Genomic DNA, 568,658 nt, shown 5'->3' on the forward strand with positions numbered 1-568,658 from the left:
CTGATGTAGAAATTATGTTTCTGCCAAACAGCTCCAAAGAGAAAGAGTTTTCTACTCGTGTGAGAAAAGCACTCGGGTGGATAAATTATATGAAGAGACGATGCCGGTCATCGGGTTATTAAAAAAAAATTAGACGATAGACGGTGTGCCTTGCTTTAGTGATACACAATGTGTTTAAACACGTTTCAAATTGTAGGTGTAATTATTTTAGTGACTTTAAGCAAGATGTATATTTGTTATTTTACTGTACGCATACAATCTACAGGATAGAAGGATGGGGATACAGTAACATACAACTATAAACTTTAAGAAAAGTTAACTTTCATTACACTATTGTAAAGGGATCTTACAGTAGGCTAAATGAAAAGCACTACGTAATAAGGCTGAAGGGCAAACAACTGATGGAAAACACACGTTGGGGGGATACTGTCGGTTAAATATATTGTTTTAAATAAGGATTTAAATACAAAAGTAAGTACTTTTAATACAAAACATATAAAATAGAACTACAGCCTGTTAGATGTACAGGCGGTCATTTTAATATTTTTGCTTTTAAATGGAGGTATTTTGGGACGGCTAAGCAGAGGGCCTGCAAATGTCTTTCCTGCTCTGTGTCTGAAAGTACCGTGGATATGTGAAAGGTTTACGACCGTAGCAACGCACATAAATTACATCTCTAGGACGCGTGGGTCTTTCCTGAACCATCTTTAATGGTTGAATACGATCGAGGGTCTTTCTTCTAAAAGATAAAGCCACTTCATCTAAACTTCACAGTCTATACTGTGACAAACAAACGAGCTCCTCAGTATAGATTTAAAGCTAAATCAATATTTTTTTATTTTTTTATTTTTAAAACATACAGAAAGACTTTGGCATCATGTTTCATATTGTGTGTGCGTGTGTGTGTGAGGGAGAGAGAGGGAGAGAGAGAGAGAGAGGGAGAGAGAGAGAGAGAGAGAGAGAGAGAGAGAGAGAGAGAGTGTGTGTGTGTGTGTGTGTGTGAGGGAGAGAGAGGGAGAGAGAGTGTGTGTGAGGGAGAGAGAGAGAGAGAGAGAGAGAGAGAGATGGTATGAAAACTTTGAAGATGGTGCTAAAAATAAGAACTTTAAAGAATCTAAAGTGATTAATGCATGACGCATCTGATATAATATAATCATATATATGATATGATATAAATAATTTTTTATTATATAATATTATATAAAATATTTTAGGTAATACATATCATCATTTTGTTGAATTAAGAATCAACGGACATCAGATGTACTGGGGGTACTGATTATTAAAAAACATTACATTAATGTTAGCTTTGAAATAATGTACACCATTCTATGTACACCATTCTATCCATTCTAATGTACACTTTGATCATGCGGTCTGGAACTCCACCCTCGCCTGCGCGGGGTGTGTGTGAAGCAGCCCCTCAGGTCTCACATACATTTCACTACGAAGACCTGTGAGATTCTGTTTATGATTTAATCATTTTTATTTATTAATTTTTTTTTTTAAGTCGTATTATTTTATTTTGGGGATATTTCATTCATGTTTGGACATCTCTCACCGGTCTAAAAATGTAAGGGATAAATTTTTATATGTATCATCAGAAATGTTTATTGTATATATACTATGCTATCACATTTAAGATAAGTTATCTTTTAAAAAAAAGAAGAGTATGGTGTGTTTTATAAGTTTGATTAACTTAAATGTTGAATACCTTTTTTTGTTTAATGAATTGCTTTAGTAGCCTGATGTCATTATATAATTATTTATTTTCATATTCTTTAACCCCTGGAGTCTGAGTGGGTTTTGGGGACTGGAGATATTTTGACACCCCTCAGACGTTAGTGTTTTATATTATCCTAAAACGTATTAGTGGCTAAAAGTCTGAATATCCCATAATATGTGATCAGCATGATTGTACATGTCTGTAATTTTGAGAAGGCTGCGTTTATGATTAGTTTTTGTTTAAAATATGTTTAAAATGTGTTTGTATATGTTGTATAAGTATTGATTGAATATATGATTAAAAAAATGTATGATAAAATTATTTGTTTTGGTTTAGTAACATGTCTGTTACTGCGATGTGTTTTATAAAAACGATGAATACTTGTTTAAAATGTATGTTCCGGTTTAGTAACATGCCGTCATATATAATTTAATATTGTTTAAAATAGAGATAAGTCTCTTTTTAACTTGATATGTCCACGCGTATGTCCGCTTGTTTATATGGTTTATCAGAATACAAATTTGTATAGCGCCGTGGATATTATAGTGATATAACAATGTACGTGTGGCTTATGATGAAATTTATAGGCTAGTCATAATTCAGATCGCTTAAAAGTGTACGTGCATGCAGCATTTTATTGTATGGTGGTACTGTAGGTGTACGGTTAAAATAAATAATTAAACAGCTTTTTGAAAAAGATATGATATAAAGATGGATATAAAAGGTTTTAAATATAATATAGAAAATGTCTTGCAACAAATAATGTGAAATGAATTTAACTGAATTGTGTCAATGACACGTCCGGGTTCCTCAATAGACCATATTCTTCATTCTGTTCAATTATATATTTTTTCCCCGATCCTGGTAAAATGTATATTTTTAGTGATGAACAAAACTAATGTAAATGTTTTGTTTTATATTGTTTGCGAATGTATAATGTGTTTATATTCATTAAAAGAAGAAAATAAGACTTGGAGACGAATGTGTGTACACAGGCATCAGAGGGAGAGAGAGAGAGAGAGAGAGAGAGAGAGGGGTACAAGAGATGCTAGCCGCACACCAAACGTAATTCATAGGTGAACCGTCAGAAAACTGTCAAAATCATGGTACTCCCACGTGAGATACGTTTGGTTTTAATTAAAAAATGGCTTTGAAGATATTATGATTGGTTAGTAAATTCCGACGAGTGTGCACTGTGGCGTGCAAACGCAGACAGTGGGGACACAGAGGGTCAGGATCAAAGGTGTGTGAAAACATCTCTTTTTCTGCTCTCTAAAAAAAAAATAAAAAATAAAAAAGGAAAAAAAGATCTTGTTTTATCTGAAACAGTCGGTTTCAGTATATTTTTTTATACAGTTTAATTTATAACCTTTTTTAAAAGAACGGAATGTTTTTTCAACCTTAGTTAAATTGTTTTTAGATTATGTATATTATATAAACTATATAATGTTTTATATATATAAATATGAAATAATTAAAATGTGTTTTCAACCTTGAATTGAATATATATATATATATAAATATAGAATGTATATATATATATATATATATATATATATATATATATATATATATATATATATATATATATATATATATATATATATATAAATGTGAAATAATTAAAATGTGTTTTAGATTATATAAATTATATAATGTTTAATATATATATATAAATATGAAATAATTAAAATGTGTTTTCAACCTTGAATTGTTTTTTAGATTATATAAATTATATAATGTTTTATATATATATATATATATATATATATATATATATATATATATATATATATATATATATATATAAATATAGAATGTATATATATATATATATATATATATATATATATATATATATATATATATATATATATATATATATATATAAATGTAGAACACACCGACCCCATTTATACACCGCTCATGAATGTAATGGGGGGGGGGGGAGCCGTATAACCACACACACACACACACCCACACACACACACACACACACACACACACACACATAACCTTATAACTGTGATAAAGTTCAAACAAGCCAACTGACACAGAGTTCAAACAACTGGCACAAACTTCAAACAAACTAACTGACACAACTTCAAACAACTTCTGTCAAAACCACATGATCGATGATTGGGGAGTCTTTCATATACCGTTTTAATTTAAAACTAACAGGTCAATAGGGTAAAACTTTCTGTCAAAACCGCATGATCGATGCGTGAGGAGTCTTTCATCTTCCGTTTAAACTAACCGTCAAAACCATGATTTAGAACTAATTAGGTCAATAGGGTAAAACTTTCTGTCAAAACCGCATGATCGATGCGTGGAAAGGTCATAGGTTAACCCTTGATCTCATTTGTTCCGCCCATCCATCATAAGGTTACCGGAAGTTCAACCTGTCAAAAGGTCAAAGGTCAAAGTCATAAATCATCATGACAGGTAGTGTATTATATCTACTACTCATAATGAATACATTACAGAACCAGTGATGAAAACAATAGTTAAAAAAAGCGCTCCATATTAAAAATATATTGCACACTTGACATGCATGTCTTCATGGTGTTTTTTTGTGAGTTTGAAACATTTACATTGTGTTGTATAACATTTTGGTCACAACACTTTTTCCAGTGTTCTCTGAAAAACATACTGTATTTACTGTTTTGTTTTTAAATAAAAGCATTTTCATTTGCATACTGAAAATAGTTAATGTTTACAACATAACTGCCTTTTTATTCTTTATGGTGGCAAAAACGAGCTTGGTGACAGAGGATGCAGTGTAGTAATTTGGGCATGTTGTCTTTAAATGAGTTTGACATATAAATAAATAATGGAAGATCCTTACAAAAATATGCATGTTTATTATGCTTTATGTATTTATTTGTTCATTCATTCATTCATTTATAATTTCAGTTTTTATTCCTAGAGTTCAAATGGTAGAGAATGGTAAATCACAGAAACACAAATGTGAACAATTTTAACTTTAAAACACAATGTAATATACAATGTAAATTTTAGAAGCACGTCATTTGATTAGTAAATATATTTGTCTTTGGTCAAAAAAAAAAAATACAAATCTTAAAAATGTGTCTTATATTTATTATAGAGGAATCTGTCTGTTGGATACAACTGCGACTGCTGGGCATGTGCACATCAATATTGCCCAATGTTTGTCAAGCTGAACAACGGAGGAAGGTGAAGACGTTAATAAAACCGAATCTAATAAGTAGCAAGCTTAATCTATTGTTAACCGAATCTATCCCTTCAGCCGAAAAACGAAAGACGTCGGTCATACATGGATAAGGAAGTGTGTCGCTGCTGCTCAGCTTTGATGTCATTGGCTATGAATTTTCAGGACAGTCTGTGGTTGGACTATCTTTTAACCCATATTAAACAGCGCATCATGTAAAAAAGTATGTTTTGCTGCTATCATCACATTAGTAATATATTAAGTCAACAATGAAGTGTTGCTATCTTGACAAAAATGACATCTTTAGCGAGATCCTAATCCTAACCCTAAGCATAACTTCAATGAACTACAAAAAACAGCCCCCTAGTGTTGCCTTTGCATAGATAGAACGACGGAGGCTTGTGGGTAATGTAGTTTAAAACTTTTTATTAACGAAACGAAATAAATTATTTATTTTAAGGAAAACTGGATATCTAAATATGTTTATTGTGCAAACCTCTATGATATATTTGAGAGGCAGGCTGAAATGTGGTATTTTACAGTGAGCAATATTTAAAATGCCTTTATGTCAGCTTTCCATTTATTTCTGAAAACTGAGCTCAACATTATTTTATCAGCATAGCATAAGTAATAATCCTGCCCATTTTCTCTTTGATATGTTAATTGGACTCTGATTTACAGCCATTTGAAATGTACAGTTTTGGGCTCTTCCGGGGGGTGCTACTGGGCCCCTGGGGGTAGAAGGGCAGTAAAACCTACATATATGTATTCTCCTCATCATGGACAACAAACTGAGCTGAGTCACATTTATATCTGACAGTTTTCACAGTCCTCTGTTTTCTATTCTATTCATCATGACTATTATACCTTTTGACAGGACATTGTGAGGCCATCTGATGAAACATTGAAAAATTAGAAAGAAATGATTTAATAATGAAAATAATAGATTATTTATTTGATTTTTGAAGTATATGGCAAGAAATATAATGGATGAACCTGCAACAACTTGCCTTTATCTATTCCCCACCTGTAAAGCAGTAATCAAGGACAATGTATACACATTGTGATACTTCACTATTACACAAGGACAAATTCATGCAGTGCTAAGAATATTAATTTATATATATATATATATATATATATATATATATATATATATATATATATATATATATATATAACTATTTAGCAAAAATCAGTGTAAAAATGTCCTCCTCACCCCCGTATCTTGCTCCTCAGGTGCTGGACATCATGTGTGTGCTCTTGGTTTTAATGCAGTACAAGATCCCATTGATCATTCCTGCTACATTCTCAGTTATCCCTCAAGTGTTTGTAACAATAAAGCCCATGGCACCATCTTGTAATGCAGAATAGTTAATCTCGTAACTCCCTTTATTTCACTAAAAAATTTGCATATTTGTTACTAAAATATAAAAAAATTACTTTCTGGTGTACTGATGTCCCAGATGTAATTAATCCGATCAAAAATGTTTATGTCTTAAATAAAAAAATAATCCCAATAATTAATATGTAGTTTTTCCAAGTCTAAAATAAACACATATCAGCCTACCTAGTAAAATTATGTATTTAACAAGAATCTTCAGAACACAATATTCACCATTTTCATTTTATTGAAGCATAGACTATAAAGTTGATAAAGTAGCATCAAGACGAATAAGATTCAATGAAAATAATTATCATCAAAAATACATTAACCTCATATATAAATCAGTTCACACAGATGAGTGATGAAATGTCCTTAAAAGTCACACAGTCCCATCCAGTCAACTGTGATACAGATCATGTGATACATATAAGACATGAGATACTGTTCCAGAAAATAATGATTCCCATCATCACATCTAAACTGGTTTCATCTCCCCATCGTGTTCTTCTTCTCTCGTGTCTGGAAACAGTTTGTGGCTGATATCCAGCACTGATGTGGTGTAGCTTGTCCTCAGCCAGAGGATCTCTCAGTCCTAAGATCCCAGACCTGGTCAAAATGAAACAAACAATCCAGATGAAGTTGTTTAATGGACAGAGAGCTCAGCTTATGTTCTGTGTGATTTTAGCAGTGTGAGCAACTATGACCCTTGTAGTACTGTACACTTACCATTCTTCAAGCTGTTTTGAGACCTTTTGAGAAGCTTTTTCTCTGAAGAGAATTTAGCACATCCTCTTCTTTCACTCCTTTCAAGAGCATCACTTGGTCAAAACCCCTCATTTGGCTGATGAGATCATCTGTACAAATTAAAATACTGCAATAAAAATTAAAGAATTAAGAAAAAGTTACAGAGGCAAAGGTCTTGCTCATGAGACTGCATTAGCATGTGTAGTTCTCATAGACTCTAGAATTCATCTATTGTTGCAGTAAATGTGTTTTCTTCCTCTAGAATCTTTCTCCAAAGTTCCTGACTTCTCTCACAAATGTGTTTTAGTCTGTGCAGTGTAAGGCCTGGCTTCAAACCAATCCACTATCAATTCACAATTTATAACATAACATTTAGAAAACAATGAAATAATGTACATTGGTGTTTATATCAACTAAACCAATTTCATGATACTTGTCTACTTTTAAAACAGGTGGTGTGTTTTTAAAAACATAATATTAAAAATGTCCAGTCACACTTTGCTAACATGCTGTAATTGTAATAGTAAAAAAAGAAATCAAGGCTGACATGACCAGTTCTGTGAGAGATCATCATAAAATGTTGTATAACACAGCATTGCTTCAACACACACATACCAGAGGACTTCTGTTTGTTTGAGCACAAGATGGCCATCTTCATTTCTCATCCTGAGCAAATCATTTCCTTGGTCTTCCTTCTCTTCTGTGAAACAAGATAATCTCTACTTACTCTGTGTGCAAATAATATTGCTCATTAAACATAATTAAGTTAATTTAAAGTAAGATTCAGACCAGAGCATTTGAGGAGTAAATGTTGATTAAAAAAAATATTCTAAACAAATGTACCTGGGAAGAGCTGATCATGGCAAGATTCGCTGAGACTCAGTAATAGCTCTTTTAGTTTTTAGGAAGGTTTGTGAGGGTTGGCTCTTGAGTGAGTTGTTGAGCTTGATATTTTAGACCTGAAAAAGAAGAACAGCATTAGGATTATCTGCAAAAAATCCTGTAAGACAGAAAGAAGGAAATATTATTAATTACGTGCAACTTGTACATTACACCTCTGTAAAGATGCTGTATAATTAAAAGTTAAATGCATCCATTATTGAAAGCAAGTAATTAATAGCAAGCTATAGTCATATGAATTCTTTTGATAGTGTCAGATGAGGCTGTCCTGGGGCTTGTACAATATCATACAAGTGTTAAACTGGATTATTAAGACTGTGATGTGTTTAGGGATCATTTTTAAGACTTTGACCCTGTCCAGATACCCACACTTGCAGTCTTGGCCACTTGAGAGTGTGTGTACGTGACAGTGTGTGAACGAGACTGTCTTAATAATGCCAAAGCACAGCGTCCTTAACACACACTAAACCTCTCCAATACTGCTCCGGAGCGCTATACAAAGCTTAGTGTATCCCATCATGCATCATGTTTTGGAATAAATCGTCAGACTTTTTGCCGAGATCTCACAAGAGGTCATGGGAAGCTGTCCAATGTACAGTATGTGAAATATTGATAATTAGTTATTAAAAATCTCTGTAAACACATAAGTGTCCCATAAGGCAGTGGCTCCCAATCCTGGTCCTGGAGAACCCCAACACTGCACATTTGAGATGTCTCCCTGATCAAACACACCTGATTCAACTCATCAGCTCATCAGTGAAGACTCCAAGGCAGATAAGAGAGACACCAAAACCGTGCAGTGCTGGGGTTCTCCAGGATCAGGATTGGGAAACACAGTCATCAGGTCATGAAAAGTTCGACACACACTTGTGGTTATCATGCTCACTCGAACACTAGGCCAAATACAGGAAAGACTTCAAATAAGTAATCAAGTGGTCAAGTGCAAAGATGGCAAGTGTGGGTATTTGGACAGTGCAACAGTTTAAGAAACAACAAATGCTGTACAAATTATAACAGCAGGAATGTTTGATAAAAGGGACAAACTATCACAGACTTACTGCTGCATATATCTGCCTCCGCAGCTTTCGGTCTTCTCCATTTCTGAAGGAATCCCTCTCCAGAAACACCACTGGGCTGACTGCCTTTATGTCTTTTCAGCTAAAAATAAAAATAAAAATAATAAAAAGGGGAGAGTAAATAAAATTGAATTATATACAGAATGTTAATAATGATCTGTGAGCAAAATATTTAGATATAATATATATATATATATATATATATATATATATATATATATATATATATATATATATATATATATATATATATATAAACTGATATGAAAGAACTGCAAGATGGAAAAATGCATGTTTTATTATTTATTTTTAATTGGATTTTTTTTTTTTTTTTGGATTTACATTAAAAGGTATTAAAAGCATGGTACAGAACATATGATTACTGTGATATCTGTCATATAAAAGCACATAAAAACACTAACATTACAGTGATACAAACATAGCTGGTTTGGTGATTATTGTATTGTTGTATTGATTATTAATATACCATAGTAAAACTACAGTTACAGTTACTAATGTCCTGTTTACTGTGTTTTAACTTCACATTTCATTTATTACTATTGTAAGTGTCGTGATTACCATGATTTTACTACAAATACAACTTACATCATTGATCCTGAAATTAATAATAATATAAAACGGATCGAAGGTCTATGGCACGTCACGTGACAGATAGAGTTTAATCAGACTAATTAGCAGCTGTGTTCATTTATTTAAACGCAATGAAACTCAAAGACAGCCGCGGATGACCGATATAATACAGCGATTAAACATATGGCACTAATTTGATTAATAAATAAGACAGAATACATTTTATAAAAGGCATTAAAAGAGCGTATATACGACTACTCACCCAAACTGTGGAACTGTCACTGATAGCAAGTATCGCGATGTGTGCTGAATGAGACTTCTTGAACGTGATTTCATAGCGATAAACATCTCATGTCCTCGTGTCGAATTCTGACGCCAAAAGTTTCCCATTGAAAGCAATGAAGGTCGTAGTGCTTCGATATTCGACGCCGAGAGGCACATTTGGCGTCATAAAAGTGACGCTAGGGGCGCTTGACCATGCTTCGGTTTTTGACGCCTTTGGAGTGAGAATGGGATGGTTTTTTTTAGAGCATTAATAAATATTTTGCCACTGAAATATGATATAACCTTTATAACCACAAACTGTCCATTTTAACATAAACGACTGTGCTTGATTTACACATGTACAGTCTAACAATATTAAACAACGAACAGCATCTTTGGAGAATCCCTTTCCTAACAGGTTTTGTCAGATGGCTCTGAGTGACATTCTTGGATTAGACAGGCAGTGATAATGATGACATAATTTCACCTAATAAAGTTATTTTTGTAGCTAAATTTACAGTTTATTCAATCCCTCCTCTTACAATACACACATAATCCGTGGTTGGTAAATAAATGCATGATCTCAGCTTACTGTCCTGTTGGTATCAACTCTTAAAAAGACCCTCTTTCTTATGAACCATAAAGTCTTTTAAATATTCCTGTTCATCCAAAATTTGTTTTACTTAATCCAATAAATGTTTACAAACACATCAGTATATAGCTACTCTTCAAATCTCTCGTCAGATAGATTTTTACATCCATGCAAATCTCCACCCTTGTCTCCTGTAAACAGAAACACACAGACTTCATAAAGGCTCTCTGTGATTTACAGAGCAGAGTGAAAATACAAGCAGCATCATGTACTACATATCAGTACTGCTAGTTTTGGCAGCTGCACCCTGTGAGTATCACCAATGAACATTAGTTCAGATGTGGAGCTCAATTTATATTACTGAAATGATTTAATCATTGTTCGTAGGTCTTTTCTGCATTGAGCTGGATCAGCCTCCTGTAAAAGTTGTAAAACCAGGAGAAACATTTACCATCTCTTGTAAGATCACTGGATATTCAGCCTCAGGAGGTGGCTACAACACAAACTGGATCAGACATTCAAGTGGAAAACCCATGGAGTGGATCGGCTGGTACTACACTTCCAGTAGCAATCGTGTCACAGATTCTCTGAAAAATAAGATCAGTTTCTCTTCTGAATCCTCCAGCAACACAGTTATATTAACAGGAAGGAATTTCAACACTGAGGACACAGCTGTGTGTTATTGTGCTCGTGATGCACTATGCCACAAACTGCCACAGGGCCTGCACAAAAACTATACTAAACATTTTTTAAATAAAAAGTTATTTTTTTATATTATAAGTACAATATAATAAAATATATAATTTATTTTATATTATGTTTATACATATTTTTACAAAATAACCACAGCATTGCAAAATCAAAGCAAATAAATAAATGAATATCGAACACTGAATTAGTCAGGTGATTTTTTAGCCTTTGTAAGTACTTTTTATCAAATTCATCCATTAAATGGCATGTAATAACCTTGAATGCTCAACTGACCCATTGAAAGAATAATTTAGGTGCCAGAAGAGGTCACCATTCCATAAAAAAAAAAAAAAAAAAAAAAAACCTTACTAGATTTTGAACACACCCTCTCTGTGTGTCCTCATGCAAATATATCAATGCAAACTCAACTGTCATATTTTCTATTTAAAACTAGTAAATGAGAGATTTATCTGAAGAGGAGAGACAATGTTTTCCCTAAAGCTCTTTGTGTTTTTGGCAGCTGCACACAGTGACTGTTTTATTTATTTTTTAAATGGTTTAGGCAATTTTTGGGTGTTATGTATTGTGATACTTTAGATATGTAAAGATTTTTTGTCTCTCTGTTTAGGTGTTTACTCACAGGTTGTGCTCACACAGTCTGAACAGTCAGTAGTTGTGTCTCCAGGTGTTTCCTACAAACTGACCTGTGCCTGCAGTGGGTTTACTGTTAGTGGCACTTACATGAACTGGATCCGTCAAGCACCTGGAAAAGGACTGGAATGGATTATTTATTATTATTCAGATTCTGATAAGAACTCAGCTCAGTCAGTTCAGGGCAGATTCACAGCATCTAAGGACAGCTCTAATCTCTATCTGCACATGAGTCAGTTAAAGACTGAAGACACTGCAGTGTATTACTGTGCAACAGATTCACTTTGCTTGTTTTCATACAGCTACCCTTACAAAAACCCAGGAAGGGGGAGAAATGGAGATGATGAGTGTTTACAAAAAAAATATGTTGATTTGTTTGTGAAGAGGTTTATTCATTTACACATTTATTTTTAAATCACTCTTTCTTATCTTTAAATGTGTTATAAATTTATAAAGCCAGGTTAAAAGGAGCAACATGTCAGCAGTTGTGTTACTGATTGAGTTCTAATGAGTACAGATAATGTCTATAAGACACATTCAAAGCAGTTCATTTCATATTAAAGGTAGAATTCACCCCAAAATGACCATAAAGCAAACCACCATCTCTTTCCAAACCTATATGTTGTCCTTTATTAGAAAACAAAATGTGAAGTCACAATAACATTAATATTACTTTGTACATTTAATGTAATTTATTTAATACTTTTGGAGTATGAAACAGACCTCTTTCAGTTTCTTTAAAAGGCCAGCCACAATTTTCACATTTTCCGCTACCACAAAAGTCTACCACATACAAAAAAAAAAAAAAAAATTAATGAGTAAATGATGACATAGTGTTTATTTTTTATAATGTATCCTTCAGTATTTACCCTGTGCACACACACATTATCAGTACTCAAAATGCAAATTCTCCAGTATTTATACCCATCCCCACAGTTGCTGTGTGTAATTCCCACGAAGCTGAGAAGAACCACTCATAAAATCATGTTTTATCTGTTTGTGCTTCTAATGATGTCTGTTACATCTTGTGAGTACAAAGTTGTTTGTCTTGAAGTTTTTTCTTCTACTTCTTCGTTTTATTATTTTTATTTTTATTTTTATTTTTATTTTTTTTGCAGTAATTAACATCATTAGTAACCACAAAAAATACCTTTTTATTTGCTGTTTGATTTGCAGATGTGTACAGCAGCGTGGAACACAACCAGCCAAGCTCCCTTTTGGTAAAATCTGGAGAATCTTTTACCATTTCCTGTAAAATATCTGGATATGCTCTCAGTGATACCTCTAAAGCACCTTCCTGGATTAGACTCACTCAGGGGAAGATTCTTGAGTTCATCGGCATGATCCATGCTGGAGGAGGAATAGACTACAAGGATTCATTAAAAAATAAGTTCATCATCTCCAGAGAAACATCTAAAAGCACAGTATACTTTAAAGGACAAAATGTGCAAACTGAGGACACGGCTGTGTATTATTGTGCTCGGTACACAGGCACTATGATGAATAGCAGTTTAATGCCTGTGCAAGAACCATATGCACGAAAACTGTGGTCTAATTTTAACATCCATGACTTAGTTTGGATGTTGAATGCCATAATAAGAACTAAATCAATATACAACAGAATCTGTAGGCTACATTTATTATTGAAAACAAAATGTGGCAATAATTAAAAGTGAATTAAAATGTTAAATTAAATTACTTATATATAAATTATATAAAAAATATACTTAATATGGTTTATTAATTTACCAAATAGGTAAATGAATAAAGGCAAGTTTATTTAAATAGCACATTTCATACACAATGGTAATTCAAAGTGCTTTTACACAAAAGGAATGCGAAATAATCATAAAAAATATACACAACAATAAACCAAGAAAAAATTTAAGCATTTTAAATAATCTAACATTTATTTAACCCTTATGCGTTGTTGGGGACGTTTTCGTCCACTAGGGGGTAATGTTGAGTCTTATTTTGCCCACAACTTTCTCTGTGTTTGATCTAATGGAATGACTTTTGGTGACAAATCTTATTTTGTGAAATTTTTCAAAAACTCAACGGTACACTGTGGGCAAATTCACTACCCTTTCGTTATGTTCGTGGATGGAAACATCCACTAAATTAAACTGCTGTAAAAATGTATCAGAAATTTTTTTTTTTTTTTTTTTTTTTTTTTTTTTTTTTTTTGCATAAATCTATTAATCAACCTTAGTCCTGATCAAAACTATCAAATATTTTTTTTTTAAAAAATCCAAGATTTTGACTCTTTAATTACCAAGTTCATAAATGATGTCACTGATTTTGGAAAATAAACATACACAAATGACATTTTCAATATAAAAAGTAATGGTGGACTGGATATTTTTTTTTAACCTTTTATCACAGTCTTGGGCATGTCAAAGATTAGTAACAAGATTGGCTTTGATGCATTGCTAGTTTTTGTGCAGCATTAGATTTCAATTTGTTCTCCCTAATTTGTTGTTGGTGGCTGTTTTTGCCCCATTGACTTCCATTATAATGACATTTGATTGCAAAGCCATGACACCATATAATCATGCATTCTTGTTTGTTTGTGGTTTTCCCTTTTGGGAAGAGGTAAAATTTGTTATTTTTGCAGTTGATCACTAGGTGGGACCATTAAACCTTTAGATAGGCCTGTGCAAAAAAAGGCTTAGTTTCTGGCTTGTACAGAATATAGAGTTATATGGAGTATAACCACTGATCTATATATATAACTGGATCGCTGATCGCGTTCTAAACTGCCAACAGGCAGTGAAGCCACCAGAAGTGTTCGATCCGCCAACTTACTAATCCCTACCAGCAGAGAGCACCATTGAGTTACATTCAAACCGCTGTCCTAAAATAACTCGATTAGAAGCTGATCAGTCAAATGGGACTCGTTTTTATGTTATGTGTAATAAAGTAATGTTTACTTCAGATGTTATCTGCAGTGTTTACAGTCTTTTGGGAAAGGATAAGTGATATATTTAAATCGTGTTTTTTTTGTTTTTATTGCAAGACAAAAGAAATACAAATACAAAATAGCACTGCATTGTCATACAATGACACAAAAAACTCAACAAAAACAAAAACCAAGAAACCGGAAAATCATTCTTTCAGTATAATAGCATCATAAGCCTTAATAAACTTGTTATTCTTATTATTATCAATGTGTTTAAGAGATTTAACAATGAGTAAAATCTCTGCAAGAAAGACATCAAATCTAGGTAACGTATTGAGAAATTTTGATTTATGAATAAAAAATTTACGATGCAAAACAAAAAAAATTGACAACAAGATCGACAACATGGTTACTACCAGAAAAATAGAAAAAAATATCTTTCAAAGAGAATTTTAAATCACCTTTTATAAAAGAAGATAAATAACAACTTAAGTTCTCCCAAAGAGACTTCACCTGATTGCAATAATAAAATAAATGTAGTAAAGTTTCTTCTTCAACTCTGCAGAACACACATAAATTAGAAAGATCCAAAAAAAGAGCAATTTGAGAGTTCGTTGGATAAACATTATGCAAAATTTTAAAATGTACCTCTTTAATTTTATTAGAAATGCAAAATTTTTCAGGGAGTAACCATGCTCTCTTCCAGTGAATATTATCAAAAAAATTGGTCCAGAAAAATTTACATCTAGGGGATGTATATACTGAATAATGTAATATTCGCTTTATATATCTACTGTTACATTTTTTATCAAGAAAACAAACTCCATCCAGTAAAAGTTTGGGCATAATTGTTTTCCTCTCATTATAACTCAGGTATGTCTTAAATAAATGTACATAACTTGGAGACAAACTTTTGATAACAGAATTGAAGGATCTAGCTGGCAGGGGAAGATTATACAAAATCATAAATTCTTCATAATCCAGTATAGTACCATCATCTTTAAATACATCCAAAACAAAAACAATACCTCTGTCATACCACTTTTCAATAAAAAGAGACTTTCCACGAATTAAAATACATGAATTATTCCAAAGAATTTCTTTGTGGGGGGAAAAGTTGTGTACATAACACAATTTCCAAGCAAGTAAAGCTTGTTGGTGAAAGTTTGAGAGAGAAATCGGCAATTTAGATGGAGTAAAATTACATTTTAAAAGAAAATCTAGACCACCTAATATACGAAATATAGTATTGGGGATGTAGTACCAAATTGAATCATTACTACGGAGACATTTTTTTAACCAACTAATTCTAAATGAACTAACTAATTCTTTGAAATCTAAGACTTCTAATCCACCTTCAGAATGTCTGTTAGACAAGACAGATTTCCTAATTTTATGGGATTTATTCTTCCAAATAAAATTCAGCAACATTTTATTTATATCAACAACAATTTTGTCACTTACAAATAAAGATAAAGCAGGGTAAACACAACGGGACAAACCCTCTGCTTTAGATATTAAAACTCTGCCATAAATGGATAGATCTCGTTGAAGCCAAGAATTAAAGATTATTCTAGTTTTCTTTATTTTAGGAGAAAAATTTAGATGTTGACGAATTGATCTATCTTTAGTAATAGAAATCCCCAGGTACTTGATACAGTCTTTAACTGGAAAATTATGAATTGACGTTTGTTGGGTATCATAGAGACAAAATAGTTCACACTTTGATAAATTTAAATACAAGCCTGAGGCTTCAGAAAAGGACTGAATAATTTGAATACTTAGAAGAATTTGATTCTGATCTTTAACGAATAAGGTAGTATCGTCCGCAAGTTGAGATATTTTAAATTCTTTACCAAATACAGAGATACCTTTCAAAATGGGATTTTGTAAAATATTAAGTGATAGCAATTCAACAGCCAAAAGAAAAAGAAACGGGGAAATGGGGCAGCCTTGACGCACTCCTCTATCACACTTAAAACGTTTAGTGGTATGCAAATTAACCAAAACTGAAGAGTTAATATCATTATAAAGCATTCTTACCATCTTAATAAATTTATTTCCAAAGCCAAAAACACTAAGAGATTTAAACAAAAATTGGTGCTCTAATGAATCAAATGCTTTATAAAAATCCAAAAACATTATAATAGAATCTGAATCAATATTCTCTGAATAATCAATGAGATCAAGTACAAGTCTTATATTGGAACTAATGTGTCTATTCTTCATAAACCCATTTTGTGTTTCACCAATTATACTATTAAGACCAGATTTTAAACGAGTAGCAAATATTAAAGCAAGTAATTTATAATCAACATTTAACAATGATATTGGTCTCCAGTTTTCAATTAAAAGTGGGTCTTTATCTGATTTGGGAATCAAATAAATTAGTCCCTGCTTCATTGTGGGCGTCATCTCACCTTTGCGAATACATTCTTTAAACAAACAATATAAAGGCTGCTTTAATAGATCCCAAAAATGTAAATAAAATTCAACAGACAGACCGTCAGTACCTGGAGATTTTCCCTTTTTCATAGATTTAAGTACCTCTTCTATTTCAGTAATAGATACATCAGAATCACATAATAATTTAAAATCCTCATTAATACCTGAAACTTTATCACAAAAATTCAAAAGAAAAGAATCACATTTATCTTGAGAAAACTGAGAAGTATACAATTCTTCATAAAAGTTGTATACAAAAGTTGAGATCATTCCTGGATCTGTACATAAATCACCATTAATATTTAGGGCAGAGAAGGAGGTTTTTTTATGATTTCTTTTCTCAAGAGCGAAAAAATAGTTAGTGTTTCTCTCACCCTTCTCGATCCATTTTGCACGGGAACGAATGAAGGCCCCTTTAACAATCTCTGTGTACATATTTTCAAGTTTCATTTGACAGACATTATATTCTACCTCATCTTCTTTACTGGGATTATTCTTCTGCTTTAATACACCTAACCTGTGAATAAGCTCAAATTCTTTATTATTTTTATCTCTTTTAATTTGTTTACTCCTATTAACAGCAAAGTCCCTAACTTTAAATTTGAAGAACTCCCAACTAATGCAAGGGTCCTTCAATTTTACTAAACATAGTTTTAGCTAGATGAGTAACATAATCATTAAAAGGAGCATCTTCCAATAGACAATTATTAAATTTCCAGTAACCTCTTGTGCTACTTGGTTTCCTATATTGCTTAAGGTCCAAATGAATTAACATATGATCAGTAAATGGGGCAAACTGATGATTAACAGAGATAACATCTTTCAAAATAGAATGAGAAATAAGAAAAAGATCGATTCTAGCCTTAAAGGATCCAGATTTGTTGGACCAGGTAAAACCACTACAACCACTGTTAAAGAAACGCCAAGCATCTACAACAGAAAGATTTTCACATAACCATAAAATAAGATTATTGTGTACATTAGAGGTGGTTCTTGAAGGAAATCTATCTAGTACATCATCAGGAGTTTCATTAAAATCTCCAGCTATTATCAAATAAGCATTAATTAAACGACTTTGTATACTAATGAGTTTTACTCCCAAATCTTTGAACATAGATACATTGGAATTCCGTGAGTTGTACCCATAAACATTACATAAAATGAATACCACATTTTCAGTTTTACATACTAAAATGATCCATCTACCCTCATCAGATAAATAACATTCTAAAATGTCACCTCTAAATTTGTGCGTCAAAATTAGTGTACCAGCAGAACGGTTAGATCCATGACTCATAAAGATTGAATTACCCCATTGTGATCTCCAAAAATTGGAGTCTGATTCACACGAATGACTTTCTTGAACAAAAACAAAATCTGCGTTACTACGCTTACAATACAAAAATAAGGCTTTCCTTTTTGTGTGATCTCTTAAACCTCGAACATTGAGAGAGGCTAAGCTAAAAGAAGAAAACTCAAAAGAATGCATAGCGAACAAAAGAAGCAAAATGCAGTGCAACAATTCACAGCTAAACGGCTGGAAAACTCAACAGTCCTTTGGCTAAGTTGACTTGAACTTCCTTAAACAGGGTAGAAGGTGATCAATCAGTAGTGTCTTCCACATAACAGCAAAGCAACATTAAAGTGCATTAAAGAACTTGAGGGAGTTTAGCAGTTCCTTAAATCCTCGCGAACACAGATATCATCACTAAACGTTCAGTCTGAAGTTTATAAGGCCTCAATTTTCTGACCGTCGATGAACGCAAAAGGCCCCGAGAAAGATGCCTTCTTACCCTCCTCTCTTGCCTTTTTCACAGCAGGCCATAACTTTGCACGCGCAGCAGCATCTGCAGGGATCAATGCCTCTGAAATACGTAGGCGAGATTCTTTCAAGTATGCATTGTCATTTGCAGCCTTCCAAATGATGTCTCGGACTGATCGCGTTGAGAATCTTATGATTATGCTTCAATGACCACCATCCTGGTTCCGTTTCCCGACACGGTGCATCACGTCAAGTGCGTCACTGAGCTTGCCACAGATGTCAGGAGCCACATGGTCAAGAATATTCAAAACAATCGATTGCAGATTCTCATTCTTGGTTTCAGGAACCCCGTGCACCTTTAAGCACCAACGACGACTGTAATGCTCAAGCTGCTCAATCCGTGATCGTACGTCCTTGTCTGAAGATCGGAGCTCTGTAATGTCTCTAGCAATTCTGCACATCTTTTCAGAGTGCTCATTAACATCAGAAACAAGCTTCTGCACCACCAAAGACAGGTTGTCAACGGCTTTCGTAGTAGCATCGGTCGAGTTCTCGATGGAGATGAGTTTCTGGAAAGTAGCATCTTGTTTAGAGGACAACTCTTGAATAGCATTCAAAATGTCAGCAAAATCACCGCTTTCGTTCTTCTTTTTAGTTTTTTTAGAAGGAGGACTTTTTGCAGGAGATGCTGGAAAGGGTGTCGCCAAACAATGTTTCATATCACGAATCGCATCAGCCGATGCAGGAGGGTCAGCTAGCACATCAAACCTATTGCTCAGGCCAACTTCAGAAACTAGTTCAACTTCGGCGCCGACATCGACATCCATAACTTTAGATAAACCGCGTCTCTTTCTTCCCATTAGAGAAAAAAAAAACAATGCAACACAATGCGGAAACTTTCCTTCGAAGACAGCAAAAAAGTATAGAGATTTAAAGTCAACTGATTAATCACATTGCTACCACCACCGCCAGAACAGAAATTCACACGTCTATCCTCCACGACGCCATCTTGGCCCCCATTTAAATCGTGTTGGTGGGTGTGTCTGCTGCGCACTGACGACACAGTAACTAATCAAACACAAAAATGGCTTATTTATTTATGAACAAAGTTATTCAGGAATTATTAAACGAACGTATTAGTATCAGAAATGGAATTTTATATATTACAATGAATTATACAATTATGTTGTTAATATTTCTCTGTAATGAAAAAAAAAAAAATACTGTCTGGGAAATAAAGCTTTGTATTTATTTATTAAATCCGTACTGTATATAGTCAGTAATTTCTCTAAATAAATTCAGATTTCAGAACGAACACTTTGTAGTTTGTTATATGTGTTGAGGTCGTGTCTGTCTGATGTTTATCATGTTCGTGATGCTCACTACTGTAATGAACGTAGCTTTTTAATAAGTAGGGGAAATTCCCGACATTTAAAGGGACACTAAGTAGGAATTACTCCCATCTAGTGGTGAAATTGTATTTTGCATTCAAACTAATTTTGCTTTCCAGCGCCTTGCTTTTTCAAATGCGCGTTGCATCTACGGTAGGCGATATGTACCAAAAAGCTTTGACGGGATGTCTTCTAATAGCACTTCGTCGAGTTTTCCTTCAGGTGAACAGGTGTGTTATTTCAAACAAACTGCAACATGACCATAAACAAACGAATGTTACAGTATGAATTACTGACTGTGGAAAACATGAAATATTGTAATTAGTAGTTATGTCTTCTTTATTCGTTATATTTTCTGAATAATGTGCATTGTTAGATATAAAAAAAATATTGTAATATAGATTGTAACACTGACTTACCTGTCGAGGAGAAAACTGGCCACTTCAGCATCTCTTTTGAAATCTTTATCCAGCATTAGCTCTTTCCACCTAGAAAAAGCTTCCCCGATATTAACTCTTGTTTTCTGTAATCTACGGTCACGTTTCCTTTTACGTTCTATTTTTGACTGTTTTGGCGACGATGTTTTCTTCTCCTGTGGCGCGGCATATGTATGGTCCATAATAAGAATGCAATCCAGACTTTTAAACTCGCCGGTGCAGTTTCAAGCGCCTCTCACTGCTCTGCACCTGCGTTTCTTGCTCTGACCGAAAACGCGTTGTGGAAACGCGTTGGCTTAGTACTTTTTGTCCCTCTCTGCTATTATAGTTTTGCAAGATGGCGGAACTACATGGAAGCCTCCGTCGACCTACCCGTCCCATGTATATAAAGATAATAAATTCTTCATTTACGAGGATTAGTTTAAACATTGGCATAGGTATTTGTACACCATTGAGGGCATATTTATGAATAAAAATATTGATTTTAGATAATAAAATACCTAAAAAGTTACTTATTGTCCCTTTAAAAAATAGTCGTTTACATGCCTAGGGTGTTCGCATTGTAATAATGTACAGTTATACTTCATATTTATAAACACTGACTTGTTAAGTGATGTTTTCTCATTAAAATCAGACAAATTCCTATTAATTCAATGGAACTTTTTCGCACGCTAGGGATTACCAATTTGGCGGCGCGGCGGCTTCACTTTAATGACGTCATGAGCAATCCAGTTCTTTTTTTATTTTGTATTTATTTTTTATTAAATGAAAATAATTACAAACATACAAGGCATTAACCAGTTACGCATATTATCGTATACTACAGTAAAGATTGAGCAGAATCAGCAATAAAAAAAATAAATAAAATAAATAAATAAAAAAACATAACAAATGAAAAAAAAAAAATTACGGGGCCATTTCAAATTAACTTAAATGTTTCAAGTAAAGTAAATAATTTAAGGGCTTTCCTTTCCTCCACAAGTTTAAGAGATTAACTTAGAAGATTCAACTCATTCCTCCAATGAGTCAAGGTAGGTTTGCTTTTCTAATACCTGCATTTATGAATGAAAAACTTACCAAATAACAAAAGAGAATTAAGTACAAAATCCACATTCTTATTTTCATCAAAAACACAAAAAATAATTGTCTTCACAGATAAAGACAATACAATTTCCCTGGACATTAGCCAGATCTGCATTTCTCTCCAAAAAAAAATGGACGTCACAGTAAAAAAAAAAAGGGTGTTCTAACGATTCAATGTTTTCTACACAGAAGACACAATTATTTAGATCGAATCTCAAGAATTTGTTTGTTGGGTAAATTTCATTTAAGATTTTGAAGTTGACTTCTTTTAATTTAGGTGGGAGTGGAAATGAAATGTAATTTTTCCTTATTTTCTTAATTTTTTCCACTTCAAAGTCCTTAAGTATGTAAAACCTTTTTACTGGGTTGGGATAATATTTTTTAATCAGAAGATTCTTAATAACTTTGTTGTTGCATTTAAAATCACAAAAAAACAAACCTTCAATGCAGAACTGACTAAGGACAGGGGAGACGGCAGGGTATTGAGTGTCTTCTCTAACCATTGCTCTCAAAGAACTTGGTATGGCTTTTAGAATTCTGTCATAATACTTAACATTACATTGAAGTTGGTATTTTTTACAGAATTCCTCATGTTGTAACATGTTTCCAGTCTCATCCATAAAATGTGCAACAGCCCAAATGCCCTTGGATCTCCATTCCTCTCTATACACAGATTTTCTGCTGAGCCGTATGTACCTGTTATTCCAAACTGGAGTATTATGTGGCGTAAAATTATGGTTATAGATTAATTTCCAATAGAGAAGTACTTGCTGATGGAAAGCAGAGAGTTTAATCGGTAAAGAGCTACATTCAAAGTCACAGCTCAGGAGAAAGTCTATCCCACCCATTTTTAAAAAAAAATCATATTCGGACAGTGAACCAAAAGGAATTTCTATTTGTCAGATAAGACTTTAACCACTTCAGCTTCAGGACACCATTCATAATATCAAAATCAATCGCATTCAACCCCCTGTCCTCATAGTTTTTAACCAAATCAATCTTTCTTATATATTGACATCTATTCCTCCATATGAATTCAAAATTAACAGTGTTTATCGTTTTAATCATTCTTGTTAAAATGGGTAATGAGAAAGCCGGGTAAATAAGTCTAGACGAACTATCCATTTTCGATAATAACACTCTCCCAAAAATTGAGATCCCTCTGCAGCCACCTATTAAGAATAGACATACATTTGTCCACATTGTTACAAACATTCATATTTTCAGTTGTTGCTTTATCTTTAGAGATAATAATCCCTAAATATTTAACTTCCTTTTTCATCTTTATGTTGTATAAGGAATGCGAATGATAATCATGTAATGCCAGAATTTCACATTTATTCATATTCAGCTGCAAACCAGATGCTTTTGAAAATTGATTAGTAAATTGCAGTGCTAAGGGAATTTGCTCTTCATTTTTTAGGAATAAAGTTGTGTCATCTGCTAGCTGACTTATTATAATTTGTCTGTCCATCATATTTAGACCTTCAATATGACTGGTTTTAATTAAAATAGCTAAAATTTCAGCGACCATTATGAACAGTAATGGTGAGCTACCACACCCCTGTCTAATTCCCCTCCTAATCTCAAATCTAGAACAAGTGCCATGTCCTAAAGCAACAGAGCTATTGATTCCATTATATAACATTCCAATCATATCTATAAATTTTCTTCCAAAACCAAATTAATCTAAAGTCTTTAAAATAAAAGAGTGTTCAACGGAATCGAATGCTTTATAAAAGTCTAGAAATAAAATAAACCCCCTTTCTTGAAACATCTGATTATAATCAAGCAAATCTAATACAAGTCTAATATTATTATGAATTAGCCTTCCTTAGCCAGATTGTGTCTCACTAATTATAGAAGAGATGCCTTCTTTTAGTCTTGCAGCAATTACTCCTGAAAGAATCTTGTAATCAGTATTAAGTAAAGTGATTGGTCTAAGGTTGTCTAATATCCTTTTGTCTTTCCCAGCTTTAGGAATCAAGGTAATTAATCCTTGTTTCATGGTTGCCAATAATACTTTTTCCTCTATACATTCTTTAATAGCTTTAAAAACTAGATTTCTTACATCCTTCCAGAAGAATTGATAAAAATTAGTTGTAAGTCCATCTGTCCCTGGGGATTTATTTAAGGCCATCTTAGAAATAACTGAATCCAGTTCCTCGATTTTAAAATCCGAGTCACATATATCCATAAAGGAGTCATCAATGCAAGATCTGGAGTTCTTAATCTTATCAAACAGGATGCCGGCATCTACTGCCGAATAACGAGGAATAAAATTCAGAGTAGAATGAGAAAACCTCTTTTTCTATACTTCTAGCATCTTTATTTTCTATTCCATTAATTATTAGACTTGTAATAGCAACACAGTCTCACCCCTATTCGTCACATACTGCCGTTTGGTCATTTCCCCCTCACGTCCATAAGCAAAGTTGAGGGTACCCCCTATTCGTCACTTGACAATGTAGAGGAGGGTCGTCCGATATTTGAATGCAAATCCCTCATCTTTGGATTTTGACGAACCTGGCTTATCCATCTAGCGGTTTTTCTGCGCTGGAAAGTATGGTTTCAGGCGATTAATTTTAATGCTGCTAATATTATGTTAATGTATTTTGCAGTAGCATGCTGCGCAAATACTGTTACAATCATTAATTGGTGAAGTGACCATATATTTTATTGGAGCAGAAACCCTGTTCTAAATCGGAATCATGCCTTTTTTCTTTTTTAATATAATTTTGGGCTACTTTAAAATGGCATAATTGCAGGACTGCATATTTGCTGTAGGCTTAAACATGCCTTAATTTAAGTGGGATATTTTTAATTGTCGATTGTATATTTGCAATGGCTTATAGTGAGCCTGCTTTGTTGGTTTTTTTGCGACCAAAAAAAAAATAAATACAAAAATAACACCTCAACAACAAAAAAATACCAATAGCATACTTTTATAGACCTTTTATCTCAATACTAATTATGAAGTTGTGAGCCTGCTGCGGAAATGTTTATATTACTTAATATGGACCTCAGGCACGTGCACACATAGACATCAAAGGGGGCTTGAGCACCTGCCCTTTTTATTCCTGAAGAGAAAGTGCCCTTTTTTCTTATTTTTTTTTTCTTTTTTTTTTTTTTTTTTTTTTTGAAAAAATAATATATATTCCTGTTTGCGCACAGCGTCCCTGTCAAACAAATATATTTATTGAAGAATAGTATATCTAAATATCAGGTCAGGAGTTCTGAAGCGCTCATTGACATACCCCCCACCCCCCCCCCCCCCCACCCCACCCTACGCGCAGCGGCGCACATCAGACACACAGACACACACCTGCAGGCAGCAGCAGCCCCTCCCAGCAGTGTTTTTCTTGGCTTGTGCTGAGGTGAGTGGAGCTGGTGATGAACAAAAGATTAAAATACCAGTGCCTCGAATAATGCTCGAATTTACTGCTGATTAGCCAAAGGCAAATATAACTTAGTTAACCTGTGTTTTGCTAGCATGCATGCCTCATGAGCTACTAGACTAGAGCTGTGTAAGGGATAATCGCTATACATTATCCTCCTGCTTATTACCTACCAAATAAATAAATAATTTGACACAAAATATTAAAAGGCAGTTTATTGATTTAAACCCGATTGTATTGCTTCCGCTAAAGAAAAATAGTACGCTCCGTCTCTACAGTTAGAATCCTGTGAGTCCATAGCAACGCTCTGTTTTTCATGGTAACGGTCTGTTATACTCCGCACAGCGGTCTGTTATCAATAAATAACAGACCGCATTCTACATTGGAGATCAACCAAGCTATGTAATAAAATAAGTTAATAAAATAAGAACGTCCCCAGTTAGTTAATGACTTACATCAAGAGTCTTTCCCCCCTGAAATTTAGAAATCTAAATTGGTGAATCTAAAAGAACAGATGGAGGATAGGCTACACTCTAAAAAATGTAGTAAATTTGAGTAACTGCATTTGTGCATTAATAAATAAAAGTGAGTAGAAATAAGTTAACATTAAACATTAAAAATAACAATATTTATAAATTAACTTTTTATTTATGAACCTTTTTTTATTTCCTATAAACCTTTAGAAAATAGTATTCCATACAACCACAAATACATACATGACATTGGCTTTTATTTAATTTTATTTAATTTTTACTCAATTATTTTGGTAAGTTTAATTCAAACAATCAAGTAAGATTTTCAGAGATTTTATTAAGTTAAATATTTACTAAGCCACAGAATATTTTTTGAGTGTAGTAGGTTTAAAACAAACTCCATCTAAATGTGGATTTTGAAGGTTTTATTTGATGATGGTGATGATACAGTCCTCCCTCAAATGTGAAACTAAGTCTTTGTCAGTCACCATCAGTTATTGTGTATGTGTACATGCATAGCAGTAATACTATTAATGTATTTGATTAAAACATTAAGGCAATTCAGTATTCTGACCACAGTGAAGTAATAAACATCTACAGGGACATGGCCCCCAGAAGGTTGCCGCTTGTAAGGGAGGAAGGAGATACAGCCAGGGAATGGAAGTAACAGATTTTATTTTGAAGTAGAATACCCTTTTTTTGTAAGAATTTTATTAAGTTGCTGTATTTTTGTATTTTTTCAATCATTTTTGCAGTGATTTATTTTTTCAGTAAAGTTAACAAAATAGGAGCAACAACCCTCTTCAGTTTAGAGTGAATATTTGTGTTGATTTAAAAGTGTTATGTGTTCTGATAACACCAAAATAATTAAAATGATGTAGTGCCTTGTGCAAAGAAATAAACAAATGATTAGTAAAACACACCCCTCTGCTTGATGCAGTTATTTTGGTTATTCTAAATATATACTTGAAACTAGTAGCATAGAAAATGTTTTCAAAACATGCACATTGTGGGATGGCTTCCTTTGCTGCTCTATAAACCTAGTGAATAGTAAGGAGACCATGGTTTCTGTGTGAACTGATTATTTTGTAGACATCTTTTGAAAATTAGAGTTTGAGGAAGATAAAATTAATTAACTTTTTTAATTTGTTTTTTTTTTTTTAAAGGAAGTCAGTGTTGCGTTAACATATATACTTTTTTGTTTTAAAAAAGAAAAAAAATACGTAATTATGAGAAGTGCCCTTTATTTCACTTGAGCCCCTGCCCCTCAAAATGTCTGTGCACGCCCCTGGTAGCACATATTACAGTAATAAACTGAAAAGTAGATTTCAAATTGCAAGAGATATTTCCAGGAACACAGTGACTCTGCGAGGACAGAATATGCAGACTGAGGACACATCTGTGTATTACTGTGCCAGAGAGAGCACACAGTGATAAAAAACACCAGCAGTTCTGTTCAAAAACATATTGAATGAAAAGAACAATAAAAAGTCCCCATACATACTGTAGGAATATGAAAAAAGAAAGAAAAAAATAAACCCTTACTTATATGAGTGTTATAAAGCCCAACAAATGTCTGAGAAATTACCTGCAGATCTTGTTGGTGTAACTTAACAGTAAAATCATTTTTTACTTGAATACAAAATGATTCATTATACTTTACCACATGAAGGACATTTTTAGATTACTTCTAATATCACAGTTATAAAGTGAAGGTTAAAGTCAAAATTATTAATCTTTGATGAACATACTGCTGATATAACAATAGAAGAGCACTCTGCAAGATTCAAATTTCAGCAGATCAGTGATGTTATAGGATTAATGAAATATATTAAAACATATTGCTAACATAGTTACATAATTTATATATAACTATTTAATATAACTTACATAAATTATATTTACAGTCTTTCTGATGTATAGGTCTAACAGATCCACTTGCAGAATGAGGGTTATTACAGTCAACTAAAACTAAAACCATAAAAAAGAGAGAAAAATCATTATTGCATTAAATAAAATACGCTAACAAAAATAAAATAAAATATAAAAAAAGAAAACTTTGTTTCAACTAGCTGTTATTAAAATAAGTAAAAGTGTAGAAAATAAAAATACATATACAGACTACAGACAATCCATATTTACAAAACTGTCAAAAAAGTAAAATAGTAATTTTTTTTATATATAAATAATATGTGATGTAAATAATTTGACGTTTGTAGAGCAAAGAAAAAAATAACATTTAATTTATAAAGTTCAATGTCACAAATATTTAACCCTTTAACTGTCACTCAAGTTTTTGAAGATAGACTTGAATGTGCATGATACAAACCTACATTTTTATAATTCATGTCTGAAAACATTTTGTAACATGATTTTGATGTACCATTTACATGGTAATGCAATGTCTGATTTTATAATGGGTTTTGAAGAATGAATTTTGAGATTTTATGTTTTCAAGTGATATATAACTTCTGTTGATTTCTAAAATGTGATAGAGAAAAAGGCAACGAGGAAGTCTTTTTTTTAAACAAAGGTCAAAACTCCTTTTGTAATGTAGATTTCTGAGGGTGCACTTTTGTCATAAATTAATCTATTACTTTTCTTAAATAATTTTTAACAAAAAAATATTGGTAAAATATTTATTTGGGAGTCTTAGACCTTTCCAATGATATATAGTTTGTCAAGATTAGATTAGATTTGTTTGTAATAGAGTATAGTCAACGTATGCGTCCGTATTCGGGACGGGGTGACAGTTAACAGGTTTTAAATGAGAGAAATACATTATAATTTTGTCACTTCTAGGTGTTCAACTCTTTTTCAAAAAACTCTCAGTGTTAGTAATATTTATAAAAGATCCCTGTTATAATAATAATAATAATAATAACATGAGGAGTATTAAGTATTGCATGATTAGATAATGGAATAATACAGTTGACTTTACATGATCGTTGTTCAATGACTCTTTCAATGTAAATAATGACTTAAATGAAAACCTAAAAGCCTTGTTTAAAATAATGTTCAGGACAGGGTTATGCACGTGAAGTTCATTAGCTCTGTATTATTATGTAAATCTCCTGTTGCATATTTAAGCAGCAGGCATGAGTAAGTTTACACATTCATCTGATCACTAGAGGGAGTGAAGAATCACTTCAGTTCAGTCAAACTGTGCTGAGAAACAAACCATGATCTCTTCATCTTTAGTGATGCTTCTGGCAGTCATATCCTGTAAGTTTAGTCTGTTTTCTGTGTGATTCATCATTTTGTTGATTACAAGCTTGTTAACAGTTTCTAAATGTCATGCTCTCTTACTAACAGGTATGATTTGATTTGATACAGGTATTGATTCATATGAACTCACTCAGCCTGAGTCTCTGACTGTCCGTCCTGATGCCACTCTCACTATCAACTGTAAAGTCTCATATTCAGTTACAAGTGAGCATACAGGCTGGATTCGTCAACCTGCAGGAAAAGCTCTGGAGTGGATTGGAATCATCTGGAGTGATGGAAGCACAGTCTATAAGGATTCTCTGAAAAGCAAGTTCAGTATCAGCAGAGACACTTCCAGTAACACAATAACACTGCAATGAAAGAATATGCGAGCTGAAGACACAGCTGTGTATTATTGTGCCAAAGAAACACAGTGACAGATGCTAATATACTCCCTGTACAGAAACATTGTCATATCACAAATAAAAAGTGTTTCTGATGACTTTCTGGTTTTTAAATGTCAAAATGGAATTATAAACATTAATTAAGCTTGTACAACAAAATTCCCCAAAAATCCTTATAATGAAATAATTGCATCATTTATCACCAAGTAATGTGTAATTTGAACCAATATAAAGAAAAATCCTGTGCACTCGTTTATCATTCAGTTCATTGCAAGAAAATGTGCAATGCAGATGGAAGGAGGAGTTAATGGAAAACAGTAATGTGTTTTCTTCTTAAGCTGCAACAAATAATGTGTCTGTATTTGCTGACAGCACAGGTCGGACAATCATTTGACAATTATGATAAAAATGAATTTACTCTTCTTAATATTATTTTTACATGGTCAGTAAATAATGCCATTTTCTTAGTTAGTCAGATTAAATTTAATTTACTATCGTCGGCTTTAGATTCTGTAAATGTTTTAGTGTATTCACTTTGTTTTTTCCCCTCCACAGACATTCATTGTCAGTCCTTCACTCTGAAGCTGTGGTAAAAAGACCATGTGAATCTTTTCAGCTGTTCTGGACATCCTCTGAATTTTCATTCAGTAACTGTGCTGCAGCTGTTGTGAGAGAAATCCCTGGAAAACACTGGAGTGGATTGCATTCATGTATCCAGTTTTTATAAACTGGAACAAAGCAGCAGAGACTTGTGAGGCACAATTGTTCTTTCGATGGCATTGACAGAGCAAAAACAATGAAAATTGAAATACTGATAAAACTAAATTGTAAAGTTACTGAGTATTATCTTGTTTACTGAACTTTTGTATACATGTAAAATCACACTGCATCGTGTTGTTTTTCCTAAACATAAGCCTGACTGTGCAGACAGATCTGTGGCCTATAGGAAACACAGTTCTGCTTAAATATTGCACTGTACCTAATATTTTATTGTTTTTAATAAATTAAATACCAAATATTAAACTAAATTTGTTTGTTGAATATGGGTTGTGCTCATGCTGTTTCATTGGAGGTGTCTGAAATGTTTGGTATATGCATTTATTTGCCACTTTTTCAACTTTCACTATATAATTTTTTTGATAAACATCAAATTATATGACCTAGATTATACAATAGATTTATGAAAAGGTTTCTCAAATTTACACTACAAATTGCTATAAAAGTGTAGTGTTTAAAATGATCAAAAATACGACCAATAAGAATCTCTAAATAGGCCTCCATATCAAAGAATAAAAGTTTATATTTATATTAAAAATGCATTTATTGGACATCTAAAAACCTGATGGTGCAACAGATTATACAAGATATCAAACAGACTAAAGATTAAATGGCAAAAGAAGTTTCACATCTTGGACAAAAAAAAAAAAGACTATATGCAAATTCTCCATCTACTCCATGTACTAAAGAGAAGTGTGTCTTAGGCACAGAAGGAGAAATTCACATCATTTTTAATCATGATCTTCTCATCAGCTCTATTACTGCTGGTGGCAGCTGCATCATGTGAGCTTGACTGATCTTTTATTCTATCTATATCAGTGAAATAAGCTTCTGTTATCTAATAATACATTATTTTATTGTTATTTTCAGGTGGTGTTTTCTGTGTTGAGCTCACTCAACCTTCATCTATGGTTGTGAAACCTCAAGAATCATTCTCCATCTCCTGCAGGATTTCAGTATCAAGCTACTGCATTCACTGGATTCGTCAACCCACTGGAAAAGCACTGGAATGGCTCGGATATCTTTGTAGTGATGGTAGCACTAACATTAAAGACTCAGTGAAAAACAAGATCAGTTTCACCCAGGACACGTCCAAAAACACAGTGTTTCTACAGGGGAAGAATTTTCAGACTGAGGACACAGCTGTGTTTTACTGTGCCAGAGATTCACAGTAAATAAACAAGCCACAGCTCTGTACAAAAACCTGAACACATGCAAGAATCAGATATAGATAACACCAGGGGCATTTCTAGCCTTTCATCAGCATCCAACACCAGTCCCCATATAAATATTCTTACAGTCATTTACAAGCTGTGCCAGTATACAGTAATCATTAACACATAAGGATTTATTAATCCATTCACACATTTCATTCAGCTAAAAATGCTTTAAAAATATTACATGCCATTTAACATCTATGAAAAGTTTTCTCATAAATGTCACATATTCAAATTTATTGTCACAAATTTAATGTCACATATTAATTTGTTTAAAAAAAAAAAGCAGATATAATTATATACTTCAAGCACAAGTTCCGTGGCAACTCTAGTAGGCTCCTGAGTTCATCTGTACACATCAGATTCAGCGTCTGAGAAAATGCCATCATGCAAACTCTCAGTTTCTGCCTTACAACAGAGCATAAAAGAATGTGTGAGTGAGGGAGTACAGCATGAAGATGAAGTGAAAAAGGCAGAGAAAGGCAGAATTTTGTGTATAAATTTAACAGAATGAGGGGAACATTTAAGAGATTTAAGAGAACAGTACTGTCTGTTGGTGTGGATGCTAAAATACTTCTCATTATAGTTATTGGTCTTTGTGTGAACAACTTTAAGTGATCTGATTGCCCAAATTCACTGAAGATCTGATTTGTAGCACTTGAAAAGTTAAACTAGGATTTCCATTCTCTTGCTTCTAAGACAGATGTGTTCAGTAACATCACCATAGAAAGAAAGGCAGACTATGAGGTGTGGACAGATATCATGTACTGTTGAAACAGGAAGAGGCGGCACCAATTTGTAAAGATTAATAAAGAATACAATGGACTTCATTTAAACTTCATGATATAAACACTCTTACAATGGGCACAATCTGATGGGAGCTGTGGTAATGGCCAATAACAGCAGTAGGAGTAAAAGTTGTAGAATTTTGTACAAGTACGCTTGTGCAATATAATATGATTATTGGATGAATTATTACTACTACAACATGCTCTTTGTTGAGTGTTCTTCCTGATGGGCTAAGTGAACCAAAATTTAAGAAACATCAAATGCTGAGAAAAATGTATCTGACGTACCATTGGAAGTGTTTGCCTTTGCAGCTTTTGGTCTTCTTCATAAATGCACAAGATGGTCAAATTCAAATCTCATGACAGGCCTTCCTGAAATATAAACATGTTGAGACAGTGTGTTAAAATGATCTGTGACCAAAATATTTGATTAACACATAATATAAGGATGCGTACATTAAAGCAAATCAGTTATAACTAAGAGTCTTCAACATTACCTGTGAAGGGTTGATCCTTTGAAGGACTTGTTCAGCCCCCTTGACAGCTTCTTCAATATCAGCATTGGGAGCGTGGAGTTGAAGTTCCCTGTTAATTCTAGCAGAGCGAGAGAGAGAGAGAGAGAGAGAGAGAGAGAGAGAGAGAGAGAGAGAGAGAGAGAGAGAGATTTTACAAGAGATGGCTTCTTTAAAGATCTGCTGGATTACAGGTTGTTGTGGAGTATGTAATCCGACGTAACTGCAAGACAGAAAAAACACTGAATTACAATTACATCACAAAAAGATATTAAAGGCATGGCAAACTTAGTGGTTACTGTGCTTTACAAATAGTGTAGAGTAAAAACACAGTTACTGTGGTAAAATCCTGGTAAGTGTCGTGGTTATGTGTGTTAGTAACTACAAATACCAGAGTAAAACTATGGTTACTATGGTAAACCCATAGTGTGGTTATGTGTGTTAGTAACTACAAATACCAGAGTAAAACTATGGTTACTATGGTAAACCCATAGTAAATGTCGTGGTTATGTGTGTTAGTAACTACAAATACCAGAGTAAAACTATGGTTACTATGGTAAACCCATAGTAAATGTCGTGGTTATGTGTGTTAGTAACTACAAATACCAGAGTAAAACTATGGTTACTATGGTAAACCCATAGTAAATGTTGTGGTTATTGTGTGTTAGTAAATACAAATACCAGAGTAAAACTATGGTTACTATGGTAAACCCATAGTAAATGTCGTGGTTATGTGCGTTACAAAGTCCAGAGTAAAACTACGGTTACAGTAGGAGAAGCATGGTAAATATGCTGTAGTTACTGTGTGTGTATTGGCTACACATGACGTGGTCAAGCAAAAGTTAGGCTAGTATTGTAAAAATATGCTAAATGTGTGGACTTTTTACACGATCACGATTATCACGCGATATTGGGTTGGGTGCTTTGTTGTGCTTGTATTAGTCTCATGTCTAAAAGCTGAAGACCCATATGTCACATCATTATTTATTTAAAACTGCAACAGGTCTATAAACAGTACAGGTTAGCTTAGGCTAATGACAATGGTAGGCTAGCTGAGCAGCCCACTGACCCATAATTTGAGCATAAACTGCCCTTTAAAAACACGACCCTGTCTAACGTGATGCAGAAATACTGAAATAATTAAAACAATACGCTTAACCACGTGATATCATTACAAAAAGAAGAAGAAAAAAATATATTTACCCTTGCTTACCTGTTTGAAGGTGTACGCGCATCAGGTGAACTGAACGAGCCTCGCTGGTGACGTCACTGCCGCTGAAGATGATGCGTGTTATTTGGACGCATCTGCTCTCCACCGAAATTAATGGGAAGGATTGGCGTATCATATGCACGCAAAAATGGCATTTGGCGTATGCATTACACGCAAATAGAAAGTGTAAAGTCGTGTTATTTATACGCAGACTGATGAGAACGGGTTGGATATTATGGTCCTTGAACTCGCCGGTGTTATGAAATGTTCAGTGTCTGAGATATTTGGTGTCATTGAGAATAAAGAACTATATATAAAGACTCGTATGCAGTAACAACTATTTAACTTTTTTTTTTCTCTTTAAAAAAGGTTTCACATGGAAGTGCATGAGAGCCTACAGTTCATGTGGATAATCTGTTTGTTTGTAATTAATGTATATGTTACAAATCAGCAGAATTTGATTTGCACTTCTGCCTGTTATTTTGTTCCTAGTTTGCAGAAGCTCTTCTAATGGGGGAGACTCATTCTCAAGTTATATATGAGCCACTACTGCACACATACATGAAGACATGGGTAAACCTCAGAATTAACTTAAGTTTTTTATTATCTGATGCAGGGGATGGTGGATGTGTACTTTATCAGTGTAATAGTTAAACATCATATGCAAAAAACAAAAACAAAAGAAACCTTGTTTGATACAAATTTTGTATTATTAACCAGTTTTAAAGTTTTATTACATTCTGTTCCTGAAATCCACAATTTTGAAATCAAGATAATCAAAGGGTAATCAAATCAAGCACAACCTAATAAAACATGTTTCTTGAATAAAGGGTATTGTAAAAAAAAAAAAAAAAAAAAAAAAAAGAGCATGGTCTGTGGACAATTCATCTCAAAGTGCACCACAATACAGTATATGATTAAAGACAAAAACAAAGTGTATAAAGACATTTTTACAACCTTTTTTTAACTATAGAGTACATTTTATCTACTAAATGTATCAGTTTTGGGAAAAATTTTTTTGATCAAGAATCTTCCAGTTCATGTGTGTGTGTGTATATATATATATATATATATATATATATATATATATATATATATATATATATATATATAAAACATTCCGATTTCGTTTTGTTATTAAAAACTTTTTTTTTTTTAATGATTGAGCAAACGATTAGGAATGACAGATCCCTGTCCATAATTGCAAATTTGGTTACTTCCGTTCACACTTAAACGCCTTCCGTTTACACTGAAATGCCTTCCGTTTATACTGAAAATTCACGCACATCCACATATGAAATCACTCGCATTTATACATGTACACATGTTTTTCTCATCTGAACTGTATACGTTAGTAAATGTTATTGTTTATGTATGCACGAGTGTTTTATGGATGTGTATGCGCTCATCGAGTTTATATGTATGTGCGAGTGTTTAATAGGTGTATATGCACTGATCAAGTTTATATGTATGTGCGAGTATGTGCAGTTGTGTTTGTATGCAGCGAGTTTATATGTATGTGCGAGTGTTTAATAGGTGTATATGCATGGATCAAGTTAATATGTATATGTGAGTGTCTGTAGGTGTATGCACGTGTCAAGTTTATATGTATACGAAAGTTATTCACAAGTGTGTATGCATACATTGCTAACATTATATGTATTGGTATCGATTTCATATTAGTGTTCACGTGTATTTTATATATGTATTTTTGAACATTCAGTAGTATGCATGTATATGCGAGTAATTTATAGGTGTATATGCACGTGTTTTATGTATGTATTGATAAGCGAAGTTTGATTTAAATCCTACACGGCGCCTCATATGATAGGGTTTAAAGCTGAACACTAAACTTTTATCAGACTTTTGTCATGTTTATACTCAATAGACAGAAAAGACAAAGGACATATTTACATGTATATGTACATATGTATATAAAGTGAACATATATAGCATAAATCAGTTTACAGTTTTTTTTCAACTGCTTTAACACAAAATTATTACTTGTCACACAATTTCTAAAACCTGACACCCAAACACCAGAACCACACAATAAATCTGCAAAACCATACACACATTTTTGGCCTTTTACACAGTTTTCAATTTCGTTAAACACATTTTGCAAAACACAACACACAATTTTCTATGCAACACACAAAAATCTGACAGGAAGTTTCTTGATTTCCTTTTATAAACACAACCAATCAAAATGCCACACTAATTCATCAGTGCCTCACACTAACTCCTCACATGTGCAAACACTTGCTTTTCTTAACAATAACCAATCATAACTTTACTAGTGGCCTATAAATAGGCCAAAGATCAAGTAATAGGTTTTGGACAATGGATGCAAACAATGCAGACAGAGTAAGAGGAGTTGAAAGGAGAGCCAGAGGACGAGTTTGACTAAGAGGAGTTGGAAGGAGAGCCAGAGGACGAGTTTGACTAAGAGGAGTTGGAAGGGGAGCAAGGGGAGGAAGAGGACGAGTCAGAAATTGAGGAGGACAAGGAACAAGAAGAGTGGTCTCAAATGAGATTAGGGCTACAGTAGTCGATCATGTGATAAACCATGGTTTAACAATGAGAGAGGCTGGACTGAGAGGCTGTGTTGAGAGTCCAGCCTAATTTGAGTAGATTTACTGTGGCGGGTATGATTCGAACCTTTAGAAATGAGAACCAGTATGTAACAATCTAATGTATTGTACACATGTTCTAATGTACACATAATAGCTTTTTTACCATAACAAACAATAGGCCTATACTATAATAAATATATTTTACTGTAGTACCCTTGCATTCATTTACTACAGTGCATTGCATTGGTCACAGTTTGGTAAGGTATCAAGAGAGAATATAGCATGTGACGTGGATGACGTATGTTGGCCGGACCCAGCCCCGAGGAGAGATGGAGCCTAGATACACCCAACCATCTCCACATGCAAGCACACACATTATGTTTGGTTTTACACTACATGCTACAACACTACATATTTCTGATGTTTTTTTTTTTTTTTTTCAAACTGTGTACACTAATACTACATTTACAACAACAAAGAGCAAAAAAAATAAAAGTTTGGTTTCAATTTTGCTTTTTTTTTTTACTTTACAGTATATATTCAACAGCTCTCTCCCAATTACATTCAATCATGTACATGTGAGCTTTTAAAAGAAGAGCTTTAGGTTTTGAATAACAGTGTGTATATGACATAATCAAAAATATAACATTATGGTAAAGGTGTTTACAACGTAAGACAAATGTTTGCTTTTGAAATATGTTTGTGATATTTTGACTGTGGTGTTTCATTTTGAAAGAGATGTGAGGTATTTTGCATCTTGTGTGTGCAATTCTTGAATTTGTGTGTTAAGTTTTGAAAAAAAGAGGAAAACTTTGGAAAATGTGTGTAAGCAGTTGAAAAAAACTGTAATTATATTTATACACGCACAGTACTACATTTTATTACTTGTACATCTACATTATTGTGTTGCCGAATATAAAATTACACAAGTAAACTATCACATATTTTTCAATATTTGAATTATGTATTTATTTATCCAGGATCAGCATGGTTTCACAACAAGAAGTGCATCAACAACAACAACCTGATATTGGAAAAGTGCTGATCTTTGTTTGCTGTTCTACTACAACTCATTTAAGCTCTACAGCTTTATTAAAGACCTTTACCTACTTTCTCATGAACAAAACACAATGCCATGTCTGTTTGATGGAACTGAGGGGTTGCACGCACATGCCTGCTGCAAAAATGTAATATTTATTTACTGAAGTACAATATTATTTGAATATACAATGAACCTCAACAGTCTCAAGCTCCAGTGATTCCACTATTTGGGGGTTCGATGCAAATGAACTGATGTCTGCTTCATATTTAAACAGCTACACTGTGGAGTGTAGGACTCATCATCAGATCAGCCTTCAGATAAACCATGTTCACTTCATTTCTCTTGCTGTTGCTGGCTGCTGTGTCTTGTAAGTGAATCCCCTGAATAAACAAACAGTTTTCAGTGTAAATATTAATATTCATACATCTAAATGTTGTGTTTATCTGCAGGTATTGACTGTCAGGTTGTGCTCACACAGTCTGAACAGTCAGTAGTTGTGTCTCCAGGTGCTTCCTACAAACTGACCTGTGCCTGCAGTGGGTTTACTGTTAGTAGCACTAGCATGCACTGGATCCGTCAGGCACCTGGAAAAGGACTGGAATGGATTATTTATTATTATTCAGATTCTTCCAAGAGCTCAGCTCAGTCAGTTCAGGGCAGATTCACAGCATCTAAGGACAGCTCTAATCTCTATCTGCACATGAGTCAGTTAAAGACTGAAGACACTGCAGTGTATTACTGTGCAAGAGACACAGTGGAAGCACAAATACAAGCACCTGTTCAAAAACTATTCATGAGAAATGGGGCGGATATGCAAGCTATAAAGTAACATAAGTCCAATCTGAGGTGTTTTAAATGTAGTTAACGAAAAAAATAAAAATAATAATAATAATTATAAAACTTTTATAAATAACTTATTTATTTATTTATTTATTTATATTATATATATCATATGACATATATCATATGGTCAGACTTTAATTTAGGCAACAACATAAGCCCTTGTCAGATACGTTTTAGCATTGATACGAGCAAAATGGCGATCTGTACATGTAGTATTCAGCACTTGATCGATACACTAGTTTGAGCAACAGCAGATCACTGATTAAACCAAGTGTGTTGGGAGTAGTTGGATAAGTTTAAAGAAAGCATCCCCAATAAATGAGCCTGAGCAGCAGCCGTTAATATCGACAGCCTTGACCACAGAGTAACGAGGCTCATGGGTATATTTAACTGTTACCGGTGTGGTAATATGATAGCATGCCTCGCAATGTAACTGAACAATAGCTTTTACAATAAGCAATGTCTGAAGCATATTCGCCAAAATAGCACTAGGCAGTACAAATGAAATAACTTAGCTTTGTGAAGATGTACAGAGATGAATTAAAGTTGAAATTGCCAGTTGTTCGTGGATGCTTTGATTTTGTTGATATATAGCTTCTTCCAGCGGGGAGCAGATCTCGTGTAAAGTTGTGAGTCGGTCTTATTAGTTCACTCTAATGATGAATCGCGTGCAAAGTAATTATATCAAGAGCTCTCTCATATTAATTCAGTCTGTTGCTTGACAAACAACACGGCAAATACTCTTAAGTTTACGAATGAAATCTGATGAGATACTCTGTGGTAATCCTGCCAAAACCTGATTAAACGGTGGAGGTAGATTTGCCGTCTGATAGTTCCTGAGCGAGCAATGGCTCTTGTAAGCAGTTTGAGCCTTGCGAGCCGTTGAGCATACTTACCGAGCAGTAGTGCCACGTATAAGTGGCACTACTTCTGTCCCGTTTCTAATAGGAGAAAAGTGGTGATTGGAGCGATTTGACAGCTGACCGCATCAGCTGTTCACAGCCTTGCCTCCGTGGCCTGACTGAACTAACGCTGCGCTCGATTTATATGCAAAAATAGACTTCGGCATGCAAAAGACTGATAAATGACCTCTGTGTCTTTCTTTTACTATCATTTCTCTTCTGATATTTTTTTGGTTAAATCATTCTCTATATGCAGTAAAGAAAGATCTGAGAATCCATTCTGTGCCACTGAAGATCAGAGCCAGATTCTCCTCATCACTGAGAAACTTTCTGATGTAGCCGAACCATAGGTTGAATACAAACTGCAATAGTCTGAAAAAGTTTGGATGTTTGTCCTTCTGTAGCCTATACTTAATCTTTAAATGTCTCAAGAGTAAGTATTGTTTATTTGTTGATCCATTCTCATACACATTCTATACTCTAGAAAATGCTGGGTTGTTTTTTCAACCCAAATGTTAGATTGAGACCGCTGCGTAGGACATCAGGTTGTTTTAACCCAAGTTTGGGTTGAAAATTGGTCTCACTTATAACCCAGCGGCGCTGGGGAACGCAGATGTGAAGGGGAGCACGGATTTCACGTTAAGATCGTACTGTACATCTCCATGCAAGCAGCCGCCATTTTCTCAGCATGAAAGAAGCGAAAAGCGAATGAAAGACATTGTGGTAAGTAACTTTAAAGTTTATTATTTACCCGGTTGTATGAAAGGAGGAAGATTTTATGAAAGGCCGGAAACAAAAGAGCTTAACGTTATATAGAAATATACGTATACCAGTTTTCACCTCAGAAACTGAGGTCTTAACGGCCTCCTTTAACATTACTGAACGGACGAAGTACTTTTAATATACTGTCCGTGAATGTCTTAGGTCATATTTGTCACAAACTTCAAAATTCTGTCAAGTTATCTGTTGTCTTTGCAGAACTGAAACTAACTGTGGAGTTAAGGACACAGAAGTCTGCTTGTGTGAGGAGGTGGTTTTCTCAGCTTCTTCAGAAGAGAGGGAAGAACAGTTTAAGGCAAGTAAACTTCATAATGTCATGTTATCAGTTATCAGTTTTTTTTATAACTAAGAGTAAAATAATGTTTTTTTTTTTTTTTTTTTGTAGATGTTGAAAGCCAGGGACATGGGAGATCATAATTCTTTTGAGATTTTATGTAAGTGTTTTTTAGAAAATAAATGTTTCTGTTGTCTCCTGCCGGTTTACTTCTCATTTTGATACAACAACATTTTGATGCTCATTTTATTTAAACCATTGATGTCTGTGTTGTTCAAATTTGGAGTTGTCTGATTTGGAGAGTCATCATTCTTGGGCTTCATTCTTAAAGGAATAGTTCACACATAAACCATTTACTTGCTCTCGTGTCATTCCAAACCTATACGACTTTTGTCTGTCTTTACAACACAAAGGAATATATTTTTAATTTTCACATTTTTTTGTTAATCCATTTATAGTATAGATAATCAGGATTTTCAAGCCTAATAAATACAGAGTTAATGTAGAAATAATCCATTCCGATATTTATATATGAATACATTTTAAATTATATGATAGCAAACATGTTCAAAATAAAATACTGGTCTCCCAGACTAGCAATGGAGGACAAAAATTAAGGGAATATTACAAATGTGTATTTGTATTCCAAAAATTAGCAGAGTTTGTATAAGTCTGGAACAACATGTGGAGAGTAAATTATGACCATTTCAATTTTTTGGTGAACTAACCGTTTGAAGAGCATCCCTCCACGTACATGAACATTTGTGATGTATGTGAATATCATGTCTGTTTTCATGTTTCAGTAAAGAAGCTTTCTCAAAGCAATATATTTATTCAAACAATATCTAATGCCCTCACACTAGTGCTGCCATTATAGCATTCTAGAGCACTGTGGACAGAGACATTAAACATAAAACAGATTATTTACCTGTCCTTAAGGATGTGAATACACCTCTATCTGAAAATGGATAGTTTAATTAAATGTTGTCTTTTTCCAAATGTGTTTCTCTTTTTAGGCCACTGATGAAGAGCAGGTGATGACTGGGATGAATGCTGGTCAAAGAGGAGAACGTCCTTTCCTCTAAACTGACGCAGCAGTGGTTTTAAAGGAGGACACTGCCCTGGATGATGTAAAATATGTCACATGCTCTGCTGATGGGTCTTCTTCATGACTACATAAATTATTCTGAAGAGATCATGAAAAAAATTGACAGTGATGCATGATATATAGCTATTCATGGACTATGAAACAAACTGTAAGTGTATAATTTGTAAAAACACGATGTCAAATGCTTGTTTGGTGTTGTTTAGTAGAAGAGTTTACACTGTCATTAATAAACATGCTCACATTCTTTTACACACATGTCTGTTAAATTTTATAATATCAATGTTAATGTTGTGGTTTATTTGTGTACTGTCATGCCAGAATAGTTGGTAAAGAACTAGGTAAAGAACTAAACTAATTGTACATTTATTGTATAATAGTGTTTTCATATATATTTATATAATATTTAAAATTGAACAAAGTCAAATTTGATCTTAAGTTATATTCAACAAATGTTCAATGCTTTATTTATGAACTCTTCTGTTAACTCTGCCACACTTTTCTGCATTTCTTCTTACATGCATGTTACTTTTTGACTTTTCTCTTGTTTTTAATAAATATTTTCCTTTTGATAATTATTATTTGTGTGTAAAAGTGATTTTTAAAATGAAAAAGATTTGTAGGTTTAATGCCTAGCTCAATTTGGGTTAATTTTTGCCTGTCAATGCAGAGTTTCCCACATCCTTACACTCAATTGGTGGCGGCACACCGCAAGTTCATTTTCTGCCAGCAGGAGGCACTAAGAGCTGGAGAGGTAAGGGTTTCTCCGGTAACGGCTGCAAAGCAGCGCTGAGCTCACAAACATCTCTGTTACTTATGTAACCATGGTTCCCTGAATAGGGAACGAGATGCTGCGGTGACGTCACCTGCTATGGGAACACCTTCGGAGTGATGAATGTCTGAAGCCATATACCATCCCGCCAATCCTATTGGCCAAATAGCACTTGGCACCGCCCTACGCATGCATACGCATCGTATACCTGGGTGCCGCGTGCCATTTCGCTCAGAATTCATGACTGAAGAAGAAGAATGCTATCAAGGTACGGCATGGCCAGGACCGCAGCATCTCGTTCCCTATTTAGGGAACCATGGTTACATACGTAACCGAGATGTTCCCTTTCATAGGTCACTTCGATGCTGCGCTGACGTCACCTGCTATGGGAACGCTATACCATAACGCCTGACGTACCTGATAGCTGGGATCCAAGGAAGCATCTTCTCAAGCAGAGAGAACCCGGGAGCCAGGAGCCATCCTCGCATCCAGACTGTAAGACTTGATAAAAGTGCTCGGTGAGGACCATCCTGCCGCAGCACAGATATCATCCACTGAGAAAAGCTCGAGAAGAAGCCACTGCTCTCGTGGAATGAGCTTTAACTCCTAAGGGCGAAGCGAGTCCGCGCGCCTCATAGGCTAAAGATATTGACTCCACCAGCCAATAGGACATGCGCTGTTTTTTAACCGCATGGCCTTTACTCTTATGTCCAAACAGACAAACAGCTGGTCAGACTCACGCCATGGGGCTGTACGATCCACATAAGTCTTTAAAGCTCTAAGGGCAAAGACTTAGATCTTCTGACCCCGCCTCAGCAGGGGATAAAGCCTCCAGGACCACTTTGCTGAAAGCAAAAGGGATTAGATGCGACCTTAGGAACATAATTAGGCCTCGGTCGCAACATCACCTTCACAGAGCCCGGTGCAAATTTCATGCACAAGGGTGAGACAGAGAGAGACTGTAAATCCCCAACTCTCTTGAGGGAGGATAAAGCCATAAGAAGAAGTGTCTTCAGAAGACAGTTTCCAAGGGCTCAAAGATGCCCTGATAACCCTGCAACACAATGGATAAATCCCATGAAGGAACTCGCACGGGGTGGAAAGGCCTCAGCCGTCACGCACCCTGTATGAAACGAGAAACCAGCGGATGACAGCCCACTGAGGTACCGTCTATATTCATGGTGTCGTGGCAAAATTTAAATCAACTCTCATCAGCATAAGAGACAGACTCAAATTTAGGTATAATTAACAAAAAGCTTTTATTCTTTATAAAGAAGGTCAGACAGTCATACAGAATACAAGTGATTTCTGCAGAGTGAAACTGACCCCGGAAGAGGGCAGTCCTCCGCCTTATATACCTCTGCTCTTCCAAGGTTATACAGTCTGAACAGCTGTAACTTTCCACACATAACAAGGAACACTCTCTATGGGCTGTTTCTCACACATTTAGGACTTAGGTGACCCCCTCAGGTCATCCTCAGACATTGTCCCCCCACTATATGGCCCAATGACATCTTCACAGACAGACATCACCCTCCCAATTCTAAGAAAACACATGCATATATAGGTATACAGAAGCAATGTTCAAAGAAGTTTTTCCACCACAGTGGCAAGCTGAAATAGCTGCCACGTAAACCTTAGAGTGACTGGCGTCACTCTATTCGAAAAACGATCCAGAAGGAACTCCAGTACTGAAGCCACTGGGCAGTAAACTGGATCCACATTACGATTTTCACATCAGGTCGTAAACAGTCTCCACTTGAAAGCATATAAGCGTCTCGTAGAAGCTGCTCTAGAATTCAGTATAGTCTCGGTAGTTTCAACAGAAAGACCTGGACATACTAACTCACTCCGCTCAGAGGCAACGCCCACAGTTTCCATAGATCTTGCCTCGGGTGCCAAATCAGTCCCTGTGCTTGTGATAATAAATCCTGTCTGAGGGGAAACTCCATGGAGAGCCCGCTAACAGACTGATCAGGTCTGCAAACCACGGCTGTGTGTGCCACCGCGGAGCCACCAGCAGCACCTGTTCCACTCTGTCCAGCCGTATTTAGGATGATACCGCTGGGATAAAATGAATCAGGGAAAAAGCATACAGACTGGTCCTGGGCCAACTGTGAGCTAACGCAGCAAAACCAAGGGGCGAATGGGGCATAGGGAAAACCATAGTGGGCAATGTGTAGTCATGCTCGACGCGAATAAATTTACTCTCGTTTCTCCGAAAATCTGCCATAAGAGATTCACCGTTTGGGGTGTAATCTCCATTCCCCTTGTTCCAGTGTCTGGATAGCAAATCCGCTCCGAAGTTCAAACGTCCGGGGACATGAACAGCTCGGATCGACAGAAATTTGTTCTGAGACCAAAGAAGAACATGTCTCGCCAGCCTGCACAGGGGGCGAGAGCGTAATCCTTCCTGATGATTCAGGTATGAGACAACTGCTGTGTTGTCTGATCTGAGCAGCACATGACGGCCGATCAGCAAATTCGAGAAATACTGGAGAGCCAGAAAAACTGCCAGTAATTCCAACCTGTTTATATGCCAACTGCGTTGTGCCACTGTCCACACTCCATGGGCTGGTCGCCCTTGACAAACAGCTCCCCAACCGGTCAAAGACGCATCCGTCGTGACGGTCTTTCGGAAAGCACAAATCCCCAGCCGAACCCCGGTTAGGAGAAATTCGGTTGGCATCCACAGTTTTAACGACATCACACAACTCCGTGTAACCGAAATCGTCCGATGCGGAAGACAACGGGGTGAAATATTTCGTCTTTTCGCCCACCACTGAAAAGTGCGCATGTGAAGTAACCCCAGACAAATTATGGGGAATGACGCTGCCATTAGACCTAAAAGTCTGAGGCACAATCTCGCTGTCACTGTGCGACCAGCTTTGAAGCGGCTCATGCATGACGCAATTGACTGAGTGCGCGGGAGAGAAAGCTTTGCTGTCATCGTGTGAGAGCCCAGTTCTATTCCCAGAAAGGTTATCCGTTGCAGGGCTCTCAAGTGTCACGCATTGAGCGTGACAGTCACTCATTTCGTTCTTTTGTCACGTACTCCCGCCACACATTGTATTTCTCACGCAGAAAAACTATTTATAATATATTTAATATGCCGCAGCGGCCAAAAGTTATCTGGTCGCGCTGCTCTCACTATGGAAACCGGCAGGAATCAAGCGCGTCTCCCCTGGAGTTCTTAATCGAGCCTGCCACTTATCAGCCAATCAAAAAAAGAAATAGGCTACACAATAGCCAATCAGAAAATAGCACTATTGTATCTGGGTAAGATTTAACGCAACAACCAATGAAAAAAAAGCATCCTGGAATTGTTCACCATCTTCCTCGTTCACCCACAGAGGAAACCCGTGGAGCTCCGAGCATCACTTTGAGCACAAAGTAAGTAATGATCTCCTGTTACAACAAATTCACAACTTGTTTGACACAAACAATGACAACTTGACTGCTGTTAGAGAATGTTTCCCAGATAATTAGCATCAGTTTTCCATGAGTGTCTGTTACTTAGCCAACAGTTTTACAGCCTGTTCACTGACAACATCTGCTCAGAACAAGTAACGTTAGTCTAGGCCTAGTCATATTTTCGTTATCACACGATGACTGCCATATTGTCTCATTATAAATATATCTCTCTCCAATAGGCTTAATAATTTTATTAGCACTAAATAATTAAAGTGTATTGCATAGTCGATGTTATAGGTCACTTTTAAAATCATGTCATATTTTATAATTATATAATCCTGGCCAAGGATGCATTGATCATTGCATCTGTCTTTCAAAGATGTCAGGTAAAAGGCAACTAAGCATCCTTTCATTCACCCTGAGAGGAAAGCCCCCCAAAAAGAGCAGGTTACAGGATGCTGGCCCAGAGAAGGTGACGAAAATGGTAGGCACATTAGAGGAGGAGACGGTGCAGGTGGAAGAGGAAGAGACAGTGCAGGTGGAAGATGATGATGCCATGGATAAACTCCCGTTGAAAGATGCTCTCCTGAAGCATGCCAGATTTATTGATGTGCAGCTAAGAGCTGAGTGTGGGGTTGAAGATGCCCTATACTTTGTAGACAGGCAAGGGTTTTTACATACTGATTATATATTTTTAAGTTTAATGGTCATGATCACAAAATAAATATGTCTCTCACTGTATTCTAATCAGTCTTGTACACATGTGCCCTTTTTAAGATTTCAGGAACTCCTTCCTTTTCAAGACCCAAAGGAACAAGACCAAGTAAGTGAGGAGTTTATGGAGTACCAACTCATGGACATTGCCTTGCCCCAGGACCCAACAGTCTTTGATGTTGAGGAGTTTTGGGGAAGAATGTCCACAACAAAGAACAAGGTAAGAAATATTTTGCACACAACATGACTTGCTCATTAGTAATTAGGATGAAGGGAAAACATTTGAGAAATAGAGGCCCCTGGTTCCTTTTTTCAAAGGTGACTGGCTTGAACCAATTTGGGATTTGGGGGGGGGGGGGGGGGGGGGTTTGTCACTCTTGCCTCTTCAAAGTATATGCAAGTATATGGGGAAGTATATGCATAAGAGCCATTGCGTCCCGTTGTGTATAATCCTGAAACGTGTCCACGGCAGGAATTAGGCCAACAGATTGAACATCGGGCTCTGCCGCTAACAAAAAAGCGGGGGCTGTGCGGGCCGTCATAAACGGGTCGTCTGTGTAGGATCCTTGAATTGCCCCTCGAATTCTGAAAGCTGGATTGCGCAGTGTCTGAGGAAACTTTGGCGTTACAGCCCGATCCAATGCTGTTCGAAGCGCTGTTTGCTGCGAGACAGTCAATGTTAGAGCGTGGGGACTGCAGTGAGAGTGTTGGATGTGCATTAGAGGTCCAACAGCACTCTCTAGTGGAGGGCACAGTCCCTGGCAAACATGAAGGAAAGCACATGCGTAAAACTCGCTGCGTTTCGTTGTGTATAATCCTGAAGCGTATCCACGGCAGGATTTAATCCAACAAGATAAAAATCGGGCCACTCCGCTAGCGAGAATGTGGCAGCTGTGTGAGCCATCATAAACTGGCCATCTTTGCCAGCCTTTTGTGCCGTCCCTCAAACTCTGAAGGCTGGATTGTGCAGAGTGTCTGAGGGGGCGCTCAAATGATAGCTCAATCCAATAGGCTCGAGGTGCCTTTGCTGTGAGTGTCACAGTTCATGAATTCTCTCTCTCTCTATCTTGTCTATCGTGTTGTTAGGTGTGTGTCTATGGGTGTGGTCACTGATCAGCGATGATCAGCAGCACCAGCTGGTTTCAATTGTTTGTGGCCTATTTAAGTGCAGTAACTGGTGTTTCATGTTGTCAGATCGTTGTTTCTCCCTGGTGTGCTCCCGTACCTGTTTCCTGTGTCCTAGTTCCTGCCTGAGTCTACCTGTTGTCGTCGTCGTCTTGGATCTTCACGCTTCTCTGGATTATTTACTTCACCTTCACGAGGATTGCACACTCACCGGGATTCGAGGGATCATCACCGAAGCAGCACCATCATCGTTGCCCACCGAGGTCCCTGTGTCACCGTGCCATCTGCCTTGTGTCCGCCCCGGTGTTGCCCTGTATATTCTGTGACTTCCTGACTTTTTGAGCTTTGTTAATAAACACGCCTTGCGATTACATCCTGTCTCTGTGTTACGTAACAGTGAGAAAGTCAACGTTAGAGCGTGGGGGTTGAGAACGAGAGGCTTCTCGTTAAGAAACGCCTAAAAAGAATTCAATTTGCCGAAATTAGACATGACTCGATACGCCTTCGACGAGACTTAGGCCGCGGCCGAGTTCGGCGCAATCTGTTCGGCTAGAGAGGTAGTCAAACAGTATCGCTGTATAATAGCAGTCCGCCATGTCAGTTAATCGTGGCGAAACCCGCGGCGTTCGTGATGTGCGCTGATTAAGGCTGCTTCCAGGACCTCGAAACATCTTGGTGGAGGTCCGTGAGAAGGGTAGCGGCTAACGGGGGGGAGATAGTTTATCCACCACGCGGATAGCCACATAAATAGCACACTGAGGAAGGGGAGGCGCGTTTCTCCTGTTCGCTCGGAGGGAGAGAACCGCGTATGCCGGCCAGAGCCTACTCTGAGTTCGATGCCGCGGTTAGACAAACATAGTAGAAAAGCAAATCTGCTCTGATTAATACGCTCGAGTGGGGAAGAGCGAGCAAGTGGAAAAACTCCAGTACATCACTGTATTCATAGTCAAGCCGCACATATTGCCCCTAACCAACACCTCGCGCGGGGCCTCGGCGACCGCAAAAGCGAACGGTGGGGGTTAGACGTGAGGCGACTTAAGAAATACACTCCAGAGCGCGGAAAGTTTTTTTTTTTTTTTTTTACCATTGCCAAAGGCTATCACAGAGAGAACACAGATGATTCGCTTCCTTGAAGGAATGAAATCTGAGCGAAATGGCACGCGACACCCAGGTATACGATGCGTACGCATGCGTAGGGCGGTGGCAAGCGCTATTTGGCCAATAGGATTGGCGGGATGGTATAGGGCTTCAGACATTCGTCACACCGAAGGTGTTCCTATAGCAGGTAACGTCACCGCAGCATCGAAGTGACCTATGAAAGGAACACTGCCTTATCAAGTATTACATGCAAAATGAAATCGAACATTTTCTAAATACAGTCGGTTTTCTTCTGAAAATCAGTGATAAAAAAACACCAGCTCTGATTTTTGAAACCCTGCAATGTAGTAATTTTAAACCATAAAAAAATAAATAAAACAGCATGCTGGGTTAAACATAATAACCCAACTTGTTGGGTTAAAATAACCCTGCATTGAGTTTATCCCTTTTTGACCCAGCGCTGGTTTGCCAAAATAACCCAAATTGGGTTGTTTTCAACCCAGCAGTTTTTAGAGTGTATATCTTACCAAAGTAATTTATTAGCAAGACTAATAAAAACATTAAAAACTATACTATCACTGAAGCAACATACATATATTGAGACCAAAGGAGTGTCAAAAAAAAACAAAAAAAGAAATAAATAAAAGAGAGAGAGAGAGATATATATTTACTGATGTGTGACCCTCAGGAAACACCTGCGTTTCGTTATTGTCTCTAAAAAATAAGTGAATATGCATGTATAGTTTCATAAGACTTATTTACATTCTGTAACTACTAAGCATATAGAAACCACTAAAATAAATGATGTTAAGGCTAATAACATGCTCATTCAAACATAAATAGAAGACAATACAATCATGAAATTGCTATATTCTTATGTCTTCTCAGCAAGTGATATCAGAAGCAAATTATGTGACCCTGATGACTCTAATATCAATTTAGAAAAGGTTTCTAATCCAAATTCTGCTAATCAGAAGAAACATCCAGCTTTCTCATTTACCTTTAATGACCAAATCAATGCAGCAAAACCCAGAAACAAACAGCTGCAAAACATGAGGTTGGACACAGAGCAGCACATTTAATCTTTTCCTTTCAATTTTACCCTCACATAGACGACTTCAGGTGAAACTACACCATTATATGCCTCTGAGAAATTGTTCATTTCAACGTCCACAGTTTCCCTGCCAGAATCCTGAGAGGGATTCTCATACATGTGTTGATGTTGCGTAATGTTCACAAATATTAATCAGCAAGTCATTCATAAGCTGCTGCTTCTGTTGTGTGTTCTCTTATGTTGTCCTGAATGCGTGCTGTTAGTTTCCATTAACTTGACCTTTGTGGTGTGAAAACTGAGTGAACTACTTTCATTGCCCTTTTATTAACTGCAGCCACAATGCCATACAAAAGTAGGACTGGTAGTTTTATATGATAACATGGTTAGATTAGATGTTTAAATTAAGCATTGGAACACAATGTTTATTCCACAGACTGAGCTATTTCTGTGGTATGATTTCCACTGAGGGAACCAGCATAGGTCTAACTAATAATGAAAGAAAAAGAAAAAAAACAACAACATTGTAATTTCTAAAAAATGATAGAAGATTAATGATAGATGTTAAAAATATATAAATAATTACCAGATGTGATTAATTTAAGTGATACCTGACGAGCAAGCTGTTGTTTGTGATAATTATTTGCTTCACAATGACATGTTGATATTCAGACCAACAGCCCTATTGCAAGTGTGAACAACAGTTCAGTAAACACATCATTAGGTTATTACTTACACTTCAGAGGCCTGTTACTTTGTCTGTTTTTGTTCCACCAACCAATGTATTTGCGTCTCTGAGAAACACACAATGGAGATTTGTTTCTGAATGGATGTGTTTTCAGCTTTATTTTATTTGTTTATTTTTATGAGTTTTTAATGTCAGTGCCACCACTACTACAAAGATATCCGAGCCATTCCAGTGCTTTTCCAGTGAGTTGATGGATCCAGTTAATGCAGTAGCTTGATTGTGAAATCCTGCAGGAGATGGAGAATGAATCTTGAGATTTCACAACCATATATGAATGAGCCCAACATAACCATATATGAATGAGCCCAGCCCTTATAATTGAGCGAGCCCAACACAGAAAAAAATAAAAAAACAATGAAAGGATGTGTTATTATTAGTTATGTTCAAAAGTTATGTTATCTGTAAGTTTTTTTTTTTTTTTTTTTTTTTGTGTGTACACAGGTAGAAAAAAAACAAATCACAGATTGGAGGAGGAGTTCATGCAAAACTGTTATGTATAATTCCCATAAGCTGCATTGTGCCATAAGCGTGTTCACTGACTATGATTCTTGTAGAAGAGCATAAATCAGCTATGACAACAATGATTAATTTACTCCTGTTATTATTATTTTTACATGGTCTGTAACTAATTCTTGATATTAATGATTTATCAATGCATACATTTAACTAGCTCACAATTGGGTTTTCGTCTTTATAGTTTTACATTTCGCTGACTTCTCAGTTTATTATGTTTATCTCTTTTCCACAGATATTCATTGCCAGACCTTCACTCAGTCTGAAGCTGTGGTAAAAAGACCAGGTGAATCTTTTCGTCTGGTCTGTACTGCCTCTGGATTTACTTTCAGCAGCTCCTATGTAGCTGTAGTGAGACAGGCAGCTGGTAAAGGACTTGAGTGGATTGCATACATCGGCACGTCCAGTTCTCCAATCTCCTATTCCCAGTCAGTTCAGGGAAGGTTCACAGTGTCCAGAGATGATTCCAGCAGTCAACTGTATCTACAGATGAACAGCCTCAAGACTGAAGACACTGCTGTGTATTACTGCGCTAGAGATTCACAGTGAATGAGTTCAGTGTCAAAACAATACAAAAAACACCTTCACTGTTGACTTCACTGATGCTCCAGAAGTAGCCTTCTGTTCCATTTCCAAGAGGTGGCGCTCTTGTCAAGCAGTCTTCGTTCACTGTTTCGGACATCACTCACTGAATGTTTGTTTTCTTGACCAAGAAACAGACAGTCCAATTTAGAAATTATAAAAAAACACAAATATTTTTGTATAAATTTGAATTGAATCCCCAATTGCTCCCAGGTGCTGCTGCAAGAATGACTACCCACTGCTCTGTGGGTGTGTGTTCACTACCCTCTGCAGTGTGGATGAAATAAATACAAAGCACAAATTCCTACCATACTTTGCTATGCATCTCTCATTTACCTTAATATGTGTCACAGTATAAATTACATTTAAGTCAGTTCATTTTAGGAAGGTAAAAAAAAAAAGAAATCTGAGAAGTAGTGCTGCTTTGAGATATGTGAATTGCTCATGTGTCACATTTCTATAATAACATTTTTCACCTTTCATTCTTAATAAAAAGAAACAAACAGTACATATTTAATGGGTTTTAATCACTCTTTTACAATAAGCAACAACTTCAATTTTGTCATTTAAATGTAGGGATATTTTAATTTTGTATAGTTGTCATTTGAACACATAACTGTGACATATCGCCCCCTCCCAGAAAGGTGCATCCTCGCTCTGACAAACAGTCCTTCAGAGGAGGGAGGGTGGGGGTTCAGGAGGGGGACTTGGGGCAGGCGAGGGGCAAGCAATGAGATTTCATAATTCATAAAGCCAGGAGCCAGGGTGGGGCCCAGAACAGGAGGAGTCAGGACAAAACAAAACCACTTCTTCATACCTATGTTGCAGATGCTGGAAAACGTACTCGGTTACTAACATAACCTCGCTTCCCTGAAATATGGGAACGAGTACTGCGTCGAAAACGCATATGGGAAAAACTAATTTTTTCTCCTGAACTGAAGCCTTATTCAATCACGCAGTGAAACTGCACAGCCATCGGATCGTGCAGTGTTATTAAAACAAACCAATGGCTTGGCAGCGGTGCTGCACGAACCTATGGCAGCGAAGCCCGCCAAAGCCCGCCGAAATGGGCGGAGAATCTGGCTATATATTGGCCGCTTCGTCACAGGAATTCAGGTTACTTCGACTGAAGCGACGACTGAGTTGTGCAGCCTTTTTAGCATGGCAAGGAACGCAGTACTCGTTCCAGTATTTCAGGGAGCCAAGGTTACGTTAGTAACCGAGTACGTTCCCTTTCAATACTTCACTCGTACTGCGTCGAAGACGCATATGGGAACCCAGTTCAATCACGCCATGCTAAGAAGGGAGGACGACCAATGCAATCAATTCAATTCAAGTTTATTTGTATAGCGCTTTTTACAAAATAAATCGTTACAAATCGTTACAATCATACTTGAAATCGTTACAATCATACTTGATCTGCGAAACCAAGATATGACAATAGCAACTAGGAGCAGAATAAGCTCAATGAGGTTATGTCTGGCCTAGCCTGATCATCCCGTGTTCGTATCACCTCAGTACCAAAGGGACCGAGTGCATACGAGTAGAGTTCGAGTCTTGGGCAAAAAATGGCCAAGAGCATTCAAATGAGGAACAAAAAAGGTGACCTTCACACAGAAAGTACCCTAGCATGAAGCTAGGGACGTCTAGATTATAAAATCTAGCAAATGTGGACGGCGAGTTCCAACCAGCCGCCGCACAAATTTCTGCGATAGTCACACCACTAGACCATGCCCAGGACGAAGACACTGCTCTTGTCGAATGGGCTCTTACTCCAATTGGGCTTTGCAGGCCCAGAGAAGAGTAGGCTAGCTGGATTGCATCAACAATCCACCTTGAAAGTCTTTGCTTTGAGACCGGTAACCCTCTGGTGCGGTTTCCAAAGCATATGAAGAGCTGCTCTGATCGCCTTATTGGAGCAGAACGCTCTATGTAGACTTTTAGAGCCCTCACTGGGCAAAGCAGATTCAGCCCTGGATCATCCTCTGTGTTTTGTAATGCAGAGAGAGTGACCACTTGTGCTCTAAAGGGTGTGGAGAGCACCTTTGGCACATAGCCATGCCTTGGTTTCAGGATGACCCTCGAGTCGTTAGGCCCGAATTCTAGGCAACTAGGGCTTATCGAGAGTGCTTGCAAATCGCCCACACGCTTAACAGACGCTAGTGGCAACAGCAGAGCGGTCTTTAGCGACAGGGCCTTAAGGCCTATAGACTGTAGCGGTACAAAGGGGGCCCCCCTTAGGGCTCTCAGTACCGTGGGCAGGTCCCATGAAGGGATGGTGGGAGGGCAAGGCGGATGAAGCCTTCTGGCACCTCTCATAAATCGGACAACTAAGTCGTTTCTGCCCACCGACTGGCCTGCTATAAGGGCGTGTGATGCCGCTATAGTTGCTACGTAGACCTTGAGCGTGGAGGGGGATCATCCCTTCTCCAAGAGCTCTTGCAAAAATGACAGTATCACTGATACGTCACAGGAGGTCGGGTTTTCACCATGGTCTGAGCACCATGTGGAGAACACAGACCATTTGGAGGCATAGAGGCGTCGTGTAGACGGAGCTCTAGCCTGTGAAATTGTGTCTAGCACACGCTCAGGGAGTCCCGCGGGCTCTCGTCGAGCGACCAAATGTGCAGAGACCACCTCTCTGGGTGTGGATGCCAAATCGTCCCGTCTACCTGAGAAAGGAGGTCCCGTCTCAGGGGAACGGGCCATGGGGCCGCAGTCAGCATCTGTGACAGGTCGGCTATCCAGTGCTGATTTTCCCAGAGTGGGGCTACGAGCAGAACCCTGCATCTCTGGTCCCTGACCCGCCTGATTACTTGGGGAATCAGAGGAACCGGAGGAAAAGAGTAAAGAAGACATTGGGCCAGTCCTGGGACAACGCGTCCTCGATCTTGGAAAAATATGTTGGGCAATGAGAGTTGTCTTTTGAGGCAAAGAGGTTTATTTCTGCTCTGCCAAAGACCTCCCATATCTTCTGAACTGTCTGCGGGTGGAGTCTCCATTCTTCTGAGGAGACTCCACTTCTTGACAGCATATCCGCACCCTTGTTCAGTTTGCCCGGAAGATGCGCTGCTCTCATGGACCCCAAGTTGCTCTGGGTCCATTCCAGCAGTCGCGACGTTAGTCTGAAGAGACGCGTCTGATCTGACCAGCACATGGTGGCTCTTTAGGTCTGACAGGAAGCTCTGGCAGGCTCATTGAACTGCAATCATCTCGAGGCAGTTGATGTGAAGCCTGCTCTCCTCTTTCAACCATTGGCCGAAAGCGGGTTTCCCCTCGCACAGCGCACCCCAACCCTTGTTGGACGCGTCTCTGGAGATCACTTTCCTTCTGCAAACCATACCAAGTGGAGCACCCCGTTCCATCCATTGCATGCTCCTCCAAGGGGTCAGGGCCGAAATACAGTCCTGACTCACCTTGATCTTCAGGCAACCCATGACACCATGCATGAGGTGGAACACGCGGTTTCAGCCAATATTGGAGGGGGCACATATGTAGCAGCCCGAGCTCCAGCACCGGCGATGCGGCCGCCATAAGACCCAGCAACTTCTGGAATGTCTTTAGGGGTCGAGAAGCACCTATTTTGAAAGAGGCCGCAAGTCGCTGTAGAACCGCAGCGCGCTCTTTCACCATTGTTGCCCTCATCGTCACTGAGTCTAACACTTTTCCCAGAAACGATATCCGTTGGCTGGGGGACAGCGAGCTCTTGGCAAACTTCACCCTGAGCCCCAGGCATTGCAGATGGCTGAGGAGCACAGTTTTGTAACCCAATGAAAGTTGGAAAGTGAAAGTAAGTGTCTTTCAGATCCAGCGAAAAGAACCAATCCCCTGAGTGTATTTGTGAGAGGATTTGTTTCAACGTGATCATTCTGAAGCGCCGTCTCATAAGGGCACAATTCAGATGTCTTAAATCGAGGATGGGGCGCAGCCCGCCATCCTTCTTGGGAACTAGGAAGTAACGGCTGTAAAACCCTGAGTCGCGGCATGCTGGGGGAACGATTTCTATAGCTCCCTTCACCAGCAGATTTTCCACTTCGGCACGAAGAATGTGAGCGTTCTCGTTGTGCACCGAAGTGGTGACCATCCTGCAAAAGCGTGGTGGTCGTCGTGCGAACTGAAGGGAATAGCCGTGTTTTATTATTCCCATGACCCAATCTGATACCCCGGGAATGGCTTGCCATTGTGAGGCCCAGATGGACAGAGGTTGTATTAACTCGAGTGTTTGCCCGCCGTGAGTGTTATGTTAGGAAAACTGCTCTTTTTGTGAAGTAGTGTGTTTTTTTATTTTTTGCACTATAACAGCGCTTTGCTGTCTGGGCGCTGAAAAGTGCCCATTGTTTGCAGCAAGAACAACTTCGTTGACATCTGGAGATGGACGGTAGAACACACGGGGCAGTTTGGGGGTGGTCCGGCCGCGGCGAGACTTAGCCCCCTCCTCTTTCTTTACTGTAGATCAGGATGACGGCGGCGGTGCAGGGTCCAGCACTATCTTGGGCCGGGGTCCCATGCGTTTCGGGAACTGATACCGTCTGGTTTCATTGGCTGGGCCGCGGTGGTAGCAGCGGGCGCTTGCTTGGGAGGCTGACGAGTCGGCACCTGTCTGGGCGACTGGCAGCAGCAGATGAAGTGCGCTTTGGCAGGAAGTGTCGCATTGCCTGGGACGACTTGTGGCTTAACCTCATCTCCGTGAGGTTAAGCCACAAGTGGCGCTCCAGGACGATCAGGTTAGCCATCAAGCGCCCAATGGCCTGGGCAGTGCTCTTGGTAGCACATATTGCTAAGTCTGTTGCACTTCTCAGCTCCCTGAGCGTGGCGACATCCGGGCCAGACTCATCAGTGGCGGCGAGAAGTTTGGCCTGGAAGACTTGCAGCACTGCCATGGAGTGGAGCGCCGCGGCTGCTTGCCCTGCCGATGAGTAGGCATGCCGGGCGAGTGCCGACATCCTACGGCAGGGTTTGGACGGATGGTTGGCCTTGGCTTTCCATCCAATAGCTGTTGGCGGGCAGAGATGCATGGCCACAGATTCGTCCAGCGGCGGCAATCGCTCGTATCCTCTTTCTTCAGCGCCGTCAATTGAGGTGAGGGCGGATGAAGACGAAGTACGCAAGCGTGCTGAGTAGGGGGCGCGCCACGATTTTGTGAGCTCGTCTTGGACCTCTGGGAAGAACGGGGGGTTCGCTGACGAGGGGCTTGTTGGCGCCCCGGCAGAAACCATTCATCCAGACGGCTACGGGCTGGTTCCTTTGGAGGAGACCAATCCAGACCCAGCTCATCCACTGCCCTGGAGAGAACGTGGATAAGCTCGGCGTCCATCCCGAGTTTCGAGCGGCTGGGTTCAGATAACATAGAGGGGACGGGGTCCGGCGAGCCAGACAGTTCCTCAGCATCTGAAGCAGCTAGAGACATGCTGTCCTCTAGCAGTTCCTTCTCAGTCCCTCCAAACAAAACCAGATCACTCGCGGCAGCAGAGGGACACTGGTCTGGCTGTATAAAGAGGACTGGGGAATTCCCTCTGGGTGGAGAGAACGAGGCACGCGGGAGCTGAGCCGGCGTGAGCTCATTCTCATCCTGCTGCTTTAATCCTCTGCCCCACCTTTTCTTCTTCGCAGGCTCGGTGAGAGGAAGAAAATGGGAGGGCGCGAGGAGCGAGATCGCTCTCTGAAAAGAAAGCGATTCGCGAGCGCAGAGAGGCGATATTCATGTTCTCGCAATGAGAACATTAATTCCCCGCGAGTGCTGTGTCAGCGTAGGGTTTCCCCAAGCACGCGACACACTCGCTGTGCCCGTCGGCTCTGCACGAGCAGCAATGACGAGACGGCATTTGCAACAACGCCGTAGAAAGGCTCTTTTAGAGAAATTTGCTCTTTTTAATCTCTCTCTCTCTCTCTCGCCGGATGGCCGCAGGGAAGCGATGAATCTGCAGCGGGGACCGGCAGTCGCGTTCCAGTGTGAGGCGTGTCAACGGCGAGCAGTTCAGCGGAGATCAGAGAATCGATGTGACGTCGTCGCTGAAGGAGAAGAAATCTGAATTCCTGTGGTGAAGCGGCCAATATATAGCCAGATTCTCCGCCCATTTCGGCGGGCTTTGGCGGGCTTCGCTGCCATAGGTTCGAGCAGCACCGCTGCCAAGCCATTGGTTTGTTTTAATAACACTGCACGATCCAATGGCTATGCAGTTTCACTGCGTGATTGTATAAGGCTTCTGTTCAGGAGAAAAAAGGAGTTTTTCCCATATGTGTCTTCGACGCAGTACGAGTGAAGTATTGAAAGGGAACTCAATCTAGTGTTTATAAAAGTATTTTCTAGTTCTTGAAACTCATCATATGTGCTAATATACAGAGCATGATGCCTGAGGCGTTTCAACATTTATATCACCCTGTTCGTTTGCATGTTCCAGACTGACTGTCAGCATTGGTGCTACAGACTTCTGTGGCACTTCCTGCAGGTTACATAGTTTCGCCAGTAGGTGGCGACACATTACAAGTCTTTATAAACCAGTGAGTAATTCGTTCAAAAACGTAATAATATCAGCAACAAAACAGCTACTTTTAGAGGCTTGACTGTTCTTCGATGACATTGACAGGGCAAAAACAAAGTAAATCTCATTAATGACAAAATTAAATAGTAGGTTACTCTGTATTAGCTTATTTATTAAACTTTTGTATGCAATTAAAATTACACTTTTTCGGCACAAATATTGGCACGACCGTGATTACACATCTGTGGCCTAGTAGGAAACACAGTTCTGCTTAAATGTGCATTTAATACATTAAATACCAAATATTACACATAATTTGTTTTTAATTTGTTTCATAAAAATGAGTTGTGCTCATGCTGTTTCATTACCAAGAGGTGTCTGTTCTTTCACTTTATAACTTTGTGTTGATAATCATCATATTATAAGTCCTAGTTATACAATAGATATATAAAGATGTTCATTTAATTTTATTTTACAAATTGCTATTGCAGTGTTTAAAATAACCAAAAATACTACAAATCAAAAAAATTCCTTAAAAAAAAAATAGGCTACAAAATAAAAACATGCATGTATCTTGAACAACCATTAGGAATCTCTAAAGGCCTTCATATCAAAACATCAAATGTCAGGGTCCTGCCCTGACAATCATCATGTCTATTCTTTCTTTTTAACGTGTCTTAACTGGGCACATGGCTTTGTCTTTGTTCATGTTTGCCATGTACTCCTCTTGTCTAGTACTCATTTACTTGACTGTGCTCACCTGATCCTCATGTGCTCTAGTCCCTTTCAGGGCCGTTTGAAGGAATTTGGGGGCCCCAAGCAAAATGGACATAGAGGCCCCCCGACCCCCACACAGACGCAAAGCCTACAGGAACCACAGCATAGCCATACAGTTTAAGTTCACCCACACTTTAAATAAAGAAAAAAGGTTTACAGTGCAAATACTGCTTGAAAAAAATAGTTTGGTGGGAATTCAATAGTGATTTGCACTGTTTTTGTCTTCTAATAATATGACAGCACACACTTGTCAGTTTAAACTCTGGGCTGTGCAGAATATCAGCTATAATTATAGAGCTTGTGGTAACTTGGCTATACAGAGGAAACATCAGCACTGAGAAGTGATGCATCTGTTGATGTTGAGGACGAAGTTAATGGTGTAGCTGGGAAAATAATTGAAAAAAAAAATCTGAAATTACCTGTGAAGTACGTTTTACCATTTCACTGTTAGCATATTGAAAGAGGTCAATATTAACAGCTCAGGGGTGCTTTTCCCAAAACCATAGTGGATAAGTTAGATGGTAGACACTTGCTTAAATGTAATAACAATCATTAATAGATGGTAAATTGCTAGTTAATTAATCTTTAATCTTTGTCATTTAACTGTTAACAAACAGTATTTTTTACTTATTATAAAGTTTACCAAAAAATGTAAGATATGTTAACATTTCCATATTTTGATATTAGAAGGGAAGGGATGCAGGCAGCTGCTTTCACTACCTATGCTTAAAAACATCCCAAACTAATGTTTGATGTACAGAATTTATTGTGTGGTTTTCCTAACCCCTATTTGTTAAATAGATTATCACGGTGGAATAGTATAGCATGCTATTTGCTATGCCACTTTCATCTAGGGCTGTAGCTATCAAATTTGTTAGTAATCGAGTATTCTACCAAAAATTCCATCGAGTAATCGGATAAAATGTGTTTTTGCTTATTAATATTAATTATGTAAGAGAAAATAACACCCCTGGGTCTCTTAAAATGAACAACTAAGTTTCCTTTTTAGAATTTTTTTATTTTTATTTTTTAAATGCATAGAATGCAATGCATACATCAAAAATAAACATTGAATTATTATCCATTGCTTCTCTGTATGTACTTGTACTGTGAACAATGACAATAAAGTTGACAGATGAATTAAGTGCATTTAAGTGCCATTCAGTTGGGGTTTTAAATAAAGCATTTTCTGAGATGGACATTAAACATTAAACACAAAACATAAATTAATTTATATTTTAATTATTGAAAATTAAGCAAACTTAGCTTTTTGGTAAACAATGGGGATTGACTATTAAAAATAAAACATGGAAGAAATTTTGTGTGATTAAACCTTAAAAAAAAAAAAAAAAACGATTGATTTTTTTTAGTAGTAGGCAATGTACATTCTGCTGAACAATAGTAATACATCTCTGGCAAATACTTGTCCAAAACAGGACTTTTATTTAGACGCGTTGACGTTCCCTTTACAGTTCTGTGTTTGTGATGTGATGCTAGTTTTACTCAAATCAAACGGTCAAATGCTCATGAAGTGACTGTCGGAGCAGTTCTGTAGATGTTGTTCATGTGTTCTTGTCTTATTTAGCGAGAGAGCAGACGCTGAAATTACCGCGAGCCTCACGTGCGCTTCTGTATGTATGATTAAAGGAAGTGGCGCTTCTGCTCCATTCATTAACAGAGACACGCAGCACATGCAGGATTCATATTTAAATAGACTGTTCTGGCTTAATATTTACAGATATTAGTCCATCACGTGAGATCATGTGGTTGGCTGGCTGCTATCAGCGACTACTGAGAGGGGCCCCCTTGAGGGGGATCCCGATAACAGTGTCATTACACGTTACTGCATTGACGATCAAAGGGGCGCTCACACAGTGTCGTTGCATTTTATTCTTAACCAGTCGTTGTCTTGGGGCCCCAGGCCAGCTCGGGGCCCGAAGCAATTGCTTGGTTTGCCTGCCTTGTTGCGATGGGCCTGGTCCCTTTATATTGTGCTTCTTACCCTCATTTCTCTGCTGGATTCTTGTGTGTATCCTTTGCGTTTGAGCATTGCTGGGGGATATATACCATGATGGTAGATGAACAAATTCAGGGTTACAGGATTAGTTTTGAGTTGACAAAACCAAATCACTGGCAGCAATCTGGCTTTGTTGGTACCATAAAGCTGGTCATCAACTTTCTCTGTGAACTCAGGCTTTGATCCTGTATATAACACGTTTCACTTGTGGCTGCACTGATAAAGCAAGATAATTCATTTTATTTGTCCTCTTTCATGAATAAGTATTTTTTTTCACTGTAAAGACATTTAAATGTATCTTATTATTCAATCTCTTAACCTTTAGGAAAACCTTTAACCAAGGCTTGTGATTGGCGAGCCTTGCAACACAAAGCAAGTTTGATTTACTTCTCGCGAGAGACCCAGCGAGAGTCAAAACTAAAGGTTAAAGGTTTTGCTAAAGGTTAAGAGATTGAAGAATGTGACAAATTTAAACATCATATGAAATATGAAGGAGGACTAATCAGGCCGCCCATCGTCTCTCAGAACTCCGGCAAGGTTCTTCTTCTGTCACCGACTACTCCATCGAGTTCCGCACCTTGGCGGCCGCGTGCCAGTGGAACGAGGCGGCACAGTGGGATAGATTCCTGCATGGGTTATCCGACCGTGTTCAGCAGGAGATCTACCTCCTCGAGCTGCCTCCTACCCTCAATGGACTCATTGAACTGGCGTTAGGAGTTAACGCAAGGTTTAATCCCCTGGGCCGCCAACCCAGTCCTTCTAGATCTACCATCTCTCCTGTTAGGGGGCGCTTGAGTCAAGAGAACATGGTCGGTTCTGTCGACGATCACGAGCCCATGCAGGTGGGTAGAGCTCGGCTGTCCCGGAGGGAGAGGGAACGAAGACTGTGTTTGTACTGTGGAGGCTCTGCTCATAACATGGTAAAACTACTCATGCCCGGTAAAAGAGCCAGCCCGATAGTAAATTTGAGGCTACTATAGGGTGGGATCTCCACTGAGAAGTCCTCACCAACATCATCGACCCTCCTTCCGGTGAGACTGCGGTGGAATAATCAACATCATGAGTGTCAAGCCCTTCTGGACTCCGGAGCTGAAGGTAATTTCATTGATTCTTCACTTGCACATCACCTGAACATTCCGCTCCTTCCTGTGTCTCTCCCCATCCATGTCACCGCACTCAACGGCCAGGAACTGCCTCACGTCACGCACCATACAGAACCCATCACACTGATCACGTCTGGAAACCATCAAGAAACCATATCCTTTTTCTCATGGACTCCCCTGTTGCTCCCATTGTTTTAGGTCACCCCTGGTTGTCCAAACACAATCCACGAGTGGAATGGGGTTCTAACACTGTCACATTGTGGAGTGAAAGATGTCATGAGTCTTGTCTGGTTTCTGCTTGTCCTATTGTTCCTGTCTCTGTCTTTCAGAAGGAGACCATGGTTTTGCCAAACGTGCCCGTTGAGTTTCTGGACCTGAAGGAAGTGTTCAGTAAGTCCCGTGCTGCTTCTCTTCCTCCGCATCGTCCCTACGACTGTGCCATAGACTTAGTGTCATGTGAGTTAGAGATAACTGCCTGAGGGCAAGTTATACTGTCTTTCTATTCCTGAGAGGGAGGCCATGGAGAAATATATTTCTGATTCCTTAGCCTCTGGGTTCATCCGTCCTTCTTCTTCTTCAGCGGGGGCGGGGTTCTTTTTTGTGGGTAAGAAAGATGGTTCGCTGCAACCTTGCAATGATTACCGAGATCTGAACAACATTACTATTAAGAATACTTATCCTTTACCACTCATGTCTTTATATTTTGATAGGTTGCAGGGAGCATCTATATTCACAAAATTGGATTTACGTAATGCTTATCATTTGGTCCGCATCAGGAAGGGGGATGAATGGAAAACTGCCTTTAACACCCCTAGAGGGCACTTTGACTACTTTTTGATGCCGTTCGGGCTCTCCAACTCGCCCGGGGTTTTCAAAGCACTCGTGAATGACGTGTTGAGAGATATGGTAGATCAGTTTATATATGTCTACCTGGATGACATACTGATTTTTTCTTCATCTCTCCAGGAACATGTTCAACACATCAAACGAGTGCTCCAGAGGTTACTAGAGAATGGGCTTTTTGTCAAGGTGGAGAAGTGCGTATTCCATGCACAGTCTGTCCCCTTCTTAGGGTATTTCGTTTCGTCCGAGGGAATATGTATGGACCCTGACAAAGTTAAGGCTGTGATAGATTGGCCATCTCCAGACTCCTGTAAGACCCAGTACTCCGTTCAGGTGGTCGGACGCAGCTGAGGCTGCGTTCACTAACCTCAAGAACCGCTTCATTTCGGCTCCCATCCTTGTGGCCCCTGATCCCACATGGCAGTTCATGGTGGAGGTCGACGCGTCAGAGGTGGGGGTAGGAGCAGTGTTGTCCCAACGTGCTGCTTCGGACAATAAGGTACACCCTTGCGCGTTTTTTTCACATCGACTATCTCCTGCCGAACAAGATCACAAGAATTTAGAATACATTAGAACTGCCAAAAGACTCAATTCCAGGCAGGCTCGGTGGTCACTTTTTTCGGCCGCTTTGAATTTACCCTATCGTACCGCCCGGGTTCCAAAAATGTCAAACCCGATTATTTTCACGTCTTTTTGATCCCTCTACCCATCCCGTTACTCCCGAGTGTATTTTGCCTGAGAAATTAGTGAATTTGTAAACATGTGTTTAAAAGTGTGATTGTCTAAATTGACTGGCTTGGTCCGGATGTCCCAAACACAACTGTCAAGCTATTCCTGAGCTGGAGTCTCCAAATACTGCTCAATTTGTAGCTATCTCCACAAACAAACAGGTTATAATCTCTTTAGTAGAGACTTCAAAACCAGAATTGGGTGTCTGAGAGAAAGGAGACATTCAAAATGTGCAGGGGTCTGGGGTTATCTCCAGGACCAGAGTAAAAAAGTCATTGAAGCAGCAGTTGATGTATCCGTTGCAAACTTTAATCCTGATTTCAATGAAGTACAGTAGAAAAACTAACCGTAACAACAACAACTGCCTGGAATCACCATATCTCAATCCTTCATCCTCACTAGCCTTTAGACGTGCCTCAAAATGTCACATCAAAGCATCAGTCAATCAGCAACAGCTGTCCACAGACTTCATATCAGGTATCACAACTAAAAAAACACCAATCATAAAAAATACAACATTTACTCCACCCACATCAATAATACATTATACAGACTGAAATATCCACTATCATTTGTAATAACAATTTAAAACATAATAATAATAATAATATTGCTGAGAAATGCAAAAATTCAGATTCAAAGACAACAAGGTACGAATACAGTTACAGATAAATCATAATTTAATAAAAAAATATTTTAACACATTTTCCCAGTTCCAGTGTTTCCACACATGTTGTGTTTGTAAAACAGATACAGTGTATGCAAATGTCATGATTTAGTCAGAGTCACTCAATCTCTCAAAGGACTATGTTATAAACTGGATCCTCAGTCAGTGTTTGTGTTCTGCTGCAGTGCAGTTTCTTTTCCTTTGACAGTTTTTGGCTGATAATGGAAATGTTACAGTATGGAGTTCTGCTGATGATTATGTCAGGTGAGAATGATTTCACTTCTCCAGATTGTTGTCACTTATTTTTATTCTATACCATCTAACATGATTTTTTTTTTGCATGATTTTCAGCTGTTAGTGGTCAGTCTTTGACCTCCTCAGATTCTGTGGTGAAAAACCTGGAGAATCAGTGACTCTGTCCTGCACTGTGTCTGGATTCTCAATGAGCAGCTACTGGATGGGCTGGATCCGTCAGAAACCAGGGAAAGCACTGGAGTGGATTGGGCAAAAACATGGCTCCAATGTTTATTATGCTCAGTCTTTACAGGGACAGTTCTCCATCACCAAAGACACAAGCAAATACATGCTGCATTTAGAGCTGAAAAGCCTGAAGACTGAAGACACAGCTGTTTATTACTGTGCAAGAGACTCACTGTTACACAAAATACTGCAGGACTGAACAAAAACTATTCATGCATCAGATCACTAAAGCAACTGCAAACTTCCCCACAATTCAACAAATTATACTTGTTTAGAAATGTATTTGAAACATTTAAAATCATTAAAAAAAATGAGTGATTAAGGTCTGGATTAATTAAGGTATATCATGAAGATCATAGATTCAGAGTATGCAGGGTTGATTAATCAGCAAAGATACAAAACCTGTACAGTTGTCATACATGATATTATGAAACAAAAATAAATGGGAATATAGCAGAAAATATAATGCATATTACTATATCTTGATACATAACATCACAATAAAGACAAAATCTGCACTACATTGTTATATGCAATAGCTTTATTGAAACAATTAATTTGTGTAAGTTAATGCTTGATAGGGTTTAAAGCTGAACACTAAACTTTTATCAGACTTTTTTCATGTTTAAATACTCAATAGACAGAAAAGACAAAGGACATATTTGCATGTATATGTACATAAAGTGAACACATATAGCATAAATCAGTTTAATTATATTTATACACGCACAGTACTACATTTTATTACTTGTACATCTAATTAATTGTGTTGCTGAATATAAAATTACAAAAATTATAATACACAAGTAATCTATCACATATTTTTCAATATTTGAATTATGAATTTATTTATACAGGATCAGCATAGTTTCACAACAAGAAGTGCATCAACAACAACAACCTGATATTGCAAAAAAGTGCTGATCTGTGTTTGCTGTTCTACTACAACTCATTTAAGCTCTACAGCTTTATTAAAGACCTTTACCTACTTTCTCATGAACAAAACACAATGCCATGTCTGTTTGATGGAACTGAGGGGTTGCACGCACATGCCTGCTGCAAAAAATGTTACATTTATTTACTGAAGTACAATATTATTTGCATATCAAGACAGCTGATACAATTGACCATACAATGAACCTCAATAGTCTCAAGCTCCAGTGATTCCACTATTCGGGGGTTCGATGCAAATGAACTGATGTCTGTTTCATATTTAAACAGCTACACTGTGGAGTGTAGGACTCATCACCAGATCAGCCTTCAGATAAACCATGTTCACTTCATTTCTCCTGCTGTTGCTGGCTGCTGTGTCTTGTAAGTGAATCCCCTGAATAAACAAACAGTTTTTAGTGTCAATATTCATATTCATAAATCTAAATGTTGTGTCTATCCACAGGTATTGACTGTCAGGTTGTGCTCACACAGTCTGAAGAGTCAGTAGTTGTGTCTCCAGGTGCTTCCTACAAACTGACCTGTGCCTGCAGTGGGTTTACTGTTAGTAGCACTAACATGTACTGGATCCGTCAGGCACCTGGAAAAGGACTGGAATGGATTATTTATTATTATTCAGATGCTGCTAAGAGCTCAGCTCAGTCAGTTCAGGGCAGATTCACAGCATCTAAGGACAGCTCTAATCTCTATCTGCACATGAGTCAGTTAAAGACTGAAGACACTGCAGTGTATTACTGTGCAAGACACACAGTGGAAGCACAAATACTAGCACCTGTTCAAAAACTCATCATGAGAAATGGGGCAGACATGTTTGAGTTATGCAAGCTCTAAAGTAACATGAGGCCAATAGGAGGTGTTTTAAATGTACTAAATGAAAAAAAAAAAAAAAAAAACTAAATTATAAAACTTTTATTAATTTCACACTTGGTTTCCAGTAATGAGAAAAATACCAGTCTATGGTATTCATCAGGGAAGGACAAAATGTAATAAACTCATAATAATAATAGTAAAAAATAATTCAAAACAAACAACCAGACAAACACTTCCCTGCCGAGCTAGAAACTGATTGCTGAAAATGATTGAACAATGCTGGTGAATGTCCATCAATATTTAATGTTTTAACGCAGGCCCCACTTGGCCACACTGGGTCCTGTTCTGTGCCATTCTTAAGTCGCCCACCTTTGCTCATTGGAGCCGGCCGCGGCTCACTCTCGGATCAGACGGCCTTCCAAAATAGGACACAACTAGAAATCATGTTTATATCACTTTTATAATGGGTTTTATGTTTATGTCTTGTTATTCTGAGTGGACAGAGCATCACAACATGTTAAGGGGCGTAACATTTCTGTCACACGTTTGAGGTATTCGGCCAATCACAACACACTGGATAACTGGTCAATAAGAGCACACTTTTCAGAATGATGAGATTTGTAAAAATTGAGGTGTTTCAGAAGGCGAGGCATAAAGGAGAAACAATAATGTACAGTATGAAGAAATACAGTACAGTATGTTTTTTTTAACCTTAAACCGCATAAACACATTTCATTACACCAAATATACAAAATAATGTTACTTTTAGCAACATTATATAACCCTTTTAAATAAATGCATACATGTTAAGCTGTATTATAAAAAAATGAATTAATTTAATATTTAATTTGTATCTATTGTCTTATGGTTTATAATTTGCTTATAATTCTTTATTTTAAAAAAATAATTATACACGTATATATAATTATATACGTGGTGTGTGTGTGTGTGTGTCTGTGTGTGTGTCATGGTCAGGTCACCCTAATCAGATCACAATAGCAGTTATATTGCAAACATCCCCAAAATATAAAATATTACTTGTTTATTTTTGTTCTGAATTTCTTTGTATTATAAACCCTCAATATTTTACTCCTCAATATATTGTCAGTGAAATTTGTGAACAAAAACTGCTGCAAAATCAGAATTGCATGTTTAATAAGCATAATCATGTTTATGCATGGTAAGTAGGGATACATCTTTATGTATTCATCTTAGTCATCTTTACATCTTTCTGAATTCTGATCTCCCGCACCTGATCGTCATTCACTAATCACCAGCACCACAGTTCAAAAGTGCACCACGCGTGCGCGCACACACACACACACACACACACACACACACACACACTGTCTGGTCTCCATTGGGGAAATGACTCATTACTCAAAAAAATCAAATTAACATGAACTATTATTCAGGTCTCCAGATCTCCTTCATCTCCTAGTGTTCCTGTGTTTGTTTGTTCCGACCATTATCTACCTGCTTCTCAATCCCCACCACCAGCTCCTCCACAATCTTTACATCATCCCATGCTCTATAAGACCTGGTAACTGGACAGTTCATCCATCAATATCCTTGCTCATGCCTCTGCCACTTACCACATCTGTACAATAAACCTGTCTGTTTGATTCTAATTGTCTGTGTTCAGAGTCCATCTATTCGTTGCACTCTATACTTTCTTTATTAGTGACTGCTGTAGACAATGGTCTGACTTGAGTTTAAAGATCTGAGTCAGTCATCATCAAACCTGGGAACAATCATAAACTGACCTGTACCTTCTCTGGGATTGATGTTGGAGTTGCAGTTATTTGATGGACAAGACAAGCTGAAGGAAAAGCGCTTGAGTGGATCTCATATATTTCTTCTCCAAGTGGCAGCAGCAAATATTACTTTAAAACTGTTGAAGGACGATTCACCATCTCCAGAGACAACAGTAAAATGCAGGTGTATCTGCACATGACAAATCTGCAGACTGAAGACACTGCCATTTATTACTGTGCTCGAAAAACACAGTAACACAAGAGACTTCTGTGCAGTACATAAACTTAATGTGCTTTGGAGAAACTATACACTGTTCAGGCCAGACATTATCAAAACAGTTCAGATGGTAAGATGGACCATCTCTCATTCTTCAATATTAAGAATAAAATATGAAGAAATTCTCAACCATCTCACCACAGTGCAAACCCAAAACATTTTACTCCAACTATGAATAAAGGAATCTCTATGTTTACCTTTGTGCGTGAAACCGTGTAAATACTACATATTTTGAGGAAGAATTTATATATTTTTTTATGATTTGAGAAAACTGAATTTAGATTAAATAAAAACATATGCAATTAATGGGTAATATCTCTACCATAGCTTAGTAAATAATAATTATCAAAGAATACATATAAAGGCAGACATGGTTACAAAGGTTAATAAGGACACAGAAATGCAAATGTACCTTTAGAGGGCACCCTATGCAAACCTACTTTTGTTTGTCTTCCTCAAAAGTCTCCAAGCTATTCATCTCTAGACATAAAACTTGTTTGTGACTTTGATGCATCAGCCTGCTCTTTTCACAACATGACAATGGATATTGTGTCTAAACTGGGTTTTATTTTCATGTTTGCTATCACAGAATGTAAGATTGTCTTGAAAAGCTGTTGATAATCAGACTTATTCATGTGTACTGTTGTAAATGTTAATATTGAACTGTTTGTTTTTCAGTCTGTTGGTGTCAAACACTGACTGAGTCTGAGTCAGTGGTCATTAAACCTGGAGGATCTCACAGACTCATCTGTACATTCTCTGGATTTAGTAGTGACCCAGACTTAGCTTGGATCAGACAGACTGCAGGAGGAGGTCTGGAGTGGCTGGCATACATCTATAGTGATGGTAGTAGTTATATATACTACTCTCAGTCTGTTCAGGGACGCTTCACCATCTCCAGAGACAACAGCAAGAAACAGATGTATCTGCAGATGAATTATATGAAGAATGAAGACACTGCTGTATATTATTGTGCAAGAGAGACACAGTGATGAAAACAGCTACAGCACTGCACAAAATCTGAGAACAAACAACTCTTTATTCCATTTCGTATTCCTTAAACAATAATTTAGGGGAAAGAGTGATGTAACCCTTTACAATACATGTGCAATAAAGATCATTCCAGCAGCACTCTTCCAACAACCATCGATAAACCTATGGACCTATCAGCTTACAGAATTTAAAAGAAAAATATCAACCAACACCAATATCATACACAGCTAAGAATGAAAGATTTAGATCTAGCAGAAAGATTGTAATGAATGTCATACATTGATAATTCTAAACAGAGAAGACAGATAAGTCACTGCTTGACACTTGAGTTTATAAGTACAGATCTTTTTCTTTTACGTCCAGAGTTGATGATGCTGACGTGTCCCTCCATCCTCCCCATCACCACCAGGTTAGTCCCTGTCCATCCATCAGAGGGTGGGCTCCGTCCCTGCCTTCATCTTCAGGCAGGTTCAGCCAAATCTGCATCCACAGGATTCAGACTAAGCTCAGTGCCTATGCCAAAGAACCTTTCCAGACTTAATGAATCATTGTAGCTCGATACCATCTTTATAGAATCAATACCATGTAAATGTTCACCTGTCTTTTGAGTCTTTCTGGCAGAATAATAACGCTGAGCTCTGAGAAACTGCTGCTGTTGTTTTGAACTAAAGCATTGGTTTCTGATCCTTGTCCTGAAGAATCCCCAAGACCCCAACACGACGTGTTTTTGATTTCTCTCTTATCTGACACACATTTAAGGTCTTTGAATCTCTCCTAATGTGCAGCTGATTGAATCAGGTGTGTTTGAATATGAAAGTCATAAAAGATGACATTCTTCACCTTTTTATGTACTTATAGACTTATGTTGTCCCTTTTCTGTAGAAATCAATTATTCCTGATATGAAATAAAGTAAAGATTAAATTGTAAAAGCATTGAAGTTTCACATCTTTTCACTCTTTACAGTGTATTATTCAATCACTGATCTTGCACATGTGCAATAGATAAAGTTGATAAAACACATAAATATATGGTCAGTGCTTACTGTCTTTTCATTACCTATTCTCATGAGTCTAAAGTAACTTTTTCTTACATGACATGACTTTGCAGGACAAAACCTCCACTTTAATCACCAATGAACATTAGTTCAGATGTGGAGCTCAATTTGTATTACTGAAATTATTTAATCATTGTTCGTAGGTTTTTTCTGTATTGAGCTGGATCAGCCTCCTGTAAAGGTTGTAAAACCAGGAGAAACATTTACCATCTCTTGTAAGATCACTGGATATTCAGCCTCAGGTGGAGGCTACACAAACTGGATCAGACATTCAAGTGGAAAACCCATGGAGTGGATCGGCTGGTACTACAGTTCCAGTAGCAATGGTGTCACAGATTCTCTGAAAAATAAGCTCAGTTTCTCTTCTGAATCCTCCAGCAACACAGTTATATTAACAGGAAGGAATTTCAACACTGAGGACACAGCTGTGTATTATTGTGCCCGCAATGCACTATGCCACAAACTGCCACAGGGCCTGCACAAAAACTATACTAAACATTTTTTAAATAAAAAGTATTTTTTTATATTATAAGTATAATATAATATAATATAATATATAATTTATTTTATATAATGTTTATACATACTTTCACAAAATAACCACAGCATTGCAAAATCAAAGCAAATAAATAAATGAATATCGAACACTGAATGAGTCAGGTGATTTTTTAGCCTTTGTAAGTACTTTTTATCAAATTCATCCACTAAATGGCATGTAATAACCTTGAATGCTCAACTGACCCATTGAAAGAATAATTTAGGTACCAGAAGAGGTCACCATTCCATAAAAAAAAAAAACCTTACTAGATTTTGAACACACCCTCTCTGTGTGTCCTCATGCAAATATATCAATGCAAACTCAACTGCCATATTTTCTATTTAAAACTAGTAAATGAGAGATTTATCTGAAGAGGAGAGACAATGTTTTCCCTAAAGCTCTTTGTGTTGTTGGCAGCTGCACACAGTGAGTGTTTTATTTATTTTTTAATGGTTTAGGCAATTTTTGGGTGTTATGTATTGTGATACTTTAGATATGTAAAGATTTTTTGTCTCTCTGTTTAGGTGTTTACTCACAGGTTGTGCTCACACAGTCTGAACAGTCAGTAGTTGTGTCTCCAGGTGCTTCCTACAAACTGACCTGTGCCTGCAGTGGGTTTACTGTTAGTAGCACTTACATGAACTGGATCCGTCAGGCACCTGGAAAAGGACTGGAATGGATTATTTATTATTATTCAGATTCTAATAAGAACTCAGCTCAGTCAGTTCAGGGCAGATTCACAGCATCTAAGGACAGCTCTAATCTCTATCTGCACATGAGTCAGTTAAAGACTGAAGACACTGCAGTGTATTACTGTGCAACAGATTCACTTTGCTTGTTTTCATACAGCTACCCTTACAAAAACCCAGAAGGGGGAGAAATGGAGATGATGAGTGTTTAAAAAAATATGTTGATTTGTTTGTGAAGTGGTTTATTCATTTACACATTTATTTTTAAATCACTCTTTCTTATCTTTAAATGTGTATAAATTTATAAAGCCAGGTTAAAAGGGGCAACATATCAGCAGTTGTGTTACTGATTGAGTTCTAATGAGTACAAATAATGTCTATAAGACACATTCAAAGCAGTTCATTTCATATTAAAGATATAATTCACCCCAAAATGACCATAAAGCAAACCACCATCTCTTTCCAAACCTATATGTTGTCCTTTCTTAGAAAACAAAATGTGAAGTCACAATAACATTAATATTACTTTGTACATTTAATGTAATTTATTTAATACTTTTGGAGTATGAAACAGACCTCTTTCAGTTTCTTTAAAAGACCAGCCACAATTTTCAAATTTTCCGTAGGCTACCACATACAAAAAACAATTATCAATACTCAAAATGCAAATTCTCCAGTATTTATACCCATCCCCACAGTTGCTGTGTGTAATTCCCTTTTGTTGTTACGAAGCTGAGAAGAACCACTCATAAAATCATGTTTTATCTGTTTGTGCTTCTAATGATGTCTGTTACATCTTGTGAGTACAAAGTTTTTTGTCTTGAAGTTTTTTCTTCTTCTTCTTCTTCGTTTTTATTTGCTGTTTGATTTGCAGATGTGTACAGCAGCGTGGAACACAACCAGCCAAGCTCCCTTTTGGTAAAATCTGGAGAATCTTTTACCATTTCCTGTAAAATATCTGGATATGCTCTCAGTGATGGCTCTAAGGCACCTTCATGGATTAGACTCACTCAGGGGAAGATCCTTGAGTTCATCGGCATGATCCATGCTGGAGGAGGAATAGACTACAAGGATTCATTAAAAAATAAGTTCATCATCTCCAGAGAAACATCTAAAAGCACAGTATACTTTAAAGGACAAAATGTGCAAACTGAGGACACGGCTGTGTATTATTGTGCTCGGTACACAGGCACTATGATGAATAGCAGTTTAATGCCTGTGCAAGAACCATATGCACGAAAACTGTGGTCTAATTTTAACATCCATGACTTAGTTTGGATGTTGAATGCCATAATAAGACCTAAATCAATATACAACAGAATCTGTAGGCTACATTTATTATTGAAAACAAAATGTGGCAATAATTAAAAGTGAATTAAAATGTTAAATTAAATTACTTATATATAAATTATATAAAAAATATACTTAATATGGTTTATTAATTTACAAAATAGGTAAATGAATAAAGGCAAGTTTATTTAAATAGCACATTTCATACACAATGGTAAATCAAAGTGCTTTTACACAAAAGGAATGCGAAATAATCATAAAAAATATACACAACAATAAACCAAGAAAAAATGTAAGCATTTTAAATAATCTAACATTTATTTAACCCTTATGCGTTGTTGGGGACGTTTTCGTCCACTAGGGGGTAATGTTGAGTCTTATTTTGCCCACAACTTTCTCTGTGTTTGATCTAATGGAATGACTTTTGGTGACAAATCTTATTTTGTCCATATTTTGGGAAAATGAATTGAAATTTTTCAAAAAACTCAACGGTACACTGTGGGCAAATTCACTACGCTTTCGTTATGTTCGTGGATGAAAACATCCACTAAATTAAACTGCTGTAAAATTGTATCATATAGTCTTTTTTCTTCTTATTCTTTTTTTTTTTTTTTTTTTTTTTTTTTTTTTGCATAAATCTATTAATCAACCTCAGTCCTGATCAAAACTACCAAGTATTTTTAAAAAATCCAATTTTAACTTTTTAATTACCAAGTTCATAAATGATGTCACTGATTTTGGAAAAAAAAACGTCTCAGGTTACAAATGTAACCTTGGTTCCCTGAGAACAGGGAACGAGACAATACGTCAACGACGCTATGGGGAACGCCTCAGGTGTGACAGGTGTCTGAAATCAAATATCAACTCACAGCAATCATGCTGACCGGCGACAGCCGTGAATCATCAGCTTGAATGATGAGCGTGCGACCTGGATATAAAAAGGGCGCCTTGAAACCATGACAATATCCTTTCGTCTGAAGGGACTGTTTGGCAGGCAGACCCTGAGGCATGGCTGGGAGACGTATTGTCTCGTTCCCTGTTCTCAGGGAACCAAGGTTACATTTGTAACCTGAGACGTTCCCTTTCGAAGGGAACTTCGACAATACGTCAACGACGCTATGGGGAACGAAATACCCACGCCGCCATGCTAAAGGGAGTGCATGCCCAATGGCAGTGACAACTGTCAGAACCAGCATTCAGTGAACGCTAGAACCACTCACCCTCAGGTCACACAGGGCTGTCAGTGACAGCACTCCCTACGGTCATAGCCCAAGCTATATGATACCACAGAAAACCTCCATAAACATAGTTTAGTGAAAGGTCTACCTGGGCCTGCTCAAGGGCCTAGGACCACAACTTCAACTTCTTAGAAGGGGTCCCTTCTAGGGAATGTGGCTAGGGAACCCGAGGGAACCCCAGCCAGTCACTATTCAGGGGAATGTACCACCTGAAAAACCACCAGGCAGGCCTGACCTGGTGTCACTACATAAGACACTACAGACTGGCCACTTCCTGTCTGTCCGAAGACAGAGCCTCTGGACACTTGCCTTTAGGAAGGCATCCGGCCCGAGGAACTGCGGAGCAGGCAGTGAACCACTCGGCCCGGATCTCAGAGACGGGATATCCTGGAGAGTATGACTCAGCGTAGTGCTTTACAACCCTTGCCAGCGAGGGGAGTTTCTCTACTCGATCCACGGATCTACCCAGTGTTTGTGTTTCAAAAACACTGAGGAGGCCTGTGAGGGCCTTAGGACTGATCTAACTGGGAGGCCTCATGAGAGGCCTACGACCGACGGACCAGACTCAGGAGACCACATACTCACATTGACCCTCAGTGAGGGGAGCATAAGATCTACCTGGTAGGCAACCAGGCTGTAGCAGGATAAAAAGGTTCCAGGAGGGAACCCGTAGCAGAGAATAAAAACTTGAGCCGAGCCAGGGCGCAAACTCACCTCCAGTAGCTGCCTGATAAGGACTGCTAAACTGAAAGTAAGTGGCCACTAGCTTACGAAACCCAGCATCACCGTGAAACTACTCCCAGGGAGACCTGGAGAAGCCTACTACCTGACAACCACAGTATGTGGGAGCTCACCTTCAGAGAGGCCTGGTGAAGCCTGCTATCTGATAACCACAATATGGGAGTTCACCTACAGAGAGGCCTAGAGAGGCCTACTACCTGTTACCAGATAACCACCTTAAGTGGAAACTGAAAGTCATTTGGAACTCAACTCCAGGGAGGCCTGGTGAGGCCTACCACCTGACAACCACAGTATGTGGGAGCTCAACTTCAGGGAGGCCTAGTGAGGCCTACTACCTGATAAACACAGTGCAGGAAAGCTTACTTTCAGGGAGGCCTGGAGAGGCCTACTACCTGAAAACCATAGCTGATAGTGAGCCAGACTGGCAGTCCAGTTGACTGTCTTTGGGGCTTTGCCTTCAGGGAGGCCTTATGAGGCCTACTGCCTGACAGTTCAAAGAAGCGGGAATTCAACTCCAGGGAGGCCTGTGGGGCCTGCCACCTAGTAACCACAGTATGTGGGATTAAACCCTCAGGGAGGCCTAGTAAAGCCTACTACCTGACCACCACAAAATGTGGGAGCCCACCTTCAGGGAGGCCTGAAGAGGCCTTCTACCTGAAACAGTCTAATCAGCTGGATGTAACTGCTGCTGGGGACTCGCCTAACAGGGAGGCCTGGGCGAGCCTGCTAGCTGATAGCGAGTCTATTCTGCTACTTTACCGAACACTGCTGGAACCATACTATTAAAAACTTTTCCTATAGTTTTGTCCAAGTGTATGTTCCACAATGTTGCGACCCACCTCAGAGGAGGCCTGTTAAGGCCTACTAATCAGCAGTGAGCCTTCTGCCCGAACTACCAGGGCCAACCATCGAAGGTGAGCTGGCCTAGGAGCCCTATTGGGGGCTATTCCGTCAAGGAGGCCTGCTGGGGCCTACTACCCAACTGCAGCCTTCGCGGCAGAAATCTGTTGCTACAGCATCCTGGTACCTAATCACATTGCCAGAGGCAGTGTACTCAGCAAATAGCAATACCCTTATAGCAGGGGAGTACAACATACGCCATTCTGCCTAGTGGAGGCCCCATTAGGGGCCTACCTACTAAATGCATAGGCATCAGCCCATGGCAATGCTCTGGCTTCAAAGGGAGCGGAGTTCAAAAACCGGAGTGAAATGTAGTTTAGAACTCCCTGCTCAACCGGAGCCATCGTGGTTTGAGGTAGATACATACAGAGCTGAGAATGGACTACTCAAAACTACCCTGAGTTAGCGGGGGAGTAACAACCATATGCCCCTGCAATGTTAGACAGGGAGCAGGCCTGCAAGTGGCTCCAAAGGGTGACAGGGATTTGTCCTGCGCCCAGCCTAGGGGAGCGGGGGGGCTAAATTAGAAGCCAACCCACTTCAACCCATCGGTCGAGCGATTCCAAAAACATCTCTGTTCGGCAGGGTCTGACAAACTCTCACTTCGCAGAGCGAAAGATGGCCTAACCCTGCCAGACTGATCCTACCTCAGCTACCACCCTGCATTACTCTATCACCCCTGAATGCAGAGAAAGGGGCGGGCCTTGGCCAACAACTCCCATTTAAGGGAGGAGGCTGAAATCAAGGGGAGGAAGCCTAACACATAATGAATGTGGCAGCTATACTTAGCAACACGCCTCCAACATCCCTAGCATAGCCTAGGCCAGCTACAGAGGCGGCCCGGATGAGGGCCGACCTACAAGCATAGATCTACCTGAGGGCTCGGAGGAGCCACAGCCTACTTGATTGAGAGGCCGTGAAAACACTCAACCTACTGAAACCCAACAGAGCTCAGGGGAGCGAGTACTCAGGATACCAATGTCACAAACCGATAGGCAGGACATCTATCTGAAGATCTATCTGAAGCGCCAGCGTCAGTCTAAACCTAAAGCAAAAAAGTTTTTTTTTTTTAGGAAGACCAACTACTCTACCCTCTGGGTGGCTAATAGCCCTGAGGCTAAACAGAAATGAGCGTTGGCCCACCACGCATATAAAATGTTATGACAGGAAGGCCATCACATACTCAGCACAGAAGCCAAATCTTCTTTGAGCTTCTTCCTAATTCGTTCTAGCCACCAACTGGGGGAGGCTTCAGGGCCCTAAAGTCCATACTTTAATTGCTCCTCTAAGAATGACCCCCTAGGTCTATACAGGGAACAGGGTCTGTAGAGAAATACAATCAGTGTTAGTTATACACACAGAATTTTACAAACCAAAAGTTCACCTGCGGCGTGCGGAGTGAAGACTCGCCAGAGAGTTCTCAATGAATCTGGGGTTCACCACTTTTACATGCCTAAAAGAGGCGCTCACATCAACCAGTTGCTACGGCGGCCCATCAGAACATAGTTCTCATCATAAGGCCCATCCCCAGGGCTGGTGTAACGTAAACGCCTGGGGAGTCAAGAAGAGGGAGAGGGCTGGTAGAAAAAGCCCTCCAGGGAGATCAGACCCTACTTCCGCTGAGCATTGCAGCGCTTGTGTTGAATGACCTCCCTTAAGTCCCTCTTTTTGCGGGAGGTCCGCCACCTCTGTGTCCTACTCCTCCATGGAGGGGGGGGGCACGAGAGGCGACACTAGACCTCTGGTCCTGCCTACGGTCCTCAGACCAAGACGGACCAGGTCCTCCCGCCTGCCTGGGCTGGGGCCCGGATCTCAGCGGTATACAGGTCTTAAATGCAGCCGAGCGCGCCTTCGCCTCCCTAAACTTCCCAACCACCGCCTCAACGGAGGTGCCAAAAAGTTTAGCAGGCGAAACTGGTGAATCAAGGAGAAGGGACTTTTCTTTCTCCCCGATATCAGCCAAGTTGAGCCACAGATGCCTCTCTGTGGCCACCATCGCCGCCATCGATCGGCCGATCGCGGCAGCAGTCTGTTTAATGGCCCGGAGGGACAAATCTGTGGTCCGGCGCAACTCAGCGACCGCCTCAGGGGACAGCCCTGCCCCCTGGTCGAGATCCTGCAGCAGGTCAGCTTGGTAGGCTTGGAGCACTACCATGGTATGAAGGGCAGCACCAGCCTGACCTGCTGCCGTGTACGCTCTGCCATTCAAGCGAGCCGTGGTTTTAAGGGGCTTGGATGGCAGAGTCGGAGCTTTTAGTGTCGACACCCGCCCAGAAACGAGATAGTTCGCAAACGTCTCTTCAACGGGCGGCATCGACACATAACCGTACTCACCGATCCCCTCAACATCAGCGAAGTTACCCCGCTGATGTCGATGAATACGGGCAGAGTACGGTTTCTTCCATGCCCTCTCGATCTCTGAATGGAGATCAGGAAGGAATGGAAGGCTCTGCTGAGCTGGTGGTCTATGTTCAGGGAGAAACCGATCATCCAAACGACCGCGAACGATCTCTCCCTGAGCGCGCCGCCATGGCAACTGAAGTTTGTCAGTGGCGCGCTCCATAACTTCCACCAACTCTGCGTACACGGGGCAGGATGGCTGACGAGGTTGAGGATCTAAATCATCCTCCTCAGCCATCTCTTGCCCGGCCCGAAGAGCACTCGCTGCAGTATTAGTAGGAGAAAAGTCTCCGTCATCCCCCTGCAGCTCACTCTCGTCAGCCGATGACGCGTCCGAGAGGTTAACGCCCCCCTCGAGACTGTCAGCGAGCTCCATCTGGGAGCCCCATGAAGCGCGTCGCCGCTCTGCCTCGGCACGAGCGGGACCCGATCCGCGAGGACCAGACGCTGAACTCTCTTCCCTCGAGAAGAGAGCCAGACGAGAGCGGAGCGTTCTCATAGGAAAACGCTCACAATTTGCACAGGACGCTCCCTCAAGAGCATCCTGTGCGTGCTCTTCACCCAAACAGTACACACACATCTCGTGAGTGTCACCCGGCGACAAATATCTTGGGCACGGGTCAGCACATTTCACGAAATTTTTAGGACTTGCCTTAGATGTGCGTTTCATTTTCGCTGTAAGCAGACGTTTAAATCAGACAAAACAGTCCCTGAAGACGAAAAGGATATTGTCATGGTTTCAAGGCGCCCTTTTTATATCCAGGTCGCACGCTCATCATTCAAGCTGATGATTCACGGCTGTCGCCGGTCAGCATGATTGCTGTGAGTTGATATTTGATTTCAGACACCTGTCACACCTGAGGCGTTCCCCATAGCGTCGTTGACGTATTGTCGAAGTTCCCTTCGAAAGGGAACATACAAAAATGACATTTTCAATATAAAAAGTAATGGTGGACTGGATATGTTTTTTTTTTGTTTGTTTTTTTTTTACCTTTTATCACAGTCTTGGGCATGTCAAAGATTAGTAACAAGATTGGCTTTGATGCATTGTTAGTTTTTGTGCAGCATTAGATTTCAATTTGTTCTCCCTAATTTGTTGTTGGTGGCTGTTCTTGCCCCATTGACTTCCATTATAATGACATTTGATTGCAAAGCCATGACACCATATAATCATGCATTCTTGTTTGTTTGTGGTTTTCCCTGTTGGGAAGAGGTAACATTTGTTATTTTTTTACAATTGATCACTAGGTGGGACCAATAACCCTTTAGATAGGCCTGTGCAAAAAAAAAAGGCTTAGTTTCTGGCTTGTATATGGAATTATATTTTGCAGATTGTTGGTATCAAACACTGACTGAGTCTGAGGCTGCAGTCCTGAAACCTGGAGAACCTCATAAACTGACATGTACAGCCTCTGGTTTGAACATTGCTGGCTACTGGATGGTTTGGATCAGACAGAAGAATGGAAAAGAGCTGGAATGGTTGGCATTGATCAGATATGATAACCAAGAAACATATTACTCTCGGTCTGTCCAAGGAAGATTCACCATCTCCAGAGACAACAGTAGGAAGCAGGTGTATCTGCAGATGAATAATATGAAGAATGAAGACACTGCTGTGTATTATTGTGCAAGACAGACACAGTGACTGAAATGAACACAGGCCAAGACAGTAGACAGATAAAATATTTTTACACAAAATAATAACAGATGATCTATAATATTTGGAGATTATAGTATTTAAATGAGAAAAAATATATATTCTCATGTTATTCTGCTGTTTGGAATTGTCTTGAACACTATTAAAAAAGGTCGCAAGAGTCTGTCTTAACAAAAATAACATTGTAGAGACTCTACAATGTGTCTATGACTAAAATACAGTCCTAAAAAGCATTCACTAACTGTAATATATAATCCCATTTATCCATGCATGTTATTGAGCTACAATATTATTTCAATCTCAATAGATGCTACTATTGTCCATGAAAATAACCTCAAAGGATTCAAGCTCAACAGACTCCACTGATTTTGCTAAATTGGGGCTTAGATGCAAATGAACTGATGTCTGTTTCATATTTAAACAGCTACACTGTGGAGTGCAAGACTCATCACCAGATCAGCCTTCAGATAAACCATGTTCACTTCATTTCTCTTGCTGTTGCTGGCTGCTGTGTCTTGTAAGTGAATCCCCTGAATAAACAAACAGTTTTTAGTGTCAATATTCATATTCATAAATCTAAATGTTGTGTTTATCCACAGGTATTGACTGTCAGGTTGTGCTCACACAGTCTGAACAGTCAGTAGTTGTGTCTCCAGGTGCTTCCTACAAACTGACCTGTGCCTGCAGTGGGTTTACTGTTAGTAGCACTAACATGTACTGGATCCGTCAGGCACCTGGGAAAGGACTGGAATGGATTATTTATTATTATTCAGATTCTGATAAGAGCTCAGCTCAGTCAGTTCAGGGCAGATTCACAGCATCTAAGGACAGCTCTAATCTCTATCTGCACATGAGTCAGTTAAAGACTGAAGACACTGCAGTGTATTACTGTGCAAGAGACACAGTGGAAGCACAAATACAAGCAGCTGCTCAAAAACTCATCATGAAAAATGGGGTAGACATCTTTGAGCTATGCAAGCTCTAAAGTAACATAAGGCCAATCGGAGGTGTTTTAAATGTAATAAACGAAAAATAAAAATAATAAAATATTATAAATTATAAATAATTATAAAACTTTTATTCATTTCACACTTGGTTTCCAGTAAATCTGTATGTCACTAGTCTGTTTTCTAGAGTAACCTATTTGTATTTAATATTCAGTAATATTAATTTATCTTATAGAATTAAAGGACTGGACTTTTTTACAATACCATTTCTATACATAACTGCATTAACTCTACATGGGTACTGTCACAATGGAAGCCATTAAAAAAAAGTAGTGCTAGGATTTATAGATTAATTAAACTATTTATCATGACCATACTATGACCATCCTGCAAAAGCAGCCTACCAGGCAGAAACATATGACAGTTTAACTCATTTCACCCCAAAAATTAGAACAAAACCAGTCTATGGTATTCATCAGGGAAGGAGAAAATGTAATAAACTAATAATAATAATAGTAAAAAATAATCAAAAACAAACAACCAGACAAACACTTCCCTGCCGAGCTAGAAACTGATTGCTGAAAATGATTGAACAATGCTGGTGAATGTCCATCAATATTTAATGTTTTAACGCAGGCCCCACTTGGCCACATTGGGTCCTGTTCTGTGCCATTCTTAAGCCGCCCACCATATTTCTCCATGTCCCTTTATGGAGCGTCCTCTCTCAATACACTGGTTATGCTTTTGCTGCCTTAGCCGCCTTTTTCAAACAGGTGCAGCATGTCCTCATGGTGCTATAGATTAGAAAATGCATGAGGTACAGTAGAGCGGAGCAGAACACGGGACCCCAGCGTTTTTAATCCATTGCAAATGGAAGTTTAGCTTGCTCATAGGAATGAACTGAAAAGTTTGCACACACACACATAAACGCACGTTAAGCATAAGGAATAGGACACATCCGACAGGAAGCCTGAAGTGAAAAATAGAGGAGAAAAAGATGAAACAGAACAATGTTAAGCGTAGGCTCCAATGTATGTTTCTGCCCACACTCTATTCCACTCCAAACCAAATAAAACATTTAATTCTTCATTCATCCATTCATTCATTCATTCAATCAATGTTTGATCAAATGAGGTTGTCATTCAACAACCATGGCTTGAATATTTTAACATTGCCATTTTTACAGACTTATTAATTAAAAATGAGAAATATATTTTTCTCCGTTCGATATTGCACTTGAATTCATTAGTCTACACAAAATATATTATTGGTGTCTCACAAATTAACAGAAAATTCACCGACTACAAATACACAACTAAACACGAGACATTCGTGCATTATATACTGTTAAATGTGTTTTGTCTATGTTTCATATGTTGTATTATTAAATAACTAGGTAACAAAGATAAATTAACAAAAAATATTTTAGAAGGTCCTCACTGATTAATATTGCCTTTTGCTCCCACTTCATGTAGGTACAGCACTTTTAGTTATTTTTAGAAAAAGTGCAGGGTCTTGGATTATGGACTTTCTGTCCAACAGACCTCAGCATGTTAGGTCAGGCCACACCTGCTCCACCACCATCACACTCAACTCAAGTGTACCACATGGAATTGAGCTGCTGGTTTCATCTGGCCAGAGCAGAACTTGCCCACAGACTGAGCCTGGTTTTTCTCCATTCTGTCACCGATGGAGTTTTGTTTCCTTGCCGCTGTCACCTCTGGCTTGCTTAGCTGGGGTCACTTCATTTACAGCGATGCCGTTGACTTGATTACAATGATTGCACAGATACTATTTTAACTGAAATGAGCGGAATTATGACAACACTGAACTCAATGACGAACTGCCTGTAACAGTCATTTTGCATTATTGACACACTGTTTTCCTAATTCAGTTGCTTTGGCACAATCTTTTTTGCTTAAAGCACTATATAGAGGTGACGACTTGACTTAAAATGGGTTAATAAAATGGGATTAAATAAATGAATGATAATTGTCTTGTTAAACATATTTAATTGTTGAGGGTTTTAATAAAATTTATATAATGCATTACACGTTTTTATTGATTTTGAGTAATACTGAATATGATTTTATGCAGATAAGATTAGTTAAATGTTCATATTCAGTCCAGAAACTAGAGTAAGATCACAGCGCGTACAACGCCTCTTCACTCACGATTTCTCTCAATGAGAGCTGTCCGTCAAGATATGGGAAACAAAGTAACTGGAGTTGATTATCTGAAAAAGCAACTCAGATATTTCCTTCTAAATTTAAACGTGAACCATTACTTTACTAGTTACTTAAAAAAGTAATCTGATTATGTAACTCGTGTTACTTGTACAAAAAAGTAAATTAAAAGGCAGACATGGTCACAGTGCTTCATAAGGTCACAGAAGATGCACCCTATGCAAACTTACTTCTCCTCATCCTCTGTATAAAGCATCCACTCTATTCATCTCCAGACACAAAACTTGTTTGTGACTTTGATGCATCAACTTGCTCTTTTCATAACATGACAATGGATATTTTGCCTAAACTGGGTTTTATCTTCATGTTTGCTATCACAGAATGTAAGATGGTCTAGAAAACCTGTTGATCATTAGACATATTCATGTGTTCTGTTGTAAATGTTAATATTGAACTTTTTGTTTTTCAGTCTGTTGGTGTCAAACACTGACTGAGTCTGAGTCAGTAGTCATTAAACCTGGAGGATCTCACAGACTCATCTGTACATTCTCTGGATTTAGTAGTGACCCAGACTTAGCTTGGATCAGACAGACTGCAGGAGGAGGTCTGGAGTGGCTGGCATACATCTCATCTGGTAGTGGTAGGTATATACTACTCTCAGTCTGTTCAGGGACGCTTCACCATCTCCAGAGACAACAGCAAGAAACAGATGTATCTTCAGATGAATAATATGAAGAATGAAGACACTGCTGTATATTATTGTGCAAGAGAGACACAGTGATGAATACAGCTACAGCACTGCACAAAATCTGAAAACAACCATATAAACAGCTCACTAAATACATTTTCAGGGAATTAATTAATTAAACTAATTAGATTTTTGCTTACCCAATGCTATTAAATATCTGCTGGAGACTTTGCATGGAGGCATGAGTCATATGTACTAATTTAATGATACATTTAGTGAAGCTCAGCTGGTCATTATTTACTTTTGTTGAGAGCAACATGAATGCCCCATGCAACAGAAATACAAGGTGATTCTTATTATCTTAGGTGCAATTTTGCTATTTGACAATACAGTATGTAGGGTCAAGGTTTGAGCCTGAATCCCCTTTCATATATATATGTATATATATATATATATATATATATATATATATATATATATATATATATATATATATATATATATATATGTATATATATATATATATATATATGTATATATATATGTATATGTATATATATATGTATATATATATATATATATATATATATATATATATATATATATATAATGAATACAATACTAAATGTTGAATAGTACACTGCAGCACTGACACATTGCTTCCACAAGAGGGAGTCCCTAACTTAGTGAAAACCTGACTTTTTTGTCTTAACATTTACATTTAAATAGTCTAACATATCACAAAAATGTAATCAAAAACTGAGCCAAGAAATAAAGATACTTCAAATCACTTTAAGTAAATTGTAAAAAAGTAAAATGTGATTAAATTGCAGTTTATTTGTAATTCCTCAAGAGCACCATTTCAGTAACACCTCACCTCACAACAGCCACATCTTCAGAACTTCATATACAGCCCAAAAATGTGGCATATGCAAACTCACTCTCCACTTCCCCTGTATATAATGTTACCACACAATTCAGCTCAACAATTATCAAAGATAACATTATAATTTAAATACACCCCTACACTGTAAAAAACTTTTTTTATTATTATTATTTGTAAATAAAGATTAAAGTCAATTTTACAAACAAATACTATTTTGTCTTTTTCCTTAAAAAATGTCACTTTTAAATCCATAAGCTACTTGAGGTTTTCGTTTTCATTTATTGTACTTAAATACATAAGTAAATTCAAATGGAACTGCCCAAGTAGAAATTAAAGTTAAACTCATAAGTAGATTTTACTTGGAACCATTTGTTATGTTTACAATGATTCTTTAAGTAAATATCAAAGTTATGATCCCATGAATAATTAAAAATGTACACTGTTTTATGGTTGCTTTTGTTGTTAGTTGTTTAGTTTAGTTGTTAGTTGTTGTTTGCTTTAGTAACATACTGTTTTGTGACACCTGGAGTTCACTTTCTACTCAAATTGACCCATTCATTCTCAAACACTATTTACTGATTTTTACCGTCTAACAATAAAAACACGGATTCTAGGAATAGCTCAAATATATTTAGAATTTTTGTAAGTATATGTCAAGTATACTTAAATGTAATTTTAAGTATATTTATGAGTACAGCCCATTTCTGAAAAGTACATATAAAGTAAGCAAAAAAGCATACTTTCCTATTTTGAGTTTAAAAGAAGTATACTTATAGCACACTTGAACAAAGTTCTTTTTCATAAAGGTTTGATCAGTCGTCTGCTCAGATAAAGAGACCTGGAGAAACTAGAGTGAAGATCTCCTGTAAAATATCTGGTTTTAAAATGACAAGCTACTACATGAACTGGATACGACAGAAACCAGGGAAAGCTCTGGAGTGGATTGGGAGAATTAACCCTGGCAGGAGTTCTAGCTCTGATTATCTTATTTCAGACAGGAACAACTTTGGCAAGTTTATTGAACACAATTTATCTTTGGCGGTATGGTTCCACCACCACCAGCCACGCACGCAGTCATCACCTGCACCCCCCCCCCCCCCCCATTCCATTAGATAGAAGAAGCATAGAAACAAACAAACAATATGCTTAACGTGGCCGGGGGTTAAAATAACGGAAAGAAAAGGGTGGGGCTGAGAAGGCGAGAGAAAAAAAAGCGGAATTTAGATACTGAAGCCACTAAATTTCCCAAACGAACTGAAATATATAGCAATAATTTCCATCAGCAGCACCTCGCAGTTAAATATTAGCAGCAGTGCAGTGAGCCAGACAGCAATGCACAACATGCCACCAGTGGTGATGATGAGGAACAGAAAGATGAGCTGGTTCCACAGGCAGATCCAGATCCAAGTATGGAACATGAGAGGAGAAAGAGAGGTACTTGCTAGGGATGATGTTAAGAAGTGATATTCAGGTTGCTACATTTTTAATGGTCACAGTAGTTAAAACAGCTAAACTTCAACATTTTAGGTGTAAAATGTAACATGCAGTAGCTAATATTAAGAAATATGTTGTGCTTTTACTTTTAAAAATGTTGGTAACATTACAGTTAATGCTTACCAACTTTGAAGATTTTGAATACAGATGTTAAATTTGTAATGGTGTATTTTCATTTAGATGTGGTATTATTATCTGTGCAGTAAGATTAATTAATTAATAACTGCATAAATTAAGATTATTAATTAACAAATTCATTTTAAGACAGCATGGAATATATTGTAAAATATAATGTTATAACAGGATATTATATAAACTATTCCTTGCCATCTTGGAATAAAACCTGTTTAAAAAAAAAAAAAACATTCCATCGTTGTTTATTCAGGTTGAGCTTAGACCAAGAGCAGAGAAAGACACCCACTCCGGCTCAACATCTAGTCAACATCAGTGCTATTGCTATAATTTAGACGGTATAGTATCATGAGCCACAATTAAAGTCTTGTGACACTCATGCCATGCGTTATTGTTGTTGTTGTCGAGTTTACGCGCGCCGATTGCTTTGGGCCGGGCCTAGTCAAAGTCCAGGGCCGTTTTTTGGTCCCAGTCCGTCCCTGGATGTGGCAGTGGAATGTCTATCCTGTAGCCTGGTTATGAAGATGGTTGTCTCTCTGCAGTGAGGTCCACCAGCTAAGATTGTGTAAGCATTAGTGATCTGAAACAAAGAAGACGAGAGCCAGAAGGTGCGCAGTAATGTGCTCATGCATATAATGGGGAGGGAGGGAGGGTTGCGAGCCGTTGAGCATACTTACCGAGCAGTAGTGCCACGTAAATATATGTCCCGTGTCTAATAGGAAATAGGTGGTGATTGGAGCGATTTGACAGCTGACCCCATCAGCTGTTCACAGCCTTGCCTCCATGGCCTGACTGAACTAACACTGCGTTCGATTTACGCTGACTCCATGAAAAAACAACTTCGAGTGAGGACGTGTCTCAAAGTACACAGTATCTTGAAGCCAAGAGTCTGAGAGAAGAGGACACTGCTGTTTATTACTGTGCTCGACAGACACACTGACTCCATCAGATGAAGCAGCTCTACAAGAACTGACAGTAACTGAAGTGAGAAGATTTCAATTAGCTTGATACCTGAATCCACATAAACATTATAACGCTGCAAATTGATTGCAATAAACGTGTACATTTTAGCCTTCTGCTTTCAAATTTGAATAGTTTTTCTTTATTTATTTATTATTCTATTCCCCCATTTCTAAAATCTTATAAATTGTTTCTGGAATAGCAAATGTGATTCTAATCTAAGTAAAATTGTACTTTGGAATGGAAAAACTTGCATTTTTTTTTTTTTTTTTTTTTTTTGGGTGAACTATATTTTTAAATGTATATGTAAGTGAGTCATTTATTTATTTTTATGTATTTTTTTAATCAAAAAGTTGAGTGCTATATTCAATTTATATATACAAATGTACTTTTTGCTTTGATGACTGAAGGGACACTTAAAAGTGAATTTAAACTCCCCTGTCCTCTCTGTCCCACTCCAAAAACAGTAGAAAACAGTGTGTCAATAATGCAAAATAACAATTAAAGGCAGTTCATCATTAAATTCAGTTATGTCATCTCTGTTCAGTTTAAATAGTGTCTGTGCATTTATTTGCAATCAAGTCAACAATATCACTCTAGATGAAGTGACCCCAACTAAGTGACCCCAACTAAGCAAGCCAGAGGCGACAGCGGCAAGGAACCAAAACTCCATCGGTGACAGAATGGAGAAAAAAACCTTGGGAGAAACCAGGCTCAGTTGGGGGGTCAGTTCTCCTCTGACCTAATTAATGCAGCCTAAAAATCCTTTAACTGATTTGGATATTAAAAGCATATTAGTATGTTATGTGTAAACCAGATTAAAGAGATGGGTCTTTAATCTAGATTTAAACTGCAAGAGTGTGTCTGCCTCCCAAACAATGTAGGTTATTCGTTAGGTAGGTAACGAAAGAGCACATTGTTTTATCTAAGTTATCTGAAAAGATGGTTAAGTTGATTTAATGAGTTAATGCAATCTGAAATGTATTTTCCTTTAAATTTTGTTTAACAACATGTCAGCAAACCCCTGCACTGCCCTAAAAAGAAAATAAATGTGAATAATATATTATATCAATCAGAATAATAATAATAATAAATATTCTCAGTTCCAGTGTTGCCAGAGTTACCTTGTTTTTCAGAATGTATGCAAATGTAATGATGTATTAGGGAGGGTCAATGTTACTTAAACTTTAGAGAGACTTGAGCTATAAAACAAAAGTATCAGTCAGTGTTTGTGTCCAGTTGCAGTGAAGATAAATATTTTACAGTTCACAGTTTCGGGGTGATGATGAAAGTGTTACTGCATTTAGTTCTGCTGTTGATCATTTCATGTAAGAAACTCTTAATGTTTTCTGAATTGTTGAGGACATCTCAATCTTCTTAATCATCTAACATGATTTGTTGCATGTTTTTCAGCTGTTAGTGGTCAGTCTTTGACCTCCTCATATTCTGTGGTGAAAAAGCCTGGAGAATCAGTGACTCTGTCCTGCACTGTGTCTGGATTCTCAATGAGCAGCTATTACATGCACTGGATCCGTCAGAAACCAGGGAAAGCACTGGAGTGGATTGGATATATAGACACTGGCTCAAGTGCATATTATGCTCAGTCTCTACAGGGACAGTTCTCCATCACCAAAGACACCAGCAAAAACATGCTGCATTTAGAGGTGAAAAGCCTGAAGACTGAAGACACAGCTGTTTATTACTGTGCACGACAGTCACAGTCACACAAAAGACTGCAGGGTTGAGCAAAAACTACTGCATCAGATTACAAAAGCAATTCTACTGAAAATCCTCAAAATATAAAATATTACTTGTTTCTAGATATTATTCAACACACTTAAGTAGTTCTTTGGTAGCAGTCTAAAATAATAGTCCATCATTAACCGGTAACTGTAGGAAAAAGTGCAGGATGAAACACTTCAGCTGGTACTACTCTGGAATCAATAATAAGTAATCATTAAATAGGCTTTAGACTCTTATTTATTTATTTTTTTTTAATTTCTTATTAGATAATCAATAATTAGTGAATGAGATTAAACTCATTCAGAACTAATTCACAACTATGAGAAATTACCATTTAATTACTAGCCAAATTATTTTATACAGGGTGCTGCGTTAAACTAATCTAATTAATCAATTTATTTGACTGTGACTATATCCCAAAAGACAATTTAAAGCTGTTATCAAGTTAAATGTTTAGGCTTCAATGGACTTGCAAAAAGTATGGAGCATAAAAGATCATCTTCAGGCAATGAAAGTTACTAGTGACCAAAACAGCTTATTTACCAACAGTAGGCTATTCAAAATACATTATTTTATGTTGTGCAAAAGAAATTAAGTTATTCTTTTTTTCAAACATATATATATATATATATATATATATATATTTTATTAAAGGGGGGGGTGGGGGTGAAATGCTATTTCATGCATACTGAGTTTTTTACACTGTTAAAGAGTTGGATTCCCATGCTAAACATGGACAAAGTTTAAAAAATTAAGTTGTACGTTTGAAGTACAAACTTCAAAAAATTAAGTTCCGGTTTGTCACGAGTTTCGGAAAGTTTTTTTTTCGAGTATGGGTCTGTGTGATGTTAGATGGAGCGGAATTTCCTTATATGGGTCCTAAGGGCACTTCTGCCGGAAGAGCGCGCGCTCCCGTATAGCAGAGCAATTCACTGATCAGAGCGAGAGCGAAATGTCACAAAAGAAGATGTGTTTTTGGTTGCCAGGGCAAAACAACCCTTCACAGATTACCAAAAAAAAAAAAAAAAAAAAAAAACGAATTAACGGACCAGTGGATGGAGTTTATTTTTACAGAGTTGTGCAAGTGTTTTTGTTTGTTCCCTGCATTTTGAAGATGCTTGTTTTACAAACAAGGCCCAGTTTGACGCCGGATTTGCATATCGTTTATTTCCTAAGGATAATGCAGTCGCAACGAAAAAGGGTCACGATCGTGTGTTGGAACCGCAGGCGGTGAGTAAAACTGCTTCAAATATCTCTGTGTTGTTAACTTAGCTATCGGCGTGTAAGCACATCAAGTAAACAACATGCGATGTTGTCATCAAACTGCACTTTTCACATGTACACCTTAAAAAAAAAAAAAAAAAAAAAAAAAAAAAAAGACGACATAAAGTGGAACTTAGTCATTTTCCAAAACCGCTAAGCAAATATATACAGTTTCAATACATACTACATAGAGACGTCGTTGCTGATGCTGCTCTTGTTAAATTTCAGCCTCTGGATCTGATTCTGGATCATAAATATACGCTGAATCTGACTGTTAACCATGGTTTGTTTTGGATGATGTTTTTTTCCTCACGGTAATGTCACAGCTTCCAAACGCTCTCAACACAAAAGCCTACTCGCGCTCGTGATTCTTTAGCTCCGCCCACACGTCACGCCCCCAGCCGCTCGTGTTATTCGAAAAAATGGTACAGACTATCTTTCTCTTAGAAATATAATAAAAATAAAGACTTTTTGGAGTTATGAAGGATGCAGTACTACTCTATAGGTACTCAAGATTAACAGGATATTGAGTGAAAACGAGCATTTCACCCCACCCCCTTAAATAAAATGAAATGAAATGAAATGATACTCTAAAGAATGAACTAAAACTTCCAGCAGGTGGCGGTAAATTACTTTTTGAGTCGATTCATTCAAAAGGTTGATTCATTTAGGGATTCAGTAAAGAGCTCTGTTTATGAACGTGCCTTTGAATCATTGGTTCATTTGATTCATTGAAAAACCACTGTGTTGCTCGGTGACACACAACAGCTCTGCTGTGGCTTTTATGTAATATTTTTCATTGGCAAAATTAAACAAAACACAGAATATTATGTTTAAAATATACCACAATAAAGACTTCTCATTTACTGAAATGTTGTATAAAATCACATTTGCACTGTTTGTGTTATTCGTGACAAAAACAGCACTCGTGAGATATTGCTTTCGCTGCTCTTGTGATATTGCTTATCATGATACAAATATGAGACAAAAACTCATATGGGGGAATTTTTGCACTAATATCTTGCATTTTATACATTAATACATATACAGAAAATAGAGTGTTGGGGGGGGGGCATCTTCTCTCTTAAAAAGCCTCCATATTGTCAGTATTTTATCAGTGAGATTTTTTTAACAAAAACTGCTGCAAAAATGGTCCTCAGAATTACATGTTTAAATAGCATAATCATATTTATGGACAGTACGTATAATAAAGGGATACATCTTTATACTTCTTTATTACTGACTGATGTAGACAATGGTCTGAATTTTATTTTAACAGAGTGCAAAGGTCAAACACTGACTGAATCTGAGTCAGTCGTCATCAAAAAGTTTCGTAAACATAAGAAGCTCCTAAAAACGATTGTAAGACTGATCTTAATATTACAGTCTGTTTCCCAAAAGCGTCGTAACTTAAGTAGCACTTGAAAATCTTTGTAGATCCACGAGTGTTCTGGAGTTATGGTAAAGCCCTAAAAGCATCTTAAGGAAACAGATTTATGCGGTCACCTGCAGGACAATCGGCAGATCTTTAAGTTTATTCAAAAACAATGTGATTATAATACAAGGATTTGATTGGACTTTATTGTGCACTTTATTACTCTTTTTTTATTAATTATAAGAAAGGAAGAAAAAATATAAATTCACATCTAAATGTGTTAAGTACACCTTTGGGAAACGCATGTGAAACAATAATGAGCAATCCTAAAATGACTCGTAGAAAACACTCTTAAGAGCTCAAATAAATCGTTATCGGGAAACCCGGCCCTGTACCTTCTCTGGGATTGATTTTGGAGATGCAGATATTTCATGGATAAAACAAGCTGAAGGGAAAGCACTTGAGTGGATCTCATATACAGGTTCATCTAAAAAATTAATTGAAAAGTTCTTTAGTTTTTGTAATTTAATTCAAAAACTAACTTTCTTATATTCTAGATTCATTGCACACAAACTAAAAATTTATAGGGTTTTTTTTTTCTTTTTTTTTTTTTTCTTTTCTGATGGTTATGACTTACAGCTTAGGAAAATTAAATATTCAGTATCTCAAAAACTATATATATTTTCTCAAAGATCAATCTAAAAATATTTACAAAACAGAATTGTTCAAGATCTCCAAAGCAGGTTTAATTATGCACTCAATACTTGGTTGTGGCTCATTTTGCATGAATTACTAATTCCAGTGGTGGACAGTAATGGAGTAGCTTTACTTCGTTACTGTACTTAAAGCTGCAGTAGTAAAAAAAATCAAGCTTCTCTGGCTCCTCCCAGTCGTCCTATTGCCATTTGCAGAAATACATCGCTCCCGTTAAGAAACAACCAATCAGAGCTGCGGTCCGTAACTTTGTTTGTGTTCAAAATGTAGAAAAATGTATGTAATAAGCGAGTACACCATGAATCCATTTTCCAAACCGTGTTTTTAGCTTGTCCTGAAACACTAGGGTGCACCTATAATAAGTGTTTATATTCGGACTATTTTAGATTGCTTCGGGGGTGCCGCGGCGGAGTAACCCAGTACCTTTGTGATTCTTTATAGACATTAACAGAGAGAAGTAGATCCGGCTACGATGTTCTTCCGCAAGACGCAAACAGTTCTGTTTATTAACCGCTAGAGCATCAAAAGTTACCCACTGCAGCTTTAAGTACGTTTTTCAAGTATCTGTACTTTACTTGAGTAGTTTTATTTTGAGTAACGTTTACTTTTACTTCACTACATTCCAAAGCATAAAATCGTACTTTTAACTTCACTACATGTCATAAAACATATCTTTACTCCCTATAATATATCACGTTCTCCGACACGCAGAAGCGGTGTCTCTGATTCATCATGAACGAACTGAGTCTTTTCAAAATATACTTTTAAATCGGATCGCAAATCGCACCAAACGATTCGTTTACAAATTAGAATTATCCGATTGCAGCTGTTCTGGAGTCGACCACTCACTGATTCAAATGAACCGTTTAGTGCGAGTCTCCAGAAGTAAGAACTGGGAGATCTTGTGAGCGCACGTGCGTCTGATGTTGCTAAAAGTACAGGTCCTTCTCAAAAAATTTGCATATTGTGATAAAAGTTCATTATTTTCCATAATGTAATGATAAAAATTAAACTTTAATATATTTTAGATTCATTGCACACCAACTGAAATATTTCAGGTCTTTTATTGTTTTAATACTGATGGTTTTGGCATACAGCTCATGAAAACCCCAAATTCCTATCTCAAAAAATTAGCATATTTCATCCGACCAATAAAATAAAAGTGTTTTTAATACAAAAAAAGTCAACCTTCAAATAATTATGTTCAGTTATGCACTCAATACTTGGTCAGGAATCCTTTTGCAGAAATGACTGCTTCAATGTGGCCTGGCATGGAGGCAATCAGCCTGTGGCACTGCTGAGGTGTTATGGAGGCCCAGGATGCTTCGATAGTGGCCTTAAGCTTATCCAGAGTGTTGGGTCTTGCGTCTCTCAACTTTCTCTTCACAATATCCCACAGATTCTCTATGGGGTTCAGGTCAGGAGAGTTGGCAGGGCAATAGAGCACAGTAAAACAATGGTCAGTAAACCATTTACCAGTGGATTTGGCACTGTGAGCAGGTGCCAGGTCGTGCTGAAAAACGAAATCTTCATCTCCATAAAGCTTTACAGCAGATGGAAGCATGAAGTGCTCCAAAATCTCCTGATAACTAGCTGCATTGAACCTGCCCTTGATAAAACACAGTGGACCAACACCAGCAGCTGACATGGCACCCCAGACCATCACTGACTGTGGGTACTTGACACTGGACTTCAGGTATTTTGGCATTTCCTTCTCCCCAGTCTTCCTCCAGACTCTGGCACCTTGATTTCCGAATGACATGCAAAATTTGCTTTCATCCGAAAAAAGTACTTTGGACCACTGAGCAACAGTCCAGTGCTGCTTCTCTGTAGTCCATTTCCTGCACAGGCCTGTGCACGGTGGCTCTGGATGTTTCTACTCCAGACTCAGTCCACTGCTTCCGCAGGTCCCCCAAGGTCTGGCATCGGTCCTTCTCCACAATCTTCCTCAGGGTCCGGTCACCTCTTCTCGTTGTGCAGCGTTTTTTGCCAAACTTTTTCCTTCCCACAGACTTCCCACTGAGGTGCCTTGATACAGCACTCTGGGAACAGCCTATTCGTTCAGAAATTTCTTTCTGTGTCTTACCCTCTCGCTTGAGGGTGTCAATGATGGCCTTCTGGACAGCAGTCAAGTCGGCAGTCTTACCCATGATTGCGGTTTTGAGTAATGAACCAGGCTGGGAGTTTTTAAAAGCCTCAGGAATCTTTTGCAGGTGTTTAGAGTTAATTAGTTGATTCAGATGATTAGGTTAATAGCTCGTTTAGAGAACCTTTTCATGATATGCTAATTTTTTGAGATAGGAATTTTGGGTTTTCATGAGCTGTATGCCAAAATTATCAGTATTAAAACAATAAAAGTCCTGAAATATTTCAGTTGGTGTGCAATGAATCTAAGATATATGAAAGTTTAAATTTGATCATTACATTATGGAAAATAATGAACTTTTATCACAAAATGCTATTTTTTTGAGAAGGACCTGTAAGTTATTAATGTCGAAATTTAGGATTAATTATTGTAACTGAAAATCATATTTAGGTCAAAATTGTCATTTTTTTGGGAATTAAATCCGTTGTAAAGAGTGATCTATTTAAGCCCACTGAAATGCTCGAGTGCAGACACATCTGATGTGTCATCAATTTTAGGTAAAAAAAAATAAAAAAAAAATAACACAGATTAAATACAATAACTCATGCACGTTCAAATTCCCCGCTGCCGTAATGTTAACAGTTTTATGAAAATGTCCTATGTGACGTCTGTTTTTATATTGTTTATCAACAGTAAAATTAACGTTATACATATGTATATTGTTTGGATTAACTAGATGAGTAGACAGACATTAATGTTTATTCATAACCGTACTGAAAATAAGTAAATATTGTTAGCTGATGCTAACTGTCTAGCTAGCAAGCTTGCTGGTGCTAAGTTGAGGTAATTTTTATAAATAATGTCCAAATATTTTTATTCAACCACCTATATATATATATTACATCTGGGTAGAAAAGAAAGGATGTGATGTTCAGAATATGGTAACTACAAAAATTATCAAAGTGGGAAGAGATGCACCCCGTTTGGCCAGGGGTGTTTTTACACTACACACAAGGTTTGAGAAGGAAAAAATCATTATGAAAATATAATTATATTTTCCTTAATGTTCTTCCTAACTTCATGTCATATATACAGTTTGGACACACCTTCTCATTCAAAGAGTTTTCTTTATTTTTATGATTATGAAAATTGTAGATTCACACTGAAGGCATCAAAACTATGAATTAACACGTGGAATTATATATGGAATTATATACATAACAAAAAAGTGTGAAACAACTGAAAATATGTCATATTGTAGGTTCTTCAAAGTAGCCACCTTTTGCTTTGATTACTGCTTTGCACACTTTTGGCATTCTCTTGATGAGCTTCAAGAGGTAGTCACCTGAAATGGTCTTCCAACAGTCTTGGAGTTCCCCGAGAGATGCTTAGCACTTGTTGGCCCTTTTGCCTTCTGTCTGCGGTCCAGCTCACCCCTAAACCATCTCGATTGGGTTCAGGTCCGGTGGGTTCAGGTCTGGCGCAGCACCCCATCACTCTCCTTCTTGGTCAAATAGCCCTTGATGCCTTCAGTGTGACTCTACAATTTTCATAGTCATGAAAATAAAGAAAACTCTTTAAATGAGAAGGTGTGTCCAAACTTTTGGTCTGTACTGTAACTTTGATGTTCTGTAAAACAACAAGCTTTAAAATACTTTGTTCTTACTGGTGAAAATCAGATGGTCATCTCTGTTTTCTCTCAGGTACATCACAGTGTAAGCTTCACAGTTAACACCACTCTCATCAGCGCAGTCCATTATCAACAACAAAAATATATCTCGACTCCATATAGTGGAAAAAATCCCAGGTATTTTGAGCAGTAGGATTATAAAAAATATGTGCTAATATAAAATTAAATTAAGTAGCCTATATAAAATTGCAAACATCTATCTTTCAGTAGTTTTTTACTTAAGTACATAAAAAATCGAGTAGTTTTGTACTTTCACTTGAGTAAAATTGAAAAAGGAGTACTTTTACTCTTACAGGAGTAATATTTTATTATATGTATCTGTACTTTTACTCAAGTACTTGATTTGTGTACTTTGTCCACCACTGTGAATTACTGCTTCAATGCGGCATGGCATGAAGGCAATCAGTCTGTGGTGGCACTGCTGAGGCGTTATTGAAGCCTACGATGCTTTGATAGCGGCCTTCAGATCCTCCATTGTTTGTCGGATGTTAGCCTACTTATCTTCCTCTTCACAATACCCCATAGATTCTCTGTGAGGTTCAGGTCAGGTGAGTTGGCTGGCCAAACAAGCACAGTAATATCATGATCATTAAACCACTTGATATTTGAATCACGTGTCACATAAGGTGTGGTTATGAATAGATCCCATAAGAAAGATTGGTGGGATCTCTAACTTATTTCAACTTGTTTCCATTGTATGAAGCAAACAATTTTGTTTCTCGGAAGAAAAAATCATACAGGACTGGAATGACATCAGGGTAAATGAATGGTAAATCATGTTTGGGTGAATTATCCCTTTAATAATGCCTAATGAACTTTAATAAGTGAATTTTGTCTAAGCCATTTAAGCCATAAATACAAGCCATAAAACAAGATGGATATACACTAGATTATTATTAGGACTTATGCAATGTTATCCCATTACTGCATGAGCATATTTAATGTTAGCACTCTGAAGTCTTTGTGAATTCCTGAAAATGGCCTATGCAAACTAAAGATGTAAGCCCTGTATGAAAGCATTTTAGCTCCCTGAAATTCAAGCTTCAAAATTGTATCCTTATTTAAACCAAATAATGATATGCAAATGTTCACCATGAGAGAATAAGAGTGTCGGTTTCCTTCAGCAGAGGGGCAGTCCACTAACACTCGGATAAAGCTGTGTGGGTTTACTGTCTGATTCAGAAATCAATCATGAGTCAAACTCTACTCATTTTATTTGCCTTTTTGCCATGTGAGTAGATTCATTCAGTCACATCATTGTGAATCTTTTTGTTGCTGTTTGTATTTTTACAAATGTCGTTTTTTTCTCACAGATGTTTCTGGCATCTCACTGAACTCGTCTCCTGCACAGACTAAAGCTCCTGGTCAGTCGGTGAGGTTATCCTGTCAGATCTCTGGATATGCCCTAACATCCTATGGCACAGCTTGGATCAGGCAACCTCCTGGAAAAGCCTTGGAGTATATCGGGATCATATGGGGTGGTGGGTCAATACACTCTGGGAATTCCTTCAAGAGTCGCTTCACTATTTCCAGAGACACGAGCCAAAATGAGCTGTATTTAGACATCAGCAGCCTGCAGACTGAAGACACAGCTGTGTATTAGTGTGCAAAGACAGCCACAGTGGATCAGTTCGGTTAAAGAAACTGACAAAAACAGATCGGCAGCTCATCAACACACTTACAAACACACAATTAATGACCAGCTTCAGGATCACTTTCTGACACATTATCACACAAACTGAGTAGTCATACTGTTATAACATTACTACTCTGTCCCTGAAAAGCTAAAGATATTTGCTCTTTATATATGAAGAGTTCAAATGCAAAAGCCTTTAAATGCCATCAAAAGATTTAATCTAAAATTAGGATTTTTATCAAATATCCTATATTTATGTTCAGTTATTTCACTTTAATAGCCTGGAAAAGGACCTGCACATTGCCATGTAAGTAAAATGACTCAACCTAGGCCTATATATAATGTTCCAAAGATGAACAGAGATCTTACGAGTTTGGAACAACATGAGGGAGAGAAATTTGTGACAGAATTGTCACTTTTGTGTGAACTATCACTTTAAACAATAAACAAAGCTAATGAAAGAAAACAACATAGAAACATATTGTAGAAATGTATCACAATACTAATATATGTATATTGTATGTATTTTAGCAGAGGGAGACAAGAAAGAGTTTCTTAACTATATTTAAAACAACCTGTTTCTGAAAAAATATATATATACTGTTCATATAAAATCAGACCAGTGTACTGAGAACGTAATTAAATCACACGAAAAGAAGAAAACGTGGCTCTAAATTAACAATTCCAGACATCATCTTCATTGTCACGTCTTTACCTTTAGCAGAAGCATCTGAGTAACGTCTAACATGTTGACAATGGGATCATTGAGCATTTGGCATTTCATCTTTATGCAGAAGGTCATTAGCCTGGAACAAACAAGCAAAGGTATCTTGGAGTGAAGGTTTGCTCGCCGGAGCTTAACCTTGTTGCAGATGTCTGAGTGTTTTCTGCCTTTCTGGGCTAGAGACTCAGAACTTGGTCGATATGCTTTTTGTCTCTAGAATGGAAATTCAAGATGTGCTGCATCTGTTATTGTCTCGCTGGAAAAGGCTCTAAACGTAGAATATTAATCTCCTCACAGGCTAGAGGCCCAGAAAGTGGTCATATCTGTTGCTGCCTCAAAGCTGGAGACTCAGGACTTGGTATCTCTTATTGCCTCTTCCCTCACGGGCCAGAGGTTCAGAGCATTGGTGATCTGTTGCAGTCCTTTCCTTGAAAGGACTCAGACTCAGAACATAAGTTGATCTGTTATCATCTCACCCATGCAGGGCTTAGACTCAAAAAAGTTTATCTGTTAATGTTTTTTTGCAGTACTCAGACTCAGAACCAGGAGTGTCTTTTGGGAAGCTACCTTTATCTCTTTACGATGAGGAGGAGATTGCAATCCGGTGTTTCTCCATTTCCAGGCTGTGATTGCCTCTTTCTATCAGAGTGGGGGGGGGGGGGGCAGTGTGCCACACCCTTCTTTCCTCCTGTGGAACTTATTTGCATAGTCAAAACACCCAGTTAGAAAAGTGTCACAAATGTTTTACCAGTGCATTTCTCACTTTCCAATCAACAACAAACACTGTTTTTATGCATGTATTTATTTGGCCATTAACAGCTGAGTTTGTCTAAGATGTTGAACTACACATGCTGACACTGAAAATACGTATTTCGCTGAATAAGTATGAGGACCCATCTCTGCGATCTCTCTTTGTTTCTCCGAGTGCTGCTGTGTCCAAAAGCTCCTAAAGAATTTTTATGGCAGTCACAGGCCAAAACCTGATAAATCACTCTGCTGGTGGGTGAAGGGCAGAACCTTAATTTTCCTTCCAAAGGTCTTCTTCTTGCCCTCTAAGAGGTGTCTGGCTGTTGTCCTAGCATCGTTATTTGATGTCTATGGACAGTTTGCTTATGTTTGTCCAACAAGATCCAATCAAAATGTAGCAAACCTTTGTCCAATATTGTTTTCAGAGATGGGCCCCCGCCATAAACTGGGCCCCGGAATGTGCTTTCCTACATCATCTATCATAGCCTAGTGATTAATTAGTAGCACACAATAGAATTTAAGGCAGACATGGTAACAAAGGTTAATAAGGACACAGGAATGTAAATGTACCTTTAGAGGGCACCCTATGCAAACCTACTTCTATTTGTCTTCCTCAAAATTCTCCAAGCTATTCATCTCCAGACAAAAAAAAAACTTGTTTGTGACATTGATGCTTCAGCTTCCTCTTTTCACAACATGACAATGGATATTGTGTCTAAACTGGGTTTTATCTTCATGTTTGCTCTCACAGAATGTAAGGCTCTTGAAAACCTGTTGATAATCAGACTTATTCATGTGTACTGTTGTAAATGTTAATGCTTCGCCATCTCCAGAGACAACAGCAATAAACAGATGTATTTGCAGATTAATAATATAAAGGATGAAGACACTGCTGTATATTGTTGTGCAAGACAAGCACAGTGATAAATACAGCAACAACACTGCACAAAATAAGATTTTTGTATGTGCCTGTATTTACTAAACTACAAGCCACTGAAGGTCTACAACTTCACAAATTAATTTTTATCTCACAGATCACAAATAACTTCTTACATATTACATTAAAATAACTAGAACGGACTATAAATAAACAAATGCAATAAACATTTATACCCATTTATGACCAAATATCCTCTTTATAGGGAATATTGTAAAAAAGAAAAAAGGTTGTAAAAATAAATTAATAAATAAAAAAATAGCTCAGTATTTTGAGTGACTGATGCGCATTTTATACTTGATAATTTTACTCTATGCAAAACAGTGTTTCCTCCTCTCAGGGTGTTTTAAATAGAGCTGTTTCTATTGTTTATCTCCCAGTAGAGCAGAGAGAAATCAACACAAATCATGTTCCTGACATATTTACTACTGCTTTTGGCAGCAATGTCCTGTGAGTGTCCTTATCAGCAAATAATACAGCTATGTGGACAGAACTGTATAATTTATCAATGTTATTTTCTCTTTGACAGGTGTGGAGTGTAATATTGTCCTGACGCAGACAAACTCTATAGTTCTGCAGCCGGGACACTCACTCACTCTCACATGTGAGGTGTCTGGATACTCTGCTACTGATGATAGCTACGCAACAGCCTGGATACGACATCCTGCAGGAAAAGCTCTGGAGTGGATTGTGCACATATGGGGAGGTGGAAGCATAACAAAAAAAGACTCACTGTCAAACAAGTTCAGCATCTCCAAAAGTGACTCCAGCAACACGGTTACTCTTAAAGGACAAAATCTACAGACTGAAGACACAGCTGTGTATTACTGTGCCAGAAGACCACAACATGAGAAAACAGCACAAGCTCTGTACACAAAACTACTACAGTCAACATCTATTATATGCGTCAAATAAAACTCAGTCATGATCATATTTTCACTCATGTTTGATTCTTCAAACACAACTTAGGATAGTTCAACTCTTTCTTGAAATTTTTTTTTATCATTTATCACCCTCATGTCTTACCAAGCCTGTATGACCTGTAGAAACACAGAAATTGTTGTTGTTGTTGTTATGAAGAATATTTCAACTTGTTTTCATTGTATGAAGCAAACAATTTTGTTTCTCAGAAGAAAAAAAATCATACAGGACTGGAATGACATCAGGGTGAATGAATGGTAAATTATTTTTGGGTGAATTATCCTTGGGTGAATTATCCATTTAATTATGCCTAATGATCTTTTATGAGTGAAGTTTGTCCAAACCATTTAAGCCATAAATACATGCCATAAAACAAAATGGATATACACTAGATTATTATTAGGACTTATGCAATGTTATCCCATTATTGCCTGAACATATTTAATGTTGGCACTCTGATGAAATGTTAAACCCTGTATGAAAGCATTTTTTGTCAAAGTGTCTGGTCTGTGTTTCCCTGGGTGTCCACTAGTGGTCTCACTTCCCCATAGTCACCCCACTGCAGGCAGTACATTTCCCACAAGCCTTTGTCCCATTCATCACTGTTAATTGCACACCTGGAATCGCACTCAGCTGTCTCCACTTTCATCGTTTTCACCTGTTCATATAAACCAGCCTGTCTCATTCTGTATCTTTGAATCCTTGTTTTCCGTCACCTGGCTTTCTCGTGGTCTTCTCGTGTTCTTCTCGTTTCTTGTTTAGGACTGATTTTATGGATTTGGATTTTGACCTTGGATTACTCCATTAAAATACTGCTACTGGATCTCTCGTTTCCTGTTGACCCTCCTGAGTCAGGTCAAGTCACCATTAACACTCATGAGTCAAGCACTACCACAGTTAGACCTCAGGAGTCAAGTCAAGTCACCAATGATCTTCATGGGCATGGTCAAGTCACCAATGACCTTCATGGGCAAGGTCAAGTCACCAATGATCTTCATGGGCAAGGTCGTCACCAATGATCTTCATGGGCAAGGTCAAGTCACCGCTGTTCTTCATGGGCAAGGTCAAGTCACTGTTGATCTTCATGAGCAAAGTCAGGTCACCATTGATATTCATGAGAAAAATCAAGTCACCTTTGATCTTCATGAGCAAAGTCAAGTCACCGTTGATCTTCCTGAGTCAAGTCAAGTCACCGTTGATCTTCCTGAACGAAGTCAAGCCACAGTTAATCTTCCTGAACCCAGTCAAATCACCATGGATCTACCAGAGCCTCTTCACATCTCTGCTGAACTACCAGAGCCTCCTCACGTAACTGCTGAACTACCAGAGCCTCTCCTCGTCTCTGATGAACTACGAGAGCCTCTCCACGTCTCTGCTGAACTACCAGAGCCTATTCCCATCTCTGCTGAACTACCAGAGCCTCTTCACGTCTCTGCTGAACTACCAGAGCCTCTTCACGTCTCTGCTGAACTACCAGAGCCTCTTCACGTCCCTGCAGAACTTCCTGAGTGCTCGACCTATCCTGTCATGGCCATGGATGCCATCAAGGAACTCACCGCCTTTCCTGTCATGGCCATGGATACCATCTACCATCTCCTCAGGGCTACGGAGGCCACCCTTAACCTGTTCATGTTCTCTATTTCAGGCTTACCTAACCAGACTTGCTCTCCTGTGCCATTGATCCCACTGTGCTGGTCTTCTGCACCGCCCTGGTGGGCTTCTGTCTCAACCCGCACGGCTGTGGTAGTCCTCTGCGCCACTCTGGTGGGCTTCTGTCTCAACCCGCACGGCTGTGGTAGTCCTCTGCGCCACTCTGGTGGGCTTCTGTCTCACCCGCACGGTTGTGGTGGTCTTCTGCGCCACCCTGGTGGGCTTCTATCTCGACCGCACGGTTGTGGTGGTACACTGCACCGCCCTTGTGGGCATCTGTCTTGTCTGCTCGGCTGAGTGGTACTCTGCACTGCCCTGGTGGGCATCTGTCTTATCTGCTCAGTTGTGGTGGCCCTCTGCACCGCCCTGGTGGGCTTCTGTCTCGTCTGCTCGGCTATGGTGGTTCTCTGCACCGCCCTGGTGGGATTCAGTCCCATCTGCTTGGCTGTGGTGGGCTCCAGTTCCATCTGCACCATCCCGGTGGGCTCCGGTTCCACCTGCTCCACCCTGAATTCCTGCACTGTCTGCTCTGCCTTAGGACCCTGAATTTTCAGTTCCCTCCTGGCCTCTTTGTTTTGTTTTTGTTTTTTTCACTTCCTGTGTCTGTTTCCCTCTAGGGACCTGGCCCTCCGTCCCTCCCCCTGGTCCTCCACTGGTCCACCTCCCTACTGGTCTCCTTGTTGTTGTTTTTTTTCCTTTTTTTCACTTCCTGTCTCTGTTTCCCTCTGTGGACCTGGCCCTCCATCCCTCCCCCTTATCCTCCACCAGTTCACCTCCCTCCTGGTCTCTGTGTTCCTTGGTTTGTTCTTGTGTTCGATGGAGCATCTGGTAGCTGCTCCTTAAAGGTGGGGGTAATGTCACATTGTCTGGTCTGTGTTTCCCTGGGTGTCCACTAGTGGTCTCACTTTTCCATAGTCACCCCACTGCAGGCACTACATTTCCCACAAGCCTTTGTCCCATTCAACACTGTTAATGGGCTAGTTGCACATCTCCGCCATCTTGGATTTCCGGTCTTGTGAGTGTGTGCGTAGATATTTGCGGTTGTGCTTAAAGTCACTGCAGAGAACCGGAGAAGTCCAAATATTACCTTCTATATGATTACAGGATTTATAATATCACTTCAAATGCAAATAAGATATACACTGCTATTATCACTATACTATAAATGTTAACTGAGCCAGTGGATTTGAAACTTGTGTATGTTTGGGTCCGGTGAATGAATTAAATACACTAATGTTCGCTACTGTTCACGAGATGAAAGTTGAACTCATGGTGTGTATACACAGCTATATAATGTATTTTTATCTTACCAAATGTACAAATAGCTTATTTCTCGAAAATGTTTGCATTATTATTAATATTTTTATATTAAATATTTACCTTGTGAGACGAGGGCTGCGATTTATCTTCAGAAGTATCCATTTCTCAATTGTACACATACATAAGTCTGTTTCATCGTTATTTTCACAACATATTTTACAATAATTTACACAATAAAAAATACATGACTAATTTTAATATCTGTTTAATCTGATAATGCAGAAGAATAACAATATACATTGCTGCTAATAGACAGATAATGATTTATGCTGCAGATCTTTCACAAAACAAATTAACATAGATAAAAATACACATGAATGCAAACAGCGATCTTTTATTTAATGCAAACCTACCATAATTATATTATGTTTAATTGTAGTTAGTTATAAATTGTTATCAAATAAATAAAGTGAATAAAATATGCTTTATCAGAAATCTCTGTGCGTCTTGTTTGACAAACAGAAAAAATAATCTTACATAACAGTCAGAACAAAACCAGCTCTTCGAAAATGAAAAGTATGGCATATTTGAGAGGTTTGTGTTTGAAAGAAGAAATCCCTGTGGACATGACCTGATGCTGATCCGCATAATCAACAGAAGAATAAAGCAATCTCCGCGTTGTATCTTGATGAATTTCCACACAGAGGGAGGGAGGATGTTTCCCCATGTTTTTGATATACCACTATCCGCTGTTAAATTTGAAAATCATTAATTATATACATCCAAGTTCCGTATGTAAGTTTCCCTTAAAGTCAATGCGAGTGTAAGACCGGAAGTAAGTATGCACACACTCGCGTCGCTGAAGCTTACCGACGCCATCTTGTGCACCTAGCCCATTGCACACCTGGTATTGCACTCAGCTGTCTCCTTTTATCGTTTTCACCTGTCCATATAAACCAGCCTGTCTCATTGTGTTTCATGGAGTCCTTGTGTTCCATCACCCGGCTTTCTCGTGTTCCCTTTTTTTTCTTGTTTATTGTTTTGGACTGATTTTATGGTTATGACCTCTTTCCTGTTTTTTGGATTTTGACTTTGGATTACCCCATTAAAATACTCCTATTGGATCTCTCATTTGCTGTGTGCATTCTTTACAATTTTAGCACACTGAAATTCAAGCTTCAAAATCGTATCCTTATTTAACCCAGATAATGATATGCAAATGTTCACCATGAGAGAATAAGAGTGTTGGTTTCCTCCAGCAGAGGGGCAGTCCACTAACACTCTAAAAGCTGTGTGAGTCAAACTCTATTCATTTTATTTGCCTTTTTGCCATGTGAGTAGATTCATTCAGTCACATCATTGTGAATCTTTTTGTTGCTGTTTGTATTTTTACAAATGTTTATATAGTTAGAAACAGATGAAATGAGATTGACTCTCAGTGTGTTGTTTTTTCTCACAGATGTTTCTGGCATCTCACTGAACTCGTCTCCTGCACAGACTAAAGCTCCTGGTCAGTCGGTGAGGTTATCCTGTCAGATCTCTGGATATGCCCTCACAGACTGGGGCACAGCTTGGATTAGGCAGTCTCCTGGAAAAGCCTTGGAGTGGATCGGGATCATATGGGGCAGTGGATCAATAGACTCTGGGAATTCCTTCAAGAGTCGCTTCACTATTTCTAGAGACACAGGCCGAAATGAGCTGTATTTAGACATCAGCAGCCTGCAGACTGAAGACACAGCTGTGTATTACAGACACAGTGGATCAGTTCGGTTAAAGAAACTGACAAAAACAGATCGGCAGCTCATCAACACACTTACAGTGTCAGAAAGCTCTCAGATTACATCAAATATATCTTAATTTGTGTTCCAAAGATGAACAGAGGTCTTACGAGTTTGGAACAACATGAGGTTGAGAAATTCATAACTGAATTGTCATTTTTGTGTGAGCTATCCCTTTAAACAATAAACAAAGCTAATAAAAGAAAAAAGTATAGAAACAAATTGAAATGTATCACAATAGTAATATATGTAGATTTTAGCAGAGGGAGACAAGAAAGTTAGAAAGTTTCTTAACTATATTTAAAACAACCTGTTTCTGAAAAAATATATATATATATATACATATATACATATATATATATATATATATATATATATATATATATATATATATATATAAAATCAGACCAGTGTATTGAGAAAGTAATTAAAACACATGAAAAGAAGAAAACATGGCTCTAATGAACAATTCCAGACATCATTTTTATTTTCACGTCTTTACTTTTAGCAGAAGCATCTGAGTAACATCTTACATGTTGACAATGGGGTCATTGAGCTTTTGGCATTTCATCCTTATGATGATGATGGTGGTTGTTTTGACATTTTGTGTATTCTAGATAGCACTTTGATTAATGTATTCATTTATTCTTGTCTTTTATTCCACAGGTATCAGCAGTGATGAAATCTGGTTGGAACAGTCACCTGTTTTGATAAAAAATACCTTAATGAAGATCTCCTGTAAAATATCTGGTCTATCAATGACATATTACATATTACAGCATACACTGTTAAAAATCGCTGTAAAAAAACGGCCAAATTTCGACAGTAACATACTGTTTTTCAGTAAAACAGTGCATTCTGGGTAATATTCATCGTTTTCGAGAAGTAGCCTGCTGCTATATATCGTAAATTAACAACGTTCAAAGTCGACACTCAGCGGCTGTGTTTCAAATCACACCCTACACCCTCATTCACTATTCCACATGAGTTTACTAATATAGTCCACCTAACAGAGAGAATGAAAACTAATTAGTGAATTCAGACAATGATCAACAGCTGCTGTTAACGAGTAGAATCACTGAAGAAAAAAGAAACAAGACAAACACAAGAAATACAACTGACTTCAGCCACAGCTTTAGATGAAATCAACTGAAGATTTCAACAATCAACAAACAGCTTTATCAACTTCACTCATTACTAACCGGACTGACTTTATTTCTATCAGATCAGAGAACAGAGATCAAAAAATCTTATTGAGAATTACAGAGATTTAGATGATAATGTTACTGTTTCGTCTGACGTCACCATTGTGGAGATCAGTGTTTGCTTTAGTTGGGCTCCTGACCATTGACTTTTGTACTTCAACTTTTGTTTCATTGTTATATTTGTATCTTTATGATACATCTGTTACAGCAATATTAATCTTCATGGTCAAGTGACTATGACGGTTTCTGTCAAGCATGATCTACTAGACTGACTTGTTGCTATAATAGTCAATTCATAATTTGGTGTTGAAATATATGAGTGAATAACACTTTTCTTTTGTTTGTTTCTTCAATTTTATAAGATTGAACGGTTATGTGATTATCTGGATATGGATTTAATGAAATTTTGAGCTTTAAATATTTCGGGCAGCAGTCCTCACAACACTGAAAGAGAGACATCAACAATCAGCATATTAATCTCAACAATGGTGACAATCAAAAGGTTTATGATGCAATGCATGCTGGGTACCAGCACAGGATAAAACTCATCCATGACTCCCAGCATGCATTGCGGCATGAATAAATTATGCCCCTGAATTGTTCACTTATTTTCTTGAATTCTTATGTGATTATAATTTTGCATTTGTTTTAAGTTTTAGTAGCATGTGTTGTGATGGTCAGAGCTGATCTGTTCATTTATTTTGTGGATTGTCACCATTGTTGTGATTCATACGCTGATTCTTGATGTTTCTGTCTAAATTTCAGCAAAGGTTTTTTTTTTATTATGAGTGAAATTTTCTTAACAGTCTTTTATAACTTATGGCTCAGAAGTGTTCATTCTTATGCTGTAATATCAATATTCAATAAGAGAAGAGACACGGGATTAGATCAGAAATAATAGTGTTTGTTCTTGTCAATATATAAACAAAATATCAGATTTTTTTTTTCTTCTGTGTACTTTTGTTTTGCTATAACAAGTTCCAAAGACGCATTGTTACAGCATGTTAAAAAAAACCTTAGTTGTTGAAAAGTCATGTTCAAGAGCCCAACTAAAGTAAACACTGATCTCCATCATGGTAGTGAAAAAAACATCTAAACCTATTTAACTCTCCATAAGTTCTTCTGTAGACATCTGACAGAAATAAAGTCAGTCTGGTTAGTAATGTGAATCTGGTGAAGCTGTTTTAATAGTTGTTTAATCAGATCTTGAGAGATTTGATGTATTCTTTTATTCAGTTGATTTCATCTAAGGCTGTGGCTGAAGTCATTTGTAGATCTTGTGTTTCTCTTTCCTTCAGTGATTCTGCAGGTGTTTATCACTACACTAATGCTCAATCATCAATTAATCACATAATTATCTTATTAACTTCACTGATTCGGTGTTACTCTAACACTCTGTAGTGTGCACACATTATAAGTGTTCATTTAAAACTGAGGATTTTCTTGTGGGGTTTAAAGGGTTAAAGATTTAAGATGAAGAAAAAACAGCATGAAACATAATTTAACAGTAATAAACTGTAATTAATTTACAGGAAACAAACTGTAGAAAAACAGTTATTTACTGGCGCCCCTGCTGCCAGTAAAAAACTGTTTTTCAACTGTTTCTTGCCGTAAATTAATGGTTGCCAGCAAAAAAAGTGTTTTTCTACAGTTTGTTGCCGTTAAGTCAAGGAAAAACAGTAATATACTGTAAAATGTAAACGTCAGATTTACCAAATGAAAAAAAATTAATTTAACTAAAATATTTGTGAACATCCATAGAAAAAAAACTAGGCAAAGTCATACACTGATAATGAGAGTAAATACTGAACTTGACTGTATTAATGTGTGTTTGCACAAGAGAAATCGTTTAGTTTAATGTAGTTTTGTTGTTCACCATTGTGCTGGAGAGTAGAGCCTGTGCTTCAGTCAATGATGAGCCACAATTTCTGATTTTCTGCTGCTTTATATAAAGGCAGTAAATGTGGAGTCGCTGATACAGTGATGATCTCTGCGTTAAGTACTTCAGCATATACATGTGTGGTATAGCTGACAATGAGCTGCAGTGATTTGAGTAAAAGTCATGTATTTAGTTACTTTATTACTGCACATTAAGTGTTTGCATCGTTATATTAAGAAATATTCCTTCTCAGTGGACTCAAATGAAATAAGTTCATAGTGCTAACATCGTAGGAATGCTAGTTTTAAAAACTCGAACTGTTTGAAGCAGTGGGAGTGGAGTTAATTTCCATGGTAGAATTTACGGTAAAATACTGTTAAAAAATAAGAGTGGTAAATTAATGGTTAAGAGCTGTAAATTAACAGTACTTTACTGGCGCCCCTGCTGCCAGAAAATTACTGTTATTTAACGGCAATTTTTTTTTACAGTGTACACTGGATACAACAGAAACCAGGGAAAGCTCTGGAGTTGATTGGGTGTATACAGGGCTGGACTGGGGCTACAATTTGGCCCTGAATGTTTTTCCTGGGGTTTGCTGAATTTAATAAATAAATAAAAAATAATGATATATATTATTGAATGTCTTGCAAATAGTTAACCTGCTTAATACAGCATTTTTGTCACTTGCACTCGCAATCCACTTGACCTTAAAGCATTTTAGCTAGAATAACAAAGTACATTTCTGCTGTTAAATTGTCATTGTTTACACACATAATGTTGTTCTCAACCCATGTGACTTTCTCTCTTCAGTGAAAGAAATTTAAAAGAATGCTGGTAACCAAACCACTGGCTTTAAAACATAATAAATAAAAAGTGAGAGTGAAAGTGATGTTACATTCAGCCAAGTATTGTAAACCATACTCAGAATTCATTCTGTGCATTTAACCCATCAAAAGTGCACACTCACAACAGTGAACATACACACACCGTGAACACACACCCGGAGCAGTGGGCAGCTATTTGAATAAATAGATAAATAAATAAAAATAATTATCAAATGATCTGTTATATTCCAAAGAAATAAGTCATACAGGTTTGGAATGACAGTACCATAAGGAGTAAGACGTAATTTATAAGACACTAATTTAATTATCATTTTACTCAGCTAAAATTCATTAGAATTATTCAAATGTTAAACTATTAGTAAGATCATAATCACATTAAAACATGCTCCTTGTTTTAGTTTATAAAATAAATATACTATACAATTTATTATGAAAAAATATATATGTAACCAAATTAGAAGTTATGAAAACAACGTCTATGAAAGTGATTTATATTTCCTAGTATTTAATAAGTAATAACTGCAACACTTTTGCATAACAATATTCGGTAGCACTTTATTTTACAGTCCTGTTCCTCATGTACATACTATGTACTTATAATAGTAATTACAATAACTATGTAATAACTAGGTACTAACCCTGAACCTACCACTAAATCTAACCCTAACCCATGTAGTTACCTTGTGTTACCAGAACCTTCTTAGATAAATACACTGTAAGTACACTATAAGTACATGTTAGTACACGTACTGTAAAATAACGTGCAACCCAATATTCTGAGTCAAATCTGAATGGATCAAGTGACTTGCACAATTTATCAGAGCTGCAGAAGTTCACAGCTGGCAGATGCACTGTTTAATCATGTAGCACCTTTGCATCACACATACATATTTACAGATGTGCTGCATTTTAAAAACAGTGCTTTATATAGGGCAGGGGGAAATCTTCCAAACGGCCCATTACTTGACTGGGGAAAGTCCCTATGGCCAAAACATGCCTGGGTGTATATCTGAACTGTATATTATGCTCAGTCTCTACAGGGCCAGCTCTTCATCACCACAGACGCCAGAAAAAACTACTGTATTTAGAGGTGAAAAGCTTCATGACTGTGCACCACAGTCACAATAAGACTACAAGGCTCAGCAAAAACTGTTCACACATAAGATCATTGCTGGCCTGGTGGCAGTTTATACGCCTTCACAATGATGTGATGTAAACAGGTACAAAACACAAAAATGTTCAAGCCTTTCCAAAACACAGACATAAAGCTCAAACTGAAAAAAGTGTGAAAAGTGGATATTTTTTTAAATAAACTATATACTATAGCACCGACCACAGTCTGGTCATAGGTCAAACTAGATAGTCACTAAATCATTTTTTGTGGTATCTGTCACAGTGTCTGGGTCGTGTTCCCTGGGTGTCCACTAGGTGTCCTCCGTTCCCACAGTGTCTGTCATCTTATCACTTCCTGTTCCCTTATTTGGTCACCTTCCTCCTTGTTTTAGTTGATTGATTGTTCCCCCACCTGTCTCCTGTTTCCCCATTATCCTTCTGTGTATAAATACCCGGTCTGTCTGAGTCTTTGTCACGGAGTCCTTGTCGTATGTATGATACTTTCCAGAGTCTGCTCTTCCCATGTGTTTTTGTTTACATTTACATTTACATTTACATTTATTCATTTAGCTGACGCTTTTATCCAAAGCGACTTACAATTGCTATATATGTCAGAGGTCGCACGCCTCTGGAGCAACTAGGGGTTAAGTGTCTTGCTCAGGGACACATTGGTGTCTCACAGTGGATTCGAACCCGGGTCTCCCACACCACAGACGTGTGTCTTATCCACTGCGCTAACACCACCCTGTTTGTTTTTATGTTTTTGGATTTTCTGGTTTTGACCCTGCCTGGACTGTTTACTCTTTGGATTGCCCCTCAATAAACCTGTTTACCTGCATTTGGATCTCTCCCGTGCTTCTTGTATCACCGTACGTGACTGAAGGACTCCGTCATGCAGAGATCCAGTGGTATGTCGGCCAGCCACCGAGCGGGAGAGAAGCGATCGCTTTGAGGGAACCCGCCTGGTCGTATTTCGCATGACCTGGGGAGGTCGACGAGGAGGAGGTGGGTGAGAGGAAGCTCAGCATCGCTCTCCACCATGTCCCCCCTTCGACTCAGGGCTTACGTGGGAGGGACCAGAGCCACCGTCTCACCAGGGAATCTACACCTGTGTTGCCAGACAAGATTGCTGACTCAACGCCTGAGTCTTTCGTCAAGGTGCCACCGACTCGCCATCATAGAGGGTGGAGGAGGAGGAGACAGGCGTCTACCATTCCTCAAAGCCCGGTGCCGTCCCCGAGGCGGTGACCAGTGCTGTTCCGGAGGCCGGGGCGGTGCCCGATGCTGTTCCGGAGGCCGGGGCGGTGCCCGATGCTGAGGCGGTGCCCGATGCTGTTCCGGAGGCCGAGGCGGTGCCCGATGCTGTTCCGGAGGCCGAGGCGGTGCCCGATGCCGAGGCGGTGCCCGATGCCGAGGCGGTGCCTGATGCTATTCCGGAGGCCGAGGCGGTGCCCGATGCTGTTCCGGAGGCCGAGGCGGTGCCCGATGCTGTTCCGGAGGCCGAGGCGGTGCCCGATGCCGAGGCGGTGCCTGATGCTATTCCGGAGGCCGAGGCGGTGCCCGATTTTGTTCCGGAGGCCGAGGCGGTGCCAGAGGCCGCTCCCGTGGCCGTTACCTAGGTGGTGCCCGAGGCCGATCCAGAGGTGGTGCCCGAAGCCGAGGCGTCTCATGTCTCTACAAGCAGTCCAAAGTCAAGTCAGGTGCCCATTGACTTTCCAGAGTTGAATCAGTTCCCGGTTGACCCTCTTGAGTCAAGTCAGGTGTTTATGGACCCTCCCGAGTCAGGGTTAGCCACCGTCGACCTTCCAGAGTCAGGGTTAGTTACCGTTGACCATTCAGAGTCAGGGCTAGTTCCTGTTGACCTTCCAGAGTCGAGTCAGGTTCCAGTGGACCCTCCAGAGTCGAGTCAGGTGCCAGCGGACCCTCCAGAGTCGAGTCAAGTGCCAGCGGACCCTCCAGAGTTGAGTCAGGTGTTTGTGGACCCTCCTGAGTCAAATCAGGTGTTTGTGGACCCTCCAGAGTCAGGGCCAGTCACCGATGACCTTCCAGAGTCAGGGCTAGTCACCGTTGAACTTCCAGAGTCAAGTCAAGTCACTGGGTGGTCTGCTGCTCCACCCTGGGGGACTCCGGCCTCAACCACAGGGGCGTGCTTGTCTTCTGCTCCGCCCTGTTGGACTCCGGTATCGACCACAGGGGCGTGGTGGTCATCTGCTCCGCCCTGGGGGACTCCGACGTCGACCACGAGGACGTGGTGGTCTTCTGCTCTGCCCTGGGGGGCTTCCGCTCTGACCACACGGATATGGTGGTCTTCTGCTCCGCCCTGGGCGGGCTTCATGTTACTGTCTCTGTTCCCTCTCTGTTAGTCTGGCCCTCCATCCTTCCCCCTGAGCCTCCGCCTGTCCGCCTCCCTCCTGGTCTCTGTGTTGTCTATCGTGTAGCGTCTGGAAGCCGCTCCGTAGAGGGGGGGGGGTTCTGTCACAGTGTCTGGGTCGTGTTCCCTGGGTGTCCACTAGGTGTCCTCCGTTCCCACAGTGTCTGTCATCTTATCACTTCCTGTTCCCTTATTTGGTCACCTTCCTCCTTGTTTTAGTTAATTGATTGTTCCCTCACATGTCTCCTGTTCCCCCATTATACTTCTGTGTATAAATACCCAGTCTGTCTGAGTCTTTACCTGCATTTGGATCTCTCCCGTGCTTCTTGTATCACCATACGTGACAGTATCATCTTATTTTTTTTTACGCTTGTTTTTTATTTCATACCATACTCAGCATGCAAATTCAACTCCACCTCACTCTTACGCTAGCATAATATATTTTATTATCTCTGTGTTTCACAGGGTGTTTAATATTTCAGCTCAAAACTTCAGTAATCATGTTCTGTCACGATCGTGATCCAGAAAACACAGGGGGAGTGAGATCCAAATGCAGGTAAGCTTTTATTGGGGTAATCCAAATCGTAATCAGTCCAGGCAGGGGTCAAAACCAAAGTAACAAATCAAACATGAACAAACACTAAACAAACGGGCAAGAACAAGACTAGAATAGTCGTGAAAACTACAAGGACTCCGTGACACATACTAAAACAGAGAGGGTATAAATACACAGGGAAATTACAATGCTAATGGGGAATTGGCTGAGTGCAATGATTAATGACCAGTGACTGCTGAGTGCAATGATTAGACAGAGATTGTGGGGAAAGAGGACATCTAGTGGTTACCCAGGGAACACAACCCAGACACTGTGACATGTTCTCTACAGTTTTTGTACTTTTGATATGGAAACATTATCCTGTGAATAAACTAAAGGCACTCATTGCAAAAATATAATAAATGCCACAATCTCCATTACCTTTTTTAGATTAGCTCTAGATTTAGCTCATTATGAAGCCTGGAGCACTACCGATTCTCTCTTGTAAGGTGTCTGGATACTCCCTTACAGACAATAGCTATGCAACAGGTTGGACTTGACAATGCATAGGAAAAACACTGGAATTTATAAATTACATCTGGAGAGGTGCCACCATTACTCAGATATTCTTTGGAAAGCAAGTTTAGTATCACAAAGAATACCACCAGCAGCGTGTAACTCTACAGGGAAATAATTGCAGACTGATGACACAGTTATGTATTACTGTGTCAAGAGTTATGTTTTACTGTGTCAAACACAAAATGATAATAATAATAATAATAATAATAATAATAATAATAATAAAATGTAGAGGTTATCAATCAGGTTTGTGCTTCATGTATTAAAGAATATATAGCCTGAAATGTCTTCAGCACCAATAAAATAATAACATATAAACAACACACTTATGATAGCATAAAGTGATATGGTGAATTGTGATTAACACTGGGACCCTGAGGGAAGTGCAGCAGATTGAGTCCCACCCTTATTCAAATCAAGTCTGAAATATACAAGTAGAGTCAGTTCTCTCTGATGAACACTTCGATTTTTAAAAGCTTCATCAAACACCAGTAGCATAATTTTTGCATGGAATTTTATTGCTTTGAAGATGAATCTGATTTATTTTTTTCTGCTCGTACTAGTTTCATGTAAGTTGAAATCTGTTTACCATTAAAAATATATTATTAAAAGGTTTTGAATGTGAACATTTCACCCAGAATTGTAATTACACAAACATTCTGTCTCTGTTCCAGGTGCACATGGACAGTCACTGACCTCCTCTGGCTCTGAGGTAAAGAAACCCGGGGAATCAGTCACACTGTCTTGTGTGGTTTCTGGACTCTCCCTTAGCTATTTGCACTGGATCCGTCAGAAACCAGGGAAAGGTCTGGAGTGGATTGGGCGTATTGACAGTGGCACTGGCACTATTTTTGCTCAGTCTCTACAGGGACAGTTCTCCATCACAAAAGACACCAGCAAAAACACATTGTACTTGGAGATAAAAAGTCTGAAAACTGAAGACACAGCCGTTTACTATTGTGCACGAGAGTCACAGTTAAGCAAAAGACTGCAGTGTTCATCAAAAACCTGCATGCCTGGTGTTTGTGAAGTCAGTCAGGCGTGACTTGAAAATTCATACATCTGGGGAATTAAAGAGTTGCTCTCTTTATTGATTCTCTGTCAGCTTTACTGGCCACTTTCCCACACAATTAAATATTACTATTAGCTAAATTATATTTTAACGTGTTTTAAAAACATATGTCAACTATGGTAGTCAAAATTTGAAGTGGATCAGAACCTTTCATCAAAGTTATACATGAATTTTGATCAATACCTGTTCTTGTCTTAGAACAACTTTGATTAACTTTTTTGATCCACTTCAAATGTTGACTCCTGTAATTTAAATAAAGACTATCAGAATACAATGCACTTACTGATGATTTAATGAAGGAGAAATATGGAGCATTATATTCGTAATATAACAAATAATCAAACTACTTTAAATTGCAAAACATTTACTGCAAGGACATACTGTATGTGAAATCATTTTAAAACTGTAAATGTCTGATTAAACTGAATTCTGCTGCTTTGATTGAATAGAAGCATGAACAAATTAATGAATTAGAACTATACAATGAAATATAGAAATGGATTAAAGTGTGCTAACTTCTAAATAGGTTGGTTTTATTCCAGAAAAAAATAATGAATGTATCAACCTGACTATAGTAGCTTTCAGTAACAACAGTGTTCAGTTTTAGACTGGCAACTGAAGCATTGATGTGGCTGCTAGAGTCAATGAGAGCTCTGAGATTTAGAGAGTTCAGGTGGTTCACCTCTCTCTTTATATTTCAGCCACTAGATGGCATCCCAAGTATGCAAAGTGTTTCTCATCACAATCTGTTCAGAAACACACATATACCTCCACTCTTCCTGGTCTGCAGCAATTCTTTCACAACTTCTTGTGACAACAGGTTAATGATGAAGCAAAGGACGATTTTCTTTGTTGTGCTAATGATCTCTTCATTACATGGTACTGCAAAAAAAAAAAAAAAACTATGCAATTTGCCAATGCAGACTTTAATTTGCACGCTAATATACGATAATGATTCTAAATTCTGCTGTTTTCTCAATTTTCAGATTGCAGGAGCCAGACACTGGTGGAATCTGAAGCTGTAGTCATTAAACCAGGAGAGTCTCATAAACTGACCTGTACTGCTTCTGGTTTTAACTTTGGTGGCTCCTGGATGGCTTGGATCAGACAGGCTTCTGGGAAAGGACCAGAGTGGGTAGCAACATTATCTGATGGCAATAGCTATATCTATTACTCTGACAAGGTTAAGGGACGATTTACCATCTCAAGAGATGACAACAAGAATCAGCTGTACCTTCAGATGAGCAGTCTGAAAACTGAAGACACTGCTGTTTACTACTGTGCAAGAGACACTGTAAGACAAGAGCTTGTGGTGTTGTATAAAAATACAGCCAGCTGTATAATGATCTCAAAAAATGTCTATAACCTCATTTCAGTATACTGTATGTCTGTTTTAGTAATTCATTATGTGGTTAATTTACGTTACCAAGAGATGAGTCAAAAACTCAAGTTTACAAGTTTTCATATTGTTAAACTGACAGTTTAATTAATGTGTTTGATTAAATCAGGGTATTCCTATCTTTAGGTGAAATAAATGATAGAATAAATATGTAAAATTAACAAATAGGAAAACACAAATAAGACAAACATGAATCGAAAAATACCATGCCAAACGTTGTCAGTCTGTCCTCTATAAACTAACTTTAATATAAGCACACCAGATTATTCCAGTTGAAACGGTCACAAAATACTACCACAGATTAAAAACTTAATAAACTTACAACAACATAATGAAACCTATATATTTATAATCACACATTCTGTAAACACGCATCACTTATTTTGCACAAATAATCAGAACATGTATGTAAAATAGAAAATTGACTTTTGCATAGATAAGCAATGAACTTACATGTTCTGTCCTCTATTGGTGCGAATGAGTTAAACTTGAAAAGAGGAAGTGCTGAAGCCTGCACTGTGTGTTTTAGTGTGGATTGACTGTTAACCAGGTGCAGGATAGGAGTAAAACAAACACTGAGGGTTTGTCCAAATTCCCACACTTGCACTTGAGCACTTGTCTTCTTACATGACATATTTCCTGTGATTGGCCTAGGTGGGCATGAAGACCACAAGTGTGTGTAGATCTTTCCATTACCCGATGGGACACACTTATAGCAAAGTCCTTTGTGTTTTTAGCAAAGTCCCCATCTTGGCAACACCCCCGAGCAGCTATTTCAGACTAACAAGACCAGGCTCCTATCTAAATGAATGGGCAGAGAGTCAGAACTGCAAGTAAAATATGATAAAAATTGCTGAAAATGTTTTATGAATTTGCCCCAAAATAAAGTTTAAAACGCCTGTTTCCCCACAGGTTATACTTTTACTAAGCATGCACAAGGGTTCCTCAACTGTGGGCATACGTCAGTGGAACCAGAGGATAGGCTTAAATGTTTCCCGGCTTGACTGTTAAAAGCAGATGATTGGCTTTCGAGCGGGAGGGGCGGGATATGTGCATACAACTGCCATCTTTGCCATTACGGGTTGTCCTTATATAATTGTATTGAGAATTGAGGAAGTGGCATGTCTCTTATAAATTGTCTCTGCTAATAGTGTATAATCAGAGCTCTGTTTTGATTTTCAGTACTTTGCATTTTAAAATAAACTTATAAATATCTGTTAACTAGTCCCAATAACAGATACACAATTTAATGACAATTTAATGTGGTGCTTTTAATTAAATGATAAAAAAAAAAAACAGTTTTAAATGTTGTACAAAATACATACTGTACTCCAGAAAGGTATTCAAATGTGTGGATTATATGTGTATTAAATGCACTGTGCTCTGTTGTTTTAAATGCCTGGGACAGTCTTGAACACTTACTTCCTGTTGTGTGCACATGCTCTCAAGTGGTTGAGACAAGTGTGGGTAACTGGACAGTCTCAGAAATAAGGTGGCCCTGAAGTTCAAAAAAATTAACAAATCAGATTTTAAATAAATAAATAAATAAATAAATAAATAAATATATATATATATATATATATATATATATATATATATATATATATATATATATATATATATATATATGTAGTAAATTAGCTCAAAAGTTAAATATACCTGGTTATAATTCATTGCAAGTATTAAAGAGCCAGTAAGATGAAAATTCTAAGCTTCCTATCACTGTTTATAAGTCCTGTACATTAGGTTTAAATCCATCCAAGGTTAAAAAACATTGTCAGTTTGTCAAAATATCATTTTAAAATTACCTCAATTCTCAGAGATCCCCAAACGGTTAGCACGAAGCTGTTCAAAAGATTCAGTTTCCTTAAACCCCACCTTTCAGTAGCATACTGTGTTCTGATTGGTCAACTGACATAGTTTTGATTGGTTGTTCCGCACACAACTTCACGGTAAACAATGCATTAGCATTTTTTGGGGGTGAATTATGTCTTATTCCTCTCACCGCGAAGCAAACAGTAAAATAAAACACTTGAACAGTCTCGCTGCTTTTTCTTCTGTGTGGGCGTATTCAAGCCGCGCGCTTCAGTTTGAATCTGAATAGCGCGTTCAGCGCGGGGTCGTGGTCACATTAGATATAGTGAAGGGAGACGTGAAAAACAGATATCGCGTTGTTTCCATATGGATTACTTTATCACAGAATATTTGTCAGCAGCACTTGTTTAGTTTTAAAGTAGACATGTCAAGCTTTCTATAGATATATCTCTCATGTCTCTTCGTTGAGTATTCATGGAGTTACACTTCATTTTAATGACGTGTTTGTACATGACGATCAGCGCAGACAGGCTGCAGACAGCACACATACTGATAAGACGCTCGGGAGAAAACAAACACATAACTTCATAATCATACTTCGCGTTGTGATTCGGAGATGCTTGTTGGTCCAAATAAAGTTGGTAATAAACCCTCTTTTATGGCCAAACGCTTTGAAAATCCCGCCTTGAACTCACCGAGATTAGAAAAGCAGTCATCAGTGAAATGTTGTGAACACAACAAAAGGGATTTGTTGTACTGCTCTGGTATTGTGGTAAAAATGAATTTTAGCCATTGGTTGTTCTGATCTTCTTTCTTTGGCAGTGAAAATAAAACAAACTTTACTTTGCCTTTACAATTAAAAACACACTGTCTCCTCGACATGATGCTATCACACCAACCAGAGCGTCTGTGTGGGGGGTGGGGCAGGTCAGAGTTTTGTTTCTCTCAACACGGTAGGCGGAGATTGTTATGCAAAGTGTTCCTAGTAACGTACATAGAGATGGGCAAAAGATTTGAAATCTATAACGACTCGTTTCATTGATTCAGAGTCGACTCCTTACTTTAGAAGCCAATAACTTTATAAATCGTGTACTTTTTGGTTTAATTACTTTGCACATTGTTTACACTGATGGACAGCTACATCATACACTGTAATACAGGTAATTTTTGAGGAAACCAAAATGGAAACAGGGAAAAGAACTATAAAAAGGTCAGTTAACCACCTGCAAAAACCATCAGCACCTTCTTAACAAGGGGCCCAATGCTCATGCTAAACCTCTGCTTGTGTGTAGAATGTATAGAATGCTTCACCTAAAATTCAAGATTTCAATTAAGCAATATCACACAAGTGCTGTTTTTGTCCTGAATAGCACAAGTGCAAATGTGATATTGATTTTATACAACAGTTCAGAGTCTCCATGGCAGATTATAAAGATCCAGCTACAAACACTGGATCCTTATATATATATATATATATATATATATATATATATTGTGGCGAGGTGAGGAACTACACGACAACCGATAGACAGAGAAAATCCCCGAAGGGTGGATTTATTGAAAAACGTTGTGCTCTGAGTGAAGACGGTGCTCTCCGTAGTGCTCCAACTCCCTCGTGCTCTCTGTGCCTTGAGTGGTGGATCCCGTGCTGTGCTCTCCTGGTTGGGGCTGACGGTCACACGCTGCTCTCTATAACAGAGGAGGAAAGAGTTAGTGTCTGCGTCGGGAGACATTGCTCACCATACTGTTTTCCTCCCCGGCTTAAGTAGACGCCGCTTAACGAGCTGCAGGTGCGGCCGCTCAGCCCGTGACGAGCTAGTGCCGGTGATTCCACTGTGTTGCCAGGGCGACGCTGACGAGCGCTCGGGACACACGTCACACTCCCCCCCCCCTAAGCGTAACAATGGGGAGATATGGGGAGGGTGGGGAGTGGAGCCTGACAGACCTGTGAAAGCTGCCCCTATCCTGGAGAGGCCATCCGCGTTGGCGTTGGCTGTCCCCGCCCGGTGTTGTACGGTGAAGTGGAAGTCCTGGAGCGCAAGGAACCACCGGGTCACCCTGGGATTGGTGTCCTTTGCGCGGGCCATCCACTGCAGTGGCGCATGATCTGTCAGCAGGGTGAACCGGCGGCCGAGGAGGTAATAGCGAAGCTCCAGGACTGCCCACTTGACAGCCAATGCTTCCTTCTCCACGGCGGCATACCGTTGTTCGGTCGGGGTCAGCTTCCGGCTAATATAGATCACCGGGTGTTCCTCGCCGTCCTGGACCTGGGAGAGAACTGCTCCCAACCCGGTGTCTGAGGCGTCGGTTTGCACCAGGAAGGGGCAGTTGAAATCGGGGGCTCGCAGGACTGGCTCCGTGGTGAGGGCTGACTTCACCTGCTGGAATGCCTCTTCCGCTTCTGGACTCCAGGCTACCTTCTCGGGTTGCCCCTTCCTGGTCAGATCTGTCAGGGAAGAGGCTAAGGAGGAGAAGTTAGGGATAAAACAACGGTAGTATCCCGCCAACCCCAAAAAGGCTCGTACCTGGGTCTTGGTAGTGGGCCGCGGTGCCGAGAGGATAGCTGTCACCTTCTTTTCCTGGGGGCGGATGAGGCCGCGACCCACGCAGAAGCCCAGGTACTTGGCTTCGGAGAGAGCCAGGTGACATTTCCGGGGGTTGGCGGTGAGCCCCGCCCGGCGGAGTTCCAGCAGCACCCTCCGGAGCCGCTCTAAATGCTCCCCCCAGGTCTCGGAATGGATGACCACGTCGTCGATGTAGGCCGCGGCGTAGGCCATATGGGGCCTCAGCAGGACATCCATGAGCCTCTGGAAGGTGGCGGGGGCCCCGTGCAGGCTGAAGGGAAGGACCCGGTACTGCCAGTGGCCACTGGGGGTTGAGAAGGCTGTCTTGGGCTTGGCATCCTTAGACAGAGGGACTTGCCAATAACCTTTGGTGAGGTCGAGAGTCGATATGAACCGGGCCCTTCCCAGTCGATCCAGGAGCTCATCGACCCGGGGCATGGGGTAGCCATCGAATTCAGAGACCTCATTTAGGCGGCGGAAGTCGTTGCAGAACCGGAGGGTGCCGTCGGGCTTCGGGACCATTACGATGGGGCTGGACCAGGGACTCCGCGAGGGCTCAATTACCCCCAACTTCAACATCTCCTGTACCTCTGTCTCGATTGCGTGTCGCCGAGCCTCCGGGACACGATAGGGCCGCTGCCGGACGATAACTCCTGGTGGTGTTCGGACTTCGTGCTGGATGACGGTCGTCCGCCCTGGCAGGGGGGAGAACACATCCAAGAACTGACCGACCAGGTGCTGCAGTTCCGTCTTCTGGGCCGCGGAGAGATTGGGATCCATGTCTACAACCACGGGAGAGGTGGTGGCGAGGGCTGAGAGCTGGGGTCCGGTCCCCACCCAGCGCTTCAATAGATTTATATGATAGAGCTGCTCCTCTTTTCGGCGACCTGGTTGGCGCACTTTATAGGTGACGGGTCCTGCCCGTTCGGTGACCGTGTATGGGCCCTGCCAGCGTGCCAGGAATTTACAGGCGGAGGTGGGGACCAAAACCATGACGTAGTCTCCCGGCTGGAACTCCCGTGGTTGGGCGGCCCGATTGAAGAGGCGCTGCTGGTCTTGCTGGGCCTTGGAAAGGTGCTCCCGGACCAATGGCATGACCCTATCGATCCGCTCTCTCATGGCCTTGATGTGCTCGAGGGTGGTCCGACATACCGCAGGCTGTTGCTCCCAGGCTTCCCGGGCGACATCTAGAAGCCCTCGGGGTTGGCGGCCGAAGAGGAGCTCGAAGGGCGTGAAGCCGGTGGAAGCCTGGGGCACCTCCCGGATCCCGAACAGCACATACGGGATCATTTGGTCCCAGTCGCGTTGGTCCTCGGCCACGACTCGTCGCAGCATCTGCTTAAGGGTCTTGTTAAAACGTTCCACGAGCCCATCAGTTTGTGGATGGTACACGCTGGTCCGGATCTGCCGGACTTTGAGGAGCTTGCAGAGGTCAGCCATGATCCGGGACATGAAAGGGGTGCCCTGGTCGGTCAAGATCTCCGCTGGTAGGCCAACCCGACTACTCAGTAGGAAGAGCTCCTGTGCGATGTTCTTTGCGGTGGCCTTGCGGAGGGGAATGGCCTCTGGGTAGCGGGTGGCATAATCCACGATAACTAGGATGTGTTCATGCCCCCGGGCGGACTTCGGCAGCGGCCCCACCAGGTCCATCCCGATGCGCTCGAAGGGCACCTCTATGATAGGCAGCGGGATCAGCGGGCTGGGGGGAGGAGTATGTGGCGATGTCCGTTGGCACGTCGGGCAAGCTTGGCAGTACCGCTTGACATCCGCCTCCAGTCCTGGCCAGTGGAAGCGATCCCGGATCCGTTGCGCGGTGTTTTGAGCGCCGAGGTGGCCAGCCATCGGGTGGGCATGGGCGAGTTCCAACACCGTCTGGATTTTGCTTCGCGGTACCACCAGCAACGTCTTTTCCTCCCCCCTTCGCTGCGCGACACAGTAAAGCAGGCCGTTTTGGATGACGAAATGGGGGGTGGGGTGGGGAGCCGGTTGTAGATCCTCTCCTTCCGCCACCCGGGGGTCAGGCAGCGGCGTGCGGTGGGCGGCGGTGTGGAGGGCGGCGAGCTCACGTTCGGCGTCTCCTTGACGTGAGGCCATGTGCTCCATTATTTGCTGCTGGCGGATGCTCACCTCGGTGAGGTGTTTAAGCAGCTCTTCCATGCCGGGGGAGGAGCGGCCGCCTGTGGAAACAGAGCAGAGGGAAAAGAAAAAAACAATAAAAAAAAAAAAAAATGGGTGACGGTGACTTTAACGATCTCCTCGGGGGTCGGTTGTCGGTGTCCACCTCACTCTTCTGCCCGCATTCTCCACCAGTGTGGCGAGGTGAGGAACTACACGACAACCGATAGACATAGAAAATCCCCGAAGGGTGGATTTATTGAAAAACTTTGTGCTCTGAGTGAAGACGGTGCTCTCCGTAGTGCTCCAACTCCCTCGTGCTCTCTGTGCCTTGAGTGGTGGATCCCGTGCTGTGCTCTCCTGGTTGGGGCTGACGGTCACACGCTGCTCTCTATAACAGAAGAGGAAAGAGTTAGTGTCTGCGTCGGGAGACATTGCTCACCATACTGTTTTCCTCCCCGGCTTAAGTAGACGCCGCTTAACGAGCTGCAGGTGCGGCCGCTCAGCCCGTGACGAGCTAGTGCCGGTGATTCCACTGTGTTGCCAGGGCGACGCTGACGAGCGCTCGGGACACACGTCACAATATGTATGTATATATATATATATGTCTTTTTCGAAAACAGTAGAGGTGTGACCTCGGCATCCCGGCGTAATTTGTCTATCCAAGCCTCTGACCATCATGGCCTTCTAACAATCCCCATGTATAGTCTGTCAGATATTATTTTGCTTAAATATATTGGTGCAGGATGGTCACAAGAGTGCACACTTTCGACCAAAAAACAAAATAACCTTTTTATGCAGCGCCCCCCAGTTATTTTGCGCCCTAGCCAACTGTCACCAATGCCAGGGGCCGGCCCTAAACAAAACATTCTTCTCTCAAGCTTGGCACAAATTGTTCACTTGCTGATATACATAAAATTATTTAATAAATATGCCTACCTATTTAGAATAGGCACTTAATTATTATAACTATTATGCTAAATAATAAAATAATGAGAATACACTGACCAGTATCTGTTTTTATATATATATATATATATACAGAAAGGTACTGTGTTATTTCACCAGTCAGTCATGGAAGTCTGGTGTTGATGAGCTTCTGGAAAGATTCATTCCAGGAGAGAAGACAGTTATAAAGATTTGAGTGCACAGGTTTGAGAGTGCACATCTGAGCACACATCCTGTTTTGTGCATTATATACTGTTAGATGTGTTTTGTCCATGTTTCATATTTTGTATAATTATATCACTAGGTAACAAAGATACATTAACACATACCTGAACAAAAATAATCAGATGAAGTAATATAACTCTTCTCATTAAAATATAAGTGAAGAACTTTTTCTTTGTCTACTGTAGTAATGCTCAGATGCAAATAATTTTGTGAGAAGGGTCAGTGTCTCCCAGACTTCTCAAAGGCTTTGTTAAAAGCTGAACTTTCAAGTGCGTGTGTCCAGTGACTAAAACATCTGCAGTGTAACCTATCACTGTTTTGGACATAATGTATGGACTCCTACTAATGATTATTTCATGTGAGAAATTCAAATTTGTTCTGAGTATTATCATAGTTCCACTCTTCTTAATCATCTAACATTATTTGTTTTATCTTTTTCAGCTGTTAGTGGTCAGTCTTTGACCTCCTCAGATTCTGTGGTGAAAAAGCCTGGAGAATCAGTGACTCTGTCCTGCACTGCTTCTGGATGCACTGGATCCGTCAGAAACCAGGGAAAGCACTGGAGTGGATTGGATTTATAGACACTGGCTCAAGTCTGTATATTATGCTCAGTCTCTACAGGGACAGTTCTCCATCACCAAAGACACCAGCAACCATCATGTTAATGTGGCAACCACAGGGACAAAGGACACAATAGATGTTATAGAATTTAGTTTAGACTACGCCACCCTGGGAATTTCACCCAGGGAATAATATACCCGCGCACAGGTTCCCCACTAAAGACAGAAAAACATGGAGACACAGGTATTTATACAAAATTACCAAAAGTTTATTATAAATTTATAATAAAAACCATGCACAGACAAATGACAAACCACAAACGCAATGTTCACAAAAAGGAAGCTGCGGCCTCACAAGAGATGTGTACGTTCCCCTCACACACACACACTGCACACTCACTCTCACAGCACAAAGAGCCCCAGTGAAATGATCGGTCACAGCACACGTTGTAGACACCACCACCAAAGATAGGAGGGAAACGATCAATTTCCTAAGCCAAAAAGGCCGCAGCTCCTAAAAAAACAAACACACACTCCACACCACACACACACACAGAAAAGAAAAAGATTAATACAAAAAAAAAGGTTATACAAGCTAACAGGTGGATGACAAATACTCATCCACCTAAAGGTCTTGATGTTCAACCTTAATGGGCCCAATCAAATCCAAAAAAAGCCATTAAACAAATCTTGAAAAATAAACTTAACAAAAATCAACAAAACAACAGTTATTACGTTGTATACATAAATCAACACTTCAAATGAATAAACAATATATGAAATAAATAAATTCACAGATATTATACCAAAAATGACAATTTAGACATGAAAAGTTATACAAAATAAAGAAAACCCCAAAAGAAAGAAAACCACGAGTTGCTTGAGGTTTCAACAAAAAAAAAAAATATAATTTGAGGTCTTATTATATGGGCAAAATATGCACTTAGGAAGTGTGTGTAGGCAAAGATGTACAGCAGTATGTATCAACACATTGTATTACAGCAGTATCAGATGGCCTATAAACAAAACAGCGGTGACACTGCACGAACTGTAGTTCTCCGTAGCTGCGAGGCCAGGCACCCAAAAGGACATTCCCTCAATAGTTTAATACAGTCGTCATTCTCCCACCAAATCACGAACTAATCAAAACAAATGCAGGAAAGTTGCCACCTAACCAGTCGCTACACTTTAATAAGACAACAATAAATTAAAACCAGTCATACCCGTACCTGAAGTCCACAGATGCCCGCACAACAGTCATCCGAATGAAGCCAATTGTAATGAAACGCAAATGGGAAATTGTTGTCCGTCCGGAACGGTCACAGCCGCGTGCAGCAAGCAGACGCGAGACCCCAAACGACACGCTGAAAGTGTTCACCGCAGCGCGCAGCATGAAGCAAACAGGTGGACGCAGGTTCACAGAGGACGCGCTAAAAAATGGTCACAGCAGCGCGCAGCAAACAGGTGAGGGTTCACAGAGGACATGCTGAAAATGGTCACAGCAGCGTGCAGCATAAAGCAAACAGGCGAGCGTTCACAAAAGACACGCAAGGAGCCTATATGCCAGCGCAAATTAATGACGTCACGTAAACTGCGTGTGGGCTTTCAGCTCATTATGCCACAATCTACCCCACCCTTTTGCAACGTCGCCCCGACGTTGGACTCAACTCCAGGGTCTAAAGACGGAAACTGAACTAGAAATGGCTGTTGATCGAATAGCAGACCCAGAACCTCCTAATGCCCTAGGAAGGTGATGAGGGTTAGAGTGTTGTCCTGCAGTTGTTCGTCTTGGCCTCACCTGACCATTATCTGGCTCAGGGGGGTGTATGACCCCTGGCAAGATGGAAACCAAACTACCACCCCCCACTTCTACCAGATCAGGATCAGGCTCGCTTGGGGCCACTAATGGCATTGTATCAGTAGTGGATGACTCAACCAACGCATTACCTTCTAAGGCTGGCACACCTGCTTCTTGATGCTCCCTTGGGACCACATGCCAGCAATCCACCTCGTCTACCTCCTCATACACCGTCTCTAACAGGGTTGAAGACACCTCACTAGGACTCGACTCTTGAGTTACTACCTGACTCCGTCCTTTCAACAGGGAACGATGGACATGTTTAACCTGATCGGGTTCTTCCCGTGATGCAATAGAGTACACGGCACCGTTATCCTCTGGTGCTTTCACCACATAATAGACTACAGGACTCCACACATCTTGGATTTTATGGCGTCCTCGTCTACCACACTCCTTCAAATACACCATCTGGCCAACCGTCAATGGGACATCTCGAACATGCTGGTCATGGTTCACCTTTCGATGATCTGCCGCAAGCTTTAACCGTGCACTGGCCCCTTCAAAAGCAGCCTGTAGCCTTGCTTGATGTTCTACAATCCACTCATGCACATCTCCAGGAACGACGTCCTGGACCCCTCCAAGCAGGAAATCCACCGGAAGCCGTGGCTCCTGCCCAAACATAAGAAAATATGGGGACTCACCGGTGGTTTGGTGGGGGGTGGTGTTGTAGTAATAGACCACTTGCGGGAGACAAGACGCCCAATCCCTCTTCCTTGAGGGAGGAAGGGTGCGCAACAGATTATGCAAGGTGCGATTAAATCGCTCGCATTGGCCATTACCTGCCGGATGGTAAGGCGTTGTACAATCTACATAACTGCTGAACCAGGATGGACTCAAAGTTACGGCCCTGGTCAGAATGGATTCGACCAGGGACTCCCAACCTATAAAACCATTCCCCTACTAACACCCTAGCAACGGTTTCAGCACGCTGGTCTCGAGTTGGGACAGCCAATGTATATTTAGTAAACACATCTGTCATCACCAAAACGTTCTCTATCCCTGTCCGAGATGCCTCCAAGACAGTGAAATCAATTGCTAGAATCTCATTGGGCCGAGATGCCAACAGATGGCCCATATGACTACGAGCAGCTGGTTGTGTATCTTTAGCAACCTGGCACCGCTCACAATCTCGACACCACTGGGCCACTTCTGCTGCCATACTTGGCCAATAGCAGCGCTGCCTCACCAGTTCGAGAGTGCGCTCTATCCCTTGATGTCCATGCTCCTGATGCAACAGGGTCAACACTTCACTGCGCAGGGAAGGGAGAAGAATTTGAAGAATTTCTTCTCCTCCATCAGAACGAAAAACACGGCGGTACACTACACCTTCTCGATCTACCAACCTATTCCACTGGCGGAGTAAGACCCGTGCTGACTTAGAGAGCCCTCGGCGCTCCTCCCCATTAGGAAAGATCTTACCATCCCAAAACTCTAATACCTCACCAAGGACTCTGTCAGCATGCTGCTGGACTCTAATTTCCTTGGCAGAGTAACTCGGTAGAGCGGACATCGCTGCCTGAAGAACGTGGGGACCTATTTCTCCCTGCCTCACAGAACACAGCATCTCCTCTGGTACACTAGTCCCAGGAAGTGCATGATCCAACCCATGACAGCCAGGTGGACCCTGTCTCGATAGAGCGTCAGCATTACGATTACTTCGGCCGGACCTATACTTTATCTCAAAGTCAAATGAGGCAAGCTGTGCGGCCCACCGCTGCTCTGTAGCACCAAGCTTTGCAGAATTCAGGTGACTCAGGGGGTTGTTGTCAGTGTAAACTACACATTTCTGTCCCAACAAATATTCCCTGAATTTCTCTGTCATGGCCCACTTGAGCGCAACAAACTCCAGCTTCATGGAGCTATAATTTGACATGTTGCGCTCAGTGGGCCGTAGACTACGACTCGCATAAGCGATGGGTCGTACCTTGCCCCCCTGCTCCTGAGAGAGCACCGCTCCCAGTCCTCTATGGCTGGCGTCTACTTCTAGAACAAAAGGTCGCGAGAAATCAGCATAGGCCAGGACTGGAGATGTCGTAAGCCTACCTCTCAAACCATCAAAACTTTGTTGGCACTGCTCGGACCATGCCATGCCAAAGCGTTCGACCGTATGCTTCCTGGATTTAGACCCTGCAAATTCTGCCACTAACCGATGTAGAGGGGCAGCCAATTGAGCAAAGCCCTCCACAAAGCGACGATAATAACTCGCGAAACCCAGGAATGAACGCAAGTCCTTGACTGTCTCTGGTCTTCGCCACTGGGCCACTGCCTCAACTTTACTGGGGTCGGTGGACACTCCCTCAGCCGAAATGACATGACCCAGATATTTCACCTCCTTCTGGAAAAAGGAGCACTTCCCTAACCTAGCCTTTAACCCTTCAACCTCCAGATGATGCAAAACCACCTCTAGACGCATCAAATGTTGTGCTACTGATGACGATAACACTACAATGTCATCAAGATATAGTAATAACGACTGGCACTGCTGGTCTCCAAACAAGCGTTGCATTAGTCGCTGGAAGGTACTGGGGGCATTGCAGAGCCCAAACGGCATACGATTGTACTCAAATAGGCCAAATGGGGTACAAAAGGCGGTCTTCGGCCGATCCCCCTCAGCTACCGGGACTTGGTTATATCCATTAGCCAAGTCCATGGTTGAGAACCAGCAGGCCCCTGACAAGGCATCTAAAGATTCCTCTATGCGAGGCAAGGGAAATGCATCTTTTCGGGTTTTGGCATTTAATTGACGGTAATCTACGCACATGCGTAGGGTACCGTCCTTTTTCTTTACCAGGACTATCGGTGAAGCGTAGGGGCTACAGCTCTCTCTAATCACCCGTGCCTCAAGCAATTGATTAATATGTGCTTTAACCACCTCATATAACGCTGCCGAACTGGAACATCGTCCACGAGGGGAATATCATGAGCCAACAAACCAGTGCATCCCAAATCCCCCTCATGGGCTGAGAATACCGACTGGTATCTATGAAGCAACGCCCTCACTTGACTTACCTCCTTCTCCGATAATCCTGGCAATTCTAGAACATTAATCTGTTCCTCCATAGTGAGAACCACCTGGGTACCCGGAGTCTGGACAGTGGCGGCAACAGATCGAATCTCTGCCACATCTGGGGGCAAGCTGACCACAAGCACCTGATCCAACGTTCCTAAAGGGCTACGGGGATAAAGCATGACATCAGAAATCCCAACGTTCACAATGGGCACATATGCAGTACCCCGGATTACTTGAATTAACGCAGGAGACGCCAATAATCCCGCAGGTAACCCCTGCTCGAGTGGCTCAAAGAGCACAGGAGAATCAGAATAGTGCTCAGAGCATGTAGCAGCGACAAATTTCACTGTGCCACCGGGTATACAGCAAGCCCGGTGGCCACGAACTCTGACCCTACCAGCACGACCCTCTACAGGTTCAGTATTAACGTGACAGCAATACTGAAGTGCATGAACCATAATGCTCGGGGCCTGTTTAACAAAAGGCACACTAAACAATGCAGGGCCATGTTGACCAAAGAGCTCCTGGTAACATCGGCGCAAGACATTCATCCCCAATACACCGGGAACTTTGTCACCCATGCCACCAGGAGGATCTCTGACCACCAGAACCCCACACTTAGGCACCAAGCACCCACACAGCTCAATGTCTAACTCTACATAACCAATATATGGAATCTCAAGCCCATTTGCTGCACGCAGCTGCAACCAATGACACATCTTAAGCGCTTCTTGCTCTCCTGGTGCAATATCTCTACGGAAACAGCTCTCTGTAATAGTGGACACCATTGAACCAGTGTCCACCAAACAGGGAACTGAAACCCCACCAAAGACGGCAACAAGATGGGGACAGGACGAAATTAGTAGAGGCATGTTTTCAACGTGATTTAAAACCGAGCCCATTGACACCCCAACCGGACTGTGGCTCTGCAGCCCGGTGGGAACTAGTTTTCCGACTGTTGTGCTGGGCGGGGCTGTCTTCCCCCAGATACGGGTACTACCGCGGAAGGAGGCCAAGGGCGCGGAGAAACCCGGTCACCATCGCATTCTCTAGCGAAGTGACCAGCACGTTGACATCGTCTACATATTACAGGTCCCCTGCGAGGGGAGGGCTTTTGCAAGGAAGAACCCTGTAACTGGGCAAGCCCTTGAGTAAGCTGGCCCAACTGTTCCTGTTGAAGTTTTAACATCTCTTTTAACTCATCAAATTCCGATCTGGCCACCAAGACTCCACCCTCTAACCCAGAACGCCCCTGCATTCCATATTGGACACCATACGCTAACGGGAGGGACTGGCTCCGAGCTCTCGCACCTCCCAACATCCCTTCCCTTTCCCACCTTATCGCTTCACTACACACATGTAAAAAATTACAGGACGGCTCACGACAAACCAATTGTTTAAGCTCACGGCGCAATGCTGGATCTAAAACAAATTCAACAAACTGGTCACGTAGCAAAACCCCTGCATTTGGCATCGCAGCCGGTGACTGTTGCTTCACCTTCTCCTGAAGGCTCATTAAGGCGAGGGAGAACTCCAACAAGGTCTCCCCCTCCTGTTGCCTACGGGAGAAGAAAGCTTCTTGTAGTGCTACATACGACAAGGAACAACCATACAGGTCACGAAGTGCCACAATAATTTTATCAGGGTCTCCCTTTTCTGCATCAGGACGATGCCTAATTTCCTCTCGAGCTTCCCCCTCTAAATGATCAAAAAGGAAAAAAGCTTTATCGGCCGTGGACAGACAACGGACCCGCATACAGGCCTGTGCTTCCTCAACCCACTCATTAATACCCACTCCTGATTTACCACTAAACTTTGGGCACTTACGGTCCCTGGGGACAAACACAAACCTATCAACAGCTTCAGTGCCAGCACCGGCCTCTAAAGGCCTAGATGTTGCTGCGTTACTACCCTGCGCATCACTAATGGCACTTACTGAAGGTTGCTGTCCCTGTAGCCTTTCGTTCTCACTCCTCAATTGGGCCACCAGGTCCCGCAGCTCCTGCAACTCAACATCCATATCTAATAATTTTAATTGAGAAAAGAATTATGAATTAAATGCATAAACCTAAACGTAGGGATGTTAGAGAGAAACAGTTTATGACACCGCTGTTTTGTCAAAATGCATACAATCACAAGAAAACAAAATAAATACCCATGTCTCCAAAATCCTGTCAAAATAATAAGCAGATCCTGCCGACTGCGCCAAATATGTGGCAACCACAGGGACAAAGGACACAATAGATGTTATAGAATTTAGTTTAGACTACGCCACCCTGGGAATTTCACCCAGGGAATAATATACCCGCGCACAGGTTCCCCACTAAAGACAGAAAAACATGGAGACACAGGTATTTATACAAAATTACCAAAAGTTTATTATAATTTATAATAAAAACCATGCACAGACAAATGACAAACCACAAACGCAATGTTCACAAAAAGGAAGCTGCGGCCTCACGAGAGATGTGTACGTTCCCCTCACACACACACACTGCACACTCACTCTCACAGCACAAAGAGCCCCAGTGAAATGATCGGTCACAGCACACGTTGTAGACACCACCACCAAAGATAGGAGGGAAACGATCAATTTCCTAAGCCAAAAAGGCCGCAGCTCCTAAAAAAAAACAAACACACACTCCACACCACACACACACAGAAAAGAAAAAGATTAATACAAAAAAAAAAGGTTATACAAGCTAACAGGTGGATGACAAATACTCATCCACCTAAAGGTCTTGATGTTCAACCTTAATGGGCCCAATCCAATCCAAAAAAAGCCATTAAACAAATCTTGAAAAATAAACTTAACAAAAATCAACAAAACAACAGTTATTACGTTGTATACATAAATCAACACTTCAAATGAATAAACAATATATGAAATAAATAAATTCACAGATATTATACCAAAAATGACAATTTAGACATGAAAAGTTATACAAAATAAAGAAAACCCCAAAAGAAAGAAAACCACGAGTTGCTTGAGGTTTCAACAAAAAAAATATATAATTTGAGGTCTTATTATATGGGCAAAATATGCACTTAGGAAGTGTGTGTAGGCAAAGATGTACAGCAGTATGTATCAACACATTGTATTACAGCAGTATCAGATGGCCTATAAACAAAACAGCGGTGACACTGCACGAACTGTAGTTCTCCGTAGCTGCGAGGCCAGGCACCCAAAAGGACATTCCCTCAATAGTTTAATACAGTCGTCATTCTCCCACCAAATCACGAACTAATCAAAACAAATGCAGGAAAGTTGCCACCTAACCAGTCGCTACACTTTAATAAGACAACAATAAATTAAAACCAGTCATACCCGTACCTGAAGTCCACAGATGCCCGCACAACAGTCATCCGAATGAAGCCAATTGTAATGAAACGCAAATGGGAAATTGTTGTCCGTCCGGAACGGTCACAGCCGCGTGCAGCAAGCAGACGCGAGACCCCAAACGACACGCTGAAAGTGTTCACCGCAGCGCGCAGCATGAAGCAAACAGGTGGACGCAGGTTCACAGAGGACGCGCTAAAAAATGGTCACAGCAGCGCGCAGCAAACAGGTGAGGGTTCACAGAGGACACGCTGAAAATGGTCACAGCAGCGTGCAGCATAAAGCAAACAGGCGAGCGTTCACAAAAGACGCGCAAGGAGCCTATATGCCAGCGCAAATTAATGACGTCACGTAAACTGCGTGTGGGCTTTCAGCTCATTATGCCACATTAATTCTCTGAGTGTTTTAGTAATCTAGGACTTTGTAAACTTCTTTATATCAAGAGAACTTGTAATAATTTTGAATTCATGCTAGAATAAAACATTCACCAATTTCATTTAATTTGAGCTCTACATTCCACTGTGTGAACCTTTACAATCAGCAAGTTAAATGTTCAGCACATCAGTATCTTTGAATGATGATCTTTCAAACAGGTTTTCAGTCTTACCAGTGCACAATCAATGATGATAGATGTGAAGAAGCTTTAGGAAAAGCTATAGAAATGTTTTTGCAAAAATTCTGAATTGTCAACTGATAATGAGCATAGTTTAGTTTAATTTTCACTGTACAGTATTCTCTTCCCGCTTGTCCATGTAGCCTTGTTAGTTTCCTTGGTTGTAAATTATTTCCATTAATTGTCTGTATTTAAGTCCTCAGATTCTTTCATGGTTGTGTTTAAATGATTTCCTGTATCTTTTCAAAAGTGTTATTGAAGACTGTTAGTTTAATTATCTCCTTTGTCTACCATATCATTACAGCCAGTGTTGGGGAAAGTTACTTTTAACAGTAATGCATTACAATATTGTGTAACTCCTTAAAAAAGTAGGCCTTACTAATTACATTATTTACTTTTTATGGAAAATAGTGAGTTACGTTACTTTTGAGTTACATTTTAAATCTGTACAGGGCTTGCATGTTTGTTTTTAATATAAAAAAGGTGTTATTTTGCAAATGTAAAAAACCTTTCAAAATGAGTGAAATGAATATGCCTCAGGCAGAAGGAAATTTAATTAATGTCTTTACAGTGTGAAATTGCGTGAACAATATGACGCAGGAGAAAAAAGTTAAACAGTCTTCAGCAATAACAAAAATTAACACAAATGAGTTGTTAGTATGGCTGAATTGAATCATTGAAGGTCAGTAGCAAAGACTTAAAATGGGTTAATAAAATGGGATTAAATACATGAATGAAAATTGTCTTGTTTAACATATTTAATTTTTGCACGTTTGTATAATATTTATATAACATATTACAAGTTTTTATTGATCTTGAGGAATACTGAATATGTTTTTATGCAAGTAAGATGAGTAAAATGTTCATATTTAGTCTAGAACTAGAGTAACATCACAGTGCACACAACGCCTCTGCACTTACAATTTCTCTAAATGAGAGCTGTCCGTCTAGATATGGGAAACAAAGTAACTGGAGTTGATTATCTGAAAAAGCAACTCAGATATTTCCTTCTAAATTAAAATGTAAAGCGTTACTTTACTAGTTACTTAAAAAAAGTAATCTGATTATGTAACTTGTGTTACTATGTGTTATCCAACACTGTTTACAGCCAGTGCTATGTCTCTGAATTAGAACATGTAAACATCAACAACAACAACAACAAAAAAGTAAATTAAAAGGCAGACATGGTCACAGTGCTTCATAAGGTCACAGAAGATGCACCCTATGCAAACTTACTTCTCCTCATCCTCTGTATAAAGCCTCCACTCTATTCATCTCCAGAAACAAAATTGTTTGTGACTTTGATGCTTCAACTTCCTCTTTTCCTATTATGACCATGGATATTGTGTCTAAACTGGGTTTTATCTTCATGTTTGCTTTCACAGAATGTAAGATTGTCTTGAAAACCTGTTGATAATCAGACTTATTCATGTGCACTGTTGTAAATGTTAATGTTGAACTGTTTGTTTTTCAGTCTGTTGGTGTCAAACACTGACTGAGTCTGAGTCAGTGGTCATTAAACCTGGAGGATCTCACAGACTCATCTGTACATTCTCTGGATTTAGTAGTGACCCAGACTTAGCTTGGATCAGACAGACTGCAGGAGGAGGTCTGGAGTGGGTAGCATACATCTCAGATGATGGTAGTAGTTATATACACTACTCTCAGTCTGTTCAGGGACGCTTCACCATCTCCAGAGACAACAGCAAGAAACAGATGTATCTGCAGATGAATAATATGAAGAATGAAGACACTGCTGTATATTATTGTGCAAGAGAGACACAGTGATGAATACAGCTACAGCACTGCACAAAATCTGAAAACAACCATATCAACAGCTCACTACATAAAACTTCAGTGAATAAATAATTTAAGCTAATTAGATTTTTGCTTAAACAATGCTATTAAATATCTGCTGGAGACTTTGCATGGAGGCAGGATTCATATGTACTAATTTAATGATACATTTAGTGAAGCTCAGCTGGTCATTATTTACTTTTGTTGAGAGCAACATGAAATACAACAGAAATACAAGTTGATTATTATTATCTTAGGTGCAATTTTGCTATTGACAATACAGTGTAGGGTCAAGGTTTGAGCCTGAATCCCCTTTGACAAAGGACTCTCTCTCTCCTGCACATGCTCAGACTCTTAAAGGGGACATCTGGTGTAACTGCATCATAGTGAAAACTTAAAGGGAGAAATAAAAACTGGGCTATTCCTGCCCTGGTTACAAATTAATCAGATTTTTTTTTTTTTCAAGCACACACTAGCTGTCTTTCTACATTTATATTTTGAGGACCCAATAAAGCAACACAATTACTTGTGGATTTCACTTAATTCACTTAATTATCACTTAATTATCAGTAAGATACTTAATATACTAACATTGTCACTAGCACACAGCATTTTCTATATTTTATATACATTTTTACTACCTCTATTGCTGCTATGTAAATACCCTGTATAACCTGTTTGCAAATTCTTCTCTTGTACATTCCTGCATTCATTTTCAATATCATATTTAATTATTTTTCTTGCGTTTGTATTCTTTAATAATTGCACTGTCCATGGAGTGCACCTGACATTTCACTGCTTGTCATATGCTCTCCATATAACCATGTATGTGACAAATAAAAATCTTGAATCAAAAAAAAAAAATAAAAAAAAAATAAAATATACATATTTATATTATAATAATATATATATATTATTATTATTATTATTATTATTATTATTATTATTATTATTATTTTGTACAATGTTATAATGAATACAATACTAAATGTTGAATAGTAAACCTGACTTTTTGGTCTTAAAATGTAAATTATAGAGCTAACATATCACAAAAATGTAATCAAAAACTGAGCCAAGAAATAAAAATACTTCAAATTGCAGTGGTTAAATTGCAGATTACTTGTAATTCTTCAAAAGCACCATTTCGGTAACACCTCCTCACATTTCCACCCACATCTTACTTCAGCACTTTATATACAGCCCAAAAATGTTGCATATGCAAATTCACTCTCAATTTCACCTGTATATAAACACAATTCAGCTCAACAATCATCAAACATAACATTATAATTTAAATACACCCCTATTGTGAGAAGGCATTTTAACGATGATGTCAAAAAGCATTTATCTGTTCATTATTGTAGTGATTTTAACTCAGCAAGGTGATGTTGACATTGCCCTTTTTTTCTAGCCAAGAGCATTCAATACACTAATGGATGCTCTACATAAATGTAATTTATTTATTTTTATTCCACAGGTATCAGTGGTGATGAAATCCGGTTGGATCAGTCGTCTGCTGAGATAAAGAGACCTGGAGAAACAGTGAAGATCTCCTCTAAAATATCTGGTATTACAATGACAAGCTACTATATGCACTGGATACGACAGAAACCAGGGAAAGCTCTGGAGTGGATTGGGAGAATTAACTCTGGCAGTAGTTCTAGCTCTGATTATCTTATTTACGCAGACTCCATGAAAAATCACTTCACGTTGAGTGAGGACGTGTCTCAAAGTACACAGTATCTTGAAGCCAAGAGTCTGAGAGAAGAGGACACTGCTGTTTATTACTGTGCTCGACAGACACACTGACTCCATCTGATGAAGCAGCTCTACAAGAACTGACAGTAACTGAAGTGAGAAGATTTCAATTAGCTTGATACCTCAATCCACATGAACATTATAACACTGCAAATTTAATCTTGATTGCAATAAAAATGTGAACATTTTAGCTTTCTGCCTACAAATTTGGATAGTACTTTTATTTCTTTATTATTCTATTCTCCTATTTCTAAAATCTTATAAATTGTTTCTGGAATAGCAGATGTGATTCTAACCTAAATACAATTATATTTTCATTGCATGGAAAAACCTGAATTTTTATTTTTGGGTGAACTATATTTTTAATTGTGTATGTATGCATGTGTGTTTAATTTTAAAAACAAAAAGTGGAATAATGCATTCAAATTAGAAATATGCAAATACTCTTTGCTTTGATGACTGAAGAGACACTTAACAGTGAATTTAAACTCCCCTGTCCTCTCTGTCCCACTCCAACCTCAAAGGATCTTTACCTAGGCCTTAAAATGTCAAATCCAAGCACCAGTCCTCCAAAACCACTAAAAAACAGACTTACTGTAACAACTACCAAAAACACCAATCATAAAAACCTCTAACATTTACTGCACCCACACCAACGACAGTAACAGCCTGATTTCTTCACTTGTATGCCAGAATTAGTAATAACAGGGTAAAAATGTTAAGCATTGCTGCGAAATAACAAAAGTACACATTGTTTTATCTAAGTTATCTGAACAGATGTTTAAGTTGATTTGAAGAGTTAATGCTTGAACTTTAAATGTATTTTCGTTAACATATTGTACACTAAAATGTTGGCAAACCCCTGCACTGCCCTAAAAAGAAAATAAATGTGAATAATATATTATACCAATCAGAACAATAAAAATAATTCAAATTCTCAGTTCCAGTGTTGCCAGAGTTACCTTGTTTTTCAGAATATATGCAAATGTAATGATGTATTAGGGAGGGTCAATGTTACTTAAACTTTAGAGAGACTTGTGCTATAAAACAAAAGTCTCAGTCAGTGTTTGTATCCAGCTGCAGTGAAGATACATATTTTACTCTACAGTTCATAGTTACGGGGTGATGATGGAAGTGCATTTAGTTCTGCTGTTGATCATTTCATGTGAGAAACTCTTAATGTTTTCTGAATTGTTGAGGACATCCCACTCTTCTAAATCATCTAACATGATTTGTTTTATCTTTTTCAGCTGTTAGTGGTCAGTCTTTGACCTCCTCAGATTCTGTGGTGAAAAAGCCTGGAGAATCAGTGACTCTGTCCTGCACTGTGTCTGGATTCTCAATGAGCAGCTACTGGATGCACTGGATCCGTCAGAAACCAGGGAAAGCACTGGAGTGGATTGGATTTATAGACGGTGGTTCAAATGCATATTATGCTCAGTCTCTACAGGGACAGTTCTGTCACGGTTCGTGAATGCACCGTCTCCAGCTGTAGTCATGTTACGTCATGTTGATTGTTTCACGTGGGTGTGGCCGCTGATCGTCTGATCAGCGGCAGGTGCGGCTCGTTCCCACAGACCATATAACGCCCTGTCTTTCGTTTCCTGTTTGTCTGATCGTTGTTTGTAGATCCTGGTGTCGATGTCATGTTCGTGTAGTTCCTGCCTTGATTTGTCTTCATACTGGTTTTCTGTCGGATCCTGTCTTCACACACGGAATATACTCACCACCATTGGAGTTATCACCACTATCATCGTCATCAGCGCACTCAACTTCTCAACTCACCTGTCTGTGCTGCCATCGTGGTTCCTGCGTCACTCTCCGGCCTTCCATCATCTCATCCTATCAATAAACTTCCTTTTTACTTGCATTTGTCTCCTGTCCTCCATAGTCGCCGTTACAAGTTCTCCATCACCAAAGACACCAGCAAAAACATGCTGCATTTAGAGGTGAAAAGCCTGAAGACTGAAGACACAGCTGTTTATTACTGTGCACGACAGTCACAGTCACACAAAAGACTGCAGGACTGAACAAAAATGATTCATGCATCACATCACAAAAGCAATTCTACTGAAAACATCCTCAACATATAATTTATTTTTAGATGTCATTCAACACACATAAGAAGTTCTTTGGTAGCTTTTTAAAATAATGGTCCATAGTTAACAGGAAACTATGCAGGAAAAAGTGCAGGACAAATGAGTTCAGAAACACCTCAGCTACTATTAACTATTATGGAAACAAGAATAACTAATCATTAAGAAATAATGAATTTAGGATTTCGATTACAGATTTACAGGTTTTCGTGATTAATTAATCAAATATATTGCAAATGAATTTGGTTGTGATAAGATCATGTAAAGGGTTTTTAGGCTACAATGTACTGACATAAAGTATGGACTGCATAAAAGATAATTTGATAAATATTTCAGTATTTTTTGTTTAGGTAATGAAAGTTACTAGTGACCAAAACAGCTTATTTACCAACAGTAGGCTATTCAAAATACATAATTTCATGTTGTGCAAAAGAAAGTAAGTCATTCAGGTTAATAACAGCATGAGGGCGAGTAAACGATGACAGAATATGTTTATTTATTGATTTATTTTTGGTGATCTTTCGCTTTAATGTTTGTTTGTTTTTTTAAATAAATGTGATCTACAGAATAAACTAAACCTTCCAGCAGGTGGCGCTGAATTACTTTCTGAGTCGATTCATTCAAAGGGCTTTCATTCAGGAATTCTGTAAAGGGTTATTCGTGACAAAAACAGCACTGGTGTGATATTGCTCTGGCTGCTCGTGTGATATCGCTTATCATGATATAAATGCGAATCAAAAACTCATACATGTGCATTTTTGCCCCAATATCTTGAATTTTAAGGCATGGAGTTGTTGCCCTTCATATATTTTGTTAACAGGTCTGGGGGTAGGGCAAGTGTTAACTGTGCGTTAAATTATTATTATTATTATTATTATTATTTTTATTTTTTTTATTTTTTTTATAACTAGTTAATTGAGTTAACCCTTAAACTGCCAGCCCTAATATAAATATATAAAATAAAGTGACAGGAATTAAATATTTTTTTTATTTTATTTTTTTTAGTTTTTTTAAATAAAAGTGTAAAAAATGACAACTATTGTTCACATACAAGATAAGCAAGATAAGGTCATGCTTGGGGTTTTTTTTATATTTTTTTTGTCTGACTTTCTTTGTACTGATGTCAAATCTGCATGTTTTCCATGTCTCCTTAATCAAACACACCTGATCCAGATCATCAGTTCATTAGTAGATATGAATTGGGTGTGTCAGACAAAGGAGGGAATCTAAATGTGCGGTGTTGGGGGTGCCTCCCCACTCTCAGAAAAAAAGGTACTGTGGAGGTACAATTTTGTTCCTAGGGGAACAACAAATATAATGGTACCTTTAAAGGTACACAGTAGGTCCTTATGGGTACAATTATGGTCCCAAAATGAGTTATAAAGGTACAACTTTTGAGATACAGATGTGAAAGGTACATTTTTGTACCTTGGAATTACTTTATTTGGAATTATTTTAAGTTTAGCCCCAATTAGAGTAGGCCTATGTGTTTTTCTTTCTTTCTTTCTTTTTATTACTTTAATGTGCCTCAACTCATGATAACATCAATACATATTACATTTCTTTAAATGTAAAAAATACATTTTCAAACAGTGTACTTGTCCCCTACCTGTAAAATGAGACAGATATAATAAAAAAAACATAAAGCTAATGAAATTATTAAATTAAATCTTTTGAATAACTGTTAAGGTTTTTTGTTGTTATTGTTGTAATATTATAGTAGTCAGAAAAGCTTTTTTTTATTAAATGTATTTTTATTAATTTAAAACTTTTAAATTTTGACCTTTGAATTATTACATTTTTAAGACGCTGAATGACATTTGGAATAAGGACAATGCGGAATGTCAAGATTTAATTATACTCAAGTAATTATATTCAAAACGTGCTTATGCAGACGTTACCGTTGATGTCGCTTTCAGAAAATTTCCCTCGCTTGGCTTGAGTCGTTCAGTTTAGGCGATTGATGCGGACGTGCTCTGAAGGAACCTCGCACGGTTTTCAACGCGGAGTCTGTTTTGGAGTTAATATTCTCAGGTAAATGTGGAATAATGTTATATAATCTTATTTATACACGTGGGACGCCATGTTCGGTTAATTTTGTTGAACTTGATGTTCCCCTGCTCTAGCCTGCTAAAAATGCTTGCGTCAGACTGGCTGGTGTAAGTTAACGTTCGTTGGCCTGCAGGATGGAGCTGACTAGAATGTCTACAGCTAACTTAATAAAGGAGTTAATACAATTTGGTATCGAAGTCACTGAAGAGGAGAGGAAAAAGTTTGAAGGTGAGTAACGTTATGCTGTTACATTTTTTAAAAGTATGAAGTGTGTACTTGAGGATTTTCAAGCTACTTAGTGATTGACGTTTTACATTTTGAGGCAAATTTTCCCGCCTTTGCGAGTATGACAACATTTTGTAATGGGCAGCAGGAGAGTTGCCCAACGCACTCCTTATCACACAGACATTTTGTGTAACGTTAGATACAGCAAAGCAACTTGATTAATTAAGTAAAAGGACAGCATCCGAGCGAATATTTATTCGTTACAAACATGACAGTAACGTTAATTTCAGATGTTTGTAAGCGGGGGAGGTGTCTCTCTCACTTTTAAAATGTAAATTCGTCTCCTGTAACGTTAGTTTTTTTTTTTTTTTCGGTAACGTGTGTTTACGGAGAGATTTTATTTTTCTGCAGTCTTTTTATTCATATCCCAAATGAATTAAGCGCTGAACACTCTAATGCAGGGATCTCCAACCCTGCTCCTGGAGAGCTACCGTCCTGCAGACTTCAGTTCCAGCCCTGCTCCAACACACCTGTCTGTAATTATCAAGTAGCCCTGAACACCTTGATTAGCTGCTTCAGGTGTGTTTGATTGGGGTTGGAGCTGAAATCTGCAGGACAGTAGCTCTCCAGGAGCAGGGTTGGAGACTAATGCATTGTGTTTTTACTCATACTTAATATATAGAATATCAATTATTTTATTTATTTATTTATTTTTTATCCAGCAGTGTATTTGATTTCTTAAACAATAAACGTTAATAGGAAAAACTTCAAAAACACTGGTTTAGTACATGCTTCAGTTTGATGGGTAATTAAATGATACTTTTCTTCTTTTTTGTGTTATAGACAATGATGTGGATGGAGGGATTGTTGACATCGGACTGACTGAGTCAATGATTTCATTCCATTTTGAGGGATCATTTAAAAAACAAGCAAAATTTCATCGATTTGTTCAGCAGATGAAGGAGACAGTGACATTAACTCTTGAACCTGTGCCTGTAGAAAGCCAGTCAAGAGCGGGAGCAAGGTAATTGCTGTTTAATAATATTTCATTTGTTTCAGAGAGCTATTCTTAAAGCATATCTTAAAAGTAGCTAGGTTATTTCCCATGCATGCCTCTCTACATTTTGCTTTGCTGTACTTTTACTAGTGCTTAGTTTATTAATTTCTTGCATCTGCAACAATGTATTAGAGGTGCTCTAAAATTTCTGCCATTTTCTTTGTCAAAAATATCAACAGAAAATACAACTTGAGCAGATAAGATAACAGAAGCTTTGACATGGAGAGTGTACAGTCTCAGCCCAGGGTGCCCAGCATTTTTGGTGCATCACTATTTATGTTTACTATAGAATTATTTATTAGGTTACCACAGTGTATGAATTGACAACTAAGATGATCAAGTAATGGGTATGGCACATATTTTAAATAAAACTTGGTAAAATTCTGAAGTTAGTGTTTTTGTTTGTTAATGTAATTATTTGTCTTTTCAGTACTGAAACCGTTACTTTACTGTATTTGTGCTATTTTATGTATACCTGCAACTCTGCAATGTCTAAATATTACTTTCTCTTTTGCAAATAGTAATATCAGCCCATCAACAGCTTTCCCTGCATTTTTTGAAGTTCCGAAGTTTCCATTTGATGTTCAGGCCAAGTTGGACCGAAAAGAATGCAGACTAACGTCATCAGACCGAAACAAAATTATTAGAACGTTGTATGAAAGCATGGCTCAGTACAAAATGTATTTCTCATTACCTATACCTGTTTTAATTGCTTACATTCCATTTTATACAACATTTAATGCTACACTCATGTGTTTAAAATATTTTTGTAGGTATCCAACTACAGAAGAGTATGTTCAAGTGGCTAAGGCCCTGACTCTGAGGTATCCCTTTTTAAAAGACAAAGAGGGCAATGGATATGTAAGTAGCTGGTTTACCTTTAATGTTCTACTTTTGGTTCTTGGTTAATGGAGTTTATTTTGTGAAACTACTTTTCTTTTCTTTTTTTTATAGCACACTTGGCACATGTCTCTGAAACGCAAGTTTAAATTTGAGCGGACACCTTTGGCTGAAGTTAAAGAAGTGAAAAGACTTAAACAGAAGTTTGGTCATTCAAAAAAGTCTCTGCAACCTGAAGAAAGCAGTTGCAAAGAAATTACAAGGCCTTTGGTGAGAGTATATTTTTATAATATTAATATTTTTACACTTGTTACCAGTGCATTGTTCTCAAATTAAAGGGTTAGTTCAACGAAAAATGAAAATTATGTCATTAATGACTCACCTTCATGTCGTTCCAAACCCGTAAGACCTCCATTCATCTTCGGAACACAGTTTAAGTTATTTTAGATTTAGTCCGAGAGCTCTCAGTCCCTCCATTGAAGCTGTGTGTACGGTATACTGTCCACATCCAGAAAGGTAAGAAAAACATCATCAAAGTAGTCCATGTGACATCAGAAGGTCAGCTAGAATATTTTGAAGCATCAAAAATACATTTTGGTCCAAAAATAGCAAAAACTACAACTTTATTCAGGATTCTCTTCTCTTTCGTGTCCGTTGTGAGTGCGACTGACTGCTGTGACAGTTGACGTATGACGCTGCTGACATGTTTTCTTTGTTACTGGGTGCACCAGAAAACACGTCAACAGCATCGTGAACGCGCTCACAACGGACCCGGAAGAGAAGACAATGCTGAATAAAGTTGTAATTTTTGTTATTTTTGGACCAAAATGTATTTTCGATGCTTCAAAATATTCTAACTGACCCTCTGATGTCACATGGACTACTTTGAAGATGTTTCTCTTACCTTTCTGGACATGGACAGTATACCGTACACACCGCTTCAATGGAGGGACTGAGAGCTCTCGGACTAAATCTAAAATATCTTAAACTGTGTTCTGAAGATAAACAGAGGTCTCACGGGTTTGGAACGACATGAGGGTGAGTTATTAATGACATAATTTTCATTTTTGGGAGAACTTACCCTTTAAGTGACAAGATGAAAAAATTGTCATCATTCTCCTGCCCAAAATTAGAAATAACTAGGAATGCACCAAAATAAAAGTTCTTGGCCAAAACAGAAAAATTCTAGATGCACAGAAATTTCCTGTCAGCGTGTTATTTCGTTGGAGCGATACACAAGTGGAATACATTTTTATGGAGCAAAATATTGAGTGGAGCATCACACTGTTCGGTGACAGCAGCTAGACAGAGACTGAAACCTGTGTACATGCTCAGCTCATATTTTTGGCCATTTTTCTCTTTTGGCCAAAAAATGAAAATAGCGTTTTTGGCCAATAATTTTCAGCACAGAAATTTCGGTGCATCTCTAGAAATAAAATTCTATCTGTTTTGTTTTTGTCTATGCACAAGGAGATTAATGCTGTTGGAGAGGATGCTACATCAATAGAGGGACATGTGAAAGTCCTGCAGGACCAATATAGAAGGACAGAGACTCACATTGTTGAAGATCGAATGAGGAGGACCTTTGCCTGGAGGCGGCAGGAGATTACTAGTGGTATGACTGTTGAAGATGTCGTCAACAAATATCCATTCTTGAAGAGTCCATCAGGGGTTAGTGTGCAAATTATAATTATGAAATTACAAAATCTCATTAACATGTAACACACTAAAACTGTATAAAATTCTCTGATTTACTTATGCTTGTCTTTCAATTAACTGCAGCTTTATCAAGAAATTGGTTTCCTGTATAAATGTGTTCAACTGAGCCGCCATTTTCGAGAACATTTTGGACACATTACATCAAGCGTGCTACGGCTCGCTCAAGGGAAATCCCCTCTAGCAAAGCTGCACAAAGAAGCTAGAGAAGAATCTCTCTGTGAAGATCATCTTGGTAATTGACTCCTAAACTTTATTTAGCACTTTATTAAGCCTATTAAATTCTTGCCTTTGATAGATTTTTACATATTTGTTTGTGTATCACATTTTATGTTCCAGGAATTGATTTTAAAGCAGCACTTCTCATGTTGACATTTCATTGTGCTTGGAGAGGTGCGTATATAGTTTTAAATTTCTGTGCAATCCTTAAACTGTATTTTGGCAAAATGCAAATGAGTGAATATTAATTATCTTAGTCTTTATGCATGTCAATTTTCTCTCCATCAGTTAAGTCAACTGCTGAGAAAATTTTACTGATACAGAATCTGTTTTGTGCTTTGTCATTTAGAGTGAACCATCCTCACCATATCCTACTGTTCAAGTACAGGAGACCACTGACTGGAAAACAGTGTTTACAAGAAGAGTCACTGCAGTCATCAAAGTTGATGGGATCGAAATCTGCCAGGCAAACCTTTGCGTTCTTTATGGTGTTTAAGATTTGAAGGAAAACATCAATATTTTAAACAGGTTGCCAGCACGTGTAGAAATTGTGTTAACATTTCATCCACTTTAAGTAATCGAAATCAACACAGACAATGTTGGGAATTGTCTTCTGTTAATATGTTGGGCGAATATGAGAGAGTTGCTGGATGTTGTGTGAGCACACCATTTCGAACTTTGCCTGTGGCTCTACAGCATTCAGTGAAGGCAATTAAGAAGTACAGCCATGTCAATTTTCAACGCAAACAACTTCAACGAGTAACAGAAGTAGTGCTTAATGATGTCAAATACTGTGTTAAAGATGTGTTAATATGTTGGGCGAATATGAGAGAGTTGCTGGATGTTGTGTGAGCACACCATTTCGAACTTTGCCTGTGGCTCTACAGCATTCAGTGAAGGCAATTAAGAAGTACAGCCATGTCAATTTTCAACGCAAACAACTTCAACGAGTAACAGAAGTAGTGCTTAATGATGTCAAATACTGTGTTAAAGATGTGTTTACTGTGGGTCATCTGCATGCAGAAGCTGTTCCATTGTTTTTTCAGATTAAGTACATTCTTAACATAGACACAGACTGGTTATTGTGTGGCAAGCTTTTAATTCCGGTTTCTTTTTGTCGTCATTTTTATTCATACTGTGTGAAATGTGAGAATGAATGGACTGTCCTCTTGCCAGGTGAAGAAGTTGATTACCAGGCATTAGACACGTACCACGTTGATGACAAGTTATTTATTAGCACTAGATACACTTGCTGAAGACAAACTGCTGCAAACGTCAAAATGTGCAGTACTTGATGTAGCCTGTGTAATAAGGCTGTTTTACTTGTTTGATGAGTTTTTCTGAGTTTTTTATTGAATAGCTAGTTTTTTCTTGACATGCTTGCTGTTGTGAGATGTAATGAAATCTTTTTAAAAGAAAATTTCTAAATAAAATTGTCTATTTGTTAGCCAAGGTATTTATTTATTTATGCATGCACACAGACACCAAAATAATCAAAATGGTTAGACAGTATCCTGAGGATGCTTTTAATAAGGTATACTGTTTTTGCCTTTGCAAAATTGTTCCTTGGGGTACAAAATTGCCCCTTAAATGGTACAAAGATAGAAGGTACAATTTTGTACCTCTGACTAGAGGTACAAAATTGTACCCTTCAGGGTACCACCCCAGCGACGGCCACTTGTACCTTAAAAGGTACAGTTTTGTACCTTTCTTTCTGAGAGTGCAGGAAATTGGTTAGGAACCACTGAGCTGGGGGATGGACAATGTAAATTAATTGTACCCTCTGTCTTATAAACCCTCCATATTTAACTCCTCAGAATTTTGTCAGTAAGATTTTTGAACAAAAACTGCTGCAAAAATGGTTCTCAGAATTACATGTTTAATAAGCATAATAGTATTTATGCAAGGTAAGTATGATTTAGGAATACATCTTTATACTTCTTTATTACTGAATGATGTAGACAACAGTCTGACTTTTATTTTAACAGAGTGCCAAGGTCAAACACTGACTGAGTCTGAGTCAGTCGTCATCAAACCAGGGAACAATCATAAACTGACCTGTACCTTCTCTGGGATTGATGTTGGAGCTGCATATATTTCATGGATAAGACAAGCTGAAGGAAAAGCTCTCGAGTGGATCTCATATATTTCTGCTCCAAGTGGCAGCAGCAAATATTACTTTAAAACTGTTGAAGGTCGATTCACCATCTCCAGAGACAACAGTAAAATGCAGGTGTATCTGCACATGACAAATCTGCAGACTGAAGACACTGCCGTTTATTACAGTGCTCGAAAAAACACAGTAACACAAGAAGCTTCTGTGCAGTACATAAACTTAATGTGCTTTGGAGAATTATACACTTTTCATGCCAGACTTTATAAAAACATTTCAGACACTAATCTGAAAAACCTGCCCATCTCTCATTCTTAAATATATTAAAGCATGTAGAAATACTCAACCATCTCATCAAGGTTTAAACTCAAAAAATGTTGAGAATTTGAATATCAATGTCTTTATTTTTTGTAACTTAATTAAAAAAAAGCTAACTTTCTTATATTCTAGATTCAGTGCACACAAACTTAAATATTTCAGTATTTATTTGTTTTAATTCTGATGGTTACAACTTACAGCTTAAGAAAATAAAAAAATCAGTATCTAAAAAATAAAAAAAATCTATTTTGAGCTTGATTAGTTTGATTAATCTTAAGTATAAATACAGGGTACCTCCTGGGCTAGTTTAGAACATGAAACCACAATTATGGGAAAGATTACTTACTTGTCCAGAAGACGATCATCAACACCCTCCACAAGGAAGGTAAGCCACTGAAGGTCATTTGTTGTTCACAGAGGAATGTATTGAAATATATTCATAGAAAGTTGACTGAAAGGAAAAGGTGTGGTAGGAAATGGTGCACAAGCGGCAGGGATTGTCAGGACGATTGTCAGGAAAATCTGATTCAAAAACTTGGGAGAGCTTCACAAGGAGTGGACTGAAGACAGAGTCAGCACATTAATTGTCACCACACTCAGACATCTTCAGGAAAAGGGCTACAGCGGTCACATTCCTAGAACCAAGTCACTCCTGAACCAGAGAATAACGTCTGAAGCATTTCACCTGGAATAAGGAGAAAAAGAACTGGACTGTTGCTCAATGGTCCACAGTCCTCTTTTCAGATGAAAGAAAATGTAGCATTTCATTTGGAAATCTGGACAGAGTCTGGAGGAAGACATCTGGAGTCTGGAGGAAGACTGGAGAGTCACAGAATCCAAAGTCCAGTGTGAAGTTTCTGAAGTCAGAGATGATTTGGGTGCCGTGATTTCTGCTGGTGTTGCTCCATTGTGTTTTATTAAGTCCAGAGTCAATGCAACCATCTACCAGGAGATTTTTGGGAGCACTTCTATCTTCCATCTGCTGACAAGCTTTGTGGAGATGCTGATTTCCTCTTCCAGCAGGAAGTTAGCATCTCCCTAATGTGCCAAAAACACTTCCAAGGGGTTTGCTGACCATGATACTACTGAGCTTGATTGGCCAGCCAACTCACCTGACCTGAGCCTCACAGAGAATCTATGGGGTATTGTGAAGAGGAAGAAAAGTAACATCTGACAAACAATACAGAGGAGCTGAAGGCCGCTATCAAATCAACCTGGGCTTCAATAATGCCTCAGCAGTGCCACAGGCTGATTGCCTTCATGCCACGCCACACTGAAGCCCCAACCAAGTATTGAGTGCATAAATAAACCTACTTTGGATTTAAATTGTTCTTTTTATTTAAAAGTTTCCTACATTTTATTTTTCTAAGCTGTAAGTCACCATCAGAATTAAACCAAAAAAACTCTTAAAATATTTCAGTCTGTGTGCAATGAATCTGGAATATAAGAAAGCTTACTTTTTTTAATTAAATTACAAAAAAATAAAACAGGCATAAACAGTATATACAGGCACAATTGAGGCAGCTACCAGCTCCTCGTAGGACCCCGGGGTCAGGAGTCATAGCAATACACACACAGAGAACGTAAACGTCAGTGGCAGCACCATCGTCGTGTTTTTGACAACAAACAGCATGTAGTAAGAAGGTGGGTACAAAGTAATGGTTAGATTATTATTGTGCTTCAGCCTGCATCTGCCCTGACCCGATTCTTTAGGCTTTAGGATTCTTTTAGATTACTCATCCATTACCTGATCAGAACCTCACAGTCTTAAAGTCTCTCCAACAATGCCGTCTATTATTGTGCTCGAGAAACACAATAACACAAGAGGCTTCTGTGCAGTACATAAACTTAATGTGCTTTGGAAAAACCAAACACTGTTCATGCCGCACGTTATCAAAAACAGTTCAGATGGTAATTTGAAAAACCTGCCCATCTTTCATTCTTCAATATATTAAAGCATGTAGAAATACTCAACCATCTCATCACGGTTCATCCCAAAAAATGTTACTCCAACTGTGAATAAAGGAACTCTGTTTACTTTGTGTGTGAATCAGGAACACAAGGAAGACACAAGTGTAATAAAATAGATTTTATTAACATAAGATAGACTAGAGTAATCAACAACTACTAAATTAATACCATAAATGAAATAGAAATAAAGTGCATAAGATGCATACCATATGCATAAAGTGCATAAGATGTATTTCTTTCCACTACATCATCTATCATAGCCTAGTAAATAATAAGTAACAAAATACATTTAAAGGCAGACATGGTAATAAAGGTTAATAAGGGCACAGAAATGTAAATGTACCTTTAGAGGGCACCCTATGCAAACCTACTTCTATTTGTCTTCTTCAAAAGTCTCCAAGCTATTCATCTCCAGACACAAAACTTTGATGCTTCAACTTGCTCTTTTCATAACATGACGATTAATATTTAGCAGAAACTGGGTTTTATCTTCATTTTTGCCCTCACAGAATGTAAGATTATATTGAAAACCTGTTGATAATCAGACTTATTCATGTGCACTGTTGTAAATGTTAATGTTGAACTGTTTGTTTTTCAGTCTGTTGGTGTCAAACACTGACTGAGTCTGAGTCAGTGGTCATTAAACCTGGAGGATCTCACAGACTCATCTGTACATTCTCTGGATTTAGTAGTGACCCGAGCTTAGCTTGGATCAGACAGACTGCAGGAGGAGGTCTGGAGTGGCTGGCAAACATCTATAGTGATGGTAGTAGTTATATACACTACTCTCAGTCTGTTCAGGGACGCTTCATCATCTCCAGAGACAACAGCAAGAAACGGATATATCTGCAAATTAATAATATAAAGGATGAAGACACTGCTGAATATTATTGTGCAAGAGAGACACAGTGATGAATACAACTACAGAACTGTACAAAATAAGATATTTTTATGTGCCTGTATTTACTAAACAACCCACTGAAGGTCAACTTCACAAATTCAATTTTAACTCACAGATCACAAATAACTTAACTTACATATAACTTACATATTACATTAAAACAATTGTAACAAACTATCAATAAACAAATAAAATAAACATTTATGACCAAGTATGCTCTTTATAGGGAGTATTGTAAATGTAAATGTAAAGTAAAAGAAAAGAAAAAAATAGAAAAACTACAAGAGTGTTAACATAAGAACAAGAGACACTAAATATTACATTACTGAAATCCATGAAAATCTGCACTAAAGATGGTTTTGAAACACTGAAATGTGTTTTGTAATAATAACTGTGTGTGTTTAGATACCAAACATGTTTATATATTTGTTTTTAATGTATTTGTTTTATTTCTTGCTGGACAGTAAAAAAAAAAAAAAAAAAAAAAAAAAAAAAAAAAAAGGTTGTCAAATAAATAGGTCAGTATTTTGAGTGACTGATGGGCATTTTATACTTGATAATTTTACTCTATGCAAAACAGTGTTTCCTCCTCTCAGGGTGTTTTAAATAGAGCTGTTTCTATTGTTTATCTCCCAGTAGAGCAGAGAGAAATCAACACAAATCATGTTCCTGACATATTTAGTTCAGCATCTCCAAAAGTGACTCCAGCAACACAGTGACTCTTAAAGGACAAAATCTACAGACTGAAGGCACAGCTGTGTATTACTGTGCCAGAAGACCACAACATGAGAAAACAGCACAAGCTCTGTACACAAAACTACTAGAGTCAACATCATATTACATTACATAATATGATATATTACATATTAACATATCACATGTCTGCAAAAGAAAAAAAAATCTAATTCATAATTGAATCACTCATGTATTGATACTTGAAATATGACACTTAACAGGATAGTTAAACTGAACTATCCTGAGTTAAACTTTTCACCTCATATCAAATCAAATGACTTTCTTTCTTCAGAGAAACACATAGGAATATACTATTAAAAATATATATTTTTGTTCCTCAGAATAAAAAGTCATACAAGATTAGAATGACATCAGGATTGATTAATGGTCTTTAATGTTGGTTAATGATCCTTTATTGGTGGATGTTGCCCAGTTAAGTCATTTAAGCCATAAAGTAAAGCAATTGCAAACATGACATGTAAAAGACTTAAGTAATGTAATGCAATTATAGCCTGAATATGTTAGCACTCAGATGTCTCTGTGAATTTCTGAAAATGGCCTATGCAAACCAAAGATGAAAACCCTGTATGAAAGCATTTTAGCTCCCTGAAATTCAAGCTTCAAAATCGTATCCTTATTTAACCCAGATAATGATATGCAAATGTTCACCATGAGAGAATAAGAGTGTCGGTTTCCTTCAGCAGAGGAGCAGTCCACTAACACTCGGATCAAGCTGTGTGGGTTTACTGTCTGATTCAGAAATCAATCATGAGTCAAACTCTACTCATTTTATTTGCCTTTTTGCCATGTGAGTAGATTCATTCAGTCACATCATTGTGAATCTTTTTGTTGCTGTTTGTATTTTTACAAATGTCGTTTTTTTCTCACAGATGTTTCTGGCATCTCACTGACCTCGTCTCCTGCACAGACTAAAGCTCCTGGTCAGTCGGTGAGGTTATCCTGTCAGATCTCTGGATATGCCCTCACAGACTGGGGCACAGCTTGGATCAGGCAGTCTCCTGGAAAAGCCTTGGAGTGGATCGGGATCATATGGGGTGGTGGGTCAATACACTCTGGGAATTCCTTCAAGAGTCGCTTCACTATTTCCAGAGACACGAGCCAAAATGAGCTGTATTTAGACATCAGCAGCCTGCAGACAGAAGACACAGCTGTGTATTACTGTGCAAAGACAGCCACAGTGGATCAGTTCGGTTAAAGAAACTGACAAAAACAGATCGGCAGCTCATCAACACACTTACAAACACACAATTAACGACCAGCTTCAGGATCACTTTCTGACACATTATCACACAAACTGAGTAGTCATACTGTTATAACATTTGATATTACTACTCTGTCCCTGAAAAGATTTTGCTCTCTCTCTCTCTACACTTGCACTCATTCTCGTCATACATCCATGCATTTGCCTTACACTACTGATATTGATTGTTGTTTAAACTGTGTTGGATCCACAATAAATTTATGTTTTGTACCATCTGTTTGTGGCATGATCTCCTATCGCTTGTTATGGCTCTGAGTTAGTCGTAACAGTAGAGAATATATGCTCTTTTGTGTAACCATGTTTTTAAATTAAGTGTAATAAAATGGTGTTTAAAATTCTCTCTCTCTCTCTCTCTCTCTCTCTCTCTCTGTCTCATTTTTAACAGGAAGGCCTTGGATAACGTGAGATGCTTCATTTAAAAGATTGTGAAAAACCTGGGTGGAGATTATGGTTTAAGTCACCATTATCTAAGAGAATTGGAGATTTGCAATGGAGGTTTTTACATGGTGCTATTGCAGTGAGTGCTTTTGTTTCTTTATTTAACCCGGATGTTGATCAAAATTGTTATTTTTGTTCACAAAGGGAAACTGTCATCGATGCATTTATGCAGTGTTCAGACTGACACCCTTATTTCATGTTTTAAATAACATTTTTCAATGAAGTTGTTCATTTGTGTTTTTAAATATCCACAGTGTCGCAAGTATTAATGTCAGTTGTTTAATTTTATATTGGGACATGAAAAAATGGCAATTTATCCTTCTGATTCATCATGGTCACTACAGTGGACAGATATTTGGAAGCCATTTTGAACCATTTAAGATGTAGCATCATTTCCCAAACACCAACTTGAGACCCCCGAAAGTGTTGCCTACAATTCCATTTAAATGTTTTCTTTTTATATTTTTTTTTGTTTTGAGATATAGCATAATATATTCAAAATGGCGTTGGGAAAAGGGGATGCACCATGTACATTGAGGATAAGTGTTAAGTACTTTTACAGGTGCAAAAATATTTTTCAGTTAAATAGGATGTCAGAAATAGATTAATTCAAGTCAAGTTTATTTCTAGAGCACATTTAAAACAACAGAAGTTCTGTACATCCCGCATCATAAATCAACAACAACAAAAATAAAATTACATCAAAAGACAAATCACACAGCTCTCAAACTGAACTAAAAGCCAAGGAAAATAAATGTGTTTTAAGACTAGATTTAAAAGCAGATAGTGTTGGGGTCAGCCTTACAGACGATGGTAAATTATTCCACAGTTTAGGGCCCGCAACTGAGAAAGCCCGATCTCCCTTATGTTTCAACCTTACACTAGGAACAGCCAAGAGCATACAATCTGCCAACCTAAGAGACATATATGGAACATGTTGTTCTATAAGGTCAGAAAGGTAGGTCGGGGCTAGACCATTTAGGGATTTGTAGGCAAACACTAACATTTTAAAATCAATCCTAAACCATACTGGAAGCCAATGAAGGGAAGCCAATATGGGAGAAAAGTTTAAGTAGTTTAGTAGTCTAGCTGCAGCATTCTGCACCAACTGCAGGCGTGAAAGAGATGCCTGGCTGACACCAGCATAGATGGCATTACAATAATCCAATCGAGAGGAGATAAAAACATGTATGACTCTTTCAAAGTCTTTAAATGACAAAAAATGTTTCAATTTAGACAAGGGCCTTAACTGAAATAAAAATGACTTTAACCACAGAATTGATCTGCTTTTCAAGTTTAAAATCACTGTCCATGATTCAGTTTTTAAAAATATTTTTCTTGTACACTTTTTTTTCTGTGGCAAAAACTATATCTGTCCACTACAGTGGACATTAGAGATCGACCGATATGGGTTTTTCTATAGCCGATGCCGATGCCGATGTTTAGGGGTCAGGGTCAGCCGATGGCCGATATGTGCTGCCGATTTTTAGGGCCGATATCTTGGAGTTTTCCCCTTGATTTGCATGCTAAAATGTCACACTAATAATAAGTGGATGCACAACACATTTTTTCTAAACCTATCATAATTTATTGAGCACTGACTTGAACCATCTCTTCATTCATCTTAATTTAGTGCACTAAAATTAATAAACTGACCAAGTATTAAATATATAAAACAGGTAATATATATATATGTCAATCATTTACATAAAAGTTTTAGAGCATTTACATTTATCAAGTAGAATTTTTCAAGTTTGTTGGAACATAAATGTAAACTTAAATATACATTTAAATAAATAAAATTTTAGAAATAAAAATCAATTAAACTGAAAAATATAAAAAAATAAATATATAAAAAATAAATAACAGTAGTGCTGCAAAGACACTAGCAACCAGCAACATTTGTGTTTGGTATAAATGACACAGAACACCTAAAGTGCATTCTAATTTCGAACTTACATCGCAGTCTGTTCATTATTAAAATAAAGTAGAGTCAACCAAACATTTAAAAAGTTACACTGGTCAGTTTAAATACACCCTATACCGGTCCTCTCTGCTGTTATGCAAAGGACGTTTTTGCTCATGTGAAGAGGATGATTTTTCCGTCTAGTTTACATTAAAAAAAATATTATAGTTTAACATTCAGATACATTGCGAATATGGAAACATTTGGATATGTGCAGAACGAGACGTGAGCAATAACCTCCAAATACATCTAGTCAAACCCGCGCTCGCTCGTCCTCGTATGGACTTAGTGCACATGGCATAATATCTTCTTTTTAACATAATAATAAGGACTTCTCATCTCCCAGTCTGCTGTGATTAAGTGAGCAGTTATCATCACAGAGCTCTCCGTCCCCCTGGACGTCCACCCGTCTGTCGTCAGCGCAACAGAGGATGCTCGGGATAGTTCATCCACAACTTTTTTCTTCTCCTGTTCATAAAGATCTGGCACAATCTTTTCACTCTAACCTCTTTCCTTCATCATTATATCTGACAGGGAACCCAAAATGCGCGGGGCGTTCAAGCTCCTCCGCTCGGCATTATCACTGAGTGTGGACTGAACATGCGCAACTTTTTTTTTTTTTTTTTTTTTTTCATAAATCAATCCGCGGGTCACGCGTATGCCGAACTGAAGATATTGATCTGAACGGATCACGGATCAATGATGATCCGTTGCACCACTACTATAGTGTCATTTGAAAACATTGCAGTTGCGTTTCAAAATACAACAACGAGCACCACGAAACCATTTAAAGAGGCGCATTCAGCGGTCTCCTTGACAGAAAACATTCAGCAAAGTAAAATGATCTCAAACGTATGGCGCGCTCTCTTCATTTTATCAAACGATCATAATCACATTTATTCATTTTACAGTCCTGCTACTAGCATTTTATTAATACTAAAACCCCTTTAATTCAGGTGAGAAAGCTTTTTTTCCAAGTGGCTTTTGCACATAATAATAATACCGCTGCAGACGCATTTTGCAGCATTAAGGTTATTGCTTGACCGTTAATTTAAACGACGATCGATCATGGAAATTATCAAATATTGACATCCCTAAATACAAATGAGTTGGATGGAAAACTGGTTATTGTCTGCATCAAACCATGCTTCCGAACAAATGTGATTCACCGTTCTGGGCAGCTCCAGGACGTCTGTCTCTCAGAGCGCGGTGCTGTCTGTGAGCGGGGCGGAGTAACGGAGCCCTCAATCACGCTGCAGTGTTTGTAAGAGCTGACAACTTCTCCACCCCATTTACAAAGTGAAATTCTCTGACTACCTTTATCTCGCAGGTCTGTTGTTGAATCTTCCAAAAGCTTCACATGCAGTGGCTGCAGCAGCACTTTCCACCGCGCCAATAACACGGGGCTGTCCGCCGACGTGCCTGACTTTAAATCGGCGCTACTAAACACGGATATCGCCGATGCCGATATATTAAAAAATGACAAATATCGGCCCGATATATCGGCCGAGCGATATATCGGTCGACCTCTAGTGGACATCATGCTCAAAAGGGTATAATTTTGCCTATGGGCCTATATACACTGTATAGATTCGGCCTGATTTTGTATGTTTTATTGGACTGATTATGTAATTTAGACTTGAATGGTTTTATTGAACAGAAATATTAAATAGTCTTCAGATATGATTTTTTTGTTTTTTCAGTGTTTACAGTTGAGCTCATCCATGAATAATGCATGATGCATGTGGTACAGAATATATAGCTTAAAATGTCTTCAGCACCAATAAAATAGTATCGTAAAAACAACAGTTACAGTATGTTGGAAATAATGTATTCATTTACATGAAATATATGTATGTGAGGGCAGGCAGCAGATTAATTTTAAAGACCCTCCCTTATTCAAATCATATCTAAAATATATAGTACAGTCAGTTCTCCCTGGATTACACATGGATTTTTAAAAGCTTCATCAAACACCAGTAGCATAATTTTTGCATGGAATTTTATTGCTTTGAAGATGAATCTGATTTATTTTTTTCTGCTCGTACTTGTTTCATGTAAGTTGAAATATTTTTACCATTAAAATGATATTATAAAAAGGTTTTGAATGTGAACATTTCACCCAGAATTGTAATTACACAAACATTCTGTCTCTGTTCCAGATGCACACGGTCAGTCACTGACCTCCTCTGGCTCTGAGGTAAAGAAACCCGGGGAATCAGTCACACTGTCTTGTGTGGTTTCTGGACTCTCCCTTAGCTATTTGCACTGGATCCGTCAGAAACCAGGGAAAGGTCTGGAGTGGATTGGGCGTGTGGCACTGGCACTATTTTTGCTCAGTCTCTACAGGGACAGTTCTCCATCACAAAAGACACCAGCAAAAACATGGTGTACTTGGAGATAAAAAGCCTGAAAACTGAAGACACAGCAGTTTACTATTGCGCACGACAGTCACAGTTAAGCAAAAGACTGCAGTGTTCATCAAAAACCTGCATGCCTGGTGTTTGTGAAGTCAGTCAGACGTGACTTGAACATTCATACATCTGGGGAATTAAAGAGTTGCTCTCTTTATTGATTCTCTGTCAGCTTTACTGGCCACTTTCCCATACAAATTAAATATTACTATTAGCTAAATTATGTTTTAACATGTTTTAAAAACATGACAACTATGGTAATCAACATTTGAAGTGGATCAGAACCTTTCATCAAAGTTATACATGAATTTTGAACATTACCTGTTCTTGTACTTTGATTAACTTTTTTGATCCACTTCAAATGTTGACTCCTGTAATTTAAATAAAGACTATCAGAATACAATGCACTTACTGATGATTTAATGGAGGAGAGGGCTAAGCAGAAATATGGAGCATTATATTTTCGTAATATAACAAATAATCAAACTACTGTAGAAATGTATGGTCTCTTGAACACTGATAAACATAAACAGAGTGTGAAAAAAGCAGAAAAAAAAGTACACAATAAAAAGTTTTGCCAGGCAGATTAAAGTGTGCTAACATCTAAATAGGTTGGTTTTATTCCAGAAATAAAAAATAAAAAAAATCTATGAATTTATCAACCTGACTATAGTAGCTTACAGTAACAACAGTGTTCAGTTTTAGACTGGCAACTTCAGCACTGACCGGGCTTCTAGAGTCAATGAGAGCTCTGAGATTTAGAGAGTTCAGGTGGTTCACCTCTCTCTTTATATTTCAGCCACTAGATGGCATCCCAAGTATGCAAAGTGTTTCTCATCACAATCTGTTCAGAAACACACATATACCTCCACTCTTCCTGGTCTGCAGCAATTCTTTCACAACTTCTTGTGACAACAGGTTAATGATGAAGCAGAGGACGATTTTCTTTGTTGTGCTAATGATCTCTTCATTACATGGTACTGCAAAAAAAAAAAAAAACTGTGCAATTTGCCAATGCAGACTATAATTTGCACGCTAATATACGATAATGATTCTAAATTCTGCTGTTTTCTCAATTTTCAGATTGCAGGAGCCAGACACTGGTGGAATCTGAAGCTGTAGTCATTAAACCAGGAGAGTCTCATAAACTGACCTGTACTGCTTCTGGTTTTAACTTTGGTGGCTCCTGGATGGCTTGGATCAGACAGGCTTCTGGGAAAGGACCAGAGTGGGTAGCAACATTATCTGATGGCAATAGCTATATCTATTACTCTGACAAGGTTAAGGGACGATTTACCATCTCAAGAGATGACAACAAGAATCAGCTGTACCTTCAGATGAGCAGTCTGAAAACTGAAGACACTGCTGTTTACTACTGTGCAAGAGACACTGTAAGACAAGAGCTTGTGGTGTTGTATAAAAATACAGCCAGCTGTATAATGATCTCAAAAAATGTCTACAACCTCATTATACTGTATGTCTGTTTTAGTAATTCATGATGTGGTTAATTTACCCTACCAAAAGATGAGTCAAAAACTCGGTTTACAGGTTTTCATATTGTTAAACTGACAGTTGTATTAATGTGTTTGATTAAATCAGAGTATTCCTATCTTTAGGTGAAATAAATGATAGAATAAATATGTAAAATTAACAAATATGAAAACACAAATCAGACAAACATGAATCAAAAACTACCATGCCAAACGTTGTCAGTCTGTCCTCTATAAACTAACTTTAATATAAGCACACCAGATTATTCCAGTTGAAACAGTCACAAAATACTACCACAGATTAAAAACGTAATAAACTTACAACAACATAATGCAACCTATATATTTATAATCACACATTCTGTAAACACGCATCACTTATTTTGCACAAATAATCAGAACATGTATGTAAAATAGAAAATTGACTTTTGCATAGATAAGCAATGAACTTACATGTTCTGTCCTCTCCTGTTGCAGAACAAGAATGCCATTCATTTTCTTAGTACATATTGGTGCGAATGAGTTACACTTGAAAAGATGAAGTGCTGAAGCCTGCACTGTGTGTTTTAGTGTGGATTGACTGTTAACCAGGTGCAGGGCACTTCCTGATTTTGCCAAGTCCGATGTGTTCCTAGGTCAACATATTTTGTTGACCCTGGAACAACATTTTACTCCAAAAATATATTCTTAACCATATCCCTACACCTAAACCTAACCTTAACCATGAGTAATCCCTAAAATCAGAGGAAATGATAGATGAATGACACTGATGTACAAGCACCAAACGCTGATTTTAAGCATAAACTTCACAAAATCTATAAACTGGTTCTTCAAATCTGATTGGTTAATCACAATGTTGTTCCAGGGTCAACAACGATGTTGTCCCAGGAACATGTCTCACTTGGTAAAATCAGGTTAGGCAGGTGCAGGATAGGAGTAAAACAAACACTGAGGGTTTGTCCAAATTCCCACACTTGCTCTTGTCTTCTTGTGTTTGGCCTAGGTGGGCATGAAGATCACAAGTGTGTGTAGATCTTTCCATTACCCGATGGGACACACTTGTGTGAAATCAGAGTTCTATTTTGATTTTCAGTACTTTGTATTTTAAAATACACTTCTAAATATCTGTTCACTAGTCCCAAGAACAGATACACAATTTAATGACAATTTAATGTGGTTCTTCTAATTAAGTGATAAAAAAACAGTTGTAAATGTTGTACAAAATACATGTACTCCAGAAAGGTATTCAAATATGTGGATATATATATATATATATATATATATATATATATATATATATATATATATATATATATATATATTAAATGCACTGTTCTCTTGTGTTTAAAAGGCCTGGGACAGTCTTGCACACTTCCTGTTGTGTGCACATGCTCTCAAGTGGTTGAGACCGCAAATGTGGGTAACTGGACAGCCTCAGAAATAAGGTGGCCCTGAAGTTCTGGTCACCCACTGAAGTTAAGAAGGGTTGAACCTGGTCAGTACCTGGAGGACCTCTTGGGAAAACTTTAAAAAAGCGGATTTTACGTTTTTCTCAATTTATTGTTTTCAGATTATGTAACAAAAAGTTGACAAAACTCGAAAATCTCCAACAAAAACAAGCTGAAAATTTGATTGAGAAAGCTTTTTTTTTTTTACTGTGTAGGTTGCTGCTGGTGTTATTGAGGCCAGTGTTCCTGATTTTGCCAAGTCCGATGTGTTCCTAGGTCAACATATTTTGTTGACCCTGGAACAACATTTTACTCCAAAAATATATTCTTAACCATATCCCTACACCTAAACCTAACCTTAACCATGAGTAATCCCTAAAATCAGAGGAAATGATAGATGAATGACACTGATGTACAAGCACCAAACACTGATTTTAAGCATAAACTTCACAAAATCTATAAACTGGTTCTTCAAATCTGATTGGTTAATCACAATGTTGTTCCAGGGTCAACAACGATGTTGTCCCAGGAACATGTCTCACTTGGTAAAATCAGGTTAGGCAGGTGCAGGATAGGAGTAAAACAAACACTGAGGGTTTGTCCAAATTCCCACACTTGCTCTTGTCTTCTTGTGTTTGGCCTAGGTGGGCATGAAGATCACAAGTGTGTGTAGATCTTTCCATTACCCGATGGGACACACTTGTGTGAAATCAGAGTTCTATTTTGATTTTCAGTACTTTGTATTTTAAAATACACTTCTAAATATCTGTTCACTAGTCCCAAGAACAGATACACAATTTAATGACAATTTAATGTGGTTCTTCTAATTAAGTGATAAAAAAACAGTTGTAAATGTTGTACAAAATACATGTACTCCAGAAAGGTATTCAAATATGTGGATATATATATATATATATATATATATATATATATATATATATATATATATATATATATATATATATATATATATATTAGGGGTGTAACGATACGCGTATTCGTATTGAACCGTTCGGTACGACGCTTTCGGTTCGGTACGCGGTACGCATTATGTATACCGAACGGTTCGTTGGAGTAATTAATTATATTTGAAAAAAAAAAAAAAAAAGAGAGAGAGAAATATAATGATATGCGTTCAACAAGGTAGCCCAATAACCCAAACAACTGTAACAGGCAACGCCCCTGACACTCCCGAAGAAGAAAAAAACACCAACTTATATGTTTATGTTAGGCTACTCAGCAGGCGCTCGCTCACTCAGTACGCGCTGAAGGCTCGTTGCAAAATAGCCAATGCGTTTAACAGACTAGAAATGAGAAGATCCTCCAATAACCAACAGGTCTGGTGTTTGGGTGCACTTTGGATTCCCTTTAAGCTATAATGGTGATGGCAAGAGAGTGGTGGATAAAAAAACAACGGTATGTCGCATCTGCAACATGACAGGGTACACCAGCGGGAATACAAAAAAAAAAAAAAAAAAAAAAACACCAGCGGGAATATCTGGGATATATGCGTCAGTACTATCTGGGAAAAGACGAAAAAAAGGAGAAACATGCACGCAGCAAACTATCCCTGCAGCATTTAGACACTATAGCTTACAGGGAATCCAACCCAAACACCAGACCTGTTGGTTATTTTAGGATCTTATATTTCTGGTCTGTTAAATGCATTCGACATTTTGCAACGAGCCTTCAGCGCGTGCTGAGTGAGCGAGCGCCTTAGGGGCCGTTCACATATCGTGCCTAAAAACGCATGGAAAACGCTAAGCGCGTCTTTCTCCTCCTTTCCAAAGCGCTCGGGCAGAAGCGCTCATGAGGCGTCTGTCTTTGCTAAGCAACAATGACGTGCTCTCTCCATGAGACGCGGAAATTTCAGCGAAGGATAAATGGATTTGCAGCTCTAAAAATCGCTTGCAGTAGCTCTGCTACTAAATTTATTTCAAAATTGCAATCCATATACAACTATGATCAGCTGATCCTTCATCTTGGCTGAGCTCTCAACGTTGTTACGGGAAAGGATGAAGCTGATTGGTTGGTTCTTGTCACATGACCCGTGGTGCGCTTGCGGCATTCTGAAAAGTTGAGATGTTTTTACATTTTGCTGTATCTAAAACGTATCGAACCGAACCGAACCGAACCGTGACATCAGTGTATCGTATCGAACCGAACCGTGAATTTTGTGAACCGTTACACCCCTAATATATATATATATATATATATATATATATATATATATATATATATATATATATTAAATGCACTGTTCTCGTGTTTAAAAGGCCTGGGACAGTCTTGCACACTTCCTGTTGTGTGCACATGCTCTCAAGTGGTTGAGACCGCAAATGTGGGTAACTGGACAGCCTCAGAAATAAGGTGGCCCTGAAGTTCTGGTCACCCACTGAAGTTAAGAAGGGTTGAACCTGGTCAGTACCTGGAGGACCTCTTGGGAAAACTTTAAAAAAGCGGATTTTACGTTTTTCTCAATTTATTGTTTTCAGATTATGTAACAAAAAGTTGACAAAACTCGAAAATCTCCAACAAAAACAAGCTGAAAATTTGATTGAGAAAGCATTTTTTTTTTTACTGTGTAGGTTGCTGCTGGTGTTATTGAGGCCAGCAGAGGCTCACCCTGTGATCTGTGTGGGTCCTGGTGCCCCAGTGTAGCTAAAGAACAATAATGCACATTTGATCACATACAACTCCAGTCATAAATTATTTGATGCGTTATTTGAATGCTTGGTGAAAGAGATGTGTTTTTAATCTAGATTTAAACAGAGAGAGTGTGTCTAAGCCCCGAACATTTTCAGGAAGGCTATTCCACAGTTTGCGAGCCAAATTAGAAAAAGCTTTACCTCCTTTAGAGTACTTTGCTATCCAAGTTTTGTGACCTTAGGGAGTATGTTGGATTGCAGCGCAGTATAAGGCTCGTTAGGTACGCAGGAGCTAAACCATTTAGGTCCTTATAGGTTAGTAATAATAATTTGTAACTGATACAGAACTTACAGAATAGGTAGCCAGTGCAGAGACTGTACAATTGGGGTAATCATATTTTCTTGACATGATAAGTACTCTGCAACAGCTGCATAGAGGTCATGAATGCATGAACTAGCTTTTCTGCATCAGAAATATTTCTTAGCTTGTCGATGTTTCTAAGATGGAAGAATGCAGCTTTTGTAACATGGGAAATATGGTTTTCAAAAGACAAGTTGCTGTTTAATATAACACCCAGATTTTTGACTGTAGAGGAAGTAACAGTACATCCGTCTAGTTGCAAACTGTAGTCTACAAGATTCTATGTACTGTTTTTTGGTCCAATAAGTAATATCTCTTTCTTATCTGAATTTAATAAGAGAAAAGTATTGGTCATACAATATTTTACATTTTAACATACTCTATTAGCTCAGATAATTTAGAAGTTTCATCTGGTCTCGTTGAGATATATAGCTGAGTATCATCAGCATAAGAGTGGAAACTAATCCCATATTTTCTAATAATATTACCAAGGGGCAACATGTATACTGAAAATAGAAGGGGACCTAGGACGGATCCTTGTGGCACTCCATATTTTACTGGTGATAAATGAGATGACTCACCATTTAAATAAACAAAATGGTAGCGATCAGACAGGTAGGATCTAAATCATCTTAGAGCCTGCCCTTGAATACCTGTTTATTTTTGTAATCGATCTAGGAGTATGATATGATCTATGGTGTTGAACACAGCAGTAAGATCTTTAAAACTAGCAATGAGATGCAGCCTTGATCTGACGCAAGAAGCAGGTCATATGTAATTTTAACAAGTGCATTTTCTGTGCTATGGTGGGGCCTGAAACCTGACTGAAAATCTTCATACAGATCTTTTTTTTTTTTTTTTGCAGCAGCAGCAGCAGCAGCAAGGAGTACAATTGAGCAGACACAACTTTTTCTACAATTTTAGACATTTTATATAGATGGATTTAGTTATTTCGGAATAAAAGTTACTCCACGGGTGGAGGATCTGATTTCTTCCAACTACACGCCCCTGAGAGCTCAAGTAAATTAAAGTTTAAATAGATGGGTGTATATCCCTCTCAACACTATCAGAAGGGTGAACATCATTAAATGAATCTTCCCTACATTTCTATATCTGTTTCAATCAATCCCCCTAACTCCTCCTCCTTCCTTTTTTTCAAATATAAAGAAGACATTTGTTAAAATCATCTGAAACAAGAAACGCTCAAGGCTTCGCTTATCACTTATGTAGGCTACCTTCCATTCGAAAGAGGGGGGCTACAACTCCCTAATCCTTTATAGTATCTTAAGGCAGCCCAGCTGAGAGCCGCATGTTTCTGGTTTGCCAGTCCATCTCATACTACACGGGTTCAGATTGAAATAAAAGGCACAGGAAAATTGAGTCTTGATCACTGATCTATCAGTGGCCTTGATACATATTTATACTCTGACTCTGTAAGTAGACTCAATAGAACTAACCGATTTGCTTAAATCACTATTTCAGTATGGCATGAATCACAAGTTGAGCTGGTAATGACATCTTGCCTACATGCAATTTTTGCTGTAGGCAAATCAGACACAGGTTTTAAGTTGTGGTGGCAGAAAGGCATTCAGAAAATAGCAGACCTTTATACAGAGAATACAATGATGTGCTTTGAAATTTTAAGGGAAAGACACAAAATCCCCTAGTCACACTTTTTTAAGTTTCTCCAGATCCGTGATTTCATACGATCTAAAACACTCATTCATATCAGCGTCCTCCCTTAAACGTGTAGTATGTAATTTTTGGCCACTAGGGGTCACTCAATCAAAATAATAACATAAGACGTACTTTGATGACGTCGTGAAAGAGCGTAAGGCTCATGGGAGTTGTTGTTCATTGGAACACGCGCCATGTCGCTCCCTATCATTCCTCACTCATTCTAATTTAGTATTTTGACAATCACGTCTTTTCGAACGGAGAGATATAGACGATTTCAACGGCAACAACATAAACAAACGTTACTGCGCATGCCCTGCTAACACACGACGTAACAGTTACGTAACGTACTGGTAATTTTTGGTAATTCCATGACTTACCAATTGACAACGTAACTACGACGTCGCATGCCCGTAATTTTATTACCATCACATTACCAACTCACAACTTCGTCAGTACGTCCTTCCAACGTGACCAGATAACCAAGAACGTCCCAGATAGGTCCTATATTGGTAATATATTGGTAACTTCATGACTTACTGGCAACGTAACTACAACGTCGTATGCACATAATATCATTACCATATTTTTGTACGTTCTTTTATATGCTCTCTGAGTATAGAGCTATTTAAAAGGTGTGATTAAACTTCAGACACAATATTAAACATTCCTTAAAGATAAAATATGTTTCTTTTAATATGTGCTTTTAATATATAGTGACGTGACATACAGGCGCGCGCTTCCACAACTGACGCACCGCGCGCACAGTATTGACAAGAAAAGAGTTGTGAAATCTCGTAAGGAGTTATAACGTGAAATAATGACACAGACTGGCTACACCATCTCATTTGCAGCAGTGTTGTATCAGAAAGACAGCGCGTTTGTTTGAGGCACTTTTCACTTCAACTGTGCCTGAAAGGAGAATTGGCTTTTCTGAGGTGAGTCTTACAATTTATAATAAATAAGTAGGTTGATAAAATGTATAAAACAAAGTAAAAGCAAACGTCGCTAAAACCTTTTTTTATTATTTCATTATTTTTTATTAGCCGTTGAGTTACCATGGCAACCGCGTACACATCAGCTGCTGGAGAGTAGAGGACTCGTCTGACATTTTCTCTGTTTCTCGTCAGTTATACCAAAGAAAATGCCAACAACTGCGACAGATTTGTTAAGTAACACGTTAATATTATCCACAGTCTACTTTAAGTACTTTTTGTTAATATTTATACCTCTGTGATTATGGTATTTTTCCTGAAATGTCTGCTATCAAGTATTACGCTAGCATAGAAACATAATTAACGTTATAGCATATTAGATTTGAGCTCTTATTAAGGAAAGTTTGGGCTTTTAATTACATCTTATGCGTAAAGGATCGGTTTTGATTGCTTTGTAAATGTTTTTGATGGTAATTTGTCAATAGATAAATGAAGTAAAGTTAAGCTAATTAATTTAGCCTATAAAGTCTATCCGTGACTTCACTTGCGGTCTAAAATGGGCTGAAACTATTTCAAACCACTGTTTCAAGCTTGTTCTGATTTTTCATTGTAAACAAATATTGATAAACAAAAATTGTACAGTGATTTCAGGAATGTCTTAAAAACCCTCTAAAACAGAGGGGAAGTTCCAAGAAAATGTCTAATGGGAGCTGCTGACAGAGATAGAAAACACAGGTGATCCGAGGAAGCTTATTAAATAACTTCATATTTATTTTTTACAATATATCATCATGCATCTGTAAAATCTAAACATGTGAATTCTGGTATCTTAAGATAGTTTTGTATGTTTTCCATATTACTATTTTTCTTTTCTGCATTTCCCCTATTCTCTAGTTTGTTTATTTCTAATAAGGAGCTGGAGGCCCTGAAGAAACAGATCGATGATATTGTGGAGAAGCAGGCTCAGCTGAGCGAGTGGAGAGCTGTGCTGGAAATATTCAGGAGTTGATGCTCATAAGTCCAGGTTAAGTATACAGCTAACCCTCCTACCACCTCTACTCTGTGTGGTTCTCTGCAAAGGCCCGGTGTACCCAGGATGCGATATTCCCAGATGTCCTTCACCCTATTTCACAGTGTAAGAAATGAACCAGGCCCTGGGCGACGACCTCTCTCCATCCGCCACCTCCGGTCTTCAGGATCTCCACCAGAACCCGATTCGCTCCTTCGCGAGACAGAACACAATGCTGTGATCATCGGAGACTCCATCGTCCGGCACGTTCGTGCTATGTTACCTGAAGGTAAAGTCCACACTCACTGTTTCCCTGGTGCTCATGTTCTTGATATTTCTGCACAGATTCCCGTGATCCTGAAGTGTGAGGGGAGCATCGGAGCAGACGTGCTTCATGCTGGGGTTAACGACAACACGCTGAGGAGCAGGACCACTTCCCACATATAGATGAGGACATGAAAGGTTCAGCAGACTTTTTGCTTTAAACGAATGGTTATTGTCATGGTGTAAAGAACAGAAACTGCTTTTTGTTAATAATTGGAATCTTTTCTGGGAGCGTCCTAGGCTTTTTAGATCTCCTGTTGGACAACATCTCCAGGACACTTCGCTCCATATGACTAGTAAGCCAATTCTCAAATAACTGTTATGATGACTTTTGTTCTACACGCTCAAATAGAAGTACTTGTGCCGTCCAATCAATAAAGATTGTGTTTGTTCCAGTGTTAATTTTGACAGGTATTTTTGATTTAGTATTAGTCTAAACTCCACCAAACTACCGTTATAAGCATGAGCCTCGTCAGACTGGTCGTGGCAGAGGTGTTGCAACAATATATAGTGATATTCTCAATGTTACCCAGAAAACAGGATACAGGTTTAACTCATTCGAAATACTTCAGCTTAATGTTAGACTGTCAGACATGCTAAAGAAATCTAATGTATCTCCTGCTCTGGCTACTAGGGTTGTGACGAGACACTTATCCCACAAGATGAGACGAGACGCGAGACTTGGTTCATGAGAGCGAGACGAGATTTTTGTTTTTTTAAAGAAATCCTCAATGATAAAATAAATATTTAATTTTCCTCTACTCCTTTTTCATAGTACATACATTTTCACATCAATTTATTAAAAGTAATTAAAAAAAAACCATGTTTAGGGCCCTATGAAATGTTACATTTTTCCCCAGCATATTATTTTTTTATTATTATTGTTAACAAATTCTGTATTTTAGCATTTCTAACTATTTGAATGCATAACACAACTTAATTTATTCATTTTGTTTTTTCTTAAATGTAGCCTTACTGATATAGATATCATACCTCAAAGTGTTGTTACTGACCACTTCGTGCATGCTGCATATTACTGATATTAACTATATTTCCAAAATGAGCATTATGAATGTAAGAGCCTTACATTACATTTATAACAATCATTGTTAATGTTTGAATTGTATTTCAGGGTAGTTTGTGAAGACAGATAATCAAGAGAAGTCAGTTCCAGATCCACCCTCCACACCAGACCTCTCTCTCACGAGGATTTTGTGTTCTCTTCAGACTTCGGGGGATGCAGATATTACTCAGTGACACGAAAACTTGAATATTGAAAGAATAGTAAGAATTACTTAAGATTTTAGAATTTTATGTTAATTGCTTAAACATATATATACATATACAGTATTGTTCAAAATAATAGCAGTACAATGTGACTAACCAGAATAATCAAGGTTTTTCGTATATTTTTTTATTGCTACGTGGCAAACAAGTTACCAGTAGGTTCAGTAGATTCTCAGAAAACAAATGAGACCCAGCATTCATGATATGCACGCTCTTAAGGCTGTGCAATTGGGCAATTAGTTGAATTAGTTGAAAGGGGTGTGTTCAAAAAAATAGCAGTGTGGCATTCAATCACTGAGGTCATCAATTTTGTGAAGAAACAGGTGTGAATCAGGTGGCCCCTATTTAAGGATGAAGCCAACACTTGTTGAACATGCATTTGAAAGCTGAGGAAATCGGTCGTTCAAGACATTGTTCAGAAGAACAGCGTACTTTGATTAAAAAGTTGATTAGAGAGGGGAAAACATATAAAGAGGTGCAAAAAATGATTGGCTGTTCAGCTAAAATGATCTCCAATGCCTTAAAATGGAGATCAAAACCAGAGAGACGTGGAAGAAAACGGAAGACAACCATCAAAATGGATAGAAGAATAACCAGAATGGCAAAGGCTCAGCCAATGATCACCTCCAGGATGATCAAAGACAGTCTGGAGTTACCTGTAAGTACAGTGACAGTTAGAAGACGTCTGTGTGAAGCTAATCTATTTTCAAGAATCCCCCGCAAAGTCCCTCTGTTAAAAAAAAGGCATGTGCAGAAGAGGTTACAATTTGCCAAAGAACACATCAACTGGCCTAAAGAGAAATGGAGGAACATTTTGTGGACTGATGAGAGTAAAATTGTTCTTTTTGGGTCCAAGGGCCACAGGCAGTTTGTGAGACGACCCCCAAACTCTGAATTCAAGCCACAGTACACAGTGAAGACAGTGAAGCATGGAGGTGCAAGCATCATGATATGGGCATGTTTCTCCTACTATGGTGTTGGGCCTATTTATCGCATACCAGGGATCATGGATCAGTTTGCATATGTTAAAATACTTGAAGAGGTCATGTTGCCCTATGCTGAAGAGGACATGCCCTTGAAATGGTTGTTTCAACAAGACAATGACCCAAAACACACTAGTAAACGGGCAAAGTCTTGGTTCCAAACCAACAAAATTAATGTTATGGAGTGGCCAGCCCAATCTCCAGACCTTAATCCAATTGAGAACTTGTGGGGTGATATCAAAAATGCTGTTTCTGAAGCAAAACCAAGAAATGTGAATGAATTGTGGAATGTTGTTAAAGAATCATGGAGTGGAATAACAGCTGAGAGGTGCCACAAGTTGGTTGACTCCATGCCACACAGATGTCAAGCAGTTGTAAAAAACTGTGGTCGTACAACTAAATATTAGTTTAGTGATTCACAGGATTGCTAAATCCCAGAAAAAAAAAATGTTTGTACAAAATAGTTTTGAGTTTGTACAGTCAAAGGTAGACACTGCTATTTTTTTGAACACACCCCTTTCAACTAATTGCCCAATTGCACAGCCTTAAGAGCGTGCATATCATGAATGCTGGGTCTTGTTTGTTTTCTGACAATCTACTGAACCTACTGGTAACTTGTTTGCCACGTAGCAATAAAAAATATACTAAAAACCTTGATTATTCTGGTTAGTCACATTGTACTGCTATTATTTTGAACAAAACTGTACATATATATATATATATATATATATATATATATACATATGTATATATATATATATATATATTTTTTTTTTTTTTGTGGCAGTGTGAACTGGCCATAATGCTGTATGATAGGTGTGAGATTCATTAAACTTGATTTGCTATAATACATCTGTTCATAAGCCATTGCATATTATTTTCAATGAATTATTTGTAGTGGTTTGGTTAAGGGTGTGATTAGCTGAGGTATTATTGTGGGAGCTTGTGATTAGTTGATGAATGTGTGCATTGTTAATGATAATATTTAAATGCAATGTCCTGAGTGCTTACTAAGACTTGCATGTTTGTGCATAATGTTTTGACCCTGCATGCTTACAGAAGGGTATAGATATTTAAATATATGGAAATGTATTTATTATTAATATATCTCAATCTATGTGCTTCTGTATGGGCTGAATACTTTCATTCATATTTCGCTGTATATCCTGTTTTTATTAATAATCTGGGTGTATTACTGTTGATATTTGCTTGTTAATAAATTAACTGAATTCATTTCGATTATGTTTTCATCATTCACAGCTGCTTAAACAGCCTTTAAATTAGTTTGGGCATATGAGGACATAAATTAGGTTCAAGTACTGCATGTCCGCCCATAGAATAATTATAAAAAAATGACCAACTGATTACCAGCACACGACCACCGATCCGCGACGTTGCCACGACGTCGCAGTTACTTACTGGCAACGTCACAAAGTTACGTTGTGGCGACGTATACGCACCTTTCACTTTTCCGGTTGCCACGACGTAGCCACGACGAAACTTTGGTCACCAGATTACGTTCCAGTTACGTAACAGTTACGTAATGTTGTTAGCAGGGTGAGCGCTTTTGTGGACATAACTTAACTTCCGGTAGACTTCCAAATAGAATCAATAACAACAGCAAAGTCCCTCTAGAGTAGATATTTTTTGATAACAAACAAAATGTTTGCTGCGTGGATCAGGCGGACTTAATGAAAATGCAAATTCATTATTTGCCAACAGGAGATGTTTTAAAGCATAGACATAAAGCGCCAGAAATTGAGGTTTCCCCAGTAACAGCTGTAAAGGAAGCAGAGCTGGTACGCTCACACGCTGCTATCAGGCATATAACATGCAAGTCTTCCTTCAGAAATACAGCGATATAAAAACACCTGTCTCGTTTTGATATTTAAACATAAATGTAAGGAATTATTATTATTATTAAACGTGCGGTACGCAACGTTACTCAACGAAGACTTTTTGAAAAAAAGATCAGTTTTAAAATTGTGGCGAGTCTCAAAAAATAAATGTATGGGAAACACATCCTGCAGCACATCCACCTGAGCCCAACTTCAGTCTACTCATAACCTTGCCTTTAACTGCGTTTGTAGAAGGCACCGCAGCCAGACCGATATACACGACCGTGCGCCCGATGAAACAGTCTATATGAATTATGAGACCCCTATCAAATCAATATTCCATCTAGCTACCCAGCTAACACAGTTACGTTGTGACGACGTAACTGGACCAGACCATATTCGTTGCAGCGACATCCCAAATAACGTTCCAGCGACGTAACTTTGTGATTCCCATATCCGTCGTGGCGACGTTATAGTGGAACGTCGCTGGAACGTGAGGAGTACGTCCCAGCGACCAAACTGGCACGTTATGAGAACGTTACTATAAAGTACCATATTGGTCGCAGCGACGTACCATATAACGTTCCAGTGACGTAACTTTGTGATTCCCATTTCCGTCGTGGCGACGTTATAGTGGAACGTCGCTGGAACGTGATGAGTACGTCCCAACGACCAAACTGTCACGTTATGAGGACGTTCCTATAAAATACCATATTGGTCTCAGCGACGTACCACATAACGTTCCAGTGACGTAACTTTGTGATTCCCATATCCGTCATGGCGACGTTATAGTGGAACGTCGCTGGAACGTGATGAGTATGTCCTGACGACCAAACTGGCACGTTATGAGGACGTGACATTACAGGATCATATTGGTAATTCATATTTTCACCTCACCATTACCTTGAAATACATAAAGAACTAATAAACTCAATCCATCTCTGGTGCAAAAATAAACCTTATGAAATCTAATTGTAATCTAATTATAGGGGATTCATAGTTAATACATTATTTACATACATGCAATGCAAACAAATACAAAAACATTACATTCTAATATAAAATAGACAAAAACACACTGCATTCATTCACAAATCAATATTTATTCAGCACTACTTTGTACAAATACGAAGCCAAAACATTTTGAACATCGCACCTGTTCTTTAAACATGCAAAATGTTACTAAGTTATGAGCACAGAAAACTAAACACATCAATTCATAGATTACACAATATAAACAATAGAAAATTTTTGTCTTAAAGATGGGGAGATGGTTAATGACGTTATTAGTGAAAATTAAAAATAATTATCAGTAAACTTATTGATACAACATAATTTAGTGCAACAAAAAATACATGATAAATAGATATGAAACAATTCAGCAGATACTGCACAGAGATACTGCACAAAGTAAAACTGTGAGCGTCATATATGAGGCTCCTGGTATAAATGTCTGATGGTGATGTGCTTTAATTACACGACATGCAGAAAAACATTTAGGCTAATTCATGCGCACGATTTTCTATTTCATTCCCTCGATTTGCTAAAACGTGTACACTATTTATACATCAAGAGAACGAATTAGTAAATTGTGCATACGATTTAGCAAATCAATGAAATGTAAAAGTAATCGTGCACGTTTAGTACATAGAGGGAACGAATTAGTAAATCATGGACATGATTTCTTTCTTTTTCTTGCATGTCATGATCAGGGCTCTGTGCTCACTATCAGAGGATAAAACTAAACAATATAACAATTACCAAAGAACCATAATTTTTGAGCTTCTCAGAAGAAAAACATTCATAAAGCGTAAAGATATGAAAAATGAACAATATAGAGATTTCTAGCATCTCTCCTGTATTATTTGTCCCACCCGAAAAAACAAATTTTTTTAAGAAAATGAGCATATCGACTTTCTCAGAAGAATCTGTGATCTGTGATTACTGACTGTGGAGAAGATTCTTTCAGACAGTGCTGAGGAGGCAGAGTTAGGTGCTGGACAGCTGATAGAGAAGAGGGTGTTTCTTACCCCAGCAGCAGAAGACAGGCTCTTCTGAGGGAAGGACAGGAGGCTTGCAGTGTTGTGCTGTAAAACAAGGCTTCTTCTCAGCACCTGATCTTCTTCAGAAAAGAGTTCCTCTAGTGTAGAGTCAGACACTCAGACTTCTTGCAAACTGGAATCTTTTTATAACATTTAGCATATTATTGTAGCCATGTTCATTGTTTTTATTATAACACATGGCAAGCTTATGAGAAAATTGTTAAACGTGTTCTTCCTCCTCTTCTTCATCCTGGACCTGCACTGTCAACATCCTTCTCTGAGCTGAAAGGGAGGATCATCTTGTTAATGTTGCTCATGTATGTTCACAACCAGTCAAAAATCTGGAATCTTTTCCTTATGGTTTTCAAGAGAAGTCTCTTCTACTCACCAAGGCTAGATTAATTTGATAAAAAAAAATGTTTTAAAGTAATTGTAAAAAAAAAAAAAAAAAGAAAACAGAAAGAAAGAAATAACAGTTTTCATACTCTTTTTTGAATATACTTAAACATATTTATTGAAATAATTATGAGGCAAAGCTGAATTTTTCAGTATCTTTACTCCAGTCTGCAGTGTCACATGATCTTTTTCATATACTGATTTGCTGATCGGGAAACATTGCTGATTATCACAAATCAGTGCATTTACATGCACCCAAACGCATTATTGCCGCTAAGATCAAAGTGTACATCTGCTCATGACATACATGATGTAAATCACATCTGCAGTTAGCTTACTACGGTTGTTAGTTCCACTGAACTCTATTGGTAAAGAAGGAACTTGTGACCAAAGTTGGTTTTAGGGAAACGCACCCCATATTAGAAATGATGGGGAAGAAAACTTAGCATTTCTGGAAAGTTGAATTTTTTCTTCATTATTATTTTATAAAACACAAAGTTCAAAACATTGAAAAAAAGGTAACCTTTGTAAAATTACAAAAGTCTTCTCTACCACTGGTTTTCAATTTTATGCATTCTTGCTATTAGCCAACCACCCCCAAATAAAATAAATAAATAAAATAAATGATAAATAAATATAACTGTAGTGTAGACAAAATGTTTGGGCAGCACAACTGTTTCCAACACTGATAATAATCAGAAAAATGTATTGAGCAGTAAATCATCATATTAGAATGATTTCTGAAGATCATGTGACACTGAAGACTGGAGTAATTAATGCTGAAAATATAGCTGTGCATTATAGAAATAAATTAAACTTTTAAAATATATTTAAAACTTTTGACCAGTTGTGTACATTGCCACATTTAAATGAAAACTCAACTTGTAATAAACAAAGCACACATTCTCAAAGAACTTACATTCTGGTGATAACTTCCTTCCCTCACTGCTGTCAGTTCCCTTCAGTCATTCCCAGACCTCCTTGTTTTTAATCTTTCCCTCAAATCTACAGAAACAAACATCATTTTACAGACAATTTGGATAAGTCACGAATTGCAATAGTTATATAACTATAATCACAATGCTAAATTATATATATATATATATATATATATATATAAAATTATAAATATATATTGAATCGGCACACAAGTATCGGGATAGTATTGAATTGGCAGATTAGCGTATCATCCCAGCCCTAGTTACTATAGTCAAAACAATGAAACTCTCTTCAAGAGCGCACAATAACTGATATTTAAAACTGTTAAAAGAAAAGGCTCAAAATATTGCACACATATAATACACAACAATATCTCTTCCTTTGGTGTTTTGAACATTTCTGTGAGTAATGCTACACGCTGTGACTCTGTGTTGCTTCAAGTGCATCATTCTGCGCACTGGTTGTGTTTACGTGCTGCACGCTGTATAGGAGCCATTCCCTTTCGTATTATAATACATTAGCACAATGATAGATTCTTGTTCTGTCCCATCTACCACATGTTGCTGCCTTCATTACTGTGCTATAAATTTAAAAGAAATGTATTTTACACACACATACATTATACACACACACACACACACACACATATATATATATAGACGGTTTCAACGGCAACAACATAAACAAACGTTACTGCGCATGCGCGCTTTTGTGGACCTAACCTAACCGGTAGACTTCCAAATAGAATCAATAACAACAGCCAAGTCCCTCTAGAGTAGATATTTTTTGATAACAAACAAAATATGTTTGCTGCGTGGATCAGGCGGACTTAATGAAAATGCAAATTCATCCTTTGCCAGCAGGAGATGTTTTAAAGCATAGACATAAAGTGCGAGAAATAGAGGTTTCCCCAGTAACAGCTGTAAACAAAGCAGAGCTGCTATGCTCACACGCTGCTTTATCAGGCATATAACATGCAAGTCTTCCTTCAGAAATACAGCGATATAAAAACACCTGTGCCTCGTTTTGATATTTAAACATATAAATGTTAGGAATTATTAAATGTGCAGTACGTAACGTTACTCATGTTTATTCAACGAAGCCTTTTTGAAAATCGATCAGTTTTAAAATTGTGGCGAGTCTCCAAAAATAAATAAATGTATGGGAAACATCCCGCAGCACAACCACCTGAGCCCAACTTCAGTCTACTCATCACCTTGCCTTTAACTGCGTTTGTAGATGGCACCGCAGCCAGACCGATATACACAACACAGACCGGAAGTTAACTTAGGTCCAGGCGCGTGCATCCGATGAAACTGTCTAATATATATATATATATATATATATATATATATCAGTTTGAGACCAAAGGTTTGGACACACCTTCTCATTCAAAGAGTTTTCTTTATTTTCATGACTATGAAAATTGTAGATTCACACTGAAGGCATCAAAACTATGAATTAACACGTGGAATTATATATGGAATTATATACATAACAAAAAAGTGTGAAACAACTGAAAATATGTCATATTGTAGGTTCTTCAAAGTAGCCACCTTTTGCTTTGATTACTGCTTTGCACACTCTTGGCTTTCTCTTGATGAGCTTCAAGAGGTAGTCACCTGAAATGCTCTTCCAACAGTCTTGAAGGAGTTCCCCGAGAGATGCTTAGCACTTGTTGGACCTTTTGCCTTCTGTCTGCGGTCCAGCTCACCCCTAAACCATCTGGATTGGGTTCAGGTCCGGTGGGTTCAGGTCTGGCGCAGCACCCCATCACTCTCCTTCTTGGTCAAATAGCCCTTGATGCCTTCAGTGTGAATCTACAATTTTCATAGTCATAAAAATAAAGAAAACTCTTTGAATGAGAAGGTGTGTCCAAACTTTTGGTCTTTACTGTAAAATATATATTTTACAGTTTTTTTTATATATACACACACACACACACACACACACACACACACACATACACACACACACACTTTTGCACATCCTGTCATACCAGTGACTGGGTGTTACTGCAATAGACTTTGCAGCATTAAGGTTAACGATTAATCGATTATTTGATCATTAATTTAAACGACGATCAATCATGGAAATGATTGAAAATTGACATCCCTACACAGAAGTATAGAAAATTCTACATTGATTTAAATTTTTTTTTGCAAAAAACGACACTGATATCGGATCAGAATTACTGTCTCTTCTCATAGTGACAGCCAATCACATTAGTTTTCTGGTATTGCATGCACTTGATTGGCTTGCGTCTGCGATTGGGTATTTGCATAAGATGTTCTGACTGGAGGACGGCTGCATTGGCGCTTGAGAAGTCTTCAACTTCTATTTAGAATTAATTTCTAGAATTAATTTCACCATCCTTGACGTCACTTCATTTAAAAGTAAACGAGAGGCGTTGACGCCCCGTGTGATGGGGCGTTATATGTCTGGATACCTCTGCACAAATCTTTCAACAACGAGAAATGTAGTTCCTGCACGGACTTACATCCAGGACAGCAGAATGGTCAGGATGACCTGAAACACATAACCAACTGAAATCAATTTAAAAGTATTTAGTCTTGCCTGAGTGATGCTGAAACAACCAGGTTTAGTTTTTCACCCAGGAGAAACTGCTTCCTGTGGAACAGTCTCCATGAAGAATGATCTCTTGATCCTGGATCCTTGCTGCCATCCACGCAGAGATGATTTGGAGGATATGTGGTTGTGTCTAAAGGGTAATGAATCAATGTTACAAGAATACTGATAGCAGCACTATTGATCCTGTAACTTATGTAAATGTTTTCAGTACCGAACAAGTCAGGAACCAAATTAGTACCAGTTCTTGAAACCCATCTCTACTTGTAATAGTTGTCTTGTTGCTGCTGCCCAGACTGTCTCTTCCCCTGATGATAAATATATGTGTTCATTTTAAAGCAATAAATAATACATTTAAATTACTAGGTGGTAACAAATATATTTCCTTATAAGGAACTCACTGAATCATGGACTCAACTGGTGGTTGTCAGGCCCTAAGAAAGTGAACAATTTGTTTACTTTTTGTGAAACGAAAGTATCAGATCAATTTGAGAATTAAACTAGCATTAAAAAGCATGCATGTGAAAAACACCATCAACACCAATAATGAACAGATGACAGAATTTACAAGCCTGCCACTTGAGGGAGAAAAGGGGAAATTATTAATCCCACATAACGTTACACTGAACATGATTTCGGCAGCCTCGGTCTAATTAACGTTAAACTTTATATTTAACGTTATATCGGTTTATATTCAAGTTCACAGCATGGCTAGCATGAGCATCATCAAGCTCGAGCAGCAGGTATTCAAACAAACTAATTAACGTTACTACGGTTAAAAATTTAATTATTAGAAAGTTAATACTGTATAGTTTATAGTGATAAATTTCAAATAATTTAAAACAGGTAAGGTTATATTCGATTTTAACAGTTACCGTTACCTTAGACCACCTCTGAGACTGCTTTTGAGCTAATTAACCAAACAGAGCATTTATTTATTAAGTTGAAAGAGAAAACCTACAAAAATACAAAACACTACTCCTCTTTGATGGCATTTAACGTTATATCAGTTAAAATCTATGAATAAAAGTAGATTTATAGGACTTACCTTTCCTCCGTGTCCGTCTGCTGGAAGTTGACCGTTACAAAATGACGGGCACGCGCACGTCGCGCACTTCACTCAGAAAGTGACGTGCGCTGCTAGTTTAAGGTTTAAAATGTTAATTTGTCCCGTACTCTCTTTCATTAACAAACATTATCACCATTTGCTAAGTAAATTGTTTATTTTATTGTTCTTAAACTGATGGCATATATATATATATATATATATATATATATATATATATATATATATATATATATATATATAATTATTTTAACATGCTTGATTAATTTTTTTGTATATTTCCCAAAGAATATGCTGTTCAAATGGTATCTTAATAATAATAATACATCTAGTGCAATAATATTAAAAGTTATCTGAAGACCAGCTGACCACGTCGCTACAACGTCCCCAATGGGACTAACTAGCGACGTCTTTTGAGTACGTGCCCACGACGTTTCTGGGAAGTTAGCCAAGATTTAAAAAAATGGAACTTTACCACGACGTCCTCACAACGTTGCCATAAAGTAATGTCGCGCTGACCAAATGACGACTAACTGGCAACGTCCTCACAACGTTCTGTGTTTGCTGGGTAGTAGTAATATATGTTAAAAAACACGGCCGCCTTTCGTTAATAATTATAATTACGTTATACTATGATATCGAACAAGTTAGAGAACTGCATTTGAAGCTACTTTATTCAGCTAGATATAGAACAAATGTAGATTTACATGAGAGCTAGTCCGTTTGCGTTTTACACAAGACATCATCGTTTCACAAAATATCTGGATATATAAAGTTAACTGAATGGATGCATACCTGTTTATCAGAATGCAAGCGAGTTCGGCATCTCTCTGTAGTTTCAGCTTGTCACGAAGCTCTCTCTATCTTGGAAATGCAACTCCAATATTTACCCGTGTCTTGTTGCTTCTCTTGTCCCAAAACCATCTCGGGTCATTTATTTCACCCGTGCGTTTGCGCTTAACAGAACGTGCAGGCAAAGCATAATCATGATCCATAACTAAGTTATTGATTGAGGTTTAAATACGAATATAAACAATATAAATATAAAATATAATAGTCTCGATAAAGGCTACTACTTTTTCTTCTGCGTCTCGTCTTTGTTTCTGTTCACCTTTGTATTTGGCGATTCCGCAGGAAGTTAGATAAACTTCTTCTTCTTCTTCTTTGTTTCGTTTAATGGCGGGTGGCAACCAGCATTATGGTGCATTACCGCCACCTACTAAGTTGGAGTGTGGGCCAGAGTTTTCCTTCCCTTGAGTAAAAAATAAATACATCTAATAATAGTACTAATAAAAAATAATAAAATATTTATTGCCCCTAAATTCTATTTATCAATCCAGTTTCTCTCAAATAACAGAATAACTTCCCTACTTCAATATCAAACACATTTTTTAAACTTAATTCTTCCTGATCAAACTTTCTACCTTCCTCCCTTAATACTTCCCGCTCTCGATAGAATTTTTGACAGTGAAGAATTACATGCTCGACTGACTCCTCTATTTGGCAGTGTTCACACACTCCTGAAGGGTGCTTATTAATTAAGTGCAAAGTTTTATTAAGCCTAGTATGTCGTACCCTTAGCCTTGTCAAAATGTTCTCCTCTTGTTTCTTCTGGCTATCCTTCCTGTACCCACATTTTGCTGTAATATATAGAGATGTCGCCCTGTGTTTCCTGTATCCCAACTGTTCTGCCACTCCTTAATGATGTTTCGTTTAATTATTCCTTTTGCTTCAGACTTACTGAGTGGAACGTACAAGACCTCCTCCTGCATCAGCGCCTGTTTTGCTAATGTATCCACATCTTCATTTCCTTTAATCCCTCTGTGTGCCGGAATCCACATAAATGTTACCTGAATGTTCATATTTTTTAATTCTGTACAATATTTCATAGATCTCATTTACTATATCTTGTCTGCTGTTAGATGTAAATGACTGCAGTGACATTAATGCAGAGCATGAATCAGTACATACAATAACTTTTTAATTTGTAATTCTTCTACCTTCTCTAATGCTATTACAATTGCCAACATCTCAACTGTATACACTGATAGGTGATCTGAAGTCCTTCTCTTACCAGCAACATGTAATGTAGGAATACTAAAACCAAAACCTGCTTTCCCTATATCAGGATCCTTGGATCCATCTGTATATATTTTAACATATGTTTGATATAGTGTTTGTATTCTATCTTCCACCAGTACTGCTATATATCCAAATCCTTTTTGTCCCTGCATTTTTTCCAGGAAATATAAATCTACTGACACTGGAGGAAACAACCAGGGTGGTGTCACTGATAATGGCACTGTCGGGATATATCCACCTTGATTTAATGTCATGTCTCCAGCTATTTCTTCACATCTCCATGCAAAGCATCCCCGTTTAGCTCTTTCACTCTCCCAACATCGGAGAAGTATCTTAGTTGTAGGATGTCGATCCCCAGAATGCCCCTATAAATTTATCCAGTAGTGCATCATTAACTGCTTACGTCTAATGTGCAACGGCATCTCCCCCATCTAAACCTGAAGTGCAGCCACAGGAGTTGTTTTCATAGCCCCACAGCATAGTCTTAAAGCTTGAGCTTGCACCACATTCAACTTCTTTAATGACGTTTTTGCTGCCGATCCATAAGCGATGCACCCGTAATCTAATACTGATCTTTTCAATGCAATATACACATTTTTACTTGCAGGCCTACTTTCCCCCCATTCTGACACTGTTAAGCATCTCATCACATATAGTATCTTTTTACACTTGGTATTTACCCTTCTGATATGTTCATTCCATGTTAACTTGTCATCAAACCACATACCCAAAAACCTAAAAAATTTTACTTGCTCTATTTCTTGCCAATACATCTTTACCTGAGCTTCAACCCCTCTGTTTCTAGTGAAAAATCCTGTCTTGGTTTTCCCAATTGCAAACTTAAATCCCCATGCAATTGACCATCTCTCCACCACATTAATTGCCTCTTGTATTTTACCTTTAATATGATTAATGTTCCTTCCCCTTTTCCATAAGGCTCCATCATCAGCAAACAGTGACTGTCCGATATCCCTCTGTACTTGCGAAAAAACATCATTAATCATTATGGAAAAGAGTATAGGGCTAATAACACTGCCCTGAGGAGTACCATTCTCTACCATGTATCTTCTTGAAACAGCTGTCCCAATTCTTACTTGTATACTTCTCTCATCCAAGAATCCCTTAATCCAATTATATGTCCTACCTCCTATTCCTATCATTTTTAATTTGATCATTACTCCCTCCTTCCAAACCATATCATAGGCTTTTTCTACATCAAAGAACACTGCCATTACAGATTCTTTATTAACTTGAGCTTTCCTTATCTCTGTTTCCAAACACATAACAGGATCCATCGTTCCTCTACCCCTCCTAAATCCACTCTGATGAGGTGATAAAATTCCTCTACTTTCCATATAAAAAGATAATCTATCTGTAATGATCCTTTCCATTATCTTTCCTACATGTGATGTAAGTGCTATTGGTCTATAATTCATTGGGCTTGATAAATCTTTCCCTGGTTTCCGGATAGGAATAATTACTGCTTCTTTCCACCCAGCTGGCAATTTCCCCAAATCCCATACTTTATTATAAAACCCCAGCAACTTTGTAGATGCTAAAACACCTAAATGTCCTATCATTACATAGCAGATATCATCTTTACCCGGAGATGTTAATCCAGATCTTTTTATTGCCCTTCTCATTTCTTCCATTGTAATTGGTGCATCCATTATACTGTTACTATCCTCCCTTCTTTCATGTAAATCTCCATATGCTAATCTTGTCAATGTCCTTCCTCTCTTGCCCTCCTCCGTTAAGTTATTGGAACTATGAATAAGAGTAAATGCCTTCGCTATCATCTCTGCCTTCTCCTGGTCAGACACTGCTGCTTCCTCCCCCATCTTCAATATTGGATACTTCCATTCCCTTCGAATTCCTAATCATGTTCCACACATCTCCAACAGGTGTTGCTCTACCAATTTTGTTACAGAAAGTCTGCCAGTCTTGCTTTTTTGCTTTTCGTATAATTTTCCTAACCTTTCCTTGTGTTTCTTTATATTTAATCAAATTATGAAAATTATGTGTTTTTCTTAATACTCTGAGTGCTTTATTCCTTTCTTTCACTATTTTCCCACACTCCTCTGTCCACCAGGGAACTGCCTCTTTTCATTTTCCCTTTGCTTTTAGATATCGATTCTTTAGCAACTTGTAGTATTGTTGTTCTAATATTTTTATCAATCTCCTCTATTTCCTCATTAAGATCTATTTTATCCATTTCTATCTCACACATATATTTATATCTTTCCCATTTTGCGCTACTAAATATCCATTTCCCCACTAATTCCCTTTGATCCTTATTTATTTCCAATAAAACACTACACCATACTGGAAAATGATCACTACCTACCAATGATTCTTCAGATAGATCCCACTCACATATTCCCGCTAAATTCCTAGAAACTAAAGTTAAATCTAATGCTGAGATATTCCCTGTATTTACATCTATTCTAGTCCCTCTCCCATCATTTAAACACACCACGTTTCTCTCTTCTAACAATTCTTCTACAACCACACCATTTACATCTGTTTTTACTCCTCCCCATAACGTACTATGTGCATTAAAGTCATCACATACCACCACCTTATTACCATCCAACCCTACTATTTGTGTTATCTGCCCCAACTCTAATTTCCTACATGGATTATAATAATTTATAATTACACACTCTCCCTCATTTGTCCATATCACTACACTAACATATTATCGTTCATTCCCCCCTACACTCACTTCTCTGAATGAAATATCATTTCCAATAAATGTAGCACATCCTCCCCCTACTCCATCCCCCCTATCACACCTTACAGAGGCATATCCATCTATCCTGAATTCTAAATTTGGTCTCAACCAAGTTTCCTGTACACAAATAATGTCTGGTTTATTGGGAAGATCATCAATGTACTTTTTAAATTCCTGTCCGTTGGCCATCAAGCTCCTAGCATTCCATTGTAGCAAGAGGACCATTATTAATACTATCCAGTCCCTACTTGCTCCTGGCTTGCTTGATTGTTTAGCTCATTCCTCACCTCCTCCCATGTCAACTCCCTGATATCTAGGTGATGAACTGCTGCTTTTACAATTATTTGTATTCTCTCCGTTTTAGATTTAACCTCCATAGTTGCATTTATCACCCCTGCTATGAAAGTGACTAACTTCTTTAGATCAACCGTTACTATCTCTTCCTTATCTTGGTCTGGTACTTTTGTATTTTGTCTTTCCTCTCTGTTTCTTTCATCACTCTTACTAACCATTTTCACAGATTCTGCATATGAGATCTTATTTTGAATTTTAGCTCGTTGTACTTCCATTTCCCTTTTCATCACCTCACATCCACCGTAAGCCACACTATGACTACCCCCACAATTACAACACTTTGGTTGCTCGTGATTACAATGACCATACTCATGATCATCTCCACATCTTGCACACCTTCTTCTGCCTTTACATGTTATCGCTGTATGTCCAAACCTCTGACAGTTATAACAACTCATTGGCTTTGGAACATACTCTCTTACACTATAACTCAAAAAACCTAGTGTTACAGTCTTTGGGAGCACTTCCTCCTCAAACTCCAGAATCACAAGCTCACTGTCCTTCCTCACTCCCTCCCGAGTTATCTGCATCCTTCGGACACCTTTTAGATATCCTCCTTTAAGATTTGCTTTGATTTCCTCCATTGTAACCCCGACTGGTACCCCCCATATCACTCCCTTACTCCACATGTTTCCTTTTTCAATTTGACTTGTACTTATTACTTTAAACCTCCCAATTTTTTTAATCCTTCCAGCCCGCTCTCTCTGTTCTTCATTTTTACAACCGATCATTAGATTACCATCTCTCAAAACCTTGGCTACTATAATATCCCCGATCTGGTTTCTCAATACAGTTGTTAATTTCACCGGACTTATCGACGAAATTCCCTTCTCCTCACCAAATCTCAATATGATTTTAAACTCTAGTCCTTCCATACCATTATCGTTTATTACTTTCCCATAAAACTGTACTGATCCCAGCAAAAGTATTTCCTCTTTTGTCCCTCTTTTTTTTTACCTTCTTGACTTATATCCATACCCCCCTCACTATCACCCATATCAGTCCACTCTGACCCATTCTCAACATAGTTGTGCCTACCCGCTGCCTTCTCCCTCTTCTCCATTTTTAGTTGACCTCTTTCCAAACTCCCACTTCCATACGCTCCTTTCTCCCAGGATCATCCCCAACCAGCGTTTCCTGTAGCAGGACGCGCCAAATTTTGACGCTTTGTGTAAACGTCACCTTCGCCTTCCTCCACACAGAAACCCTGGAAATCGCGGAAATGAATGACGTGTACAATCTCCGAACCTTGGAGATTCGCAGCACAGCTCATGTGAAACAAAAACGCTGTGTCCAAATTCAGGGTCTGCATCCTCCTTAGGATCCTTCCTACCCGGTTGAAGGAGGATGGGTCCTCCGACGACCGCAAAAACCGGAAGTCGGTGTTTGTGAATTTGGACAGCCTACCCTTCTTTCAGTTCCCTCCCTTACCCGTTGCTCATATCCTGTCGCCTAGCAACCGTGACAGCGCAAAGCAAGACACGGGTGAAGAGCTCATCGTTCTCTCCCCGGAGCTTTATAAACACTTCTGTCTGCTCTTTCGTCCTTAGAAGCGTTAAAAACAGCTTCAATCACTAACAAATAAGCTGTGTGTAAGGGGATATTCACACAGGCAGTAAGGAAGAAGCTAGTTTACGAAAGTAAACTTTTTTTTTTTTTTACATATACACGTACAAATATATAAAAAAATGCTTAACGCTAAAACAAAATGCCTAACTAGAAAACCACTGAAAATATATATTTTTGAAAAGCCAGCTTTTAAAAAACATCGAAAATAATACTCCTCCCCCACTCCGCTACCGCTCGCTTTGTCCTGCCGAAAAGAATTATGGGATAGGTAGGACGCGAAAGGATCCACCACACCCATCCTTCCAATTCGGGGAAAAGGAGGACGCATTTGTGGGCCGCATTTGAAGGATCCTACGAATTTGGACAGCCTTCGTCGCGGCACTGTGACGTAACATCCTTCAAATGAGTCCTCCGAAGGATGTAGACCCGGGGGGTCGATCCAAGATGGTGGCATGTTAAGATAACTATTAGTAGCTCTGCTGAAAAAAAAACTATTATAACTCATGTAAACCGTCTCCTTTCAACTGGTTGCCTAACACATCCATTGTGTGTTTTATTAATGATGTAACTGTGGAATAATTATGCCAAAGAGTGCTGGAAAATGTAAAGAACGGGCGAAAAATATGATGGATGTATCCGTTGAAATGCACGATTACGCACTTTCTGCTGTTACGGATCCCAGTCTTGGACATACTTTGGATACTCTTTGCTTAACTCATCTTCCCGACACGCCAACTAAGCCTGTTTCTAAGAAAGGAAAAATTGAGAGTTTGGAAGATGTGGTCGCGATGCTATCATCCATTTCATCACTGATCAACGAGTGCTCTGATTCTCTTGAAAAGTTGGTGAGTAACAATGCTATGAAAATTGAGGGCTTGAAAAAGACTGTGGACTTTGTCTCTGCTGAAGTCAAAGATATGAAAGTGAAGGTTGACCACCTAGCTTCTCGTTTGCAACTCGGCGAGCAGCGAATTGAGACGTGTGAAACTCGTTTAGCAGACATGGAGAGATATTCGAGGGGCTGGAATCTTCGGTTGAGAGGGGTTCCAGAAAAAGAGAAGGAGAACATCAGGGATGAAGTCATCCGCATATGTGAACAAACATATCCTGAAGGGAAGGGCAATCTCTCCTTTGCTATAGACACAGTTCACAGATTGGGGAAAAAGCTAAATGAAATTGGCAACAAGTCTGTCTCTCATGCTGTCATAGTACAGTTTACCTCACGCATTATCAGGGATGCTATATGGAAGGCAGCGAAGTCTTCGGCTTATCTAAAGGACAATGGGATGCGGTTTATGGAAGACCTTACTCCACTGGACAGAGAAAGACGGAAGAAGTTGTGGCCAATGGTAGAAGAAGCACGCGCAGCTGGAAAAGCTGCCTACTACGTCGGTGCACGCGCCTTCATAAATGGTACTGAGATCCGTTTGCCTGCGTCTGCTGAAAAATAAATAAAAAATAAGAAGACTCAGACTTTCTTTTACGATCGTAACTCCCTTTAGCGGACCAGTTTATCGTCGACGAACTTTACAATTTTTATCGAAGTTCTCGATTACCAGCTACCATCACATCTACGGAAGATGCGTCTGTATTATTACGGCTTGTGTTTTTCTTAACATATGTTACTTTTTTCGACAACCAGTTGTCCTGTCTTGACGGAAGGATTTTCTCTCAGTATGTTCAGCTGAGCTACGTTTCTCAGGTTTATACTTACTACTTGTTGTGCTCTTTTGCTCTTGCTTTAACTTTCTCTGTTCATTGACTTGTTCATTATTTCTATTTCTGTTATCTCTCTAAATGCCAGGGGTTTGAGAGATTCTGTGAAGCGTAAAGCTCTTTTTCTTTTTGGGAAAAAATACAAAACCGACTTCTGTTTCTTCCAAGAGTCTCACTCAACTGTTAATGACTGTAACTTCTGGAAATCACAGTGGGGAAAAGATGCATGGTTTTCTCATGGATCTGAACGTTCGGCAGGTGTTTTAACATTAAAAAATAAGTTTGCTGGTGATGTTCTACATTATTACTGTAACCCTTGCGGGCATTTTATTTTTTTGGTTCTTTGCACTAATAACATTTTCATTTTTTTTGATTAATGTGTATGGTTACAACACTTCAAATGAAAACAGAGCTCTTTTTGAGGTGATTGAAAACAAAATTGCCTTATGGCTAAACAAATAACCATCTGGTATCATTTGTATTGGAGGAGACTTTAACATTGCTCCAGATAATTTGCTAGATCGTATGCCACCAAAGAACACTCCATGTAACTTGTTATTAAAAACCTTTATTGAGAAATATGACTTAACAGATATCTGGAGACAAAAATATCCAACTAAAAAAACATATACTTGGTGTAATGCTGATTTCTCCAGGCAATCAAGAATAGATTTTTGGCTTATGTCTAGGAATGTTGACTTACAAAGTATCTCTGTTGAGATAATTCCAACCCCTCTAACTGACCATAAAGCAATTTTTCTCAGTATGCAGATATCCACTTATTATGGTCCTGCAAAATCATCTTATTGGAAACTCAATAATTCTTTACTGAAAATCGAATCAGTAAAAATAGAGATTACACGTCTCATTAAGTATTTTTTTTAAAAAGGCTAATACAGAAAAATTATATTGCACTAATTGGGAACTCTTTAAATTTGAGGCTTCAAAATATTTAAGACATGTTGGTAGTCATCTTGCTAAAGTTAATAAAGAAAAGGAAGATATAATAATATTTGGAATTACCTCACTTCTAAACAAAGGGTCTAATAACTTTTCAGATATAGATAAAGCAAATATGGCAGAATTACAAAGCAAACTAGACAACATCTATAAAAAAAAGGCTGAAGGAGCCTTTATAAGGTCTAGGAAAAGATGGCTGGAGGAAGGTGAACAGAATACCTCCTACTTCTTTAGATTAGAAAAGAATCATGCAACGTTAAATACTATTCATCAATTAAAAATTAATGATAAAATATCCAAGGACCCTAAAGAGATTTCAGAGTATTGCTCCAGCTTTTACTGTAATCTATATGCGTCACAATATGATGCTAAAGCCTCAAATTACTTCTTAAATTCAGTGGAAGGGAATAAAAAAATAAATAATTTAGATAAGGCTATGTGTGACCAACCTATTAGTTTAGAAGAAATAATCAATTCAGTTCATAATTTAAAAAATAATAAGTCTCCTGGAACTGATGGTCTAACCTCAGAATTTTATAAGTTATTTGCTGAGCAACTAGCCCCTTTTCTTCTTTCAGTTTTTTCTGAAAGTTTATCTAAATCCAGCCTCCCATCTACCATGACTCAGGGGTTAATTACCCTTATTCCTAAACATAAAAAAGATTTGACTATAATTGATAATTGGCGGCCAATTAGTCTTTTGAATAATGATTATAAATTAATTGCTTCTATATTTGCAAAAAGAATCAAATATGTATTAGAATATATTATAGATGAAACTCAGTCAGGTTTTATGAAAAACAGGCACATTTCGAATAATGTAAGGTTGGTTTTAGATATATTAGATTATTCTTATTTGATTGATGAAAATAGCTTTATTTTATTCTTAGATTTTCGCAAAGCATTTGACACTGTGGAGCATCTTTTTTTATTCTCTTCTTTAAGGATTTTCGGGTTTGGTGAGTTTTTTTGTGCAGCTGTTGAAACCCTGTATAATAATGCTAATTGCTCAATCAAACTCAAACATGGAACTACATCTAGATTTGATTTAAAAAGAGGTATTAGACAGGGTTGTCCTATTTCTCCATATCTTTTCCTGCTTGTAACTCAGTTATTATCTATGCATGTTAGAAAAAGTATTCTTACAGGTATTTCAATTGCAAATAGAGATATTATTATAAGCCAGTTAGCCGATGATACAACCCTTTTTTTAAAAAATAGTGATCAAATTCCAATTGCAATTAATGTTATTAACAAATTTTCTTATGCCTCTGGTCTCTATCTCAATGTCAGTAAGTGTGAGCCAATGGCTGTTAAAGACTGTGATTTAACAAGTATTAGTAACATTCCTGTCAAGGAGAGTGTTACATACTTGGGTATCATTATTGTTAAAAACCAACTGAAAAGATGTTCTTTGAATTTCAACCCCATAATAGACAAAACCAAAAAAAAAAATTATTTCTGGCTTCAAAGAAATCTCTCCTTAAAGGGAAGAGTTCTTCTTACGAAAGCTGAAGGTATAGCCCGACTAACATATGCATCCTTATCTTTGTATCTTGATAACCTTACTAGTAAAAATATTGATAAAATACTATTTGATTTCTTATGGAAAAATCGCACACACTATGTAAAAAAGACTGTAATTATGAACTCATATGAGAATGGTGGCCTTAATTTTCTAGATTTCACCACAATGAACCATATCTTTAAGATTAATTGGATTAAGCATCACTTAAAAAAACCCCACTTCTGTTTGGAATTTTATCCCTCATTATGCTTTTTCAAATATTGGTGGTCTTAGTTTTCTTTTGTTGTGTAATTATAATGTAGATACAATTCCAGCTAAGTTATCTGCTTTCCACAAACAAGTGCTTTTATCTTGGTCGTTAATATACAAGCACAATTTTTCTCCGCATCGCTGTTTCATCTGGAATGACAGAAACATTCTTTATAAACACAAATCTCTTTTTTTAAAGAACTGGTTTGAAAACGATATTAAGTTGATTAGTCAGTTATATAATAAAGAAGGAACACTCTTTTCTTATGACGAATTCCTTTCTTATTATAAAATACCAGTCACTCAAAAAGAATTTGCAATCGTTTTTGGTTCAATCCCTTCTGGTACACAAATGCTATTTAGAGGTATAGATAAAGACCATTCTCCTGGTTCAGTATCTTTTGATGTTACTAAAATGTTACTTATGTTGGTAAAATTTGTTTTTCATCATACCCCAAGAGTAATAATAGAGCTATTCGTACTCTTTTCCAAAAAGAAATTGTTACTGTGCCTTATATCTTGTCTCGCTGGGCCTCCTCATTAAATGGAAATTTTATTTGCTGGAGGAAAGTGTGGTTATTACCACAAAAATATCATCTTAGAAAGAAAATTAAAGAAGTTTCTTATAAACTTATTCACAGATTTTATCCAGCAAGTCATTACTTACAAAAATTTAAAAAAGGTATAAATATAAATTGTACTTTTTGTAATGAATAAGAGGAAACTGCCATGCACTTATTTTGGAACTGTGCATAGTTACACTATGGGGTAAGGTCCAAAAGTTTATTAGGGAGAATATTCAGGGTTTAAAACATTTTTCACTGTTATGGGAAAATATACTTTTTGGTTTAACTGACTATCCTGATGATAAAGAACAGTGCTTTTATTTAATTTATTTATTTATTCTGTTGACCAAATTTCACATTCATAAATGTAAATTTAGCAATAAAAAACCCAATTTTATGGTTTTGTTAACTGAAATATGTATTTATATTGACAGTATCAGAGACTCTGTGAACAAAAAAGCTGTAAGAAATTTGTTTATTTGATGTTATATATGCGTGTATAATACTTTCTTCCCCCTGGCAATTGTTTTGTCTGTTGTAATTTGTATTTCCTTCTTTTTCTGTTTCTTTTTTTTACTTTTTACTTTCTTGATAACATGTTGTATGTTATGGTTTTCCCAAACTAAAAAAAAAAAAAAAAAAGGATGTAGACCCTGAATTTGGACACAGCCCAAGTTAGATAAACTAGAGGGGTCAAAGTTTATATGACTGTCAGGGTTTGGTAAGGGAGGAACTCAAGTGCAGACAGGATTCTCAACACAAAAGGGTTTATTGAAGACAAAAGGGGAAAACAAAACCCACGAGGGGGAAAACAATAGCTAGGGAAAAGACTAAATAACAAAACAAGACTGGGCAGACAAGATAAAGACACTTAACACTAACTATAAACAAACACTCACGGTATTACAAAGACTTCTTCAGGGATGACAATCACAATTGTGGAACAATCTCAGACGAGGAAACAATCACGAATCACAGTCACAAATCTTAGAGTACAAATCTCAATGAACCGACGCAAGACAGAGCACACTAGGAAAGCTAAATAGGGGAACAATTAAGACATGACAGGTGGCACAGATAAGGCAATCACAACAAGACTAGGATAACAAGGGGGGCGGGGCAAGGGAACGAGACAACACAAGCACATGGCCCAAAGACAAGGCCATGTGCTTGAACACAAAACACGGGTCTGTCATGATCCTGCCTCAAGACTAGGAAAATCAAGGACACGAGGGCAGAATCATGACAGAACCCCTCCCTTAAGGAGCGGCTTCCAGACGCTCCTCAAGGGAACATCAAACACGGGACTTGACTGACATGACAGACTGGGACACAGACACAAACCAACAAGACATGACAAATAATAACAACGGCAAACATGAATACACAATGGCAGGGTTAGGGTGGCAAATCAAAAAAAACAAACAGGGAAGGGGAGGAGGCGGGACCACAAAGTTCATGGGGGACAGACCAGGGTGGGTGGGAGGGGCAGGAGTCTTAGGAGGACGGGACGGAGGCTGACGACGAGGGGTCCGGGCAGGTCTGGGTGGTGAGGGGTGGGGGGGGGACTCGGGACAACTGACAGAGGACATGACAGGAGCAGATACAGGACACGGGGCAACACTTACGGGACGCGGGGCAACACTTACGGGACGCGGGGCAACAACAGCTGGACGAGGGACGACTATATCAACGGGACGCGGGGGGACAGGCCCCTTTTTCTTCCTCTTCCTCCTTGGGCGCGGTGCAGAGGCCACAGCTGGGTCAGAGGCGGGTTGGGGGAGTTTGGTCTCGGGCAGGGCAGACTCGGACGCCGAAGACTCTGAGGCTGACTCCCACGACAATCGTCTCCCTCGCTTCATGGGGAGACTGCTGGCTGTGGAAGGCGCCTCAGGACTCTGGGGGGGATCTGCCTGTTCCCCCAGTGTTGTGACGGCCAGGAGACGACCCTCTGGGATCGTTGGCAGCTGGGTAGGTGGGGGGGACCTCTGTGGCTCCTCCTGGGAGAGACTCTCCCACAGCCGGGCATAATTGCGGAGGATCCACTCCCCCTCGGGCGAGTAGGGGAGGGTGACCCCCTTCCTGTCGGTGGGGGATGACGTCCAGCACAGCCTCCGGAACTCCGCCTGACGCTGAAGCTCAGAGGCCCTCCTGCCTGCTGAGTTCCTTGGTGGTCGGTTCATTCTGTCAAAAATCAAGGACACGAGGGCAGAATCATGACAATGACGTCATAGACGGGCGACAAAACGGAAATAAAGAAATGTGCCATGTCTCCGAATTAAACTATAAATTTCTCCGGATTTGAAAGTTCGTGGAAACTGTCGGGATGATGTAAGTACACAACTAAAAAATATATATAACATAGATATAGTGATTTCTGCTATTTTTAAAGCAGAAAAATTACATATTGCGCCTTTAAGTAGTTTAGAAGAAATGGCAGTTAAAAATCCCAATGATAAAGGTAAAATCTCTATTAAATACAGCCAGTTTGTTAATGCTTCTAAAGACTCAACAAATCATAAAAGATTGGATTGGATTGATGATCTCCAAATGGATGTTACAGAAAGTGAATGGGAAAAAACTTGTGTCCAAGCACAAATATTATCGATCAACACTTGTTTTAAATTGATACAATATAATTTGATAATGAGAACATACATAATAAGACCTGAAAAGTTGAAGAGATTCAATCCAAATATTCCAGATACCTGTGGAAAATGTACAACTCATAAAGGAACATTATTTAATTGCATCTGGCAATGTGAGCACTTACAATCCTTTTGGAAAGAAGTAATCAGTGTATTATCTAAAATTATTGCTAAAGAAATCCCTGTTTCCCCCAAAATCTGTATTCTTGGTCTACTTCCTCCTGCCTTATCTTTGAAAATACATGAACAGAAACTTATAAATATGTGTTTATTGTAAGCGAAACACCTGATTGCCAGTTCACTAGTTTTGGTTTCTTAATAAGAGGCTTAATAACCGCCAACTTGAATGGTTTTGGGATGTGACCTAAAGATAACGATGTGTTAATAATATTGAGAAGCAGTTCTTCAGCTATAGGTAACAACTCTTTCAGTAATTTAGAGTATAAAAACATAATATATATATTTTTAAATGTATAAGTGATATAAATGATAAATAAAAAATCACATAAATGGCTAATGATCATAAAAGATTATAATGATTATGAATTAATTAATAAAATGTAAATAAAATAAAAAAAACGCACACAATAAAAATGTGTGATTACTCTGTTGCGGCAACACACATACTTTGCATTTGAATGATACAGAATAATATATTTAGAAATGCATTAAAATGCTGAATAAGAAATTGCCACTTTCATATATTGAACAAATATGACACTATACTGTATTTACTTATCTATCACAATATACTGTGCGTAATATTATATTCAGCAATGCGCTTTATAACATATAAATGTTCATGTGATAAGATATGGTACAGCATGTGTGCTAAAATATATTGAATATATATTTTACTCAAGCAACATACACTAGTATATGGAATTATATATGTCTTATGTTTTACAATCCTTTACAATATACAGTTTCATATTTTAAAATATAGTTTACAACAGCACACCTGCTCATAATAAAGCACTTACTGAGACAACACTGTACTGAAAAGAGCACAGACATTACTTTTGTAATAATGTAATATCTAAAAGGTGTTTTGCCAATCGTCATCCTAACCACAAGCTCTACTCTTCTGCACAATGGTAACCCCACAAACTTACACATACCAGAAACCCTTTAACATTTCAAAATAATTCTAATTTATTTCAAAAAGTTAACATTTCTTATATTCTAGATTCATTACACGTAAAGTAAAACATTTCAAAAGAGTAATTTTGATTATTAAAGCTCACAGCTCATAAAAGTTAAATATTCAGTATCTCAAAATATTTCTAATAAGATCAATAAAAAAAAGAAAAAAGCATTAGCAAAACAGAAAAGTTCAAATTCTTTAAAGTATGTTCATTTATACACTCAATGGGTCTCATTCATGAAACACGAGCAGAACGAATTTTTGTGTAACTTTGTGTTAAGTGGTTCTTGCGTAAATTTTCGGATTCATTAAAACGTTCATATTTTCCAATTGTTAGTTGGTACGAAAGAAATCTACACCTGCTCCCAGCCACGCGTAAATAGTGCGTTAAACGTCTGAACGTTTTGCTCATTAATACGGCTGCAGTTTAATTCATAATCGGGTACATATTTACACAGCATTTTGAAAAAAATATTATATATAGTAATTACATACGGTTTTTCTTTTCACTTCTGGGACTGTTCGATTAACAGATGAAACTCTATTAACAGCATCTGTAATAGCTATGCTACAAAGCTTCCTTTTTTAGGACCTGATTCGCCACTATATACGCTTGAAAATAAAACGTGGCATTTTGAATGAACTTCTGATAATAAAACTTAATAATAAAAATTTTCATTCGCTTTTGAGAAGACATGTTGAAATCCTTCGTTTGGTGTCATAATATGATGCTCATATATAGTTGTCAGTCGGATTTAATAGGCGGGATTTATGGTAATTGAGAGTGAGCTTGCACACGCGTCCCATTTACGACTGATTGGAATTCATTAACACACACACACACATTTCACTATCACATCTGACGTTTACAAAGTTTTTGTGAATCAGGGGAAGAGTTTTCGGGAAGTTCTCTTTACGCGCAAATCACTCACATATTTACTCGTATATTTACGAATGTTTCATGAATGAGACCCAATGCTTGGTCCGGGCTCCTTAGCACAAACTCCGAGACTTAGGTCTCTGCAGAGCAAAAGTGGGCGTTTATCACCAGGTGGGTGTTTTCAAACTGCTGGGTGTTTATGAATCATGCAATCTAAATGATCCCCCTTACCCAACCCCACCCCTAAACCTAACGTCACTATTACATCAACCAATCAGGTATCATGGTGTAAAAAACACCTTGATCTTGTAACTCCCATTACTTTCCTGCAGAGACCTTGGAGACTCCAGTATCAGTGATGTGTGGCATGGAAGCGATCAGCCTGTGGAACTGCTGAGGCACTACTGAGTATTCAGCTCATCTGTGTTGTTTGATCGACTGTTTCTCTTAAAAATATCCCATGGATTCCAAACAGGTTTCAGGTCAGGCATGTTGGCTGGCCAATCAAGCACAGTAATAGCATGGTCATCTTTCCACTTGGAAGTGGTTTTGGCTCTGCGGGCAGGTGCTAAAGTCATGCTGCAAAATAAAAGCTTGTCAGAATATGTAAGCATAAAATGCTTCAAAACCTCCTGGTAGATGGCTGCATTGACTTTGGACTTGATAAAACACAATGGACCAAAACCAGTGGACGTCACAGCTCCCAAAATCATCTCTGACTTCAGAAACTTCTAGCTGGACTTCAGGCAACTTGGATTCTGTGCCTTTCCAGTCTTCCTCCAGACTCCAGACCTTGATTTCCAAATGAAAGAAAGGCAAAATGTACTTTTATCTGAAAAGAGGAATTTTAACCACTGAATTACAGTCCAGTTATTTTTCTCAGAAAGAATCAAACATTATGAGTATTAGATTTTTTTTGGTCTTCATTTCTATTTATATATACCTGCATCTATCAATATATAGCCATGTATTGCCAGTGCATATATTTCTGTATATTGAAAAATAAGCACTAGTATTTTGCAGTATATACCCTTGCTTTTTTGTTCCATAAGGGTCAGTAAATAAGTTAATATTGACTTATTTTTTAACAAAACATTGTCTGTTCATGCTTAGTTTTACCTCTTATAAAAATTTTACATATAAAGCCAGATTAGAGTCTATCTATGTGGCCTACAGATTTGTGTGTAATAAATTATGACAAATGATATGTTCAACAGGGGTGGCCAGCCCTGTTCCTGGAGATCTACCTGAGAGTTCAGTTCCAACCCCGTGACAAGTCAATAAAACCACGTTACAGTGTGGTTAAGAAAACACAGAAGTTATCAACTATTAACGCTAGAGGGAGAGAAAGGGTCTTGAGACAACTGACTTTAAAGAGAGAGATAGCAATATGTTATTTACAGACTGTTTTCTTTGTTTGATTGTTTTTATGGTCCTTGATATGGATTAGTATTTAATCATTTTTACCGAGTTTTCATGAGCTGTTAGATTTTGTTCTAGGCTATTATAGTTTGATTAGTGGTGGTCCAACGACTGCAGTGCTTGCCAGTTGACCGAGATTGATTAAATAAACTGAAATGTTTGTTAATTTATAGAAATATAAAAAAATTACAAACCACTCTCTTTAAACGTGAATTTAATTGCATATATTGCAGAATTCTTAAAAAAATACAAACGATACGCTGGCGCTGGTTTTTGTACAAGTGTTTGTCACTGTGACTGGGATGGGGTGGCACGGTGATAAAGCCCTGAACAAAAACCGCTCGAAAAGAACAAGACATTTTTCATAACCGATGTGGAGAAACAGATCCGTGTACATGACATTTATTCATGTGAAATCTGAGATGTTAACATATGTAAAACAAAATGTATTTCAAGAAACTGAATGCTGAATTATCTTTTTCCCCTCTTCATAACGTAGTTCAACGATTCGGTGTTTCCCGAAACCATAGTTCAAATGAACATTCGCAAAATGCATCGCAAACTTGTGTGGTTGGAACGACAGCTCTCCACCTGTGGTTAGAGGCATAGTTCGTCGTTAGTTTGCTGTGTCGACGTCATTGATTGCGCAACACCTGGACTGTGCCCTATTCCTTCAGAACATTTCACCATCCACTTTGAGTGATTTAAAAGACTTAAAGTTGTGGTTTAAGTTTATCACATAAATCGCCTTTTTATTATTATTACAAATTCAGTTTGAAACTAAATAGCAGCGTGGCCCTCGCGATTATTCACCCTTCGAAGTGCCCTCTGAAAGCATTAATCTTGCCGATTGCTAAGAAAGGGGAAATTTGTTAAGTGAGTTATCTTTGTTTAATTTTAATTTAAAAAAATTCCAAAATACATATGTCTCATATAACAATATTGGTAAAACAGTGTGTTAGAGGTTTTAATTTATATAAAATGTTAACACTCAAATTACAGTATTTTTATAGTAAATACATTTTTAGTTTTAAAAGAATGTACCTAAATAAAGTAACAAGAAATGTATAAATAAGTGAGTGATTTTGTTGTTTTTACTGAATGAGAATATAGAATACTCTCTACAAATGTGTTAGTGTGTGAATACATATATAGAGAGAGAGCGATAGAGAGAGAGAGAGACGGTATACATTGTACACACACACACATTTTTTTTAAATCATTTTAAGTGTTCATTTATTACACATCGGCAAAGAAACCAAATATTTAACATAAATTATTTCAGCTTAAACAAATGGTTTAAACTGCAGTGGTGGCTGGATGCTACACAGGTGACAGGACGTATGGGCGAAGAGGACATGTCTCCAGCAGCCAGCTATTACCAAAGCCATGCACCCTCTTCAGCCACCTGCAAACTGCAGAAGTGGCCCACACAAAAGATTCATGTATGCTTCCATCACCCACCCATTAGGCCATCACCCAACACCTCCATAAATTTCCAACAGCATAATAATGCAGTGTAGCTAACAACTGAATTTAAAGCATTGTTTCTTCTTATTGCCCTCTGAAGATGTGAATCCTGATGTTGCAGGGCCAGACTGGAGAGGGCCTGATGTTGGAGGCCTGAACTTTGAAGGCAAAAGCCTGGTTGATGCACATGTATCCATATCTCCAAGGATCCTTCCACTGCAACAGGCCCCAGGATGGCCAAAACTGTCTCTTCCTCTGTAGGGACAGGAGGAACTGAACTGATACCCCATCAGTCTTGTTTGCTTCCCTCTTACGTGCCACGGCCCTCTGTTTTGTCACACTTGCAAAGTCCTTCCACTTATTCCTGACTTTGTCTGGGCTTTGTCCACATCCATATCCAGCATCATTTATTTTTTGAGTGATTTCTGCCCAGATTTTATTTTTGTCAGCATTTGTAATGCTATTTTTCAGCATTGAAAATAGCTGGACTTTACTATTTTCCACCACCTTCTCGAAAATAACTGCAATTTCTAGCATTGAAAATTGGGGTTTTCGTGTCATTTTCATTAACACGTCAGAATGGCAAGAATACATGAATAGGAAAGATTGAGCAAAAAAAGCAATCAACAACAGTACATCACAATTTTTCAAAACCCATATTTTTCAATTGTGGTTAAGTAGCCTATCAATATTACATAATAAATAGTATTTATCTGAAATTGTGAAATTATTGACATTGGGATCAGAAAAGAGCAAATTTTTAACTCCGTGTGTGTATCAGGGGCGAGGCTACATAAGGGCCAGGGTGGCACTGGCCCACTCAGATTGACGGCTGTCCCACCCAATCAGAACAGACAAAATAAAAAAATTCATATGACAACACTAATCACTTAAACACGTACAAGAAGTTTCATAAAAAGATTTTGAGTTTACGTCTGCTAGTGAAATAAACTTTTAACACGCATGACACGAGACGAGCATGTCGAAACAGATATCTTAAAAAAACAAAAAAACAAACAAACACAATACCAGAACCCATAATGTCGACATAAACCCAGGCTAATCGTTGAGAAAAGCAACTGCTTTATCCACACGTGATGAACCACCTGCTCAGCTCCATTTGCGCGAGTTTCCGCGCACAACAATAAACGGCAGGTCTAGACATTTTGCTTCTAAGTGGTAGCTACACAAAGTTCCCATTTCTCGAGTACAGCCAAATTGTCTCTGGTACAGCATCTGGTATAGACGATGTCGTGTTCTGCAAGATGTGTCCTCATTTTAATGACACTATGTTTGAGGGAATGTTTCAAGATGGGTAGGCTACCTAGACTGGTTTGAGCGCAAATCTCTCGCGCAAATCTCTCCGCTCGCGCGCGGATGCTCAAAACCGGACGCGCTCTCAGATATACGGTGCTCTCGTCCGAAAACAGCGCGCTCACTTAAAACTTGTCTCTCCTCTTGCTCAACTGTGTCCTGTGCACGCTCAAATCTCTCTGGGTTCACGCGCTGTAGATAGCTAATTATTTTCAAAACTGAATTAAACGTTGTCAAAAGTTATCAAACAATCAGATTTCAAAGATGGATCTGTAAATTATTTACAATTTACTGTATTAGAAAGTAATCAGGTGTTTGGATTATTTGTAAATAACTTTGTTTAACAGTTTGGTCAACCCTTCTGAACATTTTATCTAAACAAACAAGAAAGCATATGATTCTTAAAATTAATGTGGTTCTATAGGCCTATATATATATTGTGTACTACAGCCTATATATAATAATTATTATTATTTTATTATAATTTTTTTTAATGAAAATCCACTAAATATTAGCTATACATTTAATGGCACTGTTCTCTAAAACGGTGCATATACAGTTATGTGATAGTTACATGTAATTAAATTGCCTGTAAATGCATCAAACCCATAGAATATAATGTAGTAATATTATGGCAAATATAAAAAAATGATATAAATTTATATACTTATATTTGGTCTCCATTTCTTAAGTTTAGGTTTAGGGAATAGTGCATCTGACCCATATCTAAATAGTTCTGTCTTAAATGTATGTATTTATGTGTGTGTGTGTGTGTATATACTGTATAGGCTATATCAATCTAAGTACACCACATATATAGGCAGTACATTGTATTACTGTGCTTTCGTGCTAAAATAATGCACTCTTGACATTTGTCAGTAAAATAACGCCATAGAATATATATACAAAATATTTAATATAGGCTATATATAGGGAATTGCACACAACATACCCAAGGGTAATGACACGACCCACGCATCACTAGTAGTCATTGAGGTCCACCATATTCCACCAAGGTCCACTCAGTTTAAAATTGCTGGCCTCGCCACTGGTGTGTTAAATGTATTGCAGAACAAACGAATGATTCGTTATTACTCCAAGTATCGGTCTCTGCAGGAAACCCTTACGAAAATTAACCATGGTTTTACTACAAATAAAACCAAAAAACGTAAGGGAAGTAATGGGATTTACCCGATTAAGGTGTTTTTACACCATGATACCTGATTGGTTGATGTAATAGTGACGTTAGGTTTAGGGGTGGGGTTGGGTAAGGGGGATCATTTAGATTGCATGTTTCAAAAACACCCAGCAGTTTGAAAACACCCAAATGGTGATAAACGCCCACTTTTATTACTCGACTCCTACGTAACGTCATTTCAAAAGCGTAATTCGAGTCGAAGAAAAGAGAAAATAAAACCAAATTACTGTAAGTGGCGGTATGTGCTCATGTCTCCAGTCAGCCATTAGATCGAAGAAGAAGAAGAACGACGGCTCAAACCAACGTAGTTTGAACAATGGATTTGCGACACAGGTACCATGGTTTCGGGAAACAGTCGTGACTAGGTCGTTCGTTTTCATAAAGATCCATCGTACTATGGTGGTTAATCTGCGAGCTACGTCGTTGAACGGGAAACGCACCCCTGGTTTGAGTTGAGCAGGGGGGCAGGGTTTCATCTTTTTTTGAAGCACCCCTGGGCGCCGCCATTGGCTAGCGGTCCCCCACCTGCTGTAGCGTTACTTCTTTTTTTTTTTCTTTTTTTTTTTTTATTAACATTTTGTCAAAATACAATTTTAAGACGTAAACCAAGTTGAATCAATATACAGCTTCATAAATCTGATCTTAACAAGAACAAAATAAGAGACAGGAAAAGATCTGAAATAAAATAGAAAAAAAAAAATAAATAAAATAAATAAATAAATAAACACATGGATACATAATTGAAAAACACTTAGGGGTCTGCATTAAAGTTAAAATAATGAAATAATTTGATTGTTTTGTTTAATTTGTTGTTCTTTTTGTAGCGTTCCTTCTTCTTCTCCTTCTTCTTCTTTAACGTTTAATGGTGGTTAGCAAACCAGCTTTGGTGCATATTTCGCCACCTACTGGGATGGATTGTGAGGCATTGATATCAGACTTAAACTGGAAATAAAAAATAAAAACCCTACCCTACCTTTCTATATTATCTTATTATAAATTAGTTGCTTTCAAAAACAAAACAAGAGCTTTATATCCGTTGAAAGAACTATTAAGTATATTCTGCAAAGTTAAAGAATTTATGCCAACAGAAATTAAATAGTTTTTTAATTTAATTATTTCCCTTTTATATGCCATACAATTGATTATTACATGCTCTACAGTTTCTGGACATCCACATTTATTGCACTGACCAGAACAATGTTTTCCTATCATTTGTGTCATAGTGATATGTTGAGGGCAGAATGACCAATTCTTAGACGAGAAATGACTGTCTCTTTCTTTCTGTTGCCATAACTAATTCTAACTAAACCAACTTGTTTTTGTATTTTATACATATGTCGACCTTTATTTCCTTTATCCCACCTCTCCTGCCACATATTTTTTATAGCGGTTTTAATTAAACTTTTCATTTCAGATTTACCCAAAGGTATTTCTAAATCAATAGCATTGTGTTTAAGGGACTGTTTGGCTATCTTGTCCACTTCCTCGTTACACTCCACACCAACATGAGCTGGCACCCATAAAAATACTGCTGAAAGTCTTAATTGACACAACCTATATAGATTTTGTAAAACTTCTATTAATAAATCTTGTCTTGCATCTGATTTCCCACTTATTAAGTAAGAACTAAAAATGAATCAGAGCAAATTACTACTGCAGATTGTTTAACTTCTTCAACCCATTGTAATGCAAAATAGCCATCATCTCTGCAGTATATACAGATATATTATTAGTGATTCTTTTTGCAGCTTTATACTTAGAAAGAGGGATACATGGCTGCAGCTGTTCTTCCAGTTACTGGGTCTTTGGAACCATCTGTGTATATTTGTAAAAAAACGGAAATTTTCACTCTCAAGACGCTGCTGTACTACTATCGCTTTAGGAACTTGATTTTGTTTATCCTTTATATTTTTAAATATCTGGAGATCCACAGAAGGCATTGAAAAAAACCAAGGTAGAGATACTGGCAATGCTACTGTAGGACTAATATTTAATAATTATTAACATTATTAATACCTATTTGCTGAGTTTGCTTTTCTATTATCCATCCAAAGCTTTGAACCTGTGGTTGTTCATATTCCCAGCAATTTCCCAAAACATATTTTACTGGATGGTTTAAAAAATGACCTTTAATATTTGACCAGTAAACCAGTTTTAACTGTAGCTCACATAGATCCAAGGGCATCTCTCCCATTTCTACCTGCAGTGATGCTACAGGAGATGTTCTAACAGCTCCACAGCAAACCCTTAGTGCTTGACTTTGAATTGTATAAATTTTTTTAGCAAAGTATTTTATGCTGATCCATAAATTATTCGTCCATAATCAATCGGTGATCTAATTAATGCACAATATACTTTCTTTAGTGAGTGTCTTGTGGCACCCCAGTCTAGTCCTGCCAAACATCTCAAACACATTAACTCCTTTCTTACATTTATCGATTACCTTTTGAATATGCTCCAAATATTAGCTTTGAGTCCATCCACACTCCCAAATATCTTATAATAGACACTTGCTCTAAAGTTTGCTCATATAACTTTAATTTAACTTTCTTCTTTTTTGAAAAACAAATTACTTGAGTTTTTGCTACTGAAAGACGAAATCCCCACTGGTTAGTCCAGCTTTCAACAGTATATATTGCTTTCTGCATTTTCTTCTCTAAATATCTTAAATTTCTTCCTTTTACCCATAAGGCTCCATCATCTGCATATAATGACCTTCCTATGTCTGATCCTATTGCCTCAAATATACGATTTATCATAATATTAAAAAGTACAGGACTGCAAACGCTACCTTGAGGAGTTCCGTTATCAATTACATAGGTATCAGAGTATTCTTTACCTACTCTTACCTGTATTTTTCATTCTTTTAAGAAATCCATAATCAAATTAAACAACTTCACATCAATGCCCATTTGACCTAATTTAATTAAAACCCTTTCTTCCATACCATGTCATAAGCTTTCTCGATATCGAAAAATACTCCTAGAACCATTTCTTTTCTTACTTGAGCTTTCCTGATTTCATTTTCTAAGCAAATTACTGCATCTATGGTGCTACGTCCTTTCCTGAACCCACTTTGATATGCATTTAACAACTTTCTAGTATCCTAAAGGTATGATAAACGTGATATAACCATTCCTTCCATTATTTTACACAGGTTAGATGTTAACGCTATTGGTCTATAATTAGCTGGAACAGTATTATCTTTCTCAGGTTTTGCTATTGACACCACTATACCTAATTTCCATGAGCTAGGAAGTCTCCCTTGCCTCCATATTTCATTATAAAGTATTAAAATAACATTTAATCCATTATCTGAAAGATGTTTAATCATTTCATAAAATACTTCATCTTTTCCCGGTGTCGTATGTTTAACTCCTTCCAAGGCCTGCTTGAGCTCATATAACGTAAAAACAGCATCCATAGTACCCTCTGTTAATTATTTTTTATCTAACATTTTTTGATTATCTCTTACCATTTTTTCTCTTAATTCCCTCATATTATCTGGAATATTGCTATTGCTAAGCACCTTTACAAATCCTTCTGCCAACACCTCAGCCTTTTCTGTATTACTAATGATTTGATTATGTTCACTCATCAAAACTGGAATTCTATTAGATTTTTTTATTCCCCCCATTTTCCTTATCATTCCCCATATTTCGCTAATGTTTATATTTGTACCTATTTTGTCACAGTCTTCTTTCCAGTACTTTATTTTAGCTGCACGTATAACTTTCCTTACTATAGCCTGTGCTCTTTTATACAATATAAAAACATCAAATGAATATGATTTCCTTACTTTTTAAAAAAATCTATTCCTTATTTTAATTACCTCACTACACTCAACAGTCCACCAAGGTACATTTTTCTTCTTTAATCTACCTATACTTTTTTCCTATTGCTTCCTCTGCAACTTTACAAAGACTTTCACAGATTTTATTGTTATATTGCTCTACATCTTCTATTAAACAACTTAAGTTAATTAAATGCTTTTCACTTTTTTCTTGAAATATGTCCCAATCAGCTGATTTAAATCTCCATAGAAATCATTCCAATTTTAAATATTTCTAAACCAATTTTACAATTAATTGGAAAATGATCACTACCCATCATATTTTGATCTATTATGTTCCACATACTTATTTTAGCTAGATTTTCTGACATATTTGTTAAATCTGAAACTGAATATTTCATTTTGGATACATCCAACCTAGTAGTTAAACTTCCATCATTTATAATTATTTGTTTCCAAAAATTCCTCCACTTCCCTTCCGTTATTATCGGTTTGTATACTACCCCATAATGTATTGTGTGCGTTAAAATCTCCACACCACACCTGATTAGACTTATGTCGTCCCACTATTTTAGTCAAAGCTTCATTATTTAATCTTTTACATGTATTGTAAAAATGTATTATTCAATTTTTTTGTTTTCCTGCCCAAACATCTACTACTACTGACTCGCATTCTTCCTCCACATCAACTTTCTCATAAGTTACATCAGATTTTATAAACGTTATCACTCCACCACCAGTACCAATTTCCCTATCCCTTCTAACTGTGGAGTACCCGTTTAACACAAATTTTAAATGTGGCTTAAGCCATGACTCTTGAATACAAATTACATGAGGTTTATCAGTAATATATTCCACAAATTTCTTAAATTCTAGACCATTTGATATAAAACTTCTGGCATTCCATTGAAGAATAGCTAACACCATTAAGATCCACCACATGTTGTCTGAGAATTTGTTACCTTTACCTTTAATTTCTCATTTATTGGATCGACTGTTACTTCTTCTACGTTTAAGTATTTTTCAGCTGCCCTTAGAATTATTATGATTTTTTTTTTTTTTCTGTACAGCTTTCTGTTTGCGCTGAGCAATTAACCACATCTGCTATAAATGCAATAAAAGACATCTTATCAACCAACAAGGTATTTTCATTTATTTTACTACTGTTTGCTTGTGGTACTACCCCTACCGAGGGATCTTCCACCGGGATTGTGTTTTCAGTAACGTTACACGTCTTTGTGCTTTTCTGGACTCGCTTTAATGCATCTGCATATGCAATTCCTTCAAATACTCTTAGATATTGAACTTTCTCAGCATCTGTCCTTACCTTACAACCCCCATATCCTGCACTATGATTACTTCCACAGTTGCAGCATTTTGGAAGAACTCCATGTCCACATTTCCCGTATTCATGATCACCTCCACACCTTGCACAGCTCTGTTTTCCCTTACAACTTTCAGCAATATGTCCAAACCTTTGACACTTGAAGCATCTAACTGGTGGTGGTACATATGGTCGAACTCTGTAACTTACCCAATAAACACTTCACCAAGCAACTTTACTTTTCCTCATCAAACTGAATCATAACTGACAAGCTATCCACCTTTTGTTTATCTTTTACATATTTCAGTCTCCTCACATCAATCACACTTGCCCCTGACAAGTTTTCCTTAATTGTTTCAACTTATATATCTTTCGAAACCCCTGAAATCACTCCTTTTACCCTGTGTTGGTCTAAATGAGCATTCATTCATGCACTTTGTGTTTCTTTAGTTATTTGCAGTGCGTTAACGCCATCTACCGGACACTTGTGGTAACGGCAGGTTTGGTGTACAGTTTCTATTTCCTGTTGTATTCTCGTTTGTATTCTCGTTTGGAACGAGATTAGTGTTTAGTTAGTGCACGACTTTTCCAGAGCGAGTTGTACTCAGTGCTGTGTAAATTCTGCTGTCAAGTTTCTTCAAACTATGCTCAGTTGTGTTTCCCCTCGGGGGCAATGCCGGTGAGTATCACTGTGTGTAATATAAGGCGTTTTATATTAGTCATTTTCTTAAGATGTGTAGTAAGAAAATTAACGTTTTGCCACGAAGTGTAGATTCCTCTGTTTCCCGTGTAATGGCAGCTTATGCTTAGTATAAAACGATGTATGTGTTGCATTTGGTTTTGGAAATTATTGAAGAAGGCAGTTTGAGTTAATAGGTACTTTTATTTGTGTTTACAGTTTTACAGCTTGTTTTTGCACTGTTGTGTGTAAAATAAAAGAGGAGAAAAAGGACCTCGGGATAAAGCATCATCTCTTTTCTTTGTTCACCTCACCTGGCTGTTTATACGCACTGGATAGCTAAATACACATACGTTTAGTGAGGCCAGTACAGTAAAACGGCAAACCCTCGCCTGTCGAGAAGAAGACAGAACTTCAACTGCTAGAGAAAACAAGCCTGCATGTGACTTGCCAAGATTCTCCTGCTCCATAAGACATGGATTCCCCGACCGAAATGCAACTTCCCACTGGTGTGACTGATGCAGAAGCTGGTGAATGGGAGGTGAGATCAGAGCTGTTTGTATCAAGCTCTGTTCGTGCACGATCTCAACACGGATCAACGTGCAGCTCAAGAAGGAGCACTGCACTAGCAACCGCTAAAGCCAGAGCTCAAGCAGCAAGAACCAAAGCAGCCTACCAGCTCCAAGACGGCTACCACCACCGTCACAGGTATTACTACAGCCACAGCAGCCATCCATGTTACCTGCTAGTCTGTATTACAGCCCACACCAAGCCAGCAACCAAGCATGGCAGAGAGGAAAAGACCAAGGGTTACCCAGTCCTGCTCCACGCCCTACCTCCCTTCGTCACACGTCTGCTCAAGATGGACACAGCTCCCCAACTGCTGACCTGGCGAAGTTCATCACTAGAAACCAGATCGTCTCCACAGGGCTGATGAAGTTTGACGATAAGGCAGAGAATTACTGGGCGTGGAAAACTTCATTCTGCAATGTAAGACAATATAGGCTTGTCAGCAGCAGAAGAGACTGACCTTCTGATTAAATGGCTTGGCAAAGAGTCGTCCGAACAAGCACGCAGGCTCAGAGCAGCCTACATCAGAGACCCCCAGGGTGGTCTCCGAGCTATCTGGCAGCGCATTGAAGAGTGCTATGGCACCCCCGAAGCTATTGAAGGGGCGCTATTTGCCAGACTGGAAAGCTTCCCGAGAATCTCCAACAAAGAGCCAGCCAAGCTACGCGACTTAGCCAACCTGCTACAGGAACTGTACGCAGCAAAGCAGGATGGATTCCTTCCAGGACTAGCTTACCTTGACACTGCTAGGGGAGTAGCACCAATCATAGAAAAGCTCCCGTATAATCTACAGGAGAAGTGGATGTCCTACGGCTCTCAGATAAAGCAACAGCATCAGATTTCCTTTCCCCCATTCGGCGTGTTCATTGATTTCATTCAGAACCAAGCCAAAGCAAGAAACGATCCCAGTTTCAGGGTCACCACGCCACTTCTGCCTGCCACAAATATAGACAAACCCAAAAACATCCACAGTAGAGTCAACCAGTCTGTTGCAGTCCACAAGACTCAAGTCGTCGAGTCCAGCCAGAAAGGTGAGCCTGAAGCTGACTCTCTAGATCTCACAAAGCAGTGCCCAATCCACAAAAGCCCCATTCATTAGGAGCATGTAGGAGCTTTAGAGACAAACTGCTAGCTGACCATAAACAATATCTCAAAGACAATTCCATCTGCTACCGCTGTTGTGCTTCAACCACACATATTGCAAAGAACAGTGACAAAACCATAACATGTGCAGAATGTCAGAGCATCAAACACGTCGAAGCCCTCCATCAAGGTCCATCACCATGGAAAGCAAAGCCACCCCCATCTACGTCAGAGAACGGCAGGGAGGGCAGTGAGAACCAGCAGCCTCCAGACACGGTCTCCTCCAAGTGCACTGAGGTATGCGGTGAGGGTATGAGTGCTAGAGGTTGCTCCAAAATATGCTTAGTTAGTGTCTACGCTCAAGGCCAGAGAGAAGCAAAAACTAGAGTGTATGCTATCATTGATGAGCAAAGTAATAAATCCCTTGCACGTACAGAATTCTTTGAGATATTCAGCGACAATAGAACTCCATCTTCGTACACGCTCAAAACGTGTGCGGGCAGTATAGAGACTTCTGGAAGGAGAGCTTGTGGCTACATGCTGGAGTCACTGGACGAAAATACCTGCGTCCCTCTTCCCGTCCTCATTGAATGCAATGAACTCCCGAACAACAGGTCTGAAATCCCAACTCCCAGGCAGTTTTACATCACCCTCACCTGAGATGCTTAGCCAGTGAGATTCCTCCATTAGACCCCAGTGCCCAGATACTGCTGTTGCTAGGGAGAGACATTTTGAGTATACACAAGATCAGAAAACAGATCAACGGCCCCGACAATGCCCCATTCGCTCAAAAGCTAGACCTAGGCTGGGCGGTGATCGGCGATGTGTGCCTCGGCACAGCACACCGCCCCTCCTCAGTCACTTCCCTCAAAACATGTATCTTGCGAGATGGCCGCCCCAGCTACCTTTCACCCTGCTCCAGCCACCTGCGTGTGAAAGACCCTCCCACACAGCCACTCAGTCCTTCATGATCCTCCATCTCAGCAAGCCGCTGTTCACACTGCTTCTCTGTTGCACGGGGATCACCTGAAGTCCTCCGTCTTCCACTGCACCGACAAAGATCACCAACCTGCTCCGTCCATCAATGATCTCAACTTCCTGAGGATAGTGGATACTGAGGTATATCAAGATAGCACTCAAAACTAGGTCGCACCCCTACCTTTTCGGACCCTGAGAGAACGTCTGCCAAACAACAGAGACTACGCCATGAAAAGACTCAAGTCAGTCTGCCGCACACTAGAGAAGAAACCTGACATGAAAGAACATTACATGCAGTTCATGCAAAAGATGATTGACAGTCAACATGCAGAGAATGCCCCTGTCCTCCAAGAAGGACAAGATAGCTGGTATTTGCCATCCTTCGGCATCTACCATCCCAAGAAACCTGAACAGATTCGAATAGTGTTCGATTCAAGTGCTCAGTATGAAGGGATTTCACTGAACAGTGTCCTGCTCAAAGGCCCAGGTCAGAACAATGACCTGTTAGGTGTCCTCATCAGGTTTAGAAAAGAGAAAATTGCTGTGACTGCAGATATTCAACACATGTTTTACTGTTTTGTAGTCAAGGAGGAGCACAGAGACTACCTGAGGTTTCTATGGTTCCGCGACAACAAATGGGACAGTGACATTGTAGACAATAGAATGCGTGTGCATGTGTTTGGCAACACACCTTCTCCTGCTGTAGCAATCTACTGCCTCAGGAGGGCAGCGAAAGAAGCAGAATCTGAATTCGGCTCTGATGTCAGAGCATTCATCGAGAGAGATTCTTATGTCGACGATGCTCTGAAGTCGTTTGCAACAGATCAAGGCCATCAACTTGGTGAAGAGGGCACAGGAGATGCTCATCCACAACAGCCTCCGGTAACACAAGATTACTAGGGGTGCTCCGATCACGATTGGCCGATCGTTGTGCGCATCTCGTCAGTAAAGCCGGTTCTCTAATCAGCCGTTAATTCCATCAGGTGCGTGATTTCAAATAGAGCAGCTGTTACTACACAGAGCCGTTGTTAATAGAGAAGATGCGCAAATCCACTTCATTTTCAGCGTTTTTTGGCGCATCTTCTCAGTTAACAATGGCTCTGTGTAGTAACAGCTGCTCTATGTGAAATCACGCACCTGATGGAATTAACCGCTGATTAGAGAACCGGCTTTACTGACAAGATGCGCATTAACGATCGGCCGATCGTGATCGGAGCACCCCTAGAAGGAAACTTTTAAAATTAACCACAGCATTAACACCGACCTTGAAATAAGAGCGCGAGATTTATCTGATAATCAGATGCATGAAAGTAGCGTTTGTTTCATTAGCAAACAGACATCTGGCGCGTTTTCTCTCAGAATCATTCGCTGATGGAGAGGAAAAGTTAAATAGAGATGAAGACGTTTTCACACTGAAAGAGAAGCGATCTCGCTCTCATAGACGTGCCAGGCTATATCTGCAGCTAAACTGAATAAAAGCAGAATGAACTGATGAAACTAAAAAAAAAAACACAAACAATTTATGAATGATGCAGTGCTAACTGACATTTATTACAGTACAGAAACTATAAAGTATATTTTCTACCTTATTCTGTGCAGAAAATGTAAATAATTGCTAATTAAATGTAGCCTAGTATATAAAAACAATCATAAAACTAAAAAAACAAAAAAAAATATTGATTACAAATGATTGATTATTGTCCAGCAGTGTATTTGATTTATTACAGCTAATTAAAAGTAATTAAAAAAGACAATAATTCCTTGTAAAAAAAAAAAAAAAAAAAAAAAAAAAAAAAATAATAATAATAATTATTATTATTATATAGGCTACATACATAAAATGATTGTATTTGACATTTCTGTCACTTCTGAAATTATGGCTACGCCCCTGGTGTGACAAAATGTTAGCTTATACATAATACTCTTTAAGCTCTTTTTTAAAAAACTTGGCTTACATACATTTTTACTTATGCCATGTCGCATCATTAAACTAGCATTTAACAATGGACAAAAGTTTTTTTTTTTTTTTTCTAACCTATGGTTCTCTAACCATAAATGCTACTGTAAATTGCCCCCTGACTAAGCATTTAAAGAATTTAGTAGAAGCATTTAAATAATCCCGTGAATGCACTTAAAGGATGCAGAATCTAATCGTTATACTCGAATCTAATCTAATTTAATTGTGAATCGAATCAAATTGAATCGTTCTAAATTTGCAAAAATCGTTCTTGAATCGAATCGAAAACCTATGAATCGTAATCGAATCGAATCGCTGCCTTGCCAAAGATTCACAGCCCTAATCTTCGTGTTTCTTTAGAAATAATTAATGGACAAATGGAGTCTTTAACCCTTAGGGGACTAAGCCCTTTTTGGTCCGTTTTCTCTATTTTTACATTTCGGCTTATAAACCATATGTAATGAGGATGGACCACCATGTATTTGGTATCAATGGATTCAGAAGACCCTAAGCTACCATAAGCATGCATGCAATATGTCTATAAAGGAAGTATGAGTGAAAAATTGTACAATAAACTAGAGAATTTCAAAGACGAAAATGAGATTTTTGTCATTTATTACTGAAAATCCTACCTCACACAACAATAGTTAAAAGTTTTTGACCCAAAAATATATTTTTCAAACTCTTTGCTTGACAGAAATGGGTTAATGTTCAATCAAATGTGTAAAGATCAATTAAATAATTAACTTTATTTACAAACAGTCCTAGGCGTTTTTTTTTTATTTTTGGGACTAAGCCCTTTTTGGTCTGTTTTCTCTATTTTTATATTTGGGCTTATAAATCATATGTAAAGGAGATGAAACACACTGTGTTTGGTATCTATGGATTCAGAAGACCCTAAGCTACCATAAGCATGCATGCAATATGTTTATATAAAGGAAGTATGAGTGAAAAATTTTACAATAAACTAGAGAATTTCAAAAACGAAAATTAGATTTTTGTCATTTATTACTGAAAAACACACAATATAGAACAGTTTTTGAACAAAGAAAATATATTTTTTCAAACTCTTTGCTTGACAGAAATGTGTTATTGTTTAATCAAATGTGTAAAGAACAATTAAATAATTAACTTTTTTTAAAAACAGTCCTAGGCATGCCAGTGAGCAAAGCAAGGCCTCTCCAGGCCTTTCCAGTAATTGTTCCAGAGCTTGTTCTGCCGTAAATCTTTTACTGCTTGCCATTTTGATAAAACAATTCTGTAATAATGCTGTATCTCTCTCGAATTTATCTCTTTGTGCTCGCTAACACTCCGATCACTTTCTGCTTTCTCCACGTGATGCTGATTCTCCGATCGCTCGAATTTAGCTCTTTGTGCTCGCTAATACTCCGATCGCTCTCTGTAACACTCCGATCGCGTTCCGCTTTCTCCACCCTGATGCTGATTCTCTGAACGCTTATTGATTACATGTCTTTTACTTTAGTCCAGCCAGCTTTTACAAGGCTACAGCAGAGCTACAGAGTCCTCTGAATCGCTAGAAGACATAACCTTCCTCTGATTGGGTTAGAAAAAGACTCCTCCCAGCGGCAATTTTTCCATTGGCTGTTGCGTGTTGAATCTGCCTAGCACAATCGTTTTCATTGGCCTGTTTACGCAGTGGTATTGCGCAATAAGGGAAGTGTTTAATATACAAACTGGACACCGCTGTTTTCAGCGGAATCTGAGGAAGATGGCAAAAACGCATCTCTCTAGCATTAATAGTTTTTGAGATAACTACACATTTGTAAAAGTATGCCATTTTGGGCGGTACCGCCTAATCCGTCCCCAGAGGGTTAAACACCTCAGATGTAAAGTTATTCGCTATCAAAGTGATGCCAAAATGAATGGGAGTCAATGGAATGCTAACAGGGGTGGTTGGCAACACTGGGGTGTGACTGAGGGGAAGATGGAAGGAAGTTGCTTTGAATCAGGTAGTGATCCGGAAACGGATGTTATGGATAGCGGTGGATTAAAAAGTTCGGCAAGTAATTGGAAATTAGTAGAAAATCGCAAAAGAAAGAAAACGTGGTATCAAACATCTGGATCAGAAAACGAAATAGATCGACAGCAGATTAGAAAACCGAAAGTAGAATTCAAGGTAATGCTAAAATGTTTGGCAAAGTCCACAAATATGATCGTGATCGGAGCACCTCTATTTCCTTCGTATATTCGGTTCAAAAAAACATTTATCATTCAATGGATCTGTGCGTATGATTTAGACACTTACATTTCTGCTCCGTCCATGCAATAAATACAGCTGTCGACTGCTCCGGTAACTCCGTCGGTAGGATGCAGAGAGCCATTGACAAACTACAGAAAAGTAAAACTACTTCACGTTAGCATTACTGGCCACGAGTCCTATAAATCACACGTCAGCTGCGTCAGAGATGAACGGAGCCCGAGCGCAATCCTGTGACAGTCTCATCAGGCGGTAAACAGTAGAGCATGTGAAGGACATATAAGAGGCACGATACAGGAACACTCTTCAAGGTCTCCATTAATTTGTGCGTGAAGTAATTTAATGTGTATACATTTTGAAAGGATTGAGTCGCTATAGAAATCGCGATTCATTCGATTCTTAGCATTTTGAATCGATTACTGTCCAAGATCGGCGATTCACGATTCAAAAATCATGTTTCAAGATCGATGCATATGAATCGACAGGGTTTGTAATCGATGCATCGAGAAAACGAGTGAATCGTTAAACCCTAACGAAAATTTATAAAAGGCTCCATTACCTTGTATCTTATGTTATGGTTCAGTAGAAGCAGTTTTTGTTAAAAACAGGCTAATGATTGCGTCATAACCAGCGACTCTCTGTCGCACAGTAGAGAAATTACCGTATGGACAGGAGGAGAAGCTCGCAGGCAATCTTTTACTGTCTATGAGGCTATCGGGGGGATGTGGAGGCATAAAGTCAAGGGAGATAATTAAACCGAATACCTGTTCACGCTCGCCTTCTCTGCAAGATTCGGTGGGTGATTTATTTTGGGACAGCGATTAGAAAGCTTACAGGTTGCTCACGTGACATCTACGTGATCAAGCTCAGTTTGAGTCTGCGCAGTACGCCCGACCCCCAAGAAGTGCTTCTAATTGACTTTTTTCTCCGTTGAATCCAATGGGGTTGCTGTGTCCATTCTTCTTCTTCTTCTTCGATCTAATGGCAGACCGGGAGACAGGAGCACATACCGCCACCTTCAGTAATTTGGTTTTATTTTCTCTTTTCTTCGACTCGAATTGCGCTTTTGAAATGATGTTACGTAGGAGTCGAGTAATAACGAATCATCCATTTGTTTTGCAATACATTATACACGCATGGAGTTTTAAAAAAATGTGCTCTTTTCTGATCCCAATGTCAATAATTTCACAATTTCATATACATACTATTTCTTATTTAGCTAATACTGATAGGCTACTTAACCACAATAAAAAATAAAAAATAAATATAAAAAACTGTGGTATACTGTTGTGGACACCTGATGCTTATTTTGCTTAATTTTTCCTATTTAAGTCTCCTTGCCATTCTGCCATGTGTTTTTGAAAATTATACGAAAACCCCAATTTTCAAAGCATGAAATTGCAGTTCTTTTGGAGGAGGGGGAAAATAATAAAGTCCAGCTATTTTTTCAAATCTGCAAAACAGCATTACAAATGCTGACAAAAAATTAATCTGTGCAGAAATCACTCAAAAAATAAATGATGCTGGCTATGGATACGAACAAAGCCCAGAAGTCAGGAATAAGTGGAGGGACTTTGCTAGTGTGACAAAACGGAGGGCTACGGCAGGTAAGAGGGAAGCAAACAAGACTGATGGGGTATCAATTCAGTTCCTCCTCTCCCTACAGAGGAAGAGAAAGTTTTGGCCATCCTGGGGCCTGTTGCAATGGAAGGATCCTTAGAGGTATACATGTGTATCAACCAGGCCTTTGCTTTCAAAGTTCAGGCCTCCAACATCAGGCCCTCTCCAGTCTTCACGTCTTCAGAGGGCAATAAGAAGAAAAAAATGCTTTAAATTCAGATGTTAGCTACACTGCATTATTATGCTGTTGGAAATTTATGGAGGTGTTGGGTGATGGCCTGATGGATGGGTGATGGAAGCACACATGACTCTATTGTGTGGGCCACTTCTGCAGTTTGCAGGTGGCTGAAGGGGGTGCATGGCTTTGGTGATAGCTGGCTGCTGGGAGACAGAGGATATCTTCACCCATACCTGTGCAGCATCCAGCCACCATTGCAGCTTAAACCATATTTCTTTAATCTGACATAAAATCTGTTAAATATTTGGTTTATTTGCTGATATGCATTAAATGAACACTTAAAAAAAACACGCACACACAAAAATAACCATCAAACACGCTGTTTTACCAATATTGTTATATGACAAATATGTATTTTGCAATGTTTTTACAAAGGTAACTCTACAAACTCACTGTTTTTCCGCACAAACGAAACGCTGGCTGCGTTCCAATCGGCATGATTAATGCTTTCAGAGGGCACTTCGAAAGGAGAATAACCGCGAGGGCCACGCTGCTATAAAGTTTCAAACTGCATTTGTAATAAAAATAAAGAAGGCGAATTAGGTAATAAACTTTAACCACAACTTTAATACCTTTAAATCACTTAAAGAGGAAGGTGAAATCTTCCTTCTAAAAGAATAGGTGCATAGGGTCGATAACTCTGAATAGAACACAGCCCAGGTGCAGCACAATCAATGAAGTCGACACATAAAACGTCTCGGTTACGTCTGTAACCTCGATTCCCCGAGAAGGGAACGAGGCGATGTGTCGATAACGCTTTGGGAATGCATTCTGCGTGAGTGCGTCTGAAGCATCCATGTCAACTAGTCCAATGGCGAGACTGAGCGTCAGGAGTGACGTCACGACCAGGAATTGATAAAAACCCCAACCGGAGCAACCGGTGTTAGCTTCGACAGTGCCGAAGCAAGTCGATCACAGGAACGAAGGAAGTATGGCAGGGAGACGCATCGTCTCGTTCCCTTCTCTGGAAACCGAGGTTACAGATGTAACCGAGACGTTCCCCATCGAGGGAGAGACGATGCGTCGATAACGATTTGGGAACGAGAATACCCAAATCGCCATATTACAAGTGCCTGAGTGTCAGCCAGAAAAAAAACAACGCCTCAAGAATTAAAAACCTGAGACCCGGGAGTAGCGTCCAGGTCTAGGCTATAAAACCTGACGAATGTGAGTGGCGAGGACCAGCCTGCCGCATCACAAACATCCTGAAGAGAGGCCCCAGATAATAAGGCTCTAGAGGCCGCCATACTCCTAGTAGAATGAGCTCTGACCCCCAAAGGGCACGGTAGGTCAGAAGACTCATAGGCAAGAAGGATAGCCCCAACTATCCACTTACCAAGTGTCTGTTTAGTGGCAGGAAGACCTATCTTAGGTGACCCGAAACAAACAAACAGCTGATCGGATTTCCGAAAAGAAGTCAGATGAACATAAGTGTCCAATGCTCGCACCAGGCACAGGAGGTTAGACTTTTCCTGGTCCGATGATGCAAACGGGGGAGGACAGAAAGCCTGCAGAACAATAGGTCTCGGAACAATGGTCGGTACCTTAGGGACGTATCCCTGCTTAGGGTAGAGAAATGCTTTGACCATCCCAGGTGCAAATTCAAGGCAGGTGGGAGAAACCGAGAGAGCCTGACGGTCTCCGACTCGTTTAAGGGACGAAATAGCAAGGAGAAAAGTAGTCTTAAATGAAATAAACTTCTCAGAGACAGAATCTAGGGGTTCAAAAGGAGCCCTAGAAAGGCCTTCTAAAACTATAGCCAGGTCCCAGGCCGGCACTCTAGTATGAGTTCCAGGTCTCAGCCTCAAGGTGCCATGAAGGAAATGAGAGATAAGAGGGTCTCGACCCAGAGATGCACCACCCACTGGGGCGTGGAAAGCCGAAATGGCCGCCACGTAAACTTTTAAGGTGGATGGACATAGACCAGAAGTGAAGCGGTCTTGTAAAAACTCAAGAACTGAGCCAACAGAACAGTGGACGGGGTCACACTGATGTTGGTAACACCAAGAAGAAAAAACATTCCATTTGAGTCTGTAAAGTTTCCTCGTAGCTGGAGCTCTGGAGCTAAGAATGGTCTCCACAACCTCAGTTGAGAGACCACTCTCTATGAGTTGCGCCCCCTCAGAGGCCACACCCAAAGCTTCCAAATCTCTGGCCGGGGGTGAAATATAGTGCCCCCGGCCTGAGATAGAAGGTCTTTCCTGATCGGGATCTCTAAGGGAGGACCGTCTAGGAGATGAATCAGGTCCGCAAACCAGATTCGACTCGGCCAGTGTGGAGCTACGAGAAGTAGACTTACTCCGTCCTGGCGGACTCTCTCCAGAACTCCTGGGAGCAGAGCAACAGGGGGAAAGGCGTACAGACGTAGCCTCGGCCACGTCTGTACCATAACGTCCAACCCCAGGGGGGCTGGATGAGTAAGGGAGATCCATAGTGGACAGTGTGTCGTGTACTGAGACACAAACAGATCCACTTCTGCTTGGCCATAAGATTCCCATATGAGCTCCACCAGCACCTCAGCACCTGCCTCGACAGGGTGTCTGCTCCAATATTCTGAGTCCCTGGTATATACATTGCCCTCAGAGAGCGTAATTTCCCCAGGGACCACAGGAGGATCTGGTGCGCTAGTTTGCAGAGTGGGCGCGAGCGCAGACCCCACTGACGGTTGATGTAAGAGACCACCGATGTATTGTCTGTGCGGACCAGCACATGATGGTCCCTCAGATCTGGCAGGAAGTGCCTCAAAGCTTTGAAGACAGCCATCATCTCCAGGCAGTTGATGTGCCAAGAGTTATGATGGCTCTCCCACAGACCCTGAGCTGAGCGGCCTTCCATTTCCGCTCCCCAGCCGGTAAGGGAGGCATCTGTCGAGATGGTAACCCGATGACAAAGAGCTCCCAATACCGTACCCTGGGACAGGAACCAGTGTTCTCTCCATATGACCAAGGCGCGGAGACACCGCCGCGTGATCTTGATCGTACGAAGTGGGTTTCCCCTCGGGGAGAACCCTCTGGTCCTGAGCCACCACTGTAAAGGTCTCATGCCCAGCAGGCCTAGGGGGATCACATTGGACGCTGCTGCCATGAGACCCAACAATCTCTCGAACTGTTTTACAGTGCGTGACTGGCCTAGTTTTAGCTCTGATGTGGCTGTGAGGATGTTGGCTACACGAGCAGGCGAAAGAGCAGCTCGCATCGTGACCGAATCCCATACCACCCCAAGAAAAGTGGTCCTCTGTAATGGAGATAGCACACTCTTCTTGGTATTGAGCCTCAAACCCAACTTCTGCATATGAGTGAGGACGACATCTCGATGCTGAACCACCAACTGTTCTGATTCCGCTAAAATCAGCCAGTCATCCAATTCAGAATACTTATGCCCTGCAGCCTGAGCAGGGCCAGAGCTGCATCTACGCATTTCGTGAATGTGCGGGGTGAGAGAGCTAGACTGAAGGGAACCGGTATACTTTGCCCCCGAAAGAAAACCTTAGGAACTTCCTGTGCTGAGGGAGGATGGAGATATGGAAGTATGCATCTTTTAGGTCTATTGTGATGAACCAGTCCTCAGATCTGATTTGAGTCACGATCTGTTTGAGTGTCAGCATCTTGAATTTTTATTTCTGAACTGTACGATTCAACAGACGAAGATCTAAAATGGGACGCAGCCCTCCATCCTTTTTTGGAACAATGAAATAACGGCTGTAAAAACCCGATGCCCTGTCGGGAGGATGCATGACCTTTATTCTTATGTCCAAAACAGACAAAGAGCTGGTCAGACTCACGCCATGGGGCTTTACGATCCACATAAGTCTTTAAAGCTCCCACTGGGCAAAGACTTAGATCTCCAGACCCCGCCTCAGCAGGGGATAAAGCCTCCAGGACACTTGCTGAAAGCGAAAGGGATTAGATGCAACCTTAGGGACATAATTAGGCCTCGGTCGCAACAACACTTTCACAGAGCCCGGTGCAAATTCCATGCACAAGGGTGAGACAGAGAGAGCCAGTAAATCCCCACTTTTTTGAGGGAGGATAAAGCCATAAGAAGAAGTGTCTTCAGAGTCAGGATTTTATCCGGTACAGTTTCCAAGGGCTCAAACGGATTCCCTGATAACCCTGTAACACAATGGATAAATCCCATGAAGGAACTCGCACGGGGCGGAAAGGCCTCAGCCGTCACGCACCTTGTATGAAACGAGAAACCAGTGGATGACGGCCCACTGAGGCACCGTCTATATATCGTGGTAATCCACCGTCTTTTTAAATAGCACCGCTATTTCCATCGGTTTCACCACCGTGGAAAGAATTCCGCGAAAAGGAGTCAGGCCTCTTCGAAACTGAATTGTGTATCCGTGACAAATTGTACGTCACACCCATTGAGAAATGTCGGGCAAGCGTTCCCACCCGGTCCGAAACAATACTAGCGGTCTCAAAATTTCCGCTTCCTGCAATGCTGTCATACACGTTAAGATGTCCGGGCATGAAAAGCTTGTGCCGTTCGTGCACAGGGGAAGTGTATGCGTAAGAGCCGTTGCGTCTCGTTGTGTATAATCCTGAAACGTGTTCACGGCAGGAATTAGGCCAACAGATTGAACAACGGGCCATGCCGCTAGCGAGAACGCGGCAGCTGTGTGAGCCGTATAAACTGGCCGTCTTTGTCAGCCTCTTGTGCCTTCCCTCAAACTCTGAAGGCTGGATTGTGCAGAGTGTCTGAGGGGGCGCTCAAATGATAGCTCAATCCAATGATACTCGAGGTGCCTTTGCTGCGAGACAGTCAATGTTAGAGCGTGGGGACTGCAGTGAGAGGGTTGGATGTGCATTAGCAGTCCAGCAGCACTCTCTAGTGGAGGGCACAGTCCCTGGCAAACATGAATGAAAGCACATGCGTCAAACTCGCTGCGTTTCGTTGTGTATAATCCTGAAGCGTATCCACGGCAGGATTTAATCCAACAAGAAAAACATTGGGCCACGCTGCTAGCGAGAACGCGGCAGCTGTGTGAGCCGTCATAAACTGGCCATCTTTGCCAGCCTCTTGTGCCGTCCCTCAAACTCTGAAGGCTGGATTGTGCAGAGTGTCTGAGGGGGCGCTCAAATGATAGCTCAATCCAATTATGCTCGAGTTGCCGTTGCTGCGAGACAGTCAATTTTACAGCGTGGGGGTTGAGGATGAGAGGCTTTCTCATTAAGAACCGCCATAAAGAGAATCCACCACGCGGGTAGCCACATAAATAGCTCACTGAGGAAGGGGAGGTGCGTTTTTCCTGTCCGCTCGGAGGGAGAGAACTACATATGCCGAAGCGAAGCCTACTCTGAGTTCGAAGCCGCAGTTGGACAAACATAGTTTGAAAAAGCAAATCTGCTGATTGAAACGCTCGAGTGGGGGAGAGCGAGCAAGTGGAAAAACTCCAGTGCATCACTGTATTCATAGTCAAGCCGCACATATAGCCCCTAACCAACACCTCGTGCGGGGCCTCGGCGATCGCAGAAGCGAAACGGTGGGGGTTAGACGCGAGGCGACTTATAGAAATACACTCCAGAGCGCGGATTCTTTCTTTTTTCTTTTTTACTGTAGCCGTAGGCTATCACGGAGAGAACATGTAGAGAGGCTGCTAACGAACCTCTCATCACTGCCTCCTCGTGATGAACTCACTGTACGACTCTTACCTTTCGTTGACTCATCGCGTCCACGAAGAGGAGTTAACACTGCTCGTAGAAACCGATGGAGAACGCGAGATGAATCCTAGGGCACAGATGATTCGCTTACCTGAAGGAATGAAATCTGAGCGAAATGGCGCGCAGCACCCAGGTATAAGATGCTTATGCATGCGTAGGGCGGTGCCAAGCGCTATTTGGGCAATAGGATTGGCAGGATGGTATAGGGCTTCAGACATTCGTCACACCGAGGGGTGTTCCCATAGCAGGTGACGTCACCGCAACATCGAAGTGACCTATGAAAGGGAACGGCGAGTTATCTTTGTAAAAATATTCCAAAAGACATTTCTCATATAACAATGTTGGTGTGTTAGAGGATTTATTTTATATTAAATGTTAACACTCAAATCACAGTATTTTTATAGTAAATGAATGTACCCAAATAAAGTAACAAAAATGTCTAAATAAGTGAGTGTTGTTTTTATAGAATTATAAAATAGAATAGTACTCTCTACAAATGTGTTTGTGTGTGAATGTATATATATATATATATATATATATATATGTATATATGTATATATGTATGTGTATATGTGTATATGTGTATATATGTATATATATATATATATATATATATATATATATATATATATATATATGTATATATGTATATATATATGTATATATACCTATATATTTATATATAAGTTTTACAAGTTTGCTACGCAGTTTGCGAATGTTCGTTTGAACTATGGTTTCGGTAAATACCGAATCATTGTTGTTGACGGCGGAACTTGCGACCACAGTTGGCTAACGATGTTTTTGGGAAACGCACCCCTGATCGTCAAGGTACGATGTTTTTGGGAAACGCACCCCTGATCGTCAAGGTTTTCGCACATCAGAGGACGTATACGATCACACTGTGATGCTTTTGACTACTGGGGTAAAGACACACAAGTGATCGTCACAAGTAAGTTCTTTACTTCTTTTACCGCAAAAATTTTGTATAGGCTACTTGCAATTAAAAAAATTAAAACAACGGGGCTTCTAGTCTGCAAACAAAACGTGCTTTATAGATTATCCTGTCTATTCCCATGTTGTCGCTATGCCTATTGTTTTCTAGAAACTGCCTCTGATTATTTTAATGTAGCATTAATTCACACTGTCTGTATTAAATTTGGAAATCTTTAAACACCTTATCTGGGTTTCATTTTTTAAACCTTTGAACTTTAAAGAGCAATATAAACGCGTCAAGTAGACTGCGAATCAAACCAGAACAATATGAGGGTGCTTAATAAATTACTGACAGTCTGTTTTCATTTTGACACATAGCTGTCCTACAGTTAACATATAAAATACTTTATTACTTTAAAAACAGAACACTCAATGTGTAAATGTGCTTTTTATTTCGGTCCTAGCCTCGCTAGACTAATTAGATCAGGCCGAGCCTTTTATTTTAGATAGGCTTTTGTAAACCTGAAATAAACTAATCCCAGCCGGCATTTCAACGTTGATTCAACGTTGAAACAACGTTAGGTACCATGGTTGAAACAACGTTGAATAACCTTTCGATTTTGCAAATTGGATCAACGTTGAAATCACGACGTTGATTCACCGTTGAAATCGTGACGTTGATGTACGGTTGAAATCACGACGTTGATTCACCGTTGAAATCGTGACGTTGATGTACGGTTGAAATCACGACGCTGATTCACCGTTAAAATCCCGACGTTGAATCAACGTTGAATAACCTTTCGATTTTGCAAATTGGATCAACGTTGAAATCACGACGTGGATTCACCGTTGAAATCGCGACGCTGTTTCACCGTCTTACCTGCATTACGGGTGAATTAGGGTCGTGCTGCAGACCTGGGATGAAAGCTGAATGAGGTGTTGATTTTGAAAAGTTAATCAGCGTTGATGACACGACGTTGTTTCCCCGTCGTACCTTGCACTGTGTATAAATACACCTAGATCCTAGTGGGCATTTAGATCAACACGGTACATGCAAGGCTAAAAATCTAATGACTGGCAGCAATGGCTTTACAAACAACTTCAATAAACTACCACATGCTCAAAATTGTCAAACAGCAGTTTAATTTTGGAAACATACGGTATAAAACAGATGAAAATAATCCCACACTTTATTATGCAGAGTATGCATGGAGGTAATGCTAAAAACCGGTAGTAGAACAATCCAAATACAATAATATTTAAAGGTTTTTGTAAAATAATTTGGCACATAAATGCATATTTTTTTGCAGCACTTACAAGACAAACCCTTGTACCTTTATGACTGAAACCAGTGGATCTTTTATTTTGGTGGAAACCTACAGTTTCTGTCAAAAACATGTTTTAGTAATGTGTCTCATTACAAGAGTTGTGTACATTTGTGCAGTGAAAATGTGTTTAACAGTTCGAGAAGGGAACCTTCCACCAGTTGATTTCTAATGGGAACCCCCCCGGACTGTGTCTTCTTTACCGTGGGGAATGCAGAATGAGATTTCTACCGCAGGGCACTCTAAAATGTTAGAACCAGCAGCCTTAGTGTATACAGTGTGGTTGTGCTTCGGGTGATCCTTGAAAGTGTCCCAGCGCTAGGTCCTTTCTGATGCCGTCCCCTCCACTCTCTCCCACTTGTGCACTTTCTGTACCGTCCTGTATAAACATTTACATTTAATCATTTAACAGACGATTTTATCCAAAGCGACTTACAAATGAGAAGAACAGAAGCAGTCAGGTGTACAAGCGAACAACAACAGTATACAAGTGCCATGACAAGTCTCAGTTAGTCTAGTACAGAATGCATAGCCAGGTTTTTTTTTTTTTAATATGAAAGACAAGAAAAGAAGGAAAAGTGCTAGCATTAGTTGGTTAAGTTCCGGTGAAAAAGATGAGTCTTAAAATGTTTCTTGAAAATGAGTAAAGACTCAGCAGTTCGGATTGAGATTGGGAGGTGATTCCACCAGCTGGGCACAGTCCAGGAAAAGGTCCGTGAGAGTGATTTTGAACTTCTTTGGGATGGCACCACAAGGAGTCGTTCACTTGCAGAGTGCAAACTTCTGGAGGGCACATAAGATTTAACCAGTGAGTTTAGGTATGTTCACAATGTTTGACAATAACTTTGATATTGTGAAATATATTTAACTGAAAACTGAATGCAAAATAAATCACACAATATTTTCACTTTACAGTTCAGTAACAGTGAGGTTGGAAACAAAGTGGACAACACTATTCATTAAACACTTATTTAATGTATTCAGATGAAAATGTACAATATTAACAAATTATTCACAAGCAGTGTTTTCAGAGCCCCCAGTTACACTGTTTTAATCAGAACACTAACATTACAGTGTAGTAAAACAAGTCAAATCAAATTCAGTACATTTTTATTAAACTAAGCACAATCAAAACCTATCACAAAAGGTCAAAGCATCTCTAGCAGAAGTGACAGTGCAGTGTAGCAGATGAACAATTTCTTACCAATGTTTCAAGAACAAGCTGGATCCTCGATGACTCTACAAGGGGAAAGAAGAAACGGTTTACTGAAAAGTTCTTAAAAAGCAGGATTTCATATTATACCATTTCTTTAAACCACTGGTTCTCAAACTTTTTATACCAAGTACCACTTCAGAAAATATTTGTTATTAAATATTAAGTTGCACCATAATGACCAACATTACATTTCAGCAGCGTAGTAGACCAAACTATTCAGCTACAGGTCTACAGTTAAAAAATGAGGCAGTTTTATTCTAATAAGAATATTTATTGTTGTCAGACACTTTACCATGGTAAATACAGTTTGAACATTAACACTACAACTGTGCTTACATACACAGGTAAATGAAAAAAAAAAGTTTAAATTAAAATGTAATTTTAAATGTAAAAAGTTACAAAACTGAACTGTACTTTAACTGTAACATACTTAAATGTGCAAAAAAAAAAAAAAAAAACTTACTCAAAGATTAAGTTAAAATATATTAACATTAATTAGTTTAATTTAGTGATTCACCTGCATAACAACTAGAGGGGGCCTGACACTTTGAGAACCATGGCTTTAAACAATCCTTTTTTTTTTCATTTTCATTAATTCATTAAAATTATATTATTTAAATACCGACATTTGCACTTATATGTTGCAAGAAAACACTTTGAAACTATTATAAGAATACAAACATATATAACACACCTAATGCATGGGATTCATATCAGGAAAATATGGGAAAATCTCTAAAAGACAGACATTAACACATAACTCACCAGTAACACATTAGGTGAGCATCTAACTTGATCATCTGTGATAAAGCAATGCAAAATTAGACACACGGGTATTTATTTATCTGCAGGTTACATGTCCTTTAAACTACCCATTTGTAAACTCTGGTAATACTTTACTATTTTCTAAAGATAAAGTTAGCGATTTTCTTACCTCATTTTGACAGGATGTTTTCAGGACCTCGCAGAACACCTGACCCTTCTTGTGTTCACAGTTTTTGTTCTCCATTGACATGTCACGACTCAAATTCGCTCAAAATAAATAAAAAATGTACAGGCAAATATGAAATAATTCGGGACCGACCGAGCAGTCAGTTATAACGAGCAGCAGCTCACAGTTAGCCGCCTCACTCACAGAAAGACGACAATAACGGTCATATTTTTAAATGTAGAAAAGCGCGAACCGATTCATTGTCCAGTTTCCTGAATGACAGCCAGATTAACCAATCATGATAGAAGTAATAAAATAAAACTACCAATGGGAGTTGTTTCAGTGTGATAAAGCAGCCAAATGTATAGTTTTATTGTTGTTAATGATGATAATATTTAACATATACCTTTAGATTTTAGAATAGGTATCATGATTAAAATATTTTTAAATGCTATTAAAATAATAATTAATTTAAATAATTTAATATAAATAATTTAAAAGCTTGTTAACCTTTTTCTACCATTTAGCATTAAACATTTTTAACGTTGTTTCATTAAAACAACTGACCTTATTTCAACCATATTTCAACGTTGAAAGTTGGTCATGTGCTGGAAGTTTTTCAACAGTTCATCTTTAAACGTTGAATCAACGTTGTTTCAACGTTGAAACCACAACTGACCTTATTTCAACCATATTTCAACATTGAAAGTTGGTCATGTGCTGGATGTTTTTCAACCATTCAGCTTTAAACGTTGAATCAACGTTGTTTCAACGTTGAAACCACAACTGACCTTATTTCAACCATATTTCAACGTTGAAGGTCGGTCATGTGCCGGCTGGGATGTAGCGCTGTGAGAGTTACTTCGACTCGGGCAAAGGGAAGCTGGTGATCGTCACAAGTAAGTGATTTATCGCTTTTTTCTCAATATTTAGTTTTGTATTCCCAGAATCAATCTTGTCAAAAGCTGTCGCTCTATTAATCACAGTCTAAAAAAAAATAGAGCAACCTTGGAACCATGAAACCTTGTGAAAAGATTAAACAACACTGGGAAAAATATAGTGCATATTTGAATTGTTAACTTTAAAAAAAATAAATGTGCTAAATTATAAGTGTTTTCACAAGAAAACAGAACAAATGTCGCAACACCAAATAAAAAAAAAAAAAAAAGCACCCAGACTTTGGTGCGCCGACTTTGGTCTTATATTTATCTCCGTTGTGGAGCACCCTTGAGCATTTTGCCAGTTGTGTGCGTATTCTTGTTCTGTTTTTGCTGTTTTGTTTTAATACAAACTCATCTGCTAATTGTAAATGCTATTTCTTCTACATCAGTAATTATGGAAGGGAAGTGAGGGAAATTTAATTTTTAATCATAAACAGAATGTTCATGGAATATGCTATAGATTGTGATTGGTATATTGTACTGTCTAAGTGAACCCGGTTCGAATCCGAAAAATGACTGCCTGCCATAGGCCCATGGTCTCTTACTAAAGTAACCAGATTCTGTTCCACTGTCTCTCTTGTTGCCAAGCTGGTTGATTTGCACGGAAAAAAAAAAGTGGATTTAGATATATTGAAAACGCATTGACTATTAGATTATAGAACGTAGCTATTTTAGGTGCTATTAGGTGATTAGGCCTATAAATTAGACAGTTTATAATACATTTTCTCAATCGGGAGAATTTGAATTGCTGGTGCTGAGGGGAGAGCTGTGCCGTTAGTCTTGCATATGAGCAAAATAGGTCTTGATCCCTCGATTCTAATAGGCTATTTTATTATTCAACTATTTTATTAATAGCAATTTATTCAAAATGTTTCATTTGTTACTAATGAAATTAAACATGCACATAGCTTATTTAGTTTTATTTTATTAATGTGTTGTTTTATATTAATAACTCATTTATTAATGCAGCCTGCCTGTGATTGCCATACAAATGTTTTTAAGATAATTTCTGGGGGTTGCTGAAGCAACTGTAAAGTCAATTAAGTCCACTGTATTTTGCTTCATCTGTGTGTGTGTGCGTACTAGCCTGTGTTTTGTGTGGTTTCACTCTTTCAGATGAAGTTAAAGCACCGAATGTGTTTATGATGTCTCCGTGTGAATCCTCACCTGGTTCTTTACTTGTTGGCTGTTTGGCCACTGGATTTGCTCCTACTGAATCTGTCAATTTCAGATGGATGGATGAGCACGGAAACTCTTTGACTAATTTCATCCAGTACCCTACAGTAGGAACTGGAAACAAGAAGATGAAAGTCAGCCATATAACTATTAATGAAACCAAATGGAATCAAAGTGAAATTATCTGTGAGGCAAGACACCCATCAGGAAATGTCAACGAAACATTCAAAATAGGTAACAACAGACATTAACAGGATGAACATTAAATTAAACTGTTGAGGTCTACTGTGAAATTGTCAGTTCTCCTTCACATGTTTTTATTGTACATAAACATTGTTTTAATTACAGTGAAATCAAAAGAACCAACACTGAGCTTGGTTCTTGTAACAACCCAAAAAAGTACATCTGTCATGTGTGTCATTGAGGATTTAAATCCCAAGGAGATCGATGTACAATGGAACGTGAATAATACCAAAAGCATGAGCCAGGTAAAACTGGAACGCAAACTGAATGGCACAGGTCATTACACAGCATACAGTTTTTATGAAGTCAGCAGTGAGAATTGGGATGTGAATACTCAGTATACCTGTGAGGTAACACACTTGGGAAATCTGTTCACTGTGAGGGCAAACTTCAAAGGTAAGTCATCTAATGTTGATTTGCTCTCTCTAGTTACAAGACAAGACATTGATTTCTATTTCAAATGCACACAAAGATACACTCCTTCAAACTAAACCCAATTCACAGATATACACATAAACTAAATATTTATATCATAGATGACATCAAACTTACACAATAAGTAATATTTACTTTCTTTGTCCTTTGCAGCTAAGTTGTCACTGACAATGAAGCCACCAATTCAGAAAGAACTATTTGCTAATGATAAAATTGTCTTGCAAGCTGTTGTTTCTGGAGATGTAAAAGATACAGTGCAAGGTACTTCAGTATCATGTAAAGTGAAGGATGAGCTTGTGCCCAATGGGAATATCAAAACAGGGAATGTTGAATCTTCTGACACTTCACAATTTAACAGAATTCACGATGACACTGTTGACACAGAGAAATGGTTTGATGGTCACGTGGTCACCTGCGCCATCCGTGACACAAATAATAACAGAGACATCGAGCAGGAGATCAGTTTTCAAAAAGGAGGTAAGTCAGTTTAAAACTTCAAATAATAAACTTTGTGGCCCTATGTTCATTTATTATAGATGCTTAAAATTTAATTGCCTGAAACCAAAAAAATAATAAAATAAAATATTGCATTCAAGAACATTTGAAATTCTTTCTGTCAAAAAAGATTAGATGGCCATGATACACTATTGTTATGCTATGTGCTTCTATGATACAGTAAATACTTATTTAATTGCCTTGCAAAAACAATATAAAAAATATTGCCTTCAAGCACACTTGAGATTGTTTCTGTCAAAAAGATTACTTTTGATACACTATTGTTTTTCATTATTGTGTGACTTTTCTGTTTGTTCAATGAACCTTTATTATACTTCCTCCAATTCAGATGGAAAAGAGCCCACTGTTACCATTTACAAACTTGATAACATCAAAGATCATATCTCTCATGTGTGTGAGGTCACCAGCCCTAAACTCGGTGATGTCTATGTAATGTGGAAAGTGGGTAATGAGTCTTACAGAGAGGGCACAACCAGTGCTCCCACCCATCAAAAGGACTCCGCGTCTGTTCTCAGCATCCTAACAATGACAAAAGAAGAGTATAATGTCATCACCTGTGCAGTGATTCATGCCAACATGACCAATAGAAGTTCTCCATTACAAGTGTCAACAAGCAAAAGTAAACAAAGTTTCATGAGATTAATGTGCAAGCGTTTCCAAACTATCATTGTTCATCTGTTGTTCAGTTTTCCAGTGCTTTTGTCCTGTTGCTCTCTCATCAGATTATGTAAATTATCTTCAATGTTGTTTTTGTGCACATTTCTTTCTCTGTGTTTGTATCACTGTATGTATATATATATATATATATATATATATATATATATATATATATATATATATATATATATATATATATATTAGATATTTATATCACAGATGACATCAAATTTACACATGAAGTAATATTTACTTTCTTTTTCCTTTGCAGCTAAATTGTCACTGACAATGAAGCCACCAATTCAGAAAGAACTATTTGCTAATGATAAAATTGTCTTGCAAGCTGTTGTTTTTGGAGATGTAAAAGATACAGTGCAAGGTACTTCAGTATCATGTAAAGTGAAGGATGAGCGTGTGCACAATGGGAATATCAAAACAGGGAATGTTGAATTTTCTTCTGACACTTCTCAATTTAAAAAGATTCACGATGTCACTGTTGACACAGAGAAATGGTTTGATGGTCACGTGGTCACCTGCGCCATCCGTGACACAAATAATAACAGAGACATCGAGCAGAAGATCAGATTTCAAAAAGGAGGTAAGTCAGTTTAAAACTTCAAATAATCAACTTTGTGGCTCTAAATGTATTTATGATAGATGCTTATAATTTAATTGCATAACAAAAAAGAAAAAAAAAATGAAATAAAATATTGCCTTCAAGCACACTTGAGATTATTTCTGTCAAAAAGATTACTTTTGATACACTATTGTTATTCATTATTGTTTGATTTTTCTGTTTGTTCAATGAACCTTTATTATACTTCCTCCAATTCAGATGGAAAAGAGCCCACTGTTACCATTTACAAACCTGATAATGTCAAAGATCATATCTCTCATGTGTGTGAGGTCACCAGCCCTAAACTCGGTGATGTCTATGTAATGTGGAAAGTGGGTAATGAGTCTTACAGAGAGGGCACAAGCAGTGCTCCCACCCATCAAAAGGACTCCACGTCTGTTCTCAGCATCCTAACAATGACAAAAGAAGAGTATAATGTCATCACCTGTGCAGTGATTCATGCCAACATGGCCAATAGAAAAGCTCCATTACAAGTGTCAACAAGCACAAGTAAACAAAGTTTCATGAGATTAATGTGCAAGCGTTTCCAAACTATCATTGTTCATCTGTTGTTCAGTTTTCCAGTGCTTTTGTCCTGTTGTTCCCTCATCAGATTTTGTAAATTATCTTCAATGTTGTTTTTGTTTATATACATCACAGATGACATCAAATCTACACATGAAGTAATATTTACTTTCTTTCTCCTTTGCAGCTAAATTGTCACTGACAATGAAGCCACCAATTCAGAAAGAACTATTTGCTAATGATAAAATTGTCTTGCAAGCTGTTGTTTCTGGAGATGTAAAAGATACAGTGCAAGGTACTTCAGTATCATGTAAAGTGAAGGATGAGCGTGTGCACAATGGGAATATCAAAACAGGGAATGTTGAATCTTCTGACACTTCACAATTTAACAGAATTCACGATGTCACTGTTGACACAGAGAAATGGTTTGATGGTCACGTGGTCACCTGCGCCATCCGTGACACAAATAATAACAGAGACATCGAGCAGAAGATCAGTTTTCAAAAAGGAGGTAAGTCGGTTTAAAACTTCAAATAATAAACTTTGTGGCCCTATGTTCATTTATTATAGATGCTTATAATTTAATTGCCTAAAACTAAATAAAATATAAAATAAAATATTGCCTTCAAGCACATTTGAAATTCTTTCTATCAAAAAAGATTAGATGGCCATGATACACTATTGTTATGCTACGTGCATTCATGATACAGTAAATGCTTATTTAATTGCCTTGCAAAAAATATAATAAAATATTACCTTCAAGTAACTTGAGGTTATTTCTGTCAAAAAGATTACTTTTCATACACTATTGTTATTCATTATAGTGTGATTTTTCTGTTTGTTTAATTAACCTTTATGACTTTCTCCAATTCAGATGGAAAAAAGCCCACTGTTACCATTTACAAACCTGATAATGTCAAAGATAATATCTCTCATGTGTGTGAGGTCACCAGCCCTAAACTCGGTGATGTTTATGTAATGTGGAAAGTGGGTAATGAGTCTTACAGAGAGGGCACAACCAGTGCTCCCACCCATCAAAAGGACTCCACGTCTGTTCTCAGCATCCTAACAATGACAAAAGAAGAGTATAATGTCATCACCTGTGCAGTGATTCATGCCAACATGGCCAATAGAAGTTCTCCATTACAAGTGTCTACAAGCAAAAGTAAACAAAGTTTCATGAGATTAATGTGCAAGCGTTTCCAAACTATCATTGTTCATCTGTTGTTCAGTTTTCCAGTGCATTTGTCCTGTTGCTCTCTCATCAGATTATGTAAATTATCTTCAATGTTGTTTTTGTGCACATTTATTTCTCTGTGTTTGTATCACTGTATATATATATATATATATATATATATATATATATATATATATATATATATATATATATATATGTATCACAGATGACATCAAATGTACACAATAAGTAATATTTTCTTTCTTTTTCCTTTGCAGCTAAATTGTCACTGACAATGAAGCCACCAATTCAGAAAGAACTATTTGCTAATGATAAAATTGTCTTGCAAGCTGTTGTTTCTGGAGATGTAAAAGATACAGTGCAAGGTACTTCAGTATCATGTAAAGTGAAGGATGAGCTTGTGCCCAATGGGAATATCAAAACAGGGAATGTTGAATTTTCTTCTGACACTTCTCAATTTAAAAAGATTCACGATGTCACTGTTGACACAGAGAAATGGTTTGATGGTCACGTGGTCACCTGCACCATCCATGACACGAATAATAACAGAGACATCGAGCAGAAGATCAGTTTTCAAAAAGGAGGTAAGTCAGTTTAAAACTTCAAATAATCCACTTTGTGGCACTCTGTGCATTTATGATAGATGCTTATAATTTAATTGCATTTTTTTTTTTTTTTTATGAAATAAAATATTGCCTTCAAGCACACTTGAGATTATTTCTGTCAAAAAGATTACTTTTGATACACTATTGTTATTCATTATTGTTTGATTTTTCTGTTTGTTCAATGAACCTTTGTTATACTTCCTCCAATTCAGATGGAAAAGAGCCCACTGTTACCATTTACAAACCTGATAATGTCAAAGATAATATCTCTCATGTGTGTGAGGTCACCAGCCCTAAACTCGGTGATGTCTATGTAATGTGGAAAGTGGGTAATGAGTCTTACAGAGAGGGCACAACCAGTGCTCCCGCCCATCAAAAGGACTCCACGTCTGTTCTCAGCATCCTAACAATGACAAAAGAAGAGTATAATGTCATCACCTGTGCAGTGATTCATGCCAACATGGCCAATAGAAGAGCTCCATTACAAGTGTCAACAAGCAAAAGTAAACAAAGTTTCATGAGATTAATGTGCAAGCGTTTCCAAACTATCATTGTTCATCTGTTGTTCAGTTTTTACATTAGATATTTATATCACAGATGACATCAAATTTACACATGAAGTAATATTTACTTTCTTTTTCCTTTGCAGCTAAATTGTCACTGACAATGAAGCCACCAATTCAGAAAGAACTATTTGCTAATGATAAAATTGTCTTGCAAGCTGTTGTTTCTGGAGATGTAAAAGATACAGTGCAAGGTACTTCAGTATCATGTAAAGTGAAGGATGAGCGTGTGCACAATGGGAATATCAAAACAGGGAATGTTGAATTTTCTTCTGACACTTCTCAATTTAAAAAAATTCACGATGTCACTGTTGACACAGAGAAATGGTTTGACGGTCACGTGGTCACCTGCGCCATCCGTGACACAAATAATAACAGAGACATCGAGCAGAAGATCAGTTTTCAAAAAGGAGGTAAGTCAGTTTAAAACTTCAAATAATCAACTTTGTGGCACTATGTGTATTTATGATAGATGCTTATAATTTAATTACATAAATTTAAAAAATGAAATAAAATATTGCCTTCAAGCACACTTGAGATTATTTCTGTCAAAAAGATTACTTTTGATACACTATTGTTATTCATTATTGTGTGACTTTTCTGTTTGTTCAATGAACCTTTATTATGCTTCCTCCAATTCAGATGGAAAAGAGCCCACTGTTACCATTTACAAACCTGATAATGTCAAAGATAATATCTCTCAAGTGTGTGAGGTCACCAGCCCTAAACTCGGTGATGTCTATGTAATGTGGAAAGTGGGTAATGAGTCTTACAGAGAGGGCACAACCAGTGCTCCCACCCATCAAAAGGACTCCGCGTCTGTTCTCAGCATCCTAACAATGACAAAAGAAGAGTATAATGTCATCACCTGTGCAGTGATTCATGCCAACATGACCAATAGAAGTTCTCCATTACATGTGTCAACAAGCAAAAGTAAACAAAGTTTCATGAGATTAATGTGCAAGCGTTTCCAAACTATCATTGTTCATCTGTTGTTCAGTTTTCCAGTGCATTTGTCCTGTTGCTCTCTCATCAGATTATGTAAATTATCTTCAATGTTGTTTTTGTGCACATTATTTCTCTGTGTTTGTATCACTGTATATATTCTGTATATACCAATTCAGAAAGAACTATTTGCTAATGATAAAATTGTCTTGCAAGCTGTTGTTTCTGGAGACGTAAAAGATACAGTGCAAGGTACTTCAGTATCATGTAAAGTGAAGGATGAGCTTGTGCCCAATGGGAATATCAAAACAGGGAATGTTGAATTTTCTGACACTTCACAATTTAACAGAATTCACGATGACACTGTTGACACAGAGAAATGGTTTGATGGTCACGTGGTCACCTGCGCCATCCGTGACACAAATAATAACAGAGACATCGAGCAGAAGATCAGTTTTCAAAAAGGAGGTAAGTCAGTTTAAAACTTCAAATAATCAACTTTGTGGCACTCTGTGCATTTATGATAGATGCTTATAATTTAATTGCATAAAAAAATTTTTTTACAAAATGAAATAAAATATTGCCTTCAAGCACACTTGAGATTATTTCTGTCAAAAAGATTACTTTTGATACACTTGTTATTCATTATTGTTTGATTTTTCTGTTTGTTCAATGAACCTTTATTATACTTCCTCCAATTCAGATGGAAAAGAGCCCACTGTTACCATTTACAAACCTGATAATGTCAAAGATAATATCTCTCATGTGTGTGAGGTCACCAGCCCTAAACTCGGTGATGTCTATGTAATGTGGAAAGTGGGTAATGAGTCTTACATAGAGGGCACAACCAGTGCTCCCACCCATCAAAAGGACTCCACGTCTGTTCTCAGCATCCTAACAATGACAAAAGAAGAGTATAATGTCATCACCTGTGCAGTGATTCATGCCAACATGGCCAATAGAAGAGCTCCATTACAAGTGTCAACAAGCACAAGTAAACAAAGTTTCATGAGATTAATGTGCAAGCGTTTCCAAACTATCATTGTTCATCTGTTGTTCAGTTTTCCAAAGCTTTTGTCCTGTTGCTCTCTCATCAGATTATGTAAATTATCTTCAATGTTGTTTTTGTTTATATACATCACAGATGACATCAAATCTACACATGAAGTAATATTTACTTTCTTTCTCCTTTGCAGCTAAATTGTCACTGACAATGAAGCCACCAATTCAGAAAGAACTATTTGCTAATGATAAAATTGTCTTGCAAGCTGTTGTTTCTGGAGATGTAAATACAGTGAAGATACAGTGCAAGGTACTTCAGTATCATGTAAAGTGAAGGATGAGCTTGTGCCCAATGGGAATATCAAAACAGGGAATGTTGAATCTTCTGACACTTCTCAATTTAAAAAAAATCACGATGTCACTGTTGACACAGAGAAATGGTTTGATGGTCACGTGGTCACCTGCGCCATCCGTGACACAAATAATAACAGAGACATCGAGCAGAAGATCAGTTTTCAAAAAGGAGGTAAGTCAGTTTAAAACTTTCAAATAATCAACTTTGTGGCCCTATGTTCATTTATTATAGATACTTATAATTTAATTGCCTGAAACTAAAAAAAAAATATAATAAAATATTGCCTTCAAGCACACTTGAGATTGTTTCTGTCAAAAAGATTACTTTTCATACACTATTGTTATTCATTATTGTGTGACTTTTCTGTTTGTTCAATGAACCTTTATTTTACTTCCTCCAATTCAGATGGAAAAGAGCCCACTGTTACCATTTACAAACCTGATAATGTCAAAGATAATATCTCTCATGTGTGTGAGGTCACCAGCCCTAAACTCGGTGATGTCTATGTAATGTGGAAAGTGGGTAATGAGTCTTACAGAGAGGGCACAACCAGTGCTCCCACCCATCAAAAGGACTCCACGTCTGTTCTCAGCATCCTAACAATGACAAAAGAAGAGTATAATGTCATCACCTGTGCAGTGATTCATGCCAACATGGCCAATAGAAAAGCTCCATTACAAGTGTCAACAAGCAAAAGTAAACAAAGTTTCATGAGATTAATGTGCTAGCCTTTCCAAACTATCATTGTTCATCTGTTGTTCAGTTTTCCAAAGCTTTTGTCCTGTTGTTCCCTCATCAGATTATGTAAATTATCTTCAATGTTGTTTTTGTGCACATTTCTTTCTTTGTGTTTGTATCAATATATATATATATATATATATATATATATATATATATATATATATATATATATATATATTAGATATTTATATCTCAGATGACATCAAATCTACACATGAAGTAATATTTACTTTCTTTCTCCTTTGCAGTTAAATTGTCACTGACAATGAAGCCACCAATTCAGAAAGAACTATTTGTTAATGATACAATTGTCTTGCAAGCTGTTGTTTCTGGAGATGTAAAAGATACAGTGCAAGGTACTTCAGTATCATGTAAAGTGAAGGATGAGCTTGTGCCCAGTAGGAATATCAAAACAGGGACTTTTGAATTTTCTTCTGACACTTCTCAATTTAAAAAAATTCACGATGTCACTGTTGACACAGAGAAATGGTTTGATGGTCACGTGGTCACCTGCACCATCCATGACACGAATAATAACAGAGACATCGAGCAGGAGATCAGATTTCAAAAAGGAGGTAAGTCAGTTTAAATCTTCAAATAATCAACTTTGTGGCTCTGTTCATTTATGCTTCAGTAAGTTCTTATAATTTTATAGTCTTGCAGAAAATACAATAAAATGTTGCTTTCAAGCACATTTGAAATGATTTCTCTCAACCTTTATTATACTTCCTCCAATCAGATGGAAAGAAGCCCACTGTTACCATTTACAAACCCGATAACATCACAGATCCGCTCTCTCATGTGTGTGAGGTCACCAGCCCTAAACACAGTGATGGTTATGTAATGTGGAAAGTGGGTAATGAGTCTTACAGAGAGGGCACAACCAGTGCTCCCACCCATCAAAATGTTTCCACGTCTGTCTTCAGCATCCTAACAATGACAAAAGAAGAGTATGAAAAGCCCAGCACCACCATCACCTGTGCAGTCATTCATGCCAAAACAGAAGATTTAAGAGCTCCATTACAAGTGTCAACTAGCAAAAGTAAACAACAGCCAGAAATTTCATGTGATTAATGTGCAAGCATTTCAAAACTATCATTGTTCATCTGTTGTTCTACGTTTCATTGCTTTTGTCCTGTTGCTCACTTATGTTGATTATGTATCTTTGATGTTGTTTTTTGTGCATATTTCTATCTGTATGTTTGTACCACTTTACTGCATTGTTCAAACATCAAAGTCAATTTACACTCAAGACTAAATGTTTAATTTGATATTTACTTACATGTTGCATGTAAGTAAATATGGTCACATTGAAAACATTGTCAGAACGATATCATAGAGCTTCTTTATGTCTTGTTCTGTGCTTACTGTACTGCTGTTAGTCTATATTTTAAAGTTTTGTGTTGTTTTACAAGCAATAAATATTTGTTTGCATGATTTAGTCCAGCTGTCACATTGTTTATCTATTCAGAAATGTCGTGTACTTCACTTTCTGCTCACTTTTTTTCTTCAGTATTTAGATTTTTTTTGTTTCTGTCTCTAGTAAAGCCACTTATTCAATTCTAAAGTTAAACATCAATATCACAAGGCATTATTGGCCTTTTCAATCAATAAAACATATAATATAAATATAAGTTATATTTTTTATGTGCACTTTTATTAATAGTATGCCAGTTGAAAATAGTAAGTTACTTGATAAGCATACCATAAATGTAATAAAATACATTTGTTTATTTTTATAAAGTGTATGTTCTAATGCACTATCAATGTCTAACAGACAGGACTATAACTGTATGTTTGTCTCTTCAGTATACACTCAGTTTTGTGTGCAAATGAATGTATGTGAGTACACGTATGCAGTACATAAAGCTGTCATGTGCTTAAGTGTTACTAACTAGATGTCTAATAATATTTTACATTCAGGATGTATTATTTATTTTCTCATTTACAGTATGTGTTGCGGCATGTCCTTACCATACATATGTCTCCTGTACATGTGTTTTCTTTTTTAGGTGAGACGCCTGAGCCAGACACAGGCTTTGCTCTGGACTGCAATAAAGATGTTCTTGAGGAGGATGAGTTCAGAAGTCTCTGGTCCACTGCCACCTCATTCATCTTCCTCTTCCTCTTCTCTCTGACCTACAGTGCTGTGCTCAGCTTCTTCAAGGTAATACAAATATTACTAAATATCGTGCAGAGCATTTTAAGTAAGATTACACCTTTTGTAACTTTTACTGCTTGTTCTTAGTGTTATATGCATGCTTCAATTTAGATTGTATTATGTCTTTAATGTGTATTTAACTATATATTTTTTCCCAGGTGAAGCAGTGATGATTTGTTAAAAGAACTTGTGAAGACCCCAAGGTTTCTTATTTGTTTTGTGACAGTAATTAAATGTTGGTCGAATGTATTTAGGAATCTCTATCTATCTTTTGTTCTGTCTATTCATGTCTTTCTGTACGCTTGTCTGACAAACATATAAAATTTCTGAGATGTTGAAACTGCATAACTTGGCTCCATGCACACATTTTGGAAGACAATGACAAACATGTACACATATCAATAAAGTCTTATTATATCTCTGTCAAAATGAGATTTTACTCTTTTTAATATTAAATCAGCCTCTTACTACAAATGACATTATCTTGCATTTTCAGTAGATATTACTGTGATATTAGTATAGATATCCATCAGAGGATACTAAAATGTGAGAATATTATAAGAATATGACCTCAGTCTCAGGCAAAAACATTGATAAAACTGATAAATCAATCAGATTAATAAGGTAAAGCTTTTGAACACCTTTGGAATATTTTGAAGAGAGTCATATATCAATTTTTACAGTTATTTTTTATGTTATTTTACTGATTTAAACTGATTTAAACTGCACTTATATTCCTAGAAAAGCTGAAATGTATGGTAATGCAAATATGCATTTCAGTGTGTTTCACATCACATTTTACTGGGTGTTTCTTTCTCGGTTTTCGGGTGTTATATTTAAATATTTCATCTCTGGGGATTCTGGGGATCCACAAGAGCAGATGAACATCTCACATTCAGCAGCTGCAAACTGTCAAGCACTCAATTATTTATTTTTTTTCTCAATAATAACCAAACAGTAATAAACTGAAAAACACGTGCAGTTTCTAGCAAGCATGATGAGCTGCAAATAATTAAAGACAAATTCTCATGTTGTAAAATGTCCATTTTACAAACACTGTTGTGTTTATTCTACAATCTGATACAATTGTATCCTCTTCATATAGAGCAAGCTCATTAATACACTTAAGATTCCTTTTAATTTTATTTTGTGTTCTATCCAAAAATTATGCCCCTAAACTGAGAATTTGGCGTGTTGCAATAAAACTTCACAATCATTTTAATGTCTAAAGTAAGTAAGCACATTTACACACAGCGCAAAACTGACCAAAGTGCTGTACAATGAATAGATAAAAAGACAATAAAAATATAAACACATAGATTGAATAATCATAATTATATAAAACATTAATAAAAATAAGGCTTCAATATCATGTCACAGAACACAGAAATACAGAAAGCAAACAGATGTACCAGGTCAGGGAACAAGGAAAGCCAAGGAAAAAAAATGAGTTTTTAACCTGGATTTGAATGTAGCAATGGAGGGGGCAGATCTAATATCCTGGGGTAGCTGGTTCCACAAACGTGGGGCAGCAACTGCAAAGGCTCTGTCACCTCTCTGTTTAAGCTGTGAGTGTGGCACAAGCAGGAGCCCTTTGTTTGAGGATCTCAGTGACCTTTGAACCGAGTATGGTTGTACAAGGTCAGTGATATAGGTCGGGGCGAGACAATAAAGTGCCTTAAAAACAAACAATAAAACTTTAAACTGAATCCTAAAAGGAACTGGGAGCCAATGCAAAGATGCCAAAATGGGGGTGATGTGCTCGTGCCTCCTAGTGCCAGTTAAAAGACGCGCTGCTGCGTTTTGTACTAACTGCAGACGTCTAAGTGATGATTGTGGGAGGCCCAAGTAGAGGGAATTGCAATAATCCAGCCGTGATGTAATAAAGGCATGGATAACTGTCTCGAGATCGTTAAAAGATAGGAATGACTTCAGGCGGGAAATCATTCTGAGCTGGTAAAAACTATTTTTAACAACAGAACTAATCTGTTTGTTTTGAGTTCTGAGTCAAGAATGACACCCAAATTTCTAGCATAGGGTTTGATAAATGGAGTGAAGTTACCTAAATGTTGTACCACAGTGCATATTGCCTTGGGAGAACCAAACACAATCACCTCTGTCTTGTCACTGTTTAACTGGAGAAAGTTATTAACCATCCAAGTTTTAATTTCTTGGAGACAGGCCAGAAGAGATTGTATGGAATCCCTAGATTTTAGAGGCAAGTACAACTGTGAATCATCTGCATAGAGATGAAAAGAGATGTTATGCTTCCTTATGATTTCACCCAGTGGGAGCATATACAGGCTAAAAAGCATAAAGCATAAAGCATAAAGAAACCTTGCTTTATGCATATACAGTAAACATGCTGGGCAAGTGTTTCATTTGACTAAGTACTCTCGAAGGAATTTCAGAAGGTCAAAATTAGATCTATTCGAGAGCATCTGGGTATTCAGATCTCTCTTTCTTCCTCTTTGTTTGCTCACACCTGCTGAAGTGAAACTGCGTTTGTTTTGATGACTAACAATTCTTAGGAAGGCAGTTAACTGGTTATTTTCTGATACCATTTAGAATAACTATTTATTTAATTATTTATTTTTAATAAGCCCTTTTTAACTGTCCTCTTCTTATGTTGAGAATGTAGGCCACTAAGAAAAAATAGGACCTCTGTAGATATGTTTGTTGCAAATGTACAGACAATAAAATTGAGATGTTTATTTGTTGGGGTGATATTGCTGTCAACTGACAACAAAGTTCCCTTCTCAATTAGCTTAACTGTACAAGTTTTATAGTTCACAAAATCTTTAAAAACAACTTACATTAAATAAATATATTATACTTTAAGTGAAGTGAAGTGACATTCAGCCAAGTATGGTGACCCATACTCAGAATTTGTGCTCTGCTTTTAACCCATCCGAAATGCACACACACAGAGCAGTGAACACACACACACACACACACACACACACACACACACACACACACACACACACACACACACACACACACACACACACACACACACACACACACACACACTGTGAGCACACACTGTGAGCACACACCCAGAGCAGTGGGCAGCCATTTATGCTGCGGCGCCCGGGGAGCAGTTGGGGGTTCGATGCCTTGCTCAAGGCACCTAAGTCGTGGTATTGAAGGTGGAGAGAGAACTGTACATGCACTCCCCCCACCCACAATTCCGTCCGGCCCGAGACTAGAACCCACAACCCTTCGATTGGGAGTCCAACCCTTTAACCATTAGGCCACGACTTCCCCGTTAAGGTTTGTGTGAACGTGGATTAGTAATCTGGCCCCTTGGTATGAAGGAGAAAAAATGCTGGCCCTCATTACTATCAAAGTGGCCCTTCCCTGCTATAGAGCATGTAGCCTATGATCACTATGTTAAAACCCAGATACCCCTAGTCTGAACATTCACTGCTATTTATTTCTTCACATAGTCTGACATAAATATTCCATTCTATAATAAAGAGACAGCAGCAATTAGTTTACTTTTAAGGTCTAGGCATATTGAGTTAGAAAATAGTGTTAATGAAATTGTCTATAAGGTGATAAGTCTGATTAACATAAGACACACACACACACACACACACACACACACACAAACACACAGAGAGAGAGAGAGATGTGAATACTAAAATTGAAGAATTCTGTTGTTTCAGGTTTCTAGATTCAAGGTTTATGCTTATTATTGTCATATTATTCATTTTGCATTCTGCTCTTTCTATAGATTTCAAGTATTTTAGTTCATACAATAATACATTTATTTCAGTCCCCTACTGAAAAAAATAAATCCTAATATAATATGTCCCAAAACATACTACGATACCATTATTTGATGGTTTTAATGGTTAAAAATGTATGGTTTGTAGTGGTATCTGTAGTGGAAATCATTATAATTTTTTGTGATGGTTTCTGTTGTTTTCATCAGCAGGATCACCATGGGTCTTGTGATATTGTTTGCCATAAATGTGACAGGAATGCTGTAATATTGTGAAGTAGTAGTGACTGTTTGTAGTTGTGGTGGGCTTATTTGGGAGAAAAAGGGCCTTTTGCACCTACTTTTCTGAGAGTGGATACATTCTTATCATAAACAAATCAAAACCAACCAAATAAACTAAAAGTTCATATTCAAAGCCAAGTACTAAACTGTTAACAGTGCATACAACCTTTGGCTCTTTTTTCTTTCAGAAATGAATATAAAAGTTTGAGATCTACTGACTCAACTAATGAATTAATTTATGATAAATTGTAGGCTATTTTAATCCAGTTCTTGTGTGATTTTGCCTTCTGTGTATTGTGTTGTTACTGATTAAAAGAAAACATGGGTCTCCCGAAACAAAAGATTCCTTCAAAACTAAAGACTCATCATTACGAATGAAGGGGAAGGTTCTGTGATTATTAGGCTATGATGTAAGAGCATGTTTAATCTTTGCTCAAATTTATTTATTAAGCATATTTGTTTATTTACTAATTGATTTATTAAAATTACCAAACATGTTAAGCACCAAACATAATGTAATAAGATGAATCAAATACAAATCTACATGCACAAGATGTTCCTTATATTAATTACATTTTTCAAGAGTTTCTGGAATATTAATGTCAATGTAAAGTATAAAAATTATGTGGGAAAGTTGGCTAGAAATTGGCCTTTAAGTACAATCTTTATTTTCTCTATCATTTTGATGCCTCATAAAGCTCCATATATGCTTTTCTGCATGTTGGATTATTTGTTGTTTGAATCACCTTTACAATCATTTATTGAAAAGTCTGACATTTCCCTCTTACTCTGCTTTATAAACACTAGAAGTAAAGCATTAGTTATTGTCTTGCTCTATATCATTGTGCTATAACTACAACCACGCTGATTTACACCTCTACATAAACTCCATGAGACCTGAGACTAAATGAAATATCTAGTTCATGAAATTGCAAAAGCAAAGCAATTTATTTTTAATAGAACACTATATTTCTGAATCTGCAAACATAGCATACTGACCAATGCCATCTCACAACCAATTCGTACGTATTTTACAAGGTGGCTAATTCATAATGACTAGGGCTGGGTTTTCTCGACAACGTTGTTACTTAGTACTCCACGAAGACTCAAAAGGTATGCCTTAACTAAGGGTTTACCTGTTCTAGGCGTGTTCCCCGAAAAAAGTCAAAGTCAAAGTCTGCTTTACTGTCAATTCTTCTACATGTACAGCACATACATACAGAGAGTGAGAATTGAAAATGCATTACTTGCATTATGATGGTGCATAGCTTCAGATAACACTAACAGTAGAAAATACAAATACAAATAAATACAGATAAAATATGAAATGTGTGGGGCTTAGAATAATATTCCCTGTAATGTTAATTTTAATGTTTAGAGAAAGAGTATGCCCCCCCCCCCAAAATGTCTTCATTTTATTTAAAAAAAAAATATTGTTCACTTAGTTCATATGTACTGTAAATTTATGATGGGGTTAATGCAGGAAATGTGTTTAAATCAAGGTTGGTGCAAATGCATAAAAGAGCCAGTAAGATGAAAATTCTAAGCTTCCTATCACTCTTTATAAATCCTGTACAGCAGGTTTAAATTCATCCAAGGTTAAAAAACATTAAAAATTACCTTAATTACCTTAAAAAACAAAATTGCCTTAATTCATCAGTGATCCCCAAACGATTCGCACGAAGCTGTTCAAAAGATTCAGTTTCCTTAATCCACACCTTTCGGTGGCATACTGTGTTCTGATTGGTCAACTGACATAGTCAGTTTGATTGGTTGTTCCGCACACAACTTCACGGTAAATAATGTGTTAGCATCTTTTTGGGGTGAATTATGTCTTATTCAACTCATCGCGAAGCAAACAGTAAAATAAAAAACTTGAACAGTCAGTGTGGGCGTATTCAAGCCACGCGCTTCAGTTTGAATCTGAATAGCAGGTTCAGCGCGGGGGCGTGGTCACATTAGATATAATGAAGGGAGACGTGAAAAACGGACATCGCTTTGTTTTCATATGGATTACTTTATCACAGAATATCTGTGATATTTTCGGCAGCACTAGTTTTAAAGTAGACATGTCAAGCTTTCTATAGATATCTCATGTGTCTTTGTTGAGTATTCACGGAGTTACACTTCATTTTAATGACGTGTTTGTAAATGAAGATCAGCGCAGACAAAGGCTGCAGACAGCACACATACAAAAGGGATTTGTTGTACTGCTCTGGTATTGTGGTAAAAATGAATTTTAGCCATTGGTTCTTCTGATTTTCATTCTTTGGCAGTGAAAATAAAACAAACTTGCCTTTACAATTAAAAACACACTGTCTCCTCGACATGATGCTATCACACCAACCAGAGCGTCTGTGTGGGGGGTAGGGCAGGTCAGAGTTTTGATTCTCCCAAGACAGTAGGCGGAGATTATTATGCAAAGTGTTCTAGTGACGTACATAGAGATGGGCAAAAGATGTAAAATCTATAACGACTTGTTTCAGCGATTCAGAGTTGACTCCTTACTTTAGAAGCCAATAACTTTATAAATCGTGTACTTTTCGGTTTCATTACTTTGCACATTGTTTACATTGATGGACAGCTACATCATACACTGTAATACAGGTAATTTTTGATTTCCCATCTGTGTGGCTCTTTAATTTATAGTGAGTGATGCTCAAGTAGGCAACTTGTTATAGCGATCTTACAGGAGAGGGCGCCAAAGGAAGACAGGGGCGCCTCAGGGCCTCATTGACCATCATCAATGAGGAATGGAAGAATATTTGCTTTCCCCACATTGCGACACACAAACTAAGTGAGCTGCTGGACGAAGGTGAAACCCTTATTGGCCGAGCAGCCAACCAAACCGACATACCCTTCTCGGGATGGGTGGAGTTGAAGTTTCAACTTGGGCCGAAAAGAGGGGCACAGGCTGAACTCCTTGTACCTGTGCTTCTCTCCAATGAGCCAGGTGTGGAGCAGCCTCCAATTATTGGTTATAATTTTATTCAACAGCTAGTGAAAAAGGGAATGGAGCTGTATCCTGATATCATTCCAGAAGTGGTAAAGGAAGCTTTCTCATGTGACTGCAAAAAAGCTGTTGTATTGATTAAAATGATGCAGGATGACGACCAAGTAGTAAAAGAAGGAATTGTGAAAATTGGATGGATTACTACTGTAGTTGCAGACGGACAGACGAAAGCGGTTAAATGCAGAGTAAGAGCTGGTCCTCTTGTTTCAAGACAGGAAGTCCTGTTTGAACCAGAAGTTATTCCACAATGGCCTGAGGGACTTGATGTAACTTAGATGGTAATCAGTCTTCAGAAGGGAAACTTGACTAAGGTTCACATCCCAGTTACCAACATCAGCAATGTGGACATTGTGCTTGCTCCCCGCACTGTACTAGGACGAGTTCAGCAAGTCAGGTCCATTTATCCAGCAGACGCCAAACCCGCTAAAGTGAAGTCAGACTGGAATGACATTGGGGAGGATGTGGTGGTGGCGGGAGTAGTGGTCGCTGAAGGTAAGGACATGATAAGCTGTGAGGTGAAGGATCTGAACAAGAGTGACAACACTGGAAAGGGTACTAATAGAAAACTGTTGGGACCCACCAGTGTTAATTGACCATCTCACTCTTGAGCAACAGAGAAAAGTTAAACAGCTGCTGAGGGAGGAGTGTGCAGCATTTTCAAAGAATGAAAATGATGTGGGGTGCATCCCATCACTCCAAATTAGAATCAGGTTGATTGACACGACAGCAGTAAAGCATACAGTATGTATGTCTCCATACCAAAACCTCTACACAAGGAAGTTAAATAATATGTGGAAGACCTCTTGAATAAAGGATGGATTCAGAAGTCTCGCTCCTCCTATGCATCTCCAATTGTCTGTGTCCGAAAGAAAGATGGAAGTCTACGTATCTGTATAGATTACGGGGAGCTCAACCACAAATCCATCCCAGAAACCGTCACCCCATTACACAGGTACAGAACATGCTAAACAGTTTATGTGGAAGTACATGGTTCTCGGTTCTGGATCAGGGGAAGGCGTATCATCAGGGGTTTGTGGAGGAGGGCATTCGACCATACACAGCTTTCATAACACCGTGGGGCCTATATGAATGGGTCAGGATCCCCTTTGGGCTTTCCTCTGCCCCTGCAGAGTTCCAGCGCAGTATGGAGGAGTGTTTGATGGGACTCAGGGATGACACCTGCCTTCCATACTTAGATAGATACATAGCAAGACATTTGAGGAGCATCTCCGTGATGTTAAGGAAGTGCTACGTCGCTACCAAGCTCATGGAGTGAAGCTTACAGCCAAGAAGTTTGAATTGTTCAGGGCTGAGGTAAAGTTCCTGGGCAAAATTGTCTCTAGAGGGGGATATTGATGGACCCCAAGGAAATTGCACCCATGCAAGCACTAAGAGACCGTAAGGCTAAGACGGTCGGAGATCCGAGACAATTGCTGGGGTTTCTGTCATATTATCGCACGTACATTCCCAGTTTTTCCCAAATTGCCAGACCCCTCTATGAACTATTTTCAACAGGGAAGCTTTCGGGAAAAGGGACAAGCAGTAAAGAGGACAATGGTAAGAAGGGTCGGGGTAAAGGGAGAAAACCAGCCCAACTTCATTCCAATCGGCCTATAAATTGGACAGAAAAACACAAGGATGTCATCAACCGACTACTTGAATTCTTGCTTCATCCTCCGATCATAGGCTACCCTGATTTTGAACAGCTCTTCATCTTGCATTGTGATGCAGTGCAGTACTATATCAGAGGCAGAAAGGGAGACTGGTGGTCATTGGCTTTGGGTCACAGACCCTAACAGCCCCAGAGAAGAATTACCATTTTCACTAGGGGAAACTGGAATTCTTTGCGATGAAATGGGCCATTTGTGAATGATTCCGTGAATACCTGTATCACGCAACCTCCTTTGTGGTCTATACGGACAACAATCCGCTGACATATGTTTTGTCCACGGCCAAGCTGAATGCCACCACCCACAGATAAATTGCAGAGTTGGCTGACTACAATTTTACCATCAAATATAGACCAGGCCGCGTACACAGGGATGCTGATAGGCTGTCAAGGATGACTATGGACATGGAAAGTTACATGCAGACCTGTTCGCAAGAGGCTAGCCCAAGAGTCATAGCTGCTGTCACGGATGCACTTCTCCTGAAGCCAGAGGAAGAGAGGCCCTGGATGTGTCCAACCATCTTAACAACAATTTGCTCCGAGGCAGAGCAGGAGCAAGGAGCACACAAGAGACCAAAGTGACCCCAGAGGAATTGATAGGAGCACAAGAAAAAGATCCAGTGCTTGGAAAGGTGCAAGAGTACATGCTAGCAGAAAGTTGCCCGAGGTTGGTGGGAAGAGATGGTCGCGATGAGTTGACTGTTCTGTATAGGCAAAGAAACAGGTTGTATCTGGATGAGGAAGGAGTATTGTGTCGACAATTGGCAGGACGTATCCAGACAATGCTGCCCAGAAAATACCGCCAGTTGGTGTTAAAGGAGCTTCATGAGGAGATGGGTCACCAGGGAGTCGAGCGCACACTCAGTCTCATCCAGGACAGGTTCTATTGGCCTCACATGCAAGCTAATGTGGAACATTGTGTCACCAAGGAGTGTAGCTGTCTGAAACGCAAGCATCCAAATAGAGTGACGAGAGCCCCATTGGTCAATATAGTGACGACTTACCCTTTCGAACTGGTATCAGTGGATTTTCTACATCAGGACTGCTGCAAGGGTGGCTACGAATACATCCTAGTATTAATGGACCATTTTACACGCTTTGCCCAAGCATATGCTTGCAAAAATAAGTCTGCAAAAACAGTAGCAGAAAAGATCTTGGGCGACTTTGTTCTCAGATATGGGTTCCCCACTAAACTCCACCACGATCAGGGAAGGGAATTTGACAACAATCTGTTTGAGCGCATGGAGGTAATCCAACACTCCAGCACGACCCCATACCACCCTGCTGGAAACGGACAGGTGGAAAGGTTTAACAGAACGTTGTTGTCAATGCTGAGATCCCTGACGAGTTAAGCCAAGGCTGATTGGAAGAGCTCTCTAAACAAGGTTGTCCACGCGTATAATTGTACGCGCAGTGAAGTGACAGGTTATGCCCAGTATTACCTTCTGTATGGCCTGAGGCTGCCCATTGATGTAATGTTTGGCCTGAAGCCATGGGAGAGTGGAGTGTCACCTAGTTATTATGCTGCCAAGTGGAGAAAACGCATGAAAAGGCATATGAAGTGGCAACAAGGACAGTACAGAAAGAACAGAGGAGATCAAAACAATGCTATGACAAGAAGATATATGGAGCAGATCTCCAGCCGGGAAACAGAGTTTTGTTGAGAAATCGGGGAGAAAGAGGTGGTCCGGGGAAACTCCAGTCATACTGGGAGGATCGAGTGCATGTTGTGACAGAGAGGAAGTATTCAGATGGCCCAGTGTATGAGGTTAAGCCAGAACATGGCCCAGGGGAAGCTGTTGACTATGTCCAGCAGAACAAGAGTAAAATTCAATCAAGGGGGAAAGTGACAGTGGCAAAGAGGAAAAAGGACACATACCAAGTGGATACTCAGATGGAAGAGGATTCCGAGAACGAGGATGACTGGAGAGGCTGGACAACATTGCCGATAAAGCAACGCACAGAGAGAGAAAGCCGACCAAAAGCTGAGGAGAATGAGTGCCAATTAGGGGCAACAGAAGGATATTTAGACCAAGAGCCAGAATGCGTACATGTACTGCCCATGGAAATGTGTGATGAAGGGGACAGAAATTCTTAGAAGTCTGCAAATGAACTGGATGATGAAAATGAGGCGGCAGAAGGGGGACAGGAGACATCATCCGATGAGGCAGATGACATCAGCCCAGCAGCAACTCACCAGCCACAAAGAATATATCCTTTCAGACCAGTGGCGTGGCCCTGTCAACCCTTTCATGCCTAAGTTACAAATATTTAAACTGACCCCTTTTTCATTTTTTATTAAAATATATACACAAACTTGCTTATCATGTTAACTATCTGATATTCTGATTATTAGTTTAAAAACCTTTATAAATTATCTTGATCTATAATAAGATGAGCGCTGCAGTTCAGAGTCCTGTAAGCCGGATTTAACGTAATGTTACAGCACTTGAATTCCAGTAACTGGACGAAGAATAGAGTAAACTTTATTGTTCTGTTATGTCTGATATATGAATAAAACACGTCGGCAAATTACATTTGATTAGATAGTTTTTGCTGCTTCCATAGATATCAGTGTGTATTTTACAAACTACCAATGTATTGTTTTACTAGTGATTATGTATTTTTAAATGTATGAAACCTAAAATAAACATTATGTGGTTGGAAACACTGCATATTAATTGTGATATATGACAAGAGCTGAGCGCGTCCGTCTCTGGCTCAGTGCCAGCCAACGCGCGAAAGCTGTTTGAATCTGGCAGTTCTGTGATGCCACTGAACATTCTAAATCATACTCTCAGGGGCACATAAATAAGAATCCTATATATATGGTGCAATAATACTAAAAATTTTAAAATGTAATTTGCATTTTAAATTATTTTTGTTAAAATATATCTGCCGACATTCTGACTGCCAACCAATCAGCAAACAGCAGCTGGCTGTGACCCCAGCAGTCTATGATATAAACAGATAATTTTTGATTGCACATTGCTAGCTAGCAATATGTTGCAGAGCTCCTTTCTTAATTTTTTTTAGCAAAAAACCTTGGCTTGATGGACAGCCGGACACAAGGCCTTAACGTTACACCTGATGAGGATGTTTCTCCCTCCCCGGGCCCAACATCAACAGACAGTGTTGCCAGATTGGAAATGTCCAAGTATCGTACCAGACGTGCAAAATTATTGTATTTGGAAGAAAATTATTACATTTAACAATTAACTACATTTTGACATGTCCTGCAAATTACCACTAGGAGTATGGTTGGACGGAAGCAGTGCGACAAAAATACTATCTAATAATTTTGCACAGTAATCTGACAATAAATATGGCACACCCAGATTTTAATATTCACACCCAAAGTCTCTTTTCTGGCTACACTACTGTTTCAGACGAAGGCACCCACCAACAACACTGACATATGATACATTAGGCACACCCTCTATTACACATAAAGTCATTTGATTTCATATTTGTTATGTAAAGTAGTAATAACACAGTTCACAGTTCATAGGTTCATAATTAGGGGTGCTCCGATCACGATCGGCCGATCGTTAATGCGCATCTCGTCAGTAAAGCCGGTTTTCTAATCAGCGGTTAATTCCATCAGGTGCGTGATTTCACATAGAGCAGCTGTTACTACACAGAGCCGTTGTTAACTGAGAAGATGGGCCAATAAACGCTGAAAATTAACTTGATTTGCGCATCTTCTCTATTATCAACGGCTCTGTGTAGTAACAGCTTCTCTATGTCAAATCACGCACCTGATGGAATTAACCGCTGATTAGAGAAGCGGCTTTACTGACGAGATGCGCATAACGATCGGCCGATCGTGATCGGAGCACCCCTATTCATAATTAAGAAAAAGTTAATGGGATTATGTTTCATTTAATACACATAAAGTACCAGTAAGCAGACATTGGCACATAGATTGCTAAAATCTGATGATAAAGTCAGAACAGCACATATGTGGGTCTGTGTATAGAGCATAGAGTATGTTTACGGTTGAAACCTTTCAGCACTTGATGCGGGGCCCATCCCATGGCGGAGCAATGTTTCAGACATCATGTGGCCAGTGGTGTCTACTTCAACAGATGAAATGAGAGATAAATGTCATACATTGACAGTTCTAGACTAATAAATAAATAATAATACATAATATTCCCTGTAATGTTAATGTTAATGTTTAGAGAAAGAGTACCCCCCCCCCACACACACACACAAATGTCTTTATTTTATTTATTTATTTTTATTGTTCACTTAGTTCATATGTACTGTAAATTTATGATAGGGTTAATGCAGGAAATGTGTTTAAATCAAGGTTGGTGCAAATGCATTAATTTATAGTGAGTGATGCTCAAGTAGGCATGTTGTTATAGCGATCTTACAGGAGAGGGCGCCCAAGGAAGACAGGGGCGGAAAAGACGCAGAAGAAGAGTGGTTTTTGTAGTATTGTGAATGCACACAGAGTTTTGTCTAATGTGAATAAATGCCGTGCAGTGAACAAGATTAAACAAACCCATCAAATTATGCTTGTCTTGGAATTGATTCATTTCGACATGCAAAAAATACAACTACACAAATATACAAATAAGGACATGTAAAAAAATAAGATAAATAAAGCTGCACAAGGCACATGGCAAATAGAGTGCAAACCAGTGAAATAAACAAACAGTTCATATATAATGATTGTAGTGCAAAAGAGCTTATCCAGTCTCATTAAATTGATGAAAAGTTCAGAAAGCCGTTCTTTATTTAAACTGTAAGAAGAGGTAGTTGAATGAGGCAGTTAGCAGACCAACACTGCACAAAGTGACTGGTGCAGATGTGTTAGTGGAACCTTTGTTAAGAATGGGTTGCAATATAGAAAGGTTGACATTATTTCTAATATGGAATTTTTGGCTGTGGAGGTTTGGAGTAGTATCAGTTCTATTACGGTGATAAATTTTTACCCTGCCAATCTTAGGTACTGTTAGATTTTGATGAGATAATGGAGAAGGTAAGTTGTCCTGTTATATGGATTGCATTTTTTATTGCACACAATCCAATATGGGGGAGTGATCACAGGGATAAAAATGGTGTTATAGTAGAAGAATTTTTAGATAAGTATAAGTTGGTAGTGTTAAATGACGGAAGACCGACTAGGTATAATATTGGGAGAAATACAGCCATCTAGATTTATCAATTTCTTCATCAAATTTAGCCAGGGATTTGAGAAGAGACGTGGAAATGTATGTCCCAAAATATAACTTTTCTCAGGTTAAATGGGATAAATACCAGGAGAAAGCTCAAAGCTTAGTAGGAAATGTTGACAGCAAGGGATCTATAGATAAATGGAATACTTCAGTTAGTCTCATGATACATGAGGATGCTTGCTATACTATTCCTGTAAAACAGGAGCCTAGGTCACGTGTGCTGGTTCCTTGGTGGAGTATGATGAAGAATGTGATGAAGCTGTAAGGAGTAGGAATAAAGCATATAGAAGATTAAGAAAATACCCAATGTTGGTTAATGTAATAGAATACAAATGTCTAAGGGCAGTAGCAAGACGAATTATAAAGGATGCAAAAATAACTAGTTGCAGGAAATTTTGTGATATGTTATGTCCTGAGACATTAGTAAGGCAGTTGTGGTCAGCGATACATAGAATGTCAGGAGTATATAAAAGAAGACTGATACCAGTGTTACAGAAGGGAGAGGTGGTAGCAGTTTCCAATAAGGAAAAAGCAGACATGTTTGTTGAGAGTTTTCAAGCTGTGCCTAGATCAAAGAGAATGGGGGTTGAGAGGTGTAGGAAGAGGGCTGAATTGATGAAAGTTAATCAGTGGAAACTGGTTTGTTGCAAGAAAATGCTGGAAATAATAGTTACAATAATTTTTATAAGTGGGCAAGGAAGATGAGCATGGATCAGGGAAGTATCATTGGGTGCTTCCTGAAATGTATGTTGAGCTTGGTTTTCATCATGAAAAAGATAAATTGGAGGTAGCACCAAAAATAGAGGAATATCTTAATTCAATTTTTTTTACAGGTGGGTCTAGAGATCCAGTTAGTGGGAAAGCTGGTTTTGGGGTATATGTGGTTGGACATTGGGCGACGTATTTCTAATGGAAGTTCTGTTCTCACTACCGAATTAATGGCAATTTTATGGGCTCTATGGTGGATTGAGGAAGGAAATCCTAGGGAAGTCATTATTGCTCTGATTCTGTAGCAGCTTTAGAAAATTTAAAAGTTGGAAAATCAAAAGTTCGTTCTGACATTTTAAATGATATTTTGATTGTGTTATTTAGAATTAGATTTGTCTGAAATATCAGGTTTTTCTGGGTTCCTGGACATGCCAGGGTGAGGGGGAATGGGTGAGTAGATAAAATTGCAAAGGAGAGCTTAGGAAGAGAAGTAGATAATCATGTATTATGAGGAAGAGTGGAACTGAGGGAAAAAAATTAAAGAGGGCTTAATAAATGAATGAAAGGAAATTAGGGGTAGACACTATTTTTCCATACAACCTATAGTAAAGAAAAGATGTTAATGTATCATTTTGCTACAGGACTGTAGCTACATGATTGTGAGATCTGCTTGGTTACAAACATTCTTCCAAATATCTTTGTGTTTATAAGATAACTGTGTAAGTCAATGACAAGATTAATAAAGACTTGATAAAAAGAAACCAATCTATTAACATTCTAGTAGAAAACACGCCTTCTCAGAAATATAATATTTGAATTCATGTTGGTTCTATACAGTTTAAAATCATTTACACCACTTTGATTTTATAAATAGCAATTATTTCAAAAATATTTTATGATGAGGGTCTTACGTTTTATGATTTTCTTGTCACATGACAACAATGGCTCCTGCAAAGTGTTTATGCCATATCTTCAAATATTAATAATATTCTTAAAATTACATGATTAAAGTATTTAAAAATAAATGCAATTAATATTTATATTATTACATATTAAAAACATTAATAAACAAACACTGCTAAAATATATTTTTTTACAATAATAATGGACTTCAAGTTTGAGTATTTCAGCACTTTTTATTCAGTGATGACCCACATTAAATCATATTTCTGATGAAAATGGTAGGCCTGTAAACGTATTTCAGAAATCCAAAATGGATTCAAAGATTACAGTAAAAAACTATTTTTTTAAATAGATTTTATAATCTTGAAGATACTTATTTGTCATTGTCCCAGTAAAGCAAACTTGAAAACAATATCGTCAGAAAATAGAAAGGTATACAGGTTTGAAACATGAGGGTGAGTAAATGACAGAATTTTCCCTTTATAAAATAATTCAGTATTTTGTAATTGGTATTTTAGTTTGGTTAACAGATGCTAAACTGTTCAAAAACAATAAAATGTGCTTATTTTTGTTCGTTATCTGGCTCGGCTCGGTGTTCATCTTCAGTTCTCTCTTCACAGCAGTTCAGTCAGTGTACTGTTTGAGTGCATGAATTACTCCGGGATATTGGTTTGTTTGAACTCAGAGGGAGTGTCAGCCACATTAAAAAAGTAAACAGCTCAAGTCATTTGTGGATTAATGCGTATTAGAGATGCGAACCGTTTAAAACGATTCAGTTCGATTTGGTGAACTGAATGATTCGCTCACGAACCGGATATCCAGACTGCTTTGTTTTGAACTCTCTCTCACAACAGACACGGAAGAGAAGACAATGCTGAATAAAGTCGTCGTTTTTGCTATTTTTGGACCAAAATGTATTTTCGATGCTTCAGAAAATTCTAACTGACCCTCTGATGTCACATGGACTACTTTGATGATGTTTTTCTTACCTTTCTGGACATGGACAGTATACCGTACACACAGCTTCAATGGAGGGACTGAGAGCTCTCGGACTAAACCTAAAATATCTTAAACTGTGTTCTGAAAATAAACGGAGGTTTTACGGGTTTGAAACAACATGAGTGTAAGTTATTAATTACATAATTTTGCTATCTGGGTGAACTAACCCTTTAAGGTTGTAATGCTTTATCGTAAAAACGCATTGCCTATTGGATTATAGTCCGTGGCTATTTTTGACGCAGGCCTATAGATTAAACAGTTTATAATAAATTGTTTCGATCAGGAGAATTTTAATTGTTGGTGCTGAGGGCAGGTTGGTAAATTATTGACAGAAGTGCTGTGCCATTAGTCTAGTATTGAATATGAGCAAAATAGGTCTTGATCCCACGATTCTAATAGGCTATTTTATTATTCAATAGCAATAGCAATTTATTCAAAATGTTTCATTTATTACTGAAATTTATTAATGAAATTAAACATTAGCTTATTTTTTATTTTATTAATGTGTTGTTTTATATTAATAACTCATTTATTAATGCAGCCTGCCTGTGATTGCCATACAAATGTTTTAAGATAATTTCTGGGGGTTGCTGAAGCAACTGTAAAGTCAATTAAGTCCATCTTCATCTGTGTGAGTGTGTGTGTGAGTACTAGCCTGTGTTTTGTATGGTTTCACTCTTTCAGATGAAGTTCCCAAAGCACCGAATGTGTTTATGATGTCTCCGTGTGAATCCTCACCTGGTTCTTTACTTGTTGGCTGTTTGGCCACTGGATTTGCTCGCACTGAATCTGTCAATTTCAGATGGATGGATCAGCGCCTAAACTCTTTGACTAATTTCATCCAGTACCCTACAGTAGGAACTGGAAACAAGATGATGAAAGTCAGCCATATAACTATTAATGAAACCGAATGGAATCAAGGTGAAATAATCTTTTGAGGCAAGACACCCATCAGGAAATGTCAACGAAACATTCAAAATAGGTAACAACAGACATTAACAGGATGAACATTAAATTTAACTGTTGTAACAACAATGAGTTTTACATAGTAATTAACTCAAATGATATATAGGGAATTTGAATAATTAATCAGGAATATGATTAATTTAAATCTCAGATGACAGTTACATTAAATTTGATTGATTATGAAAAATAGCTCAATTGCCTATAACAATAAATAATCACAGGGCACTGTAACTTACTCATTAATATGTCAATATTACATTCTTCATATCAATTATTGTGATATCTCTTACTGTAAATTACTGCAAATCAAACCGTGGTATGTCCAGCAAACCACTGTAGACCTATCAATTTTCAATAAAGTTATCACGCCTTATAATTCAAGGAAAAGTATTCTCTGGCCATGAAAATATTATCCTATCCTTATGATAAATTTAGTTTCTAAATTTAGAGCTTGTAGCTATAGGTCAAACATCTCAGTGACTCGTAATGTGAGTGGGGTGGAGTCCAAGCCAATCGTCAGTATATGGGTTTTTAATAATTAAACTAGTAATACATCAAACTACAAATCACACAGAGTAAATATGCGTACGACAATACAAACAGTAAGCTTTATACAATACATAACGAATCCAAATAAACGAGAGAGAGAGAGAGAGAGAGAGAGAGAGAGAGAATAGAGAGAGAGAAAGAGAGATCACATAAGGAGCTCAGGTATGAAAATCATAGTCAGTAACTTTTGGAAGCCAACAACAAATCAGATCATAACAACACTTTAAAGCAGCATTTAAATCTCCATAGAGAAAGTGATACTTGCAAAATGTCCAAATGTGAGCGTGGCGTGAGATCGGCGTCGAGCTTGTGAGCTTTGCGCGCTGTTCCCGTTGAAACAGCCATGTGCCATGAAACGGAGGCCATGTGACGCGCGTGCACGCTGCGCTTGGCGTGAGCGTGGAGCACGTGGTCCTTTGTTCTGTCCTCGCGCGGTATTTGAAAGGTTCAACAAACATTGTTCCAGAATTCGTCTTCCTTGCGTGGAGAGGCGAATAGTTGAATAAACTTAGTAAAGAAAAGAAAAGAAATGAACGAAACGAAAACTTCCAAAGGAGCCATTAAAATGGCTTTTTCTCTCTCAGCCCCTGTGCTGAGGGGGTTCGCGCTATGAGCGCGGCCTATGGCCGCGCGGACGCAACGTTGGAGAGCAGCGTGTCCGAGAACGGAGAAGAGGAAGAAGAGGGAGTGGACCTTGTTTGGTCAATTCTTATAGCTTGAAATAGTTCACGCCCATTTTCGAGGGAGCATCCAATGAATGTCCGCGATCTGAAGCGGAGGGAAAAGTTCCTTTGTCTCTGTGGAGGCAACCCCCCGGTGATCTAGTGCTTGTCCGATTCCATCAGGGATATTTCTATCAGTTCGTACTTCAGATTACATACATTTTTCCATTACTTTGCTCTAGATAAATGGGTCTGTCAGAGCATGACGATTAGAACAAGACTAAACATAATATATATATGATCAAAGATCTAATTTTTAGATCGAATTACACATTTAAAGATTTGCTTAACACATGATAACACTGCAGATGTTGGGAAACATCTAAATGTACCAAAAGGGAATACGTAATACATTTATAAAACATACAAACAGAAAGTTAATGAATACATTCCATAGAATGCATTGTTCAAAAGAAGCCAGTGATTTGGCTTCTCTCCTGTCCTGTGTGGTCGTAAACTTTTACAACCTGCAAAAGTGGGGGTTGCAGAAACCTGGCTCTCTTTGAGAAGGTTAAAGTGAGGAGAGACATTTCCTAAAATATGAGCTTGCAACTTATACTCTTCACATAACAAGGATTAACCATTTTATGCAATCCATAAACATAATTAAAATACATATTAATAATAAAATGAAAGTAAGGAACTTATACGAAAAGTTCCTTTGTCTCCAGTGTTGGAATGTGGTTGGGGATTTTCATTTCTTCTTTGAAGCTCGCATGGGCATCGTAAATAATTTAAGTCCAGCCAGGCTGGCGCCAGGCCAGACACTTGGTGCAAAAAGAGTTTCATTTGGAAAATCTGAATTAAACACATGAGTCGATGATCTGCATATCCGTTACACATCCCCCTTCCGTCAGATGAAGTCCCTGTGTGGACATCATCGGACGGCAATCATCAGGATGGGCAGATGACAAGTGAATCGTGATGGTCATGCAGCAGGTGGGTCATGATGACAGGTGGTTCCTGAAGCTGAGGATTCAGCTTGGTGAGGTTCGGTATTGTCTTTGACTTTGCGTCCCTTTTCCGGGGATTCCATCGGAGACCTCCAGCCACAGTTGTCGTGAGTTTGGCTGTAGAGGTTTGCATCTCGTTGAGTATCCTGTATAGGATGAAGGTCACGCCAAGAGTCAGGTTGGGACCACTGACAGTGGAGATGCCCCGTGCAGTGTCGGCAGCAGTCCAGGCTAGGACCGCAGATGACTGGTTCAGAATGGGCTGTCGAGACAGTGCTTGGAGGGCTGTGTCGACAGGAGTAATGTCAATGTGTTGGGTGGTACCTTTCAGTACTTGGTCCAGCAGGTTGGCACGGGTGGCGGTGTCATGCTGGTCGTAGGTCAGTGTAGCTGAGCGCACAGGAGTGTTGACGAGCCATCTGTTACCCACAATCTCTGCTTGCGTTTCTGTGACTTGTGTACGAGGCTTGGCTTCGGCAGGGCAGCGCGTATCGCTGACCCAGGGTTGCAGCTCGCAGATTCCTTCAGAGTTGTGTCTGAGGAAGGGTTTGCTAAGGCAGAGATAATGAATGTCTTTGGTTAAAGTACACATGTGCATGTTTGGGGCCAGGTACAGCTGTGTGTAGCTGTCGTGGTAGGCCACCACATTTGGAATGTGTGTTTTGGTGTGGGTGTTGCTCTTCCACATCCTGACACTGACAATGTCTTTAGGTCTGTAGACTTGGCTTGACTCGCTGATGGGTTGGTTCAGGAGCACGTTCACTTCTCTCGGTTTGGGGTTGACGTGCCGTAGGAAGGCGCTATCCAGAGAGTTGGCCAGGTGCATTCGTAGCAGGTCAGCTGGCATGGTGATGGCGTAAGACAGCACAGTTAACACAAGGCTTAAAGGTATCATGTACGGTGGGGTTTTACTCGTGGTTAGGCTGTCATTGGAGGAGCTAACCTCCCACAGCATGTCTGTTGTTAACGCTGTAAACAGCTGAGTCTGGGTAAAGTTCTTCTGGAAGACAGTAAACAGTGGTTTCAAGGAGTTTACAGTCTGGTTCGCTGCATTGACACTGGACATAACAATGTTAAACATTCTGGCGGCAGCAGCGGCTCTAAGCAAAGCTCCCGGGAACTGTTTGGAGCGGTGGTGGTGTCCACCTAACTCCATTTGTGTAACCGTCACTTTCTCATGTTGGCTGAACAGGTGTTTGACATCGGCCTCAGTGTGAGTGAGGGAGTCCTCTCTCCATCGGAACCTTGTACAGCTGTATTCGGTTACAGTGCTGGGGTAGTGTGCCCTGTCATCGGTAGTCAGGAGTCTCAGCGGTTTTCTCGGTGGCAGCTGTCCTCTCTTTGGCTGACAGCACGGCACGGCAAACCACAGCAGCATCCTGGTACAGATAATAGGGAGAGAGAGAGAGAAAGGGGAGAAAGAAACAAACGAGGGCTGTCTTTGGTTGGACAGGGCAGCCTCTTTGCTTAGTGGGCGGCGACTGGGTTTAGCTCGCCCTCGTCCATGTTTTGCCACATCTTGCTGCTGGCATGACGCTTGCTTCAGTGTTTTGTCAGTGGCTCTGGTGCTGCGTGGTGCAGCACATGCTGCGTCATGGAAATATATTGGCAGTATCCCCCTTTTGCTCCGTGGCATTACACGCCCTGGCATTGTGATGTCAGACGGTGCACAACCCACAATATTGTTCTGTGCACGCAGCATGGTTTGTGTATCATGCAGTGGTCTGGGGCTTTGGTTGTCAGTGACTGTAGACTGGTTGCCAGGGTGGATGGAGGGGTCTGAGAGGTGGTAAAGCAAAGTCATTATCAAGGTTTCAGAAGCCCGCATGTCCGCTATGTTGGTCTGTGTAGACAACGGAGCCAGCGTAAGCGATTCTGATGTAGGCAGTGTAGCTAGTAAAGTTCTTGTGCTGTGTGTAATCACTTCAACCTTGAATGTGGGTGGGTGGGTTGGGAGTGACCACAGAATGTTGTTTAGTGTGCCAGTTTTGGCAAGGGTGTCAGTGTGATCTTTAAAGTCCTCGTCTAGACTTGGTAACTTCGAGTGTCCTTTTACCTTCTTCCAGTACACGATCACATTGTGTGTTTTTGTGATGTTATCACATTGCTGGAACAGGTGTTGGTGTTTGACATGCTTGTTGTTTGCAAGTGTGAGTCCGAGTTCCACACATTCAGGTGAGGATTGGAAGAAACCCAGCGTGTGGTGTAAGGTTTGACCACCTTGCAGGTTGAGCCGAACAGCGACCCCTTTGGTGTAAGCTGGTACCACCGTACCCTGTTTGTTGACTAAGGTACAGAGGCTTGAACTTGGGCCTGTTGTTAGGGCGTTGTACTCATGGCTGGCTGCTGGGGTTCCCGTGACCTCTGTGACCTGACCGTCTGGCTCTGTGGGAGTTCCCGTGACCTCTGCGACCTGACAGTCTGGCTCTAGCAACCTGTGTGGCTGGAGAGAAAGAGGTTCTCGCACTTGAGCAAAGTCTTTTAGCTGTTTGAAGTTCAGAAAAGGGTCAAAGTGTTCTAGCAGGTCTTTGTCGATGAGCAATGTATGAGTGTTCATTGGTGGGACATACATGGGATGTATTAGACTCATCGGAACGAATGTCAGGTGAATGGAAACAACCTGTTCAAACTGGATGTCATCCTGTCTGTACACCTGTACATTCAGTTCATAAGTTTGAGGTGTAAGAGTTCGATCTTGTCTCTTAGCTTCAAATTGGAGTCTTTTGAAAAGGTGAGATGAGATCCCCGTCGGGTTTAATCCTGTGTCGATCAGGTCTTCCCTGTTGACTCCTTTTCGGCCCACCCCCTTTTTGACAGGGCTGCCCAGGAATGTTGGCATCAGGACAGGTGGGACGATCGGTGGGTGGTGAGGACCGGTCTTGTGTAGCTCGCTGCGAAGGCAGGTAGTCAAAACAGCATTTTCTGGTACCTTGTGTTTGTGGTACCTGGTGTGAGGACCTGTGCTGTCTCGTTCAGGGTGTGCAGCTGTTGACTGTGGAGCTTGGGTGTTGCTGTCACCTTGTGCTGTGACAGTTAGCTCTGTGGTCTGTAGATGACGGGCAGTGTTCTGGGTGCTTGGCTCATCTTCCTTGTGAAGAAGCACTTTCAGCACCCTCAGGATCTCTGCTGTCTCAGACGTGGCTGCACTGTGTTGCCCTCTGCTGGCTTGGAACGGTATTGACTCTCTGTAAAAATGTCTGTGACTGTGGTGTTGTAGGGCGCCATCTAGGGTTAACTCCAAGCAGTGCTCAGAGACAGAGACTTTGGGTTTTTTCACAGTCTTTTCACAAATAGTCTTTTGCTTGGTGCAAGCTTTGTGGGCTAAGTTCCGTAACTCTTGTGTAGTCCTGTTACGGGGACACGCTGGGACTCTGAGATGAAAACTCCAACTGGCATGTAGGTTTGGGAGGAACAGAGTTTTTAAGTTGAAATCCTGTTCCATACCTGGTTCGTTGCATGCTCCGAAGTAGGTGTTTCGTAGCTGACTACAGAAAGTCTGTGGGTTTTCAAATCGGCCCTGTTTGAGGTCCATAGCAATAAGGAGCCCATGATCTGAGTTTGGATCAGAGAATTCAAGAATCAAAGTCTGTAGCAGTTGCTGGTAGTACGCTTTGACAGTCTCTGGTTGACGATCCAGAAAGCAATGCACATCACGGCTGGACGTGATTTTTAACAGGCTCTGGACTGCAATAAAGATGTTCTTGAGGAGGATGAGTTCAGAAGTCTCTGGTCCACTGCCACCTCATTCATCTTCCTCTTCCTCTTCTCTCTGACCTACAGTGCTGTGCTCAGCTTCTTCAAGGTAATACAAATATTATTAAATATCGTGCAGAGCATTTTAAATAAGCACTTTTGGAACTCTTTTACGTGACTGCATTATGCATATTGTTGCAGTTATAAACATGCTTCAATTTCACTTGTACATTTTTTTCCAAGGTGAAGTAGTGATGATTTGTTTAAAAAAATCTGTGAAGACTCCAAGGTTTCTTATTTGTTTTGTGACTGTAATTAAATGCTACTCTAATCTATTTTCAAATCAAAAAGGAAAACAATTATGTAATCTTTCTCCCTCTCTTTCCTTTGCTCTGTCTGTTCCTGTCTTTCTGTAAGTTTGTGTGAAAATCATTTAGGCTGAGATGGTGAAACTACATAATTTGCCTCTGTGCACACGTTCTTGAAGACACTGACAAATATGCACTGTGTGTTCACACTCATCAATAAAGTCTTATTACTGTCAAATCATCTAGATTTTATTTCTGCAAATATTATATCAGCCGCTTACTACATTATCATTACAGTAGATGTTACTATGATATTAGTAGAGCTCTGTCAAAATATACAAAACTGTGAAAATATGAGATATAAAGATATACAGTCCTGACCTCAGTCTTGATGTGTTTGATGCTTATCTAAAAGCATGAAGGCAAAAATCTGTATATTTGAGCCAAACTGTTAAATGAAACCGATTAATAAAGTATACCTTTGAAACTCCATTGGGATGTTTTGAGGAGTGTTATATATCAGATCAGAAAAATCGAGATTTTAAAAAAAAAATATTTAAAAAAAAATTCTGTTTGTTTAGTTTTAAGACGAAATTAAGACTCAAGAGTCAAACCGCACAGAAGTTTAAGGTACTTCTGCATGTTTCACATCACATTTCACAGTTTTTTCCCCTGGGTTTCTAATGATGTATTTATATATTTAATCTCTGGGGATCCACCAGTGCAGATGCACATCTCACATTCAACAGCTGCAACTTGTTGAGCACTCAAGGACATACTTTTTTTAAATAATAGTCAAACGTTAATAAACTGAACAACCCATGTGCAGTTTCAAACAAGCTTGATGAATTACAAACAATTCCAAACATATGGTCATGCTGTGAAATGTAATATTTATTTACCCATTGTTCATTCTGTGATCTGATTTAACTGTAAAAACATCATCTATGTGTGTAGCCATTAAAACTAATGCTCATTAATACACTTAAGATCCACTTTAATTTCAAGCCAACCTCAAAGTTTGGTCACAAACTTTACTTGTTTAGCTTGTGGTCTATCTAAAATGATGCCACTTGTAACATTATGAGAATTTGGAGCGTTGAAATAAACCGTTACATTTATTTCAATATCGATGTATCAAAGTAATTTTGCTCTGCTGGTATACTGTATACAAATATGCTGGGTGAGTTTCATTTGATTAAGTGCTCTCGAAGGAATTTAAGGTCAAAATTAGATCTATTTGAGAGCATCTGTGTATTCAGGTCTCTCTTTCTTCCTCTTTTTTTCTCACACCTGCTGAAGTGAAACTGCATTCATGTTGATGACTAACAATTCTTAGGAAGTTTAAAATTATAAGTTAAAACTGAAGCCTGCACCAATCTATCTATCTATCTGGCTATCTATCTATCTTACAGTGTTGGGTATAGTTACTTTGGAAAGTAGTTAGTTAGGTTACAACGTTAACATCAATTAAAAGTAATCAGTTATGATACAGCGTTACCTATTCATAAAAGTAACGCGTTAGAGTACTCATGCGTTACCAAAAATTAAAAGCCGTTTGCAGCGGCTCACACACGACACACGACAGACATAGCCCCTGGCCCCTTTAAATGCACCTAGAAGTCGTGACTCCCGACAATGAATAACGTCAGTCATCCGACTAAATTAACACTGCAGAATAACAATAACAGGATAGACAGTCAGCAATCGGCTATTCCACATGGCGTTTTATTTATTTATCACAGAACATATTATTAATCAAAATTCGCACCTAACGTTACCCAGCCCGGGTAGCCTAGGCTACTGTATATTATGAGCACCACAAGATAACTCCTGATTTTTCTTTAACTTTAAATAATGCAGTTATCAAAGTACAAGTATGCTTACTTGTAAACACAACCTTAAACAGGCTTGCAGATTTAAATCCATTTAGAAATGATGAACAACCAGCCAGCCAATGATCTAACAGAAATTAACAGCTGCCTGTCAAACAAAAATGATAACAAACCGAATTAAATCCTTCACTGCCACACAGGCAAATGACACATCGCTTAATAGCCGAACTAATTATTATTAAAGTGTCACTCACAGTCACAAGCCTAAATTCGCTTTAACACAGTCCTCTTACATTTACTCTTCAAAGTAGTGATTAAAACGTAGCATTAAATTTGAGGTAGAATTTTTGGCGGTCGACAGAAGCTTTTCACCAAAGCAGAGTGTGCATTTTACCGTTATGTTCTTTTCTTTTTCGTTGACAAATTGAAAATAATGTGCGTACTTCCATAAACCAAATGCTGTCCTCTCTGCTACTTGCCGGGAGTTCAAAAAAAAAAAAAAAAAAAAACCCACACACACACACAGGGTCAGGCGCAGGGCACAGACGCATCACAGCCATTGACTTTACGATCACAGAGCTTCGGCTCCGCTGATACTGTACATCCGCAGGTGGCACAGTAGACCTAGGACTACTGTCTGACGAAAAGTAGGCTGCAGTCGGGATTTTCCTTTCCTTAAAATAACGGATTACTTTTTTTTAAAAAAATAACGAAGTTACTGATTACCTACGCACGAAACTAACGCGTTAAGTTACAAATTTCAGGAAAAAAGTAATTAGAGTACTCTAACGCGTTACTTTGTACTTTGCACAGAATCTTGTAGATTACAATCTGCAACTAGACGGATGTACTGTTACTTCCTCTACAGTCAGAAATCTGGGTGTTATATTAGACAGCAATTTGTCTTTTGAAAATCATATTTCCAATGTTACAAAAACTGCATTCTTCCATCTTAGAAACATTGCCAAGCTACGAAACATGTTATCTGTTTCTGATGCAGAAAAGCTAGTTCATGCATTCATGACCTCTAGACTGGACTATTGTAATGCACTTCTAGGTGGTTGTCCTGCTTCGTCAATAAACAAGCTACAGGTCGTCCAAAATGCAGCAGCTAGAGTCCTTACCAGGTCAAGAAAATATGATCATATTACCCCAATTTTACAGTCTCTGCACTGGCTACCTATTAAGTTCCGTATCAGTTACAAATTATCATTACTTACCTATAAGGCCCTAAATGGTTTAGCTCCAGCGTACCTAACTAGCCTTCTACCACGTTACAACCCATCACGCACCCTAAGGTCACAAAACGCTGGACTTTTGGTCGTTCCTAGGATAGCAAAATCCACTAAAGGAGGTAGAGCTTTCTCACATTTGGCTCCCAAACTCTGGAATAGCCTTCCTGATAATGTTCGGGGTTCAGACACACTCTCTCTGTTTAAATCTAGATTAAAAACACATCTCTTTCGCCAAGCATTCGAATAATGTATCTTTTTAACTGTGAGTGTAGTTGCATCTGTTCAAAGGTGCATTTTTATTCATTAACTTGGGTTAAACTAATTTTACTTTGTTGGATCAGCAGCTATGCTAATGATGTCTGTATTTTGTTTCTATGTTTCGCCACGGGATTTACATCCCGTGGTAACTAGGATTTAAACAAGCTCCAGTCTGGATCCAGAACACCTGAGAAGAGATGATGCTGACCCTCAGAGGACCCCAGATGATGCTACCTTGAATCAACAAACAGAACTAACAATTATTGCTAAATGTGTCACTGAATCATATAATAACTTAATTAATAATATTGATAGTTCATCGTCTAGCTGACTACGTCTTATATTATTATTATTATTATTTTTATTTTTTCTAAAATCCTGTCAAATGTGCACAAACTACTAGCTACTACTAAATATTGTAGAAACATAATTTTCTGTAAAGTTCTATCTTTTCTGTAAGTATCTATCTATCCATCTATCTATCTATCTATCTATCTATCTATCTATCTATCTATCTATCTATCTATCTATCTATCTATCACATAGCAACACCCTGGCAACCACATACTGTATTACTGTATTAGCTTCAAAACACTTTCAGACACTTTGGGGCACAAAATCTAGCTATAGTTCTTCTCTGAACAAATATTAAGGTAAATTAATATATCAGAGCCATCAGAATGAAAAGTCATTGTGTCATTGTTCACAAAAAAATGCTGTCATGTTGTCAATATAACAGTGCAAAATGCCAACAGTTCCCCTTCGAGGGAACATCGAACTGCGTCGAACGACACTTTGGGGGAAGCCCCTCAGCGTAGCGCCTCTGAAGTATGAATGAAACTGAGCCAATCTTGATTGGTGTTGCGTCATGACGTAATGTGTGACGGCATACGCGGAAGCTATAAAAAGGACGCCGGCACACAACAGAGATAGCTTTCTGTTCTTCAGCAAGCGCTCTCTGTCTTGTGAGTCTTATTTGGTGTTGTATTGTCTTTAGTCACAAGCATTATTATGGCGAGCAGTTTCACAAGGTGTGTGCATCCCTGCCCACGTTATATCACGGGTGGGGACACACACCGAATGTGTGTGCACTGTTTGGGAGTGCAGCATGTGCGGGCAGCTCTCGAGGGGGCTGCTTGCGAGGATTGTGAGAGATTGCCAATCCATGTGCTGCGCTCCCGCCTGGCCGTTTTCACTAGGGATGGCCTGGCACGCTCTTCATGGGGCTCGCAGATGGATCTGGCGGTGGATCTCGAGACTGCCGAGGCACGCTCTCGCGATTCATCCGCCAGTTCTGATACTCTCTCGCCTCGCGTGGAAGCCCGTCCCGCGGCTTCTTCCGCATGAGTGGAGAGCCCGGTGCTTGAGCTGCCTGCTTCTGAGGAAGTAGCGGTTCTCAGCATCGAAGGCGGGGATATTGGTGATGACTCGCCACCCCGTGTCCCCGCATATGAGGAGCTGGTACAGGTTGTCTCTCATGCAGTGGCCCGTCTTAATATCAGTTGGCCACATGAGAAGCAGGAAACACTTATTAAAAGCCAGTTGGATGAGCGTTTCCTGCAGCATAGAGAGCAACCCTGTCATCGGGGTTTACCGTTTTACCGTTTTTCACAACGAGTTGTGTAAATCGTGGAACAAACCACATTCATCTCGCGTGTCCAACCCCCCTGTGTTAAAATATAGCAATATCTTGGGGGGCGAGAGAACGGTTATGGGATGATGCCTCGGGTGGAACAGCCGCTTGCCACTTATTTGGCCCCCGAGTCTGCATCATCCCTAAAAACCCTGGTGCTGCCCACTAAACCGTGCCGTGATACATCTGCATTAGTGGGCAGGGCTTATATGGCTGTGGGTCGGGCTGGCGCTAGTCTGCATACAATGGCAGTACTGCAGGCGTACCAGGCCGACCTTTTTAAAGATATCGATGAGGACGAGGGTCCAACTCCAGAAATTATTGCGGAGTTGAGGAAGGCTGCAGATTTGTCTCTCCGAGTCACCAAGGAAACGGCCCGTGCCATCGGCCGTTCCATGGTGGCAATGGTGGTCTCGGAGAGACACTTATGGTTAAATTTGTCGGGCATAAAGGAGAAGGACAGGGCTTTCCTCCTTGATGCCCCGATTTCGCCTTCTGGCCTGTTCGGCGACTCAGTTAATATCGTCATCGACAGGTTTCAGGAGGCAAAGAAACAGTCTGCAGCCTTTAGACAAGACCTCCCTCGCCGCTCGAGGTCTAAGAAGCCTGCCCCAAGCGGGCAGCCGCAGCCATCCGCCAGCTCCTCCGCCTATAGACAGGCGCAAAAGGAGAGCGTCGCTTCTAGAGCCCCCCCTCAGGCAGCCTGGGGGCATAGACGACGCTCTCAGCCTCAGCCTCAGCCTAAGCCAGGCGACCTGAGGGCCGTCCTGGAGGCAAAGAAGGCTTCAACGAAGAGGTCCTAGCCAGCCTAGGTCCTCTGCGGGCGGCCCCACCCGTGGGTGAGCGATCAAAGTCACCTCCTCTGCGGAGCCCGCAGGAAATCGATGTCTACTTCCCGCCGTTATGTGCGCTTCGGGACGCATCGGTCTCCAGCGAACACGCCCTGCACTGTCCACACATCGAGAATCGTTTTCGGTCGAACCCTGCCGGAGATCCGCTTCAGGGGGCCAAGAACGAATCCCGATTAATACCCGAGGCCAGCCTCGAGAGGCTGGTCCCCTTAGTAGAGTATTTCAATGCATGGAAAAATCTCACAAATATTTCTCCTTGGGTTCTAAGCACCATTCAAAAGGGGTACAGACTAAAAGTTCAATGGGGTGGTATGGACTGTAGTCAACCCAGACCAGAGTTGGGTGTTGGAGCAAGAAGTAAACTCTCTGCTGGTAAAGGAGGCTATAGAATGTATTCCTCTTCCAGACAGGGAGTACGGGTTCTACAGCCGCTACTTCTTAGTTCCGAAGAAGGATGGGGGGTTGCGTCCAATAATAGATCTCAGGCACTTGAATAGGTCTCTGAGGAGATTCAGGTTCAAGATGCTCACTATTCCCAGCATCGTGAACCAAATTCAATCCGAGGATTGGTTTGTCACGATAGATCTGAAGGACGCATACTTCCACATTTCCATCCTTCCGTCTCACAGGAAGTTCCTGAGGTTCGCCTTCGGGGGCGAGGCGTACCAATATCGGGTTCTTCCGTTTGGCCTAGCTCTCTCCCCTCGCACATTTACAAAATGTTTGGATGCAACTCTAGCACCACTGAGGCTTCAGGGTCTCAGGGTTCTCAATTATATCGATGACTGGCTGATTCTAGCCCAGTCACAAGAGCTGGCAGTTCGGCATCGAGATGTTGTCCTTGCCCACATTCAGAGCCTGGGATTGAGACTCAACACGAAAAAGAGTGTGTTGGCACCAGCCCAGAGAACCACGTTCCTGGGAGTGGTGTGGGATTCGGTCTCGATGCGGGCACAATTGTCTCCTGCACAGATCGAATCAATCCTGGCCACGGTGACCAAGATAAAGCTAGGCCAGGCCATCACTGTAAAACATTTCTAGAGAGTGTTAGGTCTCATGGCAGCAGCATCCAATATCATTCCATTTGGTCTCCTGCACATGAGGCCCTTGCAGTGGTGGTTGAAAACCAAGGGGTTCTCCCCGAGGGGAAAAGATCCTATTGTGGTCCCAAGGGAAATTGTTGTCTCTCAGAGCAACATACATCCCAGGGAATCAGAATCAGGGAGCAGACATCCTGTCGAGGCAGGGGCTGAGGCCCGGGGAGTGGAGACTCCACCCCGAGGCGGAGTCCATATGTCAGAGGTTCAGCCCAGTGGAAGTGGATTTATTCACGTCTCGAGAGACGACTCACTGTCCACTGTGGTTTTCCCTCACACATACAGCCCCACTGGGGTGGGATGCCATGGTACAGATGTGGCCGAGGCCTTTCCCCCAATCGCTCTGCTCCCGGGAGTTCTAGAGAGGGTTCGTCGCAACGGCATCAGTTTATTATTGGTAGCCCCATTGTGGCTGGCCCGAGTATGGTTCTCAGACATAGTATTACTCCTGGACAGCCCTCCGTGGGAGCTTCCCGTCAGGAGGGACCTGCTGACCCAGGCAGAGGGCTCAATTCTTCACCCTCGGCCCGAACTATGGAAACTGTGGGTCTGGCCCCTGAGGGGGCACAGTACTGAGAGGCCGGCCTGTCAGCAGGAGTAGTGGAGACCATACTCAGCTCTAGAGCTCCCTCCACGAGGAAATTGTACGGCCTAAAATGGAATGTTTTCACCGTTTGGTGCAGAGGGCGTGAGGTGGGCCCAGTGGCTTCAGTGCTGGAGTTCCTCCAAGACCGCTTCTCAGCTGGTCTTACCCCGTCCACTCTCAAGGTGTACGTGGCTGCCATTTTGGCTTTCCACGCTCCTCTGAGTGATGGGCCTCTGGGGAGACAGCCGTTGGTCGTACGTTTCCTCCGTGGGGCTTGGAGGATGAGACCTGCGGCTCGTACCAGGGTTCCCACTCTGGACCTGCCGGTGGTTCTCGGAGGGTTGGTTGTGGCCCCCTTCGAACCGCTGGAGTCGGCTGAGGCCAAGAACCTTTCCCTTAAGGTGGCTTTCTTGTTGGCCATTACTTCTCTGAGGAGGGTAGGAGATCTCCAGGCGCTCTCTATATCTGATGGGTGCCTGGAGTTTGCCATCCTACTTCCTAGGCCAGGCTATTTGCCCAAGGTGCCGTCTAATGTGGCACGGCCTACGGTTCTGCAGGCTTTTCATCCTCCACCTCATGTGACGGTGGATGAGGAGAGACTTCACTTGCTCTGCCCTGTCAGAGCTTTGAAGATATATATCCAGAGGTCCTCCTCATGGCGGAAGTCGGACCAGTTGTTAGTCTAAGATAAGGTGGTGGAGTGGGTAGAGAAAGTGGTATAATGAGAGAGAAGGCAGAACAGGCAGAAAGAGGTAAACAGAGAGGGAGATGTGAGACCGTCCTTTTATATAAGGCGCCGTGTAGGATTTAAAGGGGGGGTGAAATGCCATTTCATACATACTGAGTTTTTTACACTGTTAAAGAGTTGGATTCCCATGCTAAACATGGACAAAGTTTCAAAAATTAAGTTGTACGTTTGAAGGAGTATTTTTGTTCCAAAAAAAACCTCTTCCAGTTTGTCACAAGTTTCGGAAAGTTTTTTTTTTTTCGAGTATGGCTCTGTGTGACGTTAGATGGAACGGAATTTCCTTATATGGGTCCTAAGGGCACTTCTGCAGGAAGAGCGCGCGCTCCCGTATAGCAGAGCACTGAGAGCAGAGACATTCACTGACCAGAGCGAGAGCGTCGCGAAATGTCACAAAAGAAGTGTGTTTTTGGTTGCCAGGGCAAGACAACCCTGCACAGATTAAAAAGAAAAACAGCATTAAGGGACCAGTGGATGGAGTTTATTTTTACAGAGCATCAACGGAGTTGTGCAAGTGTTTGTGTTTGTTCCCCTGCATTTCGAAGATGCTTGTTTTACAAACAAGGCCCAGTTTTACGCCGGATTTGCGTATCGTTTATTTCTTAAGGATAATGCAGTCCCAACAAAAAAGGGTCATGATCGTGTGTTGGAACCGCATGCGGTGAGTAAAACTGCTTCAAATATCTCTGTGTTGTTAACTTAGCTATCGGCGCGTAAGCACATCAAGTAAACAACATGCGATGTTGTCATCAAACTGCACTTTCCACATGTACAGCGTAAAAAAAAGATAATAATAATAAATAATAATAATAAAAGACGACAAAGTGGACTTAGTCATTTTCCAAAACCGCTAAGCAAATATATACAGTTTCAGTACATACCACATAGAGACCTCGTTGCTGCTGCTGCTCTTGTTAAATTTCAGCCTCTGTATCTGATTCTGGATCATAAATAAACGGCTGAATCTGACTGTTAGCCATGGTTTGTTTTGTCCTCACGGTAATGTCACAGCTTCCAAACGCTCTCAACGCAAAAGCCTACTGGCGCTTGTGATTCTTTAGCTCCGCCCACACGTCACGCCTCCAGCCGGACGTGTTTTTCCGGGAAAAATCGGTACAGACTATCTTTCTCTTATGAATATAATAAAACTAAAGACTTTTTGGAGTTATGAAGGATGCAGTACTAGGTACTCAAGATTAACAGGATATTGAGTGAAAACGAGCATTTCACCCCCCCCTTTAAATCAAACTTCGCTTATCAATACATACATAAAACACGTGCATATACACATATAAATTACTCACATATACATGCACACTACTGGATGTTCAAAAATACATACATAAAATAAACGTCAACACTAATATGAAATCGATACCAATACATATAATGTTAGCAATTTATGCATACACACTTGTGAATAACTTGCGTATACATATAAACTTGACGCGTGCATACACCTAGACACTCACATATACATATAAACTTGATCCGTGCATATACTGAACACCTTAACACTGGTGCATTCATAAACTCGATGCATACAAACACACCTGCACATACTCGCACATACATATAAACTTGATCCGTGCATATACATCTATTAAACACTCGCACATACATATAAACTTGATCCATACATATACATCTATTAAACACTCGCACATACATATAAACTTGATCCGTGCATTTACATCTATTAAACACTCGCACATACATATAAACTCGATGCATAAAAACACACCTGCACATATTCGCACATACATATACATATCGCACATACATATCCGTGCATACACATCCATAAAAAACTCCCGCATACATAAAAAATAACATTTACTAACGTATATACAGTTCAGTTAAGAAAAACATATGCATTATTTGTGTACACACACACACACACACACACACACACATATATATATATATATATATATATATATATATATATATATATATATATATATATATATATGCAGGTGATTTCATATGTCGATGTGCGTGTATTTTCAGTGTAAACGGAAGGCATTTCAGTGTAAAAGGAAGTCGTTTAAGCGTGAACGGAAGTAACTGTGATGGTGAAAGAAGATGGTGGAGGAATTATGCACCCAAGTAGCGGCAGTGAAAGCATCGGTCACCCAGGGGCTGAAACAAAACAATGCAGAAGAGTTGGAAATCTCTAGGCTCCAACGTCAGATTGCGGAGCTGCAAACTCAAAATGTCACTCGTAGGATGCCTCAGACTTCTAACATGCAGAGACCTCTTAGAACAGACACAGACAGAAGCCCCAGGACGGGCCAGCTGAGAGTTAACAGGCCACGACCCTGGTACTGTTTCCGGTGTGGAGAGGATGGGCACCTGGCCGTTGATTGTGAGAATGCTGCAAATCCTTCCAAAGTCGAGGAGAACCGCCTTAAGTTGAGAGAGCAACAAAGCCAATGGGACTCTCTGCATGGAAGGCCTGCCCAGCCTTTAAACTGAAAAGGGTCTCTGTAGCAGGGCATATGGAGACCAGACATTCAGACTGTCGCCCTGGATGTTACAAACAAATATCTGATATGAGCAGCCATGAAGCACCACCATTGAAACGCTTGCCAAAGGGGCTAGTGGGGATAAAATGCACAGCCAAGGTCACTATTGGAGCAAGGGAAGTAGATTGCCTTTTAGACACAGGGTCACAGGTGACCACAATTCCGCAGTCGATTTATGAAGCCAATTTGTCAGACTACCCCTTGAAGCCATTGGAAAACTTGCTGGAGGTAGAAGGAGCTAACGGACAGTCTGTGCCGTATCTGGGGTACATTGAGCTAACGCTGAAATTTCCCAAGGTGCTCATTGGTACTGAAGTTGAGGTCCCCACCCTGGCCCTTGTGGTGCCAGATCTAACAAGTCTTTCCCAAATTCTAGTCGGGACAAATTCTTTAGATGTGCTTTACAGCAAGTGTGCTAAAGAGCATGCGGCGAGCTTCCAGTCAAGCTTCCATGGTTATCAAGCAGTACTTAAAGTCTTGGAAGCTAGGTGGAGACAAGCCAGCAGTGAGACTCTGGGGTATGTGAAGTTGGGGGGAAACTCCCCTGAAGTTGTGCCTGCAGGAAGCACAGTGGTATTGGACGGCTTTGTCCACCTACATGGTCTCCACACAGAAAAGTGGGTGACTCTCGAGCCTCCATCTGTCCCTTTACCAAGTGGCCTGCTGATTGCAAACTGTTTGCACACTTTACCTAGAAAACGTCTCTCCAAATTGTCAGTTTTGCTGAGAAATGGAACGCAAACCGACATAAAAGTCCCTCCTAAAGTTGTGCTGGCAGAGTTCAGATGTCAAAGCTGATGAAGCATCACTTAACTGTGCTAACCTTACCTTCGAATTTGGTGACTCCCCCTTGCCCACGAGCTGGAAAGAGAGGATATCAAAATTGTTTAACTCCATGCCTGAGGTCTTCTCCCTGCACAACCTTGATTACGGCAGCACTGAAAAGGTCAAACATCAGATAAGGTTGAGTGACGGCACACCGTTCAAGCACAGAGCCCGACCCATCCATCCCCAAGACATTGACGCTGTGAGAAAGCACCTCCAAGAACTACTAGAGGCCGGTGTCATCCGCGAGTCCCCATTTGCATCACCCATAGTAGTAGTCCGTAAGAAGGATGGTACCGTGCGGCTATGCATTGACTTCCGGAAGCTCAACTCACAAACGATTAAGGATGCATACGCTTTACCAAACCTAGAGGAGGTCTTTTCAACACTAACCGGCTCGAAGTGGTTCTCGGTGCTCGATTTGAAATCTGGGTTTTATCAAATTGGGATGGAAGAAGCCGATAAGTGTAAAACAGCGTTTGTATGCCCGCTTGGATTCTGGGAGTTCAACAGAATGCCACAGGGGATTACCAATGCGCCAAGCACGTTCCAAAGATTGATGGAACGGTGCATGGGAGACTTGAACAGAAAACAGGTACTGGTTTTCATTGATGACCTCATTGTTTTTTCAAAAACTTTAGAAGAACATGAATCCCGGTTGCTGCAAGTTCTCAACCGCCTTAAAGAGTATGGGCTGAAATTGTCACTTGAGAAGTGTCGGTTCTTCCAAACATCAGTGAGGTATCTGGGTCATATAGTCTCACAAGACGGGGTTGAGACCGATCCGGCGAAGGTTGAGGCCTTAAAGACATGGCCAAAGCCAACAAACCTAAAGGAGTTGAGGTCGTTCTTAGGTTTTGCCGGGTACTACCGGAGGTTTGTGCGTGATTACTCCCAGATCATTAAGCCTCTCACCGACCTTACAGCGGGATATCCTCCACTCCGGAAGAGTGGTATTAAGAAACCGAAGGATGGAGGCTACTTCAACCCCAAAGAGGAGTTCGGTGATCGATGGACTCAAGATTGCCAGAGTGCCTTTGACTCCATAATTGGCAAGCTCACATCTACACCTGTTTTGGGTTTTGCTAACCCCAAGCTTCCCTATGTGCTTCACACCGATGCCAGTACCACCGGGCTTGGTGCAGCTTTATATCAGGAGCAGGAAGGGCAGATGCGGGTCATAGCCTTTGCCAGCAGAGGATTGACCAAAGGTGAAAGTAGGTACCCTGCGCACAAACTAGAGTTTTTGGCGCTAAAATGGGCTGTCACCTCCAAATTTAGCGACTACCTCTATGGTGTAGAATTCACTGTCATAACAGATAGCAACCCCTTGACATATATCCTAACATCGGCAAAACTTGATGCCACCAGTTACCGCTGGTTGTCCAGCTTGTCAACTTTCAACTTTAAGCTGCAGTACAGAGCAGGTAGCCAAAATCAAGATGCTGATGGCCTATCCAGACGGCCGCATGGTGAGCCTCTTGATGACCTGGTATCACAAAAGGAGAGAGAAAGAATTAAACAGTTCACTTTAAACCATCTCATGGGCCCAGGAGTTGAGTCATCTGTTCTCATGGCAGACACGATAAAAGCGATCTGTGAAAGGCATCAAGTGATTGGGTCATCTGAAAATCCCAGTTCCTCTAACTCCTCACTTACCTTGGTTGAATCCCTTACTCAGCATGAGGACGCTCTACCAAATGAGTTCCAACATGAGGATGAACATGGTCTTCCAGATCTCCCACATCTTTCAGAAACTTCCTTGGCAGAGCTGCAGAGAAAAGATACAGAAATGAGGATTGTTATTAAAGGATTGGAGAGTGGAGTGAAACCCTGCAACCTGAGAGACCAACCACCTACCATGGGTTTGTGGTTAAAAGAGTGGAACCGACTCGAGCTGAGGAGTGGAGTTCTGTATAGGAGGCGGCAAGAGTGTGGGGCCTCTCGCTATCAGTTGGCACTGCCCACCACATTGAGAGACATGGTGCTACATGGGTCATCTAGGTATTGACAGGACCCTGGACCTCATCAGGTCAAGGTTCTTCTGGCCAAAAATGTCACAGGCAGTGGAAGAAAGGGTCAAAACTTGTGAGCGCTGTGTCCGTAAAAAAACACCCCCAGAGAGAGCAGCTCCTTTGGTAAATATCCAAACTAGCAGGCCCTTAGAGTTGGTGTGCATAGATTTTCTGTCCCTGGAGCCAGATCAAAGCAACATCAAAAACATACTGGTTATCACGGACCACTCCCGAAATATGCCGTTGCAATACCAACTCGAAATCAAACTGCCCAAATCGTTGCTAAGAGCCTGTGGGACCATTTCTTGGTGCACTATGGGTTTCCGGAGAAACTACATAGTGACCAAGGGGCAGACTTTGAGTCGCACACAATAAAGGAGTTGTGTAAGGTTGCAGGCATTCACAAGGTGAGGACTACCCCATACCACCCGAGGGGCAATCCAGTGGAACGATTTAATCGTACACTCCTCCAGATGCTGGGGACACTGGAAAACGAAAAGAAGTCTCGTTGGAAGGAGTTTGTAAAGCCCTTAGTGCATGCCTATAACTGCACCCGCAATGACACTCCTTATGAACTCATGTTTGGGCGACAACCCCGCCTACCTGTTGATCTGGCTTTTGGATTGCCAGCAGACACTCCCATCAAGTCCCACTCTCAATACGTACGGGATCTTAAGAATCGGTTGCGCGAGAGTTACGAGGTGGCTACTAAAAATGCTGGGAAGGTAGCTGAGCGAAATAAAAGAAGATTTGACAAGCGTGTGGTTGCTTCAACATTGGAGGAGGGTGACCGAGTTCTTGTAAGGAACGTGCGATTGAGAGGAAAGCATAAGCTGGCTGATAAATGGGAACAAGATGTTCATGTGGTTGTCAGAAAGGTTCGTGATCTGCCAGTATATACTGTCCAAACAGAGAGAAAAGGGGGTCCTCCTCGGACGTTGTACCGAGATTTATTGCTGCCTTGTGGATTTTTGCGGCCAAGCAACTCTGAGGAACAACCAAAGCAGAAAGAAGTTCGAAGACCTCGAACCAGAGCTTCTCCTGATGATGAAGGGACAAAGGAGTCAGAGTTTGTTTCTGAATGCTCAGAGTCAGAAGATGAGAAAATTCTCTGTTATGTACCTGGAAGAACATTGGGCTCTGAAACTCAAATTATTACAGGCCTTGAGCAACCTCGTGTTCGAGAAGTTGCATCCGACTTACCTGTCCTTGATCCTATTAGGGAGAACTTACCTGCTCAGGAACCTGTGGAGAGTAACACTGAGGAACCTGTGGAGGGAGTATCAGATGAGTCTGTAGGAGAATCGGATGAGCCTGAATCAAGTTGTTCTGAGCCAGATGTCTCAGTGGAACAAAGACCAGAACCAGAGGATTGCTCTAAGTTCCTTGATGAATACTCTACCCAAATGGTCGAGACAGTGCCAATCAATTCTGAGTTCGAGAGTAAAGAAGGAAATCTGATCTCAATTGAAAGGAGTTGTGTTGAAGACACACAACAGGAAGAAAGGAAAACTGAGCCTAAAGACAATGTTGCCCCTAGACGTTCGCAGAGAGAGAGACATCCCCCTAAAAAGTTTGAATATCCCCAGTTAGGGAATCCACTTACCTTAGTGATTCAGTCCTTGTTGCAGGGTTTAAACGAAGCTTTTAGTTCTTCTTTAGAAGAGTCAGTTGTTGCCCCTGTAATTCACGTGTAGATGCAACGGGACGTGCATATATTCCAGAGGGGAGGGTGTAACCAAGGTTACTATTACTCATATCGAACCTATGAAACAAAAAGAAAAGAACGATTTTCATATAAATATTTAATTACTTTATTTTAATGATTAAGAAATTAAATATTGCTCAATAAATAACAATAAATGTAACAGACTAGAAAAATAAATAAATTGAACCATTCGGATTAGCTCCGCCCTGTGTGGGTTGCGTCATCATTCTAGCGCGGGTTAGGGAAGTGAGTCTCGTCACGGAAAAAAAGTGAAATGGCTGCTGAAGCAGTGATGCAGATTCATTTGCAGTTGTGAAGTTAAAGATTAAACGAGAAGTTGAGCTGATTCATCCGACGAAAACGGCGTTCGAAAAGATTTTCTTGATTCATCTGAGATTATTTCTAATCATTAGCACTTTATTCTTGGTTGGGTTTTTTTTTCCCCCTTCTCTCTATTTTCTGTGTTTCCGGTCCTTGATATCTCTCTTTGAAAGTGAACGAGGAGTTCTGAGTTAGAACTGTTTCTGCCATCAACGAGGAGTGCTCAACATTGGTGGAAACTGGCGAGCCAACCTGGTTTTCCTGAACTTGGACAATTTCATGTTTCATCAAAGTGATAGGACCACACGTATCATTTTTTTTCCTTCCCTGGACGTTATTGCAACTGTGAATGAAGGTTTTTTTTTCCCTTCCTCTCACTCATTTCATCTCGGAGTTGCATATCTGAAATTCTTTAACTGAACATCAAAAACAGGACGGACACTGAACTGAGCTAAAGTCCTATTTAATTGTTTGAGTCATTTCTGATTTGGTGTGTCATTCATTGGACGGTTTATCTGAAATTATCTCTATTGCTGTTTTATTTTTTGTATTTTTTTTCCATCTTTTATTGAAATTTTCCTTAAAAAAAAAGAGTGAATACAAAGGGTATTGAGTTGAACAATTTAACATTTTGGTATTGAACATACACTTTGTTTATCATTTATGTGAAAATAAGAAGCAGGGTTGTTTGAAAGTGGATAGCTATCCAGCTAAGGAATAAGAGCAGCTAAATTGAGTGAACTAGAATTAATTAACTAAATATCTAATTATAGAAATAACACACAAGGAGTCATATTTGAGTAAAAATATCTTTAATTCCAAGGAATTTATTTCAAGAGGTTTCTTTTTTGAATTTGTTATCGAAGCTGTCATTTTGTTTGTTTTTGTTTGTTTTCTCCTTTGTTTGTTGGTTTTCTCCAACGTTACACAAATTAATACAAGTATATAAAAAATACTTACCTTTTGAGTATAAAAGAAAAACTACTTACCTTTCAACTACAAACCTGTCTTTTGTGATTATTTCCCTTGTCTTGCTGCAACACTGGCTCAAGAGCGAGCATAGACTTCTGATCTGGTCTGAGACATAGTGAACATGTAGGCTGTAGGACGAGTGTTACATAACTGCATTTGCAATCATGGACAGAGATCTGTGTCATTCCTTATCGTTTGCTCAATCATTAAAAAAAGTTTTAATAGAAATCGAAATCTGAATGTTCTTTTTTTAATATACACATGAACTGGAATATAAAGATTCTTAGTCTCTCTATTTTATTTTATTTTTTGCCCCAAAATGATACATTTAGATAAAATGTACTATGTAGTTAAAGGTTGTAAAATGTCTTTATGTAACGGGATAAATATTATAGATGAGGGTTCTTTAATTAAATCCTGCTGTAATGTGATCGCGCTTCCTATTGGCTGCGCTGGTGGCGCTATAGCGCACGGAGTTCGAATGAACTGCAGCAGAGCTAGAAGGAACTGCTGTGGGTGAGTCGTTTCTGTTGCAGCTCCACATTAAAAGTAAAAATACTGGTTTTATATTGAATGTTAGGAGATGTATGTTAGGGATTGCACACAGTGGACATTAATTGATTTTTGAGTGTGTTTTCTGTTCGTATTTTTGGGTAATTTGATAGTTTTATTTCTGTTTGCACGAACTCTTTTAATGTGCGCCATTTTTTCCATGTGCTCTCTAAAAAAAAACTGAAATCATTTCTGAACAGATGGAGCTGTATTAGCGTGACTCACAATTCTCTTCTTTCCACTGCTCTGTGTGCAGGTAATTTTCATAAAGCATTTAAGAATTTACATATGTTTATTGTAAACTGTATTTTGTAGAGCTCTCAATTCATTGTTTTACTTTTCCATTCAATTTTATTCTACTGTTACCGTAAAATGGATGATTATTTTGTACTCTGTATATTATATGATCACAAAACATTACATCTAGAAAGAGTATTGGAAAAAGTATGTAAAATTTCCTGTAAAAATTACATTTCAAAATGTGTTTTACTTTTGTTGTTTTAAGTACAACAATTTGAGTAAACCGTTATACTGAGAACAGCAGAGCTAGAAGGAACTGCTGTGGATGGAGCTGTATTAGCGTGACTCACAATTCTCTTCTTTCCACTGCTCTGTGTGCAGGGAAATAAAGTAAAATATCATCCACAATCTGAGTGTGTGTGAGTGCTGTGGAAGAATGGGGCAATCCGGGCCAGATCAACCAAAGGTCACATTGGTGCCGTGACTCAGGACTTCAATCAAGGTGGTCGAAGATCATCCCAACATCGGACCGGCAGACCTGTCGTCATTCTTCACTGCACAGGACCTTCAGCTAAGCTTTTATTAGTCATCGCTGGACTTTAAACTAAAAAAAGAAAAAGAGGGAAGAGACTTTTGAATGGACACTCTGAAGTGGTTTGATATTTATTGATATATATTGACTCCGGGTATCACAGCAGTATAATATAGTACACACATTGTTTTTTTTTTTTTTTTTTTTCATTTATATACTCCTATTACTTAATTATGGAAAACAATAGGTTAACGGGATCTCGTTATGTGGGCAGTCCGGTTAGTGTTGGTCGAGGGAGAGGTCTATTAGTGACACCTATTCCTTTCCCAGATATTAGCTCTAATATGGGTGCCACTAACAATGGTATGGGGTTAGAAGCAAATGCATTTCTTGAGCCAAATGCTAATGGAAACCCTGTTAATGTGAATTGCACTTCTGAAACTACACGGCCAATTAGTACATCAACTCCAGTCCTTACCAGTGACATGATGAGTCAGATGGGTAACATAGTGCAGCTAGTAGGCCTTCAACTGGCAGATAGTATCCTTGCACATTTGAATTTGCAAAGTCAATCAGAAGTTGCACCTAAGCAAACTCAAAATAACCACAATAGTAGATACACGCCTGAGCAGTGCTCCATGTCAAGTGCATCACAGATTCAAGTAGTGCGTCAGAGGGAAGTTAAAGATCCTCCTACTTTCAGAGGCGATACATCAGACACTGTTACACTCGATGAGTGGGTGGAGCTCATGAAGAACTTCATAAAAAAGGGGTTTCTGCCTACTGAAGAGCAAGGTGAAGAAATTTTAATCCACTTGAGAGGCAAAGCCAAAGATGTTGTTAAAGTGGGGATACTGTCAAGCGGATTAGATATCAGAACGAATCCAGATGCAATCTACACCTTATTACGGAAGCATTTCAGTTGTCATCAATATTCTCCTGTCCCTTTACAAGATTTCTACACTACTCTTCCAGAACCTCGGGAGGATCCCTTTGATTACTGGTTACGCCTGAACCATACTGCTGACATCACAGCTGAATGTCTGAAACAACAGGGAAAGGTACTAGACAACCAACTGAACGAAGTCACACGCATGTTCATTAGGAACTGTCCAAATTCAGATCTAGCACTGACGTTTCGTTCAAAAACCATTGACAAATGGACGGCTCATGAAGTGCAAGAGATCCTTAACGAGTATCATTCAGAGAAAAATCTCAGAGCCACTGGACAAGGAAACAGACAGATTGAATGTGAAAATAAAATCACTATGAATGAGATGCGTGTAAGTCCTGGCCCAAACACAGTGAAAGCTGAACAAGATTCACTTCAGTCAAAACAGTCAGAAAACATGGCTCTGGAAAAAGTGATCGATATGTTGGAAAGAGTTCTGATGAATAATAGTAGTAATGCACAGGCGAGCAATGAGTATAGGAAGAGAAACACCATGCCAAGAATTCCAGGCTTGAATGATACACCATGCTTAGTGTGCAAGGACACGTCACATTCTGCTTTTACTCACTGTAAAGACAAAAGGCTCTGTTTCCAGTGTTTTTCGCCTGACCATCCCAGATTCCGGTGTCCAAAGGAAAGGAAAAATGCTTCCTCAGCCAACCAGCAGTCAAACTAAGTGATCTACGTGTGAGGGAGGATCACGTAGATCTTGAGAGTAAATCTCCCTTATCCAGTTTTGAAGATGAAATGGATTATGAGTCTTTATGTCAAATGTTCAGTGATGTAACTTCAGACAAAACGGTCATCTTTCAGGGTGTTCAGAAAGTTCCAAAAGCTGATAGCTTGTTTTACACATCTGTTTCAGTTGAAAATGATCTCGTCATTAAGGCTTTAATTGATAGTGGATCAATGGCATGTACTATTAGCGAGTCCACTGAAGAACGGGTGCTGAAAAATATCCCAGATATGATAAGTCAGCCAGCAGAAGATATTGTTATTGTTGGTTGTGGTGGCCATCGTGTTGCCCCCACTGCAGTCTATGATCTTAAAGCTACAGTGTACGGTTGCTCCATGATAATTCCTGCTTTAGTTGTGCCTGGGCAGACCGAAGAGATGATTTTGGGCACAAACGTCATAAAGAGACTTCTGATGCAACTGAGAGAAACTGATGGTTACTGGAGGCTCATGTCTAAGTCAAGTAACAATGAGAGTGATGAGTGTTGTATGTTTCTATCTCTTTTCTCAAATGCAGAAAGATGGAGAGGCGAATCCATACCTGAAAAAGTCGGTACAGTAAAGTTACATAGGAGTGTGATTTTGGAGCCACAAACAGAACATCTGGTTTGGGGTAAGCTACCTCAGTCTTCTGTCTTGTCAGTTGGCAGCACTGTCATTGTGGAACCAACCAAGTCCAGAACAAGACCAAGGCAAATATTGGTCGGAAGGGTCATTACACCACTATGGGGAGATGGTTCTATCCCCTTAAAAGTCATCAATCCCACTAATCACAGAGTTGTGTTGAAGAGAAATGCAAAAATAGCTGACGTGTCACCTTGTATTGCTGTGCAAGATTTACCATTGCCGAAACAGATTCGATCTAATCTGCAGTGTACTGAGGAACCCTTACCACCTAGATCCAGTGAAGAGATGAAGCGAGTCTTGAGTGATTTGAACCTTGGTGAACTTGACTTGGAGTCATGTGAAGTTTCAGCCCACTGGAAAGACAAGTTGTTGCAAATTATTGAGAAGTATGAATCAGTTTTCTCAAGAGACAAAATGGACTGTGGAGAGGCTAAAGGCTTTGTCCATCGGATTAATCTCACGGATGACAAACCCTTCCGATTTCCATATAGGCGTATACCACCAAGCCAGTATGCTAAATTGAGGACAGCTTTGAATGAGATGGAGGAAAAAGGAATCATTCGTAAGTCACATAGTGACTATGCTTCCCCTCTCGTACTAGTTTGGAAGAAGAATGGAGATCTCAGAATCTGCACTGATTTTAGGTGGTTAAACGCGAGGACTGTCAGAGACGCTTATCCTTTACCACACCAGTCTGATGTGTTGGCTGCTTTAGGAGGCAACACATTCTTTTCAACCATGGATCTTACCTCAGGGTATTACAATGTCCCCCTAGAAGAAGAACACAAAAAGTACACTGCTTTCTCTTCCCCATTTGGACTTCATGAGTATAATAGGCTTCCTCAGGGTCTCTCTAATAGCCCAGCCACTTTCATGAGAATGATGATGTCTATTTTTGGAGATGAGAATTTCAGCAGCGTTCTTTGTTACCTTGATGATTTGATGGTGTTTGCCCCTTCTGAGTCAGTAGCCCTACAACGTCTTGAAATGGTTCTTTTGCGGTTGTCACATCACAATCTAAAGTTGGCTCCAAAGAAATGCTGTTTCTTGAGGCGGTCTGTGAAATTCCTTGGCCACATTGTATGTGAAGAAGGGATTAAGACTGATCCTGGTAAAGTTGAGGCAATTAACAATATTCAAGCTTCTGATCTGATGGAACCTGATGGAAAAACACCATGTCAGAAAAAGATCAGGTCCTTTCTTGGAATGGTTCTGTACTATCAACATTTTATTGAAGGATGCTCAGCAAAAGCAAAGCCTCTATTCAAGTTGACATCAGGTTCAGTAAAACAGAAAACTGTCACAAAAGGACGTAATCCAAGAAAGAAAATTAGTTACCTCAAACTTTCACCGACTGACTGGACAGCTGATTGTGAAGAAGCCTTGCACACACTAAAACTAGAACTAACTAAAAATGTAACACTGGCTCACCCAGACTTTGACCGACCTTTTGTTTTGGCTGTCGATGCATCTTTCGACGGAGTGGGAGCTGTATTATCACAGGTTCTGCCAGGTGAAGAGATTGCAAGACCCATAGCCTTTGCAAGCAGAACTCTGTCTCGCTCACAAATGAACTATCCAGCTCACAGATTGGAGTTCTTTGCCCTAAAGTGGGCTATCTGTGAGAAGTTTAGCCATTGGCTGAGGGGACGGCACTTTACGGCATGGACCGACAACAATCCTCTTACATATATCCTGACTAAACCCCGACTTGATGCATGTGAGCAACGATGGGTGGCGAAACTTGCATCTTACAGTTTTGACCTGAATTATGTTCCAGGAACGAAAAATGTTGTCGCTGATGCTTTGAGCCGTGAGCCATTTGTTCAGTCTTGCATAGGACATCGCCTTATCACTGAACCCTACTTGTCTCTCTTGAAGGATGTTAGCGGTGTAGTCGACAACACTGTCCAAGATGCTTTCAAGTGCACAAGTAATCATCAGGTGGTGCAGAAGGATGGGAAATGTTCTTGTGACCCAACCTGTGATGGACTCTCACCTTCAGGTTCTTCTGGGTGCCAGGAAGTTTCTGCAGTGTTAGCAGCACACACTACTGGAGGTTTGAGTGAAGTATTGGGTACAGTGCCAGCCATTTCACAACCACAACAGTTTAGCCCTCCTTTGCAACACAGCAACATCGTGTTTGAACAGGAGAAAGACAGTACCTTGAGTCGGATTTTGTACTACATTGAAAGATGTCGGAAACCATCTAAGAAAGAACAAACAAAGGAATCCACAAGTGTGCGGAAACTGTTGAAACACCATGATAAACTGGTTGTCTGTAATGGTGTACTTTATAAGGTAAAGAGAGACCCGAAGCTAAACAAGAAACTCTACCTGTTTGTTTTACCTGCTTCATTGAAAGCGCAAGTTCTTCATGGTCTCCATGATGCCGCAGGACATCAAGGACGTAGCAGAACACTGTCTCTAGCAAGACAACGATTCTTCTGGATTGGTATGAAAAAAGATATCGATGATCATGTGAAGAATTGTCATCGATGTGTGGTTGGTAAAACCTCTGAACCCAATGCTTGTGCTCCACTGGAAAATATCCGTACATCAGAACCACTTGAGCTGGTCTGCATTGACTTTTGGTCAGCAGAGGTCAAAGAAGGAAAGTCGGTAGATGTGCTGATTGTGACTGATCATTTTACAAAAATGGCCCACGCATTTCCATGCCGGAATCAATCAGCCAAACAGGTTGCGAGAAGACTCTGGAATGACTTCTTTCTGGTCTATGGATTCCCCAAAAGAATTCATTCTGACCAGGGGGCTAATTTCGAGAGCAAGTTGATCAAGGAACTATTGACCATGGCAGGTGTAGATAAATCACACACAACACCATACCATCCCATGGGTAACGGCATTGCTGAGAGGTTCAATAGGACTCTTGGAAGCATGATCAGGACATTACCCCCTAAAGTTAAATCTAAATGGCCACAGATGCTTCAGCAACTTACTTTCTGTTACAACTGCACAGAACATGAGACAACGGGTTTTGCGCCATTCTTTCTTATGTTTGGCAGAGTTCCTCGTCTTCCAATTGATGTCCTGTTTCAGAATGTGCTTCTTAATGAAGATGTGGTGGATTACAAAGATTTTGTGTCCAAGTTGAAGACAGATTTGCGTGAAGCAGCTCGCATAGCAAGGATGCACACTCTGAAAGAGCAGGAACGACATGGCAGACTTTACAACAGAAAGGTAAAAGGCTGTCCACTGGCTGTTGGAGATAGAGTGTTGGTTGCGAACAGAGGTGAAAAAGGTAGAAGAAAAGTTTCTGACAAATGGGAGTCATCTCCATATGAAGTCACTGCAGTGTATCCTGATATCAATGTTTACAGGATTCGAGAAATCAACTCTGACAAAGTGAGGGTAGTCCATAGAAATCTGTTGTTATTGGTGAACTTCCTACCAGTTGATGAACATCAGGAATCTGATCAAAAGAATGATGATGTGAATGATGAAACTGATCCTCAGGTAGTTGATCATGCTGACCGAACTGCAAACTGGGTATTGAGTAATCCTGGTGGTTTTGATGAGGAGGATAAACATACAAACTGTACAGCCTTACCTGACGTGTCAGATTGTGTATCAGAGATACTGGACTCGGCAAGCACTGATGCTGGGAACCTGCAGGAAATAAATGATGTCAAAGTGATAAGTGATGTAAATGTGACAAGTGATGTTGATTTGCCTGAAGAAGGAGGTCAATATTCTAACTCTACTCAAGCAGAACATGACAAGAATGAAGTCATCCAAGATGTGGAATCTGTGGTGTGCTCACAGCCAAGTCAAGTTGAGGCTGTAGTGACTCGAACTAGACTTGGCAGAGTCATAAACCAACCTAAAAGACTGATTTATGAAATGAACAAACAACACATAGACAGTTCAGACTCTACAGTGAGTTCTTTCGTTTATTTAGTTAAAAGCATTTTTACATAGTGTTATATTTGATTTCATGCAAAGTAGAGAACACAGAAACAAATTGATAAAGAGATAAGAAATCAATTGAGTTATTACATGTTGAAATTTTTGAGGTGTAACAGGCATCTCTTTAGTCTACTTCCAGACCGGGGTTAGGCGCCTCCCTTGTCTCTAGGTACTTCTTATTGAAGAATCCATTGATTGACTGATAATCATACTCCAAGTGCAGTTTGTCTTCTCTTCTTTAATAAGTGAAAACATAAAGTGAGCATTCCATACCCTTTTTTTTTCTATATCTTTCTTCACTGTTGGTTTTTCTTGTTATGGTTTGTCCACATTAAGCAGGATTTAAGGGGGGTGTATGTAACGGGATAAATATTATAGATGAGGGTTCTTTAATTAAATCCTGCTGTAATGTGATCGCGCTTCCTATTGGCTGCGCTGGTGGCGCTATAGCGCACGGAGTTCGAATGAACTGCAGCAGAGCTAGAAGGAACTGCTGTGGGTGAGTCGTTTCTGTTGCAGCTCCACATTAAAAGTAAAAATACTGGTTTTATATTGAATGTTAGGAGATGTATGTTAGGGATTGCACACAGTGGACATTAATTGATTTTTGAGTGTGTTTTCTGTTCGTATTTTTGGGTAATTTGATAGTTTTATTTCTGTTTGCACGAACTCTTTTAATGTGCGCCATTTTTTCCATGTGCTCTCTAAAAAAAAACTGAAATCATTTCTGAACAGATGGAGCTGTATTAGCGTGACTCACAATTCTCTTCTTTCCACTGCTCTGTGTGCAGGTAATTTTCATAAAGCATTTAAGAATTTACATATGTTTATTGTAAACTGTATTTTGTAGAGCTCTCAATTCATTGTTTTACTTTTCCATTCAATTTTATTCTACTGTTACCGTAAAATGGATGATTATTTTGTACTCTGTATATTATATGATCACAAAACATTACATCTAGAAAGAGTATTGGAAAAAGTATGTAAAATTTCCTGTAAAAATTACATTTCAAAATGTGTTTTACTTTTGTTGTTTTAAGTACAACAATTTGAGTAAACCGTTATACTGAGAACAGCAGAGCTAGAAGGAACTGCTGTGGATGGAGCTGTATTAGCGTGACTCACAATTCTCTTCTTTCCACTGCTCTGTGTGCAAGGAAATAAAGTAAAATATCATCCACAATCTGAGTGTGTGTGAGTGCTGTGGAAGAATGGGGCAATCCGGGCCAGATCAACCAAAGGTCACATTTATACACTTTGTTTTCGTCTTTAATCATATAGTGGATTGTGGTGCACTTTGAGATGAATTATCCACGGACCATGCTATCACCAGAATATCCACCAACATGATCTTTTTTTTTTTTTTTACAAAACCCTTTATCCACAAAACATGATTTATTAGGTTGTGCTTGATTTGTTTACCTTTGATTATCTTGGTTTCAAAAGTGTGGATTTCAGGAACATAACGTAAAACTTTAAAACTGGTTAATAATACATTTGTATCAAATAGTAGGCTATACAGTTTTTTATTTTTTTGCATATGATGTTTAACTATTACACTGATAAAGATCCACCATCCCCTGATAAAAAAACCAAAAGTTAATTCTGATGACGTTTACCCATGTCTTCATGTATGTGTTCAATAGTGGCCTCATAGCTTGAGAAAATGAAAGCCCCCTCCCCCCCCCCCCCCCCATTAGAAGAGCTTCTGCAAACTAGGAAAAAAGAAATAACAGGCATAAGTGCAAGTATCAAACTCTGCTGATTTGTAAAAGATACATTAATTACAAACAAACAGCTTCTCCACATGAACAGTAGGCTCTCATGCACTTCCATGTGACACCTTTTTTAAGGAGAACAAAGTTAAATAGTTGTTACTGTCTATATATATAGTTCTTTATTCTCAATGACACCAAATATCTCAGACACTGAACATTTCAGAACACCGGTGAGTTCATGCAGGGCCCCCCCTGACCAATTTGCTGCCCTAGGCAAGATTTTACCTGGCGCCCCATGCATCACAGCCCATTTCACCCTGTCATTGTGTTCATGATTCAGTTCAATTCAAGTTTATTTGTATAGCGCTTTTTACAAAACAAATCGTTAAAAAGCAACTTTACAGAAAATTATGTTTCTACAATATTTAGTAGTAGCTAGTAGTTTGTGCACATTGGACAGGATTTTAGAAAAAATAATAATAATAATACAAAACTTAGTCAGCTAGACGATGAACTATCAATATTATTAATTAAGTTATTATATGATTCAGTCACACATTTGGCAATAATTGTTAGTTCTGTTTGTTGATTCAGGGTTAGCATCATCTGGGGTCCTCTGAGGGGTCAGCATCATCTCTTCTCAGGTTTTCTGGATCCAGACTGGAGCTTGTGTAAATTGAAACAAAATACAGACATCATTAGCATAGCTGCTGATCCAACAAAGTAAAATTAGTTTAACCCAAGCTAATGAATAAAAATGCACCTTTGATCAGATGCAACTACACTCACAATTAAAAAGATACATTATTCGAATGCTTGGCGAAAGAGATGTGTTTTTAATCTAGATTTAAACAGAGAGAGTGTGTCTGAACCCTGAACATTATCAGGAAGGCTATTCCAGAGTTTGGGAGCCAAATGTGAGTAAGCTCTACCTCCTTTAGTGGACTTTGCTATCCTAGGAAGGACCAAAAGTCCAGCGTTTTTTGACCTTAGGGTGCGTGTAGCAGCCCCTTGGCGTCGACAAACGAGACAGAGAGTTTCGACGGGTGCTTAATCTTCTTTATTTCGCTCGCTTTGAGCGCCATTAACCGTGACTTCGAGAAACGTTGTGTTGTAGCACCGTGAAACTACATAAAGAAACAATATACTCATAAATAAAAAACTTATGTACAAATGACAGATTACTTAAATACACATTTACAGATACCCAAAAGGCAAATAAATTATTACATACATGAGAAATTAACCAAAAGAGTGACAAATAACACGTGCCATACGAAATTATATATTACTTTAAAATACAACATGCAAAACACACAATAAAGACACATACCTCGCTCCGCTTGCCAAAGGGTACTAGATGAACCAAAACGTAAAGTGCATCCACCTTTTACAATATATATTTCAAACTTTTGTAAACGCCATGTGAGAACCACAATATGCTCCTCGTCCGCACCTTTCTTCTACCTGCGTTACAGCTTACGTTACGTAGAGAGCGTGCGTGCGCACACACAACACATTTAAAGTGACACACACATACATATTTTTGCGGTCATTTACACTCCCACCAATTATGAGATGATGAAAGAACAGAACAAACTGTGAATGAATCAGAACATGATTTCTGAACATCAATATGACCCCCTTCACAGTTTTTATGCATGTGAAGTCTAAAATGTTAGGTTTTATAGAACTTAATTACATGGTCTGATGCAATGATATCACAAAGCAGTCGCTGATTACTCATTTTCAATAAGTACCACCAATTTTTGGATGGGCCTTTCAATGACTGTGGGCTTGGAGCGTTGATTTTGTTTTCGCTCCCCTAACTGTAACTTGACTCGCCTTACAAGGCCATCACTTCCTTCACTGGTTTCCACCACTCGGCCTAATTGCCACTGACCTCTGGGAAGCATATCGTCTTTGATGATTACAACATCATTCACTTGAAGGTTACGGCGAGGAATATGCCATTTCTGACGTGCTGCAATGTTGAGAAGGTATTCCTTCTTCCAACGACTCCAAAATTGTTCGATTAGGTATTGAACTCTGCGCCATCTTTTAGTGGCATACACATCTTGTTTTACAAACTTTCCTGGAGGTGGAAGAGCAACATCAGATTTCATTATTAACAGATGGTTTGGGGTCAGTGGTTCGAGTGAATTTGGATCATTAATCCCATCTACCGTTAGAGGGCGGCTGTTTACAATGGCCATTGCTTCATAGAACAGCGTTCTGAGTGATGCGTCATCAAGCCTGCCTGGGCATAAAGCAAGTGTGGCATTGAGTACATTTCGCACAGTACGTATCTGGCGCTCCCAGACACCTCCAGCATGGCTTGCAGAAGGAGCATTAAAGACAAACTCGCATTGCCTTTCTGTAAGAAAGATCTCTAAGGCGTTGGTGTCAATCTCTTTCAGTGATTTTGCGAATTCATTTTTAGCTCCAACAAAGTTAGTGCCGTGGTCACACTGAAGTTTGCGAACTGCTCCTCTGAGGCTGATAAAGCACCTTAGGGCATTGATAAAGGAGTCTGTAGATAGGTCCTCAATCATTTCAATATGGACTGCACGAGATGATAGACAAGTGAATAATAGGCCATATCTCCTAAGCTCCTTACGAGCTCTCTTCACAATAAATGGCCCGAAACAGTCCATACCACAGTACGTGAATGGAGCGGAAACCTCAACACGTTCTCTGGGAAGTTCTGCCATACGCTGTTCTTCAGCTGGTCGTCTGAGTTTCCGACATTGCACACACTTGTGTATGAATTTAGCGACAGACTTACTGCCTCCAATGATCCAGAATCCATTCATTCTTAACTCCATTTGAGTTTGGCTTCTTCCCTGGTGACGAACTTTGGTGTGGTAATGTGACAGAATTAGTTTAGTGATGTGGTTACCTTTTGGAAGTATTACAGGATGTTTTAGATCTTGGCTGAGAGATGAGTGTTTTAGCCTCCCACCAACACGGAGGATGCCATTGTCCAAAATAGGATGCAGAGGGTACAGTGCGCTTGAATTTGGTAGAGCTTCTCCTCTTTCAATTATTTGCATTTCCTTTGAGAATGCTTGCTGCTGTACAAGCTTGATGACCACCTTAGCAGCTCTCTCACGTTCTTCAACTGTCACATGATCACCGTTGTACATCTGTTTGTGGCCCAATCTGTTTATTCTTGCAACCACCCTTAGAAGCATAGACCAAGAAGAGAATCGACTTAAGCGACTGAGGATGTCTGCTCCGTCTCTGACTGAGGTCACAAAGGTTTGGACTAATTTAACTTCAGGATCACCGACAAGCAACGTTCACAGGTGTGTATGGTGTTGCATTTACTTCCTGTTCCCACAGGAATTTGGGTCCTGATAACCACATTGATGTAGAGATGGCAGACGCATTAAGCCCTCTAGATGCATAATCAGCAGGGTTATCTGTTGTATTTACGTAACACCACTGACTAGGATCTGTGACATCTCGTATCAGCTGCACTCGATTTGCGACAAAAACATGAAACCTACGGGCTTCGTTGTTAATGTATGCTAAAACGACCTGCGAGTCTGTCCAGAAGAACTCTTGGTCAATCTTCATTTCCAGCTCATTTTTCAGCATGACACTCATTCTGGCAGATATGACAGCGGCTGAGAGTTCTAACCTGGGAATGCTTATGACCTTTGTAGGTGAGACCCTGGCTTTAGCCATCACCAGACTACAGTGGACTTCACTCTTGTCATTTTTGAAGCGGAGGTAGGAACAAGCACCATATCCTACATTACTCGCATCAGAGAAGTGGTGTAACTCGGTTCTGACTATTTCACTGAAGGTATGTGGGTGATAACATCTAGGTATCAATACTTCCTTGAGTTTCAGAAGATCGTTTTTCCAATCCACCCATTGAGGGCGCAAGTCATCAGGAAGTTCGTTGTCCCATTCAGTACCTCTACGACACAGTTCTTGTAGGATACACTTTCCCTGTAGAATAAATGGGGCGACAAACCCAAGAGGGTCATATAGAGAGGCTATAACAGACAGAATACCACGGCGAGTCAATGGTTGATCCTTAAGGTCGATGCTGAAACTGAATGTGTCATCCTTTGTTGACCATTGAATGCCGAGTACACGTCCAGCTGGTGTTGCTTCAAGATTAAAGTCAAGAGGCTTTGATGTTGTTGCCTTTTCTAACGGGTTTAAACAACTCAAAATGTCTTCCTTATTAGAGTTAAATTTGTGAAGCCGTAAACCTCCATGTTTACACACTCTTTGAGCTTGCATTATTAGTTCTTTGGCTTCACTGGTTGAGGGAACACTGGTTAACCCATCATCCACATAAAAGTTCTTCTCAATGAATGCTGAGGCTGAAGGATAGTTAACCTTGTGCTGCTGTGCCAGGTACTTTAGGCCGAAATTAGCACACCCAGGTGAAGACGTGGCACCAAAGAGGTGGACTGCCATGCGATATTCTTGAGGCTCTTTCTCCAAGTCTCCACCCTCCCACCATAAGAATCTCAGGTAATTGCGTTCATCAGGTGGGACGAGAAACTGGTGAAACATCTTCTCTATGTCACAGGTAACTGCAACTGGCTCCTTTATGAAACGGCACAGCACTCCCACCAAGGAATTGGTTAGATCAGGCCCAGTCAGAAGTGTGTCATTTAATGATATACCACGAAACTTTGCTGAACAATCGAATACCACCCTCAGCTTGTTTGGTTTCTGAGGGTGGTACACCCCATGGTGTGGGATGTACCACACTGTATCTCCACTTAGTATAGCTGGAGCTTGTTCTGCATCACCTTTGATAATCATTTCTTCCATGAAAGCCTTGTATTGATCATAATACTGTTTATTGGACTTGAGCCGTTTCTTTAGGTGTTGTAGTCGAGCAGTTGCTAGCCCTTTGTTGTTGGGTAGTGAGGGTAGGCTGCTGCACTTAAATGGGAGAGGAAGCTCGTAATGTCCATTATCCTTCTGATGAATATTGGCACTGAGGTGCTGTATGAAACGAACATCCTCTTGTGACACACATTTATCCTCATAAGCTTTTTCATTGAAATCTGACTCAAGAATTTTCAGGATATCATTGGCCGATGGGACAGTTATTTCCTTTACTGCAACACAGTGGACAAAACTCTGATTTCCTTGTCGGTCAAGGTGTGGATTAGACAGGCCTATAATACTCCACCCAAGCACAGTTCTTTGCGCGAAAGGCTCATTTTCACCACCTATAATTGCTTCCAAGGGAGCTAGAGCAGATGGGCAGTCAAATCCAATTAAAAGTCCGACTTCACAGTTCAAAAGTGGTGACAGCTGACTTGCTAAGTGTCTGAGGTGACTCCACTGAAGCGCTGTGTGCTTGGTGGGAATATACGACTTGTCCACTGGAATGAAGTCTCTTGTGTATGCTTGCTGTAGTGGTATAGAACTTGCAGATTGTAGTTCTCTTACTTTAAGTCCACAGACTCTCTTACTGGCAGTGATCGTGTCAGCAGCTGTCATGGTGCTGAGCCTCAATTGCACAGGTTGTGAGACAACATTCAAACTTTCAAGAAGATCTTCCAAGATGAAACTTGAGTCACTCTGGGTGTCAAGTAGAGCATAAGTTAGTACTTCTCTTTGGAGTTCGTCCACTGTAGAGATGAAAACTGGCACAGTGCTGGAAGTAGCAGGAGAACATTGAGTGAGTGCGTGGGTCATGACTTTATGAACTTCCTCACTTGCTTGAACATTCGTAGATGCTCCTTTAGGGTCCTTTGAAGGAGCTTTATCCCTTTCTTCATGTAAGCAGGTAGGATGACTTCGACCACGCGTACCACATGTATGTCTTCTTCTACAGTCTTTACTCATGTGTCCCTTTCTGAGACATACGAAACAGAGGTGGGTTTCGTGAATGAAGGCTTTCTTTTCTTCAATAGTCTTTCCAGCAAATGTAGAGCATTGAGCAATGTGATGTTTTTCATCTTTGCAGAAAAGGCACGATGTCTTTGGCTTAGAGCTGTACGTCTCTGGTCTTTTTGAGCTCAAGTCCTTCACCTGAACCTTTGTACTGAGAGCCTTAGCACGCTTGGGGAACCTTTCATCTGTGTTCCTTTGATTCACAAATAGTGCAGAGGTTATAGGGTTACAAGCTATTTTTGCTTCCTTTTGCAGAAATTCTGTGAAGCATTTGAAACTTGGATAGTCACCTGATGTGTCTAGCTCTTCCACCACGATTCGGTTCCACTTTCTCACAATCCATTCGGGGAGTTTCTTTAACAGCTTGTGGTTTTCTTCAGAATCATTTAGGATGGCTAATCCTTTTACGTGAGGAATTGCCTCAACACAACCTTGTAGGAAATCTGTGAAGTCTCGTAATGCCAGTGGGTCATTTGCTCCAATTTTGGGCCATCTCATCAGCTTGTCTCGAAATGCTCTTTGGATGACGGGTTCCCGTACCTTTCCTGTAACACTTTCCAGGCACCTTGATACGCATCCTCAGAATTTCTGTAGAAATATCCCTCCACCGCTTTGCGAGCTTCCCCAGCAAGGTAATTCTTCAGATAGAAAATTTTTTCACCAGAAGGAAGAGGTTTTCGATCAATGAGGGCCATGAATGACATCTTCCAATCTATGAATTTTAAAGGGTCACCAACAAAGACAGTGGGTTCTGGAACAGGCAGCCGATGTGTGCTTAGTGAGTTTGCTATTGCTTGAGCTAGATTTGCAGTTTCCTGAGGTGATGTAACTCCATATCCTTCACATGATGCTTGCTGAGGTAGGAACGACTGTGCTTCCGGGTTCAGTTGAGATGTAAGCTCTGTCCTTTGGCAGCCAGTGTGAATGCTAGGGCCTTCGTCATCTTCACAGCGATGAAGGTTGCCTTCCAAATCGTTATACACTTTGACACGAGCTGCTGCTACTTTAACTTCTTTGTCAACTTGTAGCTGTTGTAGCCGTTTCTTTTCCTCAACTAGCCTTAACTGCATTTCAGCCTCCTTCTGCTTTATCTCCGCTAACATTCTCGATTCACAAAGCTTCCAGTCATGCTCCATCTTATCAAGCTTAGCTTGTTGATTGTGAATTTCTTGTAAAGCTTTAGCTTGTTCCAGTTTCGCTGCATATTCTGCCTGTGCATCAGCACGCTTACTTGAGACTTTAGAAGTCTTGGATTGGTTATCGGATCCCAGTGATGACTCTGAAACGACTGTGTTTGTTACTGTACATCCAAAGACAGATCCATATTCATCCTTATTCAGCACTTGCCTTACTCTTTCCTTCACAAGTTCTTCGTTGTAACTTTCATTAAATGTTTCCAGTCGTTTACTGACAAGATCAGTGATTTCTGCAGTTAGTGCAGCGCAGGCATCCATACGTTTAACAATGTCTGGAGTAGTAGTGTGGTTACGCAGAATTGCTTCATAACGCTGATAGACTGAATCATGTCTGCCTTGAATGTCCTGCTGTATTTGATCCAGGTCTTCACGTGTACAGAATGTTTTCAAATTTGATCTAGCCTCTCTTGCAGCCTGCTTCCAGGACTCATATGTCTTATGGAAGGACTTTTCCTGTTTCTTTGATTCGAGCTCATGCATCTCTCTAATAAAGTTAACTGTACTCTTTGTGTATGACTTTTTAAATGTCCAAGATAAATCTTCAACAATCAACGTTCAAATTTAACACACAAGTTTTTATAGTCTTTAAATAATCAAGTAAACTTGAATATTTTCTTGTGAATTGACTTATTCAATTTAAATGTCTCTTGTAGTTTTATCCTTCAATTTAAAAGTCCAAAAAATATTCTCCTTTTCATTTGAACATGTCAACTTACAGAGTTCCAATGAATGGATTGGGTCACGTGGGAATACGATTTAACTCACAGTCTCGATCTCATCTGTAGTGTTAAACGGTGCCTTGTTACCACCTTGCGATCTTTCCCTTTAACCAGTTATAATGACGTCACGATCCGCTGTGACTGTGCAAACGTCCGCAGCGCCGTGCTGATTGATCCTCGTGCGGCGTTGTGATGAACTCTCTCGAACAGGGCAGCAGCGAAGCGATGCAGAGTCCCAATAAGCATCGAGTTTCACTGTAGCAGCCCCTTGGCGTCGACAAACGAGACAGAGAGTTTCGACGGGTGCTTAATCTTCTTTATTTCGCTCGCTTTGAGCGCCATTAACCATGACTTCGAGAAACGTTGTGTTGTAGCACCGTGAAACTACATAAAGAAACAATATACTCATAAATAAAAAACTTATGTACAAATGACAGATTACTTAAACAAATACACATTTACAGATACCCAAAAGGCAAATAAATTATTACATACATGAGAAATTAACCAAAAGAGCGACAAATAACACGTGCCATACGAAATTATATATTACTTTAAAATACAACATGCAAAACACACAATAAAGACACATACCTCACTCCGCTTGCCAAAGGGTACCAGATGAACCAAAACGTAAAGTGCATCCACCTTTTACAATATATATTTCAAACTTTTGTAAACGCCATGTGAGAACCACAATGTGCTCCTCGTCCGCACCTTTCTTCTACCTGCGTTACAGCTTACGTTACGTAGAGAGCGTGCGTGCGCACACAACACATTTAAAGTGACACACACATACATATTTTTGCGGTCATTTACAGTGCGTGATGGGTTGTAGCGTGGTAGAAGGCTAGTTAGGTACGCAGGAGCTAAACCATTTAGGGCCTTATAAGTAAGTAATGGTAATTTGTAACTGATACGGAACTTAATAGGTAGCCAGTGCAGAGACTGTAAAATTGGGGTAATATGATCATATTTTCTTGACGTGGTAAGGACTCTAGCTGCTGCATTTTGGACTACCTGTAGCTTGTTTATTGACGAAGCAGGACAACCACCTAGAAGTGCATTACAATAGTCCAGTCTAGAGGTCATGAATGCATGAACTAGAATTCAGCATATATATATGTGTGTGTGTGTGTGTGTATATATATACATACATACATACATACATACACATATATATATATATATATATATATATATATATATATATATATGTGTATGTATGTATGTATGTATGTATGTACATATATATATATATATATATATATATATATATATATATATATATATGTATATATATATATATATATATATATATATACACACACACACACACACACACACACATTACAGCAGAACTGTTTCCAACACTCATAATAAATCATCATATTAGAATGATTTCTAAAGGATCATGTGATAGACTGGATGTCACATGTGACACTGAAGAATGGAGTAATGATGCTGAAAATTCAGCTTTGCATCACAGAAATAAATTATAATTTAAAGTATAATAAATTGAAAACAAATTATTTTAAATTGTAATAATATATCACAATATTACATTTTTTTCTGTATTTTTGATCAAATAAATGCAGGCTTGATGAGCAGAAGAAACTTCTTTCAAAAACATTAAAAATAGTAATGTTTCCAAACTTTTGGCCTGTACTGTATCCCCCCAAAACTGCATAACTGTAGAATAAAACATTAATAAAAAAGTGATAATAAAAAATGCGTCCTAAAACTGACATGATTGTACAAAATCACAGTATGGGGACTCAGAACAACTGCTAACATTAAGTTTAAGGTAAAAATAACCATGAAATAGCCATGAAATTATAGTATCTTACTCCTATGCAATAAATTGTTCTTTCACTACATCTCTTTACCTCTGTCTTTATCCTCTTCTCTTCTTTTTGGCACTGTATCTATCGCAGACTATGCTCATTTATAATGTGTCATGTAAATTCGGCCTTCCGTCACAATCAGGAAACTTTCACAGTGTCTAGAACTGGCGCGAGCTGCCAGGCCCGTTTCTACGAGCTGTGTGTTAACAAAAGCAGTGCTGTCTACATTGGATGCGGCGTCGGGCACGCTACACAACAAATTACCAAAAACTGATCGTGCGCGCGCTCTCTTTCTAACGCACTTCAAGCACTCGATGGGCGGGGGAAGATTGAAGAGCCGGACTTTTTTTTTCCTTTATTTGTTAGTATTTCGAATTAATGGTTTTTAAATAGTAGCCTATTATAAAAAAATATATGTTAAAAAAAATAATTTAAAAAAATAATAATAATTCACTCGTTCACTCATTCTGGCGCCACTATGGGTGAGTGGCGCCCTTAGCATTTGCCTATACCACCTATGCCGCGGGCCGGCCCTGCATCTTCCTTTTCCTCTCTCACCTACAGCGCTGTGCTCAGCTTCTTCAAGGTAATACAAATATTATCAAATATCGTGCAGAGCATTTTAAGTAAGATGAAAACTTTTGTAACTTTTACTGCATGTTCGTAGTGTTATATGCATGCTTCAATTTAGATTGTATTATGTCTTTAATGTGTTTTTAACTATATATTTTTCCCAGGTGAAGCAGTGATGATTTGTTAAAAGAATGTTGTTTTGTGACTGTAATTAAATGTTAGTCTATTTTATTTAGAAATCAAAAAAGGAAAATAACCACTTCATCCCTATTTATTTTTTTGCTCTGTTCCTGTCTTTCTGTGTGCTTGTCTGAAAAACATATTGGCTTTCTGAGATGTTGAAACTGCATAATTTGCCTCTGTTCACATTATTGAAGACACTGACAAATATGTACACATATCAATAAAGTCTTATTATATCTCTGTCAAAATGAGATTTTACTCTTTTTAATATTAAATCAGCCTCTAACTACAACTGACATTATCTTGCATTTTCAGTAGATATTACTGTGATATCAGTATAGATATCCATCAGGAGATACTAAAATGTGAGAATATTATAAGAATATGACCTCAGCCTTGATGTGTTTGCTGCTTATCTGAAAGTATGAGGACAAACACATCTGTAGATTTCTGATATACTGATAAATCAATCAGATTAATAAAGTAAAGCTTTTGATCACCTTCTGAAAAAAAATTCTTAATAATAACCAAACATTAATAAACTGAACAACACATGCAGTTTCTAGCAAGCATGATGAGCTGCAAAGAATTAAACATTGTTTATTCTGTGGTGTGAAACAAATGTAACAACATCTTCTTAATATGTTGCATGCTCATTAATATACTTAAGTTTCCTTTAATTACATTTTGTAGTCTATCCAAACTAAACGGAGAATTCGGAGTGTTGCATTAAATCTTCATATTCCTTTTAAAGTCTAAGAAATGGTGTACTATGCAAATATGCTGGGCCAGTGTTTCATTTGTCTAAGTACTCTCAGAGGAATTTCAGAAGGTCAAAATTATATCTATTCGAGAGCATCTGTGTATTCAGATCTCTCTTTCTTCCTCTTTTTGCTCACACATGCTGAAGTGAAACTGCGTTTGTTTTGATGACAAACAATTCTTAGGAAGGTTAAAATGTTCAAATTTAAAGTGCAGAGTGCCTACATTCTTATCATAAACAAAGCTAAACCAAACAAACTAACAACCAAATTAAAAGTGAATTCAAAGCCAGTACTAAACTGTTAACAGTGAATACAATTTATATCTTATTTTTTTTCTTTCAGAAATGAATATAAAAGTTTTGAGATCTACTGACTCAACTAATTCATTAATTTATGATAAATTGTAGGCTATTTTAATCCAGTTCTTGTGTGATTTGTCCTTCTGTTTATTGTTGTTACTGATTAAAATAAAACATGGTTCTCCTGAAACAAAAGATTTCTTCAAAATGAACGACTCCGAATGACGGGGAAAGTCCCGTCTCTATTAGGCTATGATGTGAGAGCAGCAAAAGTGCACTTGAATGTCTATTTTAAGGAAAGACTGTGATCTAAACATTTCAATTACGGGGATTATTATCACACCAGGGTTACACTCTATCACACTCCTTTTAACTATGGTGTGCATAAAGGGACATCCTTCATTATGTTTATGAATTTGTGCCTTTACTCCAGTGTTGACAGAAGTCACAGAACACTTGACATGTAAATTCAATTTATTTCATTGAAGCATTTGCTGTAATTCAAATTCTCATGAACATGTTTAATCTTTGCTCAAATTTATTTATTTAGCCTATTTATTTATTTATTAAAATGACCAAACATGTTAAGCACTACATAAAACGTAATAAGATGAATCAAATACAAATCAACATGCACAAGATGCTCTTTACAGTGAATGGATAGATCGACATTCAAAGCTAAACGTCATAAATAAAATGGCGGGTTAAAATCATAAGCAAACTATTCGACTAATGAATCAATCGCGTATAAATGCATGTACAGACAAAATGACAGCTGCCATTGACAGGAGACACGCATTTCAATATGATGTAGAATGAAGTGATTTCAATGTTCTGACCTCAGAAGACTACAGAGGGTAGTCCGGACTGCTGAGCGAATCATCGGTTCAACTCTCCCATCTATTCAAGAACTGTATTTATCCAGAGTGAGAAAAAGGGCTGTCAAAATCACTTTGGACCCCTCACATCCAGCACATCTTTGAACTGTTGCCATCTGGTCGACGCTACAGAGCACTGAGCACCAGAACGACCAGACACAGGACCAGTTTCTTCCCTCAGGCAATCCATCTTATGAACAGCTGATAATAACGGCGAACACACTACACTTTATATTTATATACACATACACTTTTTTTATCTAACACACATACTTAGTATACACTTAAATTTTGCACATAATATATATTTACATACATAACTGCATTTTGTAATATACCTGCCTACAATTGTCATTTGTATATTGTCATTCACTATCTACTTATTTGTATTTTTTATTCTTTTATTATGTGTTTTATGTTCTGTCGCTGTCATTCTGTTGTACTGCGGAGCTCCTGTCACGAAAACAAATTCCTCGTATGTGTAAACATACCTGGCAATAAAAGCTCATTCTGAATCTGATTCTGATGTTACAAGTCCAGTACCGTGACGCGCCAGTAGGCGGAGCTAAAAAGCAGTAGATTGATCACCCAGACGCGTCTTGCTCTGTCTTCCACAGAAGTCCATTTCAATATTTAAGTTTCGGATTATGAAACCGTCTGTAATGCATTTCTCAGCAATGATTCTTCTTGATTTTAATTTTCAAGAGTTTCTGAAATATTAATGTCATTTAATAAGGTATGAAAAAATCGTGGAAATTTATGATTTGCTTTTCTGCGTGTTGGATTGTTTGTTGTTTGAATCAACTTTACAAAAATTTCTTGAAAAGTCTGACATTTCCCTCTTACTCTGCTTTATAAACACTAGAAGTAAAGCATTAGTTATTGTCTGGTTCTACACCACTGTGCTATAACTACGACCACGCTGATTTACACCTCTACATAAACTCTATGAGACCCGAGACTAAATGAAATATCTAGTTCACGAAATCAGGAGCACGTTGAAATATTCACCGAGCAAAGCGAACGAAATTGTATTTTATTTTTATATTTGTTTAATAGAACAATATATTTCCGCAAAGATTTCACACGGGCCAGATGTGGGCCGGATCTGGGCCAGCACTATGTTGCTGTCCTGTGCGATGTTACGAGGTGCTGTCCATGGCAGTGGTGCTGAATTGGTTGATATCAGTACTTCGAGAATTGATCATTCATTCTGTACAGGCGCTGATGTGTGTAAGCGGTGTTCTTTATAAAAGAAGTGTTGTGTATTTTAAATAAAGTCACGGAACTCTTTCCTGTTAGAGCAACAAACTTGTTTTTAAGTTTTACTTTCGCTTTGCAACACATCACGTCAGGGTCTTCCGAGAAAGAAAAAATATATTCCCGGAGCACCTCGGTCGCCTTTGATTTGGCAAAGCAATTCGCTCTATTGCATTGTTTGACCAAACTCCCCATCACCACAATCATTGCTTCAAATAAACTCCTAAGCCTTTACTGCTGATATAGGCAATATCTGGCTAATAAGCTATAATAAAAAAGCTAACAACCATAAGTCTAACGACAATTTTAAATGATTTGCATGATTACCCTCATGGGTGCATTAAAACTTCAGAATTAAATGAACTATGATCTGTAAACAGTGATAAGGTTTAGCTAGAGTGCCGGACGAACCTTACGAAAGTATGACTTACAGACGGTCACGGTATATTTAACTAAGAACATTAAGGTGCAGCTTAAAAAACTTGTACAGGCTTAAGAAGGTTTCGTTAAACTCAGCCTAGCTTTATTAAGAGTATGACATTAAGGGGCCATTATATATATATATATTTATATATATATATATATATATATATATATATATATATATATATATATAGGCCTAAAGTATATTTCAAAGTATGGATTGAATGTTCAATATAATTCAGTAATTCTGTAATGTTTATTCCTTGTATGGGAAATACAGAATCTGTTATAGTTGACTTTGTTTATATTAACACTTCAGTTTGAAAGAACATTGAAAACTCTCTATCAGTCTATGAATGAAACAGGTGTGATGTATTTGCTATTGGTCGGATCACTGTGCAATATAACGCCCACGGTGATAAAGTCTTTAACAAAATCTTCAGTCCCGGTCTAAAACTGGTTAACGTTTTAATTAGTAATGATCCTGGTTCTGGAGGCACCTTTTGGGGTTCTTCACTTCGCCACACCGGCGGAACCCTCTGAAGAGCCTCTAGGCACCGCTCTAAATGGTGGTGGTTTTCTGAGGAACTTTCAATGGAGGAACCCTTTTATTAGGATGGCCAGGAACCACCTGGGGTGCTTCAAGGCACCATTTCCCTAATTTTAGTTCTTTAATATCCCCCCCACCCCACCGATTTATTTGTCCTGCTATTAACATTTTTAATGATTTTAAAAAACAAACTGAAAAAAAAAATCAAACAAATGCGTTTAAAACATAGTTTATTGATAAACAACAACAATATCCATTATCACCTTAAATCAGACATGGGGACTTGTGACTTGGTCTCCAGTCGCCATTTTTATGACTTACCCAGCAAACATTCGGACGTCTTTTGACCATTGAAAAAACGTCCGCCCGACACGTCCCGTCATGGTTGAAAAATAGTTCCAAAATGAAAGTTGAACCGACGTCTTTGACGTCTTTTGGACGTGAACTGCACGTCTTTTCTGCACGTCCCTGGACGTCTAAATGCGTCGATTTCTGGACGTCGTCGTCTTCTGGATGTTTAAATGCGTTGCTGCATAGTGTAAGTGTATGTATATAGCCTGCATATAAGATAATCACACACCCATTGTGTAACATCGTGAAAGGCAATCAATTATGTCTTGAGGTTTAACACATCTTGACAAAAGTTCAAGATCGGTCCAGTCAGACATGAACGTCCATAAAACGTCTTAATCATGAGTAGGTACATCACAAACAATAACACATTATTTGTGGACAAAAAAGAAGCACATTCTGATTTATTGTTTTTGAACAGTTTAGCATCTGTTAACCAAAATAAAATACTAATTACAAAATACTGAATTATTATATAAAGGGAAAATTCTTTCTTTTACTCACCCTCATGTTTCAAACCTGTATACCTTTTCTTTGTTCTTGCCATATTGTTTTCATGTTTACTTTACTGGGACAATGACAAATAAGAATCTTAAAGATGATAATATATTTAAAAATTTGTTATTCAATGTTATGTTTGTATCCATTTTGGATTTATGAAATACGTTTACAGGCCTACCATTTTTTTTATCAGAAATAAGATTTAATGAGGGGCATCACTGAATAAAAAGGGCTGAAATACTCAATCTTAAAGTACATTATTATTGTTCAAAATTTCTATTTGCAGTGTTTATTAATGTTTTTAATATAAATCAATATTAATTGCATTTATTTTAAAATACATTAATCATATAATATTAAGAACATTATTAGTATTTGAACATGTGGCATAAACACCTTGCAGGAGCCATTGTTGTCTTGTGACAAAAAAATCACAAAAAGTGGTGTAAATGATTTTGAACTGTATAGAACCGACATTAAAATATTACATTTCTGAGAATGTTTTCTACTAGAATGTTAAAAGATGGTTTCTTTTTATCAATTCTTTATTAATCTTGTCATTGACTTACACAGTTGTCTCATAAACACACAGATATTTGGAAGAATGTTTGTAACCAAGCAGATCTCACAATCCATTAACTGCCACTGTAGGAAAAATTATTATGATCGTAACATGAGGGTGAGAAAATTATGACTATTTTCATTTTTGGATGAACTATCCCTTAAAAACAAACTACAGTTGTTTGGCTCATTTCTTGTAACCTCCACCCCCATCTCTTCCTGGAGCAAGCTTCAGGTGTTCTGTCATTGCTACGTCCCATTCAGAGTCTCCACCTCTTCACAGCATCTGAGGCAATACAATACATTTCTTTTTAAAATAAATAAAATAAAACATTTGAGATAAATGACATGCACTTATTTTAAAAATATCTTTATGGTCTACAGCTAAAAAAAAAACCTTGGACCAAGATGAATGAATCATGAATGAAACATTAGAGAAAAAAGGTAATCAACAAGCATTAGATTTTATTTTTATTGTACAAAGGTGTTATGATTTAATGTGATGCCCTTGATAAACACTCACAGTGTAACTGTGAGAAAGTGAACTGGACATTTCTGATAAGACAGGAGAGCGGTAATGTCCCCTGAATAATTAATTAAAGTGTACCAATAAAAATCACATCAATATAAGTAACTTTTAGCTTTCTAACGTTAGCTAATTTTAGCCATACTCAGCGAATTTCAGTTGACAACGTGGGCAGCATTTCTCTCGGTTCCTTCGTGTCAAACAAGTAAAACTCAAGCACGTTAATCAAATAATACAAAATGTACTTACCCCACGGTAGATTATATATAATTTATATCGACAAATCTCCCTCCAAGAGTCCTCTTCGAGTCCTCTCCTCCTCGTGGTGGTTGCCTGCTGTACCGGAACTTCCGGAAGAAAGCGAGATCTCGCGAGATAATCTATCCTATCGCGGGATTTTGTAATATCACGAAATACATCAGTATGTTTTGTGTCTACATCTTCGCAGCACCGTTTTGGCAATTACATCCAACTCGGACCGAAATTGTGACCGGGTATATATCTGTTTCACATGTATATGCATAGATTCAATAAAAATAATAACAAATACATAAAACAGGTTGAAATAATGACTAAATTGCAGCATTGCTTTGCAATCACTTAACCACACTGGGCTCTTTGTGATTATAATTTTTGACGTCAAAACGTCAGTGGACGTCTATTCACAACCTCTTAAAAACTACTTGGTGCACTTTAATTAAATATTGCAGTATTAATCAAGGTGTAAGCACAGCTTTGGCATATTCCACAAGGATTTCACAGAGGGTCATGATGGACGTGTAACGCACGTGTAAATGACGTCACTAGGTGACGTCCTCTCACAACCGATTCACAACGCGGGTAAATATTGAACTACACGTATCTAAAAGTCAAAGAAACAATTATACATGAAACCCCATAGAACTATAAACGTGTACAAACATATCTGAATGCATTTTAGGAAATCTTCTGCGTTATTTCTACCGATTTATGCCGTCCTACCGCGACTATTTTTGGCCGACCACACGTCGTCGCCGTCGGACCAATGTTTGTTGGGAAGGATTTCACCATAGACAGTAAAAGAAATGGACACATTTGAACTCAATTGAGACAAGTGAAGCCCATTTTTAGCATTTTTTTGCACTTCCGTTTCTGACGCGCAGACTCAAACGAAGCTTGACGACGTCAGCAACCTGTCTGACAGATGTAAATCTTCTAAGTGGCTGTGCGTTCAAACTGCCATCGTTAATCTTGCAGAGACGGCGAGCTTGAGCGGGGAGTTCTTTGTCGTGAGTGAGCAGAAGTATTCTGATTAATTATTTTGTATAGTATTTTAAAATGTAACGCCAGTACGCCATATTTAGTTAATTGCCTGCGAGCTTCTCCTGTCTACGGTAATGCGACAGAGAGACGAGTGGTTATGACGCAATCGTTAGCCTATTTTTTACAAAAACTGTTTATACGGGGCCATAATGTAACATAGAAGGTAATGGAGCCCTTTATACATTGTCGTGTATCTTTAGAAATAAATACTGAACAAACGGAGTCTTTAAACGCCTCAGATGTAAAGTTATTCGCTGCCAAAGTGACGCCAAAATGAATGGGAGTCAATGGGAATGCTAACGCAAGTTCTGCTAGCTAAAAGATGGCAGCCCCCACCCGACTTCAACTTCCGGTCGAGTTCCTTGCCCCCTGGATTTCACAGAGGGTCATGCTGGACGTGTAACGCACGTGTAAATGACGTCACTAGGTGACGTCCTCTCACAACCGATTCACAACGTGGGTAAATATTGAACTACACGTAGCTAAAAGTCAAAGAAACAATTGCACATGAAACCCCATAGAACTATAGACATGTACAAACATATCTGAATGCATTTTTAGGAGATGTTCTGTTTTACATATTTCTACCGATTTATGCCGTTTACCGCGACTATTTTTGGCCGGCCACACGACGTCGCCATCGGACCAATGTTTGCTGGGTTGAGACTTGACTTGGACTTGGAAGTTAAAGACTTGGGCTTGAGAGACGATGATTTGAATGACTTGAGTGTTAATCACACCAAGTTTTCAGTTTAAATATAAAATATATAAATTATTTTTTAAAATAAAGTTGATTACTCAGCTGGAGCGCAGGTTGAGAATAGCGTCGTGACTCGTGACTGGATCAGGACACTATCATCAGTCATGTCCTATCTACCTTACGCACACCACGCCCACTTATATCAGATATCACATCACATCAACATGTCAGCCAGCCAGGGTCATCGCTTTTGTCTTCAATAATTCGCGCCTAAAAATGAGTGGTAAACGCTGGGTGCGCCGATTTCTCCTTCTTTCCAAAGCGCTCGGGCAGTTGCGCCCCTGAGGCGTCTGCCGTTGCTAATAAAAAAATAAAATGTGCAGCGATTGTTTCTTTGAGGAAAGGAGCTGTTACTTCTTTGTATTTGAAATCGCTCTTCCACGCACGCAAACAGCAGGAGCTTCTTCTTGACAACATCTAAACAATTATTTCTGAATTATTTAAAATTATTTCATTAGGGAAATAAAAAAAACTCTAAATGTTACTATTGTACCGATTGTTATAATTAGAGTATTTTTTTTTTATTAAATTCATGCGTTGAGTCATATTTAGTTCAATAATATTTTTAATGTTTGCTTTAAAGTTTCAAGGTAAATTATCCACCTTCGATTCAACATTTAGCTTATTTCAATAAAACTATTTTTAGTTATTGCAGTATTTAAGTTTAAGTCTGGAGGGAATTAATAAATAGCCTAATAATAACAAACATGGTATAGCCACTGGATGCCTGTCTGCTTGTATATATTCCCTATTGCAGAGAACAGAGTTTTCAGAAATAATTGTAACATTTTAGTTGGATATACTGGCTGTTTAGAAGATTTTGTATGTCCTTTTGTTATTTTATTTATTTATTTATTTATGTTTTGACAGAACAAGTGTGAAGATTTTTACATAAATTTTTTTTTTCACATGGAAAGTGCCACAAAAGTCATTGTTCCATCACATTCCTAAAAAGTAAATATCAATAATAATTAAAGCTGCAAGCAGCGATGAACGGGCCCTCGCACCCGGGCTCACCGGCAGTGAGTGGCTTTAGTTAATAGGTGAACGTTGAGAAATATGCGTTTAAACTCATAAATATAAGTAGAATATATCAATGTTTATTCCATATATGTGCCAATCTTCCTGTTGCCAGCAGGTGGCGCTATCATTATAATGGAATATTGGCCTTCAGATGTGTTCAGGGCAGGACTTTTATCGAACATGTGAGGTTTGGGGAGGATTGGACATTTTATGCCTGAGTTACAACAACATCCTATTTCTTGGCAAAACATCGAAATTTGTCAGGCCGCCATGGACACGCCCTTTAACGAAACCTCAAGATCTTTGCAATTTAAGATCGCAAAAGGCTTTAGATTACACTGACCAAGTTTGGTGTTGATCTGAATAAATATCTAGGAGGAGTTCGTTAAAGTACAACCCCTGAAAATGGCCAAAACAACACTAATTTTGCAGAGAAAATTCGAAATAACTGACTTCCTGTTGGGATTCGGATTTCGTACCAAGAGACTTTTTCGTAGATATTGGTGTGTTACATGTGTGTACCGATTTTTGTACATGTACGTGAAACATAGCTCGAGGCGCACTCCGTTTAAAGTGTATACGCACTCCGTTGAAAGTGTATAGGTGGCGCTATCGAGCCATTTTGCCACACTCGATGGAATATTGGCCTTCAGATCTGTTCAGGCCAGGACCCTTATCACACAAGTGAAGTTTGGGCACGATCGGACATTTTATGCCTGAGTTATAACATCTTTTATTCCCATGGCGAGACATCAAACTTCATCACGGTGCCATGGACACATCTTTTAACAAAAACTCAAGATCTTCACAACTAAACATCACACAGGTCTTTAGATTAGACTGACCACAAAAAAGACATTGATGTCATAAAATTTCTAGGAGTAGTTTGTCGCAGTGTAAAATATGTAACTTCCTGTTGCCAATAGGTGGCGCTATGACTTTAACTGAATATTGGCATATAGATCTGTTAAGGTCAAGAGTCTTATCCAACATGTGAAGTTTGGGGCAGATTGGAGATTGTATGTGTGAGTTACAGCAACTTCCTTTTTCATGGCGAAACATCGAAATTTGTCAGGCCGCCATGGACACGCCCTTTAACGAAATCTAAAGATCTTCGCAATTTAACATCGCAAAGGGATTAAGATTACACTGACCAGGTTTGGTGTTGATCTGAATAAATCTCTAGGAGGAGTTCGTTAAAGTACAACCCCTGAAAATGGCAAAAACAACGCCAATTTTGCAGAGAAAATTCTAAATAACCGACTTCCTGTTGGGATTCGGATTTCGTACCAAGAGACTTTTTTGTAGGTATTGGTGTGTTACATGTGTATACCGATTTTTGTACATGTACGTGAAACATAGCTCGAGGCGCACTCTGTTGAAAGTGTATAGGTGGCGCTTTCGAGCCATTTTGCCACACCTGATGGAATTTTGGCCTTCAGATGTGTTCAGGCCAGGACTCTTATCACACATGTGCAGTTCGGGGAAGATCGGACATTTTATGCCTGAGGTATAACATCTTTTATTCCCATGGCGAGACATCGAACTTCGTGACTGCGCCATGGACACGCCTTTTAACGAAAACTCAAGATCTTCACAACTTAACATCGCACAGGCCTTTAGATTAGACTGACCACATAAAATACATTGATGTCATAAAATTTCTAGGAGTAGTTCATCACAGTGTAAAATATGTCACTTCCTGTTGCCAATAGGTGGCGCTATGACTATAACTGAATATGGGCATGTCAATATGTTCAGGTTCAGAGTCTCATCAAACATGTGAAGTTTGGGGCAGATTGGTCATTGTATGTCTGAGTTATAGCAACTTCATTTTTCATGGCGAATCATCGAAATTCGCCAGGCCGCCACGGACACGCCCTTCTACGAAAACTCAAGATCTTCGCAATTTAACATCGCAAAGGCCTTTAGATTAGGCATACCAAATTTGGTGTTGATTTGAAGAAATCTCTAGGAGGAGTTCGTTAAAATACAACACATGGAAATGACCAAAATTACACAAAATTTGCTCATAATATTAAAAATAACCGACTTCCTGTTGGGTTTAGAATTTTGCTCCAAGAGTCTTTTTTGTAGGTATTGGTGTGTTACATATGTGTGCCAATTTTCGTGGATTTACGTGAAACATAGCCGGAAGGCTGTTGATTTTCTTAGTATAGGTGGCGCTGTCGAGCCATTTTGCCACACCCTCTTCTGAATCCTATATCAGACGAACATTTTCACCAGGTTTGACGCGTGTGCAAAGTTTCATGACTTTTTGAGCATGTTAAAGCCCTCAAAAATGCGATTCATTCGGGAAAAGAAGAAGAAGAATAATAATAATTAAAGCTGCAAGCAGCGATGAACGGGCCCTCGCACCCGGGCTCACCGCCATCGTGTGGTTTTAGTAAAAAGGTGAACGTTGAGAAATATGCATTTAATGTCCTAAATATAAGTTGAATATATCAAAGTATATCCCATATATGTGCCAATCTTACCGTTGCCAGCAGGTGGCGCTATCATTATAATGGAATATTGGCCTTCAGATGTGTTCAGGCCAGGACTCTTATCAAACATGTGAAGTTTGGGGAAGATTGAACATTTTATGCTTGAGTTACAACAACTTCTCTTGCTGTGGCAAGACATCAAATTTTGTCATGGCGCCATGGAAACACACTTTAACAAAAACTCAAGATCTCCAAAAGTTAACATTGCACAGGCCTTTAGATTAGACTGACCACAAAATATATGTTAATCTCAAAAAAATTATAGGAGTAGTTTGTCGCAGCGTAAAACATGTCACTTCCTGTTGCCAATAGGTGGCGCTATGACTATAACTGAATGTGGGCATGTAGATCTGTTAAGGGCAGAAGTTTTATCTAACATGTGAAGTTTGGGGCAGATTGGACATTGTATGTCTGAGTTACAGCAACTTCCTTTTTCATGGCGAAACATCGAAATTTGTCAGGCCGCCATGGACACGCCCTTTAACGAAATCTAAAGATCTTCGCAATTTAACATCGCAAAGGGCTTAAGATTACACTGACCAGGTTTGGTGTTGATCTGAATAAATCTCTAGGAGGAGTTCGTTAAAGTACAACCCCTGAAAATGGCAAAAACAACGCCAATTTTGCAGAGAAAATTCTAAATAACCGACTTCCTGTTGGGATTCAGATTTCATACCATGAGACTTTTTTGTAGGTATTGGTGTGTTACATGTGTATACCGATTTTTGTACATGTACGTGAAACATAGCTCGAGGCGCACTCTGTTGAAAGTGTATAGGTGGCGCTATCGAGCCATTTTGCCACACCTGATGGAATTTTGGCCTTCAGATGTGTTCAGGCCAGGACTCTTATCACACATGTGCAGTTTGGGGAAGATCGGACATTTTATGCCTGAGTTATAACATCTTTTATTCCCATGGCGAGACATCGAACTTCGTGACGGCGCCATGGACACGCCTTTTAACGAAAACTCAAGATCTTCACATCTTAACATCGCACAGGCCTTTAGATTAGACTGACCACAAAAAATACATTGATGTCATAAAATTTCTAGGAGTAGTTCATCGCAGTGTAAAATATGTCACTTCCTGTTGCCAATAGGTGGCGCTATGACTATAACTGAATATGGGCATGTCAATCTGTTCAGGTCAGGAGTCTCATCAAACATGTGAAGTTTGGGGCAGATTGGTCATTGTATGTCTGAGTTATAGCAACTTCCTGTTTCATGGCGAATCATCAAAATTCGCCAGGCTGCCACGGACACGCCAATTAACGAAAACTCAAAAGCTTCGCAATTTAACATCGCAAAGGCCTTCAGATTAGGCATACCAAATTTGGTGTTTATCTGAATGAATCTCTAGGAGGAGTTCGTTAAAATACAACGCATGGAAATGACAAAAATGACACAAAATTTGCTCATAATATTAGAAATAACTGACTTCCTGTTGGGTTTCGGATTTTGCTCCAAGAGACTTTTTTGTAGGTATTGGAGAGTTACAAGTGTATACCGATTTTCATACATGTACATGAAACGTAGCTTGAGGCGCACCCCGTTGAACGTGTATAGGTGGCACTGTTGAGCCATTTTGCCACACCCACTTCTGAAACCCATATCAGACGTAAATTTTCGCCGGTTCTGAGGTGTGTGCAAAGTTTCATGACTTTTCGAGCATGTTTAGGCCCTCAAAAATGCGATTCATTTTGGAGAAGAATAATAATAATAATAATAATAATAAAAATAAACGGAGCAATTCCAAGAGGGTCCTCACACCATCGGTGCTCGGGCCCTAATTAAAGCTGCAAGCAGCGATGAACGGGCCCTCGCACCTGGGCTCACCGCCATCGTGTGGCTTTAGTAAAAAGGAGAACGTTGAGAAATATGCATTTAATGTCCTAAATATAAGTGGAATATATCAAAGTATATCCCATATATGTGCCAATCTTACCGTTGCCAGCAGGTGGCGCTATCATTATAATGGAATATTGGCCTTCAGATGTGTTCAGGCAAGGACTCTTATCAAACAAGTGAAGTTTGGGGAAGATTGAACATTTTATGCTTGAGTTACAACAACTTCTATTGCTGTGGCAAGACATCAAATTTTGTCATGGCACCATGGAAACGCCCTTTAACAAAAACTCAAGATCTTCAAAAGTTAACATTGCACAGGCCTTTAGATTAGACTGACCACAAAATATATGTTAATCTCAAAAAAATTATAGGAGTAGTTTGTCGCAGTGTAAAATATGTAACTTCATGTTGCCAATAGGTGGCGCTATGACTATAACTGAATATTGGCATGTAGATCTGTTCAGGTCAAGAGTCTTATCCAACATGTGAAGTTTGGGGCAGATTGGACATTGTATGTCTGAGTTACAGCAACTTCCTTTTTCATGGCGAAACATCGAAATTTGTCAGGCCGCCATGGACCCGCCCTTTAACGAAACCTCAAGTCCTTCGCAATTTATTATCGCAAAGGGCTTTAGATTACACTGACCAAGTTTGGTGTTGATCTGAATAAATCTCTAGGAGGAGTTCGTTAAAGTACAACCCCTGAAAATGGCAAAAACAACACCAATTTTGAAGGGAAAATTCAAAATAACCGACTTCCTGTTGGGATCCGGATTTCGTACCAAGAGACTTTTTTGTAGGTATTGGAGTGTTACATGTGTCTACCAATTTTTGTACATGTACGTGAAACATAGCTCGAGGCGCACTCCGTTTAAAGTGTATAGGTGGCGCTATCGAGCCATTCTGCCACACCCGGTGGAATATTGGCCTGCAGATCTGTTCAGGCCAGGACTCTTATCACACATGTGAAGTTTGGGGAAGATCGGACATTTTATGCCTGAGTTATAACATCTTTTATTCCCATGGCGAGACATCGAACTTCGTCGCGGCGCCATGAACAAGCCTTTTAACGAAAACTCAAGATCTTCACAACTGAACATGGCACAGGCCTTTAGATTAGACTGACCACAAAAAAGACATTGATGTCATAACATTTCTAGGAGTAGTTCATCGCCGTGTAAAATATGTCACTTCCTGTTGCCAATAGGTGGCGCTATGACTATAACTGAATATGCATATGTCAATATGTTCAGGTTCAGAGTCTCATCAAACATGTGAAGTTTGGGGCAGATTGGACATTGTATGTCTGTGTTATAGCAACTTCATTTTTCATGGCGAATCATCGAAATTCGCCAGGCAGCCACGGACACGCCCTTCGACGAAAACTCAAGATCTTCGCAATTTAACATCGCTAAGGCCTTTAGATTAGGCATACCAAATTTGGTGTTGATTTGAAGAAATCTCTAGGAGGAGTTCGTTAAAATACAACACATGGAAATGACCAAAATTACACAAAATTTGCTCATAATATTAAAAATAACTGACTTCCTGTTGGGTTTAGAATTTTGCTCCAAGAGTCTTTTTTGTAGGTATTGGTGTGTTACATATGTGTGCCAATTTTCGTGCATGTACGTGAAACATAGCCGGAAGGCTGTTGATTTTCTTAGTATAGGTGGCGCTGTCGAGCCATTTTGCCACACCCTCTTCTGAATCCTATATCAGACGAAAATTTTCACCAGGTTTGACGCGTGTGCAAAGTTTCATGACTTTTTGAGCATGTTAAAGCCCTCAAAAATGCGATTCATTCGAGAAAAGAAGAAGAAGAATAATAATAAATATAGCTGCAAGCAGCGATGGCGGGCTCAAGCCGTCAGTGCAACGCCACCCCGGTGGCATCGGGAAAACTGTGCCCAGCGGGCATAAGCATTTACAGTAACCCTCTGGCAATCAAATTTTAAGGGATATGGCAGTTAAAGGGTTAATCCGACCCGTCTAGACTTTGAAATCACATACACAGAACAATATATATAACTTTAGTAACACTTTATTTTAATTTATATATAAATGTATAAGGTGTACATTGTAGCTGACACCTAAATTAACACATTAAAATTGTTTTATGACTGCAAGTCTTTCTCCTCAAATGCTATTGAGCTTCAAATTTGCTTTTGAGTCCATGTGAAAAAGTAGCATAATTTACATATGACTTACAGTTTGTTTTAATAAATATCAAACATTCAATTTAATGGTGCATTATAGCTGTCACCTAGATGAACAATTTCAGTTGTTTTTATGACTGTAAGTCATTCTCTTCAAATGCTACTGACGTTAGAAAATTGTATAACAATATCACATGTAACTTAAGAGACGGTCCCTAAATTTGAGACTCTCAAATGTCCAATGTCAAGCCAAATTTATGCCTGTTTTTGTTTTGTTTTTTACTTTATTTTTCTTTTCTCTGTGCCGGATTGCTGATGACTTTTACCCGGGCATAGATGTCCATCCATCAATTACGAACATTCATCCGCAAATGTCCGAGCGGTCGCGAGCGCGGATGGGAGAATGGCGCATGTTTTATTTTACTGGGATGGTGCCTCCTCTGGGAGTTGGTGCCCTACGAAGACTGCGTATTCTGCATATAGGGAGCGGCGGTACTATCTGGAAGATATATTCCTCAAACCGTCGTACAAGAGGAGGTGATGCTAGTACTTCAAGCATCTCTCAAAACCTATCTGTTCATAAAGCCTATATATAAAGTCTTAATATAGTATTCCACAATATGTTGTGCTATTCTAATATTATTGTGGTTTTTTATTGACATTGTTATTTGCTGTTATTTTTTGTTTTAATATTGTTACTGTTGTTACTTGTTGTACGGTGACCTTGAGTGGTTTGAAAGGCGCCTTAAATAAAATGCATTATTATTATTATTATTATTATTATTATTATTATTATTATTATTAGCTGTACACTTGATAAAAAAAATTAAATATAAACTTATGCAATTGTATATATATGTATATATAGTGTACAGTTTTCTTTTATTGCATCTTGAAATAAATGTTTCTGAGTTCTGTGTTTGTTTATTTTTTTATTTTTATTTTTTTATTTTTTTTTAGGAAGATTACAGCCTTTAATCTCCTCAAAATAAATGTGCATATAAACCATGAACAATTTAATTATAGCTGTATTTATAAAATGCTTACTAATGACTATTAATTTTGGGAGATGGCTATATAAAGCAGCAACAGTTGATGTTGAGGCCTAAGATATTTCTTAAGCTGTAATGATGAAAAAACAACAACAACACAAAATTGCTTTTTTTTTCTGCTGGTGATTAAAGAGATGATTAAGTCTCCCTCCCTCTCTCTCTCTCTCTCTCTCTCTCTCTCTCTCTCTCTCTCTCTGACACCAAGCCCATCCCCTCTCCCACACATTCACACAAACTCAGCACACACACTTAACACACAAACACACACACACACACACACATTACCCACAGTGACAGAGGGACAGAGTGACATCAGATGTATGGTAGTTTTTTAATTTTCTATCATCCATATAGTGTTGTATAGTCATGAAACTATGCATATTTCCTCAGAATGACTTGTCTTCTATGTGTACATTTTGTTGAAGTGTTTAGAAGCTGCACTTTAAAAAAATAAAAGACATTTACTGGTTACTTTTTTACTGTTATTTCAAAAAATCACCACGACAAAACCATTCAAGCTATCCAAAATTAATTTGCATCTGTTCTGTAAGATAAATTCTTTAAACAGTGGTAAAAGAGGATGTGGTGCTGATCCTTCAAGAGTCACTCAAAACGTGTCTGTCCATAAAGCCTATAAAGAATTATTCTTAATATACAGTTCACAATATTTCAGCTTGTTATTCTAATAAAGTGAGGGTCATTTTATCAGTAAATACATAAAATTCATATTATTTTTCTTTGAAAGATTTCTATAAATGATTTAAATCATACTTGTTTCTACAATAATTATTTAAAAGTAATCCTATACCTCCATCTGGTGGCCATTATTGGTACTAAGAATTGCAAGCTTCATTTATAAGTTATGATAGTTTTAATTTTATGCTGGCTCTTGAAAATGATAAAGCTATTAAACTTACTGTGCTTCCTTCAAATGATAACTTCTACGTATATAAAAAAATATGAAGAGTTTGGAATGAAAAAAATTAAAGATATAGTAAAATAACTATTGTATTTTTTTTATGTTACTTTAATAAATCGCTATGACCACACCATTTAAGCTATCCTAAACCCATTCACAATTTAACATCTCAGTATATTGGCTTCATGTTAAAAAAAGTTTGGTGTGAACTACTTGTGTCTTCTTGGAGGAGTATGAAATCATTTACAGGCTGATTTTATCATAAATCCACAATAGAATTTCTGAGTTCTGTATCAATCAGTGTTGTTGTTTGTTTATTTTTATTTTTTTATTTTTCATAGGAAGATAACTGACCCTTTACTCTCCTTTTTAACAAATGTGCTTATAAACCAAAAACAAGCTATTTATAGCTGTATTTATAAACTGCTTACTACTGACTATTAATATTGGGACAAGGCTTTATAAAGCATGAACTGACTATTTACTTTTTGAGTTTGAAATTATTATTTGCAGCACAAATAAGGTTTTTTAGGATTTTTAAAAATCCCTAAAACTGTCAGAAAAGGATAAGGCCTATTTCTATGTGAGTGGCTACATTTATTTGTTTTTATAACTATAATGCATAAACTATGAAATTATACAAAATGTATAAAAAAAGTACAACAGTTATTGTTTTCCAATGTTTTTTATTAATTTTTTTTTTTTTTTTTTTTTTGGATTTACATTTAAAAAAATTAGCCTACTGCAATCATTCTAAACAGCTTGAATAAAACCTGTCAATATTTATTATAGACCACTGTAACTGTGTATAATCTAACAAACAAGTTTATTATGAAAATAAAAGTGTGTACACCAGAAAAATTGGACGATAAAGAAATTGCTAACAATAGTATAATAGATCATGTTTTATGTTTTTAGGCGTTTAGATGCAGAAATGGACAAATCAAATGTAAAATAAAATGTAATTGATTTAATTAAATATAGATTAATTCTTGTTAGAGCAAAATAATAAATACATACGTACACACATTAAAAAAGCAGCCAAGATGAATGAGTTTCATTTTTTTTATAGATTCAAATTGAAGACAGAAGCAGCTGGTATACGTGGTCACTTAATATTCAAATCCAGTAGATCCACTTCAGATTTATTTCTCAACAGTTTATGTTCAATTGGCTGTTTTCGTTCATATTCGCCAAGCTATTTTGAAATAATCTTGTCCGTTATGTGTTCGTTCGTACGACGAAAGGCAGAATCCTGCAGCTCGAGAGATACATGTTATTCTGCCAGTGGCGGTGTCAAATAGTCTTTCACACTTAAACGAGTCACAAACACCTGCATTTAGCTCTTGCAGTGTTACAATGGGTTTATTGTGTGCATTTGTGGTAATATTTTATTTAAAAAAGCTCTTAAACAAGAATAAATTCGTTTGTTTTGAGCTCGACACTGTAAGCGCTGATCGGAGCGGTGATTTCAGATAGGCAGCCACAAATATTTAATTTTCACACAAACACTTCAAAAACATCTGAATTTATCTCTTGGTGTGTTCTAATTGGTTGATTGTGTGATATCGCTGTAATAATTTATTTTTAAAAGCTTTAAAACAGGAATAAATTCGTTTTTTCTGAGCTCTTTACTCCAGACGCTCGTGATCAGAGCGGTGATTCATCTCTCCTATTTCTCACGTATCTCTGGCCAGAAATTATTTATCCATGAGCCCTGAACCGGTAATAATCAGATATGTTGGTTTAGCTTGTCAGTGTGAATTAAATCTAAGTATGTATTTGTATTTTTAACCGATTTAAAAGTGAAAGTAAAAGTCCGGTAATTGCACCTGTAGGGGCGCTATTTCTCTCAGACAATGGAAGTCTGAAGCACATATACTCAAACAGAGGGACAGAGTGAGATGAGATGTCTGACAGTTTTTTAATTTTCTGTTATCCATACAGTGTTGTAAAGTCGTGAAACTATCCATATTTACTCAGAATGACTTTTTTTCTGTATGAAAAAAGGTTTTGAAGTGTTTGGAATTTAAAAATGCAGGACAATTAATAATTCCATTTTTATTGTCATTTAAAAAAATCACCATGACAAAACCGTTCAAGCTATCCAAAATCCATTGGCAATTTAAGTTGTTTAAAATGTTTTGGCATCATGTAGACAAAGTTTGGTGTGTATAGTGTTACTCTCCTCTGAGCAGTATGCATTAATTCACAGCTAAATGTAAAAAAAAAATCCACATTCAAATCAAAATAGCTGACTTCCTGTTGATCGTAGCTGATGACTGTGAATTAGAAAGTTGTCCGTGTTGATAAGAACAATTTTTGTACCGAGTTTGGTGTCTGTAGCTAAAACTAACCCCCCCACTTTTGACAAAAGGTGGCGCTATAGAGTGCCTCTTCCACGCCCTTTTAAAAGCTTTTTCCATTGTCTAGCTATCAAGAATACTGATATGTGTTTTGAGTTTCATGTAAATCTGAGGTTGTTATCTGCCTCAAAATCACCATAACAGAATATTCAAGTTTGACACGTTGCCATGGCAACAATATATAAGATATCAATATCCCCACAACAGATTTACATCGGCCATGTTTTGTCATTATTCTGATGAAGTTTGAAGCAAATCGAGTAAAAATAAGATGCTGAATTCAAAGCATTTTGAAAATGACTCACTTCCTGCTGCCAGTTGGTGGCGCTATAACGTTGACTCTTAATAATCACATATATACGATCGGTATCATACATCGAACAAACCGATGAAGTTTGATCAAACTCAGGCAATGTATGTGGATGTTATTAGGCATTTCCTGTTTCTCACTTTTTGCCCTAATTTCAACGCCTCGCCACGGGCAAACCGTTCGAGATATCAAAAATCCCCTCGCAATTTTTCATCCCCAATGTCTTGAGATCATGTTCACCGAGTTTGGTGGCAATCATGTAAAAAACCTATGACAAGTATATCAAATTCCAGAACATGCTTTTTTTAAACAGCCATGAATAGCTGACTTCCTGTTGGGCGGAGCCTTTGACATAGAGCGCGAAAGTTGTTCAGCTCAATGAGATCTACAAGTGTACTGAGTTTCATATAAATATATGCAAGTGTGTGTGAGCTATGGTTCAAGATTTCTGACTGTGTTCCAGGGGGCGCTGTAGAGCCCCTGTGCCACGCCCGGGTCCCAGTCTCTGTGGCGTCCTGATGGCCGCAGATTCCAATGTGTGTGCCAATTTTCAAGAGTTTTTGAGCATGTTAAGGCCCCCAAAAACCCCCGGAAGGTTTAATAAAAAATAAAAAAAATAATAATAATAATAAGAAAAAGAATAATCCTTAGGGGAACAATAGGGCTCTTCGCCCCTTCGGGCTTGAGCCCTAATAATAATAAACAAAGCAGATACAAGAGGGTCCTCGCACCTCGGTGCTCGGGCCCTAATAATAATAAACAAAGCAGATACAAGAGGGTCCTCGCACCTCGGTGCTCGGGCCCTAAATATAGCTGCAAGCAGCGATGTCGGGCTCAAGCCATCAGTGCAACGCCATCCCGGTGGCATCAGGATAACTGTGCCCAGCGGGCATAAGCATTTACAGTAACCCTCTGACAATCAAGTTTTAAGGGATGCGGCAGTTAAAGGGTTAATCCGACCAATCTAGACTTTGAAATCACATACACAGAACAATATATATAACTTTAGTAACACTTTATTTTAATATTTATAAAAAATGTATAAGGTGTGCATTGTAGCTGACACCTATATGAACACATTACAATTGTTTTATGACTGCAAGTCTTTCTTCTCAAATGCTATTGAGCTTCAAATTTGCATTTGAGCCCATGTGAAAAAGTAGCATAATTTACATATGACTTACAGTTTGTTGTAATATATATCAAACATTCAATTTAATTGTGCATTATAGCTGTCACCTAGATGAACAATTACAGTTGTTTTTATGACTGTAAGTCATTCTCTTCAAATGCTACTGACGTTAGAAAAGTGTATAACAATATCACATGTAACTTTAGAGACCGGCCCTAAATTTGAGACTCTAGAAAGTCCAATGTCAAGACAACTTTATGCCTGTTTTATTTTCTTTAGTTTTCTTTTCTCTGTGCCGGATTGCTGATGTCCTATACCCAGGCATAGATGTCCATCCATCAATTACGAACATTCAGCCGCAAACATGAGGTGTGAGCGGTCGCGAGCGCGGATGGGAGAATGGTGCATGTTTTTTTTTTTGTTTTTTTTTGAGCAACTGGGATGGTGCCCCCTCTGGGAGTTGGTGCCCTACGAAGACTGCATACTATGCATATAGGGAGCGGCGGTACTATCTGGAAGATATATTCCTCAAACGATCTTACAAGAAGAGGTGATGCTAATCCTTCAAGAATCGCATAAAAGCTATTCAAGTGTACAGTTTCCTTTTATTGCATCTTGAAATAAATATTTCTGAATTCTGAATCAAACTGGGTTGTGTTTATTTATTTATTTTATAAGACAACTGAGACTTTAATCTCCTTTGTAATATATGTGCTTTTAAACCAAGAACAATTTATTTATAGATGTATTACTGCTTAATAATGACTATTATTAAGGGAAAAGGCTTTATAATCATGAACTATTTACTAAAGCTTAGCTAATGAGTGCAATTATTATAAAGTGTTACCATTGCATATACTAATGTTAACAAATTAGACATTATTTTACAGTGTTACCAAATCCTTAAATAATGTATTAGTGTTTTGTAATGATTTTAATGACCTATAAGCATTTGTGAAATAGTTTTGCTTGCATTGCAGCTTTATCTGTCAGTTGAAGAGTTTTACTGTTACATCCATGAGATTAATAAATGTCACGTCACAGGTTGTCATAGGTCAGTATCAAATGAGTTTGAAATTATTATTTGCAGCACAAATTAGGGTTCTTAGGATGTTTTTAAATCCCTAAAACTGTCAGAAAAGGATAAGGCCTAAGAGATTTCTTAACCTGTAATGAAAGGAAAAAAACACCACCATTAGCAACAACAAAAACAATAACAATTTAAAATACAGATATTTTTCCTGATTATTAAAGGGATGATTAGGTCTCTCTCTCTCTCTCTCTCTCTGCCAGACAGCCCCTCCCTACAGTCCACACACACTGTCACAGTCACCAACCCCCTCACACTCCCCCTCCCTCTCCCCCTCCCTTCCCTCACACAGACAGGGTGGCCAGAGTGAGATCATGTCAGTTGAGAAGTCTGACAGTTTTTTAATTTTCTTTTATCCATACAGTGTTGTAAAGTCGTGAAACTATGCATACTTCCTCAGAATGATTTGATCTTTGTATAAAAAAATGCTTTGAAGTGTTTGGAAGCTGCAATTTAAACATACAAGACAATTAATGTTTCCCTTTTTACTGTCATTTCAAAAATTCACCACGACAAAACCGTTCAAGCTAACCAAAATCCATTCTCAATTTAAGTTCCTCAATGGTTTTTCTTCATGTAGACAAAGTTTGGTGTGTATAGTGTACTTCCCCTGTGAGGAGTATGCATTAATTCACAACTGTAAAATCTCAAAAATACACATTCAAATCAAAATAGCCGACTTCCTGTTGATCGTAGCTTATGACTGTGAATTAGAAAGTTGTCCGTCTTGATTAGAACAATTTATGTACCAAGTTTTGTGTCTGTAGCTAAAACTAACCCCCCCACTTTTGACAAAAGGTGGCGCTATAGCGTGCCTCCTTCACGCCCTTTTAAAAGCTTTTGCCATTGTCTAGCTATCACTAATACTGATATGTGTTTTGAGTTTCATGTAAATCTGAGGTTGTTGTCTGCCTCAAACTCATCATAACAGAACATTCAAGTTTGACACGTTGCCATGGCAACGCCATATTAGATATCAATATCCCCACAACAGATTTACATTGGCCGTGTTTTGTCATTATTCTGATGAAGTTTTAAGGAAATTGAGTAAAAATAAGATGCTAAATTCAAAACATTTTGAAAATGACTCACTTCCTGCTGCCAGTTGGTGGCGCTATAACGTTGACTCTTAATAGTCACATATATACGATCTGTATCATACAACGAACAAACCAATGAAGTTTGATCAAATTCAGGAAATGTATGTGGACGTTATTAGACATTTCCTGTTTCTCATTTCTCGCCATAATTTCAACGCCTCACCACGGGCAAACCGTTCGAGATATCAAAAATCCCCTCGCAATTTTTCATCCCCAATGTCTTGAGATCATGTTCACCGAGTTTCGTGACGAACGGGTTGAAAACCTCAGAGGAGTATTTCAAATTCCAGAGCATGCTTTTTTTAAACAGCCCTGAATAGCTGACTTCCTGTTGGGCGGAGCCTAAGACATAAAGTGTGAAAGTTGTTCGGCTCAATGAGATCTATAAGTGTACCGAGTTTCATATAAATACATGCAAGTGTGTGTGAGCTATGGTTCAAGATATCTGAAGGTGTTCCAGGGGGCGCTGTAGAGTCCCTGTGCCACGCCCGGGTCCCAGCCTCTGCAGCATCCTGATGGCCGCAGATTCCAATGTGTGTGCCAATTTTCAAGAGTTTTTGAGCATGTTAAGGCCCCTAAAAACCCCCGGAAGGTTTAATAAAAAATAAAAAAAATAATAAGAAGAAGAATAATCTTTAGAAGAACAATAGGGCTCTTCGCCCCTTCGGGCTTGAGCCCTAATTAAAGCTGCAAGCAGCGATGAACGGGCCCTCGCACCCGGGCTCACCGGCAGCGAGTGGCTTTAGTTAATAGGTGAACGGTGAGAAATATGCGTTTAAACTCATAAATATAAGTAGAATATATCAATGTTTATTCCATATATGTGCCAATCTTCCTGTTGCCAGCAGGTGGCGCTATCATTATAATGGAATATTGGCCTTCAGATGTGTTCAGGGCAGGAGTTTTATCGAACATGTGAGGTTTGGGGAGGATTGGACATTTTATGCCTGAGTTACAACAACATCCTATTTCATGGCGAAACATCGAAATTTGTCAGGCCGCCATGGACACGCCCTTTAACGAAACCTCAAGATCTTCGCAATTTATTATCGCAAAGGGCTTTAGATTACACTGACCAAGTTTGGTGTTGATCTGAATAAATCTCTAGGAGGAGTTCGTTAAAGTACAACCCCTGAAAATGGCAAAAACAACACCAATTTTGAAGGGAAAATTCAAAATAACTGACTTCCTGTTGGGATCCGGATTTCGTACCAAGAGACTTTTTTGTAGGTATTGGAGTGTTACATGTGTGTACCAATTTTTGTACATGTACGTGAAACATAGCTCGAGGCGCACTCCGTTGAAAGTGTATAGGTGGCGCTATAGAGCCATTCTGCCACACCCGGTGGAATATTGGCCTGCAGATCTGTTCAGGCCAGGACTCTTATCACACATGTGAAGTTTGGGGAAGATCGGAAATTTTATGCCTGAGTTATAACATCTTTTATTCCCATGGCGAGACATCGAACTTCGTCGCGGCGCCATGAACAAGCCTTTTAACGAAAACTCAAGATCTTCACAACTGAACATCGCACAGGCCTTTAGATTAGACTGACCACAAAAAAGACATTGATGTCATAAAATTTCTAGGAGTAGTTCGTCGCAGCGTAAAATATGTCACTTCCTGTTGCCAATAGGTGGCGCTATGACTATAACTGAATATGGGCATGTCAATCTGTTCAGGTTCGGAGTCTCATCAAACATGTGAAGTTTGGGGCAGATTGGACATTGTATGTGTGAGTTAAAGCAACTTCATTTTTCATGGCGAATCATCGAAATTCGCCAGGCCGCCACGAACACGCCCTTCAACGAAAACTCAAGATCTTCGCAATTTAACATCGCAAAGGCCTTTAGATTAGGCATACCAAATTTGGTGTTGATTTGAAGAACTCTCTAGGAGGAGTTCGTTAAAATACAACACATGGAAATGACCAACATTACACAAAATATGCTCATAATATTAAAAATAACCGACTTCCTGTTGGGTTTAGAATTTCGCTCCAAGAGTCTTTTTTGTAGGTATTGGTGTGTTACATATGTGTGCCAATTTTCATGCATGTACGTGAAACATAGCTGGAAGGCTGTTGATTTTCTTGGTATAGGTGGCGCTGTCGAGCCATTTTGCCACACCCTCTTCTGAATCCTATATTAGACGAAAATTTTCACCAGGTTTGACGCGTGTGCAAAGTTTCATGACTTTTTGAGCATGTTAAAGCCCTCAAAAATGCGATTCATTCAGGAGAAGAAGAAGAAGAAGAAGAAGAAGAAGAAGAATATAGCTGCAAGCAGCGATGGCGGGCTCAAGCCACCAATGCCATCGCCACCCCGGTGGTATCAGGTAAAGTGTGCCCAGCGGGCACATGCATTCATAATATCCCTCTGGCAGTGAGGTTTTAAAGGATATGGCAGTTAAAGGGTTAATCCGAATCATCTAGACTTTAAAATTACATTCACAGAACAATATATATATATATATATATATATATATATATATATATATATATATATATATATATATATTTATAACTTTAGTAACACTTTACAAAAAGATTCCATTTATAAACATTATGTTAACATGAACAATATTTATATAGCATTCATTCATGTCAGTTAATATTCCAAACTTAAACATTAAAACATTGTTTTATTGTGATTTTTTTCCAAGAACATTTTACCAATTCCAAACCATATCAATCTTAATAACTACCATTATTTTTATTTAATCATTTATGAGTGCTATACAATAGTCCAGGAAAGCTGGAAGAGAAAAACACTTTATATTCATGTGTGTAGAATTATTAGGCATGTTTTCTTTTACAGATGGAATGCGCTAAAAAAGAGTTTTAACTCAAACTGTAAAGTCGAAAATTATGAAATACCCATGAGAAATATCAAACACAAATGCAATACAGAAATGGATAAGTTAAGACTTGACCATTGTACAAAAATGCTGACTGGGTCATGAGGTCAGAAAAGAAGAAGAAAAAAACAGGTCAAGAAGAACTGACAAAAAGAATTGCAAAATAATTAGGAATTAATGTGAAGATTAATTTTTAGTCAATTCTGCAAGACAGACTTTCAGGAAAGGAGGTGGAATAAAAATGAGCTCCTTAATCCCGGATTCTGGAAGATATATTCCTCAAACCATCGGACAAGAGGACGTGGTGCTGGTCCTTCACGAGTCACTCCAATCTGTTCATAAAGCCTATATATAAAGTCTTAATATATAGTATTTCACAATACTTCATGGTATTCTAATTAAAATTTTTTTTGGAATCTTAGATCTCTCAGAACCTGACACATTGTAATTCTGAGACTCCAGGAAAGTGGCAGTTCTGTAAAATGTTGGCACTGGAGACTAAATGCTCCCTGATAGTTTCACACCTAATTCACTTAACACACACACACACACACACACACACACATTACCCACAGTGACAGTGGGACTGAGTGACATCAGATGTATGATAGTTTTTTAATTTTCTATCATCCATATAGTGTTGTATAGTCATGAAACTATGCATATTTCCTCAGAATGACTTGTCTTCTATGTGTAAATTTTTTTGAAGTGTTTAGAAGCTGCACTTTAAAAAAATAAAAGACATTTACTGGTTACTTTTTTACTGTTATTTCAAAAAATCACCACGACAAAACCATTCAAGCTATCCAAAATTCATTCGCATCTGTTCTGTAAGATAAATTCTTTAAACAGTGGTAAAAGAGGATGTTGTGCTGAACCTTCAAGAGTCACTCAAAACGTATCTGTCCATAAAGCCTATAAAGAATTATTCTTAATATACAGTTCACAATACTTCCGCTTGTTATTCTAATTAAGTGAGGGTCATTTTATCAGTAAAATACATAAAATTCATATTATTTTTCTTTGAAAGATTTCTATAAATGATTTAAATCATACTTGTTTCTACAATAATTATTTAAAAGTGATCCTATAGCGCCATCTGGTGGCCATTATTGGTACTAAGAATTGCAAGCTTCATTTATAAGTTATGATAGTTTTAATTTTATGCTGGCTCTTGAAAATGATAAAGCTTTGAAACTTACTGTGGTTCCTTCAAATGAAGACTTCTACGTATATAAAAAATTATGAAGAGTTTGGAATGAAAAAATTTAAAGATATAGTAAAATAACTATTGTATTTTTTTATGTTACTTTAATAAATCGCTATGGCCACACCATTTAAGGTATCCTAAACCCATTCGCAATTTAACATCTTCAGTATATTGGCTTCATGTTAAAAAAAAAGTTTGGTGTGAACTACTTATGTCTTCTTGGAGGAGAATGAATTCATTTACAGGCTGATTTTATCATAAATCCACAATAGAATTTCTGAGTTCTGTATCAATCTGTGTTGTTGTTTGTTTATTTTTATTTTTTTATTTTTCATAGGAAGATAACTGATCCTTTACTCTCCTTTTTAATAAATGTGCTTATAAACCAAAAACAAGCTATTTATAGCTGTATTTATAAACTGCTTACTACTGACTATTAATATTGGGACAAGGCTTTATAAAGCATGAACTGACTATTTACTTTTTGAGTTTGAAATTATTTATTATTAAAAGGTTTTTTACGATTTTTAAAAATTCCTAAAACTGTAAGAAAAGGATAAGGCTTAAGATTTCTAAGTGAGTGGCTAAATTTATTTGTTTTTATAACTATAATGCATAAACTATGAAATTATACAAAATATATAAAAAAGTACAACAGTTATTGTTTTCCAATGTTTTTTAGCCTACTGCAATCATTCTAAACAGCTTGAATAAAACCTGTTAATATTTATTATAGACCACTGTAACTGTGTATAATCTAACAAACAAGTTTATTATGAAAATAAAAGTGTGTACACCAGATAAATTGGACGATAAAGAAATTGCTAACAATAGTATAATAGAGCATGTTTTATGTTTTTAGGCGTTTAGATGCAGAAATGGACAAATCAAATGTAAAATAAAATGTAATTGATTTAATTAAATATAGATTAATTCTTGTTAGAGCAAAATAATAAATAAATAAATACGTACACACATTAAAAACGCAGCCAAAATGAATGAATTACATTTTTTATATAGATTAAAATTGAAGACAGAAGCAGCTGGTATATGCGGTCACTTAATATTCAAATCCAGTAGATCCACTTCAGATATATTTCTCAACGGTTTATGTTCACGTGGCTGTTTTCGTTTATATTCGGCAAGCTATTTTGAAATAATCTTGTCCGTGATGTGTTCGTTCGTACGACGAAAGGCAGAATCCTGCAGCTCGAGAGATATATGTTATTGTGCCAGTCGCGCTTTCAAATAGTCTTGCACACTTAAACGGGTCACAAACACCTGCATTTAGCTCTTGTAGTGTTACAATGGGTTTATTGTGTGCATTTGTGGTAATATTTTATTTAAAAAAGCTCTTAAACAAGAATAAATTCGTTTGTTTTGAGCTCGACACTGTACGCGCTGATCGGAGGCGTAGATAGGGAGGCGCAAATATTTCATTTTCACACAAACAGTTCAAAAACATCTGAATTTAGCTCTTGGTGTGTTCTAATTGGTGAATTGTGTGATATCGCTGCAATACTTTATTTTTAATAGCTATAAAACAAGAATAAACTCGTTTTTTCTGAGCTCATCATTCCAGATGCTCCTGCTCAGAGCGGTGATTCATCTCTCGTGTTTCTCACGTATCACTGACCACACATCAATTATTAATGAGCCCTGACCCGGTAATAATCATATATGTTGGTTTAGCTTGTCAGTGTGAATTAAATCCAAGTATTTATTTGTATTTTAACCGATTTAAAAGAGAAACTAAATCTCCGGTAATTGCACCTGTAGGGGCGCAATTTCTCTCAGACAATGGAAGTCTAAGCACACACACTCAAACAGAGGGACAGAGTGATATGAGATGTCTGACAGTTTTTTAATTTTCTATTATCCATACAGTGTTGTAAAGTCGTGAAACTATCCATATTTACTCAGAATGACTTTTTGTCTGTATGAAAAAAGGTTTTGAAGTGTTTGGAATTTAAAAATGCAGGAAAATTAATAATTCCAGTTTAACTGTCATTAAAAAAAATCACCACGACAAAACCGTTCAAGCTATCCAAAATCCATTGGCAATTTAAGTTGTTTAAAATGTTTTGGCATCATGTAGACAAAGTTTGGTGTGTATAGTGTTACTCTCCTCTGAGCAGTATGCATTAATTCACAACTAAATGTAAAAAAAAAATCCACAATCAAATCAAAATAGCTGACTTCCTGTTGATCGTAGCTGATGACTGTGAATTAGAAAGTTGTCCGTCTTGATAAGAACAATTTTTTTACCGAGTTTGGTGTCTGTAGCTAAAACTAACCCCCCCACTTTTGACAAAAGGTGGCGCTATAGAGTGCCTCTTCCACGCCCTCTTATGAACTTTTGCCAGTGTCTAGTTATCATAAATACTGATATGTGTTCTGAGTTTGATGAAATTCTAAGCATGTTATATGCCTCAAAATCACCTGAGAAGTATTCCAGTTTGACATGTTGCCACGCCAACAATTTTTTAGATATCAATATCCCCCTTGCAGATTTATATCGGCTGTGTTTTAACATTATTCTGATGAAGTTTGAAGCAAATCGAGTAATAATAAGATGCTGAATTCAAAGCATTTTGAAAATGACACACTTCCTTCTGCCAGTTGGTGGCGCTATAACTTTGACTCCTAATAGTCACATATATGCGATCGACATCATACAACGAATAATCTGATGAAGTTTGATTAAAATCAGGAAATGTATGTGGACGGTATTAGACACTTCCTGTTTCTCATTTCTCGCCATAATTTCAACGCCTCGCCACGAGCAAACCGTTCGAGATATCAAAAATCCCCTGGCAATTTTTCATCCCCAGTGTCTTGAGATCATGTTGACCGAGTTTGGCGGCAATCGAGAAAAAAACCTATGACAAGTATTTCAAATTCCAGAGCATGCGCTTTTTACATAACTCTAAATAGCTGACTTCCTGATGGGCGGAGCCTATGACATGCAATACGAAAGTTGTTTGGCACGATGAGATCTATATGTGTACTGAGTTTCATATGAATATGTGCAAGTATGTGTGAGCTATACATCAACATTTCTGACTGTGTTCCAGGGGGCGCCGTAGAGCCCCTGTGCCACGCCCGGGTCCCAGCCTCTGCAGGCTCCTAAAGGCCACAGATTCCAAAGTGTGCGCAAATTTTCAAGAGTTTTTGAGTATGTTAAGGACCCCAAAAGCCCCCACAACTTTGACGAAAAATTTGAATACTAAACCCTAAATAGCCAACTTCCTGTTGGGCGGAGCCTATGATATGCAATACAAAAGTTGTTTGGATTGATGAGATTTATATGTGTACCGAGTTTCATACGTCTACGAGCAAGAATGTATGATATATGGCCCTCCATATTCCAGGGGGCGCTGTAGAGCCCCTGTGCCACGCCCGTGTATCAGTCTCTGCCCGGCCCTAATGGCCGCAGGTTCCAATCTGTGTGCCAATTTTCAAGACTTTTTAAGCACGTTAAGGGCCCCAAAAGCCCCCGAGACGTTGGAAAAAAAAAAATAATAATAATAATAATTAAAGCTGCAAGCAGCGATGAACGGGCCCTCGCACCCGGGCTCACCGCCATCGTGTGGCTTTAGTAAAAAGGTGAACGTTGAGAAATATGCATTTAAACTCATAAATATAAGTGCAATATATCAAAGTTTATTCCATATGTGTGCCAATCTTCCTGTTGCCAGCAGGTGGCGCTATCGTTATAATGGAATATTGGCCTTCAGATGTGTTCAAGCCAGGACCCTTATCACACATGTGAAGTTTGGGCAAGATCGGACATTTTATGCCTGAGTAATAACATCTTTTATTCCCATGGCGAGACATCGAACTTCGTCATGGCGACATGGACATGCCTTTTAACAAAAACTCAAGATCTTCACAACTGAACATCACACAGGTCTTTAGATTAGACTGACCACAAAAAAGACATTGATGTCATAAAATTTCTAGGAGTAGTTTGTCACAGTGTAAAATATGTCACTTCCAGTTGCCAATAGGTGGCGCTATGACTATAACTGAATATTGGCATGTAGATCTGTTCAGGTGTAGAGTCTTATCAAAAATGTGAAGTTTGGGGCGGATTGGACATTGTATGTGTGAGTTATAGCACCATCATTTTTCATGGCGAATCATCGAAATTTGTCAGGCCGCCATGGACACGCCCTTTAACGAAACCTCAATTCCTTCGCAATTTAACATGGCAAAGGGCTTTAGATTACACTGACCAAGTTTGGTGTTGATCTGAATAAATCTCTAGGAGGAGTTCGTTAAAATACAACCCCTGAAAATGACAAAAACAACACCAATTTTGCAGGGAAAATTAAAAATAACCGACTTCCTGTTGGGATTCGGGTTTCGTACCAAGAGACTTTTTTGTAGCTATTGGTGTGTTACATATGTTTACCGATTTTCGTACATGTATATGACATGTAGCTCGAGGCGCACTCCATTCAAAATTTATAGGTGGCGCTATCGAGCCATTTTGCCACACCCAATGGAATATTAGCCTCCAGATGTGTTCAGGTCAGTACTCTTATCAAACATTTGAAGTTTGGGCAAGATCTGATATTTTATGACTGAGTTACAACAACTTCTACTCCCATGGCGAGACATCGAACTTTGACATGGCGCCATGGACACGCCCTTTAACGAAAACTCAAGATCTTCTCAATTTAACATCGTGCAGGCCTTTAGATTAGACTGACGACAAAAAAGACATTGATGTCAAAAATTTCTAGGAGTAGTTTGTCGCAGCGTAAAATATGTCACTTCCTGTTGCCAATAGGTGGCGCTATGACTATAACTGAATATGGTCATGTCAAACTGTTCAGGACAGGAGTCTCATCAAACATGTGAAGTTTGGGGCAGATTGGTCATTGTATGTCTGAGTTATAGCAACTTCCTGTTTCATGGCGAATCATCGAAATTCGCCAGGCCGCCACACACAGGCCCTTCAACGAAAACTCAAAAGCTTCGCAATTTAACATCGCAAAGGCCTTTAGATTAGGCATACCAAATTTGGTGTTGATCTGAATTAATCTCTAGGAGGAGTTCGTTAAAATACAACGCATGGAAATGACAAAAATGACACAAAATTTGCTCATAATATTAGAAATAACCGACTTCCTGTTGGGTTTCGGATTTTGCTCCAAGAGACTTTTTTGTAGGTATTGGAGAGTTACATGTGTATACCGATTTTCATACATGTACATGAAACGTAGCTCGAGGCGCACACCGTTGAACGTGTATAGGTGGCGCTGTTGAGCCATTTTGCCACACCCACTTCTGAAACCCATATCAGACGTAAATTTTCGCCAGTTCTGAGGTGTGTGCAAAGTTTCATGACTTTTCGAGCATGTTTAGGCCCTCAAAAATGCGATTCATCTTAGAGAAGAAGAATAATAATAATAATAATAATAAACGGAGCAATTCCAAGAGGGTCCTCACACCATCGGTGCTCGGGCCCTAATAATAAAAAATAATCCTAAGGAAAACAATAGGCCTCTCGCCCTTTGGGCTTGAGCCCTAAATAAAAAACAAAGCAGATACAAGAGGGTCCTCGCACCTCGGTGCTCGGGCCCTAATTAAAGCTGCAAGCAGCGATGAACGGGCCCTCGCACCCGGGCTCACCGGCAGCGAGTGGCTTTAGTTAATAAGTGAACGGTGAGAAATATGCGTTTAAACTCATAATTATAAGTAGAATATATCAATGTTTATTCCATATATGTGCCAATCTTCCTGTTGCCAGCAGGTGGCGCTATCATTATAGTGGAATATTGGCCTTCAGATGTGTTCAGGGCAGGACTTCTGTCGAACATGTGAGGTTTGGGGAGGATTGGACATTTTATGCCTGAGTTACAACAACATCCTATTTCATGGCGAAACATCGAAATTTGTCAGGCCGCCATGGACACGCCCTTTAACGAAACCTCAAGATCTTCGCAATTTAAGATCGCAAAAGGCTTAAGATTACACTGACCAAGTTTGGTGTTGATCTGAATAAATCTCTAGGAGGAGTTTGTTAAAGTCCAACCCCTGAAAATGGCCAAAACAACACTAATTTTGCAGAGAAAATTCTAAATAACTGACTTCCTGTTGGGATTCGGATTTCGTACCAAGAGAATTTTTCATAGATATTGGTGTTTTACATGTGTGTACCGATTTTTGTACATGTACGTGAAACATAGCTCGAGGCGCACTCCATTTAAAGTGTATACGCACTCCGTTGAAAGTGTATAGGTGGCGCTATCGAGCCATTTTGCCACACTCGATGGAATATTGGCCTTCAGATCTGTTTAGGCCAGGACCCTTATCACACATGTGATGTTTGGTCAAGATCGGACATTTTATGCCTGAGTTATAAAATCTTTTATTCCCATGGAGAGACATCGAACTTCGTCACGGCGCCATGGACACGCCTTTTAACAAAAACTCAAGATCTTCACAACTAAACATCACACAGGTCTTTAGATTAGACTGACCACAAAAAAGACATTGATGTCATAAAATTTCTAGAAATAGTCTCTCACCGTGTAAAATATGTCACTTCCTGTTGCCAATAGGTGGCGCTATGACTATAACTGAATATTGGCATGTAGATCTGTTCAGGTCAAGAGTCTTATCCAACATGTGAAGTTTGGGGCAGATTGGACATTGTATGTCTGAGTTACAGCAACTTCCTTTTTCATGGCGAAACATCGAAATTTGTCAGGCCGCCATGGACCCGCCCTTTAACGAAACCTCAAGTCCTTCGCAATTTATTATGGCAAAGGGCTTTAGATTACACTGACCAAGTTTGGTGTTGATCTGAATAAATCTCTAGGAGGAGTTAGTTAAAGTACAACCCCTGAAAATGGCAAAAACAACACCAATTTTGAAGGGAAAATTCAAAATAACCGACTTCCTGTTGGGATCCGGATTTCGTACCAAGAGACTTTTTTGTAGGTATTGGAGTATTACATGTGTGTACCAATTTTTGTACATGTACGTGAAACATAGCTCGAGGCGCACTCCGTTGAAAGTGTATAGGTGGCACTATCGAGCCATTCTGCCACACCCGGTGGAATATTGGCCTGCAGATCTGTTCAGGCCAGGACTCTTATCACACATGTGAAGTTTGGGGAAGATCGGACATTTTATGCCTGAGTTATAACATCTTTTATTCCCATGGCGAGACATCGAACTTCGTCGCGGCGCCATGAACAAGCCTTTTAACGAAAACTCAAGATCTTCACAACTGAACATCGCACAGGCCTTTAGATTAGACTGACCACAAAAAAGACATTGATGTCATAAAATTTATAGGAGTAGTTTGTTGCAGCGTAAAGTATGTCACTTCCTGTTGCCAATAGGTGGCGCTATGACTATAACTGAATATGGGCATGTCAATCTGTTCAGGTTCGGAGTCTCATCAAACATGTGAAGTTTGGGGCAGATTGGACATTGTATGTGTGAGTTATAGCAACTTCATTTTTCATGGCGAATCATCGAAATTCGCCAGGCTGCCACGGACACGCCCTTCAACGAAAACTCAAGATCTTCGCAATTTAACATCGCAAAGGCCTTTAGATTAGGCATACCAAATTTGGTGTTGATTTGAAGAACTCTCTAGGAGGAGTTCGTTAAAATACAACACATGGAAATGACCAAAATTACACAAAATATGCTCATAATATTAAAAATAACCGACTTCCTGTTGGGTTTAGAATTTCGCTCCAAGAGTCTTTTTTGTAGGTATTGGTGTGTTACATATGTGTGCCAATTTTCGTGCATGTACGTGAAACATAGCTGGAAGGCTGTTGATTTTCTTGGTATAGGTGGCGCTGTCGAGCCATTTTGCCACACCCTCTTCTGAATCCTATATCAGACGAAAATTTTCACCAGGTTTGACGCGTGTGCAAAGTTTCATGACTTTTTGAGCATGTTAAAGCCCTCAAAAATGCGATTCATTCGGGAGAAGAAGAAGAAGAAGAATAATTAAAGCTGCAAGCAGCGATGAACGGGCCCTCGCACCCGGGCTCACCGCCATCGTGTGGCTTTAGTAAAAAGGTGAACGTTGAGAAATATGCATTTAAACTCATAAATATAAGTGCAATATATCAAAGTTTATTCCATATGTGTGCCAATCTTCCTGTTGCCAGCAGGTGGCGCTATCGTTATAATGGAATATTGGCCTTCAGATGTGTTCAAGCCAGGACCCTTATCACACATGTGAAGTTTGGGCAAGATCGGACATTTTATGCCTGAGTTATAACATCTTTTATTCCCATGGCGAGACATCGAACTTCGTCATGGCGACATGGACATGCCTTTTAACAAAAACTCAAGATCTTCACAACTAAACATCACACAGGTCTTTAGATTAGACTGACCACAAAAAAGACATTGATGTCATAAAATTTCTAGGAGTAGTTTGTCACAGTGTAAAATATGTCACTTCCAGTTGCCAATAGGTGGCGCTATGACTATTACTGAATATTGGCATGTAGATCTGTTCAGGTGAAGAGTCTTATCAAAAATGTGAAGTTTGGGGCGGATTGGACATTGTATGTGTGAGTTATAGCACCATCATTTTTCATGGCGAATCATCGAAATTTGTCAGGCCGCCATGGACACGCCCTTTAACGAAACCTCAATTCCTTCGCAATTTAACATGGCAAAGGGCTTTAGATTACACTGACCAAGTTTGGTGTTGATCTGAATAAATCTCTAGGAGGAGTTCGTTAAAATACAACCCCTGAAAATGACAAAAACAACACCAATTTTGCAGGGAAAATTAAAAATAACCGACTTCCTGTTGGGATTCGGATTTCGTACCAAGAGACTTTTTTGTAGCTATTGGTGTGTTACATATGTTTACCGATTTTCGTACATGTATATGACATGTAGCTCGAGGCGCACTCCATTGAAAATGTATAGGTGGCGCTATCGAGCCATTTTGCCACACCCAATGGAATATTAGCCTCCAGATGTGTTCAGGTCTGTACTCTTATCAAACATTTGAAGTTTGGGCAAGATCTGATATTTTATGACTGAGTTACAACAACTTCTACTCCCATGGCAAGACATCGAACTTTGACATGGCGCCATGGACACGCCCTTTAACGAAAACTCAAGATCTTCTCAATTTAACATCGTACAGGCCTTTAGATTAGACTGACGACAAAAAAGACATTGATGTCAAAAATTTCTAGGAGTAGTTTGTCGCAGCTTAAAATATGTCACTTCCTGTTGCCAATAGGTGGCGCTATGACTATAACTGAATATGGTCATGTCAAACTGTTCAGGACAGGAGTCTCATCAAACTTGTGAAGTTTGGGGCAGATTGGTCATTGTATGTCTGAGTTATAGCAACTTCCTGTTTCATGGCGAATCATCGAAATTCACCAGGCCGCCACACACAGGCCCTTCAACGAAAACTCAAAAGCTTCGCAATTTAACATCGCAAAGGCGTTTAGATTAGGCATACCAAATTTGGTGTTGATCTGAATTAATCTCTAGGAGGAGTTCGTTAAAATACAACGCATGGAAATGACAAAAATGACACAAAATTTGCTCATAATATTAGAAATAACCGACTTCCTGTTGGGTTTCGGATTTTGCTCCAAGAGACTTTTTTGTAGGTATTGGAGAGTTACATGTGTATACCGATTTTCATACATGTACATGAAACGTAGCTCGAGGCGCACACCGTTGAACGTGTATAGGTGGCGCTGTTGAGCCATTTTGCCACACCCACTTCTGAAACCCATATCAGACGTAAATTTTCGCCAGTTCTGAGGTGTGTGCAAAGTTTCATGACTTTTCGAGCATGTTTAGGCCCTCAAAAATGCGATTCATCTTAGAGAAGAAGAATAATAATAATAATAATAATAATAATAAACGGAGCAATTCCAAGAGGGTCCTCACACCATCGGTGCTCGGGCCCTAATTAAAGCTGCAAGCAGCGATGAACGGGCCCTCGCACCCGGGCTCACCGCCATCGTGTGGCTTTAGTAAAAAGGTGAACGTTGAGAAATATGCATTTAATGTCCTAAATATAAGTGGAATATATCAAAGTATATCCCATATATGTGCCAATCTTACCGTTGCCAGCAGGTGGCGCTATCATTATAATGGAATATTGGCCTTCAGATGTGTTAAGGCCAGGACTCTTATCAAACATGTGAAGTTAGGGGAAGATTGAACATTTTATGCTTGAGTTACAACAACTTCTCTTGCTGTGGCAAGACATCAAATTTTGTCATGGCGCCATGGAAACGCCCTTTAACAAAAACTCAAGATCTCCAAAAGTTAACATTGCACAGGCCTTTAGATTAGACTGACCACAAAATATATGTTAATCTAAAAAAAATTATAGGAGTAGTTTGTCGCAGCGTAAAACATGTCACTTCCTGTTGCCAATAGGTGGCGCTATGACTATAACTGAATGTGGGCATGTAGATCTGTTAAGGGCAGAAGTCTTATCTAACATGTGAAGTTTGGGGCAGATTGGACATTGTATGTCTGAGTTACAGCAACTTCCTTTTTCATGGCGAAACATCGAAATTTGTCAGGCCGCCATGGACACGCCCTTTAACGAAATCTAAAGATCTTCGCAATTTAACATCGCAAAGGGCTTAAGATTACACTGACCAGGTTTGGTGTTGATCTGAATAAATCTCTAGGAGGAGTTCGTTAAAGTACAACCCCTGAAAATGGCAAAAACAACGCCAATTTTGCAGAGAAAATTCTAAATATCCGACTTCCTGTTGGGATTCGGATTTCGTACCAAGAGACTTTTTTGTAGGTATTGGAGTGTTACATGTGTGTACCAATTTTTGTACATGTACGTGAAACATAGCTCGAGGCGCACTCCATTGAAAGTGTATAGGTGGCGCTATAGAGCCATTCTGCCACACCCGTGTGGAATATTGGCCTGCAGATCTGTTCAGGCCAGGACTCTTATCACACATGTGAAGTTTGGGGAAGATCGGACATTTTATACCTGAGTTATAACATCTTTTATTCCCATGGCGAGACATCGAACTTCGTGGCGGCGCCATGGACACGCCTTTTAACGAAAACTCAAGATCTTCACAACTTAACATCGCACAGGCCTTTAGATTAGACTGACCACAAAAAATACATTGATGTCATAAAATTTCTAGGAGTAGTTCATCGCAGTGTAAAATATGTCACTTCCTGTTGCCAATAGGTGGCGCTATGACTATAACTGAATATTGGCATGTCAATCTGTTCAGGTCAGGAGTCTCATCAAACATGTGAAGTTTGGGGCAGATTGGTCATTGTATGTCTGAGTTATAGCAACTTCCTGTTTCATGGCGAATCATCAAAATTCGCCAGGCCGCCACGGACACGCCCATTAACGAAAACTCAAAAGCTTCGCAATTTAACATCGCAAAGGCCTTCAGATTAGGCATACCAAATTTGGTGTTGATCTGAATGAATCTCTAGGAGGAGTTCGTTAAAATACAACGCATGGAAATGACAAAAATGACACAAAATTTGCTCATAATATTAGAAATAACCGACTTCCTGTTGGATTTCGGATTTTGCTCCAAGAGACTTTTTTGTAGGTATTGGAGAGTTACATGTGTATTCCGATTTTCATACATGTACATGAAACGTAGCTCGAGGCGCACACCGTTGAACATGTATAGGTGGCGCTGTTGAGCCATTTTGCCAAACCCACTTCTGAAACCCATATCAGACGTAAATTTTCGCCAGTTCTGAGGTGTGTGCAAAGTTTCATGACTTTTCGAGCATGTTTAGGCCCTCAAAAATGCGATTCATTTTGGAGAAGAAGAATAATAAATATAGCTGCAAGCAGCGATGTCGGGCTCAAGCCATCAGTGCAACGCCACCCCGGTGGCATTGGGAAAACTGTGCCCAGCGGGCATAAGCATTTACAGTAACCCTCTGACAATCAAGTTTTAAGGGATGCGGCAGTTAAAGGGTTAATCCGACCAATCTAGACTTTGAAATCACATACACAGAACAATATATATATAACTTTAGTAACACTTTATTTTTATATTTATAAAAAATGTATAAGGTGTGCATTGTAGCTGACACCTATATGAACACATTACAATTGTTTTGTGACTGCAAGTCTTTCTTCTCAAATGCTATTGAGCTTCAAATTTGCATATGAGCCCATGTGAAAAAGTAGCATAATTTACATATGACTTACAGTTTGTTGTAATAAATATCAAACATTCAAATTAATTGTGCATTATAGCTGTCACATAGATGAAAAATTACAGTTGTTTTTATGACTGTAAGTCATTCTCTTCAAATTCTACTGACGTTAGAAAAGTGTATAACAATATCACATGTAACTTTAGAGACCGGCCCTAAATTTGAGACTCTCGAATGTCCAATGTCAAGACAACTTTATGCCTGTTTTTTTTTCTTTAGTTTTCTTTTCTCTGTGCCGGATTGCTGATGTCCTATACCCAGGCATAGATGTCTATCCATCAATTACGAACATTCAGCCGCAAACATGAGGTGTGAGCGGTCGCGAGCACAGATGGGAGAATGGAGCATGTTTTGTTTTTTTTTGAGCAACTGGGATGGTGCCCCCTCTGGGAGTTGGTGCCCTACGAAGACTGCATACTCTGCATATAGGGAGCGGCAGTACTATCTGGAAGATATATTCCTCAAACCATCGTACAAGAGAAGGTGATGCTAATCCTTCAAGAATCGCTCAAAAGCTATTCAAGTGTACAGTTTCCTTTTATTGCATCTTGAAATAAATATTTCTGAATTCTGAATCAAACTGGGTTTTGTTTATTCATTTATTTAATAAGACAACTGAGACTTTAATCTATTTTGTAATATATGTGCTTTTAAACCAAGAACAATTTATTTATAGATGTATTACTGCTTAATAATGACTATTATTAAGGGAAAAGGCTTTATAATCATGAACTATTTACTAATGCTTAGCTAATGAGTGCAGTTATTATAAAGTGTTACCAATGCATTTACTAATGTTAACAAATTAGACATTATTTTACAGTGTTACCAAATCCTTAAATAATTTATTAGTGTTTTGTAATGATTTTAATGACCTATAAGCATTTGTGAAATAGTTTTGCTTGCATTGCAGCTTTATCTGTCAGTTGAAGAGTTTTACTGTTACATCCATGAGATTAATAAATGTCATGTCACATCACAGGTTGTCATAGGTCAGCATCAAATGAGTTTGAAATTATTATTTGCAGCACAAATAAGGATTCTTAGGATGTTTTTAAATCCCTAAATCTGTCAGAAAAGGATAAGGCCTAAGAGATTTCTTAACCTGCAATGAAAGGAAAAAACACCACCATTAGCAACAACAAAAACAATAACAATTTAAAATACAGATTTTTTTTCCTGATTATTAAAGGGATGATTAGGTCTCTCTCTCTTTCTCTCTCTCTCTCTCTCTCTCTCTCTCTCTCTCTGCCAGACAGCCCCTCCCTACAATCCACACACACTGTCAGTCACCAAACATTCACAGTCACCAACCCCCTCACACTCCCCCTCCCTCTCCCCCTCCCTTTCCTCACACAGACAGAGTGGCCAGAGTGAGATCATGTCAGTTGAGAAGTCTGACAGTTTTTTAATTTTCTGTTATCCATACAGTGTTGTAAAGTCAAGAAACTATGCATATTTCCTCAGAATGATTTGATCTTTGTATGGAAAAATGCTTTGAAGTGTTTGGAAGCTGCAATTTAAACATACAAGACAATTAATGTTTCCCTTTTTACTGTCATTTCAAAAAATCACCACGACAAAACCGTTCAAGCTAACCAAAATCCGTTCGCAATTTAAGTTCCTCAATATTTTTTCTTCATGTTGACAAAGTTTGGTGTGTATAGTGTACTTCCCCTGTGAGGAGTATGCATTAATTCACAACTGTAAAATCTCAAAAATACACATTCAAATCAAAATAGCCGACTTCCTGTTGATCGTAGCTTATGACTGTGAATTAGAAAGTTGTCCGACTTGATTAGAACAATTTATGTACCAAGTTTGGTGTCTGTAGCTAAAACTAACCCCCCCACTTTTGACAAAAGGTGGCGCTATAGAGTGCCTCCTTCACGCCCTTTTAAAAGCTTTTGCCATTGTCTAGCTATCAATAATACCGATATGTGTTTTGACTTTCATGTAAATCTGAGCTTGTTATCTGCCTCAAACTCACCATAACAGAATATTCAAGTTTGACACGTTGCCATGGCAACACTATATTAGATATCAATATCCCCACAACAGATTTTCATCGGCCTTGTTTTGTCATTATTCTGATGAAGTTTGCAGCAAATCGAGTAAAAATAAGATGCTGAATTCAAAGCATTTTGAAAATGACACACTTCCTGCTGCCAGTTGGTGGCGCTATAACGTTGACTCTTAATAGTCACATATATACGATTGGTATCATACAGCGAACAAACCGATGAAGTTTGATCAAACTCAGGCAATGTATGTGGATGTTATTAGGCATTTCCTGTTTCTCATTTATTGCTCTAATTTCAACGCCTCGCCACGAGCAAACCGTTCGAGATATCAAAAATCCCCTCGCAATTTTTCATCCCCAATGTCTTGAGATCATGTTGACCGAGTTTCGTGGGAATCAAGTAAAAAACCTATGACAAGTATATTAAATTCCAGAGCATGCTTTTTTTAAACAGCCCTGAATAGCTGACTTCCTGTTGGGCGGAGCCTATGACATAGAGCGCGAAAGTTGTTCAGCTCAATGAGATCTATAAGTGTACTGAGTTTCATATAAATACATGCAAGCGTGTGTGAGCTATGGTTCAAGATTTCTGACGGTGTTCCAGGGGGCGCTGTAGAGCCTCTGTGCCACGCCCAGGTCCCAGTCTCTGTGGCGTCCTGATGGCCGCAGATTCCAATGTGTGTGCCAATTTTCAAGAGTTTTTGAGCATGTTATGGCCCCCAAAAATGCCCGGAAGGTTTAAAAAAAAATAAAAAAAATAATAATAATAATAATAATAATAAATATAGCTGCAAGCAGCGATGGCGGGCTCAAGCCATCAGTGCAACACCACCCCGGTGGCATCGGGAAAACTGTGCCCAGCGGGCATAAGCATTTACAGTAACCCTCTGGCAATCAAATTTTAAGGGATATGGCAGTTAAAGGGTTAATCCAACCCGTCTAGACTTTGAAATCACATACACAGAACAATATATATATATATAACTTTAGTAACACTTTATTTTAATATATATAAAAAATGTATAAGTTGTGCATCGTAGCTGACACCTAAATGAACACATTACAATTGGTTTATGACTGCAAGTCTTTTTCCTCAAATGCTATTGAGCTTCAAATTTGCTTTTGAGCCCTTGTGAAAAAGTAGCATAATTTACATATGACTTACAGTTTGTTTTAATAAATATCAAACATTCAATTTAATGGTGCATTATAGCTGTCACCTAGATGAACAATTACAGTTGTTTTTATGACTGTAAGTCATTCTCTTCAAATGCTACTGACGTTAGAAAAGTGTATAACAATATCACATGTAACTTTAGAGACGGTCCCTAAATTTGAGACTCTCGAATGTCCAATGTCAAGCCAACTTTATGCCTGTTTTTGTTTTGTTTTTTACTTTATTTTTCTTTTCTCTGTGCCGGATTGCTGATGTCTTTTACCCGGGCATAGATGTCCATCCATCAATTATGAACATTCATCCGCAAATGTCCGAGCGGTCGCGAGCGCGGATGGGAGAATGGCGCATGTTTTATTTTTTTTGAGCTACTGGGATGGTGCCCCCTCTGGGAGTTGGTGCTCTACGAAGACTGCGTATTCTGCATATAGGGAGCGGCGGTACTATCTGGAAGATATATTCCTCAAACCGTTGTACAAGAGGAGGTGATGCTAGTACTTCAAGAATCTCTCAAAACCTATCTGTTCATAAAGCCTATATATAAAGTCTTAATATAGTATTCCACAATATGTTGTGCTATTCTAATATTATTGTGTTTTTTTATTGACATTGTTATTTGCTGTTATTTTTTGTTTTAATATTGTTACTGTTGTTACTTGTTGTACGGTGACCTTGAGTGGTTTGAAAGGCGCCTTAAATAAAATGCATTATTATTATTGTTATTATTATTATTATTATTATTAGCTGTACACTTGATAAAAAAAATTAAATATAAACTTATTCAATTGTGTATGTATATATATATATATATATATATATATATATATATATATATATATATATATATATATATATATATATATATATAGTGTACAGTTTTCTTTTATTGCATCTTGAAATAAATGTTTCTGAGTTCTGTGTTTGTTTATTTTTTTTATTTTTATTTTTTTTATTTTTTTAGGAAGATTACAGCCTTTAATCTCCTCAAAATAAATGTGCATATAAACCATGAACAATTTAATTATAGCTGTATTTATAAAATGCTTACTAATGACTATTAATTTTGGGAGTAGGCTAGCAACAGTTGATGTTGAGGCCTAAGATATTTCTTAAGCTGTAATGATGAAAAAACAACAACAACACCAAATTGCTTTTTTTTCTGCTGGTGATTAAAGAGATGATTAAGTCTCCCCCCCCCCCCCCTCTCTCTCTCTCTGACACCAAGCCCATCCCCTCTCCCACACATTCACACAAACTCAGCACACACACTTAACACACACACACACACACATTACCCAGAGGGACAATGACATCAGATGTATGGTAGTTTTTTAATTTTCTATCATCCATATAGTGTTGTATAGTCATGAAACTATGCATATTTCCTCAGCATGACTTGTCTTCTATGTGTACATTTTGTTGAAGTGTTTAGAAGCTGCACTTAAAAAAATAAAAGACATTTACTGGTTCCTTTTTTACTGTTATTTCAAAAAATCACCACGACAAAACCATTCAAGCTATCCAAAATTCATTCGCACCTGTTCTGTAAGATAAATTCTTTAAACAGTGGTAAAAGAGGATGTGGTGCTGATCCTTCAAGAGTCACTCCAAACTTATCTGTCCATAAAGCCTATAAAGAATTATTCTTAATACACAGTTTTCACAATACTTCAGCATATTATTCTAATTAAGTGAGGGTCATTTTATCAGTAAAATACATATTATTTTTCTTTGAAAGATTTCTATAAATGATTTAAATCATACTTGTTTCTACAATAATTATTTAAAAGTAATCCTATAGCGCCATCTGGTGGCCATTATTGGTACTAAGAATTGCAAGCTTGATTTATATGTTATGATAGTTTTAATTTTATGCTGGCTCTTGAAAATGATAAAGCTATGAAACTTACTGTGCTTCCTTCAAATGATGACTCCTACGTATATAAAAAATTATGAAGAGTTGGAATTAAATTTTTTTTAAAGATATAGTAAAATAACTATTGTATTTTGTTTATGTTACTTTAATAAATCGCTATGGCCACACCATTTAAGGTATCCTAGACCCATTCAAAATTGAACATCTTCAGTATATGGCTTCATGTTAAAACAGTAAAACAGGTGTGAACTACTTGTGTCTTCTTGGAGGAGAATGAATTCATTTACAGGCTGAGTTTATCATAAATCCACAATAACATTTCTGAGTTCTGTATCAATCTGTGTTGTTGTTTGTTTATTTTTATTTTTTTATTTTTCATAGGAAGATAACTGACCCTTTACTCTCCTTTTTAATAAATGTGCTTATAAACCAAGAACAAGCTATTTATAGCTGTATGGATTTACATTTAAAAAATTATCCTATGGCAATCATTCTAAACAGCTTGAATAAAACCTGTTAATATTTATTATAGACCACTGCAACTGTGTATAATCTAACAAAAAAGTTTATTATGAAAATAAAAGTGTGTACACCAGATAAATTGGACGATAAAGAAATTGCTAACAATAATATAATAGAGCATGTTTTAGGTTTTTAGGCGTTTAGATGCAGAAATGGACAAATCAAATGTAAAATAAAATGTAATTGATTTAATTAAATATAGATTAAGTCTTGTTAGAGCAAAATAATAAATAAATACATACACACATTAAAAAAGCAGCCAAGATTAATGAGTTTAATTTTTTATATAGATTAAAATTGAAGACAGAAGCAGCTGGTATATGCGGTCAATTAATATTAAAATCCAGTAGATCCACTTCAGATTTATTTCTCAACAGTTTATGTTCACTTGGCTGTTTTCGTTTATATTAGCCAAGCTATTATGTGTTTTGAAATAATCTTGTCCGTGATGTGTTCGTTCTTACGACGAAAGGCAGAATCCTGCAGCTCGAGAGATATATGTTATTCTGCCAGTCGCGCTTTCAAATAGTCTTGCGCACATAAACGGGTCACAAACACCTGTATTTAGCTCATGTTGTGTTATAATGGGTGTATAGTGTGCATTTATGGCAATAATTTATTTTAAAAAGCTCTTAAACAAGAATAAATTCGTTTGTTTTGAACTTGTGACACTGTGCGCGCTGATCGGAGGCAGTGATTTCAGATAGGCAGCCGCGAATATTTCATTTTCACACAAACAGTTCAAAAACATCTTAATTTAGCTCTTGGTGTGTTCTAATTGGTGAATTGTGTGATATCGCTGCAATACTTTATTTTTAATAGCTATAAAACAAGAATAAACTCGTTTTTCTGAGCTCATCATTCCACACGCTCCTGCTCAGAACGTGATTCATCTCTCGTGTTTCTCACGTATCACTGACCACACATCAATTATTAATGAGCCCTGACCTGGTAATAATCATATATGTTGGTTTAGCTTGTCAGTGTGAATTAAATCCAAGTATTATTTTGTATTTTAACCGATTTAAAAGTGAAACCAAAAGAGAGTCTCCTCCCTTTTTTAGTTCAGGATATGCACCTGTAGGGGCGCTATTTCTCTCAGACAATGGAAGTCTAAGCACACACACTCAAACAGAGGGACAGAGTGAGATGAGATGTCTGACAGTTTTTTAATTTTCTGTTATCCATACAGTGTTGTAAAGTCATGAAACTATGCATATTTACTCAGAATAACTTTCTTTTCTGTATGAAAAAATGTTTTGAAGTGTTTGGAATTTAAAAATGCAGGAAAATTAATAATTCCATTTTTACTGTCATTTAAAAAAATCACCACGACAAAACCATCCAAGCTATCCAAAACCCATTCACAATTTAAGTTCCTCAATGTTTTTTCAACATGTAGACAAAGTTTGGTGTTTATAGTGTTACTCTCCTCTGAGCAGTATGCATTAATTCACAGCTAAATGTAAAAAACAATCCACATTCAAATCAAAATAGCCGACTTCCTGTTGGTCGTAGCTAATGACTGTGAATTAGAAAGTTGTCCGTCTTGATAAGAACAATTTTTGTACTGAGTTTGGTGTCTGTAGCTAAAACTAACCCCCCCACTTTTGACAAAAGGTGGCGCTATAGAGTGCCTCTTCCACGCCCTCTTATGAACTTTTGCCAGTGTCTAGCTGTCACTAATACTGATATGTGTTCTGAGTTTGATGAAATTCTAAGCATGTTATATGCCTCAAAATCACCTGAGAAGTATTCCAGTTTGACATGTTGCCACGGCAACAATATTTTTAGATATCAATATCCCCCCAGCAGATTTATATCGACTGTGTTTTAACATTATTCTGATGAAGTTTGAAGCAAATCGAGTAAAAATAAGATGCTGAATTCAAAGCATTTTGAAAATGACACACTTCCTGCTGCCAGTTGGTGGCGCTATAACTTTGACTCCTAATAGTCACATATATGCGATCGACATCATACAATGAATAATCTGATGAAGTTTTATAACAATTAGGAAATGTATGTGGATGGTATTAGACACTTCCTGTTTCTCAATTCTCGCCATAAATTCAACGCCTCACTACGAGCAAACCGTTTGAGATATCAAAAATCCCCTGGCAATTTTTCATCCCCAATGTCTTGAGATCATGTTGACCGAGTTTGGTGTCAATCGGCAAAAAACCCTATGACAAGTATTTCAAATTCCAGAGCATGCGCTTTTTACATAACTCTAAATAGCTGACTTCCTGTTGGGCGGAGCCTATGACATGCAATACGAAAGTTGTTCAGCACGATGAGATCTATATGTGTACTGAGTTTGATATTAATATGTGCAAGTATGTGTGAGCTATGCATCAACATTTCTGACTGTGATCCAGGGGGCGCCGTAGAGCCCCTGTGCCACGCCCGGGTCCCAGCCTCTGCAGGCTCCTAAAGGCCACAGATTCCAAAGTGTGCGCAAATTTTCAAGAGTTTTTGAGTATGTTAAGGACCCCAAAAGCCCCCACAACTTTGACGAAAAATATGAATACTAAACGCTAAATATCCAACTTCCTGTTGGGCGGAGCCTATGACATGCAGTACGAAAGTTGTTTGGTTTGATGAGATCTACATGTGTACCGAGTTTCGTGCGTCTACGTGCAAGTATGTATGATATATGGCCCTCAGTATTCCAGGGGGCGCTGTAGAGCCCCTGTGCCACGCCCGTGTATCAGTCTCTGCCCGGCCCTAATGGCCGCAGGTTCCAATGTGTGTGCCAATTTTCAAGACTTTTTAAGCATGTTAAGGGCCCCAAAAGCCCCAGAAACCTTGAAGAAAAATAATAATAATAATAACAAATAATCCTAAGGAAAACAATAGGGCTCTCGCCCTCCAGGCTTGAGCCCTAATAATCCTTAGGGGAACAATAGGGCTCTTCGCCCCTTCGGGCTTGAGCCCTAATAATTAAAGCTGCAAGCAGCGATGAACGGGCCCTCGCACCCGGGCTCACCGGCAGCGAGTGGCTTTAGTTAATAGGTGAACGGTGAGAAATATGCGTTTAAACTCATAAATATAAGTAGAATATATCAATGTTTATTCCATACATGTGCCAATCTTCCTGTTGCCAGCAGGTGGCGCTATCATTATAGTGGAATATTGGCCTTCAGATGTGTTCAGGGCAGGACTTTTGTCGAACATGTGAGGTTTGGAGAGGATTGGACATTTTATGCCTGAGTTACAACAACATCCTATTTCATGGCGAAACATCGAAATTTGTCAGGCCGCCATGGACACGCCCTTTAACGAAACCTCAAGATCTTCGCAATTTTAGATCGCAAAAGGCTTTAGATTACACTGACCAAGTTTGGTGTTGATCTGAACAAATCTCTAGGAGGAGTTCGTTAAAGTCCAACCCCTGAAAATGGCCAAAACAACACTAATTTTGCAGAGAAAATTCGAAATAACTGACTTCCTGTTGGGATTCGGATTTCGTACCAAGAGACTTTTTCGTAGATATTGGTGTGTTACATGTGTGTACCGATTTTTGTACATGTACGTGAAACATAGCTCGAGGCGCACTCCGTTTAAAGTGTATACGCACTCCGTTGAAAGTGTATAGGTGGCGCTATCGAGCCATTTTGCCACATTCGATGGAATATTGGCCTTCAGATCTGTTTAGGCCAGGACCCTTATCACACAAGTGAAGTTTGGGCAAGATCGGACATTTTATGCCTGAGTTATAACATCTTTTATTCCCATGGCGAGACATCGAACTTCATCACAGCGCCATGGACACACCTTCTAACAAAAACTCAAGATCTTCACAACTAAACATCACACAGGTCTTTAGATTAGACTGACCACAAAAAAGACATTGATGTCATAAAATTTCTAGGAGTAGTTTGTCGCAGTGTAAAATATGTAACTTCCTGTTGCCAATAGGTGGCGCTATGACTATAACTGAATATTGGCATGTAGATCTGTTCAGGTCAAGAGTCTTATCCAACATGTGAAGTTTGGGGCAGATTGGACATTGTATGTCTGAGTTACAGCAACTTCCTTTTTCATGGCGAAACATCGAAATTTGTCAGGCCGCCATGGACCCGCCCTTTAACGAAACCTCAAGTCCTTCGCAATTTATTATCGCAAAGGGCTTTAGATTACACTGACCAAGTTTGGTGTTGATCTGAATAAATCTCTAGGAGGAGTTCGTTAAAATACAACCCCTGAAAATGGCAAAAACAACACCAATTTTGAAGGGAAAATTCAAAATAACCGACTTCCTGTTGGGATCCGGATTTCGTACCAAGAGACTTTTTTGTAGGTATTGGAGTGTTACATGTGTGTACCAATTTTTGTACATGTACGTGAAACATAGCTCGAGGCGCACTCCGTTGAAAGTGTATAGGTGGCGCTATAGAGCCATACTGCCACACCCGGTGGAATATTGGCCTGCAGATCTGTTCAGGCCAGGACTCTTATCACACATGTGAAGTTTGGGGAAGATCGGACATTTTATGCCTGAGTTATAACATCTTTTATTCCCATGGCGAGACATTGAACTTCGTCACGGCGCCATGAACAAGCCTTTTAACGAAAACTCAAGATCTTCACAACTGAACATCGCACAGGCCTTTAGATTAGACTGACTACAAAAAAGACACTGATGTCATAAAATTTCTAGGAGTAGTTTGTCGCAGCGTAAAATATGTCACTTCCTGTTGCCAATAGGTGGCGCCATGACTAAAACTGAATATGGGCATGTCAATCTGTTCAGGTTTGGAGTCTCATCAAACATGTGAAGTTTGGGGCAGATTGGACATTGTATATCTGAGTTATAGCAACTTCATTTTTCATGGCGAATCATCGAAATTCGCCAGGCCGCCACGGACACGCCCTTCAACGAAAACTCAAGATCTTCGCAATTTAACATCGCAAAGGCCTTTAGATTAGGCATACCAAATTTGGTGTTGATTTGAAGAAATCTCTAGGAGGAGTTCGTTAAAATACAACATATGGAAATGACCAAAATTACAAAAAATTTGCTCATAATATTACAAATAACCGACTTCCTGTTGGTTTTAGAATTTTGCTCCAAGAGTCTTTTTTGTAGGTATTGGTGTGTTACATATGTGTGCCAATTTTCGTGCATGTACGTGAAACATAGCTCGAAGGCTGTTGATTGTCTTCGTATAGGTGGCGCTGTCGAGCCATTTTGCCACACCCTCTTCTGAATACTATATCAGACGAAAATTTTCACCTGGTTTTACGCGTGTGCAAAGTTTCATGACTTTTTGAGCATGTTTAAGTCCTCAAAAATGCGATTCATTTTGGAGAAGCGGAAGAATAAGAATAATTAAAGCTGCAAGCAGCGATGAACGGGCCCTCGCACACGGGCTCACCGCCATCATGTGGCTTTAGTAAAAAGGTGAACGTTGAGAAATATGCATTTAATGTCCTAAATATAAGTGGAATATATCAAAGTATATCCCATATATGTGCCAATCTTACCGTTGCCAGCAGGTGGCGCTATCATTATAATGGAATATTGGCCTTCAGATGTGTTCAGGCCAGGACTCTTATCAAACATGTGAAGTTTGGGGAAGATTGAACATTTTATGCTTGAGTTACAACAATTTCTCTTGCTGTGGCAAGACATCAAATTTTGTCATGGCACCATGGAAACGCCCTTTAACAAAAACTCAAGATCTCCAAAAGTTAACATTGCACAGGCCTTTAGATTAGACTGACCACAAAATATATGTTAATCTCAAAAAAATTATAGGAGTAGTTTGTCGCAGCGTAAAACATGTCACTTCCTGTTGCCAATAGGTGGCACTATGACTATAACTGAATGTGGGCATGTAGATCTGTTAAGGGCAGAAGTTTTATCTAACATGTGAAGTTTGGGGCAGATTGGACATTGTATGTCTGAGTTACAGCAACTTCCTTTTTCATGGCGAAACATCGAAATTTGTCAGGCCGCCATGGACACGCCCTTTAACGAAATCTAAAGATCTTCGCAATTTAACATCGCAAAGGGCTTAAGATTACACTGACCAGGTTTGGTGTTGATCTGAATAAATCTCTAGGAGGAGTTTGTTAAAGTACAACCCCTGAAAATGGCAAAAACAACGGCAATTTTGCGGAGAAAATTCTAAATAACCGACTTCCTGTTGGGATTCGGATTTCGTACCAGGAGACTTTTTTGTAGGTATTGGTGTGTTACATGTGTATACCGATTTTTGTACATGTACGTGAAACATAGCTCGAGGCGCACTCTTTTGAAAGTGTATAGGTGGCGCTATCGAGCCATTTTGCCACACCTGATGGAATTTTGGCCTTCAGATGTGTTCAGGCCAGGACTCTTATCACAAATGTGCAGTTTGGGGAAGATCGGACATTTTATGCCTGAGTTATAACATATTTTATTCCCATGGCGAGACATCGAACTTCGTGACGGCGCCATGGACACGCCTTTTAACGAAAACTCAAGATCTTCACAACTTAACATCGCAGAGGCTTTTAGATTAGACTGACCACAAAAAATACATTGATGTCATAAAATTTCTAGGAGTAGTTCATTGCAGTGTAAAATATGTAACTTCCTGTTGCCAATAGGTGGCGCTATGACTATAACTGAATATGGGCATGTCAATCTGTTCAGGTCAGGAGTCTCATCAAACATGTGAAGTTTGGGGCAGATTGGTCATTGTATGTCTGAGTTATAGCAACTTCCTGTTTCATGGCGAATCATCGAAATTCGACAGGCCGCCACGGACACGCCCATTAACGAAAACTCAAAAGCTTCGCAATTTAACATCGCAAAGGCCTTCAGATTAGGCATACCAAATTTGGTGTTGATCTGAATGAATCTCTAGGAGGAGTTCGTTAAAATACAACGCATGGAAATGACAAAAATGACACAAAATTTGCTCATAATATTAGTAATAACCGACTTCCTGTTGGGTTTCGGATTTTGCTCCAAGAGACTTTTTTGTAGGTATTGGAGAGTTACATGTGTATACCGATTTTCATACATGTACATGAAACGTAGCTCGAGGCGCACACCGTTGAACGTGTATAGGTGGCGCTGTTGAGCCATTTTGCCACACCCACTTCTGAAACCCATATCAGACGTAAATTTTCGCCAGTTCTGAGGTGTGTGCAAAGTTTCATGACTTTTCGAGCATGTTTAGGCCCTCAAAAATGCGATTCATTTTGGAGAAGAAGAATAATAATAATAATAATAATAATAATAATAATAATAATAATAATAATAAACGGAGCAATTCCAAGAGGGTCCTCACACCATCGGTGCTCGGGCCCTAAATATAGCTGCAAGCAGCGATGGCGGGCTCAAGCCACCAATGCCATCACCACCCCGGTGGCATCAGGTAAACTGTGCCCAGCGGGCACATGCATTCACAATATCCCTCTGGCAGTGAGGTTCTAAAGGATATGGCAGTTAAAGGAGTTAAAGTTAATCCAAATCATCTAGACTTTAAAATCACATTCACAGAACAATATATATATATATATATATATATATATATATATATATATATATATATATATATATATATATATATATATATATATATATATATATATATAACTTGAGTAACACTTTACAATAAGATTTCATTTATAAACATTATGTTAACATGAACAATATTTATATAGCATTCATTCATGTCACTTAATATTCCAAACTTAAACATTAAAACATTGTTTTATTGTGATTTTTTTCCAAGCACATTTTACCAATTCCAAACCATATCAATCTTAATAACTACCATTATTTGGAAGAGAAAAACTCCTTATATTCATGTGTGCAGAATTATTGGGCATGTTTTCTTTTACAGATGAAATGCGCTAAAAAAGAGTTTTAACTCAAACTGTAAAGCCCATGAGAAATATCAAACACAAATGCAATACAGAAATGGATAAGTTAAGACTTGACCATTGTACAAAAAATGCTGACTGGGTCATGAGGTCAGAAAAGAAGAAGAAAATAACAGGTCAAGAGCTGACAAAAAGAATTGCAAAATAATAAGGAATTAATGTGAAGATTAATTTTTAGTCAATTCTGCAAGACAGACTTTCAGGAAAGGAGGTGGAATAAAAATGAGCTCCTAAATCTTAATCCCGGATTCTGGAAGATATGTTCCTCAAACCATCGGACAAGAGGAGGTGATGCTGGTCCTTCACGAGTCACTCTAATCTGTTCATAAAGCCTATATATAAAGTCTTAATATATAGTATTTCACAATACTTCATGGTATTCTAATTAAATCATTTTTTGGAATCTTAGATCTCTCAGAACCTGACACATTGTAATTCCGAGACTCCAGGAAAGTGGCAGTTCTGTAAAATGTTGGCGCTGGAGACTAAATTCTCCCTGATAGTTTCACACCTAATTCACTTAACACACACACAACACACACACACACACACACACACACACACACACACACACACACACACACACACACACACACATTACCCACAGTGACATCAGATGTATGATAGTTTTTTAATTTTCTATCATCCATATAGTGTTGTATAGTCATGAAACTATGCATATTTCCTCAGAATGACTTGTCTTCTATGTGTACATATTTTTGAAGTGTTTAAAAGCTGCACTTTTAAAAAATAAAAGACATTTATTGGTTACTTTTTTACTTTTATTTAAAAAAATCACCACGACAAAACCATTCAAGCTATCCAATATTCATTCGCACCTGTTCTGTAAGATAAATTCTTTAAACAGTGGTAAAAGAGGATGTGGTGCTGAACCTTCAAGAGTCACTCAAAACGTATCTGTCCATAAAGCCTATTAAGAATAATTCTTAATATACAGTTCACAATACTTCAGCTTGTTATTCTAATTAAGTGAGGGTCATTTTATCAGTAAAATACATAAAATTCATATTATTTTACTTTGAAAGATTTCTATAAATGATTTAAATCATACTTGTTTCTACAATAATTATTTAAAAGTAATCCTATAGCTCCATCTGGTGGCCATTATTGGTACTAAGAATTGCAAGCTTGATTTATAAGTTATGATAGTTTTAATTTTATGCTGGCTCTTGAAAATGATAAAGCTATGAAACTTACTGTGCTTCCTTCAAATTATGACTTTTACGTATATAAAAATTGTGAAGAGTTGGAATGAAAAATTTTAAACATATAGTAAAATAAATATTTTATTTTTTTATGTTACTTTAATAAATAGCTATGGCCACACCATTTAAGGAATCCTAAACCCATTCGCAATTTAACATCTTCAGTATATTGGCTTCATGTTAAAAAAGTTTGGTGTGAACTAATTGTGTCTTCTTGGAGGAGTATGAATTCATTTACAGGCTGATTTTATCATAAATCCACAATAAAATTTCTGAGTTCTGTATCAATCTGTGTTGTTGTTTGTTTATTTTTATTTTTTTATTTTTCATAGGAAGATAACCGACCCTTTACTCTCCTTTTTAATAAATGTGCTTATAAACCAAGCTATTTATAGCTGTATTTATAAACTGCTTACTAATGACTATTAATGTTGGGACAAGGCTTTATAAAGCATGAACTGACTATTTACTAATGAGTGCAGTTGTTACAAAGTGTTATTAATGCATTTGCTAATGTTAACAAATTAGACATTATTTTACAGTGTTATCAAATCCTTAAATGATTTTTGTTTAGTAATGATTTTATTGACCTACAAGCATTTGTGAAAGTTCTGCTTGCATTACAGCTTAGTCTTGATCTGTGAGCTGAACAGATTTACTGTTACATCCATGAGATTATGTAAATTCAAATAAATATCATGTCACAGGATGTCAGAGGTCAGTATCAAATGAGTTTGAAATTATTATTTGCAGCACAAATAAGGTTTTTTTGTATTTTAAAAAATCCCTAAAACTGTCAGAAAAGGATAAGGCCTAAGATTTCTATGTGAGTGGCTAAATTTATTTGTTTTTATAACTATAATGCATAAACTATGAAATTATACAAAATGTATGAAAAAGTACAACAGTTATTGTTTTCCAATGTTTTTTATTTATTTTTTTTTTTGGATTTACATTTAAAAAAATTAGCCTACTGCAATCATTCTAAACAGCTTGAATAAAACCTGTTAATATTTATTATAGACCACTGTAACTGTGTAAAATCTAACAAGCAAATTTATTATGAAAATGAAAGTGTGTACACCAGATAAATTGGACTATAAAGAAATTGCTAATAATAGTATAATAGAGCATGTTTTAGGTGTGATATCGCTTTAATATTTTAATTTTAAAAGCTATAAAACAAGAATAAACTCGTTTTTTTCTGAGCTCATCATTCCACACGCTCCTGCTCAGAGCGGTGATTCATCTCTCGTGTTTCTCACGTATCACTGACCACACATCAATTATTAATGAGCCCTGACCCGGTAATAATCATATATGTTGGTTTAGCTTGTCAGTGTGAATTAAATCTAAGTATTTATTAGTATTTTAACCGATTTAAAAATGAAACTAAAAGAGAGTCTCCTCCCTTTCAGTCGAATTTCCCTTTCAGGAATTGCACCTGTAGGGGCGCATTTTCTCTCAGACAATGTAAGTCTCAGCACATAATAATCAAACAGAGGGACAGAGTGAGATGAGATGTCTGACAGTTTTTTAATTTTCTGTTACCCATACAGTGTTGTAAAGTCGTGAAACTATCCATATTTACTCAGAATGACTTTTTTTCTGTATGAAAAAAGGTTTTGAAGTGTTTGGAATTTAAAAATGCAGGACAATTAATAATTCCCTTTTTACTGTCATTTAAAAAAATCACGACGTCAAAACCGTTCAAGCTATCCAAAATCCTTTGGCAATTTAAGTTCCTCAATGTTTTGGCATCATGTAGACAAAGTTTGGTGTGTATAGTGTTACTCTCCGCTGAGCAGTATGCATTTATTCACAGCTAAATGTAAAAAAAATCCACATTCAAATCAAAATAGCCGACTTCCTGTTGGTCGTAGCTGATGACTGTGAATTAGAAAGTTGTCCGTCTTGATAAGAACAATTTATGTACCGAGTTTGGTGTCTGTAGCTAAAACTAACCCCCCCACTTTTGACAAAAGGTGGCGCTATAGAGTGCCTCTTCCACGCCCTCTTATGAACTTTTGCCAGTGTCTAGCTGTCACTAATACTGATATGTGTTCTGAGTTTGATGAAATTCTAAGCCTGTTATATGCCTCAAAATCACCTGAGAAGTATTCCAGTTTGACATGTTGCCACGGCAACAATATTTTTAGATATCAATATACCCCCAGCAGATTCATTTCGGCTGTGTTTTAACATTATTCTGATGAAGTTTGAAGCAAATTGAGTAAAATTAAGATGCTGAATTCAAAGCATTTTGAAAATGACACACTTCCTGCTGCCAGTTGGTGGCGCTATAACTTTGACTCCTAATAGTCACATATATGCGATCGACATCATACAACGATTAAAATCACATTCACAGAACAATATATATATATATAACTTTAGTAACACTTTACAATAAGATTCCATTCATAAACATTATGTTAACATGAACAATGTTTATATAGCATTCATTCACGTCAGTTAATATTCCAAACTTAAACATTAAAACATTGTTTTATTGTGATTTTTTTCCAAGCATTTTTTACCAATTCCAAACCATATCAATCTTAATAACTACCATTATTTTTTATTTAATCATTTATGAGTGCTATACAATAGTCCAGGAAAGCTGGAAGAGAAAAACAGGTCAAGAAGAACTGACAAAAAGAATTGCAAAATAATTAGGAATTAATGTGAAGATTAATTTTTAGTCAATTCTGCAAGACAGACTTTCAGGAAAGGAGGTGGAATAAAAATGAGCTCCTAAATCTTAATCCCGGATTCTGGAAGATATCTTCCTCAAACCATCGAACAAGAGGAGGTGGTGCTGGTCCTTCACGAGTCACTCTAATCTGTTCATAAAGCCTATATATAAAGCCTTAATATATAGTATTTCACAATACTTCATGGTATTCTAATTAAATCATTTTTTGGGATCTTAAGTCTCTCAGAGCCGGACACCGAGTAATTCTGGAGACTCCAGGAAAGTGGCAGTTCTGTAAAATGTTGGCGCTGGAGACTAAATGCTCCCTGATAGTTTCACACCTAATTCACTTAACACACACACAAACACACAGACACACACACACTACCCACAGTGACAGTGGGACTGAGTGACATTAGATGTATGATAGTTTTTTTATTTTCTATCATCCATATAGTGTTGTATAGTCATGAAACTATTGTCATGAGACCAGTCATTCTGAGGAAATATGCCTCAGAATGACTTGTCTTTTATGTGTACATTTTTTTTAAGTGTTTAGAAGCTGCACTTTAAAAAAAATAAAAAGACATTTACTGGTTCCTTTTTTACTATTATTTCAAAAAATCACCACGACAAAACCATTCAAGCTATCCAAAATTCATTCACACCTGTTCTGTAAGATTAGTTCTTTAAACAGTGGTAAAAGAGGATGTGGTGCTGATCCTTCAAGAGTCACTCAAAACGTATCTGTCCATAAAGCCTATAAAGAATTATTCTTAATATACAGTTCACAATACTTCAGCTTGTTATTCTAATTAAGTGAGGGTCATTTTTATCAGTAAAATTCCTAAAATACATATTATTTTATTTGAAAGATTTCTATAAATTATTTAAATCATACTCGTTTCTACAATAATTATTTAAAAGTAATCCTATAGCTCCCTCTGGTGACCATTATTGGTACTAAGAATTGCAAGCTTGATTTATAAGTTATGATAGTTTTAATTTTAGGCTGGCTCTTGAAAATGAAAAAGCTATGAAACTTACTGTGCTTCCTTCAAATGAGGACTTCTACTTATATAAAAAATTATGAAGAGTTAGAATGAAAAATTTTAAAGATATAGTAAAATAACTATTGTGTTTTTTTATGTTACATTAATAAATCTCTATGGCAACACCATTTAAGCTATCCTAAACCCATTCACAATTTAACATCTCAGTATATTGGCATCATGTTGAAAAAGGAGTATGGAGTAGTATGAGGAGGAGTATGAATTCATTTACAGGCTGATTTTATCATAAATCCACAATAAAATTTATTTTTCTGTTCTGTATCAATCTGTGTTGTTTATTTTTATCTTTTATTTTTCATAGGAAGATAACTGATCCTTTACTCTCCTTTTTAATAAATGTGCTTATAAACCAAAAACAAGCTATTTATAGCTGTATTTATAAACTGCTTACTACTGACTATTAATATTGGGACAAGGCTTTATAAAGCATGAACTGACTATTTACTTTTTGAGTTTGAAATTATTATTTGCAGCACAAATTAGGGTTTTTTAGGATTTTTAAAAATCCCTAAAACTGTCAGAAAAGGATAAGGCCTAAGATTTCTATGTGAGTGGCTACATTTATTTGTTATATAACTATAATGCATAAACTATGAAATTATACAAAATGTATAAAAAAGTACAACAGTCATTGTTTTCCAATGTTTTTTTTTTTTTTTTTTTTTTTTTTTTTTTTTTGGATTTACATTAAAAAAAATTAGCCTACTGCAATCATTCTAAACAGCTTGAATAAAACCTGTTAATATTTATTATAGACCACTGTAACTGTGTATAATCTAACAAACAAGTTTATTATGAAAATAAAAGTGTGTACACCAGATAAATTGGACGATAAAGAAATTGCTAACAATAGTATAATAGAGCATGTTTTAGGTTTTTAGGCGTTTAGATGCAGATATGGACAAATCAAATGTAAAATAAAATGTAATTGATTTAATTAAATATAGATTAATTCTTGTTAGAGCAAAATAATAAATAAATAAATAAATACGTACACACATTAAAAAAGCAGCCAAGATGAATGAATTTCATTTTTTATATAGATTAAAATTGAAGACAGAAGCAGCTGGTATATGCGGTCACTTAATATTAAAATCCAGTAGATCCACTTCAGATATATTTCTCAACAGTTTATGTTCACGTGGCTGTTTTCGTTTATAGTCGCCAAGCTATTATGTGTTTTGAAATAATCTTGTCCGTGATGTGTTCGTTCGTACGACGAAAGCCAGAATCCTGCAGCTCGAGAGATATGTTATTCTGCCAGTCTCGCTTTCAAATAGTCTTGCGCACTTAAACGGGTCACAAACACCTGCATTTACCTCTTGATGTGTTACAATGGGTTTATTGTGTGCATTTGTGGTAATGTTTTATTTAAAAAAGCTCTTAAACAAGAATAAATTCGTTTGTTTTGAGCTCGACACTGTAAGCGCTGATCGGAGGCGTGATTTCAGATATTCCACAAATATTTCATTTTCACACAAACAGTTCAAAAACATCTGAATTTAGCTCTTGGTGTGTTCTAATTGGTTGATTGTGTGATATCGCTGTAATAATTTATTTTTAAAAGCTATAAAACAGGAATAAATTAGTTTTTTCTGAGCTCTTTACTCCATACTCTCGTGATCACAGCGGTGATTCATCTCTCCTATTTCTCACGTATCTCTGGCCAGAAATAATTTATCCATGAGCCCTGAACCGGTAATAATCAGATATGTTGGTTTAGCTTGTCAGTGTGAATTAAATCTAAGTATTTATTTGTATTTTTAACCGATTTAAAAGTGAAAGTAAAAGTCCGGTAATTGCACCTGTAGGGGCGCAATTTCTCTCAGACAATGGAAGTCTGAAGCACACATACTCAAACAGAGGGACAAAGTGAGATGAGATGTCTGAGAGTTTTTTAATTTTCTGTTATCCATACAGTGTTGTAAAGTCTTGAAACTATGCATATTTCCTCAGAATGACTTTTTCATCTGTATGAAAAAATTCTTTGACGTGTTTGGAAGCTGCATTTTAAAAATACAATAATGATTCCCTTTGTAAGGTAATTTCAAAAAATCACCACGGCAAAACCATTCAAGCTATCCAAAATCCATTCACAATTTAAGTTCCTATCAGAAATACTGATGTGTGTTCAGAGTTTTGTGAAATTCTAAGTATGGTATTTGCCTCAAAATCACCTGAGAAGTATTCCAGTTTGACATGTTGCCACGCCAACAATTTTTTAGATATCAATATCCCCCTTGCAGATTTATATTGGCTGTGTTTTAACATTATTCTGATGAAGTTTGAAGCAAATCGAGTAATAATAAGATGCTGAATTCAAATCATTTTGAAAATGACACACTTCCTTCTGCCAGTTGGTGGCGCTATAACTTTGACTCCTAATAGTCACATATATGCGATCGACATCATACAACGAATAATCTGATGAAGTTTGATTAAAATCAGGAACTGTATGTGGATGGTATTAGACACTTCCTGTTTCTCATTTCTCGCCATAATTTCAACGCCTCGCCACGAGCAAACCGTTCGAGATATCAAAAATCCCCTGGCAATTTTTCATCCCCAGTGTCTTGAGATCATGTTGACCGAGTTTGGCGGCAATCGAGAAAAAAACCTATGACAAGTATTTCAAATTCCAGAGCATGCGCTTTTTACATAACTCTAAATAGCTGACTTCCTGTTGGGTGGAGCCTATGACATGCAATATGAAAGTTGTTCGGCACGATGAGATCTATATGTGTACTGAGTTTCATATGAATATGTGCAAGTATGTGTGAGCTATACATCAACATTTATGACTGTGTTCCAGGGGGCGCTGTAGAGCCCCTGTGGCACGCCCGGGTCACAGCCTCTGCAGGCTCCTAAAGGGCAAAGATTCCAAAGTGTGTGCAAATTTTCAAGAGTTTTTGAGTATGTTAGGGACCTCAAAAGCCCCCACAACTTTGACGAAAAATTTGAATACTAAACCTTAAATAGCCAACTTCCTGTTGGGCGGAGCCTATGACATGCAATACAAAAGTTGTTTGGATTGATGAGATTTATATGTGTACCGAGTTTCATACGTCTACGAGCAAGAATGTATGATATATGGCCCTCCATATTCCAGGGGGCGCTGTAGAGCCCCTGTGCCACGCCCGTGTATCAGTCTCTGCCCGGCCCTAATGGCCGCAGGTTTCAATCTGTGTGCCAATTTTCAAGACTTTTTAAGCACGTTAAGGGCCCCAAAAGCCCCCGAGACTTTGGAAAAAAAAAATAATAATAATAATAATAATAAAAAATAATCCTAAGGAAAACAATAGGCCTCTCGCCCTTTGGGCTTGAGCCCTAATTAAAGCTGCAAGCAGCGATGAACGGGCCCTCGCACCCGGGCTCACCGCCATCGTGTGGCTTTAGTAAAAAGGTGAACGTTGAGAAATATGCATTTAAACTCATAAATATAAGTGCAATATATCAAAGTTTATTCCATATGTGTGCCAATCTTCCTTTTGCCAGCAGGTGGCGCTATCGTTATAATGGAATATTGGCCTTCAGATGTGTTCAAGCCAGGACCCTTATCACACATGTGAAGTTTGGGCAAGATCGGACATTTTATGCCTGAGTTATAACATCTTTTATTCCCATGGCGAGACATCGAACTTCGTCATGGCGACATGGACATGCCTTTTAACAAAAACTCAAGATCTTCACAACTAAACATCACACAGGTCTTTAGATTAGACTGACCACAAAAAAGACATTGATGTCATAAAATTTCTAGGAGTAGTTTGTCACAGTGTAAAATATGTCTCTTCCAGTTGCCAATAGGTGGCGCTATGACTATAACTGAATATTGGCATGTAGATCTGTTCAGGTGTAGAGTCTTATCAAAAATGTGAAGTTTGGGGCGGATTGGACATTGTATGTGTGAGTTATAGCACCATCATTTTTCATGGCGAATCATCGAAATTTGTCAGGCCGCCATGGACACGCCCTTTAACGAAACCTCAATTCCTTCGCAATTTAACATGGCAAAGGGCTTTAGATTACACTGACCAAGTTTGGTGTTGATCTGAATAAATCTCTAGGAGGAGTTCGTTAAAATACAACCCCTGAAAATGACAAAAACAACACCAATTTTGCAGGGAAAATTAAAAATAACCGACTTCCTGTTGGGATTCGGGTTTCGTACCAAGAGACTTTTTTGTAGCTATTGGTGTGTTACATATGTTTACCGATTTTCGTACATGTATATGACATGTAGCTCGAGGCGCACTCCATTGAAAATGTATAGGTGGCGCTATCGAGCCATTTTGCCACACCCAATGGAATATTAGCCTCCAGATGTGTTCAGGTCAGTACTCTTATCAAACATTTGAAGTTTGGGCAAGATCTGATATTTTATGACTGAGTTACAACAACTTCTACTCCCATGGCGAGACATCGAACTTTGAGATGGCGCCATGGACACGCCCTTTAACGAAAACTCAAGATCTTCTCAATTTAACATCGTACAGGCCTTTAGATTAGACTGACGACAAAAAAGACATTGATGTCAAAAATTTCTAGGAGTAGTTTGTCGCAGCGTAAAATATGTCACTTCCTGTTGCCAATAGGTGGCGCTATGACTATAACTGAATATGGTCATGTCAAACCGTTCGGGACAGGAGTCTCATCAAACATGTGAAGTTTGGGGCAGATTGGTCATTGTATGTCTGAGTTATAGCAACTTCCTGTTTCATGGCGAATCATCGAAATTCGCCAGGCCGCCACACACAGGCCCTTCAACGAAAACTCAAAAGCTTCGCAATTTAACATCGCAAAGGCCTTTAGATTAGGCATACCAAATTTGGTGTTGATCTGAATTAATCTCTAGGAGGAGTTCGTTAAAATACAACGCATGGAATTGACAAAAATGACACAAAATTTGCTCATAATATTAGAAATAACCGACTTCCTGTTGGGTTTCGGATTTTGCTCCAAGAGACTTTTTTGTAGGTATTGGAGAGTTACATGTGTATACCGATTTTCATACATGTACATGAAACGTAGCTCGAGGCGCACACCGTTGAACGTGTATAGGTGGCGCTGTTGAGCCATTTTGCCACACCCACTTCTGAAACCCATATCAGACGTAAATTTTCGCCAGTTCTGAGGTGTGTGCAAAGTTTCATGACTTTTCGAGCATGTTTAGGCCCTCAAAAATGCGATTCATCTTAGAGAAGAATAATAATAATAATAAATATAGCTGCAAGCAGCGATGTCGGGCTCAAGCCATCAGTGCAACGCCACCCCGGTGGCATTGGGAAAACTGTGCCCAGCGGGCATAAGCATTTACAGTAACCCTCTGACAATCAAGTTTTAAGGGATGCGGCAGTTAAAGGGTTAATCCGACCAATCTAGACTTTGAAATCACATACACAGAACAATATATATATAACTTTAGTAACACTTTATTTTTATATTTATAAAAAATGTATAAGGTGTGCATTGTAGCTGACACCTATATGAACACATTACAATTGTTTTGTGACTGCAAGTCTTTCTTCTCAAATGCTATTGAGCTTCAAATTTGCATATGAGCCCATGTGAAAAAGTAGCATAATTTACATATGACTTACAGTTTGTTGTAATAAATATCAAACATTCAAATTAATTGTGCATTATAGCTGTCACCTAGATGAAAAATTACAGTTGTTTTTATGACTGTAAGTCATTCTCTTCAAATTCTACTGACGTTAGAAAAGTGTATAACAATATCACATGTAACTTTAGAGACCGGCCCTAAATTTGAGACTCTCGAATGTCCAATGTCAAGACAACTTTATGCCTGTTTTTTTTTCTTTAGTTTTCTTTTCTCTGTGCCGGATTGCTGATGTCCTATACCCAGGCATAGATGTCTATCCATCAATTACGAACATTCAGCCGCAAACATGAGGTGTGAGCGGTCGCGAGCACAGATGGGAGAATGGAGCATGTTTTGTTTTTTTTTGAGCAACTGGGATGGTGCCCCCTCTGGGAGTTGGTGCCCTACGAAGACTGCATACTCTGCATATAGGGAGCGGCAGTACTATCTGGAAGATATATTCCTCAAACCATCGTACAAGAGAAGGTGATGCTAATCCTTCAAGAATCGCTCAAAAGCTATTCAAGTGTACAGTTTCCTTTTATTGCATCTTGAAATAAATATTTCTGAATTCTGAATCAAACTGGGTTTTGTTTATTCATTTATTTAATAAGACAACTGAGACTTTAATCTATTTTGTAATATATGTGCTTTTAAACCAAGAACAATTTATTTATAGATGTATTACTGCTTAATAATGACTATTATTAAGGGAAAAGGCTTTATAATCATGAACTATTTACTAATGCTTAGCTAATGAGTGCAGTTATTATAAAGTGTTACCAATGCATTTACTAATGTTAACAAATTAGACATTATTTTACAGTGTTACCAAATCCTTAAATAATTTATTAGTGTTTTGTAATGATTTTAATGACCTATAAGCATTTGTGAAATAGTTTTGCTTGCATTGCAGCTTTATCTGTCAGTTGAAGAGTTTTACTGTTACATCCATGAGATTAATAAATGTCATGTCACATCACAGGTTGTCATAGGTCAGCATCAAATGAGTTTGAAATTATTATTTGCAGCACAAATAAGGATTCTTAGGATGTTTTTAAATCCCTAAATCTGTCAGAAAAGGATAAGGCCTAAGAGATTTCTTAACCTGCAATGAAAGGAAAAAACACCACCATTAGCAACAACAAAAACAATAACAATTTAAAATACAGATTTTTTTTCCTGATTATTAAAGGGATGATTAGGTCTCTCTCTCTTTCTCTCTCTCTCTCTCTCTCTCTCTCTCTCTGCCAGACAGCCCCTCCCTACAATCCACACACACTGTCAGTCACCAAACATTCACAGTCACCAACCCCCTCACACTCCCCCTCCCTCTCCCCCTCCCTTTCCTCACACAGACAGAGTGGCCAGAGTGAGATCATGTCAGTTGAGAAGTCTGACAGTTTTTTAATTTTCTGTTATCCATACAGTGTTGTAAAGTCAAGAAACTATGCATATTTCCTCAGAATGATTTGATCTTTGTATGGAAAAATGCTTTGAAGTGTTTGGAAGCTGCAATTTAAACATACAAGACAATTAATGTTTCCCTTTTTACTGTCATTTCAAAAAATCACCACGACAAAACCGTTCAAGCTAACCAAAATCCGTTCGCAATTTAAGTTCCTCAATATTTTTTCTTCATGTTGACAAAGTTTGGTGTGTATAGTGTACTTCCCCTGTGAGGAGTATGCATTAATTCACAACTGTAAAATCTCAAAAATACACATTCAAATCAAAATAGCCAACTTCCTGTTGATCGTAGCTTATGACTGTGAATTAGAAAGTTGTCCGACTTGATTAGAACAATTTATGTACCAAGTTTGGTGTCTGTAGCTAAAACTAACCCCCCCACTTTTGACAAAAGGTGGCGCTATAGAGTGCCTCCTTCACGCCCTTTTAAAAGCTTTTGCCATTGTCTAGCTATCAATAATACCGATATGTGTTTTGACTTTCATGTAAATCTGAGCTTGTTATCTGCCTCAAACTCACCATAACAGAATATTCAAGTTTGACACGTTGCCATGGCAACACTATATTAGATATCAATATCCCCACAACAGATTTTCATCGGCCTTGTTTTGTCATTATTCTGATGAAGTTTGCAGCAAATCGAGTAAAAATAAGATGCTGAATTCAAAGCATTTTGAAAATGACACACTTCCTGCTGCCAGTTGGTGGCGCTATAACGTTGACTCTTAATAGTCACATATATACGATTGGTATCATACAGCGAACAAACCGATGAAGTTTGATCAAACTCAGGCAATGTATGTGGATGTTATTAGGCATTTCCTGTTTCTCATTTATTGCTCTAATTTCAACGCCTCGCCACGAGCAAACCGTTCGAGATATCAAAAATCCCCTCGCAATTTTTCATCCCCAATGTCTTGAGATCATGTTGACCGAGTTTCGTGGGAATCAAGTAAAAAACCTATGACAAGTATATTAAATTCCAGAGCATGCTTTTTTTAAACAGCCCTGAATAGCTGACTTCCTGTTGGGCGGAGCCTATGACATAGAGCGCGAAAGTTGTTCAGCTCAATGAGATCTATAAGTGTACTGAGTTTCATATAAATACATGCAAGCGTGTGTGAGCTATGGTTCAAGATTTCTGACGGTGTTCCAGGGGGCGCTGTAGAGCCTCTGTGCCACGCCCAGGTCCCAGTCTCTGTGGCGTCCTGATGGCCGCAGATTCCAATGTGTGTGCCAATTTTCAAGAGTTTTTGAGCATGTTATGGCCCCCAAAAATGCCCGGAAGGTTTAAAAAAAAATAAAAAAAATAATAATAATAATAATAAATATAGCTGCAAGCAGCGATGTCGGGCTCAAGCCATCAGTGCAATGCCACCCCGGTGGCATCGGGAAAACTGTGCCCAGCGGGCATAAGCATTTACAGTAACCCTCTGACAATCAAGTTTTAAGGGATGCGGCAGTTAAAGGGTTAATCCGACCAATCTAGACTTTGAAATCACATACACAGAACAATATATATATAACTTAAGTAACACTTTATTTTTATATTTATAAAAAATGTATAAGGTGTGCATTGTAGCTGACACCTATATGAACACATTACAATTGTTTTGTGACTGCAAGTCTTTCTCCTCAAATGCTATTGAGCTTCAAATTTGCATTTGAGCCCATGTGAAAAAGTAGCATAATTTACATATGACTTACAGTTTGTTGTAATAAATATCAAACATTCAAATTAATTGTGCATTATAGCTGTCACCTAGATGAACAATTACAGTTGTTTTTATGACTGTAAGTCATTCTCTTCAAATGCTACTGACGTTAGAGAAGTGTATAACAATATCACATGTAACTTTAGAGACCGGCCCTAAATTTGAGACTCTCGAATGTCCAATGTCAAGACAACTTTATGCCTGTTTTTTTTTTTTCTTTAGTTTTCTTTTCTCTGTGCCGGATTGCTGATGTCCTATACCCAGGCATAGATGTCTATCCATCAATTACGAACATTCAGCCGCAAACATGAGGTGTGAGCGGTCGCGAGCACAGATGGGAGAATGGCGCATGTTTTTTGTTTTTTTTTGAGCAACTGGGATGGTGCCCCCTCTGGGAGTTGGTGCCCTACGAAGACTGCATACTCTGCATATAGGGAGCGGCGGTACTATCTGGAAGATATATTCCTCAAACCATTGTACAAGAGAAGGTGATGCTAATCCTTCAAGAATCGCTCAAAAGCTATTCAAGTGTACAGTTTCCTTTTATTGCATCTTGAAATAAATATTTCTGAATTCTGAATCAAACTGGGTTGTGTTTATTCATTTATTTTATAAGACAACTGAGACTTTAATCTATTTTGTAATATATGTGCTTTTAAACCAAGAACAATTTATTTATAGATGTATTACTGCTTAATAATTGCTATTATTAAGGGAAAATACTTTATAATCATGAACTATTTACTAATGCTTAGCTAATGAGTGCAGTTATTATAAAGTGTTACCAATGCATTTACTAATGTTAACAAATTAGACATTATTTTACAGTGTTACCAAATCCTTAAATAATTTATTAGTGTTTTGTAATGATTTTAATGACCTATAAGCATTTGTGAAATAGTTTTGCTTGCATTGCAGCTTTATCTGTCAGTTGAAGAGTTTTACTGTTACATCCATGAGATTAATAAATGTCATGTCAAGTCACAGGTTGTCATAGGTCAGTATCAAATGAGTTTGAAACTATTATTTGCAGCACAAATAAGGATTCTTAGGATGTTTTTAAATCCCTAAAACTGTCAGAAAAGGATAAGGCCTAAGAGATTTCTTAACCTGTAATGAAAGGAAAAAACACCACCATTAGCAACAACAAAAACAATAACAATTTAAAATACAGATTTTTTTTTCCTGATTATTAAAGGGATGATTAGGTCTCTCTCTCTCTCTCTCTCTCTGCCAGACAGCCCCTCCCTACAATCCACACACACTGTCAGTCACCAAACATTCACAGTCACCAACCCCCTCACACTCCCCCTCCCTCTCCCCCTCCCTTTCCTCACACAGACAGAGTGGCCAGAGTGAGATCATGTCAGTTGAGAAGTCTGACAGTTTTTTAATTTTCTGTTATCCATACAGTGTTGTAAAGTCATGAAACTATGCATATTTCCTCAGAATGATTTGATCTTTGTATGAAAAAATGCTTTGAAGTGTTTGGAAGCTGCAATTTAAACATACAAGACAATTAATGTTTCCCTTTTTACTGTCATTTCAAAAAATCACCACGACAAAACCGTTCAAGCTAACCAAAATCCGTTCGCAATTTAAGTTCCTCAATGTTTTTTCTTCATGTTGACAAAGTTTGGTGTGTATAGTGTACTTCCCCTGTGAGGAGTATGCATTAATTCACAACTGTAAAATCTCAAAAATACACATTCAAATCAAAATAGCCGACTTCCTGTTGGTCGTAGCTGATGACTGTGAATTAGAAAGTTGTCCGTCTTGAAAAGAACAATTTATGTACCAAGTTTGGTGTCTGTAGCTAAAACTAACCCCCCCACTTTTGACAAAAGGTGGCGCTATAGAGTGCCTCCTTCACACCCTTTTAAAAGCTTTTGCCATTGTCTAGCTATCACTAATACTGATATGTGTTTTGAGTTTCATGTAAATCTGAGCTTGTTGTCTGCCTCAAACTCACCATAACAGAACATTCAAGTTTGACACGTTGCCATGGCAACACTATATCAGATATCAATATCCCCACAACAGATTTACATCAGCCTTGTTTTGTAATTATTCTGATGAAGTTTTAAGTAAATCAAGTAAAAATAAGATGCTGAATTCAAAGCATTTGGAAAATGACACACTTCCTGCTGCCAGTTGGTGGCGCTATACCGTTGACTCTTAATAGTCACATATATATGATCAGTATCATACAACGAACAAACCAATGAAGTTTGATCAAATTCAGGAAATGTATGTGGATGTTATTAGACATTTCCTGTTTCTCATTTCTCGCCATAATTGCCACGCCTCGCCACGGGCAAACCGTTCGAGATATCAAAAATCCCCTCGCAATTTTTCATCCCCAATGTTTTGAGATCGTGTTCACCGAGTTTGGTGGCAATCAAGTAAATAACCTATGACAAGTATATGAAATTCCAGAGCATGCTTTTTATAAACAGCCCTGGATAGCTGACTTCCTGTTGGGCGGAGCCTATGACATAGAGTGTGAAAGTTGTTCAGCTCAAAGAGATCTATAAGTGTACTGCGTTTCATATAAATATATGCAAGTGTGTGTGAGCTATGGTTCAAGATTTCTGACTGTGTTCCAGGGGGCGCTATAGAGCCCCTGTGCCACGCCCGGGTCCCAGTCTCTATGGCGTCCTGATGGCCGCAGATTCCAATGTGTGTGCCAATTTTCAAGAGTTTTTGAGCATGTTAAGGCCCCCAAAAACCCCCGGAAGGTTTAATAAAAAATAAAAATAATAATAACAAGAATAATCCTTAGAAGAACAATAGGGCTCTTCGCCCCTTCGGGCTTGAGCCCTAAATATAGCTGCAAGCAGCGATGTCGGGCTCAAGCCATCAGTGCAACGCCACCCTGGTGGCATCGGGAAAACTGTGCCCAGCGGGCATAAGCATTTACAGTAACCCTCTGACAATCAAGTTTTAAGGGATGTGGCAGTTAAAGGGTTAATCCGACCAATCTAGACTTTGAAATCACATACACAGAACAATATATATAACTTTAGTAACACTTTATTTTAAAATGTATAAAAAATGTATAAGGTGTGCATTGTAGCTGACACCTATATGAACACATTACAATTGTTTTGTGACTACAAGTCTTTCTTCTCAAATGCTATTGAGTGGTCGCGAACGCGGATGGGAGAATGGCGCATATTTGTTTTGTTTTTTTTGAGCAACTGGTGCCCCCTCTGGGAGTTGGTGCTCTACGAAGACTGCATACTCTGCATATAGGGAGCGGCGGTACTATCTGGAAGATATATTCCTCAAACCATCGTACAAGTGAAGGTGATGCTAGTCCTTCAAGAATCGCTCAAAACCTTTTCAAGTGTACAGTTTCCTTTTATTGCATCTTGAAATAAATATTTCTGAATTCTGAATCAAACTGGGTTGTGTTTATTGATTTATTTTATAAGACAACTGAAACTTTAATCTCCTTTGTAATATATGTGCTTTTAAACCAAGGACAATGTAATTAGAGATGTATTCCTGCTTAATAATGACTATTATTAAGGGAAAAGGCTTTATAATCATGAACTATTTACTAATGCTTAGCTAATGAGTGCAGTTATTATAAAGTGTTACCAATGCATTTACTAATGTTAACAAATTAGACATTATTATACAGTGTTACCAAACCCTTTAATAATTTATTAGTGTTTTGTAATGATTTTAATGACCTATAAGCATTTGTGAAATAGTTTTGCTTGCATTGCAGCTTAATCTGTCAGTTGAAGAGTTTTACTGTTACATCCATGAGATTAATAAATGTCATGTCATGTCACAGGTTGTCATAGGTCAGTATCAAATGAGTTTGAAATTATAATTTGCAGCACAAATAAGGCTTCTTAGGATGTTTTTAAATCCCAAAAACTGTCAGAAAAGGATAAGGCCTAAGAGATTTCTTAACCTGTAATGAAAGGAAAAAAACACCACCATTAGCAACAACAAAAACAATAACAATTTAAAATATAGATTTTTTTTCCTGATTATTAAAGGAATGATTAGGTCTCTCTCTCTCTCTCTCTCTCTCTCTCTGCCAGACAGCCCCTCCCTACAATCCACACACACTGTCAGTCACCAAAGATTCACAGTCACCAACCCCCTCACACTCACACTCCCCCTCCCTCTCCCCCTCCCTTTCCTCACACAGACGGAGTGGCCAGAGTGAGATCATGTCAGTTGAGAAGTCTGACAGTTTTTTCTTTTCTTTTATCCATACAGTGTTGTAAAGTCATGAAACTATGCATATTTCCTCATAATGATTTGATCTCTGTATGAAAACATGCCTTGAAGTGTTTGGAAGCTGCAATTTAGACATACAATACAATTAATGTTTCCCTTCTTACTGTCATTTCAAAAAATCACCACGTCAAAACCGTTCAAGCTAACCAAAATCCGTTCGCAATTTAAGTTCCTCGATGTTGTTTCTTCATGTAGTCAAAGTTTGGTGTGTATAGTGTACTTCCCATGTGAGGAGTATGCATTAATTCACAACTGTAAAATCTCAAAAATACACATTCAAATCAAAATAGCTGACTTCCTGTTGATCGTAGCTTATGACTGTGAATTAGAAAGTTGTCCGTCTTGATAAGAACAATTTAAGTACCGAGTTTGGTGTCTGTAGCTAAAACTAAATAAAATGCATTATTATTATTATTAGCTGTACACTTGCTAAACATTTTTAAATATAAACTTATGCAATTGTGTGTGTGTGTATATATATATATATATATATATATATATATATAAATTCAAGTGTACAGTTTTCTTTTATTGCATCTTGAAATAAATATTTATGAGTTCTGTGTTTGTTTATTTTATTTATTTTATTTTTTATTTTACATTTTTTTTAGGGAGATTACAGCCTTTAATCTCCTCAAAATAAATGTGCATATAAACCATGAACAATTTAATTATAGCTGTATTTATAAAATGCTTACTAAAATATTAATTTTGGGAGAAGGCTATATAAAGCATGAACTGACTATTTACTAATGCTTAGCTAAGAATTGCAGCTATTATGAAGTGTTACCAATGCATTTACTAATGTTAACAATTGAGACATTATTTTAAAGTGTTACCAAATCCTTAAATAATTTAAAAGTGTTTTGTTATGATTTCATTAACCTATAAGCATTTGTGAAATAGTTCTGCTTGCATTAAAGCTTAGTCTTCATCTGTGAGCTGAACAGTTTTACTGTTACATCCTTGAGATTATGTAAATTCAAATAAATGTCATGTCACAGGGTGACAGAGGTCAGTATCAAATGAGTTTGAAATTATTATTTGCAGCACAAATAAGGTTTTTTAGGATTTTTTTTAATCCCTGAAACTGTCAGAAAAGGATAAGGCCTAAGATATTTCTTAAGATGTAATGATAACAGCACAATTAGCAACAACAACAAAAAAATAACTATTTAAAATACAGTTTTTTTTCTGGTGATTAAAGAGATGTTTAAGTCTCTCTCTCTCTCTCTCTCTCTCTCTCTGTCTGTCTGCCACTCAGCTCACACCCCTCCCCCACTCACACTCACACACACACACAGAGTCAGCACACAGAGTGACAGAGTGAGATCAGATGTCTGACAGTTTTTTAATTTTCTTTTAATCATACAGTGCTGTAAAGTCATGAAACTATGCATATTTCCTCAGAATCACTGGTTTTCTAAATTAAAAATGTTTTTTAAAGGTTTGGAAGCTGCAATTTAAAAATACAAGACGATTAATGTTTCACTTTTTACTGTCATTTCAAAAAATCACCACGACAAAACCGTTCAAGCTAACCAAAATCTGTTCGCAATTTAAGTTCCTCGATGTTTTTTCTTCATGTAGACAACGTTTGGTGTGTATAGTGTACTTCCCCTGTGAGGAGTATTCATTAATTCACAACTGTAAAATCTCAAAAATACACATTCAAATCAAAATAGCCGACTTCCTGTTGATCGTAGCTGATGACTGTGAATTAGAAAGTTGTCCGTCTTGAAAAGAACAATTTATGTACCAAGTTTGGTGTCTGTAGCTAAAACTAACCCCCCCACTTTTGACAAAAGGTGGCGCTATAGAGTGCCTCCTTCACGCCCTTTTAAAAGCTTTTGCCATTGTCTAGCTATCACTAATACTGATATGTGTTTTGAGTTTCATGTAAATCTGAGCTTGTTGTCTGCCTCAAACTCACCATAACAGAACATTCAAGTTTGACACGTTGCCATGGCAACACTATATCAGATATCAATATCCCCACAACGAAATTCGCCAGGCCGCCACACACAGGCCCTTCAACGAAAACTCAAAAGCTTCGCAATTTAACATCGCAAAGGCCTTTAGATTAGGCATACCAAATTTGGTGTTGATCTGAATGAATCTCTAGGAGGAGTTCGTTAAAATACAAGGCATGGAAATGACAAAAATGACACAAAATTTGCTCATAATATTAGAAATAACCGACTTCCTGTTGGGTTTCGGATTTTGCTCCAAGAGACTTTTTTGTAGGTATTGGAGAGTTACATGTGTATACCGATTTTCATACATGTACATGAAACCTAGCTCGAGGCGCACACCGTTGAACGTGTATAGGTGGCGCTGTTGAGCCATTTTGCCACACCCACTTCTGAAACCCATATCAGACGTAAATTTTCACCAGTTCGGAGGTGTGTGCAAAGTTTCATGACTTTTCGAGCATGTTTAGGCCCTCAAAAATGCGATTCATTTTGGAGAAGAATAATAATAATAATAATAATAATAAACGGAGCAATTCCAATAGGGTCCTCACACCATCGGTGCTCGGGCCCTAACAAGAATAATCCTTAGAAGAACAATAGGGCTCTTCGCCCCTTCGGGCTTGAGCCCTAATAATAATAATCCTTAGGGGAACAATAGGGCTCTTCGCCCCTTCGGGCTTGAGCCCTAATAATAATAATAATAATTAAAGCTGCAAGCAGCGATGAACGGGCCCTCGCACACGGGCTCACCGGCAGCGAGTGGCTTTAGTAAATAGGTGAACGGTGAGAAATATGCATTTAAACTCATAAATATAAGTGGAATATATCAAAGTTTACTCCATATTTGTGCCAATCTTTGTGTTGCCAGCAGGTGGTGCTCTCATTATAATGGACTATTGGCCTTCAGATGTGTTCAGGGCAGGACTCTTATCGAACATGTGAAGTTTGGGGAATATCGAACAAATTATGCCTGAGTTACAACAAATTCTCTTGCTGTGGCGAGACATCAAAATTTGTCATGACGCCATGGACATGCCCTTTAACAAAAACTCAAGATCTCCACAAGTTAACATTGCACAGGCCTTTAGATTAGACTGACTACAAAAAAATACATTAATCTCAAAAAAATTCTAGGAGTAGTTTGTCACAGCATACAACATGTCACTTCCTGTTGCCAGCAGGTGGCGCTATGACTATAACTGAATATGGGCATGTAGATCTGTTAAGGGCAGAAGTCTTATCTAACATGTGAAGTTTGGGGCAGATTGGACATTGTAAGTCTGAGTAACAGCAACTTCCTTTTTCATGGCGAAACATCGAATTTTGTCAGGCCGCCATGGACACGCCCTTTAACGAAACCTCAAAATCTTCGCAATTTAACATCGCAAACACCTTTAGATTTAACTGACCAAGTTTGGTGTTGATCTGAATATATCTCTAGGAGTAGTTTGTTAAAGTACAACCCCTGAAAATGGCAAAAACAACGCCAATTTTGCAGAGAAAATTCTAAATAACCGACTTCCTGATGGGATTCGGATTTCGTACCAAGAGGCTTTTTTTGTAGGTATTGGTGTGTTACATGTGTGTACCGATTTTTGTACATGTACATGAAAAATAGCTCAAGGCGCACTCCATTGAATGTGCATATGCACTCCGTTGAAAGTTTATAGGTGGCGCTATCGAGCCATTTTGCCACACCCAATGGAATATTGGCCTTCAGATCTGTTCAGGCCAGGACCCTTATCACACATGTGAAGTTTGGGCAAGATTGGACACTTTATGCCTGAGATATAACATCTTTTATTCCCATGACGAGACATCGAACTTCGTCACGGCGCCATGGACACGCCTTTTAACAAAAACTCAAGATCTTCACAACTAACCATCACACAGGTCTTTAGATTAGACTGACCACAAAAAAGACATTGATGTCATAAAATTTCTAGGAGTAGTTTGTCACAGTGTAAAATATGTCACTTCCTGTTGCCAATAGGTGGCGCTATGACTATAACTGAATATTGGCATGTAGATCTGTTCAGGTCAAGAGTCTTATCAAACATGTGAAGTTTGGGGCAGATTGGACATTGTATGTCTGAGTTATAGCACCATCATTTTTCATGGCGAATCATCGAAATTTGTCAGGCCGCCATGGACACGCCCTTTAACGAGACCTCAATTCCTTCGCAATTTAACATCGCAAAGGGCTTTAGATTACACTGACCAAGTTTGGTGTTGATCTGAATAAATCTCTAGGAGGAGTTCGTTAAAATACAACCCCTGAAAATGACAAAAACAACACCAATTTTGCAGGGAAAATTAAAAATAACCGACTTCCTGTTGGGATTCGGATTTTGTACCAAGAGACTTTTTTGTAGCTATTGGTGTGTTACATATGTTTACCGATTTTCGTACATGTACATGACATGTAGCTCGAGGTGCACTCCATTGAAAATGTATAGGTGGCGCTATCGAGCCATTTTGCCACACCCAATGGAATATTAGCCTCCAGATGTGTGCAGGTCAGTACTCTTTTCAAACATGTGAAGTTTGGGCAAGATCAGATATTTTATGCCTGAGATATAACATGTTTTATTCCCATGGCGAGACATCGAACTTCGTGACGGCGCCATGGACACGCCTTTTAACGAAAACTAAAGATCTTCACAACTTAACATCGCACAGGCCTTTAGATTAGACTGACCACAAAAAATACATTGATGTCATGAAATTTCTAGGAGTAGTTCATCGCAGTGTAAAATATGTCACTTCCTGTTGCCAATAGGTGGCGCTATGACTATAACTGAATATGGGCATGTCAATCTGTTCAAATCAGGAGTCTCATCAAACATGTTAAGTTTGGGGCAGATTGGTCATTGTATGTCTGAGTTATAGCAACTTCCTGTTTCATGGCGAATCATCGAAATTCGCCAGGCCGCCACACACAGGCCATTCAACGAAAACTCAAAAGCTTCGCAATTTAACATCGCAAAGGCCTTTAGATTAGGCATACCAAATTTGGTGTTGATCTGAATGAATCTCTTGGAGGAGTTCGTTAAAATACAACGCATGGAAATGACAAAAATGACACAAAATTTGCTCATAAAATTAAAAATAACCGACTTCCTGTTGGGTTTAGAATTTTGGTCCAAGAGTCTTTTTTGTAAGTATTGGTGTGTTACATGTGTATGCCAATTTTCATGCATATACGTGAAACATAGCTCGAGGCGCACACCGTTGAATGTCTATAGGTGGCGCTGTCGAGCCATTTTGCCACACCCACTTCTGAAACCCATATCAGATGTAAATTTTCGCCAGTTCTGAGGTGTGTGCAAAGTTTCATGACTTTTTGAGTATGTTTAGGCCCTCAAAAATGCGATTCATTTTGGAGAAGTATAATAATAATAATAATAAATATAGCTGCAAGCAGCGATGGCGGGCTCAAGCCACCAATGCCATAACCCCCCCGTGGCATCAGGTAAACTGTGCCCAGCGGGCACATGCATTCACAATATCCCTCTGGCAGTGAGGTTTTAAAGGATACGGCAGTTAAAGGGTTAATCCGAATCATCTAGACTTTAAAATCACATTCACAGAACAATATATATATATATATATATATATATATATATATATATATATATATGTATATGTATATGTATATGTATATGTAAATATATGTATATATATATATATATATATATATATATATATAACTTTAGTAACACTGTACAATAAGATTTTATTTATAAACATTATGTTAACATGAACAATATTTATATAGCATTCATTCATGTCAGTTAATATTCCAAACTTAAACATGAAAACATTGTTTTATTGTGATTTTTTTCCAAGTACATTTTACCAATTCCAAACCATATCAATCTTAATAACTACCATTATTTTTTATTTAATCATTTATGAGTGCTATACAATAGTCCAGGAAAGCTGGAAGAGAAAAACTCCTTGGGCCCTATCTTGCACCCAGCGCAATTGACTTTGTACACCGACGCATGTGTCATTCCTATTTTGCACCTGCGCAAAGCGCGCTTTTCCCTCCACAGAAGAACGTCGCTAAACTAGTGAATGAACTTGCGCTCCCTGGGCGGTTCAGCGCAAAAAAGGAGGCTTGTTCCGGCGCAAACAATCCCTAGTGCTATTTTGCTGTTCCATTAAACAATTGCGCCACTGACCAGAAAAAACCTAGTCTAAAGTCAAACGCGTTGTTCATTATGCTGTTTTAAGGGCGCATGCTTGACCATAATGTATAGCGTGCACAACGCGCATACACTTTGCTCATGTAATCTACACAGATGCAACAGTTATTTTTGCAAATCATAAATTGTTACACTAAAAAAATATTAACACATGAGATGACGGAAATCATGACGCTATTTTGGGTGGGTTTCTCCCATCCTCATACAACACAACTTCTCTGTCTTTCACTGCTCTTACAAGAACATCAGTCTCCTCGGCTGTGAACCGCTCCTGGCGTGCGCCTGGTAAATACGCCATAATAGCAATCCATAATGGAACTTGCGCACCTGCTTTTAAAGGGAATGTTGGATGACGCTCTGATTGGTTTATTTCACGTTACGCCCAAACCACACCTATGAATAATGAAGCTACTTCAGACCAACCCATTTTAGATTTGCGCCGGGCGCAAGAGCCATTTATCCCGCCGGGAAAATAGCAACAGCGCCGAGACCCGCCCACAAAGTTACTTGCGCTTCGCGCTTTGACACTTGCGTTTCAGATCGTTTAAATAGGGCCCTTATATTCATGTGTGCAGAATTATTAGGCATGTTTTCTTTTACAGATGAAATGCGCTAAAATAGAGTTTTAACTCAAACTGTAAGGTCGAAAATTATGAAATACCCATGAGAAATACAGTTTTGTTCAAAATAATAGCAGTACAATGTGACTAACCAGAATAATCAAGGTTTTTAGTATATTTTTTATTGCTACGTGGCAAACAAGTTACCAGTAGGTTCAGTAGATTGTCAGAAAACAAACAAGACCCAGCATTCATGATATGCACACTCTTAAGGCTGTGCAATTGGGCAATTAGTTGAAAGGGGTGTGTTCAAAAAAATAGCAGTGTCTATCTTTGACTGTACAAACTCAAAACTATTTTGTACAAACATTTTTTTTTTTCTGGGATTTAGCAATCCTGTGAATCACTAAACTAATATTTAGTTGTACGACCACAGTTTTTTAAAACTGCTTGACATCTGTGTGGCATGGAGTCAACCAACTTGTGGCACCTCTCAGCTGTTATTCCACTCCATGATTCTTTAACAACATTCCACAATTCATTCACATTTCTTGGTTTTGCTTCAGAAACAGCATTTTTGATATCACCCCACAAGTTCTCAATTGGATTAAGGTCTGGAGATTGGGCTGGCCACTCCATAACATTAATTTTGTTGGTTTGGAACCAAGACTTTGCCCGTTTACTAGTGTGTTTTGGGTCATTGTCTTGTTGAAACAACCATTTCAAGGGCATGTCCTCTTCAGCATAGGGCAACATGACCTCTTCAAGTATTTTAACATATGCAAACTGATCCATGATCCCTAGTATGCAATAAATAGGCCCAACACCATAGTAGGAGAAACATGCCCATATCATGATGCTTGCACCTCCATGCTTCACTGTCTTCACTGTGTACTGTGGCTTGAATTCAGAGTTTGGGGGTCGTCTCACAAACTGCCTGTGGCCCTTGGACCCAAAAAGAACAATTTTACTCTCATCAGTCCACAAAATGTTCCTCCATTTCTCTTTAGGCCAGTTGATGTGTTCTTTGGCAAATTGTAACCTCTTCTGCACATGCCTTTTTTTTAACAGAGGGACTTTGCGGGGGATTCTTGAAAATAGATTAGCTTCACACAGACGTCTTCTAACTGTCACAGTACTTACAGGTAACTCCAGACTGTCTTTGATCATCCTGGAGGTGATCATTGGCTGAGCCTTTGCCATTCTGGTTATTCTTCTATCCATTTTGATGGTTGTCTTCCGTTTTCTTCCACGTCTCTCTGGTTTTGCTCTCCATTTTAAGGCATTGGAGATCATTTTAGCTGAACAGCCTATCATTTTTTGCACCTCTTTATAGGTTTTCCCCTCTCTAATCAACTTTTTAATCAAAGTACGCTGTTCTTCTGAACAATGTCTTGAACGACCCATTTTCCTCAGCTTTCAAATGCATGTTCAACAAGTGTTGGCTTCATCCTTAAATAGGGGCCACCTGATTCACACCTGTTTCTTCACAAAATTGATGACCTCAGTGATTGAATGCCACACTGCTATTTTTTTGAACACACCCCTTTCAACTAATTCAACTAATTGCCCAATTGCACAGCCTTAAGAGCGTGCATATCATGAATGCTGGGTCTCATTTGTTTTCTGACAATCTACTGAACCTACTGGTAACTTGTTTGCCACGTAACAATAAAAAAATATACGAAAAACCTTGATTATTCTGGTTAGTCACATTGTACTGCTATTATTTTGAACAATACTGTATCAAACACAAATGCAATACAGAAATTGATAAGTTAAGACTTGACCATTGTACAAAAAATGCTGACTGGGTCATGAGGTCAGAAAAGAAGAAGAAAAAAGCAGGTCAAGAAGAACTGACAACACACACACACACACACACACACACATTACCCACAGTGACAGTGGGACTGAGTGACATCAGATGTATGATAGTTTTTTAATTTTCTATCATCCATATAGTGTTGTATAGTCATGAAACTATGCATATTTCCTCAGAATAACTTGTCTTCTATGTGTACATTTTTTTTTTGAAGTGTTTAGCAGCTGCACTTTAAAAAAATAAAAATACATTTACTGGTTCCTTTTTTACTATTATTTCAAAAAATCACCACGACAAAACCATTCAAGCTATCCAAAATTCATTCACACCTGTTGTGTAAGATTAATTCTTTAAACAGTGGTAAAAGAGGATGTGGTGCTGAACCTTCAAGAGTCACTCAAAACGTATCTGTCCATAAAGCCTATAAAGAATTATTCTTAATATACAGTTCACAATACTTCAGCTTGTTATTCTAATTAAGTGAGGGTCACTTTATCAGTAAAATACATACAATTCATATTATTTTTTTGAAAGATTTCTATAAATGATTTAAATCATACTCGTTTCTACAATAATTATTTAAAAGTAATCCTATAGCTCCCTCTGGTGGCCATTATTGGTACTAAGAATTGCAAGCTTGATTTATAAGTTATGATAGTTTTAATTTTATGCTGGCTCTTGAAAATGATAAAGCTATGAAACTTACTGTGCTTCCTTCAAATGATGACTTCTACTTATATAAAAAATTATGAAGAGTTAGAATGAAACATTTTAAAGATATAGTAAAATAACTATTGTATTTTTTATGTTACTTTAATAAATCTCTATGGCAACACCATTTAAGCTATCCTAAACCCATTCACAATTTCAGTATATTGGCATCATGTTGAAAAAGGAGTATGGAGTAGTATGAGGAGGAGTATGAATTCATTTACAGGCTGATTTTTTCATAAATCCACAATAAAATTTCTGATTTCTGTATCAATCTGTGTTGTTGTTTGTTTATTTTTATCTTTTATTTTTCATAGGAAGATAACTGACCCTTTACTCTCCTTTTTAATAAATGTGCTTATAAACCAAGGACAAGCTATTTATAGCTGTATTTATAAACTGCTTACTACTGACTATTAATATTGGGACAAGGCTTTATAAAGCATGAACTGACTATTTACTAATGAGTGCAGTTATTATAAAATGTTATCAATGCATTTGCTAATGTTAACAAATTAGACATTATTTTACAGTTATCAAATCCTTAAATGACTCATAAGCATTTGTGAAAGTTCTGCTTGCATTACAGCTTAGTATTGATCTGTGAGCTGAACAGATTTACTGTTACATCCATGAGATTTTGTAAATTCAAATAAATATAATGTTACAGGATGTCATAGGTCAGTATCAAATGAGTTTGAAATTATTATTTGCAGCACAAATAAGGTTTTTTTTAGGATTTTTAAAAATCCCTAAAACTGTCAGAAAAAGGATAAGGCCTAAGCTATTTATATGTGAGTGGCTAAATTTATTTTTGTTTTTATAATTGTAATACACAAACTATGAAATTATACAAAATGTATAAAAAGGTAAATAAATAAATACGCACACATTAAAAAAGCAGCCAAGTCGAATGAGTTTCCTTTTTTATATAGATTAAAATTGAAGACAGAAGCAAGTGGTAAATGTGGTCACTTTAATATTCAAATCCAGTAGATCCACTTCAGATTTATTTCTCAACAGTTTATGTTCACGTGGCTGTTTTCGTTTATATTCGCCAAGCTATTTTGAAATAATCTTGTCCGTGATGTGTTCGTTCGTACGACGAAAGGCAGAAACCTGCAGCTCAAGAGAAATGTTATTCTGCCAGTCGCGCTTTCAAATAGTCTTGCACACTTAAACGGGTCACAAACACCTGCATTTAGCTCTTGTTGTGTTATAATCGGTGTATTGTGTGCATTGGTGGCAATATTTTATTTAAAAAAGCTCTTATACAAGAATAAATTCGTTTGTTTTCAGCTCGTAACACTATGCGCTGATCGGAGCGGTGATTTCAGATAGGCAGCCGCAAATATTTAATTTTTACACAAACAGTTCAAAAACATCTGAATTTAGCTCTTGGTGTGTTTTAATTGGTGAATTGTGTAATATCGCTGCAATATTTTATTTGTAAAAGCTATAAAACAAGAATAAACTCGTTTTTTCTGAGCTCGTCATTCCACACGCTCATGCTCAGAGCGGTGATTCATCTCTCGTGTTTCTCACGTATCACTGACCATACATCAATTATTAATGAGCCCTGACCCGGTAATAATCAGATATGTTGGTTTAGCTTGTCAGTGTGAATTAAATCTAAGTATTTATTTGTATTTTAACCAATTTAAAAGTGAAAGTAAAAGTCCGGGAATTGAACCTGTAGGGGCGCTATTTCTCTCAGACAATGGAAGTCTGAAGCACATATACTCAAACAGAGGGACAGAGTGAGATGAGATGTCTGACAGTTTTTTAATTTTCTGTTATCCATACAGTGTTGTAAAGTTGTGAAACTATCCATATTTACTCAGAATGACTTTTTTTCTGTATGAAAAAAGGTTTTGAAGTGTTTGGAATTTAAAAATGCAGGACAATTAATAATTCCATTTTTACTGTCATTTAAAAAAATCACCAAGACAAAACCGTTCAAGCTATCCAAAATCCATTGGCAATTTAAGTTGTTTAAAATGTTTTGGCATCATGTAGACAAAGTTTGGTGTGTATAGTGTTGCTCTCCTCTGAGCAGTATGCATTAATTCACAGCTAAATGTAAAAAAAAAATCCACATTCAAATCAAAATAGCTGACTTCCTGTTGATTGTAGCTGATGACTGTGAATTAGAAAGTTGTCCGTCTTGATAAGAACAATTTATGTACCAAGTTTTGTGTCTGTAGCTAAAACTAACCCCCCCACTTTTGACAAATGGTGGCGCTATAGAGTGCCTCCTTCACGCCCTTTTAAAAGCTTTTGACATTGTCTAGCTATCACTAATACTGATATGTGTTTTGAGTTTCATGTAAATCTGAGGTTGATGTCTGCCTCAAACTCACCATAACAGAACATTCAAGTTTGACACGTTGCCATGGCAACACTATATCAGATATCAATATCCCCACAACAGATTTACATCGGCCGTGTTTTGTCATTATTCTGATGAAGTTTTAAGTAAATCGAGTAAAAATAAGATGCTGAATTCAAAGCATTTGGAAAATGACACACTTCCTGCTGCCAGTTGGTGGCGCTATAACGTTGACTCTTAATAGTCACATATATACAATCAGTATCATACAACGAACAAACCCATGAAGTTTGATCAAATTCAGGAAATGTATGTGGATGTTATTAGACATTTCCTGTTCCTCATTTCTCGCCATAAGTTCCACGCCTCGCCACGGGCAAACCGTTCGAGATATCAAAAATCCCCTCGCAATTTTTCATCCACAATGTCTTGAGATCATGTTCACCGGGTTTCGTGGCGAACGGGTTGAAAACCTCAGAGGAGTTTTTCAAATTCCAGAGCATGCTTTTTTTAAACAGCCCTGAATAGCTGACTTCCTGTTGGGCGGAGCCTATGACATAAAGCGCGAAAGTTGTTCAGCTCAATGAGATCTACAAGTGTACTGAGTTTCATATAAATATATGCAAGTGTGTGTGAGCTATGGTTCAAGATTTCTGACTGTGTTCCAGGGGGCGCTGTAGAGCCCCTGTGCCACGCCTGGGTCCCAGCCTCTGCTGCGTCCTGATGGCCGCAGGTTCCAATGTGTGTGCCAATTTTCAAGAGTTTTTGAGTATGTTAAGGCCCCCAAAAACCCCCGGAAGGTTTAATAAAAAATAAAAAAAATAATAATAAGAATAATCCTTAGAAGAACAATAGGGCTCTTCGCCCCTTCCGGCTTGAGCCCTAATAATAAACGGAGCAATTCCAAGAGGGTCCTCACACCATCGGTGCTCGGGCCCTAATAAACGGAGCAATTCCAAGAGGGTCCTCACACCATCGGTGCTCGGGCCCTAATAATAATAAACAGAGCAGATACAATAGGGTCCTCACACCATCGGTGCTCGGGCCCTAATAATAATAATAATAATAATAATAATAATAATAATAATAATAATAATAATAATAATAATAAACGGAGCAATTCCAAGAGGGTCCTCACACCATCGGTGCTCGGGCCCTAATTAAAGCTGCAAGCAGCGATGATCGGGCCCTCGCACCCGGGCTCACCGCCAGCAAGCGGCTTTAGTAAAAAAAGGCGAACAGCGAGAAATATGCATTTAAAGTCGTAAATATAAGCGGAATATGTCAAAGTCATTTATATGTGCCAATCTTCCTTTTGCCAGCAGGTGGCGCTATCATTATAATGGAATATTTTCCTTCAGATGTGTTCAGGCCAAGACTCTTATCGAACATTTGAAGTTTGGGGAAGATCGAATATTTTATGCCTGAGTTACAACAACTTCTCTTCCTATGGCGAGAAATCAATTTTGTCATGGCGCCATGGACACGACCTTTAACAAAAACTCAAGATAGACTGACCACAAAAAATTTCTAGGAGTAGTTTGTTGCAGCGTAAAATATGACACATCCTGTTGCCAATATGGTGCACTATATATCTTTGTTGTTCTGTCCTTTCATCTGCTCTCTGCATTCGTTAACTGTGTCTTATAAGTGTTTTTTAAAAGTAAAAATTACTTCCATTTCAGTCTCTTTCAATATAAGTGTTTATATAAATGTTAATTAAAGCTTAGTTAAAATATTTTAATACATTATTAATAATATTTTTTTAATTACATTTTTATTTTAAGATTAGTTTATGTACTGTGAAATAACATAAACAATAATATTTTTAATGATAGGAATAACTAACATAAAAAAAGATTAATAAATGATCTGAAAAATAGATTGTTCATTGTTAGTTAATGTAAACCAAAGAGAGCTCATTATAAATTGTTGCAAAACACTTTTCATGATCTATAACCATTTTTTAAAATACTTTTATTGATCTATAAACATTTCTGAAATTATTATATTAAACTATATTACCATTAAAATTCATTAGATTTTTAAAATACATATTATTTTACTTTGAAAGATTCTTATAAATGATTTAAATGCGTTTCTAAAACAATTATTTAAAAGTAATCCTATAGCTCCATCTGGTGGTGGCCATGATAGGTATTACACACTGCACGTTTGGCGTTGCTTTCTGAACCAGTCCGAATGAAGCATTCCTAAATGAAGTGAAGTGAAGTGAAGTGAAGTGAAGTGACATTCAGCCAAGTATGGTGACCCATACTCAGAATTTGTGCTCTGCATTTAACCCATCCGAAATGCACACACACAGAGCAGTGAACACACACACACACACTGTGAGCACACACCCGGAGCAGTGGGCAGCCATTTATGCTGCGGCGCCCGGGGAGCAGTTGGGGGTTCGATGCCTTGCTCAAGGGCACCTAAGTCATGGTATTGAAGGTGGAGAGAGAGCTGTTCATGCACTACCCTCACCCACAATTCCATCCGGCCCAAGACTAGAACTCACAACCCTTCGATTGGGAGTCCAACCCTCTAACCATTAGGCCACGACTTCCCCTAAATGGAGCACGAGAACAGGACAGACTGTGCATATGCCTATGCAAGGCCAGGTTCACAAGCTCTATCCGTAATGCATATTTTTTTCAGAGCCCATGTTAATGTTTCGGAGCATTCACACTGCACATGGTAAAAGATGTGAACAGAAAAAGGTTAGAAGTAGAATGGTGTGAAAATAATGAATATCTATCGCATGAGCATAGAGAGAGTTGTGAGTGCACAGGACACAGTTTGAGCAGAGGACGCGTTTTGTGACAAAGTAAAGGAAATGTGCATGCAAGCGGAGAGATTCATGATCGCGCATTATTTTAATGTGTTTTTGCGTTACAATAACATGCTCTCGCTGCTGCATCTGCACGACATACACATACTGTATACACTGTGCAAACAGTGAACCTGTATAATGTATAACAAATCTATTTCAACACCTGAAACATTGCTACAATGAGCTCTATGACCAATGCATGACAAGAAGACATTCCTAAAAATTCAGCACTCCTGAATATGAGCTTTTCACTTCCAGCCTTCGAGGACAATTATATATATCACTCATAAATCATGAAATACCAAATATATAGTATTTATTAAGATTGATGTGATTTGAAATTGGTAAAATGTGCTTGGAAAAAAATGTCATCAGAATATCAACGTGCCTTATTATTATGCACTTTGTGAAAAAGCATTTTTAACAATTTTATTGATCTATAAGCATTTGTAAAATATTTTTGCCTGCATTACAGCTTAGTCATTATCTGTGAGCTGAACTGTTTTACTGTTAAATCAGCAAGATTGTGTAAATTCAGGTCATGTCATGTCATGTCACAGAATGTCTGTCATAGATCAGTATCAAATAAGTTTAAAATTATTATCAGAATAAAAAAATATATACAAGTCAACGTGTATGTATGTTAAAATCTTTTTTTTTATTTTGCAATTAACATAATTCTTAACCTAATTATATAAAATCATTTAGTTTGAACCCTACAAATTGTACTAGGTTTTTTTTCGTCCCTAAAACTGACAGAAAATGATAGAGAGATTTCTTAAGCTGTAATGATGAAAAAAATCAACAACACACAATTACTGTTTTTTTTTCCTGGTGATTAAAGAGTTGTTAACTCTCTCTCTCTCTCTGTCAGGCAGGCCCTCAAGCACCCCTCCCCCTCCCCCTCCTTTCCCTCACACAGAGAGAATGCCTCAGAGTGAGATCAGATGTCTGGCAGTTTTATAATTTTCTTTTAATCATACAGTGTTGTAAAGTCGTGCAACTATGCATATTTCTTCAGAATCGCATGTTCTCTAAATGAAAAATGGTTTTGAAATGTTTGGAAGCTGCAATTTAAAAATACAAGACAAATAATGTTTCCCTTTTTAATATTATTTTAAAAAATCCCCACGGCAAAACCGTTCAAGCTATCCAAAATCCATCTGCAATTTAAGTTCCTCAATGTTTTTTCAACATGTAGACAAAGTTTGGTGTGTATAGTGCACGTCCCCTGTGAGGAGTATGCATTAATTCACAGCCGAATTTGCCCAAAAATAAAAATAAAAATAAAAATAGCTGACTTCCTGTTTGTCGTAGCTTATGACTGTGAATTAGAAAATTGTCCGTCTTAATAAGAACAATTTATGTACCAAGTTTGATGTCTGTAGCTAAAACTAATCCCCCCATTTTTGACAAAAGGTGGCGCTATAGAGTGCCTCCATCACGTCCTTTTAAAAGCTTTTGCCATTGTCTAGATATCATTAATACTGATATGTGTTCTGAGTTTCAAGTAAATCTGAGCTTGTTGTCTGCCTCAAAATCACCATAACAGAATATTCAAGTTTGACACGTTGCCATGGCAACACTATATTAGATATCAATATCCCCAACAACAGATTTTCATCTGCCGTGTTTTGTCATTATTCTGATGAAGTTTGAAGCAAATAGAGTAAAAAGAAGATGCTGAATTCAAAGCATTTGGAAAATGACACACTTCCTGCTGCCAGTTGGTGGCGCTAAAATGTTGACTCTTAATAGTCACATATATATGATCTGTATCATACAACGAACAAACCAATGAAGTTTGATCAAATTCAGGAAATGTATGTGGATGTTATTAGACATTTCCTGTTTCTCATTTCTCGCCATAATTTCCACGCCTCGCCACGGGCGAACCGTTCGAGATATCAAAAATCCCCTCACAATTTTTCATCCTCAATGTCTTGAGATCATGTTCACCAAGTTTTGTGGTGAACATGTGGAAATCCTCAGAGGAGTATTTCAAATTCCAGAGCATGCTTTTTTTAAACAGCCCTGAATAGCTGACTTCCTGTTGGGCGGAGCCTATGACATAAAGCGTGAAAGTTGTTCGGCTCAATGAGATCTATAAGTGTACTGAGTTTCATATAAATACATGCAAGTATGTGTGAGCTATGGTTCAAGGTTTCTGACTGTGTTCCAGGGGGCGCTGTAGAGCCCCTGTGCCACGCCCGGGTCCCAGCCTCTGTGGCGTCCTGATGGCCACAGGTTCCAATGTGTGTGCCAATTTTAAAGAGTTTTTGAGTATGTTAAGGCCCCCAAAAACCCCCGGAAGGTTCATAAAAAATAAAAATAATAAATATAGCTGCAAGCAGCGATGGCGGGCTCAAGCCGTCAGTGCAACACCACCCCGGTGGCATCGGGAAAACTGTGCCCAGCGGGCATAAGCATTTATAGTAACCCTCTGGCAATCAAATTTTAAAGGGTTAATCCGACCCGTCTAGACTTTGAAATCACATACACAGAACAATATATATAACTTTAGTAACACTTTATTTTAATATATATAAAAAATGTATAAGTTGTGCATCGTAGCTGACACCTAAATGAACACATTACAATTGGTTTATGACTGCAAGTCTTTCTCCTCAAATGCTATTGAGCTTCAAATTTGCTTTTGAGCCCATGTGAAAAAGTAGCATAATTTACATATGACTTACTTTGTTTTAATAAATATCAAACATTCAATTTAATGGTGCATTATAGCTGTCACCTAGATGAACAATTACAGTTGTTTTTATGACTGTAAGTCATTCTCTTCAAATGCTACTGATGTTAGAAAAGTGTATAACAATATCACATGTAACTTTAGAGACGGTCCCTAAATTTGAGACTCTCGAATGTCCAATGTCAAGCCAACTTTATGCCTGTTTTTGTTTTGTTTTTTACTTTATTTTTCTTTTCTCTGTGCCGGATTGCTGATGTCTTTTACCCGGGCATAGATGTCCATCCATCAATTACGAACATTCATCCGCAAATGTCTGAGCGGTCGCGAGCGCGGATGGGAGAATGGCGCATGTTTTATTTTTTTTGAGCTACTGGGATGGTGCCCCCTCTGGGAGTTGGTGCCCTACGAAGACTGCGTATTCTGCATATAGGGAGTGGCGGTACTATCTGGAAGATATATTCCTCAAACCGTCGTACAAGAGGAGGTGATGCTAGTACTTCAAGAATCTCTCAAAACCTATCTGTTCATAAAGCCTATATATAAAGTCTTAATATAGTATTCCACAATATGTTGTGCTATTCTAATATTATTGTGTTTTTTTATTGACATTGTTATTTGCTGTTATTTTTTGTTTTAATATTGTTACTGTTGTTACTTGTTGTACGGTGTCCTTGAGTGGTTTGAAAGGCGCCTTAAATAAAATGCATTATTATTAGTATTATTATTATTATTTGCTGTACACTTGATAAAAAAAAATTAAATATAAACTTATGCAATTGTATATATATATATATATATATATATATATATATATATATATATATATAGTGTACAGTTTTCTTTTATTGCATCTTGAAATAAATGTTTCTGAGTTCTGTGTTTGTTTATTTTTTTACAGCCTTTAATCTCCTCAAAATAAATGTGCATATAAACCATGAACAATTTAATTATAGCTGTATTTATAAAATGCTTACTAATGACTATTAATTTTGGGAGTAGACTAGCAACAGTTGATGTTGAGGCCTAAGATATTTCTTAAGCTGTAATGATGAAAAAACAACAACAACACCAAATTGCTTTTTTTTCTGCTGGTGATTAAAGAGATGATTAAGTCTCCCTCCCTCTCTCTCTCTCTCTCTCTCTCTGACACCAAGCCCATCCCCTCTCCCACACATTCACACAAACTCAGCACACACACTTAACACACACACACTTAACACACAAACACACACACACACACACATTACCCAGAGGGACAGAGTGATATCAGATGTATGGTAGTTTTTTAATTTTCTATCATCCATATAGTGTTGTATAGTCATGAAACTATGCATATTTCCTCAGCATGACTTGTCTTCTATGTGTACATTTTGTTGAAGTGTTTAGAAGCTGCACTTAAAAAAATAAAAGACATTTACTGGTTCCTTTTTTACTGTTATTTCAAAAAATCACTATGACAAAACCATTCAAGCTATCCAAAATTAATTCGCACCTGTTCTGTAAGATACATTCTTTAAACAGTGGTAAAAGAGGATGTGGTGCTGATCCTTCAAGAGTCACTCCAAACTTATCTGTCCATAAAGCCTATAAAGAATTATTCTTAATACACAGTATTTCACAATACTTCAGCATATTATTCTAATTAAGTGAGGGTCATTTTATCAGTAAAATTCATATTATTTTTCTTTGAAAGATTTCTATAAATGATTTAAATCATACTTGTTTCTACAATAATTATTTAAAAGTAATCATATAGCTCTATCTGGTGGCCATTATTGGTACTAAGAATTGCAAGCTTGATTTATATGTTATGATAGTTTTAATTTTAAGCTGGCTCTTGAAAATGATAAAGCTATGAAACTTACTGTGCTTCTTTCAAATGATGACTTCTACGTATATAAAAAATTATGAAGAGTTGGAATGAAGAATGTTAAAGATATAGTAAAATATTTTATTTTTTTATGTTACTTTAATAAATCGGTATGGCCACACCATTTAAGGTATCCTAAACCCATTCGCAATTTAACATCTTCAGTATATTGGCATCATGTTGAAAAATTTTGGTGTGAACTACTTGTGTCTTCTTGGAGGAGTATGATTCATTTACAGGCTGATTTGATCATAAATCCACAATAAAATTTCTGAGTTCTGTATCAATCTGTGTTGTTGTTTGTTTATTTTCATTTTTTTTATTTTTCATAGGAAGATAACTGACCCTTTACTCTCCTTTTTAATAAATGTGCTTATAAACCAAGCTATTTATAGCTGTATTTATAAACTGCTTACTAATGACTATTAATGTTGGGACAAGGCTTTATAAAGCATGAACTGACTATTTACTATTGAGTGCAGTTGTTACAAAGTGTTATTAATGCATTTGCTAATGTTAACAAATTAGACATTATTTTACAGTGTTATCAAATCCTTAAATGATTTTTCTTTTGTAATGATTTTATTGACCTACAAGCATTTGTGAAAGTTCTGCTTGCATTACAGCTTAGTCTTGATCTGTGAGATGAACAGTTTTACTGTTACATCCATGAGATTATGTAAATTCAAATAAATATCATGTCACAGGATGTCAGAGGTCAGTATCAAATGAGTTTGAAATTATTATTTGCAGCACAAATAAGGTTTTTTTGGATTTTTAAAAATCCCTAAAACTGTCAGAAAAGGATAAGGCCTAAGATTTCTATGTGAGTGGCTAAATTTATTTGTTTTTATAACTATAATGCATAAACTATGAAATTATACAAAATGTATGAAAAAGTACAACAGTTATTGTTTTCCAATGTTTTTTTTTTTTTTTTTTTCTTTTTTGAATTTACATTTAAAAAAAAATTAGCCTACTGCAATCATTCTAAACAGCTTGAATAAAACCTGTTAATATTTATTATAGACCACTGTAACTGTGTATAATCTAACAAGCAAGTTTATTATGAAAATAAAAGTGTGTACACCAGATAAATTGGACGATAAAGAAATTGCTAATAATAGTATAATAGAGCATGTTTTAGGTTTTTAGGCGTATAGATGCAGAATTGGACAAATAAAATGTAAAATAAAATGTAATTGGTTTAATTAAATATAGATTAATTCTTGTTAGAGCAAAATAATAAATAAATAAATAAATAAATAAATACGTACACACATTAAAAAGCAGCCAAGATGAATGAGTTTCCTTTTTTATATGTAGATTAAAATTGAAGACAGAAGCAGCTGGTATATGCGGTCACTTAATATTCAAATCCAGTAGATCTACTTCAGATTTATTTCTCAACAGTTTATGTCCATGTGGCTGTTTTCGTTTATATTTGCCAAGATATTATGTATTTTGAAATAATCTTGTCTGTGATGTGTTCGTTCGTACGACGAAAGGCAGAATCCTGCAGCTCGAGAGATATTGTGCCAGTCGCGCTTTCAAATAGTCTTGCACACTTAAACGGGTCACAAACACCTGCATTTAGCTCTTGTGTTATAATGGGTGTATTGTGTGCATTTATGGCAATATTTTATTTGAAAAAGCTCTTAAACAAGAATAAATTCGTTTGTTTTGAACTCTGTACGCGCTGATCGGAGGCGGTGATTTCAGATAGGCAGCTGCAAATATTTCATTTTCACACAAACAGTTCAAAAACATCTGAATTCAGCTCCTGGTGTGTTCTAATTGGTGAATTGTGTGATATCGCTTTAATATTTTAATTTTAAAAGCTATAAAACAAGAATAAACTCGTTTTTTTCTGAGCTCATCATTCCACACGCTCCTGCTCAGAGCGATGATTCATCTCTCGTGTTTCTCACGTATCACTGACCACACATCAATTATTAATGAGCCCTGACCTGGTAATAATCATATATGTTGGTTTAGCTTGTCAGTGTGAATTAAATCTAAGTATTTATTTGTATTTTAACCGATTTAAAAATGAAACTAAAAGAGAGTCTCCTCCCTTTCAGTCGAATTTCCTTTTCAGGAATTGCACCTGTAGGGGCGCATTTTCTCTCAGACAATGTAAGTCTCAGCACATAATACTCAAACAGAGGGACAGAGTGAGATGAGATGTCTGACAGTTTTTTAATTTTCTGTTACCCATACAGTGTTGTAAAGTCGTGAAACTATCCATATTTACTCAGAATGACTTTTTTTTCTGTATGAAAAAAGTGTTGAAGTGTTTGGAATTTAAAAATGCAGGACAATTAATAATTCCCTTTTTACTGTCATTTAAAAAAATCACCACGTCAAAACCGTTCAAGCTATCCAAAATCCTTTGGCAATTAAAGTTCCTCAATGTTTTGGCATCATGTAGACAAAGTTTGGTGTGTATAGTGTTACTCTCCGCTGAGCAGTATGCATTTATTCACAGCTAAATGTAAAAAAAATCCACATTCAAATCAAAATAGCCGACTTCCTGTTGGTCGTAGCTGATGACTGTGAGTTAGAAAGTTGTCCGTCTTGATAAGAACAATTTATGTACCGAGTTTGGTGTCTGTAGCTAAAACTAACCCCCCCCACTTTTGACAAAAGGTGGCGCTATAGAGTGCCTCTTCCACGCCCTCTTATGAACTTTTGTCAGTGTCTAGTTATCATTAATACTGATATGTGTTCTGAGTTTGATGAAATTCTAAGCCTGTTATATGCCTCAAAATCACCTGAGAAGTATTCCAGTTTGACATGTTGCCACGGCAACAATATTTTTAGATATCAATATCCCCCCAGCAGATTCATGTCGGCTGTGTTTTAACATTATTCTGATGAAGTTTGAAGCAAATCGAGTAAAAATAAGATACTGAATTCAAAGCATTTTGAAAATGACACACTTCCTGCTGCCAGTTGGTGGCGCTATAACTTTGACTCCTAATAGTCACATATATGCGATCGACATCATACAACGATTAATCTGATGAAGTTTGATTAAAATCAGGAAATGTATGTGGATGGCATTAGACACTTCCTGTTTCTCATTTCTCGCCATAATTTCAACGCCTCGCCACGAGCAAGCCGTTCGAGATATCAAAAATCCCCTGGCAATTTTTCATCCCCAATGTCTTGAGATCATGTTGACCGAGTTTGGTGGCAATCGGGTAAAAAACCTATGACAAGTATATCAAATTCCAGAGCATGCACTTTTTACATAACTCTAAATAGCTGACTTCCTGTTGGGCGGAGCCCAATGACATGCAATACGAAAATTGTTCGGCACAATGAGATCTATATGTGTACTGAGTTTCATATGAATATGTGCAAGTATGTGTGAGCTATACATCAACATTTCTGACTGTGTTCCAGGGGGCGCTGTAGAGCCCCTGTGGCACGCCCGGGTCACAGCCTCTGCAGGCTCCTAAAGGGCAAAGATTCCAAAGTGTGTGCAAATTTTCAAGAGTTTTTGAGTATGTTAGGGACCCCAAAAGCCCCCACAACTTTGACGAAAAATATGAATACTAAACCTTAAATAGCCAACTTCCTGTTGGGCGGAGCCTATGACATGCAGTACAAAAGTTGTTTGGTTTGATGAGATCTACATGTGTACCGAGTTTCATGTGTCTACGTGCAAGTATGTATGATATATGGCCCTCAGTATTCCAGGGGGCGCTGTAGAGCCCCTGTGCCACGCCCGTGTATCAGTCTCTGCCCGGCCCTAATGGCCGCAGGTTCCAATCTGTGTGCCAATTTTCAAGAGTTTTCGAGCATGTTAAGGACCCCAAAAGCCCCCGAAACTTTGAAGAAAAATAATAATAATAATAAATATAGCTGCAAGCAGCGATGGCGGGCTCAAGCCACCAATGCCATCGCCACCCCCGGTGGCATCAGGTAAACTGTGCCCAGCGGGCACATGCATTCACAATATCCCTCTGGCAGTGAGGTTTTAAAGGATATGGCAGTTAAAGGGTTAATCCGAATCATCTAGACTTTAAAATCACATTCACAGAACAATATATATATATATATATATATATATATATATATATATATATATATATATATATATATATATATATTTAGTAACACTTTACAATAAGATTTCATTTATAAACATTATGTTAACATGTACAATATTTATATAGCATTCATTCATGTCAGTTAATATTCCAAACTTAAACATTAAAACATTGTTTTGTGATTTTTTTCCAAGCACATTTTACCAATTCCAAACCATATCAATCTTAATAACTACCATTATTTTTTATTTAATCATTTATGAGTGTTATACAATAGTCCAGGAAAGCTGGAAGAGAAAAACTCCTTATATTCATGTGCAGAATTATTAGGCATGTTTTCTTTTACAGATGAAATGCACTAAAAAAGAGTTTTAACTCAAACTATTTTAACTCAAAGTCGAAAATTATGAAATACCCATGAGAAATATCAAACACAAATGCAATACAGAAATGGATAAGTTAAGACTTGACCATTGTACAAAAATGCTGACTGGGTCATGAGGTCAGAAAAGAAGAAGAAAAAAAAAAACAGGTCAAGAAGAACTGACAAAAAGAATTGCAAAATAATTAGGAATTAATGTGAAGATTAATTTTTAGTCAATTCTGCAAGACAGACTTTTCAGGAAAGGAGGTGGAATAAAAATGAGCTCCTAAATCTTAATCCCGGATTCTGGAAGATATATTCCTCAAACCATCGGACAAGAGGAGGTGGTGCTGGTCCTTCACGAGTCACTCTAATCTGTTCATAAAGCCTATATATAAAGTCTTAATATATAGTATTTCACAATACTTCATGGTATTCTAATTAAATCATTTTTTGGAATCTTAGATCTCTCAGAACCTGACACATTGTAATTCTGAGACTCCAGGAAAGTGGCAGTTCTGTAAAATGTTGGCGCTGGAGACTAAATGCTCCCTGATAGTTTCACACCTAATTCACACACACACACACACACACACGCACACGCACACACACACACACACACACACACACACATTACCCACAGTGACAGAGGGACAGAGTGACATCAGATGTATGATAGTTTTTTAATTTTCTATCATCCATATAGTGTTGTATAGTCATGAAACTATGCATATTTCCTCAGAATGACTTGTCTTCTATGTGTATATTTTTTGAAGTGTTTAGAAGCTGCACTTAAAAAAAATAAAAGACATTTACTGGTTACTTTTTTACTGTTATTTCAAAAAATCACCATGACAAAACCATTCAAGCTATTCAAAATTCATCCGCACCTGTACTGTAAGATACATTCTTTAAACAGTGGTAAAAGAGGATGTGGTGCTGATCCTTCAAGAGTCACTCAAAACGTATCTGTCCATAAAGCCTATAAAGAATTATTCTTAATATACAGTTCACAATACTTCAGCTTGTTATTCTAATTATGTGAGGGTTATTTTATCAGTAAAATACATAAAATACATATTATTTTTCTTTGAAAGATTTCTATAAATGATTTAAATCATACTTGTTTCTACAATAATTATTTAAAAGTAATCCTATAGCACCATCTGGTGGCCATTATTGGTATTCAGAATTGCAAGCTTGATTTATATGTTATGATAGTTTTAATTTTATGCTGGCTCTTGAAAATGATAAAGCTATGAAACTTACTGTGCTTCCTTCAAATGATGACTTCTACGTATATAAAAAATTATGAAGAGTTGGAATTAAAAATTTTAAAGATATAGTAAAATAACTATTGTATTATTTTATGTTACTTTAATAAATCGCTATGGCCACACCATTTAAGGTATCCTAAACCCATTCGCAATTTAACATCTTCAGTATATGGCTTCATGTTAAAACAGTTTGGTGTGAACTACTTGTGTCTTCTTGGAGGAGAATGAATTCATTTACAGGCTGAGTTTATCATAAATCCACAATAACATTTCTGAGTTCTGTATCAATCTGTGTTGTTGTTTGTTTATTTTAATTTTTTTATTTTTCATAGGAAGATAACTGACCCTTTACTCTCCTTTTTAATAAATGTGCTTATAAAACCAAGAACAAGCTATTTATAGCTGTATTTATAAACTGCTTACTAATGACTATTAATATTGGGACAAGGCTTTATAAAGCATGAACTGACTATTTACTAATGAGTGCAGTTATTATAAAGTGTTATCAATGCATTTGCTAATGTTAACAAATTAGATATTATTTTACAGTGTTATCAAATCCCTTAAATGATTTGTAAGTGTTTTGTAATGATTTTATTGACCTACAAGCATTTGTGAAAGTTCTGCTTGCATTACAGCTTAGTCTTGATCTGTGAGCTGAACAGATTTACTGTTACATCCATGAGATTATGTAAATTCAAATAAATATCATGTCACAGGATGTCAGAGGTCAGTATCAAATGAGTTTGAAATTATTATCTGCAGCAATAATAAGGTTTTTTAGGATTTTTTTAAAAAACCTAAAACTGTCAGAAAAGGATAAGGCCTAAGATTTCTATGTGAGTGGCTAAATTTATTTGTTTTTATAACTATAATGCATAAACTATGAAATTATACAAAATGTATAAAAAAGTACAACAGTTATTGTTTTCCAATGTTTTTTATTTATTTAATTTATTTTTTGGGATTTACATAAAAACAAATTAGCCTACTGCAATCATTCTAAACAGCTTGAATAAAACCTGTTAATATTTATTATAGACCACTGTAACTGTGTATAATCTAAGAAACAAGTTTATTATGAAAATAAAAGCGTGTACACCAGATAAATTGGACGATAAAGAAATTGCTAACAATAGTATAATAGAGCATGTTTTAGGTTTTTAGGCGTTTAGATGCAGAAATGGACAAATCAAATGTAAAATCAAATGTAATTGATTTAATTAAATATAGATTAATTCTTGTTAGAGCAAAATAATAAATAAATACGTACACACATTAAAAAAGCCGCCAAGATGAATGAGTTTCCTTTTTTATATGTAGATTAAAATTGAAGACAGAAGCAGCTGGTATATGCGGTCACTTAATATTCAAATCCAGTAGATCCACTTCAGATTTATTTCTCAACAGTTTATGTCTACGTGGCTGTTTTCGTTTATATTCGCCAAGCTATTATGTATTTTGAAATAATCTTGTCCGTGATGTGTTCGTTCGTACGACGAAAGGCAGAATCCTGCAGCTCGAGAGATACATGTTATTCTGCCAGTCGCGCTTTCAAATAGTCTTGCGCACTTAAACGGGTCACAAACACCTGCATTTAGCTCGTGTTGTGTTATAATGGGTGTATTGTGTGCATTTATGACAATATTTTATTTGAAAAAGCTCTTAAACAAGAATAAATTCGTTTGTTTTGAACTTGTGACACTGTGCGCGCTGATCGGAGGCAGTGATTTCAGTTAGGCAGCCGCGAATATTTCATTTTCACACAAACAGTTCAAAAACATCTGAATTTAGCTCCTGGTGTGTTCTAATTGGTGAATTGTGTAATATCGCTTTAATATTTTAATTTTAAAAGCTATAAAACAAGAATAAACTCGTTTTTTTCTGAGCTCATCATTCCACACGCTCCTGCTCAGAGCATGATTCATCTCTCGTGTTTCTCACGTATCACTGACCACACATCAATTATTAATGAGCCCTGACCTGGTAATAATCATATATGTTGGTTTAGCTTGTCAGTGTGAATTAAATCTAAGTATTTATTTGTATTTTAACCGATTTAAAAATGAAACTAAAAGAGAGTCTCCTCCCTTTCAGTCGAATTTCCCTTTCAGGAATTGCACCTGTAGGGGCGCATTTTCTCTCAGACAATGTAAGTCTCAGCACATAATACTCAAACAGATGGACAGAGTGAGATGAGATGTCTGACAGTTTTTTAATTTTCTGTTATCCATACAGTGTTGTAAAGTCGTGAAACTATCCATATTTACTCAGAATGACTTTTTTTCTGTATGAAAAAAGGTTTTGAAGTGTTTGGAATTTAAAAATGCAGGACAATTAATAATTCCATTTTTACTGTCATTTAAAAAAATCACCACGACAAAACCGTTTAAGCTATCCAAAATCCATTGGCAATTTAAGTTGTTTAAAATGTTTTGGCATCATGTAGACAAAGTTTGGTGTGTATAGTGTTACTCTCCTCTGAGCAGTATGCATTAATTCACAGCTAAATGTAAAAAAAAATCCACATTCAAATCAAAATAGCTGACTTCCTGTTGATCGTAGCTGATGACTGTGAATTAGAAAGTTGTCCGTCTTGATAAGAACAATTTTTGTACCGAGTTTGGTGTCTGTAGCTAAAACTAACCCCCCCACTTTTGACAAAAGGTGGCGCTATAGAGTGCCTCTTCCACGCCCTCTTATGAACTTTTGCCAGTGTCTAGTTATCATAAATACTGATATGTGTTCTGAGTTTGATGAAATTCTAAGCATGTTATATGCCTCAAAATCACCTGAGAAGTATTCCAGTTTAACATGTTGCCACGGCAACAATATTTTTAGATATCAATATCCCCCCAGCAGATTTATATCGGCTGTGTTTTAACATTATTCTGATGAAGTTTGAAGCAAATCGAGTAAAAATAAGATGCTGAATTCAAATCATTTTGAAAATGACACACTTCCTGCTGCCAGTTGGTGGCGCTATAACTTTGACTCCTAATAGTCACATATATGCGATCGACATCATACAACGAATAATCTGATGCAGTTTGATTAAAATCAGGAAATGTATGTGGATGGTATTAGACACTTCCTGTTTCTCATTTCTCGCCATAATTTCAACACCTCGCCACGAGCAAACCGTTCGAGATATCAAAAATCCCCTGGCAATTTTTCATCCCCAATGTCTTGAGATCATGTTGACCGAATTTGGTGGCAATCGGCAAAAAAACCTATGACAAGTATTTCAAATTCCAGAGCATGCGCTTTTTACATAACTCTAAATAGCTGACTTCCTGTTGGGCGGAGCCGAATGACATGCAGTACGAAAGTTGTTCAGCACGATGAGATCTATATGTGTACTGAGTTTCATATTAATACGAGCAAGTATGTGTGAGCTATACATCAACATTTATGACTGTGTTCCAGGGGGCGCCATAGAGCCCCTGTGCCACGCCCGGGTCCCAGCCTCTGCAGGCTCCTAAAGGCCACAGATTCCAAAGTGTGCGCAAATTTTCAAGAGTTTTTGAGTATGTTAAGGACCCCAAAAGCCCCCACAACTTTGACGAAAAATATGAATACTAAACCCTAAATATCCAACTTCCTGTTGGGCGGAGCCTATGACATGCAGTACAAAAGTTGTTTGGTTTGATGAGATCTACATGTGTACCGAGTTTCGTGTGTCTACGTGCAAGTATGTATGATATATGGCCCTCAGTATTCCAGGGGGCGCTGTAGAGCCCCTGTGCCACGCCCGTGTATCAGTCTCTGCCCGGCCCTAATGGCCGCAGGTTCCAATGTGTGTGCCAATTTTCAAGACTTTTTAAGCATGTTAAGGGCCCCAAAAGCCCCCGAAACCTTGAAGAAAAATAATAATAATAACAAATAATCCTAAGGAAAACAATAGGGCTCTCGCCCTCCAGGCTTGAGCCCTAAATATAGCTGCAAGCAGCGATGGCGTGCTCAAGCCGTCAGTGCAACGCCACCCCGGTGGCATCGGGAAAACTGTGAAACCAGGAAAGGAGGTGGAATAAAAATGAGCTCCTAAATCTTAATCCCGGATTCTGGAAGATATATTCCTCAAACCATCGGACAAGAGGAGGTGGTGCTGGTCCTTCACGAGTCACTCTAATCTGTTCATAAAGCATATATATAAAGTCTTAATAAATAGTATTTCACAATACTTCATGGTATTCTAATTAAATCATTTTTTTGGAATCTTTGATTTCTCAGAACCTGACACATTGTAATTCTGAGACTCCAGGAAAGTGGCAGTTCTGTAAAATGTTGGCACTGGAGACTAAAAGCTCCCTGATAGTTTCACACCTAATTCACTTAACACACACACACACACACACACACACACACACACACACACACACACACAAACACACACACACACACACAGACACACACACATTACCCACAGTGACAGAGGAACAGATTGACATCAGATGTATGATAGTTTTTTAATTTTCTATCATCCATATAGTGTTGTATAGTCATGAAACTATGCATATTTCCTCAGAATGACTTGTCTTCTATGTGTACATTTTTTTGAAGTGTTTAGAAGCTGCACTTAAAAAAATGAAAGACATTTACTGGTTACTTTTTTACTGTTATTTCAAAAAATCACCACGACAAAACCATTCAAGCTATTCAAAATTCATTCGCACCTGTTCTGTAAGATACATTCTTTAAACAGTGGTAAAAGAGGATGTGGTGCTGATCCTTCAAGAGTCACTCAAAACTTATCTGTCCATAAAGCCTATAAAGAATTATTCTTAAAATACAGTTCACAATACTTCAGCTTGTTATTCTAATAAAGTGAGGGTCATTTTATCAGTAAAATACATAAAATTCATATTATTTTTCTTTGAAAGATTTCTATAAATGATTTAAATCATACTTGTTTCTACAATAATTATTTAAAAGTGACCCTATAGCTCCATCTGGTGGCCATTATTGGTACTAAGAATTGCAAGCTTGATTTATATGTTATGATAGTTTTAATTTTATGCTGGCTCTTGAAAATGATAAAGCTATGAAACTTACTGTGCTTCCTTCAAATGATGACTTCTAGGTATATAAAAAATTATGAAGAGTTGGAATTAAAAATTTTAAGGATATAGTAAAATAACTATGGTATTTTTTTATGTTACTTTAATAAATCTCTATGGCCACACCATTTAAGGTATCCTAAACCCATTCGCAATTTAACATCTTCAGTATATGGCTTCATGTTAAAAAAGTTTGGTGTGAACTACTTGTGTCTTCTTGGAGGAGAATGAATTTATTTACAGGCTGAGTTTATCATAAATCCACAATAACATTTCTGAGTTCTGTATCAATCAGTGTTGTTGTTTGTTTATTTTTATTTTTTTTTATTTTTCATAGGAAGATAACTGACCCTTTACTCTCCTTTTTAATAAATGTGCTTATAAAACCAAGAACAAGCTATTTATAGCTGTATTTATAAACTGCTTACTACTGACTATTAATATTGGGACAAGGCTTTATAAAGAATGAACTGACTATTTACTAATGAGTGCAGTTATTATAAAGTGTTATCAATGCATTTGCTAATGTTAACAAATTAGACATTATTTTACAGTGTTATCAAATCCCTTAAATGATTTGTAAATGTTTTGTAATGATTTTATTGACCTACAAGCATTTGTGAAAGTTCTGCTTGCATTACAGCTTAGTCTTGATCTGTGAGCTGAACAGATTTACTGTTACATCCATGAGATTATGTAAATTCAAATAAATATCATGTCACAGGATGTCAGAGGTCAGTATCAAATTAATTTGAAATTATTATTTGCAGCACAAATAAGGTTTTTTAGGATTTTTAAAAATCCCTAAAACTGCCAAAAAAGGATAAGGCCTAAGATTTCTATGTGAGTGGCTAAATTTATTTGTTTTTATAACTATAATGCATAAACTATAAAATTATACAAAATGTATAAAAAAGTACAACAGTTATTCTTTTCCAATGTTTTTTATTTATTTAAACTTTTTTTTTTTTTTTTTTGGATTTACATTTAAAAAAATTAGCCTACTGCATTCATTCTAAACAGCTTGAATAAAACCTGTTAATATTTATTATAGACCACTGTAACTGTGTATAATCTAACAAACAAGTTTATTATGAAAATAAAAGTGTACACCAGATAAATTGGACGATAAAGAAATTGCTAACAATAGTATAATAGAGCATGTTTTAGGTTTTTAGGCGTTTAGATGCAGAAATGGACAAATCAAATGTAAAATAAAATGTAATTGATTTAATTAAATATAGATTAAGTCTTGTTAGAGCAAAATAATAAATAAATACGTACACATATTAAAAAAGCAGCCAAGATTAATGAGTTTAATTTTTTATATAGATTAAACAGCCTGTCCTCCAACAAAAAACGACCATATAGGTCGTTTGTGCAAGCATTTATTACGACCTATATTTACGTTTTAAAGTTAAGCGCCCTCTGGCGGGAGTAAAAATAATGACAGTCTCGCGTTGCGTCTGTCATCATGAATTGACGTATAACGTCATTACCAATCAAAACGCACGTTTATTTAAATGCAATGTGTGGGCGTTTTACACCGATCTCACAGTATTTCCTACATATTTTACTACTGTAGGTTGCTTATTCGTTCGAATGACCACACCTAACCACACCCCTAAACCTAACCCTCACAGAAATCATGCTAAATTATGATTTTTGAGCATATACATTTTCGCGCACGTCTGTTCCCTGGGATCGAACCCATGATAGCATGATTACATATCAAGGTATAACGCAATAATCTACTAACTGAGCTACACGAAACGCAAACCAGAGGGCAAATAAAAGAGTACAAAACATTAATATGAAAACGACCTTTTACCTATAGGGGCGCAATTGTAGTATACGCTCTGCTGGGTCGTATTTCAGGGATTTGGACAAACGACCTATTCAAACGTATTGGTTGGAGGACAGGTTGAGATTAAAATTGAAGACAGAAGCAGCTGGTATATGCGGTCACTTAATATTCAAATCCAGTAGATCCACTTCAGATTTATTTCTTAACAGTTTATGTCCACGTGGCTGTTTTCGTTTATATTCGCCAAGCTATTATGTATTTTGAAATAATCTTGTCCTGGATGTGTTCGTTCGTACGACGAAAGGCAGAATCCTGCAGCTCGAGAGATATTCTGCCAGTCGCGTTTTCAAATAGTCTTGTACACTTAAACGGGTCACAAACACCTGCATTTAGCTCTTGTGTTATAATGGGTGTATTGTGTGCATTTATGGCAAGATTTTATTTGAAAAAGCTCTTAAACAAGAATAAATTCGTTTGTTTTGAACTTGTGACACTGTAAGCGCTGATCGGAGGCGGTGATTTCAGATAGGCAGCCGCGAATATTTCATTTTCACACAAACAGTTCAAAAACATCTGAATTTAGCTCTTGGTGTGTTCTAATTGGTGAATTGTGTGATATCGCTTTAATATTTTATTTGTTAAAGCTATAAAACAAAAATAAACTCGTTTTTCTGAGCTCGTCATTCCACACGCTCATGCTCAGAGCGGCGATTCATCTCTCGTGTTTCTCACGTATCACTGACCACACATCAATTATTAATGAGCCCTGACCCGGTAATAATCATATATGTTGGTTTAGCTTGTCAGTGTGAATTAAATCCAAGTATTATTTTGTATTTTAACCGATTTAAAAATGAAACTAAAAGAGAGTCTCCTCCCTTTCAGTCGAATTTCCCTTTAAGGAATTGAACCTGTAGGGGCGCATTTTCTCTCAGACAATGTAAGTCTCAGCACATAATACTCAAACAGAGGGACAGAGTGAGATGAGATGTCTGACAGTTTTTTAATTTTCTGTTATCCATACAGTGTTGTAAAGTCGTGAAACTATACATATTTACTCAGAATGACTTTTTTTTTTTTGTATGAAAAAAGGTTTTGAAGTGTTTGGAATTTAAAAATGCAGGACAATTAATAATTCCATTTTTACTGTCATTTAAAAAAATCACCACGACAAAACCGTTCAAGCTATCCAAAATCCTTTGGCAATTTAAGTTGTTTAAAATGTTTTGGCATCATGTAGACAAAGTTTGGTGTGTATAGTGTTACTCTCCTCTGAGCAGTATGCATTAATTCACAGCTAAATGTAAAAAAAAATCCACATTCAAATCAAAATAGCTGACTTCCTGTTGATCGTAGCTGATGACTGTGAATTAGATAGTTGTCCGTCTTGATAAGAACAATTTTTGTACCGAGTTTGGTGTCTGTAGCTAAAACTAACCCCCCCACTATTGACAAAAGGTGGCGCTATAGAGTGCCTCTTCCACGCCCTCTTATGAACTTTTGCCAGTGTCTAGTTATCATAAATACTGATATGTGTTCTGAATTTCATGAAATTCTAAGTATGTTATATGCCTTAAAATCACCTGAGAAGTATTCAAGTTTGACATGTTGCCACGGCAACAATATTTTTAGATATCAATATCCCCCTAGCAGATTAATATAGTCTGTGTTTTAACATTATTCTGATGAAGTTTGAAGCAAATCGAGTAAAAATAAGATGCTGAATACAAAGCATTTTGAAAATGACACACTTCCTGCTGCCAGTTGGTGGCGCTATAACTTTGACACATATATGCGATCGACATCATACAATGAATAATCTGATGAAGTTTGATTAAAATCAGGAAATGTATGTGGATGGTATTGGACACTTCCTGTTTCTCATTTCTCGCCATAATTTCAACGCCTCGCCACGAGCAAACCGTTTGAGATATCAAAAATCCCCTGGCAATTTTTCATCCCCATTGTCTTGAGATCATGTTGACCGAGTTTGGCGGCAATCGAGTAAAAAACCTATGACAAGTATTTCAAATTCCAGAGCATACGCTTTTTACATAACTCTAAATAGCTGACTTCCTGTTGGGCGGAGCCTATAACATGCAATACGCAAGTTGTTCGGCACGATGAGATCTATATGTGTACTGAGTTTCATATTAATACGTGCAAGTATGTGTGAGCTATACATCAACATTTATGACTGTGTTCCAGGGGGCGCTGTAGAGTCCCTGTGCCACGCCCAGGTCCCAGCCTCTGCAGGCTCCTTAAGGCCACAGATTCCAAAGTGTGCGCAAACTTTCAAGAGTTTTTGAGTATGTTAAGGACCCCAAAAGCCCCCACAACTTTGACGACAAATATGAATAATTAACCCCAAATAGCCAACTTCCTGTTGGGCGGAGCCTATGATATGCAATTCGAAAGTTGTTTGTATTGATGAGTTCTATATGTGTACCGAGTTTTGTGCGTCTACGTGCAAGTATGTATGATATATGGCCCTCAGCATTCCAGGGGGCGCTGTAGAGCCCCTGTGCCACGCCCGTGTATCAGTCTCTGCCCGGCCCTAATGGCCGCAGGTTCCAATGTGTGTGCCAATTTTCAAGACTTTTTAAGCATGTTAAGGGCCCCAAAAGCCCCCGAAACCTTGAAGAAAAATAATAATAATAAATAATAAATATAGCTGCAAGCAGCGATGGCGGGCTCAAGCCACCAATGCCATCGCCACCCCGGTGGCATCAGGTAAACTGTGCCCAGCGGGCACATGCATTCACAATATCCCTCTGGCAGTGAAGTTTTAAGGGATATGGCAGTTAAAGGGTTAATCCGAATCATCTAGACTTTAAAATCACATTCACAGAACTATATATATATATATATATATATATATATATATATATATATATATATATATAACTTTAGTAACACTTTACAATAAGATTTCATTTATAAACATTATGTTAACATGAATAATATTTATATAGCATTCATTCATGTCAGTTAATATTCCAAATTTAAACATTAAAACATTGTTTTATTGTGATTTTTTTCCAAGCACATTTTACCAATTCCAAACCATATCAATCTTAATAACTACCATTATTTTTTATTTAATCATTTATGAGTGCTATACAATAGTCCAGGAAAGCTGGAAGAGAAAAACTCCTTATATTCATGTGTGCAGAATTATTAGGCATGTTTTCTTTTACAGATGAAATGCGCTAAAAAAGAGTTTTAACTCAAACTGTTTTAACTCAAAGTCGAAAATTATGAAATACCCATGAGAAATATCAAACACAAATGCAATACAGAAATGGATAAATTAAGACTTGACCATTGTACAAAAATGCTGACAGGGTCATGAGGTCAGAAAAGAAGAAGAAAAAAACAGGTTAAGAAGAACTGACAAAAAGAATTGCAAAATAATTAGGAATTAATGTGAAGATTAATTTTTAGTCAATTTTGCAAGACAGACTTTCAGGAAAGGAGGTGGAATAAAAATGAGCTCCTAAATCTTAATTCCGGATTCAGGAAAATATATTCCTCAAACCATCGGACAAGAGGAGGTGGTGCTGGTCCTTCACGAGTCACTCTAATCTGTTCATAAAGCCTATATATAAAGTCTTAATATATAGTATTTCACAATACTTCATGGTATTCTAATTAAATAATTTTTTGGAATCTTAGATCTCTCAGAACATGACACATTGTAATTCTGAGACTCCAGGAAAGTGGCAGTTCTGTAAAATGTTGGCACTGGAGACTAAATGCTCCCTGATAGTTTCACACCTAATTCACTTAACACACACACACACACACACACATACACACACACACACACACATTACCCACAGTGACAGAGGGACAGAGTGACATCAGATGTATGATAGTTTTTTAATTTTCTATCATCCATATAGTGTTGTATAGTCATGAAACATATTTCCTCAGAATGACTTGTCTTCTCTGTGTACATTTTTTTGAAGTGTTTAGAAGCTGCACTTAAAAAAAATAAAAGACATTTACTGGTTACTTTTTACTGTTATTTCAAAAAATCACCACGACAAAACCATTCAAGCCATTCAAAATTCATCCGCACCTGTACTGTAAGATACATTCTTTAAACTGGTAAAAGATGATGTGGTGCTGATCCTTCAAGAGTCACTCAAAAACGTATCTGTCCATAAAGCCTATAAAGAATTATTCTTAATATACGGTTCACAATACTTCAGCTTGTTATTCTAATTAAGGGAGGGTCATTTTATCAGTAAAATACATAAAATACATATTATTTTTCTTTGAAAGATTTCTATAAATGATTTAAATCATACTTGTTTCTACAATAATTATTTAAAAGTGATCCTATAGCTCCATCTGGTGGCCATTATTGGTACTAAGAATTGCAAGCTTGATTTATATGTTATGATAGTTTTAATTTTATGCTGGCTCTTGAAAATGATAAAGCTATGAAACTTACTGTGCTTCCTTCAAATGATGACTTCTACTTATATAAATAATTATGAAGAGTTGGAATTAAAAATTTTAAAGATATAGTAAAATAACTATTGTATTATTTTATGTTCAATTAATAAATCGCTATGGCCACACCATTTAAGGTATCCTAAACCCATTCGAAATTTAACATCTTCAGTATATGACTTCATGTAAAAACAGTTTGGTGTGAACTACTTGTGTCTTCTTGGAGGAGAATGAATTCATTTACAGGCTGAGTTTATCATAAATCCACAATAACATTTCTGAGTTCTGTATCAATCTGTGTTGTTGTTTGTTTATTTTTATTGTTTTATTTTTCATAGGAAGATAACTGACCCTTTACTCTCCTTTTTAATAAATGAGCTATTTATAGCTGTATTTATAAACTGCTTACTACTGACTATTAATATTGGGACAAGGCTTTATAAAGCATGAACTGACTATTTACTAATGAGTGCAGTTATTATAAAGTGTTATCAATGCATTTGCTAATGTTAACAAATTAGACATTATTTTACAGTGTTATCAAATCCCTTAAATGATTTGTAAGTGTTTTGTAATGATTTATTGACCTACAAGCATTTGTGAAAGTTCTGCTTGCATTACAGCTTAGTCTTGATCTGTGAGCTGAACAGATTTACTGTTACATCCATGAGATTATGTAAATTCAAATAAATATCATGTCACAGGATGTCAGAAGTCAGTATCAAATTAATTTGAAATTATTATTTGCAGCACAAATAAGGTTTTTTAGGATTTTTAAAAATCCCTAAAACTGTCAGAAAAGGATAAGGCCCAAGATTTCTATGTGAGTGGCTAAATTTATTTGTTAAATTTATATTCATAGTTAAGCCTATGGCAATCATTCTAAACAGCTTGAATAAAACCTGTTAATATTTATTATAGACCACTGTAACTGTGTATAATCTAACAAACAAGTTTATTATGAAAATAAAAGTGTGTACACCAGATAAATTGGACGATAAAGAAATTGCTAACAATAGTATAATAGAGCATGTTTTAGGTTTTTAGGCGTTTAGATGCAGAAATGGACAAATCAAATGTAATATAAAATTAATTGATTTAATTAAATATAGATTAAGTCTTGTTAGAGCAAAATAATAAATAAATACGTACACACATTAAAAAAAAAGCAGCCAAGATGAATGAGTTTAATTTTTTATATAGATTAAAATTGAAGACAGAAGCAGCTGGTATATGCGGTCACTTAACATTAAAATCCAGTAGATCCACTTCAGATTTATTTCTCAACAGTTTATGTTCACGTGGCTGTTTTCGTTTATATTAGCCAAGCTATTATGTATTTTGAAATAATCTTGTCCGTGATGTGTTCGTTTTTACGACGAAAGGCAGAATCCTGCAGCTCGAGAGATATATGTTATTCTGCCAGTCGCGCTTTCAAATAGTCTTGCACACTTAAACGGGTCACAAACACCTGCATTTAGCTCGTGTTGTGTTATAATGGGTGTATTGTGTGCATTTATGGCAATAATTTATTTTAAAAAGCTCTTAAACAAGAATAAATTCGTTTGTTTTGAACTTGTGACACTGTGCGCGCTGATCGGAGGCAGTGATTTCAGATAGGCAGCCACAAATATTTCATTTTCACACAAACAGTTCAAAAACATCTGAATTTAGCTCTTGGTGTGTTCTAATTGGTTGATTGTGTGATATCGCTGTAATAATTTATTTTTAAAAGCTTTAAAACAGGAATAAATTCGTTTTCTCTGAGCTCTTTACTCCAGACGCTCGTGATCACAGCGGTGATTCATCTCTCCTATTTCTCACGTATCTCTGGCCAGAAATAATTTATCCATGAGCCCTGAACCGGTAATAATCAGATATGTTGGTTTAGCTTGTCAGTGTGAATTAAATCTAAGTATTTATTTGTATTTTTAACCGATTTAAAAGTGAAAGTAAAAGTTCGGGAATTGAACCTGTAGGGGCGCAATTTCTCTCAGACAATGGAAGTCTGAAGCACATACACTCAAACAGAGGGACAGAGTGAGATGAGATGTCTGACAGTTTTTTAATTTTCTGTTATCCATACAGTGTTGTAAAGTCGTTAAACTATGCATATTTCCTCAGAATGACTTTTTCATCTGTATGAAAAAATTCTTTGACGTGTTTGGAAGCTGCAATTTAAAAATACAATAATGATTCCCTTTGTAAGGTCATTTAAAAAAATCACCACGGCAAAACCATTCAAGCTATCCAAAATCCATTCACAATTTAAGTTCCTATCAGAAATACTGATGTGTGTTCAGAGTTTTGTGAAATTCTAAGTATGTTATTTGCCTCAAAATCACCTGAGAAGTATTCCAGTTTGACATGTTGCCACGCCAACAATTTTTTAGATATCAATATCCCCCTTGCAGATTTATATCGGCTGTGTTTTAACATTATTCTGATGAAGTTTGAAGCAAATCGAGTAATAATAAGATGCTGAATTCAAATCATTTTGAAAATGACACACTTCCTTCTGCCAGTTGGTGGCGCTATAACTTTGACTCCTAATAGTCACATATATGCGATCGACATCATACAACGAATAATCTGATGAAGTTTGATTAAAATCAGGAAATGTATGTGGACGGTATTAGACACTTCCTGTTTCTCATTTCTCGCCATAATTTCAACGCCTCGCCACGAGCAAACCGTTCGAGATATCAAAAATCCCCTGGCAATTTTTCATCCCCAGTGTCTTGAGATCATGTTGACCGAGTTTGGCGGCAATCGAGAAAAAAACCTATGACAAGTATTTCAAATTCCAGAGCATGCGCTTTTTACATAACTCTAAATAGCTGACTTCCTGATGGGCGGAGCCTATGACATGCAATACGAAAGTTGTTTGGCACGATGAGATCTATATGTGTACTGAGTTTCATATGAATATGTGCAAGTATGTGTGAGCTATACATCAACATTTCTGACTGTGTTCCAGGGGGCGCCGTAGAGCCCCTGTGCCACGCCCGGGTCCCAGCCTCTGCAGGCTCCTAAAGGCCACAGATTCCAAAGTGTGCGCAAATTTTCAAGAGTTTTTGAGTATGTTAAGGACCCCAAAAGCCCCCACAACTTTGACGAAAAATTTTAATACTAAACCCTAAATAGCCAACTTCCTGTTGGGCGGAGCCTATGATATGCAATACAAAAGTTGTTTGGATTGATGAGATTTATATGTGTACCGAGTTTCATACGTCTACGAGCAAGAATGTATGATATATGGCCCTCCATATTCCAGGGGGCGCTGTAGAGCCCCTGTGCCACGCCCGTGTATCAGTCTCTGCCCGGCCCTAATGGCCGCAGGTTCCAATCTGTGTGCCAATTTTCAAGACTTTTTAAGCACGTTAAGGGCCCCAAAAGCCCCCGAGACGTTGGAAAAAAAAAATAATAATAATAATAATAATAAAATATAGCTGCAAGCAGCGATGGCGGGCTCAAGCCACCAATGCCATCACCACCCCGGTGGCATCAGGTAAACTGTGCCCAGCGGGCACATGCATTCACAATATCCCTCTGGCAGTGAGGTTTTAAAGGATAGAGGGGAGCGTAGAGGGGAGCGTGCATTTGCAGTGGCTGGGCCACGACTCTGGAATACCCTGCCTTTAGAGATCAGACTGGCCCCTTCCTTGTCTATTTTTAAATCTTTGCTAAAAACTTTTTTATTTTCCTTAGTGTACTGACTACTGTGTTATGCTACATTTTGAAATGGGTGGTTTTAAATTTTTTGTCTGGTCTATTTTTATGTATGTGTAATATTCTTGCTCTTATGTTAAAGCACTTTGGTCAGCCAGGAGGCTGTTGTAAATGCGCTATACAAATAAATTGAACTTGAACTAGAACTTGAACTTGATATGGCAGTTAAAGGGTTAATCCGAATCATCTAGACTTTAAAATCACATTCACAGAACAATATATATATATATATATATATATATATATATAACTTTAGTAACACTTTACAATAAGATTTCATTTATAAACATTATGTTAACATGAACAATATTTATATAGCATTCATTCATGTCAGTTAATATTCCAAACTTAAACATTAAAACATTGTTTTATTGTGATTTTTTTCCAAGCACATTTTACCAATTCCAAACCATATCAATCTTAATAACTACCATTATTTTTTATTTAATCATTTATGAGTGCTATACAATAGTCCAGGAAAGCTGGAAGAGAAAAACAGGTCAAGAAGAACTGACAAAAGAATTGCAAAAGAATTAGGAATTAATGTGAAGATTAATTTTTAGTCAATTCTGCAAGACAGACTTTCAGGAAAGGAGGTGCAATAAAAATGAGCTCCTAAATCTTAATCCCAGATTCTGGAAGATATATTCCTCAAACCATCGAACAAGAGAAGGTGGTGCTGGTCCTTCACGAGTCACTCTAATCTGTTCATTAAGCCTATATATAAAGTCTTAATATATAGTATTTCACAATACTTCATGGTATTCTAATTAAATAATTTTTTGGAATCTTAGATCTCTCAGAACCTGACACATTGTAATTCTGAGACTCCAGGAAAGTGGCAGTTCTGTAAAATGTTGGCGCTGGAGACTAAATGCTCACTGATAGTTTCACACCTAATTCACTTAAAACACACACAAACACACACACACAGTGACAGAGGGACAGAGTGACATCAGATGTATGTTTTTTAATTTTCTGTCATCCATATAATGTTGTATATTCATGAAACTATGCATATTTCCTCAGAATGACTTGTCTTCTATGTGTACATTTTTTTGAAGTGTTTAGAAGCTGCACTTTTTTTTACTGGTTCCTTTTTTACTATTATTTCAAAAAATCACCACGACAAAACCATTCAAGCTATCCAAAATTCATTCACACCTGTTCTGTAAGATTAATTCTTTAAACAGTGGTAAAAGAGGATGTGGTGCTGAACCTTCAAGAGTCACTTAAAACGTATCTGTCCATAAAGCCTATTAAGAATTATTCTTAATATACAGTTCACAATACTTCAGCTTGTTATTCTAATTAAGTGAGGGTCATTTTATCAGTAAAATTCCTAAAATACATATTATTTTATTTGAAAGATTTCTATAAATTATTTAAATCATACTCGTTTCTCCAATAATTATTTAAAAGTAATCCTATAGCTCCCTCTGGTGGCCATTATAGGTACTAAGAATTGCAAGCTTGATTTATAAGTTATGATAGTTTTAATTTTATGCTGGCTCTTGAAAATGATAAAGCTATGAAACTTACTGTGCTTCCTTCAAATGAGGACTTCTACTTATATAAAAAATTATGAAGAGTTAGAATGAAAAATGTTAAAGATATAGTAAAATAACTATTGTATTTTTTATGTTACTTTAATAAATCTCTATGGCAACACCATTTAAGCTATCCTAAACCCATTCACAATTTAACATCTCAGTATATTGGCATCATGTTGAAAAAGGAGTATGGAGTAGTATGAGGAGGAGTATGAATTCATTTACAGGCTGATTTTATCATAAATCCACAATAAAATTTATTTTTCTGTTCTGTATCAATCTGTGTTGTTGTTTGTTTATTTTTATCTTTTATTTTTCATAGGAAGATAACTGACCCTTTACTCTCCTTTTTAATAAATGTGCTTATAAACCAAGGACAAGCTATTTATAGCTGTATTTATAAACTGCTTACTACTGACTATTAATATTGGGACAAGGCTTTATAAAGCATGAACTGACTATTTACTAATGAGTGCAGTTATTATAAAGTGTTATCAATGAATTTGCTAATGTTAACAAATTAGACATTATTTTACAGTGTTATCAAATTCTTAAATGACTCATAAGCATTTGTGAAAGTTCTGCTTGCATTACAGCTTAGTATTGATCTGTGAGCTGAACAGATTTACTGTTACATCTATGAGATTATGTAAATTCAAATAAATATAATGTCACAGGATGTCATAGGTCAGTATCAAATGAGTTTGAAATTATTATTTGCAGCACAAATAAGTTTTTTTTTAGGATTTTTAAAAATCCCTAAAACTGACAGAAAAAGGATAAGGCCTAAGCTATTTCTATGTGAGTGGCTAAATTTATTTTTGTTTTCATAATTGTAATACACAAACTATGAAATTATACAAAATGTATAAAAAGGTAAATAAATAAATACGCACACATTAAAAAAGCAGCCAAGTCGAATGAGTTTCCTTTTTTATATAGATTAAAATTGAAGACAGAAGCAAGTGGTAAATGTGGTCACTTTAATATTCAAATCCAGTAGATCCAGTTTATGTTCACGTGGCTGTTTTCGTTTATATTCGCCAAGCTATTATGTGTTTTGAAATAATCTTGTCCGTTATGTGTTCGTTCGTACGACGAAAGCCAGAATCCTGCAGCTCGAGAGATATGTTATTCTGCCAGTCGCGCTTTCAAATAGTCTTGCACACTTAAACAGGTCACAAACACCTGCATTTAGCTCTTGTAGTGTTACAATGGGTTTATTGTGTGCATTTGTGGTAATATTTTATTTAAAAAAGCTCTTAAACAAGAATAAATTCGTTTGTTTTGAGCTGGACACTGTACGCGCTGATCGGAGGCGTGATTTCAGATAGGCAGCCACAAATATTTCATTTTCACACAAACAGTTCAAAAACATCTGAATTTAGCTCTTGGTGTGTTCTAATTGGTTGATTGTGTGATATCGCTGTAATAATTTATTTTTAAAAGCTTTAAAACAGGAATAAATTCGTTTTCTCTGAGCTCTTTACTCCAGACGCTCGTGGTCACAGCGGTGATTCATCTCTCCTATTTCTCACGTATCTCTGGCCAGAAATAATTTATCCATGAGCCCTGAACCGGTAATAATCAGATATGTTGGTTTAGCTTGTCAGTGTGAATTAAATCTAAGTATTTGTTTGTATTTTAACCGATTTAAAAGTGAAAGTAAAAGTTCGGGAATTGAACCTGTAGGGGCGCAATTTCTCTCAGACAATGGAAGTCTGAAGCACACATACTCAAACAGAGGGACAAAGTGAGATGAGATGTCTGAGAGTTTTTTAATTTTCTGTTATCCATACAGTGTTGTAAAGTCTTGAAACTATGCATATTTCCTCAGAATGACTTTTTCATCTGTATGAAAAAATTCTTTGACGTGTTTGGAAGCTGCAATTTAAAAATACAATAATGATTCCCTTTGTAAGGTCATTTAAAAAAATCACCACGGCAAAACCATTCAAGCTATCCAAAATCCATTCACAATTTAAGTTCCTATCAGAAATACTGATGTGTGTTCAGAGTTTTGTGAAATTCTAAGTATGGTATTTGCCTCAAAATCACCTGAGAAGTATTCCAGTTTGACATGTTGCCACGCCAACAATTTTTTAGATATCAATATCCCCCTTGCAGATTTATATCGGCTGTGTTTTAACATTATTCTGATGAAGTTTGAAGCAAATCGAGTAATAATAAGATGCTGAATTCAAATCATTTTGAAAATGACACACTTCCTTCTACCAGTTGGTGGCGCTATAACTTTGACTCCTAATAGTCACATATATGCGATCGACATCATACAACGAATAATCTGATGAAGTTTGATTAAAATCAGGAAATGTATGTGGACGGTATTAGACACTTCCTGTTTCTCATTTCTCGCCATAATTTCAACGCCTCGCCACGAGCAAACCGTTCGAGATATCAAAAATCCCCTGGCAATTTTTCATCCCCAGTGTCTTGAGATCATGTTGACCAAGTTTGGCGGCAATCGAGAAAAAAACCTATGACAAGTGTTTCAAATTCCAGAGCATGCGCTTTTTACATAACTCTAAATAGCTGACTTCCTTTTGGGTGGAGCCTATGACATGCAATACGAAAGTTGTTCGGCACGATGAGATCTATATGTGTACTGAGTTTCATATGAATATGTGCAAGTATGTGTGAGCTATACATCAACATTTCTGACTGTGTTCCAGGGGGCGCCGTAGAGCCCCTGTGCCACGCCCGGGTCCCAGCCTCTGCAGGCTCCTAAAGGCCACAGATTCCAAAGTGTGCGCAAATTTTCAAGAGTTTTTGAGTATGTTAAGGACCCCAAAAGCCCCCACAACTTTGACGAAAAATTTGAATACTAAACCCTAAATAGCCAACTTCCTGTTGGGCGGAGCCTATGATATGCAATACAAAAGTTGTTTGGATTGATGAGATTTATATGTGTACCGAGTTTCATTCGTCTACGAGCAAGAATGTATGATATATGGCCCTCCATATTCCAGGGGGCGCTGTAGAGCCCCTGTGCCACGCCCGTGTATCAGTCTCTGCCCGGCCCTAATGGCCGCAGGTTCCAATCTGTGTGCCAATTTTCAAGACTTTTTAAGCACGTTAAGGGCCCCAAAAGCCCCCGAGACGTTGGAAAAAAATAATAATAATAATAATAATAATAATAATAATAATAAAAAATAATCCTAAGGAAAACAATAGGCCTCTCGCCCTTTGGGCTTGAGCCCTAAAAATAATCCTAAGGAAAACAATAGGCCTCTCGCCCTTTGGGCTTGAGCCCTAATAATAATAATAATAACAAATAATCCTAAGGAAAACAATAGGGCTCTCGCCCTCCAGGCTTGAGCCCTAATAATAACAAATAATCCTAAGGAAAACAATAGGGCTCTCGCCCTCCAGGCTTGAGCCCTAATAAGAAGAATAATCCTTAGGGGAACAATAGGGCCCTGCGCCCATTGGCTCGGGCCCTAATAATAATAATAATAAACAAAGCAGATACAAGAGGGTCCTCGCACCTCGGTGCTCGGGCCCTAATAATAATCAGTGAAATAAAAATTTTGTCACATGAATCTCTGGGTTCTTCCAGATGCTGGCTTTTACAAGTGAGATCTTCCAGGAACCAATTTAATGTTAACAGAGCTTACAGTAACCCTTTTTTAAAATGTGAGTTCCTCCAGGAACCTCCAGAGCACCTTGAGGTCTCCGTGTAATGAAAGGGTGACTCCAGAACCTCAGAACTGGGAACAAAGTAGGATCCCATGAGTTCCTACACAAACTGCAAAGACTATAATGGGTTCATATTATTCCCTCCAGTAACCATATTATGAGAAAAAAGAGCTTTGAGGAACTTAAAATACATTTTAAGGTTCCTGTAGTACTCAAAAGGATACCTGAGGCACCTTTAGTTTTTACAGTGTGGAGTGGCCACAGTGAAACATTTCACTTCAAAAACCCCAATTAAATATGGATACTTTTGTTGGATTTTTGCTCAGTCGAATGATGGACCCTGGTTGCACATAATTAGTTTGGGTTCACAGTATGCATTCACATAGTTTAAGCAGATATATTTTAAATATTGCATGCTTAAGCTATCTTTGACATTGGGAGTATCAGTTAGTGTTAAGAGAATTGTTGTCAAACATACAACATACCAGAAACTTATCACTGCAAAAATAATTAAATCCAAAATTCTATATATATATATTTTTTTTTTTTTTTAAGTAAACCCACATTTTTTTTTTTACTTGCTATTTCAGGCATATTACTAAATAACGGCATAGAGAAGTCATTATGAAAATGTTGCAATCACTGATCCTAAAGTCAGATAAATGTGTGTGCTCTGAAGCAAGGTCTTCGTTTTTTTTATGGACTGTCTGTCTGTGTATTACGGGTCTAGCTGGGGCACAGTATTTCAACTCATTACAAAAAGCTCAGACGCATCTGTAAATTAATGATCACAATAGTACATCTATATTGTGCAACATAAATAAATTATCTTCATAATTTTTCACCTGAAGACTTCATACAGTAAAATATTTAAAATATGCAGATTAAATTCTGTCTAACACTTTATAATAACTTTCATTAATAAAACGTTACTAAACGCTAAAGACTAATTAATTGAATATAAAATTAAATTATAATGATCCTGCACATTTTAAAATCAGCAAATGATTTTAACAGATGGTATACATAGATTAAAAGCTTTTGTTAATGCACACACTTTTTCTGTTATTGAGGTGTGTTATGGTTAAAGTTAAACTTTTCATTAAAATATCTATATGTTAATCATTTGGAAATGTTTAATGTGTTCATTAGTTAACAAGCACATTATCTCATAATTCTAGATATGTGAATATACATATTAAGTAATGATTAGTTAACATAATATTTGTTAATTATTTATTAATGAAATGTATTATAAAGTGTTACCAAGTTTTTAGATCTTATACACAAACAAAGAGAAAAAGAAGGGTTTTATAATAGATATTAAATTAATGTGCAACAATGTTAAATGAAACAATGAAAAGTTACAAACACTGACATTTTTGTTGTTGTTAATTTAATCAGTTGAATTCTGGCCACTGGTTCTGCACACTTTGTTTCCTTTCTTATTCATATAATTTCAATATAACTATTTTGTGTTAATAAGATGTAATTTCAGTAAAGCACAGAGTATAAGTAATTGCAAAATAATTCAGCCATGTTAACGTTTATGTTTGATACATGTTTAGATTGTGTTGTTTTTCTACTCCAGCACATCCTAAAGCTTTCAATGGGGTTAAGATCAAGACTCTGTGTTGACCAGTTCATGTATGAAAATGATTTCTTGTGCTCCCTGAATCACTCTTTCATTGTTTGAGTTTGATGAATCATGTCATCCTGGAAAATGTGCATGGGTACGTCTTCCAACATGATTGTCTGAGAAATAAAAAGCTAAACACTGTATCAAGACAACTGTTGTCAACAACATACCAGAAACATATTGCTGCAAAAACAATTAAATCCTAAAATCTTAAGTATTTGCTTTAAATCCAAATGGACACTTTTTTTGGCCACTTAATGTATTTAAAAAAATGTCTTGCAATGTGATCACACCATTTTAAATTTTGATGACCATGCTGAATTTTTTTTAAAACTTTGCGCAATGTAATTATGTTCTCATCTCAAACAGGAATGTATGCAAGTTGAGCGTTAAGTGTTTTGTTTTAGTTTTTCAATAGGGCAGCTTTTTTCAGTCAGATTAAAGTACTAAAACCAAATTCTTAAAGCTGTCCTCAACAAACATTTATAGTGCAGAATATTATTTATGGTTTATAATATTTTCTGTATGTATCATATACTTATTTATTTGTTTCTTTGTTTTTCTTTGGCACTGAATAATCAGCATGAAAATCTAGTGATCCTAAAGTTACTGATCCTAAAGTCAGATAAATGTGTGTGCTCTGATAACAGGGTCTTTGTTTTTGTTATGGACTGTCTGTCTGTGTATTACGGGTCTAGCTGGGGCACATTATTTCAACCCATTACAAAAAGCTCAGAAGCATCTGTAAATTAATGATCACAATAGTGCATCTATAATGTGCAATAGATTTTCTCTGTCATAATTTTTCACCTTGAGACTTAATACAGTAAAATAATCAAAAAAGAGCAGAATAAAATCTTTATTTATTACATGACCATATACACTACACTAAACTATTACATAAATTGCCCTCATCTTCAGCCATTATTTTACATGCAGTTTTATATCTTAAAAAACTGCATGCACACACACACACACACACACACACACACACACACACACACACACACACACAAACACACATTATAATAGACTTTATAATAAATGTTAAATGGCAATAATATACAGTACAACAATGTTAAGTGGAGAAACCTGATATGAAGATTCACCTTTTTGTACTGAGACAACATTGTGAAATTTTCTGCATGTTGTGAATACTATTACATTTATTGTGCACTGTAAAAAAATTGTGCTGTTAAATAACAGTAATTTACTGGCAGCAGGTGTGCCAGTAAAGTACTGTTAATTTACAGCTCTTAACCATTAATTTACCACTCTTATTTTTTTACAGTATTTTACCGTAAATTTTACCATGGAAATTAACTCCACTCCCACTGCTTCAAACAGTTCGAGTTTAAAAGCTAGCATTCCTATGAACTTATTTCATTTGAGTCCACTGAGAAGGAATACTTCTTAATATAAAAATGCAAACACTTAATGTGTAGTAGGAAAAAAGAAACTAAATGCATGACTTTTACTCAAATCACTGCAGCTCATTGTCAGCTAAAGCACACATGTATGTGCTGAAGAACTTAACACAGAGCTCACCACTGTATCAGCAACTCCACATTTACTGTCTTTACATACTGTAAAGCAGCAGAAGATCAGTGTTTGTGGCTCATCATTGACTGAAGCACAGGCTCTACTCTCCAACACAATGGTGAACCACAAAACTACATTAAACTAACAGATCTCTCTTGTGCAAACACACATTAATACAGTCGAGTATTACATACATTTTTTTTCCTATGGATGTTCACAAATAATTTAATTAAATTAACTTTTTTTTTTTTTTCATTTGGTAAATCTGACATTTACATTTTTTTTCTTGACTTAACGGCAACAAACTGTAGAAAAACAGTTATTTATTGGCAGCAGGGGTGCCAGTAAATAACTGTTTTTCGACAGTTTGTTTCCTGTAAATTAATTACTGTTTATTACTGTTTAATTATGTTTCATGCTGTTTTTTCTTCATCTTAAATCTTTAACCGTTTAAACTCCACAACAAAATCCTGTTTTAAATGAACACTTATAATGTGTGCATACTACAGAGTGTTTGAGTAGATCTGAATTAGTGAAGTTAATGAGATAATTCTGTGATTAATTGAAGATTAAGCATTAGTTATGAACACCTGCTATTAACAAACAGAATCACGGAAGGAAAGAGAAACACAAGATCTACAACTGGCTTCAGCCACAGCCTTAGATGAAATCAATTGAAATAAAATAATTCATCAAATCTCTCAAGATCTGATAAAACAACTCCTAAAACAGCTTCACCAGATTCAAATTACTGAACAGACTGACTTTATTTCTGTCAGATGTCTACAGAAGATCTTATTGATAGTTAAATAGGTTTAGGTGTTTTTTTCAGTACCATGATGGAGATCAGTGTTTACTTTAGTTTGGCTCTTGAAAGTGACTTTTCAACAGCTAAGTTTTTTTTGTATTTGTTTTTTACATGCTGTATAACAATGCATCTTTGGAATTTGTTGTAGCAAAAAAAAAGTCAACAGACGAAAGAAATCTGGTATTGTTGTTTATAGATTGACAAGAACAAACACTCTCTTATTTCTGATCTGATCCAATCCCGTGTCCCTTCTCTTATTGAATATTGGTACTACAGCATAATAAGAAATTTTGAGCCTTAAGTTATGAAAGACTGTTAAGAAAATTTCACTGATAAAAAAAAAACCTTTGCTGAAATTTACACAGAAACATCAATAATCAGCGTATGAATCACAACAATGGTGACAATCAACAAAATAAATAAACAGATAAGTTCTGAACATCAAAAAAAACATGCTACTAAAACTTAAGACAAAAGCAAAATTATAAGCACAAGAATTCAAGAAAATAAGTGAACATTTCAGGGGCATAATTTATTCATGTCGCAATGCATGATGGGAGTCATGGATGAGTTTTATACTGTGCTGGTTCCCAACATGCATCATTGACCTTTTGATTGTCACCATTGTTGAGATTCATATGCTGATTGTTGATTGCTCTCTTTGAGTGTTGCGGATACTGCTGCCCAAAATATTTAAACTCAAACTGTTGTTTAATCCATATGTTTTGGTTATCACATTACTGTTCAATCTTATAAAATTGAAGGAACAAAAAAATGTGTAATTCACTCACATATTTCAACACCAAATTATTATTTGATTACTATAGCAACACTTTAAGTTAGTCTAGATAATGCCTGACAGAAACAGCCATAATCACTTGACCTTATTGACCAATATAATATTGCTGTAACAGATGTACTATAGATACAAATATAGCAATAAAACCAAATTTAAAGTAAAAAAGTCGAGGATCAGGAGGCCAACTAAAGCAAACACTGATCTCCACATTGGTGACATCAAACGAAACCGTAACAATATCATCTAAATCTCTGTAATTCTCAATAAGATCTTTTGAACTCTGATCTCTGATCTGATAGAAATAAAGTCAGTCTGGTTAGTAATAAGTGAAGCTGGTAAAGGTGTTTGTTGATTGTTTAAATCTTCAGTTGATTTCATCTGTGGCTGAAGTCAGTTGTAGTTCTTGTGTTTGTCTTGTTTCTCTTCAGTGATTCTACTCGTTAACAGCAGCTGTTGATTAGTGTCTGAATTCACTCATTACAGTAGTTTTCATTCTCTCTGTCAGGTGGACTATATTAGTAAACTCATGTAGGGAATAGTGAATGAGGGTGTAGGGCAGCGCCGCCGCTCCCAACACGCGCATCACGCACTGTGCATAGGGCACCAAGTGCTGAGGGGCACCAAAAATAGCCTAATTAATTTTTTTTTTTTTAAATGCCGGAATTATTTCATTAGCCTATAGAAATATTAAGCACATTTTAGCCATGTATATATAACAAGGGGGATCAAGAAAGATATTTAATAATTGCTGGGACATCAGTGTGGTCGGAGCGCGTCTTCTCTACAGCTGGACAAATAGTGAATAAAAAACGCTCTTCTCTGGACCCCGAAAATTTTGATCGACTTTTTTTCTGTCCAATTAATTTGTAATGGCCCTAGTTTTTTGCGCATTTCATTATGCCTGCCTAGTGCCGCCTAGCCTAAGTGTCGGTTACGTTCAATAAAAAAAAAAAAAAAACACATGGCCTGTTCTCAAGTCCATTTGAAGTTTCTTTTTTTTAAACCGTTGTTTGAAATGGATTAAATCATTATTTAAAATAATCTTGGAGATTTTTTAATTGCCTAAATCATAAATGCATCCGGGTTGAAGCCTGCAGTGATGTTTTTCTTTTGTTATGGCAGCCGTCCCCTCTGCATATATATTTTTGTTATTCTGCACGAAACTTCATGTCAATAAATAAGAAATATTGCTGACTTGAGTGTTGCAGCTGTCTCTTTATGTTCGTCCGTTATTTGACGTTGAAAAAAGGAAACGTCTTTTTTTTGACATGGAAAATCGTTTTTACAATCGATTCAATGGACACTTATGTCTTAAAAATTGAAAATGATTTTTTTCACAAAAGTGACAGCCCTAGTACTTATTGATGATTATTTAATTTAGTTTATTCAAAGTGACATTGAATTTGCAAAAAAAAAAAAAAAAGTCTGGATTATTTTTTGCTATTCTGTTGACTGTTTACAAAGTCAGCAAAGCTGTGAAGATTTTACTTTCTCTTTTTAGTGTTCTTAAGTTTTATACTGCGATGCTGCTATTGTTTGTTATTGGTATTGAGTTATGTTTGATAATAAAAAGTTAAACTGGCAAAAACAAACGTTTTTTTTTTCTTTCTTGGGGTCAGGGTGGTGGGCATCATAAAGGAATTATGCTTAGGGCACCAAAATGGCTAGCAACGGCACTGGTGTAGGGTGTGATTTGAAACACAGCCGCTAAATGTCGACTTTGAACGTTGTTAATTTACGATATATAGCAGCAGGCTACCTTCTCGAAAATGATTCATATTACCCAGGATGCACTGTTTTAATGAAAAACAGTATGTTTACTGGCGAAACTTTTAGCAGTGTGTGTATTTTAATGCATTTTTTCCACATCATCTTTCCTGTCAAACAACAGATTCACTCAAAACCTAATCATTGAAGTTTATTCTCAATTACACTATTAGAAACATCACACACAGACAGAAACTTGAGTAGTTTCAATAAATTGGTGAAAATATTCTTTAGAAGAACCTGCAGCAGAAGGAAATTGTGCTGCTGTGTGAAAAGCACAAGGAGTTTTTGAGGAAGCATGTATCAGTGTGCATGGGGGTGGCCACAGTGAAACATTTCACTTCATAAACCCCAGTAAAACATGGATACTTTTGTTGTTGTTGATTTAATCTTAACTTAATTCTGGCCACTGGTTCCACATTATTTGCTTGGGTGCACAGCTTCCTTTCTCTTTGATATAGTTTAAAGGTTGCACTTTATTTTACAGTACGTGTACTAACGTGTACTTATAGTGTACTTACAGTGTATTTATCTAAGAAAGTTCTGGTAATACAAGGTAACTATGAGGTAGGGTTAGGTTTAGGGGTAGGTTCAGGGTTAGTACCTAGTTATTACATAGTTATTGTAACTACTATAATAAGTACATAGTATGTACATGAGGAAGAGGACTGTAAAATAAAGTGCTACCAGTTTAAATATAAGTATTTTGTGCAAAATCTTTTAATAAATTTTAATAAATAAAGAGTATTTTTAAGTTATCCCAAAATAATTCAGTCATGTTAACTGTCATTTTGCATTATTGACACACTGTTTTTCTTTGTTTAAAACACTATATAAATAAAGGTGAATAGACTTGACTTAACGTCTATGTTTGATACATGTAGATAGATGTAGATGTGTTATTTTTCTACTCCAGCACATCCTAAAGCTTTCAGTGGGTTGAAGGTCAGGACTGTGGTGACTAATTCATGAATGAAAATAATTTTTCATGCTCCCTGAGTCACTCTTTCACAGTTTGAGTCGGATGAATCTTATCTTTGTCATCCTGGAATATGTAGACGTATACATCTTCCATCATGGTTGTCTGAGAAATAAAAAAACTACAGTTTTCATACAGTAAAATAATCAAAAAGAGACTGTTAAATTCTGTATTTATTACATGCCCATTTAGACTACACTAAAGCGTGACAAACACTGCCATCATATGTAAATATTTTGGAGTTTTTATATCTTATACAAAGAAGTAAAATTAGGGCTTAATAATATTTATTCAATGACAATAATGCACAACAATGATAAGGACAGTTGTTAACCGAGAAGATGCGCCAATAAACGCTGAAAACGAAGTGGATTTGCGCATCTTCTCAGTTAACAACAGCTCTGTGTAGTAACAGCTGCTCTATGTGAAATCACGCACCTGATGGAATTAACCGCTGATTAGGGAACCGGCTTTACTGACGAGATGCGCATTAACGATCGGCAGATCGTGATCGGAGCACCCCTAGATCGGATAGATGCTTCCAACCAAAAGCACAGTGTTTCCTGGTGATACAGTCAGATCAAACCTCTGAGCTCTTGGTTGAAACTGTTAAAATAACCCTATGCTTAGATCCTCTCTGACATTTGGTGTTTAACAATAACCTTGATATTTTATACATTTTGCATCAAACATTTAAGAATTACTTGGTATAAAACACTCTGCAAGCATATTTGGACTTGAACTTGAAATTTAATCATGCACCATTGTAACAAGGAGGCTGAAGTAGTATTAGAATCCAGTTGTAAAAGTTTATTAGGGAAAGATCTTAGAGACAGAGTCGTTAAACCAGGCAGAGAGTCAGTACTGTAATGGCAGTCTGATCTTTCAACATACACAAGGGGTACCCAAAAGGCAGAGACGAGTAAGCAGGCGAATGGGTCAAACACAAACATCAGTCCAAACAGGCAGTAAATCCAACGGGGCAATCCAAGAATCAAGAATTTGCTAACAGGCATAATCATACACAAACAGGCAGTCAGAATAATCAATGGGAAAACGCTTGGTAAGGCAGGTAAACTGGCAATACTTCGCAATGTGTGAACGCTGACTCATATTAAATAGTGGCAAACAGGAAATGACAGTAGAAGCAGAGGGATCGTGAACAGTCAGTATTCAGGTGAGGGCTCCCTCTGCTTGTGTGGTGTTGCCACCATAAACACTCAAATTAATTGTTTTTTGTTTTTTTTTTCACAAAATTATGAGTTATACAGCTTTTAGAAGTAAAATCAATATATAATTTAATAACTATCAAAAACTGCAAACTGATATTCCAAGAATTCCCTGAATGACACTAAAAATGTTGGACCCTTTTTATATTAAGTGGCCTTAACTACTATGTACTTACATTTTAATTAATAATTTAGTACAATGTACATATTGTGTACATACATGTTTTTACATTGCACTTGTTTAAAAAAAAACTATGTAATTACATCTGTATTTAATTTATGTAATTACATTTATAATTACACTGTTGACCCATACTTTACACCTTAACCCACCCTTAAACTTACCCATACCTCCAACCCTCTCCCTAACCTTACCCCATCCCACCTCAATAGCAGCAAAAGTGTTTTACAATACAATATGAACACAATAAGTACATTGTACTTATTTTTATGTAAGTACATAGTAGTTAAGGCCACCTAATATAAAGTGGGACCAAAATGTTTAAAGTATTTTGTTCCTTAGAAGTTTTTGTTATCTTAAAATCTTAAAATTATCATTTTAATCTCATGTTGACAGTTTAACAGATAACATATATAACTAAACAGAAAAGTCACTTCAGAACTAACAAAGGATTGTTGGTCTGCTTCACTCAAGTGAACAGCTTATTGTGTTATATTATGAGAGAGATGAACTGAGTGATTGACACCTGCATCTTATACAAAGTTCATTCTTCAGCTCAGTCTAATATTCACAATAAAACATTAGTTTAAATGTCCACTGAAGAAAGAGTTATCTTTGTTGTAAGATCCTTTCTGCTTCTAAGATGATTTGCATCCTATGCTGAAAGTAAAAAAAATTCCTTGTTTCTTTTAAATTAAAAAAAATAATAATGGATCAGAAGTAACAGCTGGTTGTATGTACAGTCATGCCCACAAATATTGGCACCCTTGGCAAATATGATCAAATAAGGTTGTGAAAATTCATCTGCATTGTTAATCCTTTTAAAATTTTATTTGAAAAATTCACAAAAATGTATCCTTTCATTGGATAATAAGAATTTAAAATGGGGGGAAATATCATTATGAAATAAATGTTTTTCTTTAATACACATTGGCCACAATTAAGGACACCCTTTTATTGAATTATTTTTTAAACCTCCATTTGCCAGTTTAACAGCTCAAAACTGTCTCCTATATTGCCTGATGAGGTTAGAGAACACCTGACAAGAGATCAGAGACCATTCCTTCATCCAGAATCACTCCAGACCCTTCAGATTCCCAGCTTCTCCTCTTCAGTTCACTGCTCTCATTTTGTGTAGGGTTCAGGTCAGAGGACTGGAATGGCTATAGCAGAAGCTTGGTTTTGAGCTCAGTGACCCATTTCGGTGTTGTTTTTGAGGTTTGTGTTCGGATTATTGTACGGTTGAATGATCCAAACATGGCCCATTACAAGATTTCTAACAGAGTCAGTCACTTTTTGATTTTTTTATCTGTTGGTATTTAATAGAATCCATAATGCCATGTGTCTAAACAAGATGTCCAGGACCTCCAGCAGAAATATAGGCCCACAACATGAAAATTACAGCTGTATATTTCAATTTACACATGGGGTACTTTTTATCCCTGTTTTCACCAAACCCATCTTGAGTGTTTACTGATAAAAAGCTCATTTTTAGTTTCATCTGATCATAGAAGCCAGTCCCATTTGAAGTTCCAGTCGTGTCTGATAACTGAATATGCTTTAGTTTGTTTTTGGATGAGTGTTACGCCTGCCTGTTTGCCCCCTGCTGGCTCTGCTACACAGTGCAGACGTTAGTTGGGCAACAGGTGTATTCAATCCCCAATCAGTATTAGTATAAAGATCAGTGCACCTCCAAGTGAACTCCCTCTCTCATTTCTCCCATTCTTTTATTTAATACATATTTTGCTCATATATATATCATTTTCTCATTGTTATTGTTAGTGTCAGATATTGTTTGTTTATTTAATAACCACACGCGCGTGTTGTTTTTCCCCTAGACGTCAGTTTATTTTGTTTGTTTAATTGTTTGACAATAAATTTGGTTTATTGTTAAAGCATTTGTTGTTGGCCTCCTTTATGTTGCGGTTTGGGAGCCAGCCGTAACATAAAAATGGGAGTCTCGTCCGGATTTTGAACATTTGTTTCTGAGGGACTCTTTTTTTTAGTCTCTTCAGGATTTCTTGTGAGAATTGGCTTTCACTCCGGTTAGACAGTGTGTTTCAGCTGGGTTGCGCGTGAGCGGCCCTTCCATCGGAACACTATTTGTTGTTTTGTTGATTTTGTTTTGCATTTTATTTTGGAGTTTTCGGAAGGAAATCCTGGGTGGGGGTACGCTTCTCGCGCAGCTGATCTCATTTGGAGAACGGTTGTTACGAGGTTCAGCGTTTCAAGTCGCCTCGAGCCCGGCAGTCCTTTGAAGACTAGCTAGGTTAGTTAGTTTCAACAGGCAGGCATATCGGAGATGTAAAAGCCAATGGAAATCCTGGTGAGTACATTTTTCTCCCTTGGTTTTGCTTAATTTGATTATAAAGAGAGCGTGTTTTCGCGTACGTGTGGTTATGTTCATTTTGCCATTTTATATAGGAAGTGGATGTTTGTGTAGACTAGTTAAATACAATTTGATTTGTTTACATGAAAATCTTGGGGACAATAGCAGCTGATGTGATTCGTAAATAAGTTTGAAACAGCTGTTGTGGCCTAGTGAGTAAGACCGATTGTTGTTTACTGTGAGTAAATTAGCACTGCATTGAGTGGTTATGCAGGGTTTTACACATTCCTATTACAAATGTGCATTGATTTGTCCTCTTTATAACACTGAAATGGTTGCAGTAACTTTAAGGTCTGTGTGATTAAGTTGAATGGTAGAAACAGGATTTTTTTTTTCTTGTTTAATTATTCACTTGATCTTTTATAGTGTTTCTAGTGTTATAGTGGATTGAGCTAGGTTGTTTTCTGACACTTTTCGTTGGGAGGTTTTGTTAGAATTATTTGGGCTATTGTAGTCAATTTATTGACAATCTTCATTGTGTTAATCGTATGCTTGTTCAAAATGACGTCCACTGAGGAATTGAATGTAGAACTTTCTGATAAATTTCTAGATAGGTGCACCAAAGAACAACTTTTAGAAATCGCAGAGAGTCATGCACTCATTTTGAATAGTAATGATAAGAAACGCAAGGAGGATTTGTTGAGGGCTGTTAAAAGCCAGTTGATAGCCAAAGGAATTCTGGATGTAGGAGAATATCCACTTATGGAGAGAGATGTCATGTTCACAGAGAAACAAACACAGTTTGAAACTGAGAGACTATCGTTAGAAGGTACTCAAGCATTAAAAGATAGGGAATGGGAAAACCGGATTCAGTTAAAAAAATTAGAGCTTGAACAGGAGCGTGAACGTACACAATTGGAGCTGAAAAAGTTAGAGTATGCACGTGAGAGTGAACGTGAACATAGGCAGTATGAGATGAAGAAGTTAGAACTTGAATTGGAAGTTAGGAAAGTTGAAGCTTCTAAATCTGTTCAGTTTGTGCACTCTTCTTTTGATGTTGGTCGAAACATTAAGATGGTTCCTCCATTCTGTGAACGTGATGTTGACAAGTATTTTGCCCATTTTGAAAGAGTTGCTTCTTCTCTAAAATGGCCAGAAGAAGTCTGGACTTTGCTTCTGCAGTGTGTTCTGACGGGGAAAGCTCAAGAAGTGTTTTCTTCTCTTTCTGAAGAAAAGAGTGTAGATTTTCAACAAGTAAAAACAGCCATTTTGAGAGCGTATGAGTTAGTACCAGAGGCTTATCGCCAACGTTTTCGTAGCTATAAGAAACTTGAGAAACAAACGTATGTTGAATTCGCTCGCGAAAAAGATATTGCGTTTACCAGGTGGTGTCAGTCTCGGAAAGTGGAAACCTTGAACCAGTTGAGGGAGTTAATTCTTGTGGAAGAATTTAAAAACTGTGTACCAGTGTCTGTGTCTACTTATCTGAATGAACAGAAGGCCCTTACATTAGCTAATGCAGCTGTGTTGGCTGATGAATTTGTTCTTACTCACAGAGTTTCTTTTCCTGATAGAGTTTCAAGCGATCAGAGTAGAAAGTCATTTCAGAATCGGTGGACACCTCCAGTGAGTACATCAAACACTGTGTCAAGGGTGCCCCCTGTGAGTCAGAATTTTTCATCAGATAAGAAAGGTACGGTGATCTGTTTTTACTGTCACAAAGTTGGGCATAAAATCTCTGAATGTAACTCGTTAAAGAAATCTGCTAAGCCAGTTGGATTGGTTGGAATTGAACCACTGGAGAGTCATGCTTATCAACAGAACTCTGAGATTAGGAAGGGGATCTCAACACAGGTAGATGTAAGGGATAATTATACAGAGTATGCTCCATTTCTTAATAACGGCATTGTGTCTCTGCCAGGTCAAGAAGGAAAAGTTTCTGTGAGGATCCTGAGAGATACCGGAGCTTCTCAATCATTCTTATTAGAGGGAGTTCTTCCACTCTCAGGTCAGACTGCAACCGGGAGGGATGTATTGATTAGGGGAATAGAAATGACCTTTTTAAAAGTCCCCTTACATAAGGTACATCTTACATCTGATCTGGTAACTGGTGATGTTATTGTTGGAGTACGATCTTCCCTTCCTGTGCCTGGTGTTTCTTTTATCCTGGGAAATGATCTTGCTCAGGGAAATGTCTGGGGAACATCAAAACCTGTACCATCTACTGTTGTAGTCTCCTCGCCTGTGTCTGCAGATGTTCCTGATGAATGTGGTTGGAAATTTCCCCATGTGTTTCCTTCCTGTGCTGTCACCCGAGCCAGAGGAAAACAACTTAAAGCTGACCAGCTGGGTGAAGTTTCTTTACATCTTGACAGTGAGGTAACCATGGAGAAACCGTTACCTGTTCATTCTGAGGATGATGTAGATGGGGGTGCGTTTGTTCCATCAGATCAGGTCGATGATGGGACAGTCGAAGGTGAACCACTTGGTATGTCCTTGACAAAAGACATGATTTCAGATTCATCCGATTTATTTTCTGAGGAGTTTGTATCCCGGGAGAAGGGAGTATCAGAGGATCTTTTATCCTCTATTTTTCATGTCTCTCGAGAGAACTTGATTCAAGAACAGTTAGCTGATGTTACTCTTAAACCTTTGTTCTCAATGGTTTGTATCGAGAGAGATATTGAGACCCAGCTACCCTCTTGTTACTTTCTGAAAGATGGGATGTTGCTTAGACGGTGGGTCAGTGAATCTGAACCCATTACTAAAGTTTATGTGCAGGTAGTAGTCCCTCTTAAATTCAGGCAGTCTGTGGTCAGGTTAGCTCATGATAGAATGGCTGGACATATGGGAGTGAGGAAAACATACGATCGGTTGCAACGCAGGTTTTTTTGGCCTGGTTTAAAAAGAGACGTAGCAAAGTATGTTAGAACTTGTCATGTGTGTCAACTCACTGGTAAGCCAAACCAAAAAATCCCTGTGGCTCCTCTCCAATCTATTCCAGCGATCTCAAAACCATTTGAGTATTTACAAGTTGACTGCGTAGGTCCTCTACCAAGATCAAAGACCGGTCATTTGTATTTACTTACCGTTATGTGTCTGTCTACCCGGTATCCAGCTGCGTATCCTGTCAGGTCCATCACTACCAAATCTATTCTCAAAGCTTTAACTGCATTTATGTCAACATTTGGCATTCCTAGAGTTATCCAGTCTGACCAGGGCTCTAATTTTATGAGCCGTCAGTTTGCTAAAGCTTTGCGACAATTAAAAATCAGTCATAACATTTCCAGTGCCTATCACCCTCAGAGTCAAGGGGCCCTTGAAAGATTTCATCAGACCCTGAAGTCCTTGCTACGGTCATACTGTGTGGAGCTTGGGTCTGATTGGGAGGAGGGGCTGCCTTGGTTGCTTATGGGAGTTAGAGAGGTTACTCAGGAGAGCATTGGATTCAGTCCAAATGATTTGGTGTTTGGTCATGAAGTTCGTGGTCCAACTGCTGTTCTAGCTGACAACTGGATCCCTTCTGAACCCTCCAAAAATGTTTTGGATTTCGTGAGTGGTTTTCGATATCGGCTGCATGAGGCTCGAGCAATTGCTCAGAGAAAACTGGGGAAGTCACAGAGTAAGATGGAGAGGTTATTTAACAAACAAGCAGTGTCTCGTAAATTTCAGGTCGAAGACCAAGTATTAGCTTTGTTGCCACTTGCAAGTAACCCTTTTCAAGCCCGTTTTGCAGGTCCTTATCCAGTTCTTAAGTGCCTTTCTGGACAGAATTATCTCTTGAAAACCCCCGAACGACGCAAGGGAGTGCAGGTTTGCCATATAAATCTTTTAAAGCCTTACTTTCCTCCTGCATCTTCGGTGGGTTTAGTAACTACTGTGCCAGATGGTTCTTCACATTTGACTGGGGAGGGGACTTCCTCTTCAAAGAGTTCCTTTTTGAGTTGTGATGGAGATGACGGTGTTCACTTTCCTTCTCGAGGAGTTATTGAAGGACGATTGAATAATTCTGAGATGTATCTACAGTTAGCCCATCATTTACCACATCTATCGCAGTCTGAGAAGAAAGACATTCTTCAGTTGGTCGAGTCGTTTCCCAACTTGTTCTCTGATGTGCCTAGTTGTACTACAGTGATCGAACATGACATTGATGTGGGTTCTGCTTTACCGATTAAGCAGCATGCGTACAGACTAAACCCCATAAAACGGGAATTGTTGAAAAAGGAGGCGCTTGCTCTTGTTCTGGCTATCCAACACTTTGAGGTCTACCTGGGATCATCTGCTAGTCCGATTGTGGTTTATACCGACCATAATCCTTTGGTGTTTTTACACCGAATGAAAGATCGTAACCAGAGGATAATGCGGTGGAGTCTCTTCTTGCAACCATTTTCCCTTGACATTAAACACATCCGGGGCAGTGACAATGTCATTGCCGATGCCCTATCCCGAACATAAAGGTTGTATATTTTGTTGTCTCCTTATTTTTTTTTGTTTTGTTTCTTTTCCCTCTACTTGTCTCTTTCTATCCTGTTTCCTAGGGCCCAGGAAGCAGGAATCCGGAACCAAGTGGAGTGGGATCATCGGTGGAAATTTTGATGTTTTTTTTAGTATTCCTTAGAGGAATACTTTTTGTGGGGGAGGTGTTACGCCTGCCTGTTTGCCCCCTGCTGGCTCTGCTACACAGTGCAGACGTTAGTTGGGCAACAGGTGTATTCAATCCCCAATCAGTATTAGTATAAAGATCAGTGCACCTCCAAGTGAACTCTCTCTCTCATTTCTCCCATTCTTTTATTTAATACATATTTTGCTCATATATATATCATTTTCTCATTGTTATTGTTAGTGTCAGATATTGTTTGTTTATTTAATAACCACACGCGCGTGTTGTTTTTCCCCTAGACGTCAGTTTATTTTGTTTGTTTAATTGTTTGACAATAAATTTGGTTTATTGTTAAAGCATTTGTTGTTGGCCTCCTTTATGTTGCGGTTTGGGAGCCAGCCGTAACAATGAGCTAGGAGAATTTTTCTTGAAACCCTCCCAAACAACATGTGTTGATGTAGGTTCTGTTTGACATTTTTTTAAAGGTTTTCTGAACCAGAAACTCAACTATTTTCTGCAATTCTCCAGCTGTGATCCTTGGAGAGTCTTTAGCCACTCAAACGGACCTCCTCGCCATGCATTAGGACGATATAGACACATGTCCTCTTCCAGGCAGATTCGTAACATTTTATGTTGATTGGAAATTCTTAGTTATTGTCCTGATGGTGGAAATGGGAATTGTCACTGCTCTAGCTCTTTTCTTAAAGCCACTTCACCAATTTGTGAAGCTCAATCATCTTTTGCTGCACATCAGAAATATATTCTTTGGTTTTTCTGATTGTGATGGATGATTAAGGGCATTTGGGCTTTGTTTTCCCTCCACTTCATATTTCTGTGAAACAGGAAGCAATGGCTGGATAATTTCATGTTTATAATGCTGGAGCGCTCAAAATTGTGAATATGAATGGGAATATACTTCAGAGATATTTTACTCATAAGAATTTCTAGGGGTGCCAATAATTGTGTCCAACGAGTATTTGAGAAAAACATTAATTTCATAATGATATTTCCCCTCCGTTAAATTCTTATTGTCCAATGAAAGGATACATTCTTGTGATTTTTTAAAATAAAAAATCAAAAGGATTAACAATGCAGATGAATTTTCACAGCCTTTTTTTGATCATATTTGCCAAGGGTGCCAATATTTGTGGGCATGACTGTATGTAGGCCTATGCATAAATGAATTACTGAATGAATTTTATTTATTATTATTTTTTATTTTATTTTATTTTTTAGTAGGGCAGATGCAGGAAGGGTTTGGGTTTGACTTTTAAATATCAGTGTCTTCATGTTTTGGATAGTTTTGGACACTTGTGTATACAATTTTCACTGAATCCATTTAAAAGAAAGGTAAAATAGCAAATGTTGGCTTTGAGGTTTGATCACATGAACATTGCTTCTTCTTGTGGATTTTTAGTTAGTAGCTCAAAGGCACCAGTCACTGTGTCTACTACTTTGACTACTGGGGAAAAGGGACCAAAGTCACCGTTTCATCAGGTAAGATATTGTCCATACTTTCTGTTATTCCATTTTTATACAGTTTTGAAGATCATGTATTTTTATTGCAACAAAATAACATGCAGCCATATTTAAAATGTTTGTCTTTGCAAATAGTGGAAAGGGGACGTCGGTAAACGTAGTTAGGCTAGGAACAAGGAAGTGCGCACTAAAATGTGTCAAAACTAGTCGCTTTGAAAAAAATGGAGGCCAATGGCAAGACAGTGTAAATATACTATAGGGTTATGGTATGGCTCTTATCGTAAATCTTCTCGTTGTGACGGTGCTTTTGACTACTGGGGAAAGGGAACAAAGGTGACCGTAACATCAGGTAAGACATTCGATTTTTGTTTAGTTAGAGCCGAACTACAAAAAATAACAAAAATAAAATAATGCATGAAAAAAATAATGCATGTTTAGTAGCAGACTATTTAGTCCACTCGTTTAAAAAAAAGAGACAGAAAGAAAAGTCATGGACAATGTTGCATTTAATTATAAAATAAAAATCATTGTAGCTGGGTTTGCTGATATATGTATAAATCGTTAGTGTTTTTGTGCGCTGAAGAAATTAAAAGTATCACTGTGACTACGCTGCCTTTGACTACTGGGGGAAAGGCACTTCGGTCAGAGTGACATCTGGTAAGAAGTCAAATTAAATCTTTAATAAGCGCTGACAGTTGTTTTAAATATAATAGCACAACTAAATGTCCGTTTTACAAGAATGAAAGTTAGACTAAATTAAAAGGATAAATAGTTCAATTTGTGGCGTAGGAAAATAAATAAAAGTGACTTGCCGCACGAGCGTACATAATAGCTATTTTTGTACAATATCCATGTCTAAAACTGTCAGTGTGACAATGCTTTTGGCTACTGGGGGAAAGGAACCAAGGTCACTGTCTCTTCAGGTAAGAAAACCCTATTAAAACAAAATCTGATCTAAGTACGAAAATTGTAATAGGTAGGCTAATTTGTCAGAAAAAGAAAAAAAGAAAAAAGAAAAAAGGTTTTTATATATAAGCAGCATCTAAATGTCTATTTAGCCTATAAGATGCGGACAATCAAAGTCAGGACATGTCATGAGTTTCACTAGAAACGCAAAGATTCACATTAATTACATTTGACATGTTTTGATGTGTAGCCTACACGCATTCAGATAAAACAACTAATCGGCTGCAGGTCGTTTAACAGATCATGGGTATTTTTGAGTTGCATTTTTATACTGCGCTGTAACATTAAACGAATATCGTGTAACTGGGCTTTCGACTACTGGGGAAGCGGCACCAAAGTCACCGTAACAAACAGTAAGATTTTATTATTAATTGCCAGGAAAGTTGTAGCCTATCGTAAAATAAGACAGAATGTAACGTGTAGGTCTATGTGTTATTATTTACAGTTTTCTGATTATATCTTAAGAGTTTTCAATTGATTGTTGCCAAATGAATGTCATTCCATTAGAAAATGTTAAAGACTATGGCTACATGCATTTATAATATTTCTTTGTATAGCTACTAAAAAACGAGTCAATAACAGCATTGTTAAACGACTGCTTTAACTGTTCATTTTTATTGCAAGCGTTGTCAATTTGTGCAACTATTGTAAGCTGAAAACAGCTATATATAGGCTAACTTAGTAACTAGACTGCAGCGTGTCTCGTGCGTTTAAGCTTTTACCACTGCTATGGCCAATACATGTTATATTTTAAAATAATAAATGGAATTCCGCTATTACTAAGACAATACAATTTCTAAAATAAAAATTCAGTTCTAAATAGGTCGATACCCAACAGTTGTTTAATAAATAATGACTAATTGATTTAGGCTTATTATTCTTTTCCGAATTATTCCTAAGTTCAATATGTGTGTGTGTGTGTGTGTGTGTGTGTATATATATATATATATATATATATATATATATATATATATATATATATATATATATATAATTAATTAATTCTCGAAAGGTTGGGGTTGTTTTCATTTGTTCGTTTGAGCCATTTTAAGGTTCAATTATCGATATTAAGAAAACCTCAAGGTAACATTTTATTTTAGGGTCTCTTAAATTATTAGCATGCATATAACTAGAATATTATTAGCCATTTATTAGTACTAATTAAACATGTGTTAATGCCTTATTCTGCATGACCTTATTCATTCCTACCCAGTTTCTAAATTCAACAACTACCTTACTGAATGTATTGAGGGAAAGCAAATTTATTGAGGAAAAAGTCGTAGTTAATAGCAAATAAGTGTTCCATATTCTAAAGTGTTACCACTATTTACTACGACTTGTGCCTTAATTATACTCATAATTTTCTGCTTATTAATAGTTAGTATGATAGTGGTCAAGGCTGGGTATTGGGTCGGGTTAAGATATGTAGGCTAATATCATCATGCAGAATACATGCTTTACAAGTCGACTACTAATAAATGGCCAATATGTTAATAATTGGCTTGATAATAAACAACTAGTTAACAGTGAGAATTGTTTCCTATACTAAAGTGTTATATTTGTTTGCTTTAACATACACACTGCGTACATTATGTGAACTGATTCATTAGAAACGAACTGAAAAGTAATCATGCAGTAAAAATTTTCAGTAATAAATAAGTTTAGATATAGTCTTTAACACTTTATTTATTACAGCATCCAAAAAAAACAAAATAAAAAAAACCAATCACCTAATCCGCAAGATTTTGTGTTTTATTATGCGACTCGACGAGATATTTTATAATACGATTATAATAGGATTATATTTGGTCAATCAAGCACTCAGCATCACTAACAACTGTTTGTGCTCTCAATCTGTGCTCTCTGACCTCCAATCAATATTTAATATCCATGTAGTAGCCTTACATACTAAGCGTGTACTCACACTAGGCACGGTTGCCTTGAACCGAGTCCGAGCGCGATTATATTCGGTCGTAATGATGTCAGAAGACACAAAATAGCATCTGTTCCGCGCTCCGGGCGATTAGCGCGCAAACTGCATGCGCACCGCGCCCGAGCCCAACCGAACCGTGCGGCACTAGCGCGCCACGACATATTATCAGATGATCTGCAAAGCCACAGGATGATCGGGACATCGAAGCAAAGTCTTCGATAGCGATGTCTTTCTTCTTGCTTAAATCCAGTTAATCGCCATCGTTTTGTTTTGTTTTATTTTTATTCAATTGAATATTTGTTATATTTTATTCGTTTAATCAATCCTTCCAGTCATTCATTTGAAATAGTCTAGCTGTCTAATAGGTCTAATAGTGTTCATATGTATATTGTCTGAGAACGATGTATTGTCTCTACAGCCGAATCATCTGCACCAAAGTCAATCTTCGCCATGTCCCAGTGTACTCCTGATACTTCTGGGTATGTCACCGTTGGCTGCATGGCAAGAGGTTTCGCACCTGAGGACTCGCTTACTTTTAAATGGACGGATAATACTCAGAAGGAGCTGAGTGACATCGTGCAGTATCCAGCATTCGGGAGTGGTGGACAATACACCAAAATCAGCCATATGCGCGTAAAAAGCGATTTGGATTCCCAAAAACCATACAAGTGCGAAGCTTCAAATTCTAAAGGAAAAATAGAAACTGAAATTGCTGTACCATGTAAGTAAATGTTTATTATTATTATTATTATTATTATTTTAATGTCTAACATTTTACATTAGCTACTTAATGTGTCTGTCTAGGCTATCTTGCTGTTGGATTAAGATTATGTTGTTGTGTCTTTGTGGAGGCTGAAGTTTGATTGGAAATTTTAGCACACTCTTTGGTTTAACCAGTAAACCTGCCGTTATGTCAAGCAGTTGTCCTATATCAAAGTCTGATGTCAGTCAATGTGTACACCAGCTGAGAACAGCAAGGCCACAAATATAGCTAGTCTAAAAAAGCTAGAACAGAAAAACACATTTTGGGTTACACAATTTCTTTAATCAATTAAATGCCCCGAGGCTTTCAGAAATACCTAAGGTAATACAATTACATATGAGAAGTTTCCCTGAATCAGAATCAGAATGAGCTTTATTGCCAGGTATGTTCACACATACGAGGAATTTGTTTTCGTGACAGAAGCTCCGCAGTGCAACATTACAGTGACAGAACAAAAACACAATTTTTCATTAAATATAATTATACAACATTTATCACTGACGTTCAAACTTAACCACAAGTGCATCTTATGGGCTTGCTTTAAAAGTTGCACTATTTTCTTTTGCTTTTCATGTCCCCTCTGCTTTCTCCTGTATGTTGCCAGCCCCACCTCCAGATCAACGTGCAACCGTGTACTTAACAGTACCTACAAAAACGGAGTTAGAAAATGAAACAGCAACCTTCACGTGTTTAGCCCGACGGTTTTCGCCTAAAACATACACGTTTGAGTGGTCTCTGAATGGTCAGAAGGTGACAAATGTGATAGACAAATATGAAAAAAGTGAGAAGAATGGCTTGGTAACCGAATATAGTGCCACGAGCATTTTGCAAATCAAAGCCGAAGAGTGGAAGAAATCAGAGAGCAAAGTTAAGTGTAAGTTCGTGCACAAGGCTCGAAATGAAGAAGTAGAGGCCGAATATGCAGGTATGTTTTCCATTGTGAACTGTGAATGTTTTGAAATTAGAAATGTTTCTATTTTTTTGTTTCTTTATTCATATTATTTCAAATTAAATCATATCTACTTTCTTACTCCCTTGTAGCTCAATTTGCAATGACACTGAAGCCACCTATTCAAAGTGAACTATTTGTAAACAAGAGAGTTGTCTTGGAAGCTGTTGTTTCTGGAGATGTAGAGAATGCAGTGAAAGGTGCTGCAGTGTCATGTGACATGAATGCAGCTGTGACACCAGGAGAAGTCAAGTTTTCCAAAGATATTTCACAGTTTATAAAAAAACACAAAGTCACTGTTGATAAAAAAAAATGGTTTGATGGTGAAAAGGTCACCTGCACCATCTCTGAAAAAAAAATCAAAGAGGTGATCCATTTTAATAAAGGAGGTAAGTCACCATTTTAAAGCATGAAGGTTATGAATCTGTATTCGTCGATGCTGAAAAATTTGACAATTGTATTGTCTGGCTAAAATGAGAGAATGCTTAAAGACTATGGGATGCTTTTTTGCTGTGTAAGATCTTTAACTGTCTCTGTACACTATTAATTTTTTTCCACTATTTTGCAATATCACTGATGTTTGATTAGTTGTTATCATTTTCTCCAATTCAGGTGGACAGGATCCCACTGTTCACATTTACAGACCTGATTATAATAACAGAAATCATTTCTCTCATGTGTGTGAGGTCACCAGCCCTAAACTCGGTGATGTCTATGTAATGTGGAAAGTGGGTAATGGTCCTTACAAAGAGGGCACAACCAGTGCTGCCACCCATCAAAAGGACTCAACGTCTGTTTTCAGCATCCTAACAATGACAAAAGAAGAGTATGATGATCCCAAAACCACCATCACCTGTGCAGTCATTCATGCCTACATAGACAATGGAAGTTCTCCATTACAAGTGTCAACAAGCAAAAGTAAACAGGGAGAAGTTTCATGTGATTAATGTGCAAGCGTTCCCAAACTGTCATTGTTCATCTGCTGTTTAGTTTTCCAGTGCTTATGTCATGTTGCTCTCTCATCAGATTATGTAAAGTATCTTCAGTGTTTTTTGTGCATATTTCTGTCTGTATGTCTGTATCACTTTACTGCATTGTTCAAACATCAAAGTCAAATTACACTCAAGACTAAATGTTTAATTTGATATTTACTTACATGTTGCATCTAAGTAAATATGGTTACATAAAAACATTGTCAGAACGATATCATAGAGCTTCTTTATGTCTTGTTCTGTGCTTACTGTACTGCTGTTAGTCTATAATATTACATGTCATTTTTGTGTTGTTTTACAAGCAATAAATATTTGTTTGCATGATTTAGTCCAGCTCTCACATTGTTTTTCTAATCAGAAACTTGGTGTGCTTCTCTCTCTGCCACCGTTTTTTTATTTATTTTTTTATTAGAATATATATTATTATGCCAGTTGAACATAATAGGTTAATTGAGAAGCATACTATAAATGTAATAATATAAATTTGTAATTTTTTTATAAAGTGCACTATCAATGTCTAACAGACAGGACTATAACTGTATGTTTGTCTCTTCAGTATACACTCAGTTGTGTGTGCAAATGAATGTATGTGAGTACACGTATGCAGTGTTACTCACATGTGTCACATGTGTTAAGTGTTACTAACTAGATGTCTAATAATATTTTACATTCAGGATGTATTATTTATGTTCTCATTTACAGTATGTGTTGCATCATGTGCTTACCATACATATGTCTCCTGTACATGTGTTTTCTTTTTTAGGTGAGACGCCTGAGCCAGACACAGGCTTTGCTCTGGACTGCAATAAAGATGTTCTTGAGGAGGATGAGTTCAGAAGTCTCTGGTCCACTGCCACCTCATTCATCTTTCTCTTCCTCTTCTCTCTGACCTACAGCGCTGTGCTCAGCTTCTTCAAGGTAATACAAATATTATCAAATATCCTGCAGAGCATTTTAAGTAAGATGACACCTTTTGTAACTTTTACTGCTTGTTCTTAATGTTATATGCCTGCTTCAATTTAGATTGTATTATGTCTTTAATGTGTATTTAACTATATATTTTTTCCCAGGTGAAGCAGTGATGATTTGTTAAAAGAACTTGTGAAGACCCCAAGGTTTCTTATTTGTTCTGTGACAGTAATTAAATGTTGGTCGAATGTATTTAGGAACCAAAAAAGGAGAATAATCACTTCATCTCTATCTATCTTTTGTTCTGTCCATTCATGTATTTCTGTGCTTTTGTCTGAAAAACATATTGGCTTTCTGAGATGTTGAAACTACATAATTTGCCTCTGTGCACCCATTTGTGAAGACACTGACAAATATGTACACATATCAATAAAGTCTTATTAAATCTCTGTCAAAATGAGATTTTACTCTTTTTAATATTAAATCAGCCTCTAACTACAAATTACATAATCTTGCATTTTCAGTAGATATTCCTGTGATATTATTATAGATATCCATAAGGAGATACTAAAATGTGAGAATATTATAAGAATATGACCTCAGTCTTGATGTGTTTGCTGCATATCTGAAAGTATGAGGGCAAACACATCTGTAGATTTCTGATGAATTGATAAATCAATCAGATTAATAAAGTAAAGCTTTTTAACACCTTTGGAATATTTTGAAGATGTTGTTTTGTTATTTTAAGACTGTACTCAAATTCCTAGAAAAGCTACAATTTATGGTAATGCAAATGTGCATTGCAATGTGTTTCACACTCTTGGTTTTCGGGTGTTATATTTAAATACTTCATCTCTGGGGATTCTGGGGATCCACAAGAGCAGACGAACTTCTCACATTCAGCAGCTGCAAACTGTCAAGCACTCAAGGATCTTTTTTTTTTTCTTAATAATAACCAAACAGTAATAAACTGAACAACAAGTGCAGTTTCTAGCAAGCATGATGAGCTGCAAAGAATTAAAAACAATTTTGCATGTTGTAAAATGCACATTTTATAAACATTGTTTATTCTGTGATGTGATACAAATTTAACAATATCTTCTTAACATGTTGCATGCTCATTAATATACTTAAGTTTCTTTTAATTACATTTTGTGGCATATTCAAACTAAACTGAGAATTCGGAGTGTTGCATTAAATCTTCACAGTCCTTTTAATGTCTAAGAAACATTGCTTTATGCAAATATGCTGGGCAAGTGTTTAATTTGACTAAGTACTCTCAGAGGAATTTTAGAAGGTCAAAAATAGATCTATTCGAGAGCATCTGTGTATTCAGGGCTCTCTTTCTTCCTCTTTTTTTTTTTTTTTTTTTTTTTGCTCACACCTGCTGAAGTGAAACTGCATTCGTGTTGATGACAAACAATTCTTAGGAAGGTTAAAATGTTCAAATTTAAAACCAAAGCCAGCAAAGACTTATTTTATTACACTTTATTAATGTTTAGATTATATTTATTATATTTACATTTGTTAATTCTATATATGGTTTACTTTAAACTTATAATGCGTAATTCAGCAATGAAAAAAAATTAAATAAAATGTGTATTTAATTTGGAAAAGATGTAAAATATGGGCTACTTTATTTAAAAAGCACAAGTTGATAAATGTTATGGGTAATGTAAGTCTTAAAAAATAATAAGTATTATATATATATATATATATATATATATATATATATATATATATATATATATATATTCTCAGTTCCTGAACGCAAATTGTGCCAAAAAGCCTAAAAAGTCCTCCAATTGCACTTCATGCAAGGTCATAAACGTAGCTTACTTGTTTTTGCATCTTGCTGTCTCTTGCGCCCTCCAGTGGTGAAAACTATTTACATTGTATTTAACAGTCACGAGTCCTCAAGTGAAGCCGAAGATGCGGTTATAACCTATATGACCCATTTGAGTTTTGAAATGCACTTTGTGTGTAGATTTGATTGTTTTAGCCTTGTCTCGAACCCTGTCTACCATGTAAACACACATATACCTCAGATAAGTCCCTGAAAAGGAAGAAACACAATTCCCATAACGGTCATACGTATGCCCATTTGTCCAAACCTGGATCCCATGATACGAACTTCAAAATCGTAATAATACAGTCTTGATAGATTTATGAGAAACAGAAGGCATTAGTCCACCACTCGGTTGTCATGTGGTTGTCCTCCTGACTGCGTTACTCACGTCACGTGACAGCCCCACACTGGGAAAAATAAATAAATAAACGGTGCAAATATGTAGACTACCATTAATATTACTAACATATGCACGTGAGGTAGTATTATGTAACTTTAATTTACTAGAGTAGAGGTAAATTAAGTTGTGTTATTTCCAGAAGGTATCAACCCAGTGACTTTTGCACCTAATTTTCTGAGAGTACATACATTCTTATCATAAAAAAGCAAAACCAAAATAACTAACTAAAAGTTAATATTCAAAGCCAGTACTAAACTGTTAACAGTGCATATAACTTTTATCTTTTTTTCTTTCAGAAATGAATATAACAGTTTTGAGATCTACTGATTTCAAAAGATTTCTTCAAAATGAACGACTCATCACTAGAATGATGGGGAAAGTCATCTGACTATTAGGCCACGACTTGAGAGCATGAAGAGTGCACTTGAACGCCCTCCATTTTGAGGAAAAACACAGTGAAGTAAACATTTCGGGGATTATTATCACACCAGGGTTACACTCTCTCACACTCTTATTAACTATGGTGTTCATAATGGGACATCCTTCAATAGGCTATGTTTATGAATTTGTGCCTTTACTCCAGTGTTGACAGAAGTCACAGAACACTTGACATGTAAATTCACTTTATTTCAATGAAGAATTAGTTTTAGTTCAAATTATAATGAACATGTTTAATCTTTGCTCAAATTTATTTATTTAGCCTATTTGTTTATTGATTTATTAAAATGACCAAACATGTTAATCACTAAATACCACATAATAAGATGAATCAAATGCAAATCAACATGCACATGATGCACTTTACAGTGAATGGATAGATCGACATTCAAAGTTAACGTCATAAATAAAATGGCGGGTTAAAATCATAAGCAAACTATTCGATTAATGAAGCAATCACGTATGCATGTACAGACAAAATGACAGCTGCCACTGACAGGAGAAACACGTTTCAATAAGATGTAGATTGAAGTGATTTCAATGCTACACGTCCAGTACCGTGACGCGCCAGTAGGCGGAGCTAAAAGGCAGTGGATCATCCCGACGCGTCTTGCTCTGTGTTTCCCTGAAGTCCACTAATGCACTTTTGATACAATTTCAATATTTAATTTCGGATTATGAAACCGTCTGTAATGCATTTCTCAGCAATGATTCTTCTTGATTTAAATTTTCAAAAGTTTCTGGAATATTAATGTCATTTAATAAAGTATGAAAAAATCGTGGAAATGCTGGCTTGAAATTGGCCAGTTTAATACAATCTTTATTTTCATTGATGATTTTGATGCTTCATAAAGCTCCATATATGCTTTTCTGCGTGTTGGATTGTTTGTTGTTTGAATCAACTTTACAAAAATTTCTTGAAAAGTCTGACATTTCCCTCTTACCCTGCTTTATAAACACTAGAAGTAAAGCATTAGTTATTGTCTGGTTCTACACCACTGTGCTATAACTACGACCACGCTGATTTACACCTCTACATAAACTCTATGAGACCCGAGACTAAATGAAATATCTAGTTCACGAAATCAGGAGCACGTTGAAATATTCACCGAGCAAAGCAAACGAAATTGTATTTTATTTTTATATTTGTTTAATAGAACAATATATTTCCGCGAAGATTTCACACGGGCCAGATGTGGGCCGGATCTGGGCCAGCACTATGTTGCTGTCCTGTGCGATGTTACGAGGTGCTGTCCATGGCAGTGGTGCTGAATTGGTTGATATCAGTACTTCGATAATTGATCATTCATTCTGTACAGGCGCTGATGTGTGTAAGCGGTGTTCTTTATAAAAGAAGTGTTGTGTATTTTAAATAAAGTCACGGAACTCTTTCCTGTTAGAGCAACAAACTTGTTTTTAAGTTTTACTTTCGCTTTGCAACACATCACGTCAGGGTCTTCCGAGAAAGAAAAAATATATTCCCGGAGCACCTCGGTCGCCTTTGATTTGGCAAAGCAATTCGCTCTATTGCATTGTTTGACCAAACTCCCCATCACCACAATCATTGCTTCAAATAAACTCCTAAGCCTTTACTGCTGATATAGGCAATATCTGGCTAATAAGCTATAATAAAAAAGCTAACAACCATAAGTTTAACGACAATTTTAAATGATTTGCATGATTACCCTCCTGGGTGCATTAAAACTTCAGAATTAAATGAACTATGATCTGTAAACAGTGATAAGGTTTAGCTAGAGTGCCGGACGAACCTTACGAAAGTATGACTTACAGACGGTCACGGTATATTTAACTACACTGTTAAAAATCGCTGTAAAAAAACGGCCAAATTTCGACAGTAACATACTGTTTTTCAGTAAAACAGTGCATTCTGGGTAATATTCATCGTTTTCGAGAAGTAGCCTGCTGCTATATATCGTAAATTAACAACGTTCAAAGTCGACACTCAGCGGCTGTGTTTCAAATCACACCCTACACCCTCATTCACTATTCCACATGAGTTTACTAATATAGTCCACCTAACAGAGAGAATGAAAACTAATTAGTGAATTCAGACAATGATCAACAGCTGCTGTTAACGAGTAGAATCACTGAAGAAAAAAGAAACAAGACAAACACAAGAAATACAACTGACTTCAGCCACAGCTTTAGATGAAATCAACTGAAGATTTCAACAATCAACAAACAGCTTTATCAACTTCACTCATTACTAACCGGACTGACTTTATTTCTATCAGATCAGAGAACAGAGATCAAAAAATCTTATTGAGAATTACAGAGATTTAGATGATAATGTTACTGTTTCGTCTGACGTCACCATTGTGGAGATCAGTGTTTGCTTTAGTTGGGCTCCTGACCATTGACTTTTGTACTTCAACTTTTGTTTCATTGTTATATTTGTATCTTTATGATACATCTGTTACAGCAATATTAATCTTCATGGTCAAGTGACTATGACGGTTTCTGTCAAGCATGATCTACTAGACTGACTTGTTGCTATAATAGTCAATTCATAATTTGGTGTTGAAATATATGAGTGAATAACACTTTTCTTTTGTTTGTTTCTTCAATTTTATAAGATTGAACGGTTATGTGATTATCTGGATATGGATTTAATGAAATTTTGAGCTTTAAATATTTCGGGCAGCAGTCCTCACAACACTGAAAGAGAGACATCAACAATCAGCATATTAATCTCAACAATGGTGACAATCAAAAGGTTTATGATGCAATGCATGCTGGGTACCAGCACAGGATAAAACTCATCCATGACTCCCAGCATGCATTGCGGCATGAATAAATTATGCCCCTGAATTGTTCACTTATTTTCTTGAATTCTTATGTGATTATAATTTTGCATTTGTTTTAAGTTTTAGTAGCATGTGTTGTGATGGTCAGAGCTGATCTGTTCATTTATTTTGTGGATTGTCACCATTGTTGTGATTCATACGCTGATTCTTGATGTTTCTGTCTAAATTTCAGCAAAGGTTTTTTTTTTATTATGAGTGAAATTTTCTTAACAGTCTTTTATAACTTATGGCTCAGAAGTGTTCATTCTTATGCTGTAATATCAATATTCAATAAGAGAAGAGACACGGGATTAGATCAGAAATAATAGTGTTTGTTCTTGTCAATATATAAACAAAATATCAGATTTTTTTTTTCTTCTGTGTACTTTTGTTTTGCTATAACAAGTTCCAAAGACGCATTGTTACAGCATGTTAAAAAAAACCTTAGTTGTTGAAAAGTCATGTTCAAGAGCCCAACTAAAGTAAACACTGATCTCCATCATGGTAGTGAAAAAAACATCTAAACCTATTTAACTCTCCATAAGTTCTTCTGTAGACATCTGACAGAAATAAAGTCAGTCTGGTTAGTAATGTGAATCTGGTGAAGCTGTTTTAATAGTTGTTTAATCAGATCTTGAGAGATTTGATGTATTCTTTTATTCAGTTGATTTCATCTAAGGCTGTGGCTGAAGTCATTTGTAGATCTTGTGTTTCTCTTTCCTTCAGTGATTCTGCAGGTGTTTATCACTACACTAATGCTCAATCATCAATTAATCACATAATTATCTTATTAACTTCACTGATTCGGTGTTACTCTAACACTCTGTAGTGTGCACACATTATAAGTGTTCATTTAAAACTGAGGATTTTCTTGTGGGGTTTAAAGGGTTAAAGATTTAAGATGAAGAAAAAACAGCATGAAACATAATTTAACAGTAATAAACTGTAATTAATTTACAGGAAACAAACTGTAGAAAAACAGTTATTTACTGGCGCCCCTGCTGCCAGTAAAAAACTGTTTTTCAACTGTTTCTTGCCGTAAATTAATGGTTGCCAGCAAAAAAAGTGTTTTTCTACAGTTTGTTGCCGTTAAGTCAAGGAAAAACAGTAATATACTGTAAAATGTAAACGTCAGATTTACCAAATGAAAAAAAATTAATTTAACTAAAATATTTGTGAACATCCATAGAAAAAAAACTAGGCAAAGTCATACACTGATAATGAGAGTAAATACTGAACTTGACTGTATTAATGTGTGTTTGCACAAGAGAAATCGTTTAGTTTAATGTAGTTTTGTTGTTCACCATTGTGCTGGAGAGTAGAGCCTGTGCTTCAGTCAATGATGAGCCACAATTTCTGATTTTCTGCTGCTTTATATAAAGGCAGTAAATGTGGAGTCGCTGATACAGTGATGATCTCTGCGTTAAGTACTTCAGCATATACATGTGTGGTATAGCTGACAATGAGCTGCAGTGATTTGAGTAAAAGTCATGTATTTAGTTACTTTATTACTGCACATTAAGTGTTTGCATCGTTATATTAAGAAATATTCCTTCTCAGTGGACTCAAATGAAATAAGTTCATAGTGCTAACATCGTAGGAATGCTAGTTTTAAAAACTCGAACTGTTTGAAGCAGTGGGAGTGGAGTTAATTTCCATGGTAGAATTTACGGTAAAATACTGTTAAAAAATAAGAGTGGTAAATTAATGGTTAAGAGCTGTAAATTAACAGTACTTTACTGGCGCCCCTGCTGCCAGAAAATTACTGTTATTTAACGGCAATTTTTTTTTACAGTGTAAGAACATTAAGGTGCAGCTTAAAAAACTTGTACAGGCTTAAGAAGGTTTCGTTAAACTCAGCCTAGCTTTATCACTAGCTTTATTAGCAGTATGACATTTAGGATCAATTATTTTTACTCTATTATTAAATCTAGGCCTAAAGTATATTTCAGAGTATGGATTGAATGTTAAATATAATTCAGTGATTCTGTAATGGTTATTCCTTGTATGGGAAATACAGAATCTGTTATAGTTGACTTTGTTTATATTAACACTTCAGTTTGAAAGAACATTGAAAACTCTCTATCAGTCTATGAATGAAACAGGTGTCATGTATTTGCTATTGGTCGGATCACTGTGCAATATAACGCCCACGGTGATAAAGTCTTTAACAAAAACTTCAGACCCGGTCTAAAACTGGTTAACGTTTTAATTAGTAATGATCGACTACATAACATTGGCTACATAAATGTATGACATTACACAGCTAAAATGTGCATTTAAATAATTTGAAAGAACCTGCAGCAGAAAGGAAAATATGCTGCTGCGTGTAAAGCCTGTTGCAAGCAGAGTTTTTGAGGAAGCATGTATCACTGTGCATGGAGTGGCCACAGTGAAACATTTCACTTCATAAACCCCAATAAAATATGGATGATTTTGTTGGATTTTTGCTCAGTCGAATGATGGACCCTGGTTGCACATAATTAGTTTGGGTTCACAGTATGCATTCACATAGTTTAAGCAGATGTATTTGAAATATTGCGTGCTCTGTTCAAGCTATCTTTGACATTGGGAGTGTCGAACCACTCTCCCTGAGTCACTCTTTCACAGTTTGAGTTTGATGAATCTTGTCATACTGGAATATGTGCATGGGTACGTCTTCCATCATGATCGTCTGAGGAATAAAAAGCTAAACACTGTATCAGTTAGTGTTAAGAGAATTGTTGTCAAACATACAACATACCAGAAACTTATCACTGCAAAAATAATTAAATCCGAAAATCTTAAGTATATGCTATACATCCGAATGGCGAATTTTCTTTTGCCATTCAATGTATTTGAACAATTTCTTGCAACGTGATGATATCATATAATTTTGGTTATTATTAATTTAAAAGTATACCCACATTTGTTGTACTTGCTATTTCAGGCATATTACTAAATAGCGGCATAGAAAAGTCATTATGAAAATGTTGCGATCACTGATCCTAAAGTCAGATAAATGTGTTTGCTCTGATAACAGGGTCTTCGTTTTTGTTATGGACTGTCTGTCTGTGTATTACGGGTCTAGCTGGGGCACAGTATTTCAACCCATTAAAAAAAGCTCAGAAGCATCTGTAAATTAATGATCACAATAGTACATCTATATTGTGCAACATAAATAAAGTTTCTTCATATTTTTTCACCTGAAGACTTCATACAGTAAAATACTAAATAAATGCAGATTAAATTCTGTCTAACACTTTATAATAACTTTCATTAATAAATCATTACTAAACATTATGTAATGACTAATTGAATATTACATTAAATTAAAATGATCCTGCACATTTTAAAAATCAACAAATTATTTTAACAGATGGTATACATTGATTAAAAGCTCTTGTTAATGCACACACTTTTATTGTTATTGAGGTGTGTTATGGTCAAGGTTAAACTCAGGTGTGGTGTGTGTGTAGGTTTAATAGTTGAGTAAAGGGTCAGCAATGTATAGAAGACAATGTGATCACAAGAAGTCCAGTGCCAAAAAAGATTGAAAAAAAATAATAATAATATTTACAATTAATTAAGAGTCTCAACTATAGATTCATTCCTGCGAAAACATTAGCAAAGGATTAATAAATGATTTAAGATGCGTAAATAGGAAGTCTACACAACAAATTATCTAATATCTAATATGTGAAATTAAGTTTGATGACATTTGTAAGCATTCAAAAGTATAAATAAAAATAAACATTTAATCATTGTATAATTTCTGAAAATAATTTGTAGATTTTTAAAACACATTGAAAGTTTAATGACCTTTGTAAACATCAACTAATGATCTGTTAAGCATTATGTAATGTTTGTTAATGATTTATTATTCAAGCTTTTAACAATTGTAAATCATCTGTCAAAATAACTTGAAGATTAAAAAATAAATCATGATCATATGAATTGAAAGTTTGATCACATTTGCAAGCATTTCAGTTTACATTAAAATATCTATCTGTTAATCATTTGGAAATGTTTAATGTGTTCATTTGTTACAAGCACATTATTTCATAATTATATATTGTTAATAAGATTTAATTTCAGTAAAGCACAGAGTATAAGTAATTGCAAAATAATTCAGCCATGTTAACGTTTATGTTTGATACATGTTTAGATTGTGTTGTTTTTCTACTCCAGCACATCCTAAAGCTTTCAATGGGGTTAAGATCAAGACTCTGTGTTGACCAGTTCATGTATGAAAATTATTTCTTGTGCTCCCTGAATCACTCTTTCATTGTTTGAGTTTGATGAATCATGTCATCCTGGAAAATGTGCATGGGTAAGTCTTCCAACATGATTGTCTGAGAAATAAAAAGCTAAACACTGTATCAAGACAACTGTTGTCAAACATACAACATACCAGAAACATATTGCTGCAAAAACAAATAAATCCTAAAATCTTAAGTATTTGCTTTAAATCCAAATGGAAACTTTTTTGGCCACGTAATGCATTTGAACAATTTCTTGCAATGTGATCATATCATTTTAAATTTTGATGACCATGCTGAATTTTTTTTAAAACTTTGCGCAATGTAATTATGTTCTCATCTCAAACAGGAATGTATGCAAGTTGAGCGTTAAGTGTTTTGTTTTAGTTTTTTCAATAGGGCAGCTTTTTTCAGTCAGATTAAAGTACTTAAACCAAATTCTTAAAGCGGTCCTCAACAAACATTTATAGTGCAGAATATTATTTACGGTTTATAATATTTTCTGTATTTATCTGTTATACTTTTTCATTTGTTTCTTTGTTTTTCTTTGGCACTGAATAATCAGCATGAAAATATAGTGATCCTAAAGTTACTGATCCAAAAGTCAGATAAATGTGTGTGCTCTGATAACAGGGTCTTTGTTTTTGTTATGGACTGTCTGTCTGTGTATTACGGGTCTAGCTGGGGCACAGTATTTCAACCCATTACAAAAAGCTGAGAAGCATCTGTAAATTTAATGATCACAATAGTACATCTATATTGTGCAATAGATTTTCTCTGTCATCAACACATGTTAGAATAGACTTTATAATAAATGTTAAATGGCAATAATATACAGTACAACAATGTTAAGTGGAGAAACCTGATATGAAGATTCACCTTTTTGTACTGAGGCAACTGTGTGAAATTTATTGCATTTTTTGTGTGTATTTTATTGGATTTTTTTCCATATCATCTTTCCTGTCAAACAACAGATTCAAAACCTAATCATCTTACTTTATTCTCAATTACACTATTAGAAACATCACACACATACAGACAAACTTTAGTAGTTTCAATAAATTGGTGAAAATATTCTTTAGAAGAACCTGCAGCAGAAGGAAATTGTGCTGCTGTGTGAAAAGCACAAGGAGTTTTTGAGGAAGCATGTATCAGTGTGCATGGGGGTGGCCACAGTGAAACATTTCACTTCATAAACCCCAATAAAACATGGATACTTTTGTTGTTGTTGATTTAATCTTAACTTAATTCTGGCCACTGGTTCCACATTATTTGCTTGGGTGCACAGCTTCTTTTCTCATTCATATAGTTTAAATATAAGTATGTTGTGCAAAATCTTATGCAAATTGTAATAAATAAAGAGTATTTTTCAGTTATACCAAAATAATTCAGTCGTGTTGACTGCCATTTTGCATTATTGACACACTGTTTTTCTAATTAATGTTGTTTAGTTGATTTGACACAATCTTTTTTTGTTTAAAGCATTATATAAAAAAGGTGAATAGCTTCCTAAAGCTTTCAATGGGGTGAAGATGTGGTGCCACTCTGTGGTGACCAATTCATGAATGAAAATTATTTTTCATGCTCCCTGAGTCACTCTTTCACAGTTTGAGTCTGATGAATCTTACAGTATCTTTGTCATCCTGGAATATGTAGACGTATACATCTTCCATCATGGTTGTCTGAGAAATGAAAAACTACAGTTAGGGTAGAGAATTGTTACCAAACACACAACATAGCAGAAGCAGAAACATATTCACTGCAAAAATAATTAAATCCTAAAATCTCATGTATTTGCTTTTTTAAATTCAACCGGCGGATTTTCTTTGTCTATTTTGTTTTATTTTAACAAGATGCATTTATTTTTCTCTCCAATCAATTAAATGTAGTGGGCTAAAAACACGCAATCCTCACACATTTACAGTGCAAAATTATTTAATTATTTATTTATTCATTCATTTATTTGTTAATTTATTTAGTTTTACATTTTAAATTATACCTCCATTTTAAAACGTGCCTTTTCATTGAGAAGTCAGATAAATGTGTGTGCTCTGATAACAGTGTCTTTGTTTTTGTCATGGACTGTCTCTCTGTGTCTAACTGGGGCACAGTATTTCAACCCATTACAAAAAGTTCAGAAACATCTGTAAATTAATGATCAGTGAATCCATCATGTGTAATCAAATAGATTTTTCTCTATCATCATTTTCACCTTGAGACTTCATACAGTAAAATAATCAATAAGACACTGTTAAATTCTGTATTTATTACATGCCCATTTAGACTACACTAAAGCATGACAAACACTGCCATCATATGTAAATATTTTGCAGTTATTATATCTTACACAAAGAAGTAAAATTAGGGCTTAATAATATTTATTCAATGACAATAATGCACAACAATGATAAGGGTGACACCTGACTATGATATGAAGGTTTACTTTTTTTTACACTGACAATTCTGTGTAATTTGCTGCATGATATGAATATTATTACATTTAGAAGTTGTATTTTAATGCATCTTTCCTTAATAATGCCATCGTTATTTTATTCCCTTTCAATCAACAGTTTCACTTAAACCTTAGCTATACTGAAATTAATTCATAATGACACTCTTTGAAACATCACCCACAGTCACACAAAGTTTAATTGCAGTAAATCAGTTTTTTTATATAATCTGATATAATGTTGCTTTATCTTTATTCTGTGTCATATGAGCTCAAGTCAAACTGAAATGGCTGTTTACATAAAACAATTTTTAACAGATCGGATAGATGCTTCCAACCAAAAGAGCAGGTGTTTCCTGGTGATACAGTCAGATCAAACCTCTGAGCTCTTGGTTGAACTGTTAAAATAACCCTATGCTTTTCTTCTGTAGATTCTCTCTGACATTTGGTGTTAACAATAACCTTGATATTTTATATATTTTGTATCAAACATTTAAGAATTACTTAGAATAAAACACTCCGCAAACAAATTTGGACTTGAACTTGAAATGTAACCATGCACCATTGTAACAAGGAGGCTGAAGTAGTATTAGAATCCAGTTGCAAAAGTTTTTTAGGGAAAGATCTTAGAGACAGAGTCGTTAAACCAGGCAGAGAGTCAGTAATTTAATGGCAGTCTGATCTTTCAACATACACAAGGGGTACCCAAAAGGCAGAGACGAGTAAGCAGGCGAATGGGTCAAACACAAACATCAGTCCAAACAGGCAGTAAATCCAACGGGGCAATCCAAGAATCAAGAATTTGATAACAGGCATAATCATACACAAACAGGCAGTCAGAATAATCAATGGGAAAACACTTGGTAAGGCAGGTAAACTGGCAATATTTCGCAATGTGGAACACGCTGATTCGTGTTAAATAGTGGCAAACAGGAAATGACAGTAGAAGCAGAGGGCGCAGTGAACAGTTAGTATTCAGGTGAGGGCTCCCTCTGCTGGCATGACATTACCGAATCCACTTTCCTTTGAGTGCCTCCTGGCACTCTGCACGGACTCGAGACTTTCATCGAGCCAGATCCAATCGACCAGTGCCATCTGGAAGGTCACAGAGAATTGGAATCGGGTGAAGAAGAGAGACCAGCGAGCTTGGCGTGGGTCTTTTGGCACCTTTGATATATTCTAGGTTCTTGTTTTCAGTGATCATCTGAAAAGGATGGACTGCTCCCTCGAGCCAGTGTCTCCATTGTTCGAGGGCTGCTTTCATAGACAACAGTTATCTGTTCCCACCATCACAGTTATGTTCTGCCACTGTTAACTTCCTTGAAAAGAATGCAGAGTCAGAAGCATCCACCTCCACGATGAACAGGAGATTGTGGTCAGGATGTTTGAGGATGGGACCTGTTGTAAATTTGGCTTTCAGTGTTGAATGCTTGAGTCACCTCCTCATTCCAGTTTCGATGGTTTTCCCTTTAGCAGAGATGTCAAACGGGAAGCAACCATACTGTAGTTTCTAATGAATCGCCTGTAGATAAACCCCAGAACCTTTGAAGTTCTTTAACGGTGGATGGTTGTGGCCATTCTGTGACTGCCTTGGCTTCATCCATCCTTACACCCTGGTGCCTACTGTGATAACCAAGAAACGCTGCCTGTCTGACATGAAACTCACACTTCTCTGCTTTTACATAAAATTGATTCTTCAGTAGTCGAGTTAGGATGGTCTTGACATGAGTAATGTGCTCTGTTTCTGAATTGGAGTATATAAGAATGTCATCATGGAGGGCAATTACATACTTATTCAGTAAGTCTAGCAAAATCTCATTGATGAAGGACTGGAAGACAGCTGGAGCATTGGCAAGTCCATTTGCCATGACCAGATACTCATCGTGCCCCCTAGTGGTGAGGAAGGCAGTTTTTCATTCATTGCCATCCTTCCTTCTTTTTTCCTTCTAGGGCTGAAGGAACCAGTGGCAGGGAGCATCGAAATTTGACAGTGACATTATTCAGTCCTCTATAATCAATAGAGGGTCTCAGTCCTCCGTCCTTTTTCTCCACAAAGAAGAATCCTGCTGCAGCTGGTGATGTAGAAGATCAAATAAATCCTGAACTCAAGGCCTCCTCAATATATTCCTCCATAGCTTGAATCTCAGTTTGGGATAAAGGGTAAACTTTACTCTTGGGAAGCATGGCATTGGAGAGTAAATCAATAGTTCAGTCCCAGGGCCGGTGAGGTGGTAATTACGTAGCCTTGGTTTTACTAAAGACTTCTGCTAAGTCGTCATAACATGTGGGAATATTGACTGCCTTGGTACTTGTTGGACTTTCAATGCTAGTTGTGTACCATGATTGGGGAACTGGGGTAAAACATGACTCTCACAGAAAGCAGACCACGTCGTCAACTCACCCTGATTCCAGGAAATGACGGGGTCATGAACAGACAGCCATGGAAATCCTAGGATGACGTCATGCTTGGGGGAGTCGATGACATAAAGAGATATGGATTCCTGATTAAATAGACCAACTTGAAGGTTGAATGTCTTGGTTTGTTGAAACATACCATTTCCAATTGATCTATCGTTGATGGCTTTAATCTTGATAGGTGGTTTGCAAGGATGAGTAGGTATGTTATATTTCCTAACGATATCCTTATAAATGAGGTTTAAGGTGGCTCCAGAGTCAATCATTGATATTAAAGAAACAGACAAGTCTTCAGTTTTCAAGGTAAGGGAAAGGTAAAGGTAAAGACTGGTTGTTAGGTAGAGAGAAATGTTCTGGATTTACCAGTTTGGAGTCTTGAGCGCTGACAGCGATGGCCTGGTTCACCGCAGTAAAACCTTAAACACAGCTGACATAGCCTGGCTTTTTCATTCACAGATAGTTTGGAAATTTTACTTGCAAGGGTTCATCCCTTAACTTGATGGTAGATGGGATTATGACTTGATTAACAGTTAGGGAATTAGGCGGAATCTCTCTAGTACTGCTTCTTAGTGGGGTTTGTCTCATTAGATTATCAATCTTAATGGTGAGAGTTATGAAGTCCGAGAATGAGCTCTCTCCTTTACACAGCAGTGTTCTGCCTGTAGATCAGTGTTGAGGCTCCTCTAGAACACAGCTTTAAGATAAGCATAATTCCATCCACTCTGAGCAGCGAGCATTCAAAACAAAATGGCATACTCCACGGCTGTTCTGTTGCTTTGGGAGAATTGCAGAAGCTGGGGTCTTCACAGACATTTTCAACCTGTCCCTCACCTAAGCAACTGTTCCAACATATTTTAAGTCCACATTCATTGTGCCAGTACTGAAACATTCCTCACTAATGTGCCTGAATGACTATTTGCCCGTAGCACTCACACCCATCATTATGAAGTATTTGAGGGACTGGTCCTAGCACACCTCAAAGACTGGCTCCCACCCACACTGGACCCACACCAATTTGCCTACCGCAGAAATAGGAGCACAGAGGATGCAGTATGCACAGTGCTGCACTCTGCACTCACACACCTGGACAATAACAACAAGTATGTTAGGATGTTGTTTGTTTACTTCAGTTCAGCATTTAACACCATCATTCCCTCCAAGCTGACCACAAAACGTGGAGACTTGGACATTAACACCTCACTCTGCAACTGGATAATGTACTTTCTGACCACACCCACTCCACCACCATCACACTTAATACCGGCGTACCACAGGGCTGTGTGCTGAGCACATTCCTTTACTCCCTTTACACCCACGACTGCAAGCCTGTGCATGGAACCAACTGCATCATTAAGTTTGCAGACGACACCACTGTGATTTGCCTCATCAGTGACAACGATGAGACTGGCTACAGGGAGGAAGTTCAGCACCTGGCCACATGGTGTGCTGACAACAACCTGCTCCTTAACACCAGTAAGACAAAGGAGCTCATTGTGGACTTCATGAAGAAGAAAAGAGGCATGCATGACCCCATCCACATTAACGGGATGGTTGTTGAATGTGTCTCCCAAGTTCCTGGGAACCACCATCTCGGAGGACCTGTCTGGACCACAAACACCTCCAACCCAGTCAAGGAGGCTCACCAGCGGCTCTTCTTCCTCAGGTCACTGAAGAAGAACCAACTGTCTTCAGCCATAGTGGTGAACTTTTACCGGTGCACGATCGAGAACATCCTGACCAGTTGCATCACAGTCTGGTATGGGAACTGCTCAGTCCCCCCCCCCCCCCGCCCACATCATACACACAGACTCCTCACCCTTCTTCATCACTACTTCTGATTGATTTATTTATTTATTTACAACAAGCAAAAAACACTAAACTTGTTATTACTTGCACTAATGTCTGTTCATCCAGAAACACTGAATAATCTATTTGCACACTGAAATATTTTCTATGCACTTTACTGTCCAGTTCAGTATTTACTCTCATTATCAGTGTATGACTTTGCCTAATTTTTTTTCTATGGATGTTCACAAATATTTTAGTTAAATTAACTTTTTTTAACATTGTAAATAACATTAACATAATATACATAATAATATACATTAACATTTTACAGTATATTACTGTTTTTCCTTGACTTAACGGCAACAAACTGTAGAAAAACACTTTTTTTGCTGGCAACCATTAATTTACGGCAAGGAACAGTTGAAAAACAGTTATTTACTTGCAGCAGGGGTGCCAGTAAATAACTGTTTTTCTACAGTTTGTTTCTTGTAAATTAATTACAGTTTATTACTGTTAAATTATGTTTCATGCTGTTTTTTCTTCATCTTAAATCTTTAACCCTTTAAACCCCACAAGAAAATCCTCAGTTTTAAATGAACACTTATAATGTGTGCACACTACAGAGTGTTAGAGTAACACTGAATCAGTGAAGTTAATGAGATAATTCGGTGATTAATTGATGATTGAGCATTAGTATAAACACCTGCAGAATCACTGAAGGAAAGAGAAACACAAGATCTACAAATGACTTCAGCCACAGGCTTAGATGAAATCAACTGAATAATAGAATACATCAAATCTCTCAAGATCTGATTAAACAACTACTAAAACAGCTTCACCAGATTCACATTACTAACCAGACTGACTTTATTTCTGTCAGATGTCTACAGAAGAACTTATGGAGAGTTAAATAGGTTTAGGTGTTTTTTTCACTACCATGATGGAGATCAGTGTTTACTTTAGTTGAACTCTTGAACATGACTTTTCAACAACTAAGGATTTTTTATTTTATTTTTTTACATGCTGTAACAATGCGCCTTTGGAACTTGTTATAGCAAAACAAAAGTACACAGAAGAAAAAAAATCTGATATTGTTGTTTATAGATTGACAAGAACAAATACTATTATTTCTGATCTAATCCCGTGTCTCTTCTCTTATTGAATATTGATACTACAGCATAAGAAGGAACACTGCTGAGCCATAAGTTATAAAAGACTGTTAAGAAAATTTCACTCATAATAAAAAAAAAAAACCTTTGCTGAAATTTAGACAGAAACATCAAGAATCAGCGTATGAATCACAACAATGGTGACAATCCACAAAATAAATGAACAGATCAGTTCTGAACATCACAACACATGCTACTAAAACTTAAAACAAATGCAAAATTATAAGCACATAAGAATTCAAGAAAATAAGTGAACAATTCAGTGGCATAATTTATTCATGCCGCAATGCATGCTGGGAGTCATGGTTGAGTTTTATCCTGTGCTGGTACCCAGCATGCATTGCATCATAAACCTTTTGATTGTCACCATTGTTGAGATTAATATGCTGATTGTTGATGTCTCTCTTTCAGTGTTGTGAGGACTGCTGCCCAAAATATTTAAAGCTCAAAATTTCGTTAAATCCATATCCAGATAATCACATTACCATTCAATCTTATAAAATTGAAGAAACAAACAAAAGAAAAGTGTTATTCACTCATATATTTCAACACCTAATTATTAATTGACTATTATAGCAACAAGTCAGTCAAGTAGATCATGCTTGACAGAAACCATCATAATCACTTGACCATGAAGATTAATATTGCTGTAACAGATGTATTATAAAGATACAAATATAGCAATGAAACAAAAGTCAAGGGTCAGGAGCCCAACTAAAGCAAACACTGATCTCCACAATGGTGATGCTAAACGAAACTAACATTATCATCTACATCTCTGTAATTCTCAATAAGATCTTTTGATCTCTGATCTGACAGAAATAAAGTCAGTCTGGTTAGTAATGAGTGAAGTTGATAAAGCTGTTTGTTGATTGTTGAAATCTTCAGTTGATTTCATCTAAAGCTGTGGCTGAAGTCAGTTGTATTTCTTGTGTTTGTCTTGTTTCTTTTTTCTTCAGTGATTCTACTCGTTAACAGCAGCTGTTGATCATTGTCTGAATTCACTCATTAGTTTTCATTCTCTCTGTTAGGTGGACTATATTAGTAAACTCATGTAGGGAATAGTGAATGAGGGTGTAGCGTGTGTTTTGAAACACAGCCGCTGAGTGTCGACTTTGAACGTTGTTAATTTACGATATATAACAGCAGGCTACCTTCTCGAAAACGACGAATATTACCCAGAATGCACTGTTTTACTGAAAAACAGTATGTTACTGTCAAAATTTGGCCGGTTTTTTACAGCGATTTTTAACAGTGTAGGCAGAGAGTCAGTACTGTAATGGCAGTCTGATCTTTCAACATGCACAATGGGAATCCAAAAAGCAGAGACGAGTAAGCAGGCGAATGGGTCAAACACAAACATCAGTCCAATCAGGCAGTATGGGCAATCCAAGAATCAAGAACGTGATAACAGGCAGAACCATACACAAACAGGCAGTCAGAATAATCAATGGGAAAACACTTGGTAAAGCAGGTAAACTGGCAATACGTAGCAATGTGTGAACGCTGACTCATATTAAATAGTGGCAAACAGGAAATGACAGTAGAAGCAGAGGGATCGTGAACAGTCAGTATTCAGGTGAGGGCTCCCTCTGCTTGTGTGGTGTTGCCACCATAAACACTCAAATTAATTGTATAATTTTTTTCACAAAATTATGAGTTATACAGCTTTTAGAAGTAAAATCAATATATAATTTAATAACTGTCAAAATCTGCAAACTGATATTCCAAGAATTCCCTGAATGACACTCAAAATGTTTAAAGTATTTTGTTCCTTAGAAGTTTTTGTTATCTTAAAATCTTAAAATTATCATTTTAATCTCATGTCGACAGTTTAACAGATAACAGATATAACTAAACAGAAAAGTCACTTCAGAACTAACAAAGGATTGTTGGTCTGCTTCACTCAAGTGAACAGCTTATTGTGTTATATTATGAGAGAGATGAACTGAGTGATTGACACCTGCATCTTATACAAAGTTCATTCTTCAGCTCAGTCTAATATTCACAATAAAACATTAGTTTAAATGTCCACTGAAGAAAGAGTTATCTTTGTTGTAAGATCCTTTCTGCTTCTAAGATGATTTGCATCCTATGCTGAAAGTAAAAACATTTCCTTGTTTCTTTTAAATTAAAAAAAATATATATTTATATTTTGAGGATCAGAAGTAACAGCTGGTTGCATTTATGTAGACCTATGTATAAATTAATGAATGAACGAATTTCATTTATTATTATTATTATTATTATTATTATTATTATTATTATTATTATTTTAGTAGTAGGGCAGATGCAGGAAGGGTTTGGGTTTAACTTTTCAATATCAGTGTCTTCATGTTTTGGATAGTATAGGACATTAGTGTTATATCTGTAGTTCAAATCATATCTCAGACATAATATTTCTTGTATACACTTGTGTATACAATTTTCACTGAATCCATTTAAAAGAAAGGTAAAATAACAAATGTTGGCTTTGAGGTTTGATCACATGAACATTGCTTCTTCTTGTGGGTTTTTGGTTAGTAGCTCAAAGGCACCAGTCACTGTGTCTACTACTTTGACTACTGGGGAAAAGGGACCAAAGTCACCGTTTCATCAGGTAAGATATTGTCGATACTTTCTGTTATTCCATTTTTATACAGTTTTGAAGATCATGTATTTTTCTTGAAACAAAAAAACATGCAGCCATATTTAAAATGTTTGTCTTTGCAAATAGTGGAAAAGGGACGTCGGTAAACATAGTTAGGCTAGGAACAAGGAAGTGCGCACTAAAATGTGTCAAAACTAGTCGCTTTGAAAAAAATGGAGGCCAATGGCAAGACAGTGTAAATATACTATAGGGTTATGGTATGGCTCTTATCGTAAATCTTCTCGTTGTGACGGTGCTTTTGACTACTGGGGAAAGGGAACAAAGGTGACCGTAACATCAGGTAAGACATTCGATTTTTGTTTAGTTAGAGCCGAACTACAAAAAATAACAAAAATAAAAAATAAAAATAATGCACGTTTAGTAGCAGACTATTTAGTCCACTCGTTTAAAAAAGAGACAGAAAGAAAAGTCATGGACAATGTTGCATTTAATTATAAAATAAAAATCATTGTAGCTGGGTTTGCTGATATATGTATAAATCGTTAGTGTTTTTGTGCGCTGAAGAAATTAAAAGTATCACTGTGACTACGCTGCCTTTGACTACTGGGGGAAAGGCACTTCGGTCACAGTGACATCTGGTAAGAAGTCAAATTAAATCTTTAATAAGCGCTGACAGTTGTTTTAAATATAATAGCACAACTAAATGTCCGTTTTACAAGAATGAAAGTTAGACTGAATTAAAATGATAAATAGTTCTATTTGTGGCTTAGGAAAATAAATAAAAGTGACTTGTCATTCGAGCGTACATAATAGCTATTTTTGTACAATATCCATGTCTAAAACTGTCAGTGTGACAATGCTTTTGACTACTGGGGGAAAGGAACCAAGGTCACTGTCTCTTCAGGTAAGAAAACCTTATTAAAACAAAATCTGATCTAAGTACGAAAACTGTAATAGGTAGGCTAATTTGTCAAAAAAAGAAGAAGAATAAAAAAAAAGGTTTTTATATATAAGCAGCATCTAAATGTCTATTTAGCCTATACGATGCGGACAATCAAAGTTAGGACATGTCATTAGTTTCACTAGAAACGCAAAGATTCACATTAATTATGACTAATTACATTTGACATGTTTTGATGTGTAGCCTACACGCATTCAGATAAAACAACTAATCGGCTGCAGGTCGTTTAACAGATCATGGGTATTTTTGAGTTGCATTTTTATACTGCGCTGTAACATTAAACGAATATCGTGTAACTGGGCTTTCGACTACTGGGGAAGCGGCACCAAAGTCACCGTAACAAACAGTAAGATTTTATTATTAATTGCCAGGAAAGTTGTAGCCTATCGTAAAATAAGACAGAATGTAACGTGTAGGTTTATGTGTTATTATTTACAGTTTTCTGATTATATCTTAAGAGTTTTCAATTGATTGTTGTCAAATGAATGTCATTCCATTAGAAAATGTTAAAGACTATGGCTACATACATTTATAATGTTTCTTTGTAAAGCTACTAAAAAACGAACAAAAGTCAATAACAGCATTGTTAAACGACTGCTTTAACTGTTCATTTTTATTGCAAGCGTTGTCAATTTGTGCAACTATTGTAAGCTGAAAACAGCTATGTATAGGCTAACTTAGTAACTAGACTGCAGCGTGTCTCGTGCGTTTAAGCTTTTACCACTGCTATGGCCAATACATGTTATATTTTAAAATAATAAATCGAATTCCGCTATTACTAAGACAATACAATTTCTAAAATAAAAATTCAGTTCTAAATAAATATATAGCCTAAGCAAAAGGTCTTAGGTCGATACCCAACAGGTAGGCTATTTAATAAATAATGACTAATTGATTTAGGCTTATTATCCTATTCCTAAATTCAATGTATGTATGTATGTATATATATATATATATATATATATATATATATATATATATATATATATATATATATATATATATATATAGGCCTATATAATTAATTCTCGAATGATTGGGTTTGTTTTCATTTGTTCGTTTGAGACACGTTTTTTTAAGGTTCAATTCTCGCTACGACTTGTGCCTTAATTATACTCATAATTTTCTGCGTATTAATAGTTAGTATGATAGTGGGTCGGGTTAAGAGATGTAATATCATCATGCAGAATATAAGTCGACTACTAATAAATGGCAAATAGGTTAATAATTGGCATGATAATAAACAACTAGTTAACAGTGAGAATTGTTTCCTATACTAAAGTGTTATATTTGTTTGCTTTAACATACACACTGCGTACGTTATGTGAACTGATTCATTAGAAACGAACTGAAAAGTAATCATGCAGTAAAAATTTCCAGTAATAAATTAGTTTAGATATATAACACTTTATTTATTACAGCATCCAAAAAAAAAAAAAAACAATCACCTAATCCGCAAGATTTTGTGTTTTATTATGCGACCCGACGATATATTTTATAATACGATTATAATAGGATTCTATTTGGTCAATCAAGCACTCAGCATCACTAACAACTGTTTGTGCTCTCAATCTGTGCTCTCTGACCTCCAATCAATATTTAATATCCATGTAGTAGCCTTACATACTAAGCGTGTACTCACACTAGGCACGGTTGCCTTGAACCGAGTCCGAGCGCGATTATATTCGGTCGTAATGATGTCAGAAGACACAAAATAGCATCTGTTCCGCGCTCCGGGCGATTAGCGCGCAAACTGCATGCGCACCGCGCCCGAGCCCAACCGAACCGTGCGGCACTAGCGCGCCACGACATATTATCAGATGATCTGCAAAGCCACAGGATGATCGGGACATCGAAGCAAAGTCTTCGATAGCGATGTCTTTCTTCTTGCTTAAATCCAGTTAATCGCCATCGTTTTGTTTTGTTTTATTTTTATTTTTATTCAATTGAATATTTGTTATATTTTATTCGTTTAATCAATCCTTCCGGTCATTCATTTGAAATAGTCTAGCTGTCTAATAGGTCTAATAGTGTTCATATGTATATTGTCTGAGAACGATGTATTGTCTCTACAGCCGAATCATCTGCACCAAAGTCAATCTTCGCCATGTCCCAGTGTACTCCTGATACTTCTGGGTATGTCACCGTTGGCTGCATGGCAAGAGGTTTCGCACCTGAGGACTCGCTTACTTTTAAATGGACGGATAATACTCAGAAGGAGCTGAGTGACATCGTGCAGTATCCAGCATTCGGGAGTGGTGGACAATACACCAAAATCAGCCATATGCGCTTAAAAAAAAGCGATTTGGATCCCCAAAAACCATACACGTGCGAAGCTTCAAATTCTAAAGGAAAAATAGAAACTAAAATTACTGGACCATGTAAGTAAATGTTTATTATTATTATTATTATTATTATTAGCCTATTATTATTATTATTAGTATTATTATTATTATTATTACATTAGCTACATTAGCTAACATTAGCTAACATTTTACATTAGCTACTTAATGTGTCTGTCTAGGCTATCTTGCTGTTGGATTAAGATTATGTTGTTGTGTCTTTGTGGAGGCTGAAGTTTGATTGGAAATTTTAGCACACTCTTTGGTTTAACCAGTAAACCTGCCGTTATGTCAAGCAGTTGTCCTATAATAAAGTCTGATGTCAGTCAATGTGTACACCAGCTGAGAACAGCAAGGCCACAAATATAGCTAGTCTAAAAAAGCTAGAACAGAAAAACACATTTTGGGTTACACAATTTCTTTAATCAATTAAATGCCCCGAGGCTTTCAGAAATACCTAAGGTAATACAATTACATATGAGAAGTTTCCCTGTTGTAAAAACCTAAAGAGGAGAAGAGAAAGCGATATATATATATATATATATATATATATATATATATATATATATATATATATATATATATATATATTAATATATTTTTCATTAAATATAATTACACAACATTTATCACTGACGTTCAAACTTAACCAAAAGTGCATCTTATGGGCTTGCTTTAAAAGTTATGTTGCACTATTTTCTTTTGCTTTTCATGTCCCCTCTGCTTTCTCCTGTATGTTGCCAGCCCCACCTCCAGATCAACGTGCAACCGTGTACTTAACAGTACCTACAAAAACGGAGTTAGAAAATGAAACAGCAACCTTCACGTGTTTAGCCCGACGGTTTTCGCCTAAAACACACACGTTTGAGTGGTCTCTGAATGGTCAGAAGGTGAAAAATGAGATAGACAAATATGAAAAAAGTGAGAAGAATGGCTCAGTAACCGAATATAGTGCCACGAGCATTTTTCAAATCAGTGCCGGGGAGTGGAAGAAATCAGAGAGCAAAGTTAAGTGTAAGTTCGTGCACAAGGCGGGAAATGAAGAAGTAGAGGCCGAATATGCAGGTATGTTTTCTCTTGACAACTGTGAATGTTTTGAAAATGTAAATGTTTCTATTTTTTTTTGTTTCTTTATTCATATTATGTCTATGTACCCAAATTTGTCTGTTTTTTTTTGTACCCAGCTCCTATTCAAGATTGCAGCGATATTGATGTTCATATAGTGCCTCCCTCCCTTGAAGCCATGCTGAAAAATAGAACAGGAGTGCTGAAGTGCAAAGCTTTAGCAGAAAATACAGGATTTGCCAAAATAACAATAACAGCTGATAAGAACAACATCGCTGAGAGAGATATAAAGGGCACCTTCAAATATGTGGAACTTGATGCCCCAATAGGCTATGAAGAATGGAGCAACGGCACTGAATTTACCTGCACCGTTGAGCACAACGAGCTAGCAGAGCCCAAGTCGACCAAGTTCGTCAGAGAAAATGGTATGGGTTTTTCTTTTTGTAAAACATCATGCAGATCATGTTTTCAAGAGTTCTTTTGATTTATACCATAACTCATTACAACTGACGTTAATATAGAGCATATAGAGATATACAACAACAACAACAAAAATATAAGCAAACCACTCATGACTCATTCTGGTCTTAACTGTGATCTTGTATTACTAGGTAAAAACCCCAAGAAACCCACTGTTTTCGTATTAGCACCCCCAGAGCACAAGCCGGGTGAACCGATGACCCTGACATGTTATGTGAAGGACTTCTACCCCAAAGAGGTGTATGTGTCTTGGCTTGCTGATGATGAACCTGTGACTTCTAAATACAGCACTAGCCTGCCAATTCAGAAAGATCAAACCTTCTCAGTCTACAGTCAGCTAACAGTTAATGATTCCAAGTGGAAGAATGGTACAGTGTTCAGTTGTGTCGTGTATCACGAAGGCATTGATGAAAAAATGCGCGTACTGACGAGATCTATTATTGATAACATTGATAAGGCAGGTGTAATTAATCTAAGTATGAATACCCCTGCATCTTGCATGCCCTAAAGCATTGTGTATGTGATGTCTTCCTGTTATGCCTGTTAAGTGTTTTCTTTTTGTTTTTGAGTTGCATGTCCATATTTGTAATTGTGTTGGTCTTTAATGTTTGTTGCTTCTTGCTTCTTTGAGATACTTTCTTGCATATTACATTTAGGAAAATACTAATAAAAAAGAAACAAAGCATAATTCCTGTGCATTTAATTTCTGTTATTATACTTGTTTATTGTATTTCTCTGTTGCAGCTTATGTGAGCATTATAGATAACAAACATCATAAAATAACAAAACATAAATTGCAATAAAAAATGCATGTATATTTATTGAATGACAAAATGTGTTAAAATTAAAAGATGAAACTTAAGATAAAATATAAAAAAAATATATATTATAATTAAAACAATTTAGAAAGTAATTAAGAAATACCAATAAATAAACATATTTTTATGAAATATTTAAAAATAAAATCTAAATATATAAATTTGCAACTAAAAAAGTTAGACTTTAAGTGTCATTAAAGTTATACCATCAACTGGCACATAAAATGCTTTATAATGTCAGTGTGTGTGTGTGTGTTTGTGTGTGCATATTGTATGTCATCATTATAATCACATAGAAAAACTTTATGCTTTCCATTTCAGTTATTAGAGACTGATAATTCAAAGCCACATGAGTTCGTCTACAGCATGCCAAGACACATTCAGCTGACCCATTTGAGGTTATCAGGGTCACCTTTCCTTGCTAATATTTCTGTTGTGTTTAGTTATGTAGTAAATGTGCTACATAATTAACCAGATGAAACAGATGAAAATCTTAACATTTAAAAAACAGTATAATTCAATCAAGGTTCTTTCTCTGCCACAATATTCTAATTGGTTTAATTTACCTGAATATCCCTGCCTTCAGCACACTTGTCTAATTCTATATGACGATGGGCAGGTGAAGTGATTGAAACATTATAATTGTAAGATAACTTTTTTTTTTTTTTGGCTGGACAGTGGCATTGTTGTCCTGTTAGTCATTCAGATGTGTTCTTGTCTGTTCCTGCAGCATTGATTGTGTGGATAGAGCATCTCCAGTACGAAGCCATTGATACAGATGATAGTGGCATTGCAAACACCGCTGTAACCTTTGTTTTCCTGTTCCTCATCACCTTGTTCTACAGCATTGGGGCTACTTTTGTTAAGGTATACATTTTTTGTTTTATTTATAGCTGATTTTTAATTTAGGATAAACACGAGACTAGATTTTATAGGAGCATTTTAATTTTGTGCCAGTGATTTAGTCGTTTTGGGAGAGATGATACAACAAAGTTACCCTTGGTTTCATATATTTAACTTTGACATACATTTAACATATTGTATGCATGTTAAACAGAATTAATTTTTCTGTCTCTAATTGGTGTCAACTTATGCTTTCAGGTGAAATGATTCCTTTAAGGACGTGCAAGATCTTTCCGAAAAACATTGCTTTTCTTTTTTCATTATTGTAAATACGTGATTGTGATGTTTGTTTGTTTTTACATTTTACTTTAATAAAAGAAGGAAACTATTTGATTGTTCTTGTATTTTTTTTCCCCCTCAAGTTTATAAAATGTCATCACAAGGAGAAACTGATTTGAATTATCAACTCTAATGGTGCTCTGAACATGTTTATTTAAACTACATAAGGAGTAACATTTATTCATACAAAGAAGTTTTTTTTTAAATGTTTCCCTATTTTCTAAATGTAAAAACTTACACATAATTTTCTTAAACCCAAAGCTTAATTTTCTCTAGATCTGCAAGGCTTTGTTCTTTGTGAGATAATATTTTGTCAATATTTGAGAGTGTAATATTTCATGCTCCACGTATATTAAAACATAAATTGCATAACAAGCAAGTTGTTTTATGTAAATGGCCAGATGTCTTTCCTGTGCAGATGTTCTCAACCACATTTCAGAGATGCAGGTGGTTTTCAGTTCTGCTTTCGGTGGCTATTTTAGCTTGACTGTTACTTAACGTTTCCATCTGCTATTTGCTATGTTCACTGAAGCATGATTCTGATTTCCTCTTCTGTCCATCTTTGTTTTCAGTATCTGCAACATTTAAAAACTCCCATGATATAAATAATCACCACACTGAAACACCAACAGCATTAATTTGCATAATTTGCATATGAATTAATCGAATAAACATTTTCATAAACTTTGTTGCCTTTGTTTATACCACACTGCCTAAGTTAATTGATTTTTGTCTCCATTTTAATAGCAATACGTGTCAATAAGCCTACTATTGCTCTGATGAGTAGAAAGGAGGGTGACAGGATTGTGTTGGAGTGCCAGCTGCGTGATTATTTCCCAGAGAAAATTACGGTAAATTGGTTTGAGGGTGATAATCATGTCAAAGGTCAAATTGATAAGAAGTTTCAGAACACTGATAAAGGCGAGAAAAAGTACACTTTCATAAGTCAGTTATCCATCAGTGCCCAATATGAAGGCAAAAACTATTCTTGTAAAGCCACCCACAACTCTGAAGAATTCAAGAAAGAATATAACATGTGCATGGGTAAGTTGAGCATAATGAAGAAAATAATGAACAACTTTCAAAACCTAATATCTTGCTCATTGAAATGTTTGAAAGTATTATTATTGTATTAGCATAATTACATGTGATTATTGGCTGAATGTAAAAATAACTTTATTTATTACACCTATACAGCCAACCCTTTGTGCAAACCTTCAATCCAAATGAAGAAATCTCATCTCAGAGACATTATACAGGAGAATAAGGTCACAGTTACCTGTGTTGTTGAAGCACCAGACAACACTAAAGTGTCATGGTTGACAGATAGTGCAAGGAAAACAGCCACCACAGAATACAGAGACCAGTTCAATAATACTGTGAGCAACTTGACTTTGTTCAGAAATGATTGGTTGACCCTTAAGACCGTTGTTTGTACAGCTAAACATCCATGTTTCCCAGAAGTGAAGGTTGAAATTCAAACTGGTAAGTGATTTCTTTTCAACTGATCTGAATTTTTCAATAAACTTGATGGCAATTTAGCTTCTTAAACAAGGATATCATTTGATAAAGAGTATTTTTGCTCCTCAGCTAATATAAAGACAGATCCTGTAGTGGTGATCAGGAGGCGTTTCGTGAAATCAACGCAGACAGACAGTCCTGTGCTGGAGTGTGTTGTAAATGGTCTCCCGTCTGGTGAGGTCTGCATCAACTTCCAGGCAAATCAAATAGATATCTCAGTATTAAGTTGTGTGGATTGGGCCCCGTCCGAAAACATTTGGTCCTTGACCAAACAGTTCCCAATACCTAAAGAGCACCAGAGGAATGGAAAAACCTTTACCTGTAAAGTTCAAAGGCCCTTCAAATCCTGGACATCCAAACCTACTGGAAACATTTTTGGTGAGGAATTTCTTCAATACAACATTAACTATGGGGACAGAAATTGATATAATGGATCAGATTTTATTAATGATGTTTTATGTTTTCTTCACTGAACATTTACACTTTTTTCATCAGGCGATCCTACCATACAGCTTGCTGTTGTTCCCAGTGTTGGTCAGTCTAGTTCAGACCAACAGAAGCTGCTGTGTTCTGTGACAGGATTCAACCCAAATATCAAGTGGCTATCAGATTCAGTGGTTAAACCTGGCCGAGATTTAGACCTCACAATGATGGAAGATGGACGTGTGAAAGTATACAGTGAGATATCGGTGCCACAGCAAGAGTGGAATCAAGGGATCACTTACACCTGTGAGATTAATAACGGACTCGGTGAAAGAAGTGCTGAGAAAAGCACCAGTATTTGTGCAGGTAAACATGCCAGATATGACAGGAACCCAGTTCTTCTGCTGTCAGAGATGAATTAATAATTAAAAATTAATTCCAGATGATTTTCAGACATGAGATATGGTTTGTAACATGACAGTATTTCGGTGTAGTTCTGCAGCAAAGATGTTTAATTTGCTCTCAATATCCTTTTCAAAATTTCTAATAACATGTATTGTCTTGACAGTATAAGCATCATCATGTGATTTTCAGTTGAACACAAAATTAACTTTATTTATTTTACCCTGTACAGCACAATCTTTGTGCAAACCTTCAATCCAAATGAAGAAATCTCATCTCAGAGACATTATACAGGAGAATAAGGTCACAGTTTCCTGTGTTGTTGAAGCACCAGACAACACTAAAGTGTCATTGTTGACAGATAGTGTAAGACAAACAGCCACCACAGAATACAGAGACCAGTTCAATAATACTGTGAGCAACTTGACTTTGTTCAGAAATGATTGGTTGACCCTTAAGACCGTTGTTTGTACAGCTAAACATCCATGTTTCCCAGAAGTGAAGGTTGAAATTCAAACTGGTAAGTGATTTCTTTTCAACTGATCTGAATTTCTCAATAAACTTGATGGCAATTTAGCTTCTTAAACAAGGATATCATGTGATAAAGAGTATTTTTGCTCCTCAGCTGATATAAAGACAGATCCTGTAGTGGTGATCAGGAGGCGTTTCGTGAAATCAACGCAGACAGACAGTCCTGTGCTGGAGTGTGTTGTAAATGGTCTCCCGTCTGGTGAGGTCTGCATCAACTTCCAGGCAAATCAAATAGATATCTCAGTATTAAGTTGTGTGGATTGGGCCCCGTCCGAAAACATTTGGTCCTTGACCAAACAGTTCCCAATACCTAAAGAGCACCAGAGGAATGGAAAAACCTTTACCTGTAAAGTTCAAAGGCCCTTCAAATCCTGGACATCCAAACCTACTGGAAACATTTTTGGTGAGGAATGAAGATTTCATCAATACCTCATTAACTTTACTGGGGACCAGTGTTGGGGAAAGTTACTTTTAAAAGTAATGCATTACAATATTGCATTACCTCCTAAAAAAAAATAAACTAATTACGTTACTTAGTTATTTTTTATTGAAGTTAATGCATTATGTTACTTTTGAAATCTGGGCTGTGCTTACTTGTTTGTTTTAATATTAAAAGCTCTATTTTTGGCTAATGTAAAAGTCCTTTCACACCAAAAGCCTACTGAAGGAAATGTAAATTCACAAATGTACAGTAGAACGCAGAAGAAGAAAGTTCAACACTCTTCAGCAATAAAAAATAACAAATGTTAGTTAATCTTGTGCAATGTTTGCTTATTAGTGAAGTGACATACAGCCAAGTAGGGTGACCCATACTCAGAATTCGTGCATTTAACCCATCCAAAGTGGCCACACAGCAGTGAACACACACACACACACACGGAGCAGTCATTTATGCTGTGGCACCGGAGGAGCAGTTGTGGGTTTGGTGCCTTGCTCAAGGGCACTTAAGTCGTGGTATTGCCAGACCGAGACTTGAATCCACAACACTAGGGTTAGGAGGCAAACTCTCTAACCGCTAGGCCACGAATACCTCTAGTATGGTTGAATTGAAAAATCGAAGCTCAGCAGCAAATTGGTTGATAAAATGGGATTATATACATAAAGGATATTTGTATTACTTACCATATTTAATTATTGCAGCTTTGAGTCATATTCTGAGTTGCTTTTAATTGTTTTAATTAATTTTGAGGAAAACTAAATCTGATTTTATTTTATTTTTTGTGAGTGAGATGAATTAATGCATGTTCACATTTGTTCTAGAACTAAAGTAACATCTTACTCCTGATTTCTCTCAACATGGGGACAGGAGAGCTTTCAATCAATAAATGGAGGGAGTACTGGCATTACTTATTCGAAATAGTAACTCAGACGTTCTCTTGTAAATTAAAAAGTAATGCGTTACTTTATTAGTAATTGAAAAAGTTGTCTGATTAAGTAACTCATGTTATTTGCAATGCGCTACCCCCAACACTGCTGAGGACAATATTTGATGTTGTGTATCAAATTTTTTTAATGATGTTTTATAATTTTTTCACTGAACATTTACACTTTTTTCATCAGGCAATGCTACCATACAGCTTGCTGTTGTTCCCAGTGTTGGTCAGTCTAGTTCAGACCAACAGAAGCTGCTGTGTTCTGTGACAGGATTCAACCCAAATATCAAGTGGCTATCAGATTCAGTGGTTAAACCTGGCCGAGATTTAGACCTCACAATGATGGAAGATGGACGTGTAAAAGTATACAGTGAGATATCAGTGCCACAGCAAGAGTGGAATCAAGGGATCACTTACACCTGTGAGATTAATAACGGACTTGGTGCAAGAATTGCTGAGAAAAGCACCAGTATTTGTGCAGGTAAACATGCCAGATATGACAGGAACCCAGTTCTTCTGCTGTCAGAGATGAATTAATAATTAAAAATGAATTCCAGATGATTTTCAGACATGAGATATGGTTTGTAACATGACAGTATTTCGATGTAGTTCTGCAGCAAAGATGTTTAATTTGCTCTCAATATCCTTTTCAAAATTTCTAATAACATGCTTTTGCTTGACAGTATAAGTATCATCATGTGATTTTCAGTTGAACACAAAATTAACTTTATTTATTTTACCCTGTACAGCACAATCTTTGTCCAAACCTTCAATACAAATGAAGAAATCTCATCTCAGAGACATTATACAGGAGAATAAGGTCACAGTTACCTGTTTTGTTGAAGCACCAGACAACACTAAAGTGTCATGGTTGACAGATAGTGCAAGGAAAACAGCCACCACAGAATACAGAGACCAGTTCAATAATACTGTGAGCAACTTGACTTTGTCCAGAAATGATTGGTTGACCCTTAAGACCGTTGTTTGTACAGCTAAACATCCATGTTTCCCAGAAGTGAAGGTTGAAATTCAAACTGGTAAGTGATTTCTTTTCAACTGATCTGAATTTCTCAATAAACTTGATGGCAATTTAGCTTCTTAAACAAGGATATCATTTGATAAAGAGTATTTTTGCTCCTCAGCTAATATAAAGACAGATCCTGTAGTGGTGATCAGGAGGCGTTTCGTGAAATCAACGCAGACAGACAGTCCTGTGCTGGAGTGTGTTGTAAATGGTCTCCCGTCTGGTGAGGTCTGCATCAACTTCCAGGCAAATCAAATAGATATCTCAGTATTAAGTTGTGTGGATTGGGCCCCGTCCGAAAACATTTGGTCCTTGACCAAACAGTTCCCAATACCTAGAGAGCACCAGAGGAATGGAAAAACCTTTACCTGTAAAGTTCAAAGGCCCTTCAAATCCTGGACATCCAAACCTACTGGAAACATTTTTGGTGAGGAATTTCTTCAATACAACATTAACTATGGGGGCAGAAATTGATATAATGGATCAGATTTTATTAATGATGTTTTATGTTTTCTTCACTGAACATTTACACTTTTTTCATCAGGCGATCCTACCATACAGCTTGCTGTTGTTCCCAGTGTTGGTCAGTCTAGTTCAGACCAACAGAAGCTGCTGTGTTCTGTGACAGGATTCAACCCAAATATCAAGTGGCTATCAGATTCAGTGGTTAAACCTGGCCGAGATTTAGACCTCACAATGATGGAAGATGGACGTGTGAAAGTATACAGTGAGATATCGGTGCCACAGCAAGAGTGGAATCAAGGGATCACTTACACCTGTGAGATTAATAACGGACTCGGTGAAAGAAGTGCTGAGAAAAGCACCAGTATTTGTGCAGGTAAACATGCCAGATATGACAGGAACCCAGTTCTTCTGCTGTCAGAGATGAATTAATAATTAAAAATTAATTCCAGATGATTTTCAGACATGAGATATGGTTTGTAACATGACAGTATTTCGGTGTAGTTCTGCAGCAAAGATGTTTAATTTGCTCTCAATATCCTTTTCAAAATTTCTAATAACATGTATTGTCTTGACAGTATAAGCATCATCATGTGATTTTCAGTTGAACACAAAATTAACTTTATTTATTTTACCCTGTACAGCACAATCTTTGTGCAAACCTTCAATCCAAATGAAGAAATCTCATCTCAGAGACATTATACTTGAGAATAAGGTCACAGTTTCCTGTGTTGTTGAAGCACCAGACAACACTAAAGTGTCATTGTTGACAGATAGTGTAAGACAAACAGCCACCACAGAATACAGAGACCAGTTCAATAATACTGTGAGCAACTTGACTTTGTCCAGAAATGATTGGTTGACCCTTAAGACCGTTGTTTGTACAGCTAAACATCCATGTTTCCCAGAAGTGAAGGTTGAAATTCAAACTGGTAAGTGATTTCTTTTCAACTGATCTGAATTTCTCAATAAACTTGATGGCAATTTAGCTTCTTAAACAAGGATATCATGTGATAAAGAGTATTTTTGCTCCTCAGCTGATATAAAGACAGATCCTGTAGTGGTGATCAGGAGGCGTTTCGTGAAATCAACGCAGACAGACAGTCCTGTGCTGGAGTGTGTTGTAAATGGTCTCCCGTCTGGTGAGGTCTGCATCAACTTCCAGGCAAATCAAATAGATATCTCAGTATTAAGTTGTGTGGATTGGGCCCCGTCTGAAAACATTTGGTCCTTGACCAAACAGTTCCCAATACCTAAAGAGCACCAGAGGAATGGAAAAACCTTTACCTGTAAAGTTCAAAGGCCCTTCAAATCCTGGACATCCAAACCTACTGGAAACATTTTTGGTGAGGAATGAAGATTTCATCAATACCTCATTAACTTTACTGGGGACCAGTGTTGGGGAAAGTTACTTTTAAAAGTAATGCATTACAATATTGCATTACCTCCTAAAAAAAAATAAACTAATTACGTTACTTAGTTATTTTTTATTGAAGTTAATGCATTATGTTACTTTTGAAATCTGGGCTGTGCTTACTTGTTTGTTTTAATATTAAAAGCTCTATTTTTGGCTAATGTAAAAGTCCTTTCACACCAAAAGCCTACTGAAGGAAATGTAAATTCACAAATGTACAGTAGAACGCAGAAGAAGAAAGTTCAACACTCTTCAGCAATAAAAAATAACAAATGTTAGTTAATCTTGTGCAATGTTTGCTTATTAGTGAAGTGACATACAGCCAAGTAGGGTGACCCATACTCAGAATTCGTGCATTTAACCCATCCAAAGTGGCCACACAGCAGTGAACACACACACACACACACGGAGCAGTCATTTATGCTGTGGCACCGGAGGAGCAGTTGTGGGTTTGGTGCCTTGCTCAAGGGCACTTAAGTCGTGGTATTGCCAGACCGAGACTTGAATCCACAACACTAGGGTTAGGAGGCAAACTCTCTAACCGCTAGGCCACGAATACCTCTAGTATGGTTGAATTGAAAAATCGAAGCTCAGCAGCAAATTGGTTGATAAAATGGGATTATATACATAAAGGATATTTGTATTACTTACCATATTTAATTATTGCAGCTTTGAGTCATATTCTGAGTTGCTTTTAATTGTTTTAATTAATTTTGAGGAAAACTAAATCTGATTTTATTTTATTTTTTGTGAGTGAGATGAATTAATGCATGTTCACATTTGTTCTAGAACTAAAGTAACATCTTACTCCTGATTTCTCTCAACATGGGGACAGGAGAGCTTTCAATCAATAAATGGAGGGAGTACTGGCATTACTTATTCGAAATAGTAACTCAGACGTTCTCTTGTAAATTAAAAAGTAATGCGTTACTTTATTAGTAATTGAAAAAGTTGTCTGATTAAGTAACTCATGTTATTTGCAATGCGCTACCCCCAACACTGCTGAGGACAATATTTGATGTTGTGTATCAAATTTTTTTAATGATGTTTTATAATTTTTTTCACTGAACATTTACACTTTTTTCATCAGGCAATGCTACCATACAGCTTGCTGTTGTTCCCAGTGTTGGTCAGTCTAGTTCAGACCAACAGAAGCTGCTGTGTTCTGTGACAGGATTCAACCCAAATATCAAGTGGCTATCAGATTCAGTGGTTAAACCTGGCCGAGATTTAGACCTCACAATGATGGAAGATGGACGTGTAAAAGTATACAGTGAGATATCGGTGCCACAGCAAGAGTGGAATCAAGGGATCACTTACACCTGTGAGATTAATAACGGACTTGGTGCAAGAATTGCTGAGAAAAGCACCAGTATTTGTGCAGGTAAACATGCCAGATATGACAGGAACCCAGTTCTTCTGCTGTCAGAGATGAATTAATAATTAAAAATGAATTCCAGATGATTTTCAGACATGAGATATGGTTTGTAACATGACAGTATCTCGGTGTAGTTCTGCAGCAAAGATGTTTAATTTGCTCTCAATATCCTTTTCAAAATTTCTAATAACATGCTTTTGCTTGACAGTATAAGTATCATCATGTGATTTTCAGTTGAACACAAAATTAACTTTATTTATTTTACCCTGTACAGCACAATCTTTGTCCAAACCTTCAATACAAATGAAGAAATCTCATCTCAGAGACATTATACAGGAGAATAAGGTCACAGTTACCTGTGTTGTTGAAGCACCAGACAACACTAAAGTGTCATGGTTGACAGATAGTGCAAGGAAAACAGCCACCACAGAATACAGAGACCAGTTCAATAATACTGTGAGCAACTTGACTTTGTTCAGAAATGATTGGTTGACCCTTAAGACCGTTGTTTGTACAGCTAAACATCCATGTTTCCCAGAAGTGAAGGTTGAAATTCAAACTGGTAAGTGATTTCTTTTCAACTGATCTGAATTTCTCAATAAACTTGATGGCAATTTAGCTTCTTAAACAAGGATATCATTTGATAAAGAGTATTTTTGCTCCTCAGCTGATATAAAGACAGATCCTGTAGTGGTGATCAGGAGGCGTTTCGTGAAATCAACGCAGACAGACAGTCCTGTGCTGGAGTGTGTTGTAAATGGTCTCCCGTCTGGTGAGGTCTGCATCAACTTCCAGGCAAATCAAATAGATATCTCAGTATTAAGTTGTGTGGATTGGGCCCCGTCCGAAAACATTTGGTCCTTGACCAAACAGTTCCCAATACCTAGAGAGCACCAGAGGAATGGAAAAACCTTTACCTGTAAAGTTCAAAGGCCCTTCAAATCCTGGACATCCAAACCTACTGGAAACATTTTTGGTGAGGAATTTCTTCAATACAACATTAACTATGGGGACAGAAATTGATATAATGGATCAGATTTTATTAATGATGTTTTATGTTTTCTTCACTGAACATTTACACTTTTTTTTCATCAGGCAATGCTACCATACAGCTTGCTGTTGTTCCCAGTGTTGGTCAGTCTAGTTCAGACCAACAGAAGCTGCTGTGTTCTGTGACAGGATTCAACCCAAATATCAAGTGGCTATCAGATTCAGTGGTTAAACCTGGCCGAGATTTAGACCTCACAATGATGGAAGATGGACGTGTAAAAGTATACAGTGAGATATCGGTGCCACAGCAAGAGTGGAATCAAGGGATCACTTACACCTGTGAGATTAATAACGGACTTGGTGCAAGAATTGCTGAGAAAAGCACCAGTATTTGTGCAGGTAAACATGCCAGATATGACAGGAACCCAGTTCTTCTGCTGTCAGAGATGAATTAATAATTAAAAATGAATTCCAGATGATTTTCAGACATGAGATATGGTTTGAAACATGACAGTATTTCGGTGTAGTTCTGCAGCAAAGATGTTTAATTTGCTCTCAATATCCTTTTCAAAATTTCTAATAACATGCTTTTGCTTGACAGTATAAGTATCATCATGTGATTTTCAGTTGAACACAAAATTAACTTTATTTATTTTACCCTGTACAGCACAATCTTTGTCCAAACCTTCAATACAAATGAAGAAATCTCATCTCAGAGACATTATACAGGAGAATAAGGTCACAGTTACCTGTGTTGTTGAAGCACCAGACAACACTAAAGTGTCATGGTTGACAGATAGTGCAAGGAAAACAGCCACCACAGAATACAGAGACCAGTTCAATAATACTGTGAGCAACTTGACTTTGTTCAGAGATGATTGGTTGACCCTTAAGACCGTTGTTTGTACAGCTAAACATCCATGTTTCCCAGAAGTGAAGGATGAAATTCAAACTGGTAAGTGATTTCTTTTCAACTGATCTGAATTTCTCAATAAACTTGATGGCAATTTAGCTTCTTAAACAAGGATATCATGTGATAAAGAGTATTTTTGCTCCTCAGCTGATATAAAGACAGATCCTGTAGTGGTGATCAGGAGGCGTTTCGTGAAATCAACGCAGACAGACAGTCCTGTGCTGGAGTGTGTTGTAAATGGTCTCCCGTCTGGTGAGGTCTGCATCAACTTCCAGGCAAATCAAATAGATATCTCAGTATTAAGTTGTGTGGATTGGGCCCCGTCCGAAAACATTTGGTCCTTGACCAAACAGTTCCCAATACCTAAAGAGCACCAGAGGAATGGAAAAACCTTTACCTGTAAAGTTCAAAGGCCCTTCAAATCCTGGACATCCAAACCTACTGGAAACATTTTTGGTGAGGAATTTCTTCAATACAACATTAACTATGGGGGCAGAAATTGATATAATGGATCAGATTTTATTAATGATGTTTTATTTTTTCTTCACTGAACATTTACACTTTTTTCATCAGGCGATCCTACCATACAGCTTGCTGTTGTTCCCAGTGTTGGTCAGTCTAGTTCAGACCAACAGAAGCTGCTGTGTTCTGTGACAGGATTCAACCCAAATATCAAGTGGCTATCAGATTCAGTGGTTAAACCTGGCCGAGATTTAGACCTCACAATGATGGAAGATGGACGTGTGAAAGTATACAGTGAGATATCGGTGCCACAGCAAGAGTGGAATCAAGGGATCACTTGTCAAACTAAAAATAATACTACAACTGCTGAGAAACGCGCCAGTATTTGCACAGGTAAACATGGCAGATGTGACAGGAACCCCCTCGTTATATTAACATTGCATTGAGATGCAGATATCTGAGTCAGCAAATTTAACCTTTCAACACATGTTAACTGTCCAACAGTGATTGCACCATCCAGTCAGCGGGCAGAGGTCTACCTGGTGGGTCCATCCCTCAGTAGTGTGAGATCTGACACCTCTGTGACTTTGACATGTTTGGTGGTTGGTCAGAGTGTCAAGTTGTTCTCCATTCAATGGAAAGTCAATGGTAAGGTTCCCAATCCAAAAGGCCATGAACAAGAGCCTAGAGATCATAACAATGGGACTCAAAGCAAAGAAAGTATTTTGAAGTGTTCAGTTAGAGACTGGAATGCATATGCTCTCTTCACCTGTGAGGTTAAGCATCTGTGCTCAACATATACACATCAGAAGAACATCTCAAAAACTCGAGGTGAGCACTCACAGTTCTCAACACTGCCATTGCAGGGAGTATTTTCTGATAACTAATTGTTGCCTTATGCCCCCAGACCCCAAACAACCCACTGTCAGAATCCTCAGACCCTCAGATAGTGATCTCTCTGGACTCCAAAATCCCAGCCTTCTTTGTTTAATCACTGGTTTCTTCCCGTCTGATATCTCTGTGCAGTGGAAACTAAATGGGACGCAACTAGATGCGTCTCAGTTCACTAACAGTCCTGTGGCTGCTCACACTTCAGGAGGTTTTACAATGCATAGTGCCCTGATGCTGCCTGCATCAGAGAGGAAGGATGGCACGTTCTCGTGTGTTGTTTCTCATGAGTCATCCCAAAATCCAATCAGCGCCACTGTAGAGAACTTGTATGGTGGGTGTACTGGAAGAAATTGACCTGATATTTTAAATAGGATTGATTCGATTTAATTGCTGAGATTATTTTCATGTTGGTTTTGAAATCTTTGATACCATTGTGAAGAAAGGTTTCAATTTAAGCTATATAAATACAATTATTATAAAAGTATAATTAAAAAAATAATAATATAATTATACATTTTTAACTTTTAATTTTTTTTTTGTTTTTAGCCTCGTTGATTCGCTCTCCTCCATCTGTAGAGCTGCTGCAGGGTACTAGTGTGCCTGAGCTAGTGTGCCTGGTATTTGGTTTCAGCCCACCTGACATCAACATCACCTGGTGGCTAGGTAAGACTGAGATGCCTGCCCGCAGCATCTCTCACCCTGCAAAAGGCCCTGATGGAAAATTTAGCATCCAAAGTCACCTGGAACTCCAATCTTCAGACTGGGTACCTGGTGAGGTGTACACATGTGAGGTCACTCATGTTACTGGTATCCTGTCTCCTAACATCTCAACGAAAACAGGTACCCTAGATTTCAAGTAAAACAATTTTATCAAGGAAAGTTTAAAAGTTTAATAGTTGAAATGTTAACTTATTCTTATGCTTTTTACAGAATTATTTGAAGAGGCTATATTTTTGAATGAGAACAAACCTGAAGCTATTACACAGGATACAGTTGAAGAGGCCTGGAACATGGCCTGTGCCTTCCTCGTCCTCTTCCTCCTTTCTCTTCTCTATGGGTGCACAGTGACTTTGGTCAAAGTCAGGCTTACATGAGCAATATTTTGTGTTTATGTTTTCTAGATTAATTTGCTTCTTGGTTGTTGTTGTTTTGTTTATGTCTTTCAGTTGACATAACTTTGCAAAATTATATGGTAAATGTCAGCTTTTCGCCTTGTGACCATTTAAATATGAATGAAAAAAATATATAAACATTTTTTTTTTTTGTTGTTGTTATTATTAGCAGTGCATGTAAACATCTAAGATTTGATATTTTGCCTTTTTTTCAGTTATCAAATGATGTGTTGTTTGTGTTTTTGAATAAAATAATCAACTCCTCTGTCTTGTTATGGCTATTTTCACAGCCAGAATTTTAGTCAAGCTTTATTGTTGAAATAATGTTTTTTTAAGTATTTAAATATTTTGAAAAAAAAAACACATACATTTTTTATTTTAATTTCACTAATTGTTTAGAATGATTACTGTTTGAAACATAAGTTCACATTCATATGATTATTTTCATAGTTTAAGATTGAAAGTCTTGGATGAGGGGCTAAGTTTCCAGGCCAATGTTATTGCTTCATGGAAGAAAAAAAAAATTCCATGGAACATGGGAATATTACATTTAGTAATTTAGCAGACACTTTTATCCAAAATGACTTAAAATTAGGACAATATAAGCAATCAAAACCAACAAAAGAGCAATATTATGCAAGTTCTATGACAAGCCTCGGTTAGCCTAAAACAATAGTCTATACATAGCAATGTGTTTTATATATAAAAGCCAAAGTAAGTGTGTGGTTTTTTTCTCTTTTTCTTTTTGAGATTATTTAGATTTACATAATTAGTTATTAGTTCAAGCACTGTTGGTGCTGCACACAGACTATGGCAAGCCGTAATCTATAAACTGCACTAGTATCTAATTTAACATTACTAGTACTTATTTTTTAACTACTAGTGCTTATTTTTTAGGTACTAGTGCTTATTCTTTAGATACTAGTACTAATTTATTAGGTACTAGTACTCATTCATTAGATACTAGTACCTATTAAATAGGCAATAGTACTTATTTATTAGACATGAGTACTCATTAATATATACTAGTACTTGTCCATTAGATACTAGTACGTATTTATTAGATACTAGATACCAGTACTCATTCATTAGATACTAGTACCAATTAAATAGTACTTATTTAAAAGATACTAATACTTATTAATTAGGTACTAGTGCTTATTTATTAAAAAATTGTATTAATTCATTAGATACTAGTACCTATTAAATACATACTAGTACACATTTATTATTATTATTATACTAGTTCTTATTTGAAATGTTAGTATGATTTTTTTTATTTTACTAGTAATTTTTTTAATTGAACACTACTGTAGTCATTTGGACTATTCATAAAATAAGACAAGTAAAAAGGGAGATCTGACAAGTAAGATAAGAATAGTTACTAGTGGAAACTACAAAAGATACTAGTGTCTAATAAATAAGAACTACGTAATACATAATGAATAACTCCTAGTATCTATTAAATAAGTACTAATATCAAATGAATAAGTACCAGTATCTAAAAAATAAGTACTAGCATCTAATGAATGCTTACAAGTAATATTTAAATAGATACTAGTTACTATTGCAATAATTACTATATGAAAATGATATAAAAAATTAATAACTACAAGTCCCTGTTCGTTTGGAGATATATTCAACCTCATAAAGAACTAGCGAGAATGTATTTGGCGATATCTTCATTTAAACAGATCATTATATACATGAAACCATGACAAATATGAGTACCTCTCCACCGTCCAATCAGAGTCCACATGGTAATACAATAGGCAGAATGAATCTGATTGTTAAGTAAGGCTTACTGGCTTTGCATGTTAGCCTAGATATTGCTAACTGGCTACCATGAAAACAAGAAATCTATATGGGCATATACTGTATATACCAGTATAATGATATGTTTAAGTCAAAATTCACTTCACAACATCAGTTGATTCTTTGAAATAACGTATTATTGTAATATGACATGGTTTCAATAAACAGAATGAGGCAGGAATCATGGCACTTAACAATGATAAAGGCTATATAGATTAAGATTGCATTTTAAACTTTATTATTTTAAAAAATACGCAAGATGGTATGAAGAGCAGAGATACAACCATATTATTGTGACAGTCATTGTTTATTTTCATCATGTTTCATCAGTAAAACGTATAACTGCATGTTATTCAGCTACTAGGCTACATCTACAGCGAAAGCTGAATTTCCTGGAACTTCATCAGTACTTGCTCACAAAGCCCTAATTTGAGTAAAAATAGCTAAAATTATTCGAACTTGGAGGTAAACATTTGCAATTCCTTACGTTTTTCTCCAGGGTAAAGAATTGTGCAGTTTTTTTTTTTTTTTTATTGAAGCTCTATTAATTATTATATTTATTCTTAAATAATTTGTAAGAATTTTTTTTTTTTTTTATAGTGAGATAGTGTTATTACAAAAGTAGTATTCCTTATTTAGTTTAATGTTTTTATTTAGAAATAATAATCATAGTCATTATTAGTTTTATTTATTTTATTTTATTACTAGTAGCATGAACATAGATACTAGCACGGTTTATAGATTAAATGTTACACCAGCTTTCCATACACAGACTGCACTCACTGCAGTGTTCGCTTCCGTGCAGCAGGTGACAGTAATAAGTCTTCAACAGGTGGATGACTAGCGTAAGCGTAGAGAAGAAGAGTTTTAGCTGCGGAAGGTTATTTAAAGTTGTTACTGTACCTTTATGTATCTATTTTTGGAAGTGAATTCACGCTTCCGTATAGGAATACCAAGATAGGAAACCGAAAGGCAGCTGGACGATGTGATGCAAGTTTAAGCGTTATAAAGTGAAGTAGATCATAACGTTAGCCGGTTGAAGGTACGTTCAGTTAATTTCAAACACAACTTACATCCACATCCTTAAAGTACAGATAGATATTTCACGGCGAGCTTAAGGCGTTTTAGCTTCTATTCAAGCCAGGAATAATATCCTTGTTGGTGCATTAATCCAGCATAACAAGAAGTATGTCCATTTCCCTTGTCTTTTAAGTTATTATTATTGCATATTTTCTTAATTGGTACTTATTAAAAGTGTGAATCATTTAGAGAGCCGGGCTTTCATTAATGGGTTTATTTTCTCATTATGCATTGGGAGTATTTAACAGAATAAAATATATATATGAACATAAAATACTAAGTGGAACCTAAATGATTTTTTAGAAAAGGAGAAAAACAATCAATAACAAATAACAGACGAACATTTAGAATGTACATCAATATTACACTATAACTATATCATTTATAAATGGTTGTTAATCTGAAATTAAAATGTACTTTTCCTATAAATTAGTCAAGAAACACATTCATCCACTGTATACTGTAGCTGAACCACTCACTTTTGTAACTCTTCTGTTCTCCAACACTTTGGTTGACAGAATGAATTAATCAAGGCCAACTGCCAATAATGAATTTTTTTGTTGTTGTTGTTGTTTTTTACAGTGTGGTATGTGATGCTGCAACCACAACTTTTAGATGCACAATAAGAGTAGCGCAAGTTCTCTGACCGTACCTATGCAGTGTGTTTACTTTGTTCATAAACTTGTATGTTCTCACAGGTTATTAACGACACTTCTTGCTCTGCACTGCAGTGATGACGTCCCTGGTAAGTGTCTCAGCATCTACAGTTGTGGTTGATTGGATTGTTCAACACAAATGCAAATTGTGCGTCATTTTAGAAATGATGTCTAAATTTTGAACTGTTACACTCATCATGCTGTACAGATTTGTTCAGTATTATCTGTCTCTCATTCCTAAGAGATTGTTCTTGTTTGCAGGGGAGCTGCAGTTCCTCTGCAACCGAGTATGTTGTGCGAGTATCTAAGTAAGATTTGTATTTTATCTATTAAAAAATTCAATTACAGACTCTACGGTGCTGTCAGAGAAAGCGGTTGATATCTGAATTCTGGTATTTTGCCCAACAGAAACACCAGTAAGAAATACAACCTAATGGCTTTCAATGCTGGTGATAAAGTCAGTTGCTCCACGTGGACTCAGGTAACAGTCATTATATACAGTATATCTACCACTTACTCTTCCATGCAATTTTTCCTTCACTGCATTTTTAAGTTTGCCTTCTCTTGAAGTCTCTGTATCTCTCTCTCTGTGTGTATATATATATGCAATGTTTAGACTCGTATGGAGTGTGATATGAGTAATAGGCGTATATACGGTGAAGAGGAGACTCAGGAGGGGGCAGCAGGCAGTGAGTTTGGAAAGAAACAGAGAGAGGAAGCACGGAGGAAGAAGTATGGTATCGTTACGAAGGAGTTCAAGCTGGAGGACCAGCCCTGGATCCTTAAACTTAATGGCAAGGCAGGAAGAAGGTACAAGTTTCTGCTTTTATACTTTCTGTGTTATTAACACTTTTATTGTGTTATATTTGAGTAAGTTTAGATACCAGTGATGCGCGGTTCAGTGTATAAATTGGGCCATGACAAAGCCAGCGCTTTGGTGATCATCTTTCATTTTTTCGGCAAATGCCTCCCACACTTTGCTCTTTCTATTTGTGTATTTGCGGAGCTTCCACTCCCCAGTCTTCACCTTTTCTCTTGCCGCCTCCATCTCTACCCGCAGACTGAGTAATGATGTGTCGTTCATGAACAAATCTTTCTCTTTGAACAAATCTTTTAGGTGAACGAATCGTTCTTGTTCATGTAATCCATCTGTGAACTGTTTCATCATGTCAAAGAATTACTCAACCTCGAGCCAATAGCCTTCAAGTATAACGTGAAGGAGCATGTGATTTGAAAAAGAAAATATCGTACTGTGTTCATCTGAACAACTTATTTAGACTTTATTTATTGAATGCGATTATGCACACATTTTAATAAAGCCAAATCAGTTTTTGTCACAAGTCAACGTTCGTTGACTTAACCTCTTAAGCACAAATGCTATTTTGGGGATTTCCGTTTTTCATTTTCCTACCTAATTTTGAATGCTTCCCTATACTAATGCTACAGTGTAAGCTCAGAAAGTTTGGTATAATTTCAAAGGAAACCCTTTGAAATTACATAAAACACTGTTGAAATTGATAAAAATGACAATATATGCTGTCTGTGTTATAATAAATAGGGAAAAAAACAAGGCGCTTTTTTATTTTATTTGTGTAAACTGAAGTTTGAAATGGTATAACTCAGGCATTGAAGGGGCTGGCAACTTCAGACCAATTGCTTGTGATTCTTCCAACTGTCTGCTATTAGAGGAAAACAGAAATTTCTTTCTATCCTAATCTATGCAAAAGTTATTCTATTCCAACTGAAGGAAGGAATAATACCATTTTTGTATAAAATTTTTGTCTAAATAAGTATGAAGTCATCTTTTGCACACTTGCAGTATGGAATAATGTGATCTCTGTATATTATTTGACAGAAAACACTCAGAAGTTACATAAAAAGCTGCTGTTTGTGACAAATAGTATTATTTATGTTGTTTCACATATGATGAACCATCTCAATACAATGTGCTTTTTTTGTGTGTGGGTTTTCTGAAAGAGAATAAAGTCATATTACACGATAGCAGCATGCATAAAATTATAAAAAATATCTGGTCTATCACAATCTAAAATAGAATCCACAATCTCCAGATTCATATCGTTTCATTTATGTCTATTCTGCATCGTGTAGAGATTGAGAGACCTTGCCGGTCTCTTTCATATTTCATATTTTGATTTTTTATCAGCGTGTATTTTGGTTTCGGTTTCTATACAGTGTAAACAAGCTCCCCGAAGCTTTTGCGCGAACTTCGGAGCGTCAACAAACTAATTTATGTTTATTCCCCCAGTACTGTACGGATTACTGTACATTCACTGAGATGCGGTCGAACACTGCACAGTTATGAAAATAAACATATTAGCTTATTGCTAGCGAAGCTTCCAAGCCTCAGAATAAAGAATCAAATGTATGAAAGCGAGTAGCACGCGTATAGGCTTACCAGATGCGCGTCCTGACCTCTCCACGGCGAAGTTGGCCACCCGTAACTTGTTTTATGAATATTATGCATTATAAATCCAGAGCGTCGGCCATTAGTAGTTTTTTCCTCGCGTGTCCTTTGTTTAGAAGCAGCCAAAGACTCAGTTTCCCAGACACCCCAGCGCGTCAGACAAGCGGAAACGAGTGGGCAGTCGCTGTCCAGTTCCAGCACCCCCGCGGTGCTGAATTCACACCTTCGATTGGAGATAACGACTTGTGAATGACAGCAATTAGGACAAATAGCGCTTCACAAAAGAGGTCAGACGTCTATAACAGAAAAAAGGCATTTAGACCCATCTATATGAGTTAGAGATCTTGTCAATCATACAGCTCTTGGAGCTCTTTTGCGCACTTGTACAAAACGCTTTATATCTCAGCAATGGAAGCACGCAGAAACGTAAAAATGGTCTTGTTTGAAAGAAGAGATTCTAATCTAAAAGATTATATCGAGTATATAGGTATGCGTGGCTGTTTGCGGCTGACTGAAGCGGTGCAAAATGTATAAATAATAAGGTGAGAAATTTTACATCGCGATTCTGTTGAAGATCATTCGATCTGTGATTGTCACACAATAAAATGATCTACATCATCAGATTCCTGAGAATGAGAGCTTTCTTGTGATATATGACTTGACTGTTTTGTGAAAAATATTTTAAATACACATTCTTACGAAAACGTATTCGCAATCGTTAGATGGAAATTTATGGGGGGGGGAAATATATTTCTTAGCTTAATTTGACTACTTTATGTATCATAAAACCCCAATTAATGGTATTCTTTGTAAAGAAAACACTCTAAGCTTTCAAATGAACCCATTTTTGGGCAAATGCCATATAAGGAAGGATATGCAAATGAGACACAAACATGTGGCATGCTATTTTCGGACCCGGTACCGGGTCTGCAGAGTTTAAGACATAACACATAAGACACTCTTTTTCACTACTTTCTGTGGCGTATTTCGTGTAAAATGAAGAAATGGTCACTGAACGAATCAGTGAACGAATCTGAATGAATCATTTTGGTGAACAAACTGAAAATGACCTTTAAGACTGGGCTCGTGCGCCATCTTCGCACCAGTTATTCAGCCAATAAAGTGTAGGCCTATGTATTTAAAAATTGTGTCTAGTACTTTATAAAGTAATGACCCGACCGTCCACGACCCGAATATCATAAAAAATATTTTTGGATGACTCGTAACCACATTTTGGATCAACCCGCGCATCACTGTTAGCTACCCATACTTACAGTAAATCTTGATAACCCAATAAGTGTTGTTCTGTGTGAATGAATAGCACAGATTATTCTATTACACAAGCAAGCATGACATTAACAGTGTTTTCAGCATCTGCTCTCTAACTATCCAGAATAGGTTCACTTTATTTTAAGGTGTCCTTGTTACAGTGTAACTATACATTTAAATACTGAGTAATACTAATTCATTACATGTACTTACTATATAGTTATGGTTTGTCTTAGGGTTAATTGTATTTAATTATGCATAATGTTATTTTTTTTTATTAATATATTAAGTACATGTAACCTGTAACAAGGACACCTTAAAATACTGTTACTCCACCTTATTTTGCAATGTGGAAGCAAGCTGTGTTTTTTATTATGTGTTAGACTTGATTTATTAGCTGCTATTAGGAAAATAACTATAAGGTCAAATTATCTGCACTACGAACCAGTGTGTTTATGATTTTGATAATACATACAATTAATATGATAACAAATACCAGTTTGCAATATCAAGCAGAAATACAGACTGTAATATGCAGCTAAAATCAGAATCAGAATCAGAAAGAGCTTTATTGCCAAGTATGCTTACGCATACAAGGAATTTGTTTTAATGACATAAGCTTCCAGTACACAGAGACAACAACACACACACACAAAAAAAGAGATTTACAAATTGGCAAATAAATAAGTGTATAAACAATTGTGCTATACATGATAATGGAATAGGGTTGAGTGAGATGCAGGAATGTTCTAGGATGGAGGGTTAACAAATAAATATAAGGATATTGCACGTTTAAAAGCATAAGTAGGGAACATTTAACTGTTCATGAGGTAGATTGCCTGGGGGAAGAAAAATAACTGGAAGTGAATAAAACAAGAAACTTCACACAGTCAAAAGTGCCTGTGTCCACTCTTGTATCAAAAATGATGTGGATGTGAACTGCTCTGAGAGTCGCTTCAAAAGCATTACACAACTGCATTTGATAAAAGTTATCGTCAGATACACGCAGAAACTCAGAGTTTCTCAAAGTTTGGTTTGACGTGAATATATGACAGAAACCCTGTCCTACTGTTCAATAGATTGTACTTCACAGAGTAATAAAACAATAGTAAAAGAGTGAACTGAAACAGTATTTTTAAGGAATATCAAACTATTTTCTATTCGTCTTTTAATTCAAACAGCCAATCTCTGTAATGCAGCACTTTTTTTTTTTTTTTTGCCAAACATCAAATTACGTTTTACGTCAAACATCAAGTTTTAGTTTAAGGCATTCATTGATTACTGCCTTTTTTTGGATAATATATTTGTATTGAAAGATAAAACACAGAATCCAAAAAAATAAATACAAATAAAACAAATCAGGGCACTATTACTGTTACAGTCTGAATAAATTAAAATGGTGAAGTCTTATGAATTCAATTGATCCATTTTGATGATTCAAATTTCATGAACAGTTTAAATGGAAAAAAACTGAGGAAAAAAAAATTACAGAAAGACCAGATTAAAATGTGTTTAAGAGATTATTTTTAATAGCCGTCAGCATTTTGTTGAGCGTCGGGTTTATGTTTCATGCCTTTTATGAGGACAGCACCTCATTAAACACTGCCATACTGTTCCTCTTTATCACTCAGATACAAAGGGGTGAAAAAAGGTGGACTCACGGAAAACGCTTCCTACTACATCTTCACACAGAGTGCATATGGGGCCTTCGAGGCGTTTCCAGTTCACGGCTGGTACAACTTCACACCGCAGGCCAAGCACCGCACGCTCACAGCAGAGGAGGCAGAGGAAGAGTGGGGCAGGTTGAGTGTTTGCATTCATGAGAACAGCTCTGATGGCTCTCCTGAGCAGCCAGTGTCAAATTATCATGAGCTTTAGACATCTCATCATCTTATTTTTCCATATAGGAGAAACAAAGTGGTGAATCACTTCAGTATCATGCTTCAGTGACGTCTCAGAGGACAGGAGCAAGGAGAGGAGGATGAGGAGGAAGGAGATAAAGGGGGAAAGAAAAAGAAGAAGGGAGGCAAGGGAGGAGACCTGCGGATACATGACTTTGAGGAGGATTTGGAAATAAGCAGCGATGAGAGTGACAGCAACAATGGAGACGGTGAGCAACGGCTCTGAGAACGAGGGGAGTGTCAAATGTAAGGCTTTTCTTACCAAAATGCCTTCTTTCAATGCAGATGATGAAGCCAAGTCAAAAGCTAAAAAGGACAAAGGCCCCAAAGGCAAGGGAAAGAAGAAGAAGAAAAAGGGCAGCGACCTGGAAGGGTTAGAGGATAGTGATGACGGTGACTTTGAGGGGTTGGAGGTGGACTACATGTCTGACGAGAGCAGGTGACTACACAAATCTTTACGTCCAGTTACTTTTGCCAAATACTCAGGGCCAGCCCGCGTCATAGGCGGTATAGGCAAATGCTAAGGGCGCCACTCATCCATATGGGTGCCAGAATGACTGAACAAGTGAATTTTTTTTTTTTTTTTTATATATAATAGGCTACTATTTAAAAACCATTAATTCGAAATACTACCAAATAAAGCAAAAAAAAAAAAAAAAAAAGTCCGGCTCTTCAATCTTCCCCCGCCCATCGAGTGCTTGAAGTGCGTCAGAAACAGAGCGCGCGCACGATCAGTTTTTGGTAATTTGTTGTGTAGCGTGCCCGACGCCGCATCCAATGTAGACAGCACTGCTTTTGTTAACACACAGCTCGTAGAAACGGGCCTGTCAGCTCGCGCCAGTTCTAGACACGGTGAAAGTTTCCTGATTGTGACGGAAGGCCGAATTTACATGACACATTATAAATGAGCATAGTCTGCGATAGATACAGTGCCAAAAAGAAGAGAAGAGGATAAAGACAGAGGTAAAGAGATGTAGTGAAAGAACAATTTATTGCATAGGAGTAAGATACTATAATTTCATGGCAGTTATTTTTACCTTAAACTTAATGTTAGCAGTTGTTCTGAGTTCTGAGTCCCCAGACTGTGATTTTGTACAATCATGTCAGTTTTAAGACGCATTTTTTATTATCGCTTTTTTATTAATGTTTTACTCTACAGTTGTGCAGTTTTGGGGGGATACAGTACAGGCCAAAAGTTTGGAAACATTACTATTTTTTGTGTTTTTGAAAGAAGTTTCTTCTGCTCATCAAGCCTGCATTTATTTGATCAAAAATACAGAAAAAAATGTGATATTGTGATATATTATTACAATTTAAAATAATTTGTTTTCAATTTATTATACTTTAAATTATCATTTATTTCTGTGATGCAAAGCTGAATTTTCAGCATCATTACTCCATTCTTCAGTGTCACATGTGACATCCAGTCTATCACATGATCCTTTAGAAATCATTCTAATATGATGATTTATTATGAGTGTTGGAAACAGTTCTGCTGTAATGTGTGTGTGTGTGTGTGTGTGTGTGTGTGTGTGTATACAGTGGGGATCGAAAGTTTGGGCACCCCTTGCAGAATCTGTGAAAATTTGAGTAATTTTCAAAAAATAAGAGAGATCATACTAAATGCATGTTATTTTTTATTTAGTACTGTCCTGAGTAAGATATTGTACATAAAATATTTTAACATTTATTCCACAAGACAAAAAAAATGCTGAAATTATTAAAATAACCCCACTCAAAAGTTTGGGAACCCTTGGTTCTTAGTACTGTGTTCTGTTGCCTGATGATCCTCAACTGTCTTTCTGTTTTGTGATGGTTGTGCATGAGTCCCTTGTTTGTTCTGAACAGTTAAACTGAGCAGCGTTCTTCAGAAAAATCTTTAAGGTCCTGCAGATTCTTCAGTTTTCCAACATCTTTACATACTTGAACCCTTTCCAGCAGGGACTTTATGATTTTGAGATTCACCTTATCACACTGAGGACATTTGAGGGACTCAAACACAACTATTTAAAAAGATTCAAACATTCACTGATGCTCCAGAAGGAAACAAGATGCATTAAGAGCTGGGGGGTGAAAACTTTTGGAATTTAAAGATAAAGGTAAATTGTACTTAATTTGTGTACCGGGAAACATACAAGTATCTTCTGTTGCTTACGAAGGGCAGAACTAAATGGAAAACAAAGATATTTCAACAAAATAAGACAAATTTGGCCATCTTCATTGTGTTTTCACCCCCAGCTCTTAATGCATCTTGCACAAATTCAGGGCCGGCCCTGCAAATACTAACAGCCTTTTATCCAAAGTTTCTCTTCATGGTTACTCCAGTCTAGTCGTAATCATTCTCTCTTTGCTCCAGTTCTGAAGAAGAAGAGCCAGAGAAGACCAAGCATAATAAGGGAGAGGACGTCCCTGACGTGTGTTGTTGTTTTCTTGCTTTTCTACAGGAGTGTACTTCATTTAATTCTGATGTTTGATTTGAGACAGCTCCATGAAGCTCCAGTGGCTTTTTTCAGGAATTGATGAAATGTCTGAGAGTGAGGAAGAAAACAAGAATGAAGAAGATGGCAAGGAGGAAGAAGAGGAAGAAGAAGGAAAGAAGACACCGGTGCAGGTGGAAAAGAAGAAGAAGAAAGATAAAGGCACTCTAATTTTGAACATTTTCTTTGTATTTGAAAGAGTTAGTCATGTTTGTTGGATACCAATAGGCACACCACTAAAAAAAAAAAAAAAAATCAGTTCATATAAAAATATATATTTTATAATATAAAATCTTTTTTTAAAAATCATGTTTAAAAATAAAAATAGACATTCATAATTCTAGTTAAATGTAACAGTAAAATAATGTATTGAATTATTTTAAATACAACTTTTAACTTTTACAATTAATTTATAAGTGCCAATCTTCCAAAATCCTCAAAAATGTTACCATTCTCTATATTTTTATATATCTTTTTTCCCGTTTTGTAAAAATCATTGTGTGTGTTGTTTCAGACAGCAGTGGCGAGTCCGACAGCTCTGAGGACAGTGATATTGAAGGAGAGGCAGCTTCAGCACTCTTCATGGTAGTAATGGCCTATGTTTGTGTGTTTGTGTTTGGGAGAGATTCTGATGTTGTTTCATGTGTATATGGCACAGTGCTCTCTTGTTGTCTCGTAGTTCAAGAACAGGAAGTCGACCCAGCACGCCTTCTATCGACAGCGCTGCCACTTCCAGCACTCTCCGTGCCGCTGCCAACAAACTGGAGCTAGGTGAAGCTCTGTGAAAAATGTTTCTCAAATGAATTGCATGGTTAAGGCTATTGCAGTCGTGGCCAAAAATATCGGCCACCTTGGTAAATATGATCAAAAAAGAATGTGAAAATTAATCTGCATTGTTAATCCTTTTGATCTTTTATTTGAGAAATGCACAAAAATGTATCCTTTCATTGAATAATAAGAATTTAAAATGGGGGGAAATATCCTCATGAAATAAATGTTTTTCTCTAATACACATTGGCCACAATTAAGGACACCCTTTTATTCAATACTTATTGAAACCTCCATTTGCCAGTTTAACAGGTCAACATTTTCTCTTATAATGCCTGATGAGGTTAGAGAACACCTGACGAGATCAGAGACCATTCCTTCATCCAGAATCACTCCAGACCCTTTAGATTCACAGCTTCTCCTCTTCAGTACACTCCTCTCATTTTCTATAGGGTTTAGGTCAGAGGACTGGATTGGCCAAAGCAGAAGCTTGGTTTTGTGCCCAGCGACCCATTTCTGTGTTGTTTTTGAGGTTTGTGTTTGGATTATTGTACGGTTGAAATATCCAAACATGGCCCATTGTAAGATTTCAGTTACTGATATTTTATCTGTTGGTATTTGATTGAATCCATGATGCCATGTATCTGAACAAGATGTCCAGGACCTCCAGCAGAAATATAGGCCCACAACATCAAAAATACAGCAGTATATTTCATTGTACACATGGGGTACTTTTTATCCCTGTTTTCACCAAACCCATCTTGAGTGTTTGCTGCTAAAAAAGCAAATTTTTTTAGTTTCATCTGATCATAGAAGCCAGTCCCATTTAAAGTTCCAGTCATGTCTGATAACTGATTATGATGGAGTTTGTTTTTGAATGAGCTAGGATAATTTTTCTTGTAACCCTCCCTAACAATATGTGGTGATGTAGGTTCTGTTTGATAATTTTTGCAAGGTATTCTGAACCAGAGACTAAAATATTTTCTGCAATTCTCCAGCTGTGACCCTTGGAAAGTCTTTAGCCACTCAAACTGACCTCCTGTCCTTAATTGTGTCCAACGAGAATTTGAGAAAAACCTTTATTTCATTATGGTATTCCGCCCCTCCCCCCGGCACCCCCAATTTTAAATTATTATTATCCAATGAAAGGATACATTTTTGACTGTACTTGTTTGATTTAATAGCATAAACATTGCAGAGAAAAATTAAATACAAAAAAATCATATTTAAATATTAAATACTGCATGATGTTATTGTGGCAAGAAAATGGCATGGAAATAAATTACAGAAAGTGGTTTTAAGAGCATCTATATATATATATATAATAAAACAAATTGCATTTTACTTTTATTTTATGTTGATCAATCATTTGTCAGGTATTCCAGCCATAAATGAAAGTTCTCTCTTTTACACACCCTCATGCTGTCACAGACATGTATGACTCTCTCTTCCGATGAACACAAAGATTTTTTTTTAAATAATCCATATAATGCAAGGTGTACGGAACCTCGAAAAATTAAGCTTTAAAAACCAAACTCAGTGAACAGAGTAATGTATATCACTCGGTTGGTTAGTGTGTTGTCAAACTCTCCTAAGAAGTGGCACAGGCATACTGTACAGGGGACTGTTGTTTACTTTTTTGAAGCATCAATTTTGTGAGTCCCATACACTTTCATTATATGGACTCAAGAGTTGAATTATTTGTCCAAAAAAATTGTTTATCAGAAGAAAGTCATATACATCTGATGATGACCACTAAAGACCTGCTGAAGAAGTTACAGACCAAGCGCACAGGCCTCAGCAGCGAGCAGACAGTCAACATGCTCGCCCAAATCTTGAAGAGGCTCAACCCAGAGAGGAAGAACACCAATGACAAGATGCACTTCTACCTCACAGAGTGAGCACAGCTGAGGAGAGAGTCAAACTGAGCGCCCATAACCAGCAGGCTCTCCTTTAATAATACAGCTCATTTGGGTCAAGGCTACCAACTTGATCTGAAATTTGTCATCTTCCTTTCAACCATTCAGGTTGAAGTGCTGTTAATTGATTTCCAGATGAGAATGCTGAAGGTCCAAAGAGAGAAAAAAAAAGACAGAAAACTGAGAAGCAAGCAATAGAGTAGGTTTTTGTATATTGTAAGGGATACAGGAAAGATGTGTTTGTAAATTCATAATTTATGTCTGTTAATGACAGGCTGAATATCAGAGAGAAGATGGGTGATATCAACACAATGATTTTTCATGAAAACTTTCTGAATTTTGAGAGAAGGCCCTTACTCATAGAATAGAATCACATTTTTGTGGCTTTTATTATGCATTCAGTTCTTATCAAATTTGTTGGCGTTTTTCTTTTTTTTTTACTGGTTGTAAAAGTAAATCTCCTTTGATAGAACATTAAATTTGTTCCAAAATTAATAGTGTTTGTGTTCATTTGTTTAAATTGTATAATGTATGCAACAGTAATGTTTAAGAAGTCAGTCACAATAGTGGATAGCAAAAAATATTTATTAATAGACATATGTAAATAAAAAGCAGTTCCAATCACTGTCTTCATCCATTTCCCTGACTTAATTGACATTATACATTGTATCAAACAAATATTTTTCCTTCATATATCCAATACAGGTGTTTGGACATTTCAATGATGTGAATGTTATCCTGATGTTAAAAGAGCTGTTGTTTCTTTGTGGTTATTCCAGGAAAATGCATCTGATTTTTAAATGTTTAGCTATACCTGTGTGTGTGAGTATCTGAAAGATGAACACCTCTAGTCAAAGGTAGTGATATGAAAGAGCTACAGCGTTTCCAAGACAAGTGCCAGTTCTTTTACACAGGCAGGTTTCGACAGATGACAGAGATGCGGCGATGACGTGGAACCTTCTGACCTGAGAAAAAAGATTCTTCCTCTTTCAGGATTTCATGGGTGAATTTAAATCGAGCCTCATCCCTGTTGATAAGAACACATTTCAAATTTTTAATGTCATCTAAAATAGACCAAAATATTATTTTACTGCCAGTTTTTGAGATAAAATAAAAAAATATGCTGGGTATATACCTTAATATATAAAGTGAGCGCCGACTCAGGAGCAAGTCCACCCAATCTGTGGATTTATTTTCTGGGACTAATCTCATAACACTTTCGGACAACAGGCTCAGTCCTGCAATAGTGCTTCCACAGAACTGGCAAGAGAACAGCAGGCATTAATAATGTACAGATAACAGTGTTAAATGTGGAGAACATCAATACTGTACAAATAACTGAGAGGCAGACCTTCACACTGTCAATATGGGGTTTGATATAGCCCTCTTTGTCCAGGTCCAGAACATGAATTGGCCCAAGAAGTGGACTGCCTTCAGGAAATGCAACAGCTCTCACCCGTCTCAAGACACTTTCACAGGTAACTCCCCACTGCAGGCGCTCTGTTTCTCTGTAGCCGTGAATAGCCTGAGTGGTGAAAGAGAAATGTACCAGACATATGGAAAATGAATATGTGCGAAGGTAATTAATAGCCATCGGTCAATAATGAACAGCAGGAATTTCACAAATAAAATGCCCTAGAAATAGGTTTACAACCTTATTTAGTGTTGTATTTTTATTATCAAGTGGAGAACAATTGAGGTCAAGACATAGACCCGTAGATCGATCTTTAATTTTAACGGAAATTATTTTAGTTTTACTTTAGGTTAATGTGTAGTGGGACACATTAAACCCACTTAGTACTTCATAATACAGCATAATACACTGTGTATATTTTATTAAGCTTTATTATGAAATATGAGTTTTTATTTGTTTTGTTTTTCAACTTAATGAGCTGCACCAACAATTACAAAACGACTGTTTCCAAGCAGGTTTCCCAAACACTTCCCACTCTTAGGTTGTTCCGATATAGTAGCCCCGCCCAAAACTCATGGGATTGGAAGAGGGCCACCTGATAGATTTCTGATTGGCTAACACACGCGGTTCAAGCTCAAATACTTTATTCGCTGGCTGCTATTCACCTTATTTTCCATGGCAACAACGGTGCCGCCATTGCGCTCGTTTTGTCATCTTACTTCCGGCTGAGGGACCGGATGTAACGTACCTAAGCTAGTGGCTGGCTAGATAACAGAACGCAGAACGAACAGAAGTATGATATATGCTCAGTTAGGGGCTGCATAACAATTGTATTAAAAAAACAATTGCACCAACGATGTAGCGAACACATTGTGACGCGGTCGGAGTGTTGTGGTGCACTTTACAATTTACACCCACCACCTAAAGAAGAGAAGCACCTGAGGAAATGGATGACGGCGCTAAATTTGAAGCGCCCACCCAAGCGCTCTTATGTGTGTTTGTACCATTTCATGGACGGGAAGGCGACTGATGAACACCCTTACCCCGAGAAATGGCTCGACTACGATGTCCCGTTAAAGAGGTCACGCCGGGGATGAAAAGGTTGTCAGATTCGGGTAAGCTAATCATAACTAGCTATGTGTTTGCTCGCCTAACCTTAGATTTATAAAGTCCGTTCTATGAATACATTAATGATCAGTAACAGGCAGTCAACAAAGTACAACGAATGTTCCATTAATTACCATTGTCCACCTATTTATTTAATATTTACGATAGTACAAGATATCATAGTACATTACAATAGCTCACATTATTCCTGTTACAGAGATTGCAGGTGATAGCAGGCCAGCTAGCTACATTTCTCATTCAGATACTGACCTACGTTTGAACACTACAGTTAAAAGAGTGTGTATACTGTTTTGTTTCTAATGCATCTCTCTCTCTCTCTCTCTCACACACACACACACACACACACAGTTCTAAGTTCGGGTCACATAATATATTAATTTTCATGATATATTGTAAGTACTAATGTAAAAATGTTGAATTATTTCCACAGATGTATCGATGACCGCCAGTGATGCAGTGGACAGCTGTGAGGGTGATCAGATCCACAGATGCCCCTGATCTTGCTTACAGTCACCAGAAGTTACCTGCTGTAATAGTTATGAACCTTTACAGTGTCACCTGACATTACCTGTTGTAAATAGTTTTTATTTATTTATCTTAATTTGATCTTTTTTTCATCTTTAATCTCTGATTTGAAGGAATAACTCATGTCAATTTTGCAAGTTAATTCCATCTTGGTTTATTACATATGGAAATTAAATGTTGAAATTTTATAGGATGGTCAGTAGAAGGTGTCTCTTGCTCCCTGAAAAACAACAAACACTGATCAACAAATCACAAATGATTTTATACAACTTATATTAAATTATCCATGTTCTAAAAAACAAATCACAGTCTGTCTCTTGCTTAACACAGCTGATTTAAAACAACTTATTTCATATAGTTAGTCTTCACCCACACCCTCTATATCCCATCCCAATTACCTAATATCCTATCCTTAACCTAATTATTCTCATTCCTGCTTATTTACAAAGCTGCAACTATCTTGTTGAAAGCAGCAGGTGAAACTCATCTGACACGAGGAAGCATACACTTAAAATAAAAGGTTTGTAGTCTAGCTACAGTCTTGGCACAAAATTGCTGATTGTGTGGCACATCTAACTTGCTGTGATGGACCCAGATGAGCAGCTTACAGGTCCTCAGCCCGGTACAGAACATGGCAAACCTAAAATACATTTCAAAGCTTTCACAGTTGTCTTGTTTCAGAATCATTCATTATTATTACACTTGACGTTTACCTTATTCATTGATTAGACTTGACGTACACCTACCAAATCTTACCTTTACCTCACATTTTGCATATACACTGTGCAGAATTAAGAGGCAAGCTGATTTTCTGATCATATTTTTTGGTAAAATTTACCAATTCCAAACCAATCTTAACTATTAATTTTGCATTTAATCTTTTATAAGTGATATATAATCTTTTATTGGCTTGTTTTATCTGTAAAATAAAATCTGCCTAATAATTATGCATACCTGGATATAAGGCGTTTTTCACTTCCAAGTTCCAGCCTCCTCCTTTTCTAATGTGTAATTGATAAACGTTCACTTACCTTACTCCACTGTGCAATTAAGTTATTAGACAAAATACTTAGTCTGATGATGGTCATCAAACACGTTATTATACGTTTAAACATTTATAACTTCGTGTATATTAACATCACACACACACAAAACTAACCAGCACCATGCTGAGAGGTTAGATTGCTCGACTGGCTGGTGGTTGCACGTTCAATTTTAAAAAGACGAAAAAACCCTCACTGTGTAACAGTACACAACCCACTGTCTCACTATGTAAATACTGGTAAGTCTCGGTACATTTTTTAAAAATCATTTTTCCTTGCTGCTCCATCAACTCCTCCTGACAGGGCAGTTAAATATATCGGTTAACTGGCCACTTCTTTATATCGTCTAACATTACCCACGTTAACAGCGTCGATGGATGGGACAATTTGAGACCATTTGATTGTCGTAAGACGTTTTCATCGTGCTCCCAATTTATAACATAACGTTCTTTGTAATTTCGCAACAGTTATAGCTAGCTATAAACAATCGTACAACTACTAAACTAGTAACCGGACGTGCGGTATTGGTTTAGCGGAAGTCGGATGACAAAATGCGGAAATGCAAAGTATTAAAAGTGGGCGGGGCGGAATAAGGTGAATATCAGAGAGAAAGTATTATTAATCAGCAGCACACCTATTTCACTTAACGTTAGAGTAGTAACATTTTCAAGAAAGTCTTGGGTTCACCTGGAAAGTAAGGTAGGTTGTAACTAAACTCCAGAAACAGTGCACTACACATAAGATAAGCCCATGAAACGAGGAGAATAGCAAACACAAACAACGGTTATGACATGACGCTGGATGGCAGTGTTTACACACTTCTCCACGGTACTTACATCGTCCCAGTGGTCAAACTCATATCGCTTTTTTCTAAGTGCTGTCTCTACTTCTTTGAAAAGGGCATTCTCCTCTTCCTCGCTGATAAAATTCTGTCTAACTTCAACATGCCCACGCACTAAGGATAAAATTTCCTGAGACGATCCGTACAACCATGTACACTCCTCTTTGCTCTCGGGGCCTTTTCGTAAAGCCGAGCTCTCCGATAAAAGCCTATACAATAAAGGATTTTTGAAAGATTGCCTCTGTAATTGTTTCGATACTCTAATTAGAAGTGTCATTCTGTCGAGGACATACGATGGCACTTAAATATCCACAATATTCAGCGTGCTAGTGTCACTGCTGTCATTGACGGGGCGCCATTTTGAATACGCTAAGATTTCTGGGACTTGAAGTATTTGAGTGACATCGCTTCGGCCCAGCAGCGGTTCAGCATTATATTCAAAACGACAAAATTAAATTTTAAATGGAAATTGTGAGCGTAAGCAGAAATAGTGATGAAAAAAGATGCACAATTTAGCTGCAGTTTACAAGAGAATGATTTAAATTAGTTAAAAAAAGGACTGTAGAACTGTGTTATTACGGCGATGCATTCAGCTACAAATACACGTAAACGAGTTTAATTTGCGCTCCAGTGGGTAAAGACCGTTTTTATACAGTCTATAAAGACGACATTCTACTCTATAGTGATGATAAATTATATGTAATTGCAATTCCGCTTTTCAACACTAGAGAGCAGCACATGACTATTGCTTGCTGTGATAAATGAAGATAAATGTAAAAATCTTTATTTCTGGGGGCAAACGCATCGTGTTCTGATTTCCTCCTAATTTAAGCACGCTAAATAGCAGATGTTTTGCTGTCTTTTCATATTTTGCCTCTAGGATGAAATTTGTACATCTTACATTTTTACAAAATTTTAAATCTATAAAGTAACCAACCTGAATTTTCTAATGGCATGTTTTTGTTAAATGTGAAATAGCTCTCTCTCTCTCTCTCTCTCTCTCTCTCTCTCTCTCTCTCTCTCTCCCACTCCCTCTCCCTCTCTCTCCCCTCACCCTGCTTGCTATTCAGTATTTATATGTTATATATAATCCAGATTTGTGACATTCCAATCCAAACCCATATCCAATGACTGTGCTTTTTTCAGTCTTTTATGTCACTGATCTTTTAGATGTCTCTCTCTCCACACACACACACACACACACACACATTGACTGGCTTCTCTCATCAATTAGCCTGCAAGACTCTAATGATGGTAATTATTTGTAATTGTAATGGTCAGGCAGTGCTGTTTGTGGCAGTGGGAGGGCGGTAAACAGTCTGTAAGTATCTGAGATTTACAGGCAGTAAGACATTGAGTGCTGATACATGGCTCTGGGGAATGTGCAATATATTCACACTGTAGCCAATACAGCAAAGATTAGAAGACTGCAAAGCCTGAAATAAATCAGAACCTCAGAATAGTTTGATATGTACTGGTTTACGTTTCACTGTAGCTCAGAATTGTCTACATATTAGAGAGGGAATTCTCTTTTATTTCTTTACAAACTTTAAATCACTTTTAGAGGCAACTTTAGATGCAACCCATTTACAATCAGTTTTACATTAGAACACTCTGAAAATATAATTTATCCTTTGCTAAGCCTCATCCCTTTGGTGGCGCTCGCTAACCCAAACCAGCTTTACTAAACATCCTATAGAAATGATCTGGACATTTTTTGAACAGCGTAATATTTGGTCAAATGTGCTCATGAAGTGTTAAAAAGGTATTGTTGTTACATTGGCTTAAATAAATCATGTAGTTGTAAAGTGTTTTATCTGCCGTCTTTAAAAGAAATGGTGAAATTTAGTAAAAACCTAATTTAAAACAGAGGAGACAGAAAATTATAATTGATAAAAAAGAAGCCATTTGAAAGCAGTCACAATTAGGGTTGAAAAGGGGTGAGACATTTCCGGAAACTTTCAAAAATTTCTGGAATGTTTGGGAAATGTTCAGGAAACGCTCCACTATTTTGTAACCCTAATTACAATTGATAGCATTAGGGGACACAATTGTCAACACAAGGGAAACGATGCTCTACCATATTTAAAAATAAAAACAGAAGCTCCATAGATGTAAGTTTAAAAAAAAAAAAGCAAATTATTGTCCGAAAAAATGGTAGACAGCAGACGCTCAAAAGTGGGATTGTCAGCAACAGAAGGGTCAATTCACAAGAACTCAACACTACAGCTGAACATTTACATACAAACACATGTAGACAAACACAGCTACATGTTTATCTCACTTCCTGAAAGGGAAGCCTGTCGTCCTGCAAGAGCATTTTCTCAACGGGCTTCTTGATTGACAGCAGCTGATCTAAAGAACACAGGAAATCGTTTAAGCCTACAAGACTCAGACTGTTTGTCATGTGACTATATATCGCTTAATTGACTGTAATGTAAATACAGGCTCATAAATGAGTTTGATTTCCTGCAGAAGTTCAAGGCATGGAGAGCGCAGAGAGAGTTCTAAAGAATCTTTTAGTCACTGATTGCATTGACTTTGTATATGGACACAAAAACACCACAGAATTTCTCAGAAGATCCACACAAGAATTAAAGTCATATAGATTGCAACAAGAAGTTTCATCTTTGGGTGAACTGCCTCTTTAAGTTGATGGGGATTACGGTTGTTAGCAGAAAAGCTTGGATTTGAGCCGAAAAGAGGCACTGAGCTTGGGAATCAAGTTGGGGAAGCAGAGCGAAAAGAAAGTATGAGAGATGAGTGAAAGCATATTGTGATGACAGTTCTGTCCCTTTGTGAAGATGCTGGCCTACTTACTACTTAAAGATGTTTGGAGCAGTTTACAAGCACTTTGAGGCAATGTTCAAGTGCTGTAAACAGATCCAAAAAATAAAAAGACATTCCAAATTTCTGTCTATCACTTGGCTTTTTGATAATTTTATGTTTTTTCGCTATTTATTTCATGCAACAGTGACACATTAATTGCAAACTAGTGCCTGACAAATTGTGAAAATGTTATGTTAACGCGTTTATCCAGAAATGCTAATCTCCTATTGGTGCAGTTAATGTCTATATGTTAGTAGATTTAAGGGTTAGGAGCACTGAAAAGAGTTGCATGGATGGTTTGTCAGGCATTTGGGGCTTTTAATAATTCTACGCTGTTTAAAAATGTATTGTACCTACATCAGGCTCTTCCCCAAATAAAACGCTCCGTTCAGAGGACGATGGCCTACTTTTACACTCTCCAACAGTCTCTGTATCACAGCTACACATTCATCTTTGTCTTTGTCTTTGCTAAAAAGTGTATATTATTTGTGTTTTCTTTTTAACTGTATGAAATATTAAGCTTAAATGTGCCTCTAAACAAGCTCATAAACACAAAGCAATCGTGTGTGCAGTTCTCTTATTTTCTTTAGTGCGTGTTTATTGCATCTGACACACTTACATACCGAAGGGTGATATGTTGCCATGCAGTCCTTTCCACTGACCAGTAGGATTTATATCTGGAAGATAAGGTTAAATAAGGAGCAGAGAACCTGCTATACATGCTGTTTATGAATAATTCAATTTTATGAGTCACTGAGTTTAGCTTCTGCTGCAAATACACAGCAGCATTACTTCAGAATTCTTGATTGGCATTGTGTGTGTGCGTATGTTCACTTTTTACCATCTCTTTATCACCATTATATGCAGTCACTGAGAGCACACATGCATACTGACGCATTATGCTGTCGCTTTTGTTTTGCAAGATTTACATGTGACAGTTTTATGGGTGCACTGAGTGCTCGATTGAATTTTGATTGATTTGATGACAATTCTCACACCACGTTTCCTCTGAATCTGAGCATAGCTGAGCCAAACTCGTCTGTCACAGAACAAGTCACAGTCTAAGAGACTGGAATTTAGTCACAACTCAATTTTGGCAAAAAGTACAGCTCATTTTGCCTTTGTAGAGCAGTTTAGTGAGACATCTTATTGCCTTCTTTCTTTCTTTGGCTGCCTGTGCATGCTTTATGTGTGCTGCTGTGTAAGATTAGTGTGGTATGCTTTAATAATGCACTAAGGGAGGGGTGTTTCTGCTTGGCAGTAGGAGAGAGGCTCTGGCATTCAAAAGCGATCGTCTTGTGGACCCCAACTGTGTGACAAGGCTGACACAACGGGACTATAGCACACATCACAGCATACAGCCCCACCACTGAGACTGCATTCATAATCAATACGTAAACATGCACAGTATACAGAAACGCTTCATTAAGAAGATGATTGGTGGTAACACAAGAATAACTTAATTAGGTGAACACTCTTTATCCATTCATTATCTTCTAAATGGACAAAAAAAATTGATGGTCCCAGTAATGCAAGCAAAGCCCTTCATGTGTTGTTTAAAATAAATGTTTTAAATGTCTTATAGAGATGTTATACCACAGCTGTGCAAAATCCTTGTACAGAGGCAGCTGTCAGGATGATGAGCATGATTCGTCTTGATTAGGGTTTTTATGGGCTAAGAGCTGTAGGACAGTCACTAAATTGGCAGTTTTGATTTCAAAAGATAATGAGTCTCGGTTTGTTTTGTGTTTGTTCGATTATTTTACTGTGGAGATGTATTCTTTATATAGCATTTAATTTGCCTTTTTTTTTTTTTTTTTTTTCCACTCTGTTCGTGGTTTGATTAATTAATTTAGGTCACAGTTTAGAGCTCTGACTCACCAGTTCTCAAGTTTGTTCACTTGGAATAATTGAAAGATAATTCTACAAATCATAAAACCAGCACATTGCACATAAGCAGGATATATAATCTGTCCACACACTGATCTGAAAAAATAACTGTAGTCTAATATTTGTCTGGTATTAGCGGTAATTGCTTATTTAAATTAGGGTAAGAAATTGTTGCAAATACACCACAGTTTTTGCTGCCTTTAAATGAAGCACATGCTCTGCATGTTCTGAAGGATGTCTATACTGTATCTGTTACTTGTTTATAATTTATATTATTATTTTTTTTACCATTATTTGTTTTGTATTTAATTTAGATATATTATATTTTTAATTTAGATCTGTGGCTATTTGCAGTGTTTCAGAACCATGGACAGCTGCCTTCGCTGTCTGTCATTAGACCAGTGCTCTTTCCTAACTGAGCTTCCAGATCAGACTTTGTTTGGGGATTTGAGGATTCATTATTCAAACCAAAGGCGGAGGGTGGTTTAAATAGCAAAAATGCCAAACAGATTTAGCTGTTATAGATTTAGGCTCTTATTTACGTTTCAACTGTGTTTTTCAAATAGTGTTTCAATAACAACAAAAGTTATATTATAAATTGCTCACTTATTTTTACCTTGTGCAAAATAAATGCTTTCGAACAGATTTCACATACGTCTTAGGAAGTAATCATCGCAACTATGTTACGAGCTGCTTTAAAAGGAAAATAAATAGCTGCAATATCACTCTATTATAGATTTATAATCACACACTTAGACACAATGCAGCTCTAAAATGACTCCGATATTACAGATAAAAGCCATAATGTATAAAGAAATTCGCCTGTCAGCCCCTGTTGATCTGTTGACTAAAGCCTAGAGGCTGGAGGCTGGTGCCTGTTTGAGCTCTTGACTCCAGGCTCTTCAGGACTGACGCTGAATGCATCACATACGGTTGATCACACGCGTGCTGGTTCAGATACTGAACAGCTTGCTGCACAAGATCAAGGGATGAGCAGAGATCCAGTGGAAAGTTTTCCCCTCAAGTTCACATAATTCTTTTTGAAGCAGTAGCAGGCCATGTGTGATATTGTGGTAGCCTATTTCTTGATTTGTTTCAGGGGGAGATTTGTTTCCACCTTTAGCAGTAAGGTGGGCAAGTAGGAATATAGCTGATTAAAACAACACTTGGGAAAGAGGTACTGTCTGCCGTACCAAGACTGTGTCCACTTGTTTTAGACATTGGGATGGGGTATTAGGAGGACCAGTAGGGTACAACGGGGCTAAAGGCCAACCTTCAACATTTTGTGTGAAAATAGATCATTCAAGTTGTTTATTTTGTTTTAAAATTGTATAAAATGTACGAGGAGGCAAGGGTCGGCCTTTTACCCGACACATGGGACAAAAGTCTCACCAGCATGGGGTAAAAGGCAAACGGTTAAAGTTAATACGGTTTTTAAAAAAAAAAATAATAATAATCACTTTAGCAAAGTTTGTAATGAAACTTTTTTCATCGAAAAAAAAAAAACATTAGTGTTCAATAAATATACTGTCATTAAAATGTTAACATAAAAATATGTTTTCAAATATAGAAACAAAATAATTTGATAAGTTAAGTGTCAGGGTTTGCAAGGGAGGAACTCAAGTGCAGACAGGGATCGGGTTACACACAGGATTTATTTAACACAAAAGGGGAAAACAAAACCCACGAGGGGGAAAACAAGGACTAGGGCAGATACAAAAATAACTAAACAGGACTGATTAGACAAGATAAACAAAGACTCAAAACTAGAGAACACTAACTACAAGTAAACACTCACGGTTATACAGGACACAATATCTCAAAGGGGTTACCAGGGTATAAATCACAGGTGAGGAACAATCACAATGAACCGACGCAAGACAGAGCACACTAGGAGATCTAAATAGGGGGAACAATTAAGACACGACAGGTGACACAGATAGGACAATCACGACACGACTAGGATAACAAGGGGGGGCGGGGCAAGGGAACGAGACAACACAAGCACATGGCCCAAAGACAAGGCCATGTGCTTGTACACAAAACACGGGTCTGCCATGATCCTGCCTCAAGACTAGGAAAAAAATCAAGGACACGAGGGCAGAATCATGACAGAACCCCTCCCTTAAGGAGCGGCTTCCAGACGCTCCTCAAGGGAACATCAAACACGGGACATGACTGACATGACAGACTGGGACACAGACACAAACCAACAAGACATGACAAATAATAACAACGGCAAACATGAATAAACAATGGCAGGGTTGGGGTGACAAATAAAAAAAAAACCAAACAGGGAAGGGGAGGGGGCGGGACCACAAAGTTCATGGGGACAGACCAGGGTGGGTGGGAGGGATAGGGATCTTAGGAGGACAGGACGAAGGCTGACGACGGGGGGTACGGGCAGGTCTGGGTGGTGAGGGGTCTCGGGACAACTGACAGAGGACAAGACAGGAGCAGACACGGGACGCGGGGCAACACTTACGGGACGCGGGGAGACGACAGCTTGACACGGGGGGACAACATCTACTGGACACGGGGAGACAACAGGACACGGGGCAACATTCACTGGACACGGGGCTACATCTACAGGACACGGGGCAATATCAGCTGGACACGGGGCAACACTCACGGGACACGGGGCAACACTCACGGGACACGGGGAGACGACAGCTGGACACGGGGGAACAACATCTTCTGGACGCGGGGGGACAACAGGACACAGGGCGACAACGGCTGGACACTCGGGACTTCTGGGGACAGGGTCTGGGGACAAGACAGGACTGACGGGGACTTCTAGGATCCGGACAAGACTAGACAAATAATCTGAAAAGGCTTTAGCAGCTAGGATAATTGGCATCTCCTTACGAGATGAGACAGACTGTACTAGAGTCTTTGCTGCAGAGTCGGCCGCGGCACTCTCCTCCGCTCTCACGACTGCAGACTTGCATACAGCTCTCTTCTTTGCCGGCTCGGGCACGCCAGCGCTCACCGCTGCTGGCTCGGGCACGCTCACCGCTGCTGGCTCGGGCACGCTCACCGCTGCTGGCTCGGGCACGCTCACCGCTGCTGGCTCGGGCACGCTCACCGCTCTCCGCTGCTGGCACGGGCACGCCAGCGCTCACCGCTGCTGGCTCGGGAGGAGACAGGGTCACAGGACCGGCAGGCCCCTTCTTCCTCTTCCTCCTCGGGCGCAGTGCAGAGGCTACAGCTGGGTCAGAGGCGGGTTGGGGGAGTTTGGTCTCGGGCAGTGCAGCCTCGGACGCCGAAGACTCGGAAGCTGACTCCCATGAAAACCGTCTCCCTCGCTTGTTGGGGAGACTTAAGGTAGTGGGAGGTGCCTCAGGATCTTGGGAGGGACTTGCCTGATCCCCCAGGGTTGCCACGGCCAGGACACGACCCTCTGGGATCGTTGGCAGCTGGGTAGGTGGAGGGGACCTCTGTGGCTCCTCCTGGGAGATGCTCTCCCACAGCCGGGCATAATTCTGAAGGATCCACACCCCCTCGGGCGAGTATGGGAGGGAGACCCCCTTCCTGTCGGTGGGGGATGACGTCCAGCACTGCCTCCGGAACTCCGCCTGACGCTGAAGCTCAGAGGCCCTCCTGCCTGCTGAGTTCCTTGGTGTCGGTTCATTCTGTCAGGGTTTGCAAGGGAGGAACTCAAGTGCAGACAGGGATCGGGTTACACACAGGATTTATTTAACACAAAATGGGAAAACAAAACCCACGAGGGGGAAAACAAGGACTAGGGCAGATAAAAAAATAACTAAACAGGACTGATTAGACAAGATAAACAAAGACTCAAAACTAGAGAACACTAACTACAAGTAAACACTCACGGTTATACAGGACACAATATCTCAAAGGGGTTACCAGGGTATAATCACAGGTGAGGAACAATCACAAATCACAATGAACCGACGCAAGACAGAGCACACTAGGAGATCTAAATAGGGGGAACAATTAAGACACGACAGGTGACACAGATAGGACAATCACGACACGACTAGGATAACAAGGGGGGCGGGGCAAGGGAACGAGACAACACAAGCACATGGCCCAAAGACAAGGCCATGTGCTTGTACACAAAACACGGGTCTGCCATGATCCTGCCTCAAGACTAGGAAAAATCAAGGACACGAGGGCAGAATCATGACATTAAGATTCTGAAAGTATTGAATAAATATGTACAGTATTAATAACAAATTATATTTAACTATATGATATGATTAATATATCACATTTTTTGTTATATATATATATATATATATATATATATATATATATATATATATATATATATATATATATATATTGCAAATACCGCACTATTACATAGTCTTTCATTATTTAAAATTTTGTTTTTCTAATACATCAGATGGTCGCATGGCAAATGTATTAACCCGATCTAATAAAAGTGTGAATCAATAGCAAGACTTAATGTTTCAATTTGTCAGAGTATTTATAAGCAGAAATTGACTTTGATGAGCATATGATACGCATTGGGTACAACTAGGGTTGTGGGGTAGATGCAGTTCAGGTGTAAGCAAAAACTGCATATTGAATGGATGCCAACAAATTGCGTATCATGCACTCAAAAACTGAGTATTATACAGGTGCATCTGAAAAAAATTGAATATCATGGAAAAGGTCTTTATTTTTTGTCATTTATTTAAAAAGGCAAACTTTCTCATATTCTAGATTCATTGCACACAAACTGAAATATTTCAAGAGTTGTTATGTTTTAATTCTGATGATTACGACTTACAGCTTAGGAAAATACAAAAACTCAGTATCTCAAAAAATTTGAATATAAAATTTTTAGCTTGTTTAGTTTTATTAATTTTGAGCATAAATACTGGGCTAGTTTAGAACATGCAACAACAATTATGGGAAAGATTACTGACTTGATGGTTGTCCAGAAGACGATCATCGACACCCTCCACAAGGAGGATAAACCACAGAAGGTCATCACTGAACAGGCTGGTTGTTCACAGAGTGCTGTATCAAAATATATTCATAGAAAATTGACTGGAAGGAAAAATTGTGGTAGGAAAAGGTGCACAAGCAACAGGGATGAACACAGCCTTGGGAAGATTTTTAGCAAAAGCTGATTCAAAAACTTGGGAGAGTTTCACAAGGAGTGGACTGCACTCAGACGTCTTCAGGAAATGGACTACAGCTGTCACATTCCTAGAACCAAGTGCTCTTGAACCAGAAAAAGCATTTCACCCTGGGTAAGGACAAAAAGAACTGCACTGTTGCTCAGTGGTCCAAAGTCCTCTTTTCAGATGAAATAATTTTTAGTATTTCATTTGGAAATCGAAGTCTGGAGTAAGACTGGAAAGGCACAGAATCCAAAGTCTAGTGTGAAGTTTCTAAAGTCAGCTATGATTTTGGGAGCTGTGTTGTTTGCTGGTGTTGGTCCATTGTGTGTTATCAAGTCCAAAGTCAATGCAGCCATCTACCAGGAGATTTTTAAGCACTTTATGCTTCCATCTGCTGACAAGCTTTATGGAGATGCTGATTTAATCTTGCAGCAGCATTTTTAAAGGTGGCAATTTTTTTAAGTGTGTGGGATGGAGGAGAGGTAATGTTTAATTATTTCCGTTTAAATTATTTCATATTAATTCCCAAACATCTGCGTCTAAGAATAGCCTGTCGGTCCTCGCCCTGCGTGCCGTCGCAAAGTGGAGCCGTTCCCGTGAGACGCGCGTTTGAATGCGCAGCTGTCTCCCAGCGCGCACATCCCGACCACTGGCACAAACAGTCCATAACCTGACAACGCGCTGTCAGCTTGTTACGTTCAGTTATTTCTAAAACTGCACAAACCCTCAGTGTCGTATAAACAAGCCGACGCTATTTTCATGCGTCAAAGGCAGGTGTGCTGAGGCTGAGAACGAATTCGGTGGAGACTCAACAGTCGGTACAGGTACAGATCGGAGTCAGAAGAAAGCATTTGTCAGTGGGGTGCGTGCGCCTTGCGTCATGTGCTGCAAGAAGAACTGACCAGAGCGCTGAATTGATTAGTGGCTCATTATAGCTTAGCTTGCCAGCTGATCGGAGCTAACTGTTTCATTCGGCTTGTGTTTCACAAGCTGATATCCTGCGAGCCCCCACCCCACACTCGTCCTCAACTGCCTCCTCCCCCTCTTTTTTTCTCAGGGGCACTTGACGGAGAGTAACGAGGCTAAAAGACAGCTCAACATTGGCAGAAATAAGGAATAGCGGGATCCGAGTGTTGTCACGAAAGGACTGCCTTTACACTCGGGGAAGATGAACAGATCCAACACGGCCCAGAGCCCAGTGCAGGGGAACACAAGCGGCGATGGGAACCCGGAGATGTCGCCGCTGTCCCCTCGCGATTGATGCTCCTACTTTCTGTCACTGTGTCCCTTCATTGGATTTTATGACGGTTGGATTGGTTCTTTTGCTCTGAATTACCAGTGATGGCTCTGGAGAAAAGGATGACACCTAACCAGTGAGCAAAAAACAATCGATAGTTGTGCTGATCTGTTTTTGCATCCGATTAATTACCTGTGTCGTAAAGAAGAGAAAAACGGAATGAACAACGGATAGCGCACATCTCTCCGTAGCTGAGATGCAAAGACATGCGAGTAAACGTGAGCGCGAGGTGACCGAAGGCAAGATTATAGCTACACCGTGCCAAATATTGCGGATGTTCGGAAATAAATAAATAATATTTTTTTCCCTCCAGTTTTAAATAGATTTAGATACTGTAATCATCAGAATTTACAGTTAAAACTGAACTCAGACGAATGTTTTAAATGTTTCGATTTTTGTTCACTTGGTTCGCCATCACACCTAGATCGTATAAATGACTGTAGCTATGATAATTGCAACCTGAATGTTCAAGGGAAAGCGCGGATGAGAGACAGTTCTGGAAAATATGAGGATGGAGCCACAGAAAACGAGAGATTTAGCCAATAATTGGATGGCTGTGGATATATGTTGATTGTGGACATAAAATGAGGTGATGATGGACCATTTTGCGTGTTGAAGTGGGCAACGAACCGGTGAACTACTGAATACAAGGAACGCTTTTTTGTTCGAATTTTGGTTTGTTTTTTGTTTTGTTTTGTTTAGTTTTTTTTCTTTTTCGTTTTCTTCAAATCTAACCATCAGGCTCCTGGAAAGTAACAACTCATATAAAGGCCATGAAGACAAATGTGTACTCCAGTTATACACGTATAAAGTTTTGAAGCAGATGGGATGTAATGTGGTGTGGTCGCGTTGAATATTCGCCCCCTTTTTTCCTGCTTCGTGAAGACTGGCATTTGGTGTCTATAGAATGGCTCGGTTCGAAAACGAGGTGCCGTCCAGGTATGGCGGAGGCCCGGGACACGCTCAAGGGGGCCCCGGTCGCGGCGGCAGCAGACAGGGGGGCCCGCCGGGTCAGAGAGTGTACAAGCAGTCAATGGCCCAGCGAGCCAGAACTATGGCCCTGTACAACCCCATACCAGTGCGGCAAAACTGCTTCACTGTCAACCGATCTCTGTTCATCTTCAGTGAGGACAACTTCGTGAGAAAATACGCCAAAAAGATCACCGAATGGCCATATCCTTTTAAACCCCCCTCAGTGAGTACACTGGGGCCTCCGGCTGCAGGTATAGTGCGCTTGAGTGAGGCAAGTGTATGGTCACCTGAAAATGTCTTAAAACATGAATTACATTGCCACTGGTTTAATGATAGCTGTGAAGAAAAACGCGAGCGAGCGAGCGCATGATTTGGTCCCGGCCGTTTCATTATTAGAATATTTCCAGGCGGTTATTTGTCAAGTTATTTCGGTGGCAAGATGAATCGAGTCTATTTCTGTTGTGTGTGTGTGTGTGTGTGTGTGTGTGTGTTCGGTGTGTTACGCACGTTGAGGGCGCGAGGTGAGCGGTGCTGTGTGACGGTACCGGGCGGCGCTGTGGCGCGCCGAGGCTTGCTGATGTCAGCATGTGCAGTATCTCAACTCGGTCTCATTCGAGAGAACGCGATGGTGGAGAGGGGAGGTGCGGGGAGGGGAGGGGGAAGCCACCATTTCCCATATTCTGAGAGCTCCTGGAGAATACTGCGTGCATATGTGTACTTGCATTTTTCATAGTGCACCTATTGAGCCTCGGGTTTAAAGACAAATGGGGTTTTGTTAGGAGAGAATTGGAAACTGTTAAAGTAGTATCTCAAGGCAGCAGCAGGTAATCACAGTTCGACACAGCGTGATGCTGTTTTATACATCAGCTTAGTAAACTTGATAACCTGGAGCTTGTATTTTGGGCAATTGACTAGTCATCTTTATAGTTTATAGCGACAAAAAATTATGTTTCAATAAGTTTCGGGAGGAGGACAATCAGATAATCAACCCATGCAGCACAGGTGGAGCTCAACTAAGTGGATAAATTAATTAGCCTTATATATAAGGCCAACTTACCACCCAGGACAGTTTTCCGGCATCCCTCCTCCAGCCAACGCCTCATTCTTAAACTATTCTCATCCCATACTATGGATGTTGGGTTTGGGCTATATTCTGAGCTCGGAGCCCTCCTTTAAGACAGCAACACCAAATATGCTTATTATTGGATAAACCCTATTATATGTAAGTGTAAACACTTTAAAAAACAGTTTAAAAAATCAAACAGCACACAGACTCTAAGCAAATCTGTAATGGTGTATGTGAGTGGAGCAGCTACTTCCAAAATCATTTTTAGAGTAGGCCTATCTTCTGCATTTGATGAAGAATTTACTCATTGAGAGTTAATAAGTTTTATAATTATGCATCTGTGTAGCATTGACATGTGGCCTATGGCGTCAGCCGCATGTTCTGTGCCGTTTAGGATCATAACAACTTTTCTCCCATGGGCTTATGGGAAAGTAAATTGCCTATCAAATGGATTGTTATGTCTAGTGTTTGATGAAAACTGCAAATTGGGACATACTACTCATTTATTTATTCATTATTATTATTTTTTTATTTTTTTTGTCTACTGTATAGTAAGGCACTGTTGTATAAAAACCTGTATAATGACGGGAAAAAACAATAAACATTTAGTGTTTTATTTTAAACAAATCTTTAGCTACAGAAAACAAAATGCAGACTCCAGAAAAAGTTCACTCTCTTCCTTTTCTAATAGACCTCTTGGGATTTAAAATCATTAAATGTGCACAGAACTGCCCCAACACACATTTCTCTATTGACTGCATTTTGATCTGCCAGAGCTTTCGGTGACCTTTAACCTTGCACTCGGCCTGAAAGCCACTCTTTCTATAAACGTCTTTCTTCTGATTTATCTCATGTAAACGTAGTGAGGCCTTGTGATCTGAGGTCTTTGACTTCGGAATCTCTGCTGTAACAGAAGTGATTTTTAGATGCCCACAGTATAGCAGCCTTTTCGGTAGTTTTAGTTGACTGTGATTTGTATAGTACAGATGTATCTGAATAAGAATTTATGAATTGCAGACATATAGTGTGTCACATGTAGATTAGATGAAATTGTAAACTCAGTTTATGGTTGCCAAACATTGCATCCTTTCTTTTACCTTCTCTGCAGAGATAATGAAAGTCTAGAAAGACATTTGTGATGCCTACATTGTCTCAGCTTCTCTTTATGGGCCGTCTGTCTCTCTGCGCTGTAAATGGAATGTAACCTTATAGCTGTGTTTTCTAATTTTAGTTTCATTGACGAGTATGAAACTGCAGCCTGTGTGGCGTCATCTATCCGAAGGGACCTTAAATGTATTCTCAGTTCAGACATGAACCGTATATATTTACTCATGAAACATGTTTGTACCTTTGGTCTCATTAAAGTAAGAGAAGCACATGGTTGTTTTCATCCACAAATAAGTTGACTCAATGTTCTGAACTCATAGTTAAACCATCAGGTTGTGTTTTCCACCAAAGAATGACAGATATAAAGAATGAGAAATTAATAATATAAAAGACACTATGCTATAAATAGATAAGTTGGAGGAGAAGGCCAAAAGAGTGCTTGAGTGGACACCAGAGGGAGACAGACTGATAGAAAGTTGTTGTCATGAGTCGTGAGCCCTTGCAGTTTTCTTCCGTGTTTAGAGGCAGTGATCTACATTCAGTCTGTAGAAATTAAATGATTTATTCTCCTTTTCTTTCCATTTCTCTAACAATTTCTCCTCATTTTCTAAAGCGAAACTACACATACAAGCATACATTTGATTATTTTTCCAGTGATGATCAATGCGTGCATTAGAATCAAGCTAGTTTTGTGTTGGCAGGTGCTGACATATCCAGGTCTACCATTTGTGTTTCATTGTTTCAAAGAATTATGGTATGTACACACAAACTCACACACATTTTTTGACATATCGTACCTCTTTTTTTCTTCATCACAAGCATGTTTCTTGCTCTATCCTGTTCCGAGGTTTCTGTCAGGCTAAAAATAACAGCGGCGGACTGTAAGAGCAGTTCTCAATGGCATGTTCTCCTTCCCTCCCGCCTCTCTGCCTCCTTGGAGTCAGTCCTCTGTTGTATGCATACAGATGGGCCACAGACAGGCATCGGTGTCTGACCGCATTCTCCAATGCCAGTTTGGAGGAGAAATGAAGTTTGTAGTTTGCTAAGGGAGCTGCAGAGTGTCTTTAAGTTAGAAAAGAGAACAGGCTGTTTATGCCACTTTTGTGTAAGCATGTCCGTTTTTGTGTTCAAATATGTTTCTTCTCTTGTCTATATAGACAAATATAAGCCTCCAATGTACTGTAAAGTGGTTATGTATTATGTGTATTGGCTGGATTATAGTATTGATAGTTCTTGGCAGTTCATGCTTACTCGTTCTAACAATTTCTAATAACTTACTTACATCTGGTGTGTTTTGTATTTGCACAGAGTGGCACAGATTGGATTGAAAAGTAAATGCGACGTGTTAGTTCACACAAATCCAACTCCAAATTAATACTTTGTGTTATTTTCAAGGTGCCCAATTTACAGTTGTGAAACAGAAACTTGAGACTGTTGTTCAGTGGTTTTTACGTGTTGTACATAGACTGCATTCTGGGTTATTAATGTTAACTAAAGCCAAAACCATAAAAAGTTTAATCACCTATATAAAATAAATAAAATAAATGATTTGTAAACATAGCTGCCAAGGCAACTTTTCTCATTTTCATTTAGTTTTACTTGATGTAGCTACTAAAATAACTAAAACTAAAAAAAAAAAAAAAAAAAAAAAAAATTATAATTATATAAAGTATAGAGACATATTTAAAAGAAAATGTAAAAAATTTATAAAATGACCCAGACACACAACTTTAGTTATTACATATATCTGGATATACACGTGTGATCTAATATTTAAGAGATTCTGAGAACTGAAGAAAAAAAAGATGGGATGTCTGTGTGTATAAATGATATATGGAGGCATAGTTAAATACACACACCTAAATGCAAGCATCGGCAGGGTATGATGGGACATGTCTGGATGATAGAATTGTCTCGTCATCTTAGATCCTCTTCCATTTGGGCAGCAGGGAGTTAAATGTGTCATCCTAGATTCATTCACACAACTGTCACTGTCTGTGTTTCTGCCACACAATCCTTTTTCTCTCTGTTTATAGGCATGATTGTAAAAGACACAAATATTGGCAAAGGACTCAGATATTTACAGTGGACTTAATCAACTAATCTCATACACCCATGAGACCATTTGTACCAAAGTCATAGAAAAGTTGTTGGTTAATTCATAAAGACTGGAATGTGTATTGAAAAGGTGTGCAACAGCATTTCTGAAAACGAAAGTGTCATATGGCATTCAAGTCACATTTTAGCATGAGACATGTTTGCAAATTATAAGAGCACCAGTTTTGTTGTTTCAGCGAAGCAGTGTGTGTATATGTGCATGTTTGTGTTTGCCTTCCAGGCCTAATCTGGTGGTTTCATACCTCCCAATGTCTGGGTCTAAATGAGTGCATTCATCCGTACTGTTGCAGCCCCACGCTGCTCAGCTGCTGCCGCAGACGAGGCTACGAAACCCATCGTTTACACACTCTCACTCGTCCACACTCACAAGCTTGTAATCTAGAGAATTCTGCAACTCTTTACCTGTCTGCTTTTACATAACCTCAATGTTGTGTAGGGACTGTGTTTGAGCTTCAGAAAGTATAAAACTGGTCCATATGATTTCTGAAGGCACATGATACCTTTGTTTGAGGAACAGATAATTTGTACTTAAATTTTTAAAAAGTTATACTTAAAATGAGGGCTTGAAATCTTCACTCCCAATGCATGGAAAAGAGCAACCAGTAAAAACAGAAGAGAGTCAAATACAGGTCTGGAACGACATGACAGATATATATTTTTTCTTTCCCTTTGATGATTTTTTCTCTGTGTTGATGTGTACATTATGTCCTTGTGCAATGTAGCAGAGGTTTATAGTGAGTTGTTTTATTGTCATTGCTTGCGTCTTAGGCTAGCTGTCACGGAGACGAACCCCGTGATTCCCTCTACTGGTCAGCAGAGGGCTCCTTCTCCGGAATACTGACTCTCACACTCACCTATACTGATTCGCACTACACTACCCATCATCCCCGCACCCCCACTCTGATCACCTACAGGTGCAGCTCATTGGCATGGATATATAAGCTGCACAACTCCATTAGCCAAACGCGAAGTCTTGTTTTGCTCCGGCTGACATTTCCAAGCGTTATTTCCTGTGTTTGATTTCCTGTTACCAGTTCTGTTTGTTTACCGTCTCTTGAACCTTTGCTGCCTGCCACCTGACCTTGGATTGTTTATTGGACTCTGAATCTTGCCTGTTACCCCTGAACTTCTGCCTGTGTTTGACGACGATTCTGGTTATTCTCTACTGTTGTGTTTGCTGGTCCTGATCCCTGCCTGTACGACCTCGAGTCTTTCAATAAAGCCTGCAAAATGGATTCCCTGTCTGATGAGGTGTTACAGAAGACTTCGCCACAACCGAATCCAGCGGCTTACGATCATCTGTGTGCTACCATGGCAGCCCAGGCAAATCAGATCGCTGCTAATCAACATCAATTGAATCGTCTCACTTCCGTCACGGAGGAACTGGTAAAGGCTGTTCAAAACCTCCACAGCCCTGCCGTGACGTCAACCCCACCTGCAGCGGTCACCGCTTCCCACATGGCAGGAACGCCAACTCACGTTAATCCTCGACTGGCTTACCCGGAGAAATTTGACGGGGACTCTACCAAGTGTAAGGGCTTCTTACTACAGTGCTCGCTGTTCGTTGAACAACAACCCACCCTTTACACCACTGATGCTGGTAGGATCGCCTTCGTGTGTTCATTATTAACGGGAAGAGCTTTGGAATGGATAACGGCTGTATGGCGCGAGGATGGAACGGCGTTCACCACTTTCACTGACTTTCTGAGACGTTTCCGTGAGGTGTTTGATCACCCCCGAGAGGGGAAAGGAGCGGGTGAGCGGTTGCTTGAATTATCGCAGGGAGGATTAACAGCAGCGGAGTATGCCTTGAACTTTCGCACTTTGGCTGCTCAGACGTCATGGGTGAGTGACACGCTGAAGGTATTGTTTCGCAAGGGGCTTAATCACGAACTGCAAACCGAACTCGCTTGCCGTGATGAGGGGAGAACTCTGAGTGATCTCATTTCACTTACTATCACCATTGATAACCTGCAACGCTCTCGCCGTGTCAGTGCTCCACGCCTCTTCACCGCTGCGGTAACGCGACCCGTAGAAACTACAGAGCCCATGCAGATAAACTCCTATCATCTGACTGAGGAGGAACGTCACCGCCGCAGGGTTAACCGACTCTGTCTCTACTGTGGCGCTCCGGGACATCTACGAATCACTTGTCCCAATCGCCGCTCTTCTTACACTCCGAAGTCGGTGAGTTTACCTTTTAACTGTGTGTCAGTCCCTCTGATAATCAAGACCGACAAGGTTCAAATAGCCACCACTGCTTTACTTGATTCAGGAGCAGCTGGGAATTTTATCTCTGAGGAATTTGCCAGAGGGAATAACATTTCTTTAATTTCATGCACTAATTCTCTGTCTGTAGCCACAATAGATGGGCGCCCTTTGGGGTCTGGGTTGATCACTCACCGCACCCAAGATCTCCAAATGTTAACCGGCCTGCTACACCAAGAAACCATTCAGTTCTACGTGCTCCCTGTATCTAACACCCCTGTTATTTTGGGATTGCCCTGGCTCAGACTGCATGATCCTCAGGTGTCGTGGAGAGAAGGACAAATTCTTAGATGGAGCACCCAGTGTCAGAAATCATGCCTCTCGACCATCTCTCCTATGACGGTACAAGTTGTCACATTAGACTCGGAGACCACCAGCATTCCCAATCTGCCCAAGGAGTATCACGATCTCGTCACCGCCTTCAGCAAGGTACAGGCTAACACATTACCACCACATCGCAGCTATGATTGTGCCATTGATCTCATTCCAGGTTCATCACCACCCCGGGGTCGTATATTCCCGTTATCATTACCCGAGTCAGAAGCTATGGCCAAGTACATCAAGGAGGAGCTGGAGAAGGGGTTCATACGTCCATCCACCTCTCCTGCTTCAGCTGGCTTCTTCTTTGTCCGCAAGAGGGATGGAGGTCTGCGCCCTTGCATCGATTATCGTGGACTCAACGAAATAACAGTAAAGTTTCGCTATCCTCTACCACTGGTGCCCTCTGCTTTAGAACAGTTACGTACTGCACAGTACTACACCAAATTGGATCTGCGCTGCGCATACAACCTCATCCGCATTAGGGAGGGGGACGAGTGGAAGACAGCTTTCTCAACCACCAATGGGCACTACGAATACCGGGTGATGCCGTTTGGTCTGGTCAATAGTCCTTCGGTTTTCCAATCCTTTGTCAATGACATCTTCAGAGACATGCTAAATAGAACTGTTATCATATACATTGACGATATCTTAATCTATTCAGATACCCTGGAGGAACATGTCCAACATGTGAGAGCTGTACTGCAAAGACTCATTGAACATCAACTCTATGCTAAGGCGGAGAAGTGTGAATTTCATACCACCTCCACCACCTTCCTGGGGTACGTCATCAGCCCAGAGGGGGTCGCCATGGATGAGAGCAAAGTCAATGCCGTTCTCAAGTGGTCAGTACCAGGGACACTAAAGGAGCTTCAACGCTTTCTGGGGTTTGCTAATTTCTATCGCCGTTTCATCAGGAACTTCAGCTCTGTGGTTAGTCCCCTCACGTCTATGGTCAAGAAAGGAGCCCATCGGCTACACTGGGCTGAAGCTGCTCTTCAAGCTTTCCAGGAACTAAAGAGAAGGTTTGTGACCGCCCCCATACTCCATCATCCTGACCCATATCTCCAGTTTCTCGTCGAGGTGGACGCCTCCAACACTGGTATCGGGGCTATTCTCTCCCAACGCCAGAGTTCTACCGGTAAACTCCACCCATGTGCCTTTTACTCCCGCAAACTCAATGCTGCGGAACGTAACTACGACGTGGGAGACCGTGAACTTCTCGCTATGAAAGCAGCCTTCGAGGAGTGGAGACACTGGCTGGAGGGGGCCAACTTTCCTTTCACCGTACTAACCGATCATAAGAACCTCGAGTATTTGCGCTCAGCCAAGCGCCTCAATCCACGGCAGGCCAGATGGTCACTGTTCTTCTCTCGATTCGACTTCTCAGTTACCTACCGTCCAGGCTCCAAGAACACCAAGGCAGATGCGCTATCCCGTATTCATGAAGATGAACAGATTCCATCCGAACCAGAGTCCATACTCCCTTTCAAAGTAGTCATTGCACCAGTACAATGGGACATCATGACGCTTATCCAACAACACAACTCTCAACACGCACCTCCAGCAACTTGTCCTCCTGGAAAAGTTTACGTACCACCTACCTTACGTGATCAAGTTCTCAACCACACGCACTGCTTGCCCGCATCCGGTCATCCAGGTATCACGGCTACCATTCACCTGCTTCAGAACCGGTTCTGGTGGGAATCATTACCCAAGGACACTGTAACTTTCATCCAACAATGCCAGACCTGTAATGCACACAAGACTCCCCGCCAATTACCAGCCGGATTGCTGCAACCTCTCCCCATCCCACAACGACCCTGGTCCCATCTGGCGATAGACTTCATCACTGATCTACCTGTCTCTCAGGGTAACACTGTTGTTCTGACTGTAATTGATCGATTCTCCAAAGCCTGTCGCCTAATTCCCCTACCTAAATTGCCTACTGCTCTACAGACTGCCGAACTACTCTGTAACTGGGTCTTCCGTCTCTACGGACTACCGGAGGATATCGTCTCCGATAGAGGTCCCCAATTTACCTCCCGTCTCTGGAAAGCCTTCTTCCAAGCCCTCAATATAAACGTTAGCTTGACCTCTGGTTACCACCCTCAATCCAACGGCCAGGTCGAAAGGCTCAATCAGGAAATCACCCGGTTCCTGAGATCATACTGTAGCTCCAACCAAGAAGATTGGGCACGGTTCCTCCTTTGGGCTGAGTACGCGCAAAACTCCCTGGTCAAACCAGCCACTGGTATAACTCCCTTCAAGTGCATCCTAGGCTATCAACCACCCATGTTTCCCTGGTCCGGGGAACCCACCGATGTACCCGCCGTCACGGACTGGTTGCAACGCAGTGAGGAGACTTGGAATCAAGCTCACGTACACCTTCAACGAGCCATCCGCCATCAAAAAGAACATGCCGACCACCGTCGTCGTCCTGGGCCTATATACCAACCCGGACAATGGGTGTGGCTCTCTACCCGAGATCTCCGTCTCCGACTACCCTGCAAGAAACTAAGTCCAAGGTACGTGGGTCCCTTCAAGATAACACATCAGATCACTCCTGTTTCATTCCGTCTTGCATTACCTGACACCTATCGCATCTCTCCCACCTTTCATGTATCTCTGCTCAAGCCCGCTGTGGCCCCTGGAGTGGAGGGAGAGGGGAGGTCCCGTGAGCAGAGTCCCCAGCCCGTCCAGATCGAGACTGAGGAAACTTACCAGGTGCGAGAGCTTCTTAACTCCAGGCGTCGAGGACGCATCCTGCAGTATCTGGTCGACTGGGAGGGGTACGGTCCGGAGGAACAATCTTGGGTCAACGCTGACAACATACCAGACCCCAACCTCATCACGGAGTTCCATCGGTTACATCCGGAGAAACCGGCTCCACGACCACGCGGTAGACCTCGACGTCGGCTACCATCTCGCGCCAGGAGTCGCTCGCAGGGAGGGGGCTCTGTCACGGAGACGAACCCCGTGATTCCCTCTACTGGTCAGCAGAGGGCTCCTTCTCCGGAATACTGACTCTCACACTCACCTATACTGATTCGCACTACACTACCCATCATCCCCGCACCCCCACTCTGATCACCTACAGGTGCAGCTCATTGGCATGGATATATAAGCTGCACAACTCCATTAGCCAAACGCGAAGTCTTGTTTTGCTCCGGCTGACATTTCCAAGCGTTATTTCCTGTGTTTGATTTCCTGTTACCAGTTCTGTTTGTTTACCGTCTCTTGAACCTTTGCTGCCTGCCACCTGACCTTGGATTGTTTATTGGACTCTGAATCTTGCCTGTTACCCCTGAACTTCTGCCTGTGTTTGACGACGATTCTGGTTATTCTCTACTGTTGTGTTTGCTGGTCCTGATCCCTGCCTGTACGACCTCGAGTCTTTCAATAAAGCCTGCAAAATGGATTCCCTGTCTGATGAGGTGTTACACTAGCATTGCACTTCACTACCCGCTCATGTTTTTCCTCTTTCTCTCTGGTTCTGTATCTTGTGTTCTAGTAGTGAATTATTCATTTCTGTGGCTGGGTGGTATGCGTATATGATGCTGACTTGGGAGAAATCTATTTTGGGTGCAGGGTAAGGAAAAAAGATGTGGTGGCTTGAATTTTCATGCTGGTGCTCGTGTCACGTGCTGCTCCTGCTAATGCTGTTGCCACTGCTGCATGCCTTTACCTACTACCTGCTCTCTAACAGATACACAAACACATAATACTGACACCAGCACTGTCTACAATGCTGCTGTTTTATTATTTCTAATATTATTACTTCACATATAGTACAATTAGAGAAAATACCATTGCATTGTAGCCTCTGTTCGCTGCTGTAGCTTCTCAATTAAAGGGATACTCCACCCCAAAATGAACATTGTGTCATTAATCTCTTACCCCCATGTCGTTCCACACCTGTTAAAGCTTTGTTTGTCTTCGGAACACAATTTAAGATATTTTGGAGTAAAACCGGGAAGCTTGTTACTGTCCCATGGACTGCAAAGTAAGTTACACTGTCAAGTAGGGATGGGTACTGAGAACCAGTATTGTTTTGGACTGTTACGTAATTGGGTCTATACCGGAGTACGAATGAGCTTCAGGACAAACAATACTGTTATTGATACATGTGTTGTTTTATTTTCATATACTTCAATTTTAACGATGAATTTGAAGCTGCTGCATGTCACTTCTCTTCACTGAAATATGTGACTGACGTTTGCTCGATGTGTGTGTGTGATATCCAGCGCATGTACTGTGTGTGTGTGCATACAGTCAGTCATCACGGCAAGAGTGAAATGTTCAAAAGTGTGGGCTCTTGTTACAAAACTAAGCGACACCAGTGTCAGATTCAATGTATGCAGTAGTGTAATAGTGAACGAAGGAGGCAACACAAGTAATATAATGAAGCATTAACTAACAAAACACAATATCTACCTAATGCAATGCGCTATATTATATCTCGCGGCTCTAGCTCCAACTGCAACCCGTGAGACACATTCACATCAGATGTCAATTCAGCGGTAGAGTTACACTCACGAGACACTGTCCTTATTTGCAGTGTTTATTCAAAGCGCATCCATACACTTTAATGCTGGTCAAACAGCACCTGATTATTTAGTTATATTAGTTATCATCTGATTGTGAAGGGCCCTATGAAATCCGTTTTATTTTCCCCCATATTCCGTTTTAATTAACTTATGTTAAACAGAAGAAGAAACTAATTCCGGTTTAAAACCACTTGAGACTTAATTTTTGGGTAAACTATTCCTTGAATGTAAAAAAAATAATAAATCACAAAGAGAAAAATAACTCACTACTCTTGACTGAAGAACATTATTACAGTTGCTTAAGTTCAGCAGTAATTAAATAATTTGAAATAACAACTTCATATATTTTTGCACCAAATAGTATCGATAAAAGTATTGATAAACTTCGGTATCGGTAAGCAGTATCGTTATCAGTATAGTTATCAATAAAATGTAAACAATACACATCCCTACTATCAAGGTCCAGAAAAGTATGAAAAGCATCATCAGAATAGTCCATCTGTCATCAGTGGTTCAACTGTAATGTTACAGGAATACAACGAGAATACTTTTTGTACGAGAAGAGAAGAAAAATAATGACTTTATTCAACAATTCCTTTGTTTGTTTGTTTTTTCATCTCGTACAAAAAATATTCTCGTCGCTTCATAACGTTACGGTTGAACCAAAGATGACAGATGGACTATTCTGATGACTTCTTTCATACTTTTCTGGACCGTGACAGTGTAAGTTACTTGGCAGTCTATGGGACAGTCACAAGCCTCCCAGTTTTCATCCAAAATATCTTAAATTGTGTTCTGAAGACAAACAAAGTTTTTACGGGTTTGGAACAACATGGGTGTAAGAGATTGATATTATATTATATTATATTATATTATATTATATTATATTATATTATATTATATTATAAATCAAATAATGACTTTCAATTTTCATATATCTTAAAGGGGGAGTGAAATGCTCGTTTTCACTCAATATCCTGTTAATCTTGAGTACCTATAGAGTAGTACTGCATCCTTCATAACTCCAAAAAGTCTTTAGTTTTATTATATTTATAAGAGAAAGAAGTCTGTACCGATTTTTCCCGGAAAAACACGAGCGGCTGGAGGCGTGACGTGTGGGCGGAGCTAAAGAATCACGAGCGCGAGTAGGCTTTTACGTTGAGAGCGTCTGTGACATTACTGTGAGGAAAAAAACATCATCCAAAACAAACCATGGCTAACAGTCAGATTCAGCCATTTATTTATGATCCAGAGGCTGAAATTTAACAGCATCAGCAACAACTACAGCAGGACGTCTCTATGTGGTATGCATTGAAACTGTATATATTTGCTTAGCGGTTTTGGAAAATGACTAAGTTCCACTTTATGTCATCTTTTTTTTTTTTTTTAAGCTTTTTTTTTAAGAAAGTGCAGTTTGATGACAACATTGCATGTTGTTTACTTGATGTGCTTACACGTCGATAGCTAAGTTAACAACACAGAGATATTTGAAGCAGTTTTACTCACCGCCTGCGGTTCCAACACACGATCGTGACCCTTTTTCGTTGGGACTGCATTATCCTTAAGAAATAAAGGATGTGCAAATCCGGCGTCAAACGGCCTTGTTCGTAAAACAAGCATCTTCGAAATGCAGGGAACAAACAAAAACACTTGCACAACTCTGTTGATCCTCTGTAAAAATAAACTCCATCCACTGGTCCTTTAATGCTGTTTTATTTATTTATTTATTTATTTTTGGTAATCTGTGCAGGGTAGTCTTGCCCTGGCAACCAAAAACACCCTTCTTTTGTGAGATTTCGGTCTCTCGCTCTGATCAGTGAAGTCTGGTGTGCTCTCTCTGCTCTGTTTCTACGGGAGTGCGTGCTCTTCCGGCAGAAGTGCCCTCAGGACCCATATAAGGAAATTCCGCTCCATCTAACGTCACACAGAGCCATACTCGAAAAAAAACTTTCCGAAACTTGTGAAAAACCAGATGGAGTATTTTTTAAACAAAAACACTCCTTCAAATGTACAACTTAATTTTTGAAACTTTGTCCATGTTTAGCATGGGAATCCAACTCTTTAACAGTGTAAAAAACTCAGTATGCATGAAATAGCATTTCACCCCCCCCTTAAAGTTGCTTCTCAAGAACGTTTCTTATTATCACCAATAGCTCTATTCGGATGGGACTAGTTTTTTAAACAACGTTTCAATTCTTACCACCTGACATCTGTGATTTTCATTTACCAATTCGGACGGGACTAACATCTCTGTGTTTATTACAGAGGTGGGAGGGTCTGTTTTGTGCATCTGGGCGTCACAGAGATCACGTGCTCTGTATGCGTGCATTGCATATAGTCATTCGGATTGATTAAAATTAGTATTACACAATAACTACTAAAAGGCTAGTATATCAAAACCATGTTAATGTGTGGTTTATTTATTTTTATTTTTATTTTTTTTAAGTAAGCTATTACAATTGCCATTATTAACAGTTTACGCGATCTTGCTCTTGATTTTATTATTTGTACTATTTTTTTATTATTATTTATTTGCCGCTAAGCAAATATATCAAACATGCGCGCGGTAAGAGCATCTACGGTAATTCACGTTGGCCAAAACACACAAGGAAACGTGTTGTGAAATAAAATATCACCGGCAATCACAGACATTCGCATTCGGACAGGATTAGTTTTCTCAGAGGATCACTGAGTTTGCTGAAAAACGGTAGGTAATTTGCTCTGGAATTATCACAGAGGTTGTGTGAGAAAAACACAGACGTGGCAGATTCGGACGGGATTAAAATCACCAAGTACGTCTGTGAAACACAGATTTCTCTAACGACCCCCTGTACAACTAGTCCCGTCCGAATAGGGTTCGCTTGAATGTTAAATAAAACAGTTGTGCTGCTTAATATTTTTATGGAAACCATGATCTATGTTTTTCATGGTTCTTTGATGAACAGAAAATCAAAAGAGAGAAAGATTTTAAATCTATATTTAATAAAAGCCTTTGCTGGCACTTTTGATCAATCTAATGCATTCTTGCTGAATATAAAAATCTTACTAACCCCAATCTTTTAACAGTACTGTACGTATTATATGTAATTATTGCAGAATTCTTTCTTTCATAGATTAACATGTTTGAGTGATTTTAAGTAAGCCGATACAGAAATTAGGGGGAACGTTCAACCTAGTACTTCCTACAAAATTAATTAGCATACTGCACTTTTCGTTTATACTGCTTAAACACACACACACAAACATAATCTATGTTAATCCTGTCCTAACAGACTGATTTCTGAACACTAAGGGTATATAAAGGGTAAATGAGTGATTAGAGTGAGGGAAAGAGATGGAAAGATTGTTAGCACTTGTAACTACAGCCCTATCTTTTATAGCTGCATTAGGAGAGGGAAAAACACCGCTGTTTCTAGTTAATAAATTATTCAGGCTGCAGTGCCAGAATGCAAGAGATAGAATTAGAAAAGCAAACAGCCTGGGATCTTGCAGCCAGATGAGGAAATCAATACATATTTACATTTCACTGGCTGGGCTTCTTGGGTTGCTCTGGAGCGCTTCGCCGTCTACTACTGCTAATTACCACACCAGTGATTCTCACACACATACATTCACTGACTGACTGACTGACATGCCACTGAATCACTCATGTGCTGTATTAGTGGATGATTGTCTGTGGAAGTGTGTGTGTCTGATTGCTTCAACACATTCTGCTTCTGTGCGTCCCAAGGTCTGATATGTCTTGTCAGCCATTTTGATACCGCTACTCGTACAGGATTTCGTAGATTGCAACTCTTTAATAAAAGCAAGTAGGGATGTGGATTGCTTGATGAGCCAAATGTCCTGGCTCTTCCAATTTTGTCAGGTATTTACATTTTTTGTTTTTATCATATTAGTCAGTATAAACATATGCATATTCGTAATATTTTCATCTTACTGTACAATGATTAAAATGATAAAAAAATATTATTTTGCTAAATTTGAATTGCAATGATTGTTGTTATTCAGAAAATTTATTTTTACATTTCATCAGAAGTTTCTTTTTCACCAGTAGGCACAAATCAGTGAAATATTGACTCTTGGTTTATTTTAAATTATTTTAAATTAATTAAAATTAATACATTTTATTTTATTTTATTTGGTTTATTATTATGTTTTATTTTACCTCATCTAGTGTACAGATTTATAACAGGATTTCAGTTAAAGGCAAAATAAACACCAAAGACTTTAGATTTACACTCGACCTGCCTAATTTATGAAAACTGGTGTAATAATAACGTACTCTCAATTATTATTTTAGTATTTATTATTTTATTTTATATTTACAGGGAAATTACTAATAGTAATTTCAATAATTCCAAATTGAATTATTGTTTCTCTTTTAAAACAATGGCAAAAAAGGCTTATGCCTCACAGAGCTTGTGTGAGTAACGTTACAATTGAAAGTCAAAATGAAAACATTAACAGATCAATCATTTACAAAAACAACAATCACATGCAGCTGAGAAATTGAAACAATAGGTGGATTTTTGTTTCATGCCAACTTCAACTTTTGCAACTTCCATCAACACTTTTAAAACTATTCAAAGCTCAAAATCTGTCTCTCTTGTTTAATGCTTCCCTGTGCTTGTCCTCCACCTTCATCTGCATCTTTTTGTCTTTAGGTCCCGTTGCAGGTAATATTCTTTTCCTTCACTCAGTCTTCTTGTCTCAAGTTGTCTCTCCATCTCTCTCCATCCATCTCTCTGTTGAGCAGTGTGTCGGGCGTCAGCCGTGCTGACGGTGCAGACTGCGCTCGGCTGAATGAAGATGGGCTGATGGAGGGAGATGATGAATGCACAGGTTCAGTGGAGAGGGAGAGCGAGGGAACAGTCGGCTGAGGGGACAGGGCAGAGAGATGAAGGGATGGAGAATGAGAGATGGACGTGATGCATGCTGGGAGAGTGTGAGAACAACAGATTCACAGGGAAAAGATGAGTGCAGGACTTTTGAAGGGCACTTGACATATGTGGCATTGGTAAATGTTTTTGAAAGCGTCATCTGCTCGCAAGAGCTGCATTTATTTGTTCAATAAAAAAACAGGTACTTTGTGAGATATTACAATTGAAATAAGTGCTTTCTATTTTAATATATTTTAAAAAGTAAATGATTATTATTATTATTACAGCAGTCGTCAGTGTCACATGATTCTTCAGAATTCATTGCTTAAAAAACATTATTAATTAACTGAATTAATAAGCTTTCCATTGATGTATGGTTTATTAGGATCTGACAATATTTTGCAGAGATACAACTATTTGAAAATCTGAAATCTGATGGAGCAAATAATCTAAATATTGAGAAAATTGCCTTTAAAATTGTCCAAATGAATTCTTAGCAATGCATATTACTAATCAAAAATTAAGATTTGATATATTTAAGGCAGGAAATTTCCAAAATATCTTCATGGAACATGATCTTTAATTAATATCCTAATGATTTTTGGCATAAAATAAAAATCTATAATTTTGACCCATAAAAAAGTTTTTTGGCTATTGCTACAAATATACCCCAGCGACTTACAGTAAGACTTACAGTACGATTTGTGGTCCAGGCAGGGGCGTAGCCATCTTTTCAGAACTGAGGGGGACAGAAATGAATATATATATACACACACAGACACACACTACAATATAATGTAAAACATTATAATAGAACATTTCTGTAATCTATAGCCTACCCGTCAACAGTTCTTGAACAGTAATATTTTTTATGTTTTTAAAGAAGTCTGTTCTGCTCACCAAGCCTGTATTTATTTGATCCAAAGTACAGCAAAAGTTTACAAAGTTTTTACTATTTAAAATAACTGTTTTCTATTTGAATATATTTAAAAATGTAATTTATTCCTGTGATCAAAGGTAAATGTTCAGCATCATTACTCCAGTAGTGTCACATCCTTAAGAAATCAAACTATTCTAATATGCTGATTTACTGATTATCGATATTTAAAACATGAGTCAAATAAAAATTTAGCATTATTTGATGAATAGAAGGATCCAAAGATTAGCATTTATGTGGAATAAAAGGCCTTTGCAACATTATACAGTATATCATTCAAAAATATATATAGCCTATTTTTGGAAAATAAATTATAGAAATGAATACTTTTATTTAGCAAGCTTTAAAATCTCAACATTTTGAAATATATTCAAATAGAAAACAGCTATTTTGAATAGTCTAGTAAAAATATTTCTGTTTACTGTTTTGCTGTACTTTGGATAAATGCAGGCTTGGTGAACAGAAGAGACTTGAATGGTAGTGGATACTATAGGCAACTTTAATTATTCTCTAATTTCTAGCTTTTAATTTGCTTAGAAATCTTGAAAAAACTGCTTGACAATAACAAAAGTAATGATTTTTTAAATATACTATAACACTTATTTATCACATAATAAGGCAGAATAGTTTCTATATACTGTAATAAATCTATGTCAATTAGCACTGTTTTGTTAGTATACTGTATTTATCACCTGCTGGAGATTACTTGAAAAACCATATACTGTCGCAATCGTATATTAATGTCTTCGTGTTTCCAAAAGTTTCAGTTCTTCTGTCAAAACAACTGTTTTCATACAGCGATAGCTGGACGATGTTGCCCATATTAGGAGTTTCCTGAAATTACTTTCTGCGCGAGATCACACTCCGGCTTCGAGGATGAATGAAACACACATTGCAGGAGTGTTTAGCGCTTCTGGGTCCGAATAAAATATCAGGTAATGCTCAGACTATCCTGTCACTTTGAGTTTAAATCTATATTTATTCACACCAGCTCTTGAAAACCTCTATGCCAACACATTTGACTGAAAAAGTGCGGGGGGAGAATTTACATGATATTAAAAGTGGGGGGGACATGTCCCCCGCGTCCCCCGCGTAATCTACGCCCCTGGGTCCAGGGTCACACATTATTGACAGTATTGAAAACAGTTGTGCTGCTTAATAGATGAATAGCCCTATATTTACATTTAGTAATTTAGCAGACCTTTTATCCAAAGCAACTTACAAATGAGGACATCAGATACAATCAAAACCAACAAAAGAGCTTTTTTTCTTTTTTTTTTTCTTTTTTTTGCAATAAAAAAAGTAGAAAGAGAATAGAGAATGCTAGAGTTAGAGGAGTTAGAGGGTACATTTTGTAAAAGAAAAAGAAAACAAGTTGAAAGAGTAGAAAAAAGAACAGAGAACGCTATTGTTAGAGGGTCATTATTTTCTTATTAAAAAGAAAACAAGTTAGAATAGAAAATACAGTAGAGAGTGCTAGTGTTAGAGGGTCAAGTGTAGATGGATGAGATGTGTTTGTAGCTGTTTCTGGAATACAATGAACAGAGAGTTCAAAAGAGCACCATTTATTTGAAATATAAACATTTCGTAATGTTATAAATGTCTTCACTGTTTAATGCATCTTTGCTTAATAAAACTGTTAAAAATAACTGTTTTTGTACTTTTGAACGGTAGTGCAATTGTAGAGAAAATTAGTGAAATGACTAGCTGTTTCTAGCCAGTATATTTTAAATCCCTTTTCAATCTTTTTTTAAATGACCTGTATTTATATTTTAAATCTTGAAAAGTATAGTTGTAAACAGCATTTTCTTTGCTTCATCCAGCATCTTGGATTTATTTTTTCCACTTATCTTTGCACATAGCATTCTCAAATTGCTTTTGTTCCACAAAGGACACATTCGCTGTTGCCACAGAATTCAGTGAAAACGAGGTATCTTAGTAGGCAGCTGAATAACCTACCATGTTAAGACCCCTGCGTTATTATATTTTTCCTCATGACCTCATGTACCAGCTGTCACCTCACTCCTAACAGAGACGACCTCTCAGAGCATCCGGATAGCGTTCTCAAGCCCAGCACCACTGATGCTGGTTTAAACACATGCACACAGGCAGAGAAAGGACAGTTTCTCCCTTCCTTTGTCTCCCGCTTTCTTTTATCTCAGAAGCATTGCTATATATAGTGTTGTGCAGAGGGAGGAAGGTGGGTTCATAATTAAAGTTTTCTGGCGGAGCACATCATTGTCTCATATTCATCCTGTCTTTAAACAGGTGAGAGCCGGACGGGTCTTCAAAGCACCAAAACACACGCTTCAGCCACATCACACTCTGCGGCCATATCACACACACGGGCCTCTAGAGCGGGAACAGGATGTCCATTCATCCACCCTACTAGAGACAGAGGAAGAGTGCGCCACTTTTGCTTTCATCATACCATCCTGGCGGGCGCGCTCACGCACACAGACACACAACACAACACTGATATTATTACGCATGCATGTGGAAGAACATGCACTCACACTCAGAGCGGAAGCCAGGCAGGCTAATTAAAAGGCACTGAGGGTGTTAATGTGTTGTAATGCTGGACGGACTGCCGGGTATTACAGGAGATGGACCCTTTACTGTACAGAGCCTTTGAAAGCCTGCCAGATCTCTTCTTCTCTCGCTGCCGCGACAGATATTTCAGCTTATGCCACACTAAAATGAATCATTCTCTTTTCTTCCTCCATAACGTCTCATGCTGTTTTACACACTACAACCTGTTCACTTTGATTTTTGTCTCTGGAGGTCAGCAGGCCACTGTGATGTGGGCTGTGTTATTCAAAACTGAATTAACAATGCCTTTTAAATACCTGAATTTGAGTTGAGGTATAGCAAATGGGATGTCAGGTTCAACTGAATCTAAGGAAAGACAATTAAAATGAATTAAAATCGTAAGAAATTTGTATAACAGTATTTTTTTTAACTAGAAAAAAATGCATTTGTTGAGATAAACTTTAAATGTTGGCTTAAGGAAAACTTAAGATTTATAGATATAACGTTTTTTCTATGGACCGCGTTGGAATTAGGTCAAGATAAGTGTCTTAGGAAGTGGCAAAACTAAGTTGCCTACAGTATCTTTTAAAAAGCCTTGGAATTGGGAAAGAGTATATGATACCACAAAACCAGCATTAGGGCTAACATTGCTAACTAAAATTAACTGAAAATCTGAAACCCAAAAGTGCCCACAATCACACCTCTCTTTATCTCCCTGCACTGGCTCCAGGTTGCAGCTCGCATCAAGTTCAAGCCAAAGTCACTTTGCATAAAAGCATCTGCTAAATGAATGCATGTAAATGTAAAATTAAAAGTAAACCATAAGAACAATTTCATTTGTTGAAACTTCCAAACTTCTAGTTTTTGTTTAAAGTTTAATTTCTAAAATAACTAAAATTAAAACCAACATAGAATAAAACTTAATAAAAAAATTAATAAAATCACAACAAAAACAAAATTGCTAATCAAAATCAAAATATTATTAACAACTATAGTAGAATAATGCTAATAAAATAACACCGGCATGCATTGAATTAAAGTGTTGTTTTAAATTATATATATATAATTATATATATATATATATATATTATATATATATATAAAACTCTGTCTACCAGTAAGTTATTTCTGGTGATGTACAGTATGTTGGAGTTTTCCAGTCATTTAGTCTGCTTAAACCACATTGAAATCAGCTAACCATGCATATCAGCTCCCTTTTTTTTCTCTTTTTTTGATAATACACTTCATTCACATCTGTCACAATCCCAAATAAATGAACTGTTGCTGCTTCTGTTACGTTACGATTTAAACTTACCATCTGCATACCATGGGGACATCGTGGCCTAATGGTTAGAGAGTTTCACTCCTAACCCTAAGGTTGTGGGTTCAAGTCTCGGGCTGGCAATACCACAACTGAGGTGCCCTTGAGCAAGGCACCGAACCCCCATAAATGGCTTCCCACTGCTCCGGGTGTGTGTTCACAGTGTGTGTGTGTGTTCACTGCTGTGTGTATGCACTTTGGATGGGTTAAATACTTGGCTGTATGTCACATCACTTTGTCATAGCTTTCTAGGTTTTGTAACGGAGCTTGTTTGTGTGTATGTGTGTGTGAGTGTGTGTTATATCAGTCCTGATAACCAAATCCTACCCACCCTTAAGTTCTTGTGTATACTGAGCCAAAGAGGCATGTCACTTTAAATCACACTGCAGGCTCTAACCTTCTAAGCTTGTGCTGGCTCTCAACACACATGCATGCATACACAAATCGGCCTGCAGTAAATATGTGGCGAGTGATGAGGTCATGTAAAGCATACAGAATTTGCCTGACTCATACTCATCCACAGCATGTATTATTTCAGCATGAATAGCAGCTTATTCGCCACAGGCTCAACCAGCCGTACGAGGAGATGGTGCGAGCTGTTTTCTGGCCCATGCGGGGTGAGCATGATGCTACGCTCACTTTATGAAGCATTTTCTCAGGGAGGTTAGATTTGATTCTGTGTAAGCACTGCTGCATTTTTAAGCGCAAGGGGCTTAATGTGATTTTGCGAAGTAATCAGTTTAGGCTGATTGTTTGAATGTCTTCCCTCTCAGTATCAGATATATTGATTCTTCACTGAGGTTTAGAGAGCCAGTACAGTTGCTCATAAATTTACATACCCCTTAAAGAATCTGTAAGTTGTTTAGTTTTTTTTTTTTTTTAATAAAGGGAATAAATCTTAAAAATAAGATCGTAAACCATATTTAGTACTTGCCACAGTACTTTGTAGTTATTCTTAATAGTACTGCTCTTAAGAATACATACAACTGTGATCCATTTCATGATTGTATTTATCATTTAATATAATGTTTTTAAATATGAAGTTATATGTATTACTATATTAACATTATTATATCTTTCTGGAATGTCAGCTGGAGCAGACATCTGAAAATTACAGTCCTTTGCAAAACTTTTGTAACATTCATGTTGTTTCAAACATTTTCCTTGACCTGTGATTCTCACTCCATTTGAGTACATGATCCTGGCTACCATCATTGCTAACTGCATCGTCCTGGCCCTGGAACAGCACCTTCCAGACGGGGACAAGACTCCTATGTCTGAGCGCTTGGTGAGTTCTGGTTGTGTTGATCAGTGTTTGTTTGTTTCCGTTTATTGTGATACCAGAAGCCATGTAACTCAAGAGAAAACACAGGAACTAATCAGTCTCTGATGTATCATTCCTGTCGCAGAAATCTAGTGGTCAGTTCATGTTTACACACTCTTATTTCTTTTTGTTTGTCCCTTTGTGTTTCTCTATCACAGGAGGACACCGAACCCTACTTCATCGGCATTTTCTGTTTTGAGTCAGGCATTAAGATCTTGGCTTTGGGCTTTGCCTTCCATAAGGGCTCGTACCTACGCAATGGCTGGAATGTCATGGACTTTGTAGTGGTGCTTACTGGGTAAGTCTATTCTAAGGCCAAGTTCTCGCTATTAAAAGGGTCATCGGATGCTATTTTCCACAAGTTGATATGATTATTTAGGGTCTTAATGAAAAGTTGTTAACATAGTTTGGTTAAAATTTCTCAATGGTAGTGTAAAACAACACCCTTTTTACCCTGTCCAAAACAGCTCTGTCTACAGCAAGCTGTTTTATTGCATGTTGCTTGAAATGTTAATGAGCTCTGCAGACCCCGCCTCTCTCTTCCGAGCCACTCTCTGAGAGACGGTAAACATTAGCTGCATTCATCGTGACACTTGCTAACCATCACATTATTGGGAAAGGCGATTTGCAAAAATGTATTGATAAATTAGCAAAGAAAGAAGGTGTGTTTGTGCTGAAAATAATGACAATGAGTAATTTTTAAATACACCTGATGCAGTGCTAAACCAGCACAGATAACGCCTGGTTGAACTGGATTACAGGTGGCTAGTGAAGATGAAGCAGGTGCAAAAGTAGTGCAACTGTTTAGTGAATTTACCTCACAAGCTCTTTAATATCGCTGTGTTGGTGTTTTAAACATGCACATAATATGGCATGTTGCCTGCTGTTATATTCTGTTTTGCCATTTTTCCCCATGAATTCTGCATGTGTTTGTGTAGACGTGTGTATGTCAGCTGTAACAAGTGATGTTGTGTTCTCCTGACCTAATGAGCTCATGGTGAGCCCAGATCAGAGCAGCACTGCGGATACAAGCGGTGAGGACACGCTACAAATGTCACTAGAGAGAGAGAGCAAGACAGAAAAAAGAGAAACAGGCAAGGATGAAGGATGACGAGACAGCACAGGGCTGTAGACAATCCAAGGGAAGAGGAAGGAGCAGAAGAAAGGCTGATGATTAGACATACTTTACCTAGATTACTGCCCTCTTACTCCAATATCTTAAAGTCTGGCGAAAGTTTACACAGTGCTTAAACAAAACACAGAAAGTGAAAGTTAGTGTGTTTGTTTTGTTTAAGGTAGCAGCTATTTACACTAAGTGTTAATAACAATTAGAGGTTATTTACACTAAATGAAAAGTGCAAATAGATTATATTTACGCTATGTAAAATACCTGGATTTTCTGCTACTTAATGCAAATATCTGCACCTCATTATAGTAGTACATTTATAAAACAGCATGCGATAATAACATATTTAGTGTAAATTATCATTCTAATTCAAATAATTAAACCAATGTTTTGAGTGGTCCTGGGACAGTAAAAATTTCATTTTTGGCTGACCCTTTAAATAAGGTCTATTCATATAAAGATGTTGGATTTAATAAAAAAATAATAATTTTAAAGGGTTAGTTCACCCAAAAATGGAAATTTGTGTCATTAATTACTCATCCTCATGTCATCCCAAACCCGTTAGACCTTTGTTCATCTTCAAAACACAAATTAAGGTATTTTAGATAGACAGCAACACTGACATGTCCAGAAAAGTAGTAAAGACATTGTTAAAATAGTCCATGTGACATCAGTGGTTCAACAGTAATCTTATGAATCTTATTTTGTGCTAAGAAAACAAAACAAAAATATTCAACCATTCCTTCTATTGTCTTTTGTGTGTGTGTTTTTTTTAATATAGAGTAAAGTCTTTAAGGCTGCATTAAGCATCAAAATATCTTTTGTGTAAGTCTTTTAAGTCTTTTGTGGAAATTAGTTTCCTTATATATTACCACTAGATTTGGTGTGAACAGGCTTTTATGTAAAACTTGCACTTATAGACGTTGACCTTTACACATCCTCACATGGGTAACATTTTTAACATCCGAGATACTATTTAGTGTAAGCCTTGTGTCATTTACCAGACATTGCAATTCAAAAAGTATGGTGGCAGAGCACTTTGCAGATTTGAGACCCTCAAATTCCACTCTTCAGTACAGCGGCATTGAGGTAGTTAAGTATCCACATCGCAGAGGTGATATCATCAAATTGCTTTTACAGTGTGAGGTCTTATGGATTTATACACTAGACACATTGTCCACTAGAGGATTAAATTAGGTCTTTGATATTCGTCCATTTCTTTTGAACCAAAGATATTTAGTTAGTAATAAATGTTTTATGGTTATTAGTTGTATTTATGTACATAGGCAGGTAATAATTGATGTTATTGATTAATTAAATTATATTCTTGTATTTTTTGTATAATTTTTTTCGTATTCTTGTATAATTATATTCTTGTATTTTGCATAGCTTTATATGTTTTGTTTCATCTATTTATTTTTTCTTAGTTTCTCTTCTTGGTTAATATGTCATTGTTGTGATATTATTATCATGATAATATTGTACGGTCATGTGACCTTTGATCACTTGGAGGTAGGCCTATAAAGACTGATTCATCAATGTTGTAAATTTGTCTGATGAAGAGCCTGCGAGCTCGAAATGTAACTACATACGCTATACAATAGTTTTTTTATAATATATTTTTTCATACTTTTGGAGCTTTGGTGTTGCCGACTTTGCATTTAAATATTCTTCCGCTTGTTTCTTGGTCGAGCACACAGTTGAGATTGATGTGCATGCTTTTGCCTGCTTTTTGTAATAAAAAAATACAGTGTAAACAGTAAAACTGTGAATTATTATTATTATCATTTAAAATAGTTATCTATTTTACTTACAGTACATTACAGTGTCACTCGATCCTTTAGAAATAATTCTAATGTGCTGATTTGGTTCTCAAGAATTAAGATTCAACTTATGAGCATTGCTAAAAACATTTTCCCCTCCTCTGCAGTATGCACGTTAGCTGTAACCTTTCCATCCTTCTCTTCACACATCAAATTCGCTCATTCATCCTGTTTAGCTTGTAATTTTGAGAACTAGGACTGAACACAGAGGTGCTAATAGGTTGGCTCAGACAGATATTGCCACTTGACCTACAATCCACAAGCTTGATTGATCATCCATAGTAGCTCAGTTAGCATTATTGCTAGCACCCTGGTGGGGCTCATGTGCTGTTATTGGTAGTTTAACGCATGATGGGTGTTGTGAAAAATGTGCAGGAGGTATGTGTGGCCAAAACATTTGTCATGTGACGCGCTCCGTCACATCAGCAGTGAACTGATTCTCAGTGCTGTCATATTCTGATTTGTACTGCGTCTTGCCTGAAGAGTGTAGATGTGTCTAGTGAGTTTTCGTGCAGTTCACACAGTTGTGTCATTCTATGAACCTGGTGCCTTTTCAAGTAGAACTTAATAAGATTTTAAATATTTTGTTAGACAAATAGTTTTGTCTCTTATCAAGGCAGCTTAAGGCTAGTGTTCCTGTAGCTCAACTGGTAGAGCATTGCGTTATCAAGCGCAAGGTTGGGGGTTCGACTCCCCGGGAACACATGATAGGTAAAAATTGATAGCCTGAATGCACTGTAAGTCGTCTGCTAAATGCATACATATATTTAAATGTAATATAACATTGAGAAGGACATATATATATAATTATAAATAAAGGCAAGGTATAAGAAAATATAATGGTTGATTTTTCACTTTATAAACCTTGTGCTCAAATTTAAAGTAAATTAACTTTACAGTTTTTAAAAGAAGGGTAACGTGGTTAATTCTAACGTGACAGACAGTTTTATATGGCAAGTTATAAATTATAAGCCATGTGCTGAAGGTTATAAAATACAATGTGTTTCATAGAGAATTTGAGGCTGTAAAAAATCACGGTAGCAGTTTTGACATTTTGATTGTCCAGTTATGTATATAAAGTGGAATAATCTTAAAATATATGAATAAATATATAAGCTGCTAGTTTACTGTATATTGTTAATTAATAATATGTATTACTTTATTGTTAATTAATTACTACACTATAAGAATATTTGCTGTTCATTGTAATGGTTAAATTTCCTAACATTTTCTGAGTTAAAATAATTTATACGCCATTTTTCCAGTGTACTACAACCTCAAATAATAACTTTAATAACACAACAGCACCTATTATTACTATAATTATTAGGGGCCAACCACCGAAGCTGCTTAGGCAACTATTGTATCCGTTAATATGATTTTCGTCTTCTTCTTCCACAGCAAGGATATAAAGTTGTGAAATTTGGCTCACTGATAGAGGACTAATTTGGAGACTCTAACTCAAACTCTCTAGTGCTACCACTTGTCCAGAGTTGCGCTCATGTTTATGCTAATAACTTTTGGACTGTAAGCCAGAAAATTTTTCCTATGAATCCTTGGCTTACGCAGAGTTGAATGAACTCCAAAATTCAAAAATCACAACTTTAAGTTTTTTCGTTATTTTTAATTGTTCATAAAACCTACTTTTTTTTAACACATCCATGACGTTGCAACGATTGTCACCAAAATTTTACCAGATTATCTTCAGAATATGCTGGCAAAAAGTTAATTTGGAAGTTGATTCGTCCAACCATCCAAAAGAATTCAATGAAAAGCATGCAAAAATGCATGTGAGGCTATATCTCCGCAATGCTTAGGCATATTGAGACCAAACTTGGTGTGTGTGTTATAAAAAGCATGACCTGAAACTTGGTAAGCATCTTTGACACCATGCCCTGATGGTACTCAAAAAGTTTGGGCTAATTGACTCAAATTCCTGTCCACCGTTCATTAACCATTAATTATAAAAAAATTCCCAAAATGCTAATAGCTCTTGATTACATTAGCCTATTGTAATGAAACTGGTAAGGAAATATTCCTTGGGTCATGCCAATAACATAAATACTAATTTGCCATAGTCAGCCGAACTTCCTGTCCACCATTTTGATTTATGTTGAAACCCTACTTTTTTTTTAACTTCTCATCAACTGTTGATGATCTTCAGACTGTAATGACAACAAGTTTTGGATTTCGTGTAGATAAACGAAACACTTGTTGTACAGCGCCCTATTGGTCAAAAGTGATAAGCCAAGAAATCATATTACTAGTGGTTGTATTTATGATTTTTCAGCCATTTTGACTAAAATAATCTTAAAATAGTTTTAATCTCTCGTTCCTGCGGTTGATCTCAGGCTTGCTTCTGTAGTGCTTGGCCCCATAATTGCTGCTTGCAGCTGTATTTATTATTATTATTATCATTATTATTATCATTATAAATAATGATACTAATTCTCAATTATCTATCATTATGTGCATATATGCCAATATAGCAAAGGAAAAAAGGTGTTTAGAAAATGTCTGTGTTAACACCATTGTAATGATTACAATGGTGTATTTTTGTAAGGGTACAAGCACAAGTGCGTTTATACCATGTCTTGTCTGTATACACAGTATATACATTTATATGTGTACATTCAGAGTTATATTCTTCTGTTTGATCTTTCTGAGACTGTGTGTGTGTGTGTGTGTGTGTGTGTGTGTGTGTGTGTGTAAATGGGTCAGAGGGTGTGTTGGCTGCAGTAGGGAGGAGAGCTATAGCCCTGTTTGCCTACTGCAGCCATTTTCTTTCCTCACTCCAGTCTTTATTATGTGCACAGTGAACGCTTGAAGTAGGTTGAGAAGTTGTTCTGTTTAAACTGCCTCACAATTTATTTAGAAGAAAATCAAATACATCATGAGCCAAGGAAAAAAGGTGGAAAGGGAAGCAAGTAGGAGAAACTGAGACTAGAGCGAGAGCAGCTGTTGTGGCTGGTGGAGTGAACTGCAGTGTGTTATCGGGTTTGTCTTTCCGTGTTTCCAAGGGTTTAGCGAAGAGAAAGGAAAAAGAGGGAGAAAAGAAGAGAAAGATGCAACTGGAGAAGCAATAGGTTGGAAACAAGCAGTGGCTTGTGTGTGTATATGTGTGAGAGAGGAAGTGGGGGGGGGGGGGGTATGGGTGTAGAGCAAGCCAATGAGAGAAGTCTGTGCAGGAGCTGCTGCAGTAACCTGTTTTTCACTACTGCAGATGATCAATCATCCAGCAAAGCCTTGAGACGCAACAACTCTCTCTCTCTCTCTCTCTCTCTCTCTCTCTCTCTCTCTCTCCTCACATGCTGATATTCTCTCTCTCTTCACAGCTGTTCTCTCTTTGCTGTGGTAGGTAAATGGCGGATGTGTCTTTCAATTGAGGAGCACTTTGAAGATGAAATGATACGTCCTCTCTCTCAACACCTCAGCCCTAGTCCTTTGATATAACACACATTGATAGCCTTTTGTCTCTTTATTTTCTGATAGAATATGCTTAAAACACATCAAAATGTGATATAAAACAGCTGCAATGTCAGCCACAGTTTTGGAAATACACCATACACGCACACACAGTATGGTTAAAAGACTGAACTGGCAGAGTTATTGCAAAAAGATCTTCCTGTACATGGATACATTAGCTGAAATGCAGCTATTCCAAAAGAAAAAAAAAAAACACATTTGTCATTCCTGAGTGAGGTTGCAATTGACCCTTCACAATGAGCTTGATTGAAGGGCAATTTGACCACTCATAACACTGAATCCACCATTTTGTCCGAGAAACAAACCAGATAGGATGGATTAACATGGGTGGACTTAAACTCAAAAATGGTGTGGCGGTGATGTCTTTCAGTGATTGACAAAAAAAAAAAAAAAAAAAAAAAAAACCTTCTGATGTTCATTCAAGTTTATTTTGTTATTAGACAATTTGTTTACAATCTGCTTGAACTGAGGTGCTACAGTGATCTGTCACGACACATTAAAGAGCAACAAAATGGTATTTAAAAATGACCAAATTTGAAAGCTGAGACTTTGTTTCATACCAGAAGTAACCTGTTCTGTCTTGTCTGCTGGCACGTTGATATATTTTTCACTTAGTGAGAACTTGGAGTGTGACGTCAGAGCGGCATGGCTTTCTGGTATGAAATAAAGTCTGAGCTTTTAAATTTGGTATTTTTTCATTATTCAAACAATCAATACTGTATTGTAGCTCTTTAATGTGTTGGGACAGATCACTGTAGAACTTCAGTTCAAGTGGCACATGAACCGAGTGCATTTACTTAAAAAAGAAATAAACATGAATGAACATCAGAGTGTATTGTATTTAAATCGTGGAAAGATGTTTAAGTCTTCCGACATTAATCTACTTTCATGTTTGGTTTGTTTGTCAGACAAAATAGTTTTGGCGTTGACACCAAAAGGAACTGACCCCTTTTGTTTGGCAGCTTCCATGACTGAATTGAAATATGCTTCTAAATCATACAGAATAAAGAAGGTGGGGGGGGGGGTGCACAGAGAAATAGGCCAAAAAGGACACTGAAAAGCTCCTTCAGGGCAGGAGATTTAAACATGAGAATTATTTAAGGAGCCAGTTGATTGAGTCTGGTTTGCTTTATGCACATGATTTCTGATTTCTGTATGGCCATATAAAATACAGTGGAATGTTTTAGTTGATATTTCATAGTGTTTGTTTCCCCCTTGTACATATAGAGATAATGTATACTGTGCCTGTATTCAAAAAAATAATAACTATGTATTGGACAGACTGCAGAGCATGTATGTTTATAAACCTATCAAACCCCTCCTTTGGCCTTGTTAGCGCAGTGATGCTGAGATTCTATCAATGAGAAATGGCTCTTGTTCCCATGGAAACAGTTATGAATGAGAAGGCCCCAGTAACCGTAGAAACTGTCTTAATGAGGAATTGCCGGTTGCTATGGGGATATGGTGTATTGTGAGGAAGTCTATGGTGAGAGTCATCCTCATCGGCTCTCTAAACAGATAAAAAACCTGAATGTATTTTTGACTTTGCTGCTGGTACACTATCTGTAGAGTATCGCTAACCCAATGGTCATGCTTTGACTAGTAGCCGCTCTGACCTACATTTACATCCATTGCTACAAACAACACTGCAGCTTCCCTTCTGTTTTTTTTTCTCATTCCCAGCCATACACACATTGTCCCACGCTCACAGTGTGTGTTTTGGGATTGTTGTGAGATGGATTGGCAGGTGCCTCCCAGTTGGCTGCCCCCTGTCAGTGTGGTGTAAACACCTGTGAGTCCTCCTATCCCATAAACCCAATCTGCCAGGTTCTCTGGGAGCTCAACTGGAGCTCACACATCTACCGTTCACCTTCCTAAACCCCCCAAAGCTCAAAACAGCAAGGCATCTCTCTCAGCACATCAAGTCTGGTCAAAAGAACATTTTATGTAGCTTTACAGTGGGGGTCTTAAATCTAGATTACCTGGGGCCTCTACCGAGTAGTTGTAGTAATAATGATAATGATAATAATAATAATAATTATTATTATTTTATTTTTAGGAATAGCCCTTCAGCTGAATTTGTTTTGTCATAAAATTAGATTTTTATTTTACTTTATTTGACATCTTGTTTGGCTGTGTCTCCCTCTTCTTGTTTTTTTATTTGACATTTTTTGTTATGGTAATTAAAATTTTTTAAAGGGTTAGTTCACCCTAAAATGAAAATTAGACCATGTTGTACTTACCCTCAAAGCATCCTAGGTGTACATGACATTCTTCTTTCAGATGAATCCAATCGGAGTTACATACAGTATATATATATAAATCCTTGCTCTGAAGCATTTAAATGGAAGTAAGCTGGTGTTTTTTTTTTTTTTCAACAGTCCAAAAGTAATCAAATAAAGTGTACGCATACATAATAAAACGTACAGGAAAGCACGGCGGAGAGACAGCAAAAAAAAACAACAACAACAATTTTTTTTTTTCTTTAAGCCAAGAGGCGACTTGTTTTCTGAGTCATATACACCTAGGATGCTTTGATGATAAGTAAAACATGGGTTAATTTTCATTTTTGGGTGAACTAACCCTTTAACTGTATGTATGTTTGTTAATTTTTATACATAATGTTAATGTATAATCCTGCACTGTAAACCCTGATAAGTTCACAGAACTCAAAAAATATTTTGTAACAGATTACACAAAAACATTTAAGTGATGTTTTTAAATGTTTTAAGTTTACATAAACTTAAAAAATTAAATTCCGGTTGCCTTAAATTATCTTAAATAATTATATTTCTGAACTTATAATTAGGGAGTAATTCACTCATAATTTTATCTATTTCTCAACTCCTATAATGTGGGAAATACACTCAAAATTAGGCTTTTGCTGTCCATCCTCAGTCTAACCACAGTCTCTACTCTTCACCACAACGGTAACACTACAAATCCAACATAACATAAACCTTTGTAAAATCTAATATAACACAACATTTATGTATTAACTTATGTCCCTCTATGTTAATCTTGTGTAAAAACACACAAAATAACACTTAATTTCTAAATTTATTTTCCTTGTTTTCTGATGCAAAGCATGCTGGGAACTAGAAAACACAATCATTTTAAGTTCACCTCACTACAACAAATTTTTGAGTTAACAGAACTTACTTAAATTAAGTCCAATGAACTTTCGTTATTATTTGAGTGCAATTAACTAATTTCATTTGATTAATTTCACTGTTCAGTTTTACAGTGTGTTAATTCTGAGTCAGGTTTTAGTTTTGTTGTTTTAGAAGATGTACACTAACTGCTAGGCCTGTTCTGTATTGTTTTGACACTTTATGTACCTTTACAATGGGGGTCTTAAATTTAGATTTCCTGGGGGCCTCTAGATAGGCGTTTAGTTTAGTTTAGTTGTTTTAGAACATGTACTCTATAACTGCTTAGGCTGTTTTTTGTTTTGTTTTGTTTTTATGAATAGGTCCTCAGTTGAAATATTTGACATTCAATTGGATTATAAAGTTTATTTTACTTTATTTGAGGTGTTGTTTGGCTCTGTGTCTGCATCGTTTTTGTTGTTGTTGTTGTTGTTGTTTTTTACAGTCATTAAAACTCGAGCCATCCGGTCATTTTATCTGTGCATGTATGTTTGTTAATTTGTACACACTGGGCTCTATCAAACATCCGGCGCTTTGCGATGCAAGGCGCAGTGCAAGTGTGTTTGCTAGTTTCAGTCCTGTGCAGTTCGCATTTTCCCGTCCAGCACCACATCGTTTAGTTAGCAAATATATTTGCGCCCATTTGTGTGCCAATGGGCGTGCTGGTCTAAAAAAGGAGGTGTGTTCAGGCACATTGCTGGTGCATTGATATTTTAAGGAGCTGAAAATAGATTGCGCCATAGACCAACTCAAACCTGGTCTAAAGTCTAAAGTCAGTGACGCAATATTTTTTTGTTATGAAATTATAGGTTTTACCAACAGTATATATAAGGAACATGGCTTAATAAACATAAAAAATATCCTAATGACAATATAAGGGTTTGCGTGAAGGTTAGGAACAGGGTTGCGAACCAAAAGCGTCATTAGCTCATTATAAAACCATGGAAGTCAATGAAATGTCCCCACCCTCATAGAAACACAAGTGTGTGAGCGTGTTAGAGAATGGGGAGAAAGTGTTGTATAATAAGTCAGGTACAGCTGACAGTGGTGGCTCTCAGGCTGCAGCTCTATAAATAGAAAAGGAGAGATGGGAATAAATCAGCCAGTCAGCATCTTCCTCTCACTCTCATCCAGCTCCTCCCCTTTCTCTGTTCCCTCTTCCTTCTCCTACCCCCTTTGGCTCTCTTTCTTCACCTCCTCCCCTTTTCTCTCTCTCTCTCTCCCTCCCTCCTTTCTTTCTCATTTCTGTCCATCCCCAGTAATTTACATTAATATTAACTGCATAACCAGTCTTCCTTCAGCCTCTTCTTTTTCCTTTTCTTTTTTGTGGTTGCTTTTTTTTTTTTTTTTTTGCTTTTAGTTTGTTCTATTGAACACAAAGCTGAAGGCATCATATTTGTTTAGCTGACACTCATATCAAAGCAGTTTTAAATATGTCAAGGGTCATTTTCCTGCCCGGTGAAGTCGGTTTAGGCTGTCCGCTGTGTCCAGAAACATTTGGGGTTTAAACTGATATTTTACTGCTGCAACTGTGGGTTCGAATGTTTGATCAAAATTCATGTGTCACATGTTTCTCTAGCAGCGGTGCTGTGTCGATTCAGTTGGATTCACGTCTTTGTTCTTCTCTGCATGTCATCACTGAAGAGAATCAGTTTCCAGTGACTTTCCTGCACAAATAAAGGTCATATGAATACAAAGCAGCAGTATCAACATTTATCTCTATTCTCTGCGCATGGACCTCTGACATTCACTCTGCTGGGGGACGGGCAGTGTGTGTCATCCTCTCTAAAACTATTAGTGCCTACTGCTTGTTTTCTTGGAGTCCATAGTCTTAGATTCACACACTGTTAAGTAGATGTCTGACTAGGGGAAGTGTTAAAACTTTGTGGTCATTTAGGATTTTCACTTTATCAGTGTTCAGAATGGGCATTAGTTAAGTCTCTGGATGCAAATAGGTTTACATAAGCTCTGGTTAAGCGAATGTTTAAGTCTGCTTTTTCACATGCTTTTCCCATTCCAAAAAATCTGTCACTAAGAGCAAATCCTGTATGAGTAGAAGGGCTGCTGTTTACCACAATATCCCAGTTTAAACTTTATCTGAACTTTATTTTTCTTGTCTCTCCAGAATCCTGTCCACAGTGGGCACAGACCTTGATCTGAGGACGCTGCGTGCTGTTCGAGTGTTGAGACCCCTCAAACTGGTGTCTGGGATTCCCAGTATGTAACATATTGTCATTGTTTACTCATGTACAGCATTATGTACAGGTGTTGGATAAACCATAGTGAATGCTCATTACTAAAAGGGTTCATATAATTTGTGTAGGCTACAGCAAAAAAACAACAACCAAATAAATTATTTGCTTATATTTATATTCATATTATTTAGTTTGTAAATCAGTGTAGTATAAGGTGTATTCATCAGTGTTTAGTACAAGCCATGGTTAAAATTGGTGATTTGTCAGACTTCCAGAAAGGGCAAATCTTGGGAGCCCATTTAGCAGGAGCCTCTGTATTCTTGAGAGCCACATTTTGGGTGTTTTAAGAACAAAAATCTTAATTAATGATCATGACTGCATTAAGAAAGCATGGCAGGACTTTATCATCAAAGATGAATAGTAGGTGAGAATTGAAATTGGACAAAAGAGACTATTGAATACAAAAGGCCTTATCATATACCCGGCGCAAGGCATGGTGCAAGTGTCAGCCCAACACAGTGCTCATTTTCCCATCCTGTGCCACGATGTTTAAAAAGCAAATGCACTGGACCCACTTTATATTAAGTGGCCTTAACTACAATGTACTTACATTTTAATTAATAATTTAGTACAATGTACTTATTGTGTACATACATGTTTTTACATTGTACTTATATTTAAAAATAAACCGACATGTAATTCCATCTGTATTTAATTCCTGTAATTACATTTATAATTACACTGTTGACCCATACTTTATACCTTATCCCACCCCTTAAACTTACCCATACCTCCAACCCTCTCCCTAACCTTACCCCTATCTCACCTCAATAGCAGCAAAAGTGTTTTACAATACATTATGAACACAATAAGTACATTGTACTTATTTTTTTATGTAAGTACATAGTAGTTAAGGCCACCTAATATAAAGTGGGACCAAAAAAAAAAAAGAGGCGCATTGTTGGTGCATTGCTATTATGAGAAACTGAAAATAGACTGCGCCATTGACCAACTCAAACCTGGTCTAAAGTTTGGCACAATATTTTTTATTTGTTATTTAAATAGCGCATTAGTAATTTGCACCTAGGAGGTGCAAAATGTGTGTAGACTTTACTTATTACACACACAGTAATGCGCAGCAGCACACAAACATTTTTTAAATTGAAAATTACATTCCGCCATGTATAAAGCGAACCCACCATGGCGCGAACGCAGCTGGCCTTTAAAGGGGATGGGAGATGAGACTCTGGTTGGTTTATTGCACATTATGCACAAAAAATACCCATTACTCATTAAGAGAATAGGGACAACCCATATAGACCATGTGTCTGGGCGTGCAAACCGTTTTCCCATTGTTAAACTAGCAAAAGTGGATTCGGACACATCTTGAGTGCTCCTGCGCTCCTGCACTTTAGACCATGCGCTTCCATCATTAAAATAGAGCCCTAAGAATGATTGACCCTGTATCTGCAAAAACAATACATCACACTAGGTTTAAACTCATTAGAGGCTGTCTTACTGGAGGAACCTTTACATCATTCCTAGAACTATTGGCAGAAGTTCCCATTTTTTGGCATGTTTGCACCACAAGTACTAGAATGTATTTAGTTCTGGAAACTAATTTAGCTCCTCCTTCAGAGTAGGGAATAGGAACTACAAGTGACATAAGTGTATGCTGAATGTACAAACAAATGCGAAACCCAGCATTTTTTAAAGAGCCGTGTAAAAAGATTTACTCTACGAACATGGAACACGTGATAACTATTGAAGAGACATGGCATGTCACATGCTCAATTTGATGTGTTTAAAAATGCACCTGCGAATGTCATATTAGAGCTTGGTTAAAGAGAAGGGTTAAAGGGATAATTCACCCAAAAATGCCAAGTACCCCATGATTTACTCACCCTCAAGCTATTCTGGGTATATATGACTTTCTTCTTTCAGATGAATACAATCAAATTCCTGGCTCTTCCAAACTTTATTACGACTTTTGTGGTTGAGGACTTGAAGCTCAAAAAAGTGAATAAAGCCAACATAAATCGTATCCCACATGCCTCCAGGGGGTTAATCTCTAGCTTTTGCCAACTATCAAATGGACGTTCATGAGAGAAAGGCATCCAGCGGATGATGTAACATGTAAGCCTTGCATAAGCTCTACTGAGAAGATGCTAGTCTCGCAAGAACCAAGTTTTGTTTACAGCAAAGGAAAACTTTTCTCTTTGCTTATTTCAAAATCCTCCAACATTTTCATTTACAAATCCTCATCTTGTACTTGTTTGTTCATGTTTTGTGGCTGGTGTTTTGTTTTGCTCTCTCATCTGCACTTTTGTGTCCATAACTTCTCACCAGAGCTTACAATACTCTGTGTGCAGTACATTATTTTGCTTCAAAAACTCAACCGCAATTCACTGCCATTATAATGCTTGGAACAGCCAGGACAGTTTTTAATTTAACTACTTTTTGGGTGAACTATCCATTTAAATTGTGTAAGGTTCATCAAATGAAACTATCACAAGACCTGAGTAGACTTGAATACAGTGCAGAGTAAGGATTGCTTTTATGAAGCTGATGCAGTATATTATATCTCAGTTTACATTCTACCCTTTGTGCCCATTATACCCTCTGCCAAGCTTTGAAGTCCAATTTTATGCTGCAAAAAAAAAAAAAAAAAACTAAAACCAACGACAATGAAAAAATGTTTGGTCTCTTTCTTCTAGGCTTGCAGGTTGTGCTTAAATCCATCATGAAGGCTATGATTCCTCTGCTGCAGATCGGTCTGCTGCTCTTCTTTGCCATCCTCATGTTCGCCATCATCGGTCTTGAGTTCTACATGGGCAAATTTCACACCACTTGCTTTGACATCATCACTGGTAGGCCTTTATGTGCTAGTTCTCACTTGTGGATTTCTTCATTCATGATCTCCAAAGATTGTATATAGCAAATAGACCAGTTTGATTGTGTATTAAAAAAGCACCCTTTCTTTCTGATAGATGAGATACGAGAGGAGTTTCCATGCGGAAATGAAACTAACGCTCGGACCTGTCCTAATGGAACAGTATGTAAAAAGTACTGGATCGGACCCAACTATGGTATTACGCAGTTTGACAACATCCTGTTTGCCGTGCTCACAGTCTTCCAGTGCATCACCATGGAGGGCTGGACTGACCTGTTATACTACGTAAGTCGCATTACAAAGTGTCACTAAAGCCATAGAGCTTCCTCATTTCATTTTTGGATTTTTTTTTTACGTAATCTTAAACTGACCTCGAACAATGTTTCAAGAGAAATGTTCAATTCTGATTGTTCTAAAGTGCTTGTGTGAAACCAAAAATGCATACATGCATACTTACACGCTACATACACATCCTACACACTACTGTTCATTTACTTGATCAAAAATACTATAAAAATGGTCATCTGTGAAATTGTGAGCAATTTTAAATATGAATGTTTTACAGTGATGGCAAAGCTGAATCTTCTGCATCATTACTTGGTCTTTCAGAAATCATTCTTATATGTTGATTTGTTGCTCAAGAAGCGTTTTTCATTACAATCAATGTTGAAAACACTCGTGCTGCTTAATACTGTGGAAAATGTGATGCAATGTGATTAAAAATAGATGATAAAAAATAGAAAGTTCATATATTGGAGTCAATAAAATGCATTCTTGCTGAATGGAAGTTTGACAGTATTTATATTTAATATATATTTTATAGCAGCACAGCAGTCCTTGTGCAAAAAAATAAAAACACTGTCTCAGATTGGCTTGGAATGGGTAGGCCTCACCTTTTACCATGGACATCCTGTATTATTATGGTTTTGATTAATCCACCAAGTAGAGGATTAGTGAATTCTTTGACTTGCAGATTATCAGAATGTATCCAATCTAAGGGACTCAACAGCCCCACCTAATCCACATCCCCTGTACCTTTCAGTCGCAGACATACAGTAAGCAAAATCTCGCCTATAGAGTAAAAGACGCTGCAGTGCATTTATAGTCTTATCGCTCGTGGCCAGCCTGTCCACTCTGAACAGACAGCGCTGTTGAACTCCGGTGAGTTCACCCGCCCTCTGCGACAGAAAATAGGGCAGTGAAGTCAATGCTATGTTCACGATTTCCACTAACTAATGATGTTACCTCAGGGGCCAGTTTAATCCCAATGCCACGTCAATCCATCTCACAAATCAACAGCAGGTTTACCTGAAGGATTAAAGGTTTATTGTATAAAAGATCTTGCCAATGAGAATTAGTCTGAGGATAGTTATTCTGTATGACTAAGGCTTGCAGTTCTGTACAGCCCAATCAGATGTCATCATCTCTTATTTGGTCTTACTGTATTTTTATACATGTTTTCTTTTTATTACTCTTGCTTCTTGGCTCGCTGTACCCTCGATTTTTACTTGCCCCAGCTTTTTTCTTCCTCCTGTTTCTCTCCAGTGAACGGGGCTCTATATATAACAGACCCTTCTCAACTGATGTTATTCTTACAGCTGCTGAGAAAGAAACCTATGAAAATTTAATTGCAAAAAAGCTGCAGTACATACTGGGGCTTTCAGAGCTCTCAGACATGCAGAGAGAGTGAAGGAACGGACGAAAAAGAAGTGGGGCAGATCAAGGGAAACAGAAAAAGGGACAGTGAGGAAGACTGTGGAGCATAGCTACAACAAAATGCCATTTATATATTACAAATATTGACAAATTACTGTAAACGGAAATAAAATCCAAAGATCTCAGCAGATTCAGCTGGGTTATTTTAAAATATCTTTAAAGGATTAGCTAGTTTACTTTGGATATGAGTTCCGGACAGGGCTGCGATGATAAATCAATGCATTGAGATTCGGGGATGGATTCGATGCAGAATCATTTCTCGATTCATGATGCATCGATTTATTTTCCAAGCCCTAGTTCCAAATCCTTATGAACTTTTAGTTGTTGTTTTTTTGCAATGCAAAAGGATATTTAGCGTTGATGCTGATAGCCTAGTGGGCAGTGCTCCATCTTTTTTGGCGTTATTGCATTGCGGTTGTACAGAGTTTGAATCCCCAATCTCAAATACATTTCCCGATCTTACCTCCCATCTTCACTTCGCTTCCTGTCAACTCTACACTATAATATTGTATAATATAATAAAGACAAGATGAGAAAAAAAAAAATAATAATAACTTTGAGGAACTATTTAGCACAATGTCCAAGCTGCTTTTTACATTCAATGAAAGTCTAAGATTTTGAGTGAATAGCAATTTTAATTAAGTTTGTTTCTCATAACGCAGCTATCACAAGCTCCAGAACACTTAAATAATTGTTGAATATAATGCACAAGACATATGGCCTAGTTTGACAATCCTTGTTCCCCATCCATTTTCACTACTAAGAGAGTAGACTGGAAATTATTCTAAACATATTTTGTGTTCTTTGGGAGAGAGAAAGTCATACAGCTTTTGAGCGACATAATATAAGTAAATAATGACACAGTTTTCTTTTTTTTGGGGTGAACTATTCCTTCAAAAAAAGTGTGTCTCGTTGAAATGCCTACATACCAAAAATGTGCAGATATTGTAAAATCATCTCCACTTTTCCTAAGTAGCACTTGTGGGCTGTTTGGATCGGGGCTTTTGTAGCCTGGGCTTCTTCCCTAGAGGCAGCCAGTGGAGCAATGCCACACAAGATGGCTGCCCATTAGTTCCTTTCTGCAGTGACAGGGTGCAGCGGTGCCGAGCACCCAGCTGTGTGTACCACAGATGAAGCGGCCCCAGCCAGATGGTTGCCATTCTCAGGTTGCATGTCACATGTTACGTGATGTCCTCGGATCTGACACGGTTCCGTCATAGATGTTCTCATCCTCTGTTAGTGGGGTCAAATTTCCTGTCACCTTATAAAAATTACCAAATAAAAATGAAAAAAACATTCTTATGTCTTTATACTTGACCCCAATGGAAGTGAGCTGAACAAAACACAAGACAAACACAAAGAAAACCAGATGAACAAACCGTACTCAAAGCAGGAGAGTGAAAAAATGTTTGGATGCGTGCCTCACGGTACTGACTGGGCTGTTTTATGCTGTTACAGAGCAATGATGCTTCAGGGAGTGCATGGAACTGGATGTACTTCATCCCCCTCATCATCATAGGCTCCTTCTTCATGCTCAATCTTGTGCTGGGTGTGCTGTCAGGGTAAGAAACCTCTCTCAGTGTGAGCACTTCTCAAATTCTGCTGGGTTTTTTTCAGGTCTTCAAAGGTGCATTGTTTGATTTGCTAATGCATTAAAGCGTTCATGATAGTTTTGTGGGTTTTATGTGAACTACACAGTTTGTAGATGTAATGATTAAAAAAAAATATTGTTTGTGTGATAGATATCTTGGGTATACCCAACGCTATCTCACGGCCAATTCGTACGTATTTTACGAGGTGGCTTATTCGTACGAATTTGTACGACCTCACTCGTACGATTTTATATGATTTGTCTAAACCCCAGTGACGGTTAGGTTTAGGGGCGGGGTTAGGTATAGGTCATTCGTACAAATTCATACAAATTGTGCAGCTCGTAAAATACGTACGATTTGGCAACAATTGTATGAATTTGTATGAGCGTGTCTTGTGCTTCAGTGGGAAAAAAAATCTGATCTCTTGTACAAATAAGTTCACATCAGTGTCACATTTTTATTTTATTTTATTAGTGAGCTAGTGCATAATCAGAGATATTTCTAAATAATATATTTTTAGATTTAAATTACATTTTGAATCCCATATTTTTTATTTTTTTATTTTTTTGTCGTTTCAGACATTAATACAAGTTCATTAATTCATGAAATGTACATAAAATTCCTGAATTTCAGTTTACTTTTTATTAAAAAAGGCCCAATCAATAAAGAGCTCCAAAACTTAAAATGCTTAGAATTATGCCTTAACATCTTATATACATGTTATAATGAAGTCCCACACTTGACTTGCAGAAAAATAAATAGGTGTAATAGAATTAGTTCCCTCATTTAAATTTAGTACAAAGTGGCCACAATTTAACTAAAGCGGGCAAATTAACTAAGAAGAGGGAATGAATCTTTTTCCCTATCAAAAAATCTCCAAAATAATTAGTATGTATGTGCACTTTGTGTTTTTCCATTCGTTTGCATGCATGTGTGTGTGATACAGTGAGTTTGCCAAAGAAAGGGAGCGCGTGGAGAACAGGAGAGAGTTTCTTAAGCTGAAGCGTCAGCAGCAGATAGAGAGAGAGCTGAACGGATATCTGGAGTGGATCTGCAAAGCAGGTAAATGCCATAGAAAGAGCCTTTAATTACTCCAGAGAGAAGCTAAAGCCAAGAATTCAGATAGTAGCTTGTCTCTTTTGATACGGATGTCTTTACACTTGTGAGTCAGTATTGGAACGTGCTGATAACGTACACAATGTTTCAAAATGAGGCTTCTTTTAAGCTCTAGAAATTGTCCCCATTTCCATGACTTTTGCAGTGGTTTGATTGGAATCTTTTTTGATTCTGTACAGAAGAAGTGATTTTGGCTGACGAGGACAATGACCCAGATGACCGGATGCCCTTTGACGGTATTTACATGAACTCCTCCTTCCTTCCTTCCTTTTCATCCCCCTCTGCTCCTCTCTTTGTCCCTCACTGGGACTAGGTGTTGATTTCCCATTGTAAAAGAGGAGAGAGATCAATAGCGTGTTGGCTTTGCTGAGGGGGTGATATTGTATACTTCTGGTCCGTATGCACAGTTAATGTAGTGTTCATGAGCACATTTACATGGGCCGTCAGTCTGTAGCTTACAGCAGACATGTGATAGACACACTGCACTTCATATTTGTTTCATTTAGTTCTTTCTGTTCATCTGTTTATTAGTTATGTATTAATATTTAAGTTTGTCAGAATCTGTATGTATGTGACTGTGGTCTGTTAAACACAGGCACGCGAAGGAGGCCTACCATCAAGAAGAATAAAGCAGACCTGCTGGATGCAGAGGATGGAGATGGAGATATAGGTGCATTTGAGTTTATATATTTCAAATATGTGTGTGACCCTGGACCACAAAACCAATCATAAGTAGTATGTGTATATTTTTAACAATAGCCAACAATACATTGTATGGGTCAAAAAGCATTAGGATATTAAGTAAACACAATGTTCCATGAAGATATATTGTAAAATGTTTATCGTACATATATCAATACTTCATTTCTGATTAGTAATATGCATTGTTAAGGACTTCATTTGGGCAACTTTAAAGGCAATTTTCTCAAAGTTTAGATTTTTTTGTACCCTCAGATTCCAGATTGACAAATAGTTGTACGTCAGCAAAAATACAGTTCTATCCTAACAAACTATACATCAGTGGATTCAGCTTTCAGATTATGTATACATCTCAATAAAAATAGAAAAAAGACCCTTTTAACTGGTTTTGTGGCTCAGGGTCACATATATATTTCACATATATAATTTAGTTAAATAACCATCTTGTACCATCTTTTATTTTGTGCCATTTTTTTTAGCATTGTTCACCTAAATAACACTGCTCCCATGTTAACATCTTTTAAAGGCTACAGAGATATTTTTCTTGATATTAGTGAACTTTAATAAGTAAATACTTATCTGCAGCGTGCTCCAAAAGATTGATTTGAATTTATATATATATATATATATATATATATATATATATATATATATATATATATATATATATAGATTTACAAAATATATTTTATCAGAACATTTTGAGTAAAAAGCATTTTGATAAATTTACCTGAATTCCAAAATTATATCCATATTTTTCAGATGTCATATCTGATAGAACTTCAGTTTTCATTTAATTCTATTGTATTTTGTTTCCCTGTCTCTCTGTTTAACTGCTTCTTTTCTGACCGTCAGGTTCTCCGTTTGCACGGGGCAGTCTGAAGAGCTCCAAACTGGAGGGCTCTTCCTTCCATAAAAAGGAGCGTCGTCTGCGATTCTTCGTCAGGCACATAGTGAAGACGCAGGCATTCTACTGGTCTGTGCTGTGTCTGGTGGGACTCAACACTCTGTGTGTGGCTGCTGTGCACTACGACCAGCCTGAAAAGCTCTCCGACTTCCTCTGTAAGTCTTTCCATCTGTCTGTTCTCTCATTATTACAGTAGACCCACACAGAACGTGCAGACTTCTCTGTCTTTTTTGTGCGTAGTGTGTGGAAAAATCAGCAGAAATTTGAAGATGTATTTCTATGCGGATGTGCTCGAACCTGTGAAGTTTCTATTATTGCATGTAGATGCATGGAGAGATGATGTTTTCATTTACTTTTTTATTTTCCTGTTTATAGTTTCTTATTTTACTTTCTGAAGATTTTACTCTGTTTATTTTCTTGTTTTTCTGTTTATCCATTAATTATTGTTCATTAAAGCAGACTTATGCCAAGTTTCTGCCAATCCAATATGAATCTTGAGTACTTACTGTAGTATTGCATCCTTCATATCTCTGAGGAGTCTTTAGTTTTGTCAGATTTGTAAAAAAAAAACAGTCTTAAAACAATCAAGCTCCTGGAGCTGAAGGGTCATGAGTGTTAGCACTTCAAACCAGTGTGTTCATGATTAAGAAATGCATTCAAATAATATGATAAAACACAAATTTTCATTATCATGCAGCAAAATGGAAGGTAGACCATAGAATTAACAAATGGCTGCGCCCTCTTTTAAGGGGAAGAGAAAGTTGGATACAAACCCTGAAGGAGTGTCTTTGGCACAGAAATTCTGTCTCATACGTCCGACTCCTTTTTTAAGACTTTGGTCATGTTTCACAAAATAATCAAATTCTTTAGCAGTGTAAATAAATCAGAATGCATGAAATCGCTTTAGACATTCCCTTTGAGTAACACCCTCAATAGTATTACATTTTGAACACTTAAAATGATCTGAATAGCATTTTCATGATATTAACAGTGGATGTTAAATTAGTTTGACAACCATTAAATTTCCTAATTGTAATATTAAACAGCATATCTGTTATTTGAACAACATCTCTGTTTTCTTGCTTTTAAAAACTGTTCGTGCAGTATTTATTTAAAATATTTGCCCCCTCCGCCCATATAATACATTTACATTTATGTGTGTTTTCAAATGTGGCTTTCTGTCTTTTCTCTGTATCTTTGACCTTTGTCTCTATCTGTTTCCCTCTCTCTCTCCTCAATCCAGACTTTGCTGAGTTCATCTTCCTGGGGATCTTTATGTCAGAGATGTGTATAAAGATGTATGGGCTGGGGACCAGTCCTTATTTTCACTCCTCCTTCAACTGTTTCGACTGCATTGTGAGTTTCCCCCATCCCTCCGTCTTCTTTTGCTAAATCCAAAAAAACATTTGAAGGAAACCAAAACATTATACCAGCCGTGCATTGCTCTTTCAGGTCTTAATGTTGATGTAGTTACTGAAGTTGTTTGTATCATTTGTAATTCACTGCACTAAATCAGTTCCTTAAGCAGTGTTTCAGTGTTTTGGATGTTTTAATAACTGTGTGAAACGGATATGGGTTAGTGTTTGACGTTGGGTAAGGGGTCTTTGTTTTGTGGCTTGCCGTTATTGGATGAGCTTTAAATGTGTGTTTTATATATGTGTGTGTCTTTGTGTGTGTGTGTGTGTGTGTGGGACAGGTCATTTGTGGCAGCATTTTCGAGGTGCTCTGGTCTATGATCCAGCCAGGAACCTCGTTTGGGATCAGTGTGTTACGAGCTCTCAGGTTACTGAGGATCTTCAAAGTGACCAAGTGAGTCTCTCACGTCTCGAGTCCCTTGTCTGTCTTTCCGACCCACTCTTTGTTCCCTTCGAGCTGTTTTAAGAAGGACTAAGCATTTTAAATGTCCTTCTTTCCCATTTTCCAGGTATTGGGCGTCTCTGAGGAACCTGGTGGTGTCTTTGTTGAACTCCATGAAATCCATTATCAGTTTACTCTTCCTCCTTTTCCTCTTCATCGTGGTCTTTGCTCTGCTGGGCATGCAGCTGTTTGGAGGACAGTCAGTATAACACTACAATAAAAATAATAACACATGGGTCCCCAGTCCGGACCCTAAATAAGGCCTGGCATGGAAATACTCTGTGTAACAACAATATAACCACCATGTCTTCTCTTCAGGTTTAATTTTGAAGCCGGGACACCACCTACAAACTTTGATACTTTTCCTGCAGCAATAATGACAGTGTTTCAGGTGAGCAAATGTGCTCATCGAACAGTGTGCAATCATTCTGTGTGTTTTCCATGGCATCCTTTGTGATTTATGGACCTTCTCTCTGCACCTTAGATCCTGACGGGTGAAGACTGGAACATGGTGATGTATGATGGGATCGAGTCTCAGGGAGGAGTCAAGAAGGGCATGGTCTTTTCAGTCTTCTTCATCGTTCTTACACTCTTCGGCAACTGTATCCAAACACACAGTATTGCATGCTTACATGGTGTCTCGCTTCATTCATCAGCACGTACACCAGTGCAGCATTAATATGATGTTCCTTAACCCTTCTGTGAACAGACACTTTGCTCAATGTGTTCTTGGCTATCGCTGTGGACAATCTGGCCAATGCACAAGAGCTGACCAAGGTAAACTGATTTTTTGGGTTATGGATAAGGGGTTAAAAACAAACAAACAAACAAATAAATAACATTCTATTTAAATAAAATACATTTCTGATGAAAAATCAGTGTTGAATCTCTAATAAAAAAGTTAAAAATGGTGTCAGTTAAATAATTTTCTTTATTATGTTCTTATGATGGTTGCATTAACTCACTAGGCACTAATTGGAGAACTCTCAATGAGCACGTTTCTCCTTCTCTCTGTCAGACTGTTTATCCTTCACACTCCTACGCTCCAGCGTGCATCACATTTGAACCAATATGCTTCATGTTTCTCTCCACGTATAGGATGAACAGGAGGAAGAGCAAGCAGCCAATCAGAAAATGGCTCTTCAGGCGGCCAAGGAAGTAGCAGAGGTCAGCCCACTGTCTGCAGCCAGCCTCTCCATTGCTGCGTGAGTATACCTCCCTCTCTCATATCTCTCTCTTTGTCCTGCTGCCACATTTTCTCTCCCACAATTTCTTTGTCTTCCTTTTATGTTTGTTTGTGTGTGTTCGGACGATGTGTTGCTCTTGTAGCAGTCAAAGAAACAGAGGGGTCAATAATAGACAAAAAAAAAAAAAACCTAAACTAAACAAAAACACAAACAGCAACACTTTCAATCTGGCTGTTTTTGGTTTCCGTCAAACAAAGAGTAAAAAAAAGACATATTTTGTAACATTATAAACGTCTGTCACTTTTGATCAAATCGATCTGTCCTTGCTGAATTTAAGTATTTATTTATTTCCAAAAAATACATAAATAAATAAATACAATTCTTATTCACCCCAAACATAAACTATAAGTCACAAAGACCCATGTTTTTGAACATAGTCAGCTAAAAATAAAAAAAATAAAGTTAGTATGATCCAAAACACAGATAGCAGTTTTTTTAAGAGACATGTTTTTTTATTTTCTGTTATGTTTGGTCCGATAGACCTGTAGTGTTGTGTTTCCTGTCCATCAACAAGCTTATCTGTGATCTTCTCACAGTTACGTACACACAACTTGCATGCAGAGGCACAGACCGATTGAGGATGATCCCGGTTTGTCAGTGTGCCAATGCATCCAAGTATTTGTGAGGAGAAGAAGAGAGAATCGTGAGAGAATATGTGTGTATCAGTGAGGACGAACTTGTGAATGAGGGAGGAGAGCAAAGAGATGTTCTGTGTTTCTCACATGCTGTTTTCCTCCTCAGCGTGACAGTAAGCTCTGAGCGTCTTGATGCAACAGAACACTTTCTGGACTGGTATTTATTCATTTATACTCTTTCTGTTCTTTCGAAACGCCTCTCTGTTCGCCCCACACCTCCCACTCTTCTCCCATCAGCCTTTTCGACATGTGCATTTCCTCCTCGGTTCTCTGTGCTGCTCCCCGCTCTGTTCTCCAGACCGCTGGGTGGGATGGGACGGGTTTGTCACTCCTCATCTCTTCTTCTCTCTTCATCCTGCTACTCATCACCTGCTGTTCTCCTCTTATCTCCTTTACTTTCTCTCTTTCACATGCTTTGCTCTGAGGGTTGGGCGCCTGTGATGTGTTCACTCCCAGAATTATTATAGTTATCTTCTCTCTGTGTGTGTGCTCTGTGAGTGAGTTTGACCCAAGCGGTGCAATCATCCTCTTTAACAAATGGTAGCTGGTAGCTTGTAGGTGGGCATTTTCAGCCTGTGGTATCTGCAGCAACCTCACTTTTCCCTCTTGGTGATTACTAATCTCAGATCAACTATAAATGTATCTCTCTCTCTGTGTCTCTCTCTTTTTTTGCAGTAAAGAGCAACAGAAGAACCACAAAGGTTGTAAGTCGGTATGGGAGCAGCGCACTAGTGAGCTGAGACGACAGACTCTGGTGAACAGCAGAGAGGTGCTTTACAATGAGTTGGACCCTGAAGATCGCTGGAAGGTGAGAAGAAATGACGGAGAAAGACATGCTTGGTCAAAGAGGATGGATATAAATATCAGTTATCAGCTGATAAAAAAAAAAAAATTTCATTGCATTGGTCAAAAACTGCATATTGTACTTTTCAACTATTTATTTGTTTTGTTTTTTTACTTCTTTACATTTGATAACACTGTTTTAAATGTTGTCTCCAATCTCAAAATTAATATACATTTATAGTGTTGTGTGATTCCTTTTTTTATTTTATGATTAGTTTCATTTAAAATGATTGGTAAGTTTTTATTTATTTAGAAGAAATAGTATCAAATTTAAATATCAACCATTTATGAACAATAAAGGGGAATAAATTGGGCATGATATAAAAATAATTAAAAGCTTAATGCATTAACAAGTATACTGCTATTGGTGTTTTTTTAATGTGTTTCCTAATAATAGTGTATACAGTGACCCCCAGTTTCAACACAAAAATATTGATTTTCAAAAATAAAATCATATTAAAAATAGTTTATTTTATGTTCCACACAAGAACGAAATCCCTACAGCTTTAATATTTTGGTTAATATTTGTCTTAAATGAAGTTCTTATTTGGTTGACAAATGTGTGGCCTTTGTTTTGTTTTTATCATGCCTCTAGGTCTCATACTCCCGTCACATTCGTCCCGACATGAAGACACATCTGGACCGGCCGTTGGTCGTGGACCCTCAGGAGAACCGCAATAACAATACCAACAAAACTCGACCGGGTGACGGCCAGCCTCAGCGCACTCATCAGCTCCTGCACAAACAGCCCAACTTCAATGAGGGGGAGAGTGGAGGAGGAGGTGGAGGGTCTGAGCCCTGGACTGCACTGGAAAGGGGGGACTCCACAGGATCCCGTAGGAGTCTTTTAGGCTCAGAGGACAATGGGGAGGGTAGAGAGTCTCACCGCAGACATCAGCATGGTGAGCGCTGCAGCCAGGCTCGCCAACACCATAGAGCTGCTAAGGAAGAGGGAGAGGGCGGAGGGAGGAGACACCGGAATAAGGGCAAGGAAAGAGGTCCTGAGTGTGAGCATGCAGATGGAGGAGAGCGGAAACACAGACATCATCGCCATGAGGGCGAAGGAAGAAAAGATAGAGGGGTGCGACACCGTACCAGGAAGTGAGTTTAGTCTAAATTCATCTATATAAATTATTTTCTATACATATATGTATATACAATTTATATATATGTAAATATGTGTATATACATAAATACACAGTGCAGCTTGAAAATGTGTGAAAATGTGAGTAATATTAAACAAATAAGAGAGATCATAAAAAATGCATGTTATTTTTTATTTAGTACTGTCCTGAGCAAGATATTTTCATAAAATATGTTTACACTTATTCCACAAGACAAAAGTTGGTTCTTAATACTGTGTTCTGTTACCTGGATGATTCATGACTGTGTTTTTGTTTTGTTGTTCATGAGTCCCTTGTTTGTTCTGAACAGTTAAACTGAGAACTGTTCCTCAGAAAAATCCTCCATATCCTGCGGAATATTCCGTTTTCCAGCATCTTTTGCATATTTGAACCCTTTCCAGCAATGACTGTATGATTTTGAGATCCATCTTTTCACACTGAGGACAATTGAGGGACTCATACACAACTAGTGGAAAATGTTTAAACATTCACTGCTGCTCCTGAAGGAAACGAGATGTATTAAGAGTTGGGGGGTGAAAACTTTTTGAATTTGAAGATCAAGGTAAATTGTACTTAATTTGTTTTTCTGGGAAACATTCAAGTGTTATCTGTTGCTTCCGAAGGGCAGTGCTAAAAGGAAAAAAAAATATTTCTACAAAATAAAAGAAATTTGGACCTCTTCATCCTGTTCAAAAGTTTTCACTTCCTGGCTCTTTTCTTCAGGAGCATCAGTGAATGTTTAAACATTTTCCAATAGTTGTTTTTGTGTCCCTCAATTGTCCTCAGTGTGAAAAAAGATGGATCTCAAAAGTATACATTGCTGGAAAGTGTTCAAATATGCAGAAGATGCCAAATATGCAAAAGAAACAATGTTTCACAAACTTTTGAATAGGGTTATTTCAGTAATTTCTGCTCTCTTATTTTGTTAAAATTACTCACATTTTCACAGATGTTGCAAGGGGATAAATCAATCTACTTTATCTATCTTTCTGTCTGTCTTCCTGTTTGTCTGTCTATCTATCTTTCTATCTATCGATCTATCAATATGTATGTATGTACACATATGTGTATATATGTATATATGTAAATTACTAATAACAAATGAAGTTCCCTATCTATCGATTCCTATGAGTTATATCATTACAACATTAGAGGATTCACTTGGGAGCCCCAATCATTTTTAACTTTAAGAGAAGATGCCAATGCCACTCCCAGTGCATACAGGTATAAATAGTCAACAGGTGATCTCCACAAAGCCATTTATCATCAGTCTGGAAGCTGTATTGGTTGGCGTGACAGCAGTGTCCCTGTCTGTAGTGAGTGTCCTGGGCACTTCAACTAAAAGAGCAGATTTCCTAAAAGTGCAAAGGAGACCACCCGGACCTGATTTCCGGAACTCATGCTCCTTGCGACAGTCCATCCCTGGTGCATCCCTTTGAGGAAGGACCTCCTTTTTCAGGGGCTTGGCTCCCGCCTGTGGAACCTCCATGTGTGGCTCATGGATGGGACACGGCACACTTGAGTGGTCTGCCACAAGCAGTGGTGGGCACCATCACTCAGGCTAGAACTCCCTCAACGAGTCAAGCCTATGCACTGAAGTGGAGTCTTTTCACAAACTAATGTTCTTCTCGACGAGAAGACCCTCTGAGATGCACGATTGGAACAGTGATTACTTTCCTGCAAGAAAGGTTGGAGCATAGGCTGTTACCATCCACCTTGAAAGTGTATGTTGCTGCTATATCAAAATGCTTTGAGTACCCAGAAAAGTGCAATAAAAATGTATCAAATTATTATTATATGGCAGCACATCACAATGCAGTGGACGGCCAGTCCCTGGGAAAGCACAAGGGTTCACAAGGGGTGTCTGAAGGTTAAATCCTCCTAGGCCACCTCTGGTGCCCTCCTGGGACCTTTCTATCATCCTGGTTGGACTTTGAAAGGGTTACCTTTGAACCCCTGGATTCAGTCAAGATTAAGTTCCTGTCTGCTAAGACAGCACTCCAGACCACGCTCACTTTCATCAAGAGGGTTGGGGACCTCCGAACATTTCTGAGGGAAGAGTGCCTTGTGTTCGTGCTTGCCTACTCTCACATTGTCCTGAGACCACATCCCGGAAACATGCCCAAGGTTCCCACCATGACTTTTCGCGATCAGGTGGTGAGCCTGCAGGCACTCCCCTCGGAGGAGGCAGATCCAGCCTTGGCACTGCTGTGTTCCGTATATGTGCAGTGCTCTTACATGGACCACACTCAGTGCTTTAGAAGCTCTGGACAGCTCTTTGTCTGCTACTGAGGTCAGAAGAAAGGGAAGGCTGTCTCAAAGCAGAAGTTGGCCCACTGGATAGTGGATGCCATCACCTTGGAGTACCAATCCCAAGGCAAGCCGTGCCCCCTAGGGATGAGGACCCACATGGAGTGTTGCCTTGTCCTGCGTTGTCATACGGCACCTCTTTGTCAGATATCTGTAAAGCTGTGGGCTGGGCAACACCGAACACCTTTGCAAGATTTCACAGTCTTCGCGTTGAGCCATTATTTTTTTTTTTTTTTTGAGCCAGTGTATTGGGTAAAAGGTAAGTGGCAGGAAAGCTGGCCAGTGTCATGCTTGCGGCGCCTTTCGCCATCATCCAGGGATGCGATCACCTTTTTCCTCCTCCAGTAAGTTCCTCAGAAGGCAAACCATGGTCGAGTATCCTCCAGCAACCCCGCAGTCAGACTGGGTGACTGTCAATGACATTAGTTACCCTTTGTTACCGCCTTTACTGACGTAGAAACCACATGACAACAGTGTCGTTGACAAATGCGGAAGTAGCTTCGCGACAAACTTCAACTAGAAAGAAATGCCAATTTCACTTGTGTTTTACTTAACAGGTGAGTTGTTTTGATTCGTATCTTTACAGAAAATATATGCTATTATAACGATCAACAAGATTAGTATTATGGGGCATACACACCAAACGCGGGGCATCGCGTCTCTAGACCCGCGTGAGGACGCGTCTGATCCATAGTCTGATCACGTCTTTGCATTGACTTTGTATGTAATCTACTCGCGCAAATCATTGAACTCGTTTTAAATCCATGATTTATCTTTCCGTCTGATTGATGGCCATCAGCGGTTGGGTAGAAGACAACAAATCCCATCATTCCACGCTCCTTCTTAGCGTCATCAATCCACGCAATTGTTATTGTTTTGATAGTGTGCCCTCTAGTGGTAGGTCCTACAACCTGTAACTTTAATGTCCTAGTAATCTTCGGCATAAAAGAAAAATCAATCATTTTGACCAATGCAATTTATTGTTGGATTTTGTTACAAAAATAAATGCGCTACTTGAGACATGTTTTGTGGTCCAGGGTTTTAAAAAGTACATCTTTTTGTTAAAAAAATCATGCCTACCTCAGATTTTTGCTATGGTAGTATTCTACATATATATAAGTGGCACACTTCATAGCATTCCAAAAGGTTCCTAACAAGCATGATTTAAACGTATAATCTTGCTGTCTTCTTTTTCCAGGGATGGTCATGGAAGTGGCCCCATTCTCTCCACCACTCGTCCCATTCAGAAGACTCTGTCCAGGCAGGACAGTCAGTACAGTGAGGACCTGGACAATGCCATGAACAGCAAGCTTGCCACCCAGCCACCTAGTAACTCCACTCCTCATGATAGTCTGCTCAATCTGGCTAACAGTGCCCACACTGCCGGCTTGGCACATACTGGCACAGAGAGCAGCCTCATTCTCACCAAGCCCTCCTCTACCACTGCTAATGTTACCAGCACTGGTCACCTGGGCATGAAACCTGATTACACTGCCGTGGACATTCCCCCGATGTTCCCTTCCAGTAATGCCATCCTACAGGGTAAGAGAAAGAGCTAAAGAGCTGACCTTTTTATTTATCGTCTTAATCATCATGTTGTTTCCCTTCCGCACGTCTCCACAGTCAATAAAAATGCAAACACAGAGCCCCTGCCCAAGAAGGAGGACACAAAGGGTGACGATGATGATGATGAGAAAGATGATGGGGGGCCTAAACCCATGCCACCCTTCTCCTCAATGTTCATTCTGTCTACCACCAACCCGTGAGTGCAGACATCTCTGTGAAAATTGCTAATTTTACTGCCAGTACTGGCACTGTGACTCTGCAGCTGGTCAATATTAAAATTGCATTACCTATAATAAAAATATTAATAATATCTGGTATATAATTACCACTTTTCGAAGTCCAATCAATTCCAACGGATAAAATTAAGTCATGTCCTACTTATTTTCTACTGTTTATTATCCTGTTTAATTGGGAAATTCCTCCAATTCTCTAATTATTAAAGTAAAATAGGGTGCAAGCACTCAAGCATCATGTTGACATTAAACAAAACTGACTCGAGTCACCTGCTTTCGCCTCTGATTTTTTTAAATATTAAATTAAACAAGTTTTCTTTCAAAAGAAGTGGTTGTTTTTGTTGTTAACAGGTCTTTTTATGAACTTCCATTGTAGATTTCGGAGGTTGTGCCACTATATTGTCACGCTCAGATATTTTGAGATGTGTATTCTGCTGGTCATTGCAATGAGCAGTATTGCCCTGGCCGCTGAAGACCCTGTCTGGCCCGATTCCCCCCGCAACAATGTGAGACAGTCCCACAACTCAACGTCCTCTCTTTATGTCTCTGTGGCTCAGTTTATTTTTGTCTACTGGACTAGAAACCATTTAATCTATCTATCCATCTGTGCTTCTAATCATTACCTGATTTATTAGTTTATTTCTCCATATTTTTCATCTGTTAATTTTTCATTCTTTATATTCATCTTGTCATATTGATTTGTCATTAAGGACTTAATTTTATTGCTAACAATGTGCTTGCAGGTCCTGCGGTACTTTGACTATGTGTTCACTGGTGTGTTCACCTTTGAGATGCTCATTAAGGTAAGTATCTATCCTGCACAGCTGTCTGGGGTATGATGGTCTATGCTTCACCCTTCAACAAATTATACTTATGTATTTTGTACTTAAAGAGTTGTTAATTGGTCTCCATGTTGTGTCATGCAATAATCTGAAGTAGTATAGTGTTCATATTAATTTCAAGTTCATATAGTTGCACATGCTTTTGGAAAACCCCAGAAATGTCTGTGAATTTTAAAACAGTGATTTCTGTAAATATCATAAAGAATTACAATACAAATATGGGAATCGTGAATGTAATTGTTATTATTTTTTAATTATTAAAAAAATATGCTTTATTTTCATTAAATAATCCTCAAAAATGCATACCTGTATCATTTTAAGCAGCACAACTGTTTTAACATTGATAATAGCAAATATTTCTTGAACAGCAAATCAGCATATTTTAATGATTTCTGGAGGATCATGTGACGCTGAAGACTGGAGCAATGGCTCCTGAAGATTCTCAGAAATAGATTACATTTTACTTTTATATTCAAATAAAAAAAATATTATTCTAAATTGTAATATTATTTCAAAAATGTTACTGTATTTTTGATCAAATAAATTATCTTCTCAGCAGAAGAGACTCCTTTCAAAGACCTCAAACTTTGACAACAGTGCACTTACGAAATAATTCTCTTTCTGTTTCAGATGGTAGATTTAGGTCTTGTCCTGCATCAAGGCTCATATTTCCGTGACTTATGGAACATCCTGGACTTTATAGTGGTTAGTGGTGCCCTGGTGGCGTTCGCCTTCACGTAAGTGTCATCAAGGCCCCAGCGCTCATGCCCCACTCCTCTCTCCTCTCCTGCTTGCTGCCTCTCCTCGTCCTTCCTCATCTTGCTCCCTACAGGTCAAACGCCTGTGCAGTCGGCATAGCTCTGCCACCCTGGAGCGCCAGCCTGCTCCCCATACAACCCAGCTGTCTCTCTCTCTTTCTCTTTCTTTTCTCTCTCACCATTTCTCTCCCTTACTCTCCTTCCCCAACTCAGTTCTGTGCGTTTGGCATATTTTGACCCTATCTTTTCCTCTCTTCACCCCCCACCCCCCAACACCCCCCTCCCCCAACCCCCAAAACACACACATTAAGCCACAGATCTCCTTTTGATAATTTCTCGACCAATATCCCCACCCTGCCCCATCATGCACAACATTTTGCCCAGTGCCTGGGTAGGTGAACTTGGGCCCATTTCCATGAGGGTGATAACCCTACCTGGGCACCTTTAACCCTTTAGTGCCCAGGACTCTTTGGAGCATCCAGCCACACTTACCTCAGGTATTTCTACACTCCATTTTTATGCCACATATCTGGAACCTGTGAGAAAACAGACAGTAAGAAGAAAGAAACGAAAGAGCAAGGGTACAACATTTAAGAGACCATATGCTACAATATATACCATTGATTGTCTATTTATAGTTAGTTATGTACCTCTATATTTTGGATTTATGTAAATGAGCCCTCTTATGATTAGGTGATCTCTTTGCATGTGAAATTAGTTATATTGCTTATTCGTGTTATGAGGGTTTTATAGTTGGGTCCAGTGTAGTATGTTTTTTTGTCACAGTCCATGCAGAAAATAACCGCTTTAATAATTAAGATCAAACTGAAATGATCAGGAATTCTTAAACAAACTACTTTAAATAAAGGGAGGAACAAATAGAAGGGGTCTGATTGGTGGTCAGGATAGCTGACAAGAGGAATAAAGGGAAATGACTGTTCCAGGTTGTGTATCTGATTGCAGCGGAAGCATACAGCCCAACTACTGGACTGAGAGAGTTACTAATATGAGGGAGAGGTCAGAAAGGTGCATCTGTTAATATGAAACTGGAAACAAATGCATGCAAAAGCTCTTTTCCAGACTTTGTAAAGAGCATGAGAATAGATTCTGGGAATCAAGATGTAAGATGACCAGAATGAAAGCATGAATGGAAGAAATATGAACCCAGATCATTTTGTTTTCTTCCTGAAATACCAGAATCTGAAAGCTTTGAAATCGTAATATTGTGTTTGTCCTCATCAGTCCCTGAACAACTGTAAATCTGTAAATGTGCAAACATTTTTTCCACAAAAAGTTTTTTTTTAGACTTGGAGGACAAACACAACACATGACATGCATCATGCGTAGAAAATGTGATTGGCTGTCAGAATTATATTAATAAAGACCTGTTCGCACAAGTCTGACACAACTAAATGTTAACACCTTAACATACCTGCAAATAATTTTGCACTAGAGGTGTTCGTGTAGAATCTGATGCTGAAATTCTCATTCTCATTGAATGTATTTTTGGCATCTGACCACTAAAAACTGAAGTACAATATTTCAGACTTTGTGTGAAATAGTTGATGAAGGTGTACTGTAATAGTTTGTTTTGAAATGTTTTTATGCCACATTTTAAGAACCGATGTATTGTTATTTATAATAACAATATTTCTAGAACTCAAATTTGATATAAATAGTAAAATAAAACAGTAGAAACTATTACATTGTTTGAGAGCACAAATAGAGCTTGCAAACTGCACTGATGATCTTTCCCAGCATGACTTTCTTAAAGAAACTTGAATCCTTGAGTCTTGTTTTCCCCTACCACCAGTCCCACCAACCTCACTTCCATTTGCACCCACGTCTTTAGGTCCTGCATGAGATTTTTGGCATTTCATAAAGAGGCATTTGGATGCACCTGCCTGTCCCAAAAAGCTCTGTACTCTTTGCTATCAAGGCTAGATTCTCCAGTTGCCCTTTCTCTCCCTCTCTCTGTGCACACAGCGATAGTGCGCTCAGCCCGGCAGGCGCTCTGGGGTGACTGGCGCTCCCTGGCTGTGAGCGTGGGAACAGTTCCCGTATCTCTGCTGTCTCTCACAGAGTCTGCTGTTAACCTTTTACTCAATTTCAGGGAGTGACTCATATCTGTGTGTTTGTATCGGTGCATGTTTATTTAGTGTTTTGTGAACAGAGTCCAAAATTAGCACTTGCAGAGCGTCAAATGCAAGTAAAAAGAGGCTTTGGCGAGTAAATGAACGTGTAATTGACCAATTTTCTAGAAACTGGAAAATGTAATTTTGTGACCACCACAGAAAATAGAGGTCTTATTTTATTTTATTTTTGTCATAGGGACAAATACACAATGTGTTTTGGTGAATCATGTTAAATACAATATTTTGACTGCAAGAAAAAAAAAAGTCTATATTTATGATAAGTGCTTCCCAATTTGCCAACCAATGTGTAGCAAAAAGTTAATTATTGGACTCTGTTTGCATATATGTATTTTTGTATTTGTATTTAGATTGTTTTAAGTGTTCACACTAGATTAGGTGTCCACATATAAACCAAACTAGGAGCTCTGCCATTATGTTGTGATTGTTTTCTCTGTCTCATGTTGATATTTCTCCTGCTTCAAAACCCCCATTCTTTCCCTGCCCCTTTTTCTGTCTGTGTGTGTGTTGTGTGTCTTTGTATGTGTCTCTGGCTTTGTCTGTCTCTGTCTTCCTGTCTCTGATCATCTCTCAACACCTACAGTGCAGGAGGCAGTGGGGAAGGAGAGGGGTAATGTCTCTTTCTTTCTCCCTTTCCCCTCTGTTTGCTCTTATTGCCTGTCCTTCTCATTACATGCCTGTCCTCTCCTTCTGTGGACTGATCTTTCTGTCTGATTGTCCGTCCAAACGTCCCTCACACATAGGACACAAGCCAAGGGCGAGGTCATGTCATTCTTTAGCCAGCGGCAGTAACTTAATCTTACAGTTAATCAACTCTTGGTTCATTCTACAGTATGTGGACACCTAAATGTGTTAACATACGTGTTTGTGTCTATGTGTACGTGTTTGTCTCTTTGTTTCTGTGTCGGGCCTTCGAAAACGATTTCTTTAAAATGTCCAACAAGTGTGGTATTACTGATTTACAGCAGGTAAAATGGCCATGAATACTTTAGTCTAAGTGTTAATTATTTCGGAAAGGCAGCTTTTAAATATAGGGTACAACGGGGCTAAAGGCGCCATTTATATTATTTTCATCTAAACCACTAGATGGCAGAAAAAAAACGTGGTGTAGCACTTTGCAAAACATCGGCATTTCAAGATGCATGTGTTCATTTGTCTGATCTTTGACGCGTTCACGCAATAGCAAAAACTTGATTCGGTGCTTACTAGATTTAATATTTTATGTTTTTAAAAATGTTGAAGTTTTAAGTAGAAAATGAGAATTGCTCAAATTATTGCGTATATGTTGAGACAAAGGTCTTCTTTACGATTTTCCGTTTTGTTTTTAAATAAGCAGAAAATAGAACAAACTTTGCTAAAGTGATTAACTTGGACATTATTTAAAAAAGAAAAGAAAAGAAAAAACTGAAGCATTTGTATCAATTCCACTTTTGCAGAGCTGCACATTTAAATCCAGTGAAAAAAAGACAACACAGAATGCATTAGGACCTATTAGGGCTGGACAGGGTCTTTGGCCAGAAAGATAACGCCATAATGGAATTACAGACAATCAAACTGCTCACCTCCTAGAAGGGCACAGTCCAACTGAGATGTGTATCACCATTTTGATGAACACAAGATCCAATTAGGCAGTCTATTTATTGCGGCAAAAATTCAGCTGAGAGAAAAAAGAAGTGAGAGAGCGAGAAACTGCATAGCTACAAAGTTCAGAGAAACAGATGCCAGTATGCACTTCCCCATGCTGGCATATAGAGACAGAAAGCTGGATAACAAATACATCTGCGTTAAAACATTGTGAATCAGTTGGCTATTTGCTTCTGTTCAATAAAATTCTAGAAACAAGAAGTAGAGATCATTCATATTCACATTAGACAGTTTTCAAGCAATGTGGCAACTTGATGCGATGATTGATGACTTGTTGAGAAGGTCTCTGTGTTCAAGCCACACACTTGTACACATTTCCTGATCTGAGCCTGTGAACTGCTTGAGCTGACAGACTTGAGCCTGCTGGGAGTCTGTTTTAATTTTTCTTTTGTGCTGAGTGCTGGATTTCGTCTTAATGAATTGGAGTTAATCAAGTCTCTTTTGCACATAATTGTACCATGTAGAATAAATGTGTAAGAATCACAGACTTCAGCAGAGATTCGGGTCTCCATTGCCCTGCAGGTGAAGTGCTTCTGGTCATGTGACATATATCATATGCCATGTGACGTATGAGCTCTAAAGCACTGTATCACGAGATCAGGCATGGCAACTAACTCCAGAAGCTGTTACCACAGCGATGAAGTCACACGCAATATGGCAATGCATGTTTACTACTCAAATAGATTTAGATTTGTGTGTGAAAGTGTGCATATGTGTATGTTAGCTAGTCTCAGCCTCAGACGACATGCCCACAGATCAGCCACAGTCTGTTCGCCAACTATCTGTGCTTATTGTATACTAAAAAAGGCAAGTTTGGACTAAAATTGACAGTCAAATCCTCTTCCACATACTTTCCACATTGCTTTCTGGGTTTTGTCTGTGTGTATTGCTGCTATTTGAATTCACTTTCAATGACAGATTATTATTATATAGAGTCACCTTCCATTTTTCAACAGTATACATCCCAGTAATTTTTTCCCCATAGGAGATTGTCTTTATTAAATTTATAAAACAGGTCATGACCCAGAACAACCATCTACGAGGTGATTCACAATGTTATAAACTTTTATTTGAAGCCAAAAATATAT

At 38.0% G+C, this 568,658-nt stretch overlaps 4 protein-coding genes, 6 long non-coding RNA genes, 1 pseudogene and 7 gene segments (V, D, J or C); 14 read left to right on the plus strand and 4 right to left on the minus strand.

Moving 5' to 3' along the window:
* Window positions 1-6,532: 6,532 nt before the first annotated feature.
* Window positions 6,533-10,125, minus strand: LOC127952998 (uncharacterized). 2 transcript variants are annotated; one of them, XR_008153085.1, is made up of 6 exons: window positions 9,880-10,125; window positions 9,009-9,108; window positions 7,894-8,009; window positions 7,666-7,750; window positions 7,033-7,160; window positions 6,533-6,912 (listed from the first exon to the last, which is right to left on the minus strand). It is a non-coding gene; the product is annotated as an uncharacterized LOC127952998 (long non-coding RNA). The 2 variants fall into 2 exon arrangements; XR_008153086.1 differs by lacking the exons at window positions 9,009-9,108; window positions 9,880-10,125 and adding an exon at window positions 8,683-9,002.
* An 18,694-nt stretch (window positions 10,126-28,819) lies between these two features.
* LOC127952991 (Ig heavy chain V region 5A-like) lies at window positions 28,820-29,346 on the plus strand. The segment is given in 2 exon segments: window positions 28,820-28,930; window positions 29,042-29,346. Coding segments are annotated over 2 exon segments (294 nt in total).
* A 1,461-nt stretch (window positions 29,347-30,807) lies between these two features.
* Window positions 30,808-31,293, plus strand: LOC127952987 (Ig heavy chain V region PJ14-like). The segment is given in 2 exon segments: window positions 30,808-30,876; window positions 30,964-31,293. Coding segments are annotated over 2 exon segments (351 nt in total).
* Window positions 31,294-31,613: 320 nt separating this feature from the next.
* On the minus strand, window positions 31,614-34,049 carry LOC127952996 (uncharacterized). 3 transcript variants are annotated; one of them, XR_008153081.1, is made up of 4 exons: window positions 33,824-34,049; window positions 32,596-32,833; window positions 32,387-32,470; window positions 31,614-31,718 (listed from the first exon to the last, which is right to left on the minus strand). It is a non-coding gene; the product is annotated as an uncharacterized LOC127952996 (long non-coding RNA). The 3 variants fall into 3 exon arrangements; XR_008153083.1 differs by having other exon boundaries at window positions 31,631-31,714; XR_008153082.1 differs by having other exon boundaries at window positions 31,651-31,718; window positions 33,814-34,049.
* Window positions 34,050-65,641: 31,592 nt separating this feature from the next.
* Window positions 65,642-437,400, plus strand: LOC127952942 (Ig mu chain C region membrane-bound form-like). The segment is given in 9 exon segments: window positions 65,642-65,768; window positions 65,851-65,864; window positions 71,374-71,664; window positions 416,451-416,460; window positions 431,772-431,822; window positions 434,791-435,093; window positions 435,740-436,060; window positions 436,177-436,473; window positions 436,697-437,400. Coding segments are annotated over 9 exon segments (1,665 nt in total).
* LOC127952990 (Ig heavy chain V region PJ14-like) lies at window positions 97,024-97,557 on the plus strand. The segment is given in 2 exon segments: window positions 97,024-97,145; window positions 97,228-97,557. Coding segments are annotated over 2 exon segments (330 nt in total).
* Window positions 114,531-115,154, plus strand: LOC127952951 (immunoglobulin heavy variable 1-46-like). The segment is given in 2 exon segments: window positions 114,531-114,663; window positions 114,769-115,154. Coding segments are annotated over 2 exon segments (411 nt in total).
* Window positions 141,121-143,782, plus strand: LOC127952948 (uncharacterized). Its single transcript, XM_052551881.1, has 4 exons — window positions 141,121-141,544; window positions 142,385-142,565; window positions 143,120-143,459; window positions 143,553-143,782. The coding sequence occupies exons 1-4, from the start codon at window positions 141,451-141,453 to the stop codon at window positions 143,772-143,774; spliced, it is 837 nt and encodes a 278-aa protein (XP_052407841.1). The 5' UTR covers window positions 141,121-141,450; the 3' UTR covers window positions 143,775-143,782.
* Window positions 222,726-225,265, minus strand: LOC127952999 (uncharacterized). The gene is made up of 4 exons (XR_008153087.1): window positions 224,921-225,265; window positions 224,752-224,786; window positions 223,975-224,009; window positions 222,726-223,553 (listed from the first exon to the last, which is right to left on the minus strand). It is a non-coding gene; the product is annotated as an uncharacterized LOC127952999 (long non-coding RNA).
* On the plus strand, window positions 227,850-438,442 carry LOC127952940 (Ig mu chain C region membrane-bound form-like). The segment is given in 9 exon segments: window positions 227,850-228,189; window positions 228,557-228,955; window positions 231,482-231,808; window positions 232,042-232,332; window positions 232,479-232,805; window positions 233,035-233,217; window positions 236,358-236,477; window positions 437,840-437,994; window positions 438,147-438,442. Coding segments are annotated over 9 exon segments (2,121 nt in total).
* LOC127953000 (uncharacterized) lies at window positions 306,730-333,509 on the plus strand. The gene is made up of 3 exons (XR_008153088.1): window positions 306,730-306,809; window positions 322,027-323,375; window positions 333,176-333,509. It is a non-coding gene; the product is annotated as an uncharacterized LOC127953000 (long non-coding RNA).
* On the plus strand, window positions 308,683-314,219 carry LOC127953002 (uncharacterized). Its single transcript, XR_008153090.1, has 2 exons — window positions 308,683-308,886; window positions 312,735-314,219. It is a non-coding gene; the product is annotated as an uncharacterized LOC127953002 (long non-coding RNA).
* An 8,060-nt stretch (window positions 438,443-446,502) lies between the features above and the next one.
* Window positions 446,503-463,667, plus strand: LOC127952943 (Ig mu chain C region membrane-bound form-like). The segment is given in 6 exon segments: window positions 446,503-446,549; window positions 458,094-458,140; window positions 461,168-461,473; window positions 462,179-462,499; window positions 462,619-462,924; window positions 463,111-463,667. Coding segments are annotated over 6 exon segments (1,389 nt in total).
* Window positions 463,668-465,170: 1,503 nt separating this feature from the next.
* ighd (immunoglobulin heavy constant delta) lies at window positions 465,171-478,142 on the plus strand. Of its 14 annotated transcripts, XM_052551859.1 has the most exons (23): window positions 465,171-466,023; window positions 466,177-466,464; window positions 466,570-466,878; window positions 466,996-467,289; window positions 467,558-467,845; window positions 467,951-468,259; window positions 469,417-469,710; window positions 469,979-470,266; window positions 470,372-470,680; window positions 470,798-471,091; window positions 471,360-471,647; window positions 471,753-472,061; window positions 473,220-473,513; window positions 473,782-474,069; window positions 474,175-474,483; window positions 474,603-474,896; window positions 475,165-475,452; window positions 475,558-475,866; window positions 475,984-476,265; window positions 476,377-476,703; window positions 476,780-477,094; window positions 477,310-477,603; window positions 477,694-478,142. In XM_052551859.1, the coding sequence occupies exons 1-23, from the start codon at window positions 465,759-465,761 to the stop codon at window positions 477,855-477,857; spliced, it is 6,699 nt and encodes a 2,232-aa protein (XP_052407819.1). In that variant the 5' UTR covers window positions 465,171-465,758; the 3' UTR covers window positions 477,858-478,142. The 14 variants fall into 14 exon arrangements, with proteins under 14 accessions (XP_052407819.1, XP_052407832.1, XP_052407820.1 ...); XM_052551872.1 differs by lacking the exons at window positions 471,753-472,061; window positions 473,220-473,513 and having other exon boundaries at window positions 471,360-471,430; window positions 473,853-474,069; XM_052551860.1 differs by lacking the exons at window positions 470,372-470,680; window positions 470,798-471,091 and having other exon boundaries at window positions 469,979-470,208; window positions 471,587-471,647.
* Window positions 478,143-480,555: 2,413 nt separating this feature from the next.
* LOC127953579 (general transcription factor IIF subunit 1-like) lies at window positions 480,556-491,616 on the plus strand (annotated as a pseudogene).
* Window positions 491,617-492,751: 1,135 nt separating this feature from the next.
* On the minus strand, window positions 492,752-497,511 carry alkbh7 (alkB homolog 7). Its single transcript, XM_052552780.1, has 4 exons — window positions 497,132-497,511; window positions 493,537-493,710; window positions 493,321-493,445; window positions 492,752-493,212 (listed from the first exon to the last, which is right to left on the minus strand). Exons 1-4 carry the CDS (start codon window positions 497,411-497,413, stop codon window positions 493,092-493,094), a joined length of 702 nt encoding a protein of 233 aa, XP_052408740.1. The 5' UTR covers window positions 497,414-497,511; the 3' UTR covers window positions 492,752-493,091.
* Window positions 497,512-507,280: 9,769 nt separating this feature from the next.
* cacna1aa (calcium channel, voltage-dependent, P/Q type, alpha 1A subunit, a) overlaps window positions 507,281-568,658 on the plus strand; it is a 114,434-nt gene continuing 53,056 nt past the window's right edge. For 7 of the 15 annotated variants that reach the window (XM_052550420.1, XM_052550425.1, XM_052550421.1 and 4 more), the window contains exons 1-26: window positions 507,613-509,432; window positions 531,511-531,617; window positions 531,812-531,951; window positions 543,366-543,457; window positions 546,153-546,305; window positions 546,426-546,613; window positions 549,503-549,606; window positions 550,583-550,698; window positions 550,932-550,988; window positions 551,348-551,422; window positions 552,307-552,513; window positions 553,602-553,714; window positions 554,055-554,167; window positions 554,283-554,414; window positions 554,534-554,606; window positions 554,700-554,817; window positions 554,925-554,992; window positions 555,314-555,420; window positions 556,204-556,254; window positions 556,773-556,905; window positions 557,536-558,041; window positions 561,573-561,916; window positions 561,998-562,136; window positions 562,550-562,679; window positions 562,917-562,976; window positions 563,646-563,752. In XM_052550420.1, coding sequence (XP_052406380.1) covers window positions 509,168-509,432; window positions 531,511-531,617; window positions 531,812-531,951; window positions 543,366-543,457; window positions 546,153-546,305; window positions 546,426-546,613; window positions 549,503-549,606; window positions 550,583-550,698; window positions 550,932-550,988; window positions 551,348-551,422; window positions 552,307-552,513; window positions 553,602-553,714; window positions 554,055-554,167; window positions 554,283-554,414; window positions 554,534-554,606; window positions 554,700-554,817; window positions 554,925-554,992; window positions 555,314-555,420; window positions 556,204-556,254; window positions 556,773-556,905; window positions 557,536-558,041; window positions 561,573-561,916; window positions 561,998-562,136; window positions 562,550-562,679; window positions 562,917-562,976; window positions 563,646-563,752 — 3,698 coding nt within the window. In that variant the 5' untranslated portion in view covers window positions 507,613-509,167. Of the gene's footprint in view, window positions 509,433-531,510; window positions 531,618-531,811; window positions 531,952-543,365; window positions 543,458-546,152; window positions 546,306-546,425; window positions 546,614-549,502; window positions 549,607-550,582; window positions 550,699-550,931; window positions 550,989-551,347; window positions 551,423-552,306; window positions 552,514-553,601; window positions 553,715-554,054; window positions 554,168-554,282; window positions 554,415-554,533; window positions 554,607-554,699; window positions 554,818-554,924; window positions 554,993-555,313; window positions 555,421-556,203; window positions 556,255-556,772; window positions 556,906-557,535; window positions 558,042-561,572; window positions 561,917-561,997; window positions 562,137-562,549; window positions 562,680-562,916; window positions 562,977-563,645; window positions 563,753-568,658 lie in introns of all 15 variants that reach the window. The other 8 variants (XM_052550430.1, XM_052550431.1, XM_052550424.1 and 5 more) reach the window with 6 other exon arrangements.
* The window catches only part of LOC127952123 (uncharacterized), a 6,444-nt gene continuing 4,131 nt past the window's right edge, over window positions 566,346-568,658 (plus strand). For 3 of the 13 annotated variants that reach the window (XR_008152816.1, XR_008152818.1, XR_008152824.1), the window contains exon 1: window positions 566,351-568,658. This exon is cut by the window's right edge. This is a non-coding gene — a long non-coding RNA (uncharacterized LOC127952123). The other 10 variants (XR_008152817.1, XR_008152827.1, XR_008152815.1 and 7 more) reach the window with 8 other exon arrangements.

The sequence above is a fragment of the Carassius gibelio genome, chromosome B3 (assembly GCF_023724105.1).
Source record: "Carassius gibelio isolate Cgi1373 ecotype wild population from Czech Republic chromosome B3, carGib1.2-hapl.c, whole genome shotgun sequence".
In the NCBI taxonomy this organism is placed as follows: domain Eukaryota; kingdom Metazoa; phylum Chordata; class Actinopteri; order Cypriniformes; family Cyprinidae; genus Carassius; species Carassius gibelio.

Bases quoted from the DNA above. Each gene is read 5' to 3' on its own strand.
- LOC127952948 (XM_052551881.1), top strand. From the start codon at position 141,451: ATGGAGCTGACTAGAATGTCTACAGCTAACTTAATAAAGGAGTTAATA. The intron at 141,545-142,384 runs GTGAGTAACGTT...TTTGTGTTATAG, and splicing joins GGAGAGGAAAAAGTTTGAAG to ACAATGATGTGGATGGAGGG. The intron at 143,460-143,552 runs GTAAGTAGCTGG...TTTTTTTTATAG, and splicing joins ACAAAGAGGGCAATGGATAT to CACACTTGGCACATGTCTCT.
- ighd (XM_052551859.1), top strand. From the start codon at position 465,759: ATGAGTAGAAAGGAGGGTGACAGGATTGTGTTGGAGTGCCAGCTGCGT. The intron at 470,267-470,371 runs GTAAGTGATTTC...TTTGCTCCTCAG, and splicing joins GAAGGTTGAAATTCAAACTG to CTAATATAAAGACAGATCCT. The intron at 473,514-473,781 runs GTAAACATGCCA...TACCCTGTACAG, and splicing joins AAGCACCAGTATTTGTGCAG to CACAATCTTTGTCCAAACCT.
- alkbh7 (XM_052552780.1), bottom strand. From the start codon at position 497,413: ATGACACTTCTAATTAGAGTATCGAAACAATTACAGAGGCAATCTTTC. The intron at 493,711-497,131 runs GTAAGTACCGTG...TTCACCACTCAG, and splicing joins AGTTTGACCACTGGGACGAT to GCTATTCACGGCTACAGAGA. The intron at 493,446-493,536 runs GTCTGCCTCTCA...TTCTCTTGCCAG, and splicing joins CCCATATTGACAGTGTGAAG to TTCTGTGGAAGCACTATTGC.